Source organism: Lepidochelys kempii, chromosome 1 (genome assembly GCF_965140285.1).
Source record: "Lepidochelys kempii isolate rLepKem1 chromosome 1, rLepKem1.hap1, whole genome shotgun sequence".
In the NCBI taxonomy this organism is placed as follows: Eukaryota; Metazoa; Chordata; order Testudines; family Cheloniidae; genus Lepidochelys; species Lepidochelys kempii.
In genome coordinates this window covers 132,666,967-133,120,881 of record NC_136380.1, presented here as the reverse complement: position 1 = coordinate 133,120,881, position 453,915 = coordinate 132,666,967, and the positions used below count along the sequence as shown (strand labels likewise).

Below are 453,915 nucleotides of genomic sequence, written 5' to 3'. Positions count from 1 at the left end.
AAGGAGGAGTCGGAGGGCACTTTAAAGACTAACAGATTTATTTGGGCATAAACTTTCGTGGGTAAAAAAACCCACTCCACTTGCACCTGAAGAAGTGGGAGTTTCCCCCACGAAAGCGTGTGCCCAAATAAATCTGTTAGTCTTTAAGGTGCCGCCGGACTCCTCGCTTTGCAAGGTGGCTGAATGGCCATAGACCTGCTGCACCGGCTTGCCTTTCCCTCCAGGCGTTAGAGTAACAGCCCTGTTAGTCTGTATTCGCAAAAAGAAAAGGAGTACTTGTGGACCAACCAATTTATTTGAGCATAAGCTTTCGTGAACTACAGCTCCCTTCATCAGATGCATACTGTGGAAAGTACAGAAGATCTTTTTATACACACAAACCATGAAAAAATGGGTGTTTACCACTACAAAAGGTTTTCTCTCCCCCCCCCCCCCATCCCACTCTCTTGCTGGTAACAGCTTATCTAAAGTGATCACTCTCCTTACAATGTGTATGATAATCAAGTTGGGTCATTTCCAGCACAAATCCAGGTTTTCTCCCCACCCCCCACAAACCCACTCTCCTGTTGGTAATAGCTTATCTAAACTTTAGCTACTTGCCTCAGGTCCTATAGTTATGTGTATTGAGGCAGCAGCTAGGTGACCTAATCATGGAGCAGAGCCCAATTGAGCTGGGGGGGTGGGAAACTGTCCATAAATTACATAATACATTTTTGGTGATTTTTCAAGACCCACCCCCTTGTAACACTGAAGCAAATACTCAGTCATGGAGCCCACCCATTCCCCCTTATGCAGTACACAATTTATGGACAGCCCCTTGACACTGACCAAACACAGCACAAAAAGACACCACTTTCCCCAAAGATCTTACAATCTAAGTATAAGAGGAGGCAATGTCTGGTTACAGACAGATGGGGCAGTACAGGAAAACAATGAGAAAATACTGGTCAATGCGCTAAGCAGCGGTCTCAGTTTTCTATAGGCATCACAGCAAAGGCGATTTGAGGGAGGAAAATAATACAGCAGAATGCAACATTCTTTACAAAGGCAGACAAATATAATTTTATGGGTAGGCAAGGCACTCTGTTTTCATGTTTTATTTTGTTAAATAGTTCCCTGGAATTTATTGGTGTTTGTTCAAAACAATTAAAGTTGTGTGCATATTGGTGCATAAAATTAAGTTAATAGTTTTCTGGGTAAATAGTGGGAGAAAGGAGCACAGGGAAAAAAGCAACAAAGAGAAAGGTAAGTGTACAGCTACACAGCAAAAAAAAATAAAAAAAAATTCCCATGGTAGCAAGTCTGAGAGCCTGGATCAACTGAGCTCTGAGGCGATGGGCAAGGGTCTCAGTGCTTGGACTCCAGTCTGAACCCAAAAGTCCAAATAGCTATTGTTAGCCCTGTAATCTGAGCCCTGCCAGTCCAAGTCAGTTGACCTAAACTCTGAGGTTTGCTGCTGTGGGATTTTTTTTTTTTAGCTGTGTAGTGTTCCCCTAAGATTATTGAAAGTAAAAGCAGATAAATGCCATAGTTTATTTGCACATCTCTTTGTGTGTGCGTATACAGTAGCTTCTGCTACATTTCCTTACTTTAGTAGACAGCCTGGCATTTACACTTAGACTAATTTATTATTAACATAAACACAATTTCCTAATGTAATGTATTGGATTTTCTTAACATAATCAATATTTTCATGTACTTAAGTGGTCGAAAATTAAGGTGAAAATCGGTGGAAAACTAATAGCTTTTGTAAATTTTCTTTAAAAATAGGTAAAAACCAAAAACAAAGAGCCGTCTTAGGAAACAGATGCAGAATTTGGGACTTGCCCAGTGTCACAAGTGAGTTCGGACTAGATCCACAAGGGAACTTAGGTATTGGAACGCTGAGCATGCCTACCGAATCAGGCCCACATTCAAGATAGGTGGAGGAATGCCTATTTTCCCCTTGCTTTATGGATTGCTCTGGGGCTTCGGCATGAAATCGGCATCCAGATGCATAGAGTGAGACAGCAGTGCACATGCCCAGAGGCAGCAATTTAGGCTCTGAGATAAGTGTTTGCTGTAAAAGTTAGGTGGTGAGTGAGCTTTGACACCAACAGTGTTAGGCAGCAGCCAAACAAGGGTATGGGGTTCTCAGTGGTGCCTAAAACTGAGATTTGGGTGCCTAAATCACCTAAATCACTGTAGGTGTTTTTATGATAGTACTATACTCATCCATCTGATTATATATTTATTTAATCATTCTCACTGTTTTTATGATAAAGGCAGAGGTGGATTTACCATGAAACAAATCTCATCTGACGACCTGCTCCTGAGTCGCAGCCGGCAGCGCAGTAGGGCTCAGGCAGACAGGCTGCCTGCATTCCGTGGCCGGCGGCCCCATGTCATTCCTGGAAACGGCTGGCTGCTGGCTTGTCTCTGCATGCCCCAGGCCAGGGGGCAGCAGCTCCATGCACTTCCTCCTGCCCCAGGCAGCGCACGGAGAGCCGCTGCTCCCCTCCCCCAAAGGGGCACGCAGAGACATGCCAGCACCAGCACAGCAGGGCTAAGGTGACTCCCTGCCCACACTGCCTCCCTCCCTCTGTGCCGCGCCGCTCCCAGAAGCTGCTAGCATGTCCCTGCAACCCCTGGGGGTGTCTCCGTGCATTGCCACCGCCCCGAGTGCCGACTCTGCAGCTCCCATTGGCCGGGAACTGCAGCCAATGGGAGCAGTGGTGGCAGCACCTGTGGGCAGCGGCTCACAGAGACCCCCTGGCCCACCAGCCTAGGAGCCGCTGCCAGAGGGATGTGCCGGTCACTTTGGGAGCCATGCCGCCCAAGGTAAACGCCACCATCTGACTCCTCCTGCACCCCAACCCCCTACTCCAGCCCAGAGCCCACACCCCACAAGCAAACTTCCTCCCAGAGCCTGCACCCCTCACCCCCTCCCACACGCCAACCCCTTGCCCCAGCCCAGAGCCTGCACCCAGCACCCTCTCCTGCACCCAGCACCCTCTCCTGCACCCCAACCTCCTGCCCCAATCAAGGTATTTCACTTTATTTTCATTTACTTCCTATTACTTATAATATAGGAGGAGGATGAAGGAAAAAAAGAATGAAAAATGGGGAGAAGATAAGAGAGAATGTTCTTTTTCTTGGCTGGGTCCCCAGTGGGAGGGCCGAAAATGAAGCTGCACACAGGGCCCCACAAACTGTAAATCCGCCACTGGATAAAGGACATTTACTAACAAAAGTAGGATGTTGTCACCACTATGAAAGAGTTTAAGAACCTCTGTTCTGTGCACTGTGCATACAGAAACTGTAACATAGAAACTATAAATATAGCAAGACATAGATCAGTTACAGGAGACTTTAGGAGAAAACAAATATACCAGTTAATGGTGGCACTCTCTAGAACCCAAATCTGTCAATTATTGTTCTAGTGAGTCTTTATGTGGGTGCTCAATTTGTTTCATTTGTTTTTCTGTGGTCATCAGCTCTGAATTAAATGACATTTTTCTGCTATCTTCTCTGATAGTCTTAACATTGGAAAGCAAAGAATTTCCTGCCTTCGCCAAGAGACTCATATTTTAATTTCTTCATATATCTAAGTTTTATCTGCCGTCCCAAATCAAGAAGGCATACAGCTTCAGTTGAATGGGAGTTGGCCTCAGTGCCTCTTGTTATATCAGTCTGATTCAGTCCCACATCTCTCATAATGCTCTGTAAAATCTCCTATTCACTGTGGGTAGAAGCGCCAAAACTTGTTGGAGATTTTTATCAGTCCTCTTCCATTGTTTGCATTAGCATAGTGCCTACGAACCCTAGACATGGAGCAGGACTCCATTTTGCTTGGCACTGTGCAAACCCAGAATAAAAAGATGGACACTACTGGAGTTTACAATCTGACTAGATATGAACTTCAGTTTGACTTCCTCCAAACCATACCTTGATAACAAAGTCTTCATTCATCACAATAACATAATAATACCAAGACACCCAGTGAATCATCCAGTTTTCTCCCCAGGCAGTTCTTTTCTCTTACAAAGTTTGCTTGACTGAGTATAAAAGATCTTATTGATTTAAGGTAAAAGTGACAGATGTATCAGGACGTCAAAGTAATTTAGCAACTAAGTTTACAGTGTCTCTCGTACTAATGAGAGAAAGGATGCAGCTATCACCAAACGTGATATATTATTGCCACTTAAAACTATACATACACATACAGCAAAATAGTAAGATATATTTTCCCTTTTAACTATAGCAGTCACTACTTGCATTCACTATCGTAATAAACCTGTGCATTCAATCAGAGAAGGCAAGCAGGAAATAAGAAAGAAAGGTAAGGAGAACAAATGGTCTTCCTCCACATACAGATTCTCTGGATAACATCATGGCCCCATTTAAGTCAATTCTACAATTCCCATTGATTTTGGTGAGGCTAGGATTTCATCCTCTTGGACCAAGATGATTGCTGACTCTGGAGTCCATTGATAGCACATCACCTAATATTGATACCCTGTTCTTATAGGATTCTTTTCAGAATCCTTTGTAGATGTCAAAGTGCTTAGTAGAATCTTTAGTAGATGTCAAAGTGCTTTACAAAGGAGATATCATTATCCCATTTTACAGATGGGAATATCAAGGCAAGAAGAGGTGAAGTGACTGGCCCAAGCTCATCCAACAGGCTACTAGCAAAGCTGGGAATAGAACCCAGGTCTTCTGAGTCCCATGGTGGATGTCTTGTTTGCTAGGTCACACTGCCTCTCTCTAATTGAGATTATTGGATATGCATATTGCATAGTGTTAAACATGGAATAATTGTCAGACTACTCAAAAGGATTATTGTGATTGAGCAGAGAAACCTCACACCAGCAGAAAAGGGGATGAAGAGAGCCTGTGGGCCTAGGTGCCCTGCTATACCTACAGCCAGTGCCAGACTTGGAGAGGGAAGAAAAGGAGACAACCTGGTTTATTCAGGGAGAAAGGCTAGGCTGAGGTGGCTGGGCTGAGCTGGCTGTAGGAACAGAAAGGGAGAATATGGGCTGGCCTGAGTTTGGAGAGGGGCTGGCTGAACCGAAGTCATGCTGAGTGCGGATGTCTGGCTCAGAACAGCAAGGCTGGGCTGCAGGAGCAGGCTGGCTGGAGGGCCCAGCAGAAACAAGGCTGAACATTGACACTGACATGAAAGAGGGTGGCTTGGGAGAGAAAAGAAAAGGAGTCCTTGTGGCACCTTAGAGACTAACCAATTTATTTGAGCATAAGCTTTCACGAGCTTACAGCTCACTTCATCGGATGCATAAAAGTGGAAAATGCAGTGAGGATGTTTTTATACACACAGACCATGAAAAAATGGGTGTTCATCACTTCAAAAGGTTTTCTACCCCCACCCCACGCTCCTGCTAGTAATAGCTTATCTAAAGTGATCATTCTCCTTACAATGTGTATGATAATCAAGGTGGGCCATTTCCAGCACAAATCCAGGGTTTAACAAGAACATCTGAAGAACAGCGGGGGGGAAGGGGGTAGGAAAAAGCAAGGGGAAATAGGTTACCTTGCATAATGACTTAGCCACTCCCAGTCTCTATTCAAGCCTAAGTTAACTGTATCCAATTTGCAAATTAATTTCAATTCAGCAGTCTCTCGCTGGAGTCTGGTTTTGAAGTTTTTCTGTTGTAATATCGCAACTTTCATGTCTGTAATCACGTGACCAGAGAGATTGAAGTGTTCTCCAACTGGTTGATGAATGTTATAATTCTTGACATCTGATTTGTGTCCATTTATTCTTTTACGTAGAGACTGTCCAGTTTGACCAACGTACATGGCAGAGGGGCATTGCTTGCACATGATGGCATATATCACATTGGTAGATGTGCAGATGAACGAGCCTCTGATAGTGTGGCTGATGTTATTAGGGTCTGTGATGGTGTCCCTGAATAGATATGTGGGCACAGTTGGCAACGGGCTTTGTTGCAAGGATAGGTTCCTGGGTTAGTGGTTCTGTTGTGTGGTATGTAGTTGCTCGTGAGTATTTGCTTCAGGTTGGGGGGCTGTCTATAGGCAAGGACTGGCCTTTCTCCCAAGATTTGTGAGAATGATGGGTCGTCCTTCAGGATAGGTTGTAGATCCTTGATAATGCGTTGGAGAGGTTTTAGTTGGGGGCTGTAGGTGACAGCTAGTGGCATTCTGTTATTTTCTTTGTTAGGCCTGTCCTGTAGTAGGTGACTTCTGGGTACTCTTCTGGCTCTGTCAATCTGTCAATCACTTTAGATAAGCTATTACTAGCAGGAAAGTGGAGTGGGGGGAGAAAACCTTTTGAAGTGATAAACACCCATTTTTTCATGGTCTGTGTGTATAAAAACATCCTCACTGCATTTTCCGATTTTATGCATCCAATGAAGTGAGCTGTAGCTCACGAAAGCTTATGCTCAAATAAATTGGTTAGTCTCTAAGGTGCCACAAGTACTCCTTTTCTTTTTGCGAATACAGACTAACTCGGCTGCTACTCTGAAACTTGGGAGAGAAAGTTGCCAGGGACTGTGAAGGAGAAGCAGCAGGGGATGAGGAATGGTCTCAGCTCAGGAGAAAGAAAACAAGACTAGGTAGATCAGGATTTAAAGAAGAAAGAATGCATAGGAATGAAAAAACAAAAACACAATGGAAGTCAACGTTTCATAATTGTCAGATCGATGACAGAAGATTTGAAAACAGGAGATGTTAACCCCCTGAAAATGGCAGACTGGATAAAGTGAAGTGTTGGTGACATACAAAGAGCGTAAAGAATGCAGGAAGAATTGGCAGAATGTACAAATAAGGAGGGAGCTAAAAAATTTAAAACTCTAACCTTAGGGAAAACGGAAGTTACTTGCCAACTGCCCTACATTCCTGACAGAAGTCAGAAGGGTTGTGTAAGGATGATATTAAAAAGAGTAAGATAAAGATGAAGATAAAAGGTAAAGATAAAGTATTGTTTGTTAAATGGCTACTTAGTGGGAGAGAGGGAGAAAAACCAGCCATCTATGGCTGCAGGCATGACACTTTAAAGGTGGGACACTTCCAGATAGGATCGAAATGGGGTATCAGTCTTTCTGGGTTAAAACATATATTCCCCCTCCCCCCATGAAGTATATTATTTGTTAAAGGTTTAGACATGCAGCAGCCATTTGTAAAGGAACAATGAGGTGTATGAGTTCATATGAGAACTGTGTAGAAGGAACAGAACCTAAATGCAGCAATTGCAGGGAAAAGCATAATGCAGTGTATAAAGGATGTGCCGTAGCAGAATGAGCTAGAGAAATACAAGAAGTTAAAATCAGTCAAAAAGTATCATATGTGGAGGCTAGCAAAAAGGAACCCACTGCAGAAAATAGAAAAAGAAAAAGACTCAAGTAAGAAAAAAGATGTACAGGGCAGCAGAACTCATCTCTGGTCAGGGAGGAGAATTTAATGCATCTTGAAGATTGGGGGGGAAAATTGAAAGGATTAAAATCACAGCAAAAGCAGCAGAGAAATATCTAAAGATAGACACTCTCATAATAGACTGCATCCATTTGATTTTAAATGAAGGCAATAATACAGCTTAAATAACATGGCCTTAATGATCTTTAGCTGGAATGTGCATAGTGTAATAGTCATGGACAGGAATTTAAGAAAGCCATCACTGAAATGTGGGGGGAGGGGAAGCTTGATGCAACGTGTGTGCAAGAAACATGGCTAATAAATAAACTTGTGTTCAATCTTCTGGGATATGATAGCCTCTTGATCCCTCCAGAGTATGTCAGAAGAGGGTGAGTGGTCTGTATATTTATAGAAAAGGGACTCAGTTATGTCAAAATAGATGTGCCAAAACTAAATTTTGAATATAATGCTATAGAGATTCCCATGCAGAACAAAACCACATATACAGCTTTACTATATTTATAATTCATGTACAAAATTAATTATTTTAGAATTGGAAAAACTAGGTAATGTAAAAAAACCATTCATAATTAGCACAGACTTTAATAGTCATAATGAGCTATGGAGAAGTAAGAAAACTGACCTACATGGTAAATGCTTAGAACAATTTACTGATATACATAACCTAGAAATATTGAATACAGGAGCACCTACTAGATTTAATTCAGTGGATGAATCCTTTTCTCTTTTGCATTTGGGAATTACAACAAATAATATAGCTAGTAAATGCAGCTGGGAAATTCATAAAGATGATGAAATGGGAACGAACACTTCACCACAAATATTGAGTACTAAGGCAAAGGAAATGTCAAAAACACAGAAAGAGTTCCTAGCTGGAATTTTCAAAAAGCTGACTGGGGCCTCTTCAAGATTAAATGTGATGAATATCTATGCACAAGTGAAAACCTAGGAGAATTCTATGACAACGTTGTGACCGGTTGGATCACAGAAACCACCTTTGGGACTGCCACCTGATGTGCTTTGACTACCTCCGAGTCTGTGTTCCCTGCCAGCTTAGGACTTCAGTGCCCTGCCTGGTTTGAGCCAGACACACTTGCCTGCTACAAACACAGACCTAGGTCTGAAGTACGTCCCCTAAAAGCTGCAGGCTTAACTGAAAACGGCTTAAGAAGTGTTCCTGTCTCTAACACTCAGATGCCCAGCTCCCAATGGGGTCCAAACCCCAAATAAATCCATTTTACCCTGTATAAAGCTTATACAGGGTAAACTCATAAATGGTTTACCCTCTATAACACTGATAGAGAGATACGCACATCTTTTTGGCCCCCCAGGTATTAATACATACTCTGGGTTAATAAGTAAAAAGTGATTTTATTAACTACAAAAAGTAGGATTTAAGTGGTTCCAAGTAATAACAGACAGAACAAAGTAAATTACCAAACAAAATAAAATAAAACACGCAAGTCTAAACCTAATACAGTAAGAAAGTGATTACAGATCCACTCTCACCCTCGGAGATGTTCCAGTAAGCTTCTTTCACAGACTAGCTTCCTTCTAGTCTGGGTCCAGCAATCACTCACACCCCTGTGCTTACTATACTTTTTTCCAATTTCTTTCAGGTGTCCTTTGTGGGTGGAGAAGCTATCTCTTGAGTCAGCTGAAGACAACATGGAGGGGTCTCCAAGGGACTTAAATAGACTTTCTCTTGTGGGTGGAGACCCCTCCTCTCTCCTATCCAGAATCCAAGATGGAGTTTTGGAGTTACATGGGCAAGTCACATGTCCATGCATGACTCAGAACTACAGGTGGCAGTCATTGTTCACATGCTACCTTGAACGTCCTCAGGTAGATTTCTTATGTGGATTGGAGTCTTCCAAGATCCATTGTCTGTTAAATGTTTCTTTACTAAGCACTTAACTTGCAAATTCCTTTCTAGAGAAGCTGACCAAATGCCTTACTAAGGCTACTTAAAAATCAAACAAATACACAGCCAATATTCATAACTTCTAAAACAAAAAAGATACATGCATACAAATAGGATGAACATATTCAGTAGATCATAACCTTTACAGAGATATGTTACATGGCATATGTAGGATAAAACATATTCCAGTTATGGCATATTTACATTCATAAGCATATTTCCATAAAGCATTATGGGATGCAACGTCACAAACGTAATAAAAAGAATTACAGCAACAGCTGATGTGGCCATCTACGAAACATCAAATTGCCCCAATTTAGAAATCTGGTTCCCTGATAGAATGAGGATTGCAAATTACCAATCAAGGAAAGAAATAAGGCATACAGGCAAGCAAAACACACAATGAATAGTAAAGACTTAATGAATTATAAAAGATGTAAGGTGGCGGCACAAAGATTATCATAAAGACAAAAAAAGAAAGTTGGAGAAATTTCTGTGGGAAATTGAGCAAATATTCAGAGCTTTCAGATGTGTATAACCAAATTCAAAGAATGAATGGAATTCGAAGTAAAAGTAAGTGTATACCTGATCTTATTGTAAACAATGAAATGGAGGTCTCCAACTTAGGAAATACCGCCATTTTAGCAAAAGAATTCCAAAAGGTCAGTAGTGACATGAATCAAAACAATGAGTGTCATGAGCAAAAAAGGAGGTTTATTGAGGAAAAGTGTGAACTATTAAATGGCCAGGAAAAAAATACTGATGATGTGTTAAACAAAAAATTTAGTATTCTGGAGCTTATTGCAGCCATCAGAAAAAGGAATAACACAGCTCTAGGTAAAGATAATACAAGTAATGAAATGCTTTAACACTTGTCAGAAGGGCATCTAAAGATTCTTCTGCAGTTATATAATGATATATGTGGAAAAGGACGGCTGCCAGTAGAAAGGAAACAAGCACTGGTGTGTACCAATTAGGAAATCAGGTAAGGTACAAATGAGACCTGATGCTTATAGTCCTACTGCCTTCATATCATGTATAGGAAAAATGAAAAGGGTAAGATGAGTGGAGTACTTGGGGAAAAATGATGTTATGACTGAGGTACAAAGTGGTTTCAGAACAGGAAGATGCACAGTTGACAATAAGGCACGACTAGAAACTAAGATACAAAAAACAAGAAAGACTAAGAACCTTATGATAACAGTCTTCCTGAATACTGAAAAAGCACATGACATGCTATAGAGGGAAGGGTTCCTATATAAACTAGCCAAGATTGGAATAAAAGGGAGAATTTTTTGATGGATAAGGGACTTTTTATGTGGCAGAACTATATAAGTCCAAGTAGGAACAGCTTTATCAAAAGCCTACATGTTTACAAATGGAATTCCACAAGGCAGTATTATCAGCCCTACTTTGTTGTCCATTATGATAAATGAACTACCAGAGAGTGTGCAGACAGGTATAGGTATTTTCCTTTTTGCAGACAACTGTGCTATATGGACTACTCATAAAAAGCAAAGTAGCCATGCAAAAGCTAAATGAGGCACTCTAGAGAATTTCCAAGGATTTAAATTCTTACTTGCAAAAACTAAGGTAATGTTTTTAACCAGGAAGATGATCAGGGAAGACTGGAACTTACTTCTTTATGGTGAAAAAATTCAGGTAATTCAAAAGTTTATGTTCGTAGGAGTAGTGTTTGATTATAAATTAACTTGGAAAGGTGACATAGATAATATCACACAAAAGTGTAAAAATAGGGTGAATAACTTAAAAGTGTACTTGGAAACACATGGGGTGCAGATAAGAAGTTATTGATGATGATGTATAGAGCATTGATAGACCAGTTTTAGACTATGCATGCCAAGCTTTTGGTTCAGCTTCAGAGAACTCTTGGAATTGCTCCAGGCTCAAACCCCGAGATTGGCATGCAGCACAATGATAACAACACCAGTGCTCTGTGTGTGCTGCCACTGGAAAAGCACCTATAAATCTAAGGATGAAACTATTAGACCTAACCTTTTGGGCAAAGGTAAAAGGGAATCATGAAAATAGAAGTTCACAACAGATTTATGAGCATTGGTGGTTGCTTAGTAGACAAAATTATATATATCGCCACAGACTTCCTCATACTATCAAGGTCAAAAAATGGGTAAAGGAGATAGGTAAAAAAGAAAAATTGAGAGAACTAAAACTTTTAAGTCATGGGAAATTAAATTATAGTTGGGCAGATATTCCCCCAATTGTGGATTTTGAGTTGTATGAAAATAACAAGGGGAAAAAACCACACATGCACATTATGACTAAGGCTACATTTTAGTGACGGGTATTTTTAGTAAAAAAGACATGGACAGGTCACGGGCAGCAAACAAAAATTCACGACCTGTGATCTGTCCATGACTTGTACTATAAACCCCTAACTAAAACTTGGGCCAGGGGTGATCTGGGGGTGTCCTGGGACCCCCGTTGGCAATGGGGGATGGGCTGGCAGTGGCACATGGCCCAGGATCCCTGCTGCAGGGGGGAGGCAGCAGTGTGCAGACCACTGGTGGTGGAGGGCAGGTGGTGGTGTGCAACCCAGGACCCCCACTGGTGTGTTGGGGAGGGGTGTTTGGTGGGCTGGCAGGCTCCCTACCCTGCTCCGCATGTCCCTGCAGCTCCTACGGGAATGGAAGGCCAGGGGGGCTCTGCACACTGCCCCATCCACGAGCTCTGGCTCCGCAGCTCCCATTGGCCAGGAACTGCAACCAATGGGAGCTGCAGGGGTGGTGCCTGCAAGCAATGATAGAGCACAGAGCCCCTGGCCACTCCACTTAGGTCAGGAGCTGCAGGGTCATGCCAGCCTCTGGGGGGGACCCCCCCGGGGTAAGTATTGCCCTGCACCCAACCCCCTGACCCAGCCCTGAGCCTCTTCCCACACCCAAACTACTGATGCTGCTGGCCCAGGGGCTGCCCGAGTGTTCGGGCAGCCCTGGAGCCAGCCATACTGGCCACTGCAAAAGTCACGGAGGTCACAGAAAGTCACAGAATCCGTGACTTCTGTGACCTCCATGATAGATATGCAGCCTTAATTATGACCAATGACATTTCTGAATTTATTTGTGAAAAATGGGGCCAGCTTTGTCAAGACTGTACAGACAGATGAAAAGATGACAGCACGAGTAGAATGGGATCAGCCTTCTGTGTTCCCAGACTTGGAATCTAGAAATCTCAGAAGCTATCAAATTATATGGCTGTTCTGATGGCTGAACATATGGGGATAATGTTGGCACTAACCTGAATTAGAGATATCTGACTGGCTGTAACAGTAATTAAGTAACTAAGACTTTTGCTACACTCAGACTATGTGCTTGCGAGAGGGGAAGTATTGCCTCTTGGAGGCTGGTAATAGCTCAACCTTACCTGATCACTCTCGTTACAGTGTGTATGGTAAAACCCATTGTTTCATGTTCTCTGTGTATATAAATCTCCGCACTGTATTTTCCACTGAATGCATCCAATGAAGTGAGCTGTAGCTCACGAAAGCTTATGCTCAAATAAATTTGTTAGTCTCTAAGGTGCCACAAGTCCTCCTTTTCTTTTTGCGGATACAGACTAACACGGCTGCTACTCTGAAACCTGTAGATTGAGTAAAAGGCTTTAAACAAACAACAAATAAAACTTAGCTAGAAATGAATGAAGAAAGTGGTGGTCATGGACTTGTATGATGAGTCTGCTGCACCAAAAAAACAAAGACAAAGATCAGGGCAGACTGGAGAAGAGGCAGGAGGTAACTGTGCCTCTCTACATGAGGGGAGTCTCACTAAGAGCCTGAAGGGCATGGATCAGTGTCCATGTCATGTTCCCTGTCACTGCCCAGCCCAGGCCAGGGAAGCTAATGATCCAACCAGTGGACCAAATTCAGTGATGAAGCCTGATCACATGCCACCTGGAGCACGTTGCACATACACTCAGAAGAAGACTACGAGCCTGACAGCCAGAACAACCACCTGGGGAGAAGCACTGTGTCCCTGACTGAGAGAGAGACAATTGAGGGGACTGGGAGCACCCAGCAGTAAGTGAACTTTACTGCTTCATCATAAGGGCATTGTGGGGCTAGGACCCCTCCAACCTTACATCCATAACTACCCAGAGGGACCTGAGGCTATGGCAGAATGCTGCAAAACGTCCACAAGGGGGTGCTACTCCAGGCGAGACACTACAGACTGTTTGGACTATTGGGGCTATGCCCCAAACAGAAGGGACGTAGGTAGAAAGTAGCCCAGGGCAGTTGACTTAGACTCTGCCTGGCCCTGGACTGGGAACCAGTGGACAGGAAGGGCCTGGGTCCCCCTAGCATATTCCTTTAAGAGCTGAGGCCCAGATGTGGGTGGAGAAAAGAAGGTTCCCGGCTTAAGGTCAGGAACCAGACACCTCTGCTGCCCCGTCAGTGAAACAAGCGGCTTGAAGTCAGGTGTATTAATCACTAGGCTGCCCAGCCCTCCAAGCACCCTATCACAGTGATCTTACTGACTGTAGCAACTGGAGAGGAGTTACACTACTCTCTGTTGTGGAGAAAGTCTTCTGCAGTGTGATACTATACAAGATAAAAGAGACAGTGGATGCAATGCTTACGGAAGAACGGGCTGGCTTCCAGCCCAAGAGATCCTGTGCAGTTCAGATAGTCACACTAGAGCCATCAAAGAAGAATGTATAGAATGGCAGACTCCCCATAATATCAGTTTCATTGATTTTCAAAAGGCATTTGGTGGCCTGCACAGGCATACATTGTGGAATATTCCTTAGTGTTATGGAATTCCAGTTAAAGTAATCAACATCATCTAGGCTATGTACTGTGATGCAAGGAGTTCTATAAGGGTGAACAATCTGAGAAGTGAGTGGTTCACTACGGACACTGGCATGAAACAGGGATGCATTCTATCTCCGCTGTTGTTTGGCATTGCCATAGACTGAATAATTAGCATCACAAACACTGGTCTAGCATAGGAAGATTGCAAAGTAAGACCTAGACTTTGCTGATGATATCACACTATTGAGTGACACCCCCGAAAATTTACAAACAAAAACAGACAGCTTGGCAAAAAGGGCCAACCAGGGCTCAAAATCACTTATACCAAAACAAATACCTTTGAAAACCAGACATCACGCAGTATTATATTAGAAGGCAAAAACATCAAGAAAGTAGAACAGTTCATTTACCTGGGCAGCACCATACTAGCCAATGAAGACCTCAAAAAAGAAGTGACATCCAGGATAGGAAAGGTATCTGCAGCATGCACTAAACTAAACGTATGGAAATTGAAGATACACAGCAGCAGAACAAAACTGAAAATTTTCAACTCAGATGTAATCTCAGTGCTAACCTACAACTCTGAGAGCTGGAGATCTATTAAAATGTTAAACAGAAAACTAGATGCCTTGGAAAATAAGTGCCTGTGAAAGACTCTGGGCATTGGATGGAGAGATATTATCACTAACAAAGAGATCTTAGAAATCACCAACTAGCAGCTCCTCTCCACTAGAATCAGAAGGAAGCACTGGACTTATCTGGGGCATGTACTCTGGACATTAACATACAGACTCCCATATGAAGCTGTCAAGTGGAAATCAACTGGTGTGAAGAAATGAGGGTGCCCAAGAGAAGCCTTAAGAAGAACCCTTAGCAAGGCAGGGCAGAACAGTTGATCAGAAATATGCTTTTAATATAAAACTCTGTTTTATCCTGAACTAGGTGAAATCCCCAATAATTGGCCAATGCTTTTGTAAAGCCCTTCAAGGAATTTCTGAGGAAAACTTTATGCCAATTCATAATAAATATACTCCTAGCTGTAATCATTCACAATCCTTAGTGAAGAACTAAATACAAACTTAACAATAAGGGCCAGATTCTGATACCCTTACTTATCTTGAACAGTATTTTATTCCACAAGTACATACATTGATTTCAAGTGGACTACCTGACGAAATCCCACTCAATGAGTACTTGAGTTCTACTCAGTGTGAGTATGGGTGGCATAAATTGCTCCCACCTGCTTAGTTCTAGCCTCTGCCCCACCCCCAAACCTGGAGCCCCCTCCCACATCCCTGAACCCCTCAGTCCCACCCCAGAGCCCACAGCCCCACCTGGAGCCCTCCTCCCTGCACCCTAACCCCTTGCCCACCCCAGAGCCCCCACCGACACCCTGAACCCCTCTGCCCCACCCCCCAGCCTGGAGCCCCCTCCTGCAGCCCAAACCGCTCATCCCCAGCCCCACTCCAGAGCCCTCACCCCCAGTTAGAGCCTGCACCCCTCCCACACCCCAGCCCTGTGAAAGTGAGTGAGGGTGAAGGACAGCGAGCTACTGCGGGAGGGGGAATGTAGTGAGCAGGGGGCAGGGTCTCGGGAAGGGGCATGGCTAGGGTGTTCAGTTTTGTGTGATTAGAAAGTTGGCAACCCTAATTGATGCTTGAAGTTAGTGAAGTAAGTTAGTGAAGTTTTTTTCTTTTGAACTTACTAAGCCTTGAATTTTTCTGCTGTATTGATTGTTGTTGTAGGTGATCGCTTGTCACAGCAGAACTGTGTTTAAAATTCTCTAAGGTGGGGCTCTGCTCAAACTTTATTAACTATATTTTACTGTAGAGAGGCATTTTATTTAGGTCTTACTGAGTTTATGTGGGTATAGTCTCCTGTGCTTCTGCACCCCCAGGACCCTTGGAGCAGGGGGACTGTGTCAGGGGCAGGTCCCCAGTCTCCTGGCCAAGGCTTACTCACAGTCCCGGTCTTCTCCTTGCAAATTGCTCTGCTTCAGGAGCTACTGACTATCTGCCTTCCTGCAGCCAATCTATCCTTTTCTCTTTCTCCCTGCCTGACTGCCTGCCAGAGCTCCCTTTTAAACAGATCCTCCATAGGGAGCATACCTGGCAGCTGCTGAGGGCTGGGGCCTTCTTGTCCAAAAACTTTTCCATCACTCCTTTAACCTTAGTGTAAGGTCTCCAAACCCTATCACAGCCATCTGCAGAATGGTTAGAGTAGTGGTTCCCAATCTGTAGTCCGTGGGCATTTGCTGTGATGCACGAAGAGCTGTCTGGTCACATAATGCTGGATGTTCTTGTTTCCTGCTGCTAAAATCACATGAAAAGAAGCTCAAGTCACAACTCAGAGCTTGAGGATGATATAACTTATTAGACCTATAGACAGAGAAGAATGAAATAAACGTGAACCAAATTGGCAACATTTGGGCCTAATTAATAAAAGATTGAATTTCAAATACACTGAGCATAGAGACTCTTTATGTGGTAGTGGAATCAGAGGAAAGCAGGCAATCGGACAAAGGAAGGGTCTCTGTAATCAGAGCATGCTTGTCCTTCAACAGTGGTCAAATTTATCCATACTATTACTTGATGAAGTCAGTGAAGTTACACCATGAATTTGGCCCACGATGCCCGGCTACCTAGCTATCTGTATCCATGGCAATTCCTACATTAGGAGCCTTTGTCAAACCAAGCGAGAAGCAGACAAACAGACTCTCTTTACTACATTTAAGCCTGTCTCATTATGGGCTAAATGCTACCCCTGGTGAAGGTGGCCATTGTAACTAGGATCAGAAGGGAAGCTGACACAAAAATGTATCTTGATGATGAGCATGTGTTGGGGGGGGGTTGTGCTTTGGAGTAGATTTAAAAAAGCGTAGCTAATGTTTAAGAATAGGATGCCACCACCGTGACTGGAGAGGCCAAAATGCTCATGCAACATCTGTTGGTAGGCAGCCTGCAAAGCTTATTTCCTGTTGGACTTTACTCGATTTCTTGCTAGTTATCTCAAACCAGACCTTCCCCTTTTTGCCTATCAGCACTATGCAAATTCTTCTCTCAATGGATTATTTAAATAGTGTGACAAAGTTCCTCCTCTACCTTGGTGGGTCTTGCGCTTACTGGTGGATTTGCTCGCCTTGGAGATTCACGGCAGCCCTCAGATTGGCCGTTTTCGTGAATCCACAGTCCAGGTCAACTTCTCTGGTATCAAGTAGGGAGTTGTGGAGGATGGAGGAACCCGGGCCCGCCCTCTACTCCGGGTTCCAGCCCAGGGCCCTGTGGATTGTAGCTATCTACAGAGGCTCCTGTAACAGCTGTGTGACAGCTACAACTCCCTGGGCTACTTCCCCAACACCTTTTTTATTCTCACCACAAGTCCTACCTCCTGATGACTGATAATGCTTGTACTTCTCAGTCTGCCAGTAGTACGCCTTCTTACTCTCAGCTTTTTGCACCTCTTCTCCCAGCTCCTCACACGCACACCACAAACTGAAGTGAGCTCCTTTTTAAATCCAGGCGCCCTGATTAGCCTGCCTGTCTTAATTGATTCTGGCAGCTTCTTGATTGGCTGCAGGTGTTCTAATCAGTCTATCTGCCTTAATTGTTTCCAGAAAGTTCCTGATTGTTCTGGAACCTTCCCTGTTACCTTTCCCATGGAAAAGGGACCTACTTAACCTGGGGCTAATATATCTGCCTTCTATCACTCTCCTGTAGCCATCTGGTCTGATCCTGTCACAATAGTCACAGTTCTGTCATTACGAGCTGCTCTTCTGCTCACCGCCCACATAGAACAGTCACACAAAACAGAAGCTGTGGCCAAATGAAAGGCACAGGATGTAGTATCTTAATGGGAGTGAATCCAAGCATACACACAGGTGCAGGGCTAGTGTTTTTTACTTGCAGAGCTCCAACACTCTACTCAACTTTTTCAAGTGCATGGACCAGCCTAAGATACAGCACCCATTATTACACAGGTCATCTGAAGTTACTTATGTTTTATGATCCACTCTTATCACACTGGAAATTATTTCCCCCGTTATTTATGGACTCCTAAAACCTAGGTTTCAACAGTTTTAGTGTGGAAATGGTGAAATTCACCCCAATGGTGAGAGCCTCCATGGGTATTCTACAAAACTAGATACCTGCAGCTGGCCCATGCCAGTTGACTCAGGCTCATGGGGTTTACGGGACTATTTCATTGCTGTGTAGACTTCCAGACTCAGGCTGGAGCCTCAGCTCTGAGACTCTCCCACCTCACAAGGTCCTAGAGCCTATGGTCCAACCCAATCCCAGAAGTCTACACAGCAATGAAACAGCCCTGCATCCCCAGCCCGAGTCAGCTGGCATGAGCCAGTTGTAGGTTTTTCTTTGTTGTGTAAACATACCCCATAAGTCCCTCCACACTTCTTGAGTCACATGGCATGTCAGGGTTTTGATATCTGAGCAGCTGCATGAGGTGGCCTCTTTACCTCATGTGTGCTGAGATTAGGTATCTCTATATTGGCAGTCCACAAACTGGTGCAGAGGATGGCAAGGGAAAAATAATGGTGCCAACTCAGGAAAAAGGGCCACAAAACCAATCTTTATGAAGAGCCAGCAGCCCAAGCACTCCTTTCACTTGCCATGAAGGGGATATGGTTGCTATCACAGCCCATAAGCAGGAGCCTAGGCCTCAGGTTGGGGGATGGATTTTTGTTTCCCCAATTCCTACACACTTCCTCCACCTGATCATTTAGCTGCAGAAGAGGATGCATGCACATTCAACTGAGGTGTGTAAAAGCACACACACTTCATGCATTTATGCACATCCAGTTTTTTTTTAAAAAAACCTAGTTCCTTATTTTTACGTGAAAGAGACAAATTCATCCTGCTTCTCTTAGGTAACTGTCTAGCAAAGTATGGTACATAGTCCTCAAGTGGGTGATGGGGTTGGGTAGTGGTGGGGAACATGGATAGACCTCTCAATTTTTCTCCAAAGTCTCAGTTTTATTTATTTATTTTTAAAGTGACTCTCTAGCTGTTACAGTTGTGAAGAAAACATTCACAATGTGAAACTACTATAAATGCTGCACTTCCTGAGTTTGCAGTAAGCCTGAAACAATAGCTCTGAGGTACAAACTATCCCATTCATTTCCGTGGGTGCTAATGGGGATACCAGTTATGATACCTTAAAATCAGAATTGTTAAGTAAGGAGAAGTAATATTATATTATGATGGTGTACACCAGTGCTTCCCAAAGTGTGTGTTTGTGGGGGAAATGTGAAGGGGGTGTGTGCCCCGCACTGGCCCTGAAGGGGTTAATGTGGACCCAGGAGTCCAATTAACATACCTGACAGCACCTTTAAGATAGGGAAAGCCAGGCTTAATAGATGCTAGAGCCCAGCTGGGGAGGGGCTGGGTGGTGATTATAAAGCCAGGAAATTTGTAGCAGATAGGGGCTTATGACACTGAGAATTTCAATGTAACAAAGGGATTGAGAGCATCAGCAGCTACTGTACTCATACCTAAGATTTTTAAGTACCCCAAAACTATGGTGGACTGAGAAGCGCAAAGTGACAGTTAAATAAAGGAACAAAGCCTATAAAAAAGAAAAAGAAAAACAAAAGAGACCCCTATAAAATAGTAAGGCAATAGCACAAAGAATTATTTAAAAAAAAAATCAAAGGAAGTAAGTTGTAGGAAGTGCTGTGGGCAGATAAACAAAGATACCAAGACATCAGAAATATACAGGAAAATTAGAAGAATGAATGGAATAAAATGGAATAAAAGCCACATCCCAGGTCTTACAGTGACTGACAACATCCTTAGAATTCTGGAAATGAGAAAAGCATAAGTTTTAGCAGAAACTTTTCAAGGGGTGAGTAATGAAGAAGCCAAAGTGAAGTGTTCCACCAGATTAAAAGACAATTAAGTGAAGAGAATCATAATCAATGATGTAGTTGGGCATAAACGTGAAGATACTATACTGAATGAATGGTTTTGTATGTAAGAACTTAAGAAAGCTATTGATATCAGCAAGAATACATCCCCAGGTAATGATGATAAATGTAACAAAGTTTAAATATCTCTGTGAAAGCAATTTGAGGGATGTCTTGGAATTATTTGACATATATGGGGAAAAGGAGTGTAGGGCAGAAACATGAAATAGTAATGCAATATGAAAACCAGACCAACTATCCAAGTGAATTTCTACAACAAGCCAATTGCCCTCACGTCCTTTCTGGGTACAATTATGGCGAGAATGGTGAATGAAAGATTGGTTTCCTTTGTGGAAAACAATGGCATTATGGATAAGGTGCAGAGTGGTTTTAGGAGAGGAAGATGCACCATTGATAACACTGTTAAATTAGAAACTGAAATAGAAAAAAGTATGAGGCACAAAGGTTTCATGATAGCTGTCTTTCTTGATGTTGAAAAGGCATATGACATGCTATGGAGGGAAGGCCTATGGTACAAAAGAGTTGCACTAGGCCTAAGGGAAAGAATGTATCACTGGATTAGAGATTTTTGAGTAAAAGGACCATGCAGGTCAGAGTTGGGAGGGTTATGTCAAATACATATACAGTAACTCCTCACTTGAAGTCGTCCCGGTTAACGTTGTTTCATTGTTACATTGCTGATCAGTTAGGAAACATGCTCATTTAAAGTTGCACAATGCTCCCTTATAATGTTGTTTGGCAGCCGCCTGCTTTGCCCACTGCTTGCAGGAAGAGCAGCCTGTCGCAGCTAGCTGGTGGGGGCTTGGAACCAGGGTGGACCAGCTGCCCCCCTATCAGCTCCCCGCTCCCCTCAGTTCCCTGTGTGGCAGTCACCCAGCAGGCTATCAATTGCCAGCAGTTCAGCTGTCCCTCCCCCCACTGCCATGTGCTCCTCCTGCCCTCTGCCTTGGAGCTGCTCCTGGGAGCTTCCTGCTTGCTGTGTGGAGTGGGGTGGGGGGCGAAGAGGGGGCTAATGTCTGGGTGTCCCCCTGCTCCTGCCCCCTCTTACCATATAGAGCAGGGTAGGGGACACGACAGGGCTCAGGACGGAAAGAGTTTGCTGGCTGCAGCTGCTGTCTCAACTTCCTGATCTACTTAAAAAGGCAGTGTACTTAGAGTGGGGTCAGCATACTTAAAGGGGCAATGCGCATCTCTCTCTCACACACAGGGTGTGTGTCTCTGTCTCTGTCTGCTATGCTGTCTCCCCTCCCTCCATTCGTGCTGCCTTGTAGAATGTTAGGCTACATTAACAAGAATGTGTTAACACTTGAGGGCTCAGAAGAATGTAGTTCATCATTTAGCAGTAAGGCATTCCCTGGGAAATATCCCACCCTCTTCCACCCTCTAACTTCACCATCTCAACCAAGCTTCACAGTCATCATTGCTGTGTACAGTATTAAATTGTTGGTTTAAAATTTATATTGTCTGTGTGTGTGTGTATATATATATATATATATATAGTGTATAACTATATATAAAATATAGTTTTTTGTCTGGTGAAAAACATTTTCCTGGAACCTAACTCTCCCACCCCCCCCCCCCCCGGCATTTATATTAATTCTTATGGGGAAATTGGATTCGCTTAACATCGTTTCACTTAAAGTCACATTTTTCAGAAACATAACGACAACATTAAGCGAGGAGTTACTGTAATATTAAAAATGGTACACCACAGGGAAGTGTTATCAGCCCAACCTTATTTAATATTATGATAAATGATTTCCCAATACAAATAAGTTCTGGGGTAGGTTCACTCTATTCAGAGATGATTGTGCTCTGTGGGTTAGGAGCAGGAATACTGACGTGGCAGAAAAGAGAATCAATAGAGCATTAGAAGAGTCCTCTGCCTGGGGAAATACATGGGGTTTCAAGTTTTCCATTGCTAAAACCAAAGGATTGCTCTTCACAAAAAGGAAAATTACAAAGGAATGTAAACAGTGTCTGTATGGAGAATAGATATAGTTAAAAGGTTCAAATTCTTAGGGTAATATTTGATACTAAATTATTTTGGAAAGATCATATAAACCGGAAGGATTAACCTACTTAAAAGGCTTTCCAGGACTAATTGTAGGATGGATAAGAAAACACTGGTGATGGTACACAGAACCTTAATCAGCCCATTGTTGTCTATGGCTGCCAAGCTTTTGAGTCATCATGAAATTCTGAACTTAAAAAATTAGATTTAATAAAAAGCCAGGCACTATGAATTGTGTGTGGTGCATTTCTTACAACACCTATGTGCACACTCCAGGTAGCTTCTAGTGAAATGCCAGTTACACTACAAATTAAACTACTGGACTTAACTTTCTGGGCCAAAAGTAATAACAATGGCAATGATGAAAGTACCAAACAAACTTATGAGGATGTGGTGGAATTTGATAGGCCAACTATAGCATACTATATTGGAACTGCACATGCCATTTGACTTAAAGTGTGGATGTAGGAGTTGAACTACAAGGAAAAGCTGAATGAAGTCAAAACTTTCAGTCATTGGTAAAATTAGTTATGGATGGAAAGTTGCATGTCCAAATGTGAATTTAGATTTATTTTATAAATTCAAGGGGAGAAAAGAGACCGTAGGTATTAAAAAATGAAATATACCAGTATATATATGAAAGGTGGAGTCAATCTTGTCAAATATATATAGATGGGTCCAAAAAAAGAAAAATAGGCAAAATAGGGATGGCATATTGTATACCAAAATTACGAATTAGTATATCTAAAAAGAATCTGCTTTTGCAGTGGTAATGACAGCTGAACTCGTAGCACTAATGCTAACCTTAAATTGGATCTGGGATGTACACCCAGCAGCAGTGGTCATTTTTCAGATTCAGTCTCAGGCCTTATGGTGACATAACAACAGAGTTAGTACAGCTGGGGATACAAGTAGCAGTACCTTGGATCCCAGCACGTCGGGATAACGGAATGAAATGGCAGACAGAGCAGCTAAAAACCCTGTAAGAAATGGAAGGGTTGACATAGAAATATTGTTGAGTGAACAGGAATTCAAATGCCTAATATAGAAAAATTTAAAAAGAGGAATGATAAAAAATGTGGATTAATGAAAAAAGATGAAATATATATATATATATAAAAATTGTGCTCTAGAGTTGAGGATAATGACACACTTCAGGGCCTGGATAGGACTAATGAAGTGCTTTTGTTTAGGCACCTCAGTGGCCATGGTGGCATAAACAAAAATCTTTTTTAATAAAAAAAAGACACAAGGATGGACAATGTGCACTCTGTAAGGTGGAAGAAACAACTGATCCCCTTTTATGTGTATGAAAGGGCTTTGCTAAAGTAAGGGGAAAGTTTTCTGAGGCATTCAAATGTCTGAATTATGTTATTTAGTAAAACTATCAGGAAAATGGGGTAGCATAACAAAGTCGATGTTACATTACTTGAAGGACACGGTGGAGTGAAAGAATATAAACCATTAAATATTTAGGAATGATAGTTCGTGGCAGCTATAAATGTTCACTCAAGTCTGTTTCACTATTAAAAATAACGAAAGAAAAGACAGAAAGAAAAGGGCTGCAGGGAGAGAGTCTGCAGTCACTCTCTTGGAGGTAGAAGAGGTAGGAAGTGGTCCAGAGAGGCTGCAAGGCATCTGAGGGAGTAAACCTTGGCTGTCAGCTACAGTGGGCTGGAATCCTGAAAAGAAGGAAGGCCTGGGTTCCCCTACCAGCCACCAAGAAAGATAGAGTGAAGCACCCTGAGTCAGGGAAGACCTGCTGTAAGGTCATTGGACTATAGTTTGGTTGAACTCTGTTACCCTAGAAGGGGTGACTAAAGTGTGATGTGGCAGACATGAGGCAAACTCAGGCGGCTGCCTCAGATGCCAGACTGTGGTGGGGGGGGGGGCACCACTAGCACCCAGAGTCTAAAAAATTGTGTCTGCTGCTGGTGCATATGTATTCTCTCTGCTCTAGATGCACAGAGATGGTGGAGTGCTGTGCTGGAGGAAGGGGAGCAGAAGAGATAAAACAGGCAGGCAGGAAAAAAGGTGAGAGGGAATAACAGAAAGCTGCAGGGAGAGAGAGGTTTCAGAGTAGCAGCCATGTTAGTCTGTATTTGCAAAAAGAAAAGGAGTACTTGTGGCACCTTAGAGACTAACCAATTTATTGAGCTACAGCTCACTTCATCAGATGCATACTGTGGAAAATACAGATGATGTTCTTTTCATACAAACCATGAAAAAATGGGTGTTTACCACTACAAAAGGTTTTCTCTCCCCCCACCCCACTCTCCTGCTGGTAATAGCTTATGTAAAGTGATCACTCTCTTTACAATGTGTATGATAATCAAGGTGGGTCATTTCCAGCACAAAGTGATCACTTTACATAAGCTATTACCAGCAGGAGAGCGGGGGGGGGGGGAGGAAAACCTTTTGTAGTGATAATCACCCATTTTTTCATGGTTTGTGTGTATAAAAACATCTTCTGTATTTTCCACGGTATGCATCCGATGAAGTGAGCTGTAGCTCACGAAAGCTCATGCTCAAATAAATTGGTTAGTCTCTAAGGTGCCACAAGTGCTCCTTTTCCTTTTAGGGAGAGAGAGGACGACGAGCCTCTTATCTACCTCTCTAGCACCCCCAGGAGCCTGGACTGATTAACACCAGCTTCTCAGGGAGCTTCCTGTGTCCTGCTGCTTCCCTGAAGCCACTTGAGGAGAACAGGCAGTCAACTGAAGTAGTAGGAACCAGTTAGGCACTTAAGATGCTGATATCTTCCCTCACTCAGGCCCTGCTACCAGCCTGCTTATTTGTCCCCTTCAACTGAGTGTTGAGAGCCAATAGAGCTGGCGCAGGACAACAGTCATGAGTGAAAGAAGAAAACGCCCCTCCGGGGCAGCATTCAGAAAAAGAAAGCAAAGGAAGCTTTTCTATCTAAGCGGGAAGGAGCTCTCTTGAGATACATAGACACAAATGTTCACGGTGAGCCTTCCAGCCCCAGTGAGGATGTGAGTGGTGAGGAGATGCCTGATCTTCCAGTTAGTCAGAGTGCAGGTGACTAGGCAGCTACTGCAGCATCCATATCTCCATTTCAAATGGATGTAACCATGCACATTCCTGAAGAAAAGTGTAGATCAGAGAAGAGTGTGGTGGAGGCGCAAGAAACAGCTGCTGCTGAGTTTAGTTCCTTAAGTCAAGATGATCCAGAACTGTGGACCCACTTGAGCAGTAGCCTGAGGGACTTCCTTGTACTGAATGGGCCACGGCAAGTGAAAAACTTCATGTTCCCCAAAGACAATGAAAATAGAAGTTTCCATCCAACACATTACTGGCGTGAAATCCCCAATGGTGACAAAGTGGAGAGGGCATGGCTTACGTACTCAAAAACCCAAAATGCTGCATACTGTTTTTGTTGCAAACTCTTCCAGTCTAATGTTCCAGGCACACTGGTTTCTACAGGAACAAAGGACTGGAAAAATCTAGCTAGAAATCTGGCATGCCATGAGAAGGCAGCAAATCACCAGAGAGCACTCCATAGGTGGAAAGAGCTTGAGATGAGACTAAGGTTAAAGGCCACCGTAGATGATCAGCATCAAGAGATGATTGCATCAGAGTCTCTTTACTGGCAAAATGTTCTGAAAAGGCTCATTGCCATTGTGAGAATGCTTGCTGCCCAAAACTGAGCACTGTGGGGCACTTCAGATCAGCTGTATATGCCAAACAATGGTAACTTGTTTATTCCCCCACCCCCCACTGTTCCTCAGACGTTCTTGTCGACTGCTAGAAATGGCCCACCTTGATTATCACTACAAAAGTTTTTCCCCCCCACTCTCCTGCTGGTAATAGCTCACCTTAAGTGATCACTCTCTTTACAGTGTGTATGGTAACACCCATTGTTTCATGTTCTCTGTGTATATAAATCTCCCCACTGTATTTTCCACTGAATGCATCCGATGAAGTGAGCTGTAGCTCACGAAAGCTTATGCTCAAATAAATTTGTTAGTCTCTAAGGTGCCACAAGTACTCCTTTTCTTTTTGCAAATACAGACTAACACGGCTGCTACTCTGAAACTTTCCTTAAAATTGTGGAGCTGATGGTTGAGTTTGATGCTGTACTCCAGGAGCATCTAAGAAGAGTCACACCCAAGAAATGAACACACACCACTACCTTGGAAAAACAATTGAAAATGAGATCATACAGTTACTGGCAACAAAAGTCAAACAGAGATTGTGGCAGATCTGAAGTCTGTTATTCTGGATTGCACACCTGACATCAGCCATAGGGAACAAATTACTTTAATGGTGCATTTTGTAAGCACAAGAGAACCTAGTGAAAATGTCCCTGCAATGGTGACTGTCAGAGAGCATTTTCTAGAATTTAATGACATTGATGATACTACAGTACCTGGTATGACAAATGTGCTTCTTATAAAGCTGGAAGATACGGGAATTGCGATAGCTGACACAAGAGGTCAGGGCTATGATAATAGTGCCAACATCAGAGGAAAGAACAGAGGATGGATCCGAGAGTTAAACCCTCAAGCTTTTTTGTCCCATGCATTCATGTTCTCATTCATGTTCTCATATTTTGAACTTGGTGGTTAGTGATGCAGCATCAGCTTCTAGTGAGGCTGCTGAATTTTTTAATGTAATTCAAAGCATCTATGTATTTTTCTCTGCATCAACGGCAAATTTTGGAGCAACATCTGGGAACATCCTCTCTGACAACGAAACCACTGAGTGCCACACAACGGGAAAGTCAAGTGGAGGCGGTAAAGCCTATCAAACACCAAATTAGGAAAATAGATGATGCCATAGTTGCCATTATGGACGATACTGCTATGACAGGAACTGTTCATTGGAGAACAGTGGCAGAGGGAAATGGAATCACCAGAAACATACATAATTTCAAATTTCTGTGTGGCTTAGTGTTGTGGCATGACATACTGTTTGAAATAAATGTTGTAAGCAAGAGCCTCCAAGGTGTTGACCTTGATATATCTGGAGCAATGGAACAAATGGACAAAGCAAAGTCATACCTACATCTTACTGGTCAGATGAGGGATTTCAAAACGTTCTGAAGAGTGCACAGAAGTTGGCAGAGGAAGCTATTTTCTGAAGCTATTTTCCCACCCATTCAAGAATACAAGAGTCACCGAAGAAGAAGACATTTTGATTACGAGGCACGGGATAATCCCATAAGAAACCGCAAAGAACAATTCAAAGTTAAATTCTTTAACCAGGTGTTAGATTGTGCAATACAGTCAGTTGAAGAATGTTTCATGGAGCTCAAGGAACACAGCAATATATCTGGGATGTTGTATGATATTCCAAAACTCCTCACTATACCTGAAGAAGACCTACACCAGCAATGCAGGGCACTAGAGACAGTGTTGACACATGATGACATGCGCGATATTGATGTGAGTGATTTAGGTGATGAACTGAAAGCCCTTTCAAGATACATTTCAGCAGGATCAACTCCAAAGGCTGTTCTGGAATATATGTGCACAAACAAGATGACCACCCTCTTTCCAAACGTTTTCGTTGCTCTGCGCATACTTCTAACACTTCCTGTAACAGTTGCCAGTGGAGAACGCAGTTTTTCCAAGCTGAAGTTAATAAAAACACATCTACACTTCACAATGACACAGGAGAGGCTGGTCAGTCTTGCAACCATCTCAATAGAGCATGAGCTGGCCCAGACTGTGGACCTTGCAGTTCAAAACTTCGCAACCAAGAAGGCAGAGAAAGCACCAGTCTGATTATTCAAACAGATAAAAATGCCAGTGTTTACTATACAGACAAGAAATGTTACATTTGCTGTTCAGTTCCTTAAAAGTGAAGTGTTACTTAAAATTTTTGAACAAGGCATTTGAAGTTGTTAGTTCTCCTTTATTGGGGTAGGTAGCAGAGCAGAACCATGAGAGAAGTAGAACAGGAAGAAGGCAGAATTGAGACCTTTCAAAGTTTTGGCCCAAGCGAGGGGGAATGGGGGTGTCATTTGAGCTCCCCACCTCAGGTGCCAAAATGTTGTGGGCCGGCCCAGGTGGCAGAAGGCCAAGTTGTGGGAAGAGATACCACTGCAGCAACTTAGTGAATGTTGGCACTGGGGCACCATGCAGGAGGCTGCTGCTATGCCATGCCTAGTCATGAGGAAGAGCTCCTACAGTGAGTGAACCACTTCACAGGGGGTGAGCTGGGGTACGTGGAAGATGTATACATTTAGATGGGTAGGCCTTTAACATCACACAGCAGGCCTACAGGGAGGAGTACAGTTGGTTTAGTTTTTCTGAAGGGAGACTCAGCTTTCATAAGTTTGGGAAATGCTGTCTCAGGTAATGAGCCCAGTTGAGGGAGGGGGAGACAGCATGAATCAACTGAAGAAAACACCAGCTTTAATATTTATAAGTTAATAATGGTCTTTATGGAACAGCCTTGAGTACTGGCAAAGATGCTATGAATAATGTATAAAAAGATCAAGTAAGGAAGGTGCTTCTTTCACATTTTCCTTTTACACTATTCCGACATTGTGGGTCCCTTCAATAGATATTTTAATTACAGTTTGCTTTGCACACAAGCATAAACCATGCTGCACTCATTAATAGTCAAGGACATTCGCCTCACATTTATATGTTTTAGCAGCCTCTTTATTCTCCTTTGGGACTTGGAAAGCCAATATTTCAGCTTAATGATGAAGGTGGACTGAACTGAAGGTTGGCTTTCCAGGTCCCAAAAGAAAAGAAGGAGTGATTTCTGAAATACATGTATGAAGAGAATGTGCTTTGAGGAGCACACAGTGGCAGATTAGGCACTGGGCCAATGGGGCTGGTGCCCAGGAGCCCCAGAAAAATCGGCACCCCTCCACGTCCCAACCCGCTCCGCTTGCCCGGCACTCCTGCCAGGGAGAAGGGGAAGCCCCTGCGCCCCGACCCTGCTCCCAGGCAGGAATGCTAGGCGGGCAGGGGAAGTCCCCATGCCCTGATCCCATATCCCGTGCAGGTAGGAGGGCCTCTCACTTGCTCTGGCCCAGGGGCCCCAAAAAATTGTTATCCGCCTCTAGGAGCACAGCTTCTCCACTTCAATATAAAGCTGTAAATGCATAAAACAAAACTGGGATTTTTTGTCATGCAATGTCCTAGTTATACTTTATACAGTTGTTCTAATGTCCTATTTATACTACTTTGCTTTTTACTATGCAATTTATACAGTGTCTTGCTTCTCTGCTTGCTACGGTATCTCTCTATGGTCCCACAATAGCATATGCCTATTTATGACACTGTTAAGGTACAGAGAAGAGATGCATTTCATGTTTATGGCGCTGATCCAGCATCATCAAATCTAATGGGAGTTTTCAGTGAGAATAGGATCAAGCCATTGGTGCTGGAACTAGGGTGCTGGAGTGCTGCCTCACCCCTTGGCTTGAAGTGGTTTCCATTATATACAGGGTTTACAGTTTGGTTCAATGGCTTTCAGCGCCCTCACTAAAAAAATTGTTCCAGCACCCCTGGATCAAGCCATGAAACAATATCTCACTTTTACTGGCATACCACATGTTGTTCAATTACAGGCAAAAACACTTCTCTGTTTACTTACTGTTTTCCCTTTCCTGCCTTTTTTCCCTTAGGCTCCTAACTCTTAAACCCTTATCTTCATAAACACAACAGCCCAAATTATTCTCTGGTGTAATATCACTGAGCCTGATTCTCTGGCCTGCTCTGGCTCCTCCTCTGTATATTTAGACTGGTGCATGGAGCTCAGAAACTGGCTAGATCTTGCCAGCTAAACATTTCCCTGGGATTATGGGGGGGCCCAGAATTCTGGCAGATCTGTGTCCCAGCTTGACTTAACCCCTCCCATGTAAAGGCATCTTTGCATGTGCCCTGGCACCTATCCATATATCAGTGAGTCACTTCATTTTCTTTTTGAATCAGATATGCCATATGTGTCCTGCCTGCAGCAGGAAGGATTCAGTAGAGAAATCATTTACTCCATTTGTAAGTAATTGTTTAATTGAATTAAATCCTTGTATAAGTATAACTGGGTTCATAGAAGAATTAGAGAAGTTCATGGGGGATTGATCCATCAATGGCTATTAGCCAGGATGGGCAGGGACACAACTCCTTGCTCTGGGGACCCCTAAACCATGGACTGCTGGAAGCAGGGACTGGATGACAGGGGATGGTTCACTGGATAAATTGCCCTGTTCTGTTCACTCCCTCTGACACAGGCCACTGTTTGAAGTCAGGATACTTGGCTACATGGACCATTGGTCCGGTCCCATATGGCCATTCTTGTGTCCTTAAGGGTAGTGGGAGAGAGGCTATGAGGAAGTTTTGGGGCTGGTTCCCACTCACCGCCCTGACAGCACCTGCTGCCCGGGCACCTCTGCACACACAGCCTCAGGGAGGGCAGAAGCAAGGGCCAGAGAGCAGAATGGCTGCATGCAGTACTGCTCCTCTGCTGCGGGGAACTCTGGGATACATCTGGAGGACTTCTGGGACCCAAGTCAAGCCAGGGCTGCTTGCACATAGGAAAGTAATAGGGCTCGGAACCTAGGTCCCAGCTTAACATGGACTTGGACCCTTTAGTCCTGCAGGGTTCTGCGACCCTCGGTCTGAACCCTAGGTTTGCACAATTGGTGGGTGAACGCAAGGGAGGTTTGTCTTGAGCCTTACATTGCTGTGTAGACATACCCTAAGCCTCCTGAATCTGAGGCCAGGCACTGCCCCTGGCTGGGATATCTAGGTACATCCTTGGGGTGCAGAACCTCTGTCTAGCACTCCCTTCTTAGAGCTGAGATCCCCATGGTCCAAGTGTCTAGGCCCCGTGATTAGTGCTTACCCCTCAGATTTAAGCTTAGACACACCCTCCCCCAGAACTCCATCCACATCTGCATGCTGTGACAGCCTATATTCTTATGGTTAGCCTATACTCTTATGGTCACCACTTTTACAAGACTAGGATAAATTTTGGACAAAGTGTGCCTTGTGAAGTATCATTTGAAAACTCACACTCTTCTGAACATTATTGTCCTGGTAAAATATTTGTAGCAACATTCTATGAGACAGGAAAGTAATAAGTTTCTACTGTATAACATTGCTGTAACACGTTCCAGAGCTAAAAAGGCAGGCCCAAACCAGCTCTTCAGTGATAAAGACACACTAGCACCCCCAACCAGGTATCAGCATAATCAACTGGACAATCACCTAGTTAAATGTCTATTCCTTAGCAGGAAGGAAGATGTGAATAAGGAATTTACATTGCATCACAGGAGTGTTTCAAACCTCATGTCCACAAGAGACTACACTCTAGCTTGGGTTAATCTTGGAAGAAGGGAGAGGGATATAAAAATGATAGACAGTGACCTCCAACTCATCTCTCATCCTCCTGTCTCTCTGCTCATGGCATCAACCACTCTTAGAGAACTGAACTAAGAGGGGAGTGGTCCCAGGCTGAAAGGAGATGCAGCCTGTGAAATTTACTGCAACGTACAGTGAGCAAAACCTTTGCTTTTAAATTAACTTAGCTTGTTAAATTAGGTATTTGCTTGAATATTACTCTTATTTTCTTTTGTAACCAATCCTGACTTTTATACATCACTGATAATCTCTTAAAATCTACCTTTCTGTAGTTAATAAACTTATCTTATTGTTTTATCCTAACCAGTGTGTTTGGATTAGAGTGTGGGGAAACTCCATTTGGGATAACAAGGCTGGCGCATTACCATTTTCCTTTGATGAAATAATGGACTTTCTGTGGGCTTGCATTGTTCAGCAGTGTGCTGGACGTACAAGATGCACATTTCTGTGGGGGACAAGTGGGACTAGGAATTTGCAGGTGTTGCCCTGTATGTAATTCATGAATGACTGGCCAGAGCGCTCATGTAACTTAGCTGGGAGTGACTTTACATGCTGAAGGCTGTGTGAGCAGGCTAGGAGTGGATGTTCTGACAGCAAAGAAGTTTAAAAGGGACCGCAGGCTAGAGAATTAAGAGGACATACCTGTTCAACAGTCCAGATTATACCCAGGGGAATGTCAGACCTACCCATTGCTTTAGCAGAGTCATCATATTTCCAAGAGTCTCAGATGGAAAAAAGGATGAAAAATGTAATAATGAAGAAAACCAAACAGGTGCGAACGTAGCCAGTGACTGCATTTTTCACATTTTCTTGAATAAGCTGGTGATATCCAAAATTCAAATGTGATCCTGATCTTTTTATCTTTATGTATACATAATTCCACTAAGCACAATGGCAGCTTTGTGTGCACAGGGACATTGTATGCTCTCAGGCATACAATGAAGCATGAGATCAATACTACAGACTCCAACGTGGCATACTGAGATATTCTATAAAATTTTTCATACAGCTCTGCCAGCGTACCAATCATGATTATCCAGTCCTGAGCCTAAGTGTATATATTACATTGAATTGTGAGGTCATTTTATCATGTAGAAAGACTTCCTCTATGAGCTACAGTGAAACCAAGAAAATCACTTTGTTTGTGACTAAGCTAGATTTGAATATACTGTAGATGTCCGCTTGTGAAAGTTGTCAGTACATTGACAAGTAAGAATTACATAGACTTTCTTTTGAAATTTGCTTTTCCTCCAAATAATTTCTTCTGTTTGCGTTTTGCTGCTGCTGTTCTGACAGGAAAGATGCTTGTCTATTTTGAAGTGGAATATAATCAAACAATGCATCCGTTTTTCCTTGTTCATTTTTGTGCTCTATAGGATGTCCACAAAATGGTTAAAGTGTGACCGACCGTTGATGCTGAGAAGTTTGGCAAAAGTGTTATGCTCTTAATGTACTACTCCTGAGGGATTTTGGCATCAAAAAATTAAAAATTCTGCACACAATATTTTAAAATTCTGCAAAATTCTGCAAGTTTTGTCAGTAAATAAATGTGTAGGCTCCAGCGTGGCAGTGGGGAGCACAGGCCACTGACTGCGTGGAGGTGGAAGATCACCCTGCAGCCCCCTCCCCACCGAGACACAGACTCGGCAGTGAGACTGCACCTGACCTTGACACACAGCGCAAGGGCCAGCCTGCCCCAGAAACACCCCGGGGCCCTGCCCCTCCATGCCAGGTGTAACAAGCAGGCAAGAGGGACAGAGTCTCAGTCCCACCCTGCCCTGGTCCCCAAATCCAGGTGTGGGGCAGGCAGACTTAGCCTGCTAGGATCCAAGTGTGGAAAGGCTTATTGTGGGGGGATCCAAGTGTGGGTGAGAGGGTTTTGTGTGGGTTAATCTGGATGCGGGCAGCTCAGTGGGAGGAGAGGGGCCTGGATGCACAGGGGCTTGTTGGGGGGTTCTGGGTGCAGGGGTAATGGGACTCTGCAGGGGAGTCCAGGTGAAGGTTGTTGGGGCTCAGCAGCGGTGGAGGGATCTGGCTGTGGGGGACTCTTTGAGGGAGGGTCTGGATGCTAGGGGAGTGGGGCTTGGTGGGAGTCTGGGTGCAGCTGGCTGAGTCTCAATGGGGTGGGGGGTCTGGGAGCAGGGGGGCTCATTGGGGTGTCCAGGTGCAGGGGGTGGAGCTCAGCAGGGTGAGGCTCAGTGGAGGGTGGTCTAGGTGCACGTGCGAGGGGTTTGGTGGGGATCTGAATGCAGACGGTGTGGGGCTTGGTCTGGGGGGGTCCAGGTGTGATCCGGATGCAGGGGTTCCAGATGCAGGGGGTGAAGCTTGGTTGGGTGGGGGTTCTAGATGGGGGGGTGAGGCTCAGTGCGGGAATGTTGGTATGGGGGGGGTCGAGATGCCTGGGAGTTAGGCAGATGAGGGAGCAGTTCCTCGTACAGTGACCCCTCCCTCTGTGGCTGAGGAGCAATGGGAGCAGGACATGGGAGAGGGGGATGCGAAGCTTCGTGCAGCCAGGGGAGATTTCTAGGGGTGGGTCTGACCCAGCCCCAGATGTTCCTTACAGGGGAAGAGGAGGTGAGCCTAGCTCAGGATAGGAGCTACTGGCTGGGACATCCCCTGTCCCGCACCCTCCTCCCTGCAGTGATTTACCTCTCAGCTGGCTGCTCTGGATGCCTGAACCGACATGCCAGCACTGCTTGGGAGGGATGCATGACCACTCTTGAGGCTTCTCTTTTCTTCCCCATCAGAAAGTCATTGTTTTTCTGTGAGGAAGCAAAAAAATATATGGGGGACATGAATTCTGCATGCACACAGTATCACAGAATTCCCCCAGCGGTAATGTATGACCAGTCAATGAGAATCATTTTGGTAATGTGATGCTTGTCATTTAGGGCCAGAACTTGCACCACTTAAAAAAAAAGGGTCAGATTCTCATTTGCATTCAGGCTCTCAGACTTCCAGAACAATGCCAAGTAGTCTCAAACTGGGAGTACATTTACACTAAATTTAAGTCCACGTTACATTGTTAGTATAATGTAAATTGGTCTTAGTTTAAGTGAGAATCCACCTGAATGGAGTATTTTAGTTTTTCCATTTACGTATGCAAGTCAAACCAAACAATACTGCTCAAATTCTGAAGCTGGGCATATCAAATCCTTGCAAAAATAAAAAACTGCTCATGAGAAATCCATAGCCCACAATTTTTTCACTGCTGGATCAGCCCACAGCGTATATATTGTTTCATATATGTTAAAACTTCCCAAGTTCACAGTTTAAAAGGGGTTAAGAATAATAGCTTTAGCCTTGTTTTTACCTTCCTGATTCTATGAGTTAGCATTTCTGATTTTAACGAGAGAGGTGGATCTGAGGAGTTGGGTGTGGATTTAGGTTACCTCCTCCTTTTCCAAAAGTCTGGGAGTGCTTGGGTTTGGACCCAGAGCTCAAGTTAATTTGCCGTAATTAAAGTACGATGTGTGGGATGGGGTTAATTGGGGGCTAAAAGAAAATCTAATGCTCCTACCTTGGGGCCTCGATGCTTATCCATTTTACACCATCTTCAGTGCTCCGAAGGGCTTAGTCCTCCCTCATCATATACTGTGCAAGCAGAAATATCGGAGTGAACTGTTGCCAGTGACTCAGAGCAGGGACGGGGTATGTTTCAGATTACAGTGCAATGGTGTTGTTCTGATCTGATTTCCTTTCTAGGGAGAGGCTGAGAGAGGCAGCTTCAGGGGATTTAGCACGAGCAGCAGCACATGATCCATCAGTCGCGTGATTCTCACCACTGAAGGCTAATGGGAAGGATCAAGTAAAAGCTAAATCTCCCTTGCAGAAGCAACAGCAGTTTTTTCTGCTCCTTATCTTCTACCACCACCCAGACCTCCCATGGCTTCTCCCAGGCTAGAGACCTACTGCTGCCCCAACCGGGATGCAGCCACACAACTGGTGCTGACTTTCCAGCCTGAGGTTTTCTGTGGGGTTTGCATTGGCAGTGCCTCAATCAGTCTGTTGCTCAGCATCCTGCAGCTCCTTCCCAAGCAGGGACAGAGTTCCCGGAAGATGCAAAAAGCTTCCTCTTCCACCACCATTCTTCTCTTCATCTCCGTTTGTGACCTCCTTGGTGACCTAGGTAAGGACCAGCTTGCTGTGCCTTGCCCTAGAGTGGATTCCCTCTGCCTGGAGGCAATGTCGCTAAATGGATCCATTTAGCAGCCGAAAGAGCTCTGGAATGGAAGTGTGTTGTTTCTGTTTGGCTGGAGGATTTGGGTTAAGGGATGCTAGGAAATAACGGGTCTTTGATAGAAGAGAGATTTTTTTGAATGTTAGGTTTAAAAGTTCAAATTTAAAATCAAGCACTCTTCAAAATCTGCACCTAAAACTAACAAAATCCAATCAGACAGATGTTGGAAGTTTTTTCAATGGCTGACAGCTCCAAAATTTAAACTGTCCCTAAAGACTAACTTTTAAAAACATTCTTTTGATCCTTAAACACTCCAAACAAAGGCTGTAGCATTATGAAAATGCCAGCTTCTCCACTAGGCAAATCCACAAGTACTCCTCGTTTTTTTTTTAAACCCAAGAGTGCTGGTTTAGATTGTGCTATAGATAGGGTATTGAAATCTATAAGAACCTTGCTCATCCAATACCCTGCCTGGTCACAAGGACAGAGCAGGCTGAGGAAGTTGAAGAATGAGGCAACATGCATGGGCACCCATGTGTCAAAACTAAAGTGGTGTCTAATTCTAACCTGCCAGACTATGAAATGTGCTGCCAAAGTATAAATGAACACTAATCGCACCATATCCAGAGCTAAATGCAGAACTTCCTCTTCGTCCAGGCTTTGCTGCAATCATATCTTTATTTTCACATTTTATATAAAATGATGAAATAAATAATATAAATACATAAATAATAATAATAATAATAATCTGAAGTCCTATGGCTGGGAAGAAGGGAGAGACACCTATAAGTATTGTTTTCTACCTTTGAGATTTGCTCAGATGATACAGTAAAGAGCACCTATATAAGAACCTGGATAGACAGCCTGAAAAGTGTTCCTTTAATTTGATGAGGCCAAAAATGTGAGAGAGGTTTTTCTGTTTGAATTATATTGACAAATCAGAACCAATTGTCTTGTATCATCTTTGTCTGAGACCCTTTGTAATCTTTCCTAGGCAGGGGTCAATTCTCATTAAATGGTATATAAAGCATCATGGGTAGTGCTATCACACTGTAATAAGAATAGACATCTTCACTGATTGCAAGCTGTGATGTCTTTTAAAGCAGTATTGGGAAATGTTATTTGTTTCATTCATTTGAAAAAGAAGAGAGGATTTGTTTGCAAAAATGAGAATAGATTAAGAGTATAAAATACCTTTAATACTAAAATGTAAAGAGTTAAAGAGAAATGAATGTAAGAACATTGATATATGCAAATATAACAGTGAAAAGAAGTAAAAAGAAAGTGCTTTAATTATGAGATTACTTTCATTTGATGACAGCCCGTGAGACGCTATCCAGTTCATTTTAGAGAAATGTGTGTCAATGTTAATGAAATGAAGTTTTTTTTTAAATAGACAGAACATTTTAGACCACAGCAACTTTAAACTTTGGTGCAGCATTCACTGATAGATTATGGTGGAATTTAATAAATGGAGTTGTCTTGTGCTCAATTCAAGCACAGTTCTTGCTTTGTTCATGTGTGAAAACAGGCTAGTGCAAGTATGTGACTCAAAACATATTAACACACCCAGAACACTAATGAATTTTCCCGTTAGGTATCATCTTCAGATCAGCAGTATGGATAGGCTTCCCTGACTTCATCGCAAACATCTCTGTGGTGAATGGAACTGATGTGCTGCCTTCTGCCTTCTGTGTGGGAAGTGCCGTAAGTACAAAACTCTTTTTTTCTTGTTAGGGACACTAATCTGGTAAAGGAAGCCTGCAGGACAAACTCTTCCTGATCTAAAGAAAATGGAACTATCATTCAGATCTATAAGTATAATGGGTTTCTGTCTCTCCCAAAGCCATACAAGTCTTGCAGGGTACAAGCGATAAAATAAGAGGGAAATGTATTAATTGCTCACGAGGTACAAGTATTGGCACGCCAGTGCTATGCAGCACCAGCTTTGAGTGGGAGGAGTGCAAGCTATTTCCTGAAAGCTGAGGCCAAAATGTTCACATGTGGGTGCTTAAAGGTAGGTGCTTAAATCATAAGAGAGGTTTGATTTTCAGAGGTGCTAAATACACACAAGCCCAGTGAAGTCAATAAGGTAATTCAGATGTACAGTGATTTAGGACAAAATCAAGCTCTGGGTTTGTATGGGACAAAGATAAATGGGTCTCTGAGTGAGGTACTTTGTAATTACATACTGTACTGTATGCTGAAAATCAGACAGGAAATCTCAGGTGGGGAGTTTATCCTTTTTGTGAAATGAAAAATATGTTTGGCCTGAATAATTTTGGAGTGCTTGAAAATCTCTTAGGAATCTCAAAGTGACAAAACTGTTTGCACGGGTTTATTACACTGTCATTCATACTTTAACTGAATGTGGTTCAAATATGGGCTGATGTATAAACTTAAATGGAATATAAATGCTATATCTGACCAATAGTCGTTCAATTCACAGTTTTTACAGTAATATGGAGTCTGACAAATAGGACAGAACAAAGACTTATGAAAAGCCAATGAGAATATTGAGTACCCAAGGAATTTCTGACCACGCACGTATAATTACAATCTAAATGTTGCTAAAGTATCTGTTTCTACACTAAAACAAAAATCTGATTAGGTTTCAAAAGGCATAATATCATGGTGCTGTACAGAAGCCTGTAACCAACTGCTACAAATCTGAATGATAATTTCCACATTGAACTATATGTACCATACAGCCAAAAAACAATCACACTACAACTTTTTCTAATCCCCCTCTATTTCCCATCACACACCTTCTCATCCTTGCCAGGTACAAGTAGAAAAAACGAGGGGGAACCATTATCCCTTGTTCAGTGTGTACAAGCTTGTATCATAGTCCAAGCCTGATTTTTTTAAATAAAAAGAGAAAACTTTGCCAACATAAAAATTTTGCAACAGTGAAGTGCCATTCCTAAAACATCGTAATTTCACTGTGTTAACATTGAATGAATACTTGAAACAATTTTTTTTACCATTGATACTGTTTATTTTTTGTATTGACAAATAACCTGCTTCCTCCTCCCCTCTCCCACCTTATTCACATTCGAATTCATGAAACCACGTATAGTCACGTCAAATGTCTTTTAATCCTATTCTTGTTTTTGTTTAAAAAATAAAATGCCATGCATTCTGGCCTTAAACCAGGTACGCCTTGATTCGTCCCCTGAGGAGACCCCCCTATACAAGTAGGGGAAAGTGACTCCCAAGTAGATACACCCCCAAGAAAGAACAGATTGTGTTTACAATGCCACATTCCCAGAGGTTTCCGCCAGGACTGGTGGTTCTACTTGGTAGCCAGCAGAGGCTACCCAAGGGATGAGTAGAATGAAAATGCATCCACTTCCTGCTGACTTTTTCCCATAGATTCCAGGGCCAGAAGGGACCACCGTAGAGCAAATCTTTTAGAAGAATCACCACCAATCTTGATTTAAAAATTGCCAAGGATTGTGAATTTAACACAACCCTTAGTAACTTTTGCCAATGGTTAATTACTCTCATTGTTAAAGATTTATGCCTAATTTCCAACCTGAATATGTCTAGCTTCAGATTCCAGTCAGAGGCTGTGGAGCCTTTCCAAAAGTTGGGGGCGGGGGAAAGGGGGGGCGCCCTCCCTGCCCCTTCTGTCTGAAGCCCGCCCCTGGCCAAGCTAGAAGCCAGAGCAGGCCATGAACCGTGGACCCTCGGCCTCAGAGGGAAGAGGAGAGGCAGGGGTGGGGCCCATGGCAAAAAGTGGACAGGTAGAAAGTGGGAGGGCCATGGCTCTCTGCCCCCCCCTCTTCTGGCACCCCTGATTCCAACTATTGGATTGTGGTATACCTTTCTCTGCTAGATTGAAGAGCCCATTATCAAATTTATATTTCCCATGCAGACACCCTTAGTGTTCTCTTTTGTTAAGCTAAATAGATTGAACTCCTTGAGTCTGTCACTGTAAGACAAGGCACTAAAGGCACGAATCCTTTCATCATTCTCATTCTGATCCCGCTCCAATTTAGCAATGTTCTTCTTAAATTGTGGACACCATAACTGGACACAGTATTCTAGGAGCAGTCACACCAGTGCCAAACACAGATTCTCCTGTTTATGCATCCAAGGATTATGTTAACCCTTTTAGCCACAGCATCACACTGGGAGTTCATGTCCAGCTAGTTATCCACCTTCCCTGCCAAAATCTTTTTCAGAGACACTGCTTTCCAGGATAGAGTCCCCCATCCTGTAAGTAGGGCCTACATTCTTTGTTCCTAGAGGAATACATTTACAATTAGACAGATTAAAACACATATAGTTTGCTTGCGCCCATCTTACCAAAAAATCCAGATCTCTTTGAATCAGTGACCTGTCATTGTCATTTACAACTCTCCAAATTTTTGTGTCATCTGGAAACTTTATCAGTGATGATGTTACATTTTCTTTCAGGTCATTGATAAAAATGTTAAATAGAATAGGGCCAATAACAGATCACAGTGGTCGATGATTCCCCATTTTCAATTACATTTTGAGACCTATAGTTAGCTAGCTTCTAATCCATTTAATGCATGCCATGTTGATCTTGTAGTTCTTTAATCAAAATGTTGTGTGGTACCAAGACAAATGCCTTACAGGAGTCTAAGTTTATTACATCAACACGATTACCTTTATCAACTAAACTTGTAATCTTTATCAAAAAAGATGATGAAATTAATTTGACTGGATCTATTTTCCATAAATCCACATTGATTTGCATTAATTATATTACCCTCCTCTAATTCTTTATCAGTTGAGTCCGGTATTAGCTGCCCCATTATCTTGCTCAGGACTGATGTCAGACTTACCGGCCTATAACTACCCAGGTCTTTTCGTATACTCTTCTTAAAAACTGGCACATTGGCTTTCTTCTACTCAATGGGAACTTCCCCACAGTTTCAAGACTTATTTAAAATAAACATTACAGTCCATTTAGCTACTCAGGCAACTCTTTTAAAATTCTTAGATGCTAGTTATCTGGGCCTGCTGATTTAAAAATATCTAATTTCACTAGCTGCTGTTCAACATCCTCCTGAGATACAAGTAGAATGGAAAGAGCATTATAAGATGATGGCTACATCTGCTTTGTTCCCTAAATACAGAAAAAATATGTATTAAACACTTCTGTATTTTCTGTATTCTTATTGATATTTCTACCATTGATATCTAGTAATGGATGAATACCATTGTTAGGATTTTTTTTGTTCCTAATATATTTTAAAAAATTCTTCTTTTTGTGCTTAACTCTGCTGGCCGTAGATTTCTTCTTGTGTCCCTTTGATTCCATCACCAATTTTCTACAATTTCTAACTTCTCATTTGTATTTATTACTATCAACTTCCCTTTTCTTCTATTTGTTTTAATATATAAAATGGCTGCCTCACTTCCTTCCTAAACCAGGTTGATTTTTCAACCAATATGGCCTTCTTCCTCAATTGTGGGATTGTGTTTTTTTGGGCCATCTAGAAAGGCGTTCTTAAACAATTCCAAATTATTATTAATCTTTTCCTGATTAAATTCTTCCTCCCATCTTATTTGGATCATAATCATTTTCTGTTTTGTAAAATTAACCCTTTTAAAGCACCTATTATAAATATCATTGATCTGGACTTTATTCTGCTTGCACATTATAAAGATGATCAAGTCATCGTGGCTTCTACCTAAGTTACCATTAATTTTTATTTCTGTGATCAGTTCTTCTGTATCTGTCAAAATGAGGTCTAAAATAGAATTTCCCTATGTTGGATGCCACACTTTTTGCCATCTGTAGTATTTAGAAATCCCAAGGATGTTTGAGTTCTAGTAGCATGGACCTCCAGCATATGTCACTATGATTGAATTCCCCCAGGATCACAGAGCTTTTCCCCCCTACACATTATAGATAGGTGCATAAGGAGCCAGTCAGTCTCTTCCCAAGTGTGATTTGGTGGTCAGTAGCAGACACCTACTAATACCACATCTTGGACAGATGAAGCACAAATCTGTTTGAGGCAGCATTGACTAGCTCCATCTTCCCTAATGAAGTGGAAGAAGCCAGTGCAATCTTGAGCGAATCAAGCCCACAGATTCTTTTAAATGGAATTTTAAAAATATTATTTTTCAAATGGAAATCTTACAAAGAAAAAAAATGTAAAACTAAGCTCAAGTTATACACTGAATGCTATGAATAAAGTGCATTCCAGTGATGAATGTACTGGAGCCTGCAGGTGTATTGATTCATAGACTCATAGATATTAAGGCCAGAAGGGACCATTATGATCATCTAGTCTGACCTCCTGCACAATGCAGGCCACCGAATCTCACCCACTCACTCCTGCGATAAACCTCTCACCAATGTCTGAGCTATTGAAGTTCTCAAATCATGGTTTAAAGACTTCAAGGTGGAGAGAATCCTCCAGCAAGTGACTTTAGTGACTGAGCAACATCTCTCGGGAAAGGGAGTATTTTCAGATTGTGGAGGAGGGAATACCAGGGATTTGTTTTCAGAGCTGATGTTTGGCTTAATAGCAAGCATGTTGGTCTCTGCCTGGTAAAGGGTTGCTACTATGGACCTATGGCAAAGGATATTCAGATGAAAATGGAGCCAAAATGAAAGAGGGGCTCAGAGGAACATTAAATTGAATAGTAAAAATGTTCCAGACTAATGAAAAAGGGGGGGAAAGTATGCTGTAAAAGAACCAGTTCATTGGGGAAAGAATTTTGGAATGTGCAAACACAGCAGAAAAGGTCAGATATCTTTCTGTATACTCGTGAGAAAACATGAGAATTCTCAGCTGTCAAATACAGTGGAATGTAGCTTGCCTTAAACCTGTGCACATTTCTTTGCTTTGGGTCATTAGTGAAAAAAAACATCAGAGTTAAAGTGTGGACATTTCACTACCACTCTTCTCTTTTTTTGTTCCTCTTGGGAACAGAGATTGTTGACTAGATAATAATTTCCTTTTACATTCAGTTCCCAGAATATGAAGGGACAGTATAGCTACAATGATTAAGAGATACAAGTCCTTCTCTCATGTCTCAGGGGCTGGTCTACACTAAAGCTGTAAGTCGACCTAAGTTATGCTACTTCAGTTACATAAGTTAGGCCATGTCTACCGGGATCGGCGGGTAGTGATCGATCTATCGGGGATCGATTTATCGCGTCTAGTGCAGACACGATAAATTGATTCCCCGATCGCTCTGCCATCGACTCCGGAACTCCACCAGGGCAAGAGGCGGAAGCGGAGTCGACGGGGGAGTGGTGGCCATTGATCCCGTGCCGCGAGGACGCGAAGTAAGTGATTCTAAGTCGATCTAAGATACGTCGACTTCAGCTACGCTATTCTCGTAGCTGAAGTTGCGTATCTTAGATCAATTTCCCCGCCCTCCCCCAGTGTAGACCAGGCCTTACTTAACTGAAGTTGGCGTAACTTAGGTCAACTTACAGTAGTGTCTACACCATGCTGTGTTGACAGGGATGCTCTCCAGCTGACTTACCTTCCACCTCTCAGGGAGGTGGAGTACAGATGGTGACAGGAGAGCACTCTGATGTCAACTTAGCTTGTCTTCACCAGACCTGCTAAATCAACACTGATGCATCAATCGCAGCAGTGCTGATTTAGCTGTAAGTATAGACAAGCCCTCAGCTACAGGAGCGGCACTAATGTACAAATACAGTAATTTCAAACATTCTCACTATAAATCTCTTTATGAATGGAGCAAAAGATGGTTTACTTTTGGATGCACACGTAAAATTCAGAGTTAAGGTTAGGCAAGGTTAATATCTCTTCTGGGCAGGAGTAAAACAAGCTTATCAAAAGGGGTCAAATGCTGCTCAACCTACTCATGTGAATAGACCAGTTGGCTTCAGTGAGACTACTTCTGTGATTCTGAGCAAGATTTGTCCCCTCATGGATCTCTGTTGGAAAAACACACACATTCCATTAAACATGTTTGAATGAGGCCTCATCAGAGCTAGAAGTAACAGGGAGTTTTATTTTGTCCTGGTCACTTAGAGACTTTATCAGCAATTGTGACACAATGGAATCTTTTTCCTTTTGCAGATGTGGATCCAGCTCTTGTACAGTGCTGGCTTCTGGTGGCTGTTTTGCTATGCTGTAGATTCCTACTTGGTGGTTAGAAGATCAGCAGGGCTAAGGTACCAAAGTGAAATTAACTAATTTTTAATTTGAACTAATTAAAGATCTAAAAGTAGCTTTACTTCCTACATTAGGTGCACATGTTTGTATGCATGTATTCAGGCACATAAATGAAGCATGCACAAACATTTGATGTGCATATGCAAATCACGTATTAGTATGGGTGCATGGTATGCTAGGTGCTTAAAGGGCCATGACTATGCTCCAGTATTGATTACGAACTTGCATGCACTTGCATTCACCTAAACTTTGAAAATCTGGGGTGAAATCCTACCTCCATTGAAGATTCCAGTGGACCCAAGATTTCACCCCAGTCCCCAATCTACACCGTGAATTGAACCTTGTAGCAATAAAATGTTACTCTGAAAAAAAAAGTGTTGAAATACACCTAGAATTTTTGCTTCAGGATTTGAGGTTTTGTCTACTTTTCAAAGCTGTTGTTAGTGTCCTGTTGATATTTTCATTTTATAGAACATCTTTTTCAAGAAAAGAAAAAAATAATCTTATGTATTATATGTCTTCTATAGTGCCCATCCCTGGAGTATCTAAACACTCTGGCATGAATAGAATCATAGAAATGTAGGGCTGAAAGTGACCTCAAGAAGTCATCAAGTCCAGTCCTCTGTGCTCTGGCAGTACCAAGTAAACCTAGACCATCCCTGACAGGAGTTTGTCCAACTTGTTTTCAAACGCTTCCAATGATGACCTCCCTTGGAAGTCTATTCCAGAGTTTAACTACCCTTATGGTTAGAAAGTTTTTCCTAATACCAGACCTAAATCTCCCTTGCTGCAGATTAAGCCCATTACTTCTTCTCCAACCTTTAGTGGACATGGAGAATAGTTAGTCACCATCCTCTTTATAAAAGCCCTAAACATATTGGAAGACATATCAGGTCACCCTTCAGTCATCTTTTCTCAAGACTAAACATGCCCAATTTTTTCAACCTTTCCTCATTGGTCAGGTTTTCTAATTTTTTTTTTAATCATTTTTGTTGCTCTCCTCTGGACTCTTTCCAATTTGTCCACATCCTTTCTAAATTGTGGTACCCAGAATTGGACACGATACTCCAGCTAGTGCTGACTACAGCAGTGCTGACTACAGCAGAACAATTATCTCCTGTGGTATACATACAACACCCCTTTTAAAACACCCCAGCATATTAGTCTCTTTTTGCAGCTGTATCACATTCACAACTCATATTCAGTTTGTGGTCCACTGTAATCCCCAGATCCTTTTCAGGAGAAACACCACCTAGCCAGTTATTCCCCATTTTGTTGTGGTGCATTTGATTTTTTTCCTTCCTAAGTGAAGTACTTTGAACTTGTCTTTATTGAATTTCATTTAGTTGAATTCAGATCAATTCTTCCATTTGTCAAGGTTATTTTGAATTTTAATCCAGGCCTCCAAGCGCTCCCTCCCAATTTTGTGTCATCTGCAAATTTTTTAAGCATACTCTATTCTATTATTCAACTCATTAATGAAAATATTGAACAATACTGGGCCCAGGAGGAACCCCAGTAGATATACCCTCCCAATTTGACAGCCAACTTTTTGAGTACAATGGCCATGCTGTTATACTAGAGACAAAATATAAAGGTTTTTCTAAATTGGCTGCCAGTTTTTGGAGTTAGAAGAACAAAAAGACCTTCAGTTTGCTAGTACTGAGCACAGAATTATGTGATATTATACCCAGACAATATTGAGCAATCAGATATTGGGGACATAGTGCAATTGGCAGATGTTATTATGTGCATCTCCAGAACAAGAAAAAAAAATCTCTGATTTAAACTAGTATTAACCCTAGCCTGTGTAGGACAAACTTGAATTTTATTTGTATAGTGAAGCTTTGATGCCCAGGAATTATGGAACTGTTAAGCAGTAACAAGCTAGACTACTTGATTTCTAGTGTTTATTATGAAAATTCTTCACATATTTTACCCTAATTATTTCCATCAAGGTTATCTAAATTCCCAATGCCAGACAAGGCTATGCACTGTAATGACATTCATATTATTTCCTATGGGCAGTGATTCAAGTGTTCATAGACATGTATACATAAGTCACACCATTTTAACCTGAGGCAATATGGGCTTGATTCTGCTCTCACCAAAATCAGTGGCAAAACTTTCAGGTCCTGACTCACAGCCTACTGAAGTCAATAGAAAAACTCCCATTGACTTCAGCGGGGTCTGGATCAGGCCCTTGTTGATGTGGATGAAGCAAAATGTGATCATAACTGTTAAAATTTGTGATTTCCAAATCCCCAAAAGGGCTGACCATTCATGATGTTTGGGGAGCCCTTCTTCCTTCTCCGTGTAGCTTGTCCCACCAAGCTCCCCCTCCATGGGTCACAGGAAGGGAGGGAGCCTGGAGGGACGACTGAACGCTTGTGTGGGCGAGAATCACTTACAGCTCCGTTGAGAGGGAGGGACAGAGGCAGGGCCCCTTATCTCAATCTGAACAATTGCGTTGACTTAGCCCAACTCTTATTTTTCCCAGCCCGCTTTACCATTTCCCAGTTACTGTACGGACGGTGGAGCGTTGTTCTACTTGCATTTATGTACAATTCTTTTCCAAATGCACATGATGAGTGATATTAACAGCTTCTTTTCCATTTCACGGGCTTCCAGTACAATTGTGTTGTACCACATGATGACATGGGGCCTGGCAATCCTGCTGTGTGTGGAAGGAATTGCCATGCTTTACTACCCTTCCGTTGCTAGGTAAGCAAGGCATTAATTAAAAAAATCTAGCTCTGTGATTACTTGAATGTCTTTGTCAGTTTTGGAGACGGAGGGTCAAGTTTTTACACCAATTACAAGAGAGTAAATGCCAAATATTGGAGTCAATGAAGTTACTCCGGATTTACAGTAAGGAATGTCAGAGCAAATTTGGCCCTACATGAATTAAGCTATGTCTACATTAGAGACCTTATAGTAGCACAGCTGTACCGATGTAGCTGCACTGCTGTAAGATCTCTCATATAGCTGCTCTATGCCGACAGGAGAGAGCTCTCCCATCAATATAATTAAACCACCCGCAACGAGCAGTGGTAGCTATGTTGGCGGGAGAAGCTTTCCTGCTGCCATAGCACTGTGCACACTACCACTTATGCCAGGGAAACTTGTCACTTGGGGGGGCATGTTTTTTCACACCCCTGAGCGACATAAGTTTTGCCAACATAAGTGGTAGAGTAGCATGGCCTTAAAAATATTATATCCTACTTCTCTCATGCCCTATGCTCTGTCCATCCAACTCTTCTACTCATGACTCTCCACTTCAGTATCAGGCTAACTCCTATGCCTGAAACAGCCTGCCTATGCTTGTGTGACCCCTTCCTCTTTTAAATTCCTCCTCAAAACTCACTTTTCCTTCAATCGCTGATTATGCACCAGCACCATCTACTCCTACTTTAGGTCCCAATCACTGAAAAACCAACAACTAGTGAAGTCCCAAAGATGTTCTTATACTTGTTGTGTATGGTTTGATCACTGAATAACTTAACTTTGGTAAGTATCAACTTAAACGATTTATATACATAACTCAGAGTCAATGGCTATGTCTACACTGCAGTTGGGAGGCATGATTCCCAGCGTAGGTAGACAGACGTGAGCTAGCGTGCTAAAATAGTGGTGTAGACGTTGCAGTACGGGTGCACATTCACATTGCTATTTTTAGCATGCTCTCTCAAGCAGAGCTAGCACAAGTCTGTCCAGAGTGCTGAAAAAAATCACATCTCCCAGCTGCAGGGTAGACATACCCAATATGACTCTGCAGTTATCTGTTTGGGTTTCTGCCAGGACCAGAGGGAAACATGCCACATAAAATTGGTGCTTACTTGCCCCATAGCCCATCCCTGACATGGCCATGGAAAGTGGGGGCATTAAGGCTTCCACAGGCTCCTAGAGAGGGAGAAGATCATGCCAAAGAAGTCCTGTGTCCTATTATCCCTTCTTCTCCCATGCTGTCTTAGCTTCTTTTTTTTCCTTCCACCTAAATTGTTGGAAGGAAGCATTGGCTCACAAGGGCCACATACAAAGAAACTCGACTGTATTTCAATAAGAAAAGGAGTACTTGTGGCACCTTAGAGACTAACCAATTTATTTGAGCATAAGCTTTCGTGAGCTACAGCTCACTTCATCGGATGAAGTGAGCTGTAGCTCACGAAAGCTTATGCTCAAATAAATTGGTTAGTCTCTAAGGTGCCACAAGTACTCCTTTTCTTTTTGCAAATACAGACTAACACGGCTGTTACTCTGAAACCTGTATTTCAATAGTCTACTTTGTGACTCACTTGAGCTGGCCAGAATCAATGTGTCACGACATTTTTGGATCTGTTTATTTCATTCCATATTTTTAGCTAAATGTGATGCAAGTAGAATAGCCAAGACTACAAGGTGTGAAGAAGAATTAATCTTTTAATGGTCTCTTCTCAGTTGTGAAAACGGCCTGCAGCATGCAATTCCTCATTACATCACTACCTATGCTCCACTTCTGCTAGTTTTGGTGGCCAATCCAATCCTCTTTAGGAGGACGGTAACAGGAGGTAAGTTCCTAAATGCAACATTAGTTAGTATATGTGAGGTAAAAACATAATAATCATGTAAAAGCTATGTCTGTATATCCTGTTCTGTGGGGGAGTCTTTTATGAACAAAGCCATGGAAGGATGCAGCTAGTCCAGGGAAAGAAATGCACCACGCTTTTTTAGCATAACAGCTAGGTACCAAAAGCAAGGCTCTGTTGACATTGGGGATTTGCTCCAGGTATGGCATTGGTGGCCAACAACACCATCAACGTAGATGTGCTGATACAAAACACTATTGTAGAGGGCCAAAACTGCATTGCATCTTCTTGAACTTTAGCAGTCTGCCCTGGTACTTGTAGCAGTCTGAACTGTCTATGCTAGGGGCTTGAACTGGTGCAGCTATAGTTGGCCACTGAGAGTTGAAGTCAGGATTATTCTCTAGTGTAGATAAGGTCTAAGTCACTAAGATATTGTAATGAAATGCAACTCCATTGGCTTCTCTGCAGCCCTCTCATTAATTGCACCTGGAGTCAGTTATTAGTTTTATATGTGGTCAAATATGATTGGAATTTGGTTACTCATGACTTTGATGTTAGGAACAAAGGCCTGAAATTGGGCTTGTACACAACTTCATCAGGGGCCTGATGACCACATCTAACTTATTTTTACATTAGAGAGAGGAGCCTGAAATAAAACCTTGTAGCCAAACAATCCCAGACTTTGTATTTAATATTACACCCACCCAATGCTCAGTGTATTACATAATATAAATCCACAAGTTTGCATCAAAATATACACATACTAAAATATATAAAAAAACTCCTGAAAAACCACCAATCCCATTCCAAATGCAATCTCTGTCCCATCTTCCCTTCCATCCCTCATTCCGTAATCCCCACTTCCAAGAAAAGGCTGAGAAAACAGACAGGTTTTTAATAATAATAAAATAAATAAATAATAATAATATTTTGTATTGTGTATATCCTAGAGGCTCCAGCCAGAACCAAGACCTCATTGTTGCCAGGCACTGTACACACAGAACAAAAAGACTGTTCTGCCATATTCACCATACCAGGGTTCTGGTGAACCACAGAAGGAAGTGCGTTTCAGAGCCAAGAGCCCTCACCGAGAACATAGTCCATTTAGATGAGGAGGGGGCGCTCAGCTTATTAGTAGATCATAGCTACCATGGTACCATATGAGAAGGAAAGTAGTCTCTCTTTCTCAGACAGCCAAAGCCTTTAAATGGTCAAAAACTCTTTAAACCTCACTCAGAAATCTGCTGATAGTCAGAGCAGAGCACAGATGTAAACTGTTGTCTGATAATAAGCAAATAAAAGGGGACAAACTCCTTTCCAAGCACAGATGACTGACTTGGCAACTGCAGCTACCTGGGCATCCAGGAGCAGCTACATGTTGATCAAGGTGATGAAACACATTATCCACAGCCAATAAGGAAGTCTATTCTGCTGTTGCCTTCGTACCTGCAGTTCTATAGGTATATAGAGGCTACACTTCTTTATTTTCTCTTCAGTGAATACAGGTTACTTCAGGCTGCACCTTAGGCTTCCATGCTGTAAAGTGAACCAATATTGATTACTAGAGCAGCCATATACTTTCAGTCTCCCTATTTTACATTAATCAAAAGCAACAAACAAGACTAAAGTCTTCATGAGAGCGCACAAAGTGTGCCTGTGTCCCCTATGAATGTCTGTATTGTACACAACCTAGCTGCCCATCTCTGCAGGGGGAGTCCTAAGTGACTTACAGGTGCAGAACTCAGAAAACAAAGGCATAGGAATTGCATAGTTAAACACACTATTGAAACACTCGTTTCATGTTAAGTTTTTAAAAGGTAAAACGGTTATGACCCCTCCTGTTACTTTCCATTTTAAATGGGGCTGATAGAAAGCCAGTGGCAAGTTCTGATGCCACCACTCACTTTTGGATGACACTGTTTTCTTTAATTGTTAAATGGATAAAGGAGATTATTTAATGAGTCACCCTCCCTCTTCTAAACTATCCTACATAGAATTATAGAAATGTAGGGCTGGAAGAGACCTTGAAGTCATCAGGTCCAGCCCCCTGCGCTGAGGCAGGACCAAGTAAACCTAGACCATCCCTGGCAGGTGTTTGCCCAACTTGTTTTTTTAAAAACCTCCATTGATGGGGATTCCACAACATCCTTTGTAAACCTATATCAGAGCTTAACTAGCCTTTTGGTTAGAAATTTTTTCCCTAATATTTAACCTAAATCTTCCTGCAGATTAAGCCCATTGCCTTGTCCACCTACCTTCAGTGGACATGGAGAACAATTATTTACCATCCTCTTTAAAACAGCACTTAACAAACTTGAAGGCTGTTATAAAGATCCCACCCCACCACCGCAACTTTCAAGACTAAACATACCGAGGTTTTTTTAACCTTTCCTCACAGGTTAGGATTTTTAAACCTTTTATCATTTTTGTGCTCTCCTCTGGACTCTCTTCAAATTGTCCATATCTTTTCTAAAGGGTGGTGTCCAAAACTGGACACAATACTAATAGCTGGGGCCTCATAGTGCCAAGTAGAGTGGAATAATTACCTCCTGTGTCTTATATATGACGCTCTTGTTAATACACCCCAGAATATTAGGCTTTTCTGCAACTGCATCCCATTGTTGATTCCATCACTTTATGATACACTATAACCCCCAGATCCTGTTACCATCTAGCCAGTTATTCCCCATTTTGTAGCTGTTCATTTGATTTTTTTCTTCCTAAGTGAAGTACTTTGCACTGTCTCTATTGAATTTCACCTTCTTGAATTCAGACCAATTCTCCAATTTCTAAAGGTCATTTTTAATTCTAATCCAATCCTCCAAGTGCTCACAACCCCTCCCAGCTTGGTGTCATCCACAAATTTTATAAGCATACTCTCCACTTCATTAATGAAAATACTGAGTAGAACTGGACCCAGGTCTGACCCCAGAAGGACCCCACTAGATACACCCTCCCAATTTGGCAGCAAACCATTGATATCTACTATTTGAGTATAGTCGTTCAACCAGTTGTGATCCACCTTACCGTAATTTCATCTAGACCTCATTTCCCTAGTTTGCTTATGAGAAAGTCAAGTGGGACTGCATCAAAAGCCTTACTAAATTCAAGATCTATCATGTCTGGTGCTTCCTCCCTTATCCACTTGGCCAGTAAACCCATCAAAAAAGGAAATTAGGGTGGTTTGGCATGATTTGTTCTTCACAAATCCTGCTGCCTATTCCTTGTAACCCTATTTTCCTCTAGGTGCTTACAAATTGATCATTTAATCATTTGTTTCAGTATTTTTCCCAGTGTAAAAGTTAGGCTGACTGGTCTATAGTTTCCCAGATCTTCTTTGTTCCCCCTTTTAAAGATAAGTGCTATGTTTGCCTTTTTCTGGTCTTCTGGGACCTTACCTATGTGCTCCAGGAGTTGTCTAAGATAATTGCTAACATTTCTGAGATTGCTTCAGCTCGTTCCTTAAGTACCCTAGGATGATTTTGATCAGGCCCTGCCAACCTGAATACATCTAATTTATCTAAATATTCTTTAACTTGTTCTTTCCCTATTCTGGCTTGTGTTCCTTCCCCCCATTGCTTTGTTTCGACTATCTGGTCACCATTAATTCTTTAGTGAAGACTGAAGCAGATCAGGCATTAAACACCTCAGCCTTCTTCATGTAGTCAGTTATTAGTGCTCCTTCCCCACTAAGTAGAGCACCTACACTTTCCTTCATCTTTCTCTTCCTCATAATGTATTTAAAGAACTTGTTCTTACTGCCTTTTATGTCCCTTGCTAGGTGTAACTCATTTTGTGTCTTAGCCCTTCTGATTTTGTCCCTACATGCTCATGCTGTTCTTTTGTACTCCTCCTTAGCAATTTGTCCATGTTTTCACTTTTGGTAGGATTCCTTTTTTGAAATTCAGCTTATTAAAGAGCTCCTGACTGAGCCATATTGGTTTGTTCCTATTCTTCCTCTCTCTCCTTTGCATCAGGATAGTTTGCAGTTGTGCCTTTAATATTGTCTCTTTGAGAAATAGCCAGCTCTCCTGAATTCCTTTTTCCCTTAGATTTTCTGCCCATGGAACCTCACCTACCATTTCTCTGAGTTTGTTAAAGTCCGTCTTTTTAAAAGTCTGTTGTCCTTATTCTGCTACTCTCACTCCTCCCTTTCCTTAGAATCATGAAATCTATCATTTCTTGATCACTTTCACCCAAATTGCCTTCCACCTTCTGTTGCTACCAATTCCTCCCTGTTGGTCAAAATCAAGTCCCACCACAGCAGGAACTTTACCTACTCCTCCTCCCTTTCCCACTCTCTGGATCCTTATAAATAAAAAAAATAAACCCACAGCCATGTACTCATTATACAGTTCTGTACTTTCCAGTTGCCTCATTGCTCAAAGGAAGACAAGGAATCTACACAGAGAATGAAAGACGCCTGGGGACGGAGATTCAGATCCGCTTTTTCAAAATTATGCTGGTGTTCATTATATGGTAGGAGGCGTATTTTTAAAAAAACCTGAATATTTCTCCACTGTGGAAGGTAGGGGGTGTGAATGGTATTGGTGGGCTTGCTATATTTGTTTGTCAACCTGACAGTTTCAAGGGGAGGAATTCTCTAGAAAGGAAAACGTTCTACATTATTTTATTTAGTAGCTGAAGCATTAAGCTGCCTCTTGCAGCTGGGACACAAGTTCCAGAATATATAGAAAAAAAAGTTTGAGCAACTTGAAAACAAAAGCCTCAAAGAAAAATGGCTAAAAAGATGGGTAGGCAGCCGCCTAAAGCAATGTCTGAAAAATACAGTGCTATGGTCACTCTCCACAAGAGTAGCCTCAATATGGTCTGGCTGTGGAATTTCAGATCACTTATTCCCATCTCAAATATGGTATCCTTTGAGAGTTTTCTTTGAAACACAGTTTTGCCTTTCTGCAGTGGCAGCTTCCTTATAAAGTATGCTTCAGCTAGTGCAAAAGATTCTGGAGTACAACTGGGAGTGACAGGTGTTGACTGACTGAACAAAAATAGAGCATCCTTTCGGAGGAAGAAATTATTATTTGCTATTTGTATTACATGAGCACATTTGAGATGAGATTGGGAGTCCATCATGCAAGGCACCACACAAACACATCGCAGCGGATGGTCCCTGCCATGAAGAACTTGCTGTCTAAACAGACAAGACAGAAATAGGGAAGGAAAGGAAACAGTGTCAAAGAGGGGATGTGACCAGGGCTGGCCTTACCGTGAGGCAAACTCAGGTGGCCGCCTCAGGTGCCAGACTGTGGAGGGGGGGGGGCGCCACTAGGACCCAGAGTGTAGAAAATTGTGTTTGCTGCTGGTGCACATGTATTCTCTCTGCTCTAGATGCACAGAGATGGTGGAGTGCTGTGCTGGAGGAAGGGAAGCACAAGAGACATAACAGGCAGACAGGAGAAAAGGTGAGAGGGAATAACAGAAAGCAGCAGGAGCTGCAGGGAGAGAGAGGACGAGGAGCCTCTTAATACCTCTCTAGCACCCCCAGGAGCCTGGACTGATTAACACCAGCTTCTCAGGGAGCTTCCTGTGTCCTGCTGCTTCCCTGAACCCACTTGAGGAGAACAGGCAGTCAACTGAAGTAGTAGGAGCCAGATAGGTCCTTAAGACATTGATATCTTCCCTCACTCAGGCCCTGCTACCAGCCTGCTTATTTGTCCCCTCCATAGAGTGTTGAGAGCCACTAGAGCTGGGACAGAACAGCACTCATGAGTGAAAGAAGAAAATGCCCCTCTGGGACAGCATTCAGAAAAAGAAAGAAAGCAAAGGAAGCTTTTCTATCTAAGCGGGAAGGAGCTCTCTTGAGATACATAGACACAAATGTTCACGGTGAGCCTTCCGGCCCCAGTGAGGATGTGAGTGGTGAGGAGATGCCTGATCTTCCAGTTAGTCAGAGTGCAGGTGACCGGGCAGCTACCGCAGCATCCATATCTCCATCTCAAATGGATGTAACCCTGCACATTCCTGCAGAAAAGTGTAGATCAGAGAAGAGTGTGGTGGAGGCGCAAGAAACAGCTGCTGCTGAGTTTAGTTCCTTAAGTCAAGATGTTGTAACAACAACAGTACCTAGTGAAAATGTCCCTGCAATGGTGACTGTCAGAGAACATTTTCTAGAATGTATTGACATTGACGATACTACAGGAACTGATATGACAAATGTGCTTCTTAAAAAGCTGGAAGATACAGAAATTGCGATAGCTGACATGAGAGGCCAGGGCTACCATAATGGTGCCAACATGAGAGGAAAGAACAGAGTGCAGACATGGATCCCTTGTCTCATGCAGTTCTCATTCATTGAACTTGGTGGTCAGTGATGCAGCATCAGCTTCTAGTGAGGCTGCTGAATTTTTTAATGTAATTCAAAGCATCTATGTATTTTTCTCTGCATCATCTCATCGATGGCAAATTTTGAAGCAACATCTGTGAACATCCTCTCTGACACTGAAACCACTGAGTGACACACAATGGGAAAGTCGAGTACAGGCGGTAAAGCCTATCAAACACCAAATTAGGAAGACAGATGATGCCATAGTTGCCATTATGGAGGATAATGCTATGACAGGAATTGTTCATGGGAGAACAGTAGCAGAGGGAAATGGAATCACCAGAAACATACATAACTTCAAATTTCTGTGCGGCTTAGTGTTGTGGCATGACATACTGTTTGAAATAAATGTTGTAAGCAAGAGACTCTAAGGTGTTGACCTTGATATATATGGAGCAATGGAACAACTGGACAAAGCAAAGTCATACCTACATCTTACCGGTCAGATGAGGGATTTCAAAACGTTCTGAAGAGTGCACAGAAGTTGGCAGAGGAACTTCACACTGAAGCTATTTTCCCACACATTCTAGAATACAAGAGTGTGACGAAGTGGGACTGTACTTAATGTTCTCACTGAATACTGTGTGGGTGCGTCAGTTTCCCCTATGCATTTCTTAAGTATCTAAGTGGTGGGATAAGGGTGTGTGATTGTTGCAGAGCCCTTGAGGGCCAGTGTGATGGTGTTTGCACAGAGAATGGTCGACACCCTGTCTCCTGGCAACTGATGGCCTGGGACCCTCACATGCAAGATGCCAACTGAAGGTTTTGGAGAACAAAGAGATCAGGTGGCCTCCTGGCCCAGGAAAGAGACAAAGGCCAGAGGAGGGGCAGGAGAGTTTCAGTTTGGAGCTGGCTGGGGAAAGCGAGGGAGGCCCAGACCCGGGGTCTGGCCTCCCTGGCCCCAAAAAGGACCTGACTGAGGGGTCCTGTTCTCTGTACCTACAAGCTCTGTTTTGGATTGTGTTCCTGTCATCTAATAAACCTTCTGTTTTACTGACTGGCTGAGAGTCACGTCTGACTGCAGAAGTGGGGTGCAGGACCCTCTGGCTTCCCCAGGAGCCCCGCCTCTGTGGACTCGCTGTGGAAAGCGTATGGTGGAGCAGGGGATGCTGAATGCTCCGAGGTCAGACCCAGGAAGGTCGAAGCTGTGTAAGCTTCTTGTCCTGGAGACAGTATGCTCACAGAGAGGCGGCTCCCCCAGAGTCCTGACTGGCTTCATATGGAGTAGTTCCAGAGCATCGCTTGGTGACCCTGTGAGAAAGAGTCACCGAAGAAGAAGACATTTTGATTACAAGGCACGGGATAATCCCATAAGAAACCCCAAACAACAATTCAAAGTTGAATTCTTTAACCAGGTGCTAGACTATGCAATACAGTCAGTTGAAGAATGTTTCATGCAGCTCAAGGAACACAGCAGTATATTTGGGATGTTGTATGATATTCCAAAACTCCTCACTATACCTGAAGAAGACTTACACCAGCAATGCAGGGCACTAGAGACAGTGTTGACACATGATGACATGCGCGATATTGATGTGAGTGATTTAGGTGATGAACTGAAAGCCCTTTCAAGATACATTTCAGCAGGATCAACTCCAAAGGCTGTTCTGGAATATATGTGCACAAACAAGATGACCACCCTCTTTCCAAATGTTTTCGTTGCTCTGCGCATACTTCTAACACTTCCTGTAACAGTTGCCAGTGGAGAACCCAGCTTCTCCAAGCTGAAGTTAATAAAAACACATCTACACTCCACAATGACACAGGAGAGGCTGGTCGGTCTTGCAACCATCTCAATAGAGCATGAGCTGGCCCAGACTGTGGACCTTCAGGAAGAAGTTCAAATCTTTGCAACCAAGAAGGCAAGGAAAGCACCACTTTGATTATTCAAACAGATAAAAATGTCAGTGTTAACTATGCAGACAAGAAAAGTTACATTTGCTGTTCAGGCATTTGAAAGTTAAGTGTCACTTAAAATTTTTGAACAAGGCATTTTAAGTTGTTAGTTCTCCTTTATTGGGGTAGGTAGCAGAGCAGAACCATGAGAGGAGCCGAACAGGAAGAAGGCAGAATTGAGACCTTTCAAAGTTTTGGCCGAAGCGAGGGGGCATGGGGGCATCATTTGAGCTCCCTACCTTAGGTGCTAAAATGTTATGGGCCGGCCCTGGATGTACCTTAGGTCATGCATGGAGCAGCTTGTTAAAGTGGACAGGCTGGGGGAATGGAGCAGGGAAGAAATGAGGGGAGGAAGGTGGAGGGAGAAAAACATGAGGTTTTCATATAGAATGGGAACTTGATTGCAAAAAGAAAATGGCAAAATCCTTTTTTTTTTTTTTTAAACAAATGCTGGACTTAGGAAACCAGCCTGACCCATTTGACTATGCAGGAGAAATACAGAAAAATTGCACTAAAGTCTGTTCACTAGGGCTAAAACCTGGGCTTTCTGACATAGCCTCTCTTTGGCGCTGAAGATTATTGATTCATTTAACTTGATGTTTGCTATCTGACCATGAGCTGCCCTTGTTGGTAAGAACTGTTGGTACATTATGGCAATTTCAGAGTCATCTGTAATCCTCTTTTGATGTCACTTTTAAAGTCCATTTTAATTTAACTTTGAAGTTTGTGGTTGTTTAGGAAATGATGTGCAGCAATGTAGCAATGCTATATATATTTAGCGTATGTATGAACATTGCAACTCTACTTATGTGCCGTATTATAATGTGACCTTGATACCAGAATGCCCCCTTGTGTCAGGACATAATGTTGCAAGACTCTTCCTCTTTAACACCCCTTGTTGTCCCAGTTCTGCAATGGTCAGCTGCCTCCATGGCCCAGAGGCCAGCTCCTCAAGTCTCAGTCCAGTCCCCTTCCAGGGTTAACAGAACACAAATTAAATCCTAACTCAAAATAGCCACCTGGGCATTAAAGCCCACAATATAAACACTAACCCTTCATAGAGACCCAACATTGTCAAGGTTGGGCCTCTGACTGGGTCAGGTTACTTGGGTTAGGGCAGGAAAAGCCTTCTTTCCCTTTTCTGGCTTCACCCAGAATTGGCCTGTACTAGATACAGCCACTGCTTTTTATCTGGCCTGCTGGGTCGTGATTGGCCTCTACCTGCTTCCGGTCCTGCTAGATCTGGAGGACCAACTCTCTCTGGTTTTGCCTGCAGCTGATCATGGCAACCACTAAATGTCTGAACTCACTACCCTTCCCTTCTGGCAAGGCACCTTCTTCTGCCAGGGTATGCCAAGGCAGTGAGGCCTTTGGCCGGAAGCAACAAATGCCTGGTACACCATGTCACAGGCTGCAACTATAAGAAGGTGCTGATGATGACATTCTCCATTATAGACTGTAGTACATTCTAGTCTTGTATTTTCTAATCAACCTGATTTAATTCTGCATTTTATCAGCCTGCAGCAGGGTGGAATGCTAGGATTTCATTCTGTTTGGTTATGTCTATTTCTTTGTCTCAGGCTGGGTTAGGAAAAGGATTTTGTTTCCTGATCATATTCTCCCAGACCTGCTGCTCCTTCATATTGTTGGCCACAAGCTTTAGCATTTAAAAAAACCCAACAGATTTCTCCCTCTCCCTGCCAACAATCACCACAATTATGCTTTGGTAAAGAAACTACTGTATATACAAAAAAAAAAATCTGTCTTTTTCTTTTTCTCCTCTTTATCCCTGCAACAGCTGGTCATCGAACATCATCAATGAGAGCCTGTTGTTTTACCTTGAAATGCAGCCAGATATCAATGGAAACCCCCTGAAAAATGTCAGAAATGCTGCACTGATCACATGGATTATAATGGTAGGTCAACCATGATTTTTATTAGTCTTGGAAGTAGCTTTTGTCTGACAGGAAGCAGCACCACTGTAATGATTGTTTATTTCTTTCAAAATATAATCACCACTCCATACAAAAAAAATTGGAGAACATTTTCCAAGTCACAGGAACTATTCTTCATATGAAACTCTGCAAGAAGAATGAAGGAATGCATTTTGCCCTGACTGACCCTTCTGTGCATCCCTACTGAAGTCAAGGTGATTCATTCATTTTTAAGACCAGAAAGGACAGTTATGGTCATCTATTGTGTCTTCCTGAATAACAGACTACAGAGTTTCCACCAGTGATTACTGAATACAGGCTAACAACTTGGGTGCTTACTAGCAATTTCAGTCTGTATTTGTAATGAAGGTTATTTGCTTTGCTCCTTAAAGCTGCTATGTAGAAAACATCTGTATATAGAGAGAATAATTACTTGAGAGAAAAATATAGTGGTCTTTCAGAGCAATGATCTAAAATACTGTAGGAACACTACTAAAGCATTTTGGACCATTACTGGACTGTGATTTACCCATCCCCCCATAGCGTAATGTTCCTGGAATAGTCAAAAGGGGTTATTCTGGAGTTGATGATGCAGGTAGCTTCTTTGGGGAGATCTTACATATCTGCAAAGCCTCTTAGTAAAAACATGCTCTTTGTTTTTCTTTTTGAAATGACAGAACAATTTTCTAGAGGAGGGTCAAGGATATATTTGGATGAGTGTTTTTATTAAGTGGACATTAAACATGTGAAAGGCACTAAAACTCTTTTAGTTTGAGTTATGGCATAGCTCTAGCTCTGAATAATTCCCTCCCTTCCCACTTTCTGGGATTCTTATAGAGATTTAAAGAATCTGTGGCCAGACGGGCCCATTTGATCATCTAATCTGACCTCCTGTATATCACAGCCCATTACATTTCACCCACTTATCCATGTACTGAGCCCAATAATTTGTTTGGCCAAAGTGTATCTTCCAGAAAGGCATCCAGTCTTGATATGAAGATGTCAAGAACTGGAGAATCCATTGCTTCCCTTGCAAGTTTAACCCATGTTACCACCAATTTTTCTTCTCTTAAAACTGCCTCCCCTATTTTTGTGTCTATGTGCGCCTTGGCTACAGCCCTCTGCCCACAGAGGACTCACCAGGGCTCCTTTACAAGCATTGTTTCTAAATCTGCCAGTCAGTGGAGCATCAGTATTCACCTTTCAATTTTTGCAGCTGAGCCTGGCTAATCTGGCCTGCAGTATTATGGATGAATGTACGCCTCTTGTGTATGGAACATGCCCCCCACTCCCAGAACACACATGATACTCTGGCACCTCCATCTCCGAGGACCTATTTCTCTCTTTCCAGATTTTATCCTACATTAGTGTTACAAGGGTTAAATTACTCTTCCCACTCCCCCAGCACACTCTGCTTCCTTCTGACAAGCAACCAGGCACCCCCAAGTACCTACCTCTCCATTTCCAGGTTTCATCCTGTATTAAAGGAGTAAGTGATGCCACTCACATGGTGCCCCCTTCTCTCCCAAGGGCTGAACACACTCATGTGACACAGCTCTCGGCTTTTGCTGGCCTGGAGGGCAAGAGGTCAAGTCTAGGAATGAACTGTTTGTAGGCTGGCTATGAAAATAAAGTGCTGATTTCCCAGGAGAAAAATAGAAACATCCAAATCATTTACTTGCCAAATATCCAAGGAAGTGGGGACAGAAGTGATTCTTGAGAGACTGTCTCAGCTGGCCAGTTTTTTAATCCAACCATGATGGACTGGTTCATGAGTCAGCAGCAGTTACAAGCGGACTGATCACTGTTTAAGAACTTGGTTATCTGTGAGTGGCTGCTCTCAATATGTTTGGCTCTGCTTTCACTGAAGTTTTATAATTGCTCATGTAAAATAAAATTCATAAGACACAGTGGAGACTGTTAAAGCACATTGAGGGCCATATTTATCCCTGATACAACTCAGTGGAGTAGCTGAGGTCAAACCAGGCAAGCATTTGACCCCTTGTGTTCTCAGTGTTATTGTGTACCAGAACAAGGCCTTTGGTTTCTTACCTTGATTTGCTTGTGGCTAGAAGAAACATAACATGTACTTTCATCTGGATGCAGATGGGTGAGTTTTACAACATCTCTCAGAGGCAGCAATTTGTTCACTGTGAGGAAAGTCTCTCTGTCTATGCTGTAATAAAAAACCCGAGGCATGGCCAGGCCTGCAGAATTGGGCTTGTGGGGTTTGGGCTATACAATAGCAGTGTAGACATCTCCGGCCTGGTCCCTAATGTCTATACTGCAATTGTATAGCCTGCAGTCCTGCGAGACCAAGTCAGCTGACCCAGGCTTTGAGACTTGGCACCGTGAATTTTTTATTGCAGCGTAGATGTACCCTTAATGCACAGGAATGGTTTCACTTGGCTTGAAATTCACCACTCTGTTGATTTTAATTCCCATCACAATTCTCCTTTCTTCTCTTTTCCAGGGAGTGCTGAATCCAATGCAAGGCTTTCTCTTCACACTCGCTTTTTATGGCTGGACTGGGTGGAAACTGAACTTGAAGTGGCAAAAGAGAGAAATACCGTGGGAATCAATGTCCACATCAGCTGTTGCTGACAATGGCTACCCTTCTGCTGTTGGATCCTCTGTGAACTACCAAAGCAACATCCACAACTCAAAGAAGACAACAATAGCCAGCAGCCAGCAGACCGATGAGGCCTTAAGCATGCTGTCTGAAGGTAACACTATCAGTGATGACAGGTTATCCAGAAACTCTCCTATCTATCAGGGCTGGTAGTTTGCATAGCATAAAGCTGAATGTTACCTCTCCCATTGCCATGACCCTTAATTAACGACAGCACAGAATGCATCACTATTTGCTCCAGGGCTTGGCTGGGGCCTTGTCATCTGTCACATCCTACATATTTCCTGGAGGCATAAAAGATAACTTATGTCTTCAGTCCCCTTGTAGTGAATGTGAGAGAAGATGATTCTGTTTGATGAATGCCTGATTGCTTTCCATTATGTTGGCAGCAGTCTTTTTGAAGCTCAGTGTTTCTTAATTAACCTCATTGATTTCTTTTCGTACATTTTTGTTTTAACCTCTCTTGTAAACTGTACTTCAGCAGAATATTATTTTGTTTAATAAACAAATTACTATTGTGTTGGGTTTTTCTAACTCTGGCCCCTTGCCTGACTTTCAGGAGAGCAGCTCTGTATCTGGAATTCTATCGCTAGGATTGTAGGGACGCAAAATTGTCATCCTTAAAACAATGTTCAAATGTTGGAAAGACACAACTTTGACACAGATATGAATTTGCATTGTTTGCATATAGAACCCTGCTTAATAACTCTTGTTTTACCCTGCCCATTTTAATTTTAGTGGGATATTTAACTGTGCTTTTATCTAAATGCGGTTGCAATTAATAGGAATATAGTCTTTTCGTACAGTGCAGTCTGGTATTTAAACCATTAAGGGATGCAGAGTATAATTTTCAGTCATCTAAATGACTTTGGTGCCTAAATCCAACCAAAAGACAGTGAAATGTAACCTGCAGTCCAGAGGAATGGTCTATTTGATTTCCTAGTTTACTGAACTCCAGGAAATTCAATCAAGAATATTTATTTCCTTCCTTAACTATTGTGCTCAGCACTGTGGTGTCTACGCACCTGTGCCCAAATACTTGTTAAAACAGGTTGATTGTTAACTAGCTATTGGGACTCAGTCTACAGTGCTTGTGCATGGTTTAAACAAGGGTTATCACTGAATGCGATGAAGTGAGCTGTAGCTCATGAAAGCTTATGCTCAGATAAATTTGTTAGTCTCTAAGGTGCCACAAGTCCTCCTTTTCTTTCTAGGTTACTGTGTGGTTATACTGACCAGTCCAAACTGAGCACCAGTTTTAAAAAACATGGTAGTCCAGGCATAGGTTAGAACAAATCTTTAAGTCAATTCAAACAATTTTGTACTGGCTGTCCAAACTGTGTTATAACTGATTCTAGTACAACCATGTTTAAGCATAAATAGATCATCGAAAACCGGTGTAACTTTTTTTAAATTAAAGAGTAGAATGATAATAGCCATACTGCTGAGAGTTCCAGGAAGGTCAGAAAAGCAGGCTTAGTTGGAGCTAAAAAAAATGTGATCTGACTATATTCAATAAAAAGGAGATACAGTAAATTGATAAATGCTGGGACTGATCTTTAAAGAGCTGCAGTTGCTTCGTAGAAAATCTTTAAAATCACACTCTTTAAAAACAATCAGTCTATCTTTTTTTCTCCCCAGCCCCACACCTTTTTTCTGTTAGTAGGGCCATTTGCATGTAACAGGATATTTTATTTTGTAAGAATTTCCTCTCCTCCAGAAGTTAGTTAGAAGGAAATTCAAAAGTAACATTAACAACAAATGTTTGAGAGTCAGGAAGCTAGAATGTGGGACCAGTAGTGTAAAACACCTACCTCACAGCAAGTCAGGAAATACAGCTATGTTTCCAATGCTGACCTGAACTCTGCTTATCCACTCTCACTGGGTAGGAGACCCACTACTACTTATCCCATGATAAAGAATTGTCTTCCCCATTTTGTAGATGAATTACAGTTGTATGGTCTTGGCTTTTATGATGGTAAATCATGCAGCCAGCCTATATCAGGTAGGGGGTTGTCTCAGGCTCAATTTGGGAGCACACTGGGAGTATTTTCAGGTTGAATGTGGAAATATTTATTGCTGGCCTATGTCTAGAGTGTTTGGTCTCAAATTAGTATTGGGAAGGTGGCTCAGGGAGAGTGGAGATAAAATCCAATCCACAGTAGGACAGTAGACTGAGTCAGGGTCTTGTGGAACACACATGAGATGTGGCTTCTGCCTTAGACCATGTCGGGGCAGGGCAGTCTGGGCTCTAATTAATAGTAATATCTACAGTTTACTGGCCAGTCAACACTTTTCTCTGGGACATTGGGGTGTCCGTGACTCTCAGTTGAAAGGTAGATGTGGAATGGTGATTGGGCCAGGGACCAAATTACCGAGCACTTATACATTCAAAACAATTGTCCAGCAAGTTACATTCAGCTCAAACAACATAGGTTAGGGACATACCCACAATTAATTGTACATGATCGTATTTTGCACACACCAGAGCATAACAAAGCCCAGCTGAATGAACACTTGAATAAATAACATTGTAAAATATATAAATAATATAACAAAGCTAGAACATAATTTGGAATAAAACGATTAATGCAGTGGAATCCTCATGATATGGGTATTTGTGCATCATGGTAGATGATTAAACTAACTATGTTCCAAAAGCTATATGACAACAACAAGCTGGATTATTAAACACAAATACACAATATATGTTCTCTGCACAAACTCGACGTTTGGTTTTAGGTTGTGTTAATTATAACAGTAAAATGCAAACGGTCAGGAACACAGTGTATCTTATCCCCTGCTATCATGGGATGTGCTTTCCCAAACCAGCCTGAATTTATCCATCGGGGTAGAGTGGGGCTACATTTTGCCCAGGCAGTTTCATACAGATGATCACGCTAATTGTATGGCTGAAATGCAAAGAGGTAAAGTTCTTGCACACCAAAGCTACACATTTGAGGTTCCTCTAGCTGTTAATTGTTTACGTGTTCTGTACATCTCTTAAATCCTTCCTCTGATCTCCCCGATTATATATACACTGAAGAGGCATTAGAATCTAAAATGCTTACTATGGCTTTGGTCTAGGATGCCTATTTCTTCTGCCATACTACAAGACTTGTACTCCTAAAGGCAGCATAATATGTATGTGAGGAGAGGTGCATCATCTTCCAAGATTCAGTTGACCTTGACAGGGGAAGGGTTTATCAAGATCAGATATACAGCAGTTACACATGGGGATGTTAGGGCAAAGGGTGGATAAGTTGGGAAAGTCTGGATGAATCCAGATGGTGGTTTGGTCACTCACCTGTTAAAGAGGTTTGCATTCTGTTAACAAACAATGTTCCTAACATCCATTTGTGCCTCTCTCTCTCTCTCATCTGAATGGAAATCACTCTCTTACTTACATTCCCAAGTTAAAGGATGGTATTCTTTTAGCCTGAGTAAAACCTCAAACCACAACAGACTTTAGATACATAGGATGGATTACACCAGGATGAATTTGGCCGAGAGAGAAAGGAAATGATTTAGCCTTTCATGGCCAATGGTAAAAACCATGACAAAAACAAAACTTTGGTTTGATTTAGAAATTATATCAATTAGCATGTAACTGTCAAATAAAAATAAACCCAACAGCTTGTGTTTCTATGGTATTCAGGCAACAAACAATACTGTTAAGTGCCACAGAAAGGTTATTTCAAGTTTTGTGTATGAAAGGAGCCTCCATCTTCCATTTATAAATGTGAAGATCTAGTTAAAGATGAACTAGAGAGTTAGTTTCCAAGATGCTGTTCTCCTTTGTAGTAGCCAAAGAGCAAATGTTATCATGTTCTACACCCCACAAAACACATTTTTTGCTAGGACTTTAGCAGTAGGAATATTGTTACAACTCCAATGCCACTGTTAAGTTATCTAGCAGTAGGAAATACAACAAAACAGAGCACTTTTACAGTGAGAATCTTCCAGTGGCTGGATGAATTGACTTCAGAACTACTTTGCACCACTCAGGTGGCATGTGCTGGATAATGGGGTTGATAGTATTTTGAGAGTGCAATGCTTTAATGCTTACCTAAAGAGAGTGTTCCCTTTGCGTAAAATTTACCTCACCTCAAAGCATGGATTAATGGGCTTTGAGCAGGAGAAGTGTGAACATAAGAACAGCCATGCTGGGTCAGAGCAATGGTCCATCCAGCCCAGTATCCTGTCTTCCAAAAGTGGCCAATGACAGATGTGTCAGAGGAAATGAACAGAACATGGCAATTATCTAGTGATCCATTCCCTGTTGTTCACTCCAATTTTCTGCCAGTTAGAGGCTTAGGACACCCAGAGCAGGGGGTTGGATCCTTGATCATCTTGGGTAATAGCCATTGATGGACTTATCCTCCGTGAACTTATCTAACTCTTTTTTGAACCAGTTATAGTGTGTGGGTTTGGAAAGGTAATGCCTCATCTCAGTCTGTGGGTGGGGAATTGTGGAGCTCTGGATCCATTACTCCAAATAGCAGGCTCCAGGCAGTAGAGACCATAACATCTATCCATCCATACAAGTTGGACTTGTAGCCATTGGATCCACAAAAACACAGTCAGTCTCTTATCCCACCTCCTATTCTAGCTTCTCACTCCCTTTCTTGTCTTCCCTGGCCTATTTGAAGCTGGTGCAGAATCTAGCGCTGATGTGTACAGGGTGTGTGGACAAAGGCCCCTGTACACCTGTTCTGCAGCATCCTGAGAAACCATGGAAATGTGTAAAGAACCTCTCTCTCTCTAAAAATAAGGTAGCATTTTAAAACCATTTAGCTCTGAGACGTTTTGTTCAAGAAGCATAAAGAATAAATTCCATCATACCTGCATTAGATGAAGTGTTCTTGTCCTACTTGTCACACTCCCAAGTAGTACCAGAGCTAACAACAATATCTGAACCTAGGTGGATGTTAATTTCAGCTAGGAAAATGTACAAGCAACTGGCTGCAATGCGCTGTGGCCTATTACAGCAGATCTTGTGTGAACTTTCTTTTAAAAAGCCAACTATCTCCCTTCAGGCTACAGTGTTCAACAAAATACCACAGTTTCTGTGGAAATGTCATGAACTTCATCCCTCCTCCCCCATCATGTGCCCCCATGTGACAGGGAGATCCGCATATTTGTTGCTTTAACAAATATCTTTGCTCAAGGCACCAGAAATTATTGGCCAACGCTCACAGACTCTCCCACAATCACATTAAGTACTCTAAGTTTAATAACCTAGCTCCCCAATAGCTCACTGGGCAATGCAATCAACCATTTCTCTAGGAATGCAATTACACTGAAAGCAACAAGGCACAGGATAGATAAAGATAACTTTTGCTGGCCTCACATACTGTCTGTCTGAATACATAAACCTTCTGGCCAAAGAGCTCTGTGGTCTGAAAGCTTATGTGCTGAGACTCCTACCGTATATTGTTAAACAGAACTAGCACTTTGCCATCTTATTTTTTTAAATAACCCAGTCAATAATTATTTCCACCTATTCCTGAAAGTAACAGAGTCCTTTCTCTTTTGTTTTGCTAGGTTCTGATGCTAGCACAATTGAAATCCAGATCCCAAGTGAGCTACATGACTTAGAGGAGAATGATGCTGATGTTGAATAACTTGGAAAACTGTGAAAGGCATAAGTTGGGTATCTGGAGACACGAAGACGTTCTCAAGGATTTGCCTGATTGTTTCCCCTCTTTTATAATTCACGTATCTTCCTCCCCTGCCCCCCAGCGACGCCCTCAGTACATGTATGATTGCTGAGTTCACTTGCTCTTAACAATTTTCTAGCATTCAAATTGAAAGAGCACTTTTTTGATAGATTTAAATGGCCTGAGCTGTGGACTAGACACAGAGGGTCAGATTCAGAGATAATGTTTAAGGTGGTTTGAGTTAGACTTCTTTACATTCACTCATCCTTACACATGGCTAGAAAGTGTAAGTTAAAGTACAGAGTAACCACCTTCAAGAAGCACCTGCTTATGAGGTGCGTTCTCTGTTCAGCTCTCTCTTCTCACCCTTCAGTATGTGAACGTAACAGGGTTGCCACTTACCACTAGTGTGCCTCCTTGCGTCTTGGTCTGGGAATGTAGCTCTCACGGCATCCGGTGCCTCCTTGCTGCGTGTTGATCTGCGAGTTGCTTCTGTAACTTGGCTCTCTGGCCAGGTCACCATTTAATCCACCCCTTCTAGAGTTACAAAATCCAACAGGACAAATGACCCAAATGCCATCTCCTGAGGCTGTTCATCCCCAGCTTGGGGCTCTATGCCACTATACCAGTGGCTAGCGGGGGAACTCGAGCCTGCCCACTACTCCGGGTTCCAGTCCAGGGATTCTTCAAGCAGCAGCCTAGATCTGCTCAGTCCTACTCCCAGTTGCTGTTTTACTGGGCTCCATCCTACCCAGCCTCTCCATCTTCTTGCCTGTTTCTGGGTTTACCACTGGAGCTTACTCTATTCCCTGTGACTACTTCACCACCCCTAGCCTCTTGCCAGACTCTTTACTCTAGGGTAGGATATCCAGGCTTACTCTCTGCCTGGACTTCTTCCTTATCCCTGATGGTCTCCCTCCTCCAGGGAGTGACTGCGGACTCCTTCCCCTGCATCTCCCTTCTGCTTTCAGCCTCCTGGCTTTATAATGCTGTCCCAGTCCTTCCCCAGCAGGACGTCACTCTTAACTAACCCTGACCCTGCATCTTGCCAGGTAACTAATTGGCCTCTCAGGCCCTTGATAACCGTAAAAGGGCTGGTGTGGGGTGCACACCCCAGTACAGTGAATTATACAAATTAGGCTCCCTTTGACTCAGATTCTAAGGTGGTGTGCAAAGGGACCTGTAAATTACATAATAAGGTGGTGAAAGTCCAAGCAAGTAAATCAAGGGAGTCTAGATGGAATCTAAGTTGATATAACATATACATTGAAGGGCTGGATGTAAATTATACTCACTTTTACTCCCTCTTCATTTACTTAAACTCTCCTCTGAATTTGGTCCACATGGTCCAAAGAGATGATTCATTTGCCAAAAAAATAAAAAATAAAAGGCTAGGCAAAGACTTATTTTGAGACTGATGGATGTAATTATGATGATGATTGTGTACTCAAGGAAATTTAATGCAAATTCCTGTCGAGTCTAGATTAGCATGACCTAGGTTGTTTTAGGGTGACAGATTAATTCAGCATACTGGTTGACTGTAAAAAAAAAAAGTTTCTGGCACAAGCTGGGTGTATTTTTAGTGAGAAAAATCTGATCATTTTGAATTTGTACATCATGCACTGTATGTACGGTATCTTTCCTGCTGGTGGAAAATGCCATGCTTTTATTGATATAGCTTTGCTTCTTTTTGTTTTGTTAAAACCCCATGGGCCAGATCTTCATCATGAAGTCAATTAAACTATTCCAATTTACACCAACTGAAGATCTGGCTATGTGAGACATTCCTTCTGGTTAAGGTCCTTTTAACTAGTTGTTATAAAACTAACTGCAGCTTTTATGTATGTGTTGTCCTTTAATGTCCACAGTAAGACTTAGAACCTTACAAAGACTGTAAGCTACTTTGACCTATAGCTATCTGAGCTATAGTTCAAATTCTGTTGTCAGTGTATCTCAGCAGAGTTGATGGAGTCAGTGGAGTTACGCTGGTGTAACAGAAACAGAATTTGGCCCTACGTATTGAGTTTGGACTCTTCTTTGAAGATAGTTATATTTTCAGATTATAACAGGAACCATTCTTTTGGCCGAGTAGAAAGGACATATTTTTCCCTCTCTGGACAGGATGACTCAGGAAGAAGTGAAAAAGCCAATAGCTGCCTTTTCATTTACCTCATATCCCTAACCAACCAAATGAGTATTTGAAATAACTGTAGGTGTCACTTTGTGATGTTAGAAAGAACTCTTCAGGAAAACACTTCTTGGTGTAGAGGCAGAGGAGATCATATACCTTTCCCAAGATTCAGGTAGAATCCAACTCACTTTAGGAGTGTTTGCAGTGGGTTGGAAGAGGAGGTTAATCCCTAACAATCTGTAATCTGCATTGGAAATCACCACACTGACTTTAGCTCAGCCGTGCTTAAAACAGAGAAATATTGAATAGAACTGGAATAGTGACAGTCTCCTCCTGGAAACTTACCAGAGGTTGACTCATGAATGTCCTCAGATTCACAGTGCATCAACAGCAGTATTTCATCAACAAGAAATCTATCCACTGCTGTATAGAAGATCAGAGTAAAAGTAATTCACTTCCACAGATTGAAAAACAATATACAACTTCTCTTCAACAAATTGTACTTAAAATAGGCACCTAGCCACTGTACAAGACAGCTTCAGGTCATCTACCAATGACACTGGTTGAAGAAAGCCAGTGAAAACTAATTTGAACTTTGCTGTAACACACCTGTCAGAATGGCAGACATTTGAAGCTTTCCAGGACATGGACTGTGTATTCATCTGTGTTTGTAGTGGGCTCCCATCCTGGTTTGGGACCTTTGGCGGCTACCATAATACAAATGATTAATAATGAGTTGTTTCACCGTGATCCACGTGTCTGTTTCTTTACTGAAAAGTACTTTTTGAAATGGTCAAGGGGGAGAAAGCTGTATGACTGTGTGTTGCAGTAAGCTTGGCAGCCAATGTGCAGAAACTTCGCAACATATAACAAATTCCTATTACTTGATGTTCCTCTCAGTCACATGACAAGTTTGCCAAATAGAGATCAGCCTGCCACAGTCCCTCAAAATGGAGTAAATACTAATTAATATCAAGATGTTAATGATCTACAGCAATACTCCCCCACTGCAACCTGTTGCAGAGGAAAAGGGGGTCTGATCCTCCTTACTCTCCAGGCTGCCACCGCGACCCTCACCAGGAAAAGCGGCATAAAGAAAGAAAGAAAGAAGTAGTAGTTCCAATATGATCCTGAATCTCTTTAGAATCGGTTGACAAAGGGGTGGGGCTAACTCAGAGACAAAAGGGTTTTAAAAAGCCAGCTCCTAAGCGACCAGAGGAGTTAGCGAACAAGGGTGTTTTGTGAGGGAGTTCTCCAGGTCATAGGCAACGACTCTGTGGGTGCCTCCTAGGCAAGGCTGAGAGCTTCTTAACCAGGCTCTAGCCTGCCATCCTTTGATCCCTAATCCCTTTAGGATACTTTGACAAGGGGATGGGGCTAACTCAGGAAGAACAGGGGTTTAAAAAGCCAGCTCCTAAGTGACCAGAAGAGCTAGTGAACAGGGGAGTTTTGCGAGGCAGTTTAGAGAGGGAATGTGAGTACCAAATATACCTAATAAACAGTCTCTAAATGTAAACAAATAACGCCCCCCTCCAAAAAAACCCCTCCTCTCATGCAAAGAACAAACAAAACAAAACCTCTGCAAGAGTAAAAACAATGCAGGCAGAAGTCCAGCAGCACAGTGGGGGCTATCCAGTTTATTGCGCTGAACACAGCATGTACGACTACCTGCCCAGATGAACTGAAAGCCCTTTAAGACCGTGGAGCTTCAGGAAGCAGTTCAAATCTTTGCAACCAAGAAGGCACGGAAAGCACCACTTTGACTATTCAAACAGATAAAAATGCCAGTGTTTACTATGCAGACAAGAAAAGTTAAATTTGCTGTTCAGGTGTTAGAAAGTTAAATGTCATTTAAAATTTTTGAACAAGGCATTTTAAGTTGTTAGTTCTCCTTTATTGGGGTAGGTAGCAGAGCAGTACCATGAGAGGAGCAGAACAGGAAGAAGGCAGAATTGAGACCATTCCAAGTGTTGGCCCAAGCGAGAGGGCATGGAGGCGTCATTTGAGCTCCCCGCCTCAGGTGTCAAAATGTTATGGGCTGGCCCTGGCGGTGGGGGAGGGGTGGGGGGAAGGGGGGTTCAGTGAGACTCCAGCAGCTCCTGTCCACCACTGGGGGGTGGGGGAGAGGGCAGGGGGATCCCACCAGCTCCCCTCCGCCACAGGATGGGGCAAGGGGACGCTGGCAGCTTCCCACTATGGTGTCGGCAGGGGGATTCCAAGAGCTCCCTGTCACTGGGGAGGGGGCAGGGAAAACCTGCTGCTCCCCTCTGCCGCTGGGGGCAGGGGTACTCTGGAGCTCTGAGTCCCCATGGGTGGTGGGGGCCCCAGCACTCTCAGCCACCCTGCAGCCGCCCAGTCCCTTCCCATTTCATCATGGATATTTTTAGTAAAAGGCAGGGACAGGTCACGGGAAATAAAGAAAGTGTCACAGAAGCCAGTGACCTGTTCCTGCCTTTTACTAAAAATATCCATGATGAAATCTTAGCCTTACCGATGATTTTCTTTGTGCAACTGAGCTGTCTCCCAACACAGGATATTTGGACTTTGCCTCTTTTTGTGCAAAAACCAACACACTTTAGACTTGTCCATGGTGTTGAAGAACCTGGGCACCCCTCTTCTTCTCCCTTGCAAGATGAGCACTGCCAAAGCTGAATGAACACACTACAATTTTCAGAGGGGTAGCCATGTTAGTCTGGATCTGTAAAAGCGGCAAAGAGTCCTGTGGCACCTTTAGACTAACAGACATATTGGAGCATAAGCTTTCGTGGGTGAATACCCACTTCGTCAGATGCACGTCACATGCATGTGACATGCATCTGATGAAGTAGGTATTCACCCACGAAAGCTTATGCTCCAATAAGTCTGTTAGTCTATAAGGTGAAATTTGCATGTGACATGCATCTGACGAAGTGGGTATTCACCCATGAAAGCTTATGCTCCAATACATCTGTTAGTCTATAAGGTGCCACAGGACTCTTTGCCGCTTTTACACTACAATTTATTTTTGATTAACTTTACATTTCTTGACCATAACAAGCTTATTCAACTGAGTTAGCAAGGGATGGTTAAAGTTTCTAAATTTCAAAGTTGGTTTCATTTCAAAGTTTTTTTAAATGTTTTATGATTTTCTTTCAAGGATTTAATTTTTTAATCAAAAGTATTGAGATTATAAAAAATTAATATTACCCAAATCCTAATTTTTGATAAACAAAATACTGTAATGTCCTTTTTGATAATGTTAATCAAAATTTTGAGAAAAAAGATTGAAATAATGGCACATTTTTATGCCATTTTCATTTTTGTGCCATTTCAATTTTGTACTCAAAATTTTGATTGACAATTTGATATAAAAATATTAAAACTGTTGCTTGAAGGAACAGTACCACCTTATCTATCTTGTCCAATTATTTTTTTTAACAACCAATTTTTCAGCAACAAATTTATTTCCATGTACCTCTCAATAAAACACAGGCCTTTCTCTTTGCTTTTGCTAGCTACTGATGCTAGCACCATTGAAATCCACAGCTCGAGTGAGCTACACGGCTTACTAGATGATAACACTGCTGATGCTGAATCATGAAAATTCTCATTTTCCAAAGGCCAATGTTCAACAAAAAACACTTTCTACCAGTGCTGTTAATCTTATACATGACCCCTGAAGAGGCCATTGTAAAGATACCCAAGGAACTTATCATCAGGAGGAGTGGACTGAGAGAGATGTCAGCCCCAGAAAATAAATCAGGTAAACTGTTTGTTCTGGATAATAACCTCTCCCTTAGCCCATGACATATGAGGCATAGCAAGGAGCAAGAAAATATTAGTTGGGTGGGAGAGCTAAGTAGGACAGAAGGCAAAATGTTCATCCCTCTATCATATTAGTGGTAATCTATTTTGGGGGCACTGCTTTGGATACATCCCCGCTGAAGGATATTTCTGCACAAGAATGAATGTCAAGTATATTTTGCTTTAGAAAATGTCGCTGAATGGCAGCTTCAAAGATTTCCTCTGGGGTGGCGGATGCCCCTTCTGCCAGGGATACTTCTCTGGGCTCTGGTTTCTTCTGGAATCCACCTACCAGTGTCTGGTTTTCTTCATTTATAGACCAGCAGCCAGACAATCCTCTGAAGTGGATCCAGGGGTCTCTTCTTTTAAGTTGATCACATCCCCATGTGCCTAAAGAGTGGAGAAAGTCCGATGGGCAATTTCCTATGAAATCTCAGGGGACCATGCTCTGTGTAAGAATGGATACACAGGAGTCCCCTGGTTTTCTCAGCTGAGCTGTGGTAATCATCAGTACTAACGTGAATATCATAGGGTACAAAACAGGCTAAAGGGTAACCTTTTGTACTGCCAATTTCCAAAGGTGAACCAAAGGAATTGCTAGTAACGGGGCTTGAGTGGAATATGCAGCTAATCTTTTGTCAACTCCATCAACCTTAGGTCTCATGAAGCGACTGTAGTGATAGCAGAAAATATTTCCCTATCCGGAATTTTATTTTCTTCATTCTCTGGCTCATCCTTTATTGGACTGAGATACCCTGGACCCTTCTTGGTCTTCTTCTGACTCTGAAGATGGACTCAAGCCCTATGTATCTTTTGTCTTGAGGGACAAGCTCTATTGCCCCTACCTTTAGCAGGTGTGAGATTTCCTTCAAGAAAATGTGATGTTTCTTATCTGAGAAATGGGATATCTCACTTTATTGATACAGGCCTACACTTGGATGGAAGCAGGCCTGGTTGCAGTTTAGAAAGTGGTGATTAAACCCATACCTAAGCTCTGTAACTATTCTGTGTTGCCCTCTGGTGTAGCAGGTCCAGGCCATAACTGTGGAGAAAGAGAATACCCTTCTCTGCTGCCTTTGTTGTGGGTAGGAACAAAAGGATCTTTTGTGTATATGGGGTTCGTAGTCCTTGGGACTTTTGCTGGAATGGAGGCTGAATGGTTTGGCCTGTCTGTGTTACTGAGCACCACTTTCTTGAATTTCTCCCCAAACAGGATCTAACTGAGAACCGAAGCATTGTTCAAGTATCCACTGTCCAGAATTTAAAACAAAGTTGACACCTGGCCACTGAATTTTCTATCAGGGCTCTCACTACCAGCCTCACAGAGTTCGTGAATTGGTCCACGTCAAATGCAGTAGTTCAGAGTATCTTTTTCACAGTGCTGACTTGAATTAGTCAGGCTTATTAGGTCTTTGTACCAGGACATTATGGCTTTAGAGGCTGCTCCTGAAGCCTCCAAGTCCCTTCTCTGGTTGAATTCTATCTTTCTGTCCATGGGATCTTTGAGAGGGAAAATTCCCCTAGTCTACGCTGTCAGGATGCAGAGAGAATCTTTGGTTTCTCAGACGCTAGGATTTCATCAACTAAGTCTTCTCCCCTTTGTTGTGCATTTATACACTCGTCTCTAAAGACCTCTTTGAAGGAGTGGTGTAGAGGGACGGCGAATTCTGTCTCAGTGCTTGAGAGGAGATTTTTGCCATGGGCTTTAGCCACTTGTTCTCTCTAGGTAGATATCAGTAGCACCCACCATGGTTTCTTCCCCATTGTTTCAAACACATCTCTGGGTCTGTGTAAAAACCTCTTCCTGTTCTTCTATCTCAGTGTTATTATGGGCTGAAGTCAAAAGTTCTGCTTTCTGGAGAAAGGTGTTAGAGCTGATGTCAGGAAAACAGGACCTAGATGGATTTTTAGCTCTTTTCCTCTGGTTTTTAGATTTTGTTCTTTGCCTTTTTGTGAACATTTTTGTCATCTTTTGAAGAGATTTTAGTTGTTCTCTTTTCTTGTCTGGTGTTCCCTTTTTGGTAACAACCTACATAAAGAGAAATATCCCTGTTGCGAACAAGGGAAGGCAGTAAGGATGACAAATTCCTTGCCAAGTGACTCATTTACTCATGTAAGAATCTGGAATGGGCCTTAAAACTTTTAAAGATGCTTTTGGGGAGCTTGGGTCTTTATCCATGAAGTTGCATGAGATCTTAATGGGTGAAGATGTTCTTGTCCTTTCATTGCTAGTGTTACTGAACTATGAAAATGAATGTATATTCAGAGCTGGGAAGAAAGCATGGGTGGCTCTGGAAAGGCCACTACATTGAGTGAGACAGCTGCACTATTACATCTTCATAGCCATAGGTATCACAAATTACATCTTTTATTCTATTGCTTTAAAGATATGAGCATCTGCCAGAAGTACCTTTTTTATGAGGGCTCATTGTTGTAGGTGCTACTTGTAAAATGGTATTTTTCTTGCTAAGCAGAAAAGCAGAAACAAATTACATTTTTAGCTTAATAGTAATTAATTTCTTAAAATTTCTCTGAAATTGTTGCTCAAAAAAGTACTAATATAATATAGTGCTGACTAAAGAACCAGCTATAGTGCAAACAGGTATTGGGCAAACTTTCCATACTGCTGCAAATTACAGATTCAGACCAAACTTTCCACGCTGCCCAGATGTTATATTCCCAGTCCTCTCTTGAATCAAGAATGGCAGCCAGGCCTAATTTTTGGAGGAGTATTTGTTATGTAGACTATTGGCTGCTAAAGAGACTTCTGTGAGACCCACTGAACTCATTTTCACTAGTAGTCCAAATTAATACATTTCTTGTTTTAACTCACGCCATACTTCTTAGTATGGGTTGAAATAACCTGTGTGAAAAACAATATAACAAAATGTTTGAGGACATTGTTTGCCTTTTCTTGAGTGTCTATTGATGGGATGAAGGGTAAATGGACACCAAAGAAAAGTGATTAATAGGTCATGCTTACTTCTTGGCATCTAGAGGGTAACTAAAAAAAAAAAAATTACAAAAAAATTCTAACTGTAAGGGTAGTTAAGCTCTGGAATAGGCTTCCAGGGAGTTTGTGGAATCTGTTATTGAAAGTTTTAAAGAACAGGTTGAACAAACACCTGGAATCAGGAATGTTCTAGGTTTATTTGGTCCTGCCGTAGTGCAGATGGCAGGACTTGAGTTCCTGAGGTCTCTTCCATCCCTACTTTTTTATGATTCTATGAAAATACACCATATCAAAACCAGAGCCCAGGAAGGATGTAACTTGTGAAAGGAGGTCATTGGGCATGACAGTTAGGGTAAGATGGACGTCATGATGGACTATGAGCAAGATGCATACCATGCCCACTAATTGTAGCCTCCTCCAGTGACTAGGCAATGTGTTGACAGAGAATATTAGATAACCAAGGACAGGCCAGATAAGTGAGCATGCGGCTAGAGATGGTTGTGAGTTGTTGGTGCTGGAGTTAATGAGTTAGGCAACTAATTCCTTTGGCAGGCTTCTGACAGACCTTTCGCTCGAGTGAACAGACAGTGCAGTGAGGCTGTCACACAAAATCTCTTACTGATTATGTTCTCATACGTCACGCAGGGGCATCTTATGTGCACTGCAGGTACCAGCTTGCATGGGATAAAGCTTTTCAATATCCTACATCTCTCGCTACTATATGTACATTTTAAGGCTCTCCACATATTCGGAAAACCCAGATGGGTTAACATATAGGACCCCTCAGAGATTAGCCGCTAGGGGAACCATTAGAAGGAACTGATAGGAGGATCAGAACAGCTCCACTCTGCTTGAGCACCAAGTCCATTGGAGCACCAAGATGCTTTTCATGTAGTGGGGGTGGGTAGATAAACAAACAGCTCTGCTAGCCACCTCTAGATATAGCTAACAGAAAAGAATTTACACGCTTACTGCATGAACTTAAGTACTGTGGTTACATTTTTTAAAATCATCTTGGGGATTTATACACATCTTCTCTTAAAATTAATGAGAGACACAAGGTGGGTGAGATAATCTGTTCTAGTGGACCAACTTCTGTTGGTGAAAGAGACAAGTTTTCGAGAGCCACAGAGCTCTTCTTCAGGTCCATGGAGGTCAAAAGCTGGTCTCTTTCACCATGTCTCTCATATACCCTGGGACCAACATGGCTACAACAACACTGCAAACTTTAAAACTAATGTAAGATGTTTGTCTAAATCTTCTAGAGAGCTGTGAAAACTTCAACTGGCACCTGTAATCAAGGGCATGTCCCAGCTGCATTTATGACATCTATACTGGTCGTGGTGCCACACCTCAAGCAACGTGGTGGATTTAAAGCCTTGTCTATGTGAGAAAATTATACAATTTAACTAAATTGATTTAGACACTTATTTAGTTAGCCCCTTTTTATGGACACTTACTCTGGTATAAAAGTGCTTTATATGTATTTCACTTAAATTGATTCTTTACCATCTGGACTGCTCAATATTTAGTTATGCCCTTTTGGAAACAGAGTGTTTTTAAATAGAAGGGCCATTTGGGGAAAACAAAATTCTACAATAAATATGCTGCATTTTGACACATTCCTCCCAGCTCCTGAGCGTGGGAAGCTAAAAGTTAATGTCCGAAAAAGGAACAACATGCACAGAGTTCTCTAATATCAAAATATAGCAATTTATTCAAGACACTGAATATGATCTGTTGATTCTCTCCTTGAAACAAATGAGCTACAATACACAAGGTGATTTCTGAGAGTGTGCAGGTGGAGGGGAAACAAAACAGGGGTTGATGTTGTTTCAACAGAATCTGGGAAATGCTGAAATGAGAACCAAAGTCTGGCTGCAAGTCTGACACAGACAATAAAAACTGCAGAAACCAGAATTCAAAATTTCAGTGAGTGGCTGAAAGAACATTTCTGCAATTGACAAAGAACCACATTTTAAAAAAAAGTTAAAAAAAAGAAAAAGGAAAAGTAAACCGCAAAACCAAAGCAGACCCTTACATTTGACAAAGTGCACTTCACTTGGCTCTAAAATTACCTAGGTTTATTTTTTCTTTTTTTTTAAAAACAAATCAAAAGGAAATTCCTAAGATGTAGCATGGGGTTAGTGCGTGTTTAACCCTGTAACTGTCAGGCCCTTTAATGCCCCATAAGGGACCCAGTGTTTTCTACATTAAAGATGCAGTAACCTACATTAAAGAAGCAAAGCCTGGGCACGTATTCAAAGGTTGCTATTTTATCTCAAGGCCAGTTCCATGCAGCCAGTAAAGGTAAAATTCCTGTAAGCATCCAGGAAGGTTAATGGGTCAGTCTGCAGGAGGCTAACAAAACGTGTATGTATACAGAATTCTTCTTTGGGACAATAGCACCTTTCACATGAGAGAATTTGATACTTGCCAAATTCTGAAACTGTGCTTTACTCGCTTTCTTCTTTTTATGTAACTTAGCAGAGACAAGATGGTGTTAATTTAGATCATTTCAAAAATGAAACATGTTTCTTTGACACCCACAAAGTATCTCCCAGTTAAAATTCCTGGAACAGGCTCCATCAGATTTAGATATGTCTGTGTAACAAGAAAGCCAGGCCAAAAAAGCAACTGAACTAAAATCACCTATCCTGTCATCACATCTTGATGTTTGGCCTGTTCAAGAGTCACACAAACGGCAGACCCAAAAGAAGCACACTGCTGAGCATGTCTTCTGAGCCCCCCTAAATAGATGCTGCTTTCCTGTTATCCTTGAAAATTCAACCCAAGGCTCCTGTGCATCATAGGCACAGGCTTAAAATGAGAACCGTCAACACTCACAATGACACTAGTGAGTAATTACATCAGCAGTCCTTTATAAAACCTCACTGAACTTCTGTAATAAAGCTCAGTTCTCTCTTCTAACAAGGACTCTTTTTCCTATCATGAGCTTAAACAGGTCAGCCGAGGCAGCTATTATAAAACAGTTCAAAAATGTCATCTGGGCATCTAAAATCCAATGCTCTATGGATTTGTTACCTCAAGGAAAATAACTTTCCTTCTTCCCACCTTCCATTCTTTGGGGGTAAAAAAGAGCAATAGCAATCAACAACCAATATTCCACCTAAATGTTTCTACTTCAGGACCGAAACATCTGAATAGTTTAATTGTTTTAATTACTTTCTGATCTCCAATCGTACATCACAGTGCTTGTGATGAGTGAGCAGTGGTTAGTTCCTGTGAAAAGGCCAAGATAGTGTCAGCGTGTCACAGTAAAGAGAGAAAAACATCAGATGAAATAAAATATTAATTCCATATACTAAGTAACTTGGGCATTTTCATACCACTTTAAGCATTATGGGTCAGGGTCTTACAAATTACTCCTGTTGGGCAACCCCACTGAAAGAAACGGGTGAGATTCTGTGTGGCACCTCTGAGAGGCACAGCACTCAACTCGCTATGGAGGTGCTATGGTGGCTTTAAGCCACTTTTGCACTGTTCTGATCCTGGGCTGCTCCATGGGATGGAGAGGGCCCTGGCATGGTTTAGTTCTTAGGGCCTAAGTTATGGCCACCTCCTTGAACTACTCCATGGTCTACAGCACTGCCGGGAATCTCCACAGCACTGTATGCTGCAACCCTGCCCACGGCACACCTTTTCTGCCCCTAACCCTGTGCCCTCTGTCATCATGATTTGCAAAGCATCCCAGAAGGCAATCTGATAGCTGTCTTCTGCAGTGCCTATACTAGGGGAATCCAAAGGGGAAGAAGGGATCCTATTAAATCAGTGGTAAAAGTCCCATTGACTTAATGGGAAGAGGATCAGCCTAATGTGATGACTAGTGGAGTGAGGTATTATCTAGTCAGCATGGTCTAGATAATACTTAGTCCCCCCACGAGTGCAGGGGACTGGATTAGATGACCTCTTGAGGTCCCTTCCAGTCCTATGAACATGACTGAGAGTGACAGAATGCAGCCTTAATATGAATTTGGGACCATTTCTCCAAGAAAGAGCATATACAATTGTTTTCCTTTAATTACTACAGGTATTTGGGTATATGGACCCAAAGATATGAATTCTGTATATATAACCTCAAACTTCTGTATTCTTTTAATAAATGTATTTAGTTATACAGCCACAAAAATAAAAATTAGCCCATGTAAACTTCTGACTGCAGGAAGAGGTTATTGTTGTTTAAAACCTGATATTTGTTGTATGAATGACATTTTCTTACAGCACTTTATGAGACAAAGGAGAGGAAAATGATACTGCATCTTTAATGTACCGTGGATTCCACTTGAGTCATTCTTTTGCTTGAATTACACAAAGCAGTCTACGTTTGGTGGCTATTTTAGGCTTTTAAAATTATGTTTAACATAAAAAATATTTTTTTCCAAAAATACACTGGGTTCTCTCTCTTAAAAGTCATCTTTTGCCTGTAAAAATCTTCCCCAGCACTGCATTCTTATATAAAGCACTTATTACACAATTTGCTGAAAGTGCCCTTGAGATGCTAAGATCTGAAGCATGGAGGGATTTTAAAAAAATAGGCGGGGGGGGGGGGAGCGGAGAAAGAGGAGAAGCAGACTGTCGAAATTTTTTGTTGTCATGTCCAACTGGCTGCATCTACTGTGGGCACACAGGATGGGGAAGGACGGAGAGAGAGAGAGAGAGAAACAAGAAGGAGAAGGGAAGGAAAAAGAAAAAGAAAAAAAAAATCAGTTCCAACCTAAGCCTGGGATACTCCAGGACATAATATTCCAGCTGATAGAAAAACCACTGAACAAAAAAGTAGTCTAGAAAATAGAAAGTGTTGTGATTACAAAGTTGCGCGTTTCATCAGTACAAACTGGTCTTTGAATGTCCTTTGGGAGAGCAACTGTAGTGTCCAAATTGGAAGGAAAAAAATACACCACCACATGGAGGATGATTTTTTTTTTCCCTTTTGGTTTATCACAGCATTTCGCTTAGTTTGTTTCTTTATTATTATTTTTTGGCACAGCTTTTTTTTTTTTTCCAGCCATCAAAGCAAGTTCTCAGATGCAAGTCAAACAGTGCAGTCTCTAGTTGGTGGCTTCATGCTTCCAAGGCTGAATATTCCAGGTGAAAACCATCCTCTCTCCCTCTCAAGTGACTGTGTTTTTACTCCTTGATGAAGGTTATGGGCAAAATACTAGACTTCTGTGGCCAGGGAGAGTTGGTTTCATTGTACATACTAACTTTTTTCAAGTTTGTACAGTTCTGGAGCTGTTAAGAATAGTTTTGAAGAGTGCTTCTCCCCACACATTCACTGCTGGTCCATTTGAAATTTCTCCTAAAACACTTCACCTTTACTTCCGCAGATCTAGAACACAAACCTAGAGGTGGAGAAAGAAAAGACCCACGAGTTAGAAACATTTCTGAAGCTTATTCCGAATTCTTAACATGTGTGTGCTCAGGTTCTAAATTTGTAGTAACGCAATTTACCAATAACTTAGATAATGCATCATGGAATACTGACTGGGGGAGAATTCTGCATTCACTAGCTAATGAGTGAGTTGTTTCTCATCTCTACTTGTTATGGTTCTACATGATAATCTGCAGGATTTACTCTTTAAGGGTCATGGTGGAGAAAGAAACAGTAGTGTTTGTATTTCTTTAATCATAAATATATTTCAAATAAAAGGTGGCAATCAAGGAAATGTGCGTTGAGGGGCCTGATACAAAGCCGCTTCAAGTAAATGGAAAGACACCATCTACTTCATGGAGCATTGAACTGGGCCCTAAATAAGGGAACACACCCACCCACCTCTGAGCTTTGTCCAGAGAGGGCAACAGTGCACAGAATTTGTGTTGGCCTTTGCACAGGATTTTCCCCAAAATATTTACAATGAATGAATACAAATGTTTACCGATCCGTCTGATGCACTTGCTCCCACTTTGTCTCCTCTAGCATTCCAACAGACTTCAAAGATCCCTCCAGTGCCTCTGTAGCTATGTACTAGAGTTCCGCTCTAGAAAGCAAACCAATTTGCAAGATTTGACGTTTAAAATATTTTATTTTTATGTGGGCACTTATGGTTGTGGGTTTGCTGTGAGGTGCATTGGTGCCTACACTGTGAGGCACAAATACCAGGGGTAAAATCCTGGAACTATTCAGGTCAATGAGAGTTTTGCCATTGACTTCAATAGGACCAGGATTTCACCCAGTTGTCCTGTGAAGAGTTGGGATCCATATTGTATACACACTTGTCTGTAGCCCCATCCCAAATCCACCATCCCCACTCACTGGTGGGAACCACACCAGTTTCACTGCCAGGAGGGTCCCTGTGGTTTCTAATAGAGAAAGAAATATTGAAAATTCATGTCCTGAACATTTTTACTTCTTAGGAAAAAAAGAACGCTGTATATAAACAAGCATAGCTCAAATCGTTCAGCTTGTTCCTGGAGCAAGCTCTGCTAGGAAGTCACTATCAGCCCAAAGAGCTTTCTGGGCATTAGTCTGCAAAGTAGTAACTCCAAGTATCCCACTGTTTTACAGAGCCCTGTTATCCTGTACAACATCAGATCCACGTATCTTTGTGATGATAATCTCTTCACAAATATGCAATACTCTAAAAAATTAGTCCTGTGCATATCTGAATCTCAAATGAACCCAGCTTGCTGCGTAATAGGAGCATCAATCATTTCTAAAGGCTGCTGCACTGGCAGCTTGACACGCCTCATATGCCCAGTGCAGTTTCATCTGCACACCAACATCAAATTGAGACAATTGATTTTCTTGGCACAGTTCCACATTCAATGAACCTTTGGCAAAAACGTGAAAGGACAGGCACCTCATTATCTCACACCATCAGCTCAAAAGGTTTTCATGTCACGGTCAGGTTCACAAATTCAGTACATACAGATACATACATTTTCCATTTATCATTTCTGTTATTAACGTTCCAGCTAAACCGCTTTTCATTAGTGTGTGTGAATCGAACGAGTACCTGAGTATTCCATATATGGACACATTTGTCAAAGGACCCACTGGCCAGGTATTTCCCATCAGGACTAAAAGCTACACTGTAGACAGGTTCTTGATGTTTGGTTAATGTATGAATGCAGACTCCTCGTTCAACATCCCACAGCCGAACAGTAGAATCGAATGAAGCACTACAGGAAAGAGTCAAACACAAGTGGGTGCTGACTAGGGAACTAGTTTATCTGCAGTTTGCAAAGATACTGTAAACAACTCGTGAGGACACATCCCATCTACAAACAAATGTGCACCAATACTTCCAACAGGAGAGGTATGGAAGGACTGAGATCTATCAAACCCTCTTAAGTGAAACAAATTTATTACGGTGAATGTGCATATTTGGAGCCTTTGGCTTCATGTGGGGGGGGGGAGGGGGAAGCGGGTTGTGGGTAGAAGTAGGAATATAGGAATTGCCTTACTGGATCAGACCAGCTGTTCATCTAGTCCAGTATCTTGTCTCTGACAGTGGCCATTACCTGCTACTTTGGAGGAAGGCTGAAGTAACTCTATAGTGGACAGGTTTCGGATAACATGCCCCAGGGAAAGTTTCTTCCTAAGAGGATTTGGTCTCTTATCTAACAAATGAATTTTGCTTCATATTCTCTAGCATAGTGGTCCTTTACCTTCTTTCACCCTCTGCCAGAAATTACTCATCGTTTCTTACCACAATCCACCTAAATCCAACGTTGTGGACTAAGGGAACACAGGAGAAATCCCCTGTATTGTATAAAAAACCCTCAAACCCAACAATCCTCCCTCCAAACAAAACAAAACTACTTGACCAACAAAATAGATAAATTTAAGAGGCAACCCCGCTAGGATATCATACAGAAGATATGGTCATTATGTGCCAATTAGCTAATCAATCCAGTGGTCCAGGCATCGATTGACATTCCTAAGATTAAACCGATGTCTAAAACTGGACGAAGTTAAATCTTGAATGAATTTCTTTAGGTGAAAGTTTAACAGGCATCCAAGTTGTTCCACACCACTTACCAGAACTATAAAAAAATATCAATATCTATGCAGTTTTGCTTGATGGCTCTCATTAGAGTACATCCAATTGGTTTAATGGACTGCCAGATCCATACATTAGAGGGCTTCAATTAAACAGATTCATTTACATAAACCAGATGCCTGGGTGTTGGGTGCAGTGGCAACTGTATCCTTTTTTTACTAAAGTACACCTCTACCCCGATATAACACGACCCGATATAACGCAGGTTCGCATACAATGTGGGAAAGCTCCGACACGCAGCTCTGAGCAGCGTGTTGAGCGTGCCGGGCTGGGGCCGAGGGGTTGGATAAGGGGCAGAGGGTCTCGGGGGCGGTCAGGGGCTCCCCCCCCCGCAGAGTCTAGGAGGCAGGAGCTGTGGGGGGCACTTTTGGGGGCCCTGCAGTCCCAGAGTGGCCCAGGGGATTAGTGAGGGGCTGGGAGCAGCCTGCTCCGCTTCCCTCGCCCCGGCCCCAGATGTGTCACTCAGGGGAGGGGGCTTGTGGGAAGGGATCTCCCCCCGCACTCACCGGCAGTGGCGGAAGCGGAGCAGCCCGGCCCCAGCCCGCTCCACTCCACCAGCTCCCGGCCGTGGTGCTCTGCTTCCTGCTGCAGGTGAGTGCGGGACCTTTCCCCCCCCCCACCCCCCCCCAGCGACACAGCTGGGGCTGGGACAAGGAAAGCAGAGAGGGCTGGGGCCGTGTCGCTCCGCTTCCCACTGCCGGTGAGTGCAGAGGACGACCTTTCCCCAACCTCTCTGTGCTCACTGGCGGTGGGAAGCAGAGCGCCGCGGCTGGGAGCTGGCAGAGTGGAGCGGGCTGGGGCTGCATCACTCCTCTTCCTGCCGCTGCCGGTGAGTGCCTGTCAGGGGGCGGCGGGGGGGGGGGGGGGGGGAGTTTGGATAGGGGTCAGAGCAGTCAGGGGACAGGGAGCAGGGGGGTTGAGTAGGGGGTGCGGTCCTGGGGGTATTTAGGGATGGGGGGTCTCTGGAGGGGGCAGTCAGGGAACAAGGAGGGCCAAAGCAAGTTCGATATAACGCGGTCTCACATATAACGCGGTGAGATTTTTTGTCTCCCGAGGACCGCGTTATATTTGGGTGGAGGAGTAGTTTAAAAATTAAACACTATCTGGCTTAATTTTCCATGTTTGTTGTATGTTTCCTCCCTCTTTGGTCAATCCCCGCTCATCCACTAACAGAAATGATTTTCAGTCTTATTTGCAGATAGCCCAGTAACAAGCATCAGCAGGAGAGGAGGTGGTTTTGTTTTTACCTGGCTAACATGATGTTGGAGTTTGGGTTACTGGTGCCTGGTCCTGTAGGACTCCATTTGATAGTATAAATCTCTTTGCTGTGAGCCTGAAGGTCATGTACACATGTATCTTGCTTCATACTCCAAATCTATGCCAGGTGAATCGGAAAAAAATCAGCCAGGTATCTAAACTTTGCAATCTTTTCTCAACTCCTGGTTTTCAATCCTTCCTTTTCTGTTTGTATATGACAATCATATATATATATTGCACACGCGCGCGCACTTACAGCATAGCAAAGGAATTTAAATATAGCTTATTTACATAACAATTTGCTAATTGCCATACGTACATCTACACACTTTACATTACATATTGTGAGAGAAAGGCCTTGCAAATTTAACTGTGTTTATTCACTAGATCAAGAAAGGCTGACAATTGTTGTCCTGGCCATGGAATCTAACCTGAATTTATATTACATGTTTCAATCCTAGTGTGAATTTGTCAAAACCATTTTAAGTATGGCTTAGATAAATCTTGATTGTTCCAAGCATCCTGCTGGTATTCTGATTTGTTTTACTGATGTCTTTAATAACATGTCTGATGGAATCAAATCAATAATTTATGCACTATTATGCAAGTCAATATTTCAATATCAGAGAAAGAATAAGTTGAATGGAAATGACATGTTTTATAGTGAAACTGCTCTGCAGCTGCCTGACAAACCAAAACCCCTCAACTAATTTTTAGGGGGGAAAATAATCCAAAATTACAGATATTCAGTGGTAGAGAGATGCTGGAAAAGCAATAATGCTCAAACTCACTGGATATAAATTAGCAGCAGGAGAACAAGCCAATGTGTTTGTGAGCCACATATACAGCAGTGTAGAATCAATAATGAGGAATATGAGACCACAATTTGGAAACAGCCCATGCTTTTGGGCATCTAAGTAACAGAAAGCTGTGGAGAAATGGGGTGAAATTCAGAGAAGAGCAACAGAAGTGATTAAGGAACTGGAGGGATTGAGTTCTGAGAAAATCGTTAAGAGAAATGACTAAATATGGATAAATAATTTATTAAAATGTATATGGGTGTGGGTGGACAGAAGAACCATCGAACAAATATCTGAGGTGTATAAAGCACCAAGGAGTTAGAGGGTGAAACTGAGCAAAATATTATTTAGGCTGAACATGATGATCATGATGGTCCCTTCTGGTCTTAAAGTTTCTCAGTATAGAATTTATAATTGAGAGATCCTTTCAGGGTTTGTCTGCACTTAAAAGTTTTGCCTCTTTAAATATTCTGATGCTTATACTGGTACAGTTTATTCTGGTTTGGGAACCAAAATAAGCTACACTGGGTAAGGCATCTTTACACTGGTATAACTCCATCTGTACTAGGGCTTTTGCCAGTATAACTACGTCAGCAAACAAAAACAAAAAACAAAAAAACACATTACTTACTGACAATTATATTTTTTAACTATTGAGTGTGGATCAGGCTTTAGACTGGAACAGTTTTCCAGGTGAAATGGTGAAAACCTTATTGGCGTATTCACTGTAAACTATGGTGATTAAACACTTGTTAATGTACAGTGAGGATCAGTCCTGTGTTGGCAGTGAGACAGGATGAACTAAAATATGGTCTTCAGTTCAAACTGCTAGAATTCCATCACAGTGACATATTGACAGTAGATCCTAATTGAAATAGTATGCTCAAGTTTTCTTTCTGCTTCTCTTTCATTCTTATTTCACTCAAAAATGGTAAGATGAAACCACCATTCATGCAGAGAGTTTTAATAGTATGGTAGCATCAGGCTGGGGAAAAAAATGTCAACTGAGACGAAAAGGTCTTTTTTAACTACATGAATGGAAAACCTTATAAAGTAAATTTCTCCAGGGGAAAAATACTGAGCAGTCTGGAGGCAAGCCATCAAATTACATTACCTTTAATGTCATATCATCAGAGCAGGACGCTAGTAGCATACCAGAAGGGTCCCATTTAATTGCATTGACTTCATTCTGAAATAAAGATTGATTTTCTAAGTGAACATTCCAAGTTGCCTGCATTGTGCCTGGCACCCAGCAGAGGGCACTCAAGTGTTATTACTCCTACAAGTGAAACTATTGAAAATTACATTCCATTCTTCATTACCTTACATGTGAAGACATCCCTTTTCACATCCCACTATCCAAATACATATGAGGAAGGGAAACCAATTTTTTGTGTCAATGAATGATCCACACAATTAGCTACCATGTTCCTGACATAACTGGTGTCAGGAGCAAAGTCTGGCAATCATCAGATTCTTCCTACACGACAGAATATTTGACAAACCCTAGTCCCAGACCATTTAATGGTGCAACAATTAGATAATTTAAAATAATTTCTGAGGTTGACATTCCATTAATCTAACAAATACTTTTCCTTAAGAATATATATGTATATACCTACGCACATACACACACAAAGTTCTACGGACTAGTCTCAAATAGTGCAACTCTTCAGAGGTGCTTTGTCTATACCAGTGTGTGTACTAATGTACTAAGACAAAATGCAACTTGGAGCATTAGCTGGTTTGTGGTCCTTAAACCAGATCAACTTCAAAACCACCTTTCAGTCTGAAAACTTTGTTATCCACTATTTGTACCAATAACACCTGCAGTGACGATAACTATATGAAGTTAGAGGACATTTTTTTCTTTGTTTTTCTCCAGTTTACTTTGTGTATTTGACTACACTTGGTGTGTAATCAAACCCACTGTTTCCCCTATCTAGTCAGCCAGTTCCCCTGTTTCCTATGGGTCTTTCACATGCTAACAGGGGGGAAGAAAAGCATTTTTAAAAGAGAAAAATGTGTTGTGGGAACATAGTAATTGGGCGGAGTACTTGGTGGCAGGGATAGTACCTGTAACTATTTTTAACTCATTTCCCCCCTCAGATACAGACACACAATTTCAGCTGTAGTTAACAGGAGTTGCACACATATATTTGAGGGCAGGATTTGCCCCATGTGCAGAACGGAGCAGTCAGTCCACTCAATAGAAAACATCAGCCTATGGATGAAGGCCTAATGTGGAGGCAGCATCACCTTTTGAGAAAACATCAGCTTAATTGAGAACTGTAGCCATCGTGATTAGCAACCAGTCTCCATGTGGACCAATTCTGCCTCAGGCAGAGGTGGCCACCTGAGGGGAGTTACGAAGTAATTTCATATGGTAGAATAGCTCAGCAGTGTTCTTGTGAAAGAAAATCTGCAGCATTAGCCTGTGGCTACCATTAAATAGTCACAAAGAGAGATAGTCAAGAAGAGAAAAAAATGAGGAGTCTATTTAGGTATATAGGCAGGTGGGGAATGGAGAGAAGGATGAGAGAAGTACCTATTAATGGATCTTATCCTACTCAAACCAATTCATTCTACAACTGAACGATGGTTAAAAGTAAATTGTTCCCTTCCTCCTTGTAATTCACATCACGTTGTTAAAGAGACTACAAAAGCGGTAGATGAAATTGTACTGATGTATTTTTGAGTCCTTAGAGTCGGTTACATGTAAATACCCTCACTGTGTAAGCTGTGGGTTTTGCCTGCATGTTGTGATTTAGAACAGTGAATCTCTTTTCAAAGACAGAGAGTCATTTTTACAGAGTACGTCTTTGGGGAAGGAAAGGGATAGAAACACTGTTGGTCCTAGAACACAGATGCTGTTTAACATCACCAGCTACCACCATGCTCACATGCTAGTAATGACTCCTAAAATTTCAAATTCTTTAAACCTACTGTGTGTCCTTGAAAGGTTTTGACTGGGCGATCACAGCCAAGTCTGCATACGTGAATGCACATGTCAGTACTGCAGGAGGCAAAAGTAGTGTTGTTCTGCCAGTCTACATCCAGAGCAGGGGCTGTGAAGCACAAACAAAAGAGTGAATGTTAGGAAATATGGCAAAGAAACAGCTACCCAAATCATTCTCCCCATGCCACCAACTTGACCAAGGGCACCAGTTAGTGATTGGCCTATTATAGATCTGGAACAGTTCATTGCTATGTGGATGTCAGATATGAAAAGAAATACACAGTAGTTCAGTAGTTGTTCTAGGGACTCTGTTTATAGCTACCTAGCAATGGGTACCATGGATGCTTCATATGGCACCTTCCTATTAGACTCCTTAGGTGATGACCAGATTTAAGCCTATAGTTGTATGCACTTTTGTTAATCTGGTTTTAACTTGTTTTATATATAGATGTAGTTTAATTTGGTAAGGAACCAACTTAAGATAAAGTGATTAAGTCAAATTAAAAATGTCACAAAGGTTTTTGCAGTGCCTTAACTAAATTGTTTTTGAAACCAATTTAAAGTTAAACCAGTACAACTTTGACTGTAGACAAGGCCTACCACAGTTGTTTTTTTTGTTGTTGCCGAAGACAGATTTTAGCCACCCCTCTGAAGGATGGAATGAGATCTGTTAACAGAGGTATTAGTTTTCATTCTCAGGACACTTATTATGTATGTGTCAGTAACAATGACAATCTAACAGGATTTAGGAAGGGGTTAAAGTTGAATTTATTTGGGGTGAGCATATAATGTAGATTTATCATTAAAATGGTGGCGAGACCGCCGAAATTTTTTATCCAATGTTTTTTACGTATAAAGATGGAAGTATGTCTCCTTTGGAAACCAAAAAATCTACTACATTTAATATATTTTGTTTTGACTTTATTCTCATGAAACTAAGCACCTTTGAGTAAATATATGTAATATCTAAAAATGACAGGAGAGCACATGCCTCGTGAACCATCATGGGGCTTTCTTCAACCCTCTCAATTAAAAAAAAATACAGCTACACTGGCAAGGCAGAAATGCTTCACAGAAAAACATCACGTATAGAATTAATGATGAAACGGAGGAATTCTGTGAAAGAGGGGAGGCATTCTGTTTGATGGAAAGCATGTGTGTTTAAGAGAGATCACTGTAGAGATGAGGGCTCAGTGTGATTAGAGAGAGGATCATGAAGCAGCCCAGGATTCTGTTTACACAATGTTTCTCTGCTATTATTTTTCAGCTGCACAATTTTGCATCATTGTTTTAAAGTCAATAAAATGTATCCAAATCAACATCAGTACCCTTTTTCTGGGGCTAATAGAAAGAATGAGAAATTGCGGTCCAAAAGTAATTTTCAGAAAGCTGGGTGCACCTAAAGTTATGGAATTACAAAGGAAGTATCATTTGAATCATAAACGTGTTGCTAGGGTGACCCCATAATATTGGTAGAATTTCATATTCACTGGTGGGGTTTATTTTATTTAATCATATGTTTACTCAGAATATAAGTAAATAAAATGTACTGGAAATAATAGCCAACTATGCTGTATGAAAATGAGTAACCTGACTATCAAAACAGATGTCTGTAATAACCACAGCGATTATTAGCCAACTGCTTAAAACAAAAGGTTACAACAACATTTAATAAAAGCAACAACTACACATTTCAAGAATTGCAGTTAGAAAGCAACAACTTCCTCATAGTTCAAGGCATTTGGCTTCTGCCCTCATGCCTCATTGCACATTTAAGCCATATGGGTATTCAGAATAAACACACACCTTGCTATGCATTACTATTTACACAGTGTTATCAAGGCATTTGGGGGTTTCTGCATGGCACTGAAAATGACAAGACCAAAGCTTTTCCTTGTACTCCTAGCTATGTGTTTAATACTGCGATTTATATGTTGTGTTAGGAATGACCTTTCTTAAATATGGGGCAGGCATTCACTGAAATTTTTCCAAATGAGCACCCAAAACAAAAGTATATTTGCTATTATAAGGCTACCCATGATATACTGTAAAAATCAATTAGCTAAACTCTTCTCATTAGTGACCCAGTACCAATTTATGCTTGGGTGGTGCTTTGTATGTGCGTCCAAATAGTGATCCCTCTGAAAACAGGATTCTCTCACTGAATGTTAATGAAATGAACATTGGGACCGGGTTCGAGTTGAAGTCTGCTCTGGTGGCTGGGAAGAATCGTAGTAAATCTTTATAAAAGGGCTAATCAAATCCTGGATGCATGCAAGATACCTACGAGCCCATTGTGAAAGTTATGGGAGTTTTAGGTTTGGAACTATAAAACTTCACCAATCTGTCAGGGAACTTCATGGGCCTTGGATTAGACCTATAGGTTATTGGTCAGGCAATAGTGGAGATCCCAGCAACATCCAGTATTCATAATTGTTCTATTCCATTTTGAAAATTAACATAATCAATCTGAAATGAATAATATTAGCGTCCACACAACCATAATTCATTCACACCTCATGAGCCCAATGAAAAGCAAAGCACAGACGGTGGAAGATATGTCCTGAACTCTTTGTAATGCAGCTAGAGATTATTACATTATGTTGGAAGACCTAATCAAGTTACCAATTAGCATATAAGGAAACCACGAGGTGTCTGTATGATGCAAATCATTCCTGAAGGATGACTTTGTTTCAAATGTACTCCTATCCAGTAAGAACACTATCCTAGGGAGCTAAGAGGGTATAGGTTTTTCATCAGTACATTGCTTTACAGTGCAGAGGGTGGTTCTACAGAATATTCCTAACAAAAAATAAAATTCCACAATAAATATCATGAGTTCATTTGCAAACAGAGACTGCTTTTTCCATGCAGGCAGCATAGTGCACAGTTTTATAAGATGAGTGGCAAAAAGCAGTGAAAATCTGATCGGAACATACACTATCAGAATACTTTGTATTTTCTGAAGAATAATAATTTTTACCTGCACCGGAGGCCAGTAATGTTTATCCGTTTGTCCACAATGGGAAAATGAGTGATGTTTTAAATATGTTAGCAAACTAAATGTTAGCTATTTAGCAAACTAAACATGCTAAATAACATGTGTTTAAACATCAACTTAGCACCTAGTTTAGATGAAGACAGTGATGTTTAAAAATGCATTAGCTAGCTGTGGTTAAACCCAAGGGAACTATAACACTTCTAGAGCCAGAATTTGGATTTTGTTACTAAACATAATGCCAGGTTGATAACAAGATATATATATATTTTCAGATTGCCAAAATTAAGGAAAAAAATATTTTGAAACAAAATGTAAATGGTAATTACCTGAGTGGAAAGGAAACTGCTGCTTAGCTTCCCCTGTGTGAGCATCCCAAATTATTGTTGTCTGTGTCCAGAGGAAGAAATAAAGATTAGTTACCATTCCTCTTGGAAAGTAACAGGAAAAAAAGAAAGCTCACCACAGAGCAATTCTAGAAGACACCCTGATAACATTATTGACTGTTGAGAGCCTTAGCTATTGCAAAGATGTATACATATATATCTGTTCCAATACACCTGTTATGAGAAAATAATACAACTGTAGATATTGAACTGTCACTACTACAGAGGCAGCAATGAACCCAATGAGCGTGGGTTCCCTCTTAAACGTATTAGCCAGAAGATAGCTCTGAGCAACTTTATGAGGCTGATCTTTCTGAGCATTTTGCTACAGTTATTTCAATTAGCACCTCTTTTAGATGAGACTTCCCCCCCTTTTACATGATGCAAACTGAGTTGTATTATGAAAACCCAACAGATACTGTACATATCATTACTAAGTCACCATGTGAGAAATTCATCTAGCAGAAAAATATAAATGGTATACTGCGGAGGAGGGATAGCTCAGTAGTTTGAGCATTGGCCTGCTAAACCCAGGGTTGTGAGTTCAATCCTTGAGGAGGCCATTTAGGGATCTGGGTCAAAAATTGGGGATTGGTCCTGCTTTGAACAGGGGGTTGGACTAGATGACCTCCTGAGGTCCCTTCCAACCCTGATAGTCTATGATTCTACTGTCATCATGGTGGGCCAGATGAATGTAGAAATTGCTTCCTATGGATCCATAGCAGAGCAAATTTAAGCAAAATCCCTATAGAACTAAGCACAATCTTTTGAGTGAATTGTAAATGTATTAGAAAAATATACTTCCAGAACATAAACATGGGATGCCTGATTTCACTGATAATGTAACCATCTAAAGGACTATTGGTGTTACAGAGAAAGTATGTCCACTGGATTAATAGTACTGCTGTTGGGAGATAAAAGTTACTCTAGCAATAGGAGTAAAACTCTAAGTTTCCGTTTACAGGGATTTATGGGAGGTTAATTCCCAGTTACAGTTCAAATGGGTTTGTGCCCCCCCTTCAGTAGTAATTTGAGTTTTCAATTTCTAACTCAAACAGGACACTCAGCTGAAGTTGTCACATTGTGCCTGATTTTGAGATGACATCACCAGATTTTGCTTGATTTGCAAACAAAACCATAAATTCTTTACTCAGATTTGTCTGATTGTTGAAATGAACTAGTGGGCACAAGAGAACTTAAAACAGATTCCCTCTCCTGAGGTATTTATAAGTGCTAGACTAAATGCATATACATAAATTGGGGGATGAGATTTTTACTTCCTTTGTCTGAGCAATGCTTGGGATTCAATGCAACAGACAGCAAAGTGAGGATTTGTTAAAAACATGTGTCACATGGTACAAATTTATCCAGCCACAGGAGAGTAGTTAGTCACTTACTCTGATGAAATCAAGACCCAACAAAACAAATTAGGCAAACTTTGCTGAATTCCCAAAGCAGGAGAAGGAGATGTTGAAATTCAAACGATATAAGCTCACAGCATCTGCATGTTCACACATCAAAGTTACATATTTTTAATACTAACTTTATCAACGCCAGCACTTAAAATGTAATTCCCCTTTTTGTTCCATTTCAGAGCAAATATGGGACCTTTGTGTTGACCTAAGGTGCTCGCAAGGTTACCTAAAATGTAAAAACAAAAAATGTTAATGTTATGATTTGTCTGGGAGATGGAATACAGTACTATTAATCATTTGTAATCACTGAAATGTTAAATGGCTCACCATCTTCTGTCCATATTCTTGCAAAACCATCATATGATCCTGTAGCCAATAGCGTTCCATCACTCTGTTGGATGTGGAAAAGCCAATATAAATGAAAGGTTACTACAGATTATACTGAATCAGCCCTGATTCAGTCATCTATTCCTCAAGTCAGTGTTTTCTGAAGTAAGGGAAATTTGACAACCCACAAAGAGAGAAAGCAAGTATCATTACTCAGTTACATCCTAAATTAGAGGTTAGTATTGCTGGCAACAACGAGAGAATAAAAACTGCAAATGAACCATTAAATATTGAGTTGCTCCATCACATAGAATAACTTAGCCAAAACGACTGAGACAAAACTGAGATATAATGATTTTTATGGGAATCTTTTAGTTGAGAAACAGGGATTTTAGGCATTTAGCAAATAATTTCTAATTTGCATGTTTCTTTATAATGTTTCTAACCCAATTCATATGAAAACAGAATGCAATAACTACTGGTTTTTAGACATTAATCAGTGTGAAAGTTTCTGGGCACTGGACGATGATGAATATTGTGGATTTAATTAAATAATGATGGCAGATGGTTTTATTAGCATCCAGAATAAAAAGTTGTTAAGAAAAGCATAAAGTAATCATCAACAGATGTGTCCATTCCTATTCTCCAAAAAAGAGTGAGACAGAATAGCTGTGCACTTAAATATAGAAAGATGTAGAAAAGAAATCAAAACCTAGGTTAGGTTTATTGGGACATACATTCAAGTTGCACGCTAGCTAATGCATAAGTGACAATTACAAAAGAGAACATGAATGAGGGGAAAGAAAGGTCAGGTGGAAGATGCACAAATACTGTCAAATTTGCATCTCATCGGATATCAGTTTCCTGTGTTTTCACTTGCCTTGGAAAACTCTATAACAATTTGGGATCACATTGAGTGTTTCATTAGAAAGGCTTGCTTACATAAATACTAGATAAATAAACTTCAGGATAAATATTGGCATCACAATAGGTCTGGAAATTAAATAAGATGATTGCCCATTGAAGGAGGCCCCTTCCTATTCATTTCTCCTACTTCTCTCATAATTGTCTCTGAGCCTGTTTTCATGCTTCCCCCATGCATTGAATTCTCTATTTCCTTATACTGGTATATCAGGTCACCACCATCTCTTTATTTAAATCCTTCCTGAAAATTCCCCTTCGCCACAGAGCCCACAGCAAAGGAATCAAGAACACTCACTATCTTTCATCTTTGTCTTCTTTCTTAACCATGTTGAACTCCCTGACCTTCCTCTACTATGCATCACCTTCATTCATTATGTCAAGTCTCCAATTTAGATGGCAAGCTGTTTGGGCAAGGGCCTTACCCTTTTCTTCTGCAGCACTCCTAGCTCACACTGGGGCACAATAATAATAGTCATGATTAACCAACAGATCAAGCTGGGATCTTGTGCTGATAGGGAGTGCCACTGACATTTCCCTTTTTATTCCCTCATCCTTAAAAACAGTTGAGCCATTTTTACTCACAATCCCCAAAATAAATATATAAACACTCTAATTATTAAGCCTAAGGAAAATCAACAGCCTTAGAAAATTTCAGCATGACAGATGAAAGTTTAGTCTATTATGAGTTTCTGAAAACAAGAAGGACGTTACTAGGGTAGGGAAGAAGTTCTGACCACCTTAACTATAAAGGCATAGTAACTATGATTGCATCTGAATTAAGTTTATTCAGTTAAAAACTGCAAATGGCCCAAGAAGTTAACTCACATTCCAGTCCAATGAAGTCACATCCTTATTGCTGGGCACATCATGTCCTCCTTCTCTTATACAGTGCCTCAAAACTAGCTGAGTGGAACCACCGTTGCTATTTTCATTGAGATTCCATATTCTGGCAGTTGAGTCTCCAGATCTACAAAAACAAACACACTGAGATGAACACTTTGTAATGAGATGATCTTACATAGCAGGTAGAAATCTCTGGTTACACTGAGAGAACACTGTAGGCTTAAAAAAAAAAAAAAAAAAAAAGAGCCACAAGTGGTGAGTTCCTCTGCTCTTCAACTCCCCCACCCTGCACCCTGATTCATTTATTTGGGATCTTTTATGTTTTTAATGAGAATAATCCTCATTCAAGTTCTTAAACTAAAAGTAAAGAAAGCTTTTTTTGAATCAGCTTCTCATGTCACCAATGTTTTTTCCAAAGCATTTTGCAAGCAAGACACTCTCTTGCCCTCAATATTTTGCAGCCCACGGGCTTATATCACACACAATCTTGCAAAAGTTATATAACAAACAAGTAACAATTTGTGAAAACCTGAATAAAAAGCCAATGCATACAGGCGGTCAGCTCCTCAGTCCAGGCTAAGTTCCCTTTACAGGCCACTGCAGTGGCAGAAAGGGGACTTAAAGCTGACAAATCAGCATTTGGAAATTCCCTTGTCATACAGCGGAAATTTGGTGATATTAGAACCCCAGCACAGCTGACTCTATGCCACTCATTCCTCCCCCCTCTATAAGGGCATTCCAAGGTATAGATTGGGGCAGGAGCATGCTGTGTTCCAGTGATGCCTGGCTGGCAGAATGGTCCATTTGCTCTGATGGGATTCAATGCAAGCAAGCCCCAAATCAGTCCCAGAATTAGGGGAGCAAAAAGGTGGTTTAGCTCCACTTTTCTCTCTCTGCTGTCTGCAAGGTGCTGTGCTGAGTGCAACTTGGACAGACCTGGTGATCTGTTCCATAAATTGCAGCAGTAAAATAGTTATTGTTCCTTGGTGCGGGATGGACAGCAAGCTAGGGACACTCATTTGCTAGAGACCAAAGTAAGGTGTAAAAGATCCATTGGATGGATTGAGTCTTATCTAATTTGGTCATTTTCCTGAAGTTTGAAGTCTTGACCCTCTATCTTGAGAAAAGCATGGAGAGGAAGTCATACTCTATACTAATCCTCACATTTGCATTGGATTTACATGAGACTATCTTCCAGTGGGAGAAAGTCTCTGAGGTTGGAAATCAATTTACAAGAAGATAGTAGAGATACCTCTTTCAGTTTATTGGGACTTGTCCTTTTTGCAATCAGTTTGCACAAAGAATTGCTCGTATTTATCCACTGGGTTATTTGCATTTATATGCAGAAAGTAGAATTTGATACAGAATTAGAAGATTTCTTATACTTTCAGGAATTCAGACATGTAAAGTAATTTTTATTGCATATATCTCCAGTCTGTACCTCATGTTTTAGGGCATCTTTTTAATCACGAAGTTTAGGAGATATATTGCTACGGGGAAAAAAAAGTACGTCTCTTTCATGACCGAATTCTTGAGATAAAATTCTTCTCTCCAAAACCCATGCTTTTAAGTACATTGAAAAGAAAATCCCACCCAACTGAACTGAATGCTTTCTTGGAGTTGATAACTAAAATGTTTTCAACATTTTTTTTTAAAAAAAGAATAAAGTACCAAATTAAGTTAAAAAAACGTCCCAAGTGACCAATATTGATCTAGCTAGTTTGAAATCTGAATGATGAAGATCAATTGCTATATTAATAATTTTTTTTCATTATTTTTTGGCCCTGATTTCTAGATCAGTGTTTACAAATGCAATTAGTCTATAGATTCACATTTTGTTTAAAATTTGATTTACATAGAAGGGCTATCTGTGTTTCACTCCTAATTCATCACATGGCCATGTTAGGGCCCTGCCATCGGGCCCTATCAGACTGGACCACTGACAGACAGAACAGAACATTTCCAGCTGTCGCCTCTGCATTTTTTGTTTCTATTAATGACTAGTAAAATTTTTGGGTCAGGAGTTTTGCCCCCAGGAAGAACTGAGATTGCTGTGGCAAGAACTTCTAATGTAACTTCTCATGTCTACAGAGACACTGAAAATAGAGAATCAAGTTTAGGAAGATTAGCTAGATTACTTAATGAAGTTTAAAAGCGAAGAATCATTTTTAGTTCTGGTGCTTTATAATTGTTTATAGGATATAAATAATTTATTAATAAGAGTTGGATAATGGCTTAACATGCAAACTAATTGGGAAATTGCCTCAATGCTCCTGTTGGCTTCTCCATTATGTAAGATTCAGAGCTAACATTGTCCTAATTATAATAACCCAGTTTGTACCAATGTTTGAAATCAATTTTTTAGCAATATTGCTATCAAACTCAGTTTCCTATTTGCTAATTCTAGAAGAGCTGTACTTTCACTTTCAATGGTTTTATTTATTCAGTATTCAGGCTCTGCTTGGGCAATTATACTTTCCAGTATTTTAATTTTGTTTTTCTATTCTGTTCCCCCACTATATAAGCTATTATGTGTCCCTGCAGAGTAGCTCCATAGGCCTATCAGTGTGTGGCAGGGGTATTTGTGTGTCTTCCCTTTTGTTGCTGGGAGAACAGGAAAAGTATCACTATTTCTGCTGAATGATTCAGTGAACCCTGCATTATTAGAGGACCATGGTTCAAGCACGATTTGGGAAGATATTTAATCTCCTTAACTGTCGAGAAGTTGATTCCAGCATGCAAGTCCTGAACACTTGAGTAATATGAGTACTGTACTGTTTTTCTCTTGGGTGGAGTATTGCCAGACTTTAGGGAAGCTTAGTTCTGAAAGATTGTCTTTTCTTTTTCTTTTCTTTTTTTAAAATTGCATGTTTAATTCCAGTCCCCGTTATAAATCAGGGAAGAGGATCTCTCCAGAATTTTACTTATAGGGCAAATAAAATCCCCATTCCACGGCTGTCAGGATTGTATTAAAATAGCTCTAGATGTATGAAGAAATTGGCTTTTTAATTGTTTTGCCCAACCCCTTCAGATTTTGTTATTGCTCATCTTCAGATGCAAGTTTTGGGATAATTTTTGTTGTATTGTAGCTGACTTATCTGATTTAATTTGACTTGTGGTAATTGACAGGTTAGATTCCTTATTCGTTTATTTTTAACATATTGGCCAGGGCCCCCCGATCATTGGATGGACGCTCCCTTACTGCTGTTTAGTAAAAATGTGAATAAATAAAGACAGAAAAAATAAATAAATAACCAGATACAACTTTTTTTGTAAAAGTGAAAATCAAGTGTGAAAATGAATTGGTAACTCACAAACAATCAAAAAATGTCCTGAATCATACTTAGGAATAACTAATAATCACAGTTACATTGTCCGATAGCTAGTATGTAACCACATGTGCCTCTCCCTATTTTCCTTGTCCCCACTCTCAGCTGCCTGTTATAAACTTTGTTGTAGCTGGTCCTAATGCCCTGATCATGCAATTATCTGTCCTTGGGCAGACTTTTGTAGCCGTCACTGCAAGGTATTTATGTGCCAGATATGCTAAACATTTGTATGTCCCTTTGTGCTTCGGCCACCATTCCAGAGGACATGCATCCATGCTGATGACAGGTTCTGCTCGATAACAATCCAAAGAAAGTGCGGACTGACGCATGTTCGTTTTCATTATCTGAGTCAGATGCCACCAGCAGAAGGTTGGTTTTCTTTTTTGGTGGTTGGGTTCTGTAGTTTCTGCATCGGAGTGTTGCTCTTTAAGACTCCTGAAAGCATGCTCCATACCTAGTCCCTCTCAGATTTTGGAAGGCACTTCAGATTCTTAAATTTTGGGTCGAGTGCTGTATCTATCCTTAGAAATCTCACATTGGTACCTTCTTTGCATTTTGTGAAATCTGCTATGAAAGTGTTCTTAAAACGAACAACATGTGCTCGGTCATCATCTGAGACTGATATAATATGAAATACATGGCAGAATGTGGGTAAAATAGAGCAGGAGATATACTATTCTCCCCCAAACTGTCAGTCAATATTTAATTAATGCATTATTTTTTTAACGAGCGTCACCAGCATAGAAGCATGTCCTCTGGAAATGTGGCCGAAGCACAAAGAGACATACAAATGTTTAGCATATCTGGCACATAAATACCTTGCAGTGACGGCTACAAAAGTGCAATGAGAACGCCTGTTCTCACTTTCAGGTGACATTGTAAACAAGAAGCAGGAAGCATTTATCTCCTGCAAATGTAAACAAATGAGTTTGTCTGAGTGATTGGCTGAACAAGACGTAGGACTGAGTGAATTTGCAGGCTCTAAACTTTTACATTGTTTTATTTTTGAATGCAGGTTTTTTTGTACATAATTCTACATTTGTAAGTTCAACTTTCATGATAAAGAGATTGCACTACAGTACTTGTATTAGGTGAATTGAAAAATACTATTTATTTTATTTTTTTACAGTGCAAATACTTGTAATCAAAAATAAATATAAAAATGGTTTTTTTAATCGCTTGACAGCCCTTGTTATTTTTAAAATACTGTCTTCTGCAAAATGCCCCCACCTTCTGTAAAAAGTTTAGTAGTAGTAATATTGCTATAGTGTTTAGGAGCCCCAGTCATGGCCCAGGAGATGCTGTACAACACAGAACAAGAGACTGTCCCTGTCCCAAATCTAAATATGGCCAAGTCTATCTTAGGAGTGCTTTACAGTATAGGACTACTCATCTACTATGCTGGCAAAGGGCTCCTAGTGTGGATGCAGCTATACTGGCAAAGTTCTGCTACGTAATGATAGTAAAATCACCCCTTGTGAACAAAACAAGTATACCAGAAAAAAATGAGTTATTTTAGACCCCAACAGTTCTGTATTGGCACGTTGAATTACCTGAATGATCTTCTTTGGAAAGATGAAACTGTGAAAGAGAAAGTGCACTACTATTGTACAGTAGTCTGGGGAAATGTCTTGCCTCATATTTAATAATACCCTATAGCATAGCTCTTACCCATTCACGACAAATTTCATCATTGTGCTGAAGACAGTGTATCCTAATTGCTGAGCCATACTTTTTGTGCAATGGCACATTGTCAGACTCAAACCATCAGATACATAGTTTTACAGCCTGGTATTATTATTTCCATGTGTTATATACCAGTTATCTCACCTAAATTTTTAATACTGCACTCATCACTATAGTACCTGAATGCTGGCTGAACGGAGATGTACTATTTCTTGTGTAGGCTAAAATTGTATTTTTAAATTAGAAATCTAAATTACTTATATGCCCTATATTATTGCTATTAGTAAGCATGTCTCAGTATTATTTGATCGTATTCGCAAGTTATCCATGTATATGATTATGTGCTTCAAAAATCAGTGACAAAATTTATTAAAAAAAGGAATTGGTTTTACTAGCCTGTGGAGCACAGATTGAGTAAAAGACTATTTTTTCACTTCATCCCAATTGTATTACTAGCATTTATCTTCTAACTGAATTCCTTGTGATTTCAAATAGATGAAATGGGAATCTTTTATTTAAAAGGATGTCAGCGCCTTCTGAGTTTAAGCCTCAAACAACTTGTCCATACACATTTTCCTTAATTTGCAAGCCTGGAACTCAAGAGATGCTTTTCCTGTAGTAAGCAACATTCTATATTATTTCAAAACTAGAAGTTTAGGAATGTTTAGATCTTTTTATTGGGTGTCCTGACTATACCAAATTATATATTTAAAGCAGCCAGCCCCAGTTTTATATGAAGACTTTTAACTTTGATATCTTAAGCCCAGGAAACTATGCATTTAAAATTCTCATCTGTTTCCCCATTTGAAAATACTTAATACCAACTGTGTACAATTGTAGGTTTCTATGTTACAATGGTATTTAACACATATAGAACATCTATACTTGGAATTAATCCATACTATCCTTACCCTGGACTGATTTCCCTAAATGAATTAGTACAACTCCATTAACATCCAAAGATTGCCACAGAAATCAAATAGATGCCACTCTGGGTAAATTTACCAGTAAGAGAGCATTTATGTTTGGTAGATAGCCATCTACCAAAACAATAATTTTCTAAGGTTAATTTAAATTCTAATAGTTGCACCTTAATCCTAGGTTTTTCCTCTCTTCAAACATGCACTGTTAGATCATGGTTTAACTTAATGTTACTCATGGTTACCCACAGCATTTAGGTAAATATTGAGGTACTATCGCAATATTTCTGAAGAATTTTAATTCAGGTTCATTTAATGTTGTGAGGTTGATAGCTTTAGGTAAGTAACATTCTATGTACTTCACTGCTTCACTGGCCTCGCTAAAACCAAACCAAACCAAACCAAAAAAGAAACTCTTGTTTCTTGAAAATATCCATTCCGTTTTCTCTGGGAATACTCTGGTTCCTCAATACCAATCAAGTATTTTTGACATTGAGCAAGTCTCCTTTTCTGCACCTCTAAACTATACGCTGGGGGGCGGTATACTGAGTGGAATAACAACACAGGTCTGGGTTGGTCCTTGCTAGACCTGAGATCTTATCCCTACGTTGATAACTGAAGTTTTGGAAGGTGAGTGTGCGGAGGAGGCAGACTAGGGAGAGTGCTGCGAACACCTTATATGGGCACCCTCCTTAATTGTTATTACTATAGTGTATTATTTGTATTGTTGTAGTGTCTCTTATAAGTGCTGTACAAAAACATAACAAAAAGACAACCTCCACCCCAAGGAGTTTACAATCTAAGTACCAAGAACTTGGTAGACTCTAAATATGAGGGGCTGGTCTACACACAGTGCTTGTACTTCTATAACTGTATCAGTTTAGAAACCAACATAGATAAATCAGTAAAACCGTATAGCATGGACACAGCTATACCAATGCTTATAGCAGTATAGCTTACTCCTATAATCTGTAAGTAGATAAGCTGTCAAGTATTGTTAAGGCTGAGATCTTGAATTCTTTAGGAAAGAAGGGTTTTCTGTGGATTCCTCAAACTTCATACCTTCTGAACTGGCTGGTTTCTATCTGCACTGCCATATATATGTATTTTGTTCAGTTTCTCCCAGCCTCATATTTAGTTTTCTGAAATCAAGTTAATACATGTATTTATTTTTTTCCCTTCTAGTCCCTTGTTCTCATGTTTTATGATTGCAAGGACTCAAAAGAGGAAAGCTCTGATCCTCCTGAAATTCTGCTTCCTGCAGATTACAGATTTCCTCTGTCTTTGAGTGCAGAGGGGAAGAAGGTGTCAATTCTGTTTTCTAATATTCTGGGATAGGAATCTTTCATGCAGATTTGCCTCCAATGTCTTCTCTATGCCAATTTTCCAAAAGTGCCCAAGTTTCTTCAGTTTGGCATACATTATTGAGTACTGAGTGTGGATAAATAAGGATTTTGGCAACAGCTGCCAGGGTCTTGTCAGCATATGGATCTTACACAGAGTCTTACTTCAAAGGGTCTTGGTTCTTTTCCTCCCACTTAAAGCCTGGATGAACAAAGAGCTTTTCTGAGTAGTGAGAGTGCTCATGCTTGTGTAATAAAAGTGAATATGAGCCCAGTGAGAATTTTCCAGAGACATCTTTAAAATGTACTACAATAAAGTAAGCCACATGGTATGCACAAATGTAGAGTGGCCTCAAACCCAGTACATATTAACTCTGCAAATGTTTGAAGTGCTGGATCACCTCCCAACTCTTTCAAACAATGTATTGATACCGTTCTAGCGTGAGAAACTGTAGAAGTGGTCCATCAGACTCTAGTGGTCTCATGTTTTTGCATCTCTAATCTTAATTGTAACAGATGGTATTTTATACATCTGGAAAGTGGTTTCAGTCATTGTCTTACCCAGACGCTAGTAGGTCACTGACAGGGTTCCAGGCACAGATGAACACCTCTGATTCATGGCCCCGAAGGACTGTTGCTTTGTTAGGAGGTATTTCAACATCCCCGTCAATTTCCATTGGCTTTGAATGATTATCTGTAGAAAAAAGAAGTATCAGAACGTAAGTGCTCTGTGAGTTTTTGTTACAGACCATTCTCTGAGCACTGTCCATGCTTTACACTGGGACAAAACAGTTTCAGATCATATAATTGAAGGGTGTATCATAATGCACATGGGTGCTGAATTAAGGTTGGATGGGTGACGATAAATCTGGCTTTCTAACTTTTGAGTGCTTGGCTTTGCAATTGAAAGAGCTTTCTTTTGTTTTTGTTTATTAAAGAAAAACAAGCCACCCCCAAAAACCCAAATTATATTATGTGTAACTGTAACAACCATCACGTGTCATCAGCAGGATTTTAACCCCAAATGTTCAGCATTGCAGCGCAACCTTCTGTACACCAGCCACTAACACTGAAATAGTTGGTTAAAGTAGGTTAAAGATGTTGCATATGGAGGAGTAGCCCCTTTTTATAGAAAACAGAGCCAAGAGCAAATATTTGTCAGACTCTCTCTGAGAGACAGCATGGCTAAGTGGCTGAGATTTGGTCTGTCGTATTATAGATCTGTGTTCTCTACGCTGTGTGTGCGGAACCCATAAGGCTCACTAACTACTAAGGTTTGTGAAAGGCAAAGCACTACTAAAATCAATTAGGAGAAGAAATTAGCCTAGAACCCATTTTCTCCTGGTTGCCAGTACAGCACATATTCATCTAGGCCAGAGGTGGGCAAACTTTTTGGTCTGAGGGCTACATCAGGGTATGGAAATTGTATTGCGGGCCATGAATGCTCACGAAATTGGGGGTTGGGGTGTGGGAAGGGGTGAGGGCTCCGGCTAGAGGTGCGGGCTCTGGGGTGGGGCTGGGGATGAGGGGTTGGGAGTGCAGGAGGGTGCTCCAGGTTGGGACTGATGGGTTCGGAGTATAGGAGGGGAATCAGGACTGGGGAAGGGGGTTGGGGTGTAGGGCTCAGGGGTGCAGGCTCTGGGCAGTGCTTACCTCAAGCAGCTCCCAGAAGCAGCAGCATATCACCCCTCCGGTTCCTACACGGAGGTGCAGCCAGGCGGCTCTGCATGCTGCCCTGTCCACAGGCGCCGCCCTGCCGCTCCAATTGGTCAGTTCCTGGCCAATGGGAGCTGTGGGGCACCACTTGGGGCAGGGCCAATGTGTGGAATCCCCTGGCTGCCCCTATGCATAGGAGCCGGAGCGGGGACATCCCGCTGCTTCCGGAAGCCACGCGGAGCAGGGCAAGCCTCTGACCCCACTCCTCTGGCTGGAGCGCCAGAGCAGGGCAAGCCCCAGACCCTGCTCTCCAGTGGGAGTTTGAGGGCCGGATTAAAACATCTGGGGGCTGGATGCAGCCCCCGGGCCATAGTTTGCCCACCCCTGGTCTAAGCCAACGGGTATTTTGTTGGTGGAAAGCAGCGGCGGTATGATGATGGTTCATTTTGTCTGTGTCCCATTCAGAGTTCAAATTGGGGTAAAAATAAGCAAAAAGCAGTGCTATTTTCCTGAACTCCACCCACTTGGGAGGATAAAATGGGATGCCATTCTTAGGAACCTGTGCAGCTGTTCAAAGTATGAACGTATTCCACCCTGCTAGGCTCCTCAGGCTTGCCTGCTTTTCAGTGTGGTTCAGGTACACCCATGAACAGGATGACATTAAGGCATAAACACAACGAGTATGTGCTTAGGGCCCTAGGTTTGAGAGTCATGTGCTGACATCAGAATCCCAGTTTTCATTTAAAAATATGATGTTTCTAATGCTCACGGTTGTGAAGAAAATCTTGAAAAAACTCTTTAAGTATTATTAGTGAAACAGTGTCTGCCTCAGTCTAAACACAGACTGCAGCAGAGTTAGGAGCAGCAACCACGGGGGAGGAAGGCAAGTGGCCTCGCATTCACTGCCAAAGCAGAACATAGTCCCCCACCCGCCTTATATCCTGAGTGTCCAAATGGGATGAGGGGTGAGGAGCCTGGCTGGGTGTACAGCTTGGCCTATATAAGCAACAAAGATTGTGACCCTCTCATTACTGCACTTGAAGAATTTGGTTTTTTGGTTACCATTATCGCTACAGAGACAAATACAATGGTAGGAGCACTATTTAGCCTCTAATACAAAATTGCCAGCTAGAATCTCATTATAAAATCTTTATTTCTCGTGGTGGCCTGTAATTACAGTAACTTGGATGCAGGAGTCCTGAGTTTTCTCTCTCAGTGTTTGTTGTTTGAACAGGTCATGAATGGCTGACAGGGCCAGATCAACTAAACAGGGATCCTAAAGTTTTGTGTGCCTCTCCCCCATGTATTCTTACACCTTCAGTTCTGAAGATGGCATATTGTGAATGGCTCGGAGAGAGCAAGTTTGCAGCATCCCAAGGTGGTGCAAGCACTTGTTTCACAGAGCCAGCTGTCCCCAGGTTGCTCTGCAGGGTCTCCCCATAGCCTACGTCTTCTTAACTTTCAGGCCTCAGCTCTTCTCTCAGAATGAGCAGCTGGCACAGCAGCAGTTGCTAAACACATGCCATCTGGCCAGCTGCTCCTCAGGGACCTTCTCCCCTCCCAAACTGTTGCTGTTCTTTTTACTGTCTGTCCGGCCAGCTGCTTATCCAAAACTAACCCCCAAATTTGCTGCATGCTAACCCATGCCCTGTTGGTTGATACAGCCCTAATTTGGCCTCCTCAATCCCTTTGTGAAATTTTATTGGAGAGCACAGTACCAGGTATTACCACTCCCCAACACAGAGAAAGCCAGAACGGCCACCTGGCGTGCTGTCTGACTGCTTCTTGGGTGCCCCAAGAAAAGGCTACAATTGTTAGTGAAACTCCCTCAGTTTAAAATCACTGCAATAGTTATGCAGCTAGAAAGCAGGGAATGGACAAACCGTGGCTCAGAGACCAAACGCAGACTGCAGAGATATATGATGTGACTTTTGTGACTTGCCTCATTTCTAATACCATAATGTGCTCTCTTCTCAGACCAAGAGGGAGGTGGCATGAGAAGATATGTAGCCTCTTCAGGCCATACCTCCATACTAAAATTGGGACTTGAGAGACTTACACTCGACTAAGGGATTTAGCCACACAATTTCAATGGGAGCTGCAAAATCCCCTATATAGCTTTGAAAATCTAAAGCAGGGAAGCCGCACTCTGTTTCATTGATCTTAACTGGGTGCAACCTTGAGGCACCTGGCTCGCTGGTAATGTGGGCAAAGCTTTGGCACCCTGCTCAAAGCAGAAGGCGCACACTGCTTCATTTTACGATGTCTCGCTGAGCTTGCAGTTTGGTAAAGCTTGTTTAGTCTTGTACCGGGAGATGACAAAACACTGACTATGTCAGCACTGTAGCATGCACCGCCGATATGTAAGGTTTACATAGGAACTGTTCTGACTATGCCCATGCTTTAATAGCTTCCAGGAATGATACCATCACAGTTCTGTCTTATTACAACTGTTGGGTGAACATTATGCTGCTGCAAGAGCATTATTCAAACCAAAGTCCACCTGAACACCAGACAACGGGCGCCGTGCTTTTGCTTACTTATTGCATGTGCCCCATTCTCCTCTCCATTCACAGTGGCTTCTCCGTTCTTTGGTGTGTTGTGCTGGGAAACAACTGTTGTGGTTGCTGCCGTTGTCGCCGTCACGGCTGCTGCTGCTGCCGTCGCTGCTGCTGCTGCACTGGCTTGTTGCTGAGCTAGTTTCTCTCTGAACGCCTGTTGCCTGGTCTGTACCACATCAGGCATCACAGCGTCGATCAGAGACAGTGACTCTATGGGCCTGCCGTCAAATACTGTACCATCCTGGGGAACAAAATAAACAGGGGGGGAAATTGCAGGCTTAGAATCTCCCCAGTGCAGAAAGGTCTGTAGAGAGGGGAACATCAAAGAGAAACCAAACATATGGGTAGCGTGAGGTTACAGGACTTGGATATGACCAAAAAGTCAGAACACTAGAGCTCTCTCTTATGTAGAAATACCGTATGTGGATGGATAATTGGTTGAGAGGGTATGTAAATTCAGGCACATAAGCATTTGAATTTATAAAAGAAAACAGAGTTATGCAAAGCTTAATTATCTAAATCTTGCTAGAAAAGTTTCCCTTGATTTTATATTCCAAAATAAAAGGGTCAAGGGGTATGTGGAGACACAGACAGGGGTCCAATTGAGAGGGTATGTAAATTCGGTGTGCACTTTGATAAATAGTTAATGTTGGCAATTATATTTTCATAATTAGACTTCTGGGATACTGCACCATTGAGATTAATGGAAAAGTTCACACTTCTCTGAGCTATTGTTTTAGGCACCCTGCAGACTCAGAGAAAAACATAATTACATCAGTTAACATTCGGTTGAAGGTCATCTTCATAACCACAAGTGGGAGAGATTTAATTTTTTTAAATACCAAAGCAAGGTTGCAAGCCATCCCAGTCTGACTCTTGGAAATAGATGTAACTCATCAGCAGAAGGTTTCTAAAATGGCACTACAAAGTGGTGAGAGATTGGGTAGGGGAGGTGGTAAAATGAAGTAGCTGGGAAACAATTCTCACTTTATAACACCCGTCCACTACCTCAACAAATTAAAAGCTGAAATCTAAAGATAATAATTTGGCTGGCTAGTATGGACTTGTTGGAACTATCATTTTCAGCCGACGTCTTCCCCTTCTCCTCGCAAGATACGCGCACTAGTTCAAACCAGATTTTCCAGAGACCAACAGAAAAAGAAAAGACTTTTGGATAAATAACCTGAGTTTAAACGGACTCAGGGCCTTTTTCCTGATCCAGCAAAAGAACAAGATTTCTGGTCCACTGAAGGCCCCAATCCTTAGGGAAGATTGGAAGGACTTGGCCTACTGAGGCCCAATAAGACAGGGTGCTTTTTCTGAGCTGAAGCTGTTATGAATTTGTAACCCCAAGGTAATGCCTAAGGTGGGAGGGTTGAAGGACTTATCCTGCCAGAATCCTATCCAGAAGGCATACATTCCTGGTAAACTCATTAGCATGCATGCAGGTTCTTTTACTGTTTTTAAAACGTTTTTTTCTGAAGTGCTTTTTATCTTAAGAATAAAATGGGCTTGCTTAGCTATATCTTTGCAGTACATATATCTGCTCACAATCACTATCAGTCTCTGAAGAGAAACGAACGGGTGTCCTTGGGCAACCTGTCCATGCTGGGACAGTGAAGGCCGGGAACTGTGCAGCCTGGAAATAGCTCAGTCAGAAGGGAGCGAGATTTGGGTCTCCAGCCAAGAGAGGGAATAGCTGGGGAGCTAGAAGCCTGAAAATGGGTGCCCTTGCTGGACCACAGAGGGGAAATACAGGTGCAGCTTCCTTGAACTGTGACACATGGCATATGAAACTTTTAACTAAAGGCACATAGGGTTTGATTCTGTATTTATTGAAGGCAATGGCAAAGCTCCTATTGACGTTCATTGTGGAGGATCGGTGCTAAGTAGGGTTGCCAACTTTGTAGTCGCACAAAACCAAATACTCTAGCCCCGCTCCTTCCCTGAGCCTCGGCCCCCCCCACCCCCCGCTCACTACCTTCCCCCTCCCTCAGTGGCTCAGTCCCCTCCCACCCTCACTCACTTTCACTGGGCTGGGGCAGGGGGTTGGGGCATGGGCTTACCTCGGGCGGCTCCCGGTCAGCAGTGTAGCAGGGCACTAAGGCAGGCTACCTGCCTGTCCTGGCACCGTGCTGCACATGTCCTGGAAGCAGCCAGTAGGTCCGGGTCCTAGGCGAGGACCTCCATGCACTGCTTTCGGCCGCAGGCACCACCCACTCCAGCTCCCGTTGGCCAGGAACTGGCGAATGGGAGTGTGGAGCCAGTGCTCAGGGCGGGGGCAGCACATGGAGCCCCTTGGCCCCCTTGCCTAGGAGCCAGACCTGCTGGCCGCTTCCAGGGCACAGCGTGGTGCCAGCCAGGACAGGTAGGAACTAGCCTGCCTTAGCGCTGCAGCACCGCTGACTGGACTTTTAATGGCCTGGTCAGCGGTGCTGACCAGAGCCGCCAGGGTCCCTTCCGACGGGGTGTTCCGGTTGAAAACTGGACCCCTAGTCACCCTAGTGCTAAGAGCACCACAGTCTTAACTAGGCCTCTGTTTCTGCATGCAGAATATTGTGGGCACAATAATAGTCATTACTGTAGATGTCTAAGAACTTACTGAATACTTGCTGATGCAGTTGGACACTTAGACATATATGTCTAGCAGAACTGCAGGCATAAAAAATAAAGTTGGAATATAAAACTCAGGCCCATTACTGTACACAGAATTTTAGAATCAGATCGTTGTCCCTGATTTTGTGCCAGAATGGAGACAAGGGATTTACAAGCTGTAACAGACAAGAAGCTGAGGATTCCCCATAGCGCAGGGGTGTCCGTGGCAGGAACAAAACAGTAGAGAAGGCATGCTGGCTTGGGTAGGAGACATTTCTTCCCACCACACATTAGAGAAGGTGCATATTGGTTGCTTTCTTATTACTTTTTGCTTGTGTTGCCTTTTTAGATTGTAAGCTCCCACTCTTTAAAACAACCACCAGCAAAAATAGGTGATCATTGCTGGCATGAAAGAAAATGCTGAGGCATTTTAGGTCTAGCTCTAACCTTCTTTGAATGGCATAATTGGCAAGGAAATGCTTCCAAATCCCTCTAAGTTTTGTCTTCTATTGATCATTTCAGAACTCAGTGTCTTTGTGTGAGCATTTAAGTATGAAGTGCAAAATCAATTCATTAAAATAAAGGTGGAAAAATTATATTTGCAATTATAAAGCATAATTATATTAAGGGACATGAAATTGGAGATAAACTTATTAAGTAAATTAAATAGCACAATTGGACAAGAGAATTCATAATTAGTGTTTTCAGTTTGAATAAGTTAAAACACAGTGAAGCATACAAAAATGTGATTATTGGTGTTTTAAAAAAAGTATAAAAGCACCATAAATCTTGCGACAATGAACATATTTTTAGGGCATTTTCCCAATTTGGGCTGCGATCCGGAATAAGATCCACTTGGAATGACTCTCGCATCAGCACAGAGGCCAAACTGTCAATGATGATGTCCATAGGTGCAAGGGTCCACCCACCTGGATCCAATTACAACATGTTTTGCAACATCTAATTGCAAAATCTTAAGTGGCAGAAAATCAGAACAAATCCCTATGGGTGTTTTATTATTACAAACACATCAATGAGTAATCTGGCATTAATCTCATTGCTTTTATATTAAAAATATATATATATAACTGCTAAATATTGCTGGTTCTATTGAGAGAGTAAAATAAACATAACACTTTACCTCAAAAAATGAGTGATATACAACCATGCCCTATCTTACAGAATACAAGCTCTTCCTCACCCTCTTTCCCCCGTCCTTTTGTTCTCACCCTTGTGGCTCAGGCACAAATATTTTACAGTCAAAACAGAGGATAGCTTTCATATGAATTAATATATATTAAAGATTCCCACCACCCACGTAGTACCTGATAGAGGTAAAAATGTTCCCCTCCCTGTTTTAAAAAAATATTTATTAGCTTGGGTATTATAATGGATTTTTCCATGCCTGCTCAAAGTGCATGGGGTGGGAGAGTGGATGTGCACACGGGAAATTATTATTTATCTAGAATCAAGATCTTACTTAATTAAAAGTATACATGGTGAGTATTGTGTAATATAGTAAGACCTGGCTTGTCTCATTTCCTTTTGCTGTGGCACCATGTTTTTAAGTTAGGCAGGGCAGAACTTTCCTGTCTAGTCCCTTTGTTTTACTGAACAGTCCACCTTGTTGGGAGCTTGCAGCTTGATGGATTCAACAGTAGAGTCAGTATTAGAACTCAGGAATGCCTTGATTTTTGTGCCTTGCTCAGTCACACCATTTGGCCACCATTGGCCATTTGGTCTTTCTAGGGCTTGATCCAAAAGCCCACTGAAATCAATGGGAATCTTTCCATTGACTTCCATGAGTTCCCTAGCACTTGCTGGTAGTCTTCTCTGCTAACAGAGTATGCAATCGAAGTTTTAAGATACAATGCAGATTTTCCCCATTGAATGCTTGTGGTTTAGAAAACAGAAACACTTTTTTTTTTTAAAGGACATAAAAGGCTCCCTTGTGTATTTAACTTCTTTACTTAGGCACCAGTAACATCAAAAAAATCCATCCTCCAAGATACAATTGCAAATGGAAAGTATCTTAGAGCTTTTTCAGGTGCTTCTGTGGGGGGAAATGTATTAAAATGAAATGATCTCCAGACACCTCAGAAGCTGTCTCATGTTCATCTGATCTGTTGAGTTCAACCGAAAACGTGTGATTTCATATGCCAACTTCTAGCACGTTTGTAAATTGCAAAAGTGCACTTCCCGCTTGTGGCAATGAGTGTACTTACTTCATTGATGCTGATCTCAGCCTCCACATACTGCAGGCCTTTCTGAAGAATAGAGATGAGGGCAGCAGGTGGCACTAGTGTTCCATTGATGTTAGACTGACTAATGTGGCTTTCGATACCAAATGTAAAGGCCGAATGGGAGAAACCTGAAAGCAGGAAAGGAAGCCATGATATGAAATCTGAACTCATCAACGTGATAGGCACCCTTTTCAATCTAAAAATATACTGTTTAAAACTGTGAAAGGCACTGACACAAACGGAAAAATACAGTTTGATTGCATTGGGTCAGTTAGGTTAACAGAGCCATCTTACTGTTTCTTCTTCCCCTCCTCTCCAGCCACATTTAATTTGTAAACAAAATTTATACAGAAATGAAAAGCCTACATGATCAATGTTCAAGCAAAAAAATATACCATTTACAACAACTCATGCTGGTGGCAAGTGCAGCTATTAAAAACTTGACTCAAAGCTTCTGTTTCCTCTCTAATTTAGTATCAAACCTTTCAGAAGCCAAATACTTAAATCTTTATCAATGCACAGGTTGCATTTGGCCAAGGCATACTTGCAGCTCACACAGGGGAGCCATTCTCTTACAGAAGATAAGAAATAATCAATTCTCTGCCCACAGCTCTCATTACCGGCTATAATCTGACACACAGAGCGTAGTCATTATAATATGAAACAACACCAAAAAGATGGAGGCCACTCTCCTGGATCTATTTTCTGGAAGTGAACAGTAATAGCAAAAATAATGAATTGGAATGTATCACATCACAGATGACAAGCCAGTTCACTGGCACCACTCCTCTGTTAACTATAAGCCTTTCTCGTCCCCATTTAATTTTTGTCGTCTTCCTAGGAAACAGCTGATAATTAAGCACTCTGCATCTCAAATTAAAGTCTTTATTGGATAAACGTTGAAAGAAGGAGCTGCAGTTTAATCACAAGGGGAAACTAGTCCGAAGTGTTGCTTTGTGCAAGAACAAGCATTACAACCTGGAAAAGTACCTGGACTGTGCATGTGAGTGGACGTGCAGGAGGGGGAAGGGAGAACAGGATGTAGATATAACTGTAGGAACCCATTTATCACCGCATTGTCTCCAGAGCATTAATCTCACATTAAAAGCCTTGAGGAAACCACCATTGCCATGTCTCAAACAGGAAAACCCTCATACTCTCCGTCGACTAGACGAGTGGGAGAAGAGAATAGCAACTCTCAAATGAAAATACTTCCGTTATATATATCTACACCTCTTCCCCCTGTCAACAGCGGTTTAATTTACAGTTTTGTCCGTTGAGGGATTTCCCCCCATACCAATGCTCTGTCCAACTATGTGTGGGGAGTGGGAGGGGACTATGGAGTTATTCCAGAATTTCAGGAGGGTTGAGCGCTCTCTCTCTCTCGTTGAAAGATTATTTTGGCAACCAATCCAACCAACTATGATCCCAGTTAGTTGGATCAGTAGCAAAAAGAAACTCAGAAGTACAATCTCCTCAGCCCCCTCACACACCCACCCATGAAATTGAAATATTTGCTTTTTAAAGTTCCTTGCCTTTCCCCTCCACCCCCATTCTGTTATTTGTCTTTCCTTCCCCCACATCTTGACTTCTGCCATTGTCTCCACATGTTGCCCCATGTTCCCTGTTCCTTTTGGGTGTCAACATGTATGCTGAAGAGGTTCAGCTCTGGCTACAAGCCTAGTTCTGAAAAAGAATAATGGGTGAAGTAAATCACAGAAATGAGTAAGTGTGTGATCTTATTTATATCACCTTGGTCCTTTGCTACTGTGTCCTGCCCTTCTTTTGTTTATTTGCTGCCTGGCTGCCCATCAGATTAGATTGTAAACTCTGCAGGGCAGGGACTTTTTCTTATTTGTTTCTTCAAATGTGTAAAGCATATTTCTGGCTGGTGCAAAAATAAGTAAATAAGTGAGCACAGTTAGCCTGTGCTGGTGTGTGTCAGTCCAGAGCCCTGGTTTCATAACAGAGTCGCTTAACACTGAAATCTCCATATCTATGGTGTGTGACTATCCAATATTACCCAAACAGGTCCTACTTTATTTTAAATTTGTGCACATTATAACATTATTTTTTAAAGTAGGCTCTTTTCAGAATGGTGTCATTGATTTCATGGCCAATCTACTCATGCACTCATAAATGGAGAGTAATTGGGTGATTAAACTGTGGGTCAAAAAGCATTAAAGTTCACACAGAAGTTACTTTGTGATCCTGACAGGTAAGGATTTTTTAAGTGGTCTCTGGCGCAATCAAAGGACAGGTGGCATTAAAATTCCAAACCACCAAACTACTGCAGCAACAGATGTAAAGCTACTAGTGTAGATATACACTAGGTTTCTTTTTAACTACACTTTTGCACCTGTTATTGCAGCCCCTTCTCCGCTGGCTGTTGGCAGGCTGAGGGTTATACCTTGGGCCAGCAGACTGTAGGCTTTAATTTGGGCCTGCAGCTAATCACCTTGCTCAATACTGAGGGACATGACACATCACTGAAGGCTGCTAACTCATCATCACCTGCTCGAACATGAAAATGCACTTATTCAGCATGCAGAAGTCACATTAATACAGACAGCTGCAAGTTTTTCATTTTACATCCTGAAAACATTAGGCAGGGGAAGGGACTTGAAACCTGGATTTAAAAACAGATGTTTGGCTTCTAGCTTATATGAATGTATAGCATCTCTGCAGATGTTTAAATAACATACCATTACAAAAGCAACTGCCAGACAACAAAAGTCATAGCTAGGGCATCATTGCAAAGCAATATTCAATCTTTTGAGCATCAGCCATATTAAAGAATCAAGACAGCTTTCCTAACCTTTTAACAAAGAAGACTGTAGTCTGAAAATCAAGGAGTTTATCAAACAAAGGTTGGCTGAATGAACAATGTCTGATGTCATAATCCCTTTTAGAACCGTCTTGAAATTAAACTGTATGTTTTAAAAAAGAAAAAAAAATTCTCTCCTCCTATACTTCTCCAGCAACATTTTATAAAAGTAACAGGGAAATGGACATTTTATACAGTGTATGCTTTTGAAGTATAACTCACACAACAGGAAAACTGAATGAAGCTGCACACACGTCAGGTTTCCAATGACATCGTAAATCACTTGAGCTTTGCTTTTATGGTTACCAGATGTCATCAGAGCTCTTTGATGTTTGTGTGCAGTATTACATAGTAGTGTTGTATCTCTCTATATTTCAGCCACATACAGAGATGATCTCCATTAACCAAAGGAAAGTTTCAAAGGTTAGCTATTTAAATGGTCATGTTATGTGGAGTTAACTTGGCCCCTCTTCTAAGATTCAGAAACCCATATTAAGGAGCTAAAAGCCAAGAAACTGGAACACCACTCCCTCTGATGACTGTATGCAGATTGTTGAGGCAGTTGGGGAGGGGGAGAACAGAGACAGAATGTGCTCTGCAAATGGTAGGTATGATTTGATGGGGACAATGTGAATTTGTAATTGACTGAAACCAGACACTGTAACAGTACAGAATAAAGCGGGAGAGAAAAGTTGTTGAATCTGTGGGCTTGGCTACATAGTGACACTCAGGAAAATCAATCCAAATTAACTAAAGGTGTGAATTTAAAGTGGATTAGTTAAACTGCATTAAACCCCTGCGGACATACTCATAAGTAGCCTTAATTTGGTTTAGCTTAATTGATATAAAACTAAACCGAATTAAGGCCACTTAAATTCCGAATGAGGCCATGTCTACATTACAAAATTAAGCCAACCTAACTTGCATCGGCATACAGCTGCCACAGTAACTACATCGCTTGTGCATGTCTACACTTTGCTCCTTGGGTCAGTGGTGTGTGTCCTCACCGCTCATGGAGGTGGAGTTAGGAAGTTGCAGCAGCAGGGCATTTATATTGGCAGGAGCAAAATTTAAGTGTAGACACTTCTATAGTTAGTTTGACATAAAGCTGCCTTACTCTGTAGTGTAGACAAGACCTGAGAGTGTCCACACAGGGTTTAATGCACTTTTCATTAATTTGATTAGTTTTCCTGAGTGTCCCTGTGTAGACAAGTGCTGTGTCTCCATGTGTATTATTTCCCATAAACTGGATTTAATTTTCATCATTGTAGTAATTCCACATTGTTCCATAAATTATTATTAATTTGTTATCTTGTAGCACCAAGGAAATGGGACCATGTTGTATTAATTCCTGCACAGACACGTAGCAAGAGATTGTGGACCCTCTGAGGTTGTGACCATCATTAAAGAGGTAAGAACAGTCAAATGGAGGGAGAGGGGGAACATAATGCCACACACGAGTTTCTTTCCTCCTCTCCTTCTCCCAGTTGAACTGGCTTGTCATCTATGAGTGACACATTCCAATTCATTATTTTGCTATTACTGTTTGCTTCCAGAAACCAGACCCAAAGGAGTGTTGTCCAACTCTTTTCATTTTTTTTTTTGCCATATTGTGAAAAGAGGAGAAAAGGTAAACAATCAAAATATGCGTAATTTATACATACATTATATACCTTTTAAAAAACACAGCAGCTCTACATTGGCAGCTCCTTAATATAGCCATTATTAGTTAGCTGATGTCTTGTAGGAATCGTGGAAGAACTGGGCCTTGAAAAAGGATTTGATGGAGGACAAGATAATGGGCTTAGAATGAATGCAATGGAAACAGAATTAAAAAAAAAACCCTAAAAATGTTAATATAAGGGCTACTTTGAAACAATGCATATTCCCTAATTCACACCAAAAACATATGTGTCTGACAATTTCACAAAATTCATGTTTTAGGCATTTTGCTTCATCCTCAGAAAGTGAGATAAACACGAATTTTCCTCTAAATTGGTTATACATTTTCTCATTGAATATGGTACTTCTTAAAACAGTTTTTGTATGTAATATTAAAGGGATTGGGTATGTCAATTAGCTGTTGCCTTTTTAATGAACACAGTTCTGTTCTTCATCGGTAAACTGTCCATGTTGCAAGCTTTTTGGGGCAAAGACCTTGTCATCTTAAATTTCCTGTAATGCACCTCGCACACTTTCGGAACAGCAGCAATGCATTTCCAAAACACAGAGAGAATAGTGGGAGAAAGTGATGCTGCCATGGCAATCTAAGTGAGAATTCCCTCTCTTCTGTGGATTTAGGTCTCAGCTGAAATGTGAGGTAAGGATTTTTACTTATAAACATACAAATGAGGTGCTGTTGAGTATTATCTGTCCTAGCTGATCCAGTAATCATAAATTCAAGTAGCTGACATACATTCAGAGCACCTTGCTCTTTCTGACCCCTTTAACTCTGTAAATAGCTGTCTAGTGTGCAATACTATCTTACGCGACAACAGCTATTGTACATTCTGCCGCACTTGGATGGGTGTACAGGATGACACAACTGCTCCTTGGAAGCAGTAGCTTCTGAAGCATCACAGGCCAAGCCTGCCATCGTGGGGGTCCTGGTTAGAGCTGGCTGAATTATTTGCTTAGTTTAGTTTTTATTTGTGTTTGTGAACTCCTCCAGAGCAGACTACATTTATTTACCATAATTTTCAAATAGCTTATAAAAACAAGTTTTAGCCTCTAGGTTTTTTGCAAACTGTTCATTTTAATTATTCACAGCGGGTGACTTGTCACCTCAGCACTGTTACTGCTCCCTGACTGAATGACATGGAGAACGAGGAATTATGACCACCAAACTGTGCATCGTATCTACTGAATATTCTTGTGACGGACCAAATCCCAGGTGTTTGTATGAAGAGCAGTCATTCTCCAAACATTTGGGAATAAAAACCCATTCTCACAAATGTTTATATAACTCATACTAACAAGGTGGTTCCTCATATGGAGATTTGTGTGGCTGTTCCTGCTTTTGCACTCGTGATCCTAGTCCTGTAGCTGAAATAGTAAAGGCTGATTGATGCTTTTAGATCCAGAGGTCCTGGGTTCATCCTATAGAGACCACCTAACAAGTGAATTTGTTACATTTGTTAATAATGGGGAGAGGAAAGGGGAAGAATGAACCCTGTCAAACTGAGCAGCCACTTGGAATATAAATGAATATTTGCCACATTCTTTTAGCAGGGTTTAACCAGCTCTATTCATAGTTAAGATAGCCAACATTTTAAAAATTTATTTATTGAGACCATGCTTTTTCACTGAACCCCCATCCCATTTCTTCCTTTTCTCTTCCCCAAAAAGCATTTTTGTTCCCTTAAAAGCTATTTGACAGGTAGGGGATACAAAAAAGAGCAGGGTTACAAAATGGTTTTAAACTAACTCTGGTTTTAAAATGGCTCTGGTTTGCATGATCCTGGCAATTTGGGGATTCTGAGTGCATGAATATTTTTTTAAGCAGCATAAGCACTGGCACCAAGACTGTGAATTTAACTGTTGTAAAAAATTGTGTAAGAGTGGAATGTGTATTAGGAAGTTGGCTAGTACCACAGGCTGCAGAAAAAAATTATCTGGGTATGAGGGGGTAAAAGAGCCGTCTTTATTTCCATAAATAGGCCTATGTGCAAATCTCACGAAGGATTTAGACGTATCAAGTAGAGGCATTCTGTAGAATTATAAGTGAATCGAAAGAAAGTGGCATTCAGAAGGACAAGACATCCCACACAGTCCCATCTGCAGCTTAACCGTGTCCCCAAACCCTGAGTAACTCCAAAGCTGCCAGCACAACCACTTGCGGAGCCTGCCAAGGGTCCAGATGTAACTTCTGGAAAAATATCTTCCACATTTTGACATCTGGGTCTTGGGAGTTACATCTCAGAGGAAGGAAAGGAAGGAAGAATGGTGTGATGTGATGCTTGGAAAGAAATAAGAGTCTTGCTACCACAAATGGGATGAGGGGAAGGAGGCACTGAAAGAATAACTAATTAGAAGCATGCACAATGAGGATGAAAATAAGTATTTTGAAGGGTTACTGGGGCAGGGAGGTGAAAAGCAGGTATATCAACTACTTATTTGCAAAGTACAAGCCAGGACCCTAATTAGAGCTGGGCAAATAATTGATTTTTCAGTTTGCTGGCAGTTCTGATTTTTTTTTTTAAGCCAGTTTAGCTTGAACTGGAAATTCCTAAAAATACCAGTGAATTGAAAAAGTCCATTTACGGGTTAAACAAAACCTGTCCTTTGACCCAAAATGTTTTGCTTCTAGGCATTTTTAAAGCACTAGATTCACAAAACAGCTGGTGGAAGCATGCCCAGTGGTTAGGACACTCACTTGGGATGTGGGAGGCCAGGGTTTGAATTCCTGCTCTGGAGAAGGGACTTGAGGCCAGGTCTCCCCTCTCCCAAGGCAGTGCCCTGCCAGTCTATTCTGGGGTGAATCTCTCTTCATCTCTCCTGGTGAAGCTGTTCCAATGGAGCAGGTCTTTGTAGTTGGGTGTTCCCCCGAAGAGTGACCGAACTGCCAGGCGATAGTCATTTGCTCTTTTTCCCTGACCCAGTCATATGTTGTATTATCGATGACATTTACGAGCAGAACTGTGGTTTTGATTCCGATTAAATCTCTACTTATCACAGGGCAATTCTGAATATACTTTTGTTCAGAGCCGAGTGTCAGTAAATTGGTGGCATCACAAGTGGAACCCTGGTATCTCTAAGAGACTATTTACATACGGTTAATATCATTCTGCTGCCTCCAGCCACTGCATGCGTTGTGTTTTAATGCAGACAGTTAAAAGGTGGGCACAAATCCTAAACCACATCTTGTTTATGATTCACAGCAGACTCCGATTTTTCTCCAAGTTGAGCTTTTTTCATTCTGTGTAATATGTCCTAAAGTGCCTCCCTCTTTTTTGGCAGCGCCTGCTTATTTTTGAAGACTTACCTTAGTGATTACATAAAGGACTTAACAAGGACACACATTAGCAATGTAAAATAAGAACTGCAGTCAAAATATATTTTTAGAAAATCAACTGAACAATAGGGCCTGCACATTTGTATTAAGATTAGGGTTACTGAACCATTAAAATGATTTCCAGAACCCTGGGAAATGGGTCCTGTATTACAAGTTCTTTCATAGTTCCTGGGAAATATAAAGAAAGGATCCTACGCTGTAGTTTATGTCAGCTGCCAAAATTACAGTGCGCATGGTTGCCTACTAAGTTTTGTAGAAGCAATTATTCACAAATATTAAAAGTTACACCCTTTTCCTTGGATATCTGACCTGCTCAGCATCTGCCAAGAATTCAGAGTGAAACTTTGCAACCCCAAATTATTTTATGATGTGCCAAAGAATGCTTTGGGCAGGGATTGTCTTTGTGAAGCAGGAAAATATGTTGGAAAAGATTAATAAAACTTGGAAATGATCTTTTGATGAGCAGTATTTGGCTTTTACCGTTTAAATCTATTTGAGAAATATGATAGGGGGAGAAGGCAGGACAAGGAAAATGGAAAGAGGTTTTTTTTGTTTTAAAAAATAAAGCTTGAAATAATTCTCTCTTTTAATCACGCCATATAAATTAGCCTGACAATCTGTAATTAAATGTCAACACTGATCTGGCATTTTAATGTAACTATTTATGCAAATCAGCAAGTTTTGCAATCTTCTCCGATGGCCACTACAAAAAAGTCATCTTCTCTTACTACATTAATAATATCATCGTCTTCCAGACCTGTCCTCTGAACCAAAGGTTAAAGGAGAGGATGTGTATCATTTCAAGACTCATTTTTAGGCAAGGGAGATCATATTTAGCAGGTTTTGCTCTAAGCTGTGTTCTTCTGTCAGTTACAATAACCACCTGCAAGCAGCAGTGAAAAGGACATTGCTGTTGACGCTCAGTAATGAACAAGCAAGGCTTTCAACACTGAGATGGTTTCTACAGATGGTCACCTTGGACTTTTCAGTTCCCAAGATAGTAAGGCCAGATCTACACTACAAACGTTTGCTGACATAGCAGAGGTGTGGTGACTTGTGACCAACACAGTTGTGCCAGCAAAAGCCCCTACTATAGATGTAGTTATACTAGAAAAACTGTGCTTCTGCCAGTATTTTGGGGGAAGGGAGGGGTGGGCAAGCTAGCTGGAATAAGATATACTGGCAAATGTGCATTATTGCAGGTGTGAGCTGCATCCAGACTAGGAGAACCTTGCTGGTATAGTATAGCTATGCTGGCAAAACCTTCCAAGTGTAGGCCCAATCCAAAACTTTTTCCCAGAATTGATACTGTAATTACCCCCATGCCTATGATATTCAGTAAACCCTTATTTATTCAGCAAGTCCTTCTAGAATGTGTCACGTCAATAATTTATTCAATACAACACAATAGATACATCTTCATTATAGACTAATAATTTACAAAGTCTAATTTAAAAACATCTATAAACTTTTTTGGAATTATGGTAAAAACACATCTGAAAAAGGGTGCACTTGTTTGCGTTCTTCTGTCTTCAAAATGACCATACAGCTCATATATGACACTGTATGCCAAGACACAGGCCAAAGAGAATTTAAAACAGCCAAATTTGTAAATCTGTGAAATGATTTAGAAGGAAATACTGACTAAAAGTAGGGCTTTGAGGATGGCAGAAGAACAGGATACTCAGTGTATTTCTTTTCCTTTTCAAGAACTTGCTAAATTCTGAATTGCTTTCCTTACACTACATTTTAATATGCCTTCCTGATGCAAAATGGATAAGAGTGAACGAAGACATACAGCAGGACAGGTTTTTAAAATTTGCAAAACATGTATTTACACATATGGGCATTTGTGCATATGAAATAAATATTTGGAACATAAGTAACAGTTTACGTACATAATGTTGATTATTTTTCACTCCAATACATACAAAATGCCAGGGTCTACAGTTGATTAGTTTCCTCTGAAAACTTAACCAGAACAAGGAATGACCAAACTGCTCTGCTTCTGTATCTATAGACAAAAAAAAATTGTCCTTTGTTTTGTTAAATGTGGGGTTTGGATTTCATAACAGGACTATTGATATATTGCCTCTCTATGTTGTCAGCCTATGAGAAAAGCGCACACTGAGATCATGATTCTCACATTATTTCATGTGACATAAAGGTGCTGTCAACATGAAAGCCAAATTGCTTTTATCTACAAGAGGTTGGCAAAACGCATTAGAGAAAAATTGCACATTTAAACCAAACCCTTTCACATCTGGATCCCAACCTGACTTTAATCTGGACCCAAACCTGACTTTGATCATAAGTGAAATGAACTTGACTTCTAATTATACTTCTGGATCTTTTAAATGTATTTCATCTTTTCAGAGTGAATAAAGACGGTGGCACGCAGAGTGAGGAATTATGGATGATAATAAAGTTCTAAACTGAGAAATAATGTTTATTCCCCATTAGTTATATAAATAAACTATAAATTAGAACGAAAATACATCTGGAAGGGCCATGTGATGTGCCATCAAAATTTATCAGGAAGTGTAATGATGAAGTACTCTTTTCATTTAAAAGGGACATCAACTGAAAAAAATCACATTTCTGCCTGAAAAATTTGCGCTGCTACTCATACAAGTAATACCCAAGATTACTATATTGGGGGGGGGGGGGAATTGAAAGTTTTTCATTTTTAACTATGTACTTTTGACAATACTTTGAATACAGCCAGTTTCATGGTCTCCAATGTACTGTATAGTCAGTTTCCCTTAGTTTTAAAAAAGATAATAGAAGCAAAGGAGGGGATGGGGAGAAGATTTGTCAATGTTTTCAGAGAAGTTAAAAAAAGACTATATAAAGCATAATCTAACAGAAAATATTTCTTTTTAATTAGCCAATTTATAAAAATCCAATTGACAGTTTCTCTTTAAATAATCAGGTCAGTTATTGGGAGACATATCTATTTGAACTAATGCTGATTTTGTTCAATTTCTCAAACATTGTTTTCCAATATAGCAGATGCAACATCTGTACTAAGAACACTAAGGGCTCTGTGCATCTGAAATAAGCCCTGGAAGGTCACAAATCTTGGCTCTTAATCGAGCCGCCTATTCATCAGAAATTTGGCTCATCTGCAGAAGCAATTCTCTTTTCACTGAGTAGGTTGGGCCAATGGAAAATGAGACATCATGTAAATAAGCCTGTGCGCTCACAGACCAGCTCTCTGCTAAATCATGACAACTAAAAATTGACTTCACATTGCCACGAAGGCTCGTTTTAACGCTTGAAAAGTTGGATTCACCACCTTATTCTTGTTGTCCAGATACTCAGAATAAGTAACAAACTCCTGGCCCACTCTCCACCCTTATCTCACACTTTGATCAAATAAAATAAAAGCTACTCAACATTTCTGCAGCGCCTTCAACTAGAGGACTTCGGCGTGCTTTACAAATATTAATGAACAAAACCTCAACACTCCGTGTGAGGTGGGGTAAGTATTATTACCCTCAGTTTACAGGTGGGGAAACTGAGGCACAGAACAGTTTAGTTCTGGTCTAAACACAGTTTTTGTACAGACATAACTGTCAGTTACAGGTGCACTGTTTACCAAAATAATAAACACAGCATAACCCCTAGTGTGGGTACAATTATACTGGTTTATTTATTTATTAATTATTATGATGATCTATTTGCATTACTGCAGTGCCAAGGAGACCTAGTCATGGACTCGAAATAGGCTACGCATTGTACAAACACAGAATAGAACGATGGAATAAGCTATATCAGCATATAAGCACATTTATATTGGTATAACTGAGCCCATGCTAGGGAGGTTGCTCTGCTGTAACTATACTGGCATAGTTAAAATGGTAGGACTTTTGTGTGTAGACAAGGCCTAATTGAAAACAATATGTAATTAAGTTCTTTTCTACTGAGCTCCCTTGTCCTTTTCACTGTAATTTGAAGGCTTCAAAAGACGTGAATAGTACATGTTGAAATATAGCAGCTGATGTGAGCTTTGTACATGCACCAGGTAAATTCAGCAGCACTTGAGGGACATTGTTTAAAAGCATATTCCTAGAGAGGCTCTTTAAAAGGTCTTTGAAGCTAATGAATAGAATTGGGGGGGAAATCATCATCATCAGACTTCATACGTATGAGAATAGTGCACTATTTTTGTTGTCAAAGTGGTCCAGTACCTTGACTGACTTACGCTTCTTGTATAATAAATTATTCTTCAAGGTGTGTATTTGAATAATTTTGTCAAAACCCATACGCTCTATATTTCCTGTTCAACTAACAGCACAGTCTTCCTGATTTGCAAAGGATGAGGCAGGTAACGATGAAGCAAATGTAGCTGTCCTACATACACCAATATTTTTATTATTATTCTATGCTATGCTTCATCTGAAGTATTTTGAGGAAGTATGCACTTTTCATAAAAATGACAAACTCTGTGGTATACACAGTAGTTCACAGCACTCTGAATGCTATAAATATGTACCTAAGCATACAGAAAAAAAGTATGTTCTTTTCTTTGAGAAACTGTATGTGATCATGTCATTTAAGATTGTGTCATATGACATATATTCAAAAGGGACAGAGTATTAATCTACATTAAGTATTTTCTAACTTTCAATATCTTAGCTGTTCAACCGTAACATTTAATTTTTGTATAAAATGTCAAAGTTTAAAAAAAATTAAAAGAAAGTTCAAGACTTTGAAGTTCTGCTGGCTTTCAAGAAATTGTAAGGAGCACATGGAAATACTATAATCTTGAACTATTTAAATTGACAACATTAGAACTCCCTGTTCCATTAACTTTATGAGATCTGTAAAGAAAATATTCCCGTGCACCTTAGGAACTACAAAGGGGGAAGTGTGCCCCTCCAGTTCACCTTAGAAGATTTGCAGGAAGGAGCCCATCTCCCACATATACAAGTTTAAACTAATAACCGGGCCTTGTGGTTTCTATGATTCTGCAAAATCCCCTTTTATTGCATAACTTTTGCCTCAGTCTAAGCTTTAAATAACAGAGAATTTCCTAGCCCTTATAATTGCAAAAAAATCTCTCTAGCATGAGCCAAACACACAACACATTGCTGTTTTCTTGAGTTTCCAAACAGAAAATTTAAAACAGCTATTTAAAACAAGCTGTCCCATCCACCTTCATTGAGGAGGAGCGAATAACTATTCTGAAGTTGAATGGTAAATATTCAGACGTCAGCACCTAACAATTTCACTGCTGATCATTTTAGCAAAATCATCCAGTGAATGTTTCAATCCCACCATCAAGTTGGATGCAGTGGCAGATACTAATTGTACTCCAAAGAGTCTGCTATCCACCTTTGGAAGCATGGAAAACTTCAAGTTTAAAGTTTCAGAAAGCTATAAGTGTAAGAATGGAAACTGTTATGCAACCTTAACTACGACAGGCACTGCCAGGCAGCTGCTATGATATTTGTTTGTTTTTTAAGCAGTATAAGCCAGAGATAGATAGGGAGGTAATTTTCGGGCAGCAAAAACATATTGTGGAAAAAATTGAAGTGAAGGAACATCAGAAAAGAGCATTAGAAGCCAGAAGAGGAACACAAATCAATAAATAAAAATTATTAATTTTGAAATAGTTTTAAGAAATTGTAAGTGACAAGTGGCTGGGCCGTAGGGACAAAAAAAGTTTTATTTTGCTGCATTTGTGCCAAGTATGGATTTGTCACTCATATCTGAAGGCTTGTTTCAGTTTAGAGTATTTAGATTATACATATGAGACAGAATTAATGCAAGTCTCAGATATACCAATGCACCTGAATTTTCAATTTCTACTTCTTCTCACCATTCAGTTTGTCACTGGAATTCTTTTAATTACAACATGTTTCTAATTGCATTGTTCTGATGTCCTTTCTGGAATGTAAATAATCATCTGTTCTGTTTTGGACAGTCATGGCAGCATGTGGGAACTCTATATTCTGGATTCTAAGTGGTTGGGTGGTATTGCAACTCCTTCATTCTGGAAGAAACTAATAGCAAGTCTCTCTAACTTTAGTAAGCAAGGTCAACATTTTCACTTGTGGGTACATAAAGTTAAGCCCTTAAATTAATATTTAGGCACCTAAACATAAAGTGACCCAATTTTCTGAGGTCCTGAGTACACACAAATCCCAGTGAACTCAACCAGGGCTAGCGGTCTCCAGCCCTTTTGAAAATCAGCTGCCTAATTATGGATTTAGAAACTTTGAAAATTTTGGCCTGAACTTTTCATTCTCATGTGCAGTTCTCAGAAGTATTTTCTACTGGATAGGGGGAGAATAATACACACACAGTGCCACACTTGGAAAAAAGTAATGGAGGAGTGTGGAAGCACTAGAAATTTACTGGGTACCTGGAGGGGAGCAGAGCTGCAGCTAAATATTTTTAGAATCTGTGTGACACAGAGTTTAAGCAGACACTATCCATTCTGGGAAAAGGGGAAAACCTATTAAACATTAAAAAAACAAACAAACAGGGATTCCATGAAAAGGTTAAGACAAATATTTGAGGGTCCTATTAATAAATTTGTTTTCTGGTAAAGATAAGCAACATGTAACAACACTAGTATGCCACTGATGAACCATCTCACAGATCCAACACTGATAGGACAGCCCCTAGAGAAGCACTTTATGCTCTATATTTTTAGATACCATGCTTTCAAAAAAGAACTGAAATGTCAAAATGTGATTTCCTGGGAAATTTTACAAGCCACAGAAGTTTACTTTTTAATTTTTGGTAAACCTACTATCAAATGCCTGTTATATATTTAAGGCAACTAGTGCATTGGAGGGTTGACAGCGTAATTTAGGGTAGATAAGACCTATATGTTTTTCATAATAAGAGAAGAAATAAGTAGCATAGCATCTCTAAGATACAGCCTTTCATATCCATTCACACAGCCAAAGCCATTGTCCAGGTTCTCATAATCTCAAGTCTCAATTACTGAAACAACCTTTTTTCTGGCCTTGCCCCACTCATATCTGTTCAGAATGCTGTTGCAAAGATCATTCTTCTAGATCATTGTTTTGACCATGGCACCCTCTCTTTGCATTCCTCCACTGGCTCCCCCTTCTCTAGAGCATCGAACAAAAGCTACTTGCCTTCACCGCCAAGACCCTACATGGTCTATCTCCACCCTATCTACCATCTCTCATTCACTATCACAATGTCCGCTCTCACCTCTGATTGGCCAACAATGCTAGCCTACATCACCGACTTGTTAATTTTCAAGCAAGCACCCCTTTGTGTTTTCTCTCATGCACCTCATGATTGGGAGGTTGCTCCCCATAAACATCCGCGTAACTAACTCATTACTCTACTTCAAAATCCTCCTTTGCCATGAGGCCTACAAAATCCTGATAACGGTTAGGCCACTGGTGTGCACATATTACTGCCAGTCATGCTGACCAATATTGTCTCATTGTTTTCTTGTATCCCCCCATCTGTCTGTATCCCCCCATCTGGCTTACTAACGCCATATACAGTGGTAATATCCCCACCCTACTCTTATTTGATCTTCCCCTGCTTATACATCCAATAATTGTGTTCTCTTTCTTAGCTACATCACACAGGGAGATCACGTTCCATTAGTGATCTCCCTTGCCCCCTAAATTCTTTTCAGTGTCACTGTATTCCAGAATACAGGCCCCATCTTTGAAGCATGAACACCTACATCCTTTGTTTCAGACGTATAACCTTGAATTTTTCTGTATTAAAACTGAAACACCTGTTGTTTAAATGAGCCCACCTCACCAAGTTATCCAGATCAGTGTGTAAAACTGACTTGACCACATCCTTATTTACCACTTCACCAATTTTCAGGTCATCTGCAAATTTTATCTTTTCTTCCAGATCATTGATAAAAAAAGATCTTGAACATTGGTCCAAGAACAGATCCCCATGGAACCTGACAAGAAACACGCCAGTTGCATGAATATTCCATATGTATAACTTCTTTTTGAGCTGAAATTAGTTAACCAGTTTTTCAACTATCTGGTATGGGCTACACTGATTTTCTGTAGTGCTAATTTTTTACTCCCATAGAATCTCATGTGGGAGTAAGTCAAACGCCTTACAGAAGTCTAAATACATTTTGTCAACATAGTTACCTTTGTCAACCAAATTTGTAATCGCATCAAAAATTATATCAAGCTTTTTGACAAGATCTGTTGTCCATAAAACCACGTTGACTGACATTAGTTATGATTCCATGCTTTAATTCTTTAGCGATTGTGTCCCTTATCAGCCTTTCCATGAGTTTACCAGGATCAATGTGAGACTAAATGGTTTATAGTTACCTGGATCATCCCATTTGCCCTTTTAAAATATTGGCACAAGATTCACTTTTTTCCATTCCTTTGGAACTTTCCCAGTAATCCAAAATTTATTAAAAATTAACAATAATGGTTAAGAGAGATCTTCAATCAATTCTTTTAATTCTCTTGGGTACAAGCTTTCCGGTCTAGTAAGGTATTAAGCAAGAGAAAGTAACCTTTGAGGTTTATTGATGAATTTTTCAACTTTAAAAGGCTTGAACTTCCTCCATAATCATGTCATTAGAGTATTTTCATGAGGAAGTGCACAGTACCTACAAGTACCTTTGCCATGACAATGTTTGAATTAACCTCAAGCAACCTGCTGCCTCACAGCTGTGAAATATTTGTAACGATCCAGGAATATTTCTGCTTTATATGGCTTTGCCTACTTGTCTTGTGAGTGATTCCTTTTGTCTTTTCCCCCTACTCACACACATTTTAAGGGCAAAAGCTTAGAATTCTCACAAGAGAACATTAAAGGAGAGAAAAGGAAAATTGAGCACCTGTTTTCTTTTTAAATTACTCTGATGTTGCTATTTGATTTATATTCTTGATGTTTTGTGAGCTGGGTGGATGCTCACATTCCAACATACAATACCATTGATGGAAATCTAAAAAATTCCTGGTTTTGCAGACTCCATCAACTGTAGATGACTGAACTCAAACTATATTACAAAAACCCACAGGATATCAAATTTACAATCATTAGAAACTCTTGTTTAGACATTTTTAATTTACTATCTCGTCTTTCTATATTGTTTATGCTAGAAGGTGGCAAAGCATCTTACAAGCTGAGATTTCTTTATCTGTGTTATAAAAAATACAAATTTAAAACTCCATAAGGGAAAAGAGCATAAGCATGGCTCAGAAAGTCAATACCAATTGTATAGTACATGCTTCTTAAAAAACAGATCTGATGGCACAGCATTACTTGCAGTTTCCTTTTACTGTACAACATTGTACCTGTACACAACTGGGTCAGATACTTCTACTAGGACTATGCATAGTGTCCAGGCCCAAATGGTTTGGTTTGAGCTAGTTTTTCCTTTAAATTATTAGTGCCAACTTCTGTTCTCAACTATATAATTTATATATGGAATAAATCCAGTGATGTCAGTGGAGTTATTCTATATTTACTCTCACGCATAATAAAGTTAGGGAAATATAACTTTCTATGTCAAATAAAAGTATATGAAGTAGAAACACAATGGTTTCCCCCCAGTAAATGGCTAAAAAATACTGTAAAACAGTAGAGGAAAAACATCCAGAAGAGCCTTATTCCACCATCGTTTCGATCTTGCCATTCATCGGGAGGTCCATAAAGTTTCCTTTTGAATCATTCCACAGCATTAGTGTGAGTATTGAGGGCGAGCAGGAAGGCGAAGACTGCCATCTTTGGTTTTTGCTGTCCCATAGGGGAAAACTATTGCACAACACGGTGATGTGGAATCATTTACATTAAAAACAATATATCAAGGCAAATATACAACAGAAAGTAATTTTAAGGATTCTAAGGTATGGCTGTATCCTCTATGCACCTTTTTCAGATGTTCAAAAGCCTTTTAGAGTGAAACCCCAGTCAGCTTGTTTTTCAAAATGAAGTTTTAGATCAAATTTTATTTTTCTCAGCCCTTGCTTTCCATCACCAGATCACAGACAGCAGCCATGTCCAGTTCCAATGAGCCAGATGATTAGAGGGGAAACAGGCAGTGAGTGCTGTGCAGATGGGGGAAAGAAGGCTGGTGCTAGCCTCTCAGAGGGCCGAGTATACATAGAAATTCCAATAAGCCTCAATGAAATACATGGGAGGATAACTAACAGGGGCACCTTGATCTCTCCAAACAGTGATCCAGATTTGAGTTTCCACTCCAAATAGATGCTGAGATTTTGATCCCATCTGCCTATTCTAATGGGGCCAGAAAGTTTTTTCCTAGAGCTGTTTTTTTTTTTAAAAAAGGGACGTTTTGCTAAAATGTATGTTTTTTAAATTTTGAAATCCAACAATTTTCAACTAACTCTGGTTATCTCTAGCCCAACGCAGAGACCAATTCTAGCCCCTGTTGGGACAGTGGGTGTCAGTTCCTGGACAATGCAGTTGCCCTACACATCAGCAAAGCAGCATTCCTACCGGCTGGTGTTAGCTAGGAAGTGGACGCAGGCTGGGAAAAAGAAAATGGATCCTCTAAAATTAAACATCAATTTGAAGGTATCTTTTAAAAGCACAGATTACAGTTTTACTCTAAAAGACCCTCCTATGTTTGAAAAGAGAGCGGTCAGAAGAGCAGAGGGAAGGGAAGACAAGGACAGAGTTCCACTTTCACCATTAGATTCATATACAGAGTGACATTGATTAAGCACAAAGATCAGATATTTACACACACAAATAACCATTTAGAAATGTACTTATCTGCAGCCCAATGAAAAGCTTATTTACAGAAAATCTCACTTCATTTGACATTTGACTAAAATATTCTTAAGTGGCTAAAAAACCCCAAGGGATTAAGTAATTGTGCTTTGTGCATAGGTTGCCAAAAATTACTTTGGCTAGTATGATATAATTCTACTCGACATTGTTAACATAATGCTATTTATTTTCTTGTTTTGCCTAACTACAATATTTACTTTTGTACCTTTGTATATCTGCCCTATTACCATGGGGAATGGTTTCAAAGACGTGGTTTTGTGCAGAGAATATTTAGCCTGGATTTTTCATTCTCTAATGCTCAATGCAATTTTGTTGACACAACACAATGCAATAAATTGGTTTTCTTCTCTCCCTCTCTCCATCTGTGACGCGTGTTCTGATGAAAGACAAGTAATTTACCTGACTCCTGGAGATAGCGATACACCAAGAAATTCACTTCGTCACTGGTTATGCTCATCTTAGCCCCACCTCAATATGATGAGGTTTACAAGAAGTGTGATCCACGCTCTGTTCAAAGAGGGGGAAGAAAACAGAAGAGGTTTTGTTCTATTTTGATTTACTATATTATTTGCTACCAGAACTGAGGAACATTATTTAAAGGGACACAGTTAATATTTTAAAGGCTAAAATATTTACATTTATTACAGTTGTGATTTAAACTGTATGTGAGAGATGCAAAGACAGCGTTGTTAAATGTTGAAAGTACTTTAGCTTTACTACAGTTCTCTTGGATACTTCCTTCAGTGTATGAGTACACTCTGATCAGCACTACTGGCAATTACAGTCAATGCATCGTACGCCACGCCACACCTAATCCTTTCCAGGCCAAACTTTATAATCTAGTTTTCTGCCTAGTGGTTTATCCATGTGAGAAACAGACAGTAACCTCAAAAAATAGCACAATGTTACTCAGAGAACTTAAATAAAATAGCAGTAAAATTACAAGCAACTCCAAAAAAAATAAAAGAACAAATAGTAAATGTATATTTATAGGGAGTTATGCAGAACACTTTGTGCAGAACAATGTATATGCACACATCTCTGCATAATAAAAAGTTGTAATGTCTCAAGTATTCGGTGGTTCATAAAGCACAAGAGTCAAGCTTGGATGATTTACTAAAATAACCATAACCTTTAAAAAGAAAGACAGCTTTGCATGACTAGTTTGGGTATACTTTGTGATAAAAAAAAGAAGCCGAATGCTATATATTAAGATGTTATTTTGTATTTGACTTTCTCTCTCTCTAAATCTCGATGACAATTTTTTTTTGTTCTGGTTTAGTTGGTTCAGAAAATTCACCATAACAGCTTTAAGTACTTTAAGTGAGCCTTACAGCTCTGACATCCACACCGAACACATAACCACCATGTAAAGGTTTGGAAGTAAGAGCATGCTTACACATTATAAATGAAGAATTTTGTAGGAGTCTGCTGTTTGTTTTAATTTCTCAAATGTCTCTTCTTGGCAGGCAGGATGGTCTTTGTTCACTGAAAACCTCTTCAGTAATTCCTGTTGCCTAGAGTAGCACCTGCTACTGTAGGCAGTGCTGATTAACTACAAGTTTCCCCCACTGATGATCTAAACCAGCAGGTCGTTCATGACTGTAACAGATGTCTTTGCATATTTATGTAAATAGAATTCTTCTTATGTCTTATATTCCCCTTCCCTGCTCTATTTCAGCAATGGCTCAGATGTTGTGTTTCCACCACAACCAATACCTTGGATCATTTAGCAGAAGTTCTTCTCAAGTATTTGGTTCTATATTACAGGCGTTTGCACCTCTCATGCAAAAGATAAAATACATAGTACATTCTCCTCCTCCTCCTATGATTTTGTGCTTAAAGCACTGGACTGGGATTCGGGCATCTAGGTTCAATTTCCGTTATGCTACAGTCTTCCTGTGTGTCCCTCGGAAAGTCACTTGGTGTCCCTGTACCTCAAGTTCTTCCTCTATGAAGTAGGGGTAAAACTTCCCTATCCACAGCAATGTTGAGAGAATAAATTCATTACTATATGTGAGGAGGTCAGACACTAAGGTGATGGCTATCATTGCAGACAGATAAATCTACCTTTGTAAACTACAGCATTTTGTATTTAATGGCAAAAATGCACATTAAGAGAGCACTTTTTACAAATCCCTATAAAGAGCCTACTTAAAAAAGGAGACCTTTAAATACAACTTTACTGCTGTCTACTAGCATAAATAGTATTTGAATAATTCTGAATAATTCACCAAGCGTCCCTTTTGTATAATACTCTCAAAACACTCAAAGCCCCCAAAGACGTTATCGATGCCTGTTAAAGCCATTTTTAACTCCATCTATTTGATTACATATAAACATATATTCCTATCACAGATGTTCATTCCTACAGCAATAGTGTAAGAAACTGTGACAGCGCTGGTTTAAAAAAAATAACCCACCAACCCTTTTTTTAGTATCTTAAAAATAGCACTTTCATTTCCTTGGTGGTAGGAAAGATGGTAAAGTTAAAACCTCTTACAAAAATTCAGTTTCAGTGATGACGTACATTATGCTGCTTTGAGTATTATTAATAATATCTCAAGAAATTACAAGAGCTGCTCCTGGGATGCATCTTATTAGGTTGAGTTATTAGTATCATAATCTTTCCTCACACAGAGGTTTTTTTTTTTTTTTTTTTCCCAGACAACACCTTTGTTAAATGAATTAAAAGCCAGAGGAAATAAGTCTGACTGCAAAATAAAGAGTTTGGCAACCACAGAGAAAGCCTCCACAGCAGCTACCTTTCTCCCTTTTGTATTAGAATTCCAAGCACACTAAGTAGCTGGATTTATAATGCATTTTTCCTGAAGTCAGTGAACAGGAATTACTTTGACGTATGTGTCAGATCATATCTTTATACACATTGTTCCCATCCCATAAATAACCAGATGATCCCCGCTCATGCATTTAAGCTCTCCCCCTCCTGCAGATGCCAATGCAGCAATAAGATACACAACCACAGGCTCCATCCATCTGAAATGATCCAGAGATCTTGGCTCTGCCCCAGAGTAATCTATTCATCAGAAATTCAGCTGAGCCATGAAAGACTATACTAAATTTCATTAACCCTGCCTTTTGACTTCCTCCATCCCCACACAAAAAATACCCCAAACCTGATATCAGACTATGGAAAAGATAGTCAGGAGGAGAGGAACATAATTGTCTCTTGTGTCGCTCTAAATCGGATTCAGGAACAAAGGAACAAAACAAAAAATCCTCCTCCACCCCCCCCAACACAATAAAACTCAGTCCATCTCTAAAATCCTGAGAAAACCTCCAGCGGAAAGCTGGGGTGGAGTGGTGTGTGTGTAGTAACCAAATGTGTGTAGTAACCAAATGTTCTCCTCGCATTAGTGGAGATCAATATTGTCTAGATTAATACTCCTGCTCTCTCCTTTTTTTAAAGTATTGCTCAGAGACAACATTACTGTGCTTATGCGGCTGTTTCACATTTAAACTGAAGTGATAACATTTGAGTTCACTGTGACATAATTAAGTTCACAACACACAACAACAGGCAGACGGTCAAAACACATCCAAGCTCTTTTTTTACCTGAAACACCTTTTCTCATAATCAGTTACATGTTATGGAGGGTTTGATTAGTTTCAGCTATACACAGAAAAAAATGGGTCCTCATCCTGCACATATGCATGCCTGGGCTTAAAGTGAAGCATATGAGTAGCACCAATAAAGTCAACCGGACTAGTCATATACTTAAAATAAGCCACAGTTTTGTTGACCCCACGCGTTTAAGAATAATGAGAGTGTGTTTGTAAGATCAGGGACTTACCTTGCATTATCAACAGGCAGGATTATTTAACTACCTTCAGTTATTTAAATTATAGAACTTAAAAGGGTGGTTATAATTTTTTTTCTTTTAAAGTGAGAGTTGGGGTGAACAAAGTACCAGGTTTGGGCCTTTTCTTTTCTCTCTTTTTCTCTCTGTTTTTTTAATCCTTAATTTGTATTTTACTCTTTTGTGGGATCCTGGAGGGCTGCACCCTTGCTCCAGGATGTGACCAGGGGGCAGCAGAGGCTGCCTGAGGAGAGGATTTGGGATTTGCATCTAGAAGCAGAGTCAGCAGCCTGTTAAGGGGGATGAGCGTAGGAGAAGCTAATCCTCCTTCCCCTTCAAAATATCGACAGTGATATTCACCTACATTGCCTCAAGCAGAAGAGAGATGAGCCAGCAAGTGAGAAGACCCACTAATATGGCCCCCTTCTATTTCCTTTCCCTTCTCTGATGGTGGCTAATCAGAGAGCCAAACGGCAGGGCTGAGGCAGTAGATAAGCTGGTCTGGCACTTACATGGCTCATTGAGGGAGTATGGCAGCTCCAGGGTGCTTTGAATGCAAGCTGAACATGTTTAGCTCCACCGGGCTCTTCCTTCTCACTCCACACCCCTCTGTCTCTCATTAAGTGAGGTTATACTGTTTATCTAGTTACCTAGTAGAGTTGGTTGGGAAATGGCATTTTTCTGCATGGAAACTTTCAGTGACACAACATATTTTTTCATTTTCTAAATCTTCCAAGGAAAATTCCAGATTTTCAACACAAATCTGAACACGAAAGAATTTCAGCCAAACATCAAAATATTTTGATTTGGAAACTCTGCCTTAGTGCCTTATGGAGTCGAAGTTCAGGTGAATCCTGCTCCCATTCTCCTCTATAGGATAGGTTCCCTGGTCAAGCTACACCTCCCTTGATGCACCACAGCCAGCAACACCCATGATGCTCCTCATCTCCTCTCTTGGAGGAGGGGAGGAAGTGCATCATGGGAAACAGCCTGGCCAGGACACCCATCCCATAGAAGAGAATGGGGTCTGAACCCCTCCCCGCCCCCGCCCCAAAAAAACTCCCTTGATGCACTGCAGAATCTTATTCTAATAAAAATATTTTGGTTTTCTGGTGTTTGGTTTTTCAATGAAAAGCAACATTTCCTGTGGAAAGCAGCCACTTTTCATGAAAAAATTAGTCAACCCCCCAAATTTTCTGTTGAAAAACAGTTTCAGCAGAAAATTTTCAACCAACCCTATCATCTGTTTCTAGGCTGTCTGTAACTAGAGTGTCTAAACACAATAATCATTGATTAAGAATCAGCATCTTCCTCACCCAGAGGACGGCATTGTTTTTGTCCCATACTCTGCGTTTTTGCTCCTTGTCTGTCTTTCATTCCAGATTTCTCCTCTTGAATTGGAACCTTTATCCTGTTCCACTCCCAGGAAGCCAGAATTTTTCGAGGGTAGGTAGTCTCACTTTTTTGTCTCCCCCTTGCCACGTAGGCTGCTGCTGATTCAGGCAGATATAATTTAAGCCACCTTTTCTTTTTAAGTAGCTTCTGATAATAGAACAAGTCTGCCGATGACCAGGGGTCAAATTGGGAGAAGAAAAAAGAATGGTGATGTACTCTTTCCAAGCTACGCTAAGGTGAGTTATCAAAATAAGATACCCTTCATAGTAGATTGTTACTTTATAGTATAGATCATGGACGCTCTCTGAGCTCCACTGAACTCGCCTCCTTCATGAGTCTGGAATATGCCCATGGCTTCTGCTGAACTTCTTGGACTTGGTTCCTTCTTGACAGGGGAAAAGAAATAACTGGTGGCATCTCCCACGTGCCACCCACTTGAGACAGCAAAATGAGATGTTATTCACAGTAAATTGTGGAGTTCTCTGACTCTCCTTTCTTTTTTCCTCTGTGAGGAATTAAACAGATAACTACATTGATATTTAAATCATCATCATTGGCCATGTAAGTTAACACCTCAGTGATAGGAATGAAGAAGGTCAAACCCGTCAGAGCTATTGTTCCAGGCTCTCTGTTGGTTACACTCAGTTCCTATTTTTGAGGCTTTCTTCACAACCATATCCCCTAGCAACTTGTTTTTTGTTTTAAAATCAAAGTTGAGTTTCTGGAGAACAAGAGAAGATCTTCAAATAAGTGCTGGTGTGGTATACCCTTATGTACTGACTCAGTCAGGGTCCTCTCAGTGACACTTATAGCAGCTCAGTAGGGTCCTAGACCTCCAAGAGAAAAGAGATGGGGCTTTCAGGGATCCCAAATAGCCCAACATTAAGACTAGCTTTTTAAAAACACCAGGAATTATATTTACCTGAGTCTTCTATTTTTTGTTTTGTATTTTAAATGAGGGTGAACAAAAATAAATGAATAAAAATCCAGCTAGCAAGATTGAACTCATCTTCATAAAATTCTCACTGCTACCCACAATCACACATTTTCATAATTGGAAGCAACAACTATGTCTATAATGTATACAATTATTCCTGATAATCCCCGATATAAACAAGGAGTGGTCCAGCTCTGATACTGACATGTTGAAGTGTATCTTGTACAATTAGTCACTGAATCTGGACTCGTTTTTTTGAAGGAAAAGGAAGTGGAGGGAATGAGAGTGGGAATTAAATACTTAATGAAAATAAACCTCCACTTTGCCTTGAAGAGATCATTCCTGATGGTAGGAGTTAATGGGTCAGATCCTACAATCAAATTCGTGTGCGTAGACCACTACACTCACGCAAAGTCCCAGCAACTACAAGAGGACTCCCTGTGGGACTCAGGATCTATCCGTATGTATCTGAATGCAGGAGCAGAGTCATAGCACTCTGAAATATCGATAATGACATGCTTTGGGGCAGACTAATCTCTGATGTGCAGGACACATTCATTGCATACCTTTAAAAGTATCTGCAACTGTACAAGGTCCCTATTAGAACCGGGCAGGAAAGGGTTTTCTGTTCTCAGAATTTGTGTGAGATTTTTGAAACATTTTCCTGTCTCAAATCAGGGTGAAAAGTCAAAAATCTCAAAAAAATTTGTGAACTGAAAGTAATAAAAAAAAAATTTGTTTGACTCAATTGAAATGTTTTGGTTTGATCATTTCAAGGTGTTTCATTTCCAATAATCTTGTAACTTTTAAAATATTTTAAAATATAAATGATTGTAAAATTCAAAATGAAATGTTGTTTCAAAAGAGGCAAAGTTGTGCACCACCAAGAGTAAAGCCCATCCCTCTATTTAGGATGTTACTGATGTATAACTTTCCCCCCATTTTTACACTTAAAACCTATTAGTTTGCTTGGTTTATTTTTCAGTCCTCAGCTAGTTTTCTTAATGACATCAGCCTCCAGCATTACAGTTCTAAGAGCTCAAGTGGATCTTTTCCAGCTCCCTCTGCTCTAAAGTGAAAAGGGTTTTTGCTGTATTGATCTTTCCTTCTTGGCACTTTGCTAAGAAAAAAAAATACACCCTTCTTAATTAGTGGAATGGCGTTGTATTTCTTTCATGACCTACTTTGAAAAGAGGCAACTTCAATTAATTTGTTTTTTAAATATACAAAAATAACTTTAGTGTTTACATGCATACACTATATGAAGAGCTGTAGGAAACCAAGATAAAAGAAGGCTGATGGTAGCTCTAGGGCTCACAGATGAAATTAGCATCTGAAAATAAGGAGTATGGATTAGAGGCGTTAAGAATTGACTATACTATTGTGTTTGAGTTGAGAACAGAGATATTGGGTGAAATCCTGGCACCACTGACAAGCAAAACTCCCATTTGACTTCAGCGGAGCCAGGATTTCACTCCTTATATGCACACGAACGGCTAGATTCACAAAAGGATTTAAGCACCTAACTGCCACCTTAGACACCTAAATCCCAGAATCAGGCCCCACTGGGATTCCCAAAATCCCCATTCAACTGCTGTCAAACTGTGTAGGCACGTGAACTCACTCAGCACCTTAATTTTTGCACTAAAAGTTCCCTAGGCTCCTATGCTTCTGCCTCTGGACCTATATTCCCTCCAATTTTTTACGTCCGCGTGCGAAATGAAATTTGTTATATGCATCAATATGGAGGTGATGGGTGGCAGGGGGTGGGGCTGAGGGGTTCGGAATGTGTGAGGGGGCTCAGGGTTGAGGCAGAGGGTTGGGGTGCAGGGAGGGGATGAGGGCTCTGGCTGGGGGTGCAGGCTCTAGGATGGGGCCACGGATGAGGGGTTTGTGGTGCAGACTGCCCTGGGGCTGCGGCGGGGAGTGAGGACTCCCCCCAGCCCTCTCTCACTGCAGCAGCACGGGGCCGGGGGAGGGGTGCCTCTCCTCGGCCACGGCAGCTCCCGTGGGGCGCCCCCTGACACAGACCTGCCATACCTTGGCAGGCACCTCCAGCTTTGTGGGCTGCCGGCCAAGTGGGTAACTTTGCAGGGGTGGCGGGGGGGATGACTCTGCCTTCCGCCCCCTGCACCCACAAGGGAGGCACTCATGGGTGGGTTCGAACTGCCCAGCCCCATGGGATGGGTAAAACCACACTCAGCTGCATCAGCCACTGGAATTGTGCCCCCGGCCGAGCTCCATGCCTGGATACACATGGCCCATGGGCCATGCAGGGAATCAGCCTTTGCCTTCCCAAGCCCACCAGCTGGCTCGCAAGGCTGGGAAAGCTCAAGGGAGGACCTGCTGGGATGGGCGTCAGTGGCTGCGGGGGGCAGGGCAGCATGGCACTCCATCCCCAGGGGACGCAGTGGGTCATGGGGCGTCGGCTTGGGCACCTCCCGCTAACTCACAGTAGTTCATTAAACCCACCAGACAAGGTGGCTGCAGCACAATGGGCAGGGGGCGCTGCTTGGCTACGAGTTTTAATTTTGCTCCACTGCATGTGATCCCCCACCCCAGCCCCAGCAGCTCTGGCTGGGGCGCCTCTCCTGGCCTGTGTGGCCCTTGATAGCCTACTGCACGGCTTAGAGGGAACTTAGCTCTGGACATGTGCACTGCAGCCTCACTCTAGTTGTCTGGACACCTAAACTCCAGAGTGATGCACGAACGAAGGAAAGGTAGGCGTTCCTCTGTCTATTTTCGTTCAGGGACAATATACCCTGAGTGTATAAGTGAATATTTAACTTTTATGTACATTTTTTCATCCATATTGAAAAAGCACATGTACTATTTAGCATTCAACTGCAAAAAATTCCAGTAGAAGCATGTTCGGTGTGATTTTTAGCATGACATACTCAAAGCTTGCCTACCGGATCAAGCCCCTATACAAAACGGCCACGGAAGGACCTCCCTCATAACTTTGAGCCCAGTGACTAGGACACTCATCTGCAATGAGTGAGATCCTTGGTTCAAGTCCCCACTCTACCTGAGGGAGGGGGCTGGCAGAGGAAAAGGATTTGAGCAGGAATCTACTGCTTCTGGTGAGTGCCCTAACCGTTAGGCTATTCTGATGTGGAGCTCCCTCAGTTTATCCTGTTGAAGCTGTTTCACTGTGAATAAATAATAAAAGAATCATGGGTCCAGAGAGAACACACATGAGAATGACATTGTAGCCTGTTCGTTAGAGCAGTCTCCTAGGGAGACCCAGGATCCAGTCCCCCTGCTCCAGTGCCTTTTTTATTTTACATTATTTATGCACAGTGTGATTGGATGTTTTTTAAATGATTGTTTTATTATAATATTATATTAATTTTATTATTATTATTATTTTATTATTACACCAGGGTAAATGTTTTCTTTTCATTCTCTCATAGCTAAAAAATAACTGAAAGGATTGTGTTCTAAGTAAGTTAAAAAAACAAACAAACAAAAATAACCTTCAGGCAAACAACAAACATGGAAAATTTCAATCCCCAAAATAAATATTTTGAGGAATGTGTGAAAGCACTAGTTTATAATGGAAACTATTTGGACCCTTAAATATGGCAGACACCATTTGATACCTACTATTTTCATAGAGATTGGGTATGAATATAAATAAAGAGCTCTGTCTTCAAATATAACATTAGAAACATTTGGAGAGAGAGAAAGCATTTACTTATTTGATCAGTGGTAGATAAAAGCTGCCTATTATTTGTTAAAATGGATAATGTTAAGGGATTATCAATTTTAACTGCCGGAAGGACAACCAGTGCACAGAATAGGTGCCTATCAATGTAATAACATCAAACAAATACATGTATCAAGATATATTACTATCGTTAAGCATTTCTAGCCTTCATTATTAATTCCATGTACTGGAGATCTGATCTCACTACTAGTGTTATATGACTTCACTAACATCACTCCTGATTTCCCATTGGGGTGAGATCAAAATTCAGCCAAGTGACAGGTTCATACTCACTTAGGCACAGCCTACTTATTTATCTGTCCTTGTCAAGGCAGGCAAGAGTGACAGTCCCTCCTTGCCATTCTAATATTCCAGACAGCTGCTTCTGAGGAGACTGTATGGGTGAAACAATAGGATTTATTTTCTATTTCTCTTCAAGTCAGGAAAACAGATAATTCCCTTCCAAAAGGGATCTCAGTAGAAGCTTCTAAGTAGATACTGATCAATACTGAATTTTGTTGAATTAAGTTATATTTTCCATATGCAAAGAGCGAGACATTTCATACAATAACTTGGTCCAATGTATCCCTTCATATGGATTTTGCTTCAGACAGAAGACTGTGCACTGAATACATATTTATCCCTTTGAAATGTTCTTAGTTCTTAGAAAATCCAGACTGTTTAGTAAACTGGTTTCTTTCATCCATTTGTTAATCATGGTCTGATTTTCTCTAAGTATTTAAATAAAAAAGATAATTCCCTCACAAAAACCACCATTAAAGCAGAACTGAGATTGAGACTGTATTGCCCCCCTAGTACTAAAGCTGGTAAACAAAACAAAACACACCCCATGCTTCAACTTCACAAACTGATTAATTTTGTAGTTAAGAGGGTGAAATCCTGGCTCCCCTGAAGCCAGTGAAAGTTTTATCGTTGACTTTAGTGAAGCCAGAATTTCACTCAGACTTCCAACAACATAGTTAACTTTACCCTTGTATCCCACCCTCCAGCTGGGACCCCCACCAGATGTTAAACAAAAGTTAAGTCTGACCTTTTAAGTGTATTCATTCCAATGGCATGACCTTTAGTTTTATGATACTAACACCCACATCCATGCTCCACTCATATATTGGGCTAGTGGGGGGTGGAGAAGAAGTTCTCTGTAAGATTAGACTTTTTGGCTAATAGGGTGGTAAGTGATAGACAGCCTGGGCTGTACGTGAAAAGTCAGATGATGTGTGTCTGTGACCTCTAAAAGGAGGACTGACTGGAGTTTTGAGTCTGGCCCATTTACTGCAAGAGGTATACAGATCAATGCAGACAATGTGGGGATAGCAGAGATCCGTGGCCCATACTGTAATTGTACATTAGATGGTGTAGGGTGGAAAGGGTAAGACACTTGTCTCTGGCCTGTAGGTCAAAGATGAGCAGGCATATGGGGACAGATTTCAAGGGGTTTATGTTGTTTTCTTAGCTGCAGTGCCATTCAGTATGACTTTCCTTTATTCCTTGGATCTTTGGATAGCTGGACTGGGAAGTCAGGAGTTTTAAATTCTATTTTTTTTTTAATTCTTCATAATCTTTGCTGCATAAATTGGGGTTTTATTTTTATTTGATGTCTTCTAGTGGTTGTTTAACAATTATTGAAGGAAACTCTGCCAGTGACGATGTTCTTTGGACCCTTTTTTAGGCCTTTTATATATAATGCACCTGGAGAGGAAAGAGACAAAACACTAGAGGTTTGATGGCATCATCATCACAGCTTCAGATATAAACTGGAAAATCTATGGTTGGGGGCACCATTGTGGAAAATTGCTTTGAATCCTACTTTCTATACACTTGTTGTACTAGAAGCTAAATTAGACTCTGACTCCCCAAGAATTTTTAAGATAGATATAACTGAAGTGTTTCAAGAAAATTTTCAAGCTGAATACTTATCTGGAAGAACTTTAATATATTATGATACCTATAAATGTTATAATTAAGAACTAGCTTAATTAACAGGAAAATATTTTACTGTAAAACAAAAAGCCTAGATGTTGAGAATAAAACTGAAGCTTTAAATCTATAAATATTGGGCTTGAGAGACATTATTAAATTCTGGAAAGTAATGAGGCTTAGAATTGTTATTCTTTCCCTGAGTATTGACAAGGTTTTAAGACTCTGACCTCCCCTCTGGTTTCTGCACCAATTTTTGTTGATTCTGGCAGAGCTGGAAGGTGGTATTCAGGGATTAGGAGAGGTACATGCATTGTTACTGCTGAGATTTTCAGAGGAATCTATGGGAGTGAGACTCCGAATCTCATTGAATTTCAGTGGGATTTGGGTGTCTAACTTCTTTGAAAATTCCAGCCTGCAGACTCAACAACCGTAGTATTGTATGGGCAAAGAGTCCATTTATTCCCTAATCTGGATTGCAATTGGAGCTTGTTGGGAATTTTTTAACAAAACATTTTAATCAAAAAATGCCAGTTAGTTGAACTGAAACTTTTTGTGGGAAAAAAATGGCTTTCAACAAAACTTTCTCCATTCCGGGAAGGGCTGAGAGAGTGTTCTGCCTAATAGCCCAGTGGCTAGAGCATTCACTAGAGGTTTGAGAAACCCATATTCAAGTCTCTCTTCTGAGTCAGGTACAGGACCTGCATCTCCCACATCTCCAACAGCTCTAACCACCACACAACTGGCTATTCTGGGGTGTGTGTGTCTGTGTCTCCCTGGTTGTTTGAGAGACGTTTTAAAAGGTCTCCATTTCATCCTGATGAGGAACGGAATAAATGTTTGAAATCTCAAAATTTTCATGGAACTGAAACACCATTTCCCACTCTATTTGCAATATCCAGTAACAAAGAAAATGGTTTGAGTAACTGAAGAATGACTTTTTGAATACTGGAGCAGTTCCAGTTTACTACTAGATTAGAGTTTTATTTGAAAGAGCGAAATGTTTTCAATAATAATACTTTGTATTTAGCCTTCCATTCAAATGTCTTAATGGACTTTACTAAAAATAACTACTAATTAAGCTTGGCAGTCCTCTTATGAAGTAAGGTTAAGTATTAAAATCCTCATTTTACATGGTCACATAGTAAGACTGTGGCAGAACCAAGAATGGAACTTCACATCTTCTGACTCACAGCCCTGTGTCTTCACCACAAACATATCCTTTTGTCAGTTCTTGATGAACTATGATGAAGCAAACAATTTTCTCGAGGCAGAGCTTAATATTTTAATGGGGAAGAGAAATAGAGGCAAATTATTTCTTAGAAGAAGCTTTTGCTCAGAACGTGCTCCTACTGGAATATTTGCAGTTGAGTACTAAATGGTATGTGTTGTTCTTTTTCAATATGGGTGAAAAAAATACATAAATGTTAAGCATTATTATTCATCCATTGTTTGCTTACAGATGAATTTGCATGAATCGTTCCTCTCATAGATAGATTTTATGGGATAGATTGTTTACATCTCTTCCCCCCCCCCCGTGCACCCTTCCCCCCACTGCTAACACAAACTGAAGATTTTTGTTATAGAGGAAGTTGGCATCAACACCTGTAATTAAAGTTGACATACTTTTCATTAAAAGACCCTATTTTTTCACTTGCTTATAACATGACCAACTTTAACCATTCGGGCTGTAATGCTCCCTTCCAGGTGTCTGCCTTGGACTAAATGTTTCTGGATGGCTTAAGCAAAAACAGTTTGGTCATTTCAAAAAACCAGATCAGGGGAAAAGATACAGATTTACTGATGTTTATACAAGTGTGCTGTTGAGACGCTCTAGCTGCTCCATGCTTTGGAGCAGGGGCGTAACATTTGTGAGAGGGTTCACTCTGGTGGCAAAGTGCCTTTTGCATTGCAGTGAAAATTCACCCAGAATTGGCTGAGTTAAAAACCTTTGACGATTACCATTTGTGCTTGCTCACCAGATGTCTATAAGAGGCTGGCAGCTAAATTTTCTGAATATTTTGTGTGCATTGAGCTTGCTCCGCTCCAGAGTTACAAGGTCTGGGGCTGAACCAGACTTTTCATTGAGGAGAAAGAAACAGTGCTGTGAATTAAATGCAGAAGGGGGTCTTGGAAAGAGACATGCTGTGGTGAAAGCAGCAGAGGTGAATAGTTACACATTGTTCAATTACCCACCCCAAAATGAAAACTTTTCATCAAATAAATGAAGACAAAATATTTCCAGATAAAAACTGAACATTTGATTTGCCTCATGGGGGTTTTACTTCATGTACCTCATGACCCCTTTCTCTTCTACAGACAAGGCTCCATTGCAAGACTTCATCTCCCATGATACACTGCAGCGGCATTTCCAAATTCTTTGTTGTTCATTTATGGCTGAATTTATTGGGTTACTCCATCAAAAAACAGAACACTATATATTTTTGTATAAGGATTAATGACTTTTCCTTGTCTCAGAAATTTAGTTTGAAAACACCACGAATTCTGAACCTTTAGCAATAGTGCATGCTGTTTGGAACAGCAGAAAAGAACACTAGCAAATGGTGATCCAAAGATGAACAAGTTTGGATTGCTAAATGTGTGATCATTTGAAAGGGTCACAGTCACAGTTGAACGTGGAGTGGAGCCTTCCTCACTTATCACGCAGAAAGTTTTACACCAATCTGAAAAAAAACATATGATCTTCCATTTCAGTTAGCTGAACACTGAGCAATGTGTTTTCCCACTAGGAACTGGACTGAGACAACCAAGTCATTTCAAATACGCCACTGAAGAGCCATCACTTAAACTTTCATCCATCACTGGGCAAGATGTGAACTGGTGATCTAGAAGAGGGTCATTCTGTACCCTATCACTCGAGCCATTCAAGTCCACATATTATGTACCATAGAAGTAGAGATATTCTTGCTGCTTGGGATTTTCAAAAATGAGGCTCCTAACTCAATTCATAGACACCTAAACAAGTGGTCTGATTTTCACGAGTGCTGAGCACCTAGTAGCTCCCACTGACTTTTTGCCACCTGGCTTAGTGGTCCAGTGTTACTCTTTATGCCAAAGTTACTGTCCTGGGAAACATCAGTGAAGGAGGGGAAATAAGAGTACATCTTTTGTGTGAGCTCTGGCTCAGAATTATTAAAATTTCTGTGACATCCAGAATGTAAAGGGGGCACTGGTGCAAACACCATGCTTTTTTAAAAAAATAAAAAATTAATAGGCAACCAACATGGTGGTCTGTGTTTCGGAATGGCCTTGGTCATCCAATGGAGAGTGTAAATAGATTTGAAGGTAATTATTAAAGGTCTTGTTCACAATTATTATTTCCTGTTTCAGTATATTCCTATTTTGTGGAGTGAAAGCAATGATCTTTCATTTTAAGAAACTCTGGAGACAAAAATAAAAATGTTCTGTAATGTCCATTTCATTTTGGGGCTAAGGATATTTTAAATCCACACCTGCATGTATAAAAGGCGTCATTTCATAAATTTTTTTTTAAATTTATTTTTTAAGCTTTTGGGTTTGTCACGACATCCTCAGTCATCTTAGTGAATACAGCCATGCAAATTTCATTTGGCAAGTAACCAGAATAAAGCAGTTGAGACTTTTTCAGAGTAATTATTTCAGCATCTCTCATTGAAAGAAAAAAATCAGTCCATTCTTCACCAATAATATTTGTGTATTTTTTTTCTGGATGAAGCAAACTGTAAAACTTGGAAAAGGAAAGTTTGATGGAAGAATATATCCCTTTTACTGAAACAAAAAGGAACTTTTCATGACCTCACTCAATCAATAATAACGATCCAAGTGTAAGGGAAGTAAAGCATATGCCCCATTTTTGACTCTTTGTGTGTGTATGTAATGACAGACTTCCCCCCGAGGCTAGGGAAATAAGGGCTTATGTATTAATGAATACCACCCCCATTTAATAGTTCTATATTGCTTTTTATCTTCAAAATGCTCTACAAACATTAACTAATATGTCTGAGACATTTCTGTATAATTTTTTTTTTGTTTTTATCATAGCAGAGTATGTCATGTTTATATTAAAATTCAATGCTTTGTTAACGGATACAGTTAAAAATGAATGAATCCCTTCTCCTCCAAAATAAGGAAATGTAATGCATCTGTGATTGACTAAAATTTAAAGCAAACATTTAGCAGATTCAACTAACTTTTTGATCATTTCACAGTTAGTAATAAATACAATGTCATTCTGATACACAATCAGCAAGGCCAGATACAATCCTTATAATTTCATCTGATGTCAATAAGGTATACGATCATACAATTTACCAATAATGGTATTTTGTAAGCATGCCTTTTAGAAGATTTCTAGTAACCCATCTATCACAAACTATTTAAAAGGATCAAAAACATTCACCCATGTGTCAGCACAGTTCCCTTTCCTCACCAGCCCTGTTTTCATCCGACATTCAGCCCTGAGTGATTTTGCATGCCATTACAGCAGTTTAAGAACACTGAAGGGCCCAGCTGCAGATATCTTCCCCAATGAACTTCTTTGAGCCTCCTGATAATTAGCACACTGGGTGGTTGATGTGCTCAGGGCAGAGGCCTCAAGAATTAGATAATCTCTAGTTGATTGATCTCTGCACTAAGGTTTATACTGTAGAACACAAAAAACAGAGGAGGTGGAGGGGAGAAAGACTTGGGGAGGAGGGGCAGAACAAATTAGCCCAAAAATGGAACTAGAAACAAGTTAACAAACATATCACTAAATCCAAGTGAGTCAAATAGTCCTATGACAGAGTATTCTGTCCCCTGTAAGAGGTAGTGGGGACCAGGGCCAATCACCCCTGCTCCAGGACTAAGCCCCTTCAAGGTTCCAGGAGTTCCAAAGCAGACAGGGGCCTAGGAAATAGCAGATGATGATGCTGGGACAAAGAAAGTTGTCCTAGGGTAATACAGCACTTAGTGTCTGGAGGGAAAATCTCCAGACTACTGTTTTGTTAAGGGTGAGAAGACTTGTAGTGTAGGGTGGGACAAGGCTCCCCTCTCCCATCCAAAAATAGCAAGTTCTCGGAAGGAGGGCAGCATGGGGGGAGGGATAGCTCAGTGGTTTGAGCATTGGCCTGCTAAACCCAGGGTTGTGAGTTCAATCCTTGAGGGGGCCATTTAGGGATTTAGGGCCATTTAGGGGGCCATTTAGGGATCGGGGCAAAAATTGGGGATTGGTCCTGATTTGAGCAGGGGGTTGGACTAGATGACCTCCTGAGGTCCCTTCCAACCCTGATATTCTATGATATAATCTGCATCTTCCCTCATAATGGGACAGGCACCAGCAGAAGAAAGACAGCATAGCTGCTGGACTCTCCCAGCCTATGGCAAAGGACTGAGGTACACTGACCTGAGTCCAAGTGGTGAGAATAGCAGGAAGACTGGACCCCAGCAGACACAGCTGAGAGGAAAGCACTTTGTTATGAAGGTGTTATTTTGAGTTTTGTTTGTCTGAAACACCTGCGTGTAACGAGGTGAGGATAGTTCAAATGGGCCTCTGGGGAGAAGCTGGCTCAGGGCCAGAGCCTGCCTGAATCACAGCACAGTCCCAAAAAGGAGGGCTGTGGGGCCCTTGAACCAAAGGGTAGGGGGGCTATGGAATCCCTTAACTAAGAGCAAAGAGTCAAATCCAGAGACAACCGCAGGAGAAGACCAATGGGGATTTAATTGGGGATTGGTCCTGCTTTTGAGCAGGGGGTTGGACTAGATGACCTCCTGAGGTCCCTTCCAACCCTGATATTCTATGATTCTATGAAAGGGTCTTCACTGGCGCCCCTAGCCTTGTTGGGACTGGGAGAACTTCCTGGGAACTGAAAGGGATTGAGGAACCTGAAGCTCTTCTAGAACAAGCAGTGAGCTGGAAGCCCCAAGATGAAAGCACTGGGAAAGAGCTGGAATTTTGTTTTAAGTACTCTGCACTATGACTGAGTTATTGGGAGGTCCAGAATGGAACTGAGGATGGATTGGCTGCAGGGCCATGTTGTGCTTAGAGGGGCATGCTCTGGGATGATACCCTGCCACAAGCCTGATGACTGGATACTTTTACTTATTCCCCACATAATCTTTTTATTTATTCCACAATACAGTACACTGTCCATCATCTTATGATATTTAATTCTATAAAGCATTTTTATATAATCCAAAGTTATATAACTTGCAAAGAACGCGTCTATTGTTATTAAAAAGCATGCTTCTCAAAGCTCCTCAGCCTAGACTAATCTAACCTTGCACGTAGTAGTTTCACACTCTAGGTCTCACCACATCAATTCTCGTAACTTTTTTTTTTTTTTTTTTTAGACTTCGCTGCAGCAGAATTTTCTTTAAAAGGTAACACAAGCTCTTTTTCCTTCCTCTTTGATGACGTACCAGATACTCCACGATTATCAACACAGTATGTATGTGCTAGGATAAGAAGAGACAGGAGGCATGACATTGTTTTTTTTTTAAAATGAAACAGCAAATGGTAATATTTTTCTTTAAATTTTGTGCTCATCCAAAATTACTTAAACTTGAGTTGCTGGAATTTCAGGAGGTGAGACTGCATGAGGGAACTTCTTATACTTCACTTAATTCTATATGAACTAGAGGACACGAACACATTGACCAACAACATAATATTTCCATAACATCCTTCACACATCTCATGATGCTTTACAAGAGGGGACTATTACAAGAAACAAAGAAAAAAGCAAACATTATGCTATCATGGGTCAGATTACACCTCATTGGGTGTAACAGCTGCCTTTTGTTCAGGATAAGTTTAAAGAGCAGCTGAGTTCCTTTCAGATAGCTGAAACAATAGGAGCACCACCCAAAACACAGGTACATGTGGCCCAAGGGATTCCCCTAGTGACTGATATAGCAAATGCTGGGGCTAGGGCATTGACTGATGGAGCGGTGTGTGAGAGAAGCAGTGGAAAAACCCCACAGAAACAACAGAGAAGGAGCAGAAACCCAAGCAAGCAGCCAGAACAAGCACTGGGAACATGGCCTTGAGAAAAAGCCTAGAGAGATTATTGGGCACAGTGCTGGCTGAAGAAGCTTGGAACAATAAGCAAAGAAACTATCCCCTATTATTTAATTCCTACTGTGTTCAGGGAAACAGGACTTTGTACATTCTTTGTAAAGAAACAGGACTGCATCAAAGAAATACTTCTCTCCATCATTATTTTCTCCTTCTAATGGATACAATCCATAAGACCTGGATTTTGACTAATCTCTCAGGCCAAAAAGGGTAACAACATTATACACTCATTTATATTCTACAGGTAAGGTTGCAAACAGCTTCCACTATAAGTCCCCTGTTTTAAGTAATTTAGAACTTTCTGAAACACTCACCTTTTTGGTTGTAATTCTCCCTGCTGGTAAATGTTCCCCCCTCCCACTCCTCAGGAAACTGGACAAGAAGCTTTTAGACTCAGTCACCATCTGACTATTATGGTAAAATAGTAGGGCTGTCAAGCGATTTAAAAAATCAATCACGCGATTAAAAAAATCAATTACAATTAATCGCTGTTAAACAATAATAGAATATCATTTAAAAAAATATTTTGGTTGTTTTCTAAATTTTCAAATATGTTGATTTCAATTACAACACAAAATACAAAGTGTACAGGGCTCACTTTATATTTATTTTTGATTACCAGTATTTGCACTGTAAAAAAACTAAGAGACAGTATTTTTCATTACACCTAATGCAAGAACTGTAGTGCAATCTCTTTATTGTGCAAGTTGAACTTACAAATTTAGAATTATGTACAAAAAACCTGCATTGAAAAAAAAACCAATGTAACAAGTTTGTTTACATTTGCAGGAGATAATGCTTCCTGCTTCTTGTTTACAATATCACCTGAAAGTGAGAACAGGCGTTCTTGTGGCACTGTTGTAGCCAGCATCACAAGATATTTACATGCCTGATGTGCTAAAGATTCATATGTCCCTTCATGCTTCAACCACCATTCCAGAGGACATGTGTCCATGCTGATGATGGGTTCTGCTCGATAACAATCCAAAGCAGTGCAGACCGACACATGTTCATTTTCATCATCTGAGTCAGATGCCAACAGCAGAAAGTTGGTTTTCTTTTTTGGTGGTTCAGGTTCTGTGATGTTCACATTGGAGTGTTGCTCTTTTAAGACTTCTGAAAGCATGCTCCAAACCTCGTTCACCTCAGATTTTGGAATGCACTTCAGATTCTTAAAGCTTGGGGTGAGTGCTGTAGCTATCTTTAGAAATCTCACCTTCTTTGCATTTTGTCAAATGCAGCAAAAGTGGTCTTAAAATGAACAACATGTTCTGAGTGATCATCCAAGACAACCAGAGCATGAAATATATGGATGAATGCAGGTAAAATAGAGCCGAAGTCATACAATTCTCCCCCAAGAAGTTCAGTCACAAATTTAATTAACACATTTTTTTTTAATGAGCATCATCAGCATGGAAGCATGTCCTCTGGAATGGTGGCTGAAGCATGAAGGGGGATAGGACTGTTTAGCATATCTGGCACGTAAATACCTTGCCGGCTACAAAAGTCCCATGCGAACGTCTTTTCTCACTTTCTGGTGACATTGTAAATAAGAAGTGGGCAGCATTATCTCCTGTAAATGTAAACAAACTTGTTTGTCTTAGCGATTGGCTGAACAAGAAGTAGGACTGAGTGGACTTGTAGGCTCTAAAGTTTTGCATTGTTTTGTTTTTGAGTGCAGTTATGTAACAAAAAAAATCTACATTTGTAAGTTGCACTTTCACAATAAAGAGATTGGACTACAGTACTTGTATGAGGTGAACTGAAAAATACTGTTTCTTTTGTTTATCATTTTTACTGTGCAAATATTTGTAATAATGAACATAATAATATAGAGTGAGCAGTGTACATTTTGTATTCTGTGTTGTAATTGAAATCAATATATTTGAAAATGTAGAAAAACATCCTAACATATTTTAATAAATCTCAATTTGTATTCTATTACTGAACAATGCAATTAAAACTGCAGTTAATCTCGATTATTTTTTTATTTGTGATTAATTTTTTGAGTTAATCACGTAAGCTAACTGCAATTAATCAACAGCATTTACTATAAAATAGTATCAGTATCTGCTAAACTGTCTACACGTGTACTTCCTGCTAGAAAAAGCCACTCATCCGAGAAAGGTACAACCACACGCTCTCCTGCCTTAAACGGTCTGCCCACTCCTCCAATTACATGAAAACCCAGGGACATAACAGTGAACAGAACAGGAGGGAATAACGTTGCAGGTAAAAATACCCACAGCAGAATCTGAAATGTCACTGGTGATGGAGGTAATTATTCTGTAGGTCCACAAATACAGTTACTGAGGCCTTGTGCTTACTACAAAAAAAAATTGTGTTCTTACCACATATTAGGTACACATGGTAACTACATGAGGAAGAATGTAATTTTAAAATATATTTACAGGTCTAAGTAAACCCTAGGCTCCCCTCTCTATAACAACATTGTAAATCTCTCACTAAAAACACACACACCCTTTTTCCTAGTGAAGCCATTGCCAACACTAAAATTACAACCCTCAGGAAGACTCTCTTGAATTTCTTAGGAGATGAGATACTGTACTGATTTAACCATTTCAAGCCCAGGATGGAAAGGTCTTTTTCAGACCTTTTGGATACAGTGAATTAACAGAGAAAATGCCTGTCCATTATTTGGCTGAAGACATTAGAATAGCTGTGTGAATGCCTTGCAAATGGTCCACTGAATCTAGGAATTCCAGTTTTTTTTTCCTGGGGAGTGAAACAAGAAATATTCCGTGGAGCAAGAGCAAGTCAGTCTACAAATTATGGAACAAACCCAGGTCAGAGATGGAACCTCTAGCAGTTAAACCACTGTGGATTTACTTTCTAAACTCTCTGCAGGCAGAAAGTCAATGTCTTGAAGGGGACTGTATGCCCTGACATCACCTGGTTAAAGTGTGATGGAATATTTTGTATAGCAATCCAAACTACACTGTAACAGGAATACTAAAAACTTGGTTCAGATATACAGTACTACAGCCACAAGATACATCAAAGATCTTGGATCTTCTGATTGGCTAGCACAAGTACCTTTATCCCAGAGACTTTCTGAACAAGACACCTCCTGCTACATGGATGGGGTTTGAGCCTGGATTTAATAAACAATCCTTCCATCCAGGAAGACAGACAGGAGGCTTCTCATTTAGCAGTAATTCTAGAAAGAGATGAGATGCAAGGGGAATATGGTGCTACTGTTGTCGAACAATGTAAAACTAAGAATGCCCAGAGGATGGCCTGGCCCTTGTTGTGTTACATCCTGGACTGGTGCTGTATAAGCAAGTAGAGAAACACTTTACATCTTAGCTTTTCACTGGTCCTACACATTTTGTATAGCATTACTGCTGTGCACACGTTACAAACTTATTGGCTATCACCTTCTGCTCCAGACAGGGGTTTCATTCTTTTGTGGTTTATAAAGAGATTTGAGATCTTTCAGGAGGAAAGGTGTTATATTATACCTTGCAGAATATTTGCTTTTGTTCTGCCAGTTAATACTATAATTTATTAACTTGTCAAGTTTCCAGTGATCAAATTTATTCTTGTAGGGAGACATTTTCAAAGTCTTTATGCCTGAAAGAAGACATAGCACTAAGAAAACTGCCCCTACCCAGAGCAAAGGTAAATAAAGATCCTCCTGATATGAATATATGCACACAGATATGCCCTACTTTTCTTTTAGAGTACTTTGGAGCTCATTAGTTGGAGAGATGAATATGTCTTATTCTTTACACAACAACATGAAGGAACTACATGGGGACAGTGGGGTCCAAAGATGCACAATATGCAAGGCCTACACTAAAGCTGTAAATCGACCTAAGTTATGCTACTTCAGTTACGCAAGTTACATAACTGAAGTAGACGTAACTTAGGTCGACTTACAGTGAGGTCTACATCGCATTGCATTGACAGAAGATGCTCTCCCACCTACTTACCTTCTGCCTCTCGGGGAGGTGGAGTACAGACGGTGATGGGAAAGTGCTCTGCCATTGACTTAGCTTGTCTTGACCAGACCTGCTAAATCAACACCTGCTGCATCAATCGCAGCAGTGTTGATTTAGCCATAAGTATAGACAAGCCCTTACTTACACCCACTGCTGCATGGGCAGGTGTATAAACAAAAGATAGAACGCCACTAGTGGGCTCACAAACTAAAGGGATAATTCCCAGTCCCACTCATCACATATTCCTCTCCTTTAATGTAAAAGGATATTTTAAAATGTTATAAATGCATTACCATTCAATTCACAATATGCTACAAATTAAGTCTGAGAGGTGGATTATGACTTCTGCCTGGATAACAACTCATAGGCATCACAGCAGCATCTGGAACAGTGTCTATAATTTCTTGTGTAGCTCTCTCAAGAACAACTTCCTGATCTGTAGTATAGGGACCCTTGTAGGAGGGACACAAAGCTCACCAGTACTACCACAAATCACTGTCTGCAGCTGTACTGTAGGCTTGGTATTTTCAATGTGTCACCAGTAGTGGAAACACATCCTGCCAAACTTGTGGTTACAAGCTGGTTTACGTGTCATCCTCATGACATGTTCCATGCCACTTTTATCTGATAAAATAGAGGAACAATCTACGACAATCAATCCAGAATTCTATAAATTATTTAAGGAATCTCTTATTAATTCTTTTTCTCTTATGTAAAAACCGTGCAGTCAGGCGTGACTATTTGTGGCCACTGCTCACATGGTTTATTGAATGTCCCTTTGTAGATTGAAGTTTCAGTTCCATAAACAACATCGCTAGCTTCTAATTTGTAGAAGCATATAATGTATATCTATACACCAACAGAAAATTAGTAATCTTGTGTTGGAATCTACCTCTATCCAGAGTCAATCTTTTGCTTGCATGTCTAGATAAACCTTTCCATTAATCCATTCATGGCAAGATGGTAAGAATTGATGTGACATGTTTGATACCATTTTTTCCAACAGACGGTTGGAACTTTGCAGATGTGGATGGAGTTTTACTGTTACTATCTATTCATGAACTTCCATCCTTGAAAACAATAGTCTAAACACTAGCGCCATCTGTGCTGAACTAGTGGAATTCATACAGAATACTTCAGGACATTTAGAATGGGCATCAACTGTGATCAAAAACCTATGTCCTATAAATGGTCCATGTGGATTTAAGGCCATGGGATACTTGGCCACTTCTAAGGATGCAACAGAGAATGTTTAGGCATGTCTTGTATTTGTTGACAACCTTGAGAATATTTTGCCATTCCCTCTATTTGAGTATCAATCCCTGCCTACAACACAACTCCTGGACAGGACTTTCATTTTTTACAATGCCCAAATGGCCTTCATGTTGTTTATGCCTGATGTGAGCTTCACAGCAATAATTACTCTCATGCCACACATTAGGCAACCTTAACTTATACTAACTGTTGTTTTTGAGAAAGGAGAGCTGGAAGTGGTTGTGTGTGCATAAATCCATCCATTCACAGTAATGTCATACACTTTAGCCAGTACAGGATCATTTTTTACTTTCACATTGTATCATGTTATTTGTCACTGGCAAGAATTCAGTTTGTGTCCTACATATCACACTGACTGTCTGGTTCCACTTCAATATCCTTAACCACTGCCCCCAACAATGAGAGTGACAGTCCTCTGGATTCACATGTTGGTGAATATGGTTGAATTCAATTTCTTAACAGTCAGTGTTCAAGAATATTGGCTATCTCTAATTGTGCTGCAGACATTACTGGTACTCAGAGTTACTTGGTCACTGGATCTTGTGATGAAGAGAAACTTGAGAAACCCCGAAAGGTACTTGTGAGGCTATCTGAGCATGGACTTAGAGCAAACAAGGAAAAATGTGAATTTTTCAGAATGAAATATCATGGCCATGCCATTAATAAAGATGGCTTACATAAATCACAGGACAAAGCTGAAGCTACCATTAAGAAGTCCAACCATAAAATGTGCCACAATTATGTTTCTTTCTGGAGATGGTCAATTATTACCACAGATTCTTGCCTAACATAGCAACACTGTTACATCCTCTAAACAGTTATACGATAAACAGAAATGGTGTTGGTCCACACAGCGTACTAAGGCTTTTGATAAGACCAAGAAGTTCATAGCATCTGAAAGGGTCCTTTCACACTACAGAGACTCTAAAAGAGCAGTAAAGAGTAAGTGAGGATTCAGGTTTGGAGACCAGAGAGGTGGGTTGTTTACCCCCAAAAAATATTTGCTATGGTGAGGGGTTTGAAAAGTCTCCCTTGTACTACAACTGCTTTTCTCAGCTTATTACTGCCTAGCTGCAGGTCATAACTGAAACCAAACTGCACATCAATGAATGATTTTGACATATGACAGAAGAAGCTTTATGGAGTTGGAGTCACAACAAAGACAGCATATACCACTTTCTATGCAAAGAGCTATTACAATTGCTTGTTACAACTATTATTGTAACCCAGTCCAGTTCTAAGATCTACAAGAAACTTAAAATAGGTAAAAAGAAGGCACGCTAGGTGGCATATTTGTATCAAATAGGTTTATATTTAGAAACTGAGAAGTATTTTATGTGAATGGCAACTGTGATTTGAGTTATACTACATGTAAACCCAGATGACATAAACAAAACAACGGCTGCAATGTGCCTTCTGCCTTTTATAGAACAATTTCTACAATTTTAACATTGTATTATTTACAGAGTGTACCACTGCGAACAAACCCTGTTCCCTCTTCATTCTGACTATAAATACAGCAAGCAGGTTTTTTTCCCCAAATTATATTTTAAAGTGGCAAACAGTCTCTATATATTTCAAATGGTTATTTAGAAGGTGCCTTTGTATGCTCAAAACTCACTACATTTTTAAAAGCAAGTGTGGTAACCAGTACAGTCACATGATAGCATCTGCCCTCCCCCACCCATCAGAAAACCTTAAAATAAACCAAAACTATAAACACTAGTCATAGATATTTGAAAATCACCAAAGCACACAGCAAAAATATTCTTGATCAAAGGCTTCCATTACAGATAGCACAAGATTTTGTTTGTTTTTAGTTTATAGTACATTGTAATGATTAAAATGAGTCATAAAGGTCTATCATTGCAACAGTGGTACATCATAAGCTTTTTGGGGCAGAGACCATCTTTTCATTCCGTGTTTGTACAGTGCTTAGCACAATGGGGTCCTGCTCTATGACCAGGGCTCCTAGGTGCTACCACAGTACAAACAGAAAGAATAATAATAGTTGAGATAAATCACAGGAGTGGAAATTATGAGATTTGACTTCTAGTTCTGGCTCAGCCACAGAGCTGTTCTGTGACTTTGAGCAAGTAACTTGTGGCCTGTGATCTGGAGTTATGTCAGTTCCAGTCAATGGGAGTTGACATAGCCTCTCACAGGACTGGGCAAAGCAACTCTCTGTGTGTCACAGTTCACCAGCTGTAGAACAGGAACAATAACAAGTGATGCCGGGCTAAATTAATTCATGTTTACAGAAGTGCTGTAAGACCACCTAATGAGAGTTACTATAGAAGTGCATAATATTATTGTTATATTGACTAGGGTGTGTGTGTGTGTGTGTGTGCATATACATATTTACACTCTCTCTCTCTCTCACACACACACACACAAACGAAAACCAAAATAAAATAAATTTGCAAGCCCCTTAATTAAGAGTTAAATTGTCCACAAGCATTTTCATATTATAAGGTAATGACTCTAAAGAAGCTGTTATTTATCTATCACATCAGTCTGCTCAAGCTAAATTAATTCAGCTCCCATTAACTAATTGGTGGCAGTTCAAAGCACCACATTTCCAAGAAGATTGGTATAAGCTTATTTACTTAAATGTATATATTGGCCATGGTAAAACAGGGGGAAATAATAGTTTATTATCATGCACTATAATAGACTAGATTGGAAAATAAGCTTAAAAGCTAAAATGATGTGGTCCTCTTCTGTGATTCAAGATTGTCTCAGTGGATCAATCCTACATGTTCAGGGTCATCAGTCTGCTTACACAAAATCACGTTTAACCCTTTGTGGTTTATGCTGAGTTTTAAGTATTTTTTACTTTCCACCATAGCTTTACTAGATGGGCAATGATCAGTTAGGACAGTTTGTATTACAAGAATTTCAGCTTTAACTGAAAACATTTCCTCATAGCACCTCTTTATTGCAGCACCAATAGTGCCAAGCAGAAAATCCCTTTGAATAAATACTCTGGCGTATCACTGAACTGTAACCCACATCTTCTGAATAAAAAGAAAACGTACAAACATGACATTCAAAAGGTCCATGCACAAATAATTTCATTTTCACTATTTTCTTTAAAAAAATAATGCCACTGTGATTATTATTTCATTATAGTTCTACCGTCTCTCTCTGCCAACCTCAGTATCATCATCTGGCAATCCTTAGCAATCAAAGAGTGGTCCATAGTGAATGCAAGGACAGCTAATGGCCCAATTGTAGGTTTTTAGTATTTGTTTATTTTCTTTTGTACAAAACAAACATAAAAAGGCATCTCACGCTCTGGGTAACCTGCCATTCCTTAAAAATGCAGATCTTGAGTAATACACAGCTGCACACCTTTCCAAAACAATTTTCAAGTAAGACGAACTCCTACTCCACAATGCTTCAAAGTATGCACTTTCCTGTATAAACTTTAATCCTTCCTAAATGCCAGAGAAAATAAATAGGTCATGTTAATATTGTTTTAAACCATAATATGTTAGGGAAAATAATCCCATTTATTTTTTACACTGAAACATAATTAGACTGAATTTTTGCAAAATTATTCCAAATAATTTGTGTACTGTGGTTTATAAATCAGAATAATGAGAGGGGAGAGGTCTAGTAGTCTGAGCTAGGTCAAGAACTCCTGAATGCTAATTTTGACTCTGACACCGACATCCTCCGTGGCCTTGGGCAAGTCACTTAACCTTTGGGTCGCCATTTTCCCCATCTGCAAAGTGGATAATAATAATATACAGGTTTAGCAACCTTGCTGGAGTGTTGCAATGATTACTTGGCTAATATTTATAAATAATATTAAAAAGGAAGAGTTCTATATAAACAAAATGTTTTATTAGAAGATATACACCTCCAACTATTTTTAATTAAAAATTCCATGAAATAAATGTACTTTAAAAAGGCACTGATTTTGAATTGAAGGATGACTGAATTTTGCTGCATCCTTGACTTTCCAGATTTCTGCCAACACAATCATTAATTTGCATGAACCTACAACATGGGAAAAACCTAATTTCTGTCTGCAGTTACACAAATAAAAACTCTCTTTATAGTTGCTCCTCTTTCCTTCCTAGCCTTTCAGATCCCAGAAATAAATGTACAGGAATATGAATAAAATTTATTTACTAACGACAGAGATCTGCATCTTCCCTTGCTTCCTTCCCCCTGTCCCCCCATGATTTTTTCATCACAATCACTATTACTGTGTACTTTTTTCTGGGAGGTGCTTGCCACACTATAATTTAATCTTCCACTCAAAAAGTAAAGACCCACTCTTTATCCCTGTTACATTCATGGCATACACACAGTTAGAAAAAACATGTATACTCTTCCTGGAAGGTTACAACTATATTTCTCAGAATCCACAAATCTAACACACAACAGTTCGGTGTCGAGTTGGCAGCCAGTATCAAGTGGAGTGCCCCAGCCGTCAGTCCTGAGGTTGGTTTTGTTCAACATCTCCATTAATGATCTGGATGATGGGATGGATTGCACCTCAGCAAATTCACGGATGACACTAAACTGTGGGGAGAGGTAGATAAGCTGGAGGGTAGGGATAGGGCCCAGAGTGACCTAGACAAAGTGGAGGATTGGGCCAAAAGAAATCTGATGACTTGTCCTGCACTTAGGATGGAAGAATCCCATGCACTGCTACAGACTGGAGACCGACTGGCTAAGCAGCAGTTCTGCAGAAAAGGTGCTGGGGATTACAGCGGACGAGAAGTTGGATATGAGTCAACAGTGTGCCCTTGTTGCCAAGAAGGCTAACAGCATATTGGGCTGCATTAGTAGGAGCATAGCCAGCAGATGGAGGGAAGTGATTATTCCCCTCTATTTGGCACTGGTGAGACCACATCTGGAGTACTGCAGTTTTGGGTCCCCCACTACGGAAAGGATGTGGACAAACTGGAGGAAGTCCAATGGAGGGCAACGAAAATGATGTAGGGGGCTGGAGCACATGATTTATGAGGAGAGGCTGAGGGAACTGGGCTTATTTACTCTGCAGAAGAGAAGAGTGAGGGGAGATTTGATAGCAGCCTTGAACTACCTGAAGGGGGGTTCCAAAGAAGATGGAGCTCAGCTGTTCTCAGCGGTGGCAGATGACAGAACAAGAAACAATGGTCTCAAGTTGCAGTGGGGGAGGTCTCGGTTGGCTATTAGGAAACACTATTTCACTAGGAGGGTGGTGAAGCACTGGAATCGGTTACGTAGGGTGGTGGTGGAATCTCCATCCTTAGAGGTTTTTAAGGCCCGGCTTGACAAAGCCCTGGCTGGGATGATTTAGTTGGGATTGGTGCTGCTTTGAGCAGGGGATTGGATGAGATGACCTCCTGAGGTCTCTTCCAACCCTAATCTTCTATGATTCTATGAACAGCCAAATATGGGTTGCGGGGAATCCTTCCTAAGGCAAAGTGTCAAAACTCAACCCACCTTGCTCCTGACTGACTCTTTGGCAGACTCACTGCTGAAGACCCAGATTGCATGCTTCCCTGCAGAGCCCCCAACCCTGCAAGCGGGACCAGGAAATCCCTTACAATGTAGCTGACTGGAATTTAGCAAACCACTCCTTGATAAGCAAGGAGGATTACGATCCAGCTCACTGTCTCTTAGCTGTGTTGGTTCTACATGGCTAATAGTCATAAAAAGGCAGTGAAAAGTCACTTGTCACTAAAGTCATCAGTACTGGCTTTGAATAGATACAGGAAGCATGTCTGATGAGAGAGAATATGCCACTGATACAGTCACTTTTCAGAGGACAAAGCACATTAAAAACCATAATCTCACACTTACTTTTAACATAATAAAACACCATTTAAACATGACATGAAATAACAGTTTATTTAAATGGTTAAACACACAATCCTAACATTTAAAAATAAAATCTATAATTAAGTAAACTCATTTTTTTAAAATTACTAACCCCTTTAAACATTTTAAAATAATTCATGCTATTCCATCAGTTATGGCAGCTAAAGAATTTCAAATCTAGTTTAACTAACTAGGAAAAAGATGCACTTTCACATCACTTTCCCAAGCCCTAGGATTCCACAAAGTCCAGTCGCATCTGCAGCATCTACAGTGAGCAATCATATCTTGTTGTTAACCACAACCCTTTAACCTCCTCTTAAGTTTGCCCTCTAGGACTGTAACCAAAGTAGTGGTTTGTCAGTTAAAAGAGCAAGCAATAAGAGCTCAGACATAAACAATCTGGAATCAAGGCCCCAATTTCCCTTCAACAGTCGAATTTCTTTAGTTGCAAGATCAAAGGCAATTATACAGCAGGGCACAAACAAAATTTGAACACTTGTAAACAGTTAATAAGCAAATTATGTCTAATGATTACGTCTATTATACATTGTACAAAAATGAGAGGGTTCTTTATCAAAGCCATCCATAGTACATTCTGTTTTCATCACTAAAGTTCCACTTTCACATTTGACTAACTGGCTGGAGTCAGGTTTACTGAGTACATATAGAAATGGATAAAAAACTACCATCAAGAATAATATTTTAGAAAGTTTTTGTGATGGACAGAATACCAGACATTTGAAAATCATGTTAGATTAGAAAGCAAATATGATTTCTTGATGGAGGCTATCAGTTGGTATTACTGTTAAACTGGAATATTGAGAACAAAATGTCACTGTAGCTTAAAGTAATGACTAAGAGATTAGTAATCTATTGTCTATCACCCCTGGAAAACAGAAGAGACAGTCATCAACATGCAACTCCCACAGATTTGTAAATTCCAGTGTGAAATTTACATGGCTTCCTGGTGTCAATATGACACTCAAAGAGTTGACTAAGAAATTTTCAGTAAGGTTCATAAACAAAAGTATCCAGAATTTGGTTTTGCTTTTTTTTAATTTCCATTTTAGGCCCTGTCAGTTTCGGTTTAGACCACACAAAATAGAACAGAGTGAAAACACTAACAGCTACATGAATTATTGGTTGCACCAGTTCAGCTTTACAGTAGAGAAGTTCATTTATCAAAGATAACTTAAAGCCAATGGAAACAGATCACATGGTGTCGGTGATTTGATTAGCTTTATGCTGACTTTCATGTATAAACCTAATGCAGAACTGAGTGGAGAACTTCTGACTGTTTTAAGTGCCTTTGCATCTTCCTTTCACAATGATGCCCTCGTACAAAAGAGATCTTTGATCCTTGCCAAGATTTAGTTAAATCCCCCAATTTTTCGAAAGCTATTTCAAACGTTTGATATCTTCTCCAGAAAAACAAAAAGAACTACATGAGTTTCTATAACATCAAGAAGCCACTTCATGAATACAACCCGCTGATTACTTTCTCTCTAAATTGACTGAAAAGTATCATTGAAATTGTCTGAGCAAAGCCTGAGATTGAGCCTGTAATAGTCAGTTACAGCAATTGGGACAAAACCACAACAGAAACCCTGCACTTAAATACTGTTAGCAAATATTACATCAACGCTGGAACAAGGGTTGCCAACATTCTTGTCACAGGAAACCGAACACCCTTGCCCCGCCCCAGCCCATTCCCTTCTCCGAAACCCTGCTCCTGCTCACTCCATCCCCCCTTCCTCTGTTGTTTGCTCCGATTCACTCACTCACTCATTTTTCCACTGGGCTGGCTCAAGGGGTTGGGGCTGAGGGCTCTGGCTGGGGGTGCGGGCTCAGGGGTGGGGCCAGAAATAAGGAGTTCAGAGTGCAGGAGGGGACTCCAGGCTGAGGCAGTGGCACATAGGAGCTGGAGGAGGAACATGCCGGCGGCTTCCCTGGAGCTGTGCAGTGCAGAGGGTAGCAGGGAGCCTGACAGCCCCATTGCGTGGCGCCGCCGACCGGACAATCAACAGCCCGGTCAGTGGTGTTGACCAGAGCCACCAGGTCACCCTGCATAGCAGTATTAGGAAAACCGGACACCTGGTCACCCTGCATAGCAGTATTAGGAATTCTGCTCTTAATCATCATAGAGGAAAGAGCATTCAACTTTTTGTACTGTCTCAACCAAAGCAGCATATATGCTCCCTTCACTGCAAAGTCCTAGAGGCTGAAAATCTAAACACAAACAAAAACTTGCTTGACTTCAGCATAACACTAGTGTCACACATCAGCCACACTAGCCACAATATATTGAACTGGACATCCTCACCAAAAACCAAAGAATGCTCAAGCTACCAGCATTGTCTGTACTAAACAACACTTAACACACCAATGTATGAGTCACTGGGAACAACAAATTCAGAAATGAAGCTAGTCTTCTACAAATCCCTCAACAAAGCTATCACAACACTAGCAGACTACTTCATCACAGTGTAAGGTGCAAAGGCAAGGCAGACACTTATTAAATATGGTATCAGTGACCATAAACTGGAAGTGGAAACTGGGAGACATAGCACAGCACAGCCTTGAAAGAATGACTTTAAAACTACTGCAGCAAACAAGAGACTGAAGCAGACTTTCTCTATAGCCATTTCCAAAGCATGAGGGAGTACAGAAAAGATACAATACATCCTCAAATTATCCAATGATCAAAAATCTAATACTAAAAAGTAACAGAGAAAAATGGGCATAGTTCTTGGAGGAAACTAAGGGGTTGGCAGAGATATCATCACACCTCTCAGAAAATCAGGAAAGGCAACAACTGAAGACAGGGAATAAAACACTGTGAAGCCTGGGAATACCACTTAATCTTCCTCTGATAGATACCCACAGTCTTTCTCCTTTCTATACTTGGGCAGCACTTGCCAATAGAACATTAAATTTATTGAAAAACTAATTTGAATTGAATTTGCATTCCCCCATCTCTGCCTCCCATCCTTTTAACTGCAGCTCAATCAGACCCTTCTCTCTTCCCTTTCCATTCAACGTCACTGACTTAATTGCTGTTACTGATCCTCTTCCTCATTCCCTCAGAGAACAATTGGCACATCCGTGCAGCACAGACAGCTCTGACTGCCCTTGCTTTTGCTATTTTGACCTTGAGCCAACCCTAGCCTTATTTGATTTAAAAAACAGATATTTTTGTATTCTCCATTATTCTTTTGAATAATAAATATATATACATAATCTACACAGGGACTCCACTTAAGTCTAGAGATCAGCTTGGGGAGATCCCTTTGTAGATTTGGGGCTTTGAATTACAGTATATCAATAGACAGTTTTTAAAATGTGTATTACGCACTTAAGACTACAGCAGATCCTTCAAAAATAATTGGGCTTGTCACCAAGCAGGTAATTAGCAAAGGCATATTGATATGCAAAGTAAAAAAAAAAAATCAATTGAAAGTAACTATATACATGTGCCGAAGTACTAATAGCCAGTAGCCAGTTTGAAATGTTGATGTTTTTTTCCTACTTCATATAGGCTAATCAGCTCCAAATCCTACGTTTTAAATAAAAACGACTTCTAGTTTTCTGACTTTAAAAAAAGAGAATGATGAGGGAATGGAAAAAATGGAGGAATAACAAAATTATACTATATATGCTTATATAACCGAGAAACGTCAAAAGCAATGTTTTATGGAAACCAGGCTGAGGAAAGGCTTCACAGAATAGGACCTTGGATACTAAGTTTAGCTTAGCGCCATTACCATGGCTGAATTTTAAACTCAGAAAAGAAAGGACTTCCAAAACAATGTGATGCAACTTTCGATACAGCAGTGTAAACAAAAGCGATTAATACCTAAATTAAAACTTTCTGGTTTTGCTTTCCTTGTTTTTAAATAAGCCCCTTAAATATTAGAAGTAATTTACATTTGAGGTTCACAAACTTGTTGAAGGAAATAATTAAGTCTTAAATGGCTGGAGATCTTTGATTTTTCTATTCTTGGAACAGAATGGTGCAAGTGAAATTGCCACAGTCTCTGTTTTGTATTATCCAAAACTGCAGTGTTGATTCAGAATAAAGAGACCAACCCCTTTCCTCAGCCACTGAGAAGATTAATGTTTCATGATGCTTAGTCTGAAGTTGGACTTTTCCTGTATATTATAATGTCAAAGCAAATTCACGTCAACTCTCTTTTGGAACAAGTCTCATAACTTGAAGGCACACAGCACAAATAAGGGTTCTTCCCATTTCATCAAATTTCATTTTTCTATACATAGAGATCCTAATGTTAAAAACATTTACAATTGCATAAGATTAATGGAATCATAGATTTCAAGGCCAGAAGGGACCATTATGATCAAGCCTGGCTTCTATGGTCCTCAGGACTTTCTTTAATTAATTCCTGCTTCAAGTCCAATTGCCGAGGCTGAACTAGAGAATTTATTTTAGAAAATAATCCTATCTTGATTTTAAGGTGTCCAGTGAAAGAAAATCCAAAAACCCTTAGTAAGTTCTTCCAATGGTTAATTATTCTCACTGTTAAAAATTTGCACCTTATTTCCAGCCTGCATTTATCTAGCTTTACCTTCCAGCCATTGGATCTTGTTATACCTTTGTCAACTAGACTGAAGAGCCTTCTATTGTCAAATTTCTGTTCCCCACGTATGTACTTATAGCCTGTGATCAAGTCACCCTTTAAACTTCTCTTTGATATGATAAAAAGATCAAACTTCTTGAGTTTCTCACTATAAAGGCACTATAAAGATTTAAATCCTTTAATCATTCTTGTGGATCTTCACTGAACCCTCTCCAACTTTTAATATTCTTCTTGAAGTGTGAACAACAGAACTGGACACAGTATTCCAGTAGTGGTCACACCACTGTCAAATACAAAGGTAATATAAGATTTCTACTCTTTTTTAATATTCCCCCATCTACGCATCCAAAGATGTATTAGCCCTTTTAGCCACGGTGTCGCATTGTGAGCTCATGTTCAGCTGTTTAAGAGGACACTATATATTCAAATTAGAATGTTGAATTCCTTAGTGAAACTGACAGGTTTCAGAGTAACAGCCACGTTAGTCTGTATTCACAAAAAGAAAAGGAGTACTTTTTGCACCTTAGAGACTAACCAATTTATTTGAGCATAAGCTTTTGTGAGCTACAGCTCACTTCATCAGATGCATACTGTGGAAAGTGTAGAAGATCTTTTTATACACACAAAGCATGAAAAAATACCTCCCCCCACCCCACTCTCCTGCTGGTAATAGCTTATCTAAAGTGATCACTCGCCTTACAATGTGTATGATTATCACGTTGGGCCATTTCCAGCACAAATCCAGGTTTTCTCTTCCCCCCCCCCCCCCCCCACAAACCCACTCTCCTGTTGGTAATAGCTTATCTAAAGTGACCACTCTCCTTACAATGTGTATGATAATCAAGGTGGGCCATTTCCAGCACAAATCCAGGGTTTAACAAGAACGCGGGGGGGGGGGGGAACAAGGGGAAATAGGTTACCTTGCCACTGACTTAGCCACTCCCAGTCTCTACTCAAGCCTAAGCTAATTGTATCCAATTTGCAAATGAATTCCAATTCAGCAGTCTCTCGCTGGAGTCTGGATTTGAAGTTTTTTTGTTGTAATATCGCAACTTTCATGTCTATAATCGCGTGACCAGAGAGATTGAAGTGTTCTCTGACTGGTTCATGAATGTTATAATTCTTGACATCTGATTTATGTCCATTTATTCTTTTACGTAGAGACTGTCCAGTTTGACCATCAATAACATCAGCCACACTATCAGAGGCTCGTTCACCTGCACATCCACCAATGTGATATATGCCATCATGTGCCAGCAATGCCCCTCTGCCATGTACATTGGTCAAACTGGAAAACGAGGTATTTTTTCATGCTTTGTGTGTATAAAAAGATCTTCTACACTTTCCACAGTATGCATCCGATGAAGTGAGCTGTAGCTCACGAAAGCTTATGCTCAAATAAATTGGTTAGTCTCTAAGGTGTCACAAGTCCTCCTTTTCTTAGTGAAACTATGTGCCAACTCCTGTGTGACCAGGCGCTGCCAGGTCTTTGTTGGGTTTTCACTGAGTATGAAACAATTTGATGCAGAACTTTCCTCCAAAAAGGAAGGCTAGTCACCCAGCAAATCCCAGTTTCTCAATTCGACTCTCCTCAGGGCACACTGTGGCAAGTAAATACTAAAGAAGGGATTTTCAAAAACACACATCATTGAACCAACTCTGCTCCCGCTTACGTAAATTGCGGTCTTACTACAGACTTCAAGGAGAGCAGAATCAGCACATTTTAAGCATGTTTGAAAATCCTACCATAAAGTTACATGAGGGGAAGGGAAGGAGGGTATTTTAGTTTGATGCCATTGCTACACTAGCCTTGTTTCCCTCTTAAAATGTCTCATTACTGCTATCACCAATGCAGGAGGAGCTGTAGTGCAGATGAGGTGCCAGCTTTTTAATAAGTCAATGTGTCATATAGACCTGCTCAAACCTGGGTTAGATGACAGAGAAATTAAAACACTGGTAGGCTAGTCCACATTAGCCCTGGTGAGTCACACAGATGGTAGAAACAGTGACATGGGGCTGAAGTAGACAGTGACACTGTCTCACAAACAGTACAATAATGTTATAAGCATACAGCAAGTTGATTATATTTCATATATGCATTCACATAATATTTTTAAAATAATTACATACTTTGACAAATGCGAGACACAAATAACTACTGTGATACAGCAGGACCAGGGAGCAGTGGGAGAGTGGTAGAGGGGAGATAATATAAGCCCTAGGCCAGGGGTCGGCAACCTTCAGCATGCGGCCCAACAGGGTAACCCGCTGGCAGGCCGCGAGACACTTTGCTGACGTTGACTGCAGCCACTGGTAGCTGTGGGGGGCCATGCCTGCGGATGGTCAATGTCAGCAAAATGTCTCATGGCCCACTAGCAGTTTACCCTGATGGGCTGCATGCCAAAGGTTGCCAACCCCTGCCCAAGGCTAATTAAGGTCTGGTTCCCTGTAGACCAGGAAAAGTTACTACAGATTAACTGGAGCACCTGTAGCTAATTAAGGCCCTGTCAGGAACCTAATTAAAAAAAACCTACTTCAGGCAGACAGGGTGGAATGAGGAAGGAGAGAGGACTGGAGTTTGGAGGTGTGATGCTGAGAATTGAAAGGCCAGAAAACCGGAGGAAGAGAGACCCTGCCCCAGCAGAGCAGGGAGACTCCCTCCCCCAGTGTCAAGGACCGAGGGTAACCCTACCCAAGGGGGAAGAGGGTAAGAAATCCACAGGGGTTGAGAGGGGCTGGGGCTCAGAGTGAGGAGCAAACCCAGACCCTTCCCCCACTTCCCTTCTTTACCACCTTCCCAGGCCACTAGCGGGGCCCTCAGTGCACCAAGAGCAGGGGCAAGGAGTGGCATCCTAGCCCCCTGCCAAGAAAAGTCTGGGACCCACCATACCAATATAGGCCATTTTGTCACACTACATAGGTTGATACAGATACATTAAAATATACTAATTCATTATCTGAAGGTTAGAAAAGAGGCAGTTAATTCATACCATTTCCCACTACAAGTATTTGAGTGTAAAGGCCAATGTATTATTTCAATGGACCACCAATTCCAATTTTGTTGAGAGAGAGACACGTGTGTGTGTATGTGCGTGCATGCGCACACACATAAGTGTGCATGCAGGATGTGTGCACATGGGTACACTCTTAGTAACCAGTGTGGTTAACCTGCTCAGGCGCTTCTTCAGGCATGTAATTCTTTTAGTGCCACCTGTCACAGTCACCCACCATTTCCTAAAAGGGCTTAGCACCGTAGTACCACACTACAAGAGGGATAGAAAAGTAGTGAGTGGAATCCTGACCCCGTTGAAGTCAGTGGGAGACTTGCCATTGACTTCAGTGGAGCCAGGATTTCACCCATAATCTATAAAGAATATAGACTACAGTACAAACTGTTCAGAGTGGATTTTTATGCTTCCTACCTATGAACAAATCTTTAAGTCAGACTGATATCAATTTTCCCCATCTCGTCTGTAAAGCCTTTATTAGTACAGTGGGAAACAGGATTTTCCTTTAAACGTGTGAAGCCTCAATTGAAACCCAAATGAGATAGCACTTCTTCTCTCTAAATTTCAGTAAGTGATTTTTTTAAAAGATTGATTTGAATAATTAAATAAATCCAGACAGATGAGATTGTTAGAGGGGGAAATAAAGATTGTTTTAAGTTTCCTTGATCAGAGAGGCACAGTCATCTTATAAAAGAGGGCTCATAAAATTGATTACTGTGTTTATTAGGTCTGCAAGGAGACTAGATAAAAAGGAAATTAATTTGAATTTGTGTATGCACCAGTTGAGCAGAGCTTACTTAAATTGATTTAAGTAGACTGTAAATACAATTGATGTTTACAGAGCTTTGGCACATTTGCTAATTTATTCTGTATGCTATACAGTAACCACAACAAACCTTTAACCACACTAATATTTAAGGACACAAAGAAAAAACGCGAGGAGGAATTGTTTTATTACAATGGATACATTACATTACTTACATTCCACCCCCATTTTGTTTCTCAGTAGATAACAGATACAGCACCTCAATCCTCTACCTTTTAATCAAATATCAGGAAAATGTAAGATTTTCACATGGGGTAGAGGAAGTATTTCTCTTCCAGAAGTGAAGTCTGAATGTAATGTCAGTCTTGTGATGTTAGTCCATTTGTCCACGCCTAGTGAGTCCAAACCACAACCGGCCACTAGCTATCCCAGCTTTCTTAGTACTACGCTGTACTACTGCACTTGGGCAAGTCAGTGAAATCTTTATGAAGGAAAAGACTTACACTAAGATACTTCATTACGAAGTTCAGTGAGTTTGGACAGCTAGGTGTACAATTTCACCTGCAGATAGCAGATAACAAGTAGCTTGTTAAATATAAAAACTTTTTTTAAAGTGGCATATTTTTACAAGAACAGCTGGATGCTTGGATTGTAAAGTTCCAGAAGCAGATTTTGGGCATGTAAGTGCAGGGGAGGAATCCAAAAAGTAGTAAGTTTGTTCAGAGATAAAAATCCAATTCCGGTGTTATAATTTATTGGTTTGTATTCAATAACTGCTATCTTCAACTATCTTGTGGGGATTTTCATCTGACATTTGATTTACGGTTTTTACCTTACCTGCAATGCAACTGAAAAGAAACCAAAATATCCTCCCCCAAATGAAATTAGTTGTATTAGTGAGATTTAGGATTAGGGCCCTACCAGATTCACAGTCCATTTTGGTCAATTTCACAGTCATAGGATTTTTTAAACTGTAAATGTCATGATTTCGGAGATTTAAATCTGAAATGTCATGATGTTGTAACTGTAGGAGTCCTGGCCCAAAACGGAGCTTTAGCGGGGATTGCAAGGTTATTGTCGGGGGCAGCCAGAGAGCAGTGAGTGCTGGCTGGGAACCCAGCTCTGAAGGCAGTGCTGCGGCCAGCAGCTGTGCAGAAGTAAGGATGGCACGGTATGATATTGCTACTCTTATGTCTGTATTGCTGTCTTCACACCTCAGCCCTTGGCCAGCAGCCTCCACACTCCAGCTGCACAGCTCTGAAAGCAGCAGCACAGAAGTAAGGGTGGTAATACTGCAACCCCCCTACAATAACCTTGTGACCACCCTGAAACCTCCTTTTGGATCAGGACCCCCAGTTTGAGAAACACTGGTCTCCCCCATGAAATCTGTATAGTGGAGGGTAAAAGTACACTATAGACCAGATTTCGTAGTCCATGATGCGTTTTTCATGGCTGTGAATTTGGTAGGGCCCTACTTGAGAGACAGGAATCTATATGAATGTGTGATCTATTTGTATAGGTATTGTACATTTGTGCGCACACTCACACAGAGTATGTACTGTGACAGATCCAGACCAGTGGGGTACAGGAGTCTTGTAGAAGACAAATATACTGGCTACTGGATGAATAGTTTTCTGTTCCCTGAGTGACCAGAGCAGGGGCTGCCCTAGAGCAATCAGGAACCTGCTAGAACCAGTTAAGACAGGCAAGCTAATCAAGACACCTGGAGAAAATTAAGAACTTTCCAGAATCAACTATGGCCGGCAGGCTAATCAGGACACCTGGTTTAAAAAGGACCTCCCATCAGTGGGGAAAGGGGGGGGGGGGCGTAAGGAGTTGGGAGTGAGAGGACGTGCTGCTGGAGGACTGAGGAGTACAAGCATTATCAGACACCAGGAGGAAGGTCCTGTGGTGAAGATAAAGAAGGTCTTGGGAGGAGGCCAGGCGGAAGTAGCCTGGGAGTTGTAGCTGTCACGCAGCTATTTCAGGGGGCACTCTAGACAGCTGCAATCCACAGGGCCCTGGGCTGGAACCCAGAGTAGAGGGCGAGCCCAGGTTCCCCTGAAACCTCCCAACTCCTGATCAGATACAGGAGGAGTTGACCTGGACTGTGGGTTCCACCAGAGGGGAGGTCTCTGGGCTGTTCCTCGACCTACATGGTGGATCAGCAGAGACTGCGGGGGTTGTTCTCTTTTTCCCCATGCTGGCCAGTGATGAGGTTATCTGAGTGAATGGCAGATTTGAGCCACGAAAGGGCCAAACTGAGGGCTGCCGTGAATTTCTGAGGCAAGCAAATCCGCTAATAAGCGCAGGACCCACCAAAGTAGAGGAGGAACTTTGTCTCCGTATGCATACTAGGACTATGTAACAGTATGTTTCGCATCATGTTCTTCCATGAAAATAGGCAGCAGAGACAGCCCAAGATTTCCTCCCACAAGCATTCATTCATAGGAAAGTATGTTCCTGTGACTTAATTCTCACATTCCTGGACTTACATGGAGATCCAGCTACTCAATCACAAGTCCTTCTTTCACAGAATGCATATTTCAGAGCCTTACATTTAGATGACGTGCTCTCTTGCCCTCCCCTCCTCTTTCCTTGTCCCATCTCCTCAATAGATCTGTGAACCAGTTCAGTTTTCTCTTTATTTTATTAATAATAAAATATATTATGTAAAGATAGATGAATATGACTAAACAATAAATATAATACAGGGAATAATCCAATCTGGGAAGAGAAAGGAGGAAGGAACCCAGAGCAGTCCTAATTGTAAACTAAAAAAAGACTTTAAAAATGTCAAAAGGAAAATCTAGTTTCAATTGTGGTCTTAAAAAACCTCTGATCAAAATGTTTATTTTGCCATTGTCAAACTGTGAGTGCTTGTTTTCAATTCCCATCCCAACCTCTATTTAAAAGATAAACACTGCAATGCACTTACATGACATTTTCCTTTTCTAGCTTACAGTTAGGAAGGAAAACATTTAACTAAGGCTATGTCTACATGGCCCCACAGTTTGGAATTAGGGGGCATGAATGAATGCATACTCGTGTGCTTCGCTGTTGATCCTCCCTCCTCCCCCACCTCAGTGATCACTATGAGCAAACTAAAAGATACCTATCAGAGTAGCAGCCTTGTTAGTCTGTATCTGCAAAAAGAAAAGGAGTACTTGTGGCACTTTAGAGACTAATAAATTTATTTGAGCATAAGCTTTCATGAGCTACAGCTCACTTCATCAGATGCATCCGATGAAGTGAGCTGTAGCTCACGAAAGCTTATGCTCAAATAAATTTGTTAGTCTCTAAGGTGCTACAAGTTCTCCTTTTCTTTTTAAAAGATACCTAATTCGTGTTAATACCATCTTCTTAAACAGGCCTAAGTTAATGCAAAGGAGGTATCTTTTTGTTTCTGCTCGCAAAGTCCACATGGGGGAGTTACAGTGTATCACTTTGTGGTCCTAACTGCAGGGTTGTGTAGTCAGGTCTTAAGACATCCATAGAACACTGTATTGGATCCACGCTAGCAGACCCTGATTCAGGATCAGGGCCTAGTAGAAAACTAAAAGGAGCTTTCTTGATTTTTTTATCTGAAATAAACTTACCAGGATTAAAACACATATTATTTCAGCCATCTTCTGGGAGCTTAGCATCTCCTTGCAGAAACCTCCAAGAGGTCATTTATTTTTTAAACTGAACTGGATTAGAAGTTCAGTATGTGTCTGTGCATGGGGTTTGGGGAAGCTGGCTTTAAGACCAGCAATTTGGGGGTATATTTATTTAGTTGAATTATAGTAACTGCAGTTTTATATCCTAACGCAGGGATTCTCAAACTTCATTGCACCACCACCTCATTCTAACAACCAGAATTACTACACGACCCCAGGAAGTGGGACCAAAGCCCGAGCCCCATCACCCTGGGCAGTGGGGCAAAGCCAAAGCCGTGGCACCAAAGCTTGAGGGCTTCAGCCTTGGGCAGTGGGGCTCAGACTGGCTTCAGCCCTGAACCCCAGCAAGTCTAACCCCAGCCCTGGAGACCCATTTTGGGGTCCCGACCCACAGTTTGGGAACCGCTGTCCTAATGTAAATATCAGGATGACGATCAATATAAAACAAAAACCCAGTGAACAAAACTTTGAAAAGCAATCATTCAGTTCTTGTTCTGAGTAATTAAACAGGATCAAATTAGGGCTAACTAGGAATCCTGGCGCACCCAACATGGTACTCTCCATTCCCTTACTCCCATACCCCTCTTTTGGGCAGCAGCAGGTTTCAGAGTTGAGATACATGGTAGAATTCACACCTCTTGGAGCTACTGATGCACACAGTCTGCAGACTCAGGCAGATATTAGTTACACGAGGTTCCTGTTTTCAAGATTTTCTGCATATCCACAGAAATGTCTACACTGAGCACTAAGCCCAGGCTCTGACTTGGGTTTGAGCCCAAGCTCCCCTCCGAGCCACACAAAAATCAGTCTGACTTGGGTCAGCAAGCACTCAGAACCCAGATCCTAGATCCTGCCATGGGGATGGGTAAGAACCTGAGTCCTGCTGTGACTCAGGTCCAAGCCCTATCATTTTGAAGTAGGGAGGTATCTGGAGTCAGAAAGTCTGTGTAGTGCAGAACGGAGGTGTTAGCATGCCTGTGAGACCTAGGTACAGCCATTGTAAACCCAGGTTTACAATGCAGCATGGATGCTCAAGCACAGGCTTGGAAACACCAAATCCATAAACTTGGGTCCCACAGATTCAGACTGAGTGTGAAGTGTAGACATACCCCAGTAGGGCTAACAAGCAATTTTTTTTTTAAATGAAAGCCAAGATTTTGTTATTATTCTGTGACTCCAGTATTGGGATCCTAGGCACAGGCCTACTGTACCCTATGCCTTAATTTCTTAACTGCAGAGCCTGATTATCATTTTATTAACTTTACCGTAGAGGTATTTGTTTTGCCCACACTGCTCTCTTCTCATCAAATTTCACAACTCGCAAGTGATTGGTATGTTGAACTCTGAATCCTGATGAACCCTACAAATCAAATGGAGCATAGAGAACAGTATTGAGAAGTCACAATGTTCAAAAATCATGAGCCATGCCCCAAACAATCATGAGCTTCATTTAAACATCATGAACTTTTAAAAAGAGTACATTTTGCGTTCTCTATATTTTCAGGTTTTTCTCAGCAACCCACTTCTAATTTTTTAATTTTTAATTAAAGCTGGAGAGATTGTCTGGTAATAACCTGATTCCAGTAGAAAGAAAAACACCATATATCTCATGATAAAAATTGTGCAAGTTATTAACAATGGAACAGTAGGGTTTCTTTTCTTTTTCCTTCCATCTCTTCAGTGCAATTCACAGGAATAAAAAAATGTTTCTCTAATGGAGACGTTCAAATTCTAACCAACTACATTTTTGCTAGAGGTAGTTGGGTGCTAAAAGAAAACGCTGATCCATTAATACTTCATGAATAACTAGCATTCGCTAAGTTATGATTCATGGATTGCATGAGAAGTATTAATGATTATATGGAGTGTCACAGTATATATTCCTGAAATATTTGAAAATGATGAAAGTTTAAACAATGTTTATTTTTAATGTTTTAATGTTTATTTTTCCAAAAGTTCCTAGCAGCAGTTAATTATTTTCCACTCAGCAAACAGAAACAATTTAATGTGACTTATGTGAGTAACCATACATTATGAATAATGAATACTGAGTAGTCAAAGTGCATAGTTCATGAACTGTCCCATAGGCTTTAAATTATTTGTTGAAACTTGCTGACAAATACATTTTCAGAAATCAAAATCAGTTTATGAATGGTTCATTAAATAAAAAGGGACTATATTGATAATGAATATAATTACAAATGAGTAGTTTGACCATTTCTATTTCATCATGTTTATATAGACATGAATGACCACAGTGCTAAATCAAGTTGTCTCTGTGATTTTGGAAGCTTCCCCAGCTGCCAATGCGATAGCACTACTAATGTTCCAAATAAATAAAACAAACAAACCAACAACAAACCCCAGTTATCCTTTGTTTAGAAAAATCAAGATTCCTGAGTAACAGCAGCGCACTAACATGTCACATAACTTACAAAACTCAAGCACTTAAAAACAAGACAATAGTTAATTGCATGGTAAATCTTACACTGCCTATATCACATAAATCACATTTTTACCAAGTACAAAGACATGTACATTGAATTAGAACAAACAACCTTAACTCTGACTCACAATGAAATGTTTTCTTCATTAATCTCAAAACAAAGAGAAAAGCCATCTGAAAACCTACCAAAATATTTATATAACTATGATTCGACTCACACACACACACACACGTATGTGAGAATCGAATTAGAGAGAGAGAGAGAGGTGACCTTAACATAAGTCCATGCATGAACATAATTTTACCATAAATTAATGTTACATATTTTGCTATTAAACTTCATATGCAACATTCTAGCAGTATTCAAGAAACATCATTTCTAAGCAATTAACAACAACAAAAATATAGTATCAACTGACATAAGCACAAAATCTTTATTACTTACTATCTCTAAAAAGAACCTAGATATCAAAATTAAGGTATTGAGATAATACATTAAAATTAAACAACAATCTAGACAGGTGGCAATTTGTGAGTACTCTTTGACGTGCTAAGAATTGAGCACATCATCTTATTTTTGTTACACCACCTCCCACAAGCCCCATTCAGGCCTACTTGTTTGGCTCATCCATCTGTTATGTCTACACTTTTAGACTTCAAGCCCTTTAGAACAGATACTCTCATTTCCTATATATTTATACAGCACTTAGCACAATGTGGTCTCAACCTGGGGGGGCCTCTTGACACTACTGCCATATCTATGATAAATATTGGCCAAGATTTTCAAAAATGACATGTGATTTGGGGGTCTTTAATTTTCAGAGCCCAACCTGAGACACTACAAACTGATTTGATGCTCAGCACTTGAAAATCAGGCCTCTTTTAAGATGTCTCAAGTTGGACACCCAAAATCACTAATCGCTTTTTAAAATCTTCACTAATGTGTCTGCTTGTTACATCAGCAGTGTAAAATTTATTCTCTTTCCATAACAGGTCAGATACCTACATAACTGGAACTAGAACTCTTACCCTACAGCCCCATCAGGGCCAGGATCATGAAATCCAGACTGAGAACTAGCCTCTGATACGGTTAGACACTTGTGGTGCAAGGAACCTTCTTTTAATGGATAGCTGGGTCAAATCTAGTAACAGGGCTCTCTTGGCCATATGAGAACTATGAGGCTGACATCGGTCATAAATTCCAAGATTCCAAGACCAGAGGAGAACACCACTGTGATCATCTAGTCCAACCTCCTGTATAACACAAGCCATAGCACTTCCCCCAAATCATTCCTAGAGCATAGTTTTTAGAAAAAACAAATTTTCAGTGATCAGTGATGGAGAATCCACCACAAGCCTTGGTAAATTTTTCCAAGGATTAATTGCTCTCACTGTTCATAGCTGCTAGTCTGAATTTGTCTAGCTTTAACTTCTAGGCATCGCATTATATTATACCTTTCTCTGTTAGATTGAAGAGCCCATTATTAAATATTTGTTCCCCATGTAATCAAGCCACCTCTTTAACTTTGTCTTTTTTGGTCCAAATCTTTATCACCATGTTATGCACAGGATGATTTAGGGAGACAATCAGCACTGGCTCTTAAATAATATAATTAAGAAGATGTGCACCTGACTGACTGAACATTATGTGGGAAGATGAAGAGATCTTCAATGGACCATCTATCCTCACTAGTGTATGGGCAGAGACAATCCAGTAGCAGAGAGAGGAGCTCATATTGTGAGCAGGTTGAGCCCCATGACATGGGCTCAGTAACTCTCAGCGAGATTTTTCTCTGTCCCTTGAAACGATCTTCTTGACTCAGACAGAAGCCTGTGGCTTTTTATTTCCCTCTTACTGGTTCAGGTAAGCCACTGGTATGGAATTTTCTGACCAAACTTGCACTGGTTCACTTGTTAAAACCCACTGGAATGCAAAAAGGGCTTTTTACAGATTTTGGCTCGAGAAAATTATGTGAAGCTTTACTAGAACTGTTTTTTCTTGAGCCATTCTATCATTAAATTGTACAGACTCATCTGCCTTTAAGGTAGGTCAATATAGATTGGGCAGACAGATTCCCTTTAACAGATTAAAAGACTCCTGGGGCTACCGCAAAATGGAAAAGTTCAGAGGAAGATATATCAATGCAAGTTATGCTCTTGGGTAGTTCCAGTTAGTAAAAGTACAGCTTCAGATTCCAAGAAGAGAAAAGTCCAAGTGATGTTGTCATTTCCTTCCAGTCCCATGAGCGAGAAAAGGCCGAAAATGCTGGAGGTAAAATGTTGGCTGTTTCACTGGTGTGAAGATGAAGATTTTGGTTTTATGGAAAATTGGGCCACATTCCACTAGAAGTGGGGACTGTATGAACAGGACAGCCTGCATCCCACAGGTGTGGGAGTGGAGGGTGCTAATCTTCTGGGTTGTAACTAGCTGGAGCAGCCAGAAGGGCATTTAACTAACAACAACAGGAAAGCTTTCTAAGGAGGCAAATTCAGTACAACTCAAACACAGCTTACAGTGAACAAATTGAACTGACAGGGCAAAGAATGTTATGAGAACCAACTGAAAATTTTCATATATACTAATGCTAGCCAATGCTGGGCAAAAAGCAAGAGGAACTCAAATTTCTCATTGATGAGAAGAAATTGGATATAATTGACATTACTGAAACCTGGTGGAATGATTCACATGATTGGCATGTTAAGGTCACAGTGTAGTAGGTAACACCTCCCTGGGGGCCCTGGGTAACAGGGTGGGTACCACTCTTGCCTCAGAGTTTGGAAAACAGTCCTCTTGTGCCACACTCAGAGCATTTGCTCCCTTGTGGGGGAGATAGGAGGGGCAGGAATTAGTCCAGAAGAAGAAGTCAGGATGCTCCCAGAGCCAATAAGAGGCAGAATCGAGGTACTTCAGAAAGCCAAAGAGAAAAGAAAAGAATCGGTCCCATTCTTTCCTCAGAGAACTTGGGCCCCCAAGGCTCTTAGGAGGTTTCCCCAGTGAGCAATCCCTTCTTCCAGAGGCTCAGGGAGCTCTAAACTACAAACCAGTCCTTCAATGCCACTCCCAAACTGAGTAGGGAGTCTCCCTTTTAAAGCCCCGCCCCTCTACAGGCTTGACAGACCTTGCAGGTCTGCCAGGTGAGCTGATTGTGCCTTCAACCCCATCTTGACTAAGGTGGGGATACACCCCACCGCACATTAGTTATAATTTATTTAGGAAGGATGGAGGGGATAAGAGAGGTAGAGGTAGCATTTTCCATTGAAAACATCGTTACTCGTTTAGATTTATCGATAACTCAGAACCACAGGATCTTGAACACATATGGATCAATGTCCTAACAAAGCTCCAGAAGGAGCATGGGTGGGGGGGTCTGTTACAGACCAGCAACTCAAACCAGAGAACAGAATCAGTTACTCCATAAGCACCTGTCTGTAATGTGTGAAAAGAATAATTGCGTAGTGAGGGACTTCAGTTGGGGAAACATATGTTGGAGGTTTCATGAAACCAGTTAAGAAAACCAAAACTTTATTGGTTTTTAAACATTATAGATGACAATTTTCTAATACAAAAAGTATTGCGCTCAATCTGAGGTAACCCTATTTTGGACCTCATTATAAAGACTAATTTATTCACTTGCCTAGAAGCTTGTGGTTGCCTGGGGACCAGTGATTATGACCTGATCACATTCAATATGGGCACACACTGGATAATAAATACACTTGGTACTTCAAAAGGGCTAATTTCCCAAAGATGAGAGAATTTATGAGTTAAATTCACTGGGAAGAAAAATCTAGACCAAAAAATGTGAATGCAAACTGGGTTCTTTAAAAAGAATTTATAAGACAGCCAATAAGCAATGATTCAAAAAAATCAAGAAAGAGAACAACTTTGGCTAAAAGCCCAATCTGGTTCAGTGGAGTGAAGGCAGCAATTAGAAAAATAGCATATAACAACCAGAAAAAGGGGGAAATAGATATAACTCATATAAATTATAAGTTATGAAGTACAGAAAAGTAATATGGGAAACTAAGGACATCGGGAAAAAAATACATGACTGGCAGGGCTAAGGACAATAAGGAATTAAGGCAGTGGTTCCCAAACTTGTTCTGCCGCTTGTGCAGGGAAAGCCCCTGGTGGGTTGGGCAGGTTTGTTTACTTGGATACGTGCCTCGGTCCATGCTGCTTCCAGCAGCTCCCATTGGCCTGGAGCAGCAAAACCGCGGCCACTGGGAGCCACGATTGGCTGAACCGGCCAATGCAGCAGGTAAACAAACTGGTCTGGCCCGCCAGGAGCTTTCCCTGCACAAGCGGCAGAACAAGTTTGGGAACCACTGAATTAAGGAATTTAAGTATATTATATACAAAAAATCATAACAAAGATCAATAGACCCATTGCTAAATACACATGGTAAAACTGTTAATGATGCCAGAGGCGGATTAAGGTTTCCTGGGGCCCTGGGCCAGATCACTCCTTGTTCCGCCCCTTCTGCCTGTGGCCCTGCCCAACAGCTGCACCCCTTTCTGCCCCTTCCCCAGGGTCCACCCCTGTTTCACAGAGGGTCTTGGCTTGGGGACCACTGAGGAGGGGGTTCTTCCTCCATCCCACAGCTTCTGCCAGGGTTGGGCTGAGGCTGCTGGGGGGGAAGGGGTTTCTCTGTCCTGCAGCTTCTGCCAGAGATGGGGTCAGGCCGTGGCCGGGGGCTTCCCCCGTCCTGTGGCTTCTTCCAGGAATGGGTTCAGGGGTCACGGGGGGAGAGGGATTTCTCCTCCCCACATGCCTGGCACTGCTGCTGGGGAGCGGGGTCACGGCGCAGGGGTTTACTCCGCCTGGCACTTCTGCCACAGAGCAAGGTTGGGGCATGGGGACTTTTCTCACCCTGCCTGCCCGGCGGCTAGGGCTCTGGGCTTCCACCGTGGGTGGCAGATTATTTTTCCAGGGGGCCCCCTGTTGATGCAGAATCCGCCACTGATGATGCAGAAAACACATCAATAAATATTTTTGTTCTAAATTTGGAAGGAAGCAGAATGATGTACTTGTATCAAATGAGGATGATCAAACTTTCCTGTCCATTAGTAACTAAGGAGGACATTACACAACATTTATTGGGATAAACGTATTTATATCCGCAGGCTTGGATAATTTGTATCCAAGAGTTCTAAAAGGGTTGGCTGAACAGACCTCCAGCCCACTGATGTTAATTTTTTAGTAAAGCTTGGAATATCAGGATGACTGCAAAAGACTGGAACACTTCTAATGTTGTGCTAATAGTCAAAAAGGGAATGCCCCAGCTAACTATAGGCTGGTGAGCCATACAACAATCCCAGGCAAAATAGTGGAAAAAGCTGATATCAGATTCAACTGATAAAAGAATTTAAGGGTAGGAATATAATTAAGGCCTGTCAACATTGTTCTATGGAAAATATGTCTTGTCAAAGAAATCTGATTTAATTATTTGATCAGATTACAAGTTTGGTTGATACAGATAACTGTGTGATTATAATATACCTAGACTTTTGTAAAGCATTTGGCTTAGTACGGTGTGACATTCTGATTAGAAATTCCTCAGAAATTTAATTTTTCAATGAAACAAATTCCAGCAAATATTTTTATTTTGAATTGAAAATCGGCATTTTATCTTTTGTCCCTCCCCATCCCTTTCTCCTTTTTTCCCCAAAGGAAAAAAGGGAGATAAAAAAGGGAAGGAAAAAAAAGTCTCTGGACAATGGTGAAAGGAGAAAGAACAATCTGCAAAGAAAGGCATATGGAAGGAAACTTTAGAAAGTTTATAAACTAGCCATAATCACAATGTTCCCCAGAAGCTAGAGATACTGAGGCAGGAACACCATTGTTGAAAAGGAGCCAGCTGGCCCCTAATATGGAGTTGCCAGAGAGCTAGTCAGAATTCCCTGAATGTATAAACTGCTACACCTGCATATGATAGCCAATCCTTCGTTTCTGTAACAATTGTGAGCCAACATATTTTGGATGAGGAGTAGGTCTGTATGTAAAAGTCTTGATCTTCCCCTATATTGAAGTTACATAGGTCTTTTTCCCAAACAGATCTTTAAGGCCTTGATCTACATGTTCCCTCCATAGGAGTCCACCAATATAGAGAAGGAATCAAAACTTAACCAAGAATTCTGCACCAGATCATTGACAATGTGCCCTGCAGGCTCTCGTTGGCATAACCCCCAACCCTGCAGATAGATGCATGACGTCTTGGAAAGTATCATGCAAACATTTTGATACCATACCCAGCAAAATGGAAATTCTCCAGGACCCATTAAGACAGATCTCATGAAGAGAGAAAAATAATTTTGTAAGGACTCTAGCCTAATGTAAATGGACAGACAGTTCTAAATAAATGTAAGAAAATTAATACACTCTCTTTAACAGCAGTTGTCTGAGAGTTGATTCCTTCCATTGTAGAGAATTTTCTGGAGCAGCTAGCTAACACAGAATCCACTTTATCAGTGATAGCTTGCTTCTTTGCTCTTTTTCCTGGCAATATTGATAATTTGGAGACGTTTATAAAAAGGAATTTCAGGAAAATGACCAACAATATTTATAGACCTTTTATCAAATGAGACTGAGGGAGTTGGAACTGTCTTAGCCTTAAATGATGGTGCAAGTGGAGACTTAACAACCAAACTCTTTCTACAAAAATGCAGGTGTGCCCATGCTGTGCTCCAGCTGTGACCAGGATTTAGGCCAGCAGAGAAAAATCTGAAAGTGGGGAGAATGGGAGAATAGCATTCTCAAGGTAAGTCCATGTTTGGAATTACTTTGGTTTACCTGGTCGTGAGACCTTTGAGCTGCTGAATGCTGTTCCTCGCAGGCTGCTGTCGAGAGTCTGGGGGTTTGCGTTACCATTGAGATCACCACATCCGACAGTAGATAAGTCTGGAATGAGAGGCAGAGAGACCCAGTCAGACCGGGTTACATGGCCTCAGAAGAGGAGCACTTGTCAGTTTTCCTCTTGGCCTTCTCCAGTTTATCAATCATTTTTAATATCCTTTGAGATGGGAGGCTTATCTGAACCATGGGGGAATAAAGCTGTGACAGAAAAAGCTATAGAAGAGAGACACACAAAGACTCATGCTGCTCAACTGATGCACGTGTGGTTGTGAGGCAGGTTGTAGCAACTCAGGATGCTAACAGGAGCCTCAAGACGACCTGGATCAGAACGCAAAATTCTGCCATTTCAATGGGCACTTGCACTGTTCAAGTCTGACAACAGAGTTGCAGCTGAATAAAATACAGACAATTTCCCTACTGCAAGCAGAGCTTCCCCCTATAACGGGAATTTCCAGATGGTTTAAGTTCACTTTGTGCCAAGTAAGTGGAACAAAATGAGCTTGGTAGACCAAAGCATCCATCCCTTGGTCTTCTGGGAAGGTCAGGGTGGAAATCTTTATGGAATCAAACATGAAAGGTGTGCCAGAATTTTTATATCCACAAGAGCCTTTTTCCTGCACTCTTCAAATACCAGACGTTTCTGTGCCTTCCTTTGTGTCTTTCCAGTGGAGCCTTATTTCATAGCCCCCTTCTGGAACAGCCTTCATGTGCCTAACTTACTTCTTGATGTTACCCCAGGCTACATTTCAAGCCTCATTTCTTCTGCCCACCTTATGTCTTGTGTTCTTTCTAATAAAACAATAAAATGTATCAGGATAAAATGATTTATTTAATTTCTTAATGAGTTATATTATTTTCCAAAGACTTTTGATAGCTCCTAGAATCACACATTAAATGTGTTTTTTTAATGAAACATTTAATTCCTCAATCAATTTATAAAATAAAGGTATTTGCAACATCATTAGAGGTTAGCTTTCATGAATCCAGTCCTGATTTTCCACCTGTCTTGAACAACATACTCATTCTCATTAGTACAAGGTGACTGTAAAACATAATAAATTCCAAATTCTATACCCACATGCATACTGTTTTACTACACCCATTTTGCACAAGTGTAAATGATTCCACAAGGGACCAGGCCATAGGGAAATCAGGCCTTCCATGTTGTTCCAATTAACTTTGATATGAACAACAGATGAACTATTCCTGAATGGACAAAAGCAGGGCTATGATTGTCACAGAAATTTTGAATACATTTAACTGCAGAGGTGTGGGGAAAAAACGAGTCATGGAAAGGGGGCAGTAGGACAGGGTGTTGTAGAGTCAGCCCACACTGCACTCACTCTCTCAGTAGTGCCTCCTGTCCTTTGGGGCTGGACTCAGCTCCCTACTCCGGGTGCTGCAACCTAACGCACAAGATAGCAACACCACTGAGGTTAGGATGGAGGATAGAGGGAGGGACAGACGGGCCAAACCTGCATGCACGAGGTCACATCATCACTCAGTTTGGAAACATTTCACTCAGTTTGGGGTATTTCATGGACTTCCTTCAAATTCACAGTTTCTGTGACCACTGTGACAAAACTATAGCACTAACTAAAGTCAAAGCCTTTTGAGTTTGTCTAATGAATGTGTACTCCCATATATTTATAGAATAATGAGAGATTTAAGCTATTTCATGCCATCTAGCCATCTTGACAGCTTGAGGTTAAGCTGTTTTTCTTTCATTTCTTCTCTTGTGAACATTATGATCCCCTTCTACAAAACATCTCCAAAAACTGTGACTTTGTAAATATGGAAGGCGGTACCCTAAATATGTTTGGAAGACTATACTGTTATAATCCCTGTTTCCATACTTAACTGAAAAACTCATAGAATATTAAATATTAAATTTTTAGCCCATATTCAATATCCTGATACTTGTGCATGCAACAAAAGACAAGTTATAATGGTGCTGGTCTAGACAACAATTAACTGATCCATGATCTATCCCGCTGCAGGAATCATTGATTTTAACACATCCTGTAAAGCAGATAAAGGCTCCTACTATAGCTCTGATTTATTTAAATATTGTGTGACTGCATATTTAATGCTTTCCATTCTTATTATACTCATAAATTTGTCAGACTAAGGCTTCTTACAAATGTTGGTGCACTGTATCATTGCCTGCTTTTATCAATAGCTTTCTCAAAAAATACTATTAGCAAAGCAACAGACCCATTTAAAGGCCATTCATCTTTTCACTTTTGCTATATAGAAACAAGTATTCATTATGATTTATATTATTATTGCTTATTAAAGGCATTAGACTTGATCCAGGTGGCTCCCCTAGCCCATGTAGTGCCTTGCAGACTTCAATGGGGATCTGTCTACAATGGGGGTCTGCTAACAGATTAACACTGTTGGCAACACATACTGATAAAGGAACAACCAAGCTTTTGCTGGAAGAGAGGGGTTATTGCTGGAACACGTCAGCCATATTACTGACTACAGTTGGGACCCAAATGTTGCCATTTCTATAAAAAGTCGGGAGGCTATTTTATTTGTTTGCGTTGATGTGAAAACAGGTGGAACAATCGTAATTCAAGGATATTAGCAGAAGGCCAGAGACCTTCATCTCTCTTTAGCTCTATAAGTATTTAATGTCTCCAAGTTATATTAACCCTTTTTCCTGCATCTAATTTATGGATACATGAAAAAAAAAATCAAAGTGCTCATCACAAGATAATGTTTTGGTTTTGTATTTTGATCATTGCAGTTATGAGAACAGTTATTGTCAAGTATTAACAGTAAATTGAAATGGGATATTTAGTAATGTGTTATAGAAATCTTTTATGGAGAAGACGCAGTGGACTCCTGGAAGCAAAGCAAGAGACTGATCATAGAATCATAGAATATCAGGGTTGGAAGGGACCCCAGAAGGTCAAAGGGACCCCAGAAGGTCAGATCCTGCAGCATTGCTGTTAGTGGTACATTTTCATGGACGTCATTACTGCAGGATCAGGCACCAAATCAAGGGATCAGAATTCAGGAAGTTAGTAGCACTGGAGTGGCAAAACACACAGCCCAGGAGGCGAGAGCATCCTGTGTTCTTGGTGCTAATTTAGCTGTGTTCTTGGTGCTAAGGACTCCAGCAGATTTATTTTAGCTGACAGACTGGAGGAAACTACGTACTGATAACTACTCAAGAATAGAATGATAATCTCCTCACTGGCAGAGCAAAGGAACAAAAATAGGTGGTAGTGAGGGGGGTGACGGTGTTAGTGGGGGAAAGCAGAATTTTACTATACACAGTTTACTTTCTGAAAAGCAGATTTTCTCTATCAAATTTGCTGTGTGGACTAGAACTTGGGACAGATGACTTCCCACAGTGCCACTGGGAGGCCATGCAGAGCCAGAGCCAGCGAGCACTGCAGAGAATAGGTGTTGCAGGAAGTACCACCCAAGGGAGACAGAGGGACAGTACCCTGCGGCCCTCTACCGGCCAAGCACCCTATTTAACTCTGGGAGTTGCCCCAGGAAGTTGTCTGGCCAACCACACAGACTTTGGCCTGCTGTGACTCCAGACTTTATCTTGTCTCCTGATCTTCAGTTTCAAATCCCAAGCCTGACACTGACTCTTGCCTTCTGACTCCAGTCTGGTACTCTCTTTGATCTCAGACTCTGGCCTGACTCTGACCCTGATTCCAGCATGGTACTACCTCTGACCTCTAGTCTCTGACTTTGGACTGCCTCTGACCCTGATTCTTGCTTACTGAACCTGGCTCTTGCAATTCCTCTGACTCCTGCTCAGTGACTACTATCCCTGATGTGTAGACCCAAGCCCAGCAGCAACCACTAGGCCAGACCACCAACACCCTGGTCCCTTACATGCTGTGGCAAAAAGGGTGAATGTGATGCTTGGCTGTAAAAACAGGGAAGCAACAAACAGGGAGATGATTTTACCTCTCTATACAGAATTCATGAGACCGATACTGGAATATTGCAGCCAGTTCTTCTGATTACATTTTAAAAAGGATGTTGAAAAATTGGAGAGGATGCAGAAAACAAAAGTTGTTCAAGGGCTGTAGAGAATGCCTTGCAGTGTGAAATTTAAAGAGCTCAATCTCTTTAGCTTATCAAAAAGAAGACTTACAGGTGACATGATTATAATGTATAAGTACCTTCATGGGGAGATAATACTGGGTTTAAAAGGGTCTTCCATCTCTTGGAGAAAGGCACAATAAGAACCATTGGGTGGAAGCTGAAGCCAGACATATTCAAATTAGAAATTAGGCACAAATTTTTAACAGCAAGCATGATTAATTACTTGAACAAGCTACTAAGGGAAGTGGTAGATTCTTCATCTCTTGGTGTCTTCAAATCAAGATGGGATGCCTTTCTGGAAGACATGCTTTAGTCAAACACAAGTTATTGGGCTCAATTAGGTGAAATTTAATGGCCTAGGATATAGAGGAGGTCAGACTAGATGAGCTAATGATCCCTTCTGGCCTTAAACATTATGAATCTATGAACTGCCTATGGACAGAGACTACAATCTAGTCTTGTGGTTAGGACACTGGATTGAGTTACAAGGTACGGGTTCAATTGCTGGCTCTGCCACAGACTTGTTGTGTGACCTTGGACAAGTCATTTAGTCTCCATTCTCTTCTATATAGGTCCTTATACTGCACTCATCACCTTAGTATCTGGGCACCTTCCTGTAGCACATTAAGTAACATGACTAACAGCTGTCATGTGTTTGTTCTCTCATTCTCTCCAAAGGGGGAGTGTGTGCATGCAGTGGAGTGGTTTGTTTTTGAATATTTTTTATAATATACACACAGCTCTGGTGCTATATGTTTAGGTTCCAGAGGCACTTTCTTTCTCTAACACGCTCTGTGACTTGGCTGTGAAATGACAGTTAATACTTCCTCTCTCTCACTCTTTGTCACTCTTCTCTAAATAGATGGTAAACTCTTTGAGGCAGGGACCATTTACTAGGGTCTTGGTCTGGTGCCTAGCACAATAGGGCCCGAGTTTCATCTGGCATCTAGCCAGCTAGTAATATAGGTCAGAGGTTCACAAACATTTTATAAAGGCAACGCACCAACTGCCTTTTGCCTTTTTTGGGGACCCACCATAATCCTTGCTCCCTGCACCCCACCCTCAACCCCACTCAGACCTCTAGCCCCCTGCTCCCCAATCTCCCTTCCTCTTCTCAGCCCAAGCCCCCTGCTCCACTCCCCCCAGGCCCCTTGCTCTAACTCCTGCAACCCTGTCCCACTCCTGCAGCCCCAGCCAGCTCCTCTCTCCTTGTGGCTGGGCTACAAGCGCTGCCAGGCTGTGACTGTCCACTCGCCAGCTATGGCCGCTTCCTTATGACCAGCAGAAGAGAGAAATGGGGGAGGGAGGGGGGCGGAAAGAAGGGGAGAGAGGGATAGGTAGTGCCTCCAGGGCACACACAACCCATCTCAACCCTTCTTGCAACCCACTGTTTAGGGAACATTGATACAGGTAATAAAACAATCATACTTTCTATTTGCATACTAACTTACTGTGATGTATATAAAAAAAAACCCTCTGATTTCTGAGACCCAAAGTATCCTGGCATGTCCTTTTACAACAAAATAAAAAAAGAAATACTTCAAATGTTAGCTTTAACTGCCATATATTGCCACATAACAATAGCCTGGAAGTTTTAATTTTTTTTCTGCTTAAAAAAAGACGTCAGAGAGACGGCTTTAACTCTCTTTTCTGTCATTATTACATCTTCTGCGGCGAGAATGCCAAAGAAGTTGACTGTATGTAAACAACAACACAGGAGAGCAGTTCTCATATGCCTCTGATACTCTATAATCATATGTCTGATGCTTGTGGTTTGGAATTAGACTTTGCACCATTCCTAAAAATATGAAAATCAGCCATCAGAATATGCTTGAGCATGTCTGTCAACCACCATTACTCTCAATCTTTAATTCACATTTATAAGACAACACTGTTGTGTCATGCAAAACAACAGGAGAAAAAAGCCAAGAGATGATATTGGTCCCACTGAAATGTATGACAAAATTCCCACTGAGTCCAGTGACTTCAAGATTTCATCCAAGGACTCTAACCTTTTATTGGAGAGAAGGACATAGATATTCAATGGCTATACACTCTATATGTAAAACTTTGTGTGAAGACTGATTTTATTTCTCTGTTCCCCGTGGCCTTCATAGGCATAAAAGACCACCCATTTGGGGGAGGGATTTTTGGAGAGGGACCGGTATCTCCGGCTTAGATCTAGCATAGCACAGGGAACACTGCACATAGTTCTCTACAACTCAAAAATCATAATTTATCTGACCATATGTAAATATATTTACTTCCACCATTCTATCTACATCCAGATCAGATACTTACATCCTGGATATGACTGAGCAGAAATCTCTATTTGGGCCAAACTCTGACCTAGGCCTTTAATCTAGAAGTCACTGAAGTTAAATCCACTTACCCCAAGTCTGAATTTGGTCCTGTCCATATTTATTCAGAAGTGAAAGGTGAGTACATCTATCTACTGCACCTTTGCTCCTTATCTAGTCTCCCTTTAAATCCTGCATACATTCATTTCGGATCCACAGGCCAGGTTTACAAAGGTTTTTAGGAGTCTAAAGTTGCAGACAGGTGCCTAATGAGATTTACAAAAGCACCTAAGCAGGTTAGGTGCCTACTCGCATTGAAAAACTAGTAAGAGTTATGTGTCTAACCTGCTTAGGTCCTTTTGTAAATCCCATTGGGCACCCGTCTGCATCTTTAGATGCCTATATACCTTTGTAAATCTTGCCTCATGTTTCAGAACAGCATTTAAACACAATTGTGGCACAGTTCCAACCAAACCATTTCTTACCTGATTTGACCAGCCACCATAGACAGGGCAAACCAGATGCCAATTTTACTGGCCTAGTGTTTAAATACATTTCCCTAGCACTATTCCTTAAACCATTATATTAGTGTGTGTGGGTGTGTGTCTAATTTATATTTTCCCCTTCTAGCAATGGATTTTATTTTATTTTTTATATATAAGTTAGGCAGGCCACTTTCAGTAGTACACAAAACCAGAGAAGCCTCACAGGAGGAATTTAACTTTCAGCCTCTAGAAAAGATGTGCCGTCTACCTAATACATGAAATGAATGTTTTGTATCCTTTCAAAGTGATAAGCAGCTTTAATATTTTCAAACAGTCCCTGAGGGGTAACCTTTAGTACTTGTACGGAAACCAGAATATATGGCAAACTGCAGGATGCCATCGTTAAATATGTCACAATCCGGCAAACTAAAACCCAAGATATCATGTCTGAAAGATGCTTTAAAAATATATGAAGCGATTCCTAAAAAGTATATAAATCAAGAAGACTAAATGTGCTGCCACCTGCAAAGCTGCTGAGAGTGATTTGGGTTTTTAATTTCTTTTTTGGATTAATATTTTACATAAAACCACACCAGCAGCACTAAAATGCAGCCACTTCTGGGACACAGGCAACAACCAACTTGTTGCCAAAACCTCCACCCATACTGTGCTGGGCACGACTACTCTTACAAAAAAGGGGCAATGTTTATACCCAGGCTAGTCAAGAGCTGGGTTTTTAACATCTCAATAAAAATCTCTCCCTAGTAAACTGCATGGTGTTCATAAGAATATAAGAATGGCCATACTGGGTCAGACCAAAGGTCCATCTAGCCCAGTATCCTGTCTTCTGACAGTGGCCAATGCCAGGAGCCCCAGAGGGAATGAACAAAACAAGTAATCATCAAGTGATCAATTTCACTTTATTTTTCACTTTATTATTCATAGATCAATTTATTTACCTGAAAAAGATGAACAGCTAGCTGAACCGTTCCTTGTTTGATGTACTAGTCATCTGTGTGTCTAGGTTCTTATACTGCCCCATCACCATAGCACCTGAGTCTCTAACTGCTAATCTACACGGATACTTAGCGTTCAGAAAGCTGGGGTGTGAATGTATAGCACAATAACTTGCTGGACAAAAAAGGTCATATGGACCCTGTTACCGCTCACTAGAAGTTCTGCAGTGTGCACTGAAAGAGCAGGTCAAACTGCACTACAGAACTTTTAGTGTGTGGTAGCAGAGTCCATATCACCAGTTAGTGTGCAGCACGCTAATATGTTATACATCCAGACCCTGGCTTGCTAAATCTCCACGTAGACAAGCCCTGAGTCATGCATCTACTGAATTTGGAAGGGTGTTTTGACCTGGTTTAGCATTGATGAGACATCTTCAAAGTCACATCCGGTGAAGAGGGCAACATAAAATAGATATGAGTCAGCTAGATAAAAACAAATTATGAAATCAACTTTGAGACGAATAATTACAATATGATTGAATAAAAGCTTTCCCTCATAAACAGGTTAACAGGAAAAACACCCTTAAAATGTTAGTCTTATTCTTGAGGACCAGAAGTGATGAACTGGTATCAAGGTCCAATCACACAGAAATAATTCAGTCTCTCTTTTCATGTATAGTTGAGAGAATTATTATTCATGTTTCAATTATACAATAGATGTAGCAGAATTCTGTTCTGCATTATTCAGCTAAGGTGTCAAAAGAGCCTTGCTGAGCTAGAGGCAGATGTATCTAATACAGAGAAAGCTTATAGCTGTAATTCCATTGCCAATAGGAAGCCTTTCTCCCTTTCACCGGAACAGCCTCTCTCAAATGCAGGAAACACCTGTTCAATTAAGTGAATCAATATCACAACAATGACATGTCTTGAACCAGTTTGGGTACCCTATTGTGACCTCCTCTTACACAAGAGCCCTATAGGAGCCAAAATAGGTGTTCACCATCGGAAATCTTAATTGCAGAGTCTTTCCTAAATACTTATTCTGCTCAACGCTTTACCCATATGGAGACTCAGTAGGTCCAGCCTTCTCTTCCCTGTGCTACATCTTGATGTAGTAAATACTGTATTTGTTGCAGCACATCATAGTTTTGGAGGAAAGATAATAAACGTGTCTGGGGAGGCTTTGGCTGTCTGGGGGTAACTGAGAGAAACAGTAACATCATGATTTGTTCAGCCTGACAAGAAAATATTACAAAAAGGATTACTGGCAGCCAAAAGTTGATGTGTGATGTTGCATACCAAAAATCAAAAACAAAACAAAACAAAACCAGTAAAACCCAGAGTGAATTTGATCTCCACTGGAGGAAGAGAGTATGTGAAAGGAAATGGAAGATGGAAATAAGGCTAATTTCAAAATATGAGACAGAAAGTCCATGAGGATTTTGAACTGCAGTTGCCTCTTGTTGATACAATTAATTTAGGATTGTGTCAACAGAAGGATATATATATATATAATATATATATTAGTGACAAGGTTCCTGCTCTACCTTGGTGGATCTTGCGCTTATTGGCGGATTTGCTCGCCTTGGAGCTTCACGGCAGCCCTCAGCTTGGCCGTTTTTCTGAATTCACAGTCCAGGTCGACTCCTCCTGTGTCTGACCAGGAGTTGGGAGGTTTGGGGGGAACCCGAGCCAGCCCTCTACTCTGGGTTCCAGCCCAGGGCCCTGTGGAATGCAGCTGTCTAGAATGCCTCCTGGAACAGCTGTGCGACAGCTACAACTCCTTCGGCTACTTCCCCATGGCCTCCTCCCAACACCTTCTTTATCCTCACCATAGGACCTTCCTCCTGGTGTCTGATAATGCTTGTACACCTCAGTCCTCCAACAGTCCGTGTTCTCACTCTCACCTCCTAGTGCCTCTTGCTCCCAGCTCCTCACACACACACCACAAACTAAAGTGAGCTCCTTTTTAAAACCCTGGTGCCCTGATTAGCCTGCCTTAATTGATTCTAGCAGCTTCTTGATTGGCTGCAGGTGTTCTAATCAGCCTGTCTTAATTGTCTCCAGAAGGTTCCTGATTGTTCTGGAACCTTCCCTGTTACCTTACCCAGGGAAAAGGGACCTACTTAGCCTGGGGCTAATATAGCTGCCTTCTATTACTCTCCTATAGCCATCTGGCCTGACCCTGTCACAATATATAAAGATAGATAGCTATAGATATATAGGATACACATGATATATAATATATATTAATATAGGATATACATGGACAATGAGTAAGGCACTTTAGACAATGGTTATATTCACATAACTCATTCGCAGCCTCGGGGTTAGTAAAATAAATGTTAATTTCTATGCTTAAAAAATCCAGCTCCGAAAACAGTTCTGTTTCCTGGTATTTACTCATGAGTAGGATCGCAAGATTTCTAATTGCTGGTAACTGTACACCTGAGGCCCTGCCCCTGCTCCCCACAAGGCCCCACCCCTTGCTCCTCTACCCCCACCACCATCGCTCACTGGATCATCTCAAGGAGCTTGCCTGTAGGTAGGAGGCAGCACCAGCTTAGCAGGGTTTGTTATGGGTTAATCACCTGGCACCTCTCACCACCCTGCAGTAACTGTACTTTTGGTTTGAGTACCATTTAGGGATGCCAGGTCCCCTTTTTGACAGAACTTTCCAGTCAAAAACCAAGCACCTGGCAACCCTAAATGGCACCTGGACAAAGAAGTCAAAACCTGGACACGTGGCAACCCTATTCATGAGATTTATTTCTTAACTTATAAAATGGCCTGTTAAGAGTTACAGGCACATATACAAAAGTTAATAAAATAAAAAGAAAGAAAACAAAATGCTCATTAAAAATCTGAGGGGGGGGGAGAGGGACACTCCCCTTTCAGAAATATCAAACCGCATTCTCCACTGAACCCCACCTGAAGTAAAAACACGAGGAACAAGATGAACCATGCACCATTCATTAAAAAGACTGGAAGACTTGGTCCCAGTCTACACACACAAATTGCATAAATTTTATTAAATCCATTTCTAAATTGATGTAAAGGGCTGCAACCTCCTTTTGTGAACACTCTTAAATTTGTTCAAGTGTGTCTTATCAGCCATCCGTTAAAACAATTTAAGAGAGTGTACACACAAGTAGAAGAAAAGGAGTACTTGTGGCACCTTAGAGACTAACAAATTTATTTGAGCATAAGCTTTCGTGAGCTACAGCTCACTTCGTCGAATGCACCCGATGAAGTGAGCTGTAGCTCACGAAAGCTTATGCTCAAATAAATTTGTTAGTCTCTAAGGTGCCACAAGTACTCCTTTTTCTTTTGCGAATACAGACTAACACGGCTGCTACTCTGAAACCTACACACCAGTAGGTTGCACTGATTTAACAAAATCAATGTGGAAAATGGGTTAATTAAATCCACGCAATTTCTGTGCATAGATAAGCCCTGGGACTGCCACCCAGCAAGTGAAGTGAATTTGACACCTCAGAATGCTCCACCACTGAGAACTGTCTGCTTTTGATCTCCAGAAGTTTGGATGCGGGGAGGGACTTTTAGCACTCTCACCTCAGCTGCAACCAACCAGTGGGCGATACACGGTGAGAGAGTTTGCTTCCAGATGCAATTCACATTATTGACACTGATCTATAAAGCTTCATACAGTTTCTGTCTTGACTGGGAAACAAAGAGGAAGCCAGCATAGTCATCTGATAACTGATGTAATGTGCTCCCTGTAGCTAGCACTGCCAAGCAGGCAGGCAGCTGCATTCTGCACAAGCTGTGATTTCCAAGAGGTCTTAAAGGGTAACATATAGCATTCTGACAGGATTTGAATCCAGAAATTGCAAGGGCATGGATAACGGTTGCAAGATCAGGCTTTGACAGAAACAGCTGCAATAAACTTACCAGACACAGATAAGTAAGACACTTTAGGCAGTTGCTGCCACTTGGGATTCTGGGTATGGACAGTCCCTTTATAACTTTGGCATGGCTGGAGCTTAACTTGTTCTGTTTTGCTGCACGTCATTATAAACAGATTTGTATGGCCAATACCTAGTGAAGTTAAATAACATTTTCCCTCATATGTAGTTATTGTATAAAACATTACAGACTAGCAGCTTCTGAATCAGGAAATGGATCAGAAGCAAATAAAATGTCTTTTCAGATATTGATTCCTGCTCTCTATTTCATGTCAGCTTCCTAAAATCCATCTAACACGAGCACAAAAGGGTAATGAGTTTCTGAACACACACTCGAATGGTACACACAGCTTCAAAGCTTTCAGCAACTGCCTGGATGCTGCTTCCTAGCAGTACTAAACAACTTAAATATAATTAGCTGGAAGCCCTGTGGGCTACATTTCCCCACTGGAATTTATCAGGCTGACAGATGACTGAATCATTGGTACTGTGGGTCCTATTCTATTAATATTTCCCAAGTCAAAATGTCAGCTTGCTACTACATTTTTTTTAAAAAAAATGTGCATTATTTGGGGTGAGGAGAAAAAACATACAATACCATAGTCTCCCCAGCAGCACTGAATAATTATATCTGATTGACGAGCCAGCTATACACAAACGTTGGAGATGCAATACAGAAAACACTTACTTAATGCATACATACTATGGAATTATGTGATGTTAAAAATAATGCAAAAATATATAAATGGTGATTAAACTATTGGAACAAAATGAAAATTCTCCAGTGGATCAAAATATTGTTCTCTCTCCTGAAGAGAATTCTACCACTGCTCTCAAGGAAAACTTTCCGATTATTATTTTTTCATAGAATCATAGAATATCAGGGTTGAAAGGGACCTCAGGAGGTCATCTAGTCCAACCCCCTGCTCAAAGCAGGACTGATCCCCAATTAAATCATCCTAGCCAGGGCTTTGTCAAGCCTGACCTTAAAAACTAAGGAAGGAGATTCTACCACCTCCCTAGGTAACGCATTCCAGTGTTTCACCACCCTCCTAGTGAAAAAGTTTTTCCTAATATCCAACCTAAACCTCCCCCACTGCAACTTGAGACCATTATTCCTTGTCCTGTAATCTTCTACCACTGAGAATAGTCTAGAACCATCCTCTTTGGAACCACTTCTCAGGTAGTTGAAAGCAGCTATCAAATCCCCTCTCATTCTTCTCTTCTGCAGACTAAACAATCCCAGTTCCCTCAGCCTCTCCTCATAAGTCATGTGTTCCAGAACCCTAATAATTTTTGTTGCCCTTCGCTGGACTCTCTCCAATTTATCCACATCTTTCTTATAGTGTGGGGCCCAAAACTGGACACAGTACTCCAGATGAGGCCTCATCAATGTCGAATAGAGGGGAACGATCACGTCCCTCGATCTGCTCGCTATGCCCCTATTTATACATCCCAAAATGCCATTGGCCTTCTTGGCAATAAGGGCACACTGTTGACTCATATCCAGCTTCTCGTCCACTGTCACCCCTAGGTCCTTTTCCGCAGAACTGCTGCCTAGCCATTTGGTCCCTAGTCTGTAGCGGTGCATTGGATTCTTCCGTCCTAAGTGCAGGACCCTGCACTTAACCTTGTTGAACCTCATCAGATTTCTTTTGGCCCAATACTCCAATTTGTCTAGGTCCCTCTGTATCCTATCCCTACCTGCCACTGTATCTACCACTCCTCCTAGTTTAGTATCATCCGCAAATTTTCTTATGCAATTTTGAGTATAATACCCAGGAGTGAAAATCCAAGAATACTCAGACCATGAGCACAAATGCTCTTCGGGAGGGTAACAGTGTGCCACCAAAGAACTACTGGTTCTGAGAAAGCTCATGGATTTTTTGTTTGGGGCTTTTGCTTGTTTGAAAATCCACAGACAATTTCCAGATGTTTCAATCCTTGGCCAGATAGGTGCAATGGCATAAAATAGACTATTGTTTCTTTGTACTGGCCGTGGCTTGACGCTGCAGTCAGATCCTCTCTGGTGGACCCCTGCACATACTTAAGTCAGTGAGACTACATGGGTTACAAGTGTCTTCATAAATGGATCAGATTGCAAGATCAGAGCCTTTGTTTGTAAAAATATAAGCTCTGCTGAATGTAGCAAGAATATTTTTAAATAAATTTATTAAAAAATAATTTTAAAACTATTTTTCCTGATTTAAAAGCAAAGCTGCTAAAGAATAATGTATTTAGATCTTGTATAATTGGGGTGTGGGAAAGAGAATGAGATGGGATAGAACAGGGAATGGGCTACACAGAGAGGGGTTGTTTAAACAATTGCCTTTCTATTAGGCCCATTACACTTTAAGTCAATAACCCAACTTGTGCTTGAAATCATCATGATCCAGCTAATGTACTAACATTGTTTTGTTTATTATTTTTTCCATGCCCCTGGCATGGAAAAATGGAGATGTTGCAATACAATGAAACAAAAAGAAATAGCTTATTACATTACTATTGGTTCAGAGTATGTTGTCTATTTTGAAGCTGAATTTCAACACTCAGGAGTTGTTAAAAGACCCAGGTAAATGTGAACCTACAATTTTTTTTTATTGCCTTTTCCAGTAACGTATTAAAGATTATTTTTTTAAATGGGTAAAGTTTGAAAACAATCTTTGGATGTTTTAAATACTTGAATTATGGCTGTAGGTCAAGGGAAGGCACTAGACCCACAAGAGAAGCCTGTGGCTGGTATGGAGTCTGCTTCTCTCAGCAAGAAATGATATGGATCTTCACTTCAAGCTAAGCACTGGGATATACTCAAAAGCTTAGTAAGAAATTTTACATAATCTGGGTCAATGCCAGCTGAATTCCTTGGTAAACGGGGACATGGCTAGCAGAGCTAGGATGCTAATAATACACAAAATGCACTACTTTACCCAAAACAAAACACTGGAATACGGCAAAAAGTTCAGTTTTATACCTCTCCTCACACCTCGACGCTGTTTCATTTTTATGTGAAAGGGAAAGTATCAATGTAGATTCAATTATAATTTTTTTTAAATAGTCACACAGATAAGTATATATTTCAATACTTAACCAGGGAAAAAGTCATTAAATATGATTATTCAGAAGCAGTAAGTTTCAACTGATCTGGTTTGTGAATCTAAAAGGAAAAGGCAAGAAAAACCTACCTAGTCACAGAAGCAAGTTCCAAGTAATGTGTGTGCACTGCCAACCAGTAGTTTGGAATGCAGCTAACAAGTGGCGGCTATTATGACAGCACTGGATTTGGTTTTGTGCCAGGGTGTGACAAGGAATTCGCCCCCCACCCCCATATTAACAATAATAAAAACGGTCATAGGTGTTTAGCCGGTGTAATAAAGTATATTGTAGGGCATTAAATACTATGCAATTTCCTTGTGTGAATACAGTCACAGAAATCTCAGTTTCAAGTGCTTTCATGTGAAACTCTTTGTTCCAATCTCTCCCCCCAACCACTACTTAAGAGACAGTGAGATTCATTTAGACTAAATGGCATGACCCAATTTGAGATACAGCTTGAAATTTCAAAGATGAAAAAGCTGCTTCCACATACAATCATTGTTAACAAAACAGTTCATGGTTATCTGCTTAAAGATATGGAACCCTGTCTTGGGCAATACAGTCTAACACTATCTTCATTTAAACACAGTAGGAGGAATCTGAATACACTGTGTTCCCTGTGTCCTACTTCTGAATGGAATTCATTCATTTCTTCCTGAGAGCAATGAAATATCTTTCACATATATGTACATAGTTCCTAACTCAACAGATTCCGCTCCCCACACCTTTTATTTTAAACCAACAACAAAGTATACGGCAGCTTTATCGTTAGAGCTCCACTCAAAACCCTTTAAAAAACAGAAATAAATGGAGCACAAAAGTAAGGAAAGAAGAGGAACTATCTATGCAATGAAGCCTGCTGCCTAGATCACACATCAAATTTATAGTAGCTTCTGTACAGTTGCTAAGTAGATACATATTGCAAAATTGAAAAAGGTGTTCATAACCACAAACGAATAGACTGGTGGTACTTCAAAGCTTTTATTGGAAATGGTGTGCCTTATGCATGCAACCAGAATACTTTTTCAATAACATTTATTTCAAAACCTAACTTTTACATTGAGAGAAGAAATTTTCCCAACATCAGTGTGGGATTGAACCCTCTATGTTTATAAAAAAAAGTGACATTCCTACTTATTGTAGTGACAGCACAGAAAAGATGTAGCTTATTACAATAGTGTTACAGACAACCCCAATATAGGTCTAAACCTTTAACACATGTCAAACAGCAGATGCCATTCTGTGTTTCACACACAAATGTGGGTTGAGTAACTGTTACAGCAGCTACCTAGCTAGGCTTAACCACAAATTCTTGCTAAGTTTTGAATTAACCTACTCTTTCAGCTTTTTCTTTTCTATTTTATATGCTTTTGCCTATATATTTGGAATAAAGATATGGGAGTGATAACTTATTTAAATTAAATGCTTTTCAGTAAGTACATACCTGAGTTAAAACACACAACAATGAAAATATATGATATGTACTTGCATTTCACTAAAAAATTAGTCTTAGTTGTCTAGATATAGGAATTATGCTGAATCTCTAGCTCTGTCAAGAGTACTGAGGCTGGAGAAACTCATTACACTAAGTCTCACACCATTCTTAACAGGAATCTGCGTTTACCTGTAGCAAATGTCGGCTGCAAGAAACCTTGAGTGTTTCAAAGAGTTCAGCCTACAAAATCACACCAATTTTATGGTCAAGAGAATTTACAGCTTCCTAGATAAAGAGGAAGAAACTCTGAATTGGCTTGTAAGCTAAAGATTTTACCACTATTGAACTTTTGCTTAAAGTGGCATAAGAGTTTACAGTACCGGTGAAACTCCAGAGAAATTAGAATAGCTCCAAAATTACTACCATATATTATATATTGGGTTTAAACTGTGACAGTCTTGTGCATGGATAAATTGCAATACTTAGGCTGCAATTATCATCTGGGCACATTAACTTTGAACTGAACTGACATTCTTTGATAATTAAGTAACTTTTTCTAAATTCTGGCCAACTGTTTGGTTGAACTGACCTGGGAAGGCCCATAATTCTACTGGCAGATATGCCTGACTGGAGATAAATAAGGATCTATATTTAAGGATCCTTACTTTCATGTTGATACCAAAATCACCTGTCTAGACTAGTAGAGAACTGGGGAAGTTTGCCTTTATAACAAGACTGGAATAAAACTTGGACATAATTGAACTGATTATCTCTTGATAATTGTGTAACTTCCGAGGTTGAGTTCAATTTAGACATTGTAAATACTATCATCTAATCACTTTATTTTGTTTTCTGTAGTTTCTTATCTGCTTTGAGTGTTATTTTGGCTAACAAAACTCAAAATTTACAATAACTCTCCAGTCTCTACTTTAGCTAAGGAACACAGATCCAAAGAACAGTGAGAAACTTAGTACAGGTATCTGGTTATTTAAATTATTTAACCCAGGTATGTTTTATAAACTGTCTTTTGAAACATTATGATTGGATGTAGTTAAGACTGTAAAACTTGTATCAGCAACAATAGGGGGAAAACATATTAAAGTTCTATTAAAATATTGGGCCTTAATTTAAAAAAAACCAAAAGAACACCAAAGACGAAGAGCCAGGAAATTCAACATTAAAGTTACAAAACCCAACAAACATTAGAAATTACTCACCAGCAATTACACACCACACAACAAAAACACTAACTCAGGAAGCAAACCCTGCAACAAACCCCAGTGCCAACTCTGTCCGCATATCTATTCAAGTGACACCATCATAGGACTTAACCACATCAGCCACACGATCAGGGACTAGTTCACCTGCACATCTACCAATGTGATATATGTCATCATGTGCCAGCAATGCCCCTCTGCCATGTACATTGTCCAAACCGGACAGTCTCTATGCAAAAGAATAAATGGACACAAATCTGACATCGAGAATTATAACATTCAAAAACCAGTAGGAGAACACTTCAATCTCCCTGGACATTCAACAACAGACTTAACAGTGGGTGGCAATTCTTCAACAAAAAAAACTTTAAAAACGGTCTCCAATGAGAAACTGCAGAACTGGAATTAATTTGCAAACTGGATGCCATCAAATTAGGCCTGAATAAACACTGGAAGTGGATGGGTCACTACAAAAACTAATTTTCCCCTCCTGATACTCACACCTTCTTGCCGACTGTTTGAAATGGGCCACCTTGATTACATTCAACTCATTAGCACAACAAAAGTGATTTTTTCTCCCTTCTTGTCAACTGTTGAGAATAGCCCACTTCCACCTTAATTGACCCCCCACTTGGTAAGGCAACTCCCATCTTTTCATATGTTGTGTATTTATACCTCTCTGCTGTATTTTCCACTCCATGGATCTGATGAAGTGGGTTTTAGCTCACAAAAGCTTATGCCCAAACACATTTGTTAGTCTCTAAGGTGCCACAAGGACTCCTCGTTGTTTTTGCTGATACAGACTAACACGGCTATCACTCTGAAACCTGTCATTTGAAATTGTGGAAATGAAGAATTAAGTTATCATCAACTTCCCTTGTTGCTACTCCAGGTGAAACATGGAGATCTCCTGTGGATCACCAATTCTGTTTCTCTGTACAAATGGCAGCATTCCAGCAAAGATAGAAGTAATATGGGTATCGGAGCAGGAAAGGAAGGAATGCTTGTTGTCCTTGGTATGCTGTTCTCCTCTGCTCCTCTATGGCACTTATTTTTATGGCACTTAATTATAATACTTTGATAGACTCTCCATTATGCTACACCAACCTTAATTAATCTTCACAGCTCTGTTCACTAAGTATTATGCCTATTTTACAGATAGAGAAGTAAAATTCAGAAATTAAGCAATTTACCTAGACTGTCAGGATCAGGATCAGAACCTAGGTCTCCCAATTCCTACTGTACTACCTAAAAAGGCCTAGTGGATAAGGGAGAAGCAGTAGAGATGATGTATCTTGATTTTAGTATGGCTTTTGACACAGTCCTGCATGACATTCTCATAAGCAAACTGGGGAAATGTGATCTAGATTAAATTACTATTAAATGGGGGCACACCTGTTGAAAGACTGTCCTCAGAGTAGTTATCAATGGTTCACTATCAAATTGGAAAGGTATATCTAACGGGGTTGCACATGGGCCAGTCCTCGATCCGGTACTATTTATTATTTTCATTAATTACATGCACAATGGAGTGGAGAGTACACTTCTAAACTTTGTGGATAGGACCAAGCCTGGAGGGGTTGCAAGCACTTTGGAGGCAGGATTAGAATTCAAAACACCCTTGACAAATTGAAGAATTAGTAGTCTGAATTCAGCAAGATGAAATTCAATAAAGATACATGTAAAGTACTTTATTTAGGAAGGAAAATATCAAATGCACAACTACAATCTGGGGAATAACTACACAAAAGGATCTGGGGGTTATAGTGGATCACAAATTGAATATGAGTCAATAATGTGATGCAGGTACAGACAAGGTTAATGTCAGGCTGGGATGCATTAACAGGAGTGTTGTATGTAAGACATTGGAGGGAATTATCTGGATTTACGTGGCACTGGTGAGTCCTCAGCTGAAGTACTGTGTCCAATTCTGGATTCCACACTTTAGGAAAAATATGGACAAATTGGAGAGAGTCCAGAAGAGAACAACAATAATGATAAAAGGTTTAGAAAACCTGACCTATAATGAAAGCTTAAAAAACACTGGACAAGTTTAGTGTTGGGAGAAGAAGACTGAGGGGGGACCTGATAACTCTCTTCGTATATATTAAGGGCTGTTTATAAAGAGGATGGTGATCAATTGTTCTCCATGTCCACTGAACATAGGACAAAAAGTAATTGACTTAATCTGCAGCAAGGGAGATTTAGGTTCGGTATTAGGAAAAAATTTCTAACTATAAGGCTAGCTAAGCTCTGGAACAGGCTTCCAAGGGAGCTTGTGGAATCCCCAACATTGGAGGTTTTAAAGAACTGGTTGGACAAACAACTGTCAAGGACGGTATAGGTTTACTTAGTCCTGCCTCAGAACAAGTGGGCTGGACATGATGACTTCTCATGGTCCCCTCCCGCCCTACATTTTTATGATTCTATGGTTTATCAGACCACAGCACCCTAATGCAAGTTACTTAATCCTAAATTTTCAAAACTCTCCAGTCATTCTGGGTTCTCAACTTGATACTTAAAGCCTGATTTATGCAGGGGATGAGCACTCACAATTACTGTTCACTTCAGCAGAAGCTGTGGGTACTCTGCAGTTCTGAAACATGGCTTTGGTGTTTCAAGGTTGGGCAACCGTGCCATATCTTAGAAAATTTGGAAAGTAAAATAAGTCAGAACTGATTTTTCATGAAGAAAGGGGATCTGTCCCTGTATTTTTCTTTATTACAGGAAGTAACATCTTTATCTCATACTGGAACATTTTGGCTTTTTGTTACAAATGAGTGGCTTCCATTACATTAACAGGAGATATTGGCACTGGCAGCAACTGGTCATGAATGTCAGAATGGGAATCAGACTGATAGGTTCTGTCTACACTAGGGGTGTAATACCTCAGCTCGTGTACATGTACTTGCACCAGATTTCATTGAGTTACACAAGTATAAATAGCAGTACAGTGGCACTGGTAGCAACAGTGGCTAGTACATACTGAATTCAGGGAGGTTTGTACTCAGCACAGCTCAGCCAGCCACATCTCTGTGTACCCTGGGAAAGGAATCATACCCCTACTTCATAGTGTAGACATAGCCAAAGTGTCAGTGACAACTAAGAGAATAGTTGGGAGCTTTGTTTTTGTCTCTGCTTTGGTTTGTTCTTTTCATGCGGCTTTTTGTTTGAGGGTGAGATGATGCTGTTTTATTGCTCCAGCTCTTGAACTTATTTGGGCAAGTTACCAATTTAGGGGTAATTATGTTCACAGTGTTTTCTTATTAAGCCAGGTAGAGGCCTTGGAGCACAGGCATCCAAAATTAAAATTTATCATCAGGGCAGTAGTGGAAAATTTAACTGAGATCTGCATTGTATCTTGTCTAGTTTGTAAACTCACTGGGGCAGGGAGTGTCTTATTGTTGTGTGTTTGTACAGCGCGTAACACAATGGGGTCCTGGTCCAAAGCAAGGGTTCCTAGGCACTACTGCAGAATAGTTAGCAGCAGCAGTAATAAATAAATAAAATAAAATAAAAATAATAATATGGATAAGCAATTCTAATGCCCCCCATAATGTCATATTTTAATGCTTTAACTTCTACAAAGAGAGGAGGTGAGGAGAAGATGCAGACTGACATTGCAGCCACCAACACATTTGAATGACGGTTGCATGGCTGTCCTCAGTACACCTTCTCATCACACCTCTGCTTATTGCAGCACATATGGTGCGTAACATTTCCCTCTGGCTGGAGACTCCCCCTAAAGGTGAACCATATGTTTTGCAATACCTAGACACACCAGGGTGAGATAAGGAAACCCCTGCAGCCTCAAGGCAAAACTGCTTTGGTTTCACTGCTTTGTGTCCCAACCTTATTTATTTTAATGAAGGATTTTGTAATTTAATTTATATGGGATAGGCCTAGATAAACAAAAATACAAATACTGGTATATAAATGGGTAATAATACGGAAAACTTTTCTATTAGCTGTCTTCAGAACATTAAAATTATATATTTATCTAGTGGAAGGTAAACAGCTTAGAATCAAAATAACATTCTCAGGATTCAAGACATTCTGTCATCACTGCCCATTTGCTGCCCTCCAGGTTGCTCTCAGCTGGCAAATCTCCCATTTTCAATATCTCAAGATGAAGCAGAGCACTTCAGAACAGAGGCCAGAAACGAAGACAAAGTGCAGCGTCAGCTCTGACAACATGGATCAGGGCATAATGATTTGAAAACATATGTACTGAAGCCATGTAGCAGCCCTACACATTTCAGATACTGGTACATTCTACAGTTATGCCGTAGATGTTGCCTGTTAGCTGGATTAATGTGTTATCACCGTTTGTGGGGGGAACACCTGCAGAGTCATAATAAGCAGTAATACATCCAGATACAATCTCAATAGTCTCTGAGTAAAGACTGAGGACCCATGGATCTATTTGCAAAGGAAAAGAAGAGCCTCGATAACTTCCTAAATTGCCTGATCCTATTTAAGTATAAGGCCTATGCTCTTCTAATATCCAGGCTATGTAAACTGGACTGTAGGCTTCAGGAAAAACACTGGTAGAGGAATGAATTGATTAAGGTGGAACTCAGACAGAACCTGAGGTAAGAATTTAGGGTGTGGAACTAAAGAGACCTTGTCCTTAAAGAACTCCATAAACAGGGGAATTTGCCATCTCCCCAACTGTAGGGGCTGATAAGATGGCTACTAAAAAAAGGCCACCTTCATAGATAAATGCAACAGAGAACAGTTTGACATTGATTCGAATAGAAGTCTCATAAAGTAACTGAGTACCAGGTGGAGATCCCAGTTCAGGGGAGGGTTCCTAATCTGTGGATAGAGATTCCCCATGCCCTTAATAAACCTAGACAATACCAGATGAACAACTATGGAGAATCCTTCCACCAGAGGATGAAAGACTGATATTGCGGCCAAATGGACCTTAACTGAACTAACTGATAACCCTGATTTCTTTATATGCAACAGGTAATCCAGGATGACTACAAGTGGCACTGAATCAGGCAAAAGGGAGCGACGACAACATCAATGGAAGAATCCCTTCCATTTCTGCAGGTAAGTAACATATGTTGATATCGTTCTATTATTCAGTAATGCCTGCTGTATTTGCGCAGAGCAGGAGGATTCTAACCCTGTGAACCATTCAGGAGTCACATCCTGAGGCAGAGAACATCTAGGTTGGGATGAACCACACAACCTGCATCCTGTGACAGGAGATGAGGAACTGCAGGGAGCTTGAACAACAGTTGGACACACAGATGAGGCAGGTATGAGTACCAAGCAGGTCTCAGCCAGGGCGGCACCATAAGGATAATCCTGGCCCTGTTCTCTCTGATCTTGATTGTCACACATAAGTATCAGTGGCATTGGAGGAAACATATTAAACAGACCTTTCTTCCAAGATGGAATAAAAGACGTCTCCCAAGGAGTGGAGGACCAGACCCCTCTTGAGCAGAAAAGAGGACACTCCCTGTTCATGGGTTGGTGAAGATCCACCTCTCGCAGTCCCCATCTTTTGAATAGGCTGTGGAGAACATGGGTGCCTAGCTCCCATTTGCAATCCTGTGAGAAGTGTCTGCTGAGGACACTGACTGTGGCGTTCTGAATACCTGGGAGGTAGACCACTGAAATTTGGATTTGATGAGCTATGCACCAATTGTATAGTTTCATCACTTCAGCACTCAGAGGGGGGATCCCGTTCCTCCCTGCTTGTTGATATAGAATATGCAGAATACATTGTCCGTCATGATGCTGATTGATTTACCCCTCATAAGGGGTAGGAAATGAAGGCAAGTGTTCCTGACAGCCCTGAGCTCCAAAAAATTGATGCAGAGACTGGTTTCTTCAGTTGTCCATCTGCCCTGAGTCGTGAGGGTATTGAGGTGGTCTCCCCATCCCAACAGTGATGCGTCTGTTGTTAAAATCACTGATGGGGCTGGATGACAGAAAGGAATGCCTGCACACAGGGTCGTTCCTAGGGAGGTCGATTTTTTAAAAATGTAATTACACATTTGCAACACTGAGAGCCCATGTCTCAGGAACTGGGTGGCTCTTGGAGGGCCTGGTGCTGGGGGACCCCAGGACCCTCCAGCATGGAGGAGGGGCTCTAAGATCTGTTTTCTCTTGGGGATTGGGAGCGGGGGGTGGAAAAGCAGATGGTTGGAGGACCCCAGTCCTGGTGGGTGGTGGAGAGAGCACAGCTGTGGGACCCCAGGTCCTGGTGCTGCAGGGAGGAGACCCCAAGGCTGGAGAGCTGAAAGGCAAGGAGGACCCTGAGGCACGGGGGTGATAAGGGCCCTGGAAGTGGCATTGGAGGACTCCACCCAGTGCTGGGAGGGGGAGAAAAGGCAGTGGAAGGGGGAGGTATAGGGCACTGGGGGGACAGGCAAGCGACAATGGAGACTGCTGGCTGGCACTCACCTGTACTAGGGGTGAGGGGGCCCTCTGTGTTGGTGGAGGGTCCCGCTAGAAATGGGGCCGGGTTGCTCGCTGTTGCTGCTGCAGAGACTGAGCCCAAGCCTGGGGTGCTGAGGGCAAGAAATAAATGCGTAGGGTGGTGAGTGTGGGGCACGGGCCCGACCCCTGCTGCTGTCGCCAGGACCCCTGCTAGCCTCCAGGCTACCCTGCCTCCCCACCCTCCTGAAGCGCAGGGCCCCCCAAAGTGCAGGGCCCAGGGCAGTTGCCCCGGTCTGCCCTATGGACAGGATGGCTCTGTCTGAACAGATGTTGAGCTGAAATCAGGAAGTGAAATCAGGAAGGCCAAATCACACCTGGAGTTGCAGCTAGCAAGAGATGTTAAGAGTAACAAGAAGGGTCTCTTCAGGTGTGTTAGCAACAAGAAGAAAGTCATGGAAAGTGTGGGCCCCTTACTGAATGAGGGAGGCAACCTTGTGACAGAGGATGTGGAAAAAGCTAATGTACTCAATGCTTTTTTTGCCTCTGTTTTCACTAACAAGGTCAGCTCCCAGACTACTGCACTGGGCAGCACAGCATGGGGAGAAGGTGACCAGCCCTCTGTGGAGAAAGAAGTGGCTGGGGACTATTTAGAAAAGCTGGACAAACACAAATCCATGGGGCCGGATGCGTTGCATCCGAGAGTGCTAAAGGAGTTAGCGGATGTGATTGCAGAGCCACTGGCCATTATCTTTCAAAACTCACGGTGATTGGGGGAGGTCCCAGATGACTGGAAAAAGGCTAATGTAGTGCCCATCTTTAAAACAGGGAAGAAGGAGGATCCTGGGAACTACAGGCCAGTCAGCCTCACCTCAGTCCCTGGAAAAATCATGGAGCAGGTCCTCAAGGAATCAATTCTGAAGCACTCAGAGGAGAGGAAAGTGATCAGGAACAGTCAGCATGGATTCACCAAGGGCAAGTCATGCCTGACTAATCTAATTGCCTTCTACGATGAGATAACTGGCTCTGTGGATGAAGGGAAAGCAGTGGACATGTTGTTCCTTGACTTTAGCAAAGCTTTTGACACGGTCTCCCACAGTATTCTTGCCAGCAAGTTAAAGTAGTATGGGCTGGACGAATGGACTATAAGGTGGATAGAAAGCTGGCTAGATTGTCGGGCTCAGCGGGTAGTGATCAATGTCTCCATGTCTAGTTGGCAGCCGGTATCAAGTGGAGTGCCCCAGGGGTTGGACCTAGGGCCGGTTTTGTTCAATATCTTCATAAATGATCTGGATGATGGTGTGGATTGCACCCTCAGCAAGTTTGCAGATGACACTAAACTGGGAGGAGTGGTAGATACACTGGAGGGTAGGGATAGGATACAGAGGGACCTAGACAAATTGGAGGATTGGGCCAAAAGAAATCTAGTGAGGTTCAACAAGGACAAGTGCAAAGTCCTGCACTTGGGACGGAAGAATCCAATGCACCGCTACAGACTAGGGACCGAATGGCCCGGCAGCAGTTCTGCAGAAAAGGACCTAGGGGTTACAATGGACGAGAAGTTGGATATGAGTCAACAGTGTGCCCTTGTTGCCAAGAAGGCCAATGGCATTTTGGAATGTATAAGTAGGGGCATTGCCAGCAGATCGAGGGACGTGATCGTTCCCCTCTATTCGACACTGGTGAGGCCTCATCTGGAGTACTGTGTCCAGTTTTGGGCCCCATACTATAAGAAGGATGTGGAAAAATTGGAAAGAGTCCAGCAGAGGGCAACAAAAATGATTAGGGGACTGGAACACATGACTTATGAGGAGAGGCTGAGGGAACTGGGGATGTTTAGTCTCCGGAAGAGAAGAATGAGGGGGGATTTGATAGCTGCTTTCAACTACCTGAAAGGGGGTTCCAAAGAGAATGGCTCTAGACTGTTCTCAGTGGTAGCAGATGACAGAACAAGGAGTAATGGTCTCAAGTTGCAGTGGGGGAGATTTAGGTTGGATATTAGGAAAAACTTTTTCACTAGGAGGGTGGTGAAACACTGGAATGCATTACCTAGGGAGATGGTGGAATCTCCTTCCCTAGAAGTTTTTAAGGTCAGGCTTGACAAAGCCGTGGCTGGGATGATTTAGTCGGGGATCAGTCCTGCTTTGAGGAGGGGGTTGGACTAGATGACCTCCTGAGGTCCTTTCCAACCCTGATATTCTATGATCGTTCCACCAGTCTAAGGAGTTTCCAAACGGTAGAGGAATTGTCACCTGTCTGTCCAACGTGTCTCTGACTAGAGAACAGGTCAACCCTGTAAGCAGTGGGGACCTAGCCTTGTTGACTGTTTATAAAGGTGCAAGCAGTCATATGTCCCAGGAGTTGAAGACAGTTATTGTGGTTTGAGGGTTACCCTGAATTACCTATACGAGACCTGACAAGATTATGAATCTGCCCAAGGGAAAGTAGTCTTTGGCTGTCAACAAGTCCAAATTTGCATCTATGAACTGTGTTCTCTGTACAGGGGTTAGTGTGAACTTGTTTACATTCAGTTGTCGACCCAACTCCTGGAACAGAACAAGGGCCGCTTCGTAAGAACAGTCCTTGAGTAGCCAGTCATTGAGAATAGGAAGACTAGGATTGCTTCTTATTACAGAGGTCAGAAGCCACTACTGTCAGGACTTTTGAGAACACCCTTGGAGTTGAGGAAAGGCTGACGGGAAGCACTCAGTATTGGAAATGCTCCTGGCTTATAGCAAAGCATATGTATGTCTTGTGTGATAGGTGTATGGTTATATGGAAATGGGCATCTTGTTGGTTGAGGGCTGAGAACCAATCTCCATTATTTAGTGAAGGAATTATAGCTGCCAGAGTCACCATCCTGAATTTACGAGACTTTACAAACTTGTTTAGAAGTCTTAGATCTAAGATTGGTCTCCACCCTCTGTCTCTCTTTGGAATAAGGATATACTTTGATTCCTTGCCCTTGCGAGGAGGAGGAACTGACTCTATTTCTCCTAATCAAAGGAAAGAGTTCACTTCTTGTCTCTAAAGAAACTCATGAGAGGAGTCCTTGAAGAGGAACAGGGAAGGGAGGGAGACAGGTAAAATGTATGGTGCAGCCTGATGTTATGATCTCTATGACCCACCTGTCTGTAGTGATCTGCCTCTAAGCATATTGGAAATTGACAAGTCAGTCTTCAAAGATGGTCTAATGGGTGCAGCTTTAAATCCACAGGTGTGGGAAGATTCAATCCCCCCAGCCAACCCATCAAAACTATTGCTTTGAAGACGGCTGGGAGGTCATGGAGGGCAGATGGGCAGCTCTCTTTCTCTGAAATCTGTCTCTCTTTCTGGGGGGTTTGCTGCTTATATGGAACCCAGAAAACTGAGCAAGACACAAGCTCTGGGCAGTCTGTGACTTACTAAACATTTTCTTATTTGTAGGTGTAGATATATGTCCAGGGATTGTAAAATGCCCCTAAACCCTTTAAAGCATGTGAGCACTTAACCCTGGTTTTTGAGAACAGTTTACAAAACCATGGAAAGAAAAGTTTTTCACGGTGTTCTGTATTTCTCTCAGAAATCCCAAGAGGTGCACCCATGGTGCCCTATGCATAACCACTACTATAGAGACAGACCTGACAGCAGTGTCCGCGGCATCTAAGGAAGCTTGAAGAGCAATTCTGGCCACCTATTGTCCCTCTGAGATGATGGATTGGAATTCCTCCCTATGTTCTTGTGGCCACTGGTCAACAACAGCTATGAATCCGCTATAATCTGTAAAATTATATGTGGCAGTGACCACCGGATAATTTGTGATCTTGAACTGCAAGATTGCTGATGAACAGGCCTTTCCTCCAAAGAGATCCAGTCTTTCTGGTCCATTTCATATGTCCCAGTACACTTAGAGAAATGCGGCCTACCACATTCATTTACCGCATCCACCACCAGGGAGCTAGGTGGAGGGTGGGAGAACAAAAAAAATCAGAATCCTCAGGGGAACATAATACTTCTTATCTGCACATTTACACATGAGTAGAATAGTGGCAGGTGTTTGGGCCACCATATTAGCCGGATTTCGTAGCACCTCATTGATGAGTAACGCCACCCTGGAGGGTGTTGCTGACTGCAAGATATCCAGCAGTTTGTGTTGTGAATCCTTGACCTCTTTGAAAGGAACCTGAAGAGTGTCAGCTACCCTTTTTATTAGGTTTTGACATTGCTGAAACTCATCAGCCATAGATCATGGTGGAGGCATAACCACCTTGTCTGGAGATAAGGATGAAATAGGTGTTTATTGGGTGGCCTCCTTATCTACCTTAGCTTCTTGCTCCTCAAACATCTCCTCCTGGGGGATGGGGGTGGGAGACTGATTGGGGAGGGGAGGAGAGGGCTGTACAACTCTGGCCTCCCTATGCAAATTGTTGTTGATAGGCAGCCCAGGGGTCCCAGTATGACCACTGGGGGGCCCATACAGAAGTGGAGGTGGCATGCAGGGTTGGTTCCACCACCTTAATAACTGAGCCCCATCTTTCCTATGACCTTCAGAGAATGGGTTCCTGAAGGCATATGCTGGAGAACCCTGAACAAAAATAAAGGAGACTGACTGGAAGGCCCATTCACTCTCCTCCATCTAATCCAAAGGAGGAACCCCTACAGAAAATCGTGGAGAGTCCTGCGGTACCGGAGCAAGGTAGTCGAGAGACTGGCGTCTCGGTACCGAGAGATGTTGGATTCCCACGAGGAGCAAGGATTTCAGTTAATCTGTTATTGAGAGGTCCTTAATATAGCTGAACCCCTGTGGTATCAAATAGAGGATCGGTACAGACACAGTAACTGAGGCCATGATCACTGAAGATACCACTGATGGTGGGCATATCAAAGTAGATGTCGATGTTGCTTGCTCGGTGCCGAATGCACGGGTACCGACAGCTGGACTAAATTGGACATTACCAGTGCCGAGCATCTATGCTTGCCCTCCTTGTGGGTAGAAGGTACCCAACGCCTTATCAGAGCTGTGTCTGCGAGAGGAGCAAACCAATCCTCTCACTACTTCACTAACGAACTATAGCTTTAACTCTACTAGCAACTAACTATAAGAACTATCTTAACCACTATGAAATATTAGAAAAGCTGAGGCACGCTTAGCCTGGACAGGCGAAAGCTCCATCTCAGGCCGAGACAGTTGAGAAGGACTCAGAGGGCAGTTTGCCTGTGCTTCCCTATACAGCCTCGGTATCCCACACAAGGAGGCACAGGGAGCGTGCGGGGGCTAAGCGGACACTGTTAACTGAAACTGTCCAATCAAGAGCTCGAGCTGTGCACGTGCATCTGAAATGCACCACCCATGGGACACTACTCGAAGAAGAAGAAGAATTATTTCTTTCCACGCTGCCATTTCCCCCTCCAGCCCATTTTTCATTGAGCACTGCAAGCCAGTAAACAAACAACAGTGAAAATGATAAACAACAAAAATGAATAAAGCAACACTCTCCTTTGCCAAGGCATTTCACACGCCAACATTGGACCTAAAGGCAGAAAAATAAATTGACTAAGTCCTTCATATCGTGGGAGAACATTGTGGATGCTTTATCCATAACACATAGTACTTATCTATCACTTTAATAATGCTCTTGTGAAAATATAGTTAGTAGTGGTATTCACAGTTTGCAGCTGGAGATATTGAGTCATATGGTATGTCCTCACTGATGAGTTAACTTGGGTGCAAGTGGCCAAACTGCAAAGCCATATCAAGTTACTGGAGCTGCATTCATTTGTGCAAGGCGTTAAGACTTCTGGGGTCACATTCCAGAGTACTTAGTGTTTCAATCAGCTGAGCTAGTCTGTGTGGTCCTAGTGAATTGTGGGATAACTTGTTTGTACTTCTGGACACAGGGGAGAGAGGGGGAATTATTATAGAAAGGTTCTGGAGAACTATCAGCATGCAAGTGGTTTAGCCTGCAAAGTGGAGAGGTAAAGCAGCATTTGGACTTTACCCCAAACAAGAGATCTGTGTGTGTGGATGTAGGCTGTTAGGGACAACACCCACATAAGAGCCCAGGTTAACTCTGCAGTGAAGACATACCCATAGTCAGAGGCGGATTTACAATGAAAACAGTGCCTTGGCACAGGGCCAACTACATGGGGTCCCAGGGCCAAGCAGCCCAGCACCTCTGGAACCGCTGCAAGGGCAAAAGCTGTGGGGAGAGCAGGGAGGGAGCCATTTAAGAGCCGTGCTGGAGGCGCGGTGTGCGGTGTGCTCTCCCAGGCGGTGAGCCAGGCTCCTGCTGGCTCTCGGGACTCTTGCTGCAGGCTGGTGCTGGCGGCCCCATGCGCTACAGCAGGCAGCCAGGTGAGGGGCCAGCTGCGGGCACGCTGTAGGGGAGGTGTGTGCGTTCCCCTGGTGGGGCGTCTGTCCGCACCTGTCCTGCTGCCCTGCTCCTCTGGATGCCGGGCGGCACAGGTGCAGTCCCTGGCGCACACTGCTGCTGGCGGCCCCTGGAAAAAAGCCTGGGGAAGGGAGCAGCAGGCCAGGGGGTCTCCGCTCTCACATGCTGCTGCCGCCACAGCTCCCTTTGGCAGTGAAAAGGAGCAGCGGCAGGGCAGGGATGCATCCATCAGCCAGTCAGGTAAGGTAACCCGGAGGCCGGGACTGGGACTGCCCCAGCCCCACATACATCTGGCCCACCCCTCTGCCTTCACTCCTGCACCTACCACAACCCCAGCACTGACTCCTACACCCCCCTCATACACTCCTAGCCTCCTGACCTCTCTGACTCCTGCACCCCCCGACACCCAGCCCCCTCCACACCCTGTGCCCTGACTCCTGCACCTTCCCATCCCCATCCCCACCCCTGCCCTGAGCACCAAACGGGAGCTCCTGCACCCCCCCATCCCCACCTGCACCCCTCACACCAAACAGAAGCTGCCCCAGGTAAGCTCTCCGCACCCCAACCCTCTGCCCCAGCCCTGAGCCCCCTCCCACACCCTAACTCCTGGCCAGACCCTGCACCCCAACCCTCAGCCCGCTCCTGCAACCTAACTCCCTCCCAGACCCCACACCCCAACCCTGAGCCTCCTCCCACATCCTAACACCTGGCCAGAGCCTGCACCCCAACGTTTTTTTTATGTTTTTTTTTTTAATAAAGCGCTCTTATCCAAAGCACTTTGCAATCGTTAGCTAACGGTACAAACAATATTTGGAAAGATCATTAAGTGGTCCGCCTCAACCCTTAGCAATTTTCAAGTGGTCTGTGAAAAAAAAACAATCAAGGTACCTCTCTTTATTTTCATTTACTTCCTATAACTTATAATACAGTAGGAGGATGAAGAAAAAAGAATGAAAAACAGGGATGGGGGAGATAAGAGAGAATGTTCTTTTTCTTGGCTGGGTCCTGAGGGGGGGCCCCAAAAATGAAGCTGAGCACAGGGCCCCACTAACTCTAAATCCGCCACTGCCTGTAGTGACCTTGCCCAAAGCCACAGAGCAAGTCAATGGCAGAGCTAAGACTCACACTCAGGATGCCCTGACACCCAGAATTGTGCTCAGTTCCTTGTCAGACATTGCCTCTCATACTAGAAATATACTTCTAGGTGTTTTTGGTCTGATAACACCCTTGACCTGTCAGTTTCTTTTTAGAGCTTCCTTTTAATCTTAAAATGCATTGGTTTGGTTTGATTTTGCTTTAGTATTTTGTAAGGCTTCTGTCTATTTTTATTTTGAAAGTGTGAATAAACTTATTTGCTCTATAGTGGCTACAAATATGGGATATTAAAGATCCCCATGTAAGATCCTACAGATAAAATACACTAGTGCAGAGCCATCTGATTGCTTTCTCTTGAACACTCTGCTATTCCTAAAGAAGAGGAAAATAAACCCTCATATACACTGCAAACTGGCAATTTTGTTCACTTATTTTGAAGCAAGTTGACATGACCATACTACGTGTGCCAAAGACAAAAAGCTGAGTTCACAAACAGAGGGGCTAAGGTGCAAACAGGATGTAATATTAGATTCACAACACATCTAAAACTGAAAATTTTGCCATATGCTTTTCTGGCTCTGGTCCTACAAACCTGTACTATAGTTTAGAAGAATCAAAACTTTTACGAGTTGATGTTATAAAACGAGAATAACCAAAAAGTGTGCTGCGTTCAGAGTTCTGAAGTGTGATCAGTGCTAGCACTCAATTTAAGTAGCTTCTAACCTCTGCTCCTACTTTCTTAATAGCATCTTGTTCATTTCTAGTTCAATTTCTATTAATACAAGTCTGGACATCAACAAATGCTAGCTAAGTACTATCTTTTGCTATTCTGACAATAAAGAAAGGTAATACAAATTTCCTGTCTTAGTAAGAGTGAATCTATCAAGAACAGAAATCACAAGAGATGCAAGATTTACAAATACATTTCAGTGTTATTGAACACAGCAAGACATATTAGTGTACTTTCCCATTAAAGATCCTACCACCCTCTGGGCCATAAATAATATAATTCTATCCCATCAGAAACTGTAGCTTTATTCATTCTACAATATAGCACCTGATAACATAGTGTAATATATTGTAATGTAATACAAAACATTATAAAAAGAATAATCTATTAAGGTTTCTGTCATATGGCTGGGTAGTTTTATTAAGAGGTTCTAGCAACATAAACCGGGGTGACTGAGTAATTTCTTTGCCACTTGAAGCTAGAGATAAAATTGTTGTAATAAATACTTTGGATGTATAAAGTTTGTTACGGAGAAGTTAAATGAAGAAAGACTTGCTTCTTCCTGTGCCTTTGCTGGTCCACTCAGCTATACAAAATGACATTACTGAAATGGACTGAACTACTTCTGGATGGGGAGGGGGGAATCTTGGTTACAAGAGAGGCACTAGTATAATTTTTCGTAAATATCACAGATTTAAAATAGACTATCCTAAAAAATTATACTGTAATAACGGGTGCCATGGGAAAATGCACTGTCTGCTGGCACTACTATTAAGGGTGGCGAGTAAGGTCCTGTTCCACTGGTGTTTTTCATGATGTGCACATCTGTCCACCAACTGTTCTACACCTATTCCTCACAATTAACATATGCAACCGTGCAGTCATCAGATGACAATGTCTTTCAATGCACTAGCAACTTAGGCCACATGCAAACCCCTGACCTGGCAGTAAAGGAATCTTTATTGTAATATCAGTCCATTGAGACATCCAATCATTCTACAAAGTTCTTCAGAGCAATAGCATACCATAGTTTCAGTGGACATTAATTTTGGTATTCATTACTTTCTGTGAGAGGTGAATGACTCAACACTGGAAATGGCTTTGCAATGGCATTCAGTCCCTGTATAATGCTTATTCACTGCATGGTGTATATACTATGATAGCATACTTACCCCACAGAACAAATTAAGCAATAAGACATGACAGCCAGTTCATTTGTAGGCAATTTACTCACCACCTGAGGCATGCCACAAAGGCGTAAAGCCAAAGGCTGAGTAACTTTAATTATTCAATAAATGCAATAATCATCACACTGAAATACACAGCTTTGAGTATCTTATTACTACCATGAGATAGAATTTATATTTACAAGAAACCAGGTCTGTGCATTTAGAGAGCATTATCATGAACATGACATTACTGACAGGCAAAAAACAAACCAAAAAAAACAATATAGTTCTGAGGCTATTTTGTAAAAAAAAAAAAAAGAATAAATAAAGATTTTATCTTGCACCTTTCCTTTCCCACCCATTGCTTGTGAAACCACAAATCTGCCCACAGACTTATGGGGCAGTGTCAGTTTCTTGCAAAAAACCATCAGTCAGTCTATTTGGAGATTTAGTGACTGACCTGCATTGTTATGTTTAATCATTTTAGGGGAGATGGTGGTTACATCTTTGTCATTCTTACCAAATACTCATTAATCAATACTGATGTGTGAAAGCAACAAAGAATTAAGTTAAAGGAGAGCTCATTCGCTTATTTTTTTTAACAGCAGCAACTCATCCTATGCTAACAAAACTGAGTGAGGACACAGATGCCTTGCAATTGGTACATTTTATTTACTTAGCTGCTTTAAGTATAATGAGAAAAACAATTACATTGGGTAATAGGTCACTGAACCTAAACAAAGTCAAAATAAAGCTCACCTTTTCAATAACAAATGTGGCAGACAGCCTTTAATTGGCATTCAGTACACTAACATTTGACTCTCCTCATAAAGCTCACGGTGACTCTTTCTGCTATGACTTGTCACCTGTCAACCCTGAATAATCCAACTACAGGCTCTTGTCCCACTACGAATAAATTGTTACACCTGGGAACATGGGCCAGGTAAGGTAGTATGTCATTATTAAGCATTGTCTACAGTGACCTGCACGCCCTAAGTGAGTGATCCAACAGGTCCCCGCTCTCATGGGAAACACTGGTTTGTGTTAGCAGGTTTGAATACAGGAAAATCATACAAGATGCAAACACAAGCATGTGTAATACAACAGATTCAGCATATTAATCACAAGATTGTATGTGCTACTATAAAACACCTAGTAGAGCATTCGGTGTCTGACAAAATCAGCTTCCCCATTTAATATGGTAGTTGAAATATCAACCATTTACTCCAGGTATCAGACACTTTGCTGACTTGCTTAACCAAGCCATAGGAACCCCCTAGCCAGCTACCTGAGCTCAACTACATTCGCTCAGAGAAGCCAATGTGGCTGAAAGTTAAAGGATGAACAGAGGCACTCAGCAGTAGGAGAGACTGCCGGATCTAGTGGACCGCCACACAGAGCAAGAAATTCCTGCATTCTAATCCCACTGTTCACACCAATTCATCCTGTGGCTTTTGCCAAAGACACTTAAGTGTTCTGCTGTGATGCTTCCCCATCTGTAAAATGGTATGAATATCACTTGCCTAACTTATAGGCTGGTTGAGATAGGTAGTTGTTTGTAAAGTGCTAAGCTTTTTAAGAGCTAAAATTCACACAAAACCCTGAGATGCATGGGAGCACAGCAGGCTTATTTTATATTTGAGCAACACAATAACATTTCTCCCGCAACATGAGGTTGGTGGAAACCCAAAGTTGTTCCCGACTTTTTACAGTGAATGAGCTTTAAAAACAAACAAACAAACCTTCTTTCAAGAACCTATCTGCACTAGGCTTCATAACTTCAAAAATGTGCAAAAAAGAGAGAGAAGCACCACTGAGCACAGTGTATGAACACATGGGCAAACCACAAAGAAACAAAACCCACATCTAGATATATATCAGCAGCCTGGCCTCTGCCATTTTCATTATATGTTAGAATGGCATTGCACCAAGCCCAAAACGATAAGGAGAGAGTAAAGATGGATTCTCTGATGTGGCTGCCATTTTTATCTTGTGCTAAACTAAAACACATTAGCAAAAAACAAACACCATGCCAAAATACATTTGCTTTTCACAGTTTGTATTAGAAAACAGATGATTCCTACAGAATAACCATGATGTCTATACAACTGATATTCCTGTGTCAAAAAGCCAGCTACTTGTGTTCTCATTTTAAAAGGAAAAATGCTTATCCTCTATTCTCGCATTTTCAAATTCTTCATTGTGAATCGTGTTTCTTAAGGTTACACTCTGTTTACTCTAATTATAATAATATGTTAATGAAAAAATTAAATTAAAAGACGTGAATCACAACAGCTGAGAGACACACCAGGATATGTTTCATAGGGCTATCAATGCACACCTTCAGGAGCTGAACCAATTCCTGGTAACATATTTTTGGTTAGTTTTGTAATGCAACATTTTGTTTGAGTGTCTATGATTTTGCTTATATAAATGACATTAGCTAAACATGTACCTATTTCCCTTAATTTTGGATTATTCTTTTCAGAACGTTAATACGGCACTAGGGCACAAGTCCCGCAAGTAGGGTTGCCAACCCTCCAGGATTGTCCTGTAGTCTCCAGGAATTAAAGATTAATCTTTAATTAAATATTACGTCATGTGATAGAACCTCCAGGCAGATGTCCAACCAAAATTGGAACCCTACCTGCAACTGGATCCATATAGTTTTCAAAAGGACCTAAGCTCCAGGATAGTACAAACATGTTTACGCAATTCCATACTTAAATTGCACAGGTAATTACCAAGTTATATGAAAACTGGAAAATTTTGCCACATATTTACTAGTTAGATGTCCAAATGGTTATTTGTATGTGCAAATATCCAATTTACATGTGAGGTGGTGGTACCTGTCTATGAAAATTAGGTGTATGATTGCATATGTAAACTTCCGCCCCTCTGAAAATCTGGCCATGGAGCATTGCATTTCTGGGTGACCACTGCTTTGTTTATATGATTGTGGTCACTTGACTTTTTGCTAAGAACATACCCAAAGCATGCAACGATCTCTGAGGTACAACCTGACTGCTTACCTATATATTCTCAATGCACTTATACCTAAAACTATGCCTTTTAAAGAAAATACACTGAGACCCTAAGCTAGTTGACAGAATCCATTAAAATTATTATTGAACAATCCCTAAATTTTACACTTAAATGGCTACGGTTCCTTAGGTTTCAATTGCTGACTCTGTAAATTCTAACTTCATTCTGGTGAAATACTTTTAAAAACCCGTAGTTGTTCCTACAGTCCCAGCCTTAGCATGGCCATTAATCAGCATCACATAAATCGAGACTGTATCATAAATCAGATTGGGTCAAGCAGGTGTAAAAGGGAATCTCAGAGTACAAGACTGATTTTTTTTATTTATTTATTTTTGTATTTTCCTGTGTATCTGGAAGTGTATGCACATGTGTAAGGAGACAGACAGACAGAGAGAGTGAAAGTTCAATTCAAAGACTGAAACCTTTCATTTCATCGTAATGGCAACCAACAGCCACTTCTCATTCCATTATTTTCTAACTTCCAGCTCTTCACATGTTCCAGTGTCTGAGGCAAACACTCAGCATGAAAGTATTTAGCGTATTCAGGATATTCAGATAAATTAGACTAGCTTGCAGCTTTACTAAGTCTTTAACCTGTGGTCACAATAAGGGAACACCAACAAGAAAGCAATAAATAAGCATTACGTTGAATCTGCCTTGAATCAGATATGAGGGGGAGGAAGTAAGAATAAAACCTTCTGCAATAATTTGAAGCTAGTTCCTAGATTTTCTAACTTGACCATGAGATTTGAACTCTTCTATGTTTCCTTCCTTATTCTTCAGGGAATTTAGTGCTGGTAGCCAGAGGAAGATTAGCGGTTTGTGGGGTCCTGGGCCACAGCAAGTGGGAGCCCTTTCCCACTCCTTCTGCCTGGAGTCCTCCGCCCGCCTCCACGCTCCTGCCAGGGAGTGGGGTCAGACCACAGGGGCTTGCCCTGCCCCGCCTGCCCGACGCTGCTGCCAGGGAGTGGGGTTAGGGTGCGGAGGCTTCTCCCACCCCCCAGCAGGAGCGCCGGGCAGGTGGAGCAGGTTGGGGTGTGGGAGCGCCCGTTTTTCCAGGGGCCCCGCAATTGGCCGGGGCCCCTGGGCATGGGATTGGCGCAGTGGCTAATCTGCCACTGCTGGTAGCAGATATGAGATGGACAGCCCTGGAGAATGAAGTACTCAGAATAGAAAGTACCTGAAAAGAGACTATGCAACTATCCTTACTCTGCTCTGTGAATATGTCTTTACCCTGATATATAAGGAGCATACAGATCTAAGAGGTAGGTGTATAGTTTCACTTCCTTGCCCATTAAATCCTTGTCTTTTCTATTGATGCTGCCAAGGGATGTGAATTAGTGCCAACTAAGATGGCCATTACTGAAATGTTGACATATGTCCAGTAGGAATTGAATTGAGATCACTTAGGACTTTCAAAGAGTCCAACCACTGAACCAAACAGCTAGCAGAAGGTAGCAACTTTACGTGATTAAAAAGTAGGAATATTGACAAACTGCAGCCCTAGAGGTGAAAGGCTCTGTATTCCTTTCCAATCCCTTAAGCTGGGCAGCCTCAAAAGTTTCTAATGATCTAATAACTTAATGATCGGATTGATACCAGTCAGCTCTGTGTTCTTGGGGAACGAGGGCGCAGTATCCAGCCTGTCTGACTCATGAAACACGCCCCCTCACTCCTGCCTCTGCTTGAACCAAAAGCAATCAGAGAAAAGATTTGCAGAGAGCAACGAAGGGCAGATTGGAGACACAGCTAGACCCCTGCTGAGTAGGCAAAGGCAACTCCCCTAGACCCAAAGATGGGACAGGGAGACATCTCCATTAGCATACAGAATAGAGAACAGAGATTCCCATGCAAGAACCACACTGAACTCTGGGACCAGAAAAGCCGGGAAGCACTGCATCATGGGGATCTCTGCTCCAGATGTTAATGAACCTATACCTGCACACACCCAGCTCAGCAGTTATCAGACCAATTCTAGTAATGGATCCTTGATTGATATCCAAAATACTGAAGCAGCCTAATTTCATTGTGAGCTCCCTGGAAGAAGCACCACCCATAGCCAAGAGTGATCAGCTCCTATTGTCTAGCTTAAAGAAAACCCTGGAGTCATCAGTTTACCCATAAACAAATCCAGTGTTCTCCCTTGAACCATTTTTTCCCCGGACAAAACCCCCTGCCTATGTTCAAGTAAGTATTCTGATGCTTGGATCCAAACTATGCACCAGTTCCACTGGGACTCCATCTTCTCCTGACTGATCATGCTGGGGGCTCTACCTGTCTCCAGCACTCAGGACCCTGAGCTACCACCATCACCTGGGAACCCCGACCAGTTCAAGCCTCATGGAGTGGGTGAGATCCCTCCCTCTCTCTCTCTCTCTCACTCTGTTTTCTTTTCTACCTCAGGTATTAACCTTTAATAATGTAACTGTTATGTTGGTTTAGGCTCTCCTTGTGTAGTTATTATTATTCAATAAATAACTTTTATGGTTAAGCTGGTTGCTTCTGTCTCTCTCTGAACTTTACTCTTCTGTGTTTTTAGATTCCCCATTCACTCTGCAGCAATGCTTCTTTTCCCTAAGCTAAAGATCCCTGTAGCACCCAAAATACTGTGGGGTTTGCTTATCAAGTGGGTTACTACCAGTATAAGTGTAACGTGGAAGGGGGGATAGGGACATGCTGAACCTGTGGCATATAAGGGGGCAGCTTGAAAGTGCTGCTTGACCCTGCCCACTGAGTCCCGGAACATATGAGGGGGTCAGCTTGAGAGTGCTGATTGACCTGGTCCACTCAGACTTGCTCTGTTAGTGTGTGTGTGTTCATCTGATTCTGGGCTGGAGAAACCCAGTCCTGGGGAACCTAGATCCTGCAGGATAGCTCCACTGGGAGGGGACTTGCAGAAGGGAGAAGTAGAGCTCCACATAAATACACAAGTGACACAAGCAATGCATTGATAGAATTATAGAATCCTCCCCCCTAGAAGAGTAACCCTAATAAATGAGTGTACCCCAAAATAATGGGCACATCTGGTAACAGGATAGTTACAAACCAAACTAAATCTGCTTTGACCCACGTAGAGTGTGAAATGAATGCCCCTCAGAGTACTGAGAAGCAGATAGTAGTTTAATGGGAAACATGCACTACTTGATATTTAAGGGATTCACGCATTCTTAATATTGTGCTTTCTGATGAGTTATTTAGTTGACATTCAGTGTTGCTATAACTGTATCTAGCATTTCCCCCCTCCATCTTATTTCCTGTTACATGACAAGCTCCCTGTCTTCCAACTGTGTGTATAATTTATATTATAATTCAATGATTTTTTTCACAAGCCAAAAAGATTTTCAGCAAGCTCCAAAACATGTGTGTCAAGCTAGCACCTTTCCCGATCTCCTTTAAAAACACCTTCCACATGCTAAGTAAAGTCCAAACTCACATTTACTATCTAACAGTAAGACAACAATTTAGCTCAAGCTTTCACCACAGGCTTGGCTGCTGCTCAGATCCCTTCCTCGGGTCTGCTCAGGCCACACCTTAGATCTTTTCCTTAGGAAAAATACACACCTACATTATTATATTCTTGTGGGTTAACAGCGCACCTGCCTCAAGGATTTAGAACCCTCTAACCCTTTTGTAGTCGGATCGAATGGGTGTCCTGTTCCAGGCAAACAATGCCAGCCTCCTACAGTATGTTTATTTAAAAGCATATCCAAAGAACTAGAAGTGGTGGGTGCAACACTAAAACAAGTGCACCAGGAAATAATAATATGAGACTGAAGACAGAGCTCCATAAATAAATGCACAGCTCAGCTCCCAAAATAGCTTGCATGACTGAACTAATCTCTCCCTCAGGAGGGTCACAGCCCAATGGCAATGCATTTGGAATCTAAACTGAAGCCAAAAAAAGAAAAACAAAAAAAAGACTGGAAGCAGTATTTAAATGGACACATTTCAAAGCTCTGTTTCCTACCAGTATTCCAACTGTAGCATGGATAGGGAGGCATAATAATCATGCTGAATAAGAACATTAATTATGTCTTAAAAAGGGATCATCTCTGAATTCTTCCCATAAACCCAGTGCACAATGAAGGGGAATAATATAGCTCCGTATGGAAACAAAGACATATTTTTTTCCCCACCCCAATTTGGGATGTCGCTTACATGACAGACTGCTCTGCACATCTCTCCCCACTCCCAGACTATTTTTCCTTTTGGCATCTACCACTGCTCCAACTTATTGTGCTTCTGACTGGGAGAGCAAGCTACAGTAAACAGACCTTTCTTTAACCAACATAGAATGCTATGCTATGAATCAACAAAGACACATTGCCAGAGCTATTACTATAGTCTTCTTTGTCTCAAAGTCTCACTTGTTTGCCTCCAGTATGCACGGGACCTCAGCTGCCTTAATCCTCCATATGCCCCTCACCCCGTTACATTGCAAGATGCCAATTCTTCATGCAAAAAGGCTGTCTGTGCACGTATGGCATTTTTTATAATTATGTATCCAATCTACCAGCTGTCAAACTCTACTTGACATTTTCAGTAGTGTCTTCAGTATAATCTATATCTATTTAAGTTCTTTCACTCTCTGCTATCCTTGCTTATTTTACATTTTATGAAAGCAGTTTCACTGTATACTCCTAACATAAAGCACTGTCCCTTTTTGTAGAAATCTATAGCAGTGGTTCTCAAACTTGTTCTGCCGCTTGTGCAGGGAAAGCCCCTGGCAGGCCAGGCCAGTTTGTTACCTGCTGCGTCCACAGGTTCAGCTGATCGCGGCTCCCAGTGGCCGCAGTTCGCTGCTCCAGGCCAATGGGAGCTGCTGGAAGCGGTGGCCAGTATGTCCCTCGGCCCGCACCACTTCCAGCAGCTCCCATTGGCCTGGAGCAGCGAACTGCGGCTACTGGGAGATGCGATCGGCCAAACCTGCAGACACAGCAGGTAAACAAACCGGCTCAGCCCAGCAGGGGCTTTCCCTGAACAAGCGGCGGAACAAGTTTGGGAACCACTGATCTATAGTATCCTTGGATAAGAAATAGAAAATATGGTAGCAGTACGTTCTCAATTACATGAGGAGGATAAATTACATACCATGCATTGACCCTCTTATAGATCATATAAATGTATTGAATCTGTAATCTGGGAGGCAGAGAACTAAAACAGTTCCCCATCTCCACAGGCATTTTAGTATCATTTTGGACTAATACCCACTATAAAAAAAGACTAAGGACATGACTACACTAGCGAGCTTACAGCAGAACAACTGTACCAATGCAACTCCATCACTGTAAGATCGCACATATAGCCAGCCACTATATGCCAGTGGGAGAAAACTCTCCCGTCGACATAGTAAAACCATCTCAATGAGCAGCAGTAGCTACATCGGCAGCTATGCCAGCGGGAGACAAAAGACAACTCTTTCTTAGTTTGAAAATCATATGGAATTAAATTGGTTAAAAAATGAATTTATTAAAGCCTGGACAGTTTTTTCAGATTTTTATCTCCAGTTACTTAATGAGTGGAGAGAGGTGGTGTCCCCCAAGTATCTTTACTGGGCCCAGTCCTATTTAACATATTTATAAACAATCTGAAAAAGGGGTAAACAGTGAGGTGGTAAAATTTGCAGATGATCTAAAACTACTCAAGATAGTTAAGCCCCAGGCAGACTGTGAAGAGCTACAAAAGGATCTCTCAAAGAACTGGGTGATGGCAACAAAATGGCAGATGAAATTTAATGTTAATAAATGCAAAGTAATGCACATTGGAAAACATAATCCTAACTATACATATACAATGATGGGGTCTAAATTAGCTGTTTCCACTCAAGAAAGAGATCTTGGAGTCATTGTGGATAGTTCTCTGAAATCATCCACTCAATGTGCAGCGGCAGTCAAAAAAGCGAACAGAATGTTGGGAATCATCAAGGAAGGGGTAGATAATAAGACAGAAAATATCATGTTGCCTCTATATAAATCCATGGTACGCCCACAGCTTGAATACTGTGTGCAGACATGGTCGCCCCATCTCAAAAAAGATATACTGGAATTGAAAAAGGTTCAGAATAGGGCAACAAAAATAATTAGGAGTATAGAATGCCTTCCGTATGAGAAGAGATTAATAAGACTGGGACTTTTCAGCTTGGAAAAGAGGCGACTAAGAGGGGATATGATAGAGGTCTATAAAATCATGAGTGGTAGAGAGAAAGTAAATAAGGAAGTGTTATTTACTCCTTCTCATAATACAAGAACAAGGGGCCACCAAATGAAATTAATAGGTAGCAGGTTTAAAACAAACACAAGAAAGTATTATTTTTCACGCAATGTACTGTCAACCTCTGGAACTCCTTGCCAGAGGGTGTTGTGAAGGTCAATATTATAACGGAGTTCAAAAGGGAGCTAGATAGATTCATGGAAGATAGGTCCATCAATGGCTATTAGCCAGGATTGGCAGGAATGGTGTTTTTTACTTCTGTTTGCCAGAAGGTGGGATTGGGTGGCAGGGCATGGATCACTTGATGATAACCTGTCTGTTCATTCCCTTTGGGGCACCTGCCATTGGCCACTGTCAGAGAACAGGATACTGGGCTTGATGGACCTTTGGTCTGACCCAGTATGTCCGTTCTTATGTTCTTATACTCCTAATGTGTAGTTATTTTAAATACGTATTATATTTCTTATATGTCAATAATTAATTGTAAACTGCCTGATGCTTTCAGCTACCCATGACTATACTGATCACAGTCAGCTTCTTTCCAGTACCATTTGGTGAAGGGTCTGGAACCCATTTCACTCTTGCCCCAGCGGGTACTTCATCTTATTCCACTTCCCTTGGACCATGTCAGTTTCCTTCTCTCAGGAGATGCCCAATGGTAGTTGCCCCAATTTAATAAAATTTCTATTATGAAAAATATAAACAATGTTTATTTGGCATAAGGTAGAAGATAAAAAGTAAAATGACAAAAAAAATGTGAAGCAAGATGGCTGAAACTAGTCATGATGGAAGGCATAACAAGCGAGGTTCTCAGTTTAGTTAAACAGAACACTGGTAAAATTAACACAAGATCTTACATTTTACAGAATAGCAGGAAGGCGGTGGGGGTGGGGATGCAGAAAGACAGTCTCCCCCTTTCCCTAACCAGCATAGTTCCAGTATGTCTCTCTGGACGTCAGAACATAAATTCTCATAATGTTGTTTTTCCTCCTTTTGGAAATATGGATAAATCTCATTTGTCTTATGCAGGCTACGGAACCTAGATGGCACAGCTATGCCAGCCTACTCCCTAGTGTAGACACAGAGTATGCCAACAGAAGGAGTTTTTCTGCTGGTGTGAGATCCCGCCTCCCCAAACAACATTAGTTGTATCAATAGAAGATAGCAGTGACAACCCTGAGGTTTTTGTTAACATAGCTATGGCAGTCAGGGGTGTGTTTTTCAAATTTTAGGTGTCGACCAAGCCTCAATTGGGTTCAACTGGACTTCATGTATAAATACACTGAGCAAAAATTAACCCATACTCTTTTCCCCTTAATAGAAAATTTCCCCAGTTTTCCACCATTATTTGAGTCAATGACTCAATATACTGTAAAACAAAGTATTTCTTTCTAAACAGCTGCTGTAACAAGTGGTTCATACTGAGGTTAGCTTCTGCCCCCTTACATCCCACCATTGTTCTAGTGTTTACCAGAATACTGATTTGCATTTAATAAGAGGTTTTCTTTTCACTGCCTAACTTTGAAACTTGAATGTTAGAAATATCAACTTATTATTATCATTTTCCTTCACACCTTTTGAAAGACAATGTCTTATCACATCCTTACTACCCAGTCACAGCACTCATTTTTTACAAACATCCAATAACAGGTTCAAATAATAACTTATTGGAAACTAAATATTAACACTATTATAGAACAACAAAATCATTTAGTGGTAACCATTAAACTAACTACGGCCTTTTAAAAATCCTAACAAACAAGCATGTAAACATGTGCAACAGGTAAAAAACGAACAAAACACTACCTGTTGGCAATTTTACAACTGTCTGGTGAATTACATTAAGAGGCACTGTCTTTTCAGTGTTTGGGTTTCATTCTTTACATTCAAGGCAGGAATTAACCTCCAGCACTATGATAAAATTTGTGAGGCTTTTTTTTTTTGTTTAGATTACTTGAAGGGGATTATCTCTTTCTCTATTTTATATACAAAAACAGACTGGCATGCATGCCTAGAGAGAAAAGTGCATCCTTGACTATACTGGGGGGAAACTACAAATCGGTCCCCTAAGTTAGAAAAATAAAAATAAAATGGAGGCTACGTAACTCACCAAAACATCAATTTTAAAAAAAAATCAACTTACACTGCAAGAGTGTAATTACGACTTATCAGGTTACTCACCTGCCTACCTCTCTGTAACCAAAGAATCAAGGCTTGCTTTTCAGCAGTGGTGAAACAATTATTCATTTCAACTAGTTATTTAATTGAAAAAGTAGCAGATGTGGTACTGAACAGCCACAAGCATTTTACAGTTTTCAATCCTATAGGTTTCCTCCTTGTCTTTTCTTCCTTTTCTCCTCATTTTTGCCCCCCCAACTGGAAAAGAGCGGGCAAAAGGGAGAGAGAGATCGAGCATACACAAATGGGAAAAACCAAACCCAATTTTTGTTTTGTTTTTTAAACTGAAGCAAAAACGTTATTTTATGTGAAACTAAATAGGGTTTTTTTGTTCAATTTTGTCTCAAAAATGGGACAATTGTAAAAAGAAATGAAAATTTCCCTTGAAAATTTGTGTTTTAGTAGAGAAACTAAAATTTTTACCTGTTCCATATAACATAAGCCACCTAAGAGAATTACATTTTTAATTATTCAAAATGTTAAGCTGTATCATTCTTTGAAATGTGGTTCTGCTTCAAACAATGACTTTATTAGGGATCCACGTTTAATCTCAATGGCTTTCCACCAAATTTGGTCAGCTTACAAGCTACCAGCCTGCAAACTCAACAGCGGATCTGAAAGTCCAGCTGTTTTTTTTTCCTGTCATGCATCACCACTAATAATAAAGATTCTGTAGGTCAAATTCTACTCTCACCACACTTGTTGAAACTCCACTGACAATGCACAGATACACACAATGTAGCATTGGTCCCAGGATATTAGATAGACTAGGTGGATGAGGCAATATCGTCTATTGGACCAACTTCTGTTCGTGAGAGAGAAAAGCTTTTGAACTATATGTGGCTTGAAAACTTCTCTCTCACCAATAGAAGTTGGTCCAATAAATGATATTACCTCATCCACCTTGTCTCTCTAATGCACAGATATGGCACAGCAAAATTTGGCTCTGTACTTGGAACTGAGTTAATAATTTAGTTGATTTGTGAGCCAGAACAGAATCTAGCTCATACATCACATACACACATCAAAAAGGTGTAAACACTAAATTGACAGGAAACTCACCAAATTTGATTCAGTATACAGCGTGAACTGACCCACTATTAATCTAAATAGTTTAGGATTTCATAGTCATGAAACAGGATGTTTCTGCCAATTGCATTTTTTGTACTTCATGTTGTCCTCAAAGCTGCTTGAATCCTTACTTGTTCACATTTTCATTATCTCTGATTTAATTTCACACAGGGATAAAGGCTGGAATTATTAGACTGCCACTATTTCCAAGTTGCCAAGAATTGCACCTGCAAGTTGGTATTCTGGCACCCTCCCATACTCTGCAATTGTCTGCTGACATAACACCCAAGTTATTTCATGTTTACTGTACATAACCAGTGTTACCAAGGGAGGAAATTCCAAGGCCAAGGTTTAACCTACCACAGTTGCAAGAACCCGCCAAAGAAAGAACATTTTTTTAAGCAGATGTTTTACATTGAACGTGTTTCCCTGAAAAGAGTTGCAATAGTCTTGAAAAATGTTTAACTCAAAGACCTATAACCCCTTGAGAGAATTTCTGTAAGGGTAAGCCATGCAAGGCTTCACGAGAAAGCCTTTTGATCTTAAGCATCGGAAACCCCAGTTTAAAAACAACAGTCTGCTAACTGCTTCTTAACCTGCAGTGGCCACAAATGAAAACTTGGGCTGACGCTCAAAAAAAGTGCCACTCCTCAGTAGTAGAGTACCAAACTTCATGCAACATTTACAGTAGGTTCTGAACCAAAAGAACATTTCGGAAAATCAAAATGACCTTTTAAAATAATCAGTACATTTCCAAAAACTTTCATTTGCCTCTCTCTCAAAATGTGCAGCCTACATAATAACACAATGGACAAAAAAGAGAGAAAGAAAAGTTGACACAGCACATCAGTATGAACGGTCAGTCTGAAATGCTGGCGATAAATACAAAATACCCCTGCATTTCTTAGGGGTAGTGAAGTAAACTGTCTCATCCATAGATCTTTATTCTGCTCTCTTTCCTTTAAAATTCAGGTTTTTTCCAAGGGCTTGTCTACACTTAAAATGCTACAGCAGCACCACTGTAGCACTTCAGTGTAGACACCACGTATGCTGATTGAAGGGGTTCTCCCTTCAGCATAGGTAATCCACTTCCCCAAGAGGTGGTAGCTAAATTGATGGAAGAATTCTTCCATCAACCTAGCCCTATCTACACCGGGGGAAGAAGAGGGGGTAGGTCGGCGTAACTACATTGCTCAGAGATGTAGACTTTTCATAACCTGCAATGACGGTACCTGGGTTGACCTAACTTCTTTGTGTGGACCAGACCCAAGACACAGCTGTTCTGGATTCAAACAGACTTATTATTAATTAAACCATAAAAAGCCAGCTAATTTTTCCTCATGTACTTTTATGGAAAATAAATTGCATAATTAGACTATTTCCTTCCTAAAATACAATTAACAAGATCGAGAGAGGAATCCTCTCCAGTGACTGACGCTAAATTAACCCCTAACTAAACCCTATGGATTTTACTGAACTAAACATAACAGCACCCAGCAACATTACTTTACTGTCATAAATTCTGCTTTAAAATATCCTCTTCTTTAGAAAAGATTAATCTTGAATTTGAGACTGAGGTTCTCTCTTATGACCAAGTTATTTTCAGTATTCAGTTTAAAACAACTACACTAACCTATCAGAGAGAACTCCAGCCCTTTCCTTTCCCTTTTAAAGGAGATAGGCCAGATTCTCAGTTAATATAAATCAAGGTAGCCCCCTGGGAGCTATGCTGATGTATGCCTCCTGAGAATCTGGAGAGTGGGAGGGGGAGATTAGGTTCTATGGCACACTTCATAGTATATGACATATATTTGCACAAAATAGAAGAATATGCAGAAAAATATGTTTCTAAAAAAAGGCAAACAAAGCATCTGATTGATTATATCTTGTGCTTTAAATCAGATGGTCTCTTTGGGGTGTGATGGGGAGGAATGAATGCATCACAAAATGCTGAAAAGCCACCACTATCTTTCTCAAAAAATTGTTTACAAAGACAAAGGAAGGGTGAACATTGTCAACTGATATCTTCCTCCTCCCACCCTTTACACCTCTCAGACCTACATCAATATCTTAATCCTTTTGTCCTTGATAGACAGCCAATAGCACCACAGAAATGAGAGAATGTCTCCTATACAGGCACTGTCAATGAACTCAATTGGGCAGCTGTATGTGGAGGTCACCATCACAAATTCAGTCTTGGAAATAAATTAGAAAAAAAAACGTTTCCAGATGAGAGGGTTTTTTGAGACTTGAAGTAATCCAAGTTTATTTGGGGCCAGTATTGTATCCTGCAAGTTCCCCACGTATAATTAAGGCCTTTTCCATATTAGAATTGAAGATGTTCTAGCTGCAATTACATTATAAACAACACTGTTTAAACATGATAGCAGCAAACATGCTTTCAACCTTACAATTGGTCAGAGACTTGCAAGCAGTTTGAAGCCACACCATTTTATTTATTTTGATTTCTAACACTAAAAGGCACCCATCCAAAAGCTCTGGGTGTCCTGACATTACTTTAAAATAAGTTACAAATTTCATAATACAGTAAAACGTCAATTAGCCTCATCCCTGAACAAAACCAAGCTATAATCAAACAACAACAAAGCAAACCAATCTCTCATTATGCCTCAGATCCTCCCCTGTCCTTTCTAGCCCCGACCCTCCAAAAGCCTGGAAAAACAGATGGCCCTTCCAGTGTGCTCTGAAGGTCAACAGACTCACCATGTCTCTGAATAAAGAAAAGGTATACAATTTCTTTTATAGTGTTCCCAGATTAGGGAATAGGAGAACACCAGAAAAGCAGACAAAGAATGCTACAGCTAGAAGATATATAAGCATTTTTACTGTGTTAAATAACCGAGATACCCAAGGAAAAAAGAATAAAGCAGTGAGCTTTTATTAATGCTATGAATTACAAATAATGAGTGAAAAGGAGATTAATTTAAAATCTTACATTACGATCCATAAAATGAGGAGGTGGCTTGATAACTCAGGGGATTGGTAATGGATAAGACTGTTTATTTGTCATGGCTGTCATAATTTATGAATTCATGATTTTCCTTCTTTGTAAAACGTGCCAATGTCTTTTGCGGGCAAGTAAGTGAGCGAGTGTACAGGTGAACGATTTTCTCCTGAGTCTGTTGGCTGGATTCTGAACTCAGAACAGTGTAAACATGGCGAGTACACTGATTACAAATTAAGCTATTCCAGATGTTCACTGGTGTACCTGAGGTCCAAATTCACCTCTGTAAATACGAATAATGTACATAATCTTATGCTGAAAAGTGACTACTAATGACGTTATGGAGTGTCTCACTGATTCCAAAGCAAATTTGTTCAATTTACAAGTAAAAACATATTCTTCCCATTTGCCAACCCTGTCAATTAAACCTGGGATCTGACAGTCAAGTGTGAAGTTTCCTTCTCCTTAATTAGCACCTATAATTTTTTTTTTTTGCAGGATTTATTCTTGCCCTCAGTTGCACCTGTTAAATACCATCATCTTCATATTATACCATGAATTACACCTGTATAATCCCATTATATTCAGCAGGGTCGCAGAGCTGTTATTGAGGGCAGAATTTGGCCCAGTACTGGATTTTGGTTAAGAATTCTTTTTATGAGACAAGAGAATGAATAGAACCCAGCTCACTCTCCCACAGCAGCTAACGAGAATAAAGCGTAGGTGTTAGTCACTAAATTAAGCAGATACGCACACGGAAGAGATCTGTTGAGTAAAAAGGCACCCTTTTTACATAGTGACTCAGAGTACAACATACTTGAAAAGAACAGCTGACCGAACTGCACAATAAATGAAAATCATACAGGGACACAAAAGTCAAGGGCAGTGGATTTTCCATTGGTTTCAAACCCTGGATTAGCAAGGCAGTACAGAACCACCAGGCTAATGAAAGGAAATGGCAACAAATAGTACCTATAGCTGTAAGATAACAGCCTATTTTTAAAAAAACAAAGGTTAGATAAAGCTTGACCACAATCTGTTGCCAGGGCTCTCAATCCAGAACCTTTCATAAGTAACAAAGAAACTTCATCTAAAAGAATGTCCATTCACACGCTGTTCAGCACTTAAGAATATCCTCCCTGAGCATTACTGGTAAAATTAGTGTCTGTGTTGGAGCTATGAACCACAGTGCATCTGGGTCATTCAACCCATTCAGTCTCCCCCAACCCACCAAACCCAACGTCAACTGGCGCTCCCAAGCAGTTGTGGTGAATAGCGTGTATGGTAGCTGTGGAGACAAGAGACAATCTTTCTCCTGATGAATAAGTCCTAGAGAATTTAAAAAGCATAAGGTTTTTATGTTTGTTTTTTTAAATACCATCCTATATAAGTTAGTAGAGAATTATATCCAAGTGATAGTATTAGGGCAGACATTCAAATGAGTGGTCATCACCAAGGGGGATCATGCTACAGAATTCTATTAAAAACGAATTTGTATTAAAAACAAACAAACAGAGAGGTTATCGTTCTCTATTAAATTAATGAGGTTAAGAAAAATTGCTACCTAATCCTACCATATCCTATTTTTCCATAAGGGTCAGAATGTGCACAGAACACTGCAACTGCAGAGTCCAGTTCTGGCCAACCTGATACACCCCAGTCAGGACCACTATAGTGTAGTATGGCTAGTTTACTGTTCAGCTTTAAGAAAAATCAGATGGAAGTATACAGAAACTTGAAGATACTGGGCCAAATCCTGCTCATCTTACTCATTCAGGAAGCCGCAGCATGTAAAGTGTCTGGGATTCTGGAACATGCTAGGTGGTTTTAATAGATTTTCTGGTGTAAATCAGGAGTAATGCCATTGTTGTCAATAGAGGAACACCAGTGTACAGGAAAGCAGCATCTGGCCTAGTTTGTAATACCGTCTTTGCCTTGCAAATTATTTTATTGGACTAGTTTGGTAGTGAAACATTTATTTCCTGGATTTTGAATGTAACTGAACCTAGAAAAAGATTCTCCACCAGCTTTTTCAGGCCTCAGACTGTTTGGCCACCACCACTGTCAGTGATATCGCCACACTCTGGGATAGGGTAGTGTACCTACTGGTACAGAGTTCTCAGTGGAACAAGACAGCATGGTGGTTGGCCCAGAAAATACAAGTGGCTGGTTTTTGGTTTTGATGGTGAGAGATTTGTTTTTGTTTATCAATTGCTCAGTAATGGGAAAGCAGAATATGAGAAAACTAGACAACTAAAACCGCACAATATTTTGAATACAAGCTTACCATACTGTAACATTTTTACAGTAGGTCAAAATGGGGCCTAAAACATTCACTGTCTGTCTTTAACATTTATACTGTGTAACAAAAATACCAAAGACCTCTCAGAAAGCAGCATGACCTGAAATCATTTCAATGGTTTAATGCTTTTGATTAAATAGCACATCAGTATAATAATATCATAAATGTATATTGTTAAATCAACCTTAGATTTAATTTAGGCTAGACGGATTCTATGTGCATTATGGTAACATCACAAAGTGCTTTTTTCAGTAAATATGATAAAAATGAGATCAAGATGGGAATTTTTCTTTAACAGTTATAACTATTTTTTCATCTTTCATTTTTTCATGGAATTGACAGCTGGTGTATTGACAATGAGATATTTTACTCATCTTAAAGCACATGTGGAACCCAACCCATCAATTTGTTTTTAACATACAAAAAGATATGAAGATATGAACAATAATAAATTATTTTTATTGGTATAACCGCTGTGCCTAGGAGTCCTAGCCACAGACCGGGACCCCATTGTGCTAGGCACGGTACGAACACAGCACAAAAAGCCGGTCCTGCCCCAAAGAGCATCTTACAATTTAAATATAAGACCAGAGATAACAGAGGGTTATAGACAGATGGGGAAATGCAAGGTAACAAGAAGACAATATTGGTCAGCATGGTAGGCAATGATCTGAGTGCACTAGCGGCTTAACCACTGTTAAGTTTATTATAGGCATCACGGCAGAGGAGATTTTTAAGGAGGGATTTGAAGGAGGACAATGAAGTAGCTTTGTGGATGTTTAAGGAGGAGCTCCTCAGCTCTACTGAAAAAATGACTTTTGTGATAGACCCAGGTCAGTTGGGTACAGCAGAGTAGCAGAAAGCAGATCTACTGGCCACTGGATTAACCGTTTTCTGTTCCCTGACTGACCAGAGCAGGGGCTGCTCCTGGCTAATGTGACCACCTGACTCTAATTAAGGCCCCCTCTGATAATATAAAAAGGCTCACTCCACTCAGGCAAAGAGAAGCCAGAGGAGACGAAGTGTGGCTGAATGGCTGGTTAATGAATACCCTCAAGCCTTTAGTAAGGGAGCCCTGAGGTAAGGGTGAAGAAGGGAGAAGCAGGAGAACTGTGGGGAAGTGGCCCAGGGAAATGTAGAGACTCTGGCAGTAAAAGGTTGGCTGCCAACAGCTGCTACCATAAGGGTCCCTGGGCTGGAACCTGTAGTAGAGGGTGGGCCCGGGTTCCCCCCAACCCATCACTACAGAAACACCTCCTGGGAGGGGAAAACAGGCCCCTGTCAGGACAGGAGGCTAAACTGTAGGAGCAACAGAGTCTGTGGGAATTCTCTCACGAACCTCCATTGCTGGCTTATGATGAAAAGGGCTCAGTAGACTGTATCCCTGGCCCTAGAGAGAGAAGAGCTAAGCAGTAAGCCTCTGAAGCTAGCATAAACCGCCTGGAAGTGCGGGACCCATGGGGACAAGGTCGGAGCTCTGCCACACTTTGTAAACATGGCTCCTGCTTACACAACTTGTCTTAGATTCACATCAGGTGACCTTACTGACAAAGTCTTTCTACTACCTTTCACGCCTTTTACCACTGGAGTAGAAGAATTTTTCTGGAGGAAACGCATCATATTAGAGAACATATTAATTGGCATGATGTCAAACATAAGTTTGAGTCAGTATTGACGAGGACAGGTGTGTTGAAAAATGCCTACGGTTAATGAGGAACAGCTTTTTCATTTTTACTCCTAACTGTCTTTGTCTACACTAAGGGCAAAATTATGTTGAACACTGTCAGTTACAATTTGACAGGTTTCAGAGTAACAGCCGTGTTAGTCTGTATTCGCAAAAAGAAAAGGAGTACTTGTGGCACCTTAGAGACTAACCAATTTATTAGAGCATAAGCTTTCGTGAGCTACAGCTCACTTCATCAGATGCATATCGTGGAAACTGCAGCAGACTTTATATATACACAGAGAATATGTGTTTTCTAACACCTATTAATTGCAAACTGAGTATATTTCATCTGGAAATCACCCACATGAAATATCACCCACATGGCCCACTCTGCCATTTTTCAGAGTAGAAATGAGATTTTAAATATTTGTTTTATATTTTTAATTGTACTAAAGTGAGTTTTCAGTAAACTTCCAAGATTCCATCTTATGAGAAAAGAACAGCACACCCTGCTTACTGGCACATTACCAAAGCTGGCCCGAGGATTTGGCCCTATCCAAACTAAGAGAGTAGGGCTCTGAACAGATTTCTGTGACAGTCTCATCTAGAGGTATGAGGCAGGGCATTGCACCTGTTTCTACTTGAAGAAGGAACGTGAGCCCCATGTAGCCAGCTCCTGTGTCCACAACACAAATTACTAGAGCTGGTTGAAATATGGTAGCTATTTCCCACAAAGATTTAAACGTGAAAATTTTAGTTTTGTTTTTAAATCTTTTTTCCTACTTCCCCTCCCACTCTCTTTTTCAATGGAAAAGAGGGAGGAGAGGTTAAAAAAACCACACACACACAAATAAAATATTTTATTCCAGCTGACAAATTTTTTTCATTTTGCTAAAAAAAAAAAAATGCATTTTTAATCCCTTTAAAAGAAACCATTTTTCCATTAAAAAGTTTTTGACCACCTCTCCAAAATATATTTAGGGTTTGATTCACCAGAGTGTTTCTCCTGTCTGATGCTGGTACAAGTCCACTGACAGCAGTTTTCAAAACTCAGTCCCTAGGCTGGTATCCAGGTTGGCAGTGGCAGAAACAGCAGCACGCTTCATCCTTGGGTAAGGGAAATAGCCATATTAACGCTCTAGTATGTTCCCAGCTGATCCACAACATAGCATGGATGGAGTCACCAGAATTTTAACATAGACCTCTCCCATAACAGCTCCACTGCTGTAAGGTTCAACAGTACGTGTAATCAAAAAAGAGGGGGCCAGAGTCTTTTTCTCTGAAGCTTCCCATTACAAAATAAAAGAGGGGACACTACCTTCCATTTTCAACTGCTCAAGCATCATCACAGGGTGTGTAATCTGGAAGATAGTGGCAGCGCTTCCAGAAAAGATTACTGACTGACTAAATTCAAGAGGTGGTGAGGAGGAGGGGGGGGAAAGCCCACATGAGGGAAGAAATGAACCCTTACACCAGTACGTTGAAATAAGCTCTTAGAAACCCATGTACGTCAATGTCGCAGTATTGACATTGCCAATAGCAACTCCAAAGACAAAATCTACTGTGATTTTTTTCCCCCCAAGATTTTAAAAATGGTAAAGGATGGTTGGTCTTCTGATTAAGTTAAAGGACTAGGAGTCGGGAGTTCTGGGTTCTGTTCCTGGCTCTGATTAAAAACTTCTTCTGGGACATTGCATAAATGACAGCCCCCTCTCTGCCTCAGTTTCCCCATCAATAAAACTGGAATAAGGACCTCCTTCATGGGGATGTTTGGCATCTTAATTCATTAAAGCATTTTGAGATTCTCTGATAGAAGGTGCAAAGCACGGCAAAGCAATAGTGCAACCTGTTAACTATTTTCTTTGTGTTATCCCATTATTGTGTGAGAATGTATGAAGAACAGTTTAGAGTTTCTCAGCTTTTTGTTCACCAAGAATTAGGAATGCTGTCTTTGACAGATCACATGTGCATTAATATGGAAAACTTCTTGGCCTAGACATACTTCATTGTACCTGTAGTATGTAGTTCTATATTGTGTCACCTCACACCTGCTTATATGATGCTACATTGTTCATGTTTGTTTCGCACTGAGTAAAGTTCTTTTCAAGAAGTAAGGCACACTATATTTTTGTAAAATATTTAAGTACTATAAATGGTTGAATTCATTTATTATGCTACTAGTATTTTAGATTAAAATACAAAATTCAGAGTCTCAATCTATTATGAAAGAGAGGTTTCCAAAGAGTATTTATGACATCTCTGGAATTGCTCCGCTTCCGCCTACATTCACAACAAGCCATCCTTCAAACAGCTCAGCTGGAATCATTGTGCTGAATGGTAAATCTTAGAGGACTAAGTCATGCAGCTACCTGGAAAGAAGAAGAATCCTTCATATTGTATTTATAAATGCTAAATGGCCCGGCAAACTACTCTGAGATTTCTCATGCTCAGCTCCTCATTTTCTCTTGCATGGTCATCTGTAGGACAGCTCTGGAAAACAAGGCAGCCATTTTCTCTTAAGCTGTTACACTCAGCAAACCAGATTGAAGTGCTTGATAAGCCGCTGTTCTCTTCCGAGCCTGCAGCAATCGGAGGGGAAAAACAACCAATCAACCACAAACAGGTAGCAACCACATCCATTTTTGTTCTTGCCTGATATGACTCAGACTCCACAGATGGGGACCAGGAGGAGGAGGGGTGAGGAAAGGGAGGCCTGGATACAAACAAATCAATATGCATGTCACTCCAGCATTATGTGATTTACTGATTTTACAGTTTATCCCCATAATACCTTAGCAGTTGAGCTTCCTTTTAACACTGTGTTAGAGAAAGAAAGACAACACTTTCTTGTCTTTTGAAAAAAAATGTAACACTGTATAAATCGTCCAAAAAAGGCTCTTTACAAACATAATTTAAAGAAGCCTAAAAAAAAAAAGCCTGGGTAAAGGTAAGGAAGCAAAATTGTTAAGATGTGCTCTAGACACACACATATATATGTATACATGTGGGTGACATTTTCAAAAGTGCCTAGAGATTTTCAGTGCCCAACTTGACACACCTTAAAGAGGCCTGATTTTCAAAAAGTGTTGTGCAGTCTGGCTCCTTTTAGAGAGCCCAAATTGGGCATCCAAAATCACTTGTCACTTTTGAACATTTAAGTAGTGTGTGTGTGTGTGTGTGTGTGTGTGTGTGTGTGTGTGTGTTTTTACATACACCCACACTCTAGGTGGGTGAGAAGTAATAATTTAGATTGCCTAACACTTTCCTTTATAAAAATTTTACTGACCATTTTTTTAAGAGCTGTAACATCTCCCTAGTTAGCAGCAGGACCTTGAAATTTGGCAGTGGAAGACCTGGAATCAGGAAGGTATCCTTTGCAGTCCCCACAGTAAATGTTAACCACGTTGTAAACTGCTGAAAAAGACGCCATTACCCACTCGTGTTTTGCTTACTAGAGTTTACTAGAAGCTGGCTGCTAAATTCCCTCAACATTCCATCAGCACCATGCATGTACTGCCCTGGTTTCTTTCTTTAGCGTGCAAAGCACACAAAACTGCTTCAGAAAGGACACAGACAAAATGGATCCTCCTCCTCCTCAAAATGGACCCTTGTCATCCTCCTCTCCCTGCTACTTTCCCCCTTTGGTCTAAGGAAAATACACTGGGTTTGGATCCAAGAGACAGTTAGTTCAAATCTCATTTCTTCTGTTGACTGGTAATAATTCTGGGTCCTACACAACCCTCATTAATGAGCAAGGCACTGTACTCCACTGAGAGGTTACTCAAATGGGAATAAAACCCTAAGAAAATCTTGCAGCCCCTCCCCCCCATCACTTAGCCATACTACCTCTCAGAAAGAATCTGCCAAATCTATGCACGTGGCTCTTGAGTTTGCAAAATGCATACATAACTCTCTGTTTCAGAGTTATGCATTTTTCTCTAGTGGCTGGTCCTCAGAAGATAACAGTCTAATCCTACTGCCAGCTATTGTGGTTAACCTTTTAGGTCAAGTTTTAGAGGTCTGATGCAGTGCTGAAGGTGTAGGGTTTCCATCCTGCTGATAGCACATGGTGGGTGGGGATGTGGTATAGCTGCACATAATAAGAATTACTTTTTCCCTTTTTCTTTATATAAAAAGACCACTTAGGAAATTAGATACAAAAATCCAAATGATGTTGTTAAGATTGTAAAGCACTCAAATGTTAGGAAATTCAAGAATTAAGTTTGCCCACACAACCTCAATTTTGCGCCCTTTTGTGTATGCATTCGCAATCTTTAATTGCATGATGATACACTGCCCTCCCATCCTAGGAGATCGTTTAATTATATCCCAACATTCCTTTATATTGGATGAAGCCTGCTAGTTTAAGGATTTCCAGTACGTCTTATTTTTTTGTGCCTGAAGAACAGTTCTCTGTAGCTCAAAAGCTTGCATCTTCCACCAACAAAAGTTGGTCCAATAAACGTTATTACCTCACCCACCTTGTCTCTCTCTTTAAAATGGAAAGTCAGCGTAAAAAAAGTGGGATGTCTGTATTTCAAACACAAACACACAAATTCCATCACCCATTGTAAAAGTTATTGATACACAGCTGACTGCTACCACTAGTGAATGAAGACCGTTTTCACTACTGTAACTTTGGCTTTTTTTCCCCCATTGGGGTAAAAACATAAGCCTTCTCTATGACAGAAATATACGTGCATCATGACACTTTTGGGGGGGAATACAGGAAAGTAGAGGTCTGAGCAGTGCAAAGTATTCTCACTCCACTATAATTTAAAATATGTAAAACCACAGTTCTAGCAATCATGTCATTGCATCACATGAAGGTGGCAACAAAAACAAACAAAAAAGATGCAAATAAAATCACCCACTTGTTTTTCATTCATCCCAGTAACACGAAATGGGCCAAAAATCAAAATAGCTTGTGCATTTTGACACCATGGTCTTAATACATGAAATCCTTGTGGTATGATGCCATTTTCACAAGTGAAGACTATGGGTAAGATCCTCACCCATGATCCAGAAAAGGCTTTACACTAGGTAAAAGGTCTGGAACAGTATAAAAGGGCATTAAAAGCCTGGATATCTCCAGGGGAGGATTCCTCCAGTGCAGAAACTGTGGCGACAGCTGTAAGACTGCCTTCCAAGGACTCCTTTGCAGGCCCGAGTATAGGGAATCTGCTGCAGACAGGATTTGGGGCACAGGGTGATGGGTGCGTCTGCAGCATGCAACACTGCAGTGATTCCAGGCAGTGCTGCACTATGTGGCAGGCTGGGGAGAACAGGCCCCCACAGCTGTCTGTTACATCAAGATCCACGGAACAGTCCAAGATGGGAAGGGCACAAAGGTGGCTTCTTAAAGCCACCATAGCCCACCTCCCTTAGCTGTAAATTCTGTACCACACCTCTGGAAGGTGCAGCTTGGAATCTCACCCAATAAAGCAATAAAGAACCACTATTCTACAATGCACCAGTTTCAAAGCTGTTATAACCACACACCGGGCAATGGTAAGTATAACAAAGACATTCCCAAGTGGGAGGGGAGAATAAGAAAGCAGCATGAAGAGGGGAAGGGCAAGGTGGATCAATACAAAACAAAACAGTTACGGGATTCTGAGCACATCTGTATTTCAGGGTATTCCACTATATCTTCTTTAGTTACTCAGTATACGCAACCATGCATTTCCCCAGGTATATGTACACACCCCCAGATCCTTCGTTATTTTATATAATGCTATAGGAGAAGTCCCATTTTACTAGCACGTTTCACGTTTACAATTCAATTTTTGATATTCAAGAAGAAAGAGGGCTGTCTGCAATTATTCTAATCTTTACCCTGCCAAAGGTAAGGGAATACTGAAGTATTACACAGAATAGGGAAAATAAGTTTACAGTAACATTTCACCGGGGGGGGGGGGGGCACATTTTACTGTTACTGCTCTGTGCTGCACCAGAGTCCATTATAACAATATTAAATTTGTAGAAACTAAATTTAAGACTGCACATTCTATTTGTCAAATTATGGAGTTTAATTGGACTACTGGCAGTTCCTGTTTGTTGCCTCTAAATTAGCATCCTTTACTTCATGTTTCATTGCTATTTCCCTTTTAGATTTTTGTTGTGGCTGTTATAGTTTATGAGGTATTATTGATCTAAGCAGCTTACACTAGGTGTTATTCATGCAAAATGATGTACTTACTTGAGGTATAAAAATAAATGTGTTATTATCTTTGAGTGCAAGATACTGTAAAGGTGTCATCTGCTCTGACCCTTTCATCCATGAGGATCCCTTTTGCAGATTCAGAGCTATAGAGAGTTACACCCAGCATATCAGGATAGTTCACCATAGTGGCCACACTATCAGAGGCTCGTTCACCTGCACATCCACCAATGTGATATATGCCATCATGTGCCAGCAATGCCCCTCTGCCATGTACATTGGTCAAACTGGACAGTCTCTACGTAAAAGAATAAATGGACACAAATCAGATGTCAAGAACTATAACATTCATAAACCAGTCGGAGAACACTTCAATCTCTCTGGTCACGCAATCACAGACATGAAGGTCGCTATCTTAAAACAAAAAAACTTCAAATCCAGACTCCAGCGAGAAACTGCTGAATTGGAATTCATTTGCAAATTGGATACTATTAATTTAGGCTTAAATAGAGACTGGGAGTGGCTAAGTCATTATGCAAGGTAGCCTGTTTCCTCTTGTTTTTTCCTACCCCCCCCCCCCAGATGTTCTGGTTTAACTTGGATTTAAACTTGAAGAGTGGTCAGTTTGGATCAGCTATTACCAACAGGAGAGTGAGTTTGTGTGTGTATGGGGGTGGGGGGGATGTGAGAAAACCTGGATTTGTGCAGGAAATAGCCCAACTTGATTGTCATGCACATTGTGTAAAGAGTTGTCACTTTGGATGGGCTATCACCAGCAGGAGAGTGAATTTGTGTGGGGGGGTGGAGGGTGAGAAAACCTGGATTTGTGCTGGAAATGGCCCACCTGATGATCACTTTAGATAAGCTATTACCAGCAGGACAGTGGGGTGGGAGGAGGTATTGTTTCATATTCTCTGTGTATATATAAAGTCTGCTGCAGTTTCCACGATATGCATCTGAGGAAGTGAGCTGTAGCTCACGAAAGCTTATGCTCTAATAAATTGGTTAGTCTCTAAGGTGCCACAAGTACTCCTTTTCTTTTTGCGAATACAGACTAACACGGCTGTTACTCTGAAACAAAAAATGCTTTCAGTGTTGCCGGGAAGAATGATAGGAATGCATAACAGCTGCTGGGGATACCCATGTGTAATAATAAAACTCGCACCTCATATGGCCCAACTCGCACCTCATATGGCCCTCATATGGCCCAACTCACCTTTGCATCAGGTTGATTTTGGGAGAGGAATTGTGCCTTTCCATAGTGCTTCTTGCTCAATGTTTAATGGGCACCTGGGCACAATTCCCCATTCTACTTCTTTGGTGACCAACCAGCAACCCAGTTTTCCCCAAACCATCTTCTAGGCCAGGAATCAGCAACCTTTGGCACGCAGCCTGTCAGGGAAATCCGCTGGTGGGCCAGGATGGTTTGTTTACCTGCAGTGTTTGCAGGTTCGGCCGATCGCAGCTCCAACTGGCCGCAGTTCGCCGTCCCAGGCCAATGGGGGCTGTGAGAAGCGGCACAGGCCGAGGGATGTGCTGACCGACATATCCCACAGCCCCCATTGGCCTGGAATGGTGAACCACAGCAAGTGGGAGCTGCAATCGGCCAAAGCTGCGGACGCTGCAGGTAAACAAACTGTCCCAGACCGCCGGCGGATTTCCCTGACAGGCCGTGTGCCAAAGGTTGCCGATCCCTGTTCTAGGCCCTGGCAAACAGCCTGCTTGACCCCCTAATTATTCCACAGAGGGAACCAGGAAATCCATGCTGGATGCTTCTGCTTTTCCTTTAAACCTTGCTCAGACTGAGATGCCCCCACTTCAGTGGGGTTTTCCCCAATTCACTATATTGCATTCTAGGATATCTCAGGATCAGAGCAAGGTTTCAAGAACTAGCAGTAGTGCCACCGAGCAGGAAATTCCCAGGTTCTTCAGCAAAATACATTACCCAAATTCTGAGGAAGGGGAAAGTAGGTCTACTAACTGGCCCCTTCAAACAAACCAAACCAGACTGGATAAAATGGAACTGTAGTCTGCCTCTCCATGCCCCCAGGGAGCTAAAAATGGAGCAGACCAGCCAAGGTGCTCCTGAAGATGTTAGTGGTTTCGGTGGATAGAAAGACAAAGGTCCTCTCTTCGGAAGATACTATGAGGTAAGCGTGGAACTTGAGCCTGCTGGGAACTGTATACAGAAGCAGGGGCTGGTCTTGGCCCAAGCTTCATCAAAGGTCACCAAAACAAAGGCTCACACAAAAATTGAAACCCACCATCTTTTTTGAGGGTTCAGATTTTGTGGTGAAAGTTCAGCACAGCTCTAGTCAGAACCTGCTATACTAGCAGGAGCTTGAGGTCTTGTAAGCAGGTGTGAGGAATCAGGAAATAAGATTGAGAAGAGATCCTTACTGGTAGTTTGTTGTAGGGTGTCTTTCCTCCAACATATTGCTGGAGCCAAAAGGTTTTTTATTCAGCATAATAAATTGAATTGAGATAAATCTGCATACATTGTACTATCAACAACAGTGCAGTGAAGGAGCCAAAGTAAAGATGTAAAGTAAAGATAATTTTGTGATATCCAGGTCACAGCAGATCAGCCATTTGAGGATATGCAACGGGCAGAGAGGACAAGTGCCCCCTCTCACAATAGCAGTTATTTCAATGCAAACCTTCCCCCTCCCCCACACAGTAGAAAGAGAATTTAGTGTTCAAGAATTAATACTGACACCCCTTCCTATACTGATAATACAGCTTAGTGCTCTAAAATATTTAATTCTAGACTATTATTTGCAATTCACCATTAAGGGTTAAAACAAAAACAAAAATAGGGCAGAGCAGATACAGTAATAAAAGGGTGACATTTTTAAGGTGTTTGAAAGTACATGCCCTTTGCTGAGATTTCACCAGGACAGTTTAGCTAGGGTAAAATGCAATGAGGCTTTGCAAGAAAAAAGCCTCACCATCATGAAGACTAAATATTATGGAAAATTGGGTGTACTAATTCCATGATTCAGCTGCCACAGAATCCACCCCCACTGCAGAACTGTGCTCTGAAGTCTGAGCTTGCATTTAAAAAATTGTTATCTTATGTTTGGGAAGTTTATCTTCAATTCATATTTGGAAGAGTTAATATATGCAGTGCTGTCTTCCAGAGTCTGCAGGTTCAGAAAAAATAACTCTAAGAGAGGGATAAAGTCCCATGAACCTCATGGGATATTAATGCTGCCACTGAATATAACATCAGGATTCTGACTCAAATATTCTGAGTTAACTAAGACTGCATCTAACTGGCATATATAAACATACGTGTTTGTAAGCAAAAACAAACGTTCCACAATAATAGTACCATACAGTCTATTTCTTATGGTACATGAACAGATATCACTTGTTGGCCAAGTTCATTAGCAATGGAAACCTGGAGTTAATCAGCTTAGTTTTCACCCTGCAGTTACAGGGAATAAATAATTAAAGATTATTTTAGAAGGTGAGAAAACTTTATTTATATTTATATATTTATAAACTCTTCTTAGGTTGCCACACTAACAAAAACAAAGGCATTTAGAGAGCTGTTAAGATAATAACAACAAAATTGGGCTCTAATGATCTGTCAGATGTTGGTTAGGGTAGTCGTTTTAAGATCTGGCAAAAAAGATGGGAAAATCTCTATAGGCCACCTATCCAAAGTGTTAGATATAAGAGAAATCAGAAATGTTCATGAAAATACTCCTTAGAGTGGTAATTCACAAAGATCCTGATTCTGATAGATTCTAATGCCACAAGGAACCACTATGATCATTTCATCTGGCCTGGTATCCTTCCACTGCCTGTATAAGTAATACAGAATCAGCCCCTACATGATCATAAAATGTATTCTATACCTAATATTTAAATAGGGCACCTGAGTCTCTGTTGCTTTGTATTTTGTATAGTCATTTACAAGTGCCAAGAGTGAGTATAAAATGCTGATTCTGCAGTGTTTTAACACCACTTTATACTGGTTTTGAACAGGTATAAATGACTGTGCAACGTCGTGGAGAATCAGGCCCCAGATACGTAAGCCCAGAGCAATTCTTGAATTTGTTTTTGTTAAAATGGAAAACAGGATGTAGTGAGAAATAGAAATAGTGACCATAATCTGATTAGGTGTGTAATTAAGACTAAACTGTGAGATCAATAAAGGGAAAGATAAGGAAGTTATTTTTCAGCACAGTATGTTGAGGGGAATATAGGAAATCTGGTGGAAATTTAATGGCATAAAGTAACAGATGGCAGACACCCACATGACATGAAATATGTTTGAAGATTATTGGCTGAACAGCATGATTAAGAATATATGCTATCTAGCAAAATACTATGGGTCAAATTATGATGTACAGAGTTAGGTCTTAAAAATACTATCTTCAAATTTAGACAACATACTTTTTAAAAAAAGAGACAAGCTCAGACAAATGGGAGAAATTTAAAAGGAAAGCAACACAAATGACTAAGCTTTGGGAAGTAAGGAAAAGGGAAATTTGAGAGAACAGAGCATGTTTTGGCTAAATAAAAGACTAAGGGGAAACACAACTGTCTACAAAAATGCCACAGGGGCCAATTAGATACATTAATCAGCAAAGATGGAACAAGAAATAATGGGCTCAGTACAGAGAAGAAAATTTGGGTTATCTATTAGGAAACACGTTGTAAGAACAGTTAGACAACAGAACAAGCTACCAAGGGAAGTGATAGAAACACCATCACGTTGGGTACCTAAAGCCTGCCAGGAATGATTTAGGGATAGTTAGATCAATCCTGCCATGAAGAAAGGGGACAGATTAGATGATCCATAGTATATCTTTTCCAATCCAAATGATACTATGGTGGATACACTTCAGCAGAAACTCTTCTGGAAGCTACTCCTTCCTATACAGTTATACTACACTAGGATAAGGTCCTCACACTTAAGTGGTACATTTGCCAGGCCCAATTGGATAATACCAGGCTTGCTGTACCAGTCTTTGCTGAGCCACTTGGGGTGATCCTGTCCCCCCTATCTGCCAACAATTAATAAATCCATGTGTGGAACTCCTTAAGCCTCAGTAAAATAAAACACTTAAAAAAACCCCAGAAACTTTATGCAGACTTTACCAATTCCAAAGGAGATGGGAACCGGTAATACACAGTTAAGTGGAGTAGACACAAGCCCAGGTTATCAATGTGGAATGACCATTAGCTGTTTATTTGTTTAGACTTATTTAAAATGTCTCCTCTTGTTGCACACACAACATTTATTAAGAAATCACTATACAGTTAGACTAATATTTAAATTAAAATCCTTCCCTTAAGAAAAATCCTTCAATTAAAGCTTTCCACCACTCCTTCTCTTCCACTTTGCCCTCCAACCCAGGAATAGAGAATAGCAAAACTTTGCAGTGTGACCTGAAGGTCAGCAAATTCTAGCTCTGATACACCAACAAGGTAAATTATTTCCAAAGGAAGGGGCCTCTCATGACAAAGCCTTGCCTCAGTCCCCCACCAATGTAAACTAGGGGACTGGTAGCCTGAGCACCTCAGCTGATATCAGTTACCACTGTGTCACACAAAGTAGTCTCCGAAGTAATCAGGAACCAAACCGCTTAGGGCAGTAGGTTAAAAACAACACCTTAGATTGCAACAGAAATGAAATGGAAGCCACTATGGAGCACAGATGTCACATGCTCCCTGTAAGAAACACCCCTTAAATGAGAAGCTGCCAACTGGAGTTTCTCTGAGTGATCTTAAGGTGAAGCCCCATGGAGAAGTAATTGTCATCTCCAGATTGGATTACTGCAAAAGCAGGGATAATAACTACAGTTAGGAAACAAGTGGATGCTGGGCCATCATAAAACAGCTTGGAAACAGAAGAAGAGAAAGCCAAAATGATGCTGACTTCAAAGCAGCTTTGGAAAGGGCATTGACCTTTGACTGGCTAAGAAAGCAAGCAAGCAAGAACCTCTGTTGTACCCTATATCAGGAGAGGGGAAAGAGTTCTTGGATTTAGGCCCAGTTAATATGAAATAGGAACTGATAGTAAAGCTACCTTCTATCAGGCAGCCTGGACTGATAGTACCCACTTGTGTATTTGAAAACTTGTGCTGTGTGTTTCCCCTTGGAGCTCCACTAAATTCCCTTTGTTCATGTACAAAACATCTTGGTTTAAGGAGTCTTAAACCAAACACTCACATTCTGTCAGAGAGAGTAGAAGCTCCCTCAGTTAAGAAAGTCAGCTATGGTCAGAGATCACCCCATACTTACTCAAAGGATGGAGCAGACGTCAATAGACTTCTTGGCATCCATCCATAGTACAATTTCCTACAGCTATTACACTGATGATTCAAATCTAATTTTAACAAGCAAGCAAGCCTTCTGCTGTCAGCAACCATTGTTCCAAGACAGAAGAAAAATACGTGAAACACATTTTCATGCCTTTCCACACCTATATTTTTATATTGTTTTGTATTCTTGGGGAGGGGCACAGGAAGGGGGAAAAAAGAGAATTTTTCCCCTTGTGGAGAGAAGCTAGCAATTTTAGCACTAACCAACACATAAATCGTTTTAAATTTGTCCCCCGAATCTTTGTATAAGAGGTGGTGCTGTCTAATTTCAGAATTAAATCTTTAAAGCACAATGCTGTCCTAAAATTTTCACTGAAGAAAGTACAGAGAAGCAACAGGTTGCTATGACAATGGATCAGATTCCAGAAATGTTTCCCCTATCTGAGGAATTAAGAGTCTTTTAATTAAATCATACAAAGCCAACATGTTCTTAACATCCATTAGTCAAATTTAGTTCTAAATGGGAGGCTCTCATCCAGCTTTCAAACAAACAAACAAAAACAGAACGTGCACATCTTCTCTTTCCTGTTGAGTTTGTGCACATCAGGGTAAACACAATGGGCCATGATGCTAAGCTGCAAAGAAACAATCAATCTACATGACCACACATTGTCACATGAGATGGGTTTGTCAGACATGTTTCTGAGCCCAGATACGAGACAGACCAATAGGTTCTTTTCTTTTTTGGTTTTGACCATAGAAGAGAATAGCCTATGTCTTTATGCCAACAAAAAAAGTTTATATACAGTATTTATGGACAAAATAGGAACCGAATGATCATATGGCAAAAGGCAAAGTCTAATCTATTGTACACCAACCTGATCATAAAGAACTAATAGGCATGGAGTGGTCATTAATCATCATCAGTTTTGGAGATTACTCAACAAAAATACTATACATGTGGCCTGGGATTCTGTCTATACTCAGGGATAATAAGATGAAGTGGACAAACCTTTCTGACAACATCTATATGATTAGCCAAATTTGCTCTCAGTTGCAACAAAAATCAAGTCAGCCATGTGGCACTTCCTGTTTATCTGTGGCATTTTTTTAAAAAAAGATTAAGCTAAATAGAGATGTCATTAAAACAAATGACATCCTGTGGTATTGATGCGATGAATTCCTATATTTAGAATGCATACTGCAGTGAGGTATTTATACCTTGCCATGGAAAATGTTTACTTTTTAATGGAATCCACTGTACATTTAACTGCAAAACAGGTATAGAAAATACTACTTATGTCAACATTGCCTGGTTAATCACTCATTTAAAAAAACACAACGACATTGTCCAAAGCTAAGCAATGTCCACATTTGTGAATGGAGCTGTTAAAACATGAGAAATCAAGTGCTGTGTGTCTTCTCAGATGGACCTTGTAGAACATCTGAGAGGTATTTAATCTGATCTCTTTTGTAAACTTGAATAGGTTCATATTCTATAGATTGGTTTCAGAGTAACAGCCGTGTTAGTCTGTATTCGCAAAAAGAAAAGGAGTACTTGTGGCACCTTAGAGACTAACCAATTTATTTGAGCATGAGCTTATGCTCAAATAAATTGGTTAGTCTCTAAGGTGCCACAAGTACTCCTTTTCTTATTCTATAGATTCTCCATCTAAAAAACCCTCAAATTTTTTCACTCTCTCCTCCCCTCAAGCGCCAAAGGATTTTTTTTAAAAGCAGTAGCATTAATTAAATGTTGTATTAGAAGTGTCTGCAACATTACCAGACAACTTCCACAGTAAATAAAGACTGAGAGAACAATTCTGTAATTCTGGAAACAATAAAATGTAGTTTGTTTGGTTTGTATTTCCAAATTCTCTCTATAAAGAAATAGCACCAAGCATTCAAATAGTTACTCACATGGGCATATATTAAGGGTGGGGGAGAGACTCTCACCTAACGACATATTAAAATGTCATATCTGCCATGGGATGCTTCAAGAGAAGCACTTGATAAATCCTGCGTTCCAAGAGGTAGCTCTGCAACATTTCCTGCCATGTTACCAAACTTGGTTCTCAACTTACATATAGTACTTACAACACTGTAGTTCTCACATATCCTGTTACCAAAATAAGCTATCGCCCCAGCTCAAGAATATATACTTATACAAATACATCTACCCTGAATCAGAGACCTTTGCATATTTTAAGGCCAGAAGGGACCATTGTAATCTGACCTCCTGCATAACACAGGCCATAGAATTCCACCCAGTGGTTCCTGCATTTAGCCCATAGCTTCTGGTTGAACAAAGTATAACTTTTAGAAAAATATCAAAACTTGATCTAAAGGCTTAAAGTGATACATCCCTAGAATAATTGTTCCAATAGTTAATTAACCTCAGTGGAAAAATTTGCCCTTCATTTCCAGTCTGAATTTGTCTAACTTCAATTTCCAGCCATGAGATCTTGTTATATCTTTGCCTTCAAGATTAAATAAACCTCTACTGTCAGAAATACTAACATAGGTATCCACAGATTGAAAGGTGATAAGGTAATTAGATTGCGCTTCATTGGTCATTCACTCAAAGACAGGTTCTCCAGAATAGTTCCTTCTTGAACTATATTCTGAATACTTTCCAATTTTTTTAAATTTAAAAAAAAAAAAATCCCTGTTAAAGTATGGATACCACACCTGATACAGTATTCTAGCAGTAAAATCACCAGTGCTATATACACAGTCAATACTACCTCCCTACTCCTTACTCAATAGTCCCTGTTTATAGAACCAAAGATTGTATTACCTCTTTTATCCACAGCTTTGCACTGGGAGCGTATGGTTCAGGTGGTTATCCACCATGACCTTGACTGTACCTTTATTATGCACAAATGACAAAAAGACAAACAAAATTGTAACGAAGGTTGGAAAAAAGCATGCTTTCAGGGCTTTTAACTAGGGCTGTCGATTAATCGCAGTTAATTCATGCGAGTAACTCAAAAAAATTAATCACTTTTTAAAAAATTAATCACAGTTTTAATCACACTGTTAAACAACAGAATACCAATAGAAATTTATTGAATATTTTGGATGTTTTTCTACATTTTCATATATATTGTATTCTGTGTTGTAATTGAAATCAAAGTGTATATTATTTTTATTACAAATATTTGCACTGTAAAAACAAAAGAAACAGTATTTTTCAATTCACCTCATACAAGTATTTTTCAATTCAATAGTGCAATCTCTTTGTCATGAAATTGCAACTTACAAATGTAGATTTTTGTTGTTGTTACATAACTGCACTTAAAAACAAAACAATGTAAAACTTCAGAACCTACAAGTCCACTCAGTCCTACTTCTTGTTCAGCCAATTGCTCAGACAAACAAGTTTGTTTACATTTACAGAAGATAATGGTGCCCTCTTCTTATTTACAATGTCAAAAGAAAGTGAGAACAGGCATTTGCATGGCACTATTGTAGCCGGCATTGCAAGGTATTTACGTGCGAAATATGCTAAATATTCGTATGCCCCTTCATGAATGCCCAACATTCATGCTTCGGCCACCACTCCAGCGGACATGCTTCCATGCTGATGACGCTCATTAAAAAAATAATGTGTTAATTAAATTTGTGACTGCACTCCTTGGGGGAGAATTGTATGTCCCCTGCTCTGTTTTACCCACATTCTGCCATATATTTCATGTTATAGCAGTCTCGGAGGATGACCCAGCACATGTTGTTCATTTTAAGAACACTTTCACTGCAGATTTCACAAAACGCAAAGAAGGTACCAATGTGAGATTTCTAAAGATAGCTACAACACTCGACCCAAGGTTTAAGAATCTGAAGTTCCTCCAAAATCTGGGAGGGTTAGTGTGGAGCATGTTTTCAGAAGTCTTAGAAGAGCAACACTCTGATGTAGAAACTACAGAACCCGAACCACCAACAAATAAAATCAACCTTCCACTGGGTGGCATCTGACTCAGATAATGAAAGTGAACATGTGTCGGTCCGTACAGCTTTCGATTGTTATCGAGAAGAACCAGTCATCAGCATGGGCGCATGTCTCCTGTAATGGTGGTTGAAGCATGAAGGGACATAGTGCATCTGGCACATAAATATCTTGCCACACCAGCTACAACAGTGCCGTGAGAACTCCTGTTCTCACTTTCAGGTGTCATTGTAAACAAGAAGCAGGCAACATTATCTCCTGAAAATGTAAACTCGTTTGTCTGAGCAATTTCCTGAATAAGGAGTAGGACTGAGTGGACTTGCAGGCTCTAAAATTTTTACATTGTTTTATTTTTGAATGAAGATTTTTTTGTACATAATTCTACATTTGTAAGTTCAAATTTCACGTTAAAGAGATTGCACTACCGTACTTGTATTAGGTTAACTGAAAAATACTATTTCTTCTGAGGGGTTTTCAGTGCAAATACTTGTAATCAAAAATAAATATAAAATGAGCACTGTACACTTTGTATTCTGTGTTGTAATTAAAATCAATATATTTGAAAATGTAGAAAACATCCAAAATATTTAAATAAATGGTATTCTATTATTGTTTAATAGTGCGATTAATCATGCAGTTCATTTTTGTAATCGCTCAATTAATTTTTTATTTGCTTGACGGCCACCTTTAAACTATAATGGGGCTGAAAATACCAGGATAGAGGAATGCCATTCTGCTATTATCTTTATAATTTAGTTGGGGTTGGTCCTGCTTTGAGCAGGGGATTGGACTAGATGACCTCTTGAGGTCTCTTCCAACTCTAATCTTCTATGATAATTCATCATAACTGATGTGAAGTCATTTGAGTTGGAGGTTGCTCCTTCAGTGTGCCTTTTGGATGACTCTCCTCATCTGCCTTCCAACTTTTTATCAGGGTTTCACAGGGCTCTGCCATTGGTCCCCTTCTCTTCTCCCTCTATCTCTGATCTCTGGGTAATCTCACCTGCAAAAACAAATTTAACTACTATTTCTACGCTAATAACTCACATATCTAGTTCTCTACTCCAGACCCATCTTCCCCTACACAAACTAAAATTTCAGCCAGTCTCTGACATCTAGGGTGACCAGATGTCCCGATTTTACAGGGACAGTCCCTATTTTGGGGTCTTTTTCTTATATAGGCTCCTATTACCCCCCATCCCCTGTTCTGATTTTTCACATTTGCTGTCTGGTCACCTTACTGACATTTCCTCACGGCTGTCTAGGCTTTGGCTCAAGATAAACATGGCCAAAACAGAACACTTAATCTCCACCCCCATAAGCCCTCTCTCAATCATTGTGGACAACACCACCATTCTGTCATTCAGGCTCATAAAATGGCTGTCATCTTCAACTCTGACCTTTCTCTAGGTCCTCACATCCAGGTTATGTCTAAACCTTGCCAATTCTTTTTCCATAAACGTCTAAGATATGGCCTTTCTTATCCATTCACACAGCTAAGACTCTCGACCAAGCTCGCAATCTCAAATCTCGATTACTGAAACGTCATTCTCTTCGGCCTTGACAAACACAATCTTCCTTTGCTTATATACATTCAGAATACCACTCTCCTAGCCCCTCTCTTTGACCATGTTACCCCACTCCTTACATCCATCTGCTGGCTCCTCCTCCTCTGTCAAATAAAACAATCTACTTGCCTTCAAAGCCAAGACCTGTTATGGCCTAGCCCCTAATTTATCACATAACACTATCAAGATGTTGACTCACCTTTGATCGGCCAGTGATGCCAGTCTCCAATCACCCACATAAGTTTTTAAACAAGCATCTTCATGCTTTCTCTCATGCTGCCCCTTATGCTTGGGAGAAGCTCCCCATAAATATTTATAAAACTGGCTCATTATCCTCCTTTAAAATCCTTCTTAAAACTCTCCTTTTCCATGATGCCTACAAAACATTGATAACTGTTAGACTACTGGTGTGCTGAGATCATTGCCTATCATGCTGACCAATTATTAGTCTCATTATTTCCTAGTATTATCCATTTGTCTGTAACCCATCTGTTGTCTCTTGTCTTATACTTAGATTGGAAGGTCTTTGGGGCAGGGACCATCTTTTAGTCCTGTGTTTGTACAGCGCCCAGCACTGCGGGGTCATGCTGCACGACTAGGGCCCCCAGGCACTACCACAATAAAAATAATAAACAACAGAAATATAAGCATTTAGCATATTTAATTACTGTAAAAATATTTTGCTAATATCTAGTAATAAGCTTAGGACCACTTTCAAAAAAGCTTAACATCCAGCTGCTTCCATTGTCAGCAAATGCAGCTGTGGGCTGCCGAACTCTTCTTTGAAAATCTGGTCATCAATGTTTGGGGACCAGAATATGGTCAGGATTTTGAGAAATTCTAGCTACCCTAAAAGTACCTTAAAGATAATTTCACAACCAAATCTTTAAGCATTATTAAAATGTAGCATATTATACATGACATCTTGTTTGAAAATATAAATGCTGTCTGAAGCTGAGATTATGGGTAGGTGCCTAGGCTGGCTATCACAGAGGAGTAACATTCTGGAGCAGCCTTCCAAGGGGAGCAGTGGGTGCAAAAACCCTAACTTGTTTCAAGACTTAGCTTGGTAAGTTTATGGACGGGATGGTATGATGAGGTTGTGTACAATGGCATGTGGCCCATCTCCTATTAGCAAAGATCTCCAAAGGTCACAGATGGCACACTGGAAGAGGAGGGCTCTGAGTTACTACAGAAAATTCTTTCCCAGGTATCTGGCCGGTGGGTCTTGTCCACATGCTGAGAGTCTAATTGATCTCCATATTTGGGGTTGGGAAGGAATTTTCCCCCACGTTAGATTGGGGGCGGAGGAATTGCCTTCCTCTGCAGCATGGGGCATAGGTCACTTGCTGGTTAGTAACAGCATGTTAATAAAATCTGTAGATTATACTAAACTGGAAGTCACAAATACAAGTGAGGACAGAAAAATAATGCACAGGGATCTAGAAAGATAAAAATGTACAAAAATAAATGAGATTTGATTTTGAAAAATGAAAGGTACTACACATTTGGAACAAAAATAATTCTCGACATACTGAATAGAAGGGAGAAATTTGGCAGAGAAATAGAAGAGATTATGGACAGCAAACTATACTGGAGCTTGCAGGAGAATTTGGCAACAGAAAAAAAGCAAATTCATTTTCTGGGCTGCATACACAAAGAAATCAGATCATGGGCGAGAAAGTAATAGTCACTTTTATATTTATATATGTCTATAGTATGATCAGACCTAAAATTTTGTACCTATTATCAGAAAAACATTGGCAAGTTGGAGGAAGTTCTGTGACTGGCAACAAAATGGGAGCTAGAGGAACTATCTTATGAGGTTTCAGAGCAGCAGCCGAGTTAGTCTGTATCCGTAAAAAGAAAAGGAGGACGTGTGGCACCTTAGAGACTAACAATGCTTCCGATGAAGTGAGCTGTAGCTCACGAAAGCTTATGCTCAAATAAATGTGTTAGTCTCTAAGGTGCCACAAGTCCTCCTTTTCTTTTTATCTTATGAGAAAAGATTACAAGAGCTAAATATGTATAGTTTGGCTAAGTGACAACTAAGGGAGGGAAAAGAACATGATAACTGTTTACAAGTATCTGAGGGTACACCCACCAAGGAGGAAGAAAAATAATTTTTCATACATGAAAATGCAAGTAGGAGTAATAGAATAAAATTAAGAAATGGCAGATCTTCACTGAATATCTGGAAAGGCTTTCTGGACAGACAGGTCTACTGGCCTGTGGAATAATATCCTAACGGGAACAGGGGAGTGCCACTCCTGGATAAAATATTAGAAAGCGTACTGTAAGAAACAATCCTGCACTGGCAGAGAGGAGTGGAGTGGGTAATCTAGTAGGTATTTTCCATCCCTATTTCTACAAGATATGCATATTTTAAGCAAATATTTACCACCACTGCCCCAAAAATACACTTCTATATATTCTGTTGAATAATTAAAATTATGTATTTTATTATTTTAATATAGTAGCTCTCGTACAGCTTTTAACATGAAGAAATGTTCTATAATTTAATTTATATGGCTTGAATGTTAACAATAGCCATCTATGTTCTAGTTTACCTCCCCTCCTTCACCTTATCATCAAAATTAATAATAAAAGGAGCAAGATATGCTTTAGAATTCAAAGCATTGCTCCCTCCCCGACTTCATAGCCTGGCTTGTTAGGATCTGTATATCCAATCTAATTATTTTGGTTCCAATTTCCAACCCTATCAATGGTGCAAGAAATCAAAATGCTAGTCTCCTGAACGCATTAGGATATAAAAGCTAACCGCTCCGCATTTCTGAGGCACCACTGTGTGGCCCAAAGCTCCCATCACAATACAATTTATGTTCCCTGTTCTGGATGTGACCTGAGAGGGTTTTCCCAATGTACTGATATTGAACATTTCATAGATTTCAAATATGCTGCAGCTTGTTGCAGCATTTGGCTCTGTCACACTATAGCCAATTTTAACAAGAAGCAGCAATGCTTTGTTAAAAAGGGAACTGGGTTTTTTAAGTCCCTTTCCCATCTTTTAGGTGTTGGTTTTTTTAATAGAAAAACATTTGTGATTACTTTCTGTACAGCATTTTAAAACTGACACTAAGCAGCATCACATACAGTGTCTGCAAATTAGGGGATCCCTATATTGAACGCTACCTAAATTCCTTGGGGTCTGTTTTCACTGACTAATACTCTCTCCCCCTCTCAAATTACAATCTTACTTAGATTTCTGATGCATCAACTCCTCAAAAAAATAATCGTATTCATTTCTACAGCTTTTACAAATATAATAAATGATTTGTGTTTAAGTCTGAGTCACTGTTTTATTTTTTATTACGAATATCATATGTTTGGCAAGCTGTCTGACCTTCCTTTTGATGATGAACGCTGCAACAAACAATTTGCTGTATCTTTAAAGAAATGGCCAATTCAATTACATAATGCCAGAAGCTCTCAAATCCCTCTCTGCCAAATGTCTTCCCTGTATCCTGCCACAGACAGGCCATTTGTATTCCAGCACAGTAGGACACTTGTTTTATTGAAGCGTACAGTTCTACTTAGGTACTATCAACAAAACACCATTTCAGTTTTCCAGTTCTGTGTTCCTTTTCTGCCTGCTCTAGCCATGGTTATATTAAGATTTTCAATTTTACTGACCAAAAGTGTGTACGTTGCTAATTATGTGCCTAAAATCTAGTAGCTATTGACTAGTACAACAAAATACATCAGTGACCAATTACAGTAGTTTTTGGCAGCATTGGTTACCATTTTAAAGGATTTAATCATTGCACTAAAAGTGAAGTTTGAGATTCCCTTTGAGACTACACCACTAATTGCTTCTGTTTTGCCAGTTATTGCATGAGATGGTTTGCAAAAAGGATCAGTAAAGATGCTTTCTAAATATCAGAGATTAACCAAACAAAATAAGTCAGGTCGGTAATGAGTCTTTTTTCATCCACCTAAAGAAGATGCAGAAATGTTCATTCACATCACAGAGCATCCTCCACATAACCATCTCCCCCTTCATTTCCTCCAATACCTCCCAACATTTGGAGAGACAACAGTATAACAGTATTTGCTGTTCATGTGTACTGCACATTAACTGCATTTGCATTTCTATTGACGGTTAGTGTGAAAACTGCACCTGCTCTAAATAAACCCATTTTTTCCTGTGTGATAGGTGAACAATATGTGGGAATTCATATGGCGATAGTATGTTTAAAAGGAATTAGGCTCTCAAAAAAAAGAAGACAAATATTGAACTAGATCATCATAATGTAGCCTCCTGCTCTCCAGGAATCATTAAAAACAAACAGTCACCCTCTAAAGGAACTTGTAATATAATGTATTCTTCTTTAAAAGCCAACATCCACCTGCAAGTCCCCTACTAGTGATCAGTTCTCATTTACAGCCTTGTAAAGTAGCAATGTCTATATATTTTAATGCTGAGGCCAAACAAGGGACTTTTCTGCCTTTCAAATTTAGTGAGATATAGTTTTCCAAACCCCAAGGAAAGGCTGTAACACTTTGCTTCAGACTGTGAAATAAAATGGAGATTTAATTTCATCAACATTTTAGGTTTGATCAGAATAAGGGATTGTATGCTGAAGATCAAAAGTAGTCTTCCTAGCAACTATCTAGTTCTTCTACTTCCCTGAAAAGCAGTAATTTCAATAGATGCAACTGTTTAAATAAACTAATTTGTTTCATTTTCATGAAGTTTTGGGTTAATTAAACTTCAAATGAGTCAACCCTTATCCTGACCCCCATCCACATAAAACACCCTACGAAACAAGTTTCTTCATAATATAAAAGAGAAGAAAACCTTCTAGAAATAACTTATAAAATGTCAGTTTCATTAAGAATTTCTGTAGATAAATTGATATAAATATAATTGTAAATACTTAATTCATCTCCATGAGAAAGAAAGAGCCCTAAGTCCCCAGATAGTGAAAGATTATCCATCATACTCATTGAATACTAGTAACACAGTATCTTAAAAAATTACTGTCGTAAACCATTGACTGTAGTTCACAATAGTAATAATCCCTCTGAAATTAGCTGTTAAACACAGCTAAAATGCTACATGCTACAGCATCAACAGGCTTTGCTTGGTTTCATCTTTGCCTATTAGCTAAAAAAATCAGACATTAAGTTCTGTTAAATTATTTCTCAGGGACTACAGTATAATTTAATACCACACACACAAAGTTGCACGAAAGAATTTTTATGTTGTTGCAAACTAGGGGCCAGATTTTCAAAAGAGCTCAGAACACTACAGCTTTCATTCAGAACAACGTTCCCACCAGGAGCAGCTGGGTACAGCATATGTACAAAAAATATCACCCTTCATTTATTTGCCAAATAGGGAAAATCTGGCCTCAGTGCACTCACTTTCAATTTTAAAAGGAAATGCATGGGTTCACAATGATCACAAGTGAGTAGCAAATATATGAGTAGGCTGGATAAAGCACTTGATAAATCACTGTAGGGAAGAATCCTGTACCAATAAGGGGATAAACTACATTACTTAACTAGAGTGCCTTCATCTTCTAATTCTGTGGTGGACTTTTTGCCTTTTTCATACAAACCAAGTACATATATGGTCTTCCTGGCCTACTGTTCCAGTGAAAAGAATCAAAACATCTACTTATCTCTGTTCCAGTGCAGGACAAATACTACTACATGTTCTTTGAAAAGCACAGAATGACAATCTTCCTTTCCACCAACAAGCTTCTTTGTCATGTAAACGACTGAAACTTTTAAACTATAACTCCAGAGAGACCACCTTTGTTGCTGCCCTTAAAAATGACCAAAAAAAGTGAACAATGCAGAGGAAGAAAATAATCTTAAAATGAATGCTTGAATTTATACAGAGTCCAAGATACTAAAGGCCAGGAAATACCTTGTCGGTCATCACTATCAATAGCAACAGACTAAGTACAAAGAGAAGGACAGATGACTTAGGGTTTATAAATGAAAACTTTTGATGAGTATTATTATAAAAGTTAAAAGAAACAAGAAAACATCTCTGAACGGTCTATATCAGATTGAAAACAGAAATGTTAAACTAATTTTGATTTTAAAATATGCAAACTATTATTTAACAATATGATATTTCTCCCCTTTAAAAAACCTTACACCTGCATACTGGGAGTCTTTAGGGTAGATCCTGGATATTCATTGGTTCAGGGGTGTGCCTGGGCATATGCATTTGCAGGAACCAGCCCTTAAACATGAACAACAAATTCACATGAAAACAACCACCGAGTTTTAAAGCTGCAAATGACAAACAATGTGAGATTACTTGTGTTACAAAACAAAAAATGACCTTAAGTGGGGGTCTTACTGTATTTCACAAAGATAAGAATAGATTCTTATGCTATGTACATGTGGGTGTGTAATGAGTTTAAAATCTTACATGGTGTTGTAGCTTATGAAACTTAGTGATTTGTTATAAGAGGTGTCATGTTTAATTCTCTCTTTATACCACAAGTGATTAAAAAGGCAAAAAAATGTATACTTGCACTATAAAGAAATAATCAGTTAATACCACTGCAAGCTAAAATATGCTTGCCTACACAGCTATCATACATTTATCAACTTTTTATTATTTTCATTCGTTGAATACAGGAATATGATTAAGCCATGGCAATGTTTTTGAATCAAACACACTGATATCTGTCTAGGTCAGACATGAACCTAAAGCAATGATCTTCGTAAGAGACAGTTTCTCTAAAATGTAACATAGGTAGAAATCAAGAATCTTTGCCTTACATAAACAACAATAAACCTCCTCAAACTAAAAATAACTTTTATGGCAATAATAAATTCCCAGCATGGAGAAGTGCTACAATTTTGGTATTCATTTCAGAAAACTCAATGACCTTTGCCTCTATATTAAGAATACATACTGGGCAAGAAAGGGGGAAAAAGTGGTCAATGCTAGAGTTTGCTTATCTGCTCATTCAAACTACCCCAGTTTACATGGGATCCATTTGTATTTTAAGGAGTATCTATTGTGAACCACCTTACCCAGTAAAATGAAAAGTCTTGGGGGTGGCATAGGGGAAACATAAATTTGGTTCTTGGATTCTCACTTCCTAAGAAACTGCCAGCACCTTCAGTCCTGTTATGGAAGGGAGTACCCTTGCATTACTTAATGACGACTCTTTTAATTGACTCTGCAGCAGCTTTTCCCTCAATTAACATGGCAAAGAGCAACAACGGTCTGCAACTTAGGGCTTATCTTCACATACACTGGTGCAGCTGCATCGCTGTAGCACTTCCTTGTTGTTTTTGTGGATACAGGCTACCCCCGATACTTGACACTTTAGTAAAGACACTATTACACCAATACGAGAGCTTCTTCCATTGGTGTAGTTAATCCACCTCCTCGAGAGGCGGTAGCTATGTCAACGGGAGAAGCCCTCCCATTAACAAAGCGCTGTCTACATGCAGGGTTAGGTCGTTGCTCAGGGGTGGGAATGTGAATCCAGAGTCCTGTCTCATGTGCTCTTTTCTACCTATCTCTGCTCTCTGGTGCTTGACTGTTTCTGTGCTCAAACCTTCCTCTATAAGGCCCTGATCCTACAAAGTGCCATGCAACCGGGCCCCAATCCAGCAAAGCGTGTGCTTAACTTTAAGTCAGTGATAGTTCCATTGCACTCAGCAGTTATTCTCACAAAACTAAATCAGCAAAAATAAAAGGCCAAGAACAACAGAAGATGTTTTAGCTATAATCTTTTTCTTCGCTTAACTTTATATAGGCTTTGAGGGTAGAAACAAAAAACAAGGCCTTTTATGAAGTGCCGAAGGTAATACACAAGCTCTTAAAGAAGCAAGCCCAAATATTCTTGCCCTGTTTTATTCCAAGAAACCTTGAGTCATCTGCATAGTTTCCAGGGATTAAAGCCAGTACAGTTAATATTTATTTTTCAGGCACAGAAAAGCTAAAAAAAGCTGACAGTATTTTAATTATTTAAACATTTACTTACTCAGGGGCAAATGTAGCCAAATACCCAGTCTCCCCCAGATTTTCCCTTCAGGCCAGTTTCCTATCCTTGGGTACCTGTCAATGACGAAAAAAAGGAAAGTTCATACCAGTCCTCTTCAAGAGTTCATGACTTTACCTGAATGCTCCTTGACCCAAAAACGTCAACTAAAAGTGCTAGATATCCGGACTGATAACAGGATTCTCTCCCATCAATTTACTTGACCAGAAAAAGGCTAAATGGACTTTTCTGTGCAGGGAGACTGCTCTCACTTTGACCAGTTCTGCAAATCATTCTGTCTGTAGAATCAACAGAACATCAAAGATTTTTTTCTGAGTGAAAACTAGTGTAAATTCAGGCTACTGAAAGGCAAGTTTGATGACACAGGCATCCTTTATCCTTTTTTTAAAAAGGGGGTATTAATTGAAAGTGGCACGATCAAGGTTTTATTGGCCACAGATTTAATTTACCTTAAAACTGTTATTGCCTGAAGCGGAAATCCTACAGATTCAATTACCTTTTTACATATCGTGAGAGTTTTTGTGATTTTATTTACTTAATTAAGGTAGGGCCCAATAAAAATATTGATAATTATGACAGTATGACATAACAGTTGAAATTATTATCGCTAAGCAATAACCATCATGTTACTTGGAACTATATTCAGAGCACAGGGGGCCAAATGCTGATAGCCAAGTGGAAAAAAAGAACAAAGTTCGTTTAAGTCTGAATTTCCCCTGTTAATATGGTAGAAAAAATGATACATGAAATGAAGGGGGGAAATTATTTAATTAATTTCTTATATTTATATGATAAAAGTAATTAAAGAAAATTCAAAACAGTGGTGAGTTGAATATACATCAAACATTTTTAAAATGGTTAAATAAAATTTTAACCATATTCTCTCCAGTCTTATTTTCTTTCGCACCGTCTATCCAGGCTCTTCCAGAAGAAATATACAAAAGGTATGGCAGCATCAACCCTCAGCTCCCTCCATTCACCGATCATTAAAAGAAAGTTATTTAAGTTACAAAATCAAGCACTTAAAAGCTAGGAAGTCCCAGAGTCAAGGTTGCCTGTGCAACCAACTTGTGCACTGAATAAGGCAGGAGTCCTATGGAAAAAATAGCAGGTAAATATGTCATTAAAGAATGTATCGTAATGCAGAGGCACATCAATATAAGCCCCAATTTAAGCATTCCTAAAACAATTGTTCCTAAAAATTCTTTACTACCCATTATAAAATGTAACTGCATCAAAAGGATACATTTTCAATTTCTTTTATTATTTATTATTATTATTATTAATTGTAGAATAGTTTTAGGATAAGGAGCAATCAGCAAAAGATGAGAGGAGAGTAAATTAGATTATTTTTTACCACCATTAGGGTTACAGTATTTTATATAAAAATTCTAATTGCACAAAGGCCTATTGAATAAAACATAACAAATATACAACTGTCCATGGACTGGTCAAATTCTGACCCTGGTATAATATGGAGAAAAGGGGCACAAAGACGTTACTTCCACCCTAGAACCACAAGTGCTCCAGAAAGAATGAGGGAGGACTCTTCTTCCATTACCACCTGTCTTACAGTGCAGGAAGGGATCTGAAACCTAATGGTCCCCCATATCAGTGCCCTGAGATGTAAGTCTATTACAGAAATTAAAGAGACAATGTGGATGAGGTAATATCTTTTATTGGACTAACTTCTGTCGCTGACAGGTACAAGCTTATGAGCCACACAGAGCTCTTCTTCAGGCTTGAGAAAAATACTCCGAACATCACAGCTAAATGAAAGGTGGAACAGATTGTTTAGTATAAGTAGATAGCACATGCTGTAAGGGACCATTCAAGGCAGAGTGGCCTGTTAACGCTACACTGCATCATAGAAATGTCAGCCATGCTGGGATCTCTAGGTCATACAACCCACTGAGCGTCTACTCAGCTCAATGTCCACCAATTCGGTAGACCCGCTACCTCCATCTGGGACATCATGGAAGCAGCATGCATGCTCATTGCCCCTCTGCTAATACCCACTATGCTTTCTCAAATACCTAATGGTCATAAATGGGCAGAGTCCAGGAAGAGTTTGGTTAACATGTAAGCATTACATAGTCATCTCATGGATCCTAAAACAACCAGGCTGTGCTTACATGGCGGCACTGAAGAGAAGAACGATGGTCTAAGTAGTGTTCAATTCCCTCCTCTGCCACAGACTTCCTCTCTGACCTTGGACAGATCACCTAGTCTCTGTGCTTAGTTCCCTATCTGCAAAATGGGGATAATAGAGCTTTGCTAACCCACAGGGACTTGTATTTATCCTTGCATTAAAGATTGTGAAGCATGAAGATACTGCAATAAATGGGTGCCATGTAAATACCATAGATAGACAGGTGCACCTCCTGGGCTCAACAGCATTGAATCCACAGAATTTGGCCCTCTGTGCATAAGCACCAGATAACGAAAATAAATGCTCCCAATTAATTTCAGCTGCTTTTTTAAATCAAAGCAAAAATGGTACCATTCAGTGACAACCAGGGCTGTTGACTTCCTACAGGCATATTAGTAATAGCAAGCTCCCACTCCTGACATTTTCTGGACCCCTGAACACAACATTGCCCTTGATTCTGTACTTACATTTTAGATTTGAGCAAATACAGTTTCCTTCTTGAACAACGTTTCATTTGGAATTTTTGCCCTCTGCCCTGTCCCTGAGGGATGAGCCTGGATCATCTTCCCCCCACGGAGAAGGGAAGTAGCTAATAGTCCAACTTCACACGTTCTTAGGGAGAAAACAAAAAACAACCAAAGAAATGTTCCAGTCTCTTCCTGCACTGTATCTATTGTGTGTGTATTTATGGGTTGAATTTTGATCCTGAGATGATCTCACAGAAGGTGATTGGGGGGCGGGGGGTGGGGGTGGGGAGAAAGACATCAGTGTTTTCCCCATGAAAAGTGTGTGTTTGGGAGGGAACCAAAAAGGCAATCAAAAAAGCAACATGATTGATTGCTTTTGGGATTTTTTAAATTATATTTTTTAAACCAATCCAAGTTTTAAACATCTGGGATTGGCAACAGTGGAGTTCTCATTAACTGAGCTTGGCTTTCAACAAACCAAACCAGAACTGAGAAGTTTCATTACAAAATCAAATCCCATGAGAGCTTCATGATGAAAGTTTTGCCCACCTCTAATTCAAGTCGCACACAAAAATAACTTGGGAGAAATCTCCACTACATGCAGCTTACCTTAGATCAGTGTTTCTCAAATGCGGCCATGTCATAAAAATAAAGGGAAGGGTAACCACCTTTCTGTATACAGTGCTATAAAATCCCTCCTGGCCAGAGGCAAAACCCTTTCACCTGTAAAGGGTTAAGAAGCTAAGATAACTTCGCTGGCACCTGACCAAAATGACCAATGAGGAGACAAAATACTTTCAAATCAGGAGCAGGGGGGGAAGCAAAGGGTCTGTCTGTCTGTGTGATGCTTTTGCCGGGAACAGATCAGGAATGTAGACTTAGAACTTCTGTAAAGTTAGTAAGTAATCTAGCTAGAAATGCGTTAGATTTCCTTTTGTTTAATGGCAGGTAAAATATGCTGTGCTGGAGGGAATGTATATTCCTGTTTTTGTGTCTTTTTTTAACTTAAGGTTTTGCCTAGAGGGATTATCTATGTTTTGAATCTGATTACCCTGTAAGGTATTTACCATCCTGATTTTACAGAGGTGATTCTCTTACCTTTTTTTTTAATTAAAATTCTTATTTTAAGAACCTGATTGATTTTTCATTGTTCTTAAGATCCAAGGGTTTGGGTCTGTGTTCACCTGTACAAATTGGTGAGGATTTTTATCAAGCCTTCCACAGGAAAGGGGGTGTAGGGCTTGAGGGGATATTTTGGGGAAAGACGTCTCCAAGTGGGCTCTTTCCCTGTTCTTTGTTTAACATGCTTGGTGGTGGCAGCATAGGGTTCAAGGACAAGGCAAAGTTTGTATCTTGGGGAAAGTTTTTAACCTACGCTGGTAAGAATAAGCTTAGGGGGTCTTTCATGCAGGTCCCCACATCTGTACCCTAGAGTTCAGAGTGGGGAAGGAACCTTGACAGGCCACCAGAGGCTTTTCTTGTGGCTACAGCCTCCTGGGTAGTGGGGGCGGGGAGGCAAAACAGTGGCCCCTTCCCTGGGGCCACCAGCAGCAGTTGGGCCCTGCCCCCCTTTGGAGACACAAACACTGGAGGAGCAGGCAGCCAGTGAGTTTCCCACCTTCCCGAGGATGGTGGGGTCAAGCTTCAGCAGGATGCAGGCTCCAGCTGTGGGGCTTTGGGCTCCATTCTAGGACCCAGGGTTCATCTCTGGTCCCCGTCCCCTTGAGGCAGGACTTTGGGCTCTGTCCCCAAGCTGTGCAGCAGCAGGCTCCGGCCCCAGCCCCTGGCCGGGTGTCAGTGGGCTCTGGCCCCAGGCTCACCTCCCCATTACCCCTGGCCCTTGCTGCCTTCCCCAGCCCCCCATCCATTCCCCCTATCGCCTCTGACCCTGCTGCCTCCCTACCCACCTCCCTATACAAAGCTTAATTTGTCCCCTGGTATACGGGAGCCGAGTAGGTCTGCCGTGAAAAGTGATATTCCTATGTTTGTTAATATCACTTTTCACAGCAGATTTAGCAGCTAGCTGAGAGGCTGTGAAAAGTGATATTAACATACAAGTATCACTTTTCACAGCAGCAGTCTTACTAGCCAGTAAGTCTTTAAAAAGCAACCCAAAAAACCCCTAAAGAAACAACAAAAAAGACAAGAATGTACAAAGCACTTATTTGTGTTTCTATTCTGTTTAGGTCCAGCAAAGGATAGAGACAACTGTATATTATTTTTAATATTGAGTCTGCAAAAAAAAAAAAAAACCTCAAAACCCCCCTATGTAAATAAATGACAATGACATGAACATGTATATGTGCATATTTATTTGTTTTTTTCCTAAAGTTAATTAAGTATTTTAGGAAAATTGTCAGAGTAGCTACCAGCAAGAGTTGATGGCTACACTCTGAGGCCACCAAAAATTTGTTGTGAGAAGCCCTGCCTTAGATCAATATATAGAGAGGGTACATTGCCTATTTTAAAAAGATACCTTAGGAGTGTGATGAATTTACAAGCGGTCATTGTCGCTTTATATTTGGGCCCAAAATTTAGGTTTTCAAGGGTTTTTTTTTCAAAGGTAGGTGAGGAGGGTTTAAAATGTGTTTATAAATCCTAATATAGAATAAGCAACTTCAGCTTTCTGATATCAACACCCAATGTTATTAGAGGCTTTTGCAATTAAGCACTTACAAATCTACTTCCATTACAATATACACCAGCCTCCCCACCAAATCTGCTTTTCTACCTCTATTTCTCATGGCTCACATTTTACATATTACCCCCTCTGTCCTCGCTGCTCCTCGACCACACCTGTCAATTCGTTCCCCACTTTTTTGCTTCTTCCTCTTAATTGACATCCATCCACACTTTCCTCACCTAAACACCGCACAAATTTCAGCTGATGCAGAACGCAGCTGCCTCCTTTTGCCTAGTGTAATCAGTACTTCTTCAGGGAATACATCACACATGTGCTCCACAGACTGCATGAGCTTCCAGTTAGCTTCAGGGTGCAATTCAAAACCCGTGTATTTCAGTCTGTAGGTCAAAGGCAGAGATGAATCTAAGGGAGGAGTCTAAATTGGTATAAATTAAAACAATTTAGATTCTCTTAGGATTTCCTTAAACTAACAGGACCTTCCAACATCACCTCTGCAATTGGCTCCCTGAATCTAATCTGATATAATTTGTGTGCTGAGGGAGCAGAAGACAGGATTGCAGCAAGAATATAAAACTGTAAGATAATGTTTGATATGCAAACAGGTCTTTTATTATTGCTACATAGAGTTTGTTGTTGGAGCATTTACTTTTTTCTGCTGTGTTTGGAACAAAGAATTATTTTTAAACAAATATTCTTTTTAAGTAGACTCCACACACCAATTTTGCTTTATGCACCAGGGATGAAATTCATCCTTGAGCACAAGCATGCCCCTCCTCACAGGGCTGAATTTGTAACTGTTATCCAAATTCAACTCACCCCAAGGTTTATTGATCCTCTGATCATATACTATATAATACGAAGTATTATGATATTCAGAATGTTGAGCAATAGGAAAAAAATTGCCAGCCAAAAATCTAAGGGACTTCGAGAAGAGATTTTCAAAGCCAGCTAAAGGATTTAGCGATACAACTCCCATTGCAAGTAATGGGAATTACGAAACTTGGCTAAATCCCCTAGTTAACTTTGAAACTCTCAACCTCAGTCTAGCAAAATTGATTTAGGAGGGTAAGCCTGCTTCTTTCATATTCTGCTACTTCAGCAATGAACTGCCATTTAATAATGCTGCACTTTGCACACATGTACAAACAACTGCTTCAACATTAAGAGAGATGTGCTGAAGGTGAATTATTATTACATCTACAGATACTTTCAATGTTAAAACCAGACCCAAAACAGCTAAGCTATCTTAAATAACAAAAACAGTCCACTGATGTTAGTCATTTTTCTATTTAAATATTAAATTATAAATAATTAAAGTTTACGTATATCTGAACAAGACGGGAGTTCAACGCATACATTTAATGCTTGATGTAACTGCAACCCTCCCCCCAATGTATGTACAGCATTACCAATGTACATAGTGCCTTCAGATCACTTATTTCTTTGTGCAGTAAGTTAGTGGAGAGCTATATGTTAAATCCTGGGAGTGACATATAATTACAGAATATCTTTTTCACTGAGCTCCATGAATTCACACGAGAAGAAAGTGAAATTCAGACCGATCAGCGTGACCAAAATCATCCAAAAGATAAAAGTGAGAAAACATGGCTTTAGTGTTTCATAACAGCATCCATCATATATGATGTTTAGCTTTTTGTCTCAAATAGATATGGCAGTATCACAAGCTTGTATTGTCTCTTTCTTCTCTGATTTAGCTTAGCTGTAACAGATGGAGAGTATAAGTGATTAAAATATGTCCCAAATATTCTGTGTCCTCCTGCTACCTCAAAGTCAAGGACCTGAACCTGCAAACCCTCACTCGCATGTGTCAGTGGGACTAGTAAGGATTTGAGGCCCAGTCCTGAAAATACTACGATCTTGTCCACACAGTGGGGTGGCACATGCTGTGAGGATGTGATCTCTAAAGCACACTAATGTGTTGCACAATAATTGACCCGTGCAGACCCTGCTTGTTGGCACTAAAGTTTTCCTAGTGCGCTTTAACATGATACAGTTTCAAACAGCACTATGTTGAAGCTCAGCAGAAAGGTCCGCCCAGACCCACTAATGCATAACACATGAGTTCACTTTAGAAATCACACCTCTGTTGAGCGCATTACCCCGCTGTATGGACAAGTCTTAAGTGGTGCTGAGCGCTTGCAACCACTGCTGAACTCAGCATGACCAGGTGCTCAGCACGGGTCAGAAACTGGTGCTGTAAGCCGCAAGGATCTTAATGCTATGATTCAATTGTTTTTGCTAGTTCATGACGACTTAGTATAATCATGCATTTTGTAGGATACTAATAGGGTTGCCAACCTTCCAGGATTGTCCTGGAGTCTCCAGGAATTAAAGATTAATCTTTAATAGAAGATGTCATGTGATGAAACCTCTAGTAATATGTCCAGCCAAAACTGGCAACCCTAGCACTGACGTCGTGAAGACACTTGACAGTGGAATAAGAGTGGTTTTTTTCAGGTTAGTTTAAACCTCTTCCAAAGTGACATAAGCTAAAGCATTAACAGGCACTCATACTGGAGTAAGATTGTCCATATGGGGAGTTATACTGGTATAAATATAGCAATTTAAATTCACACTCCTCCTTGTATTGGTATCTTTCCCATGTAAACAAACAAACCCTAGAATTTCTCAGCAGCCCTCTAAACACAACTTATATATGTATACTTGCCTACAGCCAATGCATGTAACATTTCTTTGATCTGTGAACTTCACAGTTCATGGAGGAAGTGGGGGAGGCAGGGCGGTGAGAGAGAAGAGGACGCACTCGGCACCTGCTAGTTTCAGTAACCACTCATCACAGCAACACTTCATGCAGGGCAGTCCCAGAATTACATTTCCAACCATCCAAAAGTATTAAAGACAATCTGATTCCTTACATATTGGAAACAAAATCCACAACATGAAACACAAGTTACCGGTGCACTTTTGTTCAGCTTTACGGTATGTGATACGTTAGTTAAACAAGGGAGAAAAAGATTTGCCACAAAAGGGTGTGCCAACAATTTAATAAATACTTATATAGCGTTTTTCATCCTTAGGCCTCCAAAGTATACTACAAAAGAGGTAACAATAACACCCATTTTACAGTTGGGAAACTAAAGCCAAATTAACATCTCTGGCCAAAAAATTCAAAAAGGGTTACTGATTTTGGGTGACAAACATGACAAACCTTTACCTAATTTTCAAAAGTGCTCAGTAGCTACATCTCAAATTGACTTCAGCAAGAGTTGTAGGTATTGCACACCTCTGAAAAATATCAGGTTCAAGTCATGTAGCATTGAGAAAAAAACAAAAGCCATCAAAAACCACTGGCCTCTTTTTAAAATCGGACTTTTTCAAATAATTTGTGTAAGATGAAACAGCACTTAATTGGCAAAGCTGGGAATAGACGCCTGGTCTCCTAACTCATGGTCTCATGGATTCTCCACTAGACTTTATAAATAATTATATTTATATTACAGTAGTGCCCATGAGGCCCCAATCAGGATCCAGGCCATATAATGGTAGTTGCCAAACAACACATATAAGAGACAGAGTCCTCCCTTAGTCCAATAAAAGTTGGATAAAATGTTATAAAATAATGTGTTCCCGATGTTAGAAAATACTAATTTAAGGATTTAACTTCTTTTTAATCAGGATCTCTAATGAAAGGTTGAAAGGGATTGTCTCTTTAAACCCTGTACTGTATAAAGTCTAGAAAGCTTTACGCCATCCATTACCAGCTGCTTTCCTTGTGACCTTAACCTACTAATTTAGGAACCACGTTTCTTCCTGTTGTACACTTAAACAGGAAGCAGCTTTGTCAAAACTGTGCTGTAAACAAAGCAACAAGTGTATACGGTGCTGTGGTTTTTCAACGACCAGACAAGCTAATGGCAATGCTGCTCTTTTTCATTCTCCACTGCTCCAGACACCACTTCCTGCCTACCTTCTAATGACTTAATTCAATACCAAGAGTAAGTCCAGGTCTATGCTTAAAAGTTAGGTCGACCCAGCTATGTTGCTCAGGAATGTGAAAAATCCACACCCCTAAATTGCGTAGTTCAGCCACCATAACCCCCAGAGTAGAGAGCACTAAATTGATGGAAGAATTCTTCCATCGACCTAGATACCACCACTGAGGGAGGTGGAATACCTACACGGACAGGAGGTAAACCTCATCTCATCTCATTTCCTTTCCATACTTTCCTCTGTTAACTTGGGGTCTTAGTGGATCTACTGCACTTCCTGAAAATTCACTTTCTCATAGAAATTCTGGGAGGGGAAAATGGGAGAAGAATGGAAGGAGCCATAAGACATCTATATACTAACATAATTCCTTCCTGCGCTATATGTGAAGAGTATGTGTTTCTCAGTTAAATGAGGAATAGAGGGAGGGAGATGTCTTGCATAGAATAGCAAAACCCTCCAGAGCAGAAGGAATGTGGCACTGCACCTGGATCACTAAACTATCGCATTGCAACTTCTTGTATTGGAACAGCGTTTAAAGGAACTGGAGCATTTAAATAGCATTTTTCACATTCAAAGTGTTTTATTATCATTAAATAATTCACATAACATTCCTATGCGGTAGCTGGAGTTGTATTACTATCCCCATTTTACAGATGGAGAAACTGAGGCTAGGATTAGCGTGACATGATCAAGGCCACATAGTGAGAGAGTGGGATTAGAAATCGGCATTTTCTGACTCCCGATCCTATGCTTATTCCTTCAGAATGATAGAAACTTGAACTAGCTTTAAGCCACCTCTTCCACATATTTGTTCAGGGCAGTCAAAGCAGGAAATATTCACCTCAGAAATGTCTCTAGATATAGCTTCTTGCTCCACTATCTGTCTGTAACAAAGGCACTGTTTAACTCTTCTGAACAATTTGTTTCAAAAATCACATTTTTAAACTAACCATTTGGGTTTCCATGGACTGTTTGGATATCTCCTTTTTTAAGCGTCTTGTTGAAACTAAAATAATAGGTCCCACCAAAATTCAGACTTCACAGTGAATGACTGTAAAATTGCAGAGTACAAATGATAATCATGATGGATACAGTAGATGACTGATAGTCAAGCAAAAAAGCTTTGTTTATGGCTCCTATGGAACTGAAAAATGTAACACAGGCTAGTGCAATTCTAAATATATTATGCATCTATTGCCAAAATATTCTAATTAACAAAACATACTATATCAGCAGGAGACTTTGGACCATGGTTTAAAACCGAACATAGTCTAAATTTCCCTCAATATGTAGTAGCTCTTAATTCCCTCAAAATGTTGTGTCTGTTTTGTATTCCTGATATCACAATCCGGAAATATTTTTTTCTTCTAAGCAATATATGGAGCCATCATTTTCTTCTGAGCTAGTATTTAAATCATGCAAGCATTCAAGCCAAACACGACACAGCTACTTCTGCTAAGAAAATAAATATCCTGATTTTTTTTATTTTATTTTTTTAATACACAAATTATTTTATACACATCCTTTAAATCTGCTGTTGAGCTCTGTTATGGTTTTCCCTCCACAAGTGAGAGGAATACTAGTAAGTCATGAGGCAACCATGATGCTGCTCTATACACGCTAGAGATGAGAGGTGGGAAAAGCCAGCCTGTTAGCAGTGCTGCAGAAAACGGAAGCAGAATGTCTGGGCAAGATATGAGCATGGCTATAGCCTTACCCTTCAACTAACAGTACACGCACTACACCTATTACACAGATGCAGCAAGTGCCAACTTCCAGAAGAGTCCAGACACCGAAGCAGCATTTTGCCTTATGTTGTCATAATATTTCCGTCCATTACTCGGGAACTCAAGCTGGTTCTCCAATACCTGCACCTTGCATAATCAGCCTCTCAGAGCTACAATTTGGCCCTCGTACTTTCATTGATATTTTCCCTTGTCAACAATTACATTAACTGAAATTGTAGACAAGTTCTACGTACAATTTAAAATAGTTTCTGGCCAGCATTTGTACAAAAACAAACTAGATCTCGGACAGTTTGAATGCTCATCTGAAGTAAAACTGTAAATAGGTATGGTCAGACTAGAAACACTCCTACAAAAATGATTACTTTGACAGTCGAGGCAAAATTATTCCATTGACTTTTGCACTTGTGATCCAGGTTGGAGTGAGAGAAAAAAGCTTTTTACACTGCAGATTACATAGGTCTCATTATAAAATAGAACTAGATTTCATGTGTCTAAATATGAAACTTTCATGCAGAGTTAATCTGATTTTCAAGAAGACTTTAGGAATGTATTTTGCCTGAATGTAAATGCATGCTTATTTAGCACATGCATCACCAACTGTTTGCATTAAAATTCCTAGTTTGCATGTACACACGACCCAACAGACATGAAAGTTAGGCATTCATTTTGTCCATTCACAAAGGCACATACATTAACTTGAAAATCAGGCCCTATACTTTAACCAAATGCGGTGTATTTGGAGCAAAAATGAATAGGCAGGTGTTTCACAATTGACATTTTGTTGGCAGTGGTATCAAGAAGGACAAGAATTAAAGGTATTTGCAGTATACTACTCCCATTAGTCAGGGTTGATACACGATTGTGAGACAAGGTGAGGAAACTTTCATTGCCACTGCCTTGCTGTAGTTAAGCTCTGGATTAGTTTTCCAAGGGTACCAAGTTATCCTCTCTTTCAGCACTAAATTCACTTCATTTTTTTGGATGAGGGCAGTAAAGGGACTGGACATAATTTAAAAAATGGACAGCACACTTGCATAGTTTCCACATCAATAACTATAAATGTAGTGAACATGCCTTACCCATCCTCACTGACTAACCCTCACTTCACCTCTTTACATTTTAATCTTTTTTAACATTTCTAAAGCCATCAGCAGAAAAGAAAAAGACATACTCTTTCCAACAAAGGCACAAGTGCATCTTGTGATGAATATATTTTGTTAGTAAAGCAATGTGTCCACATGTGTAAGAAATAAAGTGTATGGGGATATATAAGGATGTCTCAGCAAGTGATAACTGATAATCCATTTACAAAAAACAAAATAAGAAAAGGAGGCAAAAAACCAAGAATAGGGTTGTTTGAATAGCATTACAGCTAGATTTTATCTGTTTTGCTGGGGACACAGTTTCAGTGATTTTTGGCTCATATAGCAAAACCTAGATAACTGACTGTAAATTGAAATTTGTTTAGATGTTCAAAAAAAGTGCAAAACCAAAATCATCCCCTTCATCTTACTGTCTTGGATTTTGCATCAAAGTGTAAGCTTAGATAATTCCTTGACAAAAATCAAAATTTCCCCAAAACTGGCCATGCCAAACTTCCACACATAGTAAATCTGTGTACAAAATAAAAATATGGCCATTCAGATACTGAGTAACGGCAGTGGATAATAAAATATAGGTAATACAATATATCTTTATTAGACCACCCCTGGGATCCCAGTGAACGTATTCACATGACAGGAACCATCACTGCCACCAAATGGCAGTCGGCCTGGCCAAAGATTGGAACAAAACAGCATACCTCGCCCGTATAGCTAGACCTTGCTGGTCATGGATGACTAGGCTTGGAAGAATTCAATTCTTTTTTAACATTTTGACAAATAGGTGTTTATTTTTAAGCATTTTTCTTTTTTTATTGATTTAAATTTTTCACAGTTGCAGGAAATTACAGGGAGGGAAAAAACAATTATTTAAAGTAACATTAAGATTCAAAAAGTTAAAGCTTTATGAATCTTAAAACACTAATTGTAACATCTCATCAAAATATACAAAGCAAATATCTTAAACTCAAAACTCTAATAAGTTCTCAAGCAACATTTTTCTTACTTTGCCTATCTGTATATTTTGATTATTGTGGATGGAAACATTTTTTCATCGGTTTATGAATGTATGGTCAAATCACCATTTACTGATAAAAATCTAATCCTTCCAAGCCAATGGATGAGGTACAGCGGTGGGACCAGTGTAGGGAAGCTTACACTGAACAAAATATCAGATATTTTTAATGGATACTGTCAGGTCAATTTAGATACAAAGTTTGTAGAGAGATCAACCGATTTAAAAAAAAAATCCTAATGTGAACAGTCTGTTTGGAACTAAATATTTGCTGAAGTGTTTGCCACCCAAACAAAGCAATATTTATTTAGTTTCACTCTCTGGTTCTCATGCGCTAACAAATCTATCCATTTTCATTGTCTAAATGAAAAGCAAAAACATCAGTGTGGAAGAACAAAAACTTTTTTAAAAATCTAATTTTGTTTTAATAATCTGAGGTTTTATTGGTAACAAAGGCAATTATTTTCAAATACATTTTAATCTATGTAAATTTTATTTAATATACTCTTGTAGTTGTAGCACGTTTGTCTAAACAGAGCAGTTGAGACCTCACAACATTTGTCTAGACACCATAAGTGTCTCATTCTGTATGATGAGAGTGACTTTTAAAAGGCTTTTGGAAGGGAATATGCTGAAGAATTTTTATTGCTTCAAATAGTGTTCCTATACCATTTTTCTCCAGATGGAAATCTGGATATAAAAAGAAAGAAAAAGTTTAATGCATAATTTTAAGAAGTCTTTATGCTTCTGAGAGTTTATGTCTCTGTTCACAGATTTCTTAATATATAGCTACTCCATTCAAGCCTGAATCCACAAACACTTCAGCAAGAGAGTAACTTTATTCACTTTGGCAGTCCTAAGTCAGTGGAACTGCTTACCTGAGCAACTGACTCAAATGCTGTGCTATTTGCAGGATCAAGCCCTTAGTTTGTGGTTAAATGAAATATACCTGACGAGACTTTGGGGAATGGTCTGATCTTTTCTGTAGCACAACACCTAACTCAAAACAAATCAGACCTGGGATTGCCAGTCCTTAATTCACAACTTCTTTCCTTGACTATTCGTTATTTACATCAGGGCTTCTCTGCCTTCATGGCAAATTGCAACGGTAATGATAACTTAGATCTGCTGGATATGGAACATAAAATAAACCAAACCAACCACACCATGTCTCCTGAAATGGCTACAAATCACAGGACAGGAATCCATCATAATGTCAAACTGCCACCTTTAAAGCTTAAAAATTTCAAATGCTCAATATTTAGAGTTAAAAAAAAAAGATTTTCTTCTCTCTGAAATGACACATGCACTGATTATTAATGGCGCCTCCTCTGCACAGACACTGGAAAGAAATCAAATACCATCAGTCATGGACACTGGGTCAGATCCTAGACTGATGGGGTCTATATAGGTATTCAGACAGTCGGTAAGTATCATTTTCACCCTTGCAGTCTTCTCCAGTTTTCTTCCACAATGTGTTACTTCTGCTCAAAATGGAATGGCTCATACAATAGTAAAAAAGAACATAAGGAGCCAAAGCTCAGAGCTCTGATTAGTTCTGTGATGGATTTTTGCAGTTTGTTTAATCCATTTCTCAACAGGAAGGTCTTACCTGTCCTGGTCCTAGATCTTACCCTCCTTGGGTAATCGCAATAGGAGGGGACTTAGGGAAGGAAAAATCTTTTTCATGGATTCTTTCATGGAGACACCACCGCACACACAGTGCCCTGGCTATGTGGGAAACACAGTCTATACCCCTCTGACTGTATTTCTCTTTTTCAGCTAAGCTCTCTGAGGCCAAGGATGGGATACAGAAAATAGAAGAGAGGCAGGGCCAAAAAGCTATACTCCGAAAAGGTGGTTGGATCCGTTCAAGCAGGAGATTCACATACATTTCAAATATCTGAGCTGGTAAAAAAAAAAAAAATCCAATGAAAAATGGCATTCCAAAGGAAAGGAAATTGTTCAAGAGAAAATTCTTTTGACATTTTTCAGTGAAAAGAATATTTTAGTTTAGTTTGGAAATGTTTCATTTTGTTTTGATTCAAACACAAAATTTCATTTCAGATTTTGACTTTCTGGCTCCCCCTTCCTTTCCTCCCCCACCCTTGAAAAAAGAGGAAGAAAGTTGGGGGGGGAGGGGCTAAAAACTGAACAAAAACAAAAAACATTCAAAATTACAATTGCCATTCTGATTCCATTCCATTAGTTGAAAAATAAAAATCTCCCTAAAAACGTTTTGTTCTCCGTTTTGCTCTAATTCCCCCCCCCCCCAGAAAATATTGACACCATTTGTCAAACAGTCCTATTCAGAACATATGCGTTTTAATCATCAGTCATTCTGCCCTTGTTCAAGCTGCAGGGTAAGTCTGTGTCATTGTATTTGAATAAAAGAATGAGAAACACCTGACCACCATCCCCCTCCTATTACATTATTTTTGAAACTGTATTTTGACTTCTCTATGCAGAAAAATGTTTGGGGTAACATTTCCCTGGGCGGGTAGAGAGTGAACATTTCTGAATATTTTTGATGGTCAGAGTTGCACAAGATTTCAGCAGTAAATCATCCAGGCCTCATCAGTCAAATTGTTCTACTGCAGATCTACTACGCTGCTACATAAACCTGAGATTCCATCTTTTTCTGACATGGCCAAGATTTACGGAGGTCACGGTTACAAAAAGGGGGCTCTTGTGTTGACCCATTCTCTCAGCAAGTGCTAGACCCCTACACAAAGCTGCTGACATGTGACTCAGTGAGGAAGGCTATGTCTACACTGGTACTTTCGTCGCTAAAACTTTTGTCACTCAGGGGTATGAAAAAACACCTTTCTGACCGACAAAAGTTTTAACGATGAAAAGCACTGGTGTGGACAGCGGTTTGTCTGTGGGAGCCACGCTCCCGGGAACGAAGCTACTGCCCCTCATTGGCGGTGGTTTTATTTGGTCACCGGGAGAGCACTCTCCAGGCGATAAAAAGTGGCCACACAGTGCACCTTACAACAGCGTGGCTGCAGCTGTGTAGACATGGCCGCAGTTGCAGCTAATTAGTTATTGGGCATTGGGTCTCTAAAACTATAAAACTAAAAATTATAAAACTAAAGCTATAGAGCTAGGTGGAGGTTGGTCCTGTATGGAAACTTCAAGGAAGGAAAATTAGGCTGGAGTGCTATGTTTAAGATCAGTAAAGCCAATATCTCAGGAAGGAGGTGAGAGTTTGATCATTAAGGCCTTGTCCGCACACAAAAGTTGTACTGCTTTAAACATACACCAATATAGTTAAAGCAGCACAACCCATCTTTTGTAGATGCAGCTTATACAAAATGTGCTTATACTGTTAAAACTAAGTCTCCTGTGAGAAGGAGAATCAGTTATACCAATACAACTGTTCACACTAAGTGCTGTACCAATGTAAGTATATCATTAAAAGAAAAAAAATCACAACCCTAACTGAAATAGCTACACTGATACAAAAATTGTGTGCAGATCAGAGCTAAATCAGGGTTTGTGTGCTCTCACAGTAACATAAATATTACATTGGCATTGCTATTTTTAGTCATCCTGTGGACAAGAGATTAAAAAGGGCAGCTGGAAATGAAGCCTGTATAAAAGCAATTTTCTTGACTGGTGGACTTTAAAAAAAAAGAAAGGAAAAAAAAAAGCAAGCCCTCTTGTATCTATTTGACCCTTTGTTCCCTCTGATCCTTGTTGCAGGCTTGATGCAGAAATATATTTTTGTCCCATGACTTTAAGTGGAGCATTTCTAGATATCAACTGTTTTGGCAATAAATTGTACATGCCAGAAGCTCAGGGACTTTTGGAAACTGGAACACAAAATGCATACACGGGCTTTTCATTGATTCTCCCTCATTAGCAGCTCTTGCTGGATCAACTTGTTATACTGTTTCAATACTGGAGAAGCCTACAACAGATATACATAATTAATTTCCTGCAGCTACTTCAGGTATTTCTAGGGCAGTGACTAATACTTCAGGCCAAAGTCTCCAATGCGATCTCACCCTTTGGTACCACTCAAACAATAAAAGAGGGGCATGTTCTTGCTATAACTGGCCAGCTGAGAACTCCTCTGATTTTGGGGGCAGCTGGCATAAAACCAGGGACTCTCAGATGGTATGAAATTGGTGGACTAGCTCCTGTGCCAACTGTCCCCTGCCCCAACACCTCTACAGGGTATGTCAGACAACGGAGGCGTGAATTGGCGGTAGGATACAGGTCTGCTCTGCAACTGATCTTTCACTAGCATAGGATTATTTAGAGAAAATATACTAGTGACATATTTAGAGAAATCTTTAGGCTGCTCTGATTTACGCCTGGGCTGGAGTCAGTGCATAGCAGGGAGCTATAAAACTAGCTTGACTCCCCCTATATGCAGCACACATTTCTGCACTGAGCAGAGTTCAACTGCAAGAGAGAATCTGGCCCAAAAGAGGTAATGAAAATCAGACAAAACTTAAAAAGGAGAAAAAAATATATATATGCTAACTATCTATAAAGTATGAATCTTATTATAAACTAGTACAATTTTGGAGAGTCTAGACCAAACACAGTCACTAAACTTTCAAAGAAACAGAAATAAATTAAAAATATCACATCTATAGCACACATATATATCAGTTATATTTTCCTCATAAAAATCCATACAGGCCAAGTAACATTGTGTCTGTCAATTTAATCCCCATAATTTTAAAGCTCTAATTTAGTGCTTGCAAACTTATTTGCCAATTCTTGTTTCAGGGACTTTTGGTAACTTGCTCAATAGACAGGGAAACCTGTCTTCAGTGACCACTCAAGGGACCAACAAAAATATTTTCCTTTCTTGAAAAAAAAAAAAAAAAGAAGTGACCATAGGAAGGTCCTGGCCAGTAAGTGCCACCACATGGCATTGTTCGTTTATTTTGGGAAGAAGGCTCTGTTCACAAACCACAAACAACCCCCATCCCTGCTATGACACCTTAGGGCTTGTCTACACTGGCATTTTACAGCGCTGAAACTTTCTTGCTCAGGGGTGTGAAAAAACATCCACTTGAGCGCAGCAAGTTTCAGGGCGGTAATGTGCCAGTGTGGACAGTGCACCAGCTCTGGTAGCTAGGCCCCTCGTGGAGGTGGGGTTTTTCAGAGCGCTGGGAGAGCTCTCTCCCAGCGCTCTGCCATGACTACATGAGCTCTGTTAAAGCGCTGCTGGGGAAGTGCTTTAACGTTGCCAGTGTAGAGTAGCCCTCAGATCTCCATCCTGGTAGCAGCCGGGGCAGGCAGATGAACAGCTACCACTGTGGGGCAGAGGAAGCCTTGTCAAGGACAACACTACAACTCGGAAGGGATAAGAGGAGGGTAGGATTTAGCACTCCCAGCATCTGCAAAAAGCCTGCTTCATTAGTGAAGAGCAAGACATGCACATTGACTTCCACTCCCCACCTCAGGTATCTATTATTGTGGCAAAAGGGTGGGTGGGGTGGCTGGCAGAGGTGGCGTTCTAATAAAGATGGAGCAGAACATGAGCGCACACTGTATTAATATTTGTATTTTACACACTTTAACTGTATAAAATACAAATATGAATGATAAAGCCTATTGCATATTACAAGACTCAAGATCACTGAGTGGCTATAACTGAAAGATAAAATAAAACATTGCTTGCATAGACAGGGCTTTAATTTTAGCTCATCTGGAAGAATCTCCTGCTCACCATCTTTCAAATGGCCATGCTGGAAGGGCTCAAATACTTAAGGGAGTTCCTCCCAGAGTTTCGTTCAGATACTCTCCTAATTAAGAGTGAAAGGTATTAAAGAGTGGACTGGTATTAAAAAGTTCAGATATAATCCACATTCTAAACATAAAATGTAGGTAACCCTTACCCCAGATCTGCAACAGACCATGATGCAATGGCAGAGCTTCCCACACTCAACTCGGACCAGAACAGGATAATTCTGCCAGAGCAAGATACTGGAAGTAGAATAAAATTTAAAAAATTTAAAGCACATCAGAAGCAGGAAGCCTGCCAAACAATAAGTGAGGCCACTGGATGATCAAGGTGTTAGAGGAGCACTCAAGGAAGACAAGGCCATTGAGGAGAAGCTAAATTAATTCTCTAAAGTGGTCTTCACTGCGGAGGATGTGAAGGAGCTTCCCACACTTGAACCATTCTTTTATGTGACAAATCTGAGGAACTGTCCCAGACTGAAGAGTCAATAGAGGAGGTTTTTGAGCAAATTGATAAATTAAACAGTTATAAGTCACCAGGACCAGATGGTATTCACCCAAGAGTTCTGAAGGAACTCGAATATGAAATCAGAGAACTACTAACTGTGATACATAATCTGTGACTTAAATCAGCTTCTGTACCAGATGATTAATTGGACGCCAATTTTTAAAAAAGGATCCAGAGACGAACCAGCAACTACAGGTTGGTCAGCCTAACTTCAGTTCCAAGCAAACTGGTTGAAACTATGATAAAGAACAGAATTATCAGACACACAAGTGAACATGATTTGTTGGGGAAGAGTCAACACAGCTTTTGTAAAGAGAAATCATGCCTCACCAATCTGTTACAATTCTCTGTGGGGTCAACAAACATGTGAATAAGGGTGATCCAGCAGATACAGTGTACTCAGACGTTAAGAAAGCTATTGACAAGGTCCCTCACCAGAGGCTCTTAAGTAAAGTAAGCAGTCAAGGAATAAGAGGGAAGGTCCTCTCATAGATCAGTAACTGGTTAAAAGCTAGGAAACAACAGAAATAAATGGTCAGTTTCACAATGGAGAGTGGTAAATAGTGGGGGGTCCCCCAAGGAGCTATACTTAGACCATTTCAGTTCAGTGTATACTGATGAAAAAAAGGAGTAAACAGTGAAGTGGCAAAGTCTGGAGATGATACAAAATGACTGATGAAAGTTAAATCCAAAGCTGACTGTGAAGAGTTATGAAGGGATTTCACAAAATTGGATGACAAAATGGCAGATGAAATTCAATGTTGATAAATAAATAGTAATGCATGTTGGAAAATATAATCCCAACTACACATACAAAATGATGGGGTCTAAAATTAGTTGTTACCACTCAAGAAAGAGATTTTGGAGTCATTGGGGATAGTTCGCTGAAAACATCTGCTCAATGTGCAGCGGCAGTAAAAAAAAAACCTAACAATATTAGGAACCATTAGGAAAGGGATAGATAACACAGTAAATATCATAACGCCATGGTATGCCCACACCTTACATACTTTGTGTAGTTCTGGTCACCCCATCTCAAAAAAGATATATTGGAAATGGAAAAGGTACAGAGAAGGGCAATAAAAGCGATTAGGGGATGGAACAACTTCCACATGAGGAGAGATTAAAAAGACTAGGACTTTTTAGCCTGGAAAAGAGATGACGGGGGGGGGGGTGAGGGGAGAATGACAGAGGTCTGTAAAATCATGAATGGTGTGAAGAAAGTGAATAGGGAAGTGTTAATTACTCCTTCACATAACACAAGAACCAGGAGTCACCCAACAAAATTAATAGGCAGACGGTTTACAACAGAAAAAAGGAAGTACTTCTTCACACAACACACACTCAGCCTGTGGAACTCATTGCCAGGGGACGTTGTGAAGGCCAAAAGTATAACAGGGTTAAAAATATTACATAAATTAATGGAGGACAGATCCATCAGTGACCACGAGCCAAGATGGCCAGGGATGCAACCGCATGCTCCGGGTGTCCGTCAGCCTCTGCCTGCCAGATGCCAGGACTAGATGACAGGGGACAGATCACTTGATAATTGCCCTGATCTGTTCATTGCTTTTGAAGCATCTGGCATTGGGCACTGTTGGAAGACTGGGTACTGGGCTGGATGGACCATTGTTCTGATGCAGTACAGCCATTTTTAGATTCTTAATCATGGGGTATTTAATAATCTGTATGATCCCCACCATAATAATCTGTATGATCCTCAAACCTGCAAAACTTAATCAGTTTACCAAAGAAAAGATGTTAAAGAGTAATAAAGGATCTAGGTTTGAATCCCAAGGAACATCTTCCATTTAAACATGAGAATAAAACAAAATAGTTTTACCAAAAATGAAACAATGGAACAGATATCTGAAACCAAGGAAAGAGATGGCACACAGATATAGCTGATAGAGATAAATCTGACAGATAAATCCAAAAGAATTAGAGTTGATGATAAACCTTGGGTTTCAGCAACAACTCATATCAATGCTCAATAGGAAAAGTCAAGGACAGAGTGCCTCTGCTTTGAAAGTCCTCCATTTTATTGGTTTGTGTCACCACTTTATCACTACTTTCAAATAGCCTAACATGTTGAAATGTGGCCTTCTGATAAACTGAATCTTTGAGATCTGATATTATTTGCATTGCCTTACAGAACTTTTCTAACAAAAACAATGATAGGTTTTCCAGTGCGCTACAGAATATTGTACATACACTACGTCCGAATAACACCTTAAATAAAACAGTCAGCAAGTGGAGCGTACGCTGCCAACACAAACTTTCTTTGTGACCCTGGATGAACAACTTAACTCCCTGTGTCTCCGTTTCCTCACACTTGAAAGGAGGATAATACTTTTCTACTTAAAGAGGTGTTGTGAGAATTCATTCATTAATGTTTACAAGATAATGTGAATTTCTGAGAGAGATTCCCTGCTGCATCTGCTCTCCTCCAAATGTGTAGAGAGCGGGGAGCAGGGCAGGCAAACCATCAGGGAGCTGGCTACAGCATCCTAATTCTCTGCCCAGCCCTGGGCAAAAATTTAAAGGAGAACACCTACGCTGCTTTAAGATGTATCAACTGGCAGTGGCCACAAAGGGACCATCCACTGTTTGAACCCATCCTGCTTCAGCCACTCCCCTTCACAAAACCCCTCCCACAGGATCTGCAGGGAGGGCAGCTTGGAAATCAGCAAAGGAGTTGCAGCCAGTCTCCATTCACGGAGACAAAGGGGAAAATCTGCTCCTCTGTGTCTGAATGTACTATAGGAGTACAACAAATCAATGAAGCAGGCAGGTTACCAACCACTTAGGCCATGTCAAAACTACAGAGCCTGTGTTGGCATAGCTAAGCTGATAGAGCTCCCTAATAAAAATCTGCAAATGCCAGCAGAAGGAGTTCATCTCCCAAAACTACAGTAGCTATGCTGATAAAAGCACTCTTTTTTCAGCTTACTTGTGTCCGCACAAGTCCTGCCAGCATAGCTATGTGCGCTAGGAGTATGTGGGGGCTGGGGGGGGGGGGGAGCGGGGAAGAGTCACACATACCCTCCCACATCCCTGGCTGACATAGCTATGGCAGCAAAAACTTTGTAGGGTAGATCAGGCCTTTCAAAAATATGGTGCATATTCAACAAAATGTTTATTTAAAATATTAACAGTTGCATTGAATATATGTAGTCTCTGATTGGCATGAATACTAATTATTAGCTCAGTAGTTCACCAGACACCACCCACAATACAAGGGCGCAAGAACCAAGTAATACAAGTCTGATCATCTGCCCTAGAGCGCTTCATAATTATGAGAAAGTTGGAAACCAGGGGAAAGAGTTCAAGAAGTATTTACAATTAATATAGTGTATGAAGCAGAAAAAGATTTATAAAGTAGATTTATAAACCAAATAGGTTTATCTGAAATACTAATTCTCCAAGGAAAAGCTAGACACTTAGGCTAGCACACCACATAGCATAGTAAATAATCTCTCTATCACGTGCACATGCACATGTCTTTCCTGTCTTGCTCACTACAGGCCAAATCCTGTTCCCATTAAGCCAATAGCAAAATTCCCCTTGATATTGAGTCATTCCAGGGTGCAGCTTTACAAACTCATTCCCTGGATATCACTTCATTAGTATTGTGAGTTCACTGAAAATAAAATATATCTCCTTCTCTTTCCATAATTCCACTGCTTCATCTTCTTCACGTGGCATCACCTACCTAATAAATCCAGCAGTAATTAATAGGAGGAAGTGGTTAGAAAACCAACTTTAACGTATCAAAATATTTAAGAAAGCAGGAAAAAAAGCCAACAGCATTATTTTGTATACTGGAAAATGTATGTGTCGCGTAAGAGTTAACGGAATGCGAGCCTGACTTTCATTCCTTGCTTTGCTCCCCTACTGTCTCAGCTGGGTAATTTGAAGCATTGGGCCTCTGCTTATTACAATATTTAACCAATCCTGAAAGAATGAAACAACAAACAAAAAACCTACACACAACACATTCACCACAACCAGAGCAATGTGGCATGGAATTTTTATCAGAGGGCTATCTTTCAATTCAATTCTAAAAACAGTTTCTTCTACATCAAGCTGCAAATTATTTCCAGCACAATCATAACATGGTAAGATTAAGTTAAATCACATACGCAGCTGAAAGCCTGTTTTTTTTTTCTGTAGACAATCTACATCATGATTTTCTCAAAATAATGCAGCTATCCTAATACACGTTTTTCCACTTTAATTAAAAAAAGAGAAACACTGCAAATGAAAGGCTTTAGAAATATATTTAAATATTCATGCAGCAAAGACTTGTCTTTTTTTAAAAAATCTACTTTTAGTTTTGCTCCAATCTTCTCTGGGATAAAAAAGAGAATACAGTAGCATTAGAGTGAGGAGGAATAGGAAGGGGGTTGATACATAAACCCTGAATTGTGAATCATGTGTTTGATGAAAAGAAGAGACACGTTGGAGTTAAAACCTATTCTTAAGTTTTTTGTTTCTAGAAAAATTCTTAAGTGGTCAGTAAATAGAAGGTCAAAGTAAGTACAGAACAGAGGGGAAAACAAAAGAATATAACTTTGCAACTATGTTTCTTACAGAGTTACTGGGTTCAACCTAGTTTATACTAAAGAAACCACTTAACACTGATGGCTATCAATTTTAAGTCATAAGAAATAAAACAGCATCACTTGCTATAAAGTATGTACTTAGAACAATAAGGTGAGTAATAACAACTGTTCAAAAATGTTATGCAAAAGCATGAGATTGCCCTTCCGCTCCCTCCAGCAAAACAAAAACAAAACAAAAACCCTAAAGCATTCACAATACATTCTGTAGGAATATAAAAACTTCCTTACAAGAAGATGATCTTGATGATCCATCCAACCCAATACTCCAATGGCCACAATAGCCTATATCACACTCACAAGGTGATAAAAACAATACAACTAATGCACCTGAAACGTCATTATTAGTTGGTAGGAGATACCAGACATGCAGCCCAGTCTTTCCATCGGCTTCAGTGGCAAAAGAATTGGGCTTTTCCTGTGTGAGAGCAAGTTCCATCTCCCTCATTGATGCCTCTTCCTATCCTGCACAGAAGAAACAAACACAACTGCAGCATGTGGGAGAGTCGCTGCAGAGAGACTTCACATGTGGTGGGATTGTGAAGAGAGACTTCACATAACCCGGGTACCACCACAAAGCACTACTATGAGGAGACTTTCTAAGAAAGTCTTACTAGAGTGGGTATAGCAGGGGAGTTTGAGAACTACAATCAATCCGGTAGCTAGCCTCCCTCCCCTATGGTCATAATAGGGAGGTTTGGCGAGGATAAAAAAGCCTAGTGATTATTTCAGGGTTTAGGATGGCCCCTAAGTAGCCTCCCAATGTCCTGAAGGGGAGGGGGGACTAAATGATCCTAAAGGCTTGTGTGGGACTGATCCCACAACAAGCTACCTAAGGCTTTGAGGGGGAATCAATGATCTCCTTACAGTTTGCCTGGGGTTCTTTCCTCCCGCAGACCTCATGGAATGGGATGGGAGATGGTCCACCAATCATCCCAGGCTTCCTCTTGTCCCCAGTCTCAGATCTTAGGCTCTCCTCTACACAGATCTGAGGTTAGTGAGAGCCAGGGCTCCTTTCCAGTTGACATGAGGGAGGTACTATGAGGGAGATGGTGTTCTTAGTTTTTCTATGGATCTCCCAAGGTTGCAGAAGGGGAGAACCTTTTTGTGAGTTTTTTGACTGAGGGTGGAAGGAAAGTATTTTTTCCATTGACACATCTATCCAATGATCGGATTACCCTTTGAGCTCTATCTCTGCAAGTTAGAGGGTTAAGTTGTTTTCTATTTAAAAAGAAAACGTCATCCAGACCACCCTTTGACTAGTTAGGCTAAGATCACAGCAGCTGACATTCCTTGGCAATATGACTACATTAAAATGTACACACTCTTAAAATCAGACTTTAATCAATTAAATTATGGTCTTGGTCAGGAGATCTCTACTAGGGGACTCCTTTCTCAATTTATATTTTTTATTTTTACTACACAGTGACAAAAATAGAAGAACTTTGGGATGGCATTTATCATCTCTAATGTGAGGGTGACTTAATTCAAGAATCTCTTCTTGGATTAACTTCAAAATTTTGTAGATAATGTCACTTGGACTGACATCGGTCCTACCAGTTAAGAAATTGGTAGTGCATTTTGATTTTAGACAAGGAACCAAAATTAGGCTAGAAATGGAAATTCAGTTGCAACCTTAACTAAGAAGTGACTGCCATTGCACCAGAATGCAGAAGAAAAAAGCTTTGTTTATGTGTTTTGTATATGCTGCTCCAGACCTGCAAAACTATTCTACCTACATCATGCAGAAAACTTTACTGCAGGAAATAAAGCTTTGAGGCAGCCATTAGAGTAAGTCTACACTTTGAGCTTATTAAAACAGGCACAGAGCTCCAGTGTCCTTGAAGGGACACTGCCCTGGTCTAATGACATCTCGCTCTAATTGAAAGGGAGATTTAAAATAAACAAAAAACACATTGTTAGAAAAATTACCTACAGAGTCAAATAATAGAGGAATTACTCTGAGGTCAAAGACCTTCTACCTGTATTTCCATAGGAAGGAAAAGTAATTTTACAATGTAGCTTTTCAGTTTTGTGAGGTTAAATTGAGGATAAAGTAATTTGGGTGATTTTAGATTTGAAGAGGAAGTTGTTTTGATGAGTTTTGTCATTTTAACCATTTCCACTGATTCAACCCAAAATCTAAATTTCAAATATAGTGAATATTTATACCTAGATCCAACCACTGAACATAATGTTTTAATTAATGTTTGAGTAATAATGAAGGGAATTTTTGCTTAACTATGTGGAGCATTTTTTATAACCGATTAAGACTAGATCACAAAACTGTTGAAAGCTAGACTTTGGAAAAGGGAAATGTCAGGAATATTTATATTAATACATTTCTTTAAACCTGTAGAATTGTCTTAGTACCATTGGCTGGTTTTTTTGTTTTTTCCTAAAAGAATTTCTGTTAAAACTTTCCGATAAGAAAAAATACATACTATACTTAGAGCCCTGCAAATCTGCAGATATCTGCTTTACATCCACGGACCATTTTGGGGGATCGTGAATCGGATCTAGATACAAATTTTGTATCTAGAGTCCTGCAAATCTGTGGATATCCTCTTTATATCTGCGGACCATTTTTGCGGATCAGATGTGGATACAAATTTTGTATCTGCACAGGACTCTAACTATACTGTTCCAGAGAACACTTCTCCAGGTGTTCTGGTCTGCTTAACTTAAAAAATCTAACCATCCCTTGCCCTAGCTACCTACTGAAAAAATTCTGGAAAGAACCTGATTATGAAGTCATAATTATGACTTTAGCTGACATCATCAGGCTTAGCAAGAGCCTCCACAGGTGCAGATCTCTGTTGCAGCTTCTAGTCATTACAGTTACACAAATAAATAATAAGCATACAAGGAAAATGGAGGAGGAAATGAAAGAGAAATCAACTGTACATAACCAGAGCCCAAGATGGGCAACTAGACTCCAGCAGGGGGTGGGAGCTGGCTGTTGGAGATTTTGGTCCTGTCTACTTAAGTAAAATGATACAGATACCAGTATACTTATAGAAGATGGTTAAAATGAACTACTGTACTATTTTTGATGAAAAATAGATTCCTCCATTGAAATGTTGAGGAAGGGGGCATTTTCCCTCTCTCTCTCTCCATTGAAACTGGGAGGTGAAGTTTAACTCCCAAGAGGACCACTGTTCTAGATTCACAGGGTAATGCTGAGAGTCAAGCAAGAGGAGGAGCTGGGTATTTTATTGATTCACCCTGTGTTCTAAATAGTATAGATTTTTGTTAATTTGTTTAACTCTTAATTCTTAGGGAAATGTCAAAGCTCCTTTAGACTGTAACAACTGTGATACCGTAAGATAAGAAACTATACAGTTTATAACTTCAGTGAAGGCTGAAACATGGGACTTAGTACAGTTAAAAGCTCTGTAGGTTATATTGGTGAAGTCTGTAACTTCTCTGAGGTCATCTATGTGGTTCTGCTCACTCTAGAAACAAATTTGTGAATTTCCTGATAACCGGGCCAGAGGCTTTGTGGAAGTTACAACATACTCTCTGAGAGCACAGTCCCTGACCCTGCACATGTTTACACACAACTAATCTCATTCAGTTCGATAGCATGCATTAGAGTTTGTCGGATAAGGGCCATAGAAAGTACAGCTACTAACTCCCATAAGCATGACTGATGAAACACTGGTCTCGCTAATTTTGCAAGCAAAATCAATTTGACCATATTATTATTTAGGACTGTGAACACATTAGCATCTCTCACACAGACACACATATACATTCTGGGGCAACAGTAATAGCTCCATGGTTGTAAATTATACTAATTAGTTCATGTGTGTAAAGGGCTTTCAGTATAAAAGCTTCTATATATACACACACGAAGGGCTTGTCTACACTGCCCTGCAGTGGACTACAGGAGTGTGAATAATAGTGCATACCAAAGTGCTGTGTTGTCATTCCCCCACATGGATGCTGCAGGCTCAGAATAAAGAGGGTCCTAGTTTGCGTTAATGTGGTCTTGTTTGAAGAGAACTACGTTATCGTGAACTCGGAACCTTTTCGTTTGAGCCTGGAGCATCCACATGGAGTTACCTTGGTGTGCAGTGCTACTCACACCCCTGTAGTCCAAACTGTGGAACAGTGTAGACATAGCCTACATACTATTGTCCATAATTAAGAGCATCACTTCCTTTCCATTGTAAGACAGATCTTAGCCATCACTAAAAATATATTTCCTTTCTTCCTAAAATTTTGCATGTGTGGTCTCTAGCCACAGGGATTTTTTTTTTCTTTTTAAATCTGGAAATTAATTAGACAAAATATTTCATTAGGAAAAATTGGTCCATCAAAAAATGTTATAAAGCCAGTTTGGACTAGAAACTTCATGTTTGTTTTATTGAATAATCCGACTTGCAGTCTGGTGCATAGGCCTAACAGGGCCAGGTGATAGACATTCTGAAACCGACACCCAAATCACTCCTGACAGCTTCACTGGGTCCCAATGGACTTTATAACTTTTACCAATGGTCTGGCAGAGTTTATAAATTCCACTAGATGAAAGGAATTTAGTCTGGTTAGATGCAACAGCCAAACTTTTCAAAACTCCCTCGTGATTTTTGGGTGTCAAATGTGAGACTTTAAAGCACGTTGATTTTCAAGAAAAAAGTCAGGCTCCTGTAATACACAGTGTTGTTGTAGCCGTGTTGGTCCCAGGATATAAGAGAGACTAGGTGAGTGAGGGAATATCTTTTATTGGCCCAACTTCTGTTGGTCTTACAGAGTGCTAAGCTCCTGTGGAAGCTCAAAACCTTTTCTCTCTCAGCAACAGAAGTTGGTCCAATAAAAAAATATCACCTCACCCACCTTGTCTCTGTAGGCTCCTATAAGGTATTTCATGAGCACCATTATTACTAGTAATTTTTGAAAATTTTCGCCCTATTCCTATAAAGAATAAACTAATATAATTGAGAGAGAGTTTATCTACATTATTGAAGAGTTTGCTAGGTTGAAACCCTACTTCAATTGTGGAAGAAAAAGGAAATGCCTCATCGTTAAAAATAAAACAGAGCTGGTCACATTAAAGTCACAAAACACCAGCCATAGGTGACTGTAATATGGTAGAACCATCAAAGCAAAAATTATTAGGTCTGTTAGACTTGAGAAAATTTATATAATCATACATCCGGTAACACGCACACCCACATACACACTAAAATACAAGTCCCCAAATCCTGGGGGTTAAACTAGACCTCACTGTTTGATGACTGAGTCCTGCCCATCCAATGGAATGCCTCTCTTCCTTACACCTCCCTGACAGAAGCCCTTCCCACAAAGCACCAATAAAAGAAGAGGAAAAAGTGAATCCAAAGTTAATCTCTTGTGTATTCAGAAGCAGATAGCACCCCTACCCACTGACACAATGCGTTTACAGATGCTAACCCCAGAGACTCCGTAAAGGGAGGCGGAATATAGAATGAAATGCAAGTTGGAGAGTGCAGAAGAGTTTTAATTGATTCTTTAATAATTAACTGATCAGCTTTCCAAGTTTTAAGTCAAGAAGATCTGGAAAAAAAATCATATAAAATTAATTGAGCCCCAGATTTATTAAAACACTCAAGCATGTACAAGTCCATCTCTCAGTAACGCCAAGCCTAGAAATTCAAAAAAATCACAAGCCAGGCACCAAAAGGCACTTTTTAAAAAAGATTATATTGGATTTTTTGCTCTGTGTTTTAATTTTTGAACTCCCCCTACCCATCCCCAATGTGCGTCTGGCAATTAGAGTATTGCCAGTTCTCTCAAGTTCACACAATAAGGTGACTTGCCCCTGCTGCAGGAGCTCTTGCTGGTTGCCTGATGGTGCAGAGCTTCCAGCTTCTCTCCAGCCCCTACCAGCCCCACATCTGCCCATCCTCCAGCCCATCAGTTATGCTCTTCCCAATCCCACATCTGCCCCATGCTCCTCAATGCACTGCTAGGAATTCTTCAATCCCAACCCTCAGGCCTGAGAGTGAGCAGCTGCAACAGGGTCCTCTTCTTCCCCTTCTCACATCTGGGGGAGCAGAGTCATGGACTGAGGGGAGAGGGGCGGACTCATTTTTCACAGAACAGGAGGAGTGAGCTGGGCTGCCTAAAGCTTCTGGGCTTTTTCTGCTCCCTCCATCCCCCTCCCGTCCTCTGACCATGGCATAAAGTGCTCCCTCTCTTCACTCTTTCCTACCTGACAACTTCTCCTGGGTCCTCATGGGATGGGGAAGAGAGCTTCAGACTCCTGCAGCAGCCCTGTTTCCCCAGAAGGCAGGCAAGTGGGGAAGGCAACCAATCAGAGGGGGTTTCCCATCCCCATGGTAGCACTAATATTTACATAAAGACTGGAGTGTCTCTTGTCATCATGAGACTGGCTCCAGCAGGGGCCAAAAATTGCATAACTTCACAATGAAAGTTAGCAACACTGATTATCTATTTAAGTATGTCAGCATTTTCCTCAGTGCTCTCCAGGGTCTTTAAACACTTCAGTAATCTTTTCTTTGGTGGTTCAGGGGCAAGCAATTGGCTTTAGAAGAAGCTTTTTTTCCTACCTGGGGGCCTTCCTGAGGACACTTCAAACAACTTCCGAGCGATGGCTGCTGTGACACTACAGGGCCATGTGACCAGGTCACCTGGTGCTGGACTCCATCTTGGAATATCAGTGTTTTTCCACTGACTGGCGGGGGAACCAAGCTTTGAAACAAAGGGTTCCCGCCATACGTGAAAGCTATTTAAGGCAGGGAACTGACATCATCGTGGTTCTTCACTGACTGCCCACCCAAAGAGACTCCTGGAAACACCTGAGGAACAAAGACTGAACTGGGGGAAGTGGTGGACCCAGGCTAAAGGGATTTTTAGCCTGTGAATGGAACACCTGGGGATTCAAAACTGTACGCTAGTGCAGCTTGCCCCTTAAGAATCTGCAGCCTGCTTGAATCATCACTTAGGGTGAGGATTTGTTATTCATAGCCGATCTACGTAGTACATTAAGCTTAGTTTGTGTGTTTTGTTTATTTGCCAGGTAATCTGCTTTGATCTGTTTGTGATCCCTTATAATCACTTAAAATCTGTCTTTTGTAGATAATAAACTTGTTTTTGCTTTCTCTAAAATGAGTGTGTGCGAGAGTTGTAACTCGGAGCAGAAAGCTGCTGTATGTTTCTTCTCCACATTGAGGGAGGGGGAGAATTTCATGATCTTACGCTGTACAGTTCAAGATGATATAATTTGGGGTTTACACTCCGGAGGTGGGTGCGTGCCTGCGTAGCTGGGAAGTTCCTTAGCTGGAGCCTTCCCATGCAGACGCTGTGTCCAGCCCCTACATGTAACTGCAGCTGAATGTGCCCCTAGCTGTATGTGTGCTGCTGAAAGTGCAGGCTGGACACAGCAGTACAGTGTAAAGGGAGCCACAGTTGGTGGGTCGGGGGGCTCAGTGGTACCCCAGTTCTGGGTGGCACCCTGGGGGGAACTCATCACAGGGCCAATACAAATGGAAAGTAGTTTGAAAGTGTGAACTGAGATGAACCTATGCTGTAGCTACACAGTAAATACACTACCTGTGTTTTATTCCATGCACTTGAAAAGGGCTTTGATATAAACATTTTCTAGTCTGCCTCACTAAGTTTGAAAAAAATATATATGTAAAAATATGTCTTTTCCATGTCAGATTCAGTAAACTGATCTAAGGTTTTCAAAGACTGTAGCAATTGGATGAAGACAAAGGATAGAGAAAATGGGGCATTTTTCACTTAAATCAGCACCTGAACAGACTCCACCAGTGATAATTCACTTTGAGAACACAAGTATTCTTTTTAAATATTTAAACTGCAGTAGTATCCAGAAGCCTACCAAATTGGGATCTCATTGTCCTAGGTGCTGTAAAAATATAATGGCAGTCCCTGCATCAAAAAATGTACAGAATAAAGAGACAAGAAAACAGTGGGATGAGACAAACCAGTGGGCCAGAAAAGAGAGACGGGAAGACAGAGTAACACACATGTCATAAAAATAAAGGGAAGGGTAAACCCCTTTGAAATCCCTCCTGGCCAGGGGAAAGCTCCTCTCACCTGTAAAGGGTTAAGAAGCTAAAGGTAACCTCGCTGGCACCTGACCAAAATGACCAATGAGGAGACAAGATACTTTCAAAAGCTGGGAGGAGGGAGAGAAACAAAGGGTCTGTGTCTGTCTGTAGTCGTCTTGGCCGGGGACAGAACAGGAATGGAGTCTTAGAACTTTTAGTAAGTAATCTAGCTAGGTATGTGTTAGATTATGATTTCTTTAAATGGCTGAGAAAAGAATTGTGCTGAATAGAATAACTATTTCTGTCTGTGTATCTTTTTTGTAACTTAAGGTTTTGCCTAGAGGGGTTCTCTATGTTTTTGAATCTAATTACCCTGTAAGATATCTACCATCCTGATTTTACAGGGGGGATTTCTTTATTTCTATTTACTTCTATTTTTTATTAAAAGTCTTCTTGTAAAACACTGAATGCTTTTTCATTGTTCTCAGATCCAAGGGTTTGGGTCTGTGGTCACCTATGCAAATTGGTGAGGCTTTTTATCCAACATTTCCCAGGAAAGGGGGAGTGCAAGTGTTGGGAGGATTGTTCATTGTTCTTAAGATCCAAGGGTCTGGGTCTGTAGTCACCTAGGCAAATTGGTGAGGCTTTTTACCAAACCTTGTCCAGGAAGTGGGGTGCAAGGTTTTGGGAAGTATTTTGGGGGGAAGGACGCGTCCAAACAGCTCTTCCCCAGTAACCAGTATTAGTTTGGTGGTGGTAGCGGCCAGTCCAAGGTGTAATATTTTGTACCTTGGGGAAGTTTTGACCTAAGCTGGTAAAGATAAGCTTAGGAGGTTTTTCATGCAGGTCCCCACATCTGTACCCTAGAGTTCAGAGTGGGGGAGGAACCGTGACAACACATAACTAGAACTTAGAATATAGAAGTCCTAAACATGGCTAGAAAAAGTTAAATTGAACTACAAGAACCCCATTTTGTGCAACACCTTGCCTGGCAGCAGTAGAATTCTGATTCCATGAACAACAGGAAGGGTTGTAAAGATAAAGTATCCCTGCTCAGCAGCAAGAAGGAATGGAGCAGGAATAATCATAGCAGGAATACGACGGGATAAGGTAGTGGCCATTTAAAGGAAGACGGACTAACTGATGAAAGTTAGAATAGCACTGAGCAGAAAACAAATATTTAATGATATATGCAGATATGTGCTGCAGGCTGATGGTATGACTGAGGAGGGGGGAGAGGAATTCCATACAGCACTGGACCAAGTGATGTGTGAAGTACCACAAGCTGAGTACTTGATTATCACAGCAGACCTCAATGGACCTGTGGGAGAACATGGTGAGGACTACGATAATTGTCATGGAGGACAACACTTTGGAACCAGAAATTAAGTCCCTGAAGATATCTTAGAGTTAGCCATAGCTTATGGCCTGCTTCTTGTCAGTTCATACTTGGTAGAGATGGAGGAGCACTTAGTTACGTACAAGAGCAAGGCCAACAGGTCCAGATCAACTATTTCCTGCCCAAAAGAAACATAATGGACTGTAAAGTGATCCTGGGAGAGCAGACAGTATAGCAACAGATTGCTTGTAATAGACTTCTAGTGTGAGGACAAAAGATGTGAGTAGGGAAGTCTGGGATTTAAGGATGATGTCCATTGAAGGCTGGACAGTGACCAAACCAACCACAATGATATCAATGAGGTTTGAGGGGAAATATCCACTATACCACAGAAGCTTCATATGCTGCCTGTGGCCAAAAGAAAGGAAGGGAATTTCATGGGAAGGAGAGGTGGTAGTGTTCCAGCGATGTGCAGGAGGCAGTGAAGAAGGGCTAAAAGTGTAAGCAATGGCAGAAAGTACAAAAGTAGAAAGTTATGAGAAATACAAGCTGGGAGAGAAAAACAATGAAAAGAACAGTTGTGGAAGCTAAAGTTTAGACTTTCAAAGCCTTATATGCAGGATTACTAATGAAGAAAGGGGGGAAAGGACTATATAGATTAACCAAAACTAGGCAAAGAAGCACAGAGGATTTCAGAGTTGTAAAGTGTGTAATAGAAGAAAACAGAAGAGTACTGGTGGAAGGTGGTGAAATTAGGAGGTGGTAGCGGTTTTATAAGAAACTGCTTAATGAAGAGATGCAAAGAAACTACTGAGGGAAATATGCACAAGCAACAATCTCGCAAAACCTACCATCATGGTAGAGATTCAGACCATGCTAAAGATGATGAAACAAGGGAAAGCAATGGGGCCAGAAAGTATATCAATTGAGGAATTTAACTCATTAGACTATGAGGGAGTAGTGATGACGAAGTTATTCTACTTATTTTTCCGTACTGGAAAAATGCCTGATGAGTGGAGAAAGAGCTCATTGATCCCTATCTTCAAGCATAAAGGAGATATAAAAGAGTGCACTAATTACCAATCCATCCAGTTAATGAGTCACATAATGAAATGGCTTGAAAGAATTATCAAGAAAAAACTTTGGAAAGGACTGGAGCATCCAAGTAAGTGACAACCAATTGGGGTTTTATGCCAGGGAAGTCAACAATGGATGCAGTGTTTCTAGGCCAAATATTGCAGGAGAAGTACAGTGAGAAATGCAAGGAACTGTACACAGTGTTTATGGATTTAGAGGTTTATGACACAGTTTTTACGGTGATGCAATCTGCCAGATACATATGTTTAGACTATGATGGACCTGTACAAGGGTAGCACAACAGTAGCAAGAAGCAGCTGCGGATACACTGTAAAGGTCTACATCAAATGATCAGCCCTAAGCCCATTCCTATTTGTAGTTGTAATGGACACCTTGATGCAAGAGATTAGGGGAGTGGCTACAAGGAGCATAATTTTTGCCAATGACATTATGTTGCATCGTGAAGATAAATACAAAGTAGAAAGGGACCTAGAACTATGGATGTCTGCCTTAGAAGAAAATGGCTTATGAATCAGCTGACAAGAAACGGAATACATGTAATGCTTCATTGAGAGGGTCAATGAAAGGCCCATAAAACTAGATGGCATAGAGTTTAAATTGTTGTACAGACTTTAATACCTCAGTTCAATGTTGAACTGTATGGGAATGTGGATGCAGATGTTGGAAGCCGCATGAAGACTGCTTGGTATAAATGGAAGGAGTTGATGGAAATTCTCTGTGATAAAATATGCCAAGTAAACTAAAGAGCAAAGTGAGTAAGTTCACAATTAGGCCAGCTATGACATACAGGTCAGGTTGGAATGCTGCTAATGAGGAAGGGAGAACAACTACTTCACACTGCCGAAACGAACATACTAAGATGGTCGCTAGGTAAGATGAGAGCTGATAGGCTACACAGTAAAACAGTATGAGCCATGATTCAGATAGTGTCAGGAACCAGGGCCCGCAACAGAGCTTGTCTTCAGGCACCTCATCAGTACAACTGACCTGCAGGAGTTGCCTGATTAGCCATGCAACCTGATTGTCTTCCGGGACCAGCAACAGCAGCAGCTTGCTGGCTTCTCAAAGCTCATGCCTACCACTGTGCCAGTTCCTGCATTACCTTGTTCCCACTGCTCCTGCTCTGTACCCAGCCATGCCTCTGTCCTGTCCATGCCTCAAACCTTTCCTTGCTGACACCTTGCTCGTTACAGTTCCCAACCTCCAGTTTGGACCTCTGATTCTGGCTTCTTATTACGGACTCCACCTCGACCTCCTGGCTCTGGTATCCAGTTCCTGATTTCCGGTTTTGACCCTGGCTCTGGCGACTAACTCCAGCCACTAAGCCTGCTGCCTCCTCTGGCACTAGTCTAGACCGCCCTTATCTTGGTCAGCTGACAGGCAGCACCCATCACAGAAAAGCTGAGGGAGTGTTGATTGAGATGGCTGGGTTGGTCATGTGAGATATGTTGGCCAGAGAGTACAAGAACTAGTAGTCATCATGAGGCGAAGATCAAAAGGAAGACCTACAATAAGCTGATTCAAGACACTGAAGGAGGACATGAAGAAGGTTGGGATCAGCTTGGAACAAATGCTTGACAAGAATACTTAGCGACAAAGAACAAGAGTCACCAACCCAAACTAATGGGACAAGGTGACGAAGAAGAAGTAGAGTTCAGATGGCGCATACTGTACAGCATCATGAGGCCCCACCACTTTTTCTATGCGCCTTACTGCTAAGAAGGGGAGGAGGAAACATTCTTTCTGAGCCCTGGTTCTTTCTCTACACCCATTCACAGATGATAGAAAACCAAGCAGAACTCCCTACAAACTCTCCTAACAAACACACCTGTGGTATTAACATAACTGATACAATATTAGTAGTAGATTGTATTGAAAAATATACCACTGCACGTGAGTAATGCATGTTTTTAAACCTCTATAACTGGATTGTCACTAAATCAGCAAAAGGCACAACTATGACTTAGAAACTATTTCAAGTTCAGGGTACCTATGACTGGGGCACTAGATTGTTAAAAGTAAAAAATCACAGTTTCTTTTCTAATTTTAAATAATGGTGCAAATTATATTCAATTCTGACTACAGTACATCATACTCTTCATTTTCAAAGACAGATTAATCCTTTTTTCTCAAAGTGTCCACAAAAAGTTCGCTCCAGGACTGAGAACAATCCCTTCAAAGTTCATTCCAACAGAATATGCAAGTGAACATGACATTTTACAATGGAAATACTTGTGCAACCAGAACTATAGGCGTCACTATATGTTCCGCCTACAGTAGCTGAGTGTTTACTGTACATAGTAATGTAGTATGCGTAGCACTTATCAGAAAACGCAGTCAAGTTCAGTCCCAAACATCTTTCGTACACAGAGCCATGCATTAATTGTATATGGGTAAGTTTCTAGTTTATTTATATCAGAGAGAGATCTCAGGAAGATAGACTGTGGTGGATTTCATGTTTTGTTTTGAGGAGCTTTTTTGTTTTTATTTTTTTAAAAAAACAACTACTAAGCAAAAGAGGTGGGGCCTTATTTCAATCATTTATTACAACTAGAACTCGCTACAAAGTCATGTACCAGTGAACAGAATTCTGACCCCTTATCAAATTTAGTTCTAGTTTAAACAGGGGCAGCTCATATGGTAGCCAGTAGGCTTGCACCAGCTAACACCAAAGGTGAATCTGGACCTCTCCTGTTCTTTAGATACATATCAGCCAAATATTTATTGTAATTCAAATCACCATCAATATCTCACAAGTTCCTCTAGACCAGGGGTTCCCAAACTTGGAATAGTGAACCGCAACCACTGGGAGCTGCAAGCGACCATACCTGTGGACGCTCAGGTAAACAAAGCGTCTCGTGGCCTGCCAGGGGCTTACCGTGAACAAGGCGCGAACCAAGTTTGGGAACCCCTGCTCTAGACTTATTCACCTTATCGTTAAGAATTCTCAAGGGGGTAACAGGACTCACACTATTCTGTTATCTGTGTGCTTATATAAATACTGACTTATTTATAAGTTGCAGTCTACTCTTCAAGTACTAAAACTCTGTAAATATATGTATGCATATAGCAGTATTAAGGAGTGTAATTTCTGCCTCAACCCTGTCATGCATCCATTGGGGCTCTGGAAGGCTTGAGCATCAAAAGAAAGATCTAATTAAAGCGGATTCACCATTCCCAGGTACACAGTAGCAGCCAAATTTTGAAATACCACACCTCACTATATTGTGAGGGTGGAAGCAGACTGGAGATCCTTGAGAAATCTACTGTCAAGTTTACACATGAAAATTAATTGGTTTAACATGGTATGGCAAGTATTCTGACTTCCTTGGGAAAATTCAAATGAGGAATAATTAGCTAAACTGTGGGTGTGTATAAAAACAGAATTACATATTGACAGTACATATACATTTCTTATTCTTCTACGTTGTCCTTTTAATTCATTTTTTTTAATTATACAGTGTTATGTAACTGTAAACATAAGCTTTGAGAAGTATCTATCTGTATTTTGTTACTTTGATTATTTACCTACTGCACTTAACTTAAAAAAATTGTCAGTGCATGATGAATATGTAGTACTTACAGTATTGTTGATGATTGGGGCCTGAATCACTTTTTAAAATATTATAATTAAGGCTACGATTATGTCACAGAAAATGTCATGGAGGTCAATGGAAGTCATGGATTCCATGACTTCCATTAACCTCCATGACATTTTCTGCCCCGGGGCTGGAGCTCCCAGCTAGCCCCACCCCTGAAGCTCCCAGCCCCCACCTGGTGGGGGGGACCCTGCAGCTGCCCAGCCACCACAGAGGTGGAGGACCACCTGCAGCTGCCCAGCCGGCAGGCAGTGGGGACTCCCCAGGGACCCTGGAGCTGCCCAGATGCTGTTGGGCGGCCAGCGGACCCTGCAGCTGCCCAGCCCCGCGGGTGGGGGGACCTGGGAGCTCCCAGCTGCCCTGGGGGTGAGGGGACCCCACTGCAGCCTAGCTCCGTGGGCAGGGGGATCCTGGAGCTCCCACACACCGCAGCAGCGGGGAAACAGGCAGCCCCAACAGCAATTGGTGCTGAACCCACCTACCCCTTTTGCCAGGGATATTTTTAGTGAAAGTCAGGGATAGGTCATGGGCTTCCGTGAAATTTTGTTTATTGCCCATGACCCATCCCTGACTTTTACTAAAAAATATCCATGACAAAAACGGCCTTAATTATATTATACATATTTTAATGGTGAAGAAACTTTGCCTTATGTAACTCCTGGGACTTAGGTTACTTATACGATGATATGGCCTCTTTTTCTGGTAGAAAATCATACAATCAAAAAGGTGGGCATGACCCCACAATTAATTAAAACTAAATACTCACTTCTTAATAAGTCTGGGGAGAATTTAAAAAACAACCACCTCCAAAATAATGGGAGGCCAGTTGCTAAGGGCATGGATATTCAAACGCTTAAAAAAATCAGCTGCAACACAACTTTTCTCAAACCTCAGTATTAGAGAAGCAATTTTAATGCTCCTTTCTAATTTCCAGGTGAGGATAACAAATACATCTAGATGTAATGAACTGGTGATATTCTCACATCATTGTGAATAAGAGGATGTATTTTTAAGAGCTAACGGGAAGCGCTACACGCCCCCTTGGGCATCCTTCCAATATGCTTTTACTCTCCCCCTTTTTTTTTTTCCTTGACTTGCCCTTTCAGCTCCCCCTTGTATTATCCGCTGTAATCCTTACCAACACCACCTGTCCGATTCTCTACATAACCTACATACAAATCTCCATACGTCCACCTACTTCATTTCACACAAGAGCCTGTCGTGGTCTCTTTACATAACTTGCACTGAGCTGGGCTTATTAACTATTTGTTGTTATTGACAAATTCTGTCAGGTTAAAATAATTTTTTTTAAACTTAACATTCTTACCAGTAAAAAGAAAAGGAGTACTTGTGGCACCTTAGAGACTAACCAATTTATTTGAGCATGAGCTTTCGTGAGCTACAGCTCGCTCACGAAAGCTCATGCTCAAATAAATTGGTTAGTCTCTAAGGTGCCACAAGTACTCCTTTTCTTTTTGCGAATACAGACTAACACGGCTGTTCCTCTGAAACCATTCTTACCAGTGTAACACACAAGAATTTTGATGGTTAAAATCCTTTAATAATCGCATTTACTATCCACTGTACATGCTATTTATCATAATAGATAATAATCATAGGCTTCTGCATTTCACTTCTGTTTATATCAGTTTCTAGTGAATTTCACTTTTAGGCTCTCATGCCTTAACAAATTCTACAATATTTGGGTTATAAATACTGTTAGCAAATCCTTGTTTAAAGAACCCGTATTCAGTGGAATTTTGAGAGACCACGGAAAAATTTTGAGTGGTCTTCGGTTTTGTAAATGCTTGTTTAAGGAAAACCTAAATTTTAGGCAAAATTAGACCTGACAGCATCCCAAGTTACATATTTAAGAGTAGGAGACTGTATCAGTTTCCCCATATGTAAAACTGGATAACTATATTCATCTACTTCATAGAAGAATTGTAAGGCCTGCTAATATGAAATTCATGAAGTGTTTTTATATGCATAAAAATTAGCAAGGCATGGCACGGCACAATTAGGAACAGAGCTAAGGGACTCCATTATTCAATCAGGTAGGATTAACACCAGGAGTTCTGGGCTTCCAGCTATGCACTCATTTTCCTAGGCTAAGTGCCTCTTGCAGAGGCAGCACCATTATCTCTGCCTCTTAGTTCATACATCCTAAAAATCCACGTAGTGCACACTTCGTCCATCCCAACATTCAAACCCATGCCTAAGCAGAAAAGATCAACAACAAAGTCTATTGTGTATGTCTGTCCCACTCGCCCCAATGTTTTAAAGTCTATATGAGCAAAGATTCGTAATAGAAAATCCTACCATACATGCAAGGAAAATATTTTAAACACTCAACATTTCTGAACCCATTTGCTCCCCTTTTAGCTTGTTCTTTATATCTGTGCCCTGCAATATAAGGCAAATTTGATCGAAAACACTTCAGGTGTGTGAGTGTGAGAGTAACACCCTGATTGAACATAAGGGACAAGGGTTTGTTTCAAAAATGTTTTTTAAAACTGAAGAAATAAAAAGCAGCACACCATTTAAAAAGTTCATTTCTGGTTATGGATTATGTACGCATGGGCAATTTCAGCCCCAAAACTATTTTTCAACCTTAACTATAATGGTTGCTACTGCAATAACCACCTCATCCAGTATGAATGTTTGATCTTCCTTCTCTACTGTATACACTTTATCAAAGAAATAAAGCTTCAAAGGGATTCAACTTTGGGGTCCAGAATAACTCATTCATCTTGTGTGCTGGCAAACACAAAAACTGAAAAGGAGGAGGGGAAAAAAACAAATATTGAGCAGCCACCCTACCAGATGGATGTTAGGTCAAATATCCATTTCATTCTAGAAGAGCTCATGTTGACATTTTGTTCATGTGAGGGTTTGGTTTGTTTGTGTTGCACATATTGCGGGCATTTTTTGCAACACGCCCATAAAAGAGCAATAGAAGATTAGACTAACGTCCATTTACCAAATCTTCCAGTAAGAAAGTCTGACCAACGCTTAAAACACACACACTGAAAGAAGTAGCTTCATCTTGAACTTCTTGGGAGCAGCTGTGTTCTCATTCCCCCTCCCCCAACACAGGAAACAGACCTAGAAACAAAAATAAAACAGGAATGCTCCCGTGCAAGCTTATGTTGTTGGCTGTTTAAACAGCCACTCCTCCTGTGCCAAAAAAATGAAACCCTAGGAGGATTTAACACTTCAAAGAGAATTGGGGAGACTGCTTTAAACAGAAAATCTGTCTCTGGTAAGAAAATTCTTTCATTTTGTAAACAAGCAAGAAAAATGTTATCATGTGTGCATGTCAAGACAGATTTCATTTATATCTCTACACCTACTATACACACTTACTGCATATTATATTTTAACCTATTTATACCTACACTGCTTCTATAGTGAGACTTATGTTATCCTAAATCAGAAGACATTAAATGACAAGAGTTGATTCTCCTAAGATCTTCAGAAATGATCCATTAAAATCTGGAGTTAACACTGCAGTTTAGTGGTTGACAAAAAATTCTCTCTATAAGCAATGATATAATAATTATATGCTAAAGGGGAACTCAAATAACATCTTGCCAAAGGAATGTGTGGCCACATACACTGCACACAGTATTCTCAACTACAAATTATAGCTATGTTTTCACTTGCTTTATTAGGAACTTGGCCCTTATTCATAAACATTTCATTTTCTGGAAAAGGGTGGAGAATGGGAGGGGAAGGAAAGGGGACGTTGTAACAGCCAAGTTCTCTATTTGTTCTAAAGAATCTTTTCTGCTTTGGGCGAGGACAAAACCATATGAATGGCTTGCTCTGCTTAGCTCAGCCAAGAAACCCAGCTCATGTTTTCAACGCTTATTAAATACCTTATAGACTAATGGAAACTTTATAGACTGCATTTTCCCTCTCAAAACTAAAATGTCAACACAGATGAGATCAAGATCTCGATATGGGGAGAAAGAAAAATGTTATCTTTTTGAAATCTGCAGCTTAAAGAGCATGAGGGGGATGGATGAATACTGATGAGAGGTGAAGGAAGAGAGGAAAATAACCTTTGGGCTTGTCTACACTTAAAAGGCTGCAGCTGCGCAGCTCTCGTGCTTCAGTGAAGACACTTCCTAGGCCGAAGGGAGGGGTTCTCCTCTTTGCACCGGTAATCCGCCTCCCCGACAGGCGGTTTTGAGCTCAATGGGAGAATTCTCCTGACAACATAGCATTGTCAACATAGCGTGGGTTAGGTTGGTTTAACAGCATCATCAAGGGGTGTGGATTTTTCACATCCCTGAGTGACATAGTTATACTGACCTAATTTACAAGTATACACCAGGCCTTATGTATATGGGAGGAGTGTCTGTGTCCCTCCCTCAGTGCAGCAACCCAAGCCAATTGTGCTTAACATTTGATAAAATAGTGTCATGGGCCCGCCTCATTCTGTTAATGTTGTTTCTTTAGTGGCAGGACATGGAAAACAGATGGAAAAAATCACAAATAGGTTGATGTGACTGTAACAATTATGGTTATTTTTTTCCCTCCCAACTCATACCTACTCAAGACGGTCAATGCTATTCCTCTACAACAAATAGCCCCAACTTGGGGGCGGGGGGGGGGGAGTGGTTTTGTTTGTTTGTTTAATTCTTTGATCTTTTATTTCTACTCTGAGATTTCAGTGGGATGCAACAATTATGCCCTCAGCACCTGTTAATAATTCTTCAGGGAAAGTGGAGAGAAGGAGGAGGAGAGAAGAGAAGCAGGCAAAAGAAAGTTTGTGAGTTTAAATCACTTAATCCATGGATATGGATGACATTTCATCCAAACTTGTATGCAGGGTCATCAACCGAAAGCATTGTGCCTCTCTACAATGCCTAACAAGAGGAAAGTACCTGCAGTGGGCGTACACTTGGGAAAGGATCCTAAAGGAATTGCTTTTCCAATTAAGGAAGTTGCATTCCCAAACACAGTTGATTAAATCTGAGAGCACAGTGTAGAGACATACTTGAAGTAGGTACTGGTCTCACTCTGGGTGTGGGATCGAAGGAAGAACACCAACAGAGGGGACAATTTTAACCCCCAGTATCCATTTGTCTCCCAAGGTTTGTTCCATTCCCCAAACTAATTATGACCTTTGGCTCAAGAACAGTTGTGCCATGTTTTTCATTTTCTATATTCACTTGCAACCTTTGCCACTTGCCTTAAAGGCTGGAAAATATTTTACATAAGGCACTGCTCTGTATCAATGGATACAAATCAATTATTTAAAATAAAAACATTTAAACATCAGATATTTAAAATTAAATTTGAAATTGATAACCTAGGTTAAGACTTAAGCTTAATATATTAAAATAATTTAAATTAAACACAAAATATAATAATATTAAGCGGTATATATTTGCTGCTGAAGATTTAAACAAAGTCAAAGTGAAAAAAACAGAACCCATCACTGACCAGTATTGATCTGCATTAGTAAGGTTAAGGGTTAACACTAGGATAGGCTGTGTACTGTTCCAGCTGGGCCATCACAGAACTTTTCTAGCAGTATTATCACTAAAGTAGTAGCAATTGTCACGAGGTACAAGATTTCTTGTGTCTATAAAAACTTTGAATTTCCTGCAAAGTACAGAAATTGGAAAATGCCTTTACTGTTGCATCCCAATGCTAAAAGCAGCAGACACAGGTCCCCAGAATTTCCAATCCAAAAGGAACTCCTGTTTTCTTAATTCCAGAAAACAATTACATGGCAATAGGTATACTTTCAACTTGATCTGTGAGGCAGTAAACAGTACAACCTACATTATAATTAACAGAAGTTTTTGGGCTAAAGCCCCATAGTATATGGGAAACATACCTCAATTACTACTTGGAAAGGCTGTATATATTCATCAGGCTCATGAGGTATAGGCATTTTGGTTGTACAAATGTATTTTCTAATGCTTCTGAGGCCATGTAAACGAAACAAACAAAATCAAAGAATACAACATAAGCCTGTATTTTTATCATGAGCTATGAACTAAGAAAATCCTTAAGTGATTTATATAGGTCACCAAAACCTCAATATGAAAGTATGGCCTTCTACATAGTTTTAATAATAATAGGAGAAACTCCCAATATAAGTTTTGCATAAAGTAAATGAAGTAAGAAGTGCTAATGATTGACACAGCTAATCTTTCTAGTCATCTGAAACAGTAAATAAAGGTAACTTGGAAGACATTTCATTTCAGCACGTAATGGATTATTTTTAAAACATTTGGAGTTGTATGACTTTTCTGTAATGATATACTATTGCAAGTACACTATATCATTAGCTTTCAAAACATCACATTGCAAACATAGGGTTTTTTAAAGCTTGCAGCTTTAAGCTGTTTCATATCCTGTATTATATAAGCTAATTAACATCCCCATCTATTATATAAGCTAATTCTCATGTATCTAAATATGCTTTTATGCATCTAAAATGGAAGTAACAATTGCTGAAGTGCTATTAATATCAGCTTTAAAAAAAAATTTAAAAAGCTTTTTTTTGTTTTTTTTACATTGCACTTGATTTTTCAGGAGTTTGGCCTGAATTTCTGGAAAGGAACATCACTTCAGGTTGCTGAAGACAATTTTTTAAAAAAATACATGTTATTCCTTGCAATGTACTGCATTATGAAATCAGATGAAGTTGTATGTAAAACAATATTTTTCTAAGTGCAGAGCTTCCATAAATCTAATTGTTTTCCTAAATAAAAAAAAAACCAATAGGGAATGTGATGCATTTATGTTAAGAGAGATAACTTTAAGTAAATTTCATTTGTTATGTGTGTATTGGGGTGGCTGCTTCATGGATTTCTTTCCTACTTTTGATAAAGCCATAAACATCCACTGTGTAAAAAGCAGTTCCAAAATCAGGGGCCATAATTGTGCCACGAGTTTTTTAAGTGAAATTCCCTATTCTTTTGTACAGAGTTTCCCTTAAACATTCATGGCACTCAGAGTTTATGAACAGAAGATAATCCATTTAAAATTGTCTCGTGGAGGAGAAGGGTAGGGAGACCGGCTCAAGAGACAGTCAGTTTGCTGACTGCGCTGTTACTTTCTCATCTATGTGTATTTCACAATTAGTTTCAAAGCATATTGGAAAGGAAATCAACTCATTCATTCCCTTTTCTAACTGGCCATCTGCACTTAAGTCAGTGAGTCTAGTCTCTACCAGACTGCAGTCCACATAAAAACACACAAAACAATAAAAACAAAACACATTTACATGCCAACTCCAGCACAATCTAAGAATTGATTGGCATCTTTGCCCTAGGGAAGTTTCTGGACTGACCTACCATTAGCCCTCACCCTAGAAACCAGGGCTTCTACTGGTGAAGATTAAAACCATTCAGCAAAGGTCACCCTGCAGCTGTCTATCCCATGCATGTCTGGTGCACACAAAAAAACCTTCAGTTTCTAGTTTCTCTCATCCTTTTAATCGTCTTAAGTACAAACAGCCAAAGTTAAGAGCTATTACATAAAAAGGGCTACACTAGAACTTTTGTCATCACATAGCAGACCTAGGGACTTCAGGTTTCCATTTCTGTAACCATTTGGGACATTTCACGCTGGAAACAATATAGTTTTTTATATCCAATTCCTCACTGAAAGGTAAAATATTAGGCTCTCAAGAGTACATCTTGGACTATTTATTAGCTCCTTCAGCCAGTTAACAATATAGAGGTTATGTGAATGACTAGGTGCTACTCAAATGGATAGAACTGACAAGTTGTACAGAACACAGTTGCTGATACTGTATCATTCAGTCCTATTTATGACCTTTGGTACACATTTTAAAGAAGACTAAAAATAAAAATGAACTCATGCTTTATAACTCAGTGCTTTATAATTCAGCACAATTCCAATTGGTTACTTCAACTGGATGCCATATTTTTCTCCCTCACCCCCAATACAGATTTCTCTCAAAATATGGACATTTTAGCTGTATGACCTGTGGTGAGCTATATAACTGACTAGGATGACATGAAGGAGAGAAGACCATCTACAGCAAAGTGAAATGCGTGGGGAGAGGGATTCCATCCTGTGACAGGTTAGAGTAAAGAATGTCCAATAAACACTGGTCTGCATCAGGAGACAGATTTGCGCCCCTCTTTGTTTGCAATTGTCATGGACGTGATAAGTGAGAACATACAAAGGGAGCCACCGTGGAACATGCTGTTTGCTGATGACTTAGAGATATATGCAGAGGATTGTGAGACCCAGCAAGCCATCTTTGAACAGTGGCAACATAGTTTTGAGCACGCTGGACTTGGAGTGAATGTTGGTAAGACCAAGGCTATGATAACTGAGGGAGGAGGACTCACCACAAAGCAGGGGTGGCCAACCTCTGGCTCTGGAGCCGCATTCGGCTCTTTAGAGGTTAATCTGCCGTTCCTTGCATAGGTGCTGACTCCGGGGCTGGAGCTACAAACATTAACTTTCCAATGTGCCAGGGGGTGCTCACTGCTCAACCCCCTGCTCTGCCCCAGGCCCGGCCCTGCCCCCACTCCACCCCTTCCCCTGAGCCTGCCATGCATTCACTGCTCCTGCCCCAAGCCTTCTGCGTATGCAAAACAGCTGGTTGTGGCAGATGCTGACTGACAGGGCTGCTGGCGGGTAGGAGGCACTGGAGTTGGGGGGAGCTGACGGGGAGCTGCTGACTTATTACTGTGGCTCTTTGGCAGTGTACATTGGCAAATATTGGCTCCTTCTCAGGCTCAGGTTGGCCACCCCTGGCATAAAGGAGGTCACAGATGGAAAGGTTAGAAGAGTGAAAGAATTTAAAGACCTAAGATTAATAGCTGCTGCTGATGGTAGGACACCGGGAATCCTACTAAAGCTGTGTGTGGTGCAAATGATGGCAGCTGACCTCTGTTCTCTGAGACACAAAGAAGCCAATAAAGTGAAAAGATAGAGAGTATAAAACTGTAATGCAACCCATCCTAATGTACAGAACAGAGACTTGGCCACCCATAAGAAAGGAGATTAGTATGCTCGCCACCACAGAACTGAAGATGTTGAGATGGTCAAATGGTTGGATGCTTCATATTAGGAAACCAAACCAGGTTTTATGGGGCCAAATGTGAGCTGCATCACTTGAAGATAAGCTGAGGGAGGCTAGGCTACATTGGTATGGGCATATGCAGCGGAGACCAGAGCCCTCTATCGATAGGATGGCTCTTGCAATGATTGTGGATGGAAAATGACCACGGGGGAGACTTGATACAAGACTTGATACATGGACCAGATATCAGTGGACCTCAGAGAGACCAATCTGCATGACAGCCTGGCATATGATCACAAGTTTTGAAACAAGGCCCCACATAGGCAGCAGTAAGAAAGATGACAACGACGCAGCACCAGAGCACACAACAATTAAATGCCTACCTCTGACAGTCTTTCATTTCTGCCATTATCATAATCAAAAGAAGAAAGTACATTCTATTGCACATTAAGCTTTCAGCTGCAAGTTTTTTTTTCCCCCTCACCATTTTAAAAAGACACTGTCAGCCTGAAAGCTACTCACTTTTAAATAAGCAAGTTAAAAGTAGTTTTAGCTACTACTACTTCAACTCCCTTCTGCCAACTGTCATGGTTTTACAATTGTATCTTATATTTTTATAAAAAAAAAATTCTTCCTGTTGCTCTGTGAAATAGTCAAACAGGAAGGGGGGATGGAGCCACCAAGGAAAACAATTAATCTGACTGTACACACAGGTCTGCTATTAGCAAATTTATCTCCAATTGCCAAAGATGGGACACTAGAGGAGGAGGGCTCTGCATTACAGCAGAGAATTCTTACCCAGGCGTCTAGCAGGTGGTTCTCACCCACATACTCAGGATCTAAATGATCGCCATATTTAGAGTTGGAAAGGAATTCTCCCCACCCCCAGTAAGATTGGTAGAGACCCTGGGGGAGGGGAGTTGCCGTCCTCTGCAATGTAGGCAAGGTCACTTGCTGGTTTGTACTAGAGTAAATGGTGGAATCTATGTAACTTGAAGTCTTTAAATCATGATTTGAGGATTTCAGAAATTCAGCCAGAGGTTAGGGGTCTATTGCTGGAGTGGGTGGGTGAGGTTCTGTGGCCTACAGTGTGCAGGAAGCCAGACTAGATGATCATGATGGTTCCCTCTGACCTTAAAGTCTATGAGTCCCTGAAATCCATAGACCAAAGAGAACTATGTCTATTTCTACTCTCTCATAGTAATCTTAGATATTACTTGTAAACACATTTTTAGCTGTATGGGGACTCTGAGTTTGCTGCTATCCCTTTAAATACTTTTTTTCTTTTTCTAATAAACACAAAAAGTTCACATTCTTTTAACTTCTAATTGTGGTGGTATCTCCAGCTGTGTGCATGTTACTCACGGTACATACCATTGGCAGTGGCGAGGAGGAGCAGTGCTGGCCACCCCACAGCCCACTCAGGTTTGGCCCCTCCATTGTGATGGAGGGTTTGTAGGAACAACAGCTCCTCCTCGCTGCCGCTTAGGGGTCAGGGTTCCTGCACCAAAGCCCTGCCCAGCCTCACTCCTCTTCAAGCAGCTCTCAGGGATGAGGAGTGTCACTTCACCTGGGTGGGTCAAGCTGCAAGACGAAGGCTGAGCATGGTCTGGACTTGGTGGGTGAGGCGCTGCCCTGAGGATGGCTCCGCAGGGACTGACAGTATGTCCCATGGGAAAATATTCTGGGGGGGTGGGACCCCTGATTAAGAGTACCTTTGTTATTGCAGCAGCCTTCTAGGCATTTAGAGGGCTTAATTGCAATAAACTTAAGGTACATAAATGAAACCTATTAAGGTCTTCTTAGTCAATAAAACCTAATTGCATCAGACAATAGCAGTGAACCGGGGATAACCTTTGCTTAGGAATTGTAGAAGAGGAGGTCACAATGTGATGTCCCAACCATTCAGTAAATGTTGAAATCACTTAGGAAGTGTAATAGCTTAACAGCCCCTCCTCTTTTCTTTCTCCTCCCCCAGAACACACACACCTGGGTTCTTGCCTCAGTAACAGGAAGCAATTTGACAATATTTCAACAGCCATGTGATGGTGTAGCCAAAGTTTGGCCTTGATGCCTATTACTGTTGCTATTAACCTTTTCACTGGCTTCCCAAAACATCCCCAGACAGACTGATTTGGCCACAGTAAACACACTCACAAAAGTTTCTCCTCCACACCCCACATACAAACAAAGGCGTGACATACCACTCAGGCAGACATACCACTTCTGCACTAAAATATGCTTTCTCCATATTATAGAAGATTTGCATGAACACACATCTATTTTTAAAGGCTGGGTGGCATGAAGTCCCCATCAACACTACAAAATGTGCTGTGTATCAAAATAGTTGTTTTGGGTTTGTTATTTTTTAAACGGTTTCACTTAAGACAGTTTTGCCACACATACGTACACCGCATAATTCTATTGAAAGATTTTGGAAAACATTTCAAGACTAGATAGATCTGTTTTGAGAACAGTTTTCAAAAAAATATCATGTTCCAGCCACATGTGGCAAAGGATATGAAGCATTTTAAGAACTTGGTAATAGTATATTTTGTAGCATAAGATGGGGTCTAAAAATGAAAGCGATCTATTTGAAGATTCATTTGAGTTATGTTATTTGTATTACTGTCTTTTTAATATGCCCTGTGCATAGGCCCAAGTAGAGTCTCCCCAATATCAGTCCTTAAAGACATTGGTATTTTGCTTCTATTCTGAAGACAGACTGTCTAAGCCAGTGCTTCTTAACCTTTACCGCAGCCTGCACCCCTTTGGTTCTCAAAATATGTTCTCGCTCCCCTTATCAAAAATCATTGAAGTAGGTTAGTTCTTTAAACTATCTTTAATATGTCTTTAAAATAGATATATTTTTGTTTGTATATTACAGTAATTGTTTAAAAAATGTATAATGTTAATACATAGGTTTGATTAAACAAAGTAGTTGTACTTACATGTCTGTGCTTAATTTGTGTTTTCAATGATTTACCTTCTAAAAAAAAATCTGGCATGTCTCGCACTCCCAGGGGATGCGTTCACCCCAGGTTAAGAACCACTGGTCCAAGCTAAGGACACTTAAATGCTACCCTGACTGTAATGTTTGCGCTGCCTGTTCCTTGCTATTAGCTGTGGCATGGATGTTAGTGGAAATCGGAATTCAAGGAGAGAGGGAGGGAGAGGGATGAACTGATGAATAATTTCATACTTTAAGTATAATTTTATACTGGTCTTTCTTGTGCACAACTGACAAAGCTACTGACTCTCTCCCATGTGATATTTCCATAGCCCATTTACACAAAAGGAGCACTCGGTGACCTCCCCTCCTCCACACACAGACAGACATTGCAGACTACAGCCAAATTTATCTTTCACACAAGCTTCTTTTCTAGAAAGATTAAGAGGTGTATGTCATGATAAAACATGCAATTTATTCCTGACTAGAGTCAATGGCACTGAAGGTCCAGCAACAATTTTTTCCCTGTCCCCATTTAAAGCGTTTAATAACTGATTTTTCCTATTTGAAAGTATCTGAGAGAGATACGATGATGTTGATGTTATTATAAAATACCTATATCCTATGTAAAGGCCCCAGCCACTAAACTGTGAAAGATTATAGCTAGCAATTAAGGCCCTGATCCCTAAAACACATTTAACTTCACGTACCTGGGTAATATTATTGAATTCCATTGGACTTACGCTTGTGCATAAAGGTAAGCATATCCATAAGTGTTTACAGGATGCTGCTCTAAAGTATATGGTGTACTCCTATAATAAGATACATACTTATAATAATCTAAAAACAGATAAAGTATAACAAATACATACTTTTTTGTGGGGAGGAGAGGGAAATCAAGACAGAAGCTTAATAAACCAAGCTTTCTAATATTTAACTCAAATGCATTCACCAGTGTACAACTAACAATGCTCTGCTTCAATACTTAAAAACATAAGAGGATATACACAATGAATATGTGGTGGTTTTGTTTGTTGTTTGGGTTTTGGGGCGTTGGTTTGTTTTTTGTTTTTGGTTAATATTTATTAAAATAATTAAAAGGGTGGGAAACTAGCCCTGGTGAAGATAAATGTGTCCATCCCTTGATCTAAGCACAGCCATTCTCCATAGCACACAGCATCCTATTTACCTTCCCTCAGACACAACAGTAACTGTATCAGAGCAACTGTCAATAGCAAATGTTCTCAACTTCATTAATAGGTATGTTTTTCATGCTGAGTTCACTTTGCATCCTATCCATATCAAGCTGACAATTTATGATCAATTCTCAGTGCAAGCACCTATGTCCTGAGCTAACCTTCAGTGCACATTAACAAATTGGTCATCTGTTTAATTTTAGTTTAGAGCAGAGTTTTGTTATGAAGATGTGTCACTCCACAAATTATTTGTAGCAGTTTACTAACACTTATAGCACCAATCTCCTCTTTTAAAAAAAGATCACATCACAATTAAATCCTTAAAATGGTCACTCCATTATGTGGCCATAGTAAAACTGGTAACAGGCCCTTCAAGCTAGTGGGAAAGGCCTAGAGATACTGAACACGCTATCTAGGTACAAAACTGTTTTCAGATTGCAGTCGACAGAACACATTCTGAGAAGGATTAACATAGCCAAAAGCTGGCATGTGAGCCTTTATTTCCTACAAAACACCATTGCATTATCATTATCCCTCACTGCTTTGAAGGTATATTACATAGAACGGGTACATGATCTTCAGTTTCAGAAACCTTTACAATTTAGTTCATACCAGCCTGATGTGGCAAATATTAACATTTCACTAAACATTACTCTTCACAGGAAGCATACTGGCTCAGAATAAAACTTGACATTGCCATGTGTTCAGGTTAGAGTTCTGTGAAACCCCTGTCTTAAGCAACAATGCAAACAACTGACAAAAATCTGTCTATCTTATAAGGGGAAACAGAACTGTATTAGTTTAGTTTGGGGTTACTTTGTGGTGGAAAGATCTCGTAAAACAGGAGTTTGCCTAACAGCAATGGGACAATTGTACAGAATTTGCAGTGTTTAACTTTCTACTCTTGTTGGTCTGGGTGTGTGGGGGCATGGCATGAAGGGACATGGGACTGAAACGTGCATAGCCATAAAATGTACATTACAATGGTTTGGGTAAAAAAAAAAAAATTAATTTTCGACGCTAAAATGCCCTCTTTCTTTACTGTAGGTTGTAAGCTCATTAGAGCAGATACCATCTTTTTTTTCTGTGTTTGTACAGCACCTAGCATATTGGCGATCTGATGCATGGCTCCTAGCTGCTACCGTAATATAAATTAGATTTTTAATAAATTAGTATCTTTATTTTTATACAATTAAGTCAAAACCCTGGCTTCTAGGTCTAGTATGTAAATTTGTTATATTTTGGTCTGCTGACTTATCGCTAGAAAGAAATTTCAATATTTAAAGTTTTAAACATGGTACAATTAAGTTAAAGCAATGTAAGCTGTGAATTGAGATTTTGGACATACATGTAAACAGTCCAGTCTCATACACATACTTTCCTAAACAAAAGGAATAAAGAAATAAGGAGAGAGCCCAAGCTCCAGTCTTATATGACAGAAGGTGCAGAATAAAGTCCTCTCCAAGCACCAACCCTTCATCACATTCTCTTTTCCTCTATTAAATTCTCTTTACTAGCATTCTCTTTAAAAGCATTCACTGAACCAAGGTTTTCTTTCAAGACAACAGCCCATAAAATTCCTAACCAAAGTACTGTTTGGGTTTTTTTGGAACAGAACATTAATTTATATAGCCAAAGTGTGATGCCACTATGTTTTCATAGTTTATGTTTAAACTATGTTTAATACTTCAGAACTGCAAATTCTTATCATTCAAATTTGTTTAATTCTGGCATACATAAAATATTTTCTTGCAGTCAGTTACTTTCGCTTGTATTTTATTTTGTTTGTTTTTAATTACAAAAAGGTTCCTAGGCCCTACAAGAATACAAATACTAACAAATGCAGAACATTTCAAGATCCTCATAAAGGAAATCTTTGTAACAACTAGTAAACCAAAGGAACACCACAACAGTAGTGCACTTTACTGAAGCTTCAGCAAACGATACTAAACAAAAACACACATTAACACAGTCATATTGCTTGTTTTCACTAAAGGGCCTGATTGCTTCAAGCTGATCCACTCGCGGTCCTCTTCACCTACACATAATTGGACGGTGTGCAGAGAGCAGCTTGCATGGTTAGGAGCAAATTTTGCATCCAATTTTAGAATTTTTTTAACCATACCTTTCAATGATTATCATGGGGGGGGGGGTGGGAAGGGGAGTTTGCTTTTGTTTTCATTTTGTTGTTTTGCTTTTGTTTTCTGACTTTATTTAACTGGCCAAAGCAATATGGAACTGAAATTATCTGGCTAGTTTTCAAATGTATTTGCCTGATGTTGGGCTCCTAACAAAGAGTGATTTTGAGTGCCCAGCACCCATTCATTTCGATTGGCGTTGTGAGTGCTCAGTGCTTCTGAAAATAGCCAGGCTACTTAGACACCTACACTTGAAAATGTTGGCCTTTAGGTTTAAAGCTTTCATATCATAATAAATACATGAGCTAGGGACACAAATTATTAGCATCATATCCGGCCAATGCACAAATTGTCCTATTGTCATAAAAGAAGAGCAATAATGAGGCGCAAGTAACCTTACCCTTTAATTACGTTTACGCTAAGGGGAAAAACCTGATCCTGTCTGACAGCAGCACAAAATAACCTTTGACTCCAACCTCTGTCTTTAGATTCAGGTCACTACATGACAGGGTAATACTCCGTTCCTAGAGATGAAATGAAGACAAATACCACCATGTGTTTATCCAAGTTGCTGGTGGTCTGGCTGATACAGCCACATACTTTTGAGAACTTGGTCAAATGCCTCTAACTGCTGGTTAAATGGAAGTCATAACAACGGGGCAGGTTCCAAGTAATTAACTTCCTTTAGAGAAACTGTAAGGCCTGAATTATGTCTCACATCACACGTATTAGGAGAAGTCTTAAGGGAACAGCTGTGAACCCAATGGGATGGTCTAAATTCTTGTGCATAATTTTATGTTAATATTTCTGGAGGACAACAAATTCCTTCTAGAAAGCAGAAATACTAGCAAATTGAGATATGTCCTTTCAGGGGGACAGAACATGTTGCTGAAGCAACAAAGTAGCATTACTATTTCATTGAAAAAGTTTAACACCAATAATAGTATACATAGCCCATAGCTTTAAAAGATCTGAATAAGTGACATCAGACAAGAAAACAGGTATGTATAAAATGTTTATAATAAATAATATACAGAAGCTCCATTCAATACATTATACAGACCCTGAAAGCATTCACACTCTTAGTGCTGCATGCAGAAAATTCCTCCCAGGCTGCAGAATAAAATAAATAGGCCACTACGGCTTTATACATTTGATTCTACATAGGACATCAGAATTCTGAATACCAAGTGCTTGAAAATATATTAATCTGATGAAAAGACTGCATAATGGATTAAAAACACACCCCCAAAAAGTACACATGTACACATACATCAAGAACAATTTGGCATCAGCGATTTGAACTAAATGGTTATCATGCTGAAAAGAGAAAATCTAATTTGCAACAATATTTTGGCCACGTGGCTTTCTTTCAGGAATAATCTGGTATGAAGAAAAGACTCAAATGTGGCTATCTCCTTTTATAGGCAATTCCTGAAGAAGGTATCCTAGTTAGAGCATTGCTAATAACTCTATGCTAGTCTATTTTCCATGTGAATTTAACCTTTTTGTCATGTGTACACGCAGAAAAAGATATGGTTTATTACATTTCAGTCTAAGTGATTAACAGATTATTATTTATTTGTACTGGAGTGGTGCCCAAATGCCCCAAATCTACAAGATTGATAGTCAAAAGGAAAATATTTGGGGCCTCAAAGAGACCAGGACCATTGCTGATTGGAATGCGTAAACACCAGGGGCCTGTTTCTCACATACGTAGCACATACACTATTTAATGTTAATGGGAGTTACCCAGGGGATATGGGTAACACTTACCATGCAGGGGAAGAACAGGGACTTTAGAAACTAAAAATACCAACCCCTAAAAATTTCAAGATGCAGGCCCATGGGGTTATGGAAATGAGATGGCTACAGCACTGAATTATAGAAATGTAGGATTGGAAGGGACCTGGAGAGGTCATCTAGTCCATTCCTCCTCCTCCTCCTCTCCCCGTCCCAACCCTCACTTCCACGGAATCCACCCTTGCAGAAGCAGATACCTAGACTATCCCTGAGAGGTGTTTTTCTAACCTGGTGCTAAAAACCTCCAATGACAGGGGTACCCCAAACTTCTCCTGGTAACATATTGCAATACACAGTTACCCTTATAATTAGAACATTTTTCGTAATATCCAACCTAAATCTCTCTTGCTGCAGATTAAGCCAACTATTTCTTATCCTGCCTTCAGTGGGCATGGGGAACAACTGATCACCATCCTTGATATAACAAGCACTTAACATACTAGAAGACTTATCAGGTCCCCCCTCAGTTTTCTTTTCTCAAGACTCAACATGTCCAGTTTTTTTAACCTTTCCTCATAGGTCAGATTTTCTAAACCTTTGATCATGTTTTTGCTGTCCTCTGGACTCCCTCCAATTTAGAAGGCTTGAGCCTAAACTGATATTAGAGCTGGTATAGAGGCAAAAGAGGACCACTTGAGTAGGTTGGTGAAGTGACTGTCCTCCTGACAGCACAGGATAAAGGATTCCAAATGATCATCTCTACATTATTTTCTAAAAAAAGAAAAAGGAGGACTTGTGGCACCTTAGAGACTAACCAATTTATTTGAGCATAAGCTTTCGTGAGCTACAGCTCACTTCATCGGATGCATTCAGCGGAAAATACAGTGGGGAGATTTATTTACATACAGAACACGAAACAATGGGTGTTACCATACACACTGTAACCAGGTTTCAGAGTAACCTGTAACCAGAGTAATCACATAAGGTGAGCTATTACCAGCAGGAGAGCGGGGAGGGGCGGGGGGGGGGAACTTTTGTAGTGATACATCAAGGTGGGCCATTTCCAGCAGTTTACAAGAAAGTCTGAGGAACAGTGGGGGGTGGGGGTGGGGAATAAACATGGGGAAATAGTTTTACTTTGTGTAATGACCCATCCACTACCAGTCTTTATTCAAGCCTAAGTTAATTGTATCCAGTTTGCAAATTAATTCCAGTTCAGCAGTCTCTCATTGGAGTCTGTTTTTGAAGCTTTTTTGTTGAAGAATTGCCACTTTTCGATCTGTAATCGAGTGACCAAAGAGATTGAAGTGTTCTCCGACTGGTATTTGAATGTTATAATTATCGACGTCTGATTTTGTGTCCATTTATTCTTTTACGTAGAGACTATCCAGTTTGACCAATGTACATGGCAGAGGGGCATTGCTGGCACATGATGGCATATATCACATTGGTAGATGTGCAGGTGAACGAGCCTCTGATAGCGTGGCTGATGTGATTACGCCCTATGATGGTGATGGCTAGTGGCGTTCTGTTATTTTCTTCGTTGGGCCTGTTCTGTAGTAGGTGATTTCTGGGTACTCTTCTGGTTCTGTCAATCTGTTACATTGCCATTGTTACAGCCAAGCTCTACAATACAACTGCATTTGCTCCAACCCCTCAGACAGAGACAAACACCTACAAGATCTCTATCAAGCATTTTTACAACTACAATACCCACCTGCTGAAGTGAAGAAACAGATTGACAGAGCCAGAAGAGTACCCAGAAGTCACCTACTACAGGACAGGCCCAACAAAGAAAATAACAGAACGCCACTAGCCATCACCTTCAGCCCCCAACTAAAACCTCTCCAACTCATCATCAAGGATCTACAACCTATCCAGAAGGACGACCCATCACTCTCACAGATCTTGGGAGACAGGCCAGTCCTTGCTTACAGACAGCCCCCCAACCTGAAGAAAATACTCACCAGCAACCACACAACAGAACCACTAACTCAGGAACCTATCCTTGCAACAAAGCCCGTTGCCAACTGTGTCCACATATCTATTCAGGGGACACCATCATAGGGCCTAATCACATCAGCCACACTATCAGAGGCTCGTTCACCTACACATCTACCAAAGTGATATATGCCATCATGTGCCAGCAATGTCCTTCCTATAGAAGCAAGATGTGCAGGATTTATATATTACTGCATGCAAATGGGATGATTGATATGTGGCCTAGGTATAGTATATAATATTCATAACCCTAAACAATATGGCTGGCACCAGACGGTCCACTAGAAGAGTGCAGAAACTTCTATATTAGGTCATGGTTCGCAGAACAGTGTGTAGATCATACAGCATGTAAACTGCAGGAGGACAATGATGGTAGGATCTTGACAGTGACTGCAAGAGTAGTGATGTATTCTGAGTGGCTATTAGGGTTTCTTTCTCAGCCTATTGGTGTTGGTTGGACATGAGTTAGTGGCAGAAGAATTAAGGTGGATGGTCTGATCTTAGGAAAAATAGTTTTAGTAACTTTTGCATTCTAATTTGGTTTTTTTTTTTAAATAAACTTAAATTCTCTTAAGGAAGATTTTTATCCCTGAATGTTCTCAATGGACATTTACTGTGAAATATTAAGCCTGTACAAGGTCAGTCATGGCAAACTTGCTGTTTGTATAAACTTTAAATACGGGGGGCACAAATCTTGTGTTGTCTACTGTACAAATCTCAAAGTACATTGTTGGCACTCAAATAAATAAGAACAGCCTGCAAAACAGTGAATGGAGATTATATATGAACCTCCTGCTCCCTTCATGAAAGGGAGCTTATGCAAGGGGGAGCAAAAACACCTACTTTTCTATGTCCCATAACTCAGAAAACAGCTTGCCTGATTAACCGCTAACAGTCAAAATAAAAGTCTTCTCCAGCTCATGATAAAGGACATGAATTTTCAGGACAAAAGAAACTGTTTTTGTTAGATACAAGGGAAGAACAGACAGTAGGGTTGGCATAGACACTTCTACAGTCTTAATTGTTGTTTAGTTACTTAACCATGGCTCCATAATACACAGTATGTAAATACACCTGCAAGAACATCTATGTGGGAAAAGGACATATGTACAAAAAATGGAGACTTGGCTAAGATTTCTATTTTTAGTTTTTCTTTTCATTTACAAAGTAAGAAAGGAAAATCATTAAGATGTATATGTAATCACACATTTCCAGTGAAGCCTACCACCTGAGACCAGAAGAGGTTGTGATATATACATATCTAGAGGAGATGAGTTTTTCAAGCAATAGCTGAAAACTGAAATGAAACATTAAGAATAGAGGGTTTATAGAATTAAAGCAAGAAATCAGGAGTCTTTAGCTAGTTAATAAATAGAAAAAAGTGTTCACATAATCAACCGAGAATCTGTACCACAAACGCTTGGTCACATGGACCTTGAACCTGTAAAGATTTCTATGCATGAAACCAATGGAACCATTCACATCTACAGAATGAAAAATACCCACAAATTTTTGCAGGCCTGGGGCCATCGCTACAATGGGATCACTTGCATACGTCAGAACTACCTGGTTGATGAGGGTTTGCAGGATTGGAATACAAATTCACACTTTATGTATTGGGTTCTCTTTCATTTGGTATCAGTCACACCTTGGGGAAGTGGCAGGAAAAAAAAAAAAGACTGCGGAGCAGAGAAGAAGCCTGCTAAACTTCGACCTCCATTGGGTCATGATAGAGAGCCAGTAGCTGTTTCGCACCAATGTCCTAGCAGAGGGAAGGAAGGCAGTCTCTTAGCCAAGGAAAGCATTAAGATGTCATCTTGATGGAGTTCAACAAAATAAAGCAACAGGAGCTATTAAAAACCCCATAAAGGAGATAGAAATGGTTTTATTTATTTTTGCCATCTTTCTAAAATAGTTTACAACTTGGCAGGGGAGGATGTAGAGTGTGTTTGCATATAAAATGTTACATTTTTAATAAACTGGCAGTAACAATTAACGTTTTTTGTTTCCAATCTTAAAAACCCTTTACAAACATTAACTAATCCTCCTAGCACTTCTGTGAGGCAGATTAAGTCATTTAAAGTCCACTATAAATTATCAAATTGTGAAAGTGAGTGCCCTAACTACTGTCTTGCAAAGATTATTTGGAACACTTTCTTTTTTTTTTTTAAATTATTATCTCATTAGAAATTCAACACACACAAAAATGCAGCTGTGTTGTGGTGCCTGGTAAAAACAAAAAGAGAAGTTTTAAAAAAACACCTTAATCTAAAAGAAAAAGAAAAAGTCAAAGACAAGCCACCAGCTTAAAAACTTGGAAGCATATAAAGTGAACAAGTTGTGAAAATCACAAAGAATTTGGTGTGATTGAATAGGCCCATGTTTCGAGCAGTTTAATCAACAAACGGCTTTCTTATTGGTCTATGGGCCAGGGATAGCTCAGTGGTTTGAGCATTGGCCTGCTAAACCCAGGGTTGTGAGTTCAATCCTTAAGGGGGCCATTTAGGGATATGGGGCAAAAATTGGGGATTGGTCCTGCTTTGAGCAGGGGATTGGACTAGATGACCTCCTGAGGTCCCTTCCAACCCTGATATTCTATGATCTATTTCATGTGTGCACATGGGCAGGGGCAGAAGGGGTTAAGAGATGTTTGTTATTGTCAAAGGTACCAGACAGATATCCTTGGAAAGTAATCTTTACAACGTGGGTACAGCATAGGCACCGTCTGAGCTAGGCTTCTCTACCCTACCCTTGGTCAGTGATTTTCATCCGTAGTTATGAAAGAGAACCAATCAGGTGAGAGGATAATTCAGCTTCTGTACCTATTCAGATCTTGGCCTCTACTGAGACTGCCAGCAAGAGTGTTAATCATGATGGGGGGCTCTGTCCACTAGAACTGGATTGAAACCAACTGTGTACATGCTCTGTCCACTAGCATTGGATTGAAACCAACTGGTGTATGCCTGTAAACCAACTTATAACTGCTGAAATTTGTTTTTAATCAAATCTTTAATTCATACTGGCTTCCACTGAGTCTATATTTTTACTTCATGTTACAAAAAGAAAGAAATAAACCTGTGTGTGTACATTTCACTGTACACTATAAAGGTTAGTACTTTTGGCAGGACTGTTTGAATCATTCTGCTGTAGGTGACTGGAATGTGTTGAAATCTGTATAAACTCAGTGCACTTTTTCAAGCATAAACCTTATGTAATAAAAATTGCACATGTGCTAATCATGATAATATGATAGTGTCCTTTCATCAGTGCTATCATACCTCATGATTATTCATTTTTGAAGTATTAAGTTGTAAATGGTTGGCTTTTACTATTAAACTACACAGACTACTCTCCAGAGTGCCTCTTCTCTGGTCTAGGATTAATGAATAGCTGATAATGCTGTGTTGCAAAATACAGCAGAAGCCAAAGTTAAGTGTCCAGTGTAGTATGCTGAGTTCCAAAAAGGAGCATAAGAAAATGTGTTATTCTGCAGTATGACAAAGAGAATCTCCCACTAAACGCAAACCCTCTTCCTGTTTGTTTTCTTAAAGAAAACTTTAAATGGTATTTTCTAAATGTCATTTAACTGCTTGAAATGACTTTGCAGCTTCATTGAATTAATGTATCTGCCAGTGCGGGAAGTTGTGCTTCACTAAAAAGACAGAACTCAAAGTTCAATGTTACCATATTTTCCAACAGAAGAAATTTCTGTGTGTAAAATCACATGTTACAAAACATATTTGAAGCCTTGTAGGATGTGAAGACAAGGTACATTACAACTAAAAGCAGGAGACGGAGAATGAAATGTAGGTCAGAAAATGAAATCTAATTTCGATTAATACTACTCTGGCTATTAGTAAAGAATGCTGCTTAAAAACAAACAAACAAGCAAACAAACAAACCACATCATTCTACCCTCCGATGGAAGATGAAAAAGATAACCACACATTAACATAGTAAAACTCATAACCTGATGAGACTTAATGATTTTGACAAGTACACATCTACTTACAGTACACTATTAGTACTACTAATCTATTCATAAGCAGGCCATTGGTCTTATCAATTAACAAATCTAGTGCACCTTGTACTTTTTGATAATAAATTACTGTAGTTAGCTTCAACACCCAAGTGAATATATATTTATGCAATGCACCTTCAAAAGGCATTCAGAATAACTATTCCTCTTCCATTATAGGATACTTTACTAGATAGACACACTTTAAATTATGTGAATGCCATACTTCTTTGAAATAAGATGGCGTTATATCCTAAAAACTGCACACTACTTAGCCATTATTAAGAAATTCTAAATACTTACATCCCAGTCTCAATTTAAATAGGACAAACCAGACATATTGATTGTTTAACCATATTACTTAACCTGCTCTACTTGCAATACTGACATTGTGATGCACCCTTCTATTGAGACCTGTGCGAAGTCAACAGAAAATAAAGATCATCTGAGTCTATCATGCTCCTAAAACCAAATCTCTTACCCAGCCTGTGTTATTTTGGCAACATAATTAATCTAAACAAGGGAACTGGGGGGGAGGGGGTGAAAGTAAGGTACCCACAGCCATATATTCCTCTATCTTCAGCAAATAGAGGCATCACCAAATACTAATGCAATGCAATATTTATTAAGGCCATGACATCGCTGAAACCAAGGTCAAAGCAGATACATGAGTGAAAAGTAATATGAAGGACAAAATGATCTCTGGGCTGTCTTACATATATGTAGGCATGGCATAATTAGATTTTATGTGTATAATTTTTAGGGCTGTCGATTAATCACAGTTAACTCACGCGATTAACTAAAATAAATTAACTGCGATTAAAAAAATTAATCGTGATTAATTGCACTGTTAAACAATAGAATACCAATTGAAATTGTTTTTTAATATTTTGGATTTTTTTCTACATTTTCAAATATATTGATTTCTATTACAACACAGAATACAAAGTGTACAGTGCTCACTTTCTATTATTATTTTTATTACAAATATTTGCACTGTAAAAATGATAAAAGAAATAGTATTTTTCAATTCACCTCATACAAGTACTGTAGTGCAATCTCTTTTCATGAAAGTGTAACTTACAAATGTAGATTTTTTTTTTTGTTACATAACTGCACTCAAGCAGTGGCCAGCACATCCTTCGGCCCACACTGCTTCCCGCAGCCCCCATTGTCCTGGAACGGCAAAACGCGGCCAGTGGGAGCTGCGATGGGCCAAACCTGCTGACGCTGCAAGTAAACAAACCATCATGGCCCACCAGCGGATTTCCCTGACGGGCTGCGTGCCAAAGGTTGCCAATCCCTGCTTTAAAGCCTACACGTCCACTCAGTCCTACTTCTTGTTCAGCCAATTGCTAACACAAACAAGTTGTTTACATTTATGGGAGATATTGTAAATCAGAAGCAGTGAGCAGTGTCACCTGAAAGTGAGAACAGGCATTCACATGGCACTTTTGTAGCCGGCGTTGCAAGGTATTTATGTGCCAGGTATGCTAAATGTTCATATGCCCCTTCATGCTTTGGCCACCATTCCAGAGGACAGGCTTCCATGCCGATGATGCTCATTAAAAAAATAAATACATCAATTAAATTTGTGACTGAACTCCTTGGGGGAGAATTGTATGTTTTACTTGCATTCTGCCATATATTTCATGTTATAGCTGTCTCGGATGATGACCCAGCACATGTTCGTTTTAAGAACACTTTCACAGCAGATTTCACAAAACGCAAAGAAAGTACCAATGTAAGATTTCTAAAGATAGGTACAGCACTAGACCCACAGTTTAAGAATCTAAAGTGCCTTCCAAAATCTGAGCAGGATGAGGTGTGGAGAATGCTTTCAGAACTAGCACATAAATATCTTGCGATACCAGCTACAATAGTGTCATGCGAATGCATGTTCTCACTTTCAGGTGACACTGTAAACAAGACATGGGCAGCATTATCTCCTGCAAATTGTAACCAAACTTGTTTGTCTGAGCGACTGGCTGAAATAGGACTGAGTGGACTTGCAGGTTCTAAAGTTTTACATGGTTTTATTTTGAATGCAGTTATTTTTTGTACATAATTCTACATTTGTAAGTTCAACTTTCATTATAAGGAGATTGCACTACACCAGAGGTGGGCAAACTATGGCCTGCAGGACCGCCCTGCCCAGCCCCTGAGCTCCCGGCCTGGGAGGCTCCTCTCCGGCCCCTCCTCCACTGTCCCACTTCCCTCGCAGCCACGCCGCTGTACGGGCAGAGCAGCTTGTGCCCGCCCACCTCCCAGGCTTTCCAGTGAGCCTGTCCTGCCAATCTGAGTGGCATGGTAAGGGGGCGGGGGAAAGGGGGGTTGGATCAGCGGCAGGAGGTCCCAGGGGGCAGTCAGGGGACAGGGGGTGGTTGGATGGGATGGAGGTTCGGGAGGGGGGTGAGGGCGGTCAGGAGACAGGGATCAGTCGGGGTTGGATAGGGGGTGGGGACCCGGGGGGGTGGTTAGGGACTGGGGGGATCCAGGGAGGGGGCGGTCAGGGGACAAGGAGCAGGGGGCTTGGATGGTTCTGAGGGGGGCCATCAGGGAGCAGGGGCCAGGCTATTTGCGGAGGCAAAGCCTTCCCTACCCAGCCCTACATACCATTTCGCAGCCCCGATGTGGCCCTCTGGCCAAAAAGTTTGCCCACCCCTGCTCTACACTATGTGTATTAGGTACATTGGAATACTATTTCTATTGTTCCTTTTTTACAGTGCAAATATTTGTAATCAAAATAGCTACAAAGTGAGCACTGTACACTTTGTATTCTGTAAATTAATATATTTGAAAATGTAGAAAGCATCCAAAAATATTTCAATAAATGGTATTCTACTATTATTTAACAGTGCGAATAAAGGCGCGATTAATTTTTTTAATCACTTTATAGTCCTAATCATTTTGTATATGGATAGTATCAATGTTTATTTTAAATATTTTTAGATGTTTATCAATTTAAATTTTCACAGTTATCATAAATCACAGGGGAGTCAGACAATAATTATTTAATGACAGTAGTCATTGAGATTCAAAAAGATGAGGTTTCATAGCCATTAAACATGAATTGGCAACATTACGATGTCAACATATACAAAGTTAAGTATAAACTGTAATAAGTTCTCAGGAAAAGTAAAAACAATTTATCTGTAAATTTCTACCATCATCTGTGGAAATATTTTTTCATCTCTGTGTGTGTACAGTGAAATCTATATTTACCAACAAAAATCTAATCCTTCCAAGCCAACATATAAGTTTAGACCTGAAACTATAAGAGCCAAGACAAACAGCTTGAAAAATCAGGTTTCACACAGCTGTGTAACTACCATGTTTTAATAGGTACAACTTTGAAATCTCTGTTAGGGTACGTTCTGTTTGATATGAGAGAAGGTGAAGGGAAATATTATCCTTTCCTATGAAAACAGATATCCTTCTTTACTTCCACATAGGTACAGTGCAAGTGGGACTCCTAGCATTCTTAACACTGAATATAAATTACATACATCAATTTTAAATGAAATCCCACAATATTAACTTTCAGATTGCCACAAATACCCTACAATGCTGACTCATCTACCAAAGGGGAGAAGAATGCCCCAAAGCCACATTTTCACCTTCAGATATTTCTCTCAGATTTACTCAAGTTAAAATTATGTATATTCAGAAGAGGCTGTTCTTCCTAGGCAGGGCTGTAGCTCCAGTGTTTTTGTTTAATTTCAACCAACTTGTCCAAGTAGGCCATGTGGTAAAAACCTATAAATGGTACCCAAGGGCTCTGTGTTCCTGCTGCAAAGAGGTCAGCTATTTCCTTCTAACTAAAAATAGTCAAGAGGTGGGGGGAAGGAGGGGAGCTTAATTTAGCACCTGAAAAGCAGTTTACAAAATAATTTTCATCATGAGGCAAGATGGAAGTAATGAAAAAAAAAAAAAAAAAAAACTGAGCCTGCTCATGAGAGTTACAAATTCTTTGTGATTTTACAAGGTTGGCTGGAGTATAACCAGCCAGTATTAAAACAGTACTACAAATTAAAATAATAAAAAATAATGAAAACTCAAGGTAGGCAAAATGCACAGCAGAGATGCAGGGAAATCTACTCCTTCCCCAGACTGAATGGACTTACTTATCATAAAACCACCATAGAGTGCCACAGTTTAACATCACACCCACAAAGAGATGTAGAGATAATGGGTTACAACGGATAGAGCACTGCACAGAGAGTCAGGAGCTCCAGCTGGGTTCTCTTCCGACTCTGCCGCTGACCTCTATGACCTTGGGTAAGTGACTTCACCCCTCTCTGTTTTCCCCATCCACCCTTTATCTGTCTTGTCTATTTTGATTATAAACTCTTCAAGGTGGAAACTAACTCTTAGTATGTGTTCAGTTGGGGCCAAACAAACATACATGCAAAATCATCTAGAGTGTAAATTCTATCACCCGATTTGAAAACAGTAGGAAATAACAGAAAATGTTAAAAGTGCGCGGACCCAAGGACCAAGCAGTACCATACAGAATTGCTGGGTCAATTTTCCCCGTCTGGTGCCTCGCTCCCCAGATGGCCAGAGCTCAGAATACTGCTGAGTGTTCCTGCATACCTCAATACTGACCAAACTGGACCATTAAGAAACAATATTATTTAACTCCAAAGGATGTCTCATTCAGTCCTTTTCAACTTCAAGGATGTGGGCCTTTGAGAATTGCTGCAATCTAAGGAGCCACGGCTCTTCCAAAGAGGCAGGTCATATTATGACCCTTTGAAGGACTGGTCTGGTTCTGGCCCTGTAACTACAGAGATGGGGAAAAACTCCTTTATAAATGAGAGAATGGAAAACAGGAAAAACTGGCAGAGAGGACATCTCAGGGCTCTGAAAGAGAGAAAAGTTCTTCTCCGCCATCCTCAAAACTAAAAGTATAAAAAACCTAGCCTTATAAAAGGCTTCAGAGGGATTTATGATCCATGCAATGGAAGAGCAAGAAGATGAAGTCCCAATATCATTATGATAAATGTAGGATATATAAGTAACTTTCTTGGGGGAGGGGGAAATGGATACAGAAGACAACTTACTGTCAGAGATTTCTTCTCCTAAGGGCACTTGGACTATTGTTCAGCTGCCAATGTTTATATGCATGTATAATTATTATCCTCTTTAGTACTAAAAAAGACTTTTTAATCTTAAAAATGGCCCATTTGTTCTTTAGCCCTCTGAAACACTTACATTGAGATACAGTAGCTCTGCCAGTTTTACTATTACTGCATGTAGCCCAAGAAAGGTTTAATACATTTTTAATATGTGAGAGTCTATTTCTCAGTCCACCCCACTCCCACTGCCAGATCTACATGGGAAGGGTTCCCTATTTGAATATGACTGTATTTGTGATGTTGCAATTAACAACTGTCATTTACCAAAAAAAAAAAAAAATTAAGAAATCTGAAATGGTGCTCTTGCTCCAATCCTGTTTGATATCACAGAAAAAAGAATTATTTAATTTGAAAACTGAGAGATGTCTCCAGGTTTGGTAACACTTTGTCCATATAGTTCTAGGCCAACCAAGAGGCCTAAATCCACCATGTGCTATAATGTGGTAAGCAAGGTTTACTGCAGTTAATCTTGTATATGCTGTGTGAGCAGTCTCAGTTAAAGGTTCACTAATAAATGGGTCAAGGAAGAAAGATGTGACATTACAAGCCTTCTTGTGTAATATGCTAACTCATTTTCTTTTCATTTCATGTGGCCCTACAAAATAGATTGCTTCTCCCCCTGCCTCCTACTTTAAAGGTGAATTGTATGTGGGGGGGGGGGGGAACATACCAATAATACAAAATCCTCAGGCAGGAAGGTGAAAGATCTTTTAAGACAACATGAAGAGGCCAGACTTTGCGAGAAAATTGTATCTACTATAAGTCCAACTTTTAGGGTGTGGTTGTGTGTGCAATATGCCTATTTGAGATTTGAAGAACATGTAATTAAATAGGCCAAGGGTCATTAGCATGACATACTGCAATGCTGCTTGACCTCACACCCGTTTAAAACAAAATAAACTGCTGAGATTAAAACAGCAACACAAAATAGGGAACAGAATCATAAAAGGATTATAGTTGGGAGGAACATGCCCACTATCCTGTGCTGCTAAGTATCTATGCTGGGCACACTAACTTAGTCGAACTGTCCTGTTGTCCTAATGTGTTAATGATAAATGATCAAGCACGTATTATTTTTGCCTCAATATATATGCAACAGGTCTGCAATTTTATTTTCTTGCAAACACTGCAGTAGTACTCTGCTTGTAAGACAAGTCACACTGAATATTTTTCCCATAATGCCAGCTCTTGTCCATCACTTTGTTAAAGGACTGCTTTTCAGTTAATAACAGTAGTACAAATCATAGACAAAAATTAATTTGTTTACCTACTTGGAGCTAAACTTCGATTTACCAGAGAGTGATCAACTCCTGTGCTTGCTGATTCAAACACTAGATGAATGGGATTCCCCTCCCCCACCCTGGGTTGTGCAAACTCCACAGTCCCTACAGTGTGAATACCTTTTATTTTGTTAGTGAAATACTAAGGGGAAATGTGAGTATCTTAAGGCTAAGTTATCATTTCAAAAACTCCCCTCCAAACTCACTAACCCTTCCCCTCACAAATCAAAAAACAAACCTCCAAACAAACAAGTCTCCTTTCCCTCATTCAGAGGAACACTTCTAAAGCCACCACATTGTGTTACCACCACTCTCTGCCTTAACCAGGGTTTAGAAACTCCAGCAGAATTAACATTCATAATAAACCTTCCAACGATGCAAGACTTTTTAGCCTTTTCCAGTGACTTTAGGGTAAAACACACACAATCGTGACACACTTGAGAGAAACACACACAGCAAAATGTGGGAAATCCTAAAAGAAACAGTCATAAATCCAGCAGAATCAGATACAAAAGAAACAAATAAGAAGAAGAGGGGAACACGAGGAAATTGATTCCATGCACTGAAAAATATGGCAAAGGCAAGCCGTTTTAATCACTAAACTGCATGTCACAGACGCACACAAAAAGGTCCAAATGATGAATAATCAGTCCTCCAAACTCACCTCACTCAACGTGTATTAAAGGCACAGCTTTCACTTCTGGAAGCAGCAGAGAAAAGCCTCAACTTCTGCAAGAAACACACACAGAGACTTTTTCACTTGCAGTACATGGTGTAACTCTTCTTTTCCTAGGTCCCAGCAAGCGTTAAAGGAGACTGTAAATCCCACCACCACACACACACACACACTCCTCCTCCTCCTCCACACAGCAAAATCAAAAGGAAGTCCCAGAGAGTGGGAAGAGGAAAATGGAAAGTTTTTGGTGCGGAATGGCGGTCAGGAGGTGCTGCTGCTCACTACTTCATTAGCAGAGTTAATGTGTTTGGTGTGAGTGTGTGTCTAAGGCTTCCAGAGACAAGCAGCAGCAGCAGGAGGAGGACTGAGAGAAAGACACACAGAGATAGTCAGTGACCTGGAGGGGGGGGGGAAACCAACCAGCCACATTGACCTGAACTAGGGGAAGATAGACACACACACCCCCTCTCAATACTTCTCCCTTCCTCCAAAATCAGCCCACTCCCCACACTCCCCCAGAAAACTTCAAACAAAAGCACGCCTACCCAAAAAATGCTTTGTTTTTTCTTCCAAGTACCTAAGGTAACTTGTTTAATCACTTAAGGCTTATTTTTGTCATTATTTTGAATCCCAGGGATTTTTTTTATCAACCCTACCCCATCTACTAGAAAAACGAAATATTAACCCTGTGGACTCAGCAATAAAAAATGTCAAAGATGCACGAACACTCCTCTGGCGCCCCCTCCCCCCGCACACACACACAGTTGGTCTGTGATAGTGTGTACATAGATATGAGTATATACTATATTCCCATGAAGGTCTGGGGATACCTAGTTTACACTAATTGTATTAAATTCTGTATTAGTGTAACACTATTATTATTTTGCAAGTTTCAGACTGCTGGAAGTGTCTTCGGATTTCAAATCTGAAAATATTCACAAAAATCAGTTTTGAAAAAGTCAGTGTAAAATAAATCTAATTTACATTTCCACAATCCTCCCAGGAAGTAGATCGGGTAATAATGTATAGTTATTGAACACCAAACCATTAATGTGTTAACCCAATTGGAAAAATACTCCAGAACCATCTTCTATTTTTCTACCTATTCCTTTTTTTTTTAAGTGTTTTCCTCTATAATATGCCAGACAGCAAGAGCCTAATTCTCAGTAATTTGAAACATAACAATCTGATCAAAAGACAATGGATGTTTTTCAAATTTGAAAATAGCTGGGAGTTCCACAATCAAAAGAGTACATAAGCAAAAATAAATTCTTATATATCTTATGTTAAAACATGAGTAATGCAAAACTAATGTTTCTATAGCACATTAAATATGGACTTACACAGTCTCCATACTTGTGAATCAGCAGAATGGATTTTATTATATATCAGTTGAAATTCAACACCCCCAAAAATGTTGTTGTTCTTTTGCCTTGAACATGCCCTTCTTATTTTTCTCTGGATTTGTACAGCATGATACTGAGATATTACATTCAATCGAGAAAAGAAGGGAGCAATACAAAAACCAATGCAAGTAAATGATGCAACATTGCCCTGGTTACATGTGCTTCCCTTCCCCCAACCTCTTACTGGTGAGAGTGCTGTGTTTTTTCCGCCTGTAGAGTCACACCGTGGTTGATTGATTCTCCTTTCGCCTTGCTCAGTCATTCAGCTTTGGAAAGTAAATAACAAGTTGACATCATTACAGCTCTCTGCATTACTGTGACACATTCCTCTACTACCACACACTGTCTATTAGCTGCGCAGGAAAACCCACTCTTTTCAAGCTGGGATTCCAGTGTTGGGTTGCTTGCTCTGGCACAGCATAGAACTTTGTAAATAGTCTACTGCTATGTTTGAAACATAACATGCTTAACCAGTGTCAATATTTTAAATTATAAAACGGTTTATATAGATATACAGATATTCAAAACCAGTTTTCTGACTCCCTGTCAGTAATGCAAGGTCAGTGTCAATAATATCCAGTCAATGCCCTGGCCCTGGCCTATAGCCTTATTTTACTCTTATGAAACAAATTGTCCATAATCAGACTATAAGGCCTGCTGCAAGTATACATGATTTATTGCACTTTTCTGGTGGTTAAATTGTGTCAATGTTTTGATCTGGTACCTTATCCCACACAATGTGAAAATCACGCAAATGCATTGCCTCATGGAGTGTCTGTTTACATACACTAATCCCTTTGGTGGTGATGTTTATTTTACACTGTAATTCATATTTTTTCAAGTGGCCAGTCTTCTTGTTCTTTTGACTTATTTTTACATTACAGAGGTTGTTATGCTAGTTATATTTTCAGTTCCTGTTGCAGATTTAAATAAATCCTCTATGTGCTGTCATTGAGAATTCTCATGGTAAAGGATTATGATGTTGTGAACAGAAGCTGCATGGAGATCATCGCCATGCACATTAAAACATGATACTGAAATGGCAAAAAAAAACCAAAAGCACACACACCAACAAATTCTGAAACATTATAGCCTAAATTTAATGCAAGTCATATTCAGCATCTAGATATATGATGCAAAATGATTATTATTAACAGAGTCGGATTAGCAAAAGTCTTCCTATTTTAATGAGTCCCTGTTTGGGTTTTTTGTTGTTTGTTTTCTTAAGAAAAGTTACACCAGTGAAACTCTTGATACCAGTGTAGTTTTGGTCCTATGAAAGCTAATCTATTGAGACTAAATGTAAATCAACCATTCAAAACATAAACCCCAATGTATCAGATGTCGAGGCAACCTCCTGCATACATTCCAACAGTGGGAAATTTATGGCTGTAAAGAAGGTGAATAATGTCACGAGGGAATATTGCAGCACAAGAGGATTTCCTTGGTAGAACAGAGCCAGTTTAGTGTCTGTACTCAATTTTACCTCTAGCACATGGGTGTGGGGAATGGCCAGAAAGGAGAGAGCAAGGGTGAAGGCTGGAGTGTCCCAGCTAATCCTAGCTGCTAACATGGTTCATTTGGACCTTATCCTAAGTTATTGTTTCAGCAGCGGAGTCTATATAGAGCAGTTTCAGGGCCGCTCTAACTTACACTGGGGACCAGCAGGCCAGCAGTCAGCCCCTGAATACCTGGGGCTGGACACCTGGGAAGAGAAGACCCTGTCACGGGTACTAGCCTGATTCTATTGGCCGAGCATGTAGCCGGAAATGAGAGAATACTGTTCCTCCTGCCCACCAGGCCAGCTGTCTGGTGACAAAGGGACTCCCGAGGACCCGTCGAGCCCTCTGCCATGGATTGAGACACCCTTTGAAAGAATGGGGTTAGACATCATCGGGCCCCTGGAAAGGACCACTTAGGGATACCAGTATATATTAGTAATTGTCAACTATGCAACCATGTACCTGGAGACTTTTCCACGTCACTCAGCAAAAACCACAGCAGTAGCACCAGAGCTCCTGAAGCTCTTCTGATGTGTGAAATTTCCCAAAGAAATACTACTGGATCAAGAGACTTACTTCATCTCCAGGTGATGCACAAATTATGCACACTTCTGAAGGTCAACGTCCCTGAAAACCTTGGCATACGTCCCACAGCCAGCCAGCCTCGTGGAGCGATTTAATAAAACTGTGAAGGGAATTTTTTTTTTTTTAGTTACAACCATCAGCACTGGGATCAGCTACTCCTTCTGATCCTGTTTGCCATAGGGGATGTCCTTCAGGCCTCTATGGGGTTATCTCCTTTTGAGTTACTTTACGGCTGCCAAACATGGGGAATTTTAGACTTGCTGCAAAAAGCCTGGGAGGAACAAGATGTAGGTGTCTTAAGTGTGACCCAGCATATCTTTCAACTAAGGGAACAACTCAGGGACATAGGGGTGTTCACAAAAGAAAACTTAATAAAGGCCTAACTCGGGAGCAAAACTATAATCATGGGGCATGACTATGGACCTTTTACCTGGGTGAGAATTCCTTGGCTGAGTCAAGTTAATGGCTCGATGGCAGAGTCCATATGAAGTTGCTAGGAAAGTAGGGCTGGTAGACAATGACATAAGAGACTAGGCAGAAGGAAAGAAACCAAAATTTACCACTGAATCTTCTTAAACCTTGGCAGACATGAGATGCCCTGCTGAGCTCCCTTCCCTATGGTGCTTGAATTAGGACCCAAGTACCCACAGGGACTTACCCCTGTACAGAAGAAGCAACTCCTCCAATTGACTGAGGACTTTGCTACTGTATTTCCCCCCTGTCCACAAAGAACACAGTTAACCCAACACCACAAAGCAATCCCCTTGGCCAACAGGTAGGGAAAACCCTTCGCCCCTACCAGGGAGGATGTGGGACACAGTCCGAGAAGAAATCTGAGCAATGATGGAGATGGGAAGGGGGGTAAATAAGGATTCCAGAAGTAAATGGAGGTGCCCATAGTTATGCTTCCCAAACCAGACTGTTTGGTTTTGCATTGATTTCAGGAAAAATAATGCCATCTTGAAATTCAGTGCCTATTCAGTGCCAAGTGTAGATGAGTTACTAGAGCAGCTGGGACCGGCAAAGTACCTGATCCGACAAAGGGTTATTGATCTGACTGGGTTACTGGAAAATCCCTTTACTCCCATCCTTACAAGAGAACTGCTTTCTCAACCCCGCTCAGCATTTCCAATGTGAGACCATGCCATTTGGACTCCATGGAGCTGCAGCAACTCCCAGGCAGCTTATGAATAAGATCCTCAGTATGCTGCTGCATACATAGATAAAACTGTTTACAGCCCTACTTCAGGAGACCACCTGGAGCACTTAAGAGCACTTCAAGATGCAGGCCTCCCAGCCACAGCTTGTGAAATGTAGACTAGCCATGAAAGAGGCAGTCTGTTTAGGATATTGTGTGGGGGCAACCTACTGAAACCAGTAACTGATAGAGTACAAGCCCTAGCAGCATGCCTGATTCCCCAGAAGAAAAGGCAAGTGAGGCAGTTTCTAGGCCTGACAGGGTATTACTGGAAGTTTATCCCTGGTTTTCCCTCAGTCACGCCACCTCCAACCCCCACTCTCGACACACACACACACCTTTACAGACCTCATAAAAGGTATTAACTCAAAGAAGATCTGATGGGATGGGAACTGCAAAGAAGTTTTTAATGACCTGAAAGCAGGACAGCTGGGCACCTATGTTCTTCAGCCCCGACTTTTTCTGGGAATTCATACTACACAAAGACTCCTCAGACTTTGTTCTTGGCACCTGGCTCTCACAGGACTTTCAGGGGCAAGAACATCTGATTCTACACCTGAGCACGAAGCTATTCCTTACAGAGAAGGCCTACTTCATTATTGAAAAGGAGGTACTAGTGGTTAGGTAGGCTGTGGATTCTCTCTGGCATCACCTGCTGGAAAGCCCCTTCTCCCTGATCAAGGATCAGGCTCCTCTACTCTGGTTTCATACCATGAAAGACTCAAACCCATGTATTTTGCGGTGGTACCTCATGCTACAGCCCTATAGCTTCAGGGTGCACAACCAGGCAGGAAAGGACCAAGCTAACACGGTTTTTGCCCCTTCCCCAGGAAATCTGAGAGCCAGGTGATCCCACCCCATACCCTCATCCTATTAAAGAGGAAACTAATGAGCTCTCCTGGGCCTAGCCAGCATTAACTAGATACAACTGCAGGGCTTGCTCTGCCTATAGAGAGGAAGCTTTAAAAAAAAAAAAAAAAAGGGAAAGCCTGGCCCAAGAAGGGATGGTAATAAGGGGAAGACTGCTGTGCCTCAAACAGCTGGTTACAAAAGAAGACCAGCGAAGAACAAGACTGCCTGGGCCAGGAACAGAACTGGTCTTACAAAAAGGGGAGGTATCTAAGGAGAGACTCTAACCCTGATCAGGACACTAAAAAGCCTACAGACAAGCTGGGTCCCAAATGGGTGACTGAAGTGGCTGCCCAAAAGACTGAGCACTTGTTTTCTCTTTCTTTACTTGATCCTCCCTGTCCGCAGGGAGGGAGAAAGTACCTGGTTTGCTTGAAGACACTCTGGTATACCCTGACCGGGGGACGGACTCCATGTGTGCCAGAGAAGGGAAGTTACCCAAACTGTGCTCTCGTTGAGACGTAGATCCTCCCCCAAACAAGTGGTCTCCAAAAGTATTGTATGTCCACTGTTCATATCCTCTTCTCTGCTTACTCCTCATCTTCGCTTTTGTTTGCAATGTCCGGTATAGTTGAGACTAAATCCTTTATACTGGTTTTGTGCTGTTCCTCTCTGCCAAATGCAGCTTGCAGTAAGCAGACACAATTCTCGGTGGACCCGTTCTAGCCACGTTATACTTGGCACAAGAACTGAGATGTTGGCGTGGAAAGTCCATGGGCTGTGACGTGAGAGCTGCAACACTGTCTGGTGATACTTGCACTGCACCAGCGGTTGTCTTTACGGCCCTGGTTTGTGGATCTCTTTCAATTCAGCAGAGGTTCCCTTCTGCAAGCATGAAGCGTGGATACTGCTTGACTTGCCAAGGCTCCATTACTTTCCCATTTACAGAGGCCCATTGGTCATATGCACTACTCCATGAAGGGTCACTCCTCTGTCTCTGCACAAGACTCCCACCCTGCAGGAGAGCTTCCAGGTCCAGGTTGAGTCTCTCTTCCTTTCCTGTGGAGGAGGATAACCAAGTTGCTCATAATGTTCTCTCCTCAGGGTCTTCCAAAACCAGGCTTTGGGGTTCATTCGCAACAATGGACCTGGACCCCATTCACTGTGTGGGCCTGTTTGTTACTGTCTTGTCAAAAAAGACAATTTGCCAGTCCTGGCCTATGATTATGGCGTAGGCCAATTTCTCAGCCAGAGCTACAGTTATCACTTTGGTACGTGTCTCCATGGTCAATGGCAAATGTTGCCTGGGGTATGTTTTCATATAACCATTTATGCACTGTAGGTGAATTGACCTTTTAGGAGCATCCTTGTCTCCTACTAAGGAGGTTTGGCCCCCTCCGACTACAGCCAGGGCAAAAGGGTCATTGAACTCTCTTCTTTTGGCCCCTCACTGGCCAGCTTGATTCGTGGGGAGCCCTTTTCCAGGCATGAGTTTCTGCAGTCCAGCCCTCTGTGTACCTGCAGTCCCTAAGAGAACATTCTTTCTTCATATGTCCTGTCTTCCATCAGAAGTAGCAAATCACCGGGATGGCATTGATGGCAACTTTCCTACCTGGGGATGAACCTGGTTCTTAAATAGTGTCTGGACCCTGTTTTGCAGGTCCTAATTTGGTTGCTTGCACTGCCTGGTTGTCCCACTGGCAGTGTTGTTTCCAAGCCTGACAGCCCCACTTATCCCACCTGCACTTATCACAATCTAGCACCTAGTCTGATTCTCATGGAGGACAACCACAGAGGTGGACCCCTCAGAATGAGTGTTGCCAGTTTGAGGTCATCCATCTTTTCAGATCTGCCCTGCATGGCATTGAGACCCTAGGGAATCCTGAATCTAGTGACCCTTCAGCCTCTAGAAAGCTCTAGATTAACCACAATGCATCTGACAAGGTCCCCAGGCAGTGCAGTAGTATCCACTGTCTGTCTTTTGTGGTAAGATCCTTCTAAATCGTTCAGTCACAATCAACTTGGCCACCTGGGACAGACTGTTCTTTCATGTGGAGCCACTTCCAGCAGTGTTCCTTCAAATGGTGCCCTACTAACCAGGGTCTGGTTCCTGTGAGATAGATTTTGGATCTGAAACATTGGTGGGGGGTTTCCTCAGAAATGTCCAAGCAGTCCAAAATGGTGGACTTTACTTGTTTGTAGTCCCTAGCCTGCTCCAAGTCCAAGTTACAGGAGGACATCTGTTCCAGAGCCATCAAGTATGGAGCCCAACATCCAAGCCCATAGGACCACCACAGTGCTAGTGCTACCCTCTCAAAGGTAATTCAAAAAAAACTTAGGCTCATTGTCCAGTCCCATCTTTGTTAGCATCCCAAGTTTTGGTGAAGGATGCACTTCAGAGGAAGCTTGTCGTGCTGGGAGTCCTGGGAAGCATAGGGTGGCACTATCTTTTGTATCATTTCCTGGTAGAGCTCCTGCTCTTGGCTCATCAGCTCCCTCAGCAGCTGTTGCATCACCTGGACTTGGTGCTACGTAGCAACCACTTGCTGATGCTGCATCTCAGCTCACCATTTGCACCTCTGCTCAGGTTCCATTGTGCTCAGAACTACTGAACTCCATCTCCCTCTGTGGCTTTTTTGTTTGACTGTTTTTCTTTTCTTACACACTTGTGTCAGGTATACACGACCCACATTCTTTACCACTTGTGATGGGTAGGAGCTCTCTGAGTCCCCACCAGGCTCACAGAGGGCTTCTCCAGCTCTAGGTATACCGGAGTCTCTCCAAATAAACCAGGTTCTTTCCCACTCCCAGAGGAGAGGGAGGATCAAGTAAAGAAAGAAAGGAAAATAAAGTGCTTGGTCTCTTGGTCACCCCTCTGGGGCCCAGCTGGTCTGTAGGCTTTTTAGGGTGAAAGTCAATTCTTAGACACCTCCTTTTTGTAACACCCATTTTGTACCGGCTTCAAGCAGTCTCAGGAGGGCAAGGTTCACTATCTCCCTCTTTGATGATCTAGTCCTGTAACCAGCTGTCCAAGGCGTGCCCCTCACTCCACCGCATAAATATTTGCACAGGGCCTTTTGGGTAACTAGGAGAGTTGTGCTCCAATTTTCAGAAAACAACCCAATTTTCAAAGTCTTATTGCTGGAGATTCTCAGAAGTGCTGAGCACCTGCAACTCCAAAGGAAGGCAATGGGAATGGCGAGTGCTCAGTACTGCTGAATGTCAGACCCAAGGTGTCACCCAAAGCCAAAGCAAAGCAATCAATGCTTTGGAAAAGGTTGGGACTCATTTTGTACATAAAAGGGGCTCTAAACAAGTCCTTCATTACCCTCATGTGTTGTTTATATGCTAAGGGCTTCAAGCTATAGCCTCCCCCACACCATATTTTCCTGTATTCTCTCTCTCTCCAAAGGAAATGAAATTGCTTTGCATAAATGCTATGAGTAATTTTTAAATAAATTCTATTATTTAAAAAAAAAATCCTGGTGTTTTCCCTCACAAAAACACGTCAAAAACATGTGTTTAACAGAATGAACACAATACATTTAACGTAACAGGGAAAAATAAAATCAAGCCAAAGCCCAAGTGATTTGGCCATAGTTCATATCCCCATAACTGTTTGGACATAGCTATGAAAATACATATAACTCTGATCTTGTGATGCGAAGAAAGTCTATATTCTGAAGCCAGGACATATTAGGTCGGGGTGGGCAAACATTTTGGCCTAAGAGCCACATCGGGTTTCCGAAATTGTGTGCAGGGCCAGTTAGGGGCGGCTGTGCCTCCCCAAACAGCCAGGCATGGCCCAGCCCCTGCCCCCTATCCAATGCCCCCCGACTTCTCACCCTCTGATGGCCCCCTCTGGGACTCCTTCCCCATCTAACCTGCCCTGTTCCCTGTCCCCTGATGGCCCCCCTGCCCTATCAACACCCCTGTTCCCTGACTGCCCCCAACCCCCCGCCCCTGAATGCCCCCCGCTGCCCCATCCAACCCCTCCTCTCATTCCTGACTGCCCCCCGAGGACCCCTGCCCCATCCAACCACCCCTTCTCCCTGACCGCCCCAGTAACCCTGCCCCTAACTGCCCCCTGCCGTCCCATCCAACCCCCCCACCTCCTTCCTGACTGTCCCCCCAGGACCCCATCCCCATTCAACCCCCCTGTTCCCCACCCTCTGACCACCCCGACCCCTATCCACACCCCTGCCAACTGACCACCACCCCGCACTCCCCTCACCTCTATCCAACCCCACCCGCTCCCTGCCCCCTGACCGCGCTGCCTGGAGCACCAGTGGCTGGCAGTGCTACACCCACACCGCCCAGAGCACCAGGACAGGCAGCCGCGCCACACGGCTGGAGCCAGCCACGCCACCGTGCAGCACAGAGCACCGGGTCAGGCCGCAGCTCTGCATCTGTGCTGCCGGCAAGAGCTCACAGCCCAGAACATTGCACCAGCGGCGCAATGAGCTGAGGCTGCGGTGGAGGGGGAACAGCAGTGGAGAGGCCGGGGGCTAGCCTCCTGGGTCAGGAGCTCAGGGGTCGGGCAGGACAGTCCCGCAGGCTGGATGTGGCCCACGGGCTGTAGTTTGCCCACCTCTGTATTAGGTCCTGATCCTTGTAACACTTATGTATATACTTAACTTTCCTACCGTGAATAGTCCCATTGACTTCAACGAGACTACTTGATAATGTCAAGGATATGCATTAGCATTTGTAGGACTGGGGCCTTATTTTACTTTTTTATAGGGCCAGATTATACACACCTTGCGCATACCTGTTTGTAGTTAATCGCAGGTGTATTCCTATTAACTTCAATGGGACAACTCATGTGAGTAACTGCTCACTAATGTGAATAACGGCTTTTCACATAGCCCTTCATTAACTGTAGGAGTTTTAATTTAAAAAGAAAACTGACTGTGAAACTTCTAGGAACTGAGGGCACCCCTGGCTCTTCTCAGCTAGTTTTGGATTAGATTGAGGTACCCTTACTTAACCCAGGTAGTCAATGGCACTACTCACTTGAGTTAGTGCTCAAAGTGAAGATGGCAGCTCTACAATCTCTTCCTTTTTTCATTATGATCTCTAATTATGAAATAGGAGGGGGGAACTACAGTCCTTGAAGTCAATGTTTCGGTTGCATAAGGAAGGCAGGATAAGGCCTCCTTATTATCTTCAAGGCTGTCATTTCATGTCTGAGTTAAATGTGTATATACCAAAGTTTGCTCCCTATTACTCATAAGATGTGGATTCTGCCCTGGTATTTTGCTCATCCAGATTTTAAAATGTGAAGATCTGTTTTAGCTTTTAGTGGGAGTTTTGATGCTTTTACATTTTAAATGAGGTTACAAACAGAGGTGCATGCTATAATCTTGCTTTCCTTGAATACTGTGTGCAGATGTGGTTGCCCCATCTCAAAAAAGATATATTGGACTTGGAAAAGGTTCAGAAAAGGGCAACAAAAATGATTAGGGGTATGGAACGGCTGCCATATGAGGAGAGATTAATAAAACTGGGACTTTTCAGCTTGAAAAAGAGACGACTAAGGGTGAATATGATAGAGGTCTATAAAATCATGACTGGTGTGGAGAAAGTAAATAAGGAAGTGTTATTTACTCCTTCTCATAACACAGGAACTAGGGGTCACCAAATGAAATTAATAGGCAGCAGGTTTAAAACAAACAAAATGAAGGTTTTTTTCACACAACGCACAGTCAACCTGTGGAACCCCTTGCCAGAGGATGTTGTGAAAGCCAAGACTATAACAGGGTTCAAAAAAGAACTAGATAAGTTCATGGAGGATAGGTCCATCAATGGCTATTAGCCAGGATGGGTGACGGATGGTGTCCTAGCCTCTATTTGCCAGAAGCTGGGAATGGGCGACAGCGGATGGCTCACTTGATGATTACCTATTCTGTTCATTCCCTCAGGGGCACCTGGCATTGGCCACTCTAGAAGACAGGATACTGGGCTAGATGGACCTTTGGTCTGACCCAGTATGACCATTCTTATGTTATGTTCCTTTACCGTTACAGTAAAACCTCAGAGTTATGGACACCTCAGGAAATGTTCATAACTCTGAACAAGACGTTATGGTTGTTCTTTCAAAAGTTTACAGTTGAACATTGATTTAATGCAGCTTTGAAACTTTTCTATGCAGAAGAAAATGCTGTTTTTACCCATCTTAATTTAAATGAAACAAGCATGGAAACAGCTTCCTTACCTTGAATTTTTTTGAAACAACTTTCCCTTTATTGTACTGTACCAGTGGCGTAGTTAGGACAGGAAAACTGGGCAGGCTCCAGCTTTCGGGTGGGCGGGCAATGATGGGAGGAGGCAGGAGGGATGGGGGGTCCTGAGGAGTGGGGGCAGGAAGGGGAGGGGGCGAAGGAGGGATCCTGTGCCCTGGGGAGGGAGCGATGTGGTAGCCCGCCTCACCCCATCCACCTTACCACTCAGCAGGCACACAGGCTGCACCGTGCAAACAAGGGGTAGAAGGGGGCCCCGCCGGGGCTCGAGCTTCACCCGCCACTCCCAACCCCGGCTCGGCATCCGTCAGCCTGGCCACGTTCCCCTCCTGCCAGCGCTGTTCGCTGCTGCCCCAGTCTCTGGCCCCGGCACTAGCCCCACCCGGACCCGCCCCCATGAGGCACGTGCTGGGGTTGAACACTGGGGCAGCAGTGCACGGTGCTGGCAGGAGGGGAATGCGGCCGGGCTGATGGACCCTGATCTGGGGTCGAGAGTCCCAGCCTTTGGATTCAGGGAGCTCTGGCCTCGATTTGGGTGGGCCTGGTTGCTAAGTGGATGGGCCATGACTCACCCATGCCCACCCATGGCTAAGCCCTTGTACTATACTTGCTTTTTTTTTTTTTTTTAAATCTCTGCTGCTGCCTGATTGCGTACTTCCAGCTCCAAATGAGGTGTGTGGTTGACTGGTCAATTTGGAACTCTGGTATTCGTAACTCTGAGGTTCTAATCAATGTACAGGTCCCATATTGACTAATTCTCCCCAACTGAATGCGAAAATCTCATACTTACATGATTTAGGAAAATACTCCTGTGTAATATAATATATGCACATGTATATATTTATTTTTTAATTAAGGTCAAATAGATCATATTCTTTCATGTATATAATGCTACATCACCCACTTCCCTGCTCTATGTAGCTAGCTCCTGCACAGGCAGCTTGGATCCTATGGGCCCCTTTGGATCCTTACCTGGTACAGTGGTCTCTAGGTTGCTTTAGTATACTTCCAGAGTCATTTTGGCCCCAGGCAGTCCAGGATTGGGGGAAGGGGGGGCGGAACAGAGAGGTTGCCACCTCTTTCCCTTCCTTCCTCCAACCTTGCTCTATGTGGACTCAGCTGTGTTAATATTCAGCACAGCAGAGGATACCTGGCCCACTTCCTTTTCCCCAGTGTAATATATTTCCCTTAAAACAGAGTATCTCTAACTAGGGACCAAGTGAGAAACCTGAAGAGCCATGGAAATAGAAGTACTATTTCGAGGACATCATTCTGCTTCCCATGCAGAAGCCCCTCCATGTGTGCTCCACAGGGGTATGAGTTTATGGCTAAGGATGTCTGTCTCCCCTAATCTCTCACATTTTGTAGGTATGTTAATTCTCACCCTCTGAAAAGTTATCCTCTTGTCTCCCTTCTTGTTGTGAAGCTCCCCCACCATACATTCCTTTCCAAAGGGGTATTCTAAGGGAAGCAACCAGCTGGAGTGGCCCTAGTAGCACTGGTCCAGGAGCTGGACATGACCACTGTTCCCTCTAAGCTGTGCACGTGTGTGCGCGCACACAGATCCTAAACCCCGAGCACACAGCGAAATACCGCACGCACAAAAATTTGCACAGACGCACAACAATTTGCACAGAAGAAATTTTTTGCGCGCACGGCCTATGAAAAATTTGCACAGAAGAAATTTTTTGCACACACAACCTGTCAAAAATTAGAGGGAACATTGGACATGACTAAAATGAGCCCACAGCGAGCACCCACAGATCCAGGAATCCACCAGTATTGGGGGATAAGGGTTTCAAACCTCCTGATGATTCCTAGGTGGTACAAACTCCGTATGTTTCAGAGGATCCAGTGGGAAAAAAATCTGTCAGGAGACCCTCAGAGTTGTAAGTCCCTTACATAGGAACAGCACGTGTAAATGATATAGTGACCTGGAAGGTTTCTTATAAGCCAGCATCTGTCACCATAGGCCCCAGTTCTGTTGCCATTACCCTGTTGAATAATAGCTTGAGCCCAGATCCCCAGTGGTATTTAGGTGCCTAGTTGCCAATACCTTTGAGGATCTGGGCCTTACTCTATGACAAGTCCCATTAAAGACAATGGGATTGCTCATGGTGAAAGGTGTTTCTCAGCATGAGTAAGGGTGGCAAAAGTGGGCCCATAGCGATATGGTTATATGGCCTTTTCCCTTGCGTCACATGCAGAATTTATAGTTCAAGACTTGCATGATGGATATTTGATATCTTGTCCAAACATACATGCATACAAATGAAGTTCTCTGAACTCCGCAAATGATAGGAGTTACAAATAGATGTCTGGCATAGAAATCAGCATATTTTAGACATTATTTACTATTATTTGTATTACCAGAGCACCTAGGAGCCCTAGTTATGGACCCCATTGCACTCGGTCCTGTACAGACACAGAACTGATGCAAACTTTCATGAAGGCTTAATATTGGCACCAGTGATTAATAGTGCTGATTCCTACACAAAATACTTTTACAAATTGCTGAAGATTTTTTTCCCATTGTGTAACAGAGATATAAGGACATTAATTTTCCACAGTTCTCCTCCTGTTGCAAAATTCCATCTCAACATCAAATCCATAAAGATCATCCTACCTTAGGTTTCCAATCTTAACTCTACTTCTTTCAAAGACTCATCAGGACAACCATCTCTCCAGAAAAATTGTACTAGAAGGAACAATTTCAGAGCCAACTAGTGATGTTCTTCAATCATGTGGGCAGCCTCATAGTTGAGCATCATGAACAACTCCGTACTCTTCGGGAAGGCCTTCCTCAGCCTTCCAAGTTCTACACAGCACAAGGAGACACAGGCTAGGAGCAGAAACTGAGCCCAAGTCTTCTGCATAGCAACAAGAAGCACTACTCTTAGGCCAGTGGGTCTGTCCTGCTTTGCAGTTTATACATTTTAAACTTCACATAGGTGTAATCGATGAGCCAAATTCTAGTCTCAACAGCACCTGTGCATCTCCCTTGATGTCAATAAGGAGATTGTGAGAAGAGATTCACCTCATTTTTATGGTCAGTCATATATATGTACAGTATTAGAAAATATTTAAATATTTGCTAGTACTATTCATATGGTACTTTCTTAATACTATGCTACCATTAATTATGTTTAAAGATGTGTCTTACTTTAAATAGACAGGTTCAGGGTCAAGGAAATTAATTAAATAGTTCTGGTTACAAATGAAGACATTTTAAGTACCAGTCCTGTTTCGATTTAAATCCATAGAAGTTTTGACTTAAATAGGAACAGAATAGGACCCTTGAACTAAGTAAAATCCAACTGTCAGAAAAAATGAATATACATTACACAGCAGGGATTTTACCTCTTTATGTATGCTTGATTGTATTACAGACCTTTTTGCTAAACAGTGTAATTAGTAATTGGCAGGGGTGGGTGGTGGAGGGGAAACTAGCTTCAGTAACCCAGTTTAAATCTCCTGTAGAACAAAAGTGATTCCCTAATTCTCCACTGTCCCTGGATTTTACTTTAGCATTCTCTGTGTCCTCCTTTTAGCTGTCAGTGTTAATCAATGAAATGGGAGTATGAAAGGAGAGATTTTCAGATTTGAGAGTAAAACAGTGTTTTTTCATATATATGAAGGAGAATCCTATGCATGTGAAATTGGGGATTGTTTTGAATGATATCTAAAAAGGTGAAAACCTGGTGCATACAGCACGTTAACACCCTCCTACCCCCCAGGATTCCTCTTTTTAATCAAGTTCCATGATGCTGGTCTTCTGATACTCATTTTTGAAGGTTTGATTTCATTTATATATTTGAAACAAAAGTGAAGGAAGATAATAGGAGATAAGGGAATTCCCATGTGCCTCTTAGCCATCATGTTCCTCGAATGCCTCCCCAATGTGTCTCCTAGTTTAACCATACAGAACCTTCCAAAACAACAAGACTTGTTAGTTTGAAGCCAAAATCATCACTACTTCTGCATTATGTCATGACAAATTTGTGATTGGCAGTATGTTCACAAGCTGCAGTTTCTTAAGAGTCCCCTATGCAATTTGTTCTGTATAAATGTGTTTTGTTTTAATACTGAAGAGGAGTAATATTAAAGAGATGCATGTGATTCCATGATTTTTTGCTTATGATGTTCTACACTAAATACAGCGTTCAAGTGAAAGTGTTAATTGTGAGTCTCTGCAAATGGCAGAAGTTTCATTTAAATTGAATTACAATTAAACACTCTCTACTTAAGGACACAAAGGAGGCATTTTTAGATTTATGAATGATCCAATTTTAAATGACGTGGGTCATTTTAAATGGAATTCCTGATTTTAAAGTTATTATATTTAGATCAGATAAGATCCTTAAAACAGGATTAGTGTTCATTCAGAGACCGCTTTTTTTTTTTTTTTTTTTTTTTAAATGTGGGCTGTAAACCTCTAATTCTGGCTTTGATACATTACATTTCTTTAACTCGGTCAGACAGGCAAGACTGAAAAAAGCACAACCAAGATATGAGGAAAGTTCAGAGTAGACAGAAATATGCCAAAAATGAAACTGAAATCAGGTATAGTTATTTGGAATGTGACCTTTATAATATATACATTGTTTAAGTCTGGAAAATAGAACTGGATGCGAAATCACAAACATTCATTTGAAAAATGTTGGTTACCATATAAGCTGAAAATTCAAAATATTTAGACCAGGTGTAACATAAAACATGCCTCAACTTCCTCTCCATAACCAGTCAAACAGAAAAGACTCAAACTAACAAGAATGCAGCCGGTATTTTTAAAATGTTACCTATTATGTGTTGGGTGTTTATCTACTCACATCCTATTAAACGTTAGAAAACTCTCTCATAAGGGGCCCGATACTGGCAAAACTGCCCGTTTAAATAAAAACACTGAAACATAATATTTAATATATGCATTATTTATGTAATGGTTAAAATACATTCCTCATACCTATGTTCAGCGCCACACTCCCTAATAAGCATATGAAGAGTTAGGCTCAAAACTTGGGCCTGATCATGTTCTTGTTGAAATGGAGGGCAAAACTTCTATTGCCTTTAATGGGTGTGAGATCAGGCACAAGATTTACAAATGTCACAGCAACTTAACAATAATGGTCTATATCCTACTGGTGAGTGTTTATTTCTGTGATAGCACTAGCAACCAGTAGCCCAATAGATCTTTTACTCTATTCTTAAACCTAGCTGCCAGCTGGAACCATTAGGAGCCATTTGAATATTTTCAATTGGAATTTCCAATAGTTCACACTACTCACTGAAGCGGATACAAGTTGTGAGATCAATGCTGTATTTAGCTATGTTGCTGTTATGTTTTTCTTTTCTGTGTGAAACACCTTTATATTTCTAAGGAACCTGCTGTCTGCAGAGACAAGCAGCAATTGTGCTCCTTGCTGACTGTTGCAGACATACACTGTGTGCTTTTCCATTGATACTTTATTTTAGAGTGAGACAAGAACAAACAAACACCTAAAGGCCATTCTGACTGAAAAGATCTTAGTATACTGAAAAACTTGATATCATCAGTAAATGTTGCTTTTTGCAACATTGTTAAGGAAGATGGTTAGAAAAAATATGTACTATTGAAAAGTGCTTCTTGTTCAAGCAAATTTAGGGCCCAATCCTATAGCTTTTAATCATACAGTAGAATCTCAGAGTTATAAACACCAGGAGTTATGAACTGACCAGTCAACCACACACCTCATTTGGAACCGGAAGTACGCAATCAGGCAGCAGCAGAGACTAAACAAAAAACCGCAAATACAGTACTGTGTTAAATGTAAACTACGAAAAAAACAAAAGGGAAAGCAGCATTTTTCTTCTTCATAGTAAAGTTTCAATGGGTATGTCTACACTACGGAATAAGGTTGAATTTATAGAAGTTGTTTTTTTAGAAATCGGTTTTATATATTCGAGTGTGTGTGTCCCCACAGAAAATGCTCTAAGTGCATTAAGTGCATTAACTCGGCGGAGTGCTTCCACCGTACCGAGGCAAGCATCGACTTCCGGAGTGTTGCACTGTGGGTAGCTATCCCACAGTTCCTGCAGTCTCCGCTGCCCATTGGAATTTTGGGCTGAGATCCCAATGCCTGACGGGGCTAAAACATTGTCGTGGGTGGTTCTGGGTACATATCGTCAGGCTCCCGTTCCCTCCCTCCCTCCGTGAAAGCAAGGGCAGACAATCGTTTTGTGCCTTTTTTCCTGAGTTACCTGTGCAGACGCCATACCACGGCAAGCATGGAGCCCGCTCAGGTAACCATCACCGTATGTCTCCTGGGTGCTGGCAGACACGGTACTGCATTGCTACACAGTAGCAGCAACCCATTGCCTTCTGGCAGCAGATGGTGCAATAGGACTGGTAGCCATCATCGTCATGTCCAAAGTGCTCCTGGCTGCGTTGGCCAGGAGTGCCTGGGCAGACATGCGCGCAGGGACTAAATTTGGAGTGACTTGACCAGATCATTCTCTTTAGTCCTGTAGTCAGTCCAATTGAACCATCTTATGGTGAGCAGGCAGGTGATATGGATTGCTAGCAGTCCTATTGCATCATCTTCTGCCGGGCAGCCATGAGATGTGGATGGCATGCAGTCCTTCTGCACCTTCTGCTGCCAGCCAAAGATGTAAAAGATAGATGGAGTGGATCAAAACAAGAAATAGACCAGATTTGTTTTGTACTCATCTGCTTCCCCCCCACCCCATCTAGGGGACTCATTCCTCTAGGTCACACTGCAGTCACTCACAGAGAAGGTGCAGTGAGGTAAATCTAGCCATGTATCAATAAGAGGCCAGACTAACCTCCTTGTTCCAATAAGAACAATAACTTAGGTGCACCATTTCTTATTGGAACCCTCCGTGAAGTCCTGCCTGAAATACTCCTTGATGTAAAGCCACCCCCTTTGTTGATTTTAGCTCCCTGAAGCCAACCCTATAAGCCGTGTCGTCAGTCACCCCTCCCTCCGTCAGAGCAGCGGCAGACAATCGTTCCGTGCTTTTTTTCTGTGCGGACGCCAAACCAAGGCAAGCATGGAGGCCGCTCAGCTCACTTTGGCAATTAGGAGCACATTAAACACCACATGCATTATCCAGCAGTATATGCAGCACCAGAACCTGGCAGAGCGAAACCGGGCAAGGAGGTGACGTCAGCGTGGTCACGTGAGTGATCAGGACATGGACACAGATTTCTCTGAAAGCATGGGCCCTGCCAATGCATGCATCATGGTGCTAATGGGGCATGTTCATGCTGTGGAATGCCGATTCTGGGCTTGGGAAATAAGCACAGACTGGTGGGACTGCATAGTGTTGCAGGTCTGGGACAATTCCCAGTGGCTGTGAAACTTTTGCATGCGTAAGGACACTTTCATGGAACTTTGTGACTTGCTTTCCCCTGCCCTGAAGCGCATGAATACCAAGATGAGAGCAGCTCTCACAGTTGAGAAGCGATTGGCGATAGCCCTGTGGAAGCTTGCAACGCCAGACAGCAACGGGTCAGTTGGGAATCAATTTGGAGTGGGCAAATCTACTGCTGGGGCTGCTGTGATGCAAGTAGCCAACGCAATCAAAGATCTGCTGATATCAAGGATAGTGACCCTGGGAAATGTGCAGGTCATAGTGGATGGCTTTGCTGCAATGGGATTCCCTAACTGTGGTGGGGCCATAGATGGAACCCATATCCCTATCTTGGCACCAGAGCACCAAGCCGGCGAGTACATAAACCGCAAGGGGTACTTTTCAATAGTGCTGCAAGCTCTGGTGGATCACAAGGGACGTTTCACCAACATCAACATGGGATGGCCGGGAAAGGTACATGACACTCGCATCTTCAGGAACTCTGGTCTGTTTCAAAAGCTGCAGAAAGGGACTTTATTCCCAGACCAGAAAATAACTGTTGGGGACGTTGACATGCCTATAGTTATCCTTGGGGAGCCAGCCTACCCCTTAATGCCATGGCTCATGAATTCATACACAGGCAGCCTGGACAGTAGTCAGGAGCTGTTCAGCTACAGGCTGAGCAAGTGCAGAATGGTGGTAGAATGTACATTTGGACGTTTAAAGGCACGCTGGCGCAGTTTACTGACTCGGTTAGACCTCAGCAAAACCAATATTCCCACTGTTATTACTGCTTGCTGTGTGGTCCACAATATCTGTGAGAGTAAGGGGGGGACGTTTATGGCAGGGTGGGAGGTTGAGGCAAATCGCCTGGCTACTGGTTACGCGCAGCCAGACACCAGGGCGGTTAGAAGAGCACAGGAGGGCGCGGTACGCATCAGAGAAGCTTTGAAAATCAGTTTCATGACTGGCCAGGCTATGGTGTGAAAGTTCTGTTTGTTTCTCCTTGATGAAACCCCCCGCCCCTTGGTTCACTCTACTTCCCTGCAAGCTAACCACCCTCCCCTCCTCCCTTTAATCATTGCTTGCAGAGGCAATAAAGTCATTGTTGCTTCATATTCATGCATTCTTTATTCATTCATCACACAGATAGGGGGATGACTACCAAAGTAGCCCAGGAGGGGTGGTGGAGGAGGGAAGAAAAATGCCACACAGCACTTTAAAAGTTTACAACTTTAAAATTTATTGAATGCCAGCCTTCTTTTTTGTGGGCAATCCTCTGTGGTGGAGTGGCTGGTTGGCCGGTGGCTCCCCCCCCCCACCGTGTTCTTGGGCGTCTGGGTGTGGAGGCTATGGAACTTGGGAGGAGGGCGGTTGGTTACACAGAGGCTGTAGTGGCAGTCTGTGCTCCAGCTGCCTTTGCTGCAGCTCAACCATACACGGGAGCATACTGGTTTGGTCCTCCAGCAGCCTCAGCATTGAATCCTGCCTCCTCTCATCACGCTGCCGCCACATTTGAGCTTCAGCCCTCTCTTCAGCCCGCCACTTACTCTCTTCAGCCCGCCACCTCTCCTCCCGGTCATTTTGTGCTTTCCTGCACTCTGACATTATTTGCCTCCATGCATTCGTCTGTGCTCTGTCAGTGTGGGAGGACAGCATGAGCTCAGAGAACATTTCATCATGAGTGCGTTTTTTTTTCTTTCTAATCTTCACTAGCCTCTGGGAAGGAGAAGATCCTATGATCATTGAAACACATGCAGCTGGTGGAGAAAAAAAAAGGGACAGCGGTATTTAAAAAGACACATTTTATAAAACAGTGGCTACAGTCTTTCAGGGTAAACCTTGCTGTTAACATTACATACATAGCACATGTGCTTTTGTTACAAGGTCGTATTTTGCCTCCCTCCACCGTGTGGCTACCCCCTCAACCCTCCCCCCTTCCTGTGGCTAACAGCGGAGAACATTTCTGTTCAGCCGCAGGCAAACAGCTCAGCAGGAACGGGCTCCTCTGAATGTCCCCTGAAGGAAAGCACCCTATTTCAACCAGGAGACCACGAATGATATCTCACTCTCCTGAGGATAACACAGAGAGATAAAGAACGGATGTTGTTTGAACGCCAGCAAACATACACTGCAATGCTTTGTTGTACAATGATTCCCGAGTACGTGTTACTGGCCTGGAGTGGTAAAGTGTCCTACCATGGAGGACGCAATAAGGCTGCCCTCCCCAGAAACCTTTTGCAAAGGCTTTGGGAGTACATCCAGGAGAGCCGCAAAAGCCAGGGCAAATTAATCCTTTCACATGCTTGCTTTTAAACCATGTATAGTATTTTAAAAGGTACACTCACCGGAGGTCCCTTCTCCGCCTGCCGGGTCCAGGAGGCAGCCTTGGGTGGGTTCGGGGGGTACTGGCTCCAGGTCCAGTGTGAGAAACAGTTCCTGGCTGTCGGGAAAACCGGCTTCTCCGCTTGCTTGCTGTGAGCTATCTACAACCTCATCATCATCATCTTCGTCCCCAAAACCTGCTTCCGTGTTGCCTCCATCTCCATTGAAGGAGTCAAACAACACGGCTGGAGTAGTGGTGGCTGAACCCCCTAAAATGGCATGCAGCTCATCATAGAAGCGGCATGTTTGGGGCTCTGACCCGGAGTGGCCGTTCGCCCCTCTGGTTTTCTGGTAGGCTTGCCTCAGCTCCTTAAGTTTCACACGGCACTGCTTCGGATCCCTGTTATGGCCTCCGTCCTTCATGCCCTGGGAGATTTTCACAAAGGTTTTGGCATTTCGAAAACTGGAACGGAGTTCTGATAGCACAGATTCCTCTCCCCATACAGCGATCAGATCCCGTACCTCCCGTTCAGTCCATGCTGGAGCTCTTTTGCAATTCTGGGACTCCACCATGGTCACCTCTGCTGATGAGCTCTGCATGGTCACCTGCAGCTTGCCACGCTGGCCAAGCAGGAAATGAGATTCAAAAGTTCGCAGTTCTTTTCCTGTCTACCTGACCAGTGCATCTGAGTTGAGAGGGCTGTCCAGAGTGGTCACAATGGAGCACTCTGGGATAGCTCCCGGAGGCCAATACTGTCGAATTGTGTCCACAGTACCCCAAATTCGACCCGGCAAGGCCGATTTAAGCGCTAATCCACTTGTCAGGGATGGAGTATGGAAATTGATTTTAAGAGCCCTTAAAGTCGAAATAAAGGGCTTCATCGTGTGGACGGGTGCAGGTTTACATCGATTTAACGCTGCTAAATTCGACCTAAAGTCCTAGTGTAGACCAGGGCAATGTGGCATTAGTTCAATATTCAGTAGTAAACTTTTGAAAGAACCACCATAACGTTTTGTTCAGAGTTATGAACAACCTCCATTCCCGAGGTTTTCATAACTCTGAGGTTCTACTGCAGGGATCAGCAACCTTTGGCACGTGGTCTGCCTGGGTAAGCCCACTGGCAGGCTGGGCTGGTTTGTTTACCTGCTGCGTCCGGAGGTTCAGCTGACTGCAGCTCCCACTGGCCGCGATTCGCTGTCCCAGGCCAATGGGGGCTGCGGGAAGCGGCAGCCAGCACATCACTCGGCTCACGCTGCTTCCCGCAGCCCCCATTGGCCTGGAGTGGCAAACCGCAGCCAATGGGAGCCATGATCAGCCAAACCTGATACTTTATTTTAGAGTGAGACAAGAACAAACAAACACCTAAAGGCCATTCTGACTGAAAAGATCTTAGTATACTGAAAAACTTGATATCATCAGTAAATGTTGCTTTTTGCAACATTGTTAAGGAAGATGGTTAGAAAAAATATGTACTATTGAAAAGTGCTTCTTGTTCAAGCAAATTTAGGGCCCAATCCTATAGCTTTTAATCATACAGTAGAATCTCAGAGTTATAAACACCAGGAGTTATGAACTGACCAGTCAACCACACACCTCATTTGGAACCGGAAGTACGCAATCAGGCAGCAGCAGAGACTAAACAAAAAACCGCAAATACAGTACTGTGTTAAATGTAAACTACGAAAAAAACAAAAGGGAAAGCAGCATTTTTCTTCTTCATAGTAAAGTTTCAATGGGTATGTCTACACTACGGAATAAGGTTGAATTTATAGAAGTTGTTTTTTTAGAAATCGGTTTTATATATTCGAGTGTGTGTGTCCCCACAGAAAATGCTCTAAGTGCATTAAGTGCATTAACTCGGCGGAGTGCTTCCACCGTACCGAGGCAAGCATCGACTTCCGGAGTGTTGCACTGTGGGTAGCTATCCCACAGTTCCTGCAGTCTCCGCTGCCCATTGGAATTTTGGGCTGAGATCCCAATGCCTGACGGGGCTAAAACATTGTCGTGGGTGGTTCTGGGTACATATCGTCAGGCTCCCGTTCCCTCCCTCCCTCCGTGAAAGCAAGGGCAGACAATCGTTTTGTGCCTTTTTTCCTGAGTTACCTGTGCAGACGCCATACCACGGCAAGCATGGAGCCCGCTCAGGTAACCATCACCGTATGTCTCCTGGGTGCTGGCAGACACGGTACTGCATTGCTACACAGTAGCAGCAACCCATTGCCTTCTGGCAGCAGATGGTGCAATAGGACTGGTAGCCATCATCGTCATGTCCAAAGTGCTCCTGGCTGCGTTGGCCAGGAGTGCCTGGGCAGACATGCGCGCAGGGACTAAATTTGGAGTGACTTGACCAGATCATTCTCTTTAGTCCTGTAGTCAGTCCAATTGAACCATCTTATGGTGAGCAGGCAGGTGATATGGATTGCTAGCAGTCCTATTGCATCATCTTCTGCCGGGCAGCCATGAGATGTGGATGGCATGCAGTCCTTCTGCACCTTCTGCTGCCAGCCAAAGATGTAAAAGATAGATGGAGTGGATCAAAACAAGAAATAGACCAGATTTGTTTTGTACTCATCTGCTTCCCCCCCACCCCATCTAGGGGACTCATTCCTCTAGGTCACACTGCAGTCACTCACAGAGAAGGTGCAGTGAGGTAAATCTAGCCATGTATCAATAAGAGGCCAGACTAACCTCCTTGTTCCAATAAGAACAATAACTTAGGTGCACCATTTCTTATTGGAACCCTCCGTGAAGTCCTGCCTGAAATACTCCTTGATGTAAAGCCACCCCCTTTGTTGATTTTAGCTCCCTGAAGCCAACCCTATAAGCCGTGTCGTCAGTCACCCCTCCCTCCGTCAGAGCAGCGGCAGACAATCGTTCCGTGCTTTTTTTCTGTGCGGACGCCAAACCAAGGCAAGCATGGAGGCCGCTCAGCTCACTTTGGCAATTAGGAGCACATTAAACACCACATGCATTATCCAGCAGTATATGCAGCACCAGAACCTGGCAGAGCGAAACCGGGCAAGGAGGTGACGTCAGCGTGGTCACGTGAGTGATCAGGACATGGACACAGATTTCTCTGAAAGCATGGGCCCTGCCAATGCATGCATCATGGTGCTAATGGGGCATGTTCATGCTGTGGAATGCCGATTCTGGGCTTGGGAAATAAGCACAGACTGGTGGGACTGCATAGTGTTGCAGGTCTGGGACAATTCCCAGTGGCTGTGAAACTTTTGCATGCGTAAGGACACTTTCATGGAACTTTGTGACTTGCTTTCCCCTGCCCTGAAGCGCATGAATACCAAGATGAGAGCAGCTCTCACAGTTGAGAAGCGATTGGCGATAGCCCTGTGGAAGCTTGCAACGCCAGACAGCAACGGGTCAGTTGGGAATCAATTTGGAGTGGGCAAATCTACTGCTGGGGCTGCTGTGATGCAAGTAGCCAACGCAATCAAAGATCTGCTGATATCAAGGATAGTGACCCTGGGAAATGTGCAGGTCATAGTGGATGGCTTTGCTGCAATGGGATTCCCTAACTGTGGTGGGGCCATAGATGGAACCCATATCCCTATCTTGGCACCAGAGCACCAAGCCGGCGAGTACATAAACCGCAAGGGGTACTTTTCAATAGTGCTGCAAGCTCTGGTGGATCACAAGGGACGTTTCACCAACATCAACATGGGATGGCCGGGAAAGGTACATGACACTCGCATCTTCAGGAACTCTGGTCTGTTTCAAAAGCTGCAGAAAGGGACTTTATTCCCAGACCAGAAAATAACTGTTGGGGACGTTGACATGCCTATAGTTATCCTTGGGGAGCCAGCCTACCCCTTAATGCCATGGCTCATGAATTCATACACAGGCAGCCTGGACAGTAGTCAGGAGCTGTTCAGCTACAGGCTGAGCAAGTGCAGAATGGTGGTAGAATGTACATTTGGACGTTTAAAGGCACGCTGGCGCAGTTTACTGACTCGGTTAGACCTCAGCAAAACCAATATTCCCACTGTTATTACTGCTTGCTGTGTGGTCCACAATATCTGTGAGAGTAAGGGGGGGACGTTTATGGCAGGGTGGGAGGTTGAGGCAAATCGCCTGGCTACTGGTTACGCGCAGCCAGACACCAGGGCGGTTAGAAGAGCACAGGAGGGCGCGGTACGCATCAGAGAAGCTTTGAAAATCAGTTTCATGACTGGCCAGGCTATGGTGTGAAAGTTCTGTTTGTTTCTCCTTGATGAAACCCCCCGCCCCTTGGTTCACTCTACTTCCCTGCAAGCTAACCACCCTCCCCTCCTCCCTTTAATCATTGCTTGCAGAGGCAATAAAGTCATTGTTGCTTCATATTCATGCATTCTTTATTCATTCATCACACAGATAGGGGGATGACTACCAAAGTAGCCCAGGAGGGGTGGTGGAGGAGGGAAGAAAAATGCCACACAGCACTTTAAAAGTTTACAACTTTAAAATTTATTGAATGCCAGCCTTCTTTTTTGTGGGCAATCCTCTGTGGTGGAGTGGCTGGTTGGCCGGTGGCTCCCCCCCCCCACCGTGTTCTTGGGCGTCTGGGTGTGGAGGCTATGGAACTTGGGAGGAGGGCGGTTGGTTACACAGAGGCTGTAGTGGCAGTCTGTGCTCCAGCTGCCTTTGCTGCAGCTCAACCATACACGGGAGCATACTGGTTTGGTCCTCCAGCAGCCTCAGCATTGAATCCTGCCTCCTCTCATCACGCTGCCGCCACATTTGAGCTTCAGCCCTCTCTTCAGCCCGCCACTTACTCTCTTCAGCCCGCCACCTCTCCTCCCGGTCATTTTGTGCTTTCCTGCACTCTGACATTATTTGCCTCCATGCATTCGTCTGTGCTCTGTCAGTGTGGGAGGACAGCATGAGCTCAGAGAACATTTCATCATGAGTGCGTTTTTTTTTTCTTTCTAATCTTCACTAGCTTCTGGGAAGGAGAAGATCCTATGATCATTGAAACACATGCAGCTGGTGGAGAAAAAAAAAGGGACAGCGGTATTTAAAAAGACACATTTTATAAAACAGTGGCTACAGTCTTTCAGGGTAAACCTTGCTGTTAACATTACATACATAGCACATGTGCTTTTGTTACAAGGTCGTATTTTGCCTCCCTCCACCGTGTGGCTACCCCCTCAACCCTCCCCCCTTCCTGTGGCTAACAGCGGAGAACATTTCTGTTCAGCCGCAGGCAAACAGCTCAGCAGGAACGGGCTCCTCTGAATGTCCCCTGAAGGAAAGCACCCTATTTCAACCAGGAGACCACGAATGATATCTCACTCTCCTGAGGATAACACAGAGAGATAAAGAACGGATGTTGTTTGAACGCCAGCAAACATACACTGCAATGCTTTGTTGTACAATGATTCCCGAGTACGTGTTACTGGCCTGGAGTGGTAAAGTGTCCTACCATGGAGGACGCAATAAGGCTGCCCTCCCCAGAAACCTTTTGCAAAGGCTTTGGGAGTACATCCAGGAGAGCCGCAAAAGCCAGGGCAAATTAATCCTTTCACATGCTTGCTTTTAAACCATGTATAGTATTTTAAAAGGTACACTCACCGGAGGTCCCTTCTCCGCCTGCCGGGTCCAGGAGGCAGCCTTGGGTGGGTTCGGGGGGTACTGGCTCCAGGTCCAGTGTGAGAAACAGTTCCTGGCTGTCGGGAAAACCGGTTTCTCCGCTTGCTTGCTGTGAGCTATCTACAACCTCATCATCATCATCTTCGTCCCCAAAACCTGCTTCCGTGTTGCCTCCATCTCCATTGAAGGAGTCAAACAACACGGCTGGAGTAGTGGTGGCTGAACCCCCTAAAATGGCATGCAGCTCATCATAGAAGCGGCATGTTTGGGGCTCTGACCCGGAGTGGCCGTTCGCCCCTCTGGTTTTCTGGTAGGCTTGCCTCAGCTCCTTAAGTTTCACACGGCACTGCTTCGGATCCCTGTTATGGCCTCCGTCCTTCATGCCCTGGGAGATTTTCACAAAGGTTTTGGCATTTCGAAAACTGGAACGGAGTTCTGATAGCACGGATTCCTCTCCCCATACAGCGATCAGATCCCGTACCTCCCGTTCAGTCCATGCTGGAGCTCTTTTGCAATTCTGGGACTCCACCATGGTCACCTCTGCTGATGAGCTCTGCATGGTCACCTGCAGCTTGCCACGCTGGCCAAGCAGGAAATGAGATTCAAAAGTTCGCAGTTCTTTTCCTGTCTACCTGACCAGTGCATCTGAGTTGAGAGGGCTGTCCAGAGTGGTCACAATGGAGCACTCTGGGATAGCTCCCGGAGGCCAATACTGTCGAATTGTGTCCACAGTACCCCAAATTCGACCCGGCAAGGCCGATTTAAGCGCTAATCCACTTGTCAGGGATGGAGTATGGAAATTGATTTTAAGAGCCCTTAAAGTCGAAATAAAGGGCTTCATCGTGTGGACGGGTGCAGGTTTACATCGATTTAACGCTGCTAAATTCGACCTAAAGTCCTAGTGTAGACCAGGGCAATGTGGCATTAGTTCAATATTCAGTAGTAAACTTTTGAAAGAACCACCATAACGTTTTGTTCAGAGTTATGAACAACCTCCATTCCCGAGGTTTTCATAACTCTGAGGTTCTACTGCAGGGATCAGCAACCTTTGGCACGTGGTCTGCCTGGGTAAGCCCACTGGCAGGCTGGGCTGGTTTGTTTACCTGCTGCGTCCGGAGGTTCAGCTGACTGCAGCTCCCACTGGCCGCGATTCGCTGTCCCAGGCCAATGGGGGCTGCGGGAAGCGGCAGCCAGCACATCACTCGGCTCACGCTGCTTCCCGCAGCCCCCATTGGCCTGGAGTGGCAAACCGCAGCCAATGGGAGCCATGATCAGCCAAACCTGCGGACGCGGCAGGTAAACAAACTGGGCCGGCCCAACACGGGGCTTACCCCGGTGGGCCACATGCCAAAGGTTGCCAATTCCTGTTCTACTGTATGGAGAATCCAGTTGATGTCAATGTGACTAATGTGCAGGCAGGACTGGTCCTCTATTGTATCTTAATACTTCAAACAGAAATACTTTTATTGTTTCAGTTGCATTGCAGCATTTGTATTGTTTAGCTTTATGCAGTCTCAGGCCATTGTATACATCCATAAAGTGCTCTTTACATTTTGGTACTAATCAAGCCTTGAGGTTTGAAATTAATCTGAGTGCAGTCCCAGACCTAACCTGAAAGTAGGAAACAGAGCAACAACCATTTCCTTATGTGTCCTCTAATGCTCATTTGGAGGGAAGCAATGTAAGCTTACTCAGTGTCATGTCCCAAAATGCTGAAGCAATGTGAAGAAGTTTACCTCTAGTTTTAACTTTTTTTAAGAAAAAGTGCGTGTTCAGATTGTAATAAACTAATTTTACTTTTAACAAAATTTGAAACCTTAAATTTACATTCAGTATGATCTGGGACCTGTAATTATAAATATCATCTCATGCACTCATGGGGATCTCCTTGCAGAAGTCCTCTCTCAGACTACACAGCGGGGCCCACCTCCATGCCTGGCAGATCCACAGGCAACTATGAGAAAGGAGGGAGGTTCATGGAGGTTAGGACCAACTGTGAGGAAGTCCTGCATTACTGCACATGATTAACAACAAAGTCTCTATTTGTACATATTATTTCATCATCAAGCACAACAGAGAGACTTTGCACTTGTACAGCACCTTTATACAAGGATCTCAAAAGCAGTTTACAAACATTAGTTAACAAATTACTGTAACAATGATGGGAAGTACAGTAGCAGCATGCTTATTTTTCAAAGAGGTAAATCAAGGCATCTAAGGGCCTGTCCACGCTCAAAAATTTTGACACTTTAATTCTAGTGGGATAAAGGACAAAACCCTCCCAGTGTTGATGCAGTTATACCAGTATAGCTTACTCTGATTCAGAAAGCAAAATAAGCTATAACAGTAAAATTGCATCCACAGACAAAACCAACATGCCTCTAATCAACACAGTAAGTTTTTCTAGTTTAAACCAAGCCTAAGCGACTTATTCAGAGCTACATATCAAGTCAGTGACATCCAGAAGTAGAACCAATACATCTGAGTTTCCAATCTTGGTCTCTAACCACTAGATTTTTTCAAAATGGAGTGAGCAGACCCAGGGCAGGATACTCAAGTGGTGTAAATTGGCAGAGCTCTATTAAAGCCAATCGGGTTCTGTCAATTTTCGCCAGCTGAGCATCTGGCCCCTAGTTTCTTTCTGAAGATGAATGGGTGAAGCAGAATGTTTCAAGTGCTTTTTTTTTTTTTAAAGGCAGTCATGCTTTAAGATTACCATACACTAGGGTTGTGTTGCCCATCAACTGGTCCATGGACTGGCACTGGTCCTCGAGGTCTCCCTGTCACAGTTTAGGAAGGCAGCAAGCTGATTGCTGATATCAAAAAAGTTGAAAAACACTGCTCCAGGGGAGAGTAAAAAGACTAGGACTGCCTGGAAAACAAGATTTCTGTTTCATAAAAATTGTGATGGTTTGACATTTGTTTCTATTCTGAAGCAGAACAAAAATCAAGAGCTACTGAAATGAAGGAGAGAGAAACTAGCCCAGAATAGCCAACTGTCCAGTGTCTAGAACACTCACCCGGGCTGTGGAGAGCCAGATACAAGTCCCTGCTCTGAATCAAGCAGTGCATCCTAGATGAGTGTCCTAACCATCAGGCTATTGCTCTGAGGTGGATCTTTCTTTCTTCTGATCAGGAATTCCATCCCAGACCTCAGAAACCTTCCTGAGGAAAGTTTCATAGGAACTCCTGGGTTTCCACACACACACAAAAATCCATTTCAACAAAGGGCTTTTTCCAAAAAAAACAAAAAAAAAGTAGAGTAAAAAAGTTCTTGAGGCACTCTAAAAAAACCACAGTGAATGAGATACAGATCTGGGAAGGGAAGTTAGATATAGCAGTTGTCTTCCGAGGGAATCCTGGTAGGTAATCTCATTTGCATTTTCTTCAACTTGAATTTTGTATTTCTTGCAGTGAACATGACTCTTGTGTATGAATGGCAGAGGTCATTTGTTCCTAAAATGGCTTGCTAATATTTGGGAAGTGCTGCCAATGAAAAACAGAGTTACTTAGAAAATGCTTATGATAAGTATCTCTAAAATTAGCACCCTCTCATAGAGTAAAAAGAAAAGGAGTACTTGTGGCACCTTAGAGACTAACCAATTTATTTGAGCATGAGCTTTCGTGCTCAAATAAATTGGTTAGTCTCTAAGGTGCCACAAGTACTCCTTTTCTTTTTGCGAATACAGACTAACACGGCTGTTACTCTGAAACCTCTCATAGAGTACATTCCCATAAGCCATCAAGAAAACAGCGAGTTACTTTGGATTCATTTCACTTGTACCTGACAAAATTTAAACTGCTTTGAACCATATCAATGAGTAGCACACAATATAGTTAATAAGTGACGTGAAAGTTATTTTGGGAATTTGCTTGTGCTAGTGAAGGGTTCCCCCCCTCCCCCACTTACATTTCCAGATTAAATACAGTGAAAAGATCTCACCGATCATCCTCTCACTAGCACTGTTTTTGCAAAACCTATGTGCACCTATACTTTGTAATAAAGTATAGACTTAAAAAATACCCTTGGAAAACTCTTAACTATGGAAATGCCCCCAATAGCTGTTAAGTCTTAGGGTGAAGTTCTGGTTTCATTAAAGTCAGTGGCAAAACTCCCGTTAACTTCAACACAGTGGGCATTTCACCCATAATGTTGCTTTCGATTTTTGTTTGTTTTAAGTAATAAGAGGTCTGTGCACTTTGTGAATGAACAAGATTCCATTCTACCTATGAGATGAATTAAAATAATAGAATCGTTTAATGGATGAGGTTACTAAAGCTCTATCATTAGAGTTGTTCAAGAGTACATTGTCTAAAATGTGCAGGGACAGATTTTTCTCTCAAATGCTTGCACACATGTAACAGTTGTCAGTAATGTCTCTCCCCCTTATATTGGTTTCACACTTGTGGAAATACGTTGATTTCAGCAGAATTATTGTTAATTTACACCAGTGTAAGAGATACCAGAATCAGACCCAATAAGTAAGATAATGGGAAACTGTCCTATTCGTGTGGAAGACTAGTGCTGATACATTAACAGTGGGTTCCCGCTGGGATAACTAGGCCTAGCTGCCTGCCTGAATTTATTATTTGATTAAATTCTGATGTGTTCCCTTTCAGTCTGTGCCTGCATATGCACAGATCAGATGTAGCAATGCTTTGGATATGGCTACACAGTAATAACAATGAGAGCCAATTTGAGGACCAGGCCAAGACCTCAACTCAGCTGCTCTGGCATGTGTCCGATGGTGCATTTATCTTCCCACCCAGATTCTGCCTTTTTAAAAAAAATCACTTTATTTATACTTTAACAACTCATAGACTAAAAACATCCCATAAACATGTATGTTGTGACAATCATTTTTCAAACAAATTAATTCAGTGTATACAATCTAAAGAAAGAGACATCGTCAGAAATATGCTCTTTACTTATTGTGGAGACGATCACCCTCTCAAGCAACAGCAACATGGAAAAAAATCCTCTCTCTTGGGAGCTTTTCTATAAGAGCTCAGATCATAGCTCATCCTCTGTTTCTACTAAAGCTCTTCCATCACTGTAGGAAGCATCTATACTTCAATACTACAGCACATAGCTGTAACACCATAGCTGTGCTGCTGTAGTGTCCAGAGAGTAAACACAACCTTAATCTCCAGACAGGAGCACCGGAAGCTCCCTAGAAGTGGGGGGCCCAGCAGCAACCAAACTGTGGCCCCACCCTTGCACCACCTCTTCCTTTGACACCCCACCCTCACATCCCCTCTCCCCCACCCGGAGGCCTCGCCCCTGCTCGCTTCGCTCCTTTCCACCCTCTCTCCCCATTGGGAGGGCAGAGCCCTCTCACTTTTAAAAGCGATGGGGCCATGGCCCCCTGGCCCTCCCCACTCCATTCCGGAAGCCCTGTCTTCAGGTACCCACTTGAGTAACTCACCAAATAGCAGCATACGCTCAGGTAATAGTGTAATACAATAGCACCTTATCCATGGTGTAAAGTCACTTATCTTTTGCTCATGTGCATTAACTTTGTAATTATTTCAGCTGCTAGTGCTGTGGTACACCAAACCTCTAAGGTACCAGTAGTACACCTGGGGTCCCATGACTCAGAAGCAAGTGCTGAAGTGCTTCAGCTGCTTGGCCACATAGGCTCTAGCCCTGGTGGGTCCCAATGACCATTCAGAGGTATGGCTAACGTGAAGAGGTATTTTGGTATTTAGTAATGACAAGATAGGGAAAGGTTGCAAATACTGTAGGTACAATGGCTTACACAGTTACAGCTTTGTAGCAGTTCTTATTTGGGCCCTCGGGGAACAGTCCACTGGAGGGTTAGGGCTCTTCAGGACCAGCGCGTGGGGCATCCTCTCCAGTCCAGTCCTCTATTAAAAGCAAATAGGAGCTTGCAGATTTACAGGCCAGCATCAGTAAGTAGTGTGTTTTGTTGGGGCCCCCTCTGCCCTGGTTCCCTGCCCAGACTCTGCTCCTTCCCAAGTTCCACACAGACCTGAACCTGACTGCAACGTCTGACAATCATACCCTGTAACACATGTAGTTCCCGGGCTCCTGTTGCAGACTGCTCTCCACATGGCTCCCAATCTCTGGAGGTTTTCCTTTGCATTCAGCTTCCCTAATGCTTCTGGCTTGTCATATAGTTGCTGCTTCCCCAAGCATGAGGTTAATTCCTAGGTCAGGGTCTTCCACAGAGTTTTGGTCCGCTTCCCCTACTGGTCAGGGGAAGGGAATGTGCCTGCCTGTCCACCCCAGAGGGTCATAGATCAGTGGGAAGGGGGCTCATGGGAGTGGTAGTTTCCTGCTTAGTGGATTCATCATGAACTTTTTAGTCTTCTACTATGCAAAAAGTGAATTTTTGTTTGTTAACAATCAATTATTATACCTGCACCCATTATTTAAAATACATTTATGGGTGAGGTAGTATATAACAGGACAAAAGTTTCACATAATTATAAACCTCTAACCATTCAAAGTAATATTATATTTTCTTAAAGTGAAGGCAATAACTACAGTCAAAAAGCTGGAAGACAGTTTTAGTCAGAGCAGAAACATCAGCTTATCTTCTCCATCAGTGTTCTCTTCTCCTGATCACATTTAGATTTCAGAAACCTTATGGCCCAATCAAGATCTGTAAATATATATGGTTTCCTTTAAAATTACTTTCATTTGTGCTGTGGAAAAAAAAGGACAGCTACCTCTGCCCCTATTTTAATAAAACCAATTCTTAGTAATTGAAATCTCACCTGCACTTTCTTTTGATGCTGCTGTGGCTGCTGGTTGTATTTGCTGTTGAATAATGCAATTGATCTCTGGGTCCCGCCTGTCTGCCCCTGATCCTCCTTTTGAGTACCAAGCTGACCGAACATGCTAGCACTCGGTTTACTAGCATTTTCATTTTTTGATTAGGTACATGATCCAATGAGTACTGAAGTCAATGGGAGTCTTTCCATTGATTTCAATGGGAGCAGGACCAAACCTTGGTAAGCTATGAGGGGAAGACAATTAATCACACTGCATTAGTCCCTTGCTCCGTGAGTAGTCCCAGTGGCACTCAAGTCCAATTGGGTGTTAAGCAAATACTACCCTAGATAGAAAGTTGACTTTCAGCCCTGAGTAAAAAGCAACGTGTGACTGCTCCGCTCCAGGAGGACCTCCTGAAAGGGATTGTGACTCAGACACCCATCTGCAGCATAGTTCCTCCATGGCAACTGTTTTGCCTACAGGAGAGAGAAGGATGCTCTCTTGGCCCATAACAAGATACTGCAATACTCCCCTTCAACTTGCAACCAGTTAGCTCTGCTGGCTGATATATAGCAAAGCATAGCCATAGCTTTGAAGGGGCGAGGGATAGCTCAGTGGTTTGAGCATTGGACTGCAAAATCAAGGGTTGTGAGTTCAAAGGAGGCCATTTAGGGATCTGGGGCAAAAATTGGAGATTGGTCCTGCTTTGAGCAGGGGGTTGGACTAGATGACCTCCTGAGGTCCCTTCCAACCCTGATATTCTATGATTCTAAATAATCCCAATCCTTCCTAGCCTCATCCCATCCCTTTCCTGACTCCTAATGTGTGAGTATCAGACACTCAGCCCCTTGCCCCCCACGTGGATTCATGGGTAGGTCCTGCATACAGGAGTGGGAAAGTCTTACACCCCGTAGTCCTCTGTGATGTCACAGTCTTATAAAATAGGCAATATTAGAATTAGCAGAAGATATTTCAGTTTAGATGTATGTATTATATTTGTGTGACCCAAAAGAAGCCTTTCCAGCATTAGCACATTTAGTATGAGATACAGGAGCTACAGATTCCATATGAAAGTGAATAGATACGCAACACCAGAACAGCATGTCAGCAGCGTTGCCGACCTGGACTATGGTAACGATTGTACCCTCCTTTTGGAAATGCTTTCAGCAACTTTCAGAGAGTGTGAATTTAAAAAGTGCTTATTTGGGTTGGCTGGGGGTGGGGGGAGGTTGCATCAAGAAAAAGTGTGAGTGAGATCAAGCCAAATCTTACTCAATTCATTAGATGTAAGCAAGGACACTCCTGAAGCTGTGTAAAACAAGGTACTGTTTTTAATGATGACCTGCAAAAGAAAGAAAGCTCCCTTTTGCTTCTATTTGATTTATAACAAACAGTGAAAGGTTTCTGTTTCACAGGGAACAGGACTTGCTGTTTGTTTTTTTAACATTAGAAATATTGGTCATGTCTACCCTGCCTCTGATGGAATTCTCTATGGACAAAGGAAGAGCAGGTAGGATTATGACCTCAGAGAAATCTGCAAATGAACCCTGATTAACTGAGAGGAAGAGGGAGTTTTATTCCAAGTGGGTGGTTTTAATTCTGTTAACGCCTGGTTAATTCAAGTGCTGAGAAACATTCATGAGAAAATATGGCACTCCCCTGCTCCTACAGGGCAGAAAAAGTTGAAAGTGAACACCCGAGACTTCCAAGGAGGTAGGTCTCCAGCAGAAGCAGGGAAGGCCAGTTTTAGGCTATGTCTACACTACCATTTATGTCGGTATAACATATGTTATTCAGGGGTGTGAATAAACTACCCCCAGAGCGATGTAAGTTATACTGACCTAAGTGTCGGTCTGGACAGTAGGTACCGCTGCTTGGTGGGGGTGGGTGAATTATGTTGAAAGGAGAGCTCTCTCCCATCAACATGGAGCAGCTACACTAGAGATCTTACAGTGGCGCAGCTGCATTGGTACAGGTGTGCCACTGTAAGCTGTCTAGGGTAGCCATAGCCTTGGCATTCCTGATAGCTTTCAGGTAAAAAACAAACAAAACACCTTTTATAAAACCTGTTAAGCCTCTTTATACATTATTAAGAAACAGAAAAGCTGCACACCTAGGTTTTGTTTTTTAAACATCTTTATTTGTATCTTTGAATGAATGCTGTGTGGAGTGGGGCCATTAACCCCCCTCTATTCTACCCTTTCCAACCCATTTTGGGGCACTGTGCACTCCCATGAGCCTTACCAAATGAGATCAAGAATAAGGTCACAATCTCATTTCCTGTCTTCAATGCCAGAATTCATTTTTTTTTAAACAGTGAGATAGCTGCAGGTGCATTAGTTATCTTGCTATAAAATCCTAATGGAGACAAGGCTTGGCTAGTTTTTAGCATGATGTAACTAGGCAAGGTCAACACTATATCTCCCCCACCCACAGTGAACTTCACCTAGCTACATGGTGATAAAACCTGTGGCACCTTGCCTTCACAGATAGATAGGTAGCATGCATTATTAGTTTAACACACTTTTTTTTTTCTTTTCTTTTTTTTGGCAGTTGGCAGAACCTGTGGCTGATCTTTTTAGGTGGGCTAAACAAGGAAGTAGACCCTCCCCTCCTTCATGGTAGCTGCAACATTGTTGTAGCGAACCCATTGGCTGGATTCGAGATTTTTAAAATTATGGCCAGATCCTCAACAAGTGTAAATCAATGGAGATCCATTGAAGTCAGTAGTGTAACTTACACTTACTTACATCTGCCCCCTCCCCCTTTAATTTCTGCCTTTGCAAAATTGCATCACTGCATCTTCTCTAGTTTTCTATGCAAACACAGTAAAAGGAAAGAGTTTTAAAGTAGCTAAAAGATTTCAATATTTTCAATGGAGCTGAAAGAAAGCCTGAAAATTTGGGATTATGGAGTGATTGTTTCAACACTGAAGAACTACTTGGGCTCCGTCCGAGCCTCTTAATTTCAAACAGGAAAATCTGTTTTTCTTCATGAGTATTTTACCTTCATTTAGCCTGTTCTTTGGTCATCTTAGCCAACACCAAGCTACATCACAACAGAAAATACCTTTAAATAATTCATAATACTCTGTTAGTGGCAAAAGTACTGTTGCCAAAGTCCTGAATCGGCTCTCAGAAATATCACCGAGAAACCTACATAAAAACAAGCTTGAATAACAGAGAAAGGAAATATCATTGATATTCAAGTTTGCTTTTTTTTTTTAAATGTGAAGCAATTAAAAAGCGGAGCTGTAACTGTGGTTCAGCTCACCCTGCTCTAATCTAAAGAGCTGACAATGATAATTATTGTTCATAAATGGATTTGTGTGGGAGATTCATTCCCAGCTTGTCTTGAAGAAATTTTTTTTTGTTTTGATTCCTTTTCAAAATTAACTAAATATATACATTTCTGGGTTAACAAAGAATGCTACTAATCATAGCAGATATTAAGTAGGGGCTCAGTTCAACACCTATTGAAGTAAATGTGAATCACTCCACTTACTTCAATGGAATATGGGTCAGGTCCCCACAGTCAATATCCCTACATTTTATGGGATGTACTAAAGGCCTGATCCAAAGCGCTGGAAGTCAATGGAAGCCTTTCCCATTTATTTAACTGAGCTTTCAGTCACACCCTAATACAGTGGTTACATCCCCTCTTGCCCCCACCCACACCCCCCTCCCCGGAGCTGTAAGGTTTCTAGTGTAGACATAGCCTAAGACTGTAAATTCTTTGGGGCAGGGACTGTCTTTTTGTTCTGTGTTTGTACAGCACCTAGCACAATGGGGTCCTGGTCCATGATTGGGGCTTCTAGGCACTATGGTGATTCAGGAATTTAATAATAAAAGCATGTGCACTAATTTGAAACAAGCTTGTTACAAAGGCTCACATTCAGCAAGGTACTGAAGCAGGTACATAACTTGAAGTCTGAGAATAGTCCTACTGAACAAAATGGGACTAGCCATTTGCTTAGGGACCTTACTGAATAGGGCCAAAATACAGAATTGTCTGAGGAAACAGGGAAGAAATAGAGGCTGAACCCTTTAGACATATTTAGGGTCAGATCTTCATCCTCGGCTATCACCCTTTGTTTTGTGCTGTGGCCAAAGCTGGGGCTAGCCCATTGGGGGACCTATGCAGGAATATTCCCCCCCCCCATACTAAAACAGGCAAATTCTTATAATAAAAGGCAAATAGGGGCCCCCCCTTGACCTCCTCATGGCCCTAAGCAATTGCTTAGTCTGCCTTAGGCCTAGCCCCGGCTGTGGCACAAAGCGACCATAAAACTGATTCAGCAGGGGAAATCCCTAGCTGTTGTAGAACCAGCATAGCCAGTTGTATGCAAACTCCTCCTGACCCACATTGGTGTAGTGCAGGAAGTAGGAAGGCCAGAGTGAGCTAAACTCTAGCAATCCCTGGCTGTATAACATTGATGGGAAACTGAGGTGCTTCCTTAGCAGAAGACAAGGCTTTAACCTGAGATTGCAGCCTCAGCCTGGTGATATTAATGTTAAGATTTTGCATCATGTTTTGTGCCTCCACAATGCTTTTGTCCCTCAAGGAATTATGGGAAATACCTGTCTTAGGATTTCAAACTTGACCTCAACATATAGAAGAAATGCTTTGTGTTTCCACTGAACAAACAACAAAAATGAAGATGCCAACAAAAAACATATAGTAAATACATAGTTTAGTCCTAGATAAAGAGTACTGTTTGTTATCCAGTGTTTTACTTTTGTTCAGGATCGTGCTAGGGAACTAACACCAGGTGACACAGAGTATAAAGATCAAAGCATTAGTGTCTAAATCTGTTTTCCCTTTCCTTTAAAGCCAAAGGCCTAGAACACTATTCTTGTAAGCTCCTGGTAAAAATGCTCTTCTAAATGGTCATCCAAGCCTACTTTTCCTTTAGTAAACTGACCTGGCTAATGTAATGACATTTGATGTTTGTACACACTTTGGCTTGCCTTGTGTTAAAGTAGCGTCCACAGCTCAAACGAATCCATGAACTGTTTACTGGAGAGTGCCAAGCTTACTACATCTGCAGTTTCTTTTCCAGCATTTGAACTGTGTTCCACCGTTACGTTTCAGTGAAGTGGACAGAAAAGGTGTTTCACAAACTCTGGATAAGACATTAAGCCAAGATTATCAAAACTGACTAGTGATTTTTAGTGGCCTCAGTTTTTGGATGCTTAACTTGAGATACCTTAAAAGGGCCTGATTTTCAGAGGGCAGGTGCTCAGAAATTCCTGAAAATCCTTTATGGTGAAAATCCTTTTAGGACGTCTCAAGTCGAGGAGTCAAAAACTGAGACATCCAAAATCATCGGCAATATTTGAAAATTTTGGCCTTAATGACTTTGTTACATGAAGGGGGGAGGAGGGAATGTAGCTCCTATTGATGGACACCCAGCCAGCCAGCTAGCTGTAAAATCCCTCTTGGTCTGTTCTCTGCTTACTTTACCTGTAAACGGTTAACAAGCCCACAGGTAAAAGAAAAGGAGTGGGCACCTGACCAAAAGAGCCAATGGGAAGGCTAGAACTTTTTAAAATTGGGAAAGAAACTTTCCCTTTGTTGTTGTTCTCTGGGCTGCAGGAACACGGAGCAGTAATGCTATAACCAGCTTTAAACCAGGAATGATTATAGATTATCAATTCATACCTCAAACCTACTTATCTTGAGCCTCAGATATGTAAGTAAAATTAGGGAATGACTAAAAAGATGCGATTAGGGTTATATTTCTTATTGGTTTGTGGACTCCTATGTGCTAACACTAAATGCTTTTCTTTGCTTGTAACCTTTAAGCTGAACCCCCCCCCCCCCCAAGAAAGCTATTTTGGGTGCTTATTTTTTGGAACTGCTCTTTTAAAAATCTAACAAAAGCCTAAGTTCCAGATGTATTTTCTTCCTTTTTGTTTTGATAAAATTTACCTTTTTTAAGAACAGGATTGGATTTTTGGTTTCCTAAGAGGTTTGTGCATATGTTGTTTGATTAGCTTTGTTTTCTTTCTCAGCTCTTCCCTGGAAGGGGGTGGGGGATGAAAGGGCTTGAGGGTACCTCACAGGGAGGAATTCCCAAGTGCTCCTTCCTGGGTTCAAAAGAGGTTTTTTGCATTTGGGTGGTGGCAGCGTTTACCAAGCCAAGGTTAGAGAAAAGCTGTAACCTTGGGAGTATAATACAAGCCTGAAGTGGCCAGTATTAAATTTTAGAATCCTTGTGGGCCCCCACCTCCTGCATTCAGAGTGACAGAGTGGGGAATCAGCCTTGACAAGGCCTATCAACAGATATCAGTCCATTTCTGCCTTCAGTTACCTGGGTAGGAATCTCAGGAATCCTCCTGGTAAGTTGCTTAATACCCATATAACTCAGGCTATGCCACTGTAGCATAGTAGAGATGGTGTTTTTCCGTCACCGTAGTTAATCCACTTCTCTGAGAGGCAGTAGCTAGATTGACAGAAGAATTCTTCCATCAATCTAATAGCATCTACACCAGGAATTAGGTTGGGTTAACTACATTGCTCAGAGGTGTGACTTTTTCCACACACTCCTGAACAATGTAGTGAGGTCCACCTAAATTTTAAGTATTGACCAGGCCTAAGGACTATACCTCTCAAGTTTACCCTGTTTTGAGGGACTTTATTTTAGTCCAAAGTTACCTGTGTTCTACACAAGTTTGGTGTCCTCTCATTTTTATTGTTGAAAATGATTTCCATCAGAAATAGAAATGATGCCATTGAAGTTATGGAAAGAGTTATTTACTCTAAAGGAATAAATCCCACCACATTTTAGTTTTCCTGTATTATTAATTTTATTGGGTTCCTCAGTTTGGGCTTTTGTGACATATTTGGATCTTGGGAGACTGAGAAGAATGCTATAAAAATACTCCCTTGGGTTATTTTAAACAGCAATCAGCCTTTCTTCTAGATTAAGGAGATGGTAAAAGATAGCATGTATGAGCATGTAGCAGAAGTTAGTTATAAGGAACGATCTGGATATTATGCCATTTAACTGTTATAGCTAGAATGGTCATTGTACATGAGTTGAGTCAGCATGGCAGACATCGGTTAACGGTACATCATTCTAAATTATTTTTCAATGTCATGCTTTAATACTTTCACATATGGTTTAAATAACAGGATAATAAAAGTGTAACATCAATTTGATGCTTTATTGGAATGTGCAGCCAATTGTTCTGGGCCAAACCCTGCAATACTTGCTCAGGTCATAGAATCATAGGACTGGAAGGGACCTTAAGAGAGCACCTAGTCCAGTTCCCTGCAGTCATGGAAGGACTACGTATTATCTAGACCAGTGGTTCTCTACCAGTGGTCCGGGGCCTCCTTTGGGGCCTCAAGCAGGTTCTAATTCTGTTCTTGTTGAATTTAACAGGAAATCTTCCACTGACTCCATTGGAGCATAACTGCATCTTCAGCCCTTTCTTTGGCAAAGCAAAGTGCTTGCTGAAGCTATCTGGGCATTAGGCTGACTGAAACAGGAAGACTGCCTGAGTCAGTACTGTGGGATTTGTTCCTGGAAGTGTGAAGAAGAAAGTTAAAAATGAGATTTAAAACAAGAAGTACTGTGTGAGAGCTCTATATGTCACTACTATTCTTAGCTACTTTACATTATAGTAAGCAATTAAAATCCCCACAATAATTCAGTATAGCAGAAATAAATTAAAATGACCCTCAAAGTCTACAAGTTACTAACCTCCCATGAAAATATAGCTTAAAGATATGGTTAAAAAGGTAAGTTTATCACAGTATAGAGTTACCTGCATGGAGAAATATTTCCTATAGTAGAGGGCTCTTTAATCTAGCAGATAAATGCATAACAAAATCCAGTGACTGGAAGCTGAAGCTAAACAAATTCAACTTATTCAGAAATAAGGTGCACATTTTTTATAGCGAGGGTGGTTAGCTATTGAGGGGTTCTCAAACTTCACTGAACCATGACCACCTTCTGACACCAAATATTACTACATGACCCAGAAGGGAGGACCAAAGCCCGAGCCCACCCAAGTCCAGCTGCCCTGGACTGGGGGCCGAAGCCAAAGCCCAAGCCCCACTGCCCTGGGCAGGAGGGCCAAAGCCCAAGGGCTTCGGCCCCAGGTGGGAGGCCTGCAACCTGAGCCATGCCACCCAGGGCTGAAGCCCTTGGGCTTCAGTCCCAGGCCTCAGTAAGTCTAACACCAGCCCTGGCGACCCCATTAAAATGGGGTCGTGACCCACTTTAGGGTCGCAACCCAGTTTGAGAACTGCTGAGCTGTTGGAACAATTTACTTAGGGGTGCAGTGGATTCTTCAGCACTTCGAGTCTTTAATCAAGGCTGGATATTTTTTCCTAATGGATATGCTCTAGTTCAAACAGATGATAGGCTTGCTGCAGATATTACAGAGTGAGGTTCTTTGGACTACGTTACACATGAGGTCAGACTGGATGAACATAATGGTATCTTCTGGCCTTACCAAAAAAAAAGAAAAACAAAAGAAAAAAAATCTATGAAAAAATTAACGATGCACGACTGTGAACTAGCACTCCCAGTACTGGCAAGCATGTGGACTATGCCCAGAAAATATGTTGAGCCACAGCTGAAACAATCCTCCAAACCTTGCAGCTTAAGTACCTTTCTGTAGCAAAGGGAAGTTCTATGTTGTGCTCAGCAAATACCTTCATGATGAGGGTAGGTTTTTTTTGCTATTGCTGGTTCAGCTACATGTTCTGTTTTTTTTCAAGCCAGTCAGTAAATTTGACTTCAGTCATCAAGGCATTTCTGTTGCTTCTGTAGGTAGGTGTAAACCCCACAATATATTTACAAGTAAAAAATTTTTAGATTTGGGTACCCAATCTTGAGGTCCCTAAACAACATATTTAGGGACCTAGAAAGAGTCCCCATTTTCAGATGTGCTAAAAAGCCCCAGATACCTCTGAAGTCAATAGAAGATATAAGCTTTCACTGCTTCTGGAAATCAGGACAGTTTATTTCTGTGACTAAGTCTGGATTCAGGTGCCTAACCTTAGGCACCCAAGTTTTAAAATGTTTGCCTTAGTAGGTAATGCAGGCAGATTTTAGCTTATCAAAAAATATCTTGTAGCATCCTTTATAAGTTTAAAGTTAAATTATACTGTTAAACTATCATTTGATATTTGCATTCTGTGACTGGTAGGTCTTCCAAGAAGTGCAGACAAATTAGTTTATATATGTCATCCAGTGCATAAAGAGCCTTACTATCGTAATTAAAGATGGTCAACACCTTTCAGATAATTGACCAGGCAGGACATAGCCCCAGAATGGAGAGCCCTTCATGAAAGCAGAAGATTAATTTAAAATCTGGAGTTTTTAACACATTTACAAAAAGTCTTGCTAGTTTAAAAGTCCAATCAATAAAACTCTCACCCCTTCAACATCCTTAGAGCTAGAGGTGTATTTAGGGAAATCAATCATATAAAGATTTGAGTACTGGCTGCTGCCTAGCACAGGAGAAGATTTGGACAATGCTTTGGAAAAGGAGAGTGTTGTGGAAAATATTACAATGTTGTGGAAGAAGCAATAGTTTATTAAACATACGGCCTGCACAAATGAAATCATGTGCGGTCTGGCAAATGTTTTCTTTAAAAAACTACGCATCCCACTCATCCAAAAAATATGTTAGAGGAATCTAGAGCTAGCTGAGGACCAGCAGCTGTAGGTGCCCTGCTGAGCACAGCAGTCACGGAGAGTTACTGCAAAGCTGCTTTCAGTGACTTTCTAATGAAAACTAGAGCCCTCTTCATCTACAAGTAGAATAATACTGATGATAAATATGCCATCTTCAGAGAACTGCCATGTTCCTTATTGGATTTATTTTAGCATGAGTTTGTGCCAAGCTTGTTTATCAGCTACAATTGTCACTGCTATCAGAAGAACAAAAATAATGTTCTTTAACTGCAGGTAGTTATGTGATCAATGTTTGGCCACATTGGGTTGTCTCAGGGTAATGAGCCAGAGCTGCACATATGTACACATGCCACAGTGGTCAGCGGACCACATACATGCAGCGTTGGGAGTAGAATTCATGACCTGCAATTCTACAGTGAAAACAAAAACTAAAGCGGTTTTCTAAAGGCTGCTGACTCAGTTAGTGCTTTGAGTACCTTCTGTGACAAATCTGTAGTCCTGTATGGGCATAGTAGCGTCACTATTGATGAAGGCTAGTGGAAATTCCTCTTTAGTTCAACTAGTATCAACATTTTAGTATGTTAAAGTGCTCCACTCAAATTCCATATTAGACAAATGGTGGTTACCGTGAATTAGACTTGTTGAATAACTGAAAATGTTTTGCACCAAACTTTCTCCCATTGTTATTGACATTATTTTCCCTGAAATTATTGATATTCATCTTTAAAAAAATGGTCAGAAAAATATTCTGATGATCTCGAAGAATCTTTACCTGAGTTTTGTGTGTGTCTTCAGGAAGTGTAAGTAAAACCGCAGAGTATGCCACATACACACTGTGCTGGAACAGCTTGGTGTGTTTGCGCAATAGATTTTGACCACTTCATTAAACCGGTAGGAATTACGTGATGAACTTGCTGATGAATGATATACCTTGGAGAGGCTAATCTTCAGAGCTAGACTACTCAGGGTGTCTGTCTCTCTCAGCAACTTTCTAAGCTGTCTTCCCCCCAAGAGCTGTTGATTGTGGTGAGAGGTTGAGATGTGAATCTGGAGGAAATGAATGAAGACAGAAGGGGATTCTGAAGAGAAACAACGGCTCTCTAAAGCCACAATGGGCTTTATATGCACCTGAAGCCAGCAGACATTGATAGGGCTATATATAGCGTTCCCCAAAACATATGCCAATAAGTAAGACCAGACTACCTGTCTGAAAACATAGTCTTCTCATTTTGATGACAAAAAGCCATCCAGATTTCTTTCTGATCCCTCAAAAAGTTGGAAAACAAATTTTTTGTCTTAAAAAACTCTTTCAGACAGACACCACCCACATTCTTTATTTCTGCCTAATAAAAACGATTGTTTCAAAACCGCACAGAGAAAGGCTGTGCCTGTTATTTCAGCCAAATCACTTGGTCAGACTTAACAAATGCCATACCTCTTTTGCGAGTCTCAGATTTATGCCAGGGATGGAGACTTTGGAAAGGAAATATAAAAAGGCTCTTTGGATGTCTGTCGGCATTTCTTGGTGATGCCAAGTTAGTGCCAGCATTGTCGAGGAGTCTAACATAACAATGTAATACTTTACAGGTGACCTTGAAAATAGTTTGTACCAGGGTGAAGCCAAAAGAGTGAAATCTCGTGGTCCTTTCTAGACTTCATTTGCCCTCTATAATAGTGAATGATTAGAAGAGATATTAAAATAATCTCCAGATGGCTTTTGTAAAAGTGAAGACAGAAATTGCAGCATCCAAGTCACCTGTTTCTTGAGCAAACTAATAGCATTATCATTCAGTATCTATTTATGATACTTGGCTTTGGATTTAGTAATGCTTAAATAATGTCACAGTGGGATCCTGCAGTTGATAGCATTTGTTTGTCTGCATCCTAAACAAGGTTACCTTGTGGTCCTTCTAACCCATACTGTGGTAGAGGAGGTGCATAAGAGGCAGTGGCTGCAGGCATTTTGCCTGTGCTGGAGAGGTAGGCAAAGTGTCTCCAGTATGCTGGGGAAATGCATGCAGCAGCAACTGCTACACAGCCCGTACACAGATGCTGCAACATGGACTCCCTCAAGCGCCAGCTCTGCTCGTCACATAACCCCAGTGTGGAGTGTTGGTGTAGAGCCCTGGCCTACCCCCTTTGTCTAGTACCAATGGGACTACTCTGCTGGGTACATACTACAGTACTCAACATGAATAAGGGTTGTGGAATCTGACCTCAGAGAAGGGGGATATTTAAAGAAATGTCATCTTTCTGAAACAAATGCATCCTTCAAGTATAAGGCCCACCAAGGATGAACCCAGAGGGTGAAGCTTGTTGTGATCCTGGATGCACTGCTGCACTCTGCCTTGTCACTTTCAGCACTCTCCCCGCTTACTGAGCTAGAAGTACAGGGGCATTGGTGTAGGGGTATGATACTTGCTTTGGGTGCCAGAATTTTCAGAATTGATCACAGAAATAGAAAACTTTTCTATACCTTTACTTTTGAGTTATTTAAAACTAGACTGGACAAAATATTTAAGAAGATAGTTCAATCAACAATCCTGCACTGATATTGGGATGGATTAGATGATTTAAGTTGCTTTCCATCACTAAATTTCTATAATTTTGTAAAAAACTGACAGGCAGAGAAAAGAGGAAACTTAACATATGTATGTAAATCCAGGGTCACAGCACATCTAGTGCTTTGTGTTTATTGCCAATTAATTCATTCAGCTGAAATTTTAACAGTGTTGCAGTCCATTTCCTAGGACTCATTTCCCCACCCTCATTCCTGAGTAACAGAGAGACATTCAAAAAGACATTATTTTTAAAGGCAGGTTATCACTGTCATTGGTTTGTCCTCTGTTCATATGGTAATAACCCTCCCCTCATAGGAAAGAGAATATCTAGATATAACTATGATTTATAATTTCCTCTGATATTTCCTGATGGAGGTTATACATTGTGCAAAGGACTAGCATACAAGATACTGTATCATCTCTCTCTCATCCTATTTTGTATCTTTTTTTCCTGCTTTCCCTGTGTTGCGATTTCCTATGTAGCAGCTGTGAATTTGTGCCACCTTTTAGCTCCGATTGCTATTACCTAGAGCAAAAGAAGCACTTTTATATATTAAAACAAAGGAAAAAAAGAAGAACCCGTCATACTTCAGGTGTTAAGTGAGGGAAATAACATGCAACTATGAGAAGAGGGATATATATATATGAGAGAGAGAGAGAGAGAGGTGGATAGATAGATATTACATGTACAGTCTAATATATGCATCCGATGAAGTGAGCTGTAGCTCACGAAAGCTTATGCTCAAATAAATTGGTTAGTCTCTAAGGTGCCACAAGTACTCCTTTTCTTTTAGTCTAATATATAACATTTTATTTGAGCCCTTACAATTACAAAAAGTCCTCAGAAGAGTTTACAATTTAAATTTCAGACATGAAACAACCAAGAACTTCTCATTAAGAAATCTTATTGTGTTTAGTCAGGAAGGTGAGGAGTTGAGTTAGCCGGTTGCATCACAACTGGGCAGCATTGCCAGAGACAAATGTTTTAACTACAGTGGCAGAAATAACAAAGGCGTATAAATGAGAAGACAGTTTTACAGAGCAGGAGCTGCATCCTATAAAAATGGCTGACATGATTACAGAGCCATTTGAGGGAAAAACTGTGTTCACAAATGTTAGTCTCTCAGACATCTGAAGCACCTCTCCTGTTTAGGAGGAGTGGCTTTATTATAAAATAAATGTCAAAGGTTTACATTGTATTGTCCAGCCTATAAACAGAGTGGCTATCTGACACACACAGTTGGTGATAGTATACTGCCAAGCTACAAAAGTAAAGAGTAAAATTTACTGGCCAAACCCAACAGTGGGGTGGGTGTGCCCATGCAAACGAGATCAGCCCCTGAAGTCCTTTTCCACAACTCACCACCAGATGTCAGGGTAGAGCTCATTCTGACTTTTCTTACACACATAATCCCACTCTATGTCACGGGGACATCACAACAAGCATCTCTTTGTAGGAGCAGGATTGTATAATTGTACTAGAAGGAATGAAGGTATCAGTGTATGTTTTGATTTCATTCTAGTAGCCACCCCATTTTGAATAGCACAAAGGAATGACCCTCTGGAACTATGAGAGATTCTGTTTCCCATGCATCACAAATTAGGCCCTTTTAGTTTTTGTTTTAAGGTTTAGTTAGTAAGACATAGGATCTTATATCGTGTGTATGTAAAGTAGATTAGAGGAATGTTGAAGACCTGGGCCCCAATGTGAATTGTTTTGGTTATAAGATGTAGTAAGCCTTAATTTACAACGAAGATTTAATTTACAATGTCTTTTCCCTTGATATAAAATACTGCTGTATTCTTAAAGGTCTCTGTGAAAGACTGTTCGTGTGAAAGAGGAATGTATGCATCAGGAAAAGATAAGGTGTGAAGGCCATTGTTAAAGTTAGACAGTCAAGGAAGGGGTAGTGAAGAGACTTAACACCAGAGAACCATCAATGCACATCCATAATCAAGGAAGGGCAGATTGAGGACCCTGATGTGGATGCTGGCAGCCCTAAAGACAAGATAATTGATTAAATCAAAACCAGGACAGGATGACCCTCTCAGAGGTGTTTTGGAATGTTAACATCAAAAGATAACACCAATTAAGGAGTAACTGGTCACAAACTGACACAGCAAAATCCATAGACTTCAACAGAAGAAAAAAAGACTATAAGAACAGGGTGCTTGGCCATGGGACTTTGGGTTCATCTTGCCATACTCCAAGAGCATCGAATCGCAACTGACAGAACCCGGCTCCCCTCTGCGACCAATCTGGCTGGCCACTAGATTGATCCAGACTCTGGACTGCTAATTATAAACATCAACTGGAGGGACTGTGTGCATGGTGTGTGTGTGTGTGAGAAAGATTGAAAAGCATATGCTAACTGTTGTATTCTCAATAAATGCGGCATGCTGCCTTCTCCCCTATAAAGATCCCATGTGCTTCTTATAAGTATAACATCTGGAATGTAAGGGCAGTTCAGTCTGTTCCTCACAAGTCCCAGGCCTCCTGCCCAGGCCCTGGCTGTGATGCAGGGATGCTATGTGTTGGACACTTGCTCTGGCAGGGGCCACACACTCTCAGGTTCTAGGTAGCAGGACCCTTCTTCCCAGCATGGCCCCCCAAGTCTGGCCTGCAAGGCTTCTTGGCACTCCCTGCACTGGGCCTGCTGCCCAGGGTCCCCCCTCGCTTTCCCCAGCTGCTCACTGCACCAAGCTCCGGACTGCTCCAGCCCCAGCTCCACTCCTCTGCCTCCAGCTCCCTGGGCTACTTCTCTGGTCCCTGTGGCTCTGGTTACTGCAGCTTTCCCCATAGGCACCAACTTCCCCTCTTTTCCATGGGTGCTTGACCCCCCACCTCTGCCCTTGCCCCCACTCCACCCCTTCCATGAGACCCTGCCCCCATTCCAACCCCTTCCCCAAAGTCCCCGCCCCATCTCCACCACCTCCCTGCCCCTATTCCAACTCCTTCCCCAAATCCCCCCCCCCAGCCCCGCCTCTTCCCCGCCTCCTCCTGGAGCTTACTACACTGCCAATCAGTTGTTCGGCAGCAGCCAGGCAGGAAACACTGGGAGGTAGGCAGAGGAGCGGGGACGCGGTGTGCTCAAGGGGGTGGGGGTGGGGAGAGAAGCAGGAGGTGGGGTGAGGGGAGCTTGTGTGCAGGTGGGTGCAAAGCACCCACTAATTTTCCCCCCGTGGGTGCTCCTGCCCTGGAGCACCCATGGAGTTGGCACCTATGGCTCTCCCCACAGGACAGGTCTGCTCTGTGAGCTGCTTCTGAGACTCCACTCCCAGCACCAACCTGCTCCCTAGGCTGCTTTTCTGGTCCCTCTGGATCTGGCACAGCTCTGCTCCCCACCTCACCTTGGGCCCCTGATTTTTCCTTAGCTCGGCCCCACTCTGTCTGACCCAGGCAATTCCAGCTCACCCAGAGGATGAGACCCCCTGGCCTCCTGACTCCCGCCCTGTCAGTCAGGCTGACCTGGAGCATTGGCCTCTCCCCATTGTTCCTGGGGACTGTCAGTCTCAGGGTCCTGATTTCCCATTGACCCTTCCCCTTACTTTTGGTACTGGGAGCTAGCAACTAAAACACCCCAACTGAGTTTTAGCTGTAAAGCTGGCTGCCATGTGCCTAACTGAATGGAGATACTAAGTGCTGCCTGCCTACCCCTTAAGGCATAGGGGTGGAGTCAGCTATCCCTTTATGAAGATAAAAAAGGCCACTGAAATGGTCTAACTAAAATCGAGCATGGCCTATTGTGGGATCAGGGAGTGTGGGAGATTTCCATTAGTTTGGTTTCAAAACTTATTAGATTCGTCCCACAGGTGAATGTCAGACCTATTTCCTTGTCCTTAGGTAATACAACCACTGACTTGGTTTCCCTGCCCAGCTGTTCTTCTCCATCTCAGGTGATATGATCCAGATTTTCTTTATTTTTAAGAAATAAAATTACTTTCAGCAGACAACTCTTGGCCTATGTTTCAGCCTTTTGCTATTTGAAACATCTGAGAGATTGTTTCCATTATAAATTGCTAGCAGTTCCAGCACTTAAAGAGTAGTGATATAAAGATACGTCAAAAATTCTTTGAAATCTCTGAATTACTATCCCGTCTGCATCTATAAGATAGCTGGGAAAATATGTACAATCCTTGCACTTCTTCCAAGTGAAAAAATATTTATTTTTGTCAGCTACCTGAATTTCCTTTTCAGAATTTTGCAGTATTACAGTGCTTGGGATGTTGTTGCTATTGAGGTGGTTCAGTACTGTTGACTATATTTACAGTAGGTAAGTGTTCATTATTCTTGCTTCCTCCCATCTACTGTGTGGTTGTTGGACATTGCTTTCATTATGCTCCAGATGTAATGAGATTCTAACACTGCTCCCCCCCCGCCCTTTTTTTGTTTTTGGTTCTGCTTCTTCATAACTGGAGTGAGGGTTCTCCCCCCCGCTTTTTTGGCTTTTGCTTCAACATAGGGATAATTACCATGTGGTCTCCATTTGTCTGTACATTCAAGACCCCACACTAGATCAAAAACAAATCCAGTCGCCTAAAACAGCATTTCCCCGCAAAAGGCATTGATGCATATCTGGCAACTTTTCAATGCCAAATGAGTCATCAAAACATACAGATTGTAAGAATCCTTTTTCGCCTAATCCAATAATGGGTAGGCAGAGGATATAACTTCATCTTCAATATGCTTGCAGAATATATAGGAAAACAAAAGAAAGACATGATTGCAAGGCAGACAAGAACATGCTCTTGTGGAGACAGAAAGTGAGAAAACAAACTATTTGAATCAGGCTGGGCTGAGATTTGAATTGCAGCAAGCTATTTGCCAGAGATTCAACCGCTGGGGAGCAAGTTTATTCCTTCCTCAAACATACATTCACACTCATATCCTCTCATATATTCTGGTGTATGAGTCCCTGTAACAGGGTCAGTACCACCTCTTGTGTGTGCCCCCTTTTCTCTGGCCAATAGGGCCTGCAAACACAGTTTTTCAGGGGGGGCCACACCCACCTGTCATAGATAGCCCTCTTTGGTTGGGTGTGAGTCTGCTTTTGGTTTTAGTTCTTATATTGGGGTGGCACTCACCTCTCACTAGCAACCCTCTGGCTGATGGTTCTCTTAGCAGTCTGTGGCAGCTCAGCCCCCTGGCTGAGCCACACATGCTGTCCCCCCTTCCAGGGTATACAGTCCAGAGTTCTTATCACAGCCCTGGCATGGGGCCAGGGCTCTTAGGCTTCTTCCCAGAGGCACTGCCTTCTTCAGACACCTAGCTGGGGCCATCTTGGTACCCTCAACTAGTCTCCTTTTCAGCAGTCCCCTCCCCCATGGCTCTGTCTGCTATCAGACCAGCAGAGTCCATCTTGTTACCCTTGTCTGCCCACATTAACCTTTCAATGGCTCTGCTGCTATGCTATTCTATCCAGCCAACCAGTCTTTGGCAGCCTTTGCTGGGCTCAGATCTGTCTGGTGAGTTCTCTGCAGTGAGCAATCTACAAGCCTGCTGTTCATCTAGCCATCCAGACACCTAGCCCTCCCTCATCAAGCTCCACACAGCAACTGAAGACTCTGCTCTACTGCTTGCCTTTTATCTGGCCTTTGTGGCCCCTTATTGGTCACTCCATCAGCCCCTCTGATTGGCCATTCTTCTGCAGCCTCTCTAGGCTGCCTGGAGGACTTCTCGCTGCTCTATTCTCAGACAGGGTGATGCAGGGCTGCGAGGCCTCCAACAGGGGGCCTCCAGATGTAGTCCACGCTGCCACAGTCCCACATTAGGCTTGTGATAAAAGAACAAATTTATGAAATCTACTGATAATCAAAAGCTGATTCTCAGACTACAGATGAAAAGCAAAGTTTATAAAAAAAACTCTCAAAAATTCCACCAGAAAGTCAGTGAGGAAATTCAATAAGTTCCTAACACAAAAGTCAGGGAAGCTGCTGTTACCACAAGGTGATATTCAGGACAAAAATTATGGAGTCATAATGTGGCTCTAAACACACGTTAAAAAAAAAAGTATGTAAATCGAGTCTTGAGATTCAGAGAGGAAAAATGCATGTGAAACATGAGCCCAAAGGGCATAAGTTCCTTTTTATTAATTTGGGTACCATAGATTGAAAAAGGCAAAGAACTTCTTCTTTAGCTCCCAACTGGTGCTATGGCTACACTACGGTTTATGTCGGTACAACTTATGTCGCTATGGGGTGTGAATAAGCCACTCTCCCTGAGTGACATAAATTACACCGACTGAAGCAGCAGTGTGGACAGCGTTAGGTTGGTGGAAGAGCTTTTCCCGCTGACAGAACTACTGCTGCTCATTGGGGGTGGATTAAATAGACATGAGAGCTCTATCCATGGGAGATGCAGTGCCTATTGTCTGAGATGATTGTCAATATCTCCTGGAGGTAGGGGGTGTGCATAGGTGCTGGAACTAGTGGTGCTGGGGGTGCTCCTGCACAAGCTGGCTTGAAGTGGTTTCCATCATATCCAGGGTTTATAGTTTGGTTCAATGGCTGTCAGCACCCCCACTATACAAATTGTTCCAGCACCTGTGGTAGGGTGCCAGTTTGTGTTAAAGGAGAGATGGCTAGACTCTAGCAGAAGAAACAGCCCATTATCATAGACAATCCTCCTACTTAGCTCCCAGTCATGCATCTCCCAGTTTTGGGTATAATTATCAAGAAAGTTGTGATGAAACAGCTCCATCAGGATTTTCATGTCTCTGATCCTGGGTTTTAGGCTCAAGTAGAACACAAACACTGCTTTGGCTATTGTGAGGGATATTCTCCTCCTGGTCATGGAGGAGATTAAGAACCAGGTGTCCAGGCAGCTTTTCTGACATCTATCCAATGCCTTCTACACCACTGGTGATAAGGTCTTGTTGACATGCCTGCTGACACTATCTACGCTCATTTCTTTCTAAGAGATCCACAGATTTACTCATGCTGGGTTTCCCCAGTGGTCTATTTTATTGATCCGCTTGCTCAAGTGAGTATGGGCCAGGAGAAGTGTTCATAAGGAAGCATGGGTAAGAGGGTCTTTAGCATGCAATGACACATGGATTTATAATTAACTCTTTAGCTTTAGCCATGTCAGTAGAACAATGTACTAAAATCTAATAAAGATTGGAGAATAAGGTAAGGCTAACTGGGTGACTGTGGACTTGATCTTCAGATGGGGTCAATTGGTATAACTCCATTGAAGTCAACTGGCAATTTACATAAACGGAGGTTCTGGCCATGTGTTTTTAATATATATAATGTGCTTAGAGTATGGGATAGTAGTGAATCATGAACTGAACACAAGTGCTAAGTAGTGTTAAAAGAATCAGGAGCACAGAAAGTATCTGTCTCACACCCACCATTGCCTTTTTTCTTGATTTCTCATTTCCCCATGATAAACAACCGCCCCCCCGCCCGCCACGACCTCTGGATACATATATGTTTGCAATTTATATATTTTCTACTTTAATTTTTAACTTTATCTAGGAGATTTCCTTGGTTTGTTTTTTAAAAGAATGTTTAGTTTTCCCTATAGTTGGACCCTGTAATCCATGTTTTTTGCTTGAGCGGGTGGACCGGCTTTTCATGTTCTCCCTTGTTGTATAAAAACTATCAAAACTGCCACTGTTAATTCACAGTTTGAAAAATCAACAGACAAAAGGAGCTCTCTGTAACCCATGCACTTGGAATGCGAGGTGAGAATGGTAGCTTTTTGCAGCCTGCACATGCCAGGTGGCATTCCTCTGCTACAATGCAAGTTAGAAAAATTTGTTGTAAATGTCATATGTTTGATACATTATTATGGCAAGTGTTTGAAAGGGATGATCTTGTTTTATGTTGATTGCATGTTTCATTTTTAGATTTAACTAATATTTTGAATAATTTGGACATTTATCAACAATGCAACAACAGCAGCTTCAGCTTGCTGCAGAATTTTCCACTGGTGTCCTACACATATTAGGAGAATTTTGGTCCAAAATACTGCCAAACAGAGTTGTAACAGGAATACAGAAAAACAAAAAGGCATCTTTCATCTTAAACCAGTAAGGTAGAAAAGGAAGAGATTAAAAGTCCATTTACCTTTTATATTGTAAATGCATTACAGTTACTAGTTCCCTACTAAAAAAAAGATTTAACAATTCAACTTTGCGAGAATTTTATATTGCTCAGCTGTCACTTAGGGCTTGTCTAGACTGGCAAGTTTCAGCGCAATAAAGCAGCTTTTTGCGTTCAAACTGCAGACGTGTAAGTTTGACTGCTCACTGCCAAGCCACTTTGTGTGCAAAAACTCCTCAGTTGCAGCGCTGCAAAAAACTGACCTTGACGAGAGTCGTAAGGCTATTTGCACAGAGGCTCCAGCGCTCAATTGCTAGTGTAGACACTTGATAGATTTCTGCACTGTAACTGGCCTCCGGAGCTATCCCATAATGCCTCAAATGACCGCTCTGCTCATTGTTTTGAACTTGGCTGCCCTGGAGACATGCGCTCCACCCCCTTCAAAGCACCGTTTCTGACAGCCATTGAGTGCTGTGCTGATCTGCTCCAGGACACAAAGCAAACTATTAATGTGGAATGCTTGTGCTGTTGAACACAGAGGCAGCTCTCTCTCTCTCTCTGTGAGCCCAGGGAGGGAAGCGGGGGTTGATGTAGGGGTTTTCCCCTCCCCCTGCCTCAGGACTGGTTGCTTCCTGCCACTATCTGAACTTACAAGACAACATGCTGACACACTCTCTGTCCCCCAAAACACACTGTCTCTCTTCCCCCATCCATACACACACGCACTCCCCCCAAACTTCAGTTGGAAAGCAGCTGGCAATGTAGTAGGATGCCCATGGAACAATGGGATTGGGAAACCTGCATCATGTGATGCTGTGCCTGCCCCATGAGGGATCCCAAACCCTTCCCGAAGCACCCTGCAGCCAGTTGCACAGTGGGATAGCTACCCACAATACACTGCTGTCTTTGCCGTTGCAAGAGCTGCTAACGTGGATGCGCTCCAGCATCACAAGGAGCACAGTGTGGACACGCAACAGCGGTTTAATTCCAGCATTTCAATAAAAGTGCTATAACTTGTGGTGCAGAAACTTGCCAGTGTAGACATAGCCTTAGAAAGAAAAGGAGGACTTGTGGCACCTTAGAGACTAACCAATTTATTTGAGCATGAGCTTTCGTGAGCTACAGCTCACTTCATCAGATGTTGAATTGGTTAGTCTCTAAGGTGCCACAAGTCCTCCTTTTCTTTTTGCGAATACAGACTAACACGGCTGTTCCTCTGAAACCTGTCATATAGCCTTAGAAGGTGCTCACAATCCATTACATATAGAAATCTATCTAGATTCCAAAAACCCTACAAGTTATTTCAAAGTTAAGGCCCTGAGCCTGCAAATATTTGCACATAAGCTTAATTTTACTTACATGATTCTACCCTTAGTGAAGTTCTGTTGGTTTGAACCTATAGCTTTGCACTAGGAAATTGAAAATGTACTTTTTAGCTAGGATTCCCCCTTATCTGCTATCAAAAACAACTATGTGTTAAGATAGACCAGATAAAACTATTTTCTATACTGTTTTAACAGGCATCTTTGAGAATTGGTGGAAACAAAGAGCCAAGATATAGGGCCAAATCCTGGTCCCTTTTAAGACCATGCCAAAACTCTCTGTGACATCAGTGGGACCAGGATTATCCCCATATCGCATCTATCTCATCAGTACCTCTTACTTTATTTCCTTCAGATTCCTCGGATAAGTACTATCCGGTCCTGGTTATTTAACGCCTTTGAATATCTCTACTTGCTTCTCAATTTTCTCTTTAGAGACCTCAGTTTCTATCAAGGCCACATTCTGATTACCTTTTAAAGATGGCTTTAAAGTTTCCTTGTTGTCTTCTACATCACAGAGGAGGCAAATGTGTAGTACTGAATCTGCTAGCTTGCCAAACCTTTTAACCTTCAGGTCATGCTGCAAGGCCTATCTGTTTTCCCAAATCTCTTTTTTTTCAACTTCTCTGGGCTGAAACAGTCTCCAAGGGATGGTCTGGTAGCTTGGGTGACCAGACAGCAAATGTGAAAAATCGGGACGGGGGTGGGGATGGGGGCTAATAGGAGCCTATATAAGAAAAAGACCCAAAAATCGGGACTGTCCCTATAAAATTGGGACATTTGGTCACCCTACTGGTAGCCCAGCATAGCTGGAGTGCAGTGGAGTCACCTATTCATGCCCATAGGGCCATCTCCAGCAGGTGCTCTATTGGTGGATAAGGTGGTCTGGGGGCATTCCACCAGCCCAGTGTCAGTGGGGAATCTCTATTATTCTGGGGAATTTCCTGCTGGGGAGATCTGTCTGTCTTCTAACCTCTTTACAGCACAGAAGCAGAGTAAAGGATCTGAAATCGAGCCCAGAACTAGGATTACTGTCTTTATTATCTTCAATTTTTATCAGTCTACTCCACTTGTAGTTGCTATTAAAGTGATTTGCAAAACTTTCTTTACAGACAATTTATTCTCTTCTTCTTCCTTCCTCCCCCTCCAGTCTTCACATTTAGCTATTAAGTTTTGTTTTCTCAGCATTTGGTAAAGCTTGTGATGTTTAGATCCCCTCTGGGTTCATATACTTTTATTTCCTCTATTTTTCTGGTCCACTTCATGCGTTTATAGTATATTTAACCTCCCCCCAGTGACCTTATTACTTTCTTTTGCATGATTTTTAAAAACATTCTTCTCTATTTACTTCTCTTTTGATCTTATTTTATCTGTTTCAGTGCTCAATATTATTTCCTCTTTGTCTGCTAATTTTAGCAGCTTCTTCCTTCCTTCTTTCTGCTTCAAAATAAAGTGCTTCATATTCTATAATCACTATTTTTATCTTTGTCTGTAGTAGGTAAAGCTCTCTGGCATAGCTTGGTCTGTTCTTTCAGCTAGAGTACTGACACCCCTTCTGTTCATGTGTAATCTATCCCCACCCTCCATATGGTTCTTCAAAGAGCTACAGCACCATTGGAGAGTCAGGGGATTCTGGGAAAAGCTATCAACAGAGGCGAAAGAATGTCACTCCTTGAGAGCTACTGGGTGGACTAAAGAAGCTTTGTTGCAGCTCACTTCACTTAACGCCCAAGACTCCAGACTTCACTACAGCTTTTTGAATCTCTTTTCACGTGTTTCAAGTCACTTGATTTTTATTGTCACCAGGTTGATTTTACACTACTGCATTGTCTCACCATGCTACCTGCCTTTCTCCTCCAACTCTTTGTCTCTTCCATTTCCCCTCTCGCATCCATCTCCCTGTCCCATCAATCTCCCTGAAAAAGTTCTACATTTAGAAATGTAGTTGAACCTTCAAGGCATGGTCATAACAAATCTGAGTAACCACTCAATCTCATCCTTCTCCTTCTCCTTCCCTGCCTCATCCTTCCAATTTGTTACACTAGTTATGTCTATAATTAGCGTGTACACTCTGTGGAGAATTATCTATGAAGTGCCTCGTACATTTCTGGATTCTCTATAATTAACAAATAATAGTCACTGAGGACAGGATTAACTGTTTAATCTTGCTGTTTTCCACCCTTCCTGGATGACTACACCATCTTATTTTTCCTCTGTTATCAGTAGGCCATGTGCCTTCTATAGTATACAAAGCAGAGACTCTCCTGCTTTGTGTGTGTTTAGTCTCCAAGTGGTAAAAGACACAGATTGCCTCAGTGATGAACGTTTCATTCTCCTCTGCCATTTTACAGCCTTGCTTTCCCAATTCTACACTAGCCAACAACCCCACCCCTGCCTGCACACATGTATTATAGACATATAGAGAGGGAAGCCAGAAGCCCCACCTGACACTGTCTGGAAATCACAGATTCCCACTCTGTTTTAGTCGACAATATCTTCGACCTTTAAGTTGTACAAACAAAAACATCAAAGAAGAAGAGGTAAGGAATCTTGATATAAAGACAGCAAATTAGACCATAATGCTTCACCCCATACTTTCCATGCAGTCAGAGTCATCTATAGTGCAATGGAAGTCAGTGGTCTAACAGATTAGAAGAACACAAATACACTTTACCCAGAGTATTCCAATTCCACAAAAAATAAAATAAAATAAAATAAAATACTCTGAGAATTTGAGCAAAGAAGTACATTTCCCTGACTGTCAGACATATTAAATCCCACTTTATTTCTTTTATAATGATCATCTGTTGTAATTGTTAAAGTTAATGATTTATGCTGCTCTTGAAAATAAAACCCAGGAATGTTAATACCCAGAAAATGTATTAAAATTTCTCATCTTTGTTTTCAAAACCAGCATAAATCATTATCTTTAAATATATGGCTATGTAATGCTTTTAGGGCTAACCCCATAGAAACCAATGTCAGCACTAAGTAGAGCATTTGTTAAATTCAGTAGAATACAGAACATATACTGGCATAGCTAGTTAGAACATGTAGAATATAGCTATGCCAGTATAAATTTCAAGTGCAGACCAGGCCTAAGTGTGTTCTGATACTCTCAACAGAATTTAGGGTGTTTGTTTTCCACAGAGTTCAACCTTAGATACATGCAATTCCACTACTGTCTCGCGTCCAGTCCCACTCCTACTGAAATTAAAGGGAGTTTTGACATTGACTTAAATTGTTTGCAAAGAACTTTGGATCCTTTAAGTTGAAAAGTATTATATAAATGTAAGATATTCTTAGCTCTATAATCTAGTCATACTTTACATCTCTGAACTGCCTCACAAAGAGGAGACTGACTAAAAGATCAGGATTAATTTAAATGCCAGAATAGTATACTAAATAATAACGCTGTGCAGTGATACAGATCTCTTCAGCTGGGTGCCTCAGAGCACTCTACGGACACCAACATCAGCTTTACGGAGATGCTGGGAGGTAGTGCAGTGGGACAGACTAGATGTTGAATTCCTAGGAGACCTTCTAGATTATTGGTACAGTCCTAAGAGGTCTATAGGCTATAAAACTAGATTGGCAAGGGTTAAATGACTGATGAATTGATGCAGTTGGGGCTCATTTAAGTTGCAGGTCTCAGCTGTCAGATATAAAAATGAAGAAGACTGAAAGGTGTGGCTGGTGATGGGGTATGTGGTGGTTCTCAGGGCACCCAGGACTCTGACTTACCTTGTTATCCCCTGCCTCCAGCGAGAGGGATTCTTATCCATGGGAGCTGCGTGTTGGCTCCCTAACATCACTAGCCTTTCAGTTACTCAAGCACTCTCCTCTGGCCCTGCCAGTCCTGCCTTCACCTTGCAGATTAACCATAGGTGCAGCCCAATCCCCGAGTTCCTTTGAATTGTTCCCCTGTGACGTTGTTTGCAATTGTCTTTAATGGTTTTCCATCGATAGTCTTGAGACTGAGCAAGGTTAGACCATTGAGCCTTGCACTGCATCACTGACTAACCAGGAAGGGATGACAACTCCCTCCAGGTTGAGTGAACCGTCACAGAGACGTATTATCCCCTGGTGACTAACTTTTACATTAAGACTACACAGCATACTTTCAATATAGTTCCATTATTCCTTAAATACTACCCATGCATACATTTCATAATGGTTATGAGTCTTGATAAGTTACAAGCTTTATGTATATACCTTACATTACCTCTTATGGATAAATATCCTGCAAGACGTGTTTGGTGTAGTGAGTTTGTCAGGCCTGAAACAAGAGTTCGCAAAAAACAGGGGACCCTTTGCCAAAAGGCCTGTATGTCATAGGGGAGTACTGGTTTTAAACTGGAAGGTCCAGTTTTTACTTTGGAGAGCTCTATTTTGCTTTTTTTTTTTTCTTTTTGCTTGAACCCCAAAGGAGGAAATGTGGTTGTTGTTTTTTTTTTTTTCTGCTTGTACCCCAAAGAACAGAAGGGAGGGCCGTCTTTAAAAACAAACAATTATCCCAAGATGAAATAGGGGAAAGGGGAAAAAGACAACTTTATTGTGTTTGCTTCTTTGTTTACTTGGGTAGCTGCCCTTGCAGTGGGTCAGAGGCAGCCCAGCCGCTGCCAGGTAATTAAATATCCTTACACTGGTTTTAGAGAATTGTAAACAGAGACACCAACAGGTGAAATGATTTGCTCAAGTGTACACAGTAATGCCCAGATCCTCAAAGATATGTAGGCTCCTAACGTCCATTGATTTAAGTGGAAATTAGGAGTCTAAATACCTTTGAGGATATGAGCCTAGATCAATAACAGAGTTGGGAAGAGAACCCAGCAGTCTTAACTCCCATTCCCCTGCAAGTCAAAAAATGAAAAAAAAAAATCTCCTCTGTCCTTTATTGTTATTAATTATTTGCACTGTGGTAGTGCCTTGAAGCTCTAGTCATGGGTCAGGACCCCATTGTTCTAGGCTCTCTGCAAACACAGAACAAAAACACAGTCCCTGTCCCAAATTGCTTACAGTCTATATGATTAGGAACACTTGCAAAACACACTTGTACTGGGTAGCGGGAATAATTGTTGTTATGGATTTAATTTTGGTTTCTGGTGACCAGATTTGCAACTAGATTATATTAATGCTCTCCTTGGTTTGCAAATCTAGATTTTAGTTTTAAAAAAAGTGATTTTTTCCAAGTTTTCACAGCTCTTATTTCAGATGTCAGGAAATTCTCCCCCGCCCCCATTTTTTAATTCCATGGTAAATATTAGGTTACATCTGAAAATCCAAGTGTTCATTTTGACTCTCACCTTCTGTGATTCCCTTGTGTGTGCCCCCACCCCTCATTCAGACTCTCTATTTGGGGACAAAAACATAAGTGCTATTATGAGTGATGTGTTATCCTTAGGAGTTTGGCTCAGTTGGTAAGTGCTATTTCCGCAGGATGAGGCAGTCTTACACAAGAACAAAACACAGTGCTGCACTGTTGGAGCTGCCTTCTTCCAAATGAAATGTTAAAGTGAGATCTCGGCAGGAATTAAAGATCCTTGTGGAACTTTTTGAAAAGAGTGGAGGATAAACCTGATGTTCTTGCCAATATGCCCTCCCTTTCCATAAAACAAGCTGTAGGCTTAAAGTTCCAAAGGGGATTCAATATAGCCTTCTTTTGTATGCTTGAAAATCTCTTTTGTACCTAGTTTTTGCACACTCTCACTTACACAGTGTATTATTTGTGTGTGTATTCAGAAACCCCTTTCGTACTTGAGCTGTGTGCTTAGATGGGTTTTTGATTGTGTACATTCTATAATATACAAATGAAAAGCTATAAATAGTTTGCAGGTAAGTGATTTCTGCACAAATTATATACTCACAAATAACTTAATTTTGAAAATTTGGCCTCTAATGTCCAAGTCTATACAAGTGCTATTTGTGGTGGGGTTCTTATTACATCCCAGAAAGCCTACGTTAAAAGAACATTACAGTTACAAAGTCAAGCATGCAAAAATTAGAAAATGACTGAATTAAGATGGCCTGTGCAGCTTTAATTTGGTCCCTTTGTGCATACACATTGTGAGACAGTCTTTAATTATGATCAAATTCTATTTTTTCTAAGGGACCCCCTGCCTCATTCAGAGCACAGGACAGACATTGATCACTGAATGGGGAGCTATTTAATGTGTTTTTATCCTCACCATACTGTGTCACCCCATTCATTGTGTATTCTGCACCATCCTGCATGGAATACAGAATTATTAATTTAATCATGGGCTTTTCTCTGCTGCTCGTATCATAGTGTCTTACTGCTTTACAAACATTAATGAATTTATCTTCACAACACCCAGGTAAGCTGAGATGGATTTATTATCCCTGTTTTATCCATGGGGAACTGGGCACGGAGATTAAACTCAGAAGTGTCAACTAATTTTGGGTGCCCAATTTGAGAAGTCTACGATCTGATTTTTAGCATTTTATAGCACTTTATATATTAAAGCACAGCCCCCACTGATGTCAGTTGCACAGCTGTGAGTACTCAGCGCTTCTGAAAATTATACCCCAGATGTCTCAAGTTGGGTATCCAGAAAAAGGGAAATACACAATGGCCACCTGTGAAATTTTTGGTATATGTGACTTGCCCAGTGTCACATAGGAACTCTGTGGCAGAGACAGGGATAAAATCTAATTCTCCAGGGTAGCAATTAACTGTCTTTACCACAAGACCGTGCTTTCTCCTCTGTAGTCCTTTGCCTCGTTCATTACACACTTTTGTAGAGTGGGCTCTGCCAGGGGTTCTCTGGTCAGCGTCCCCCTCTGGATCCCTCGTTATTACCCTTTAACCCCACTCCCATCCCTGCTTTTTCATCTGTTGTCCCCTGTCATTGCTTGCCCCACCCCTCACCCTTCATCTCCTCCCCTCCCCTGACTTTGTTCCTCTCCTCTCTACTTTTGAGTTAGGCAACCCCCTTCTTTTCCTTCACACTGTTGGGTGGCACTTGAAAGCACAGGAGACGCTGTCTCCCAGCACTCATTTACAGTGTCGGTCATCACAGCAGCCACTGGCAGCTGGATGAGTATTGTTGGGCAAGTCCTTCTCCACCCCTGCAGGCCTGGGCTAAAGCATACCCAACGCTCTGTGGAGATGGTGCATGCACAGTCTGGTCATACATAGGAACTGTAATGGGATGGAATCATTCCCAGTACAGACAAAATCTCTGGAAAATTTAGCTGCCAAACTGTAAAACGAGTCTCTTCTGAACATGCGTGGGGTGCGATTTTTCCAGAGGTTTATAACCTCGTGACAGCGGCAAAAAGGACCAGATTCAATTTTCTTAGGGTTTCCTTAAAGATTTAACTAACACTGGCTTGAGTCTCCACTCAGAAACCTGGAAAACTATATCTTCAACCCAGGGTACCCCGATGGGCAATACTTCCTGACTCACAAATGCTAAGCCCAGAGGCTTATAACAATGAGAACTTGATTAAGTGTGGGGAAAGGAAAGGACAATAAAACAAACTTGGGAAAACCAGCAATTAATAAATCCACCAATTCTATGATGTAAGATGCTCACCCCTCCCCTCAGTGGGCCCGTTACTCACAGTTAGCTGTCCTGGGTTGGAGAAGTCCAAGGATGCAGGCAGGCCAGTGCTGCTTGGGAAGCTTTGGGGCCCTCTACCAGCTGACCCAGCTGGGGAGATTTCAGCTTTAATTGATGGGTAGGGAGGTTAACCACACCACAGTCCCTTAAGTACACTGCTGGGGCTTCAACCTGAGCTACATCAGCTCTGTTCCAATCACCACTGCTCTACATTGTCCATTGCCTTAAAGTGGCTGCTCTGTGCCAGCCATTACCCCAAAGCTACCACTCTACACTGTCCATTGCCTCAAAGCCATTCTCCGATCTGTACTATCCACGGTTCTACAGCACTCTCAGCTCCTCTCTTTAGAGAGGAATCAGAAATATGTAAGACCCTTTACAGAGTTCTCATCACCACAAAAGCACTCCCAGCCAAAAGCAGCTCCCTAGCCCAACTATGCCTGACATCATTCTTGGTCAGGATGACACCAGGCACACTTGATGTCAGTGTCTTGTCCTGGTACTTCCCAAGAAGGCATCTGGCACGTCATTTTCCCCAAATGCAAAATTTAACCAAAATGTCCCAAACTGTCACATCAAACTGAAATGCAAATGAGTCCTGGCCCATTCAGTCGATTCCCTTTGCTCTCCAACAGACGCCAGCAGAGAGCTTCCTCCCCAGTGAAGCTCCTGCCCACTTGCAGTTTTTACGCTGCTCTAGGCTGCTTTTTTCCCATTTTACCAACAGGTGACAATAAAGAGCTCTTTAGTCTGTCTGAGGCTTCAGGGCGCAGGGCTTACGCAAGTCATTGCCCCAAAGCATGGAGGTGCTAGAGCTTCTCAATGAAACAGTTGTAAGAATGTTTTTTACCATGGACAACACAATACATTTTGCCTAATTTCATTGTCAGAAATGGCTGAGTGCTTTAGCTGAAACTTTCTAAATGATTCAGAGGCAGATACCCAGTGTGGAAAATTTCAGTCCCAAAAATTAATACTTGGCAAAGTTATTAGCAACTGAAAACAGAGTCTTACAAAGGGAAGCGTAGGGCAATGTTAACTACAGGTGACATTATATGCTCTGCCTATAAGTAAGGCAGAACTAAATTATTTTTATTTAAACATTACATAACACAGCAGTGAAGCCTGTTGTAAGCTGCAGCTGGCTACACTTTTCTGTTTGCTGCAGTCCAGAACCCTTCCTTCCAAAATGAAAGATGATCTTTGATCCCTGCAGCCACACTCACGTTCTTAAACCATAATGACACACATTTGCTTAGCACATGCCAGGCCCTGGTTAGTGACAACTTTTAGGCACTCAGACCACATGGACATGGTGTAAGAACCTATAGATTAGTGTTACTGCCCTGTCATTACCCCACTTGCTTTATACAATGCTTTGGCATACTGCATTTTAAATATGAAGAGCACTTCTTAAAAACAAAATGTATTCTTATTCTGTTTTGTTAGCATTCATGCTAATGCATGCTCAGTGGCTCTAGTAACAAGGTTCTCATATGGGAAGTAGGCAGATGCAGGAAATTTGCTCTCCCCATGAATCAAACAGAGCCAGCATTAATGATACAGCACAGGGAAAAAAAGAAATGTTTAACACTCAACACTAGAGGAGAGTGAAAACAGAACACACTTTGAAGAATTTCCTTATTGCTACATAGTCCTGCACAGGAGAGGAGCTACAGTCAGACTCAGAATGTTCTGAAGTTTCTCCATTTGTTTAATCTTTGGTTCTTGGCACTGCTGTGATTGACACAATATAAAAAAGTAAAGGCCCAAACAAGGCAAAGGAGGAAAAAAATGTCCTTGGGAAAATGTGAGACACAGTAAATCAAACTAAAAAGTAGGCCAGCACAAAGGCTGGTGCAAAGATTGCACTGTTTAGCTCTGTAAGCAGGGAACCAGAGATGGTTTTCCTTCTCACAACTGAATGCAGTTGTTGGGGTTAAGGATGTGAGTTAAGGAAGGATTTTCCGAAAATCAAACAGATGCAGGGCTAGTGGAAAGTAGGGAAAAGCTTATGAGCACTAAATAATGTTTTGCCCAAATTAAGCATTTTCCCCAAAAGTGTTTAAAAAGCAATAAAAAGCAAAACAGAAAAATGATATGCTCTCTAAAATATCTGAAAAACATGATTTTTGAAAAAAACTCTATACCTTTACAGCTACATATATTAGACATCCAAAACTGCATGAGAAAATTCATACATGCTCAGATTTATATTTTTAATTATTTTTTATCAAAAATATTTGTCAGAACAGAACCCGAATGTTAAAAAAATCTCATTAAAAGGAAAAAGTAGCATAGCCTTAAACAGAAAATGTGCCATCAGAATAACCAGCTCATTAGTGTAACTATAGCTACTTACACCTGGTGACTTGGTGGCACAACTCAACTGTCTTTCCTTCTAAACCTGACCCTCTGGGAAAGGATGTATAACAGCAAAGTAGGATCACAGGGATTCAGAAACCCTTGTCTCAGTTTCTTGATAGTGGAGAACAGCTTCCTTTGTTTCCCCTAGTGGAATGACAACCTATTCGGACACTTTGGGTACATCTAAACAGGGATAAAAGCCCCATGGCTGGCCTGAGTTAGATGACTCAGACTCTTTGGGCATGGGCTGCAGAGCTAAAAATTGGCATGTAGACATGAGGGTTGGAGTCTGAGTTCTGGGACTGTCCCCGACTGGGGATCCCAGAACTCAGGCTCCAGTCCGAGCTCAAAAATCTACCCAGCAGGTTTTCAGCTCCAAAGCATGACCCTGTGTCAGCTGACCGAGGCCAGCTGAAGGTTTTTAATCCCTGTATAGACATATCAATAGTGAACCCATGCGAGGTAGCTCCCACGCTGTATAGAGAGGACTAGCTCAGCATTTCTCAAATGCACCCACTGTGGCTGCATGGGGCCACCAGGGGGTTTTCCTGTGGCCACGACAGCCTCCTGGGCAGAGATGGGGGAGGAGGCAAAGCAGCAGCCCCTCCCTGCAGCGCCCAGGGGCTCCAGGGGCAGGCTTCAGCCCTCCCCCACAACCCATCTTCAGCTGTGGTACTCCAGGGGTGGATCAGCCCCCTTCTCTTGGTTCAGCCAGAGGCTCAGCTGGCAAGCTTCACCCTCCCCCCATTCAGCTTCAGCCGGAGGCTCCAACAGTGGGCTTGAGCCCTGCCCCTGGCCTCAGCCACATGGCTCTGGGGGCAGGCTTCAGCCTCCCCCACCTAGCTTCAGCCATGGTGCTCCAGGGGCAGGCTTAACTCCCTTCTCCCCCTTCAGCCTTGGGGCTCTGGCGGTGGGCTCTGTGCTTCAGGGCCCCTTTGCCCCCCATCTTCAGCTGCGGGACTCTGGGGGTGGGCTTCAGCTCCGCCTCCCTTGGCTCAGCTAAAACCTCTGGCTCTGGGCTTCAGCCCAGGTTGGCGGAGCCTCAGCAGTGCTGGTCTTATCCAGTGCTATGGTCAAGAGGCAAGGAGCGGGGTGAGCCTGGGGTGCGAGGCTGCAGAATAGAGCTCAAGGCAATGGGGAGGAGGGGGTGGAAGCAGCAGCACCCAGGGGAGTGATGGGGGGGCCCAAGAGGGTGATGGGGGCCCCAGGGGGATCTGTCAGGGGCCCAGGGGGAGGCAGCGAAGGTCAGAAGTAATGGGTTGGGGGTCGGGGGAGGCAGCGGGGACCAGGATAGTCCAGAATGGGGAAGGTGCAAAGTTCTATGTTGTGTCATCAAGGTGCCCAGCATAGACTCTCATTGATGGTGTCTGGTTCTCTGTAGGCAGCAGGCTAGTTTATATTTCTGATGTCACATATCAGAGATCAAGGTTCTAATTTTAGACTTATCAAAGTTAATGGCAACAATCCTATCAACTTTAGTGGGCCTGGGACTTGTTCCCATTCCCTAAATAATAATAATAATAATAATTTTAAAAATCCCACAATAAAAAAAAAGTCAGTCAATCCTTTGAAGCACTTGATAAGTCTTGGTTCACTGGTAGAAATAATGTTGGCTTTAGCTAAAGGCAATTATCTTACTAATGATTATTTTTGCTACTGCATTGTCCCAATTAAATTTAGGCAACACATTTAGGTATTATAAAGACACTGCAACAGATAAAATATATAGGGGAGGAATGTTCAAAAACATATACCAAAACTATTATTTTACCAGAAAACTGAAACACTTTGAAATAAATGTCCATGGAGTTTTTTGATTTGTCAAAAGTTTATGTAAAATGGGAGCATTTTAGCTTGGCTTGTATCCAGTATATTTTAAAATATTAGCAAGACTGGTTTGTGTTTTTTTTAGCCCATTATACATTTTTGTTCTTGCCACATACTTCTGACTTTGACACCTTACAGTTTTAAATTATTATTATACAATATCAGCATACAGGATATAAAGTATATGAAAGCCAGAGTGACAAATGTTAGTCTTAGATACACTGGAGTAACTACCAAATTTACTTTGGATTTACATCAGTGTGACAGATCAGAATTTGGTCCAGTGTCCGTATAGCTGTTGGGAGCCTTTTTTCATAATATAATCACTGAAGGGTCAATAGATTGTAAAATTCAGATTTTTCACTTCCAGACTGGAAATATTCAAATGAATAATAATTCTATTGGAACACTAAACCTTATTAGGGTGGTCCAGAGCACTAGTTATATCCTTTAGTCAGTCAATTCATAGAGTGACCCGGACTTTTTTATGGCTGAACTGTAAACCCAGCTAGGGATTTGAACACATGATGATGACTTTCCAAGTTGCCTATGTGTTGATCTGGATGGGCTCATTTGGGTGCTAGATCCATAAATGGGACTTGAGTGTTGCTACCCTAATCCTAACTTTAGGTGCCTTCGTGCCTAATTGAATCCATGGCTTCAAGATAGGTACCCCAGCTGCCTAGAAGGGAGAATTAGGCACCTAAGTCAGCAAACTGAGTGGGGAATTGCCTAAACTAGTCAACAGGAAATGCCAAGGAGAGGGGTGTGGCCTAAGTGTTTGTATCTAAGTTGGAGGGAGGTGCCTATCTCTGCTTGGGATTCATAGTCATGAACCATCTCCTGGAGTTAGTTGCCTATGCTCTTTAGTACAAAAAACTAAGAAGGTGGTGTGGGTAACTTTATACCTTCTAGCCCAATGGTTAGAGCACTCACCCACAATATGAAATACCTAGGTTCAGTTCCAACCTCCTGCCTAGTTTGGAAGAGCAAAGCAGAGACTGGAACCCAAATCCCAACTCAGTGTGTATGGGATATTCTGGGATGGATCGCTCTTGATCTCTCCTGTTGAAATTATTCCACTTTTTATAAATAAGTGTTTGAGTAGGGACTTGAACACTGATCATCCATACCCCATGTAGGGTCTGTAACTACTGGGCTATAGAGTCACTCATGCCTGCTTTGGCCCACACATATCCCAAATTCCGGGCAGGACTGAACTCACAGTTAGCCCATGCCACCATGGCTACACTGCTATTTTTAGCACACAGGGTCAATTAAAGCTAGCTTGGACATGTCTACATATATGGCAATCACACATTCCAATTGCAGCATAGACATACCCTAAGATAATTTACCAGGATAATGAGCAACATTTCCCCACCTGAAATTGTCTGACCTGCCCCCTATAATCTAGAGGGATTATGGCCAAGGTATATGTCTGGGAATCCCCAGGAACAGAGATGAACCCAACAGGTAAAGCCGTCTGTAATAGTTCATATTTTATTAATCCCTTCTGTGTTAATGTGGGCACACCCTGAAACTGCTTAGTCTAGATACTGTTACTCTTTCCATTCAGGGAAAAGTGCGATCCCTAGGAGCTCCAGACCCTGTGACCTCAGCAAGACCATATATCCCTCCTTAGTTATGTTCCCCGTAGTGGTAGAATTTTGTTATGTGCCTGTGCTGATCATAAGAAAAAGAGACAATAGGAGCAGATGGCAGATCCATCCATATTCTGAGAGAGCATCCTTTTCTTTTTAGCTATCCATTGTAGGCGATAAATCATTTTGTTTCTCTTTGTCCCACACACTTCTGTTTTAGATTGAACCTGCATTAAGGGCATGTCCTCAGGTCACCTTTAGCACTCTCAAATCATGGGCCCAGCTGAGGGTGGTTTGGCCTTTAAGGTCTTAAGGCTGCTTTAAGTTGTGTCCAACTACTTTTGGCCCCGGGAGCCATTCCAGAAGCTAGGGAATGCTGGAGCACAGCAAATTAGACCAGCTCTGTATCACCAGGGGATTCCCAGACAGCTGGTTAAGCCATCTCTCTGACTAGTTTGCACCACCAAAGCAGTGCAAATCATCCAAGGATGCTGAGGCAGAGGTAAGAACGTGACTCCTTCACTGGCAAATGTACAGCACATATTTGCACATACATTCTCAATATGCAATTTTGTTTTCCTTATCTCTGTATTATATCTTTTTTTCACAGAGGCCCAGTCACATCACATTTGAAGTTACAAATCCTCTGTGAAAATATGGCAGTTTCCAGCAATATCCTGGACAAACCTTATTGAATTAAGTTTAAGTAACTCAGGTTCTCACTGTATTAAAAATGCAAATGGTTATGTATTATTGTGGAATTGCATGAATGTCTCTAGTGAGGAGACGTGACCAACGTAAACACTGGGAAGTGTTATGAGCTTCATGCAACAATTCAGCCTTTTGATGCTTCACCCTGAAGATGACATCTTTGTCTGCAGATCACCTGTTACATGAAGATTAGATCAGAGATGCAGACTGTATAAAGGAAGGACTCACAGATTCATGGGTGGGCTTGTTTTGAGCTAACAGCTCTTATGAACTTGTGATCACAGAAAAAACCCTTGGCAGGGTTTGAAGGAGTGGTCACTGGCCAGAGCCCTTGTTGGAGTTGGGTGATCTCTGGTAAAGTTATTAGCATGTATATAAGGTTTTTAAAAATTGTTTTAATATGCTTTCTCGGTAATGTTTTCCCCTTAAGAATAAATGGGCTTGCTTAGAAAGAGCTGTGTGGTATCCTACACTGTTGACAAGTATGTTGTTTATAGCCTCTGAGGAGAAAAGCAAAGCATGCCTGCTTAGGCAGTTGGGAATTCACAATGTAGGCAGGGAACTGTGCAGCCTGAAAATACCCTGGCAGGGAGGGAGAGAGATGAGGATCTCTGCCCAAGAGAGGTGATGGAGTCGGAAGCCTGAGAGGGGGTGCCCATGGTGACCATAGAGGGGAAATATTGGTGCAGGTGCCTAAACTGTGACACTCTCCCCCAGAACAGCTGAGTTATTTGAGCACAGAGGGAAAAAATAATTGTCCTTATAAACAATAATTTATGAAATACCCACTAAGTCAAAAGTCGCTGAATAGATTTTGTTCAAACTTTCTGCAAAAGGTCATCCATCAGCTGACACCACGCCTGAGGAATTTCACCCCCAAAGGAGAGGTGTTTTATAGAGTACATGATAGAGTCTCCAGGGAGGGATTTTAGATGCAGATGCCATCTCAGTCTTGGCTGGAGTGCTGCTTCAGTGTTACAGAAAAGATTGCATTATAGTGGCTGGGTTGGTGACAGGATAAGCTGTGAAGCTTATTTGTGACAGCGTAAAAAAATTCTGTTGATAATCAGCTCTTTTTAAAAAAAAAAACACCTCTGGTCTGCTTGACACTCTTTGCTTGGCCAAATTACTAAACTGATAGGTTTCAGAATAGCAGCCGTGTTAGTCTGTATCCGCAAAAAGAAAAGGAGTACTTGTGGCACCTTAGAGACTAACAAATTTATTTGAGCATAAGCTTTCATGAGCTACAGCTCACTTCATCCGAGCTCACAAAAGCTTATGCTCAAATAAATTTGTTAGTCTCTAAGGTGCCACAAGTACTCCTTTTTTTTAGACTGATAGACATTTCTATTTAATAATCACACTTTGAAACTTAAGAAGTATCCCCTCTTCAGCTTTGTTAACAGGGAATCATTTAACACTGAACAAATAAAATATATATGCTCAATTGTTTGTATAGAAATAAACACTCTGGGCATCCCCTGCTGTTTAATGAACATGCACTGGGTTAACTAAGAGAGCTGCTGCCACTGACATCTTTGATTATTTGCTAGTGGCAGATGAAAGCTTAAAACTTGCTTGTTCCTATGACAATAAATATGAGTTCACCTTTTGGTCTCCCACCCCAACCCTCCTATTTCCCTAGTCAAAGTGGGCCCAGCTGGCAAAGGCTTTCAGACTCAGGCTAACAAGTTTGCTTATTCTTTCTGGGAAAAAGTCTGTAAACAAAACCTTTAGGCTTCTGTCTACTAAACAATGCTTGGGAATATTTCCAGGCCACAATTTTAAGAAGTGGCTCCATTGACATCAGTTGGATCTGTGAATGCTCAACACAGACTAACATGGCTGCTACTCTGAAACATTTTTTGAGAATCAGGCCACTTATTTATGTACCTAAATATGGTCTGAGGAACCTAATCCTATTGGGATCCAGTTTTTAAAATGTTAATCTGTGTATCTTGCAAGCATACCCCAGCCATTTGAATGAAATCTTTCCTGTACCCCATCCAGATGTCGTAGGGTGTATTTCAATGCAAGAATTAGCTTCCTGAAGCTGACACACCAATTTTTGCTCAGGACGTTGGGTAAGATCTTGCTAAACTCATTTATCTAGGTCTGACTTCCAACTCCCATGCTTCCTCCTCTAAAGCCATGATTCCTTTGCCTCTGCTGTGGTGACTCTTGGAAACCTGCTGGTTTATCTACCCTTGTTATGAAGAGTGTCCTCTTGTCCTAGGAGCAGGCACAAACATTTCACTGCTTTTCCCTTATGACTCTTTTTTCCAAAGACGATTGCACTCAACACAGACTACCCTCATTCTCATGTGAGAAAACTAGATGAGAGTACCATAGCCAATGCTTTTAGCTAGATAAGATTGTAACAGGATGGCTTGCCCGGTAAGGGCTGGAGGGCCTGGGGCTAACCAATTCTGGTCACTGAAAGAGCCACATCTGCTAGGAATCAGGTGATTGCCCTATAAAGAGCAGCAGGCAGCTGCAGTTAGTGGGGATTTTTAGAATGGGTTATATTTCAGCAGAGTCTAGTCATTTGGGATTAAGACTCTAGCTAGGAATGGCTGGGGGTAGCCTGCTAAGGCAGGAGAGACCCTGAGCAAGTGGAAGAAAGACAGCAAAAGGTCTCCTGGCAGGGATGCCTGGGAATAGGAAGGGAAAATATTTGGCTGACTTTACCTTGGCACTTTGAGTTTTATTTTGAGTTTATTTTCTGTGAATAAACCCAGACTCCAAGGAGGGGTATGTTGCCATGGGAAAAAGTGTGTGGAATCTGTAAGCAGCCCTGAAAGGGGGAAACAGAGGCTGGGGATTGTTAAGTGACCTCCGGCCATCGGGGATGCTAAGAAGGCAGCTGACCCTATTACAGAGACATAGAAAGAAAAAATGACAATGTGACATCTCCTCATACAAGTGAGTGTTTCTCCTAAGGGGAGGAAAGGCTAGCTCCTCTCTTCAACATTCATAGAGGGAGAAAAAATGATGCTCCACTCCCCCATCTTCAGTAGCCTTTCTATCAGGCACCTTGAAAATCAAAATATTTCTCACTAATCAGGAAGGCCTTGAGACCTTTGCTTTGGTCCTGAAAGCCTTTTAATCCTCCTTCCCTATTATTGAGGCTTACGCCAGAAAAAGGAAATTACTAGACCCCCAAAACTGTGGAATAGCATTTTAAATTAATGTTTCATTCTGGTATGCTTTTATACTCACTCTCCTGCAGCCCATTTAACCTTAGTGCCTTCTCTTAACCCTCTGCATGAACACTATATTCACCAAGTGACTGAGAAGTCAAGAACCTTTCTTCAGGGTCTACTGCAAGGCCCCTGCACAACAATTTGTTTGAGGTTATAAAAGACACTCTTCACTCATACTCTAAATCAGAAGGAGATCCCAGGAAACCAACTTGCTCATGAACCTAAGTGTCTAATTCAGATGGCAGCATGGCATTGCTAATGGATATATTAAAATGCACAGTAAGTTTATTCATAGAAATTCAAGTACATACCTGTGTAAGTTGCGGAAAAGTGGCCATTTTAAAAAGACTTTCTATTCTTATATCTGAGCAACAGTTAATAAATAGAGTATGATGTCAAGCTATCAAACAACCCCAAGGGCATAAGTGGTTACAAATATCCTAAGAGACTCTTTAAGTAGGGTATCCTGGAAGGCAAGGAGTGAAATGGACACAGGGCAGGCAGGGCAGATTGTCCCACATCATTCACCAGAAACCTCTGGAGCTTACTAAGAAGCAACAATTACTTGCTCCAAAATCATGGGAGTCCAATTCATAACTCCTTTCTTGGAAAAATGGAGTATGAGAGGCTTCAGGTTAAGGAGGGGGCGGGGGTTCTCAAAAGGCAGTCACATAATTTGAGGAAAACCTGGGAGAAAATAAAATTATAATGGATAGACAGGGCTTGTCTACACCTACAGTGCTCCAGTGGTGCCACTGCAGGGCTTCGTGAAGATGCTACGTACATCAACAGGTGAGCTTCTCATGTCTGCCTAGTTAATCCACCTCCCCAAGAGGTGGTAACTATGTCAACATGAGAAACCCCATAGCACTGTGTATGCTGGGCGTTAGGTTGGTATAACTACATCGCTCAGGCCTGTGGATCTTCCACACCCCTGCGTGACACAGTTATACTGACAGGAGTTGGTTGTGCAGAGCAAGCCTCAGAAACTTTTCTCAGCTATAGAAATTTTTTTCTAGGTTTCTACTCTAATTACCATCATGTCTGAGCCCTTGTGAGAGCAAAGGACTCACATAGAGACATAAACCTTAAAAATTCAGACCCTGTCCATGCTCAGTCTCCACGGTAAAAATATATGTTTAAAATATAACATGTATGGTTTTGTTTTTCCTCCTGCTATCTGAGACTTGCTCATCTCTCTACCTTTAACCACCTTAGTCTTAATCTACCTGTGTTGCAATGAGGGAACTGACCAAGAAAAGCCAATGTCTGCTTTGCATTGGCCATCCAGAGGATTTAAATTTAATGAAGTTACTTTAATTCAGATTTAAAACAGTTGTGTGGAGATGTGCCAGAGTAGGCTAATAATGTGGTTCAGAATGTTCGGATGAAGTCATATTTTCTTTTATTTTAATATCACCTTTCAATCAGCTGTTAAAATACTTTTTTCTCCTTTATCCATTAGATAATTAAATGTTTGGCAAGAAAGTATATTTATGACAGAGAGCAGTGTCTGGAGAAAGTCTTTAATATTTACTCACATTTCTGAATCTCCTCAGAATGTACAAAACCCTATAGTGATTATCTTAATAGCTCACTTTCATTTCAGGGACTCCTGGTTGCTCTGAATACTCAGCATTCTGTGTCCTTTTAGGTTCTGTCATTTATCCTGAAGCACATCTCCCAGATTACAGCCACTGAGTCAGGACAAGCCCAGTCAGTTTAAGTGCTTTCCATCATTATGAAAATTTCAGAGGCATAATTTTTATGCTATGAGGTCCCTGGTGGTAATCAACACTCCGTCATTCCATATTTAACTATATTCTTCTTAACCTCTTCCTTGCTGCAAGATTGTGTTTGTATCTTAGTATAATGTCCATTCTAAAGGACAGATATTGATGACTTATATTATATAGAACCATTCATCCCAAAATACTCTACATGTGTGTGTAAATTCCGCACCATTGAAATACAGCCATTTCTAAACTGAAACACTGCAATTGTTTAACAATGCACATCTACACTAATGTTTAGGAGAGTAAAGAACAATAGCATATCTAACTAAAAACCTTTAGGGTAAACAAGTAGACCGAAAATAATAGCTGATGTGATATTTGGTCAAAATATTGAAGATGATAATCTCTGCTATTATGAAAAGTGCTGTAGTATTTCTAATGAGCACAAGTGGTCAGTACTTGAGTTCCTTGAATCTTACTGAAAGATCTTTAGTACCATTCTGGGGCAGCACTGGGGTGAAGTTCCATTTACTGAATTACAGGCACCATTCTCATAGACTTTAAGGTCAGAAGGGACCATTGTGATCATATAGTCTGACCTTCTGCACATTGCAGGCTACAGAACCTCATTCACTCCTGAAATAGACCTCTAACCTCTAGCTGAGTTACTGAAGTCCTCAAACCATGGTTTAAAGACTTCAAGTTCCAGAAAATTCACCATTTACACTAGTTTAAACCTGCAAGAGATCTGTGCCCCATGCTGCAAAGGAGGGTGAAAAAACCTGTGTCTCAGCCAATCTGACCTGGGGGAAAATTCGTTCCCTCTCCAAATATGGTGATCAGTTAGACCCTGAACATGTGGGCAAGACCCAGCAGCCAGACACCTGGGAAAGAATTCTCTGTAGTGACTCAGAGCTCTCCGTATCTAGTGTTCTGTCTCCAGCCTTTGGGGATTTTTGCTACTGGCAGTTGCCAATGGGCCACATGCCATCGTAGAGAGTCCCATCATACCATCACCTCCATAAACTTATCAAGTCAGTCTTGAAGCCAGTTAGGTTTTTTACCCCCCCTGCTTTCCTTGGACAGCTGTTCCAGAACTTCACTCCTCTGATGGTTAGAAAACTTTGTCTAATTTCAAGCCTAACCTTGTTGATGGCTAGTTTATAGTCATTTGTTCTTGTGTCCACGTTGGTGCTTAACTTATATAACTCTTCACCTTCTCTGGTATTTATCCCTCTGATGTATTTTATAGAGAGCAATCATATCTCCTCTCAGCCTTCTTTTGATTAGGTTAAACAAGTCAGGGTCTTTGAGTTTCCTCTCATAAAGTAGGTTTTCCATTCCTTGGATCATCCTGGTAGCCCTTCTCTGCACCTGTTCCAGTTTGAATTCATCTTTCTAAAACATGGGATACCAGAACTGCACACAGCATTCCAGGTGAGGTCTCACCAGTGCCTTGTATAATGGTACTAACACTTCCCTGTTTCCACTGGAAATACTTTGCCTGATGCCTTCGAGGAGTGCATTATACTTTTTCATGGCTGCATCACATTGACAGCTCATAGTCCTCTTGTGATCAACCAGTACACCCAGGTGTTTCTCCTCCTCTGTCATTTTCAACAGATAAATCTACAGTTTATAGCAAAAATCCTTGTTGTTAGTCCCTAAATGCATGCCCTTGCACTTTGCATGATTAAATTTCATCCCATTTCTATTACTCCAGTTTACAAGGTCATCCAGATCTTCTTGTATGTTATTTCGGTCTTCCTCTGTATTGGCTATACATCCCAACTTTATGTAATACATAAATTTTATTAGCATGCTCTCACTTTTTATGCCAAGGTCAGCAATAAAAATGTTAAATACGATTGGTCCCAAGATCGCTCCCTGAGGAACTCCACTAGTAACCTCCCTCCAGCCTGACAGTTCACCTTTCAGTATGACCCATTGTATTCACCCCTTAAACCAGTTCCTTATCCACCTTTCAGTTCTAATATTAACCCACATCTTCTGCAATTTAACTAATAATTTCCCATATGGAACTGTATCAAATACCTTACTGAAATCCAAGCAGATTAGCTTTACTGCATTTCCTTTGTCTAAAAAAAATAAGTTATCTTCTCAAAGAAGGAGATCAGGCTACTCTGGCATGGTCTACCTTTTATAAAACCATGGTGTATTTTATCTCAATTACCATTCATCTCTATGTCCTTAACTACTCTCTCTTTTAAAATTTGTCCCATTCTGGGGTAAAGGACCATTTACTGAATTACCAGCACCACTGCTCACCTGGATTTTCTTTTGGTAGCTCTCATTCATATGGGAGATACAGAATGACCTGTTTAGACTGTGAAATCTGAGGTAAGGCACATGGTCCTATATGGCTGCTATATGTGTTACTGTCAGAGATGGCTGGGAATTTTCCATTTTGACAGGAAATGCAATATGGATAACATTTAAATGTTGTCAAAAGGTTTTGATTTTTCAAAATATTTTGGTTTGGGTTGCTTCAACCCAATTGGAATATTTTGGTTTGTTGAACTGACATGAAACATTTCCGTTCAGATCAGTTTAACATTGAAGTTAATTTCCCTATCAGGCCCATTGTCTCATGGAAGTTGTAGTTCTGGTCCCCATTCTCCCCTACTGGCTGACTTCCTGGCTGAACAACATCTCTTATGATGCAGTGTGGACTTCCCTCTGACCAAACTTCATGATGCATTGTGGGAATCACATGACTGCAGATATAGCATTTTGGGATATATAAGTAGGGGCATAGCGAGCAGATCGAGGGAAGTGATCATTCCCCTCTATTCGACATTGGTGAGGCCTCAACTGGAGTACTGTGTCCAGTTTTGGGCCCCACACTACAAGAAGGATGTGGATAAATTGGAGAGAGTCCAGCAAAGGGCAACAAAAATGATTAGGGGTCTAGAACACATGACTTATGAGGAGAGGCTGAGGGAACTGGGATTGTTTAGTCTGCAGAAGAGAAGAATGAGGGGGGATTTGATAGCTGCTTTCAACTACCTGAAAGGGAGTTCCAAAGAGGATGGCTCTAGACTGTTCTCAATGGTAGCAGATGATAGAACGAGGAGTAATGGTCTCAAGTTGCAGTGGGGGAGGTTTAGATTGGATATTAGGAAAAACTTTTTCACTATGAGGGTGGTGAAACACTGGAATGCGTTAGCTAGGGAGGTGGTAGAATCTCCTTCCTTAGAGGTTTTTAAGGTCAGGCTTGACAAAGCCCTGGCTGGGATGATTTAACTGGGAATTGGTCCTGCTTCGAGCAGGGGGTTGGACTAGATGACCTTCTGGGGTCCCTTCCAACCCTGATATTCTATGATTCTATGATTCTATCTCTTCATAGATATAGTCCAGGCAGGGAGCTCAGTCCAGGTGCTACTACTCCAATGAAACACCATGGCACCATATGAAAATGTAGACTAGCTTCTTTCCTGGATGTACTTGGTACAAACTGGAATAGCTCCTTTTCTGGAAGAAGCTCAGGCCTGCTTCACCCTTAATAATGTTTGTGTCCCTTTTTATGAAGAGGGAATTTATTTTGGAGAGATCTTTGGGCATATATTAAGAGAACTCAATTCCCATTTGAAATTTTGACAATGTTTTATTATATTTTCTCTGTGTTGCTACAATAGAACATATCATGAAAATTGAATGTGCAGGTTATAATTCACATTATTTAGATGAGTTGTCTTTGTGTTGCTTTAATGTTTCAATCTGTTTTGAAATGAATCTAACCATCAATTGTTTTATGCTGTGTCCATTTTCTTTGTATTATTTGGACCAAATTGGTTGGTGTTCCTGGCTGGAGCCAGATTAAGGGTTGCAAGGAGACATTTTTTTTATTTATATTTTCCAACTTGAGGTCTCTGTTACACTGAAGGTTTGTGTGTAGGATCATGTAACTTTTGTCTTAATTGATTAAATGGGTTGTTTGGAGTACCACCATAGAATTGGGCTAATTAAATATTGTTCAAATTCACCACTGGGGAGTTAAGCAGCCACTGAACCACAAACAAAAGTACTGCAGCTCAGAAGCTATGTAATTAGAAGTTTAGGAGAATAAATACCCCTTCCTTTCTTAGAGGAATGGGGTAATCAACTCCTAGCATTTTATCGACACATGGGAATGACAATGTAACCAACTGGAGCTGTCTAAGGAAAGCTTTTGTTGCAAAATAGACATGTTTTTCAAAGAAGTAGGTGAACTCTGGTAGAAATGACACTTTTATCTCATTGACTCTGTCAGTGAGAGACTTTTGAAGGGGTGTCCATTTAGGGCTCCTTGCTGTTTAAGACGTTCTAGTCATTTCAATTGTACTCATATAGCCCCTATCATCATAACATCTGAGCACCTCAAAATCTTTACTGAATTAATCCTCACAACACCTTGGTAAGGCAGGGCAGTGCTATTATCTCCACTTTTCAGATGGGGACCTGAGACACAGAGCTACTAAAGAATATTGTGGCACACAATAGCTTAGTCTCCTGTGGGTTGTAATACTTTGGTCTAATTTCAGTTTGTGATAGGTTTCTTGGGGTGCAACCTAAATGGTGGGACTGCTGAGCCCTCTGTCCCACCAACCTGGGATCCCTCTCACACTGTGATGCTATTGCTTAGCCACAAACCTCTGTCAGGTACTGTACTTACACAGACATCTATAGACAGGGACACAGCCAACTGAGTTACATGAATGCTTCCCCAACCACTCATGAATCAACAAAAGAGAGGCTCCAGCCAATTCCCCCCAGCTCACCAGCCTTACACCCAAGAACTGTACCTTCTTGCACTAGTCAGAAGCCTGACCAGTGTAAGTTCATTAAGGTCACCATTTCTACAAAGTGGACGTGCAGCAGCCTTTGTAACCTAAGCAGATTTCCCAAGCACTTCAACCAAAACACACAGTTTTAGGTAAAATATAAAACAGATGTATTAACTACAGCAAGATAGATTTTAAGTGATTATAAGTAGTGAGCACAGAGATCAAAGTTGGTTACCTAAGAAATAAAACAAATTTGCAGTTTTAGTTCTATAAACTAAACAGGATTTGAATCAAGCGGTGTCTCACCCTGATAGATGGTATAAACAGGTCACAGATCTTCAATACACAGGCTGGGACTCTCCTCCAGCCCAGGATCACCTCCCCAGTTCAAAATCTTTGCCTTCCAAACATGTTTCCAGGTGTTGAGTTGTGGGGGGAGTGAGGCCAAGGGATGATGTCACTTCCCCTCTTTTATGGTTTCTTCCAGCTTGCTAGAAAGATCTTTGCTTGTGACATGGGGGGTCCGCCCCCATTGGTCAAGCATTCTCGTCTGAGAAGTTTCCATTGTATACAGTTTCTGGGATAGTGGATTCTCTTTAATGGGCCATCAGCACATCTGGCTGCTCCATTGTTGGACCTGAAAGGCTGGTTGCGAGTGTTCCCAACCTCACAACTTATTTCAGTAACACACACATAGCAAAACTTCATAATTTTACATACAATGATAGCACTTACAATCCAACAGGATATTAATGTTCTACAGATCAATACTTTTAAAATGATACCTGACAAGGCATACTTTGTACAACACATATCATAATTGTATGACAGTGGTGAATATGGCGGGTTCCAGGGTGTTGCTTTGAGGCACAGAGTGCCACACAGTTGTTGGGTTTAGTGTATGGGTGTTGGGTGGTGTTGGTGCCCTGTGAAATAAAGGAGGTCAGACTAGATGATGTGGTGATCCCTTTTGGCCTTAAACTCTATGACTTGCCCAAGGAGTCAACAGCAGAAAATTATACCGGGGTCTCCTGAGTTCCAACCTAGCACCCTAAGCAAGCTGGGAACATTTAATCTCCACTCCTGGAACCTGGTACTGGGGGATGTATGGGATGGGGAACTGCTGAAGCCCAGTGTCCCTAACTGGGTTCCTCATAGTTCCGACGATGCAGGACTGAGTAGTCCCCACTTTGCCTGCCCCTCTCCCCTGCTATTACCACACCCTGTTTGTAGTGGATGTGGCTGAACATTTTTAAATGAAAAAAGTAAAAGGTCACTTTGTCATAACTACCTCAAGGCTTTCAGGGATCAGTGTTATGGCTACAGCACTGGGAACACCTGAGAAAGAGAGAGAGCATCTTGCAGTGACTATTCTTAGGGTGAAAAGCACAGAAGAACAGACTCCTAAATGACAATAAAAACAAACTCACATGATATAAATTATGGCCTTTCAACAAAGGAAGATCTCATGGTACCATAACGCCCCTTGGGGTTTAGAGACAAAGACCCCTTTCAAACCTTGTCCTGAGGAAGTGCTGGCTGTTCCAAGGGAGAGTGACAGGATGTGTGTGTCTGGAGCTCCAGACAAGAGGGCCTACAGTGAACCGACTCGCACGTACTGAAGCAGCCAAGAACCAGCCCAAAATCTGGGAGGGACAGAGTGGCTGTCCAGGGACACCCTGGGACATGAATTAGGAGGAGCACTGTGCCAGGGAGAAATTATCCAAAAAGGACAAACTAGAGCTGGACCCAGTATCACTGTCGCCCAGAGCTGTATGGGGCCATGAGTACTGGGACTTGTAACCTTGGATTGGGAATAAGGAGTAGGTAGGTATCCCTCTGTAAATAAATATTTCCCTTTACTACGTTCATTGTACTAATCCAGTGTGTGGGTCTGTGTGTGTGTGTTTATGTGTTTACTCTGGGAGGTCTGGAACAGGTGCCCTGGGTGGAAGGGAGTTTCCCTGCTGCATTTCTGCATGCACCTTTTCTTGGCTGGAGCTGGCTGCAGAGTGAACTCCAGATTGGGCTATGATGGTGCTATAGTCACAGTACTTTTTAAATTATCAATGAAAAACATTCAGGAACCACTGTGAATACAGACATTAAAATAAGAATTTATTTTTTACGTGTTTTAAAAAAATCCTCATGAGCTCATTCTTCAAAAATTTGTGTTCAGATCAATCCAGATATTACTACTCCCATAAATACAGAGCTGGCCAAAAATTGTGTCAGATGCAGACTAAGGAGAGGCTGAAAAAACAGTAAGGACAAGTGATTGATGGAAGAGAACAGATACTGTTTATTTTAGTGAAATTACATTCAGGTTCAGACTTGTGACTTCATCAGTCAATCTGCGTGGCTGTGAATTTTTGAAAACATATTTGAACACACTAAAATTCTGCCCTGAACAAAATATTATAAATAATAATTGTTATTAAAGAGAACTTTCCATCTCTTCTTATTCAAAATAATTTTAAAAAACCACTGCTAGGCTAAGCATGTGACTACAAGCCAAATTCTGATCTCAGTCCAGTGTAAATTTGGAGTAAATGACTTCAGGGGAAATACTACAGACCTACTTTGTTGTAACTGATATCAGAACCTAGCTTATGGTTTAAACTCTTTGACAATGGTCTCTTTCCAGTAGATTGGCAGTTCCTGTAATCACAGAATCCAGCCATGCTTGGCAACCCTACCTTGGCTGATTTTTCCCCTTATATGTTCAGCCCATTATAAAAAGTTACTATATGCAAACAGACAATCTAGTTAATGCTTAGTCTAGTAGCCGAAGGAAGAATTTCCCATGTGTATTTTACTTTTAAAAACATCTGTCTGCCCTTGAATTAGTTTGTTCTTTGAACAGCAATCACTCTCTTATCTGGAAAAAGAAAAGGAGTACTTCTCTTATCTGGAGAATCTCTGACACACCCTTCATTTCTAACAGTGCATCCTGAATCCAGCAGAGATTTCTTAATGTATAGAATAGATGCTAATTTGTTTTTACCCATTTATTACATCTGGAGCATTCCTCAAGAGCCCCTGGACATTTCCCGTTTTGCTGAGTCAAAGTAATAGCAGGGAGTTGCAAAAGCAATGCAAGTAATCTGAGCTGTTCTGAGGCAAGAGTGAAGGCCTGTCAGCGGTAAGCAAGAGCTTCCTCCCTCCTTGTTCAAGTGTGAATTTTGACCTCTCTGCTGTTGCCAGCTCCTTTTGGGGGCAGGGTGAAGGTGGAAAGAGTGAGAGGTGACTTAATTACATAAAAATGGCCATACGGGACAGACCATTGGTCTGTCTAGCCCAGAATCCTGTCTTCTGACAATGGCCGGAGCCAGATGCTTCAGAGGGAATGAAAAGAACAGGGCTATTATCGAGTCAGTCATCCCCTATCATCCAGTCCTAGCTTCTGGCAGTCAGAGATTTAAGGACACGCGAAGCATGGGGTTGACTCCCTGAACATCTTGGCTCATAGCTATTAATCTGTCCTCAATGATCTTATCTAATTATTTTTTGAACCCAGTTATACTTTTGGCCTTCACAACAACCCCTGGAAATGGGTTCCACAGGTTGACTGTGCATTGTGTGAAGAAGTATTTGCTTGTTTTTGTTTTAAGCCTGCTGCCTATTCATTCCAGTGGCTGACCTCTGGTTCGTGTGTTATGTGAAGGGATAAATAACACTTCCTTATTCACTTTCTCCCACCATTTGTGGTTTTATAGACTTCTACCATATCCATCCTTAGTCGTCTCTTTTCTAAGACACATAGTCCCATCTTTTTAATTTCTCCTCTTATGGAAGCTGTTTCATACCCCTAATCATTTTTGTTGCCCACCTCTGTACTTTTTTCAATTCTAAAAAATCTTTTTTGAGATTGGGCAATCAGAACTGCATGCAGTATTCAAGGTGTGGGCCTACCATGGATTTATAAAGTGGCATTATGATATTTTCTGTCTTATTATCTATCTCTTTCCTAATGGTTCCTAACATTCTGTTAGCCTTTTTGACTGCCACTGCACATTGAGCAGAGAAATATCAATAATGACTCTAAGACCTCTATTTGGTGGTTGGTGGTAGTGATAGCTAATTTAGAACCCATTGTTTTGCATGTGTAGTTGGGATTATGTTTTCCAATGTGCATTACTTTGAAATTATCAGCATTGAATTTCATCTGCCATTTTGATGCCCAGTCACCCAGTTTTGGGAAATACCTTTGTAACTCTTTGTAATCAGCCTTGGACTTAACTTTCATGACTAATTTTGTATCGTCTGCACACTTTGCCACCTCACTCTTTACCCCTTTTTCTACATAATTTATGAATGTGTTGAACAGCACTGGTCCCAGTATAGATCCTTGGGGATCCCTGCAATTTACCTCTCTCCATTTTGAAAACTAACCATTTATTCCTACCATTTGTTTCCTATCTTTACTGATCCATGAGAGGACCTTCCTTCTTATCCCATGACTGCGTACTTAAGGTGCCACAAGTACTCCTTTTCTACTTTCCTTTAGAGCCTTTGGTGTGGGATCTTGTGTGAATGTAGTAATGTAATACACATGATCGATATAAAGAGATTAAGAAATAGTTTATCATTGCAATATATTTACTGTTGAATTCAATTGTGAAAAATTGCTTGGTTTCATTTTCTGTTATATTTGTGTGAAATCTACATATTTTCTTCATTTTCCTAGAATTTAATTTTTTTTACCAGTTTTTAAAAATGCCATTAAAAATAACTACATAGTATAGAACAAACTTTACATTATATGACTTCTAGAATTGGTATCTGGGTAAACGAATGAAAACTACCACAAAATCCCAACAACGCTAATGAACTCTAAAGAAACTAGGATAAGCTTGCATAGGCAGAGTCTAGTACCAACCACAGCAAGGGCAAGGTTAGGAATGGATGTGGTGGGGATTCTCTTATTCAAGGTAAAATTGGCACCTAATGGGAACAAGGAACCATTTTAAATACTCAAGAAATTGCTGTCAAGACTGACAGACTTAAACTTTTGCCTAGGGTGGGATTTTCAAAAGTGCTTAGCGTTGGCCTAACTCTGTTGAAAGGAGTTTTCCTGCTGGCTTCAGCGGGAACTGAATGCTTTTGAAAATCCCACCCTAAAATCACCATTGTTTATACTATCCCTCATGCCTAGACTAAAGATTCCAAGATGGATAATATTCAAGTTACTTTGTTGGGATACCCTACAGTAATAATCAGAACACAATGAAGGTGTTTTTAGGACTGGTCTACACAAGCTTTTCAGACATTGTCTCATCTATAGATGGTTTTAATTTAGTTACAAATAAAACCCTGTGTGTAGGGCCAACCAGGTTGAAATTCTAGCTTAGAACATGGTTTTTGAACTCTGACAGAAGAAGTTTTATCTGGAACTGAGTTTAAACTATGGTGCTCATGAGACATATCATCTCTTCTCTCTACCTCTCTGGGCCAGTTTCAGCCTGACAGTGACACTCAAACGAGAATGTGTGTAGTGGAGGGACGAGGCCCAAGGAACCATCCACAGACCATGTAAGGGCCAGGCAAATATGCAGCCTGTGGATTGAGTGGACTGCTCCCTCCCAAGTTTCCTGGGGCATCTGGTTCTCCAACAGAAGAGAGGGGAGGCAGACAATAGGAGAAGGTATACCTCCATCCACTCTATGCACTGGCCTGCAAAACTGTCCAACTACATGGAGTGGAGGGGTAGTAATCTGGACCCCATTAAGTGTTGTAGCAGTGGGCACACTGCATCTTAGTACCTGGGAATTCCAAAAGGCATTTTGCCTTCCTGAAGCAGAATGCTGCCAGATGCAGCTCCACCTCACCTAGAGAAGAACAGCTCCTCACTTCATCCAGCCCAGGACTGTGCGTACCAGATCCAATCAAGTCATGCTTGTGACTTGTCAGCAGACTGATACCGAAGGGATAAAGAAGTCTTTTCTCTGAAACAACAGGAGGGAAGTATATTTCATTATCTGCCTGCATTTAAGAATGGCAAAAAGCAGAGGAATAATATGACATGAGCACCTATGCAAACCATCCCTGGTGGGTCTAATTTTCTAATCTTCACAGGATCCTTTTATACAGGCTCAGACCTAAAAAACCCAGCCCAGCAGTAGGCCACAATGGTTCTTCAAGTAGCCACTGGTGTAAAAGCATGCACTGTACATTTAAGTAGAATCTTACCAAAATTTGCATTAATATAAAGCTTCCATTTTCACTCATTAAAAAAATGCACATACATTTTGATTCTGGCAGTGTGAAATTTTTTGCACACCTGTGTCCACAAGTTTCACATTCAATCTCTCTCCCTAGCTGCTTCTTTCTTATCTTCTATAACACAAGGCAGTCAGAGAGCTTTTGCCAGAAGAATAAATGAAGAAATGTATTTTTCTTAAAGGAAGAGCCCAAAAGTAAAAACACAAACACCTCCTTTTCTCCTCCCCACCATGGAAAGAAACAGTAAAACTTTAATTATATGTTTTAGTAGTATAGGTCAGTATGTAGGTGAAAGTACATAGACCTGCTAGTACTGTAGAGTCAAACTATGAGCACAGTTAAGTACTAATTTCAACCTTAAGAAAAATGAGTGGTATAATTCTGATAGTTTTGCCATAAGGAGTGGAGGGTATGAAAAAACGGTAAAGATAGATTTCAATTTCTCCTTGAGCAAACTTCAGAAATTCTGTCTGATTTGAATCTGTGACTGACTCATACAAGGCAAAGCTGCAGCTCCTGTCCATATTGATATCATGAGTTTTGTATTCTAGTATGCGCAGGTCCAAGAAGGGAGAAAACTCCCTTCTTGAAAGTATCTGATTCATGAAGAAGAGCTCAGTGTAATCTCAAAAGCTTGTCTCTTTCACAACAGAAGTTGGTCCGGTAGAAGATGTTACCTCACCCACTTTGTTTCATTGGACAGAGGTAATTCAGGCCCAAATTCTCACCTCAGGTTTTTTGCATAGCTTTGAAAAATCCACTCATGCTATTCTACATGTGTGCAAATATCTAAAACCTTAGTGCCTTTTTGGCTTACATATTAAAGCTCTGAGAATTAGGGGTGAAACCAAATAAGTTGAATAGTATCAAGTTTAATGATTAATCACTGCTTAAAGTAACAAACTGACTGTTACTTGTTTATCTAATTCACACCATCTGCCTTTCTATTCTAATGTTACAGCATACTGCTTTAGTAAATAAATTAATTCCACAATCATGAGAAAACATACATGGAATTTGCTTTACTTCAAGACAGAATGTAACTTGGTAGGTGACCCAAATGAGTGAGCAGCAGAACTATGGGGAACTTCAGCAAAATTACTGGAAAGCTACCATATTCAGTGCAACAGTAATTAGGCAAGAGCTGGCAGGAGGTAATGGTTCTGCACTTTTAAATAAAACTTGATATTGATTAAAATGCCTTGGCTAGTGATTAACTTTCTTTGCCTAATATTCATTATTGTTCCAACAGCCTTGACATGAGAACTGGCAGAACTTTGAAAAAGCTCCCATAGAAACAGTGGAGAGTCCTAAAGCTAACTGCCACTTTTTGCACCTAAATCCCAGAATCTGGCTCCATTGGGGTACACAAATCCCTGCTCAACTGCCACTGAATCCTGTACACACTTGGTGCCTAAGTTTGTGCAGTAAGAGTTGCTTAGGTGCCTATGTTTCTGCCTCTGGGCATGTGTGTTGCTGTCTTTTTCTAGGCATCTGGATGCCTAAGCCCCAGTGCGATACATGAACCTGGGGAAGACAGGCATTCCTTTAACTCACCTATGGGGCCTAGTCTGTTAGGTATGCTCTGAGATCAGGTTTACAAGCACCTCCCTCGTAACTCTTACCCAAGTGCTTAGGACACTTAGCTAGGATGTGGGAGAACCCCCGCTTCCCATTCAAGTCCTCCCTCAGTTTGAGGGGGAGGAGGAGTTTGAAAAGCGATCTGCATTCTCAGGAAAGTACATTAGCCACTGAACTATGGGATATTCTAATATGGGCCTTCCTCAGTCTTTTAGTTATTGCAGCCTTCAGATTTTGCAGTTCTGTCCAATATTCTCTTAACAGCTAGCAGGAGATGCTGTCATTATTTTGGGGATCTTGATACTCTAATCTAAAAAAAAAAAAGCTCACGTAGATGCACGAGGATGAGCCCTGGTCTACGCTACGAGTTTAGGTCAAATATAGTAGCGGTGGATCAATTTAACCCTGCACCCATCCACACAACGAAGCCATTTACTTTGACTTAAAGGGCTCTTAAAATCTATTTCTGTACTCCTCCCCCAATGAGAGGATTAGCGCTGAAATCGACCTTGCCGGGTCAAATTTGGGGTTGTGTGGTTGCAATTTGACGATATTGGCCTCTGGAAGCTATCCCAGAGTGATCCATTGTGACTGCTCTGGACATCGCTCTCAACTCAGATGCACTGGCCAGGTAAACAGGAAAAGGCCCGCAAACTTTTGAATCTCATTTCCTGTTTGGCCAGCGTGGCAAGCTGCTGGTGAGTGCAGATCTCATCAGCAGAGGTGACCACGATGGAGTCCCAGAATTGCAAAAGAGCTCCAGCATGGACCGAATGGGAGGTACGGGATCTGATCGCTGTATGGGGAGACAAAAAGACAAAATACCCAAACATTTGAAAAAATCTCCAAGGGCATGAAGGACAGAGGCTATAACAGAGACCCGCAGCAGTGCCGCGTGAAACTTAAGGAGCTCCGGCAAGCCTACCAAAAAACCAGAGAGGCAAACAGTCACTCGGAGTCAAAGCCCCAGACATGCTGCTTCTATGATGAGCTGCATGACATTCTAGGGGGTGCAGCCACCACTACCCCACCTCATGCTTTGACTCCATCAATGGATTATGATGCAACAGGGATGCGCATTTTGGGGACGAGGAAGGTGAGGAGGAGGAGGTTGAAGATACGCACAGCAAGCAAGCAGAGAAACTGTTTTCCCCGAGAGCCAGGAACTGTTTCTCACCCTGGACCTGGAGCCAGTACCCCCCGAACCCACTCGAGGGCTCCCGGACCTGCCAGGTGGAGAAGGAACCTCTGGTGAGTGTACCTTTGTAAATATAATACATGGTTTAAAAGCAAGTGTGTTTAATGATTAATTTGCGGCCAGTACAGCTACTGGAAAAGTCTGTTAATGTGTCTGGGGATGGAGCAGAAATCCTCCAGGGACATCTCCATAAAGCTCTCCTGGATGTACTCCCAAAGCCTTTGCAAAAGGTTTCTGAGGAGGGCAGCCTTATTCCATCCTCCATGGTAGGAGACTTTACCACGCCAGGCCAGTAGCACGTAGTCTGGAGTCATTGCATAACAAAGCATGGCAGCATATGGTCCTGGTGTTTGCTGGCATTCAAGCAACATCCGTTCTTTATCTCTCCGTGTTATTCTCAGGAGACTGATATCATTTATGGTCACCTGGTTGAAATAGGGTAATTTTATTAAGGGGACATTCAGAGGTGCCCGTTCCTACTGGGCTGTTTGCCTGTGGCTGAACAGAAATCTTCCCCGCTGTTTGCCACATGGTGAGGGGAAGGGTGAAGGTGATCATTCCAGAGAATTGGGTGTGTGTGTGGGGGGTTTAGTTGGGTTTGTGCTGCAGGTTAACCTGAAAACCGCAGCCCCTCCTTTTAATTGCCAACCCTTTTTAAATGGCCAACCCAACGGGTGCTTGGTATGGGAAATGAGGGCGCGGCTGTTTGAAACCATTCCCACATGTTATGAAGGTTAAAGAAGCCAAAAGACTGTGGCTTACCATGGCTGCCTGCAAGCCAAATTCTGTTGCCCGCAGGCCCTGCATGTGTGATCTCTCACACCAAACCGGCAGACCTTCAATATAAGAGGCAAAATGTGACCTTGTACCAAATGCACATGTGCTATGTAATGTTAACAGCAAGGTTCACCCTGAAAGAGTCTACCCATTGTTCTCTAAAATGTGTCTTTTTAACTACTACTCTCCCTTTTTTTTTCCTCCCACAGCTGCAAATGTTTCAACGCTCACACTATCATCTCCTTCCCAGAGGCTAGCAAAGATTAGAAGGTGAAAAAAACGCACCAGCGATTAAATGTTTTCTGAGCTCATGCAGTCCTCCCACACTGAAAGAAACCAGCAGAATGGATGGAGGCAGACAATGGTAGAGTCCAGGAAAGCACAATATGAATGCGAGGACAGGTGGTGGGTTGAAGATAATAAGAGGCAGGTTGAAGATGATAAGTGGCGTCAGCTTGCTGACAGAAGGCAGGATGCAATGCTGAGGCTACTGGAGGATCAACCTGATATGCTCCGGCATATGGTTGAGGTGCAGGAAAGGCAGCATGAGCACACACTGCTGCTACAGCCCCTGTGTAACCAACCGCCCTCCTCCCCAAGTTCCATAGCCTCCTCACCCAGATGCCCAAGAACGCAGTGGGGGGGCCTCCGGGCACCCAATCACTCCACCCCAGAGCAACAGAAAGCTGGCATTCAATAAGTTTTAAAGTGCAAGTGTGGTCTTGTCCTTCCCTCCTCCCCCACCCCTCCCAGGTTACCTTGGTAGTCATCCCCCTATTTGTGTGATGAATGAATAAAGAATGCATGAATGTGAAGCAACAATGACTTTATTGCCTCTGCAAGCGGTGATCGAAGGGAGGAGGGGAAGGTTGTTAGCTTACAGGGAAGTAGAGTGAACCAACGAGTGGGGGTTTTCATCAAGGAGAAACAAACAGAACTTTCACACCGTAGCCTGGCCAGTCATGAAACTGGTTTTCAAAGCTTCTCTGATGTGTACCGTGCCCTCCTGTACTCTTTTAACCGCCCTGGTGTGTGGCTGCGTGTAATCAGCGGCCAGGCGATTTGCCTCAACCTCCCACCCCGCCATAAACGTCTCCCCTTACTCTCACAGATATTGTGGAGCACACAGCAAGCAGTAATAACAGTGGGAATACTGGTTTCGCTGAGGTCTAACCGAGTCAGTAAACTACGCCAGTGCGCTTTTAAATGTCCAAATGCACATCCTACCACCATTCTGCACTTGCTCAGCCTATAGTTGAACAGTTCCTGACTACAGTCCAGGGTTCATATGTATGGCTTCATGAGCCATGGCATTAAGGGGTAGGCTGGGTCCCCAAGGATAACTATAGGCATTTCAACATCCCCAAAGGTTATTTTCTGGTCTGGGAGGAAAGTCCCTGGCTCAGCTGTTGAAAGAGACCAGAGTTCCTGAAGATGCGAGAGTCATGTAACTTTCCCAGCCATCCCACACTGATGTTGGTGAAATGTCCCTTGTGATCCACCAGTGCTTGCAGCACCATTGAAAAGTTCCCCTTTCGGTTTATGTACTCACTGCCTTGGTGCTCTGGTGCCAAGATAAGGATATGGGTTCTGTCTATCGCCCCACCACAGTTAGGGAATCCCATTGCAGCAAAGCCATCCACTATGACATGCACATTTCCCAGAGTCACTACCCTTGGTAGCTCAGTGATTGCGTTGCTACTTGGATCACAGCAGCCCCCACAATAGATTTGCCCACTCCAAATTGATTACCGACTGACTGTTAGCTGTCTGGCCTTGCAAAGTTCCACAGGGCTATCACCACTCGCTTGTGAACTGTGAGGGCTGCTCTCATCTTGGTATTCTGGCGCTTCAGAGCAGGGGAAAGCAAGTCACAACTTTCCATGAAAGTGCCCTTATGTATGCGAAAGTTTTGCAGCCATTGGGAATCGTCCCAGACCCGCAACACTATGCGGTCCCACCAGTCTGTGCTTGTTTCCTGGGCTCAGAATCAGCGTTCCATGGCATGAACCTGCCCCATTACCACCATGATGTCCAAATTGCTGGGGCCCGTACTTTGAGAGAAGTCTGTGTCACTCTCCTCACCGCGCTGCCGTCACCTGCTTGCCCGCTTTTGCAGGTTTTGGTTCTGCAGATACTGCTGGATAATGTGTGTGGTGTTTAGAATGGTCATAACTGCCGTGGTGATCTGAGCGGGCTCCATGCTTTGGCGTCTGCAGGAGAGCAGAAGCGGCGGGTGGATGATGATGCTGATAGCAATATGGCGCCCGCATGAAACGATCGTTGGCCATTGCTTTCACGGAGGAAGGGGTCAGCTGGCAGCAGACAGTGCAGTATGACTGCTAACTATCATTGTCTCCTGGGTGCTCCCGGTGCTGCTGGCTGTGAGAGCAGCCTGAGGCAGAATGGCCCCCTCAGGGATTGAACTCACAACCCTGGGTTTAGCAGGCCAATGCTCAAACTACTGAGCTATCCCTCTGCCAATATTTCAGGGAGGACTGAATCTCCATTAGACAAAACTTAAAAAAGAGAAAGACCTGAGTCACTCCTGTTTATGTCCAGGCTCCCCTGACAGACCTCACTGAGATCTGCCAGGAGCATCCATGTCTGCCCAGCCACCACGACTGACCTCACCGAGGCCAGTCAAGAGCACCCAGGAGACGACGAGGACGGCTACCAGTCGTAATGCACCATCTGCTGCCACAAGGCAATGAGCTGCTGCTGTGCAGCAATGCAGTCCCGCGTCTGCCAGCACCCAGGAAACATACGGTGACGATGAACTGAGTGGGCTCCATGCTTGCCATGCTTGGTATGGCGTCTGCATGGGTAACCCAGGAAAAAAGGCGCAAAACAATTGTCTGCCGTTGCTTTCACGGGGGGGGGGGGGGGACCTGACGACATGTACTCAGACCCACCTGCGACAATGTTTTTGCCCCATTAGGCATTGGGATTTCAACCCAGAATTCCAGTGGGAGGCGGAGACTTCAGGAACTGTGGGATAGCTACCCACAGTGCAGTGCACTGGAAATCAGTGCTAGCATCGGTACTGTGGACGCACTTCGCTGACTTAACGGTCTTAATGGTCTAAGTGGGGGGGGACACAATCGACTGTATAAAATTGATTTCTAAAAAATCAACTTCTATAAATTCGACCTAATTTTGTAGTGTAGACATAGCCTTAGTTTTAGAAATGTCTAATACTCAGTAATGCTGATGATATAACTCCCTGCACTGCTGTCTTATCAAGCTTTGTGATCTGAGGAAATAAATTAAAATAGATAGCAGGCATGTCAGTCAGAGCTCAGAAAGTCTTCTCTTCTCTTCTGTGTACCCCCGGTTTAGCAACGTTTTGGCATCTCTTCTTTGTACCCCCAGTTTAGGGACATTTTGACGTTTCTGATGGAGACAAGGAGCTTAATTCTGCCTTCAGTTACATTAGTATTAATCCAGATAATTGTACTGGAGTCAGTAGAGTTAATCTAGCTTTAAGAAGGTTTTAAAAAGGCTTAAGTGGGAGCTGAATTTGGCCCAAGGTCCGCAGAGTGAGGATCCTTAAAAATGTGGGGCTGTTTGTGAAACCAATAAAATAAAAAATAAAGTTCTGGATTTGAGAGAAACAGTGTTGTTGTGGGCCTAAGGGCTTGTCTATATGACAAGGTAGCGTCCAGCAAACTGGGTATATGCCTAGAGCACTCCAGTGTGCTGCCCACTAACTAACTGTCTATGTGGTCCCTGCTGCCGCATAGTCCACGTGAAGCTTTCACTGTGCAGCAGTAGGGTCTACATGGACAGCTAGTAGGGCAGCACACTGAAGCGCTCTAGATTTACACCCCAGCTTGCCACGCATGAACTCATAGTATAGACTTGCCCTGAGACTCTGAGGCCTTGTCTACACTACAGTTCTTTCCCCTAAAATTTCTAACTATTGTTAACATACACTGGTGTAGCTTCACCAGTGCTAGTGTAGACAATACTCTGGTGGCCACTGATGTTTTTACCATCATGTAATCTAGACCTGAGTCTTGTCTACGCTTAAAAAGGTTTAGTGGTATAGCTATACATGTGGAGGTATACCAGCAAACCCACCAAGCAGAGAACCAACTTATACTGGCAAATGAGTTCTTTTGCCAGTATAGCCTAAACCCAGTTCCCCAAAAGGAGTAAGCGATACCGGCAAAAGGACTATATGGCTGGTATAACTATCTACACTAGGGCTTTTGCCAGCATAACTATGTCGGATACCGGTGTGATTTTTTTTTTCCACACTCCTAACTGCCAGAGCTGTCAGTAAAACTTTTTAGTGCTCTGAGCAAATTGAGATGGCACAGCAATAAAAACACTGAGAGTGCCAACAACTTGTTTTTCACTGGCATGCCCAGAGTTGTTATCACTGGCACAGCTGCATCAGTGTTAGCATTGTGGGGGGGGGGGGCATTTCAGGGTAAAAAGACTAGTGTAGACTAGACATGGTTAGAAACTGCCAAATGTTTTTCACAGGAAATTTCAAAAATGTTTTTCCAAAGCCTCCCATAAAATTACAGTATTCTGGATTTTCAATGAAAAATCAAAATCAAAATCTAGAAAATATTCAGCTTTAAAAAACGATGAAGTGAGCTGTAGCTCACGAAAGCTTATGCTCAAATAAATTGGTTAGTCTTTAAGGTGCCACAAGTACTCCTTTTCTTTTTGCGAATACAGACTAACATGGCTGTTACTCTGAAATCTGAAAAATCAATTTTTTTCCTGCCTTTCATTGAGAAACAGGAAACATCTGAGTGAAACAAAAATGTGCTGTGAAAATTTTCATTAAAAAACGAAGTCTAGTTTCTGTAAACAAAAAAACAAACAAAAAGTTTTGATAGAAATTTTTCAATCAGCTCTAGTGTATACATGGCCTGATAGCTTGAAGAGACTTTTCTCTTTACGGTGATCTTCATTTGTCAGCTTGCACTACAGTGGCAATTGGAACAGTTCAGCATCAACAAAATAAATTTATATAGAATCCTCCATAAGAAAGTTGCAGGAAAGAGTGCAATTAACTTCTACACTATTATTATTTAAAACAGCATAGATAGGCCTAAATCTGCTGCCACATACATCTGTGTAAACCAGCCATAACTCCATTGACGTTGATGTAGGCACATTGGTGTGAGAAGAGAATCAGATCCATAATTCTTCAGTCTGATTTTAAATCTCAAGAGGACTACGCATTCCCAATAGCAACAGGAAATGAATTCTATAATGAGGCTAAAATCGTTACTGTAAATGCCAAAAAAAAAAAAAAAAAAGCCCAAAGAAGGTATGCTGTGTTGAGGATCCCTTTATTAATTAATTTATTTTTAATGTTATTGCTTCTTCCAGCTAAACTGTTTAAGAAGAGCTCAAGTATTCCCTGTGCCACTCCAAATAAATTTAGAACTGTCCTCAGCTCCCATAAAGTCAGCATGTGCAATCCTGAGGGAGGTGGAAATTCCCATAAAAGGATCATTCTAAATCCCCAGGATAAGTTTATTTGGCATGCTATTCAAGCAAAAGAAGCATTTCAATTGTTTTCCTTGACCTTTTAACCCACTCTTCTATCTAAACTGAGGTCAAAGGACAAGAATTAGCTTCTATTTTAACATCCCCTCCCCCTCCCTTCCACAACATTTTCTACTTCAAGCCCAGAACATACCAAACAGAAAAAGGAAAGAGTTTAACTGATGCAGTGAGAAACAGATGTCTGTACAGCTTACAATGAGAGGGCTGGGGGAGGGGAGAAAGAGGAAGTGGGAGAAAGGTGTCTTAAAGCTAGTATAATGACAGGTTTCAGAGTAGCAGCCGTGTTAGTCTGTATTCGCAAAAAGAACAGGAGGACTTGTGGCACCTTAGAGACTAACCCATTTATTAGAGCATAAGCTTTCGTGAGCTACAGCTCACAAGTAAGTTGTAGCTCACGAAAACTTATGCTCAAATAAATGGGTTAGTCTCTAAGGTGCCACAAGTCCTCCTTTTCTTAAACCTAGTATTTACTTAATTGATCATTAAGCCTGGAATAGAAAAGAAAAATCGAAGAAAATGTTCTTGTTGGCAAAGAAAGTAACAGGGATTAGAGTACTTTATGTAGTGATATTGATATAAAAGTATTTTTCTCTGCTATTTTCAAAAGGTCAAATCCTGCAATACACAGGGTGATTGTGTCTGTCTCTGTGCTGCTATATAAGAGGCGGGGGTGGGAAAGAGTGCAAGGGAGATTTCTCCAATCTTGCATTGCTATATAGGGCCCAGACACAATCCCAGGCCTTGTTTACATTTTGAATTTGGCCCAGTTTCAGCCATCAACCTAGCTGCAAACCTGTAGTGAAGACAAGGAAAATCTACTTGAAACTGGGGTAAGCCCCACTAATACAAATCACAGCTTTCCTTCTCTACAGTAGGCTGATGGCTGAAATCAGGGCTAATTGCATGTACAGACAAGGCCGAAGTCTTTGCGTCTGACTGGGATGTAACCCCATGCATGTAACCCTGATCAGAGCTTAATCGATATGGTGGATAAAACGGAAGTGGAAGCCGCAGCAGCCTGGGGCCCACGTTGCCAACATTAAGCTGAGCTAGTGGGACATATATGAAAATTTCCCAGCTGTAGACAGGACCAGAGTGTGCAAGGATTGTTCCAGGCCTGTGCTGATTACAGTGCAAGCTTTCCCAAAGGAGCCGGGAGAGAGTCAGGGCTATAGTACCAAAGTGGTGGTCACTCCTTCCCATGCTTTCCCAGAGTTCTTCAAGGCATTGTACACATTACAGAGGGGTACAGAGTGCTGCTGACAGGTCCCATTGGGGAAGTGCATCTACTGATTCCCAATTCTAGAGGCTCTGCCTTAACTTCCCATTCACTTCAGTGCGAGCGTTGACTAGGTAAGGACTTCAGGAGCTGGCCCTGCATTTGGCTCTGGGGACTTGTCATGTGCTAAGGTCACAACAACAAGGGCACTTAAATGCACATTTGTAAGGACAAGGTGGGTGAGGTAACAGCGTTGATGGGGACCCACAAGGCTAGAGCTACACAGCATACAATATTTGTAAGAACATCAGTCAGAACTACTCAGCCCTGAATGTGTTGTTTTTTTTAAAGCAAGATTCTCTCTGCCTCTGAAGCAGCATTCCCCAAAGGCCAGCTACTGTAAATCTCAGACATATGAGGTGCCCTGCTGCAAAAGTGCATTGCTAAGACTCTGAATTTGCTGGTTCCTTGCTTGCAGTTTTAATTGCAGGTCTTCTTAGGTTAGACATGTATCACCAGGAGGATCACATTAAAGAGAGCAGAGGATTAAATCCTCCTCCAGTCAAGAAAGATATTTGCTTGCAAGCAGCAGAGAGTGCCCGGCTTTTCGAGAGTTGCTGGTAATTCCTCCCCTGCTCTGGGAGCTGACGTTGACCTCTTAACAAAGAACAGGTTCAATCTGCTTCCCCTCCTCCACCCCAGGAGACTGATGAGGGTCACATGACCTTTCTAGACAGCACAGAATTTGGATGGTAATATGTGATGGTGGGGGAGGGGAGTAGGCAGCTCACACACTGCCCTGCTGTACTGAAAGCTTAGTGGGGGAAGGGACCAGACCCAGCTTCATTCCACAGATTCATTAAGATGCAAATGCCAAATATGTTTACCAGACTGTATAAATTTACAGTTTCCTTTTCAGCTCAGGCAGACAATGTTAAAACACATTAGGTTTTCTGACTGCAAATCAAACAGGGGCTATCTCTGCTGAGGCCTAATTAAGGGATTATAGACAAACGTTGGGAGGGAAAAAAGATTTAAAAGGAGAAAAAAAGAGAGAGAGAGAGAGATCTCCACTCCTAAAGAATCCTTCCTGGAATACAGATTATTTGAAAAATAAAAAAAGATGTGGAGAAATAACCAATGTTTAAGGGTTTTTAAAATAAACCTGGATTTATTCACCACCTAATATTTATCCATGGGGCCACTATTTCCCCCCCTCTCCCCCAGAAGTGTATTCACCCTGCACTACTGTTAAGGTGTCATCACTACTATAAATGTTTATGAGCCCCGGTTTCAGGGTGCCATGACGTGATCATGAAAATTCACTCTGAAGTACAAATTTACATCTAAAGTAGCATCTTGGAGGTATCCAGGCAGCCCCTTTCACTCACAACCCCAAATAGGTTTCAGAGTAACAGCCGTGTTAGTCTGTATTCGCAAAAAGAAAAGGAGTACTTGTGGCACCTTAGAGACTAACCAATTTATTTGAGCATGAGCTTTCGTGAGCTACATCGGATGCACTTCATCGGATGAAGTGAGCTGTAGCTCACGAAAGCTCATGCTCAAATAAATTGGTTAGTCTCTAAGGTGCCACAAGTACTCCTTTTTTTTTTGCGAACCCCAAATAGGAAACAACATTGATTCTTCTAGCCAATTATTTAGTTGTTTAAGACTTTAAAACGCTATTTTGTGCTCATATGATTTCAAAATATCTCTGACATTTAAAAACAAAAAGGCAAAGGGTGAGTCCATATTCTGCTTCAATCATTTAAAGCCAAGTTCAGTAAAAGCTCACACTGCTGTGCCAGGTTAAGCAAGCACCCTCTCAAATTGAGTTTGTTTTCTCGTTCTTGAGTGGGCTTGGATGCTGCAGAAGCTGAGCAGGATTTTTACTCACCCTGGCCCTTAATTATTTCTTGTTAATGGTTAAGATAGTAATGTTTCACAGTGAAATAAACATATGCTGTAGCCTCATTTTAATTCTCTATGCTTGCATGTGTTTTTAAAACATTGTAAATACATATTTGTACAATTGGCTGTAATAGCTCTCCCGGTGCACCTACCATCTATCATATAAATAAGAGGTACTGTAAACATGCTCTGATTAAAGTATGTCTTTATATGATAGGCACAGCCATTGGGTCAATACTTTGCCTGTATTTGTGTACATAAATATGTATTTTTATGTGGTAGACTCTCCATGGTTCCCAGAAGATTCTAAACTCCAGTTAAGAGGTGGGAAGAAAAAAAAAAAAGAAGGGAAATTACCATGGAAAACTTGGTTTAAGTAATGGGACACAATCCAACAATATCACATAAATTCAGGCTGACAATTCTTTAACTCATATTCTGTGCTTATATATCACAGGGCTCTCATGTCATGGAGAACTTAGTGGGCCTGTGCTATCCTCTGCATATGGGTGAATAAAAAGAGGACTTTATTTCCCAATAATGTCATCCTGTCACCTTTTGTGTACCCTCAAATTCACTTAAATGTACAATAAATTAAAATAAAAATACTGGACTAAGTTCTCCCAAATATAGATTGTAGTAAATGGGTGCAAATCCCATGGAAGGTCCTGGCCAAATTGTGTGTGAATTAAACAGTGTATAACGTCACACCACAGAAGTATACTATTTGGCATTTGGTGGATGTGGAAAATAAATCTCTTAGACCTGGAGCACCAGTTTCTCTGCTAGTACATTGATGCAGCTCCATGAACTTCAAAGGAACTGCATTGATTGACACCAGAGAGAATTTGGCCCTGAGGTGATCAGAGAGGAATAGTAGGAAAAGCAAGTAAAGGATGGTATAAGATAAAGAAGCCATCTAGGTACTTATGCAGATGCTGTGCCATCCCCAACAGTACTTGGCCAAATTCTAGACCTGGAGTCAGTAGATCGTGATGGTCCCTTCTGGCCTTAAAGTGTATGAGTCTATGAGATACAACTTGTATTCCCTTCAATTGTAGTTGCATCTATGTATACCAGGGGCTAAGTTTGGTGGGTACAGAATATCAAACCAGTGTATGGTATGCTCATTTTGTACATCCATTGAATGCCATACTGGCACAAAATAAAATACTTTACCATTTACACCAGTTTATGCTGCTTTTCTGCTCAATTTAAACTTAATGTGTAACTTAAATGCCAATTTATGTCACTGCTGAATTTGGCCTGTTACCTTTTGTTGACCTAGTTCACAAACTTAATAGCGCTAAATATACAGTGGAGTCGCATCTTACGTGGCGGTTAGGTTCTAAAGTCAGCAAGTAAGGCGAAAATAGCATATAGTCAAAATTACCCTTGAAAATCCCTTAAATTGCCCATAAAGTACAGTATTCTGTACATGGTTTTGTGTATACAACCCTGTACAGTAATATGTATAAATGTATAATGTATACAGTAATGTACAGTATATAATAAAGAGTACATATGCAAAATATAATTTTAAAGTACTGTATTTTTAATTACAGGGGGGTAATTACAGAGGGTCGTCAGGGCTTGATGTCGCTCCAGGAGACGGAGGTGACTGAGAGCTTGGGTAACAGAGAGCGAGTCGTAGATTAAGTGGTTGGCTCTGGTTCAGCTCGAGAAGTTGATTGTGTAGGCTTATCTGCTGCTGGTTGTTTTTCCTTGAAAAACATGATGATCGGCAACTGTCACTGTTGTCTCTTGAGCAGCTCAAACATTTCTTGATATGGTCTCAAATGGTCTGTAATACTACGTGTGATTTTGAGACTTTGTTCCATAGGGGAACTGTATTCAGAAATTAAATCATTCAAGTGTTTCGCTGCTTGGAACACTTCAGCAAATTTATGAAGATTCCAACTTGCTGGCTCTCCCTGTTCGTCATCATCATCTTCATCTTCTGTAGACGATTTTATCAATTCCTCTAACTCTTCGTTAGTTAATGTTTCTCTATGGCTCTCAATTAATTCTTCAATTTCTTCCTCAAGGATGTCAACGAAGCCATCACCGCCCACTTGCCTGGCCAACTGAACAATGCATTTCTCTTCTTTCTCAGTGGTCGGGAAACCCATAAAATCATTCACACATTCTTTCCATAGGTTTCGCCAACATGCATTGACTGTTTCAGGCTTGATTGCATCCGTTGCCTGTTTAATACAAGTGATGCAATCAGCAATGTTGAAGGACTTCCAACACTCCATCACATTAAGATTGGGATCAGCATCCATAGCGCTATGTATCCGTGAGAATGTAAGTCTCTTGTACGTGGCCTTGAAACAGCGAATCATGCCTTGGTCGAGAGGTTGCAGGATGGAGGTGGTATTGGTGGGGAGAAAGATGACTTCAATGTTGTTATGTGCAAACCTGAGAGCCTCAGGGTGGCCAGGAGCACTGTCTATGATCAGCAACACTTTAAAGTCAAGTCCTTTCTCTTCGAGGTACTGCTTGACCTCCAGAATGAAACACTTGTGGAACCAATCCAGAAATAATTCTGCCATCACCCAAGCCTTTTTATTTGATTGCCAGAACACAGGCAGGAGATTTTTGTTCTTGCCTTTTAGGGAACGGGGATTTGCAGCCCTGTAGAGCAAGCCCAGCTTTATTAAATGCCCAGCTACATTGCCACAAAACAATATGGTCACATGGTCTTTAGCTGTGAAGCCAGGGGCTTGTCTTTCTGATTTCGAAATGTAAGTGCAGTTGGACATTTTTTTCCAGAAGAGCCCAGTCTCGTCAGCATTAAAAACTTGTTCCGGAAGATAGCCCTTTTCTTCTTTGATTTCCTTTAATTGTTCGGGGTAGGCTTTTGCTGCCTCTTAATTGGCAGATGCAGCTTCACCAGTAGTCTGCATGTTTTTGAGGTTGAAGCAGTTCCTAAAACTGTTAAGTCAAGCTTGGCTGGCTTTGAATTCCTTCTCATCAGAAGGCTGTCCCTCTTCGGTGGGAGGTTTGAACAGTGCGTAGAGGCTAAGAGCCTTTTCTCGCAACGTGTTGCCATCGATAGGCACACGTTTATGGTTCGTGTCTTCCAGCCATAAGTTTAATGCCTTTTCAGTCTTCACTAAAGTCTTATCATGCACCTGGCTCGTCACCTTAGCAGTTATTGGAGCACTTGATGCCACGGTTTGATGAATTTCTCTCTCTCGAATCTTGATGGCACGGATGCTAGATTTGTTGCGGCCATACTTACACGCCAAGTTGGAGACCGACATACCATCTCTCAAAAAGTCCAACACAGTCAGTTTTTCCTCCAGCGTTGGAACAGATCACAGTTTCTTCGGTTGAGCACCAGATGAAGTAGTTGGCTTGCGTTTAGGGGCCATGTTGTATGAAAAATACGTAACTTTAAACACTAGAATCACACTCAGTGCAGCAACATGCTTATACTATGAGAGGCACACAGGAACTGAGACCGACTGAATGAACAGCAGATTCACGTCTCCCATCTCACGCTCACTCCGGGGCATAAGCTCATTGAGAGGAATGGTGGGCAGAATCGCCCACACTATTTACATGTATCTTGTTATTTTTCTTTTTTTTTTTGCAGACTGCATATAGTTGAATTTGTGTAAGTTAAATGCGTGTATGATGCGACTCACCTCTAACTCTTTCTAGGATGGAAGATTTCTCTAAGTAAGGTATGCTGGAGGAGACCCCACTTGATTAACCTAGTGACAGAGGATGCGGAAAAAGCTAATGTATTCAATGGTTTTTTTTGCCTCTGTCTTCACGAACAAGGTAAACTCCCAGACTACTGTACTGGGCAGCACAGCATGGGGAGGAGGTGACCAGCCCTCTGTGGAGAAAGAAGTGGTTCGGGACTATTTAGAAAAGCTGGACGAGCACAAGTCCATGGGACCAGATGCGCTGCATCCAAGAGTGCTAAAGGAGTTGGCGGATGTGATTGCATAGCCATTGGCCATTATCTTTGAAAACTCATGGTGATCGGGGGAGGTCCCGGATGCCTGGAAAAAGGCTAATGTAGTGCCCATCTTTAAAAAAGAGAAGAAGGAGGATCTGGAGAACTACAGGCCAGTCAACCTCACCTCAGTACCTGGAAAAATCATGGAGCAGGTCCTCAAGGAATCAATTCTGAAGCACTTAGAGGAGAGGAAAGTGATCAGGAATAGTCAGCATGGATTCACCAAGGGCAAGTCATGCCTGACTAATCTAATTGCCTTCTATGATGAGATAATTGGCTCTGTGGATGAGGGGAAAGCAGTCGACAAGTTGTTCCTTGACTTTAGCAAAGCTTTTGACACAGTCTCCACAGTATTCTTGAGAGCAAGTTAAAGAAGTATGGGCTGGATGAATGTACTATAAGGTGGATAGAAAGTTGGCTAGGTTGTCGGACTCAACGGGTAGTGATCAATGTCTCCATGTCTAGTTGGCAGCCGGTATCAAGTGGAGTGCCCCAGGGATTGGACCTCGGGCCGGTTTTGTTGAATATCTTCATAAATGATCTGGAGGATGGTGTGGATTGCACCCTCAGCGAGTTTGCAGATGACACTAAACTGGGAGGAGATGTAGATACGCTGGAGGGTAGGGATAGGATACAGAGGGACCTAGAAAAATTAGAGGATTGGGCCAAAAGAAATCTGATGAGGTTCAACAAGGACAAGTGCAGAGTCCTGCACTTAGGATGGAAGAACCCCATGCACCGCTACAGACTAGGGACCGAATGGCTAGGCAGAAGTTCTGCAGAAAAGGACCTAGGGGTTACAGTGGACGAGAAGCTGGATATGAGTCAACAGTGTGCCCTTGTTGCCAAGAAGTCCAATGGCATTTTGGGATGTATATGTAGGGGCATTGCCAGCAGATTGAGGGACGTGATCGTTCCCCTCTATTGGGCATTGGTGAGACCTCATCTGGAGTACTGTGTCCAGTTTTGGGCCCCACACTACAAGAAGGGTGTGGAAAAATTGGAAAGCGTCCAGCGGAGGGCAACAAAAGTGATTAGGGGACTGGAACACATGACTTATGAGGAGAGGCTGAGGGAACAGGGATTGTTTAGTCTGCAGGAGAGAAGAATGAGGGGGGATTTGACACCTGCTTTCAACTCCCTGAAAGGGGGTTCCAAAGAGGATGGATCTAGACTGTTTTCAGTGGTACCAGATGACAGAGCAAGGAGTAATGGTCTCAAGTTGCAGTGGGGGAGGTTTAGGTTGGATATTTGGAAAAACTTTTTCACTAGGAGAGTGCTGAAACACTGGAATGCGTTACCTAGGGAGGTGGTGGAATCTCCTTCCTTCGAAGTTTTTAAGGTCAGGCTTGACAAAGCCCTGGCTGGGATGCTTTAGTTGGGGATTGGTCCTGTTTTGAACAGGGGGTTGGACTAGATGACCTCCTGAGGTCCCTTACAACCCTGATATTCTATGATTCTATGATTGATGCAATAACAATTGGAAAACTTGAAAGATCGTAACAGAATCTAACCCTTAGGGTAGCCAGATGCCTGGTTTTCGACTGGAAAGTCTGGCCCAAAAGGCGACGTGATGGTGTCTGGTCAGATCAACTGACCGGATGTCCAAAGTTCAGTTACTAGAGGCGAGGAGGCGCCAGGTCATCACCCACTGCAGCCCCTACTCAGCCGGGGCCATCTCCTATCTTCGTCAGGCGGCTGCAGCTCCAAGCCCTGGCTCTGCAGGTGAATCCCTCCTGATCCAGGGATGGGGCTGGTGGTGGGAGGGGAAAAGCAGCGAGTGACAGGAGGTAGGGGGGAAAAGGAGTGGATGGGGGTCAGGGCCTCAGGGGAAGAGGCAGGGCAGGGGTGAAGCCTCGGGAGGAAGAGGCCGGGCAGGAGACCATCCGACATTCCTGCTGGAGGATCTGTTTTCTAAATAGTACCCGGTTGGCAACCTTGGTTAAAAATTCTTATAAACCATATTTTGTGGAAAGTAAGAGCTATTAATATATATTTTGAAGATTTTTATTTGTACAGTCTGTTTGATCTCTTCCTGCTTCAGCCACTTTACTCAGTCTGACATCTGAAAAAAAAAACCCATTGTAAAATGGGCACATTGGCAGGAAAATAAGACCTAATAATGGAGCAGATGCAAATGAAAAGCCTGCTTACAGTTTGTTGAGTATCCATCAGAAACACTGGACACATTACAAACACCACTAATGCTCACATTTGTAATGCAAGTAATAAAGTAAAATAAAATAATAATAATAAAAAGCCATTGAAAATTCCTTGTGTATCCAGACTGAGTGCAATTATTCTATGCCACATAACTGAGTTTTAGTATTCAGTTGAACTCACTAATGCATGTACAATTTTTGTAACTAAGCTAAAAAAATAACCCTCAGTTCCAATACAGTTACTGTATAATAGAATGATGCTAATGCATCACAACAACTGAGATCTAAAAGGAAATTAACTTGAAGAAAGATTACAGTGGAAAAGGTTCTCTCTCTCTCTCTCTTTGGTGAAATAAAGTTTCTTTCAGAAAATTATCAAGAAGGGTTTAAAAAAGTGCATAATTGCAGCTGCAATTAAATTGATCAGATTTTTCTTTGTGTGTGCATGTCTGCCTTCTTCACTCATGTTCTAGAGAACTTTCACACCACGCTACAATTGATAAAGGGATTAGCTCTCTTACTGAAAATCCCTGACCCTGACAGTCAAACCGAAACCTTCTCCTAACTAGTCATCACAGTCTTTTGAAGCATATCTTTCTGTTTTGTTTTTGTTATTAATTTTATTTAGTAGCAAGGAAATATATATAGTCCTTTGGATTCACTAGCGTTGGTGCAGTGAGATGCATTGTGCCCGAGGAGGCATATGACTGTGACTCTTCTTTTGAGGTTTTGCTAGAATGGGGTGGGGATGCATACTCAGCTTAAGACCAGACGTTGTAGCATCCTCGCCAGTTGACATTTGTAGGGGGATGTGCGGAATCAGCAAATTCTCTGGCTACCTGCTCACACATCCTTCCCAACTAGTACTACCGAGTTTGGGGGCTGTCCTGGCTTCATCCCTCCAGTGCAAAGAAAGCTGGGACTTCATGTCACTTCCAGCTTCCTCTGGCATACATTCCACAGTTGACATAAACCAATGAAAATCCAGGGTGTATGTGGGATCCAGCCATCAATGTGATCAATATATATAATACAGTATAACCTGACTTCTAGCTTTATTTATAACTACTGTACTATGAAAACACTTTAAGGGCAAAACTATGACTCTCTGTTTACAACTAAAATTAAATTCTGCTCATTTTCTTTTGAAAGCTAGGAAAATTGTTGACCTACTTTTTAGGTGGCAAGAAAAAGAGACACAGAGACAGCAAGCTGTTTTGTAATATATGATAAAAATGATTTTTCTTCACAAGGTCATAAACAGTTATTTGTATTCAAATGGTTTTGGCCTCACCTACTTGAGTGTCTCCTTTGATTTCTAAGATGTTGCTTTTGGAAGTGAATGGCCACAGATTGAGGGAGTAGATGTGTTCTAATTCCTTTAAAAAAAAGCTTAGCATGTGTGTTTTTCTGCATCTTTGAAGGCTGATTTGTTGTTGTTGTTGCAGACTCATATTTTGAGGGGATCAGGCAAAGGCTTGGTTATGTGATCCTTCAGCCCTCGAGCCAAGATGAATGTAACAGTAAAGCATTTATGAGACCTATGGGTGTGCTCAAATAAGCAGGTTTTCAGACTCAATTAAATGATGACTTGCTGTGCAGGAGAGGGAGGCAGAGGATCAGAGCTGAGCCTGAGTCCCTCAGCTGCTGATATAGCCAGGGTGGGGTCCCTGCCAAAGAGAGACAGCAGTTTGTCATTTAATGCCTTCCACTTCAGTTTTACCTAATCAATGGAAAACTGAGGCTGGAGCACAAAGGCTACTCTCTCCAATTTCCCTCTGGGTTATTTAATACTGTGCAGAGCTTCAGCTTCTTAACTGACAATTTCATCACCTTTCCTTATCTCACTCCCACATCCCCCCTTAGTTACCTAAGAAAAACACAAAGAAAATATACATGTAAGCGGGGGAATAGTCCCACTATTGTGAGGAACTTTCCTGGCTCCTACACTACCCTGGTGAAGTGGGCTAGCGAAAGGATCTGAGTCCTCGCTCCCACTTCCTTTACCCAGTGGCCTCCCTGCCCTTGAGGACTCCTTCTCCCATATGGCTCCCTTCAGAGTCTTTATCTTTCAGGATGAAGATGCATTTCCCTGGCAGTGTCTGGCCCATGTAGTCTATGTCTGCTTCGAGGCATCCCACCACTGGGATTGCCAGTCCATTAACTGCTGTTAGACGTACAAACTGTGTGCTGTGCATGGTCAGCTCCTCGTCTTTCAAATATTTTTGAAAATGCGACTCAGTAATGGTGGTGACTTCTGAGCCAGTATCTAACAAACATCTGGTCTTCACCGCTGCTATATATAGTTCAGCAGTTAGACAGTTTCCAAATGCTCGCTTACAGAAGTCACTAGATATGCTGACACTGCCCACATTCCTTTCAACACTGTATGCAGAGTGATTTTCCACCAAGGAGAAAAGGAGTACTAGTGGCACCTTAGAGACTAACCAATTTATTTGAGCATAAGCTTTCATGAGCTACAGCTCACTTCATCGGATGTAGCTCATGAAAGCTTATACTCAAATAAATTGGTTAGCCTCTAATGTGCCACTAGTACTCCTTTTCTTTTTGCGAATACAGACTAATAAGGCTGCTACTCTGAAACCTTTCCACCAAGGAGAGGCCTAGGAATCCTTCTGCCACTGCTTGGCCTTGTACTGTAGATGGACCACTTGCTCCTGGTGCCTCATTGGTTTTCAGTGGGTGGGACTCTGTTCTCCTTCTCAATGGACATTCCTGGCTAGTATGCCCTGGCTTTTCACAAGTGTAACAGATGTACCTTCCCAACTTATCCTTTAGTGGGGCTCTTCGGGATTCCGGTGCTCTTGGATACTTTGACATACTAATGGGATTTTTTTCTTTCATTAACTCAGTCATCACTTTTATCTTCTCCTCCTGTTGGACAGCCAGTTTTTGGACAGCCTCACTTAAACTTTCCAGTGTTAACTGTGTTTGGGGCAGAGCCTTTTCTCCAGCAGCTGTATTCACTAGGTCCCCACTTTGTGTACGGGGGTTAGGCTTGGCTGTCTCTGTCACAGGAACTTCCTCTTCTTCTGACCACATAATGGCAGCCTGCATGAGTTCATGAAACTTCTTATTGGGCTCTTCCTTAAACCTCCTTTTTATTTCGCAGTGGAGGGAATCATCCTGAAGCCCCAGCACTAACTGCTCCTTCAGAACTGTATCTGGGTCTGGAACTCGTTGAGGGTCTCGCCGCTCCACTTTGCTCATCCTCTCCTGGAGGTCATATGCATATGCCTGGATAGTTTCACTGGGCTCCTGCTTTTGCTCAAAGAACTCCTTTAGTCGGGTTCCAATAGGTACCTTATCTCCATACACTTCCAGGAGGAGTTCAAATACCTTTTCCACATCTTTTTGTCTGCCACTGCCATGAATTTTACTGTGGCCTCGGCCTGGCCCTTGAGGTGCTCCTCTACGAAGTCTACACAATCTTCTTCAGGTACTCTTAGCACACGCAGAGCCGCCTTCACAGATTTGACCCACTCCTCTACCATAATGTCTCCTGGTCTAGTCGGGAAGCCACCAAACTCCATGACCTTCCGCTCCTATGGGACATCAATAGTAGGGGGTTTCTTAGCTTCTGCTGCCTGTTGGTCTATTACCTCCTTAGCCAGTGATAAGGCTTCTCTCTGTTCTGTTCTAGCTTGTTGTAATGCCTCAGCTTGATCTGACAATCTGCGCTGAAGTTCAGAAAACTGGGCCCGTAGTTCCTCAGTTCCAGCCATGGCAGGGTTCTTGACTAGGCCTGGACAGTGCTACCAGAACTCAACCAGTAAACCAATGGGGTGGACCCTGTGGATAGGATCCTGTTCGTGCTGCCAATTATGTAAGCGGGGGAATAGTCCCGCTATTGTGGGGAACTTTCCTGGCTTCTGCACTACCCCGGTGAAGTGGGCTAGCGAAAGGATCTGAGTCCTCGCTCCCACTTCCTTTACCCAGTGGCCTCCCTGTCCTTGAGGACTCCCCTTCCACTTTCCTGTCTGGCGGAGTCCTCATAACCCCAACAAGGCTGGGCCCAGGATTCCTGGGGGGCTTGACCCCCAACCCTGCTGTGGTCACCTAGGACAGGGGCTAGGGTGTCCCCACTCTGGGGTATTCTCTCTGCACTAGGTACTTCTCTGACCCACTGACCATTACATACAAGTTAAAGCAAATGCAAGTTATATATCCTATTGTACTGGTGCTGTTATTTAATCAACAATTAATTTTAAAAAGAATAAGGAAAAATGGGAAAGGTTAAAGGAAACACATCAACCTACACTTGCTCTGGTAGGACCCCTCTACCCAGTGTCACCCCCGCCCTGTCGGGGTTACAGTTCAAGCCTGGCCTGCAGAGCCTCTTGGCTGAGGCGTCTCCCTGTGCTGGGCCCGCTGCCCAGGGTCCCCCTCACTCTCCCCAGCTGCTCACCACACCCAGCTCTGGATTGCTCCAGCCCCAGCTCCACCACTCTGTCTCAGCACTGCTGCTGCTGCTCTGTCTCCAGCTCCCTGGGCTGCTTCCTTGGCCCCCTCTGCCTCTGGTTGCTACAGCTCTGCTCCCAGGACAGGTCTGCTCTGCAGGCTTCTGTGACTCTGTTCCCAGCACTGACCTGCTTTCTGGGCTGCTTTCCTGGCCCCTCTGGCTCTGGTTGCTGCTGCTCTGCTCCCAGGGCAAGTCTGCTCTCTCTGGGCTGTGCCTCTGGTTTTGGGGCTGCAGCTCTGCTCGCAGGACAGGGTCTGCTCTCTCTGGACTGCTTTTCTGGTCCCTCTGGATCTGGCATAGCTCTGCTCCCCAGCTTAGCTTGGGCCCCTGCTTTCTCCTTAGCTCAGCCCCACTCTGTCTGACCCAGGCAAATCCAGCTCACACGGAGGACGGGACCTCTCTGGCCTCCTGATTAGCCTGCCCGCCCTGTTATTCAGGCTGATCAGGAGCATTGGCCTCTCCCCATTGTTCCTGGGGGCTGTCAGTCTCAGGGTCCTGATTCCCCATCGACCCTTCCCCCTTTTTAGTACTGGGAGCTAGCAACTAAAACACCCCCACTGAATGTTAGTAAGGGGGCAACAGTCCCCTTACATACACATGAAAAATAATTTAACTAAATGGCCCTCAACCCAGGGGGCTGAGATGTTCAAAACAGACGAGCAAGATTATGCAGCTATGCAATAGGAATACCATAGCAGGGGCTCAAGGGAATTACATCAGCTTTTTTTTTTTAAGGAGGACGAAAAATCCTGACGAGGGTTACGAGCTGTCTGGGTCTAATCTGCATGGTCCTCACTGATGTCAAAGCATCCTGAATGAAATAACAGGGGGAATGTACAGGGCTGTTGTAACCCACTGTTTTGGTGCTGAGAAAATCCCAGGCACATACTTTCATATTAAACCCTATAGAACTGAAAGGAAGATTTGAAGCACAGGTTCTTTCTAAATAATCCTGTTTAAATGTAATCTATTTCACCTTCATGCCCTCTTTGTCTGTCTCTCTCACTCATGACTTGGCAATGCCTTTCATGTCTCTTTGTATGCCTCCCTCCTCCAGTGCTCTGAGATACCTTATTCTCCTGCAAATCCCTCCTCAGAATCTACTTCTTCTGCCTGCCTGCCCTCACTAATCTCTACTTGGTTGCTGCTCTTTGCCACTTTTCTCCTTAGACCACAAAATAGAATAGCATTTCAGGTGGAAAAAATACCAAACTCCCCTCCCCTCAAGATGTTCAACATTACAAGATAATGCAGCTGATTGCAAATCAAATTAAGAACCACATTGAGTCAACTCTGGGAGCAGATATGTCTTGGAAGGGGTTGGGACCATGCTTCCCAGGGACTGACAGAATGAAGGTCAATCTGCCCAGTCCCCAGCGAGACTTCAGGGAGGAACTGTACCTCAGTAAGGCTCAATCTCTCTTGGTTCTTTGCTTGATGTAGCCACAGTCTAGTCCAAAGAACAAAATAACTTTTTCACCTCTCCCATCCTGCACTGACAACACCTTGCTTCCCTTTGTGTGGCTGATGTTGTCATTTGTTTTCACACCAATTGGAGTGCAAGCACTTCAGGGTGGGGGGGCTCTTGTTTGACTTTATATCTATATAGCACCGTGCACACATAGGGCTCTAAGTAATAATCATAACTAAGACTACAATTTAGTCAAGGGTATTTTTAGTAAAAGTCATGGACATGTCACAGGCAATAAACAAAAATTCATGGCCCGTAACCTGTCCATGACCATTACTATAAATACCCCTAACTTAATCTTAGCTGGGGAGTCCCGAGGGGGCTGCTGCTCTGGAGTGCCTTGGGGCGCTGCTGCTCTGTGGGGCCTGACACCAGCCTCACCGTCCACTGCTCGGACCATCTGCGTGGCCAGTGGCACTAGTCACTGCTTGGGTGCCCCCTGCTCTGACCATCCCCAGGGCTGCTGCCCAGGTGGTCCCTGGGGCCAACTGCCAAGAGCCACTGAGCAGCGGGTGCTCTGGCCACCCCCTGGGCCATTCACTGGCCACTGCTCGGGCGGTCCCCAGGGCCAGCTGTCCGGGGCCGCATGGGTAGTAGCTGGTGCTGCTGGCCCCGAGTCTGCTCCAGCAGCGGCCAGCGTGGCTGTCTCAGGGGCTGCCTAAGCAGTGACTGAGAAGCATGACTTCCGTGACCTCCGTGACAGACACGCAGCCTTCATCATAACAGTAACCAATGTGATGGTTCTGACATGCACACAAAGTAAAGTAACTGAGAAGGAAATTGGTAAGCAGCCAACAGCAGAACCACATTGATCTGGAGAGAAAATTTAATTAAGCCCTAGAAAAGAGGTTGATTTTACAAAAATGGAAATTGGCAAATAAGTTATATCTTGGAAGATGGCAGAGTGAACAAATCTAAAATGTCACTTTCAGTTGTATCTTAATGAAAAAAGTTGGTCATAAAGAGAAAAATAAGGTCTTTAATCTTAGAGTATGTCTTCAACGGAGCTGAAAGATGTAAATTCCAGGTCCAGGAGGCATATCCATGCTGGCTCTAATCAAGTTAGCGTGCTAAAAATAGAAGTGTGGCCACAGCAGCATGAGTGATGGGAGAGGCTAGCCATCCTGAATACATGCCTATAGTCTCAATGGGACAGCAATCAGGGCAGCTAGCCCCTCCCACTTCCATGTTCTATTTTAGTGCAATAGCTTGATCAGAGATGGTGTCCTCACAGTGGAATTTATAGAGCTGGGGGCAGTGCAGACATACCCTTAGTTATATTTTGAGCTTGATCCTCTTCAGAGCTTACTTGTCTCATTGACTAGCTTTGTGAGTGGAGGGCTGGCAGAATCAGACCATGTGTGGTGAATGATTAATCCTACAGTAGTGTGATAGTTGTGCACTTTGTGGTAATAGTGTAATAACTTAATACTTCACATGGATATAGCTTTTCAGTAGATCAGGAGATCTCAAGGGCCCAGATTCTCAAAGGGATTTAAGTGCCTAACTCCCTTCCACCCTATTTCCCTTTCCCCTCCCTGAAAAACAATACATTCATCTTTTAAAGCAGAAAGTATTTTTAATTATTAGTATTTGTATTGTGGTAGTGCAGAGGCTCCTTATGTTATATAATAAAATCTAGCTCTTATATGGCATATTTCCTCAGTCAGTATCATTATCTCCATTTTTCAAATAGGGAAACTGAGGCACAGGGTGTGACTTACCTAAGGTCATCCAAAGGGCCACTGGCAGAATTGGAAATAGATCCCCAGCTCTAAGATTCTGGTCTGTACCAGAATTCAAAACCTGAAATTGATAGGGGGCACCAAAGATATTTTTAAGCCACTCTTGCACCCAACCCACCCTGCACTGCGCCAGGGACTGGAGAAACCTCTCACATAATTTAGACAGCTGTGGGGGCCTAAGTAGCCTCCCTCAGTAAGGTTGAGGCTTTGCCCCTGACACAACCCACCTACCCCCAGCCCTGTTCCTGGACCTTCCCTATGCCCCTAATTGCTAGGGGATTCTCAGAAGGCAGCCTTACAACTGTCCTCCAAAATGCCTGCATCATTGGAATCCTCCCCCAGCCACAACAAGGGCTTTTAGAGCCCTTTAATACTTCTCAAGACTTTTTATCTGACATAAAAAGACCTGAGGAATAGGGCTGCCAGCTGTCCAGTTTTCAACCAGAACGCCCAGTCGTAAAGGGACCTGGCGGCTCCGATCGGCACCACCAACCGGGCCATTAAAAGTCTGCTCAGCGGAAGTGGGAGCCCGGGGTTAAGGCAGGCTCCTTGCCTGTCCTGGCTTCATGCAGCTCCCGGAAACGGCTACCAGGTTCTTGTGGCCCCTAGGCGCATAGGCGGCCAAGGAGGCTCCGCGAGGAGCTCCCTTCCCAAGAGCCAGCTCCGCAGCTCCCATTGGTCAGGAACTGCAACCAATGGGAGCTGCTGGGGCGGTGCCTGCAGGTGCAAGGGCAGCATGCCGAGCCTCTCTGGCTGCCCATGTGCCTAGGGGCTGCTGGGACGTGGCGGCCACTTCCTGGGAGCTGTGGTAAGTACAGCCGGGACCCCATCCCCCAACCTCCTGCCCCATCCCGAGCCCCTTCCTGCACCCCAAATCCCTCATCCCCAGCCCTGCCCCAGAGCTCAAACTCCCAGCCAGAGCACTTACCCTCCTCTCACACCCCAACCCCCATCCCAGCTTGGTGAAAATGAGTGAGGGTGGGGTAAAGCGAGTGATGGAGGGAGGGGAGATGGAATGAGGGGGGGTGGGGCCCCAGAGAAGGGGTGGGACAGGGCTGCAGGGGAGGGGCGGGGCAGAGGGTGGGGCAGGGGTGTTTGGTTTTGAGTGAATAGAAAGCTGGCAACCTTACTGAGGAATGGAGAGAGGATGTAGTTGAGAGTCCCTTTTTTGAAGGCCTTATAATTTAATTACTGGCAATCACAAATTAAGCATTTATTTATCTTTATTTTTTCCATGCATGGGGTAAACTGCCGTAACAATTTATTTAGTAATGTCACTATGTCAGTAGTTATCTGTGTGTCACTGCCCATAGGTGGGTCAGCATGCAATGCAGGGGAGGGGAGGGGAAAAAGCAGCAAAAGAGAAAAAAGGGTAAGAATTGGCATAAAAGGAAGCACTTATACCCAATGTGAAGGGCCAAATTCTGCTTTCAGATACACTATTGCAAAAAAGCAGAGATTCATAAATATTAATCCAAATAATTTGAAATACCACAAAAGACTTTCACTCTCAACTAGCTAGGCATGGGCAGTTCCAGCCTCCACAACTGGAACTACCTGCCCCCCCCCCCCACACACAGTTGCACTGTGGGCAACATTACTACAATCAGGAACTGTTGGACAATTTTTAACTTTGGTTTTGTAATGGAAAGTTCCTTCCCAGATGACTGTGGTCCAGACAGGCTCTTCCCTATTCACTCCTCCTATGGCCCTGCCTTACTTTTTCCTTCTCAGACAATAGTAGGGAAGGTGAGTACCCCTTCAAGAGATTATGCCAACAAAACTATATTAGATTAGATTAGCTGTTATCACCATCCTTCCATGTGTGGGCCTGAATTTTTCTATCCAGGCAAGAGAGTAGCCCCATACTGTGACCTCAACTTGTAGTTTCCTGCACTGGGGATGAGGCCTTCAGACCTTCTAGCTGGTCAAAATATTTCCATTCCGTGTGGCATAAACTTTGTTTTTCCACATCGAACATGCAAGACACTTAACAAAAAACATAAAAGGTTCTGGTGGCTAATGCAAAGGAATTAGTATTCTCCATCTGTGTTTGAAATCCTCCTAAAAAGTCACACTATTCATAATGTAATCTTTCCTGTCAGCTTTCTCGAGCTGGTTGTTTTTAAGAAAGCTTCATCTTTCAACTGCTGGTTGCTACCTTAGATGGTTAAAGAGGGGATTTCCTCTGTACATCTAGGTCTGTGAATGTCATTCTTTTTTCTACCTATTTTAAATGTTTGGTCAGACCAGCAATTTGTGTATTGTCTTAGAAGAGAGATAGAAAGAGGTTTTGTTTTTTTATTTTAGTCAATAGATTCATTTTCTAATGTAGAATGAGTTTTGAATAAAATGCTGAGCTAAACTGCACAGAAAGAACATGCCTGGGTCTAAGCAGCTAATCAGAACTACCAGTACATACCAGACACAGCAAAGATTACTAAACGCTGCTTTTGTGGCACACCTGTGTTCTTCCACATATCTGAAAGTCAGGAAATAAGATAGAAGCCAGAAAGTAAAACAGAAATATTACCCTGTTTATATTTTATTATGGTCATAATGATGTAATTCAATATAACTTTAATCACAGTAATAGTCAGTATAATAAAACAAAGCACATGACAGAGTTGAGATATTGCTTCAACTCCCCTATTAATAACTCTGGAAGCCCCATGGAGCCTTATGTTTAGCTGATAGACTATAAGAATAGCAGAATCGTGCAGAAGGTCTAACACAAACTATGTTTAGTAACTCTTGCAGTCTTTGGTTTTTCTCCTCATCATCTAGATTTCCTGCCGGCATTGTTTCTTATTTTCCCGCTGACAGCCCAAGTGTAGCCAGTTGCACTTTAAGTTAAAGTACCATATATAAATGTCATAATTAGTCATGCAACGACCACCACCACAAACAGCAATGTGCTTAAATGAAGAATGAAGAAGCATTTTGGCAAATACAAGTAACAAATGTCTAGCATAACTATGATAACTGTTATAACATACATATTCCATCAAAAAACCATAAAAGAACATTCAACCATGTTAAACTGCACTCAAATCTCGCCCCTTCCCCATGTCATTACAGTTAACATAGAACCCATCATGGATTTTGTACGTTTACCTTGCAATTGTTTACACTGAATTTGATCTGCCATTGTATCTGTTCCCCAGTTGCCTAGATTAGTTGTGCTTGCTTGAAAAGCCATATCATAGTCAAAGAGGGCTGGAGTTTGCCTTGCTTTCTGTCATCTTTTACATCATCCTGAGGGCCTCCTGTGAGATTTCTGTCTTTTTAAAGATAAAGGATTTAGGTTTTAATTAAAGCCTTTTTCCAACTGGAGCTGAGGAACTGAGCTCATGTAATCAATGGATTCTCCCCCTTTCCTGAATGGAGAGCAGTAATGGGTTATCTGATTTAGGTTGTGTAGTACTACCAGATATATCCCAAAACTAGGCCCTCTGAACACTTTAGAGTTTTGGAGGGAGAGGTGAAGCATCCCATTCAAATATCTCAACCCAAACTACATTGATATGGTAGGATTGGGGCCTGAGTTCCATGCAGCTAGGCTAGTATTGGCTCTAATGGTGATCCATCTGGTCAGAGCTCCTGTAGGATGGGTTGGACTGTTCTCATGCTGTCTATCCTCACTGAAGAAAAAGCCTGTACAACTTTAAGCAGATATCAAAAAATGTAATTTTAAAAAGCTACCCATTGTCCTTACTAGAGTACTTTTGTGGGGAAAAAAGGAACTATTTGATAACTAGCCTGTAGTGGTTTCACAACCCAGTCCTTGTAATATCATCATCATTTCCATGTTTCTGTCAGGCTAAACATTTCAGTTTTCCTTTGCCTAAAATTTCTCAATTCCTCCTACCCCCAATCATAGCACACAAACAACCACTCCCCCTCAAAAAATCCCTCTCCCAAAACCTGAGGTTTCATGCTTTTGTGAAAGTGTCAAAAAGATTTTATTATTTTTATTCTCTGAAATTTCTCTTTCAGATCTAATTGTGTGATTATTGCCACCAACAAAGGATTGTGGCAGCGTGAAAAGAATGAAGCAAGAGGGGGAGAGAAAGAAGAGGAGGTGGCTGATTATCAGTGTGAATACACACATACATCAGCAGTCAGCAGCTATGAGAAAAGAAAAATAGAAAGAGCACGCGGCTATGTTTTTAACATTTCCTTATGCATAATGAAGCTCTTAAAGAATTAACCTATTTGGCAATTTTGGGCCACAAAAATCTTTTTGTTACACTTGTAGAAAATTTGTATTTTGAATGGAGTAAACTTTTATGCATAGTGCTGATATTAATAGGTAGATTAGATAAGGATGGTTTTTAATGTACATTTGTACAGCACTCAGCATGATGGGATGCCATAGGGCATGCCTAACCTACCCTGTATTACCCCTTGATGAGTTAGTGGAGTGTTGTACAAGCTTCCTGCCCAGGAAGCCAAAAATTTCACTTCAGGTAATCTTGACACTTGACTCAATAATACCCTCATTTGGGTATGTTTGTTACAAACCCACATACAAAAAGGGCCATAACAAAGAATTCCCAAATAAGCAAAAGGTGCTTCTAGCTTTCAGGGTTCCTCTGAAGCCTGCCCTCTAAGCCATTCCCAGGCCTCTCAGGGTTCTCGCTCAGTCTTTGTGTCTCTCCTTATGGCAGAGTCCCAGCTCTCCTCCTGGAGCTTGGAGAGTTCAAACAATTATTATCCCTTTCCTTGCCAGGAGTCCTCAGTTCTCTTCCTGGAGCTGGGTTGAAATTTATCTCCTTCAGCTGGTCCCATTTAGTCCTCAGATTCAGAGGGTTTGGCAGCCCTCTTCTGAGGGTGCCTGTTAACTCAGAGCCCTGGAAGAGTCTTCTTATTCCCTTTAGTATCTGCAGATAGCTACTCTACTGTGAACACGGAGGCAATCATTTATGGTGGCCCCTTCTCCCATCTCATTCCTCATTGGCTGGTTGAGACAGGAGCCCTGCCTCACCCTGTCTGCAAGGCTCCAGGTTGCAGATCCTTAAAGATACCAATACCGGGATTCCTTCTAAATACTACTTCCTTCTAAATACTACTTCTTCTTGGGACCTTTTTCCTCTCTCCACATATCTTCTCAGGCTTTGTGTAGCAGAGCACCCCAGATTCTTAAAGGGCCATGCCGTGTGATGGGGAGGACTGACCAGTAGGTTGTATTGCCCTTAAAGGGAAGAGTACCCCATCACAGGGGGGTTGGTCCTGATTGGGTTCAGGGGGCACTACTCTAATGCAAATTATAAATAGACTAACTTTATATTGAAATGGATTAGATTTGTCACTTTTCTTCTGGATTGTCTCCATCATATAACAAGGAATTCTAGAGGGTTATTGTCTAGGTTATAGCCTACTGTACTGGTGCTGTATTTTCTTACAACACGATATCTGATTCTTCAGCTTACTCTCATACACTAGCATATGCAAAGACCTGATACAAAATAGCAGGTGATAAGGAAGATGCAGGCTATGGCTATGCTAGACTTCTCCCCTTAAAGTTCCCTGCCATTGCTACTAGTGATGCAGCTTCACCAATGGCAGTGAAGCGGCCGGTGTAGGCCAGCCATTTGGCATTTTTATCACTGTGTGGTCTAGACATGCAGCCTGTCTGTGTTGGTACACACATCACTGGTACCACAGGTGTAATATCACGGGTGGTAACAATGGTGAAAACATTTTAAAAGAAAGCTGGTGTGGCATAGTCTCAGTTGTATACAACTGTGGTGTACAACCTTTTCAGTTTGGGGGAGGAGGGCGGGTAAACATATTTCCAAAGGATCAAGGCTCCACAATCCACCCGTTGGGACAGATTCTCTGCCCTGTTCTGCACTTTTGCACTGCTTGGGTGCTTCAATGGAAGAGGAAGCCAACCACAAATCTCCTACTGATGATTCCTCCTGTATGGGGTAGTCCTTGGTGGGTGTGTAGCCAGAATAGTCAGCAGAAGGAATGTTGGTGGCAAAGAGGGGGAATAGATGGAACATGGTCCTCCTTTCCCCCCTTCTCCTTGTCTGCCATGGATGACTGTGGCCCGGGAGAGAGCCATTCTTTGATAGGTGTCCCCTGGGCTCATTCAAATCTAGTCAAGCGCCTATCCTACTTTTCCTGGGGCTCCCACCTCCGGGCAATGAAACAGGCAATAGAGCAGCCACAGCTACCATCTCCTCCTTGGGATGCCACAGGTGACCACTAAGGGGGGTGCTGTAGCAGGAACATGACAGCAAGCCATCAGAGCTGCTTCTGAGATTTGCATTATGTTGTCTACAATTGTGCTAGCTGCAAATATGATAGTAGCCGTATTGGTTAATTATCAAGCTGTAAAAAAGACCTATCAGAGAAGTGGTGTTTGTCTATTGTGAGGAAGCCAAGAAAGGACAACTAGCAACCATGATAAATATTTTGCCCAGTTAATGCTGGTAACTATAGTTGAAACAGTTGTAGTTCTTTGTAGCCAGCTTAGGGTTCATTGGGTTTGGTGTCTTCTGCTAACCTGGAGAACTCCATAATAACAGTAGAGAGCTTTTCTACATAGCTTTTCATCAGTAGATCTCAAAGTACTTTACAAAAGAGGTCAGTATAATAATTCCTGTTTTACAGATGGGGAAACTGAGGTACAGAGAGGTGAAGTGAGTTGCCCAAGTCACCCACCAAAGCAGTGGCAGAGTCTGAAACTGAAATCAATTCTTCCAAGTCCCTGTCTGATATCTTATTTACTATGCCACGATGTCTCCCAGTGTTTGTTTACTGTGAGTGAGGCCAGAATGAGCTGCCCTTATTCCAGTGGATCTCTAATATATTACTTTATGCTTTGAGTTGCAAGGTTTTACCAAATATACAGTATGTATAAATATATATATATTTGTGTATTTTTGTAGCCATATATTGCAAACATCTGATCGTTGCAGCAGTATTAATAAAAACATAATTAAAATATTAGGCCAAATTGTGCCCTCAGATGTGTGTGCAGAGCTCTTATTGGGAGTCAATGTGAGTTGTGTGTATCTCAGGGTAGAATCTGGCCTACTGTATTTAAAAATATTATATACACTTAATATTGTTTTGTTAGCCTTTACTTCCCTCTCCTTTCTAGTTTGTCACACTTAGAAACAAAACAAGTGACTATATGGTGCTGCAGTGGAAAGATATGACGATATTTTTTAATATGCAACCCCCTATGCAACAATGAGAACGCTATAGTCCAATACTCTACTGAATAGAGACATGACAGACAGGAGGCATATTATCATGGCAACAGAAAACATGTACACTATGCAAAATACAGTGCAAAATAATAGACATAAAGAATTCTCTGGTTTCAGAGGAACAGCCGTGTTAGTCTGTATTCGCAAAAAGAAAAGGAGTACTTGTGGCACCTTAGAGACTAACCAATTTATTTGAGCATGAGCTTTCGTGAGCTACAGCTCACTTCATCAGATGTTTACCGTGGAAACTGCAGCAGACTTTATATACACACAGAAATCATGAAACAATACCTCCTCCCACCCCACTGTCCTGCTGGTAATAGCTTATCTAAAGTGATCAACAGGTGGGCCATTTCCAGCACAAATCCAGGTTTTCTCACCCTCCACCCCCCCACACAAATTCACTCTCCTGCTGGTGCTAGCCCATCCAAAGTGACAACTCTTTACATAATCAAGTCGGGCTATTTCCTGCATAGATCAAGGTTTTCTCACATCCCCCCCACCCCCATACACACACAAACTCACTCTCCTGCTGGTAATAGCTCATCTAAACTGACCATTCTCCAGGTTTAAATCCAAGTTAAACCAGAACATCTGGGGGGGGGGGGGGGTAGGAAAAAGCAAGAGGAAACAGGCTACCTTGCATAATGACTTAGCCACTCCCAGTCTCTATTTAAGCCTAAATTAATAGTATCCAATTTGCAAATGAATTCCAATTCAGCAGTTTCTCGCTGGAGTCTGGATTTGAAGTTTTTTTGTTTTAAGATAGCGACCTTCATGTCTGTGATTGCGTGACCAGAGAGATTGAAGTGTTCTCCGACTGGTTTATGAATGTTATAATTCTTGACATCTGATTTGTGTCCATTTATTCTTTTACGTAGAGACTGTCCAGTTTGACCAATGTACATGGCAGAGGGGCATTGCTGGCACATGATGGCATAGATCACATTGGTGGATGTGCAGGTGAACGAGCCTCTGATAGTGTGGCTGATGTTATTAGGCCCTGTGATGGTGTCCCCTGAATAGATATGTGGGCACAATTGGCAACGGGCTTTGTTGCAAGGATAAGTTCCTGGGTTAGTGGTTCTGTTGTGTGGTATGTGGTTGTTGGTGAGTATTTGCTTCAGGTTGCGGGGCTGTCTGTAGGCAAGGACTGGCCTGTCTCCCAAGACTTGTGAGAGTGTTGGGTCATCCTTTAGGATAGGTTGTAGATCCTTAATAATGCGTTGGAGGGGTTTTAGTTGGGGGCTGAAGGTGACGGCTAGTGGCGTTCTGTTATTTTCTTTGTTAGGCCTGTCCTGTAGTAGGTAACTTCTGGGAACTCTTCTGGCTCTATCAATCTGTTTCTTTACTTCTGCAGGTGGGTATTGTAGTTGTAAGAAAGCTTGACAGAGATCTTGTAGGTGTTTGTCTCTGTCTGAGGGGTTGGAGCAAATGCGGTTGTATCGCAGAGCTTGGCTGTAGACGATGGATCGTGTGGTGTGGTCAGGGTGAAAGCTGGAGGCATGCAGGTAGGAATAGCGGTCAGTAGGTTTACGGTATAGGGTGGTGTTTATGTGGCCATTGTTTATTAGCACTGTAGTGTCCAGGAAGTGGATCTCTTGTGTGGACTGGACCAGGCTGAGGTTGGTGGTGGGATGGAAATTGTTGAAATCATGGTGGAATTCCTCAAGGGCTTCTTTTCCATGGGTCCAGATGATGAAGATGTCATCAATATAGCGCAAGTAGAGTAGGGGCTTTAGGGGACGAGAGCTGAGGAAGCGTTGTTCTAAATCAGCCATAAAAATGTTGGCATACTGTGGGGCCATGCGGGTACCCATAGCAGTGCCGCTGATCTGAAGGTATACATTGTCCCCAAATGTGAAATAGTTATGGGTAAGGACAAAGTCACAAAGTTCAGCCACCAGGTTAGCCGTGACATTATCGGGGATAGTGTTCTTGACGGCTTGTAGTCCATCTTTGTGTGGAATGTTGGTGTAGAGGGCTTCTACATCCATAGTAGCCAGGATGGTGTTATCAGGAAGATCACCGATGGATTGAAGTTTCCTCAGGAAGTCAGTGGTGTCTCGAAGGTAGCTGGGAGTGCTGGTAGCGTAGGGCCTGAGGAGGGAGTCTACATAGCCAGACAATCTCAGGCATTGGCACCCTGACAGCAGGATTGTCTGGCTATGTAGACTCCCTCCTCAGGCCCTACGCTACCAGCACTCCCAGCTACCTTCGAGACACCACTGACTTCCTGAGGAAACTTCAATCCATCGGTGATCTTCCTGATAACACCATCCTGGCTACTATGGATGTAGAAGCCCTCTACACCAACATTCCACACAAAGATGGACTACAAGCCGTCAAGAACACTATCCCCGATAATGTCACGGCTAACCTGGTGGCTGAACTTTGTGACTTTGTCCTTACCCATAACTATTTCACATTTGGGGACAATGTATACCTTCAGATCAGCGGCACTGCTATGGGTACCCGCATGGCCCCACAGTATGCCAACATTTTTATGGCTGATTTAGAACAACGCTTCCTCAGCTCTCGTCCCCTAAAGCCCCTACTCTACTTGCGCTATATTGATGACATCTTCATCATCTGGACCCATGGAAAAGAAGCCCTTGAGGAATTCCACCATGATTTCAACAATTTCCATCCCACCACCAACCTCAGCCTGGTCCAGTCCACACAAGAGATCCACTTCCTGGACACTACAGTGCTAATAAACAATGGCCACATAAACACCACCCTATACCGTAAACCTACTGACCGCTATTCCTACCTGCATGCCTCCAGCTTTCACCCTGACCACACCACACGATCCATCGTCTACAGCCAAGCTCTGCGATACAACCGCATTTGCTCCAACCCCTCAGACAGAGACAAACACCTACAAGATCTCTGTCAAGCTTTCTTACAACTACAATACCCACCTGCAGAAGTAAAGAAACAGATTGATAGAGCCAGAAGAGTTCCCAGAAGTTACCTACTACAGGACAGGCCTAACAAAGAAAATAACAGAACGCCACTAGCCGTCACCTTCAGCCCCCAACTAAAACCCCTCCAACGCATTATTAAGGATCTACAACCTATCCTAAAGGATGACCCAACACTCTCACAAGTCTTGGGAGACAGGCCAGTCCTTGCCTACAGACAGCCCCGCAACCTGAAGCAAATACTCACCAACAACCACATACCACACAACAGAACCACTAACCCAGGAACTTATCCTTGCAACAAAGCCCGTTGCCAATTGTGCCCACATATCTATTCAGGGGACACCATCACAGGGCCTAATAACATCAGCCACACTATCAGAGGCTCGTTCACCTGCACATCCACCAATGTGATCTATGCCATCATGTGCCAGCAATGCCCCTCTGCCATGTACATTGGTCAAACTGGACAGTCTCTACGTAAAAGAATAAATGGACACAAATCAGATGTCAAGAATTATAACATTCATAAACCAGTCGGAGAACACTTCAATCTCTCTGGTCACGCAATCACAGACATGAAGGTCGCTATCTTAAAACAAAAAAACTTCAAATCCAGACTCCAGCGAGAAACTGCTGAATTGGAATTCATTTGCAAATTGGATACTATTAATTTAGGCTTAAATAGAGACTGGGAGTGGCTAAGTCATTATGCAAGGTAGCCTGTTTCCTCTTGCTTTTTCCTACCCCCCCCCCCCAGATGTTCTGGTTTAACTTGGATTTAAACCTGGAGAATGGTCAGTTTAGATGAGCTATTACCAGCAGGAGAGTGAGTTTGTGTGTGTATGGGGGTGGGGGGGATGTGAGAAAACCTTGATCTATGCAGGAAATAGCCCGACTTGATTATGTAAAGAGTTGTCACTTTGGATGGGCTAGCACCAGCAGGAGAGTGAATTTGTGTGGGGGGGTGGAGGGTGAGAAAACCTGGATTTGTGCTGGAAATGGCCCACCTGTTGATCACTTTAGATAAGCTATTACCAGCAGGACAGTGGGGTGGGAGGAGGTATTGTTTCATGATTTCTGTGTGTATATAAAGTCTGCTGCAGTTTCCACGGTAAACATCTGATGAAGTGAGCTGTAGCTCACGAAAGCTCATGCTCAAATAAATTGGTTAGTCTCTAAGGTGCCACAAGTACTCCTTTTCTTTTTTTAAAGAATTCTCTGTTTTATTTCTTCCCAGTCATGGCTGAACTTCACTCCTCCTGACTACTGAACTTTCTAACCCTTGTCCTTTCTACTGTCACTCATTCTTTAACTCAAGTTAAAGAACCTCTTAGTTTTTTAACTTTCTTCCATAACTAATGTCTTCTCTTTCCTTATTGCATAATTGCCAGCACTCTTCCCAAGCACCATTGACATGCTCTTTCCACATATCTTTCATTGCCTGGTGAGGCTGGAGAAAACATTGCATGGGGGAAGAGGAGCACACTAACATTGATTTGTTTAGGTCCTGCCCAACGTTCAAAGGCTTTGGGTTTTTAGATGCTCCCTGCTGCAAATGGAGCAATTTCTTGGCATATTCCCTCCTTTATTAATAGTATCAAGGAGGCTGGGATGGTGCCTCCTGTAATGCCAGAGGTCCATTGCAAAGGCAGCAGTTGAAATATATTATGCTTACTATTTCTTGGCATCTCCTGGACCGCTTTCCTATTCCATTCCATCATTAAATATGTGCCATTAGGGAAGTCTGTTACTATGACATATGGCAGCATTCCTAGCTGTTTGAGCTGATTATAGAAGTCAGATTTTGGAGGTGCTGAAAGTACTGTTCTTCATTTCTACTCAGTGGTTATAAATATTATAGCTAAATAGCTTGTCAGACTGAGTACAGTTCTGCTGCACATCCTCCACACAGCTGTACTGTGGAGTAGAGCAATTTTGCAATCAAAAACAGTTTATGTAGAGCAGAGGTCAGAGCTGTAAGCAAATCCACAATGTAACAGGGATCTACTTATCACTGGGTGTCATGAATTATTTTATACTCCTTCTTGGAGATTGGTGCAATGTATTGTTGAACAGTACAGCATATCTAAACAAAATGGCCTTAGTTGGCAACCATTTATTCCAGGTCAGAAGGGAAACAATAAGAAGATGCTAGGAAGGAGGGGAGATGTCCCTCCATACACAAATGAAACCCTGTGGGACATGATTTAGAACAAGTTAATTATATGAAGTTTCTGGGCCAGCTCCTCAGAGGGGGGAGCAGAGGGGAGGGCAGGGGGGAAATCAGTCTAACTTCAGGTTTCAGAGTAGCAGCTGTGTTAGTCTGTATTCGCAAAAAGAAAAGGAGGACTTGTAGCACTTTAGAGACTAACAGATTTATTTGAGCATAAGCTTTCGTGAGCTGCATCCGATGAAGTGAGCTGTAGCTCACGAAAGCTTATGCTCAAATAAATCTGTTAGTCTCTAAGGTGCCACAAGTACTCCTTTTCTTTTAGTCTAGCTTCAGTGATTTCAGTAGAATACTGCTGATTTACACCAGCTGAGGATCTGATCTCCTATCAGAGATGAACTTGAACTAAAACCTCAGATCCAAAACCCTCCTATTTTTAGGTGAGTTCAAAATTCAGCGATCTAGAACAGAATTTGATAATTAGCTACTAATGGGCTAAATCATAATATCAGAACTGAACAATCCTGGTTTTGGGGTGTTCAAAATCTAGATCTGAATATTGTGGCTTCATACCTGCCTTAGGCCAAGTCTGCACTAAAAAATTAGGTCGAAGGAAGCCTGTTAATGTATGTGTCTACACTACTGGGTCCTTTAAACCCATCTAAGTCTCCCCTTATGACGACTTCTGTAATCCACCTCTGCGAGAGGCGCGGTGCTTAATTCGATTTTCATGGGTCAACTGTGAGGTAGTGCAGATGTCGCATTGTGTAATTTGACTAAATTGGCCTCCAGGTGGTGTCCCACAATGCTCATCTGTGACTGCTCTGGAGATCATTCTCAATTCGCTGCACTGCAGCCAGGTACACAGGAAAAAGCCCATGCTAAAGCCCCAGGAATTTATGATTTCCCATTTCCTGTTTGATCAGCACTGGGAGTATGCCAGCTTGACCACAGCTGATCATGGAGACTACATGCCCAAAATGCGCTCCAGCCTGGTCTGCACAGGAGATGGTGGATCTCCTCGCTGTGTGGGGAGAAGGTTCTGTGCAGGCAGAGCTCCGATCCAGCAGAAGAAACGCTGACATCTATGCAAAGTTCGCTCGTGGAATGGGGGAGAAGGGCTACACGAGGGACACACAGCAGTGCCGTGTGAAAATGAAAGAACTTCGCCAAGCGTAGCAGAAGGCAAGGGACGAAAACAGTCGTTCTGGTGCTGAACCCCACACATGCCAGTTCTACAACAAGCTGCATGCGATTCTTGGGGCACCAGCACCCCCACAAGCAACGTGGACACCTCACAGGTGTGTGAGTCTAGGGACAACAAGGAGGATGATATGGTGGGTGAAGAAGAGGAGGAGGAGGAGAATGGGAGACAGGCGAGCGGTGGATCCATTCTCCCCGAGAGCCAGGAAAT

The 453,915-nt window shown here is 41.6% G+C and overlaps 2 protein-coding genes across 8 annotated transcripts; one reads left to right on the top strand and one right to left on the bottom strand.

Moving 5' to 3' along the window:
* Positions 1-35,295: 35,295 nt before the first annotated feature.
* Positions 35,296-61,266, top strand: GPR143 (G protein-coupled receptor 143). The gene is made up of 8 exons (XM_073327905.2): positions 35,296-35,539; positions 37,188-37,297; positions 43,648-43,742; positions 46,375-46,467; positions 48,181-48,290; positions 52,679-52,787; positions 58,346-58,463; positions 60,955-61,266. Exons 1-8 carry the CDS (start codon positions 35,296-35,298, stop codon positions 61,264-61,266), a joined length of 1,191 nt encoding a protein of 396 aa, XP_073184006.1.
* A 16,066-nt stretch (positions 61,267-77,332) lies between these two features.
* Positions 77,333-330,229, bottom strand: TBL1X (transducin beta like 1 X-linked). 7 transcript variants are annotated; one of them, XM_078854042.1, is made up of 19 exons: positions 328,645-329,053; positions 265,949-266,107; positions 263,087-263,231; positions 260,450-260,523; positions 181,724-181,831; positions 130,917-131,024; positions 111,895-112,040; positions 107,054-107,315; positions 103,419-103,551; positions 95,562-95,703; positions 93,813-93,876; positions 93,614-93,711; positions 92,014-92,074; positions 88,674-88,795; positions 86,842-86,916; positions 84,918-85,045; positions 82,621-82,786; positions 81,541-81,642; positions 77,333-81,006 (listed from the first exon to the last, which is right to left on the bottom strand). In XM_078854042.1, the coding sequence occupies exons 6-19, from the start codon at positions 130,972-130,974 to the stop codon at positions 80,980-80,982; spliced, it is 1,584 nt and encodes a 527-aa protein (XP_078710168.1). In that variant the 5' UTR covers positions 130,975-131,024; positions 181,724-181,831; positions 260,450-260,523; positions 263,087-263,231; positions 265,949-266,107; positions 328,645-329,053; the 3' UTR covers positions 77,333-80,979. The 7 variants fall into 7 exon arrangements, with proteins under 7 accessions (XP_078710168.1, XP_073210602.1, XP_073210584.1 ...); XM_073354501.2 differs by lacking the exons at positions 263,087-263,231; positions 265,949-266,107 and adding an exon at positions 330,000-330,229 and having other exon boundaries at positions 328,645-328,709; XM_073354483.2 differs by lacking the exons at positions 263,087-263,231; positions 265,949-266,107 and adding an exon at positions 140,677-140,776 and having other exon boundaries at positions 328,645-329,054.
* Positions 330,230-453,915: the final 123,686 nt, after the last annotated feature.

Bases quoted from the DNA above. Each gene is read 5' to 3' on its own strand.
- GPR143 (XM_073327905.2), top strand. From the start codon at position 35,296: ATGGCTTCTCCCAGGCTAGAGACCTACTGCTGCCCCAACCGGGATGCA. The intron at 35,540-37,187 runs GTAAGGACCAGC...TTTTCCCGTTAG, and splicing joins TGACCTCCTTGGTGACCTAG to GTATCATCTTCAGATCAGCA. The intron at 43,743-46,374 runs GTACCAAAGTGA...ACGGGCTTCCAG, and splicing joins AGAAGATCAGCAGGGCTAAG to TACAATTGTGTTGTACCACA.
- TBL1X (XM_073354501.2), bottom strand. From the start codon at position 130,974: ATGAGCATAACCAGTGACGAAGTGAATTTCTTGGTGTATCGCTATCTC. The intron at 86,917-88,673 runs GTAGGTTTAAAG...TCTTTATTTCAG, and splicing joins AAACCTTTCAAGGACACACA to AATGAAGTCAATGCAATTAA. The intron at 85,046-86,841 runs GTAATGTAATTT...CACCTGGCATAG, and splicing joins CTGATGATATGACATTAAAG to ATTTGGAGTATGAAGCAAGA.